The 576,716-nt window shown below is 39.4% G+C and overlaps 1 protein-coding gene and 1 non-coding gene across 3 annotated transcripts; one reads left to right on the top strand and one right to left on the bottom strand.

Annotated features, from left to right (window-relative positions):
- Nucleotides 1-213,505: 213,505 nt before the first annotated feature.
- On the top strand, nt 213,506-572,635 carry LOC146003749 (pyrokinin-1 receptor-like). Of its 2 annotated transcripts, XR_014443856.1 has the most exons (4): nt 213,506-214,743; nt 553,175-553,380; nt 564,192-567,920; nt 568,764-572,635. XR_014443856.1 is itself a non-coding variant. In XM_083142153.1 (3 exons), the coding sequence occupies exons 1-3, from the start codon at nt 213,975-213,977 to the stop codon at nt 564,852-564,854; spliced, it is 1,638 nt and encodes a 545-aa protein (XP_082998279.1). In that variant the 5' UTR covers nt 213,506-213,974; the 3' UTR covers nt 564,855-568,680. The 2 variants fall into 2 exon arrangements, 1 of the variants encoding a protein (XP_082998279.1); XM_083142153.1 differs by lacking the exon at nt 568,764-572,635 and having other exon boundaries at nt 564,192-568,680.
- On the bottom strand, nt 346,798-346,868 carry TRNAS-GGA (transfer RNA serine (anticodon GGA)). The gene has a single exon. It is a non-coding gene; the product is annotated as a tRNA-Ser (tRNA).
- Nucleotides 572,636-576,716: the final 4,081 nt, after the last annotated feature.

The raw sequence follows: 576,716 nt of genomic DNA, 5'->3' as shown, positions 1-576,716 counted from the left end.
TCAGTTGGGGATACCAAGATCGACTGTTCATAAAGTGGTACACAAGAGGCTTCGTCTCAAAGCTTACAAGGTACAACTTTTGCATGAAATTAAGCCTACAGACAAGACTAAGAGATCGCAGTTTGCTGTTTCTATGCTGAACAAGATTGAAGAAAACAGTGAGTTTCTAAACGATGTTAGTTTTACCGACGGGGCCACTTTTCGTGCCAGTGGTACTGTTAACCGACACAATTGTCGCATTTGGTGCGCACGGCCGCCTCATGAGTTCAGTGACTCGCCCAAGTTGATTGTTTGGTGCGGTCTTATGCATGACCGTGTTATTAGATCCTTCACTCAATCCCTTAGATTTTTCCTATGGTGACATGTGAACAGCATGGTTTATGCGGAGAAAATTCAAGATCTCAACCATCTAAGGCAAAGAATTGTCGCTTCTGTGGCAACCGTCACCCCAGACATGCTGGTCAGGATGTGGCAAGAAGTCGAATATCGTTTGGATGTGTGCCGTGCTACCTTCGAAGACATGTATTTACCTTTTCCTGAGTTTGAGTTTTTAATAAAGTATTTAGCTTCAAAACCACGGAGTGGTTAATAACAATTACAATGTTATAGCTATAGTATATGTGTCAAATAAATATTTTATTAATATGTTGTCTTTACAGTTTAATGAAGAGAAATGCACAGTCATTTGTTTCCCTTCTCGCTTCCCTATCCCTCGTGCCTTTTCACATTGCTGCACAATTTGGCAACGCAGTAATATAGGAACAATGGAAGCAGCTGACTGCATCGCCCATACTACCTCCACTATATTTGGATTGAAAATTCGACTACAGCGCCACAGGGGCATTCTTATCTGTCTGGTCAAGCTGTAATACGCGAGGGCGCACGGCCCATAAGCCAATTCAGGGCTTCGAACCAATGTGCAATGTGCCTCCACGGGGATCGAACCTGTGGAGAGACAGTCAGTGTTGCAACCACCTGACCGAAATTCCCCGTCGAATACACGTTGCATTTCCCCCCTATTCCATCCTCTGCATTTCCCTTTCACACTTCCCTTCCCTGCCGTAAAATTCTACTTGGTTAAGGCTGAAAGAGAGATGAAATAGTTTGTGATATAACGGGATTTCAGAGGTCAACACTCCAACTCCAAGGGCAACAGATCTGCTGAGCAGAAACAAAGCAATTCTTCAGAAAACCACGAATATAAAAGGCGACTTCCTCCGCTCTCACACAACAATGAGCTTCAGGTGTACAGCAGACATACAAAGTGAAAAAGAATGAGCCTTTGTTTGAAACCACAATAGGTCAGACGAAATGCACAATGCAGGATTCTCACCAGTGTCTCGTGGCATGTTCTATTTGACCCTAAGAGTCAGTTTTCTTCTCCTAACCTAGAAGAAAATCTGACAGGTTCAAGGATTTACTGAAAAAAACCTACAGTGGGTTTATAAAAGAATGACCCGATTCCAAATACAGGGTGGTCCAAAAGTGCGGAACGGGCCGAATAAAACCGAAATGCATGCGGTTATTGAAATTTTATGTGCACATGTAGTTTGGGGATGGGGGGAAAACCTACCAAACCGCTATTGAGATATGATCGCCATCTTGAAAGCAACCATCTTGGATCGAGAATAAGAAAATGAACAACAAGTTTCAAATTATTTATTAAGTCCTCGAGTTTCACTTACTATATTATAAATGCTATATGTGCCCTTTAGCTACATCAAGACGACAGCTGCATACGTTCCAAACGCGTGTGAGTGTTTCTTCTGCCACAGAATTTACTGCAGCCGTGATTCTGTCCTTGAGCTCATCCAAGTCAATGGGTAATGGTGGAAGAAAAACACATTAATTTACGTATTCTCACAAGAAAAAGTCACGGGTAATGTGTTGCTAAATTGGAGAACACAACTGTTGCATAGATGCCATCTTGCGAACGACTAAGGTTAGCGTCTATTTGGGCGATACTGGTGGTATCTAGCGGCTGCAATTTAAAACTCTACGCCACGGCGGTTCTAGTAATGGAAGTTTCATTAATACTAATACTAACAAATGAAAATGATATTAAAGGGGAAACAAAAAGCAGACTTAATTCAGGAAATGTGTGTTACTTTTCTCCTCATAAACTATTATCTTCTCGTATAACATCTAAGAAAGTAAAAGTTAAAATATACAAAACAGTAATTTTTCTTGTAGTATCATATGATCGTGAAACTTTCCCTTACAAGTAGATGATTTCTCTATTTCAACCTCACATATTACCGCCTCTCACCACTCTCACACATACACAAATATATTAACAATATACAGGGTCTGTGCGATTCCAATATATTAAAAGAACTCTAATTCAATTCGATATTTTAAATATACAGGGTATCTCAAAAGTAATTTCGTAAACTGACACAGGTGAAAGTACACGATAATAGCAGTAAAAAAGTCTCAGTAAACATGGGTTTGCAAACGAGCCGTTTTCGAGATAATCGCGAATGTGCGATTACAAGCCGCCACTGACTTCATTGTTTGTAAACGTCGTCGTAGTTGGTAAAATACCAATAATACAGTATGAAAAATCAGGAGATCTCATTGCTTTTATTGAACATTCTACTTACTTTAACAAGGAATACAGCACTACTTTAGTATGATCTACAGGTACACTCGTACCTGTTAAAGGAGTTGTTCAAAGTGTCGTACTTCCATCTTGATCCAATACTGTACGCGATTCCGCATTGAGTTTCGAATTCTTTCGAACACCTCCGGATCATTTCGGAATTGATCACAAGGATGTACAATTCTCTGTTCCAGTTCTTCAACCATGTCAACGGGAGTGTTGTACACTACGCTTCTGCGGTGACCCCAAACACAAAAACTCAAAAATGATTTAAATGTAAAACACTAAAATTGTTCAACATGATTGAGAGACATTTCGGCCTATAACTGGATTTCAGTTGATTGAGTTGGTATTCTTAAGTCCACTTTATGCACAGTAAGGCTAATCGGGACTGGACGTATATAGTTTAAAGTGGGATCCGAACCACTATGTGCCTCCAACTATAACTCGAAAACTACTATACCACTATTCATAGATTGATTTGATTTATTTTGCTTCGCATTTCTGCCACTTTTGGCTAATCGAGAAGGGTTTTAAGCATGGCTGTTCAAGGTCCAGGAAGCCACACATTCTCAGGATTCTATTGGGTTCCGCTGCAGTTTCGGAACGTTTTCTTTTTTGTTTTTTTTTCTTGCACAATTTAAATTCGGTCCAAGTTGAGAATCGTTTCATTGAAAAAAGTTTCCTGGATCTTATTTCAATTGATACGAAAAAGAAAAGTTCCCGGACCGAATTTAAATTCAGACGAAAAATGAGTCCTGGAACAAAGTGGCCACTTTAGTACCATGACAAAATTGAAGTGTAATTCCCGGTTTTCAAGGAGAACTTTAAAATAATTCAAGGGTAGGAGATATATTTTTGCTATTTCAACCTTACATATTACCGCCTCTCACCAGCCACACACAAATATATTACCAATATGAAGGATCTGTGTGATTCCAATGTATCCAAAAATTCTAATTCTAATTCAGTTAAACGGTATAGATATTTAATAGATTTAATTTAAAGTGCGGAGTTTAAATTTGCCATTTCACATATCCAGACTAGAAATACATCTACAAACAGAAGTCACAAATATTACAGGATATACTAATCTACTAAAAATTATATATAAGAATTTCAAGCTCAAATTTACTTAATCAACTTCAAGATATCTTATGTTGCAATAATCTTCCGCCTGTCGGATAGATTGTTCTGCAAAGGATACTACTAAAGTAAACGGATTGAGAGAATTTTATCTTTAACTCCAGGAATTTCCGGTGAGTGGACACCCTGATAACCGAATTGAAATACCTTACCGATAAAGTAAAAATAGAACTTTTTGATACAACCTCGTACTCTGCATTCAAAAAATAAGAGTTTACGCGCCGTAAACACAGCTCTAACTTGTCTGTCAAAAGAGCTAAAATCCACAAAAGACCTCCAAAAGTGACACACAGCCACACACACACACAACATGAGTTCCATTACAACGTCTCCATGACGAAGGTTAAAATGCAATTTGTAACCGTGGCAATATTTACCAGGAGTTCCCACATTCAGCCAGACAACCATTCACGCCATATTTTTCTCGATTCCTTTTCTAATCTTCCCCTCGGCGAAAAAGCAATTGTGGGGAAGCCATACGAGTTGGATTCCTGAGGAAATATTTTTTTTTATTTGTTGACAGACTTTTTCCAATTGAATGGAAAGTTGTTATTTTCCCTTCTGGGGAAAGAAAATAGAGTTGCGCGATTTTCTCGGAGATAGAATTGAAATAGAATATTCTTCTTCTGGAACGTTTGGAGATCTGCTTACAATGCTGACATTTTGAAACGGTTTTGTAACTGATCCCGCTTTTTCGCCTATAAGCAAATTCGGAGAGAAACAGAAATTTGTTTATGAACTATGGAAAACACGATGAGTTCCATTCAGAAAGGGAATTTTAAACTTTCTCCGATAGTTAGCGCTTTTCTCTTTCAATGAAATGAACTGTTTGAATACCGGTAATTCGGCCATTGCATTGCTCAGAATAAGTTTTGGTATTTGTAGGGGAGAACGGGGAATAGGCCCCTTTATATATTTTATTTCACAACCTCTGTACCTGTATAAAGTATTTTTCGCATATGTACTTCCTACAATTTGTTTTGAAGCCGTCGGTTTTTCATATCAAAGTTAACACTAAATTGATAGTTTGCAAAGAAATTTAGAAAAAGTTCTGTCACGTCCTTGTACATTTGTGTAACGTTTATGCATTCAAACAATTGTATATATTGTAAAATGTTTATTCAGAATTTTCATGTCTGATGACGTCATAATAAGAGTTGAAAGGTCCTACGGTCTTCACCTGTATGTAATTCACTAATGGAAGTCTGTTAACAGTAATATCACAGATTAACAAGATCGCTTACTTCCTATCTCTCCTTTGTAATCTGTGCGTATATCAAGAAGGGCATGTGGGGCCACCCTACGGCGCCTTCAAAACTTAAAGCGTTGTCATAGCAACCTCTCCGCCAATCACGTCTTACTGTTGGCAGTGACAGTTGAATGCGTCTCAGCGCAATGATCCACTTAATATCAGCAACTGTTTCTGGTGCCGTCACTGAATGTCTAGTATTATAGGGGGATCGGCTGTAATTTTCTCCCTTGTGTACCATATTCAATCGCAAGATGTAGCCTAGACACTTGTGATTTACCAACGCAGAAAATTCCATTCATCTGTCTATGGCCTCGTAAAACGAAAGACAAATGCATTCACTTTCTCTGCAATTGATGTCAGTTGAGTACCCTGAGAGGGGGGAGATTTGATGCTGAAAATGCCAGGGAAACAAAAGACAGGATTCGAAGGATTTGCCTCAGGAAATAAGAATAAAACATAAAACGTATTATTAAAAACTACTGATGGAACATTAGCGCTATTCATCTAAGCAAACCATTACAGCTGGGGGCTTCTAAGTATGAAATATACTGGAATAAAAGATATGTACATATAGACAATACTTGTTATCCAAACTTAAAATGTGTATTAACAGGAAATTCATCACACAGTTTTTTCTTATGGGCTTGAGTCCACGTGGGTTCAGTCTCTGGGTTTTCAACCTGTGTATAGGACTGGTGGCAACCCACCATCCTGAGAAAATTGAGGACCTACAAGTGAGTAGCGTAACCCAGTCTGGGAAATCTCCTATAACAGCTAAGGGTTCGATTTGTCACGCCACCCCGTTACTGGTTGAAGATCTCCACACCTCTAGCTAGGGTTGTGGGAGGCAGGCTGGCAGTCAGTTGATAGGCCAAGGCCCTTCCAGGGCTGTAGAGCAGTGGATCTCAACCTTTTTCAGTCGGGGATCCACCTTGAGGGATATTACACTTCATGGGACCCAATAACAAACGAATAATTTCTGGAATTAAATTGTAATTGTTTTTAATTCTATCAGTCTATTTCTCTGTAAAAACTACTATGATGATGATAATGAATAGTTATGGGAAAACAGAGTAAGAAAAGGTCACACCTTACACAAGTTAACCTAGAATGCCTATATAGCAACCACCTCATCTCGAAGTTGTATAAAATTTCACTTTTCTCCAACCATATCTCAGCCCAACGAGAAAAATAAGAGTTGAAAAATTATTTTAGAAACAAATAACTATGCATTTTATGTCACTCAAGCAAAGATGAATTCCATGATGCAAGAGTTGTTTGTAAGCTAAGGTCAAAGCGTGTCATCACAAAGAAAAGTTACTGAAAATGAATATGCATTAGATCACTATCTGTATCTGTTGCATAAAGTAGTGTCAAATGTATAAGGGTCTATTCTATGATAGCTCCTTCAACTAGTGCGGAAAATCTTATGAGCTTGTCACCATTCAATTGATTTATTTTTACTCAATTTTCACATTTTTCTCATCGTAACTAATTGTTATGGCACCATACAGTGTGTGGCAATGCAAATACAAAATTTATTATAAATATTGCACTAAACTTTCTAACATATGAAGCAAAGTTTTACCACATTATTTTTTTAGAAAGTCACTGAACCTTGCTGCCTAACCTAACAACTGGCTAACAATTCAATTTTTGTCATTGAATGAATCATGGAATCTACTCCTGGGAGTGCTATCAAGAAAAAAGTCACGACACAATGTACTTCTGAAGAAGATACCAGGAAACGAAACACTATAATCTGGTGTGAATTTACATTAACGGCTACTTCATACCTCAATCAGGGAGAAAGGTACTGATTGTGAAATTCCAATATTCCAACATTAATTGGATTCTCATGTCTATAAGTAGGGTTAAATATTGATAAAGTTTTCTGGTTACTTAGTTTTATTTGCAGAACTTTAGTTTCATCACACTTTCATCCTTATGTGTACCAATCTGTATGTTTTAAGTATGTCAGGGTTGGCCCAAGTTCCTTTTGTTTTATTGCAATTTAATTATGCTACGAATACAATTCTAACATGGTTCGATTTCGGTTTACTCCTGTTAACACATACTGCGAAGTTTTAACGATTACTTAAGATGCTTTCGTAATTAGGTTAGGCAGGCCAGGTTTGGTTCTTAGCATTAAAATAAAGTCCCTAAATTCATTCTAATAAGGTCCCGATTTACTTCTACATTAATTCCCACTAGTCTACGATACTTACAGCCACTTGTCAACAGAACATACATTATGATTGCATAAGGTAATTTTTAAGTTGTTTTTTTTTAAACATAAATATCTTATTTTTTAAAAAAATCAAAAGAGTTCTAATTACTTTAAGGAAAGTTCCAATTTCGTGTGACAATGATTGCTAAAACTCTACGATAGTTAGTCTTCCTGCTAGGATAATATTTTCAAAAAATCATAGAACGATCGGAACATTTACCTTAGGTTTCATCGTTTTACGTAATATTTACACGCTTTTTTCATCTCCTGTACATGTCGACAAAGCGTTGTATGCTAAAAGAAATAAACTTCATGCAATAGCGATTAGGAGCGCGATAACGTACAACTTTCTGAACTTCAAACAAACTTCAATAGTCATTCATAATATTCTCGTTGGCTTCCTATCCTTCTGTGTAACATAAATAGCATTAAGTTACAAAATCTAACCTTCTCCCTTTGAGATGATTTATTTAACATATGCCCTTTTACTTAAACGAAGCAAAATACAGAATACGAAGACATGCTAGGAATTATTCTCTGAGGCAACTAACTTTATGGAAATAATTTTTATATAAAGAGCGAGCAGAATTCATAAAAACTAAGGAATTAACGGAACACCAAAAACAGACAGCTCTGGGTTCCTCTGCTGACAGCTTGTACAATAAAAAAGCTGCACGATAAGCCATGCTGTTTTATTTATTTTCTTCTTGTTCTATCCTTATAGTTAGTTAGTGCTCGTCCATCACAGGTCAAATGGAACGATGTTACGTCACAGGTTTCGTCATGTAGAAGTAGTGACTTTAAAAGTACGATTTTTCTTATACATGTTTAAGAAGGAAAAGGCATTTAATAAAATACAAAATCACGTTCAATTGATTATTATTGATTAATAGAGACAAACTAAATATTTAATGAAAAAATTAGGATTTGGCATCGATGGTCGCGCCAACTGGTGGCGACTTCGTTCATGCACAGACAAGTGAATTCTGGAATTTATCTTGTTCGGTTTTTTGCCGCCGGTGCAAGGGGCCCTGGTAATATTTCTCGTCACACAGAAATTTCTTAAAGATGAAATTAACGTTAATATCAACGCAATATGTCAGGTTTTTCTGTTGTATATTAGAATATGTAATTTATTATTTTGAAAGATAATGTAATTTTGATGAAATCATAGGGGTACAAGATTGAAACCGGAATATAGAAGACGAGTGTTTCTTAACCGTCGGCCCGCGGTCCGGCCTTGGTATCAATTGTACCGGGTCACTAGAGATCTTCTACTGAAGTTTGCGACGTGCAGCCCGAGATGGCAACTACCTGGAAAGATAACCTTTTCTTCGGGTACAACAGCAAATCCTTTCGTGGCAGTGACGGTGAGCAATGAGACTCTCGGTGTTCGAATTGGAATATGCCAATGAAAAGTAGCACTTACCAAATATATTTAATGATTTATGGCGAGAGGATTCTGAAATAATTTAAACCAAACTTTATATTTTGTCAACAAGCCTAGACATAATAGAACTAATTATTTATTAATGTCCCGAACCGTGGCCTTGTGGCGTCAGGCTTTGGTCTCTGGCTAAGGGACGCGCCCAGGTTCGGAGTGTCCTGCGTAACAACTTTTCTCTCTTGATTTCGGCGTGCGTATGGGACCGATGGTCATCCACCATCGTGAGGAAACTGGGGAACTGCGAACGAGTAGCGTAAGCCGGTCATGGAAACCTCAACACCGCTGGGGTGTTCGTCGTGCTGACCACACGTCACCCCGTAACTGGTTGAATGATCTTCCATCTCTGTTGAGGCATGTGAGTAAGGCGGAAGTCAGTAGATAGACTCTGGCAATTTTACCTGACAGCGGGCCCACAAATGTTTGGGAACGACTGCACTAGACCTCCCAAATGGGGAATGGAGAATAACGTTGATGACAATAAGAACAAAATCATGCAGTGAAATGGAATTATAACACCATTAAGCCTTGTTTCCATGATATAAAAACTAAATATGCTGACCAAGGCAGAAATTTATTTTATTATAAAACATAAACAAAACGTTCTAGCAAGGTCTTCTTCAGACTCTGTACCAAGTACAAATGTAACCAGGTACACAAAAGGACGATATATATAACAAAAAATACTCCCCTCCAGACTATTAGAAAGTAGTTCTGGAACAATCTAGCAGGTGGCTTTCCCTGCTATCTACGAAGTGAAATGTAAAGAATGTCAGAGTGTGTACATAGGAGAAACGAAAAAGAGTCTGAAAGACAGGTTCAAACAACATAGGGATGATGTTCGACTTAAGAGAGAGGGAAATGCGATATTTAAACACACGAGAAAAACAGGACATGACATAGAGTGCGATGAGGCTAAGCAGATAGGAAGGGAGAAGAGAATAGGCTACTAGTGAGAAAATGGAAGGAGGCCAAGGAAATAGAGAAGAAAGGAGAAGAAGACACAATGAACGGGAATGGGGGACTGAAGTTAAACAAAAAATGGAAGAAGGTGCTAGAAAGAGTGAAAAGGAGAGAAGAAGGAAGAAGAATGAAGGAAATAGAGCGTGAGATAAAGAGTCCAGCGACATTCTCTTTCAGGTGAAAGTATAGTTGGCAAGGGAAAGCCACCTGCTAGATTGTTCCAGAACTACTTTCTAATAGTCTGGAGGGGAATATTTTTTGTTATATATATCGTCCTTTTGTGTACCTTGTTACATTTGTACTTGGTACAGAGTCTGAAGAAGACCTTGCTAGAAGGTTGAAACGTTACGTTTAGTTTATGTTTTATAATAAAATAAATTTCTGCCTTTGTCAGCATATTTAGTTTTTATGAAATGGAATTGAAAAGCTACTGCCTCCTACAGTTGTTCTGCTAAATAGGAAATACGATCAGCCTATCTAGGGTAGTAATTAATGCCATTGCAAGTGGAGGGGGAACTTCTCCCGGTACCTTCACGGCTAGTGCGTATGTCCTACGTGGCCGTGCGTCGAATCCAAAGGCCCTAAGGATGATAGATGATATGTGCGTAACCATGGCAACTGGTATCTTGATCGCGAACCTCCCCCATCCTAATTCTCCCAAGTCGCACGGAACTTTGATGACCATCTCTTGAGAGAGGAGGCTTTGGAAAGAAGACACCGCAAGACCTACGCAGATTACACAGTTTTACGGACGAACTAGATCTATTTTCCAGTTGCAGTGCGGGAAACGAGCAGCATGTACTCTAAAAGTATTTCATTTCCGGATCCTAGCACCAAATTTTGAGGATTGACTGATTACATACCACTGTAAATCAACCGCAAGACGACCTTAGAAGTGATTCTTTAAAGCTCAATATTTAAGAAACTACTGAACGGATTAATTGAAACAGGTCTCATTATAAAGATGTTTTATCTGAAAGAGAGAGGCTATTAAACATTTTGCCGTAAGTACAAATTGTTTTTCAATAATATTTAAACTATTATATTTTCCCTATTTCTTGTAATGTCCTTTCCAATTCATTTTGTAAAAATCTGAAAATTGTTTTCTTTCTGCTTCAGTTGTAATCAACTGAAACAGTGATTTCTAAACAACAGCAAAGGTTATTGTTGTTGACTCAACTCGCAGCAAACGAGTGATATTTATTTATTAAAGTCTTATATTAAATGGCGAGTTTATTTAAGGAACAACCTCCATTGGTTTCAATAATATGAACACCACACTGTAATACATGTAGGCGTAAAAACAACACAGGCAGAAGTTCCAGAAGATCCATACCACATTTTGGTCAATGTATAACCTCGGCTGTTTTAAAAGGGTGTTGATAAAAATCGCTTTTCTGCGTTAGTTTAAAACCACCTAAGTTAAAAAAATGAAAAAAAAAAAAATGAGTGGAAGTTGACATGCATCTGTTGCCTTCTGGGGCCTCTTATTGGTTGGGAATCTACCAACAATCAGACTTTTCAGAGAGGTTTCCGGAGTAATGCAGGACCAAATCCCTGCGTGGTCTTTTGTGGAGGATTTCGAAACCCTTATTATTTGGAACAAAGGATTGTTACTTCTATTATAGAGCATTTAGAAAAGCTTACAAGTTTACTAATACTTATATCAGGGTTTCCAGAATTGAGTGTGTAGGCTTACACCTATTAACTATACTCAGGCTCATAACCCCCCTCGCGGTAAAAAAGACGATCCAGCAACCGGTTAGAAGTGTCTGCCTTGAGGAACATAGCAAAGAACTAGCAAAGTGCTATGTGTAGCGAGTACTACTGTATGGATGAGAGATAAAGACCTTGAGGAACGTAGGAAAAGTCTACCAAAATGCTATGTGTGGAGAGTACTACTGTATTGATCAGAGAAGAAGAACTTGAGGACTTAATGAAAAGACTAGCAAAGTGCTATGTGTGAGGAGTACTACAGTACAGATCAGAGAAGAAGACCTCGAGGAACTTAGGAAAGGACTAACAAAATGCTATGTGTAAAGAGTACTACTGTATATATCAGAGAAGAAGACCTTGAGTAACTTAAAAAAAGACTAGCAAAATGCTATGTATGGAGAGTACTACTGTATAGATCCGAGAAGAAGGAAGACCTTGACGAACTAATGAACAGGCTAGCAAAGTGCTATGTCTGAAGAGTACCACAGTACAGATCAGAGAAGAAGACCTTGAGGAACTTAGGAAAGGACTAAAAAAGTGATATGTGTATAGGGTTCTACTGTATAGATCAGAGAAGAAGACCTTCAGGAACTAATGAAAGGACTAGCAAGGTGCTAAATGTAGAGAATACTACTCTATTGATCAGATAAAGATCTTGACGAACTAATGAAAGGACTAGCAAAATGCTATGTGCAGAGAGTAGTACTGCATAGATCAGAGAACAAGACTTTGAGGAACTTAGAAAGGACTAACAAAGTGCTATGAGTGAAGAGTTCTACTGAATAGATCAGAGAAGAAAACCTTGAGCAACTAATGAAAGGACTAGCAAGGTGCAATGTGTGAAGAATACTACTATAGATAAGAGAAGAAGACCTTGAGGAACTTAAAAAAGCACTAGCAAAATGCTATGTGTGGAGAGTATAGTGTATAAATCAGAGAAGAAGACCTTCTGGAACTTAGGGAAGGACTAACAAAGTGCTATGAGTGAAGAGTTCTACTGAATAGATCAGAGAAGAAAACCTTGAGCAACTAATGAAAGGACTAGCAAGGTGCAATGTGTGAAGAATACTACTATAGATTAGAGAACAAGACCTTGAGGAACTTAGAAAGGACTAACAAAGTGTTATTGGTGAAGAATACTACTGTATAGAGCAGAAAAGAAGACCTTGAGGATCTAATGAAAGGACTAGCAAAGTGCTATGTGTTACGAGTGCTAGTGTATAGATCAGAGAAGAAGACCTTGGTGAAGTTAGGAAAGGACTAGTAAAGTTTTATGTGTGACGAGTACTACTTTATAGATCAGAGAAGAAGACCTTGAAAAACTAATGAAAGGACTAGCAAAGTGCCATGTGTTAGGAGTTCTAGTGTTAGATCAGACAAAAAGACCTTGGTGAAGTTAGAAAAGGACTAGCTAAGTGCTATGTGTGAAGAGTACTACTGTATGGATTAGAGAAGAAGACCTTGAGGAACTTAGGAAAGGACTACAAAAGTGCTATGTGTAGAGAGTACTACTGTATAGATCAGAGAAGAAGACCTTGAGTGACTAATTAAAAGACTAGCAAAGTACTATGTGTGAAGAGTACTATTGCATAGTTAAGAGACGAAGAACTTGATGAACTTAAAGTTGGACTAGCAAAATGCTATGTGTAAAGATTACTACTGTATAGATCAGGGAAGAAAACCTTGAAGAACTAATGAACGGGCTAGCAAAGTGCTATGTGTGAAGAGTACTACTATAGATAAGAGAAGAAGACCATGAGGAACTTAAAAAAGCACTAACAAAGTGCTATGTGTGGAGAGTACTACTTAATGGTTCTTTGATAAATACTTTTAGTTTGTGAACGAATGTCCTGAGGCAGACAATATTTGATATCTTCTTTAAAGTATACATTGCTAATTGTTTAACTATTTTAGGTTAATACTTTACAGCGAAATACAAGCACAATATAATAATTCTACTGTATATCCCAATTTCACATACTGTATTTTTTTCTTTCGTTTCCGGTTTTAATAATTCCTCATAGTCAGAAATTTTTACAATTCGAGGTAGACTCAGTCCCATCCACCTCAAATTATCGAGACTCCACTGTATAAAGAGGTTAGAATACGATAGTGCAAACCCGGATATCCTCAAATATATCATACGCTTATATGTGGGTGTCGGTGCACCCTATATGGAACCGAATTTAATTAAACTAGATTATTAACTTTGTATGGCATAGAGCTGGTGGTTTTCTTGTGAGACCTAAAAATGATGTGCATAGAGTGAAATTGGCGAAGTAATCTTCTCGGCTGCACAAATTGAAAATGAAGAGTTTTCGGAATAATTTTCAGAAGAAATTCTGATACGATCTTCAATATCTCTTTCTACAGTAACATATTATTGTCGATATATATACGCAGGTATGATGTAAGATGATTAAATACCATTACCATTTTTCGATCTGTACACAAAGGGTTGAAAGGGAGAAAAAGGAAGAACTAATGGAAGAAGAATGAGAAAAATATATAGATATATGAGACAGAAACAGCATGAGAGATCCATGATAAAGATGTAGGGAGTGGAATTGAGGTGGCAAAGGGAGGGGACAGAAAAGGAAAGAGAAACGATGTGATAAATTCAATTAGAAAAGAGGTACAATGTGAAAAGTGCACAAAGAAAGGAACGAAATAAAAATGAGAAAGTAGTAGCGGCAGTTTTCTAATAGGTGAAGAAGGAAAGAATGGTAAAGAATTATGAAAATGGAGAGTAAGAGAAGAGATACACAAATGAAAGATAGCTGGAATGTTGTAGAAGTGAAAGAAAGTAAAGACCAGTAGGTGTAAAAAGATGAATCCGAAAGGAGAAATGGTGTGTGAAATAGAAGGTAATGAGAATCAAAATGAATTGAGAACGGAAAAGAAACAGAAAACAAAGAAAATGAGAAAGGAAATCAATTTGAAACAACTGGAGCGAAAAGAAAAGTAGGCAATAATTGAGAACACCAATGAACAAAAATGAAGGCAAAAGAGAATGGATATGAAAAACATGCAGGAAAAGGAAGACGGAAATAGCAGGATGTGATAGAGAATATACATTTAAAAATGGAAGAAATGAAACACAGGAAGGAAATAGATAACAGAAGATAAAGGTTATAAAAAATAAGTAGGAAATAAGAACAGAACAGAACGGAACTAGGAAGCAGAATTAAAGTGATAAAGAGAATGGTTATGAAAAGCAGGAAAAATGAGAAGATAGAGGAAATAGAAAGTTCGCAAGATGGATATGAAAAAAGGATGGAAATGAAAAATATCAAGGAAACTAGAACACAGAGGAAATAGAAAATAGAAATGAAATGTGCAAAAGGAAGGATATGAAAAACAAGAGGAAAAATGAAAACAGAAAGTGACAGAATGGAAATGAAAAGTAAGAAGCAAATGAGAAGGGAAAGGACACAGAAAGCAGAAAGGAAGTGAGAAAGAGAATGGAGGATAGAAAGAAGAAGAAAATGAAAACGGAATGGATCTGGAAAGTGGAAGTATGTGTAAACAAGGAAGGAAATGAAAAGTAATAAAGAGCAGAAAGAAAATAGAGAAAATAAAAGAAGTGAGAAGGTGAATGAATTTGCAAAAAGAAGGAAATTAAAATAGCAGGGAATGAGAAACAGAAATATAAAGGAAAACGGAAGTAAGAAAAACAAAGAGAATGAACTGAAAGAAGTTCCACATGTATCGTTGAGCGACTTTATTGGTTCATCCTGGAAGAATGACTCTGTAATCTAAGTAATGAATGTTGATGAACTACTCTTGATATCTGCTAAGTTCTTCGGTGCATAAAATCGAATTTCCCTAGCTTTGCAAGTCCTCCACATATCGGAAATTAACTCGGAATTATACGACCAACCAATAAGGGAACAATTTGCAAGCTCTCTGTCTAAAATCTTCAAAGGGAGGGGAAATATGTGTAGCGAGACTGTAGCATGTGGTAGCTTATTTAGAGAATAGGATTACTCATTTCCGAATGAAGATTTTTTTTTCTTTTTACAATTCGATGTTCGCTTCACAAAGGACTGTCATTTGTTTGTAGTTACCATTTTTCTTTTTATGTGATCTGGATATTAGCATCTAGGAGCTCGGTGAAAGTTAGGGCATGGGAAGAAGCCTACCACCTACGGGTCTCAAATTTGAAGTAAGCCTTTGATTTCCATTTTAATTAACTATTTTCTCTTCCGTTTCGGAAATATTCACACAAACTTCAATGTATACACACACACACAATTCGTGTGAGTTAAAGAGGTTGCATAAAAATCATTTTTGACGAATATTTTGATTTATATCGATTTTTAATTTTTTTGTGAAGAAACCCACTTAAAATTTATTTTGTGTTTTTTGGCACCATACATATACAGGGTGAGCCAAAAGTCCCTGACCACCCGTTATAAAATGAAAGGGAGTGTAGATTACAGGAATTGGTCATGGTAGTAATATGTTAGGCCTTGGGGGAAACGTTTTGGTTCATGTCATGACAACGTCCGCTATCTTGGTGACCGCCATCTTGGATCCAACCTCATTTCTTTAAATGAGAAGGGGGGCATGTGGGGTACGGTTTTGGGCTAGAATATCACCAGGAATTCAGTGGTGATGTCAGAAATGCTTTATCTAGTAAACAGCCCTGTAAAATATTTGAACAATTTGATTAAAGCAAATAAAAATTTCACATAAATATACATTTCCTGTATGAACATACTATCGTATCAATTCCTAAGATTATATGTTTATTTTAATAAGTCTCTCTGAATGCTTCACGTTGACCAGGGCATTCACTTGTTTTTCTCAGTTGTCTCAGCTTCTGAGGCATGTAAACAATGCACAGAGTTGTGCTATGCAAACCTCCTGAGCTATTCAGGAAACAGGTAGTTTCTTCTGCCTATGGAGTCAGCGGTTTGCATAGTGGCAATTAAAAACACGATTCGGCATGGAGGAAGAGCTCCATGGCCTAGGGAATATAGAGGTGAGACAAGCTGGGAGGTGACTGACTTTGGATTGGAGTTGAGTAGGGAGAAGAGGCTAGGAGAGCAGTAGGGCAGAAGTGAGAGAACGCTCTGGTCAACAAATTGAGAAGCCAACAGAGGACTTCGTATATTCGATTCAGCCTAATTCTTCAGATAGACAAGTAATTATCCTACACCCAGCCATGATTCAGGTTCAAAGGTTCACAAAACCCAACGAGTGACCATTGTCTTTTCTGCAGTTTAGTTCCTTAATTTATTTGTACCTTTCGCATTGCCAAGCGTTTACTCGTCATGCCAATGACGAGTGCTCTCATGAGGATGAATGATGAGTAACTTACATCACCCAGGAACTAATTGCACAATGACTGGTTCAGATTACATCATTCTTTAGAATGATACACTATGGAAATGTTTGTTAGGTGTGTTAAATAAACTATAATATTTTCAGTAACTTTTCTTCCAGTAAAAGTAAAAAAAAATAACTTGTGTATGAACTCTGTAATTGTAACTTAAAATATTTTTATAGTCTTTGTAAATGAATTTTGGCAATTTTTTAATTATAGTTTGCAAAATATCAGCTGCCATATTTATTTAGTTTTTAACGATAATGACACTATTTAAGGTTTAACATGATTAGTATTTTGTAACTTCTCTACACAAAATGTTTGCGATATTTGGCTACAAAAATTATTGAATTTTAAATCAAGAGAAATTTAAGTGTATTTACAGTTGACATTTCATTTTCCATTAGATACATCTCATCACCCCATCAATAAATACATATTTTATTTCCTTTCTCAGAGGCTAATAAAAACTTTTCAATGATCACGAGATTAATTCACTTTTACCAAAAGTTATTCTGATATCTACATAATGCTTATGTCTAGAATAACGTGGATATGCATTTCTTCCAATGTGTTTCTTCATTTGGTTATTTTACGTAGCTTTTCTGCGTCTCAAAGTTAATCGCTGCTGTGAGGATGGAAGATGAATTGACTAAACATAAAAAAAATAACTATACATCTTCCGCGATTTATGTAGAACTAGCTGATTTACTAATCCCAATCTTGAATTAGACAGGGAAATAATGAATTCTAACTATAGTGTAGAATGTAATTAATTTTAAATGTGATCGTGAATGTCACCAATTAGTTTAGCGACTCCCGAAAACTATGGATTCGACACTAATCTAGGTCATTTGTAGCAATATATTTTTCACCCCCTCTCACCCCCCAGGCCGATAGGTGATGAACTTTGAGTTGAACGGCATTGGGAGCGACTCCGGAAACTGTGAATTCCACACTAATATCGGGCGTTTTCGAAACACAAAGTCATATCAGCCTGAATGTTAAACAACCCGAGAAACACTATCGTTGTGCGGGATTGCCTAGAGTGACGGATGTCTGTGCGGAATTTAATATCGGTCGTTTTCGATTATTTTAACATGTAACCCCTTCCCACCTCACCCCTGGGGGTGCCAGGGATGTATTACCCACAAAGTATTCTTTCCAGTTTACAAGTGATACGTGTACCAAGTTTGGTTGAAATAGCTCCAGGCGTTCGAGAGTTATGCTTGAACAAACATACATACACACTCACACACATCCATCCATTTATATATATAAAGATTCGAACCAAGGTCCTGTGTCTTTGTAGCAAGGCGAAGAGTTCTTTTCCACACAACCATGCTTGACATTGAGGCAATATCTATAAGTCGTCCATCCATTCTTGCACTCTGTCCCGGTATATCTGGAGCAAACGGACGAAAACAAGTCTCTGAGCAAGTAGTGACGCAAGATGACTCTACCAATGAACACGTGTGAGGTAACGCGATTGCTTGGAAGGAGGGGAAGCGACTACAGTTACCAGCCTTCGAGAAGCGTGTACTGTTTCCCTCTGCCCACTTGATGTCTCCCCAATCTCTGACGCTATGCACATCCTTGCTCCAGAGATGCCCGTTACGGGATATGGAGCACTGTGACTCGTGCTTTGAAGAAAACCTTCTATATGCAGACGATACTGTAATATTTCTGTAACACAGTCATGCGAGCAGATTATATCCTTAAAGTTCCACAGCGCGCTTAACTAGTTGGTAAACAGGGTTGCGGACACTCAAGGCGCAAGAGTTAAATGTCACATATTTCAAAGCACCTTGTTCACTCTGCCGGAGACATTTCTGAAGCGAGCGAACGAAAACAAGTCATCTGCGCAAGTAGTGACGCGAGGGGCTCGACCAATCAACACGTGAGAGTAGAAGGCTACCAGCCGCTTGCAGCAGTGGTCACTGATTTCCTGCGCCCACTCACTTTATATCCTTCTCTACCGCTATGCGAGGCTTTGATTCACAGATTCCAGGCGATACTGCAATATCGGCGGAGTGGTTAGCACATCACGCTACAAAGGCAGGAGTCCCGGGTTCGAATCCCGGTCTGGGCATGGGTGTTTGTGAGTGTGCATTCATCAATTTTCACCATATCATCACTCATCCTCATTTTTGCCTAAAGTGGCACAAAAGTGAAGTAAAATGAACCAAATCAATCTAGGATACTGTATTACTTCGAACACAGTCATCGGAAGAGATTATTCTATCCTTAAAGTTCAACAGCCCGCTTAACTAGCCTGTACATCACGGTTGCAGACACTCAAGGGGTAGGCATTAAATGTCTCCGTGAGATAATACTTCAATGCCAATGTGCCTGAAGAAGGTAAACGAATTGCAGAAGCTTTGGATTGAAACACAACTTGACTAATTTTCCCCGGGGTGCGATTTCAGGTTATCCACCCGAGATTAAGTGGGAGCCAGTGAAAGGTCACGAAGAAGTTGGTTCGTTAGTTAACTTTACACAGTCCTGTTTATCCAAGGGTAGGATCTACAGGGGATCCAATTGAAAAGACACGAAATTGCGGTTCATTTTGTCTTCATCTTCTCAAGCGCGACGAGATGAAAGGCAGAAAGTTAGCGAAATTGTTCTTAAGTGGAGGAACAAGAATCCCATCATCTTCAACTAAGGACATTCGCTCTTGAAATAAATCCCCCAAGACTGGCTCATAATTACCGCCAGCCTAAGTACTAATGCAACAGTGTCAGATGTTAACAGCCGCTGCAATGTATTCTACACATTTACCTTGAATTGTCAAAGAAACGGGAAAGTACTCATCTTACGAGACGGTTTACTTTCTTAATGAAGCTGTAGTTTCAATGCCCCGCTTGATTTCAACGCCTGATGATGGAGGTGTGATCAAGAAGTTCCGGGAATTGATTTATTTCACAGAAACCCATGCTATCGTTTACGCAACGGTAACACACCTGTGAAATGGCTAAGAACAGTTTGTGACCTTGCTCTCTATTTCACTGATCACAAACAGCAATCCGCCCAATCTTTCAGTGGAACAGTAAAACTGAAAGAACTTCGACGAAGCAGTTACAGGCGTAGTTATCAAAATATGGAGCTAAATCCGAAGGAAATTTGTTTTTATTACACGTTTAACGTTGAATTCTAACTCTCAAACACGTAGCAGACAAACTCATTCTTCGACTCAGTGATCTGATTGGCAAGGAGCTGCGCTAAGCTCACGTTTATTGGCGCCTTAAGGGTAGGAAGAGTAGTCTGCAGTGGTTGATTGGAAGTCCATGAAAAGAATATGTAACATCGTTTGTAGACCAGTCCGATTTATGCCACTCTCCACACGTGGTGGTAATGTAGTGTCACTTTTCTCCTGATTTTAGCTAACCATAACGATGAGTATGAATACTGCCAATTCATCCCGCAATAGGGTTTGGTGGCTCGACACTCGATATCACGTTTTTCTTATCACCATTACATCAGTGATGTCCTCCAAGTAGGGGTTAAGTCTAGGTTTTTCCAACAGCTGAGAGATGCAAGTCGATTGGTCGTGTCTGTTTGTCCTCTTCACACCCGATTCTGGACAAATCCTAGCCCTGTTTCAGTATTAGGTAAATTTGTTTCCAAACTCTGCGGATAGAAGTTCAGAGTGTTTACAAAGTTGATATACCCCCCTTTATTTTGGACACTACGATGGTTATAGTTGAATGCTTGATATGAACACACACTTGATAGTTTAAAGAGTCTGGAACATCGGTATGGAGACAGTCATTTTTTTTAGCACAGCTGAATTCTACGCCATGTTCCTACACAGTTCACGTTGCAACATGTGTCATTTACCTGAATAAGAAGACTTTTCCCGATCAGTGGATTGGAAGCCGATATGAAGATTACCCAGCTCCCTTAGCCTGGCCTCCAAGAAGTCCCGACCTCACCTCTCGGGGTTCAGAATTTGAAATAACCGTTCTCGCACAACGCAAGGTTACGAGCAGCTGGGAAGAAGCATTCACTCCCAATTATCTCAGTAAAACATCCGACAGAATATTGCGCAGAATTCGGATGTGCTACGAAAATGACTGTCTCCATATAGATGTTCCGAACTCTTAAACCATCAGGTATGTCTGCATATCAAGCATTCAAGCATGACCATGGTAGAGTAGAAAATAAAGGAGGGTACGCCCACTTTGTGACCACTCTGTATAACACCTGTTTTACATAGATACTCATACACTAACACTGAATTGTCTCACGTTGATTCTTCATTAGATTGACATACAAGACCTCCTGTGGGTTGTTTCACAAATTTGTTTGTTCATCATCCAACAAACTTAGAACATTTACCCAGTAAGGTTAATTTATCACTTCCTAGAACCAGAAACCGCATCATCTCTATCTCCTTTGCCTTTCCGCGATGATATATACAGGTAGATCCATAGCAGAGCATTCCTCGTTGATTGGATATTCGTGATGATATTGGACAGCTTTGACGTAACGCGCAATAAATACAAATTAATTGTAAAGATCTTTCATAAATGAAGATAAATATTGGAAAACTTTTACACATTAACTATGAAATAATCTTCTGTAAGGACTAATGATTGTAATAAGTGACGCAGTTATTACAAGCATATCACGACTGAAGCGGGGATGTGTAATCAGATGAGAGGTTGCTTTTATTCGCAATTTCATTCGGGTAGTACCTGCATTAACGAAATGAACGCATGTCTGTTGTTAATTACGTCGTTTGAAGCTAGCCGACTGTTTCCTCTCTATTCCTTTTACGCATATTCTCTTTTCTAGCCAGTGCATTGTTCTTGTTTTGACAGTCTGGTTCATCTAACCACGCTAAATTTCGAACACAGACTACTGAAATAATATCAAAATACAAGCAGGAGTGGGTTAATGATCTGAATATGTACATCAATGTAGCCACATTTTAGTTCAGTCATGTGGAAACGCTGCGTGTTACGAATGGATGCTAATGTGTGTGAAACACTACTGGTATTCTGTAACGTTTTCTCATCAAGAACATTTGACGGTTTTTCCTCTAGCGGCGAAACTAACCTGATGTAATTGGCTTCGCAGCGGCTCTCCACTTTACAATATGGCACCACAGAGGGAAGGACAGTTGGTCCCACAGCTGCGGGTTGCACCTATAAAAGAGGCCCGAGAGTATGAATAAATTGTAATAATATTCCATTTAGAGAGTACCAGACAAGCCAAAATAATTGAAAGAAAAATGAATAACGCAGTGTACTGTGACAGCACTCGTGTCCGTATTAAATAACAATTTTTTGCTCTTTTCGCACACAATTCTGAGCTTATACACGAGTCATATCCGGCCATCTCGATGGCGTAGTGGTAACGTCGCGGTCCCGGGTTCTACAGTAAGGTTGTTCGCTTTACATCCGACCATTTTCGATTCGGTGCTGCCACCTGGCGTATCATGCTGGAACTATGGGTCTGCTGGCGGGAGCAGAGTTGTGTCTGACCTTGTAGGTGCGTGAGTGTTGGTAGTGAATATTATCAAATGGTGCCGAAAATCAACCGGTATTGGGAGGGTTACGTAATGGCCCTTTTCCATGCTAAGTTTCCATACGTACGCATTGTGAAACAGTGTCGGCTGAATGGGTTAACACTCGGGGTGACTACTGCGAAAGCTATTGTGGCCCGTTACACACAACAGGCGCTCCTTGCGAAACATTCACCCACGAAAAGCACCAGGAGAAGGGCTGCAAGCAAAGTGTCACCCGTAGTGCTAAGGGGCGCAGCAACTTTGATCGTCGGCGCAGGTAAAGTTTCCCTCGTGGCTTTATGGTTGTGACGGGATTCGGATATGAGGGTAAGTTGATGATACGCAAGGTGGACAAAAACGTGAAGGGGAATGCCAGATACTTCCAAGACTCCATTCTGACACCTATCTATCGGAGAGACATCCCACAATTGTATGGAACGGACGCGAACCAGGTGATGATCAAGGCAAGGTGATGAGGACAACACTTCGAGTCATACCGCCAGAACATCACTACGTTTTCATCAGGAAATGGCAGAGGAATTAGGAATTCGTGTCGTTCCGTTTGAAGACATTCCTATGAAAAGCCCAGATGCCAGTCCAATGGATTTTTGCGCATTTGAACTGTTGAAACGACGTCTTCAACATCGCCGCCCGCGTACCCTGGATGGTCTATAGAAAGCTTGCAGGGAGGAGTGGGACAGAATTCCCATGCCTGTCCTGCGCCGGAGCTTGCTGCAATGGAAACTGCGATGCCGGGTGATAGTCCACAATGCTGGGGGTCCAACAGAACATGATCGGTGGTGGCGGCGCGGTATCTCTTAAGGTGAGTACCCGTCAAAAATGGTCGGATATAAACCGAACAACCTCTGTATACCCAGTGGAGGCACATAGTCATTCTGATTCCACTTTAAACTGTAGATCCAGTCCCGATTAGCCTATCTGCGGATAAAGAGGAAATAAGATATCAGATGATGGATGTTATTGAATTAAGTCGATCCTACGCTGACAGGAAGAGCAAGGCGCAAGATCTGAAAGCCTGGAGACTGCAGTGAAAAACCTGCTTCTTAAGGCAGGGAACGAATAAAAAACGAACTAGATAGTTATATTTAACTCATGTGATCATGAATTTAGGTACTTATATTTACATATGGCCACATTGTCGACTCATTCCATTGACATTACTTTCCAGTACCTCGTCACTGCAAACAAGGAATTAAAATAAAACAAATCAATCAATATATGAAGCCTTATTTTTAGTCTTCATTTTCTCATTCACTATCTCAGTTCCTCCTCATTAATTCTTTCCTTCAGTACATTTTCCTCCTAATTTTTAGTTCTGACTCTCCCATTTTCATGTTGGTTCCTCTTGTCTACTTCCTCTCCTACAATCAGTGGCGGCGATTAAGTGGAGGGGCTTGGGGGGCAATCGCCCCTCCTTACATTTTGCCCCCGCACTATACTTTCTTAATGCTAATCTTGTGTATCAATCTTCTTGAATCGACCATTAACACCTGTTTATTTATTTATTAACGCCTTGTTTTAAATGACGGAGTTAAGGCCGTAAAAACCCTTTTCCTTCACTCAACCATACACATACAATTAATTATACATTATTATAATGTACACAAAGTACTTTAAGTCTTTTCACATAGGTCCACACACACACACACATTATACTCATACACACAAGTCTTAACGCCCTGAATATAACACAAAAAATACAAAATATATAATACACAAAATACGATATATGGAATGCAAAATCTAAAATTGTATATAAGTAATTACAAAGTATTTTCAGAATTAATGCACTTGCATATGCCCTTTAGTCTGCTTGACAGGGGAAGATCTAACGACTACTCTGAAGAGAGTGGCGAACACGTCTGCTAAAGGAAGCGACGGAGCTTACTGTTCTAGTGCTTTCTGGCAACTGATTCCATAATCTTACAGCCGATACGGAGAAAGAGTTGGAGAAGAAGTTTGATCTGTGGACGGGGATAGAGAGAGATGAGGAGCTGCGTTTTCTGGTGTCGTGATCGTGAAATTCGTGAAGAAATTGGAAGCGGGAGAGGAGATAGGAAGGTGACGTGAAGTTGAGAACTTTGTAAAGTAAGATCAGTGTGTGCAGCGTTCGTCTTTCTTGCATACGTAGCCATCCCAATTTGAGAAAATAAGATGTTAGGTGATCCCAATATTTTAAATTAAAAATGTATCGTACGCAGTGATCTCTTGCACTGAGCTTCAATTGTTAAAGCATATCTGTGAATTATCTAGTCATGACGTAACGCTTTTCTGCATTTCGAAACTTCTGAAATATGTTCCCCTCTGGGTGCTGGGTGAAATTTCGTGTTATAAGGTTATCTCCCTCACCCCCTGCTCCCCTCCTCCACCCCTAACCGCTTGATCCCTCCAGCAAAGCCACCGATGAAAATAATGTGAGGCTGAAACATCTAGAAACTAGATACCACATTTGGAAGTATCATCACGTCTGTTCTTGTCTAGATCAAAGGAGGCAGACGAAATTGAAATACCAGTCAACGGGTTTTACGTGGTGTTTCCCAGGGAAGGAATTCGAGTAAATATAACCCCTGCGTTACGAACAGGGTTGTTTTGTTCCTTGGTGACCTCAAAGAGGGGTTTGACCTTACCAGCTTTCACCCTCAGGTCTAGAGCAGTCCTGGGCAACCCGTCGCAATTGTGCAAGAGCGCTCACCAATACACGTGTGGAGCGCGCAGCGGCAATGTAGAATTGTAAGAGGGGAGGGAGGGAGTTAGTCAGGAGGCTTTGTTGGTCGCGTTCGTCTGTGTGAAACATCTTGTCATCTGACTCTTTAGTGAATAGTGGCCCGATGACCCGTGTTAACGTATCAGTTTCAGGTGCAGAATGTTCTGGGTTCGATTCCTGTTAGATTGCTTGCCCCAACTTCTTTTTATTAACTTGAGGAACTAGCTATTGCGTTTTATTTATTTTAGTGAAATAAACATGAATTTTATTTAAGAAGTGTTGAGCGAAAATACTCCTTTTTAATGTTGTTTTTTTTAAAATGCATGAACATGATTTTTCACGATACTCTTTACAATTTCCCATTCACTTTACAACCATTTGCATATTAAATTATGCACGTGTAATGTTCGACAAAATATTTATATGTGTATAGCAAAAAGGTGTACATTGTTTTCGAGAAAATGATAAAGAGACAAAACACAATCTATTCCCAATCAAATCCATTTACGTTTTTGCACACAATTCAGAGTGGTAATTATCGTGAAAGCATGGGAAATAAAATATTTCTCGACAATTTGCACAGCACATAAAATATGAATTTTCGCAATAAATAGTTCCTCGAGTTAATAAAAAAGAAAAAAGTAGGGCCAATGCAACCCAAAAACTTCGGCTCATGAATCTGATACGTTATCACCGGGCCACTTAGAAGTCAGACAATATCTTCACCTCATGGGGCGCGTTTGGAAAGCTTCGAAATTTTGAAGCGATTTTTCTCGAAAATGGCTGTCTAGTGGGGGTCAGTGCCCACACAGTACCTACCCTACCACTGCACGAAGTCCCATCCCAAACTCGATTTCCCAAGTCGTAGCCCCTCTGTGTAAGTGTTACTTGGAGATTTTATCGATTACATTGTATTTAGAGGAAATCAGATACTACTTAATCAGTTCAGGGCAAAAAGCAGCCCCGGCCAGTATCAAAGGTTATGCTTTACTTTTTTGTGTGCAATGACGTGATAGCGGTCAAGTGAATGTATCACTTCACTGTGAAGCCACGTAAAGTGACGGAATGACAGTGTTGCAATATGCACATATTAACCACCAGAACAAGAACATTATTTACGTAAGAATGTTTACCATAGCTTGTAGAAAAAGAACAGGTAGTTCCGTCAAACTGTTGGACGGGAACTTGAAGTTACAAAGCCATGGACCGCGGCTCAAGGAACTCAGAGTAATTGACTAAAGTTTATCACATTACATTGTAGGGTGTATTTTGATTGATTCGGTTGCTGTTTTAAGTCCACTTTATGCATGTAAGGTTAATCGGGACTGGACCTACAGTTTAAAGTAGAATCCGAACAACTGTGTACCTCCTCCGGGTATCGAACCCGGGACCCCTTGATTACAAGGTGACGAAGCTACCACTGCGCCACCGGAGATGCCAGTAGGGTGTATTATTTGTATTACATTTTGTGTTTATATTGCAAGACATTGAAACAGAGAAAAAAAATCTTATTGCTAATTTTAAACATCGGGCAATAGCTTGTATTGCACGTTATGTATAATATAATATATAATATAATACCTGTCAGTATATTAATTTTATCTCAAGCCATAAACTGTACATGGGCTTGCTTACCAAGGACAAAGCATCTTACATCAGGAAATGTAAGCGTAATCGTGTTCTCGATTTGGTGTGCTCAGCTTCTGATTTTTTTTCCTACCAGCATATTGCAGCACTAGATCATAGATTTGGAATTCGTTACAATGGCTAAATTCACCTCTTACCGTCGTTTCAACAAGCGGTTGTCGCAGCCCGTGGTGAAAAGCATTATGATGATCGGGTGGCGTCTGCCACCTGCTTTCGTATTTGCGCGCCAGATCCCCAGAGGGCTGTGGGTGAAGATCGATCTGACACCTGGCGGGGAAAACTGTAACTATACTACACGGGAGCCTTTCGATACGGGCTGCTCAGACAGGAAATGACGTAACGGAGTTCTTACATTCGAACACAGCCCTGCTGTATTAGATATTGACTTTCTTCCCCCTCCCTCTTGCAGTGTGTGTGTGTGGGAAGATGCCCTCGCTCCAAAAGACACACGATTCACGCTTGAGCGACTCCTCAGGAGATGAATCTGCTTCCTTAGCTTTTGAGGATTCCTTCGGGAGAACCGGGTTTAGAAAAATTGGAGGACGGGATCTGGGATAAATGGAGCGGCACAAAGAACCCCCATCTATCCGGCTTAGAAGCCCCTAAGTATATTTTGTTCTTTGTCTGCGCTTGGAGTTCAATGAAGAGGTCCTTGCCTTGTTAAGAACTTGCGGTAAAACCACGTGCAGCCCTATTTCGAAAGAGGAATAGCACTTCAATAGATTCCTAGCACAAAAGTTTACATTCCTAACTAGCCGAAACAAAAATAATCCATCAAATTTAGTTAATACGCTTCAAATGCATCTTACAACAATGCATGCAATGAATTTTCCTATCTGTCTTTCTTGATCGACATTCGAATCCAATGAATTTTTAATGCATTACGAGATAATGAAGTGTTAGGGAGAATTCACACCGAAGAGGCATGCGACTTGTTTCTTTGCTTTGTTCCTAAATGGCCTCTCTGCACGATATTGAAGGCAAATCAAAGCCGACAACCGCATAAAAAAACTTGATAAAGCGAAAAGAATGTTGTTAAGTAGTAGACCACACTTTGAATCGCCATAACTTCTAGCGGAAGTGCATTCTCTGACAGGTTTAACTGGTAGCATGTAGCAGAAGTGTCATATTGCAATGTTCTAAAGATGATCCTAATCGCCGCCTGCAGTTTGCTGAAGAGTGGCTCACCAAGTTGGAAGAGGACCCACAGTTGGAACAGAGTGTGGTATGGACTGATGAAGCCAAATTTCACCTGTCAGGTAGTGTAAACAGACATAATTGTGTTTACTGGCGTGATTCGAATCCAAATGTGGTAGTCGAGTACGATGATAAAAGAGCCGGCGTCATGGTCTGGGGAGGTGTTACGTACCAAGGTGTCAATGGCCCTTTCTTCTTTGAAGATGGCGTCAATAGTGAGAATTACATGAAGCTCATTAGGGACACTGTTTACCCTTTACTCCAACAGACACCACTTTGATCAGTTGTGGTGGCAGCAGGATGGAGCTCCCCCTCATTACGCCACAATTGTACGGAATTGGTTGGACCAGGCATTCCCCGGACATTGGATCGGACGTCGCGGGTCAATTGAATGCCCGCTCTCCTGGCCTCACCCCACCAGACTTTTTCCTGTGGGGGTATTTCAAGGATGAAATTTATTCCCGCAACATCAACACCCTACAGGGCCTGAAGGATGTGATTACTGAGGAATTTACTGCTGTTCCTCATGAACTGTGTGCAAAAGCGTGTGAAAATGTGTCTTTGCGATTACAGGCCGTTTTGACGCTGATGGCATGCAAGTTGATCACACAATGGAAAACCGATATTAAAGAGTGTTTGTGTTACAAAATAAGCCATCTGTTTTCTTTTCATACCGACTCTGCTAGAAGTTACGGCGCTTCAATGTATGGTCTACTACTTATGGGCCACCCTGTATATAGCGATGCTTCATTATATCAACAAATTAGAGCTTCAAACATTTTGTAAGGCCTTCGGTTGGGCTCTCGCAAAATAGCTCATTGGGCTGACGCATTCACTGCGCATGCGCGAACAACAAACTGAGGCGACACGATGCACGGTATTGAGAAAACAGCACAGTCCGAGCGACACGCAAGCGACATGAGACACGTGCGGCTTGTTGTGCCGCTTCGGTTCGAAAGATTCAATTGATTACTGAGTGTTCGCTTCCAAGCGACACGTGTCTCTTGCAGCGTGTTGCATGTCGCTTCGATGTGAATTCTGCTTTAAGATGAATCAAAGGAGACACCTGAATGCTTCAATCAAAATTTAATGCATTTTCTGCGATTCATGCAGTTTTCCAACATAATATTTTTACCCCAGCCCTTCAATTGGACATCCATTGGATCGGATATTCAATTGTCGATATTCAGGAGACATCTTTCGGAATGTATTAGTACAGTGACCATTGAAGTCGCATTGTAAACAAAGAACCAGGGCACAAGTAATTTGGAGTTTTCAATAAGAATTCACCACCCCCCACCCCGGAGACCAATAAACTCAAAAAATAAATTGTAGCAAGTTTAATTTCTGCACTTGAAATTCATTAGAGTAGCCGTGGTAGCTCAGTCGTTAGGGCGTCTGACTACCATGCGAGAGACCAGGGTTCGATCCCCGGCGGGGAATTATTCCACCTGTTCAAGCGGTTCTAGCGCCCACCCAGCGTCGTATAAAGTGGGTACCTGGAGGAAACTCTAGGGGGTAAAGGCGGCCAGGGGCGTGGGGCTCATCACATCACCCCCACCTTCGATCCTGATCAAAAAAGTGTGGGCCCTCACCCCACACCCTCTATACGCCCTTATGTTGTGGATTCATTCATTCATTCATTGAAATTCATTAATTGATACAATCATGAGCATAATTACTGGTTATTTGGTCCTTGATGTGACCTTCTGATCCGATAGAAAATAATGTATTAGATTAATCAATAAAGACACTTAAAATGCTCTTGTGCACTTTAACGAAACTTTAATGCATTTTCTTCCATTCGTGCATATGTTTGTATCATTTATTCAAATGCCTAGTTTACCAGCCATGCATTTTTTTAATCTAATTCTTGTTACTTTGCACTAAATATCTATAAAGTAAGTTCGAGTAATTTGGAAATGACTCACATTGAATATATTATGTATGACGAACTGTCATAAGGTATTCTGGAAACTTGAGTTTCGTGTGTGTTTTGCTGGGGCAAGTAGCCCAACTCAGGTTCAAAGACGATGAACTCGTCTAGTGCAGAGAATTCACGATAGGTGGAATGCCTATGCAATATGAAAACTTTGTTGCTTTAATACTTACGCGAAGAATCGCTAGATGGCTCTGACCGTCGTGCGCATTTGAATTGTAAATTCCTTTGTTTGAGATCCGATTTTCTCGCGGTTTCCTTATGCACAAGGACATTTTGATGTGTCGGTCACTGCACGCATGGTCAATTCGCACTTATGGCGCAAAATAATAAAATATACAGCGTTTTGGTCTAGATGCCTTTGGTTAATTAACAGCAAAAGTTTATCTCATAAAGCATTACACTAGGTTCTTTAACGCATATACATATCTGTTAACGTGTGGTATTTAAATCATGAAAAATTGTTGTTTGGTAAAGACAAATGTGCTCTAAAAAAATGACGAATAGTGATCGACAGGGGTGTGAGTGGTGGAGGTGGACTTCCGGAAGAAGAAACATGGAGTGAACAGAGTAATGTCACTACAGTGGAGGAAATCAGAATTGTTTCCGTGCTTTAGGGAGGAATTTTACATCTGCAGTTAGGACAAAACGGCAGATAATAGCAAGAAGTGAAAGCACATCGCAAAAATAGGTGTTGGAAAGGAATGGAGCTCTCGGGGAGAGAGAGGTAAGAGTGGACTCGTGCGTGCTGGATTCGTCGTTCCCGACACACCAGGTGAGGAAATTAATTATCTTAAGTGACTTTGAGAGGAAGAAATTTCTCGAAGATCGTGTTTACAACGTTTAAGCAAAGTTGTTTATGAGATAGCTATCTCGCGTGTGTTGAATTTTACGGGAAACGGTACTAGTACACGTCACAGACCATGCGTTATTTACAAAATGGCCATCGACGCCATGTCTGAAAAGGGCTCTGTGCACACGTAAAACGATTTATTTTCGTGCAAGAAACGCATAGCACTCGTCAAAATAAACGAGGAGCATGTTCCAAGATTGGTTCTATGTCAAAATAGGAACTAATTAGGACTTTTGTAATTCCTTATATGGCATTAAAGGTGCATGCTAAATGACTTTGATGGGTAATTTTCGTTCACGTATCGACAGTTTTTATTTTACGTCTCTTAACTTAATAAGGACAGATTGTTGATGCTTTCATACGCAGGAAATATGTGTTAAATTGAATACAATAAATAAGTTTACTGTTTCTGGTGTTCATATTTACGTGCTAAAATATTTTCTTCCATTTGTATTTGGTGTTTGTGAAAATGTTTAAATGATTAATTCTTCTCTTTCAGAAAGGGGGAATTTCGCATGTGTAAATTGGGTTATTGCTGTTGCTATGGAAAGGGGTTATTGTTAGTTGTAAATTATTTGAAATCCTATTTGAAAATCTGAAAGTATAAAATTTTAATCTCCAGCGATCTGCACTCGTCACCAGCGTTACCAGGCAAAGTTGAGTCTCAGTTATTGAGTCGTAGATGTCTGATCTAAATTAATAAATTGAACGAATGTCCTTTAGCTCGTCGCAAGATTACGAGGACTCAAGTGCAGAGGGGCTGCGTTATTGAATTTTTTGTTGGGTTTCAAGTAGGTTAATCTTTAGTTGGTTAATTGCTGTTGTTAAAGCTAATATTAATAATGGCAACTGAGCAGGAACCGGTTACATTAGATTCCTTGTTCGCCTTTATTAAACAGAGTGAGGAAAGGAACAAGGAATGCACTGAGTCACTCAAATCAGAACTCAGAGACAGCAATCAGTTGCTCAAATCAGAACTTAATGAAAGCAATCAGTTGCTCAAAACAGAACTTGCAGCTCATACTAGTAAGGTAGTGGGTAAACTGCAGTCTGATCTAGAGGACACCAGTAAATGCATATTAGAGCTGCAGCAAGATGTAATAAAGACAAGTGAAGATTTAAATGATCTCACGTTGTCGGTCTCTCAATATAGGGTAGAATGTATGAATAGGGCTGAGGGGTTGGAAGCAAAGTATGAAGCACTAGCAAAGAGGTTGGATTCAGAAGTACTGGGGATGCATGAGTCCTTGGATCAGATGAAAATTGAGAAGGCAAATGATATTAAGTCACTGGAAGGGCAAATTGTAGAGAAAGTGTTAGACAAGATAGGGAGTAGGGATAGGAATTTAGATCAAATATCATCAAGCTCACAAATTGGAAAAGTTGTCAATGAAAGTGAGTTAGCTGCGATGAAAAAGGAATGTTCTTCTTCATCTCAGACAGTAGGACAGACATTCTCTCAGAACGTAGATTCGGGAACTACTGTTCTTAACACGTTGCCTACGGAGGTCATGGTGACATTGAAATCTCTTGAAAGCTCCATGGATAGGTTCAGTAAAGTTCTGACCAACTGGGAACAAGATGGTTCTAGTATTACTCAACATCTTCGAATCAGTGGCGGCAAGCAATTGAATGAAAAGGGTCTCAAGGGTTTGGGGTCTGGGTTCGAAAGGGTGGATTGTGTAGATAAAGCTACCTCAACGGACGACTCAGACGTTGTTACTGTTAAGCAAAATAGCAGGACTAAATCATTTCCTTGTCATGATGTGGTGAGCACCGAATCTACATCTGATGCTGAAAAACCGTGGAAGGTCAATTCCACTTTCAGCAAGAAAAGCTACATTAAGATTAGGCACAAAAGAGCTAAAGTTTTGGGGTCTCTAGTAAAAGCCGAGAGTGAGGGGAAGGTGTTAGAAGGTGTCAAAGAACGGTCTGATCGTAACCAGAATCAGGACGCGGTTCGTACCAAAGTGTACAGCATAAAGCCTCAAGACTTGTTGAAATTTCCGAAATTCAATGGGTTGATCACCACGGTAACTCCATCTGAATTTTTGGAAAAGGTTGAGGAACTGTTAGAATTATATGGTATAGACTCGATGCAATACATAAAGTATGTTCCGAAATTATTAACGGATAGCGCGAAACTTTGGTTTTCGGAGCGGAAAGCTCACTTAGTCACTTACGAATTATTCAAAACTGAATTCATTAACCATTACGAGAGTTCCAGGTGGCGTAGCTCCTATCTTGCAAAGGTATTGAACTCGCCCTATCAAAGGACCTCGGAGGAGAGTGTATTACAATTCTTCTCGAGGAACTTTAAGTTGTTACGTTCCATTCAACCTAAGGCGGAGGACTCTCATATCGTGGCTCAAATTGGCACGCTCTTGCCTTATAAGTTGAGGGAACACATCGTGATGCAGGATGTTTCGTCCTTCGCGGAGGCGATACACATAATAGAAAACTATGAGTCTTTACAGGATGTAAATGTAAAACGAGATGTGGCTCCACTTCCTAAAGGCAAAGGGTTCAAGGGTGGGGTGAACAAAGTCTCAGTCACTTCTGAGGCCTCTGAAGAGAAACTTAGACCGGGGTCGCGGGAAATGATCACTTCACCGACGAGCGTAAGGAAGGGGGTGTATGTTAGTCCAAATTCGAAGCGGCGCATACGAAACAGGAAAAATTCTTCAGAAGAGTCCTCGTTGGGAAACGAGATTCTGCCCACATCGTAGGAGGTGATGTGGGTTCGACCTTGAATAATCCTCCCGTAAATAAACACACTTCCGCATTACCTTATAACCATCCAAGGGGTAAAGGCTGGTTTAATACTCTTGATCCTTTATTGGAAGGGAAACAATTAATAGGTGACAGCATGTTTGTCAGACTTGCGCAAAGGTTTGGTAATTACCAACTTTGCATTGACGAGCGAGGTAATCGGAGAATAGGGTTATCTGTAAGTGGACAAACCACAGAACAGTTGAATAATAGGCTTAGATTGAGCTCTAAATTAGCTGATTCTGTAGTCATAATGATAGGGACAAATGATATACTGAACTTTCAGTCGGAGGAAACTATTAAACGCAACCTGCTGGAAACGTTGGAACTTTTGTCGGAAAAAACAAAGGAAATTCATTGGTTAACCTTACCTCCATTACCAAGAATAATGCGAAGTGTGAGTTCTAACGTATGGTTGAAATGGCGTGGAATTAACGAATACATTGTATCGTTCCATAACGGTAGAAACGTCAAGGTGCATGATATTTCGCCCATATTTTTTAACAGTCAAGGTGGATTACGCATTGATTTATATGAAGAGTATCTGGGTAATCCTTCGCGGGGAAGAACTGATCTCATTCATTGGAATAGGGAAGGAATGGTTCAGGTGTTGAATTTCCTGAGAAAAAAAGGTATTTTTACCATGGCGGGTCGTGGTAGTCCTGAACCTAGTTCTCAGTTTGTAGTCGAGGCAGAGATACATGCTGTCGAAGATACTTCCAATGAACCAATCAGGTCGGAAAACGGGAGAGGAGCTCTTACCAACGGGCAGGGGGTGAGGGTGAGGTAAAATTTCCTGCTATACAGTTTGTAAATATAAATGATACGTGGGGAGAGGAGAGTGATTTTCTTGCTGAAATGAATTCAACTATACCTGTTAATGTGGGTTACCAACAACATACGTCTGCTATGATTAAAATTGCCATATTAGGTAAAGTTTTTAATGCTCTATGTGATAGTGGTGCCGAGGTGTCTCTCCTCGAATTTAACACTTGGAAATCGATTTCGTCTTTGATCTCGAGACCAAGATTGGAACCAGCATCCAATATTAAATTAGTAGATTATACTGGTTCGAGGTCTAAATCTGTTGAAGGAATCACGAAATTGATGATCAATTTGGGGGGGCATGATTATTATGTACAGTTTCTAGTGGTGAAAAAATTAAATGTACCCGTATTGCTAGGTTTAGATGTGATATATGGGGTTCACGGTGAACTAAACTTCGACGTAGATGCTTTCTTTTATCATACTCCCAATGGTAAAGCACTTTTGAAGTTCACACCTCTTAGAGAAGTAGATTCTTTGGGACCGGACTTGTCTTTGATGAACGTTTCAATGAATATAGATCTTTCAGCAAATGAACAGTCGTCTTTCATGCACAAAGTGAAGGGTTCGCTGAACTTAGAAGAAAATTTAAATTCTCGATTCATAGACATGTTAAGCGCCTTTGAACAGATGTTTACTGACACACCGGGATTATGTAGAGAGTACGAACATCGGATGGTATTGGACACTGTTGAACCAATCGTGGCGAGGAATTACCCCATTCCTTATGCTTACAGGGATCAAGTTAGGAATCATTTGAACCAAATGTTGGCTTGGGATGTGATTGAGCTTTCACAGTCCGAATATCGTTCGCCTCTACTGGTGGTTCCCAAACCAAATGGGGGGATACGATTATGTGTAGATTTGAAAAAGGTTAATCAACACGTTAAACTCATGCAACTTACGCCAATGAAGATTAACGATCTGTTGACTTCATTTTTAGGCTGTAAATTCTTCACCTCGCTGGACTTAGGAAACGCTTATTGGCAAGTATCTTTACATACTGACAGTCGTAAATTCACGGCATTTGCATTTGAGGGTATTCTGTACCAATTTAAAAGAGTTGTGTTTGGTTCGGTGAACGGCACGGCTGTGTTCGTGGATGTCATGAATAGGGTACTGGGATCATTTTTAGATTTTGTTGTGGTGTACGTAGACGATATCATCATCAAATCTAAAGATTTTGATTCACATCTAAGGCATGTCAGTCTGGTCTTGGAAAGATTAAAATGCGCGGGTTTTACGTTGAAGCTAGAAAAATGTAGGTTTGCAGTGCAAGAGTTTAAGTTTTTGGGACATATAATCACAACACAGGGTTTCCAGAAAGATCCTTCCTACGTCGAAAGCATTGTTAACCTACGCAAACCTGAAAACTTGAAACAGTTGCAAAGGGTTCTGGGATGTTTTAATTGGTTAGCGAAGTATATTCCTAATTATGCCATGGTGGCACAACCGTTATATGAACTAGTGAAACTTAAGACGAAGTGGCATTGGACCACACAAGCTGAACAAGCTTTTATGCACCTGAAGGCGTTGGTAGTCCATGAAGTGACCCTTAACTTTCCAGATTTTGAGAAAACGTTCTATATTCAAACGGATGCATCTCTTGTGGGGATAGGGGGCTTTTGTTACCAGATTACGGATGGGGAAATGAAACCCTTAGGATTCGTCAGCAGGTTGCTTAGAACGTACGAAAAGTCATATACGTCAACTGAGATCGAAGTTTTGGCTATACTATATACGATCGAAAAATTTTCCACATTTCTTAAGGGTAGACAATTTGTTGTTGTCACTGACCACAAATCACTCACGTGGTTAGAATCTGCACATTCATGGAATGCCAGGCTGACAAGATGGTTTATACAGATCCAACAGTATTCCTTCGTGGTGCAATATTGCAAGGGTTCGGACAACCTCTTGGCAGATACCCTTAGTAGAAACTTTCCAGATACACCTGATTCTCAATTTTTAGTAAATATTTCTGTAGTTACGCATTTAAATCAGAAGATTTTCACCAAGGAGGAGTTGATTGATTTACAGAGTGATGACGTGGGTTTGAGAGAAATTATTGATCATCTTAAGGGGGTAAGTCAAAGGATCAATTCTCGCTCAAGATCTTGGAATCGAACATACTGCTTAAATGATGATGTTCTTTATATTAAAGACTTCCATGATGTTTCGCGTCACAGGATATGTATTCCTGTCAAATTGATAAATAAAGTTTTGGTGGCTGGACATGATGACATGGGACACTTCGGAGTTGCCAAAACTTTATCTCACTTATATCGGGTTTTCTACTGGCAAGGGATGAAATCTGATATTAAGTCGTATGTAAAAAACTGTGAGTTGTGTCAGCGTACAAAACCGAATAAACATCCGGCTAAAATTGTTGCAAGGTCTCATTTCACAGACATGCCGGGGGAGATTTTGTTTATTGATCTGCAGGGTCCGTTTGCGCTGGGGCCTAAACGAGAAAGGTTTTTGTTTACGGTTCTAGATGCAGCAACAAGGTATTTGGTGGCATACCCGGTGGTTAATAGCAATGCCAATACCATTGTGAATAAATTGTCAAAAGTGTACTTTGTTCATTTGGGAATTCCTCAGAGGTTAGTTTCGGATAATGGGCCACAATTTAAGTCGAAAATTTTTCAGAATGCAATGAAAACAGGGGGGGTACAACTTGTTTACACTCCGGTGTACCATCCGAGCTCAAATTGGGTAGAGCGCTATCATTCGGAATTGAACCGTTTGATGAGAATACTCTGTAATTCCAATCACAATAAATGGCCGGAAAAAGTACCTGAAGCTCTGCGCCTTCTGAATGGTTCCATTTCGTTACAAACAGGATATTCTCCGATGGAGTTGAGATTAAACATGACAAAGAGTTTGACCGATATGCCGACGCTGGGGGTCGATGCTAACAATGTCACGTGGAATGACAAGCTAGTCATGGCGAATCTGTCTAGTCTTAGTAAAAGGCAAAATAAATTGAAGCAACATAATGCTAAGATGGATGCTAAACCTGTAGTGGAAGAGGGTAAGCTAGTCTTCGTTAAGAATCAGACCTTAAGTGGTACCGGAGATAAGGTGATAAGAAAATATTGTGACCTCTTTCTCGGCCCTTACCTTTGTGTAAAGAACAGTAAAGATTCTACGCTGTCATTAATAGACTGTGTGACAGGAGAAAAAATGTATCGCCAGTCGATAGAAAATTCTAAAGTTTGGAATTGTTCAGAGGACAAGATAAAAATGTGGGTGAAAAGATTACTAGATTTGAATTTGGAAGGTGTGGGTGAAATGTTACAGACGATGGGGTTTAGCTGTAAATCAGACGTGGTAGTTAAGGACAGTGTAGATATAGGCGGGGTAGGGGAAGTTCAAGGTTAAAATTTCTCGTATGGGTAAAGTGAGATTGAGCCTGCGGCGGGCGAGTTGACCAAGTAGGTGAAATTTATGCGGCGTACTAGCATGCGAGATGAGCCTGAAATCTTCCTGATTGCTCCAAAATAAGGTGAAACGTTTACAATAGTTATTAGGTCAGATAGAATGAATCTAGAAGCGAATTAAGAGTTGTTTAGGTAGTTCCATGGGGGTGTTGTTGAGTTTGCGGGTGGGGGCAGGTATGATGCGGTAGAGGTCAAGTTAGGTTATGCTTGCGGCGGGCTAATAGTCAAGTAAGTATAATGTTGCGGTGGGCCTAGGCATTCATTTGTTTCCTGCTCCAACCAAAAATATACAAGCCACTATGTTCTGCAAGACGCCAAAACACATGCGGGGTTCCTTCTTTCTGGAGAATGATGGAGTCACCAGAGTTGGTGATCCGGGATGTTTCATGTTGTAAACAATAAAGTAATATGTCTGTATATATCAAATATGTATATTAGTGAATATGTAGAATATGAATGTATATTTGATGAAAGTCTAACTTTAGTATTGTAACAAAAGTATTGTGTGAGGGTTCAGCCCTATGTTGGGCGCCATTTATGACGAACTGTCATAAGGTATTCTGGAAACTTGAGTTTCGTGTGTGTTTTGCTGGGGCAAGTAGCCCAACTCAGGTTCAAAGACGATGAACTCGTCTAGTGCAGAGAATTCACGATAGGTGGAATGCCTATGCAATATGAAAACTTTGTTGCTTTAATACTTACGCGAAGAATCGCTAGATGGCTCTGACCGTCGTGCGCATTTGAATTGTAAATTCCTTTGTTTGAGATCCGATTTTCTCGCGGTTTCCTTATGCACAAGGACATTTTGATGTGTCGGTCACTGCACGCATGGTCAATTCGCACTTATGGCGCAAAATAATAAAATATACAGCGTTTTGGTCTAGATGCCTTTGGTTAATTAACAGCAAAAGTTTATCTCATAAAGCATTACACTAGGTTCTTTAACGCATATACATATCTGTTAACGTGTGGTATTTAAATCATGAAAAATTGTTGTTTGGTAAAGACAAATGTGCTCTAAAAAAATGACGAATAGTGATCGACAGGGGTGTGAGTGGTGGAGGTGGACTTCCGGAAGAAGAAACATGGAGTGAACAGAGTAATGTCACTACAGTGGAGGAAATCAGAATTGTTTCCGTGCTTTAGGGAGGAATTTTACATCTGCAGTTAGGACAAAACGGCAGATAATAGCAAGAAGTGAAAGCACATCGCAAAAATAGGTGTTGGAAAGGAATGGAGCTCTCGGGGAGAGAGAGGTAAGAGTGGACTCGTGCGTGCTGGATTCGTCGTTCCCGACACACCAGGTGAGGAAATTAATTATCTTAAGTGACTTTGAGAGGAAGAAAATTCTCGAAGATCGTGTTTACAACGTTTAAGCAAAGTTGTTTATGAGATAGCTATCTCGCGTGTGTTGAATTTTACGGGAAACGGTACTAGTACACGTCACAGACCATGCGTTATTTACAAAATGGCCATCGACGCCATGTCTGAAAAGGGCTCTGTGCACACGTAAAACGATTTATTTTCGTGCAAGAAACGCATAGCACTCGTCAAAATAAACGAGGAGCATGTTCCAAGATTGGTTCTATGTCAAAATAGGAACTAATTAGGACTTTTGTAATTCCTTATATGGCATTAAAGGTGCATGCTAAATGACTTTGATGGGTAATTTTCGTTCACGTATCGACAGTTTTTATTTTACGTCTCTTAACTTAATAAGGACAGATTGTTGATGCTTTCATACGCAGGAAATATGTGTTAAATTGAATACAATAAATAAGTTTACTGTTTCTGGTGTTCATATTTACGTGCTAAAATATTTTCTTCCATTTGTATTTGGTGTTTGTGAAAATGTTTAAATGATTAATTCTTCTCTTTCAGAAAGGGGGAATTTCGCATGTGTAAATTGGGTTATTGCTGTTGCTATGGAAAGGGGTTATTGTTAGTTGTAAATTATTTGAAATCCTATTTGAAAATCTGAAAGTATAAAATTTTAATCTCCAGCGATCTGCACTCGTCACCAGCGTTACCAGGCAAAGTTGAGTCTCAGTTATTGAGTCGTAGATGTCTGATCTAAATTAATAAATTGAACGAATGTCCTTTAGCTCGTCGCATATGTAATAAAAATGCTTTGCTCAATTAAAAAATATGAAAGATTCTAAACACCAACACAAATTATACTGTATACAGGGTGAGTCAAAAGTCCCTGATCACCCCTTCCAGCAATTGGTCTTAGTAGAAATCTCTTAGGCCTATAGGAAACTTTCTTATGCATGTCATGACTACGTCCGCCATGTTGGTGACCACCATCTTGGATCCAATTTCATTTCTTTAAACGGGAAGGGGGGCATGTGGGGTATGGTTTTGGGCTAAAATTTCACCAGGAATTCAGTGGTGAAGTCAGATTTATGAAAACTATTATAATCTATGGTGAGATTTTAAAATAGCATGATTGTGTGTGGAATTAGCTTATAAAATATTTGACACACTGTAACGAATCGAGGAATATAATATATGTAATAAAGCTAGAAATAAAATGGCAGTCTGGTGTATATGCAATGTCTGATGCACTTAGCACTCTGCTTGACGTCACAGCTTTTATGCAATTTTTTTGTCCTAATTGAAGTGTTTATCTTATTGCTCTTCCACCACAAGTTCAGTCTCGTGTGCTAAACTTGAAATCAATAACGTATTGTTATACTTGTCTGTTACATGGGAACCTAATAAGGCCTCTATGTGGGTATTGTGAACGATTTTCCTTGGTAACTAGATTCCAAAGTTTGCTAAGCAACATTAGGAAAATGGTGATATGATGAGAGTTTTTTTGCAAGCAGTGCGTACAGAATTGAACAGCAGCACTTGGAGCATGATTGGTTTTTGATTGATTCGGTTTACTTTGCATCACCTTTCTGCCACTTTTAGCTAATCGCAACGATGGTGATGAAATCGATGAAAGGAAAATCACAAACACACAGGGACAACAAAACATGATCTGTCTGCGAGACACCAGAGCCTCGCTTGTCTACAAAATAAAGTCCAGGGTGTGCTACATTTAAGTGTCTTCCAGAAGTACCAACCATTCAACCCCGATCCGTGGTTGGTTATATCCAGTCCGACAATTATGTAATATAATTCGTGTCTTTCTGTTTCGCCCAGTACTGAAAAACTTGTTTTATTGGCCCAAGTGATAACACGCGCCAGAACGGAAGTACCGTTTCGCCCAGAGGGAATTTGTAAAAGATGGTTTGAACGTGAAGGGAAATGTGAAAGTAAAGAGCCAAATAACCAGGTGTGGCTTCCAAAGGGGAGTCTTGTCGCATTGTTTAATGTATTAATAACAGGTATACAGATACATATATATAATAATACACAGTACAAACACAATATCAACAATAGTATTAGCCATTGAGGTTAGGTTATAGGTGGGGTGTAGAGAGAAGACACGTGACTCTACACGACTTTGAATTTTTACTTTCACATTTCCTCTGGGCGAAACGGTACTTCCGTCCTGGCGCGGGTTAACACTTGGGCCAATAAAACAAGTTCTTTGGTACTGGGCGAGACAGGCATGAATCAATTTATTTATTTATTTACTTACCTTGAACAGAGATAAGTCTCCAATTACAGAAGGTAGTATCAGAATGTAATGAGAAAGAAACGAACAGGTATGGACATAAGCAACTCAATACACACAATACTCTTTGCATCCATAGAGCAAATGGTAGGGTTGACCAACGATTGAAACGAATCTTCTATTGTGTGGTATGATACGAGTAGTCGACAGCATCGATTATTGGTTGCTATAAAAGTTGACATGCACCTCACTGGTCCTCTAGGGCCTATAATTGGTTAAGCCGGGTTACTGTGGATCTAACTTATGCTTGTGCTTCTGAGTAACATAAGACCAGGCTCTGAGTGGTTACTGGTGTGTGATTTCTATTTTTTCTTACGATATGAAACGGTAAGGAATACTTTCTCTTTAACTTCCTTTATTTCCGGTTTGCACTGAAATTAGCTCAAAGGTAACAGCCAATCACTTCCAAATTAGTTGACCAGGGATATCAACCATTCAGCAACCGGGAAAGTAGGCCTTAGAACCGAAATGTTTGGCTCTTGTTGTAACTACTTACATCTTAGACAATCTTGATATGATCCACATTTTTATGTGACGTCACCAATAGAAAATATATCACTAAAGTATTTATTTTTGTGAAAGAAAGTGTAATTTCTTTGTTATTATATGTAATAATGCACCTTGTTTGTAATGTATATCTTTTGTTTATTGTTTATTGTATTTTATGCTACATTATGGGTAATTTAATGTATCTTTGTTTGAGAGAGTGCACTATACGAATTTGTATTTCTAAACATGCATAGATGTCAGTTTTGTTGGTAGCATTCTTTTGTAAATAGTGAGTGATTCATCTGTACTTGAATCTGTGTTCTCGAAATAGTATAAAAGCGAGGAAATCGCGTAATAAATAACACACTTTCGCCACGGATCGACGAAGCTTTTAAACTTAAAAATAACTCCTCAGTGTTGTGCATACATGCTGGTATGGTAGTTCGGGGCGCAAGCTAGGCCTATGTGATCATAGGTACGCCGATAGCCATGTATTGATGCTATGCATAATACTGCAACCATTCTACGTTAAATAATAAAGCTAGCCTAAGGATTAATTTGGAAATAAAAGGCTAAAGACCAAATATTGGCCCAGTTATCATTGCATATCTCTTGGTGTGGTAGTTCGGGGCGCAAGCTAGGTCTATGTGATCATAGGCATGCCGATAGCCACGCATTGAGTTTATGCGTTTTTAGTTGAGTCAATTCATCGACAAAGCGAAATCCTCGCCTTCGTCTGTTGTATATTCGCATTATAATTGGCATAAATAAAGAAAAAACCTTTTAGTTTACCTACTGCAGCAATGTGGTTTTATATCTCTGTGCTATGAATATTGTCTTTGCCTAACACTATCCCTGTACCTGAGAGGAGTCTGTGTATATACGTCACCGAGTCGCATCGTTCACCGCTAAGTATTATTAAGTTATTATTAATAAATATAATAATACGTTTAATAATATAATAATACAAGCTTGAACGTATCAATCTGATTTCAGTTTACAAGTTTCCCGGATTCATATTAATTACATAATTTAATATTGAAATTAACAATTTCTACAATACTTAATCTTGTAAATAACATACCTTTCTCGAATATTTTAAACATTCAATAGATGATAGAATTCTTTTAATTTTGCTTTAACAACGTAGATCAATTTCATTGCCAGAATAGTCTAACCATGCTCTTTCCATAGATTATACGTACCTATAGATGATTCAATACTCGTTCACAATACGATACATGTCAAACTGACTGAAGCGCCAAAACAGAGAGAAGAGGAGCTAATCACAGGAGAATGAATATGACAAACGGAGAGGCTGATTCAACACACACTTGTTCTCGGGTTAGCAATATCTTGAATACCACTGCCAGATGACATTGTGGAATATTGTAGAGCAGAAACCAAGTGACTGGTTTAGACAACTTTGGTCTGACACTGATAATATTATGATCATTCAGAGCACCACCATAATAAATAAGTACTAGTCACAGTAACAGTTTAAGATTCCCAGGTTTAGGGGCCGAATCTGTAGTTATAAACGCGAGACAAAAATTGAAATCTTCAACGGGAATGGAACCTAAAAAGCCAAGCTCTCTGTCCATTCAGCACAAGTCTCCAAGGGACATCCTTGTTGACAGCTACAACAGATCAATCGATATCGTGGATATCTATTGGACATCTATTAAATATCCAATTTTGGATATCCAATAAATGTTGATTAGATATCCAATTCTGGATGTCCAGGGGATATCTTTTGGATGTCTGAAAAGAATATCTAAAACTCATACCATTTTTGATATCCAATAAATGTCTACATCTTATAAATAAATCTGTAATGTAGCCGAGATCAGGAATGTGTGGCGGGGTGCAGATATGAATAGTTTCACTAGATGTAAAATTAAGCTTGGATTGTAGTAGACTGAAACTTCAAGCTTGTTGCTTAGCAACAGCAACATTCTCACTGTAATTTATACTTTCCATCTTGTAAGCAATATTATAAATGTAGTTTCTGCAACACCACATTCAAAGCATGGCTGATACGTTCGTTATATTACCCACGGTCCCTCCATCAAATCTCATCTGGAATGCACACGGAGTGGTCCAGCACAGATGATGGAATTTTCAGCATCCATTAATTATCTTTTGATGTGATTGTGGAAAATTCTACAGAGCGAAAGAGCTTCCAAATTAATTCCATTAAGTCAGAGTGTGTGGTAGGTTATGAATGCGATGGTTTCCTCATGCACAACAAACTATTTGTTTAGACCCCTACAGTTGTGGCCTTGAACAAAAATCGAGTAGAATTTGCATCGTTACTACGTGTTTAGTGGATAATTAATTAATTCTGGATAAAACTGAGATTCTTGGTTCAGTGATAGGGCGAAGAGAATAAACAAGTTTACCAGTGGCACGCGCGGACATGTCCTGGGGGGGGGGGGAGTATGACTAGGGTCGAAAGTTTTTATGTAAATACATATTTTTCCCTTGTATGTAGCTAAGTAAAATGGTAAATGTACATGAATATACATGAATTTAATGTTACACATTTTGAATTATGTTACATATTTTACGTTTAGACTCCATATTTTTACATAGTTTGGATAATTTTTATCTGATTGTTCCAGGCTCATCGCTTTACTTTGGTTTGAACCATGGCAAAACACATTTCAACTGTCGATTGCCCCCTTAAGTACGCCCCTTGAAAGCTATTTCAACAGAGCTATGTACCTCCAGCCCTAGCCAGAAACTTAATGTACTGATATCATTACATAAACTACTGATATCATATTATTACTAAGGTTTATCGTCCACGCAATAAAAAACAGGTCTGTGTACATTTCTCTTATATCCAAGCAAGAAAGGCCACATTGATTACATTATGAAATACATAAATTGTAAGATCAAATAAATATATGTTTTAAATCTCGCGGTACTTGACGCGCATAGTTCGACTTCTTAACGACAGATGTCACGCTATTCTTTAGAATAAAAAAAATAACATTTTCCTATTATCTCTGTACTGCAGCAGTGCATAACTTTTTTACGTATTGGCAGTAACCTTCAGCTATTAGAACAATGTCTGCCGTATTTTTACAAGAGCAAACATAGACAGGTCAATACAAGTTTAGCACTGAATTTCACGAACAATGCAATTTCTCTACATTCTACATTTAGACTCCTGTTCAGGGAAATTGGCAGTATTGATCGTGCTGTCAGACAAGACAAGCGTGCAAATTATTGGATGTTTCCCGCCGGTAGGATCACAAGAAAAACAATACGCTCATGAGCTCACAATGAAGCTGAAGAAGACGTGTCAATCTTCGTGAAAGTGCCAATATGGGAATCGCATTCAACCGAGGGATCAAAAGAGCCAATCTCATGGTAGATTGGTTTTGGATCTTTGTAAAATGTTCGCTGGTAACTGACAGCCTCCTCCCCCCTCCCCCTGCCCTTCACCTGGTTATTGAAGAGTGATGCACTTCTTGCACAGCTCTCGACTTCCGCTCCATTATTAATAGCTATTATGGCCTCAGTTTAACGTGCATGGCCAGAAAACCTACAACCTTCTAGCATATATATGTCAATCATTTTAACATGAGTCAAGCCTAACCTAACCTACCCAAAGGCAATGCGATTGTGTCTTTAAAGAGCAGCAATGCAAGCAGAAATGAGAACAGCAATGCAAGCAGAGATAAGAGCAACACAAGCAGAGATAAGAGCAGAAGAACAAGCAGAGATGAGAGAAGAAACACAAGCAGAGATGAGAGCAGCAACACAAGCAGAGATAAGAACAGCAAAACAAGCAGAGATATAGCCTGACAAGTAAAGTCCCGATATGTGCAGATCGCTGCGGAGCACTTCCTATTACGTCATCTTCCCCACCACTCTTCTGCGTACTGGTCTGGCCTTGAGACTACGAGTGGTGCCAACTCAGCAAAATTAAGCTAAAACAAATATGACAAACTATTTTTACTATGTAGATTGACGGTGCAGGCTCATATCAGTTTATCAGTGGTTCATTTGATTTAATCCGGTCTTTAAAAATGCGTGCGTTTTAGTATTACGCACGCGCATTAACGTTTATAACGAAGAGAAAGTACTGGACGAATGACTTCATTTTCTGAATGCGACATCGAGCAGTGGTCTGGTTTTTTTTTTTAAAGCCGAGTGGGATGGGGGTTCTTTTGATTATCGTACAACATTCGCTACGAGAAGGCAATCTGATAACACGCTTGCCTGTGTTCTTTTTTAAAGCACTGAAATGTTCTTGCTCTTTACTCTTGGCTGCATATTTTTGAAATGCAAAAATCAATCATGCCGGGTCCAACGAAATCCACATTCTGCTCTGGAAAGCCCCTTAGAGGACAGACCAGAGAAATGATTTACAATGGAGCAACATATTTGCGAAATCAGAAGGAGTTACATAAACTTAAGTATAATGTTGTCGAGTCCATAAGCGCCGCCACGGGAGTATCTATATGGATGGTTTCTCAAGTTTTAAAAGAATTGGATTGGATTGGTTTGTTGTTTTTAAGTCCACTTTATGCACAGTAAGGCTAATCGGGACTGGACATATAGTTTAAAGTAGGATGCGAATTATTATGTGCCTCCACCGGGAATCGAACCCGGGATCCCTTGATTACAAGGCGACGACGCTACCACTCCGCCATCGGGAGTTCAAGTTTTAAAAGAAGGAAAAGAGTCGTTGGCGAAAGGTGAGCTGAGGTTCTGTACTCCTACAGGTAGAAAACAGCCCAGGAAAAAGCTAATACAAATTTCGTTGAAAATCCTCAGATCATTCCGCTCCCTCCAGGTTGCAACACTGCGAACCAACGTCGCTGCGGAGAATGGAGTGGGGAAATGTGGTGTGAGCTGCGCAACAGATATTTCCAGCGTCTTGTTTTTAAACTTGTCAAGTTATAAGAGCAGCAACACAAACAGAGATAAGATCAGTAACTCAAGCAGAGATGTGAGCAGCAACACAAACAGATATAAGAGCAGCTATACAAGAAGAGATAAAATCAGCATCACAAACAGAGATAAGAGAAGCAACACGAGCAGAGATAAGAACAGCAACGCAAACGGAGATAAGATCAGCAACACAAACAGAGATAAGAACATCAACACGAGCAGAGATAAGAACAGCAACACAAGCAGAGATGGGAGCACCAACACAAACAGAGATAAGATCAGCAACACAGAGATAAGAGCAGCAACACAAACCGAAATAAGAGCAGCTACACAAACAGAGATAAGAGCAGCAACACAAGCAGAGATAAGAGCAGGAACACAAGCAGAGATGAGAACAGCAACTGTTATGTGGTTTTACGTATACGTACACTTTACGTAAGCCTGATCGGCTGTCCTCTCGAAGTCTAGGGGTTTCTAACAGCCGACCGTTTCCCAAACCACTTTTATGTACAATTTTATATACACACCTTCCCTTCTCCGTATATACGTACATCATTCCATTACAGATCCAGTAAATAATGCTCCTGGTTGCCTCTTGCTCCATTACCTAAGAATGCACTTTTCCGGACTACGCTCTACGATTGCACTACAGTATTTTCTATAGTGCTAAGGGGTGGCCTCCCAAGTAGTACACCCAATTGTCAACCTCACTTCCACGTAATACACCCTGGACTGCAGACTAACGAGGCTCTGGCAACTGGCCCTATGGTCAGTATAATTCTGTGAGTTGTCCTGTATTTTGTCGTTCTATGTGCTGAGTGCCCCTTACAGCCTCAGCTTTTAATCAAATTCAGAAAATTTTAAGATTTTAGTTATACAGCATTACAGTTATGCCACTTCAGTTATGGTAAGGGGCTGGACCCCGTACAGTGTGACGGATGCATAATAGCCTAAGTGCTGACACACCCAAAATTTTAAAGCCAAATTCTATAGTGCTAACCCGTTCTTGCAGTTTATCACGCAAGAGTCGCTCTCTCTCGACGTATGCCTCTAATCATCTGTGTGTGAAGTCGGAACCCAGTATTTATACCTACAACGAAACTGTCCCGCCCCCAACCACAGGGGCGAAGGCCCTTTTGTTACCTTTTAAACAAGAATGCCGTTTGAGGAAACTAGCCCTCGAATTCGGCGTCTACAGAGCAAGAGGCAACCTTGGCAAGAGCATTTACAAACATTCAAACTTTTACACATATATTTTTCCATTTTACAGCTGTGTGTGTTATAAACCACACAGTACCACATAAACAGAGATAAGAGCACCAACACAAGCAGAGTTAAAAGCGGTACACAAGCAGAGATGAGAGCAATATAATCTTGTGTTTCAGCTCTGATCTCTGCTTGTGTTACTGCTCTCATTCTTGCTTCTGTTGCTGTTCTTATCTCTGCTTGTGTTGCTTCTCTGATCTCTGCTTGTGTTGCTTCTCTGATCTCTGCTTGTGTTACTGCTCTCATCTTTGCTTTCACAATACAGTTACCCTTAGTATTATACATTACTTACTTTTAAAAGCAAAAAAAAATAATCAAAAACTAATTAAGTTTCTAAATACAGTCCAGTATGGCAGGCTAACTGGGACTTGCACGAAATAATAGACTAACCGATATGTGAGAATGGTGTGAGGCATCCAATTACCCCTTTTTAGATCGACGTTGATGGGTGATGTATAAATAGACGACATTGTTAAACCACACAGTAAAAACTAGGAAGATAGCGTTTACGCTACGCAATCAAGTTAAATGAGACAGACATCCCAGATAGAAACGAAGGGGCGCCATGGCAACACAACGAGAGAGAACAATGACCATAAATACAAGCTTGTTTTTTTTCTTTGATACGCCTTAACAAAGGAAAAACACTACCACAGAGACCGCGTATCGGCCAAAAAAAATATGGAACAAGTCAAAGGATGCAACACGGTCGAAAGTTGCAGAGAGACAATGAAGAGTTACTTTGGTTCACGAATAGTTAGGAAGGAAGATGAAATCACTCCAAAGTTAAGAAGGCGAAAATTCAATCAAACGACCTATTCCACTGCATATGACGTTCTCTGTGACCGAACGCCGTGGAAGTAATAACAATTGATTAAGGTTTGGGAACCCATGCTCTCAAATTTTGATCAAACTTGGCACATTTAATCTTTCCATGGTGATGAAAAACTACATATTTTCTTTTCTCTAACTTATCTGGTTTAATTTTTGTAGCCCCTCAAACTTTCAGTGATTCATCCTTTCTTCCATTCCCAGAGCCTCCAAGTGTGATCTGCACAGTCTCAGAAAAAAAAATTCTATCTCCCTTACACATTATTCAATATTTTTGATACTTCACAACAATGTTAACCATTATTGTTAATATTATTTTTCTGAGACAGTGCAGATCACACTTGGAGGCTCTGGGAATGGAAGAAAGGATGAATCACTTAAAGTTTGAAGGGCTATAAAAATGAAACCAGACAAGTTAGAGACGAAAAAATGTGTGGTTTCTCACTACCATGGAAGGATTAAATATGCCAAGTTTCATCAAAATCTGAAAGCATGGGTACAGTGGGATTCATGATTATTACCGTGCAAATTGTCCATCACAATATTCGTGCACTTTATTTAACCCAATAAGAGCTTCAAGAATTAAAATATAACTCTAAACAAACTGTTGACAACTTCTGCACCAGCATACATTAAAATCCATCGCTTAAAAACACACAGGATGTAAGAGAAAAAAATAATGAAAATTTGAACTCACGGATTCCACTGTACCACGGTCTGGTTGAACTGACATGGAATGACCCCAAAGCGATTGGAACGTTCTGAGGAATTTTAAAGTTGTTATCTCTCAGTCTTGCCAAGGTGTCACGGATTTTTAAGGGAACGTCCATTATTTATTTAAGCCGTGCTAGCATCAACTGAAAATAAAACTTTGCACATCAGACTCGTGTTGCCGTGATTTCAGAGCCACACTTCGAGCTGGTGTTGAAAATTTGAACTGTATTTCGTTCTCTTACCCATGGTCCGTTTTGGCAGAACATAATTTCTGTTCAAAGTTTCAACCAGTGATACCAACCCTAGCATAATGGTGCTAAACCTATCACAATTTGATCTGCAAACGCAAGTCCTTGGGAGAGAGAAACCGAATTCAAATAAATATATTTAGAGGGGGGAAAATAAAAATAATGTCCAAATCTTCTCTAGTTCCTCAGCGGACATATTTCAAACAAAAGGCACAGACCGAGCGACAAGCCTTTTCACAACCATGCTATTTATTTATCCTGCACGATTTAGTTCACGAATAAATTTTAGGGCAGGTAAAATGTTTGGCGTTGGGGTCACAAATAAAACAGCAGGCCGTTGTCCTAAACCGACGAATTTTCTCACTTTTTCAATTTGGACCCATTTCGCTTGCTGAGCCATTGAAGACAATTTTGTGGGCGAATTGACGATATTACATAACTGTAGTGAATAATAACTAACGCAAGTTGAAAACTACAAAAGTAAAAACATAATCGACCTTAAAACTAGAATTGGACGAATCCGGATATCGGATACTTTTCAAATGTCTGTGAATCGGATATTTTGAACCGTTATTGGTATTATCCGAATTATTCAATGTTCGAATGATCCGGATATTCGTATTATTCAAAATGGCCGGATTTCCAAATTATCCAAAATATCCGGATATCCAAATTGTCCAAAATATCCGGATATCCAAATTATCCAAAATATCCTGATATCCAAAATATCCGGATATATAAATTATAAAAAAAATATCCGGATATCCAAATTATCCAAAATATCCGGATATCCAAATTATCCGAAATTTCAGGATATCCGAAATACTCGAATGTGTGCATTATCCGTGCAGTTTTATCGTTGGTACGTTTTGCTGAATCTCCGCACATTCTTTTATATTTGTCTTCGTATTTCTACTGTACGGAATCTCAAAATATCCTTCATCCAATTGCTAGGCCTATTTATCCGTTTTACAGAGTCTACGCAAATTTTTAAAACCTTTAACATTTTTTAAATCTAAAACAGATTTCTGCATTACTACGTTCAGTACAAAGGCACAACGTCTTTCGCTGTAAGAAAATGACGTTAAAGCGACACAGTTTTGAAAATAGCATTTTCAATTTGGTGCCCCGATCCTTCATTTGGAAACAGTATTCTTGCCAGAATAAAGGTAAAGTAAAGGTAAAGTGTTCCCCTGTGCATAGCACCACGCCATGAAGGCGTATAGGGGGTGTGGGGGTACTAAACTGAAAAAAAATCAAGGGGTCCCGGTTTTAATACCCGGTGGAGGCACACGGTGGTTCGGATTCCACTTTAAACTGTATGTCCAGTCTCGATTAGCCTTACTGTGCATAAAGTGGACTTAAAACACCAACTCAATCAACAAATCTAATAAATTGCCCATCATTGGAAATCGGTAGCGGCAATTTTCCGCGGGTCCAGGGACACACTATATACGCCCCTGTTCCATACCCTTCAGTACAATGAAACAGAGATGAAATAAGGTTTCTATTTCTTCTATTGAACTTTCATGAAGGTTCTTGCTTCCCCTAATCAGAGGATCTGTGGCTACTGAAACCGTGCAAGTACTATATTCTTCCGCGGCTACGTACAAGAGACAAACCCGTAGCCAGAATTTTATTTCGGGGAGGGGAGGGGCCTCATCTCATATCAGCATGAGCATCCCCAGAAATATTGTAGAGGAGTTCAGCCCATTGAAAAGACTTGATTAGTACAAATAATAATGACAATACAAATTATTATAAGTTATTAAAAATATATCAGTTTCAATCAAATTTATTGTTATTATTAGCTACTGGAGAGATATTGCTACTCGATCCACCGTATCAGTGAATATCTCACACCATTGTGGTCCATTATTTTTCTTATATTTTGTACAGTTAGTGTACTGAAAATCATAGTTATTGTATTTTGTTATTAACGTTTACACAATAGTTGTAAAAAAGGCTTTAACAGTTATTGGTAAATTTTACTCATAAAGTTTATATTTTGTGACCTCTCACAAAGAAAACTATATATTTTGGAAGCTGTGATTCATTTATTCTTTGGATATATCTCGTTACTCTATTATAGACTAAACATTTTTCGATGTAATGCACTTTTTACTGTGGTAATAACTTTATTTCTGTTATTAACAATAAAGATAACATTTAAGTGAGATATTTTTAGGATATCTGGGGGGGCATCAGCCCCCTTAGCCCTCCCCCTGACTACGTGCCTGACAAGGGACAATTAAACATTGGTGATCCCGACTCGAATCCAAATTCGTCCCGGTGGCCTCCCCTGACACGCATGTTCTGATGATTAATGAACCTTCCTGTGTCGGCCTACGACATTATATATTCCATCAGCCGCTGCCCTTGTCGACGAAGGAAAAAACGAAACGGACCCACACGTCGAGTCCGAACGAGAAGAGGAAGCGCGTGACAAAAGAACATCTCCAGCTTCGTCCTTTGACGGCAGAGACCGTCAGTCGGAGCACCGTGGGAATAATTTACAGTTTTCTCATGTACGAGGACCGTTCAAATAGTTCCGTCAGCGCGAACCGAATCATAAAAAAGAAAAATAGTTCCCGTCTAATCCGCTTGATGGAGACACTAACTTGTTTTAGCAGAAGAAACGTTGCAGCGTTATTCCTTGGCTGGTTCACTCCAGAGATAAGATTAGTTTATTGGAGTGATTGATTGATTTTGTTTAATTTACTTCCATTATCTACAACTTCTGGATAATCGTAAAGGATGAGTAATAATATGATGAAAATCATGAATGGACACTCACAAAGAACACACATGAACAGGCCGGGATTCGAACGCTGTGCCCCTGGCGTCATAGCTCACTGTGCTACGATGGCGCAAAAACATGGGGGGCATGGGAGGCATCCCTCCCCCAAACCTTGGACTGAAATAAGTTCTAGGGGGCAAACATTGACAGGGACCCCTTGATTACAAGGCTAACGTCGTTACCACTACGCTATCGGAAAGGCCTATTCATGAAATTTTCGCTCAAACTCTTCAAAAATGCCTGGAAACAACGAAAGAATTTTTCCTGTTCTCTGAGAAAACCTATAAATGCCAGTTCTGGAAGGCAGACCGTGAAAGGCACTCAGATGGAACAAAGAAAGAAGCAATACAAACCGATCCCAAAGCTCCATTACGCGAACGACGCTTCCAGCGGCCATTGTCAGGTGAAAAACGTTTTCTGTAGAGAAGAGGAAAGGAAGATTCAATTATGGCATCTGCGAGAGATAAGAAACGGACACAGAAACTTTTTTTTTTTGGTGCTACATCCAAAAGGGGGTGGGAGGGGGGAGATGTGTGACGTTATACAAATGTTTCTTCTGTGCAGCTCGACCACAGTGGACGATTCAAGCATGAGAAACGTTTTTCTTTGACAAATATTATTTTTATTCTCCCTGGCAACAGAGGGTTTTGCTACTTACATATCATACAAATGTACAGGAAACATCTAATGGATATATAGAATTGGATATTGGTGCCGAAGTTGTGGATATGCAGTGGACATCCATTGGATATCGCTTGGATGTGTCCGTCCAGGGGACATCCATAGGATATCCAGGACGGATATGCTTTGGATGTTTAGTGGATCATTTTTGGACATCCATGGATCACTATTGGACATACCTTGGACATTCAATGAATCACTTCCAGATATGGTTTGGGCATTGTGTGACTCGTTCCATGTGAACGGAATGTTATCTGGACATTTTTTTATTTGATTGTGGACAAGAAAATTATATATTCTGGACTAGAATGTGACCAAATCTGGACATTATCCTGATAATTATGACACATTTTGAGTACGAAAAGCACATTCGTGGACTAGATTTACGCATAATTAAGATATCCTACACACACATAATATGTTTGCAACATTCACTCCTCTGCAGATTTGTGCTGTAACGGTAAAAAGACATCACACGTCAAAGGTATGCACTAAAATGAATTGCACTGCGCCTGTTGTTATTTTGTTATATTCTGATCTTTTGGCTAATCGCGACGATGAGGATGGGTGGAGAATACATGAAGCTGATGACTAACCCTATACCTCTCACGCGTAAACCACATCGCTGCTGATGCCGGCTTGTAATCAAAGGGCCGTGTGCTCAATCTCCGTAGAGACACTGCACAATAGCTCGAATCCTACCTTAAACTATAGATCCAGTACAGATTAACCTATCTGTGCATAAACTGAAATGCCACATGGTCAGCCGTGGAAACATTACAAGATATGCTGGGTAATTTAAATTGGATTTTAGAGTCATTGTCATCTAATAAACAGACTAAAGGTACTTGAAACATGGATTAAAATAACTTATGGAAGCTTTGTAATGAGCTACGTGAAAGAAACAACACTGCAACAATTTTTGCCAAAGTTGGCAACACTGCAACCATTTTTGCCAAAGTTGGCAACACTGCAAATAGACACTCAATATTTAGGTACAATCTACTAGAAAGGAAACTAATACAGCGAACGTAAGGTTAGATAAATTCACATCGTCCTTGGCCTTAGTGTTTAATCACAAACATCCAGGTCCCCCAAGGGATTCGAACCCGGGACTCCTAGTGTCGACGCGCTCTGCTGTAACCACTCCGACACGGTTATCAACAATTGAACCACAATGGTTCTCACTTCTGGTGTAAAATTAGTTCCTTCTTCAAGACAAGCATGGTTTTCAAATTGTTAGCCGTCACACTGAGATAGAAAACCCATTTTTCGATTGGGAAATGATTTTCTTGTGGCTCTGTTGTGTAGTAAAACCAATAGATTTTGGTGTCTGCAAAGCTAGAAGTTCCTCCCGGAATCTTTTTAAGGAACCATCATCTCTTGAGGAAACATGGTGGCTTTACTGTGACGTCAAATTGGCAAAACTGCATCCGTAATCGAACTCAGTGACGTAACATCCGGTTCCCAGAAGTCACGAAACGGATCGTTTCGTTCTCTCACCCAGCCAATCCGGAAAAGACGAACGGCTCACTCATAAAGGCTGCCATACATTAGCGTTTGTTTGTTTACGAGCTCGGAAGATACTCGCGTGCTCTATATTCGTTCGTAATGTGTATATAAAGTACCTTTCTTAACATGTCAGCCATGTGCTTCTCTTGCCGCGGTTAGAAGTGCTTTTTTTCAGTCTTCGGAAACGGATAAAGAAACTGGAGAATTTTTCCAACAAACAGCTGAAGAAATAGAACGCCGTTCTAACTTTAGTTTCTCTGCGGTTTGTCTCGTCATTGACTGAAATACGATTTCACCTTTGAAGATGGGCGATGTAGCAGTAACACAGAAAAGCCCGTTAACTCCAAATGACGAAATGACGGACATCAAATGCTTTATTTCCTGCATTGCTGTTCCTGAAGGACGTATGGTAGACTGTGAACCCACACTCTGTGTGGGTTTTATGGTGTTGCCACAGAGAGTTGGATTTTTGAGTTGCCTAATGACATTTACGTAGGTTACGAAAGATGAAATGGTAGAGATAAGGGAAGGCAAAGCTTCGTGACCTTCCCTGAAGGTATAGTGAAATTACTTCCATAAAGTCTTTGGATATTCTGCATTTGTAGCATGCAGTGTTCGGAAAGTTGCATGGATCGGATCCCAATTTAAACTGTAGGTCCAGTCCCGATTAGCCTTACTGTGCATAAAGTGGACTTAAAAAACACCAACTCAATCAATTAATCAACTAATTTAAAGAGTTATTCGGTTACAGTTACTGGTACTTGAAAAAGTAACTTTTAGAGTTACTTCCTGCTGGAAATGTTCTTGAAAAGTACACACAATCAATGATAATTAACTGTAATGAAATAAACACAGTGACTGAAGTGGAAATTCCTAGGATTAGGTTGGGATATTGGCCGATTTTGAGGATAAGTGGGGGATATAATGCACTAGCTGGGGGTATGCCTGTGCAAATAATTCTAGCTGAGCCATGTCTTGTGAAGATTTTCTTAGCTGAGGGTATAACACCCACCCAACCTCCGTCCTAGCCGAGAACTGAATAAATGTATGAAGTGTTACGTGCGATTTACTTTGTTTCTGGTACATAATATGTGTATATATTTATATTAATATAAGAAATAAACAGTAGAACAATTGCAAAAGTAGTGGATGTTCTAAATTTAGCGTGCACTGAACCTGAGCTTGCTTGACTTAGGTAATTCCACGAAAATACTTCGACCTTAGTATCCAGAGGAATCATACAGTTGGAAAAAAGAGTTGCCAAATTTAACTCTTCCCCAAAGTTACAAATTCTCAAGCTAACAATTTAAGTGTCTTAAAGTAACTGTTCATAACGTAACTTCTATCTCAAAATAACTCTGTTATAGTTACAGCTACTTACTTTTTAAGTAACTAGTTACAGTTAAGAGAAAGTAACTGTTACTTCCAAACATTGGTAGATTGGGACCGAGTGATAACCCATGAGACTAGAAGATTACACAGTGAAATGCCACTTGCAAGGTCCTGGCTCTCTAACACATGGATGTTGGTTAATTTTAGATGGCTTTTGAAGCCATTATCATGTAATTAACAGCCTCTTTATCAAAGTTTGAATAGGCGCCAACTTTAATGGGCCCGTGGGGCTCGAGCCCACCTAATAAATTCACTGTTATTATATTCTATTTTAGAAAAAGTTTCCTTGCTTAAGAAGAAAATAAAATGTTTATCAGTATAGAGCTGAAGAACTCTCACGGCTTAATTGCTGACTGAGATTTACCTAAATAATTCATAAAAATTGTTACATCTCCAATATTGATGCTTTTCATTGTCCTATATTATTTACACTATCCATGGTCACACGGAGAGTAAGGGAGGATAAGGGCTTACAACTAGCTTAAGGATAACAATATTACGTACCCAATAGGACCAAGTAATGTAAATAGTTTGCCAAAGAGGAATAGAGATGGCAGCACCAGGCGTGCAAGACTAAGAATTAGCATAATATATGTGAATAACCTTATAAATAAGATCAAAGGAAATTGGAAAGATGGAAAACAATAGAATCTAATATAAGAAGATAAAGAATAAATATAAAAGAAATAAATTCATGTATATACGCGATAAATCAAACCAGTGATCATATGTAAATTGATCAGAAAACTAAAGAAGTCAAAGCACTGATACAAATTTATGTCTGATGTTCGTAAGAAAACTCTAGTCAGATCATTACCAGTGCGTAGTTAGAGATCGGTTATTTCATTGAACTCTCCAGCCTAAATATTGCCTATTTTTGTGGGAGCAGAAAAAGGTTTGTTATCCATTTTCCCTTGACTCATCTCACTCAACAGGTCGCTAGGTGCCTTGGCTTACTGCGAGTTGATAGCTTCCTGGAGATGAGGTCTTGCTCGAGAAAAGGTTTATTATCCAAATTTGTGTCTTTGAACAGATATTGCATCTGTCTGATTGATTTACCATTCCCATAGTGGAAATTTTGTTTATATCAGTGGCGGCGCGTTCCAGTCGACGCCCAACAGCACTTTTGGTTGCGCGTTTCAACCGTAGCACCTATTTGGATGCGCGTGTCAGTCGTTTGGCATCAAGTATACACTGTGTTGTACCCAGTTAGTGTTGGCGCGTTCCAATCGCAGCCGTAATGGAGGAGATTAGTATATTTCCCAAAGCTTAAGGGAAAAAGCTGGAAAAAGGATATATGAATTCATAAATCGTCAAAAAGCTGAAATAGAAGGAAATCCAGAAGGAAGTCCAGATCCAGACCATCCATTAAGAAGGAAGTCTAGATCCAGATCTGTCCATTAAGAAGGAAATCCAGATAAAAGAATATACAAATTGAAGAAAAGAAATAATAAAAAAACATATTGAGATAAAACTTGACTGTAGATGAGAATTATAGAGACAAGTAGCTCATCATGTAAATATTCTACTTCCATGTATCTTTGTTTATATAATATATTCCTTTAAACGTCTCCATTGGAAGGCATCCTGTCTGGTTTCGTTGTCTACAAAGAACGCTACCCTGTAGATAAGCTAGCTGAGGTTTATGATTAAGATTTATGCACCTTTGCACAAATGGAGGTAGCAACAAGTCCCAAAATATGACGGGAAAAAACGCAAAAAGTATAAAAATAGACACTAAAATTGATATACCTTGGCAGACTCCTCGTTATTTTTCCATTTTAAGCCTTAAAACAAGTCAGTTAATTTCGAAATAGACAAATAGGCAAAAACAGCCATTGTGAAATGCATGTGTTCCTCTCATAAATGGCCTCAAATGAGTTTGTAAATGTAAGCCTCCGTTTTCAGATCAAGAAACAAGAAAGGCATTTTGAGTGTATCTTCATCATACTTGTAACATGTATTATTGGAAAAAATTATGAAACAAATCAGCCCACCCAATACTTTTTTCAAACGTTGGCAACACTGCAAACACGCTCAATATTTAGGAACTGTCTAAAAGAAAAGTGAAACAACACTGCGAACATAAGGTTAGGTAAGCTTACATTGGCCTTGACTCCGAGCATGTACGACGGCATGAAGTACACACATCCTTGACAATTCTTTACCAGTTCCTGATGTTGCTTGACGTCTCCGGAAGGACATGTTATCCAACGGTTACAGCTGTCATAAACAGAAGATGATGAGACAGCAAATGACATAAGTAAAAAAAAATGCTGACATTTTTTAGCATTCTCATCATGAAACCAATCCAATATTATTTATTCTGTGCGATGAAGAAAAACCAAGACTGCAAATTATCATAAACTAGTTGCAAAACAGCAGTTAGATAATGTGGATATTATTTGTTCTACACGCGGCTTGTTCTCCAGTGGGGGGCTATTAGGAGGGCAGTTGCCCCCACTTTTTGACACTTTTGCCCCCCCATATGCTAAACCTTATCTACCAAGGAAAAGTAAAGTATCGTTGCCTCCCAGTTTTGGCACCTCGTCCCCTTAGTTTTGGAACCCAAACAATGTAGTGTTTGGGTACTCACTCTACCCTTGGCGAAAACTCAAATCAGTCGTCTAGATCAGTGTTTCTCAAACTGTGGTACGCGTACCCCCAGGGGTACATAAACGACTTGAAGTGGGTACGCGATCAGCTCGGAAGAGAAATGTCGAGAATACCCACACGACACATTTTTTCTGCAGGTGTGTAGAGCAGACTTCATAGCTTTAACACTCAACGTGAAAATAAGGCTGATTTTGTCAATGACGCTCTTCGTTTCGTATGATTTGAAATAAAATGCTCGTTAGAATTCTTTATCCATTTCATTCTTCAACTCAAAAACCCACAAACATTTATTAAAGTATATAAACGTCACGAGTACGACTGGGAAGAGGACCGGAATAGATTTAATTTGGAGCCGAATCTCCGCTTGAAAGTTCCAAGTGCACAACCAGACATCAAGAAACTGTGTCAGGCTATGCAGGCACATCCTTATCACTAGAAACTCTGAGGATTTACAACAAAACTAAAAAGTCGTGCTTGACAGTTAGTTTACAAATTTATTTTCGTTCTTATATTTTTCAATATGTGAAAAATATATAAATATATGAAACTTAAAGTATTTTATTTATTTCGCAGCAATCATGTTTCCCATTTTAATTATTGTAACTAAACATAAATATTGTAAACATAGGGAGCACCCGATAAGAAATAAACATGGGATTGTAATGCTTATTTGTCTACAATCTTTCCACATACAGCCCGGATGCCATTTTCCTCTTTTGCAGATACAAGCCTCCAACACATCAAAACGCCCCACCAATCCGGCAGTCAAAAAATTCTCCAAAACCAACTATTCGGAGAAAACCTAAGGTGGGGTACGTTAGAAGTTTAGTTACAGCTAAAGGGGTACAATGAGAAAATGTTTGAGAACCGCCGGTCTAGATGGTTGGTACTTCAAAAGAAACACCAGCCAAAAGCGTTATATTTCAAGGAAACCCCATGTATTCCTTATCCGAATAACATCTTCACTAATATATGGAACAGAAAATATATAGGGATAACTTTTATCTCTGTGTGTAGCCTAAACTAAACATTCTAACCGTCGCTATTAATTCGCGTAGGTACATGAGTCCATCAGAATTTTTAAAACATTAAAATTGAGAAATGTATCACCCGAACAATGCGTTACATCCAAGATTGATCTAACTCTTTTGTCGGACAGTTTGACAGTTTCGTCCAGAAATCCTGTACATTCACAACCATGGCATACAATGGCCGAGTTTGGGTTCCAAAAAAGGGGGGAAGTGCCACAATTGGGGGTCAAGGACAGTTTACTTTCCCTTGGTATATAAGGTTCAGCATAGTGCTGGGGCAAACGTGGCAAAAAGTGGAAGGCAACTGCCCCCCTCGCCCCCCAATCGCCACCACTGATGATATACATAACTGGTTTATTGGACTATCAGTTATATCATTCAAATAATTATTCTATCGGTAACCATATATAGAAATAATCCGCTAATTTGATAATTTGCATTTTGAAGAATTAGGAAAAGTGTTTCATACAAACATTCCGTCCATTCACAATCAAAGGAACAATTTTATCAAACAAGTAGAATATTTCGTGTAGACATTCCGTTTCTTGACATATAGATGTTAAGAACATCTATTTGATGTTGATATGAAATTTGACGTTGATAGACATAATGTTTTATCGAACAATTAAACTGTTTCAGGCGGACATTCCGTCTATTAACAAATAAGATAACTGTTTTATTGAACAATTAAAATGTTTCACGCAGACATTCCGTCAATTAACAAATAAGATAACTATTTTATCGAACAATTAAAATGTTTCAGGCAGACATTCCGTCTATTAAGAAACAAGATAACTGTTTTATCGAACAAGGAGAATAGCCCTGTCTAGTTCTCTGCACTTTTTCACTCTCTCTTCACTCGCACGTCTAGTTGCTCACACGGTGCAACACTGAATCGTCTACTACGTTGATTTGGTGTCAAGTAGTGTATTTGGTGTCTGCACCGTTTGCACTACGTTCTTAAGTGGTGTAGTGTGTGATCACGTGGTGCGTGCTAACTGATCAGATAAACGTTTAAAGCAGCAGACAGGCATTTGTTGAATCTTTTGAACTTGAACACCGCTTATCATCAACTTGGTTAGTCGTCAATTTCTTGCACCAGCCTGACACCGGGATACACCTGCACTACACCTAGCGTCAAAAAGGTGAAGCGAACTAGACGGGGCCAATAATATTTCATGCAGACATTACTTCCGTTGACAATCAATGTAACAGTTCTATTGAACAAGTGAAATGAAATGTCTCACACAGACATTCCATCTATTCACAATCAAGGTAATTGTTTCATCTAACGAGTAGAACATTTCATACATACATTCCACGTACTCACAAGCAAGCTGACTGTTTTATCGAACAAGCAGAATGTTTCACACGGAGATCCCGTCTATATAGAAGCAAGCTGACTGTTTTATCGAACAAGCAGAATGTTTCAGACAGAGATTGCTTCTATATATAAGCAAGCTGACTGTTTTATCGAACAAGAAGAATGTTTCACACAGACATTCCGTCTATTCAAAATCCAGGCTGCAGTTTTTAACGAGTAAATTATTTATTTGCTGCCATGTAAATGTAGTAACTTTATTTAACAATTAGCGAAGTGTTCAGCTCTTTATAAACATTTTGTAACTTAAGGTGGTTTACCCACAAGTGCGATGCTGCGTTCATGCTGTCGCAAAGGGAATTAGCAAACCGATTGAGGAAATGGTGTAGATGCATTAGTGCCTCGTTAATTTTAAATTCTATCCGGTTTCTGTCTTTAGGAGAGCCACAGGTAAATGAGTGATCCTTGTTTATCGTCGGTCTGAAAGCCAGCCACTCTGCTCGTTGGAAACCTGAATGAGTCTCGTTGAAATGAAGCTTTTGTTGTGCTTCGAAGCCACAGACTCATGAATAAGCAAAGTCGCCCTCTTGGGGATTTCGGCCCCCCTGCGGTGATTATGACGACAGACACTTCAACCTTTTACGTCATCAAGTGGACGACTCCATGGTAACTGGCTCTGTTCGCAACGGTCTTCTGACCGAATCAAAGAGAGAGTCCATCGGGGGAAAGTGGATGCAAGGGATTTACTGTGGTGTTTCGAATTAGAAAAGAACATCGACATTCCGCAGGGTGTAAGGGCTGATGTTTTTGAAGGGAATTGAGTCAATCTTCCCCGAAGTAGACATTGGATGTTGTTGCACTTGTCTAGGATAGGGGAGACTGTAACATCTGCATCTACAGTCCGGTTGGTTTGCTTTGAGACTCTTGTCATTTTTGTCCTTGTGTGTGCTGAGGGCCTCTACAGTATTGGTTCTATCTTTAATTTTAGTCTTGTAATGCTGCGCGTCACTTGAGCGGAAGCGAAGCGGGGTACGACCTTGCATTTGATTGCATTTATTCATTTCAATGAAGCTTTCGCACTTGCTCTTGATTGCATGCATTTTTCTCATGCTTGCACTTTACTGCATTTGTTCCTCTTGCTTCCACTTACAATTGACTACATGTATTTTCTCAACGACTTGGTGTAAAGCTGTTCATTAAACTGACTGTAGTGAAGGACCCACTGAATCTCAGGAAAAAAAGTGTACACACACAGCCCGTACCCAGGGGAGGGCCATGGGGGCCATGGCCCCCCCTCGACCCATGAAATGTTTGAATGTGAACCTATAAAAACCTACGAAAATAACATCTACTATTTTTCAAATTTGTAAAAATGTATATTTTGTTCTTGCACAATTGAATGTGTTTGTTGTGTAGAGAGGAAGGTTAAGAGAAGTCTGCAATGTTCAATATTGGGTAGTTGTTAGTTTTATAACAATGTATGCAAGGCAACCAGACGTCCGATTCACCGATTTAGTCACAACAGTCCATTTCTTTTAATCCTTGTCCCGACTTTCTTCGAACTGCAGTCGTGATGCGAAAATGTCTCATTATTATTTTTTCGTTAAATCAAATTTAGACATGTTCTTTCTTGTAATAATAATTGCTAATATGTAACATTTAATTTATAAGCATATTATTATCTAAACATAGAATTATAATGAATAAGGAATCCGGAATTGTGAACATTTCCGGTTTTCTGGGCACTGACACTGCTACACTACAGCCACGTTACTCAAACCTGCAACAAATAAACTTGGTTAGTTTTCCGAAATTTTGGCACCATTTTCACATCTCCACCTTGCATATAGCGGATATGAATAAAGTTTGTAATCAGGGAAAGACTTCTGGGACACCCGGTATATACAGGGTGTCATTTTAATGGTGTCCACGGACCACGGAAACGTATAGAGGACATCAAAACAAACAACTTTTCTCAGTAACATTTTTCTCGTTGGTGGGTAGTTTCGGTGCTACAGTGGTTCAAAAAAGTCCGTTTTGCCTCTTGAATGCTGGCAACCACGCACAACATTTGATTGCATTTGTGACGTCATATCCCGTCGTCAAGCGGTGCGTTCCAGGTTTGTCAGGAAACACATATTCTGTGAAAAATGACATAGGTACAATCAGCCACATTATGTACCGTAAAACAAAATGAGAAAACACGTTCTGTAACCTAACAGGAAGTTAACAAACAATACGAAAAATGGTAGAAAGAAAATAGAATTCAAGTGGAAGTGGTTATATCAAATTTTGTCTCAGCTTGCAAATCAAATATTGCAAATCTAGTTACCAAGTTGGCATCTACAATTTGGTCTATCCACTTCGTCCTTCTGATACAAGTTGTGTGCGACACACTGAACAGATGAAAAAACTAGTAATAAAAAAAAGAACTCAAAATTGCAAAGGTAAGTAACACATAATATAATGTATATTCGGTTCATTATGAGGCAAGTTACAAAAATGGTTCAAAATGCAGGGATATAAGTAGTAGTAATACAAGCTCTCCGACGACTGTGTTTATCTATGCACCGGATATACTTGTAATAGAGTGCTCAAAAAAAGTTTTGCATATTCAGGGTTTGTGATCATTTTATTGTACTAGATACATGGAATCATATTCAAGAGTACAGGGGAGACATACAAACAGAAAGAAAACAGTGCAGCCATGCAGAAGAAACAAAATCACACCAGAATCACAAGATTGAAAGTGTGCGATGCGAAACACAAATGAAAGGCAGTGTAATACCGTGTACCTACGGCTCGCAGGCATGCTTGGGATCAACAGATGGTAGTTCAGTACCGTGTATAGCCACCTCGAGCCCGAAGGCATGCTTGAACACGACAGGCCATGCTAAGGATAAGAGCATTCAACTTTTCCTGAGGAAGACTGTCCCACTCTTGAATGGCAGCGTCCCACAGTTGTAGAGAAACCTGCTACCACGGGTTCGAGAATAGCGTTTCTGTACATCAGACCAGTCACGTGACTCTGGAGAGGAATTAGGGGCGCACGTCAACCAAACATAATTCCACCCCAAAACATGATGGAGCCCCCCTGCTGCTGGTGACGTTCCAGGATGAAGGGCTAGTTCAATCTCTCATCTGATCATCTCCAAACCCTTGTGCTTTTGCTTAACGGGTGCAAACTGATGGTGACCTTGTCTGTAAAGAGCGTGTGCTCCCACTGCTCCTGACTCCATTCACTGTGCATTGTTGCCCACCTTACACGGTCTCTCTTATGGTGTGGTTTCAGAGGAACCTTGGGTATGGGTCTTCTTGACGTCAATCCTTCCTCATGAAGTCGATTCCACACTGTCTGATTGAAAAAATTCGCTCCTGAGGTCCTCCGCAGATTCTGGTACAAACTTGTAGCAGTTGCAGTGGGTCTACGACGTGCCGAAATCACCAAGTACCGATCTTCCCTGTGTGTTGTTTTGCATGGTCGCCCTGTCCTTGGTCGATCAGCAACTGATTGTGTCTCCCTGAACTTTTTCCACACTCGAGAGACATCACTTTGGCTCACTCAAACACGGGCAGCGACGTCTACTTGGCGATTTCCCTCTTGCAGCAGCGTTACAATTCGAATGCGGTTCTTAGCAGAAATGGTTGCTCGAGGCATGTTGCCATTCATTTTCCACCCACTCTCTGTGCAGTTTCCAACTACAGTCAGACCAAGGAAGACGAAACTACTTGGAAAGGATGATTCCAAACTCGAGAGGGGAAGCAGGGAGAAGCACTCGCCAAACTACCCTGTGGTATTTCGCTTGCGTAGGTTCGCTTGTTGTATTACTGCTTTCTGTGTTGTGTTTGTGATGGCTCTTACAATTCGCAACAAACAGTTTCGAAGTGCAATAAGGAAAACGGGGACGTTTTGGCCCCTGTTGCACATTCTACAAAACACCCTCGTTATGCTAGAAAATGTCACAAGCCATTCAGTTACTACATTTATATTTATAATACTATATACAACAATATTATTATTATTATTGTATACTATCCTGATTAATGATGTGCACATTTGTGCTAATTATAATATTTACTAAGAAGATCAATTTAATTGAATGATCTAAAATGAAGCTACTGGTTTACAAACAAGTTTATCTACTAATGTGACGATATGAAGACTTTCCTGATAAGTTCTGTTTGCTGATATAGTATATGACTGGCTTACATAACCCTTACATAATTCGTAAACATCTCTGTATGCATTTTGGCGGCGATGTTACTACGTTGATACTTCATTGATGTTTCTACAGCAGACGATTTTCATGGAACCCGCTTCCTGTTCAAAGCTCCGTCACCCCTATTTAGCCACTGAACGCGTCCGGTTGGCGCATGTGCACTTTCGTCCATGGTCTCGGCTAAGGCAGCCAGACAGTAATAAGTGTGGATAAGACACGGACAATGCCTTCCATCGGGCTGCTTTCAAATCTGCTCGGGGACCATGTGGCATCTACTGCCCTGTATCTGCTGAATATCGAATTAACTTGGGACATTATGTCGGTTTCTGTCTCGGGCATTGCTCACATAATGAACATTGTATACCTTTTGGGGATATCACGACTCAAACTGCATGCAATCATAATATGCAAAACTTTCTTTGAGCACTGTAGTTTGCAACTGTGAACAGGGCAGTCAGTATATTCGCTACTGATTCATCATTAGATTGCTACTGTGGTTGTACGTCTTATAGCCGTAATGAAACAACGTGAACCACGGATACTTCCGTTATCAGCACAAAAGTACCACAAGGCATCTGGACACAAACCTGCAGATGTCAACCTTACAACGACCTTTGCAAATATTTGACATGTAGCTGGGCGTAAACAGCCACATGTAAGCTGCAAGTCCAATAAAATGTATTGTTGTTGATATTTGTCATGTAGGCTGAGACAAAAACCGATATTGACACTTCATTTTGAATACGTTTCTTACCATTTTTCGTATCGTTGGTTCACTTCCCCTGAGATGAGTACTGATCTTCTGGCTGGTGGGCTATGATGTTCGGTCTTCTGGACGCCTTTCTCGCTTCGTTTTACAGCTAATAATGTGGTTGGAAGTTTGTCATTTCTCACAAAATTTGTGTGTTCCTTGCAACCCTGCCGTGGGCTGTTTCGCCGCAGGAAATGACGTCACAGATACGATCAAATGTTGTGTTGGGTTGCCAACATCCAGGCGGCAAAACTGTCTTTTTGGACGGCTGTAGTAGCGTCGAATCGACGCACCAACGAGGTAAATGTTTCTGAGAAAAAAGTTGTTTGTTTTGATGTTCTCTATACGGATCTGCGGTCCGTGGGCGCAATTAAAATGACACCCTGTATATATATATATGCATACACACACACACACACACACACACACACACACACACACACACACACATATATACTAGGTCGTTCAAGTCAATCGGGGACTTTTTTTTTAAAAAAAATAGAAGAACAAATTTCAAAGTGTGGTAACTGGATTTATTTTTCCACATAACCTCCTGCTACAGTTATACACTTATCCCAGCGTTTAACTAACGCCTGGAATGCTTCTGCATAGAAGGATTTATCATTACGGCGGAACCATTGTAGGACAGCATTCTTCACTTCATCGTCAGTGTTGAAATGTTTTCCTCCAAGGAATTCCTTCAGGGGTCCAAACAGGTGAAAATCACTTGGCGCTAAGTCAGGACTATAGGGGGGTGTGGTAATATCTCCCAGCCGATTTCCTGGAATGTTTGGAATGTGTGTTGAGCGGTATGCGGTCGTGCATTGTCTTGCAAAAAGAGAACACCCTTTGTGATGAAACCCGGGCGTTTCTTCCGTAAACTCTTATGCACATCACGCAGAACACGGCAGTAATACTCACTGTTGATAGTGACACCATGGGGTAAAAAATCAACGTGAATAATCCCCTGTTTATCCCAAAAGACACTTGCCATCACTTTACCAGCAGACGCAACTGTTCGAAATTTCTTGGGAGGTGGTGATTCCGTATGCTTCCACTGCATCGATGCTCTTTTGGATTCTGGAGTGAAATGGTGAATCCATGTTTCATCACATGTCATGATGCGATTCAGAAAATCCTGGCCTTCCATGTCATAGCGGTCCTTGAGTTCTCTGCAGACTTCAACTCTTCTGTGTCGGTCAAAAGCGGACAGCTGCTTTGGGACCCACCGTGCACTCACTTTTCGGAACAACAAATGATCATGAATTATTGTGTTCACTGTTCCTAACGACAGATTACACACCCTTGCAATTTCACGACAGGTTATGCGACGATTGTCCAGGATCAGCTGCTCCACGCGCTATATATTCCCAGGAATGACTGTCGTGGGCTCTGATCCACCACGACCGGGATCGTCAGTAATAGAGATACGGCCATCTTTGAAGCGCTTACACCATTCAAATGTCTTACTGCGACAGAGTGTCTCATCACCGTACTGAGCCTGAAATCTTCTGTAAATTTCTGCAGGTTTTCTGTCCTCGTTCACTAAAAACTTCATCACAACACGCTGTTCCATGTAGACATTCACACTGTTGTCCGCCATCTTGAATAACGATCTATGCAGAAACGCGGGAAATGAGCGCCGCCTACCAGTAACAGCACACAGTTGTCAGTTCCTACTGCATACAAAACCTCCAGCCTAGGCGTCTATTTAAACCTGGAAAAAAAAAAGTCCCCGATTGACTTGAACGGCCCACGTATGTGTATATATATATATGTTCTGGCCCCTCCTTCAAAGCAATCATGGGCACGGGCCTGACACACAGTAACGCTTGCTATTCTCCATATATGACTCGATTGATTGTTTTGATTTATTTGTTTTTATTTTACATGTTCGATTTTTATGCCACTTTTGGCTAATTTGCGAGGATGGGAACGAGTGATGACATGATGAAATCGATGGAATAGACAATCACAAACATCCATGCCCAGGCCAGGATTCGAACCCGTGACCCCTGGTGTCGTAGAGTGATGTGCAAACCACTCTGCTACGGGGGCCGGCTTATATGACTCGAAGTCAGCTTATTGTGAAAGGAATACATTAGCAGTCTATACTCCATTTTACTATACTATTCTACCTCTGATGTATACTTTATGAAATTCATAGTTTTTGAACTGGATACTGTAGCAGAAGTGACTGAGCAGGCATTAGGCAATGATAGAGTCTTACTTGGATTTCGAACAGCTTTGATAACGTCACATCACTTCATTGACTAACCCCATACAACGTACTCATTTTCAGTTTCTAATAAATGTAAATTCTTCCATCAAAATAAGATCACACTTTCGACGTTCTCAGTTAATACATAATTCAAAGATCTTTGTAATAGTTAAAGTTGTGTGTACATTAAACTTCCCTCCTTTGTCAACACACTAAAAAATATGTAATAAAATCATAATTTGCTTCTCAGTTGAACCAACGTATTATTAAAAAAACATTCTATGTACACAACGTTTTAATTAATTTTTTCGTGGAACCCAGAGAAAATACTTCTCTCAAAAATTGCAACATCGGAATCTAGATTGCTTAACTGGAAGAATGTGCAGTCCTGATTATGTAAATGCAGCCCGGACTCTTCCCTTTTATTTATTGGTTTTTTATTGGTTGCTGTAATGAACGTTGATACTGAATATATGAATATATCACAAAGAGAGAGGGGGTAATATAGCTCATTTGAATGTATTTCCAAACACCAACCGAATTCTTCTTTTATCTCAGGGCGGAATTGCAAAGAGATGATAATTAATCCAAGTACAGGATGTTCGTAAAGTACTGTGCATTTTTTATGGGGCCAATTAGATTTATGCTGTGCTTCAACAGACAGCGAAATACCATAAGGCGAAGGATGAACTGATGCGGAGTTGTTTGATAACATAATCCGAGAGAAAGGTGAACTTGTCCTCGAAAAAACTGTGCGGATATAAAAAAATCGCAAACGAACTCTCGAATTTGAATACAGACGTGAGCATGTTCCGATACCCGTTGCACACTTAAATTAATGCTTGTATGTTTCGTGTTGGGCAATACATTTATACGTCGATGTAACTTATACGTTTTCCTCATGTATTGAGAAGTTTAATATCTGCTGGGAGGAAATTTGCTTTTTCTACACCTTTCATGAGGTAAAAATGTCAACCCCCTTTTCTGTGGATATATTGCATTTTCACAGATCATTTCAACATCATTCACTCGAACAGTGCCTTCCTGAAGGCGTACTGGTAACGTTGTACCCTTGTAATCAAGATGTCCCAGGTTAGATACGCGCTGGATGAACATATCTATGGACCCAGTTCCGATTAGCCTTTCTGAACATAAAGTGAACTTATTTTTGAAAGATATAAGCGGGTATTCAACAACTTCGTGAACACAGTTCAATCTATCGTTCACTGGTGTTATACTGGTCAAATGTTACTTCCAGCATCACCAGTTCGTGTTCAGAGCAGTGATATGCGTCTACACGTAAACAACGATAGTCTACATTCTACACGTAGACTATTTTATACACGTAGATTACGTAATCTATGTAAACAACATGGCGAAATGTGATAACTTAGCAAAGGGTGACATGGAATTAAAAGAATATTATACTGCGTATCAGTTGCTGATGTATGAGGAGAACTGTTCATACTCTTTCTTTCAAATTCGAACAATTTCTCACCTAGGCAGAAACCTAATATAGGAAATATTCTAGTGTTTTATGGGAAAAAGACCACTCTTGCCTCACGACTGCCATCTGTTGTTTTTTGCATATTACTTATCTTCCTCCATAGTTGATAATAGAAGAGAAGATAAATTTTGTTGTAAATAGAATTCTTTTCATTTCGTTAGGAACCAATACAGTTGAAAATGTCACTTTCCTTTGATGAAACCCTTGAAAATTAATTTTAATGCACTTTAGATTGTCTACGTAGTCTATGTAAACTACAACCCAATGTAATCTACTCGTAGATTACGTGTAGACAACGCATGTAGACGTAAACTTATAGTGTATGGCACATCACTGGTTCGGAGTCCAGTGCCCATTCGACATAGTGCCCTCGGAAAATCGACACTAGGACATCTGTCAGTCCTCTTGCTCGGGATTGTATTTTTCTTTGTAATATATTCTTATGATGGCATTCTTTTCTGCAACATTCTCAAAATGCTGACTTTCTATGAAACAAATATTTCCCACTATTGAATGCACACCCATTCTTACATTACCTATATTATTATAGTAAAACATGAGAAACAACTCCTTCACTCGGATGTTTCTGAAACATCTGTTGAATATATTAGAGATTGTATTTAGTGTAATGCCATCTACTGGGCTTATTTCAAACCTCCCTAAACTACTGATATTCCTTCATTGGTGTTTCTTATTGTAGCAGTGATGAGGCGTGACATTTTTTACGTAGTCTTGGCAAGATTTTCAACTGGGGTGCGGGGAAGGTAGCAATATTTCTCCGCGTTGAACTGAGAAAAAAGAACGTTTTTGCTTTAACCTAAACATGATATCGTGTTGCTGTTCTTTACTGCTAATAATATTAAGTTAATGTATAATGTAAGACTAATAACTATACCACAAACAACACTTAGGAGTCAGGACATATATACAAAAGAACACGCCGGTTCACTCACATTTCCGTACACAATACTGCAGCGCCAAGCAAAACCACGTCATGGCCAGTTTCTCGCGTTTCGCGAGATGAGCCGAACTCTACCGAACATATTCGATACGCGCTGAACTCAGCGATGTCTTCGCTCAGCTAACAGCATTGCACTCAATGGCGGGAGGATTGGGCACGGGAAGCAGTGCTGGGTTCTAATTTCGATACGCTAAGCTTAGCGATTACTTTGCGTATTTCTAGCTGTTTCACGCTGTCACTTCACTAATCTTGCACAAATATGTGTTTATGTTTTCGAGTTCTCTAAAAAATGTTAAAAATGAAATCTTTGGATTATTTTTCTTTGCATTGCCGCATCTCCAGATAGCCTCTGCAGTACCGAAAGTTATTTAAATTGCACAATTTTGATATCCTTTGGTAACCTTAGGCCAAAAAAAAACGTAAGGTGACTCTTCCCTTTGAAAGGATGATCAAAGTTCCTCTTTAGCACCACCACTAGCAATTCCCAGCTAAGGGTGTGGGTCCATCTAAATCGATGGAGAATTCCCTACCCACTCCAAAATATACAGATAGATTAACACTGTGATCTTCTCCATCCAACTTTAACCTAGGACAGAGACATCCATCAAAGGAGGAGGTGTGATCAGAAGGAAAGTGTTTCCATCCGAAGCTGTTGACGTCACCAACCAATCAGAATTGTCCCCAAGAGGAAACAATCGTTTCGCGCCCAGAAGGCAAGCTTAAAGTTTACGCTGCCTTCGTGGAGTGTTTGCTTTCAATTCCCGAGATGGTCTGATGACGGATGAGAGAATTATGAGCATTGCAACGATAACATCAATCAATGGAAACAACCGGTGGCTTACCCATAGGGTTATGGCTGGCGGATGTTGTAATCCATTTTGAATCAACTTTCCTAATATATGCAAACAGAGGATTCAAGGACAACCCGCAGAATGTTATGCAATTGAGGTCAACATCTAAAACTTTCATTCTGAACTATTGACGACGTGTTCATAAGAACGAAATGTTTGAGGGTGAGAAATGGATGAGTTTCGGGGATAGGGTAACTGAGATTGGGCCTACAGTCTAGAGTGGGATCCGAACGACTACGTATGTGCCTCGACCAGGTATCGATCCCTTCATTACACAGCAACGCCGTTACCTGAAAGGGCTACAGAGGATATATTCAAATCAAATTTTTATTCACCGACAGTGAGCTCACACATCTTGATCGGTGCGAAGTTTAGAATATTTTCAATTTGATCTCTCTGTAGCATTCTTCTGTAACGCTCAACACTTGGGACAATCCAGCCGCTGCCGATGTTTGACTGAAAAAACAACGTTGTGCAAATAGTTTCTTTATTTCGCTGTAGATGGCTGTAACTACTAACACTTTTCTGGTCAACTGGTAAAAAAGAAGTTTATGTCTACCTCCAACAGATGGCATCTAACAATTTTGACATTGACCATGCAGCGAACGTACACGTGTACATCAAAGCGCCATTAACACAGAATTCCGCAAACGTACACGCGTACGTCGTTCCGCCTTGAGGGATTGGGGAGGAATAAAACATTTATTCTCCATCGCAGTCAACTAGATTTCAAATCCTTTATATTGTAATTTATTCATGAAAGTAGAGAGCACTTTAGATAAGACTGAAACAGCCTGTTTGAATCCCAGACAGGGCACGTGTATTCTTTGCGACTGTCCCTTCATTAATATTAGCACTCTTTCTCATGGTTACAGTCATGGGCGTCCGGAAAGGAGGGGGCAATGGGGTCCACGGCCCTCCCTGAAAAATGAATGTGTACCTAAAAATGATATATTTCACACATAGTTTCATTTCAATCACAGTAATTTATGTTAATCATTATAAATTGAAGAAGAAAGTTGAAGAAACCTGATAATTTCAGACTGAAATGGTGTTTCTTTGAGAGGGCATCACTATTTTGGAGGAATATATGTGTCCTTTGCCCCCTGGAAAAAAATTACCTTGCTTGCCCCTCCCTGGAAAAGATCCCGCCGACGTCCATGGTTACAGTTAACCAAAAGGGTTACAAAAGCGACTATAAACAACAAAAAATACAAATAGAATAAAACTTTATTTCTACGGTATAATAAAGAAATATTTACATAATCAGAAACAATAGCTATTATCGTTATTATTAAAAAAATCAATTCAAGGACGTTGTTCTCTGTCTCATGAAAAAATGAAAATAAAATGTTCAATTAATGAAACGATAATTGATTTCAGGAAATGGATGACTGCTGTACCAGTCCTTTTTAAGAACAGTGTCAACATTCAATTTGCATATATGAATTATAATATTTCTCCATTACATTCGAAAATGTTATTTTTGTTTCGATTATTGAAGCAAACACACCTACGCTTGCTCAATGGCATATATTTTCCTTTCCTCATCATATGATTGCCTCAATTAGGCAAAAAAACAACAACTATATTTTGTATCCAATTAGGAACTTAACGTTTCCTCTTGTTTCTAATTGGTCAATTCTATCCCCCTTTTTTATCGAGAAAGCCTTTTTTTCTCTACAAACTAATTGGAGTCATTAGCATTGTAGATGCAATCTTATACCCACTTCCCTAAATAATTGACTCCATTGGAATATCTATTGGTCTAATATGGACGTGTTTTCCCCTTTTCAGTTGTCTGTTAAATAAAATTGATGAATGCTTGTTGTAGAGAAAGGATTCGTCAAATTTAGATCGAATACTATTTTCAATGGAAGACGGTAGTGAGAGATTTAATTTCGTCACAAGATGGCTCTGTGAGCAGCTATGCATGTTTATTTTATTTTTAACCAAAAAAAAAAGAAAATATCGTAGTCGGCCAGCTTTATAAACTAATTATGGTCACAAAATCCAGATAACGGATATCCGGATTTCAAATTATCAGATATCCATTTACGAGATATCCAATGCAGGAATAATCCGAATATATAGAAAATTCGAATATCCGGAAAGTACTGATATCCAGATAATCCTAATATCCGAATAGAACATATTTGGTGGAGGATATGTAGAAGATTCGTATACTGGAATATCAAAATGGCAAATTGAGGAATATGTGGATAGTTCGTAAAACGATTAAATGATAAAATTGTCCGGATAATGCACATATTCGAATATCCGTACATTTCGGATAATAGGAACATCTTGATAATCCGAATATCGGATATTCGGATAATCCGGCAAATCGAATATCCGAATGATCCGGACAATTCGGATAGCCGGACAATTCAAATATCAAAGTATCAGATATCCTGATATTTGAAATCGGATATTTTCCGATATACGAATAAAATTGTATTCGGATTCGGCCATCCCTATTGTAAACCTCAAGTGCTTGGTCAAGGACGCAGCTAAGGGTGGGCAAGAGTAGGCCGTGGCTCGTTCAAAATCAAGTTGGCCCACCCTGTCAAAATGTAATTGGCAAATTTAATGATAAAAGAAAATTATAGTGTATGTATAGTTATTGTCCAAAGTCTAACATTTAGGGGATCGTAGATAGGCTATGTGAGAGCCTGGTATTCGAAGTATATAGGCAGCGAGTGACGCATCGTAAGTAGGGGGAGGGCATGTTCGATATCATTTAAGACTGGTGGGGGAGAAAGATCTTAATCTACAAACCACCTCCCCCCACAAACATACATATAAATTATACGATATACATATTTATAATGTTATTAAAAGAAAAATAAATTACTAAATTAGAAATATATTATTATTATTTTTAATTACACAAAAAATTAGTTACTTTTATGTATATCAGATATTATAATGTAGCAAACTATTTCCCTTACTAACTGGTTACAGATGTTAATTTATGAATTAGTTGAAGTGTCTTTTTATTATGTGTAAGTTTTTATTTAGTTTTTGCTTCATGTTAATATAAATCAATTAGATTTCATAGTTATTATTGTTTTGCATTCTTGTTTTTCTTTTATTGTGCGTATTGATGTAGATTTGTTAATGATCTTTTGAGAAAGAATGCATTCAATACTCACAACTACACTAATTTGTGTATGTTCTCGATATTATTTTTAGTACAGTACAATTGCTTATCATTTGTTTGTTGTAACAAAAACTCTCCCCTTCGGAAATTTTTGGTCACGTAATCTACGCGTAGATTACATTGGGTTGTAGTTTACATAGACTACGTAGACAATCTAAAGTGTATTAAAATTAATTTTCAAGGCTTTCATGAAGGAAAAGTGACATTTTCAACTACCGGGTGTCCCACTTAAAAGTGGTACGACTCACTGACTGCTTTTCATACTAGTTGAATTGTTTTTTTCATATGTAAATACTGCAGAGTTTCAAGAGATGTGTCATCATATAATTACATTTTCACCTCTTATGTTAGGTTAGGTACACTTACTGTGTAAAACTGTAAAACTTTCTGGTTTATAACAAATGCTGAAAGTGCCATCCACCAGCATCCAGGCATCGCTGCGCTCGCAGTACAATGTTCTGAGAAATACGTCGTAATTCTTCAGGGGAGATGTTATTTATCTCGTTTCTGATGTTCTCTTTCAGTTGGTCTATCGTATGAGGGTTATTAGCGTACACGTTTCATTTCAGAGCTCCCCATAAATAAAAATCACAAGATGTTAAGTCCGGCGATCGCGGAGGCCAAAGGTTTTTGCTCACAAGCCTGTTTTCGGGAAACCCTTCACTTATACGGGTCATACTCTGGTTGGAGGTGTGGGCAGTGGCACCATCTTGTTGAAAGACGCCGTGTGTTTTTTCATTTTCTGTTAACTGTGCATAGAACGACTCAAATATCTGCAGATATCTTTCGCTGTTGATAGTCTCTTCAAAGAAAATTGGTCCGATAATGCGTGTTCCCGACACTGCACACCAAACGCCTATCTTCTCTGGGTGAAGAGGTTCCTCATGCACGACGTGTGGGTTATCCTGTGATCAAAATCTACAATTCTGTGAGTTGATGTAACCAGAAAGATGAAACCAAGCTTCATCTGTGATGAAGAAGAGCATAGGATCCAAGTAACCATCAGCAATCGAAGATAACATCCAGTTGCAATAAGTAACTCGTTTAGCTTTGTCTGGTTCTTTCAATTCATGCACTACGGTTACACAAAATATGGTCGGAAATGGAGCTCTTTTAGTACAAGATGGCATGTTGTGCGGGATACACCAACTTGTTGAGATAATCTTCGTATCGATTTCTTGGGGCTTCTCAATATGTTACTGCGAATTCTGTCCATTACCACCGGGGTCTTCACTGTGGGACGCTTCTTCTTCAAAACATTACTAACGGATCCTGTAGTCCTCCATTTGTTATACATCTTTTGAATTGCATTGGTTGTGGGAGGCTTCATACCGACGTATTTCGCCACAAATATTTCTTTAGTCTCTTTAATGGACCCTGTCTTTATGTAAAATTCAACAATATCTATCCGGTGTTCAATTGCAAACTGCACCATTTCTCCGCAAACTTTTGCACAACAATCTCCGCAAACAATCACTTTTAAACTGTCGAACGCAACTCAACAATTACGTGTGACTTCAAGTAATGCGATATTTCAGTGTAGGCAACTACATTAATCTGATTCCACCCATTTATTTGTGAACGCCAGAATGAATGTTAGGCGTACCACTTTTAAGTGGGACACCCAGTATATTGGTTCCTAACGAAATGAAAAGAATCCTATTTACATCAAAATTTCTCTTCTCTTCTATTATCAACTATGGAAGAAGATAAATAGTGTGCAAAAAACAACAGATGGCAGTCGTGAGACAAGAGTGGTCTCTTCCCCATAAAACACTGGAATATTTCCTATATTAGGTTTCTTCCTAGGTGAGAAATTGTTCGAATTTGGAAGAAAGAGTATGAAAAGTTCTCCTCACACGTCAGCAACTGATACGCAGTATAATTTTCTTTTAATTCCACAGCGCCCTTTGTTAAGTTATCACCTTTCGCCATGTTGTTTACATAGATTACGTAATCTACGTATATAAAATAGTCTACGTGTAGAATGTAGACTATCGTTGTTTACGCTTAGACGCACATCACTACCTGTAGCCCTGTTGGAGAATCTTTTTCTTGGCGGTCCTGGCTTCGAGGGTGTCCTAACCTGTAATAAAATGGAACTAGGGAGCGTAACTCGGTTTCTCCCAAAACTGCAACATCGTAATCCCCATTTCTAAACGATCACTTTCGCTTGTATTTCTCTCCATTCCTTTTCACTTATTTAGGAGCTCAGTTACTAAGACTTAATTCGATGTAAAATAGATAGCAATTGAGCGCGACTCTGGAGCTCACTAGCAATTACTGTATTCGCTGAAAATCTAAAGACAACTAACAACGAGCTTTTCTAACGCGGACTATTTATTTGGAATTTGAACATTCGATCGCTAAATCCGTTGACTTGAGCGCGTCCTTTGCCAACCGTGATTTCTGAGGTTAATGCTCAATTACCGATTTTCCTATTCTTCCGGTGTAGTGCTTATATCAGCGGAATTTTCCAACTCCGCTGAAGCCGCTGGCAAGATTTGCTTTTAAGAAGCTCTTTCCCAGCTGTTCGGTTCAGTTCATGGAACGTAATGTCTCTGGTCATTACTTTCATGCGTATTATTATTAGCAGTGTACGCAAGTTGTGCGGAATTCAAAACAGCAAACAAATGTTTTGCTTATTTAATTTTGGACATGGTAAGTATCTCTAAGGGTTCAGACCCCCTGGACAAAGCTCTAAATATGTCCCTGTGTCCTGGAAAATTAGGCAGACACATCAGACAGACACTTGAGAAAAAGTAGAAACAAAATCAAAATGTTCATCAGGTATTCATTGATTTTAAAAAAAGACATATGATCCAGTTAAAATGGATAAATAAGAAAATATATTAAGATGACAAATCTACAACTCATGATGGTCTAAAACAAGAAGATGCGTTATCTCTATTGCTCTTTAATTTTGCCATAGAATATGCTGTTAGGAAGGTAAAATAAACTAATGAAGGACTAAAATTAAATGGTGTGACTCAGTTGGTAGCATATGCAGATGATATTGACTTACTAGGGGATGGCATAAATACAATCATGAATAATGCTAAAATATTTTTCAAAGCAGCTAAAGAGATACTGTAAGTTTGGACATTAGCAAAGAGAAAACTAAATATATGCTGACAGACCGAAACCAAGTGTTAGGTTATAATCAAAATTAAATTATTGATAACTCATTTGAATCAGTTTCCAAATTCAAGTACTTAGGGGTAATACTAACAAATGAACATGACATTAAAGAGGATATAAAGAGGAGACTTAATTCATGAAAATCGTGTCACTTTTCTCTTCATAAACTTTTATGTTTTCGTATAATATATAAGAAACAAAAAAGTTAAAATATACAAAACAGTAATTTTGCCTGTAGTATTATATGTATGTGCAACTTGCTCCCTTACATTGAAAGAGGAACATAAATTAAGGGTATTTGAAAACAAAATTCTTAGAAAAATATTTGGACCTGAAAGGGATGAGGAGACATGTGAGTGGAGAAGGTTACATAATTTAGAACGGCATAATTTGAATTCCTGTCCAGATATTATTAGAATAATTAAATCAAGATGACAGATGGGCAGGACATGTGGTACGAATGGGAGAGGAAAGAAGAGTTTACAGATTTTTTGTTGGGAAACCTGATGGTAAGAGACCAAGACGAAGATGGAGGGACAACGTTGAGATGGACCTAAGGGAAATCGGTAGGGATGGAAAAGAGTATATAGATCTTGCTCAAGATAGGGAAAGATGAAAGGCCTGTGTTGCTGCAGCCATGAACCTTCGTGTTTGAGAAGGCTAGAGAGTGAGTGTCTAAGTTAAAAGCAAATCGTAAACAATGACCATCTGTAAACAACAAGCAACTGATAAAATTCTTGAAAACATTATTTACTGTTACAGTGAAATTATTTCTATTCATGAAATAATCCGCAAGCATATAAAAAAAAATACCTTCTGACAATGGTAACATAGAGAAAGGGAACAGTTTGTTAAGTTAGTTGACACCTAGAAGGTAATGAATATTCTCTGACTTAACGAAGCAATTATATTTAACTAGCTGATTACCCGGCATTGTCCGGGTATATATTTATCCCAATCTTGTATTAGACAGGAAAATAATGAATTCTAAGTATAGTGTAAAATGTAACTAATTTTAAATGTGATCGTGAATGTCACCAATTAGCTTAGCGACTCCGAAAACTATGGATTCGACAATAATCTAGGTCATTTGTGGCATTTTGTTTTCACCCCCCCCCCATGCCGACAGGTGATGAACTTGGAGTTGAACCGAATTGGGAGTGTCACGAAAACTATGGATTCCATTCGCAACACAGCCTGAATGTTAGACAACCTGAGAAACACTATCATTGTGCAGATTGCATAGAGTCACGGACATCTGTCTGTGCGGAATTTAATACCGGTGGTTCTCGATTATTTTTACATGTCACCCCTTCCCACCCCACCCCTAGGGGTGCCAGTGGTGTCTTACCCCCACAGTATTTATTTCCAGATTGCAAGTGATACGTGTACCAAGTTTGGTTGAAATTGCTCCAGGCGTTCTAGAGTTATGCCGCAACAAACAAATATACACACCCACACACACACACACACACACACCCGCCCAGACACATACATTCATTTTTATATATATGGGAGAAGATGTAATCACAACGAATTCCTAAAATACAAGCGTACGGTTTAGGAGAAAAATATACTGTTCATTCCATGTATGTGTATGGTTTACGCGTGTGTGCAAGATATCAACGTCAAAATACAGGATGTCACATAAGTAAGGTCGTAAAAATGCATTAGCCTATATGGGTACAATATACCTTATTTATATATATTCCTTCTTACTTTTGGGGGAGCAAAATTTCGCGCTACGCCACTTTGTATGAATTTGATATTTCATAGAGCTTCGGTCTCCGAATCCCGTATTTGTAGGTATTGTTTCGGAGATTCCTATAGTTTAATGGGCTTTCTGTCGTTTCAACCCCGTTCATAGATGGCAAAACCAATCGAGGTTATATATGTCGCAGACAATCGTTGGTCATTCATGTCATCCACTGACACTCGTAAAACCAACTCTGGCCCTTAACCAAAAAGCGGAACTGACTAACTGAAGGTGCATTCAATATATAACGAGAATTGTAATAGCGTCACTCACCGTTGAACAGAGTTGCTACCTTCATGTTATTTTTCGAAGTAGTCCCCTTCTCTATCGATGCTCTTCTGCCAACGGGCCACCAGCGAGTTGACCTGTCAACCAGGAATGGGTCGCCCTTTGAACTTCTTGATCAGATACAAAGTGTTTCGCCGAAAGAGCCTCCTTGAGAGGTCCAAAGAGCCAATAATCGCTGGGTGCTAAGTCCGGTGAATAAGGTGGATGTGCTATAACTTCCATACGTAAGTCCTCAATGGTTTGAACAGTCGGAGCAGCAGTATGTGGACGGGCGTTGTCATGTTTTAAGCAAATTCCTTTCGAGACAAGTTCAGGACGTTTTCGTTTTATTACTGGCTTTAAACGATTTAAAGCACTATATGATTCACTGTTCAATGTCGTACCTTTGATAAGGTAATCTTCAAGAATGAAACCATTGCTGTCCCAAGAAACAGCCAACATAACTTTTCCAGCAGACGGCTGCGATCTCGCTTTAAAGGGCCTACGATAGGATGGATGGCGGTATTCCATGCTGGCTCTCTTGCTTGAAAGAAATGGACCCAAGACTAATCCCCAGTAACTATCCGACCAATGAAGTCGTTCCCCTCAGCTCTATGGCGTTCTAGAAGGTATTGACAGGCATTCAAACGTGTTTTACAAATCTTGCGTCAGATGACGTGGGACTCATCTTGAGGATACTTTTCTGATTCCCAACCTGTCGTGGATGATCTTGTGTACTGATCCAACACTAATATCCATTGCTCTTGCTATCTCAGCTACGGTGATGCGGCGATCTTCACGAAGAACTGCTTCAACGACGTTTCGCACGCCTTCAGTCGTGACCGTGACCAATCGTGGTTTCTTTTCCACACTTGTCACACCGCTTTTGAACTTATTCACCCACTCGTACACTTGGCATTTAGCTAAACACATATCACCGTAAATTATAGTCATTCGTCGATAAATTTCAACCGGGTTTACAATCTCAAAATGCAGAAAACGTATTACTGACCTCATCTCCGCTTTCGTACACTCTCTGACGGGCACCATGACGCCAGTCTACGGGACTTCCGCAGTTAACGCAGGGATTTTGCGTCACGCGCTACGGGGCTTCGCGGTTAATACAAGGGTACTTCCTTCAACAAGCGAATGAAGTTTCGTGATTGTGGACCTATTACAGAAGATTTTATTGCAAAATTCTGGTTATATATTGAATGCCCCTTGTACATCGTTGTGCGCATGACGTAATGCTGAGAACAAACCGTGGAACCGAACTTAACCACGAAAATTGAAGGAAGAAAATAAAACTGTTGCAATATGCAGATGAGCCTTTCTAAGTCAGATTTCATGTAATGAATTCTTGAAATCTGCAACGTACAACGCTGCTGAAAATACTTTCAAGCAATATTCAACTCTGTTGTGTTTTATTTTGGTAGATGAACCCTCGAAAGCCAAGTAATTCTAGTCAGGACGGAAAATTCCACAAAAAAATCTATTTTGGATGTCTCAATCCGGTGTTGCTAACTTGCAAATGAATTCGTGGCTATCCTAAGTTTCTCAAGAACGTACGCGTCTGAAGTTTAGTTGCTAAGTACCGAAATAAACTAAGCAGGCTTGGTTTGCAGCAATTAGCGACTCTAAACTTTGCGGTGATTTCTAAGTGGATGTAATAAAGCTTTTCTCCCACCAGATAGAGATTTTTTTCAACTAAAACTATCTTCTCCTAATTCTCCCGCCTGGAAACCAACTCAGTCCGTTTGATGTTCTATTTCTGGCCTGGGCAACTAGTCGTATTTGTGTAAGAGCGCTCTCGTGTGGACGCGTGGATTGCAGAACGAGCAACGGTGCGTTGTAAAAGGGGCGGAAAGAAGGGAGTGAGCGAGAGGAAGGAGGCTTCGTCGGTAGCGTTCGTGTAGTGGGAAAACTCTCGTCATCTGGTTCTTGAGTAACAGTGCACTGTGGGCAGCTTTGGCAAGGTAATTTACTCGTTACGTTTTCTTACGTAAGTTACGCGTAAATATGCTAGTAATTTACTTCGCGTGGAAAACCAGTTTTTTTACGGAAATGTAATGTAATGTAAATTAGTAACGTAAGAACTACTTTAGTTACGTTACATTTGAAACTTTAATTTTCTTATGTATTTCAGCACAAAATCATTATTTTCTTAAGATTGTTTATACAGCCACCTCACGCCCTCACCCTAATTAACAGATTTTTAAAAATAGTACTGTTCTTTCACATATTTTTAAAAATTGAGAATCCTGTTGATATGTAAGTCCTGCAGTAGTTCTTGTAAACATAACATAACGATTAACGACAATATATTTGGATTGGATTTCAAAGTTTTAGTAACAGCTTCAAATTCTTTTTTCGTATGAATATATATATATATATATATATATATATATATATGTGTGTGTGTGTGTGTGTGTGTGTGTGTGTGTGTGTGTGTGTGTGTGTGTGTGTGTATATATATAATATAACTGTAAAAAACATGTCGATAGTTAATTGTTGTACGTTATACTGAAACAGAAACTCCCATTTAACAGAACTAACTAACTAACTCCCTAGCCTTCTTAAACCCGAAGGTTCATGGCTGCAGCAACACAGGCCTTCTATCTTTCCCTATCTTGAGCAAGTTCTATATACTCTTTTCCATCCCTACCGATTTCCCTTAGGTCCATCTCAACGTTGTCCCTCCATCTTCGTCTTGGCCTTCCTACAGGTCTCTTACCATCAGGTTTACCAACAAGAATCCTGTAAATTCCTCTTTCCTCTCCCATTCGTGCAACATGGCCTGCCCACCTAAGTCTTCTTGATTTAATTATTCTAATAATATCTGGACATGAATACAAATTATGTAGTTCGAAATTATGTAACCTTCTCCACTCACCTGTCTCCTCATCCCTTTTAGGTCCAAAGATTTTCCTAAGGATCTTATTTTCAAATACTCTCAATTTATGTTCCTCTTTCAATGTAAGGGACCAAGTTTCACATCCATATAATATTACAGGCAAAATTACTGTTTTGTAAATTTTAACTTTTAGTTTCTTAGATATTAAACGAGAAGACAAAAGTTTATGAAGAGAGAAGTAACATGCATTTCCTGAATTAAGCCTACTTTTTATTTCCTCTTTAATATAATTTTCATTTGTTAATATTACTCCTAAGTATTTGAATTTGGAAACTGGTTCAAACGAGTTGTTATCAATAATTAGATTTTGATTATTACCTAACACATGGTTTCGGCCTGTAAGCATATATTTAGTTTTCTCTTTGTTAACTTCCAAACCTATCTCTTTAGCAGTTTTGAAAAATATTTTAGCATTATTCTTAATTGTATTCACATCATCCCCCAGTAAGTCTACATCATCTGCATATGCTAACAACTGAGTCACACCATTTAATTTTAGTCCTTCATTAGTTTCTTTTACCTTCCTAACAGCATATTCTAAGGCAAAGTTAAAGAGCAATGGAGATAATGCATCTCCTTGTTTTAACCCATCATGAATTGTAAATTTCTCAGACATATTAATACCCACACAAATTTTACTTTCTGTTTCACTGGTGCATATTTTTATCATACTAACAAGCTTCTTAGGTATTCCAAACTCTACTAATATATTATATAATTTATCTCTCTTGACCGAATCATATGCTTTTTTGAAATCAATGAATAGCTGATGGACATTTTGATTATATTCCCACTTTTTTTCAAGTGTCTGTCTGATGTGAAAAATTTGATCTGTAGTTGATCTGTTACGTTTAAATCCACATTGATAATCACCTATAATTTCATTAGCATATGGGGTTAGTCTTGCTAAAAGAATGTTAGATAATATTTTATATGTTGTTGAGAGTAGAGAAATTTCACGGTAATTATTGCAGTTCATTTTATCACCTTTTTTAAACACAGGAACAATTATGGATTCTTTCCACTGTTGAGGGATTTCTTCTTTATTCCATATTAAACAAATTAATTTATGAATTTGTCATATTAATGAATTTCCACCATATTTAATTAACTCAGCTGGTATTAAATCAATGCAGGTGCTTTGTTATTCTTTAGCCTTTTAATAGCATCTTTAACTTCAGTCAAGTTAGGTTCTGGAACTAAAGGTTCTGCTGTGTGGACTTCATTTACTTCTGATTTATCTCCTACATGAACATTTAAAAGGTCATTAAAGTAGTTCTTCCACCTATTTAGAATATCGCTTGGGTCAGCTAGAAAATCACCGTCTTTATCTTTTATCAAGTTTACTTTAGGTTGCCACCCATTTTTAAACTCATTTACACCTTTATATAAATCTCTGATATTTTTATTTTTGCTGTTTGTTTCAATTTCGTTAATTTTGCTTTTCAAGTAATCTCTTTTTTTACTTCTAAACGTGCGGTTAACTTCTCGCTTTATTCTATTATAATTGTTTAGATTTGTATCATCAGAGTTATTTAACCACCTAAGTCTAGCCTGATTTCTTATTTCTATTAGATTATGACATTCATTATCAAACCATGGCTTACTTTTTCTCGGTCTATGGTATCCTATACTTTCTTTAGCTGCTGATTCTATTGCATTACGTATGTGCTCCCAATTCTTATTTACGTCTGTTTCATTTCTATTTTCATCATCATTTAAATCCTGCAAAACATCAAATCTATTTGACAGTTTAATTTGGTAATCTTTCTTAATTCTTTCATCAGTAAACTTTCCTGTATCAAATTTTATAACTTTTAGATTTTGTTGCTTATGATTTATCACTGAGAGTCTTTCTCTTAATTTAGCAATTACTAAATAATGGTCACTGGCACAGTCAGCACCTCAATGTGTACGAACGTCAATTATACTAGTATGCCTTCTCTTATCAATGAGAATATGATCTATCTGATTATGAGTTTTACCATCTGGAGAAGACCAGGTATATTTATGGATATCTTTATGTTTAAAAGTGGTACTTTTCACAATTAAATTCTTTGAGGTTGCAAAAGTAATCAATCTTATACCATTATCATTACTTAATTCATGAAGACTTTCTTTACCAATCGTGGGTTGAAATGTCTCTTCTTTGCCAATCTGTGCATTACAGTCACCTAACAGAATTTTCATATCATACTGAGAAAATTTATCAAAGACCTATTCTAACTCTGTATAAAAATCATCTTTAGTATTATCATCTTTATCTTCCGTTGGTGCATGTATGTTTATTAAAATAATTTTACACCACCTACCCTGTAAAACTGCATATGATATCCTATCATTAATAAATTCTACTGTTTTAAGAGCCGAGATAATTATATTATTTATGAAAAAGCCTGTTCCAAAATTATGATTTTCAGTACCACCATAGAAAAAAGTATAATTTTTAATTTTACAATTCCCTTCTCCTGGCCACCTAACTTCCTGGACAGCTACTACATCTAATTTATACTTAACTATCTCAGTAACTGTACACTGAAATGCCCCAGTCCGGTAAAGGCTCAGAACATTACAGGTGCCTAATTTAATATCCTAATTCCTAATGTAGATCTTATCCTTAGTCCAGGGACCTCCCAAAGTAGTCCCCACCCGGAGATCCGAACGGGGGACTATTTTGCCTCCGGAATATTTTACCTTGGGAACATCCATGGCCTTATATTGCTGTTTCTTGACATTTTTTTTACTGTGCAGAGTTGTCAGCTCTACGCCTAACCCTCAATATGAATGGAGGAACTACTACACAAGACAAACACAAACACATCACAACTATAGCACAATATAAACACAAACACACCACAACTATAACACAATATAAACACAAACACACCACAACTACTACATAATATAAACATAAACAAACTACACACCACAACTACTACGCAAGACAAAACAAACATACTAGACAGCACAACTACTACACAAACATACTAGACAGCACAACTACAACACAAGACACATACATACACATCACCAATACTACACAAGACAAACAGAAATACATTAGACAGCATAACTACTACATAAGATAAACACAAACACACTAGATACATAAAGACATACACAAATATACTAGAGAAGAACCAAGTAGAAATGAAAAATCTATAATAGATTACATCATTGTGCGGAGAGATATGAAAAAGTTCATAAGAGATGCAAGAGTTAAAAGAGGGACAGAAGTAAACACTGATCATAAACTTCTCATATTAGATATGACCATAGGGGTTAAAAGTAAGACATCAAGGATGAATAGAAGGAAGAAAACGATAAATTACAACAAGAGAGAAGATAAAGGTATACAAGTTGAAAGAGAAAAATGTTCAAGGAGAATTTAGAAAGAAAGTGAAAGAAGAACTAGCGAATGAGCAAGTAGAAGAAAGAGAAGAGGACTTAGAAAAAATCTGGAGTAAATGGAAAGGGGCAAAAATATCTGCAGCTGAACAAGTATGTGGAACATCTAGAGTAGGAAGCAAGAATATATGACAATTTTGCTACACTCAATGTAAAAAAATTCATTGGTTTAGTTGCCATCTAGTAAGTGAATAATTATGTTACTTTTGAAGCAAATATGTCTGACCACATCAAATGTTGTTTACATTCAAATATAAATTATATTAGTTCCGACTGAGGAAAAGTGAAGTTGCTTTAATTTATTGATTTTGTTATTAAATTAAATTTAAATTCATCCGGGGGAAAAGGTTCCTGGACCGTATTCAAATTCATCCGGGGAAAAAGAACATTTCATTGATTTATGGAGATTGTGTTTTAAGTCCACTTTATGTACAGAAAGGCTATTCGGGACTGGACCTACAGTTTAAAGTGGGACCCGAACCACTATGTGCCTCCACCGGGTATCGAACCCGGGACCCCTTGATTATAAGGTGACGACGTTACCACTGCGCCATCGGGGAGGCCCCAAGAACAAAACATTTAACTACTTGTTTTAAAATTAGTCGATTTTGCTTCTAACACTGAAAAAAATACTTTGCCGTTATTTTATTTTTCACTAAAAGAAATTGTTTAAATGTTTATATATGGAGCACATACAATTGGGAAGGAAAGTTTTTCAACTCTTTTTTTCTTTGTTGTTTTCTGCCACTGCCAACTGCTATACATAACAATAACCATCGCAAAAACCATATTTTCTTTTATTTTTTATGTTTGATTCTAGTTTTTACGTACTTTATGTTATATATGTATTTTACGCGATTTTTATGCATAATTTAAGTGTCATGTAGAAAATCTCTTTTTAGATGTAATTACACAACCCTGACTGTGGGGTTGTAATCGTGGTACAGGTATCAGGAGGTGCCTTACCCCCACAGCAGCTTTCACCTCTCAATCCAAGCGACTCCCCTGTCATCTGCAGCTTACAAGCTCGCACCGCACGGCTAGTAATTATAATCATTATCTTGCAATCGGTTGCTTTCTAAACGTTCACTGACTTATAAGTTGACTTGACTTGTAAATGGAAACAATAAAGGCAGCAGAACATTAATATTAGAATTTGAAAGAATCATCAAACAATTAATAAGTTCATCATACATCCTCATTGTCGCGATTAACCCAAGAGGTAGAAAAGCGATGTGATCGCGTGATAATAATGGAAGGAACGATGGAGCTGAACACACCATCTTGTTTCTCGGCAAATTTCAACCCATTTTGATATGCCACACGCCCACATTTTCATTTAAGAAAATCAGGTTACCTCCAAGATGGCGGCTTTAAAGTTGGCAACCATCTTGGTAACAGGTAACAAGGTGGTTTTTCTCATCCATATCATGTGTCGGGGCATTGGATTGGTGTGAGTGTTAGTCCGTGTTTCTTTTATATATTATTCATGAAAATTACCTTGTGTCCTTGATTTTGAGACATGATGTTCTACTTTTCGTACATAAGGGACAATTCGCAAAGAGTCCTCCATGTTCAGACCGGGGCGCAAACCAAGTCTCACTTATTGCACGCAACTCAAACACTTCTTGGTCAAGAGCCTTACTTCGTCTTCTGACTTCAGGCTGAATTCTTGCGTTATGAGGATAAATGTAATATATTTTTGCTAAAAGATTCAAACCTAACACGCCCAATCTAAACACGAAAGCATTGCGTGCTTAAGTTAGAAGACGAAATATGCGCCTGACCAACGAGGTGTTTGAGTTTGGTGGGATGAGTCATAATCTGCCAAAACCAGGAACTCCAAACGAAAATCTCGTACAGAAGCAGGAAATTATCATCACAATAATACAAAATATTTTTTTGAACCTAAATAACAAAGCAGAAGATCCAAAATCAACAATTTTGTTGTAGCCTCCACGTAATGACTTATGCAAATTCTTTCTCGCCACAAAATGAGCATGCTACAGCGGAAACAATTTCGAATAACGCATTTACCCAGGACTGGAATTTGCGGTGTGCACCTCTAAACAACGTAGGTGTGAATCAATTTACAGATTTTAATTAACACTGATTGGATACAATCATGGACGCTTGAACTCTATTTAGGACAAGCACTGCGGGTGTTGTGTATAAGGTGCACGTACCCAATGTTTCCTCGTTAAAGTAGGCCGACCTATTGTATATCTACAGCAGGTGTGGTCAGAAAGTTCGCGGACTTTATAACGTTCCGTAAAGGAACAGTCTAAAACATTTCGCTTTTATTTCTTAATAAGAGCCTTCAATGAGTCTCCTCTGTATGGGGCAACCTCTTTGCACTTGTGAAGGCCACGAGAGCTCCGTGCGGTGAGAGTTTCCCGCCTGCACGCTCAATCTTCAGACCAATGTACAAAAATATTTTTTTTAAAAAATGCAGGGAATGGTGACACCCTATTTACGGAACTGCCTACTGTTTCTGCTGCCATGATTACAATCCAACACTACCCCATTACTCACGAAACATATGACGAGAGGTTTTCCATTGCACGAACGCGACCAACTAAGCCTCCTACCTTTCTCAATCTCTCCTTTCCCCTCCTGCTACAATTCTACAGCCCCCGCTTTTTCTACAAATATGGCGGTTATGGTACATACAGAGAAACAAAGAGGAAAAAACAAAGGAACCCTTTGAACATGCGCATCTATATCCACATATTTTCAAGGGTATGTGCTTTATGCCTTTAATTATAAACAAGGGCATATCAGGAAGAACAAAATAATATATTTTTTTTTTTTACAAAACACGAACGTGTCGTCTTCGAGTACTTACGTGACACGAGGTATACGACGATGAATTGTTTCTGCAAATTTATCAGGTCAGCACTATATGGTGCAGAAACCTGGACGTTGAGAAGAAATGAAGAGAAACGACTCGAAGCTTTCTAAATGTGGACATGGCGAAAAATGGAGCGTGTAAAATGGACGGACAAGGTAAGAAACGAAGCCGTACTGAAAAGAGTTGGTGAAAAAAGATCTATACTGGAGACCATCAAGAAGAGGAAAAGAAACTGGTTAGGACACTGTCTAAGAAGGAACTGCCTGCTAAGGGATGCCTTAGGTCGAAGAAGCAAAAGTCCGTGGAAGATAGAGATATCAGCTTATGGATGATATTAAATTAACTGGGTCGTATGCTATTACGAAGCGTAAGGCAGAGAATAGGGAAAGCTGGAGATTGCAGTGAAAAACCTGCCAATTAGGCAGAAAACAATGAATGAATGAATGAATTCTGTATACGTCACACGAAAATTCCCGAACACGGAGAACTACACGAGTTCATCTGTAGGTATTCCACCTTGCTGCAAAACAACTTAATCTTGAACATGTTCAAAATAACACAGGAATGCCCGGCAATAAAGCAAATTCAATTCAATTCACACAATTATATTAAAGTTATTAAAATTTACTTACCAAACCTCTTGATTCTGCACTTTTATCATACGTTTTCATTTGAAACTGGGTCTGAAAAGAGGAACAATATGAGCTGTCAGTAAAGTTAGCTTAGAACTACAAATATCAAATGAACATTTTTTTTATGTACATAAAGTATCTTAATATTAAGAGCGTGAACACTAATTAGACAAACAACCTGACAAATGAGAAAACATTGAAACTTAATACATTACTTTGTATTGTATTTTTTTCACTTTCTTATCTACTTAGTGGAGTACACAACATATAATTCTATAGTGTTCGCATGATTGTAACAGTTTGCTTCCACTAATTTAGTGAATTCATAAACACAAATATTAATACATTTACGATTATTTATTTCATAACTTTATGACGGAAGCAAGGTATAACCGTTCTCCTTTACTTAACCATCATTAGCATACATTTCACATGTATAATTGTTTACATTATTAGCAACTATTTGAATTGGAAATTTTAAAGACAAAATAAACATTAAAATAGAAGAAAATACACATAATTGGCTGATTGATTGTTTAATTTTACTTCGCTTTTCTCCCACTTTTGGCGCAAAGATTGAGGATGAGTGATAATGCAATGAAATTGATGAAGGGGCACTCACAAAGAACATCCATGCCCAGGCCTGGCATTGTAGCGCGCACTGCTAACCTCTTAGCCACGAAGATCGGCAAAAGAGATACACTTAAGTGTGATAATATTAAAGCACGCACGCATGTGCGAACGGCACTTTTTTCAGTACTAGTAACCTATTTCTAGCATATCCAAAAAAATTGAAATTAAGTTTTATTCATTGGAATATTAATCGATATATTTACATCAAGAAATAGAGTGGTACTTTTAGACACTGGATGGGACTAAAATGTTGAAACTTGTTCTACAAGTCTCAACATGCTACTAGCAGGTGGTTGCAATTACAATTCCTCTACTTGGAGCCCTCTGAAGCCTGTTTCAAGCAATGGCCTAGAGGCTATAGACACCATAGGGAATGCTGATAGTAAAAAATAGTTCCAATTTTCATCACCAGCTTGAAATGTGACACTGAAATTTGGTGCACAGTGAACATCATCTCTGGAAACGCTTCGTGCCGCAATTGAACACGGACGTAGTGGCATAAACTCGTATTACTGGTTGTTGTTATTTCAGCGCCACATTTGTATCAGGTGGTTAAAATTTGAACTATTTTTTCCATCAGCTTTCGTTTCCCCATGGTCTACGTAGCGTCCGCACCAAGTTTCACCTCAATCCGTTGCTTCGAACGGGCTCCAGAGGACTCTGAATAGGGCAACTACGTGGAAACGTTGAAATGGCCAGCGGGAAGCCCAGACTTAACACCGTTTGAGATTTCTCTGTGCGGCACCTTCCAAAGTATCAGTGAGGCACATTCAGGGAAAAGTGGAGAAACGTGTTGCAAGTGCCAGTGTTTATATTACGTTTGTTGCATTTTAAAGAAATACTATGACTGGGCCTATTGCATCCTCTCATGCAATGCAATGTAGACGTAATGGACAGATAAAATATTGGATATCATTTTGGATCACTCTGTACATTCCAAAGATTCGTATACGAAATTGTAATTGGCGGTTTCATAAACTATTCGGAAGCAGATTTTACCTTGAGACTTCAATTGTAGGATGTACGGTTCTATTGAACTGACAGTTTTTGTAGTTCTTGACAAAAGAGCTTCTTATAATACTGCATAATACTGCCATTAACTAGTGACTATCTTAAGGCGTCTCAATGCACTTAAAGGTCTTACAAGACCTTCTCACTTGGTGCGACAATGCCTTCGCTGTTCTTGGTAACCGGAGCGTCATTCAACCTGTTTGCAGTTCAGGAATGAAACCTCATTCAACTTCGACGTTCATAGTGAAGACTCCTTCAACACCCAGCAGAGAATGGAGCGCATTTATCCCTACACGCAGTAGCAACGCCGCATGAATGGTTCGCCGCATGGATGCACCACTAAGTGGGAAGTGCACCGATAGAAACACTGACTCCAATCTTCTCTCTTGACACCACACTTGTGTGTCAGTCAGAAGAGATGCTTCTGTGAGCTTTCGAGATGTAACTGAAGGAAGGCTTCGAGTATCGTGTCACAGTTTGAAAAGTTAATTTTTAACAATAAAGAGGTTGCAGTAAAATTGTAACAGTTAGTATTCTGGAAATCTAACTCAGTCACAGAGAAAGTTACACAGAGGAAGTTAGAAAGAACAAGGAAGGGATAGAAAGATGGGAATTGGGAAACAAAGAAAATAGAGAATAGGAACATAGAGACATATAAAGGTTTAGAGAAACACAAATGGAGACAGAGCACGAAAGAGAGAAGGAAACTATAAAAAGAAACGCGGAAAGAAAATAGATATAGAGTGATGGGAAATAGATAGAGTGGTAAAATGAAAGAAGATATTGAAAATAAAGAGAAAAGGGGACAAAGGGAGAGAGAAGAGAAAATAAATAGAGAAACAAAGAAAGAGATGGGTGATATGAAAGAGGGAGTAAGAAGGAAATGCGAAAAGAAAAGAGATATAGAGACAAGAAGTTACAAAGGAAACGGAGACTAAAAGACTGGAAAGAGAGAAAGAGATGGAATTGTAGAAGAGAGAAAAAAGGGAATAAAGAGAGAGTGAGAACAAGAGAAAGAGAAACAAAGAGAAAGGGGTAGTAGAAAAGCGGTAGTAAGAAAGAAATTCGGAAAGAGAAGAGAGAGAAAGAAGGACAGAAAGAGGACAAGAGAGAGATATAAAGTAAAAGAAAGAAAATATAGGAAAACATGGAAAAACATGAAAAGAGAGAGGAGAGAAACAAAGTTAGAAAGAGGGAGTAAGAAGGAAATGCGGAAAGTAAAGAGAGAGATGAAAATTAGAAAGGCTCAGCCGAACGATATTTTGTGGTGACATCACTGATCTGCAAAAACTCATCAGCACTTGCCCTAATGAGCCTATTAACGCAGTATCTCCCTTGTACATGCTGACTCTCAGCATGTTACAAGCTACAAGCAGGCCGATCTGTCAATCAGCGACTACAAACCAACCAGCCCTTCTACTAATTCATCATCATCCACGTCTCTGGAAGAGGAGACGCATCAATGTTTAAGCTCTCAGCATCCCCCTTTCACCTCTCAAATTCCCCCGCGGCGTCCAGTGACGCGTCTCTCATCAGACGTTCCCGAAATCCAGCGAGTCTAAGGATGATGGATTAATGAACTCGCTCCGAGCATAAAATGAGCTCCCGGATGGGGTGCTGATGGAGAAAGGGGTGTCGGATGTCTGATCCGAGATTACTGGACACCTCTCTGTGATCTAGCTTCCTGCTTAGGAGGAACGATTCAGAAGCTTGTTAAAAACATGGCGAGGAGATTGTTCCACTAGGTATGTTTGGATGTTGTAGGGGGGTCATGTGTCGCATATATAGCGCACGGTGTCCTGGCAACGGTGGCGTGTCTGAGCGAGGATCGGTGGGGTTATAAGCCCTCATTTTGAAGCACATTTCCTATATATCAAATCAAAGGGTGTCAGATACATACACGGGCAGAAAGAAAGGGGTCCTCCGAAAGGACATTCTTTCAGATTTAGACCTCATACCTGTAAATAAACAAGGACGAATTTTCTTTGAATGGCAATCCCCACCCTTTCCTTGGGCTCTGGGCTTCATTTATTATTATTATGTGAGCGCCCTTCATCACTTCATCAATTTCATACAATATATAGCGTGGGAGCCGCAAGTCCAGAAGGGCTGCACAAAAATGAAATGCTGAAGGCTGCCGTAGCCAGAGGGAGGGCTAAGAGAGGGTGAAGCCCCACTCTAAATCCTACAAATATCTAATTTAAATAGTGTATAGTGGTAATTAATTTTACATCACTAGCAGGATTAAACATCCTGTACAATAAGTTGTAACATACTGAGACATTCGTCTTCAGGGCTCCCACCCCTACTTTCTTCCCCTTTAGATAGCTGCTGTTCATAAAGCAGGGGTTCTCAAACTTTCTCGTTTCACGGCGCCCTTAGTGTTTCTAGAATTCTCCGCAGCGCCCCAGTCAGAATGTAGGCCTACCTAACACTTGCAACACTCAGTTAATGGTTAGGTTACTTGCCTTAAGTTAAAAAACAAACAAATATTTCAAATTCATTTTGAACGGCATTGAGAGTGTCACTATTCATCTTAGCGACCCCGAAAACTATGGATTCGCCACTACTATCGGTCGTTTTCGATAATTTTTACATGTCACCCCTTCCCACCCCCAGGGGTGCCAGGGGTGTCTTGGAGTTGAACGGCATTGAGAGTGTCACTATTCATCTTAGCGACCCTGAAAACTATGGTTTCCACACTAATATTGGTCGTTTTACATCTCACCTTCTTCCCACCCGGTGCCAGGGGTGTCTTGGAGTTGAACGGCAGTCGCAGTGTCACTATTCATCTTAATGACACCGGCAGCTATGGATTTAACACTAATATCGGTCGTTTTCCATTATTTTTACATATCACCCCCTTGCCACCCCACCCCTAGAGGTGCCAGGGGTGTCTTACACACACAGTATTTATTTCCAAATTGCGAGTCATACGTGTACCAAGTTTGGTTGAAATCGTTCCAAGCATTCGAGAGTTATGCCGGAACAAACATACATACATCCATTTTTATAAATATAGATTTTCAGTACTGTATTTTAACCAGAGTGTAAGTTAGTAGTTGAGACTGCAAAGGAAATAGGGCGAAGTCACATAACACTGCTCGAATACAAACAATTGTTCCTGAAGGAAACGAATGTACCTAAACATTTTCAATGCCAACAATCAAGAGTCAAGTGGGGGCACATATACAGTCGAAATCAAAATCCTTGTTTCTCAGTTCGCGGCTAGTGTGGCTACCGTATTGTAGTGTCGTTTTCTATTTCCTTTGGTCCGAAGCAGTTTTAGATGAGAGTTCTTTTGTTAAATATAAGTGTATGATGTGTATTGTTTTATCGAAGTTTAATGAATATTTTTATGAAATGTGATAAAATTTTAAAGTTTTAATATAGAGCGTGCAGTTAGTGGAAGTGAATTGCCATGACAACAAAACTGCCAATAATAAAAATAATGATGTCAGCAGGGACCAAAATAAATGATAGCCTACGAATCTCCATTTTATAAATGCGCCCTCCTCCCCCCGGTCGCAATTAGTCAAAAGTGAAGAAAAAGCACCGCTAAATAACTAAAATACAAATACATTTCCAAATGCCATTCTTTTACGTGTACATTAGTGACCCTCAAGAGCAACTCGCAAAAGTTTCAGGAACAATTTAGTTTAAATATGACAAGAGAGAACATGAAATTACTAAGAAATTTCCCAATACTTTTAAGTCCACTTTATGCACTGTAAGGCTAACAGGAACTGGACCTACAGTTTAAAGTGGGATCCGATCCACTATGTGCCTCCACCGGGTATCGAACCCGGGACCAATTAATTACAAGGGAGACCCAGATACACATTTTGAATACGATAAATAATTTCCCTTAAATTTCTAGTTGGCATCTTGCGATGCACCAAGCCAGAGGTTTAAGGCCTCGAATCCTGGATGAGGCATTTATGTCACGGTATCCAGTGACGTCAAAAATCACCGTTCGATATTAATAAATTTGTTTATTTAATCATATTATGTTTAAATGTAAAGTGTGAAGTTTGGTTTATGTTATCTGAATATTTCCAATTCATATGTGGTAAAATTGATATCCGAGCAAGACATCGGGAGTTGGGAGACGAGTTTTCTGAGTGACCACGAACTTGGTTTGAGTTGGTGTTTTAAGTCCACTTTATGCACAGTAAGACCAATCGGGACTGGACCTACATTTTAAAGTGGGATCCGAGCCACTATGTGCCTCCACCGGGTATCGAACCCAGGACCCCTTGATTACAAGGCAATGACGCTACCACTGCGCCATGGGGGAGGCTGACAGCACGAACTGTCAACACGGCAAAGTACATGGCATATTTGCAACCGAAGCGGCTCGTCACGGAGAAAGGGTGGACTTATTTTCGTCAGGACCAACAGAGGATTCGCCGCGGGAGAACAAACTACTTTTCATCGGAGTTTCACGGATGACCAGGATACTCAGCTAGAGCCCAAGCTAGCAAGTACCGAAGACATGCGTTTCGAGACAATGGGCCGGGGTCATTTCCATCTCACGGAAACCGAAGCCAAGCCATCGTAACGCCTTTTCAACGGACAATTTTGAATCTGATATAAATATGCAGGAATTCGAGTTCACCACACAGTTTTATCCGGATTTTGTAGATAGAGCATCTCCGCGCTACACTCCCGCGTGACTACTGTTTTGTCTCCGTGGAACTTGTCTTTCTTGCACACCGTGAGCGAGTTACCGATAGTGAGTTTACCAGTGTGTGCTTTATTCTGTGAAGTATTTCACGGTGTTTTGTTTCTACCAAACGTGAACTACCATAAAGATGGCCTGCTAAAACGATAGAGAAAGGGGGCCGTCTCCTTTCCCCGACGCCCGCAACGATGCACCACCGCCATCCAGTGAAGCTAGCCGACGCCAAAACCGACACGACCGACGCGTAATGCCACGAAGCCAACCATTGTCCGACGACATGAAGGACGATTCCAATTCGACGTCCAACAGAAGCCCGGTACCAGAGAGAGAGAGAGAGATGATTCCAGGACGACGTTTGATTGATGCTCGACACACAAGAGAAATTCGGGACCGAATATCGTCGCAACCATGCTTAGTCGCGTTCGATCTCGAAGAATATTCTTGCCGCAAAGGAACCTTGTGCAAATCCCCACATCCAGGAAAGATGAACGATCACACGATGTATGAGAGTCCGGTAGAGTATTCTTCAGATGGTTCATGTCCATATACGCATGTATAGTTTGGATCAACGCCGTACCGCAAAAGCTGAAGACTCATTGATTTGCAAAGTGACTCAGGAACCCCGAACCTAACTTTCGTGTCTGATATTTTGAGTAATGTTACATAAAAGGTCATTTTATGTTCATATGTAATAATTTGATTGTTTGCATTCAGAGTTAGAAGCTCCTTTCCATTACGTTAATTTTTCTTGTAATTTGCCAAAGTGTGCTCCATTTTTGTGTCGTGCGAGTATTCTTTATTGCATAGTGTTTTTGTTGTAAATTTTTGCTCGCGCCGACGATTGATTTGTGTATTCCGGCAGCTGGAGTCGATTAAGTTTTGCATCACTATGTAATGGTGTATTTGTTCTCAATGGACGAAAGAGGCTTGTGTGTATTATCCCTGTCCGAGAAACTTGGTAAATGTCGTGTTACGACTTGATGCGTACGTTCATTCGAACGAAAGGTTTAACTACGCCGACCCAATTGTTTCAGATAATTGCTTTCCGAGGGCTGGCGCATATTTGATTTAAATGAGCACAGGAGCGGGCAGACTAATGACCTAAATTCACGTAAAGGTTCAAACAAAAAGGAAATGATACGTTGATTAGATCCATGATTTGTATGTATATTCCCATGTGAAATATCCCAGAAGTGAGAATGAGAGAGAGAATGAGAGAATGAGTGAGGGGCGCTGTAAAACGTTTGTTAATTCCAATTTTTTTTTGTTGATACAATATATTCATATTTTTACCGTTCGTCAGTGTTATCATTTGATGTTTTTCAGGTATCTGGTATGATGATATTAGTGTATTATTATTGTTCGAGTCGACATAACTAACGTAAATCGAAATGTGTAACATTTCAAGGTACTTATCTCCGCCTCGCACTAGTACGACAATAAACGACCGTCTCAGTACCGAACTAAGAAACCTGGACCGTAAGTAAATCACACGACCGGTTTCCCGTACTTATGGTGACGTCTGGCCCCGTGCCGGGGTATGAAAGATACGTCATTCTGGGGGCCGGGAGTGGAACCTTTACATTTATGTTATGCGATTCTCCCGTCATATATTTCATCATTAATGCACATCGTCGTGATTAACGTAAATGGTGTAGAGAAGCGACGTAAAGCAAAGAAAGAAAGAAATACACATAGCTATTGTAGTTTATGCAAGGGACATCGATTGATTGATTTAGTTTGTTTAATTTCGCTTTTCTGCGACTTTTGGCTGAACGCGACGATGAGGATGAGTGATGATATGATGAATTTTATGAAGAGACACTCACAAGGAACACCCATGTCTAGACCGGGATTCGAACCCGGGACCACTCGTGTTGTACCGGGCTGTGTGTTGTTGTGTGTGTGTTTGTGTGTAGGGGGGGGGGTTGTTGAGTAATTCAAACTTGAATGCAATTAAGTCTGATTATTTTCAATAATTAGCCGTGTGAGCAATTACTTGCAATAATTATAATACAACGAATCTCTCTAATACCTAATTACACAATTATGAACAGCAACTTCAATTATTGTAATTATTCAGAATTACAGTCTGATTGCACGGACGTGCTGCAGGAGTGGTAAATTAGATGTATATAGCTAAACGAGAAGGATTAATGATACGTTTGTGTAATTTCTGGAATGTAATCAACCATATGCTAATTTCACAGAATCTTCTTCGTCCACAGTAAGAAGGAAGTGAATGTAGGCAATAGTTCCTGTCTTGTGACAAGCAGATGCTTCTGTATTGTTAAACAGCTTGTCCACAGGAATGTAATTAAGATGATATGATTTTCAATAGGAATCGTGACAACCTGGAAGTCCAGCGGAGCAGATATGATCGAAATTAACCAGTCAGATTTCTTACAAGTCACGTCGACTTGTTTACAGTGACGTCATTCTTACAGTGAACGGAGAGTAGCAATGAAGTGAAAATATCTCGAGCACTCATCGTTGTTGTCATGGCCGCAGAAATGGCTAAATGTTAAAGAGGTCAGAGCTAGTTATTAGTTCATGCAGTGGTACCAGGCAAAGGGAAATTTCCTTAGGCTCAGGGAAATTCATGAAAAATTTATGCGAAAAGTGAAATTTTGTGAAAAATATCAACGTTGCAAGGAAATTCATGTAAAATTGAGGCGAAAACTAAAATTTTATGAAAAATGTCAAAATTACAGGAAAATTTCCTACGAACATGGAAAATCAGGAAAAATTTCAGGCGAAAAATGTCAATTTTGCAGGAGAATTCAGGACGAGAAAATAGATTTTTTTATAAAAAGTCACAGTTGCATGGAAATTTTCCTTGGCGCAAGGAAGTTCCGGTAAAATTTTAGGCAACAAAGGGAATTATATGAAAATGTCAACTATACAATCTCTTAGAACTGGAAAATATAGTTTTCTTTTTCTCATCACATAATTATTCAAGCTTCCCAAGACAAATCAGTTTAATTAAAAATTTAGATTCAGCTTGCGGTAAATCAATAAGATTTCCAGTATCTAATTTATATTTTTTTCTAATAATACAGCTAGTATTAACAATGTTAAATACTGGATACTGGTGTGAACATTTTTCGTATTTTTATTGTTTGCAAAACGTACAAATTTTAATTTTTGTTCGCGTGGAAAATGTTGCTGATTACATGAAGTACTTCGGAAATCATACCTTAAAGACCGTTCCAACTCAAGGTATTCTAAACAAATTGGTTCTCTTAAAAAAAAGCAGCGAAAATGTTAATAATTTAGGCGTTTACTACATCCAAAGCAAGAACATGAAATCCATCAGTGCGGGTTGAATCCAATTGTTATACAGGAAATCAAGGATAGTTGTGCGTTAATAATCTCGGTCACTGTTTGTATAAAGAACATAGGCAGAAATCTCAATCTACATTCACCAGGCCCTGTTGTTTCTTGGTCAGTGTGTCTTGATACCAAGAAAAATACGTGACGCATATCATTACAATTTTGAAAGCAGACGATTTAGCTTTACGTCTCGGTTTTAAATTCGTGACGAGACTTTCATTTGCGGATCAAGACGAGAACGAGAAATGGCAACTGTAAAATCGAGATATGAACACACATGTTGTGTAAGTCTCATCTCGTTTCGGACTGTCCGAAATTTACATTCACAATTATTATGAACTTATTTAGTGATGACATTTTTAACGTATTTGCAACATTGATACCTGTTGTATTTTGTTCAAAACGTTGATAATAAGAATTGAACATCTCTTAGGTGATTGTGTAAGTTTGTTAATATAATTATACTTGAAATTATTGATATTATTTGAAGTAGCGTTTTCAGTTAAGCTTACAGTTTATTTTGTCCTAATTCTCAAATTAAAAAAACAACAAGAAAACAGCTTCTTCACCCAAACACATTAGTGTGTTAAGCTATGCAATTATGCTAAGAGTTTTTGAATATACAGAATATAAAAAATTACAGATAAATACAATTGAACAACGCACAATCGTCGCACACTTATTGTTGCATCAGATAACAAACCAATGATACTGCCGCAGAATCTTCGGACACAGAAGGTTAAATTTTATAAGTCTGTACCTCGCAACACTGAAGTAAATTTTTGTCAAGTGCATAATTTCGACTATAGTGCAGAAATAAATAACAACTAATGTTCTGTTTTTATCCGGCTTCGAATTAAACGCTACAATTTGACTAAATACGTCAAATATTTAGGATGTTAAATAACCTAGCGGTAGCATTCTGATTTTAGAGTATTCAGGAAGCTATAAAACTTATGAAAAAATATAACTTGGCGTTTCTAAGACACATAAAATTTTGTTTAAATTAGTTGACAAGGATTTTCATTGGCATATTTCATTTCGGACACCAAACAATTCCAATTTATAAGAATGGTTCCACCTTCAATATATCTGTTAATGAAAATCGCTGCACAAAATTGCTGTGGTGCACGTCCGTCCACTCGAAGTTTAGAGGTGGAAAATAATGTGTGTCGAACAGAAAGGACATCTTTCCAGGTGGTTGCTAGCTTGGGCTGCAAATCGATTCACCCTTCCTCTTCTAACTTGAGAAAGACCCAAACGTTAAACTTCAAATTTGGAGCCTGCACGGGGGCCAGTCCCCTATCAGCGGTGTGGATTTCTCACCAGCACTGGCTTGATTTGGTGTTTTAAGTCCACTTTATGCACAGTAAGGCTAATCGGGACTGGACCTACAGTTTAAAGTGGAATCCGAACCACTATGAGCCTCCACCGGGTATCGAACCCGGGACCCTTTGCTTACAAGGCGACGACGCTACCACTGCGCCATCGGGGAGAGCACTACTGCCTGATATAATTAAATGATTTCCTCTTATCGCTGGTGAATCCCGAATAAAGGCCATCTTTCCAGGGAGTTGCCAGCTCGGGCTGAAGGTCGAAAACTTGTCGAGACCCGGTATAACTGACACAAGGGCCCGGCGTTTGGGGAACACTGCTCAGACTGTTGGTAGGCCCTCTACACAGATTCACGCAGTCCGCTGTAGACATTCCGAAAATTATCTTACTTCGCCAACTGCATTCCGTACGTCCTGCGGGCCTGAACAGGATCTGAATTGTGTGGGTTCGGCTTTTGACGGTCTCTTTGAGCCACGAAGCAAGATCAAACGTCCTTTGCCATGTGTGATGTCTCGCTGCAGGCGTTCGTCCTGTCATGTGTTCTATTCATCAGCCAGTGGGTCAATATGTCATCGATATGCAGATTCGGTTTTGCGTTCATTGTGAAGCGTAACTCATACAAGTCGCCTGCAGCGACTGATCAATACGCATGTGTGCGTACTTGGGCCGTATTGCTATAATGTGCGTGTAAATCATGAAATTTATTGGCTGGTGCCTTTATTCTCTGTTAATCATTAACCATACACATCAGATGGAGTTAGAGTGAAAACAATACACTGTCAAACCCAGACTTGATTCATTAACGCGACGTTTAAAATGTTGACTTTGAAAGCGATACTGTTCTCAAAGTGGGACGTCATTCCTTATGACGCAGTTCTGTAATTCTGTCGTATGGTTATTGACGAACCTGAGAGTTTCTTTCTGGGTGCTAGCAGGACCTGGGGCAAAAAATATACGTGAGGTCAATAACCAAAATTTTTCAGAGGATCTGAAAAATAACCCTATACATTCACAAAAGTAAAAAAGTAAAGTCTTCCCCTGTGCATAGCACCACGCCATGAAGGCGTATAGGGGGTGTGGGGGTAACGCCCCACACTTTCTTGATCCGGTCGTGAGTGGGGGTGATGTGATCAGCATCACGCCCCTGACCGCCTTTACCCCCCCAGGGTTCCCCCAGGTACCCATGTTATTCGACGTTGGGTGGGCGCCGGGGCCGCTTCCACCGTTAGAAAAGTTCCCGGATTTGAACCGGCCGGGGATCGAACCCGGGACCTTGAGCATGGTAGTCAGACGCGTTACCGACTGAGCCACCGCGGCCGCTATACATTCACAATATGAACATTATTCCAAATTATTAAACAATTAATTTACACATTTCGTATTGTTATATTAGAAAAGTAAGAAGAAAATTAAAATCAAGAATTATGGGAGGTTAATAAAAGTTTCGAAATGAGAGTTTCTTTCCATTTCCGATACACCACTGGTGTGATACGTTCATAATTCGTATTTAGTTCCAAAACTGGATGTGTTGAACTTCAAACTACGTATTACTTTTTTTATCGTCCAATAACATTATCATAATTATATTTTGTTTACTTTCATTGAATTTTGACGCTGCAGTGAATTAACGTTGTCTCATATAAAATAATATTTTCACATCATGATTTTATTCTGTGCACATTAACTGTTTTTTTGATTGGAATATTTGAACACAATTTACATGTAATATGTTTGCTAAGAATATGATTTCAGAAATTTTGGATACTTTCATTCATGTCAAAGCAGCACACGTTAGGACAAATCAGATTACTTGCTTGCGCCAATGTCCTATAAACTTGTAATAAACCGTATACAAACAATTATTTCTATCTGACGCGGGCCCCCCCTGAAGCACGGGAACTCTGGCGAGTGCCCCTAACCTAACCTAACCTAACCTAACCTAGCCTAAGCCATGCTAGCAAATGTATGGTTTCTGTAATGTACTGGAAGAAAAGTTTTCGAGATTAATATTGTTTTCCAATTCCATGTTTTCTGTCTAAGTGTAATTTATGTGGAACTGAAATCAATGGAAGTCAGATTGAGTGTTGACACCGGATGCTTACGATATTTCATCCAATTTCAGCCTCTGAGTAGGATACTAACGTTTTGTTGTTCTCCGCCAAAGGAGTAATGGTAAGTTTTTACTGTGATAAAAATCGGTCAACGTAACAACAGACAGACACCGGTGACCGAACGCGTAATTGAGTCGGATTCGAGTCCCGCCTTGCACATGGGCGTTCATTTGAGTGTCCCTATCCGTGTGATCAAGTATAACTCGTATGTAGCTAAAATTGCAGGAAAGCCACGTAAGAAGCAAACATACATACAGGGAGACTCAGAAGTCCGGCACGATAGGAACAAGTCCGTTATTAATGCAGACAGACAAAAAATCGAAAGAGAGGAAAGTTGTTTGAAATATAGGGTTTTCAACCTAGCGTGCTTGAATTTTCAACGAAGAATACACCGTTTAGGTTGTGCGATCCTCAAGGTGAACGAAAGTAAATGTGTAGCGCTACCCTAAATTTAATTGTTATTATTAGTATTTTGGCATTTAGTTTCCCTTATATATAAGTTCATAGTGGGTTTTTTCTTTCGAAGTTGCACCCCTTTTGCGGCATGGCGAGGAGTCCCTTGACGCAAAGATCCCTGCCTAGGATTTTTTTTTATGTGTGTGCTTGCGTGAGATGTTGCCGGACATTAACTTGTGGGCAAAACTTTCAAAAGGCAACACTGTGAAAGCGAGGGATATTTTGGGGGAGAGAAGGACAAAGACAGAACAGGATAGAGTTGACAAGGTCCCTTTTGACCCAGTGTTTCTAAAGAAAAGAAGAAGAACGTCAAAGAGGGAAAAGATGAGAAAACAAGGACTGACTACTAAAAAAAAGTGTACGTATCCGCCCATTTCGAAAATCCTGGGCACGCCACTGCCTGCAAGTGCAGTGCGTTAAGTGCGGAAGTGAGTAACTGCTCTAATAAGGAACTCCGTGTGGTTCGGTGAGCGATGAGGGTCAAAACCACAGAGCGCTACACATATCACCTAGAGAGCGCCATGATAGAAGGGGTCCTAGAGGCGAACTAGGGCAACCGTATCGAAGGCGGTACAACCGATATCTAGCCCAAGCTGACAACTCGACCCGAAGCGAATCCATCTCCTAGATCCGAGACCAGCCACAGAGGAAGCCGCCCCATTCACCCCCTTTCCCATCCGCACAACTTTATATTGGTTCTATTGGGTTCCGCTGCAGGACAGGAACCTTTTTTTCTCGCACAATTTAAATTCGGTCCAAGTTGCGTATTGTTCCATTGAAAAAAGGTTCCTGGACCGAATTTAAATTCATCCGGAAAAAAGTTCCTGGACCGTATTTAAATTGATCTGGAAAAAATGTTCCTGGACCGAATTGAAATACTTTACAGATAAAATGGTTCTTTACGGTCCGAACCAATTTTCGCTAGTTGATTTTCTCTATTGGACCGGAATTGAATTTATTTAAAATTCCTGTACCTTTAACAACCCTGGCGGTTTATACAGCGTGCTGCGACACCAGGGGTACCGGGTTCGAATCTCGGACTGGGCCTTTTCATCATATCATCAATCTTTTATCCAAAAGTGGCAGAAATTTGAAGCCAAAAAATCAATCAATCAAGATAGAATGATATATTTGGTACAGTAGGTAAGAGCATTGATTAGTGCAACATCATTATCATTTATCATCATTCCTCGTAGGTACTGAGCTATTGTTTCATATAAATTGTTATTAAATAGCTATTTTGTAGGTAAAGAATTCAGTGTTAATGTACTGGGATCACCAGTTGATTCACTGATTCACTTACCTCATACATCAGTTAACGTCAGTTGCAACAAACCGACCTTTACACATTGTTGCCACATGCATGGCACACGCTTCTTACATTGTCTCTAATTATCGTGATCAATTCTTAATTTACCTAGTGCAGTATGATATTGTGATAACGTAAATTGGCCTTTTAAGGACAAAGCGTGTGGCATTCTCATTAAGATTTTTTCAGTGATAAAACCTGGTAACGTAGCAATATAGTATAATGCTTATCCTTTGTTTCCTGTTCCTCTTACTTGTTCCGTGACTGCGGCAGACCCAGGTTCGATTCTCGGGGCGGGCGATTTAATGTCGGTGCTTTGGGGTTCACCCAGTCTCTAATAAAGGGTATCCTGGGGCAACCCTGGGGGAGGAGGCAGGGCTCGATATGGAAATTTTCATGAAATGGAAGCCTTTCATTTAGTGAACATGGTTTTGTATTTCTTTCATTTTGTATCACTGATTACTACATCAACGAGATTAAAGACTAGTCAGATGACGCGCTGTATTACAATTAATAATAGTTAATACTAAATGTTTTCATAAAACATAATAATAAGATTAATAAATAGTTCTAATTCTCGCCACCAGGGTAAAATGGCGCTGTAAGCAGTCAAAACGTGGAATTTTCCGAAACTCTGACGTCAAAGTCGGTGACATTGCCTAACCATTGCGTGAGCTCCCTGGTTGTTGTTGGTGACGCATGTTGCTTTTTTCCTTTAGTGATGTGAATGTTCTCCGAACATTAAAAGTTTGAATTTTTCCGTGTAAAAAGCAATGGCTATTGCGAAGAAAGACCGTCCACTGCTAGTGAAGTTGTTTTACCAGAATGGGAGCAATAGCAACGCTGCACTGTGGAAATATCGCCAACAGAATGGGCTGAGAAGAGGGCCCATGTCAATTAATGGGCTGAAGAAGATGATGAAGAAATTCGAGGAAACAGGTGAATTGGGTGTTGCACCAGGGAGAGGAAGGCGGCCCATCCCCGTGGAAGTTGTGGACGAAGTTGCTGAGCACATGCCTCAACTTCTGCAACCAGTGCTAGAGCTGTGGCACGTGAATTGTCACTCCCCTGGTCAACAGTTCGTAAGGTTTTGCGGTGCATTTTACACTGGTCTCCCTACAAGATTCAAACTGTGCACCCATTGAAACCCCAAGATATTCCACAACGCCGTGAGTTTACCCATCGGTTTTGGCACGCATGGATGTGGATGACATGTGGCCAGGGACTTACTAGGCGCATTTTACTCTGAACGGTGCAGTGAATACTCAGAACTGTCACATATGGGGTTCCGCTCGTCCACATGTTGTGCAGGAACAACCATTGCACTCAGTTTACGTGACTGCTTGGTGTGGGTTCACTAGCTCCTTCATTCTTGGTCCGTTTTTCTTTGAGGAGATGACACCTCGAGGGCCTGTTAGGTGTACAGTGACATCTGCACGTTATAGGGACCTCCTTGCGCAACACGTGATTCCAGCTTTGCAAGAACGGAACTGTAAACACACTACCATTTTCATGCAAGATGGAGTAACACCACATGTCGCTTCGCCACGTGAAAGATTTGCTGCGAGAAACCTTCACTAATGACCACATCATCTCTAGGCAGTTTCCAGATGCATGGCCTTCCAGATCCCCCGACCTTAATCCATGTGACTTGTGGGGATATTTAAAAGATCGTGTCTATCAGGGACATGTCCGGTCTCTGCCTGATCTGAAGGCTAGCATACAACGACAAGTCGCTCAGATTTCACCAGACATGCTGCGAGCAACCGTCGACCATGCTGTGTTACGAGTGCAGAATGTTGCTGAATTGGAAGGCCATATTGAACAGTTCTTGTAAACATAGTTCCTAATAAACATGATAGAACCATTGTTCTCATGCGTTTGATCTTTCCTGACTTTTTCCTGTAACTATACCACGTTTTGACTGCTTACAGAGCCATTTTTACCCTGGTGGCGAGCATTGGAACTATGTTTTTTTGTTTGTTTTTTTGCATAATTCACGAGCGCATTGCTTCATTAGCATATCTACGAAGTTTCAGACTGCTACTCTCATTACAGCCCGTGCTGTACCACTCTGAACACCGTCACTTTAATTATAACCACATGTTAATTTGAACATGAGTCTTCTGAAAATCGTTAATGGGACTTTTTTAAATAAAATGTACATGTCCTTAATACTTTGTCTTATTAACACTTATTTTTAAAAAAATGCAAGTGAAAGATATTTCCATATTGTTATCTTGCGTTGTTCTCCAGAATGTCAACAATATGTCTGTTCAGCTGAGTATCAGAAATATAAAACGCACGCCGGAAGAAATATTTTGTTAGCTTAGTCAAGAAAGATATAAAAGAAGAAAGTGTTGAAAAAAAAGAATGACCAGAAAAAAATTGTGTAGTGATGTGGTGAAGGGGGATATATTTGTTAAAACAATCAAACCCACAACACAAGGCAATTAAAAAAAATAACAAAAAAATAAATAAAAACGAGAGCCACAAATACAAAAAGATGATAGCAACGTAGACACCATCATACTCTCCTGAGTTCCCTCACGCCAAAACGCATTTCCATGTAGAGGGGCAGTTTATATGAATGCTACGATATGTGCTATTTAAGATTAGTAACAACTTAGTTCACACTAAAAAGGAAAATGGAGTGAAACATCTATCCGGAACTGTCTATTGCTATTTCTGATGAGACGGGACGGGAAGGTTCGAGATATTCAGTAACCGAACACCGAGCCCTTGGAGGGGGAAGGTAAAGGCGGCCGGAAAGTGGTGCTGATCACATCATCTCAGCTCCACAAATGGCCGAGATCGTGAATGCGTGCAGAGGGTATCTTTACTTTTCTACCTTCACCTGTTCCGTGACTCGTCAGTCCAAAACGACTCGACAGGAAGATAGTCACAAAATCCAGTTTTGCAATATCACATTTCCTTTAAAATGGATCTGCCAATTGTTCTGCTTCATTAACTTTTGCGTCATAAAATATAATTCTGAAAGCGCTTCTGTGTTTCCAATGTTTCATAATTCCTCAATTTCAATTGGCTAAGTACCGAACCGCAATTAATTTTCGAGGATTCCTGCACATTCTGCACATACGAATGGATATTATTGAACTTCAGCAAGCGAATGAAATTGTTCATCAGAGATACATGCACGGTAAAAGGATTCATGTGTAATATATGTGAGAGTAGCTATTTCCGCCAAGCATTTTCCAATCTCGGCTTGTCTATTTAATACGTATTGCCCAAGGTGGGTGAATAGCATATAAGTCAATAACCGCTACTACTTCAACATTGGCTGGCGACAAATGACGTCAGGTAATGCAGTATACGTGTATGGAAACGTCAAATGGAATCACTACCATTTAACCAATTTTCATGTAGCAAAAGGATTAATATAAAAACAACAGACAGTGGGCAGTTATAAACAAATAAAATAAAATATCTATTACGAGTCATCGTTTTAATATTTCAAGCCAGTCTGTGGCATCCGACTCAAACCTTGGTCTTATTGGTCACTCATTGCATCTTAAACACATGTCTCACGCTCCTCATAAGAACTCGATTTCATCAACTTATTGAGAAGAATTTAATCACTGAGAAAAGTATGTTATTGTGCCCACCGAAGACAGAGGAACAGGAAAATGATTCTGATCTTTAACTTCCGATATCTTTCAGCAGTTTTAAGATATAACATATCTACCAGTACATCTATGTTCGTCTTAACAAGACCTTCAACTATCAACACAAGGAGTGTTGCAGGAACTTCAGGCCAAGACTTGACCATTTGGGTCCACTCACCACAATAAGTTAGTTCTAGACTACTCATTTTATTCGTTGTGATGAGTCCGAGTACGTCACAATAAACATGCTATTTGGCGTACGCAAATGAAGGGAATGGAGGAAAAATGCTCCCGTTAACATTTGTTATATCATATCAAAACTAAACATTTGATTGTTGAATACCAAACTAATATTTTGCCTACGAAATTGGCAATTCAGTAACCTTCATAATTCTCTTCTGTTTATTTTTCATTGAATTTTCACGCTGTATACTCTGTCTAAGCTAACTGTGGAGCAGGGCCGCGCATAGCGGCAGAGGAGGAGGAGGGAAATCGAGTGGTGAAAGCGCAGCGTTGCCAACCGTACGGTCCTGACGGAAATGTCATGACATTTACGGACATAAGATCCAGACCTTAGTCCGTACGCTAAATGTACGCCTGTCAAAACTTGCTCTTGGAGTTTTATCCATAATATTTCCCTTACACCAAGCGCACGGACCTGGAGACAAAAATACGGCCAATTTGCCATGTGCGTTCGGTATTGTCGCTTTCAAAAAGTTTGCAACGCTGCCAGAGCGTAGCAGGGAAAGCGAATAACTCCAGTCGCCCATAACGCAATCCCGTTTCTCTCACCGTTCATTGGTGGAGCTGTCTCGCGTCACTACTTGCGCAGAGACTTGTTCTCGTTCGCCTGGTCTACAGTTAGGTGGTACAGGGCATAGTGAAGTTACATTATTTCATAAAATAATACTTTCATTTCATGATTTCATTCTATAATTAAATGGATAGTGCATATTAATTATATTTAAGATTTTTATGTAGTAATTTGTTTATGATATATGTAATTTGGAGTATTTTTAAGTATGCCAAAACACTTCATGAAGTCAGGAAAAATCACATTAATTCTTCAGTTGGAATCACCAGCGTCAGAGGGGCAGAGGGGCAGAAGGGCCGCACGAAAATGAGACGCTGAAGGGGATAAAATGACAAAGACCACCGACTGTTGATAAATACAAAATAAGGCAACATGTCAAGTCCTTTTACTTACTTATTTCATGTAAGTAGGTAGAAGGAAGGAGTTTGTCAACAATTGGAAGTCCGGTGGAAGGATATTGACGGTTGAAATGAACATCCTTCTTTCTGAGTTCGCGGCCAGTGTGGCTAGCGTATTGCAGTGTCGGTTAATTTTCCTCTCGTGTTTCATAAGTATGCTGCCATGAAAGCCAGAAGGGACAATTTTAGTGGTTTTTGGTGAGTGTTTTCTTGTTAAATCTAAATGTACAAGGTGTGGCAATAGAGTTTCCGGCTTGATTTTCTTATTCACTTCAGGTCACGTCGATAACGTAAAGCTGGGTAGGATACTGACCTGTTGAATATCCTCTGCCTGAGCGCAAACTTTTACGCACATGCATGGAACAGTCTGGCTGTAGCATTTGTTAGAAGCGGACTGTGCAGCTGAGCTCCGTCAGAATCATGTTAAGTTCGAAAGAGGAACAACGTGTTAATGTCACAAAACTTGGAAAACCTGCAACGGAAACTTACAATTAGTTGAAAGAAATTCGTGGGGATCGGTGTTTATTTCGTCCACAAGTTTTCGAGTAGTTTTAGAAGTTTAAAAAGGGTAGAGAAGGCGTCGGGGTCGAAGCACGATCAGGCCGCCCCTGCTCTTCGAAAACTCAAGTCAGTATCGAGATTGTCGCTACATTTGGTCGTTGATTGGGTGCCTGAAGGCTAGACTGTCATTCAGTCGTATTTTAAGAATGTTTTGGGGATTCTTCATGCCCAAACATGTGGAAGAAAGGCTCATGGATTCTTCATCAGGACAACGTGCCAATTCACAACGCTCTATCTGTCAAACGTTTTTGGTAAAACGCAACATTCTAATGTTGGAGTATCCACCGTACTCACCGGACCTAGTCCCGTGCGACTTTTTCTCTTCCCAAAAGTCAAATCTGCACTAAAAGGAACCCGGTTCGAGTTTTTGGACGCTGTGAAAGACAAAGCGACGCGACTCTTGAACAGCGTATCAGAAAATGACCTGCAACACTGCTTCTAGCAGTGGGAGATCCTCATGGAACGGGGTAGGGATCTGGGAGGGGACTACATTGAAGGATACAATATTTCGATTGTCTGATTTATTTCAGTAAAGAGTTACAGCATGAGTCCGGAAACTTTATTGCCACACCTCGTATTGTTTTATCGAGTTTTAATGAATATTTTTTAATCAGATGTGTCTATATTTTAAAGTTTGCAAGTGTTATTAATATTGAGCATACAATTAGTGGAAGCGAAGTACCATGATAATAAAAATGTTAATACTACAGGGACGTTATTTCAGTCGTTTACCGCGACAGCGCCGGCTGCTCAGCGGCCCCTTCATGCAACAGGTCCCGGCAAATTGCGTTACAAGAAGTCCGTAACAGAAACAGCTTGTTTTGTAATGTTTCCACTTTTCACAATTACAGTTACAATTATAATTGAAATAAGCACGTACCTTGTCGCAAGGATGCTGGAAGACATGTCCTCCCAAATACAAATATTTCTGGCACCTTATTTCTGACATCTAATCTTAGATAAGACATCGCTACTTTATCCTCAGTTGTCGCGAGAGCGTCTGCAGCTTATCGGGGAGTTGTCAGCCGCGAGAAAGCGCTTCATACTGCACCTGTCGGCAGTGATGCCAACCGTAGAGACATGTAACTAAGCATAGGGACTTTTCACTATATTTCGCCTGCGTAGGGACGTAGGGACAGATTTGCCCAATGAGGGAAAACGTAGGGACTTATTTCAATCTTGGAAAATAACATTTTATTGTGCAAAACTGCAAAGCTTACTCGCCAGTCAGTTGCACTTTCTTCGTTCTCGGTTAGGAATGAATAGATTAGTTTATCTGGATACTTTAGCGAGGAGGAGAAAAAAGAACTAACTAACAAATCTCCATCAGAATTTTGGAACATGTTATCGGTTACCAAGATCTTTCAAGGCAAGTTCTTTTTTTAAAACATTTCCACTCTCGCGAAAATAGTGCTAGCATTGCCACATTCTAACGCGGGAACGGAAAGAATATTTTCAATGTTAAGTGATACAAAAACAAAAAAGAGAAATAGAATGGGACCAGAATTGTTAAAGACTGCAGGAAGTACAGCATCACCAACCAACATCTATCTCTTCACAGCAGCAGCAGCATGTATGGCTTCAAATAACATAATCAACAGTAAATGACTCAACGTTATTCATTAGGTGTGTGTGGATCCCGAAAAGTCGGGACCGGGATCGGGAAAAAAATTTCCCGTCCCAATCCCGATTTCCGGAAATGACTTCCCGACTTTTCTGGATCCCGAGCAGTCGGGAAATACCGAATGGTCACTTTAAAAAGTCGTTAATTCTCGACGGTTTCTGCATTGTAAGTTTCTGGAACTTATCAGAAATATTAAGTTTTTATTCCACAAATGCAAAAACAAACGCTTAAAGTGAAAATGACGTAGAATTCGAGATTTCGAGGGCTTCGGAAATTTCCCGTCCCGAAAATTTTCCGACTTGGTCGGGAAATTGCAAAATTTTCCCGTTCCGAATTTCGGGATTTAAAAAATTCCCGTCCCGATCCCGTCCGGACCCAAAAAATTCTGAGTGCACACCCCTATTATTCATTACGGCAAGAATTTACATTACCGGACCATTCTGTAATTTATATGCTACGTCTTATACTCACGAAATAATTAGTCGTGATGATTTATCTCAAGTTGACATGTTGGGGTGAGGTGAAAAAAATGTTCATTAACGTGTAGAAGTTGTAAAATAAGCTTTTCAATTCTCGCAATGATTCTCCGTATACAAGTATGGTAGCCATATTTGTTGATATGAACAATTGACATTCGCAATTAGTTACGCTGTCTACAGCGTTGCCACACTGTTGATTTCATACTTGGAGAGCACGGATCGTGTAAGAATGGCGGAAGAGAACAGTTAAAAAGTTAATGTTGTACAGATTTTTAGGTGGAATGTGCAGGAGGATTGCCGTGGGCTAATTAATAAACTTATGGATTTCGGTATATTGCCCAAAGAAGGTGCTTACATGTGACAGTGACAATCACGTTGTAAAAGAATATGTGGAATGTGGACTGATTTGATTACAGGTAAGTTTGGCAACAGTGGATCGATCGTAAAATTGCAGTATACGAAAATTACGTCTTCGATGATGAACGTTTGCCGTTAAAGTGCTACGAAAGTAAGATTTTTTATCGGTTCGTAATCACAATTAGTGCAAAACCATTAACGGATAGCCCCACTGACCATTCTCGGTAAGGTTAGGTTAAGTTAGGTTAGGCAAGGCAAACATAATTAAAATTTGGAGTCGAAAAACCATGCAAGGGTAGCCCCACAAACCATTGACGGATAGCCCCACGAACCATTCACGGTAAGATTAGGTTAGGATAGGCAAACATAGTTAAAATTTGGGGCCGTAGTAATATCACGAATGTGTATTTCGTTTTTTAAGTATTGGAAACACGAAATCTTCCAGTAGATAATGAGCAATCGTGCCGATCGCGGACCACTCAATTTAACTTATTTTGCAGTTTCTACACGTGACCCCCAAATTTTAACTTCAAATTCTTGATTAGGAGGCCTCAATTAGTGAGTATGCGAAATATTACAAAAATCGGGTAGGGGTCCTGTATTGTAAATTCGCTCCTGCATTAATTGTGGAAGAACCGAGCAGATAGATTTGGTAAGTAAATGTGTATATTTTATCTTTTGTTTTGCACGCTCATGAGGTGTTGTTTTTTTAGTCACTTTACTTGGCGTAGGGACATTTGGTCAGTTGTAGGGAGATTTTGACTACGTCTGTAGGGACATTGCCGGAAAATGGTTAGCAACACTGTCGGCTACCAGACTTAGTGAGTCTAGGCTATGTTCACTTCTGTTTGCGTTTATCAGTACGCGTGTTGTTTATACTGTGTTATTGAGTTGATCTGCTATTCAGTGCTAGTGCTTTATTGTGTGTTAATTGTTATTCATTCATTAGTTATTCCGCTAAACAAATATAGTCTTGAACAAAGAGTTTTTATGTACGATAATTACGGGAAAACGAACTCTTGCATAAAAGTGGTCAGGCGATTACGATAGACAGTATCTCTTGAACATAAGAAACGTGTTGTATTGCTGTTGAAGGAGTTCATTTTCAACATCTCTTATAACACAGGATGTTAGTGATCATGATTATTATTACTTTTAAATATCATTTTACGCTTTCTGTTTGCTTTATGTGCCGGGATGCTGTCTTCCCTTTTTGTCAACTGAGGATAAAGTAGCGATGTCGAATCTAAGATTAGATGTCAGAAATAAGGTGCCAGAAATATTTGTATTTGGGAGGACACGTCTTCCAGCATCCTTGCGACAAGGTACGTGCTTATTTCAATTATAATTGTAACTGTAATTGTGAAAAGTGGATACATTACAAAACAAGCTGTTTCTGTTACGGACTTCCTGTAAAGCAATTTGCCGGGACCTGTTGCATGAAGGGGCCGCTGGGCGGCTGGCGCTGTCGCGGTAAACGACTGAAATTACGTCCCTGTACTACTACTACTAATAATAATAATAACAATGTCGGTAGGGCCCAAAACAAAGGATACGCCAAATTTTATAAATCCCCTCGTGACCAGCGTCATATATACTCGTAATAAAGCATACAGAAATAATTTTTTTATGTGTCGTTAGGGCGTCTGACTACCATGCGAGAGACCCGGGTTCGATCCCCGGCGGGGAGCACCGGGATTCTTTCCACCTGTTCAAACGGCTCCGGCGCCCGCCCAGCGTTGTACAAAGTGGGTACCTGGAGGAAACGCTGGGGGATAGAAGCGGTCAGGGGCGTGGTCCTGATCACATCACCCCCACCTTCGGCTGTGATAAACAAAGTGTGGGGCCCTAGCTACACACCCCCTATACGCCTTAATGGCGTGGTGCAAACCACAGGGAGCACTTTGCTTTACTTTATGTGGCGTGGGGTTCCTGCCGAGTTGATCTGAAATACACTCACGGAGACTTCTCGAACGAGTACGAAAGTTCATGACTTACAGGTCCAAAGTTTACCTTTCGGGTTCTCTTCCTAAACTTACCGATCCACCGCTAACATGTTCGATATCCATAATGTGTGCGCGCCATCTAGTTTACGGCTTTTCGACAGATACTTTGAAACCAACGAAGACGGTCTGTTGCGTACTGTATTGCCTCTTCAGCTCGCAATTTTGGAACGTTCACGTTCTTGCGGCCCCCTTGCGGAAGATCTTTGAACTAGTCCGGAGGATAATTTACAGCCCCATTTTGGTCTTTCCGGTGCAGTAAAAGCGTATCGTCCGCAAGCGCCCGTTACAAGGATGGTAACTAAAAAGGGAAGTCGAGCGCTGGAACAAATGAACACGCACGCCTCAGCAGAACAAGCATGCACGAAACAAAACAGTTGAAACTTCATATTTGGATACATACGAGTGTGTATCAATAAATAAGGGTTTGTTCTTATTGGGATATTGAGGAAGTTATGGGCTAAATTACAAGCAATATTTCCTCAAGCAAATAAAGAAGCTTCATACTCTTACGAAAGCTTTTCTCGCTTACATGCCATGGAAAATTAACGTGAGGCAGTGGCGAACACTTACTTCGAAAGAGGGGTACACAGAAAAAACTGGTTTGTTTGGAATTACCAAAAAAGTTTGGTTGAGCTGTTTGGTTATGCTTTTTGTTTCCGATAACCAAATCTTGCTTGTAATTACTAAAGCACTTTGTTTAAGAATACCAAAAAATTTGGTCAGACGAAATATGGTACTCGTAAACAAAATTATACATATGTAAGTAAAGTGAAACAAAACGTTTGGTTAAATTTACTATAGGTGCGTGAGCGTGCTTTCGAATTTGAAATAACGATTATCTAGTTTCTTCGAGTGTAGAATGAAAGTCCTTTGTCGAAAATTGAAACTCATATAGATAGATGATTACTCGAAGCGAGTCTTTATGTTGTTGTGTAACCTAATATATTGAAAAAAAAAAAGCTCAGAATATACATACTTTATACTGAGCTTCCTACACCGGCCGCTAGATGGTTCTACTAAAATGTGTAGGAGAAACGTAAGTTTTTGTACAGCAAATAATAGTACGTTTGATTGTAATCATAGTGAAAAATTGTGCTTTAACACTCTTCGAAAGATGTGTGAACATTAAAGCTACAAATTAAAGAAGAAAATGTACTGTAGTAAATAAAAGTGAATCTCCCATGAGCAACCTTTTTGATTCTAACTATATAATTACGAGTTAAGTCTGGTACAGTTCCTGTGAACTTTCTATTCTGAATGTGTATTTTGAGATCAGTTAATTTGTACAAAACTATCCATCCTAGTTAAAATTAGCCCCATTATAAATAATTCATCAAATCGTTGGGTTTGGGTAATTTTGACTAAATTATTTGGTTTTCCTAAACAAATGGGCTACATTTTGTTAGATTTACCAAAATACGAGATTTGGTTTTGGTAACCAAAAAATTGTTTACGACAATCAAACAGAACTTGACCAAATATTTTGTTTAAATAGGCATCAACCAAACAATTGTTCACCACTACCATTTTTTGGTTTATCCAAACAAACATTTTTCTCTGTGTACCGGGTGCAAAACCCCCACCCACCCCTTCATCTATCAAGTATATACCGGTGGGTGTTTTATGTATTATGCCAGCATATATAAATCCTATCGAGTGATTCATTAAATCGGGTTATTTTACGTCGCTTTTCTGTCACTTTTGGCCAGTGGCGGCAATTGGGTTCCAAAACTGGTGAGGGGTGGGGGGGGCAAAGACAGTATATTTCCCTTTGTATATAAGGTTTAGCATAGTGCGGGGTCAAAATGGCAAAAAGTGGGGGGCAACTGCCCACCCCTAACCGCTGCCACTGCTTTTGGCTCATCTCAAAGATGAGGATGAGAGATGATATTGTGAAATTGAGGAACGATGAACACCTACGTCCAGCCCGGGATTAGAACACGGGACCTCTGGCTCCGTAACGCGCTGTTCAAACCGCTCTGCCTCGGAGCTCGATGAAAATATTGAATATTTAAGAGATTTAGACTAATATTTGATTTGTCATTTGAATATCAGTTTGCATGTTTTGCAAAGAAAAGTACAGTAATCGTGAGCAATACACTAGGTTCATGATCATATGTGTATATCCCTTATTGTAATAGTACCATTTAATTATAATGTAATTTAATATAAACTAAAGTTTAACTGCTATTTGGAACTGAGATTGCACTAAGTGTAGCCTAATATTCAACTCTTAGAGTGTACAGAAATTGGTAGTTACGTTTATTTATTTCCAGATTACATTATTTCGTCTCGATTCTCACTGAAGATGTATTACATTGAACTTTAGGTCATTGTCAAATAGGACGGGAAATCTCGAAATCAAATTTGAATCGCTCACTGCAGAAAGGCAACTAGTCCAATATTTACACATTTCCTTTTGTGTGACGATAATGGCTCAATGGATCGTTTACCGGAGAAATGACACCTTTCCGCTCGATATCAATGGACATGGCAACGCCTTCAATTTTCCGTTTACTGCAGAAAGGGAACTTGTCCCGGACTAGTTCCCTGTCTGCAGTAAATGAGATTTCGTAGTGGCGCTAAGGTGGCCAGTTTACGAACTACGGTCCGTTCTTTGACAGTACAGCTCAAATCCTCGGTGAGGACGTTTATTGCAGTGTTTTTTCTTCGTTGATTGTGAATCATATTGTGATTTCAGAAAATGAGCACCTCTGCTGACGAAGGAAAAGGAGTTAAGAAAAGGAAAGGAGTCTTGAACTTAGAAATGTACAGAAGGAATGTAATTAAAAAGCAAAAGTTTCAGGGAAAGAGCACGTCAATTGGAAAGGGCAAATCGTACCGGCTAAAACACCAGTGTCAAATGACTACCGTTCCTGGTGGCCTGAATTTTACAAAAAAATAATCTGAGCGATGACTCTTATAACCGTAAACGACATACTTTCCTCGGCTAAGAATTACACAGTCGTGGTTATTTTTTAAAAAGGAATTAATGAAAATTGTTTTATATATTACACCATACGATATTAAAGTTCAAGTATTAAATTTTATGTTTTAAATTACTGACCCAATAACTGTATTCACTTTTGAAGTAATAAAAGAAAATTGCCATAAATCAAGTATTAACGAACAGTGTATTTAAGAAAAATGAACAACGTCGAAGCATGCATTCTTACATATAATTCAATAAACACACAATATTATGAAGCAGGTTCGCTTTTCAATAACACTTTTACATATTTTTAGTTTTTCTTCATATTAAGCACGATATCAAGTCAATTTATAACCATATGTCAATTCTTCCAATTTTCCGAAGTTTTTTGACGAGACAATTTGCATCAAATGCTCGATTCCCTCGAAGAACAAATTAAGAAGTGTTATACATAAGTTCAATAGATTCTTCAAATTCAAAATGTAACATACTTATCCAGGTTTACAACTTACATCTTGCAATTTTATGGTTACTTGCAATTCGACAATACTTATCTGAAAGTTCGTTATGAAGAGAAGATGGCTGCCATTTTACGTCTTTGCGACAGTTCACTATTTCAATGTCCTTTCAACTTTTAAGGCTCTTCACGGCCTTTCTGAAGATCGAAAAACCGATACTATTCTTATCTGTACCGAAATATCACATTTCACGGACAAATCTTGTTCTTTTAAGAAAAATAGATCCAATTTAAGTCCTTGTCAAATTTAGCGACTCCATCCTCCGAGTCAGCGATCTTTTAGATGAAGCAGTGTATCCAAACTCACACTGTTACAACTTTACGCACAGAATACAAACTTGTTATTATTTTTCAAGTGACAATTATAGAATTGTACAGATGTAATACATGAAAATGCTTGTAAAATAAATTAGATACAATAAAACAGATATTACAATACTCTATTACTTGTTTACGTATTTTCTTTTTGCCATTTACAGTTATTTTAAGTTTTACAATTTTGGTGGGAAAAAGGTTATTTACGCGCAACTTAGATTTTTCCCTTTATGTGAGTTGGCTATGTTTCACAACTTTACAACTTTAGGATTACTCTTCAAGGCGCTCCTTGTAACAAATCGTAATTTTATCGTCGAAATTCTACCAAAACTTATTTCAAATGGATTGTACGTGTTAGTAATACATATTAAATACATGTTCGTATCCATATACTTATGAATAAGCAAGTAAAATCGGTTGAAACCAAACATATGTGCGATTTTACATAAATTGGCAATCTACGGTAAGCACATTCTTGATACATCACAAACCAAATTACATCGCTGAGATATAAAAATATTTTAAATGCTTGAAGTTTACATACGTACTTCAATTAAAACAAAGCCAAAGTGATGTAAATTAATTTTGTACAAATACAAACCACCAAATACGAACTTAAATCGTAGATTTCAACTAATAGAATTATTTTATTTTTTCACGTTATGGTGGTACTCATTATGGTACCGTCATACTCTTATGGTAAAAATGTCCCTAAGACCTTCAGTATTTCAAAATACCGTGAGATGACCTTCTCATCTCAAACTCCGCATAGTGTTAAGTGTAACATGAATATTGGTGGTTTCATAGTGGACACTTTTCGGCTGAGGAAGTCTGCTGAACAATTTGAACTGCCTTCCAGACAAGCCTATAACTCTGTACTGCCCATAAACAACAACAAAATGGATGACATCACAAAAACGTTGGTCTACATACCTGAAGACAATATGCTGTTTTGGAGTTCAATAACATCATGGCCTATCAAAACGGAAACACATGCTGAAGACAAAGATGACTGAGTAATTTGTAGTTCCACAACGTCAAACATTATTGAGGAATGTTTAAGAAATAATTTTTCTTGCAATAAAGTAAGTTTATAAATTTCATTGTGTTTTTCTTTAATAAATTCAATCCAATATTCGTTTGAACACTCAATTTACTGCAGAAAGGGAACACAAATTTTGCATTCGTATTTTCATCACGTATACTTCTATTAAGAAAGGAAAAATACATGTCATGTGGTATCATAAAGATGGTTTTATGCAGTTTCTTGACTCTCCTGAAAAATTGTGAAATGTGGACATGTTGCCTTTCTGCAGTGAGCGATTCATTTGTGGATCATATTTTGACTGGCAAAATATCTTGTACCGATTAAACGATCACTTTTTAGAAAATTCGATTAACCAATCAAGTGCGTTTAATCGATTCAATTAAAATGTAATAATAAGTAAAACGTTCTTCAGTTGGACACCAGTCGTCACAAACTTCGTCCGCTGTTCCTTGTGGCGAAAACATTATGCTCTCTTTAATTCTTTAGGGTTTAGTGGGTTTAAATCACAACACGGTTTTCAAAATTAGATACAGTTTTATAATCACTAACATCTCTTATCGTATGTGGACTTACAAGCAAAGTACAGATTTATACACGTTTCTTTAGTTTTGTCATTTGATACCTGAAGAGGCGAAAAGAATTCCTATGGCATATCTAATCTGTAATTACAATCACTAAAACACAAGTTCATAAAGAATCAACGTTGGACAAAAAAAAATACACGAAAGTATTCTGTACGTAATTATTATTGTCGCGTATCTCCAGAATAATGTAATTCTGGCATTCCATTATCGTTGCCACTGGAGTACTGCATTGCACCACTTTCGTTCGCTCAAACTCGATCGAATCTCCCACGCTCGAGCGTGATTCGGTCGAATATATAGAACATCAAATATCATTTCAATGAGACAATAATCGTACAAATATGTGTACAATTAGTGCTTGTAGTTTCAGCCCATAATCATCTATTCATCTTCATATATTGCTATAAGTTGGTAAGATGGAATAAATTATATTTTAACATGAAGATGATGACTATGTTCACTTTAGTCTTAATTTCACTGCGTCTTTCATTTCACGGAGCATATTTGAAGGCCCGCTACCACAGACGAATTACGGTCGTACGTGAACTACTGGGCTTCGAGCATATACCGATCGTTTGCCTGTTCGAGCGTTATTCGCCCGAGCGAAGAAACAGTAAATTCCGTAAGCCATCTAGCGTCATCCGTGCGAACTATTAGACGATGGGAGCCGAAAAGCAGCACTACCACGTTCCCAGTGGCGGCGATTGGGTTCTAAAACTTGGGGGGGCAAGGCGCCAAAACTGGGTGTCAAAGACAGTATATTTCCATTTGCAGATATGGTTTAGCAGAGTGCAGGGGCAAAAGTGGCGAAAAGTGCGGGGCAACTGCCCCCCTCACCCCCTCTAATCGCCGCCACTGCACGTTCCTGTTGATTCTCCATCTTCTTTTGCGTTCCCGGTCGTTAGGTGAAAACATTGACGCGGGTTCATTCACTTCCTCTGGCGAGTTGGGAATATGACGTCAACATTGCCAGAATATAACGCATTTCAAGTTCAATTAATGGCTTTACCAGTCTAATTATAGTTGTCTGTGATATCCTGAACGTTATTAGAAATAAGAAACACTTAAAAATCTTAACTTGTTAAGAATATCAAACGTTAAACACTCAGGTTCGTTACAAGAGTGAACCAGTGCTTCTTGTCTTGCTTAACTCCACTCAATATTCAACATGGTTTCATTTTGTCTCCTCTCATCTCATTCGTTTGTTCACTGTTAATTAAATATTTCCTGGAATTGAAGACGTTGTGTTTATTCTACATGAACCTTTTCGTACAATTGTTGTTTAGCAAAACATGAAACTGTTAGAGCTCAGGGTAAGACTGATTCTTGGTTGTTGGAATGTGTTGGCTGTTCAACATCAAAGCAGTGCAGATCTGTGAAATGTAGAGGTGCAAATATGAGATACGAACCGTTCTCTGTAAACAAGCCTTCAACGATGCTGGAATATTGCTAGCAAGATAACAGCGATTTCTTTTAGTAAACGTATTGACGCGCCTGAAGTCCTGGTGCAAGAACATGTGTAAATAAGTGGAAATGTTAGTGCTTCAAAGTTTAAAAATACGTCATCATTGCCACTTGGTAATTAGTTGCTACATACCTCAATAAAAAAAATTGCGTGTTCTTCTTCAGAGCATATGGATTCAAGGACACCTACATGATCTTTTTCAAGGGGCGGAGCGGCAGTGCTCAAAGTAGGAGGAACGGGGAGGGTGTTGTAAGTATCCTCCAATAGGGGCAGGCATCTCCCATCCACTGCATTTCCTCCATGTTGATCCATCGCCCCCACCCCAAGCTACGAATTTCAACTTCTAGCGCAGAGGAAGGGGGGGGGGAGCAGAGTAAGATTTCACATCTTGCCGTAGTTCAGTCATACTGTCTGGCTGCCTTAGCCGAGACCATGGACGGAAGTGCGCATGCGCCAACCGGACGCGTTCAGTGGCTAAATAGGGGTGACGGAGCTTTGGACAGGAAGCGGGTTCCTTGAAAATCGTCTGCTGTAGAAGCAGCAATGAAGTTTCAACGTAGTAACATCGCCGCCAAAATACATACAGAGATGTTTACGAATTATGTAAGGGTTATGTAAGCCAGTCATATACTATATCAGCAAACAGAACATATCAGGAAAGTATTCATATCGTCACATTAGTAGATAAACTTGTTTGTAAAGCAGTAGCTTCATTTTAGATCATTCAATTAAATTAATCTTCTTAGTAAATATTATAATTAGCACAAATGTACACATCATTAATCAGGATAGTATACAATAATAATAATATTGTTGTATATAGTATTATAAATATAAATGTAGTAACTGAATGGCTTGTGACATTTTCTAGCATGACGAGGGTGTTTTGTAGAATGTGCAACAGGGGCCAAAACGTCCCAATTTTCCTCATTCCACTTCGAAACGGTTTGTTGCGAATTGTAAGAGCCATCACAAACACAACACAGAAAGCAGTAATAAACACAACAAGCGAAAGACCACAGGGTAGTTTGGCAAGTCCTTCTCCCTGCTTCCCCTCTGGCGTTTGGAATCGTCCTTTCCAGGCAGTTCCGTCTCCCTTGGCCGGTCATATTTTACCTTTCATTATTGTTTTTCTTTAAAAATCACAAAATTGAAATTGAATTCAAAATACCCTGGCGCCATTGTCAAGTTCAGATTTGAATTTGAATTTGAAATTTTGGGATGCGTCAGCACTTAGGCTATTTTGCACCCGTCACATTATACGGAGTCCAGCCCCTTACCATAACTTAAATAGCATAATTTCAGTGTCGTGTTACTAAAATATTAAAATTTTCTGACTTTCGTTAAAAGCTGAGGCTGTAAAAAGGCACTCAGCACACACAAGGACAATAAAACAGAACAACACACACAAAATTATACTATAAAACCCAGATAATCATTTCAGGGCACGCTGTATTTTTTCAGATATCTCGGGGGGGCGGGGTAAGTGCCCTTGCCACTTGGAATTATTAGAAATGAAATTACTACATTGTATTAGCTATAAAAAAAGCCAAATTGAAAATATGTTAGACGCTTTTGCTCCAACACTTTAAAATCGATAAAAATTCGATTAATCGATTCAGTGCCTCAGGGTAATCGATTAGAATTTGTAGTCGGCAACGCTGGTAAACATCCACTTCCTCAAGAACTTCCTTACCAGTAATTTTATCAGCCGACATGTAGGTCCTTCCTACAGAGCACAACGTTGAATTGAAAAGGTTTTCTCGGGCAATCAGCCAGGTGATTTCCGAAAAGGCATCCGAGCTTTCGAGAGCTAAGGTCACTCTCACGTCCATCTTGCCCCCGAAATGTATTTGCCAGAAATTATAGTGCCAGTCGCCAGAGCCTCGTTCGTCTGCAAAATGCAGTCCAGGGTGCACTACGTGGAAGTGAGGTTGACTTTTGGGCGCCTACGTGGAAGGTCACCCAATACACCCCGTTCAGACTTGAGTCCACTATTTTAATAGAAACTGGATTTGACTTATTTCCTTTCCATAAACACCTACAACATTGTTGAGGAATAGTTCTTTACATTTTTGTGCTTTTTCACGATGCACAGATATCAAACAGAGATAACTTAATTTGATGTCTTTCATGGCACCGCTCATCCATATTTTCACGCTACAATTTCACCATTCGAATAATACTTCGTGTCACAAAATGATTATAGGAGTTTCAAGTAGTTGGTATATTGCAGCAGACGAAGGTGAATGTTTATATCGTACATGTACGATAAGAACGGCTGTGGGAGTTTGCTACACTGAGCGCTTATCATTTGTTTCCCATCAGCCACAGCGGCGTAAGTGTATTACAAGATGGCGAAGTGAAGAGTTCTAGACGTCCAAGTACGTCGAACGAAAGCGTCGAGAAGCATTGGACAACCGGATTGATGTGTGCCGCGTCACGAAAGGTGCTCACATTGAACATTTATAAGGTACACTAGATAAACTTGTTGAGTTGTTGTTTACTCCCATGTAACCTTTGTCCTTGTACCCAACATATACCGTACAGATTTGTGCCCTGCAAAATCCGTGGCGAGTGGCAACACGAAAATTATACGCGAGGAACACTTACAAATGTACTGAAGGAATACCAAAGAAATTCCAAAATATTATGGGGGAGGAGCAAATACGTCAGCATTCTCGTGGCGAAGTTACCCAAGAAAATGGGGTAACATCGTCATCTCTGCTTACGTTCTAGCAGGTCAAAATTACCCCCAAGAAAAGGTAAGATCGTCACGCAAAATGTGCGGGTTTTCCCTTTCCGATCAGTCGTAAAGCCTACTGCACCTGACCGGAGGTATAGTTCTGATATTTCCGACCACCTTCTTATATGTCCTTGGCATCGTGCACGAGAAAATGCTGCAAAGAGCGCCAAAGCACAATGCACTTCCTCCCTTGATGTCCGCTCCACAACTGCACGTGTGTGGCTTCCCACTCCTTTTGTTCCACCAGCATGTAACTCCTACCGACATCTATCGGTCTCATGACGAAGTTACTCCATTTGACGTTAAGGTAAATTAAACGACTATAAAACCCAGATAATCATTTTATGGCACGCTGTATTTTTCAGATATCTCGGGGGGAAAGTGCCCCTTCGCACTTGGAATTATTAGAAATTAAATTACAACATTGTATTAGCTATATAAAAAAAGTCAAATTGAAAATATGTTAGACGCTTTTGCTCCAACACTTTAAAATCGACAAAAATTCGATTAATCGATTCAGTGCCTCATGGTAATCGATTTAAATTTGTAGTCGGCAACGCTGGTAAATATCCACTTCCTCAAAAACCAGTACATTCTATCAGCCAACATGTAGCTCCTACTTACAGAGCACAACGTTGAATTGTTCACAACGTCCATCTTGACCCCGATATGTATTTGCCAGTGCAAACAACATTATCGGCAATCTTTTGGACATCCGAAAGACATTCCCTCTAATGGACTCCACAAAGAAGACTACGTAATTGCATCACGTGTATTTTTTTTTTGCTAATCTTTCGCTGCGATCTTGAGGACACCAGAAGACAAGAGGGGCCGGTGTGGAAGGTCAAGTCCTTGCCATTACCCCCTCCTCCTCTCGTCATGTACACAACAAGAAGGGACAAAAGCAAATTGTCCACCGGAAGAGACGTCAATTATTAATGCGATTGTTGGCAGAGAAGAGCTATAAATCGGCTTCAACAATGGAAGATCTCTTCGTTGCATGTCTACGATCATTTCCGACAATGGATTTTCACAATAATGGCCGCCGTGGAGGGGAAATTTTCGTGTTTTTATACAAGGGACGACATCTTGTGTCTTCGTTGCGTTTAACTGAAGTGACGGGCGTCATTTATTCATCGTGGAGAGAGCTTCCAGTCTGGCAACTCACACGAGGTAATTGTGGCACAATGTCGTACAGAGATCATCAATAACATCATATTTGCTTACTGTCCAGGGATGTATTTTACCTTCGGCCAACTTCCGGTTTCATGTGCAGATTTTCCACTCAATATGGCCGACATCGTGGCAGCCATCCGCTGGTCTTTCAACGTCTCACATCTCAAAAACAGTTCACTTTATCAAAGATGTTACAAGGATAACTTCAACTAGTGTACGTAGGATTTTCTCCTCGCATGGGTTGGAGTTCTAAAGATGGATTTTACAGAGCCGAGTTCTAGATTAGAGGTTACACTATAAAACATTTCGTAATTGCTATTCTTAACCTGTTTTGAAAGTTGTTCAAGGACAATAATGGTAATTGAGGACTAAAAGTGGTAAACGTTGTAAGTGCCAAAAGCGAAAGTGTTGGGAAATCGCATCGTTCAGCACCCGTAAGAACGTTCACACTAGTGACCTCTTTACACGCCCTTTGAACTACCGGGTGGTCCATAAGTCAGGTGTCAAAAATGCATTTGGTGCAATAATACTAAACAAATGAGAATACAAATGGAAATACAAATGAAATTTACAACATAGGTATTACATCCTATACATGTAGTGTTCAATTAACCTACAAGAGGTGCTCAAAGTGGTTTCCATTCTGTTCTATGCAAACATTGCATCTGTTCAACACTGATGTACAAATTTTGTCGGGAATCTTCCTGGACATTAGGTTTTCAAATGCTGATTGGATTCGTTCCTTCAGATGCTCAACATCACGAATCTTGAAGGAATAAATTTCATTTTTTAGTATTGGAATCGGCTTCTTGTCGGATTGCGTACAACTTGCAAAATTCAATACGCCTATACGGATCATCTTCATTTAGGTCTTGCAGTAAAGTAGGCCTGTGGTCTCAATTTCAGTGTTTTCTTCATCAAATCCATCAAAACCACGCCTTGTTCTTCCCAGAACGCAGTTGCCATGATTTTTCGTGCAGATGGAGTTTGCTAGAACTTTTCGCCTTTGGTTATGAATGTACAACACCTACTCTTCCATTACTCCCATACACTTCACACCATTCTCTGTGAATTTCGGCCACAGACCTTACTTCTCAACGGGCGGGATTATTCAATCACGCAGCCATTTTAACACGCTCTGACTTACACGATAACCAACAGCTGACTAGCAAAAATATGATTGTTAGGGCGCCATTTGATGTTATTGCGCAGGCGCGATAAGATCACTGTTGCCAGTCACTTTTTATAAAAAATCGGCCCTTTCTTTTGAAATGCATCTCGCATATTTTCATCTTCACTCCATATGTAGTTTTTACTTATGAATATTGTCCATACTGTAAATATTCACAAATAAGCATCCCGTAAAAAGCTTTTCTGTACTTTGTACAATCAAATTAATTGAATCTCTTCTTTCAACTTAATTAACCCTGTTATTGGAAAGCAAAAAGGAGTTGCCAGAGCTTTTGAAACAAAAGGTGTGATCTAATGAGCAATTTTGTAATTAGAATCAAACAAGAAGCTTAATAGGCTGTAATCAGTTCTTGGAGAGGCGCAAAATTATGTCGGGTGTATATGGCCCGGATATAGCAGGCAAATGCAGTTCTGGACCTTCAACTGTAAACGAGCCTCCATTAGTAAAAAAAATGCGTTGAAAAAAGGGACATAATGGGAAAAATATACTTCGAATGTGGTAAATATTATATAAATAACAATCTGATATACTTAGCCTAAAGGATATAACAAAAACTGTGTCTAGTAGGAGGGGGGAGCTTTACAGATTGTCATCCTCAGGCCTACAATTTTCAAAAGACTCACTTCATTTTTTATCTAGCTTCACTACTTGCGGAAATTTGTCGATTTCCTGATATCTCTTAATCAGAAATCACTATAGGCTACAATATGTCATAGTTTTAAGAAATCCTTGATTATTGATTGATTGATTTACTTTAAGTAATACTTGAAGCTTTCCTGGCGACGACTGATGAATAGATTCTCTCGGGCTTTCGACCAGTTGTGGAAGTGACCCTGAAGATGAGAGTGACGTTAGCTCTCGAAAGCTTGGAATATTTTCCACAACTCACCTGGTCGATAGCCCGAGAGAATCTATTCATGGTTTGCTTAAGTTTACTATGCTTTTTGTGCCACTTTTGGTAAATTTGCGAAGATGGAAATGAGTGATGATGTGATGAATGACAATCACAAACTTCCATACCCAGGCCGGGATTCGAACCCGAAACCCAAATCGTTTATGTTTCCAAATGGAATTACATATTATTGCGAGCTTCTGCATTAATGTGCGAGAAAAAAATGATCTGTATTACTAAATTTAAACATAAAAGTTTGATAATCCTTAAGGAAAAAAATGTATTTACAATTCTTAAAAATAAAGGCAGGTCACTAACCGGATGTAGCGAGCTGATTGGTAAGCGAGTTTGGTCGTCGGCATGGCATTGCTTCTTCTCCTCATGTACTGTAAACATAGTGTTTGAGTTCAGGAATTACAGTGTGACGTAATTTGGACGTCTATGTTGTTACAAGTCATTTTCAACATTGACCTGCAAGCATGGAGTTTGGATTTCCAAAGGGAACAATTATTATTGTTCACCTGTGAAAGCCGTTGAATTGTTAATATGTGGGACTGAAGAAAAGTCCATATTTTCTAGTGGCGCCTTTTAGGTCTGACATTGGACTTAATGTATATTTCTGGGTCCCTGACTGACTAACACCCTCGAGAATTACGTCTAATTTATTCGACATTTCACCGTGAGGAAACCACAAATACGGGAGATGTTTGATCCCGAGAGTGCTAGGAAAATAAACACATATTACTCCACTGTAACACATCGCCCGGTAAAGAACAACAAAAAATGATCATAATATTCGCAAACCTTACCTTCTAGCGGAGGTACCAAGAATATAACGTTACCAATATTTCCAATCCTGTAACACGAATGTACGAGACACCAGCTGCAAATTTCAGCTATGCTAATTGGCACGAAAGCCAAATTTGATAAATTAATAACACAATTTATCTCGTAATAGTCTTATTCTACAAAGTATGGTTGATCGATTGACTTGGTTTATTTTGCTTCGCATTTCTGACACTTTTGGCTAATCGTGAAGATCTACAAGTATGGATATGTCAGGTTCTGATTGTTGATGTCCACTTGTCACAAACATAGGCGTCGTAACTTCCTGTTCGTTTTTAACAGAAACTATTGGGTATATGAAGATTAAATTTTAACATTATTAGACACTAATGTTCGTTTGTTCGTTATCAATATAGCACAGGTATACCCATCATTGTGACGATTTATATTATTATTCATTATTTAATAATGAAAGCAAACTCATAAAAATCAATACTGAACAGTACAGAATAACCAACTTGAACAAATGTAATGAATTAAAAGTCTATATCTGGATAGGTAATATAAGCTTAATCCCTATCATTAAATAAATTACATAAACACATCTCATAATTACTATTTTCAGTTATTGCACTAATGTTATTATCAGTTTATAAAGTGCACAGAGCTCCTGCATAAATCGGTTTGCATTTCTTTTCTCTTGAGGGTGCGGTTTCGATTGCTAGTGCTTCCATCTTCTGGATATAAATGTAAATAAACAAATAAGAGTTGAATAATGAGTTGAAGTTGGTTGCATTAGTACTTGCGGCTGTGCTCTCAAGAGGGATAAGTGCGAGCAGATTTGTAAAGCTCTGTGCTATTAATAAAGAGAAAAAACATCTTCTTTAATACGCGATTACTAATATGATTATGGTAAACAATACCACATTGTTTTGGAGAGAGAGAGAGAGTTGGTTGGATGATTTGGTGTTTCAAGTTCACTTCATGCACAGTAAGGCTAATCGGGACAGGACCTACAATTTATAAAGTGGGATCCGAACCAATATGTGCCTCCACCGGGTATCGAACCCGGGGACTTCTGATTACAAGGCGACGACGCTACCACTGCGCCATTGGGGAGGTCCGGCGAGAGAGCGAGCGAGCATTATTTTAATAGTAGTTTCTACATTTTTGCTTTTGGAGGGGCATTAACAGGTGTCCAGGCACCCCCGTGCGCTCGCCTATAGTTACAACTTGTTCAAATACAAGATCATATGCGGCATAATTTCATCGTTGACCACAGCTACAGGAACGCACAACAGTATTCCAATCCCAACGAACACGTTAGTTCCACCCGTACCATATTGACAGCAGAGTACCTTAGAAACAAAAACAGTACTTGCTTTTAGCAAACACTCGAAAATTGAGACAACACGTTCAAGGTTCGAAATCGAAAAGATATACAGGATTTTCAAATTAAAGGTACAATTTATAACATTGCCCTTCCATCATTGTTTCGATATCACAGATACAACAAACATGCAAAGACATTTCCATTGTACCTTAAGCAACATGGAAAAAGATAAATTTAAGTTGCATTACGCAAGCATCAACTTCCTCTCCCTCCCACTCCATCCTCCCTGGTTGTCTTGTTTTCTGTACATGTACATGGAGTTTCCTAACCGTCCAAGAATATAACCTCTTGTTTGCAGAGCCAAGGTCACCTTGTTGCTGATACTACCCCAGGCAGAGCAAAAACAACGTGGACACAACAGGAAATTGGCCGACAATAGAATTCTTCTCTTGACGTCCTTATGCAATCGCTCAATAGATGGCACGCGAAATGCCGACACTTTACTACATACTTTTCTGCAGAACATATAACGTTGACTTGCCCACATTTTCCAAGAAAGTATCACTTTTGTTGACGTTATTTGCAGATTGAACTCAGTCAGTGTTTCTAGTATTGTCAAAAAGTTATTGATAACTCGCAAGTTATTGCGCTTAGGACTTTTGTGGATTAATGAAACTTAGAAAATAAAAACATTCCTCTTTTGGAAGACTATATTGCTTTACACTATTTATTCGCCAAATAATTATTTCCTCTCCCACTCTCCTTCAATCTGCCATTTTTCTATCTTTGACTTTATCATTTGACTCCTTTCTCTCTCTATCTTTGTCTCGGTCAACTTCTCTTCCTCTTCATACACCATGTTCCCTTTACCTGGTTCCAAGTCACTTTTCCTACTTGGTGCACCAAACTTAATCCGTTGGATGAAGAAAATGAATAAATTAGGGGGAACAGATCAAGTAAAGTGTTCAGTAAAGCTTTACAAATTTACTTTCAGTAATAGGATAGTAGTAGACACGCTATCGTACTTAAATTCTTACTGGGAATTATGACATCATCTGTGGAACGTGCAATTCGCTTTGAGAGGGGATGGGCACCCATGTCTCTCAAATTCTCTCTTTGACTCTGTCTTCTCTTTCTCTGTGTGCCTTTACCTCATTTTCTCTCCTTTTCTCGCTCTTTATGTCTTCCCCTCTTTGTCTCTTTATCACTCTCCGTTTGTGTGTTTGTTATCTTTGTCTTTATATCTATATTTGTGTCTGTCTTTCTCTCTTTGTCTCTGTCTTTCTCTCCTTCTGTCTTTTTCTCTTTGCCTCTTTATCTCTCATTGCATTTTTCTCTCTTTGTCTCTTTCGTTGTTCGTCTATATCTCTGTATCCCTCTCTTCCTCTTTGTTTCTCAATCTCTCAATGTGGTGTCTGTCTCTTTCTCTCTTCTCTATCTCCCTATACTTCTCCTTGTGTCTGTGTCTTTCTCTCTTCTATGTCTCTCAATACCTCTCTTTGTGTTTTTTCTCTCTTCTTTGTCTCTCTGTACCTCTCTTTGTGTCTGTGTCCTTCTCGCTCCCTTGTCTCTCTATACCTCTTTGTGTGTTTTTCTCTCTTTTTTGTCTCTATATACCTCTCTATGTGACTGTGTCCTCTCTCCCTTGTATCTCTATACCTCTCTTTGTGACTGTGTTTTTCTATTTTCTTTGTCTCTCTATACCTCTCTTTGTGCCTGTGTCCTTCTCTCTCCCTTGACTCTCTATACCTCTCTTTGTGACTGTGTTTTTCTCTCTTCTTTGTCTCTCTATACCTCTCTTTGTGTCTGTGCCCTTCTCTCTCCCTTGACTCTCTATACCTCTCTTTGTGACTGAGTTTTTCTCTCTTCTTTGTCTCTCTATACCTCTCTTTGTGTCTGTGTCCTTCTCTCTCCCTTGACTCTCTATACCTCTCTTTGTGACTGTGTTTTTGTATCTTCTTTGTCTCTCTACACCTCTCTTTGTGTCTGTGTCCTTCTCTCTCCCTTGACTCTCTATACCTCTCTTTGTGACTGTGTTTTTCTATCTTCTTTGTCTCTCTATACCTCTCTTTGTGTCTGTGCCCTTCTCTCTCCCTTGACTCTGTATACTTCTCTTTGTGACTGTTTTTCTCTCTTCTTTGTCTCTCTACACCTCTCTTTGTGTCTGTGTCCTTCTCTCTCCCTTGACTCTCTATACCTCTCTTTGTGACTGTGTTTTTCTCTCTTCTTTGTCTCTCTATACCTCTCTTTGCGTCTGTGTCCTTCTCTCTCTCCCTTGACTCTCTATACCTCTGTGACTGTGTTTTTCTATCTTCTTTGTCTCTCTACACCTCTCTTTGTGTCTGTGTCCTTCTCTCTCCCTTGACTCTCTATACCTCTCTTTGTGACTGTGTTTTTCTCTCTTCTTTGTCTCTCTATACCTCTCTTTGCGTCTGTGTCCTTCTCTCTCTCCCTTGACTCTCTATACCTCTGTGACTGTGTTTTTCTATCTTCTTTGTCTCTCTACACCTCTCTTTGTGTCTGTGTCCTTCTCTCTCCCTTGACTCTCTATACCTCTCTTCGTGACTGTGTTTTTCTCTTTTGTCTCTCTATACCTCTCTTTGTCTGTGTCCTTCTCTCTCCTTTGTATCTCTATACCTGTCTTGGGGCCGGGAAATTTCTATCTCTCTCGACTTCTGTCTATGTGTTTTTCTCTGTTTGTCTCTGTCTCTTTCTATCTTTCTCTCTCTTTTCTTCTATCTTTATATGTTGATATATCAGTTTTATATTTTTTGTCCCCCTCTCAGTTCGTCTCCCGCCATCGTCTTTCGTAGAGAACAACTATTAATTTATTAATACCTTACATTTAAACAATCTCCGTGCAGGAAGACTACAACTACGAAACCCAAGGACTAACATTTCAGGTTTTTTTTATTTAAAAATCCCAGTAGCACGTCGACTTTTTTATAAATTTACGGACATCTAGCAACAGGTTTCTCCGCCCAATACTGAACAACAATGCCGAAAGCCTATAAAACAATGATGTCGATTAAAATCTACATTACGACCCTTAACAGCCTTCATTTTACGATCGAGATTCAATCTGTAGTTCGCGGGGCCAACAACGGCGGCGCTGTAGCATGCTTAAACGTCTAGACTTTATATAGCCAGTTACCATCACGATAGTGTATTAGGTAAATCCATTTGTCCTTGAATTTTCAACATCACAATTCACCTTGACGACAGAACGATCAATACGTCATTAAAATTAATGATAATATTTCGGGCTGCGTAGAATGATAAATTATTATATATATGCGAAGTTGATGGCTTACTCATTTGACAAAGTAATTCGAAATGTCAAGCGTTGAAGTTACATTTATATGTGTGCGAGAGTGTTTTGTGCAGTTTCATCTGTGTTGCGACATTGTGCTGACACAAAAGGTTAGAATAATTGTTTTGCTCGTCATGGGAAAATTTGCAGGTGGATGCCGTGGATGCCAAAGGCAATGCGGATTGTACAATGGGATCCACTAGTATTGCTCGACAAATTGTCCATGACTATTTTCATTAATTTTTCTCTTACATCCTATATGTTTTTAATGTATGCTTGTGCAGAAGTTGTCAACAGCTTGTTTCGAGTTTTCCTTTAATTCTTGAAGCTCTCATTGGGTCAAATAAAGTGCACGATAATGGGGATGGACAATTTGCACAGTACTTATCATGAATCCCACTGTACCTGAACAATTATATTCTTTCAGAGCTATTATATGTGTGCTTTTCTTTGTGGAATTGAAGTTAGATAGCCTGATCGCAGTTTTTCGAAGTAACCAGTTACTCGTAGCGAAGTTTGAAGTTACAGTTAATTCTTGTGAGCAATTCTATCTGTAATTAGCTACTTGTAAAAGTGTAACTGTAACAGTAACAGGGTAACTTTCTCCCAATAACCTTATCAGCAGTTAATTTTACATTTAGTTTACGACAATCTGGAAAATTTGTAAAATGAATGAGAATTCAGGTAAAACTGATCCCTTGTTCCATCATATTTTTATTTGTTTTCATAATATAAATACCTGAAGATATATTATGTACCAAAAACATGGATAAATTTTATGTGCTGTAAAACAAAGCAAGGAACGCGTTCAGTAACCCAACGGGAAATAAACCAGCGATACAAAAAACTGTGGGAAAACAACGTATTTAAAAGGATGTGGTTATGAGGGATTTCGTTCCTTAGCCTACGTGTCATTTATTTGCAAATCTCGTTTCCCGATTGACATCTACAGATTAGTCTATTCACTTGTCTTTCTGATACTGGTTGTCTGTGACACACTAAACAGTTTATAAAATGAAAAATAAAATGAACGAACTCAAAATGTGGCTGGTCGTAGCTACGTCATTTTCACGGAATATGTGTTCCTTGCAACGCTGACACGAACCGCTTCACGACAGAAAATAGCGTCACAGATGAGATTGTGTTGGGTTGGCAGCGTACAGGCGGCAAAACGGGCTTCTTCGGCCGAAACTAGGAACCAAGAAGAAAAATTTTACTGGGAAAAGTTGTTTGATGTTCTCTATTCCTTTTTTGTGGTCCGTGGGCGCTTTTAAAACAACACCCTGTATACGATCGTTACTGAGTATATTTGGATGGCATGTACAGTAAGTACTAGGTGGGTTTCATGTGACATCAGGATGCGCACAGCCGCCATGTTTGCGGCTAATTTCATTTGTCGTTTTCAAGGAAATATCCACTACGTAGGGTGCGTTACATCTGCACCAACTGTACGTTCGTTTCAAGTCACAAATGTCTGTGTCTGTATCTCCGATCCACCCGCTTGAATTCTGTATGCTTACAAGAAGTAGCCTCAATCATGGCTGCTCGAAGCCACAATGCAACCGTTTGGGTATATTTCTCGTTTCGGACAAACGTATTTCTTCAAATTTACAGGAGAAATTACTTACCGAATGCAGTTTATTTATACTTGTGGAAGTTCAGGGAAGTGTTTTCTCGCATCGTTCATTGAATTTTGCTGGTAAATCATCTATTTTTCGATATAAATGTGTGACCGATGCACGAAAGCTCTTTCATCCATTTACTTCCAGGTGGATGTAGCCAGGGGGTGCTCGTTGCTATGTCCAGTACGTATGCATTACGTCACCTGGGAGGATCGGGTTTTGGGTTGCTCGTTGCTATGTTCAGTACGTATGCGCAGTCGTCCGTGGATGCATGACGTCATCTGGGAAGAATTGGGTTTGGTGCGGGGCATATTTAGCCAAGGTAACTTAATATATAAGGTAGCGCCATCCCAAAATTGCCGATCATGCACGAGCGCGTGACGTCATGTGGGAGGATCGGTTATGCTCGGTGCCCCTTCGGTTATGTTCGTTCGGGGCTTGGCCGAAAAAAACGGCCGCTATCATTTCTATGCGAGTTTCAGAGAGGGAAAGTGTTTCATTACTTTGAGGGGTAAATATTAATTATCATACTTCGGGATAGTATTGAGGTATTCCTTTAATGATTAGTAACATAATTAAAACATTCTACTTTTAAAAGAGGGAAAATTGCAAATGCAAATGTATTGTAAAAATTCATGTTTCTGAAACCTGATCGATATATTGCAAAGAAGGTTGTCCGTGTTCTCATTAGAATTTCAGATTTCATCATTTCATAAATCGTATTATGATTTTAATAAGAAACGTTGCATGCTAAAGAAGAATTGCATAGTGAAAGAGTTGCAAAGTTACATAGCTGTAGCAAGCTATGAAAACTATAACTAGAAAACTAAAGGAACTGATATAAAATATAGATTTCCAGTCGATAATTGCGTAAGTAAACAGTGGATTCATGATTGTAGACGAAATGTAAAAAATGCAAGTGTGCAGTGCCAATTATTGTGAAGAAGACTATGTGCGAGATCTAAAAGCAGAACTTCTGTATTTTCCACCAAAGAACGTGCTGAAGCCAACTGCAGTGCCATCGCTAAAATTACACCCAATTATTTTAGAACCAAATAATCGAGGAAATGGTGTAGTTCTCCTAAACACTTATCTTCACAATATGATTCGCTTGCAGGACGTGTTGATAATGTTTGCAGAGATGTACGCTACGAAAGACATGCAACAGACTAAAGACTATGCTGCCAAAAATGAGAAAAATATATAGACGAAGGTGTATATATACAAACTGCAAGCAATGTTTCGTTGTTGGAAAACATATTCGATCTTTTACAAAGGAGAAACACACGTCTGCATAATGAAGCAAATAAATTAAAGATTACAAACAACCTCTTTCAACCTGCTTTAACTAAATAAAGAAGTTCAAAATCTACAACGTAACCTAACCGACAGTACTACAAGAAAAGCCATCAATATCTTGAAAATGTGTTCAACTAGTGTGAAGAAGTACGTAGTGAGCCTAACTGATTGGGCATGTACATTTTATGTAAGTCGGATTTATAATTACTAAAAAAATAATTTATTTAACACAAACTGATGTTGATTGTGATTTGAATGTTCACATTATTGTGAAAAACGTTGTCGGAAATCTGCATTTCGAAGATCGCGTATTGACTTTTACGCTATTGGAAATGAAATTCACTTACATCTTCAATTCGAGTTACATAGCGTTGTATGCACGATGGTAAATATTGCATGAGTGAATATTACACCCATCATTGAAATTTTTGCAACTTTGTTCAATTTTGGTATTTCACAAATACATTGTGGATAATTTTGTACCCTTGTACTCAATATAAACCAAGGGATGTTACATTATTTCTTTGTAGTGCATTTCTGTCAAAAAGAGCAAGATCTATGATTAATGTAATGCAACTTACTTCGTTAATGTACAAATGTGTGTCGCATATCAGCCTTGGAGTATATTTCCGGTTATACAACTCAGACACACATGGAAATAGAAATGGAAAATCTGCGGACAAAGTTCTTTAACGAATAATCATTCGTACACTTGCACGGTCAATCATTGTGAGTTCATGTAACTTTTCTCCTTTATTGTTTAATTAAACAAAGAACTAAGATATTTTCATCGATATTCTCAAAGCGTTTCAATTACCGTGTGATCATAAATCTATTTCTATAGGCTTGAATTAGTAGGTTAAGACATTTAAGTTTGATGTTACTAGCACTCATCAAGTATTTCGAGTAGGTTAAGTTAGTTAAATTAGTACTTGTACACTTTGGCTCGTCTTCTGCACGCGTGTGTATGTAAAGTTCTTAATACAAAAAAAAATACTTTTTAGAACTATGACAACGATAACTTGCAGCCAAATTTGAACCAGAGAAATTTAAAATATCTGCAAATTACAAACTGGAATTGCGTTTTCAAAGTCTGAAACTACTATCTTACAAACTATTTCATCATTCTTCCTCCACATAAAACTTTCGAAAAAATTTTGCATGTGGAACTTTGATCCGTAAATTATTGTACAGTAAATAAATATATGAAGAAGGTTGGGGATTCTTTCGAATTTAGAGTAAGTTTCAAGTGCAGAGCAAAATTTTATCTAGATTGTATATTGCTTCTTTCACTTGATGATTTGAAAAATAAAGTTACATTATGGAGAACGGTAAAGATTGAATTTTAAGTATATAAGTATTATTTTAATACTTTCTGATGTTATGTAAAATTTGAAATGTTCTTGGAAATGATTGCAAAGTTCTAAATGAATAAGATGGAAAGATTCAGTCAGAAAACTAAATATTAGGCTCTTGTAGTGCGTTGTGTTAAATGTTGTAAATAGATTATACCGGACTACTATCGGATTAAAAATTACGGATATTCAAGTTTGGACTCCAATTAAAAGTTAACCAGCAGAACCACATAAAAACGAGTTACATCAAAATTCAGCTTATTATATTCTGTGCCAATCTATAGTTACCAATTTTTTTCGATTATGCCTTCTATTTTTATCGTCGTGAGAACAAAATAGGATTTTTTTAGTTTGGCAAACTATTGCTCTTTGAAATTCTATAAATAAAGAACGGGTGTTTTTTTATTAATTGATTATATATTATATACTCCCTCTGTCCCATAATTATAGTCCGCTATGCCAAAATGGTAGTACAGGAATTACAGACGAAGAGGCAGATGGAAAGCACACGGATGATGAGAGGCACAGTAGATCAGTCTTCAAGATTGTGAAGAGGAACAACGTGACCTTATCGCAACGAGCAAGAAATACCGCCCAGACGATTACCAAAAGGAGGCGTTGGGTTGCAACACACCGGTGTGGCACTGTATGGCAACCGTTCTAGCAAGGCACGCTGCAAATCGTTAGTTGAGTACTCCTTCAGTGAGTACGTGTGAGAAGAACAGCCATGAACACACAACCCATGACAGGAAGCGACAGGGGTAGCAAGAACCTCACGGACAGTGAACGACAGGCAGTGTACGAGTTTCTCTTTGAAAACAGTACGGCTGGCGTAGTGAAGAAAGGTGCCATGACAAGTGCGGCTGAGAAATTTCATGTAAGTACGAGAACAGTACGTCACATTTGGCAACAGGGGCGGCAATCGTTGAAAAATGGGGCCATTTGTGCTGCGGTTGCATCTCGGATGAAAGGCAAAGTCGGACCAAAGAGGAGGGATCTCGCCCTACAATGACTACAGCACCTACCGCGGCAGAATATTCGTTCAATGGCAATGGCGCTAAATGTTGCTAAGAGTACCCTACACAGGCGTGTGATGGCAGGAGAGATCAGAGTTCATACGAATGCGCTGAAGTCATTATTGACCGATAGCAACAAGACGGAACGTCTAAAATGTGCCTTGTAAATGCTGGTTCCTACCATAGTCGCTTGTCCTGAAAGTGGAAATCCGAAGTTCAACATGATGCTGGAGACAGTTCATGTGGATGAAAAATCGTTCTACCTGATGAAGGACGGTCAGAAATTGTACTTGCTGCTCAACGAACCAGACCCGCAGTTAACATGTAAAAGCAAATCTTTTATTCCCAACATCATGTTTCTGGCTGCCGTCGCCCGGTCTCGTTGGGATCCTGGTCGCAAGCAATGGTTTAATGTTAAGTTAGGCATTTGGCCGTTCGTCAGCAAGGAACCTGCCAAGAGGAACAGTAGGAATCGTCCTGCTGGTACAGTCACGGACACTGCCGGGTTGTAATGAATACATTGACTTTTAATGGAATTGTTACAATCCGGCAGTGTCCGTGACTATACAATGGTCACCAAACCATTAACTGTTACCAAAGATGTTTACCGGGGCATACTCATCATCAAGTTAATCCCAGCAATAGATGCACAATGGCCTCGTGGGAGAATCCAGGTGTCCGTTCAGCAGGACAATGCGCGTCCGCATATCGTTCCCGATGACCGCGCCTGGCTGGATGCTGCAGCGGCCAGTGGAATCACTTTGGATCTCCTTTGCCAACCGCCAAACAGTCCGGACATGAATGTTTTAGATCTGGGGTACTTCCGGGCAATTCAGTCTCTGCAGCATCAGGCAGCTCCACAAACTATTGATGACTTGATAGCCGCCGTTGAAACATCTTTCTCTGATCTGAAACGCGACAAGCTCAACAACATCTTTTTCACTTTGTAGTCCTGTCTCATTGAAATTATGCGCCTCCAAAGGTGGGAACAACTCCAGGATTCCCCATATGCAAAAAAGCACACTTGAACCGCCGAAACGTCCTGCCATCTCGCTTGGAGTGTCCTCGGAACATTGACGACGAGGCTACAGCAGCACTAGATCTAGCTCGTTGATGGGATGACAACCTTCCTGGACCAACAATCTCTTTCGTCTTGATGTTTTATTTTGTCGAACTTTTTGGTCACTTTGTATTGATCCTGGATTGATTACTTTTCATTTAGATTCTTTTGGATACTTGATCGGCCAATTTGTACTGATCCTTGAGTAATAAAGTTGTATGACTCTTTCCCGTGTTTCATTTTCTTCTTCTGTATACACCAATGTCACAGTTTGAATATCGGACAATTATTATGGGACAACAAACAAAGGTGTACCGGACAATAATTATGGGACAGAGGGAGTAATTTATTTATTTATTATCCAAACTCTAATATCCATAATTTATAATCCGATAGTACTCCTGTGAATTTCTGTGAGGCCCGTAGTACCTCGGAGGTCTCTGTCGATCTCCGTGGGGGAGTTAGAACAACGCACTACGATGCCAGGGCTCCCGGGTTCGAATCCAATCGGGTAAGACATTGATTTGTCCTTAATGAGAAAATTGAGAATTTAGTAAATGTGATAGTATATGTGGAAACAAAGATTTATTGATTGATTTGCTTTATTTTACTTCGCTTCTTGTGCCACTTTTGGCTAATTTGCGAAGATAGGGATGAGTGATGAAAATGATGAATGAACACTCCCAAACATCCATGCCCAGGCCAGGATTCGAACTCGGACTCCTAGCGTTGTAGCGCGATCTGCTAACCACTACGCCACGGAGGCCGGCTTGTGGAAACAAAAAAATTGAACGACGGGAGGGGGGGGACTACCGCTTATGGGTTTTCCTTTCATATTTATAAAAAAGACAGAGAAGCAAAAATAAACCAAATCTGTTAATCAATTATTTCTTTGTAACTCTTTCACTATGCAATTCTTCTTTAGCATGCAACGTTTTTTATTAAAATCATAATACGAATTATGAAATGATGAAATCTGAAATGCTAATGAGAACACGGACAACCTTCTTTATAATATACCCATCAGGTTTCAGAAACATGAATTTTTACAATACGTTTGCATGTTCAATTTTCCCTCTTTTAAAAGTAGCATTTTTAAATTATGTTACTAATCATTAAAGGAATACCTCAATACCATCACGAAGTATGATAATTAATATTTCCCCCTCAAAGTAATGAAACACTTTTTCCTCTCTGAAACTCGCATAGAAATGATAGCGGCAGTTTGCTTCGGCCAAGCCCCGAACGAACATAACCGAAGGGATCCCGACCCTCCCATATGACGTCACGCATTCGTGCATGATCGGCAATTCTCGGATGGCGCTACCTGATATATTAAATTACCTTGGATGTAGCCTATGTGTGATGATGCAATTCCGGTCAGTGTTTCAAAACACGTGTTTTTATAACTGAAGAAGACAAATGGTTTATGGGGCTGTGTGTCAATGGTTCGTGGGGCTATGCAAGAATGGTGTGTGGGGCTACGCATATTTTTTTCGAAACCAATTTTTAACTATTGTAACCTGTACGTGACCCTACCTAACCTAATCTTACCCGAAATGGTTCGTGGGGCTATGTGTCAATGGTTTGTGGGGCTACGTAGGTATTTTTGGGTGCAGTGGGGTGGAAACACTGCATTCCGAGTACGGTATTGAAACTGTGACCGCCATTTTGCGTGTTACCGAAGGCAAAAAGAAACAAAGAAAACTTACTCGATATGTCGCAAATAGAGCTTATTTCCGTGAAATAAGCGAAATGCCGCCTTAAGTAATGTTTCTCAAATTAAATGAACTAGCAAATTTCAGCCGTTTGTCCGATACGAGAAATTTACCACAGTGGGTGACGTAGGTGAAACACACCCATACAAACCTCGAGATTAATGCACAAGACATTTCACCACGCGGCAGTACAATAGTGTAATTTCTATGAGAAAATGTCTTATTGCTCGTAGGAAAATACACTAACAGAACGGTTATTATCGAACTTATCGTTAAGATTGTTGTAACGTGCCCTTTGCAAATATCGAAATCTATATAGTTATCCTTCGCCCTACTGGTCAAATGAAATAAAACTTGATGCATCTGTACAAACATGTACGGTATACGCTACATGCTCATCTCAATTATTTGCTATTGATATTGAGAGTGTGCAAATTATGTGAAAATAGCCTGCAGCTTCAAAACACCCAATTGCACGTTTTTCCCTAATTGTCAATCAACAACGTTCGTTTTAGTGACGTTTTGTACACTTTCAATTAATGTGTACTAACACTGGGATGAATATTGATTTTGATACACTTTCTCTGATGAGACTGATCTTGAACACGAACAACACAATGCATAGAATGGCAACTGTGTTATTAAAGAAAAGACACTAAGTTATACCTGAGGCCACTTATAAACTAACTTTGACGTCGGTCTTCATTTGAAAAGTAACAATGTTAATTTTAAAACTGAAGTAACTTCAAGTGTAACCGTATTACTACTACAACTGTTATTACTTCAAAAGTAATTGATTTTACAGCTAGCATTACTTCAAAACTTGTCGCGTTAGTTGTACAACTGCTGTTTATTTATTTATTTAAAAGTGTTTTTAAACTGCCGAGAACAGCTTTTCAGCCTTAATACAGCAGTATTACATGTTACAAGGTTACAAGGTTACATATTACAAGGTATCCAAAACCACAGTATTGGACAAGAGAGCATTTCAAAATATTTAGCAAACATAACCTAAAACTACAAGAATTTTCAAAATGCATTAAATAATATACAACTGTTATATTTCAACTATAAAACTATAAACGATTTCTTAAATAATTATCCTTATATATGAAGTTGAAATTGTTTTAACAACATTATCAATATCTATCTCACGGTATTCGAATTATAACTGTTTATGAGATACAGAACATACTTGTTATTTTTGTAGTTCTTATCAAGACATAAAAATTCGCTATTTCCTCTCAAATTGTATGATTTCACCTTAAGACATATCATACAAAGGAGTTTGGTGCCATATAATTTCCCTCCAAGTTTTCTTCCATATAAGATATAATTCGCTTTTCAGCTCTGACATAAAGTCTGTCTATTTCTAGGTGACTCAGCAAATTATCATACTCATAATAGTATTTGAATAGCTTGAATTTGTAATATATACATGTGATAAATCTGTTTTGTATTTTTTTCTATTGATTGTTTCATCTTAGCACTACATGCATAATACCAAATCGTAATATTGTATTCCACTATAGATCTGACAAAAGTTGTAAACATTAAAATTAGAAATTGTAAGTTATTTGAACTGTTATAGTTCAAACATAAACTCGTTAGTCCGTTGTTTGAGTTCCGATATATTTTCCGTTGATATGTTTTCATGGTGATGAAAAACTTTTAACAGACAAAATATTAACAACAAATAGAGGCTTTAAAACTTCCTACCACCTTCAATTAGTAACTTTGTCAACTTTAAATCCTTAACCTAATAACTCTTTTATCCCATTTCATACACTTTCCACTAGTATTAACCTTCCGATCTAACACACAGTGGCGTCGCGTGCGGTTCACATACGGGTGTTCACAATGAAACTTTTATACTGAATCCAGATTTACTCCTCTCCCTTGTAACTTCATCTTCAATTGAAAATGTGAGAATAACAGTTCAACTTATTTGCAACAAGTAATACCATATGTTTTTTATGCAACTAACACCCTTTTAATTACGTTATTTATAATTAGCAATGGCTGTCCAAACTAATTAGTAGAACATGCAATCTCAGGTATGTACAACGCAAGACTACCACACTCTGCAATCTACTTTTTATTACACGGACCATTTGTTAACCAACGACATTCATTCAGCATTGGAAGCACATGCATCGTTTGCGGGAGAGAGGGGAGGACGCGTCCTCCCAAAAGTAAGATATTTGGGTATTATACAGAATGCCCCCACCCACAATAATTCGGTTGCAATGCTTATGATTGAAGTATTAGTCAATATAACATTGCTTATATTCCTTCCTCCCGCGGCGTACACTTTGGGAACCACTAATATAAAGCGTATAGTAACATATATTCATCGTCGTCATTAACATATTTACAATTCTTGATCTTATACATTACACGAAACGAATCGTTCCAGAGACAGTATTTTGGAAGCGAGTGGCTTGTAGGGTGGGGCACGAGAACCGGACGAATTTGAAAAAGTCACTACAAAGTTAATTTTTGCTGGGGAAAAAATGCATTTACAGAAATATATAGTGAAGATCATAGCATTTTATGTTATTCATGTGCGAAACATTTCATCGAACAAATGGCGTTCATTTTCACGGATGCAACTTTGAAGGCGATCATGGAAATTTCTGCAGCATGTCTCTGTCGATTTGGCCGATGGTCTCACGAATAGCCTCCTTCAACTGCTCTAGTGTGCATGGCCTACTCTCGTAGACGTGCGACTTCAGGTAACCCCATAAAAAAATCACACATGGACAAGTCCGGATATCGAGGGGGCCATGGAACATCACCAAATCTGGAAATGACTCGGTTCGAGAACAGAGCTCGAAGCGCAGTCCTTGAGGCTTTGGCTGTGTGAGCCGTGGCGCCATCTTGCTGAAACCACACTGCTCGACAAGTAATCCTCCTTCTCTGTAATTCAGGTACCAAAAAGGTGTTTAACATCTGAATGCGACGATCAGCGTTGTCCTTAAAAAGATAAGGACAGATGATGCCAACCTTACCTACACCGCACCACACGGTCACTTTTGGGCTGTGGATGGGGTTTCTGATGGAGTTGTCGGGGATTTTCCACAGCCCAGTAGCTACAGTTCTGTTTATTTATAGAACCATTTAGGTGGAAATGAGCTTCATCACTCATCAACAATACCATGTCTTCATTCTCCTCATAACGGGTAAGCATTCCAAAACAAAACAAAATTGCTGGTAACTGCTAGTAACGGAACATTTGAATGTCTATCATAAAATGCTATGATCTTCACTATATTTTGTAAATATTTTTTTTCATCAAAAATTAACTTTGTAGTGACTTTTTCAAATTCGCCCGGTTCCCGTGCCCCACCCTTATATGTGCAAATGGTAACAAACGCCCAGGATGTGTCCTTTGCATTCGGGTGAATTGATCAATTGCAAGGTACGATGAAACAGATAAAATGTAACAATTCTCTATTCGATCTATTTATATATTCTTTAAATGTATCTATAGAGAACAAGACTACTTGCTGATTTGCCCGAATAAGTGGCTAAAGAACACGCACTAGACATGCACTTTAAGTTGCTTAAAATCAGTCAGGTTTAGCGACTTCTTGCTAAAGTTTGCAACTACGTAGCCCAGATCTTTTCGAATCCCCTAGACATGTCTTGTATACAGGGTGGTGCAAAATTCCGTTTACAACGCTTGGGAGGTGAATCGCCAAGTAAAAACAAGGAAAAGATGCCATGTGAAAAAATGTCGAAATCGGCACCGTTTGCGAGTGACAGGCGTGCGAAAATCGCCTCACACCATGTGGAAAGCACAATAACTCAAGAAGGAAGAAAGATATGAATGTCGGATTAAAATAATAGAAAGAAAGTCGTGCCTGACGAATACAATGGTGCAGCAATTGAGGCCCAGCGTAAATTGCGCAAGGGGACTCTCAAAGAAAGTGGGGAATCCCCTGATGGAAAATATAGGAAATTTACTACAATTTTCTACATAATGTTGAGATCGGAATGTAGGCAGTAAGAAATGACGACGTATGTCCACATGTCCCACTACTGCTAGGACACCGTCCCACACTCGGGAAATAGGAAATTCACCCGAAATTGACGCTATGCCGTCAGATTACGCTGAGATTGATTTCAGCTAATTTATACAGAAAGCCCCACTAGAGGCGCTGGGAGTGTAGGTCACTACGTAGAGAGTGTAGTCGACCGTTGTTCTTCCTGTCTGTTCTGCGTGTCGCAGCGTGGAGTTTAGTCTGGCGTTTGTGTGTGGTTGAATTACGCTAAGGAATATTGTACGTAGAGTACGTATTCCCGTGTTCTTTCTCGGTTTGCAACAACTGCGTGGACACCTGTGTGACATTACGTGGGTGCTAATCACGGTAGTTGTGATCCGTCACTCGGAGGGAAAGTGCCCCTGTTTCTGGGCAGTTTTCGAACAGGACAATGGTGGAGTACTCTACCCACGAGCTTGCTGATATGCATCTCGTTTATGGAGAGGCAAACCGAAACAGCCGTGAAGCACGGCGTTCGTATCACGAACGTTTTCCCAATAGACGGTTACCAGCACATGCACTCTTTCAAAGACTTGATTCTCGACTGCGTAAAACTGGATCTCTACTACCCCGTAGGTGGGATTGTGGAAGACCCCGCACTGTGCGCACTGTGCAATTTGAACAGGACGTGTTGGGCGCGATACAAGACCGTCCTGGCACCAGCATACGTGTCATTGCTCGTACGCGACAAACACTACATACTACCCACGGACTTTTCCCTACGCATAGATTTCTGCCAATGTTACGTGCAAGAAACTCTTGCCATTCCAGAGTTCCCAACAATAGTTTTGTGGACCGATGAGACAATGTTCAACAGGGACGGCATGTTCAATAGCCACAACAGCCACGTCTGGGATATGGACAATTCGCATGCAATCATTGTGTGCCATCATCAACATAGGTTCGCAGTGAATGTGTGGTGTGGCGTAGTAGGTGACCACTTGATAGGCCCGTATATTTTGCCCTCTACTTTGTGTGGTGGGAATTATCGGGTGTTTCTATATGACGTATTACCTGAACTTTTGGAAGACGTGCCACTGGCAGGTAGACAACGTATCTGGTTTCAACACGACGGCGCCTCCGCACATTTCGACCGGGGAGCCAGGCCATTACTCAACGATATTTTCGGCGATCGTTGGATTGGCAGGGGTGGGCCTTTGCCGTGGCCACCTCGTTCCCCCGACCTCACACCACTGGATTTCTTTGTATGGGGAGAAATGAAAAGGCTCGTGTATGAAACCCTGTGGAAAGTGTTCAGGACCTCGTTGCTCGTGTTAGTGTCGCTGCTGGGACAATTGGTGACATGCCAGAAGTATTTGCGCGTACTAGACAATCAGTGCTTCACCGATGCCATCTTTGTCTTGAAGTCAATGGCGGACATTTTCAACAACGTCTCTGAGTATACCGGTGTTTGTGAGCCCCTATCAGCACCGCATAATGTCCTTTAGTGAAAGGTGCGAGTGAAGATGCTGGAGATCGCTGTACTTCATACCATCGATCTGCATGTGCGGAGGTTGTGCGCTTCTCAATGGAATCCGTTCAAGATGTGCTGTGCCTGGAAATGTTACATGCCATTGTGTGCGTTTTCTCGCCATTCTCCGTCTTTATTCCTTCGAGGATTACCCACTTTCTTTGGGGAGCTCTCTTGTAGTATGTACAGCCTGACGTCATGTGGCCATTGTTTAACTTTTGTTTTTCGTACTGCAAAGTAGTGTGTCAACATTAAGGGACTGAAAACGTTTTTTTATGATTTTCCGGTTTTTTTTTCCATTTGGGATGATGTCCCAGCAGTAGTGGGACATGCGACAACTTGGTTTCTTTTCTTCTTCGTACAGCAATGTGAACCGTGTACAACAGGAGATTTGCAGTTATTTTCCTATTTCCCGGGTGTCGGACGGTGTCCCAGCAGTAGTGGGACATGTGGACATACGTCGTCATTTTTTACTGCCTACATTCCGATCTCAACATTATGTAGAAAATAGTAGTAAATTTCCTATATTTTCCATCAGGGGATTCCCCACTTTCTTTGAGAGTCCCCTTGCGCAATTTACACTGTGCCTCAATTGCTGCACCATTGTATTCGTCAGGCACGACTTTCTTTCTATTCTTTTAATCCGACATTGCTATCTTTCTTCCTTCTTGAATTATTGTGCTTTACACATGGTGTGAGGCGATTTTCGCACGCCTGTCACTCGCAAACGGTGCCGATTTCGACATTTTTTCACATGGCATTTTTTCCTTGTTTTTACTTGGCGATTCACCTCCCAAGCGCTGTAAACGGAATTTTGCACCACCCTGTATGCTGCACTCTGGTGCCGAATGTTAGAAGTATTGTCGCTTGCATCAGTGTTCGCACAGCGAAGTGAACATCTTCGGGGTATAGTCGCCAACAGCCCCTTAGCTGTCACTTTTATGCAACACGCACAGCAATTGTGTTCAAGGCCCTCCTTTGAACACCGTGGGACTCAGTGTTACCAACTATCTACAAAAGTTATCAGACGTGAAAGAAGTCGTGTCAGAGTAAATTGTGTGTATATACTCGTACATCAAACAAAGTATTTTTTTTTCGAATAAATATATGTGTGTGTGTGTGTGTGTGTGTGTGTGCATTTAATATGTACGTAATTTAAAACATATACATGAGTGTTCACGTGCTCATGCGAACATTATCAGGCGATGCGCCTGCTAACACAATAACATTTTAACCACACTAACACTATTATATGTTAACCAATGATTATTTTGGTCTCCGAATAATCATTGGTCCTTTTTCTTGTATGATACCATCATGTAAAAAAATACAAATAAAGAATATAGAACAAAGATATGCGGGGGAATCCGATAAATATTTCGCTACACTGACGTTCCGATATAATTTAGGGCACCGACACAATAGCCCATACCTCCGAATGTATGCGGGTTGGGAGGGAGGCCATTTTTCGAGGATTCCTCCTTTATTTTGCCCATCTTTTGTGTTGTAAACGATCATCTTGTTTTAAAATTCTAGTTGTAGAACACTGACTTACCATAAATCATGTTCCGACATAATTTCTTAGGTTAAAATCAAATTAAACGTGCAACAGCATGTCTATTATGAAACTCCCCATGTATTTAAATGGAAGAACAGTTGCCTGTCTGAATCGCAAGGATCGTGCTGCCACCTACAATTAATTAGCTTTGCCTGAGCAGCCCCATTAGAAACAGGAACAGCTCTGGAAAGACGACGGCCAGAAGTAAAGGTGAAGGGGTCACTGGTGGGTCGTGATAAAAATAATAATAATAATAAATAGAAAAACTTTCACACAAGCTTCAGGATTTTCAAACGTTTGAAAAATGGTCTCAAGAAAATTCTGTTAGTATTGTCTCCCCATTGCATTTTTCTAAAGCTTTAAATAAGTATCTGAAAATGAACTTGCATTAAACCAATACGCCAGAATATGTTAGAAGGGAGGATAAGTTGAACCCACAAAACTCCCCCTTTGAATACGATCATGCATGTTTTCGAGTTTCCCGTTTGGAAAGATACTAGCGTCTTATCATATGCAATGACCATGCATTTAAGTAATACTGAAAAACAATGCTTACGCCTTACACCAGAGGAGGATGAATATAGCTCTCCCTCGCATTCTTGTGCAATATTTGCAATTCATATTGTGCCATTTTGCTGTGAGACATGTATGGCCCAGATGCTACACACAATATGTTAGAACCATGCTCATATTTCAGAGAACTTTCTTGAATACTTGCAAGTTCGTGTTAGTCTTTTTTTCTCGTCCGAAACACAAGCGCTTTGCAAATTAAATTCCTGCGTTAATTTCAGAGAGCAGCTGCCTGCCTTGTTCCAAAGGAGTATTTCAGAAATTACTTCGTTGCAAATTTCATATAATTACGTATTGAAGACGTAGAGTTTATATTCCAAGCTAGAACAAAGTACGTGTAATGTATCCTGCTCTTCTTGTGTCATGTAAGACAGGATGTTCTCCACATAAAGTGCGAACAACGGATTAGTACATAATAAATATAATTTCACTGTGTTTTGATATGAAAATTTTATGTACAAAGTTCTTCTGATGACAGAGTATCATTCTATGTAGAGTCTATAGAAAGGAAAGGAAAAGGGGTTTTAAATAAAAATAAGTAACTAACTAGCTCTCTAGCCTTTAATAACACCATTAAGCCTTGTTTTCACTCTCTAGCCTTCTTGAACCCGAAGGTTCATGGCTGCAGCAACACAGGCCTTCCATCTGTCTCTATCTTGAGCAAGATCTATATACTCTTTTCCATCCCTACCAATTTTATTCAGATCCATCTAAACATTATCCCTCCATCTTCGTCTTTCTACTGGTCTCTTACCATCAGTTTTCCCAACAAGAATCCTGTAAACTCCTCTTTCCTCTCCCATTCGTGCCACATGGCCTGCCCACCTAAGTCTTCTTGATTTAATCATTCTAATAATATCTGGACATGAATACAAATTATGTAGTTCTAAATTATGCAACCGTCTCCACTCACCTGTCTCCTCATCCCTTTTAGGCCCAAATATTTTCCTAAGGATCTTATTTTCAAATACTCTCAATTTATGTTCCTCTCTCAATGTAAGGGACCAAGTTTCGCATCCATATAACATTACGGGCAAAATTACTGTTTTGTATATTTTAACTTTTAGTTTCTTAGATATTAAACGAGAAGACAAAAGTTTATGAAGAGAAAAAGTAACATGCATTTCCTGAATTAAGCCTGCCTTTTATTTCTTATTTAATACCATTTTCATTTGTTAGTATTATTCCTAAATACTTGAATTTGGAAACTGGTTCGAACGAGTTGATATCAAAAATTAGATTTTGATTATTACCTAACACTTGGTTTTGGCCTTTAAGCATATATTTAGTTTTCTCTTTGCTAACTTTCCAAACCTATCTCTTTAGCTGCTTTAAAAAATATAAATAAATATAATGTTTTTTTATCTACTGGGAGGAAACCAAGAATTATTTTACAAAATTGCACCCAAATGGCCACCTCACTTCCACGTGCTACAGCCTAGACTGCATTTTACAGACTAAAAAGGCTCTGATGTCACGTGCGGCTCTTGCTGTGTCTGTGATTGTGCTTTCATCCATTTAATTTAAACGCCGTTCATCCTCATCATAGCGATTAGCCAAAAGTGGCAGAAAAACAAAATAAATTCAATCAATCAATCAACACACAATTATTACCTTAAAACTGTCTTGATTGTGTTATTGCCGTTGGGTATATAATAAGGTTACTCCACCTCATTATAAAATGTCTACCACGCTTTGAGTAGTCTCATAGTAGACTGGCGGAGATTCGTTGCTCACTGCAAAACGAGAGAAGCATGTGTTACCATCTTAAGAATAGCGAAGTATGCAAACAAGAAAAAGGAAAACAGAGAAGAGGAAGGGATTATCTACGAAGTGAAGTGTAAAGAATGTCAGAGTGTGTACATAGGAGAAACAAAAAAGAGGATGAAAGACAGGTTGAAAGAACATAGGAGTAATGTACGGCTTAAGAGGGAGAGAAATGCGATATTTAAGCACAAGAGAGAAACAGGACATGACATAGAGTGGGATGGGGCTAAGCAGATAGGAAGGGAGAAGAGAATACTAGTGAGAAAATGGAAGGAGGCCAAGGAAATAGAGAAGAAAGGTGAAGAAGACACAATGAACTGGAATGGGGGACTCAAGATAAACAAAAAATGGGAGAAGGTGGAAAGGACAAGGGCGAAGGAGGATATAAGAAGGAAGAGGAATGAAGAATGAAAGGATAAGGAAAAAGAGTGTGAGATAAGGAGTCCAACCACGTTCCAGATGAAAGGAAATGTTTATCTAAATCGCCTTTCAGGTGAAACAACAGTTGACAGGAGAAGGTCACCTGCTGGAACGCCTGGAAAGGAATGTTCCAGATAAACAACTTTCTAATAATCTTGTGTCTGGAGGGGAGTGATTTTTTGTGTGTGTGTGTGTGTGTGTGTATGTGTGTGTGTGTGTGTGTGTATATATATATATATATATATATATATATATATATATATATATATATATATATCTTCCTGTCTAGTACCTTATATCATTTGTAATTGGTACAGAGTCTGAAGAAGACCATGCTAGAATGTTGAAACGTAACGTTTAGTTTATGTTTTAAAATAAAATAAATTTCTTCCTTGGTCAACATATTGAGTTTTTTGTTATTTATTTATTTATCGAACTCAACGGGTACATACCTAATTACAGCGCCCATATGAAGGATACATAGTGAATACAATTACATATATTTCTGTAATATAGAGATAGATATTATATATACACACACACACACCTACATAAAAATACCTTTAAAATTATTTCCTATATATACACACACACACACACACTTGATCACATATCATTTCATTAGGAAATTGTGTGTTTAAGCTTAGGTCATTGTGTTAATAGTGGCTTCACTGAGGTCCCTTAGGTTCATAGAAAAGATGTTAATGGTGTTATTCTTGATTAGCAGTTTATTGTAACTGGTGCACATTCTCCACAATGGAGATATCTTTGTAATTTCCGATCTAGCCTTCCATATAAGGAAATCTTCGTTCTTGAGTTTAGTTTTCGACGACGGGATTCGAAAATTTATCTGGCAGAGTAGATGTTCAGCATCTACTTCGTTATTTAACAACTTCCACAAGAATTATATTTCCTGTAACGTTCTTCTATGACACAGCTTCGTAAACCGACTTTCATATATTAGGTTGTCGTATTGTTCAAATGTGGGGTAAACTTTCTGAAATTTGTATTTTAAAAATCTAAGAAATCGTGATTGGACTCTTTCAATTGCTTCACTGTACTTTGCTGTGTCTGTATTCCATATAACAGATGCATATTCGAGTTTTGGTCTTACATACGAATAATACAAAACTTTTAGTGTGTCTATACGCTCCATTCTAAAAATGAACCCAAGGCTCTTGAACGCTTCACCAATTATTTGTACTTCGTGTTTATTAAAAGTAAGATTTGAATAAAAAATAACCCCTAAATCCTAGACTAAAAAATGTCTTGCTAGAGTATGGTTGTATATTTGATACTGAAATGCAACTGGGTTTTTCTTTCGAGTATATGGTACAAAATGGCATTTATTGATATTTAGTGTTAAATCATTGTTTATTCTCCACGTTTCTAAATTTATAATATAATTTTCAAGTTGAACACTATCATCTTGTTTGCTTATTTTCCTATAGAATTTCAGGTCATCTGCGAACAGCAATTTGTGTGAATTTCCAAATGAATCCGGCAAATCGTTAATAAGTAATGTGAAAAGAAGTGGCCCAAGGTTACACCCCTGAGGTACTCCTGAGGTAACTCTTATCTCGTCGGATGTGTGGCCTTTATACGTCACGTACTGCTTACGGTTCTGCAAATAGGAAGCGAACAATTGACGCAGTGGTTCAGAAATATTGAAGCATGGTAATTTACTTAATAGGATATTGTGGTTAACCAAGTCGAACGCTTTGCAGAAGTCTGTATGTATGGCGTCAACTTGACCTCCTTCGTCCAAGGTTGAACTTATAAAATTGGTAATATCGGAGAGATTGGTCAACACCGATCTACGTGGTACAAAGCCATGCTGAAACGATGGTATTACAGGTTTTACGTGCGTAAATATGTAACAGTGTATGATTTTTTCGAATATTTTTGCTGGGGCTGATAATATACTTATTGGTCGGTAGTTCTGTACGTCATTAGTTTTATTGGTTTTGGGAAGTGGACAAATTGCCGTGGCTTTCCATCTTTCAGGGAATTTGTACTTTGCAAGAATTAAATTAAAAATTACATATAATGGGTATTTCAACACATCACTGCAACCTTTAACTACATAGGGCGGTATCTTGTCCAGTCCGGCTGATTTCTTAGGTTTTAAATTTCTAATTGCTTTTTCTATGTCTTCAATTCCTATCTTTGTAATATTAAGATTATCCAAATTTTCATATTGTTTATGGTTAGACAATACTATCATGTCATATCTAGGGGATCCTTTTTATACACCGACTGAAAATGCTGTGCAAAAGCTTCGACTACTGAACGTCGGTCTGACAACACTTTATCTTTGAACAGTACGGGATCTTTGTTACTTTCCCTGCGTTTATTTGTAATAAACGACAAAAGCTGAGTGCTATCTTTTGCAATATTTATTTCCGAATTGGCAACATAACTGTTGTATGCATCAATAATTTCCTTCCTAACTATTGTTCGAAATTCGCTAAATTTATTGTAGTGGTATCGAAAGTCTTCCGCTTGTTTTTTCCACTTCTTGTGGTGGTAATGTTTCCTACTTATACTTTTAATAATGCTGCTCGTAAACCAACACGGATACTGTATTTTGCGGCTTTTCTTTAAGGGGACACATTCATCTAATATTTTATATATAATTTCATAAAACACGTCTGTAGCTTGATCAACGTCATTATTTGTTTTCAATACATCCCAGTTCATGTTAATCAGCTTGTGATGGATGGACAGTCGGCCTTACTGACATTCTACTGTAGCTTACGACAAGTTTTATCGCGGGTTTCTTTGACATGATTAACATCTACTAGCAGCGAGGGATGGTGTGTGTCTTCAGGAACTAGTGGCTGTGTGCTCCGTGTCACTGTTATTCCCTGTCCATTTGTCAAAATCAAATCGAGTGTCTTTCCGTTATTATTCTTTACGTCATTTAGGCTTATTAAGTCAGAGAAGTTTATGAAATTGTGCAATTCTAAATAAGGTCCAGTCGAAGTCGTTAAGTCATAATTGGAGTCAGTTATGTCAGGGAGATTAAAGTTGCCGGCCAAGAGGAGTTTAACTTTACCAGGTTGACAGTGCATTTCTATGAACCTAAAAAATTCGCAGTTAGTATTGCAGTTGCTACCTGGTGCTATGTACACTACACAAATATACAACATTCCAATGCCTTGAAATAACACTTTAACGAGGATACAGTCTATGTTCGGATCTAGACGCGGAGATTCGACTAACACACTCTTAAATTTACATTTTATCGCTAAAGCTACCCCTCCCCCTTTTCTTTTCCTGTTATTATTGCGTTTCGATCGGACCTATAAACCACATAACGATCATCAAAGAGTTCACTGTCCATGTGCGATTCGGTTAACCAGCTTTCTATTATCAATATTGCACTATAGTTGTTCGAAAGCAAGTTCTTGTAAAATTCATTTGTTTTAGTTCTAAGTCCGCGAACGTTCTGGTAGCAGATTTGAAATACCGAGAAATCATAACCTGTTGCAGTGCATTTGGAACTGTTTGTACTTACTTTGCTGGTGTTTTGCTTGATGAATCCGTCAGTCCTTTGTCAGCGGGGTTGCTAACCCCTGAAACAAGGCTTAATGGTGTTATCAGAGGATTGCGCTCGAGCGACAAATAGTTCGCACGGACAACGCTGGGTAGCGTACGGAATTGAGAGCTTCTTCGCTCGAGCGAATAACGCTCGAAGAAGGCAAAACGAGAGGTATACGCTCGAAGGCCAGTACTACATGTATAACCACAATTTTTGTGTTGTAGAGGGTCCTCAAATATGGATCGTGAAGTGAAGGACGCAGTGAAATTTAAACCTAAGTAAACATAGACATTATCTCCATGTTGAAATGTAGTACAACCAATACAGTGATATATGAAAATGAAGGAGATGATTGTAGGCTGAGATTGACAGGACCAATATCTTACCTATATATTTCTATGATTATTGTCAAATTAAAGTGATATTCCATTGTAAACTCTCGAGAAAGTGGACGTTAGTAATCATCATGTTGGAACATATCATATACGGGACCGGCAGAAAAAGCTGACGGTTTTGAAATGTGTATATAAATAAAACAATTAATGTAATGCAAGGTTTAATAATTTGCCATTTACAGTGCTTACATTAAATTTTCTTTGTTTTGAAAATTGTGTCCGATAAATGATAAACCTCCATTCCATACACATTCATGTAGTTGGAGGCTCATAGTGGTTCGGATCCCACTTTAAACTGTAGGTCCAGTCCCGATTAGCCTTCCTGTGCAGAAAATGGACTTAAAACACAAAATCAATCAATCAAAACATTCATGTAGCCTTGCCTCTAAGTTGGAAGTCGCCCATAGCAAGCAGTCGTAGTGGTAAGAGCGAAGATTATGGTGTTCACAAACATAGAGAAAGCGGACATGATCCTGATTTATGGGGAATGCCGAAAGAATGCCTCAGAAGCCGTGTGTACGCAGAGAGATATCCGGACAGACGACAGCAATCTCGACGTCTATTTGGTAAGTTATTTATTAAATTAACAGATACCGGAAGTGTAACACCACGAGCACGTGTGCGAAACAAGCCAACTACAGGTGAGGCAGGTGCAACAAATGTTCTCGCCGCTGTTGCTGTGAATCCGCACGTTAGCTCCCGTGAAATTGCCAGGGATGCTGGGATGAGTCAGCGAAGTGTATTGCGCATTCTGCACACACACAAGTTTCACCCATATCGTATCTCCCTCCATCAGGAACTTCACGGGAATGATTTTGTGGACCGTGTTCGGCTTTGCACATGTATGTTACGACACGACACACCCGATTTGTCACGTATCCTCTTCACTGACGAGGCAACTTTTACCAATCATGGAAATGTCAACCTAAGGAACATGCACTATTGGTCGGTGACAAATCTACATTGGTTTCGCCAAGTGGAACGCCAGCGCCCATGGAGTGTGAACGTGTGGTGTGGTATAGTGGGTGAACATCTCATTGGCCCTTTTTTTATACAAGGGACACTGAATGCTGACCGATACATACAGTTTTTACAACATGAACTGCCTGTACTATTGGAGGACATACCACTTCAGACAAGGAGGAAAATGTGGTACCAACATGACGGGTGCCCAGCTCACAGTGCAAGACGCGCTACAGCATGTGCGGAAAATACATTCCAAATCGTTGGATTGGACGTGGAGGGCCTGTCAAATGGCCGGCTCGTTCCCCAGATTTAACACCGTTAGACTTTTTCCTGTGTGGAAAGCTGAAGGACATTGTCTACCGGGATGTGCCAACAACTCCAGAGGATATGCAACACCGCATTACTGCGGCCTGTAGGGACATTCCCTACGAGATGCTACATTCTGTGCAACGATCTTTGCGTGGGCGCCTCGTTGCCTGTATCGCAGCTGACGGCCACCACTCTGAACACACAATTTGACAGGTTTTCGCTTCTTACGCAGTGGTTCTTCGACATACTGTCATGGTCATTTTCATTATGCTGTAACACTGTCAAATACATGGTGCTGACGATGTCTATTGTATTTTTTCTTCCTTTAACACGTTCTGTCTTCATCTTGTCCAATGGCTTCCGACATCTCATACTTGTACATGCCGTGGTACTGACGGTCAAGTGGGCCACTTGTTAGTTTGTTTACATATTTTCACATGGCCATATCTTCGTTCCTATGTGCAGTAGATGCATGAGACCAACGGCGTTGTGTTTCTCTGCGTGTGCTCTTTTATATTATGCATGTTATTGTATATCGTTCCATTTAAAAAAATATGACTTTGCTCCAGATGCCCCATTTGTCGATATTTTTCGACCCACCCCATACCTCCGATTTACGAGCCCCATTTGATATTATTGTTTCCCGCAAACCTCACATCGCTACTGTTTCTGGTTTCATCGCTATTTCAGGTGGTACTTTTAGGTGCCTCACGCGGTATACATAATTGCTTGCGTTATTAGTAGACCACGGATTTTTAGGTTCTAAAAAATTTACTCTTAAAATTCTAAAATAGGTCTTAAAAATCCTAAAATAGGTCTTAAAAATCCTAAAATAGTTCTAAAAATTTTAAAATAGGTTCTAAAAATCTTAAAATATGTTCTAAAAATCGTAAAATGTGTTCTAAAACATTAAACTATAAACTAAAAAAATCCTAAAGTAGGTTCCAAAAAACTTAAAATCGTTCAAAAATCCTGAAAAATACTAATTAGGTATTAATTGTTAAAAACAAAATTTCCAAGGAAGCTTGAGAAATTTGAATAGATATATGTAACCATAAAAAAATATTAAGTTTGTAACCAAATTGTCATTTCTATGCATAATTTTCAAAATGATCCACTAATTATTGTAAAACTAATACTAATACTTGTACCGTTGTACTTATCGATATGATAAATGAATTATGTATAATATCCTGCACAATACATAACAATATTGTTCACATTATTCTGACAAAAAAACCGCCTTTTATCTGTGAGGATCATCTTATATGCTGAGAATGATATTTAAACAGATGCTTAGTCAGTGGTGCAAATTTGAATGCTAGAAAGCACGAAAAGTAAGCGGATCAGAAGTTTGCACTTTGGACTGTGCAGGCAAAAGTGACGCCGACATTTTGTTATGTTTAGAGCTTCAGAAAACATTATGAACTTAGAGGGTGGGAAATCGGCAGAGTGTATGTTTCAATCAAGTTAGTCATTGAAAGTTTTCATTACCAAACATAACAAATAATTACCTCTGTGTGATTTAAAATAATGTAAAACCTTAAAAAAATTAACTTTGGCTAGAAATCGCAAAAATACGATGTGAGCCAACCAAATGACATCGACGACAATCGAGCGTTGGAGACTCGAACGAGTACGTGCGAGTGAAAGTAGTCCCATACTGTACTCTACCACACACCTCCAACACCACACTAATACGCCCTAAACTATTTTCAACGGTGTTCCGACAAAACGTACCAGCGACAAAAAGTACCACTTGGGTTTTGCGAAGAAACGTACCACTCAGATAAACAGCTACCTGTGTAGAATCCACGAATAACTTCAAAATATTTACTCCGGGACAAAACATACCACTTCAAGGAAAACGCTTGAACTTGCACTTGACATGTCAGACATTCCAATACGGTTACCTTAGGTTAGGTTCCTGTTAGCTGACTATGGAGAAGAAAAAAGAATTATCATTTTCTGCGGTGAGAAGGGCAAAGAGAGTTTGGACAATATTCTTGCTGTTGACATAACTAAAATGAAAATCGAAGAAAAAGACGAAAAGATAGAACAAATGAAAAAAATTGGATGACAGCTTAACCACAGCTGTATATGCATTATATAGTAATTTTGCGAGTCCAAAGTGTAACATGTGTGTAATCTACAGTGCCTTGAGTTGGGGGGAACTGACAGCACTGTCATAGCCAACATGGCCGAGAGTGGAGGAGTGGATCGGGGAGGAGAGAGAGCGTTGCGGAGAACAGCTCTGTTGCTTGTATAATTCGTGTGATAATAAAGTATCTTGTTGGCATAAAGGAAGTCTTTTTAAGAGATAGTAAGACGACGAGACATGGAGCAGTCATGTGGAAACGTTGCGAACCGAAAATAAAACTCGGGCTTCAGACAGGCGAAAGAACGGGTAAGTTGAGTGCCTACGTGTCAATTTTGTTCGCCGTCATGGAATCGGCCAAGATTCCCAAGGAATTGCAGATTTCGGGTAATCTAAGTGAAAACTGGCGTCGCTTTCGACAGAACTTCGAAATATATTTGAAAGCAGCAGGACATAACACGAAATCTAGTGACATAAAAGTTGCCATATTACTTAATGTAATAGGTGAGGAGGCTGTTGACTTGTTGAGTACTTTTAATTTGTCGGAAGAGTCCAAGAGTAATTATGAACACGTTTTTCTAGCATATGAAAATTACGCAAATCCGAGAAAAAATACTGTGGTGGAGAGGTATGTTTTCAACTCTCGTGTGCAAAGTGAAGGAGAGTGCTTCGATAATTTTGTAACTGATCTCAAAAAACTGGTAAAGTCATGTAATTTTGATGACCAAGCAGATAGTGCGGTCCGAGATGGTATAGTTTTAGGTGTTCATGACAGAACCCTACAAGAAAGAATGTTACGAGAGGGAGACTTATCACTCGAAAAAGCCGTGGAAATGGGTCGTTCAGCAGAAAGAAGCAAGCAACAAGCAACCACGATTCAGAATAAGAATTCAGGTATGAATGCTGTTATGGTCGTGAAAGCCCATAAGGAAGAAGAAACTCGTCCAGTAAGAGGTAAGGTAAATCCTGAAAAGTCGTACCAGAATAAGACGAACAGCAATAAGAAAAATGAAGAGGAAGTATATTAGTGCAAGAGGTGTGGTTATAAGCATAAAAAAGCATCATGCCCAGCATTCGGTAAGCGTTGTAATAAGTGTAATGGGTATAATCATTTTGCAGTTGAGTGTAAAGTGAAGCAAGTTAAAAATGTGGAATTGCAAGATGACATGTCAGACAGTGGTGGTGAGGTGTTAAGTGTTACTGCTGTATTTGCAGCAAATGGAAGTGCAAAAATTCGTCCATTAGGTGTGGCAAAGTTAAGCTGTGCATCACAATTGTCTGAAATAGAGTTAGAGTTTGTAATAATTAAAGATGAGTTCAGGCAATGTAAGCCAATATTTGGTGTAAATGCATGTGTCAGCCCAAATCTAGTGAAAAGGGTGCAGGTTAGTCCAGTATCCGCAAGTGACAAAATAGAGTTCATTGAAAATAATGAAGATGTTTTTGAAGGAGTAGGTAAATGCTCAGGTAAATTAAGAGTAGAAATAGATGAAAATGTAAAACCAGTCGCTAAGCCTGCACGAGGAGTGCCTCATATATCGAAGCCTAAATTAAAACAAAGCTTAGAATTGTTGGAAAAACAAGGTATAATAGTCAAAGAGGAGAATCCTCAGGCATGGGTCAGTAATTTAGTAATTATTGAAAAACCAAATGGCTCACTAAGGTTGTGTTTAGATCCTCAGGATTTGAAAAAGGCCATTAAAAGAAACTTTGTGTTAATACCAACAGTGGAAGAGTTGACTGCAAGGTTAAGTAACAAGTCACTTTATTCAGTACTTGACTTGAAAGATGGATTTTACCATGTAGAGTTAGATGAAGATTCAAGTAAATTGTGTACCTTTAATACTCCTTTTGTGTGCTACAGGTTTACTAGATTGGCGTTTGGTTTGTCAATAACACCGGAGGTTTTTCAGAAAGTCAATGAAAAGAATTTTGGTGATATTTCAGGTGTAAGTATATACTTTGATGATTTGTTAATCGCCGCAGAAAGTGAGACTGAGCATGATAGAATATTGCAACAAGTGTTAGAAAGAGCTAGAAAGTTGAATATAAAATTTAATCCAGCAAAAGTACAGTAGAGGGTCAGTGAAGTGAAGTGTGTGGGTCATGTGTTTTGCAAAGAAGGTGTAAAAGCAGATCAAGAACAAGTCAAAGCCATTATCAGGATTGAAGAACCCCGAGTAGGAAAGAATTACAAAGAATTCTAGGTATGGTGAATTATTTAAGTAAGTTTATATCAGGTATGTCTACTGTAACAGCTCCATTAAGAGAACTTCTTAAAGATAAAGTTCATTGGCAATGGTTACCTCATCATAGTCAAGCATTACAGAGCGTAAAAGATAAAGTGTCTATAACTCCAGTGTTAGCTATGTTTGATGACAAAAAGAAAATTGTCATTCATTGCGATGCCTCTAGTGAAGGGCTAGGTTGTTGCTTAATGCAAGAAGGTAGACCAGTAGCGTATGCTTCTCGTAGTTTAACAGAAACTGAAAAGTCATATGCTCAAATAGAAAAAGAAATGTTGGCAATTGTACTTCCAGTAGAAAAGTTTCATTATTACATTTATGGTAGGCAAACTGAAATTCATGCAGATCATAAGCCATTAGTGTCTATAATTCAGAAATATGTAGCAAATGTTATGTCAAATAGGTTACAAAGGATGAAGGTGAGATTATTGAATTATAATCTGAATGTGGTGTATATTCCAGGTGTAAATATGCACATTGCAGACTTGTTGTCTAGATCGTTCATAAAGGTCAAAGTACAGAGTGATCCATTCTTAACAGAAGTTGTCCACAGTGTAACTAAACATTTGCAAATCAGTGAATCACGAAAACAAGAATTTTGTGAACACACCAAAAAAGATCCAGTTCTTTGTAAAATAGTGGAGTACCATACAAAAGGTTGGCCAGTGGAAAAGAAATATGTGCTAGATGAAGTAAAAGTGTACTACAAGTTGATATGATCCTCCCGAACCATAACAAAGATTCGGTCATATTTAATATTATTCTTAATTATTTTACTTTTTATATTCACTATAAAAACGTTATGAAAGATGAGATATTTAATAGTTGAACTAATGACCTAATTCTGTCATTCGAGAAGTTTAGAATTTGTTATTTGCAAGCTTCTTGAAAGCAAAATCTTTCATTGTTGACAATTAGTCAAAAATATGTGTTCTCAGTTTTAGAATCAAACTATTATGAAAGCCATAAGAGCTAAATTTCAATTGGAGTTATTAGTAATATAAGCCTTTTGGACATTGGAAAGAAGTTTTTAAGAATGTAACAACTTTATAGTAGAGAATATTATAGAAACTTTAAGGATCATAACTGTTGTTTTAGACATAGAAAAATGAACCTTATGGAACATACTGTTTAATCTTTAGAATATTGCCATTATACACAAATTAGTTCTGCATATCACAGCTGTAGCTATGTTTATCTCTTGTGTCACGGGAGGCGCTCTGCTTGACATGCGAGGATATAAATACAGCTTCGGAACCTAATTCCGGGGCATTTTCATCACCGACTCCGATGGATTAACATCTTAAATACTCATCTCCCTTTATGGGAGGGTTCAAGAACTCAGTCTTCGTTCCCAAATTAGCTTAGAGACATAGTTATTCTGTCGTATGGGTAGGTTTCGCCCTGTGGACATGCTAACATGTCACCATACGAAAGAATAAGTTCATTTCAACTTTATTTTGAAGTTTTCCGAAATTTTAAATAAAATCTTCACAAAATAATGTTAAATTTCGACTCAGAACTTACTGTTATTCTGACGCATGGGTAGGTTCGCCCTGTGGACATGTTAACATGTCACCATGCGTGAGAATAAGTTAATTTACGATTGCTCACAACTTTGTAATAATTCAGTTTGATTTCTTTGAAACATATACGTAATATATTTTCAATTTTTGCATACAGCAACAGGACTTAATGTTATTCTGCCGTATGAGTAGGTTCGCCCTGCGGACATGCTAACATGCCATCATACGGAAGAATAAATTCAGATTATTTCGTCTCCATGATTATTATTTATTGATCAGGTTATTCATTATTGATATCTGGCATGGTTAGGTTTCGCCCTGTGAACATGCTAACATGTTGCCATACCCGATATCAAGTCGATGTCTCTAATATTTTACGAATTATAGCAATTTGTATTTCTGCATATATCTTGAAGCCAGACCATAATGTCCAATTTATATTAAATCGGAGTCAATACTTAAAACCTTCGCCAGTCACGTCAAAGTTGTGCTTCATTATGTCAAGGAGCGTTCATAAAGTTCCAAGCAAGCGCCTGGACGTCTTTATATAACTGGTATGACAGCTTGATCCATATTATGTAAATAAACTGCAAAAGTCGCTTAGATTTAATTATAAGAAGGAAATCTGTTCTGTCCTTTATTTATGGAGATCTGTAACTAAGATGTAAATTTATAAAAGTATCTTGAAAATAAACCATCTTCAGGAAAATAATGGCCCATAAAGAAGCCTACTGAAGACGCAGACCTTTCTTCGGAAACAGATGTTATTCATTTATAAAATCTCCCTTTTCCATAGCCTATCAAATGATTTAGTACATAACACTTGAAGCTTCATATCCCACGTATTTCTACTACTATACCCGTACCTGAGAGGGGTCAGAGTATCCCATTAGCCCACTGAGTTTTAGCCGAGGTGAAGAAGCAGATGACATAGGATATTGAAAGGTGATTGAAGGAAATAGGAAGGTAAAGATGAGGATGGACGCTTTGTCTTCGTGATTCTTTTAATGTAATAGCTGCGATTGTATAGTTTTTCGAAGGCGATTTATGCTCGAGGACGCTGACGACAGAGGGTGACCTAAAGGTTCGAGAGAGGAACCGCCACAAAGCCTAGTTCAGTATGAGAGCAGCCTAAAGTGTCGCGATGGATGTTTCCGCACACTTTCTTCGTCTCCTTCGAAGTTTAGAGCTGGCGATCGAACGCAGTTCTCTCCCCAGCCACGCAGCTAAGCTATGTTGAATTTTAAAAGGTATATTTGTTTATTTTGATTTTGAGCGTTTTCCCTCATCAGTTGTTATGTTTTCCTTCCCAATTTTGCGTAACGCTATGCGTCTCTCTTCATAGTCATTCACCTGTTGATATGTGCTGATAGGAATATTGGCAGCCCTGAAAGAACTCCCCTGGAATTGGAGGAAAGGAAATGAAGGGAGAGTGGTTGATCACGAGGGCACCTTTCAAAGTTACGTAGTGATATTCATGTAGAAGGTGGATTAGTATTTTTGAGACATAACGTAATTGTACCATTAAACTTAAGAGAAAAGGTTCTAAAGTTACTGCATGAAGGTCATTTTGGCATTGCTATAACTAAACTGAAAGCAAGAAAAGTGGTATATTGGCCAGGGCTAGGAACAGATATTCAAAATTTAGTCCAAAATTGTAGAGTGTGTGAAAAGTAACAGAGGTCAAATTGTAAAGAACCATTAATCTCGCATACCATTCCAGAATTGCCATTTGAAAGGTTAGGGGTAGATATTTGTGAGTATGGAGGTAAATCTTATCTAGTAGTTATGGATTATTACTCTAAGTGGTTGGAAATTAGGTCACTAAAATCTAAAACAGCGACAGAAATAATAACTAAACTGAAGTCTATATTTGTAACTCATGGGATTCCACAAGTTGTAGTTGGTGATAATATGCCGTTTCGAACGTTAGAGTGTAAAAAATTTGCAAAACAATGGGATTTTACTTTCATAACCAGCAGTCTCAGGTATCCGCAATCAAATGGACTTGCTGAGAATGCTGTAGGAATTGCTAAGTCATTGTTTAAAAAATGTAACGAAGAAAACAGTGATGTGTTGTTAGCTCTTCTAGAGTACAGGAATTCTCCCGTATCCGGTTTGGATATAACACCAGCTCAGATGTTGATGAGTCGAAGAGTAAGAACTAGGTTGCCTATTCATAAAGAATTATTAAATCCGGAAGTACAGTTGAATGTAAAAAAGGGACTAAAGGGAATACAGGATAAATCTAGGAGTTACTATAATAAGTCAGCTCATGAAAAACCTAAGTTTAAGCCTGGTGAAAACTGCTTAATTCAGAGGGATAAGGTGTGGGTACCAGGTCAGGTAGTTGCAAGTCGTGATTCTCCAAGGTCGTACATGGTTAGAGATGAAAACAATCAATTGCTTAGAAGAAATAAGGTATATTTAAGAAAATCTAACAATGCTTCAATTTTTAAAGATGTCTTAGATGATGAACCTTGTAATGTCAAGACATCTGTAGAATGTCCAACATGTGAACCTTGTAATGTCAGATCGTCAGTAGAATCTCCAAACTCTGTAAAAAGTGGAGCTGAGACTGAAACAAACAGCAGTAAAAATATGGATGTAACCAGGTCTCGTCGAACTGTAAAACAGCCAGTCAGACTTCATGATTATATTTTGTAATTTGTGTGTAAGGAATTTATTGTAAAGGGGAAGATTTAACATATGTGTAATCTACAGTGCCTTGAGTAGGGGAACTGGCAGCACTGTCATACCCAACATGGCCGAGAGTGGAGGAGTGGATCGGGGAGGAGAGAGAGCGTTGCGGAGAACAGCTCTGTTGCTTGTATAATTCGTATGATAATAAAGTATGTTGTTGACATAAAGGAAGTCTTTTAAGAGCTAGTAAGACTACGAGACACAAAGCCTGGATAAAGTGTGATGGAAATCAGCAAAACTAGAGATTTTTGTTGCCGTCCCATCAAGTGGTACGTTTTGTCGCATCGCAAATATTTTAAGACTCATTAGAGGACCCTTCGCAGGTAGCCGCCCATGTGGTAGGTACGTTTTGTCGCGTATTAATTTTCAACAGCCCCTAAAAGTTTTCACAACGGCCTAATTTATGGTTTTTTTGGCTCTAAATGCACAATTACAGCTCCTGAAAACGAACTTACATCACCCCAGATGGAAATGTCTGGGAAAAAAACAGTTGAACTCAACTACAGAAATGTGCTTGTCAGCCATAAGTTTCCTCTATTTGTTACATGAGAATACAAAACGTATTAAAATTTTATGGCACCAATTAAGAACTCGAATACACTCCTTTTGCAAATAGTAATGCTCCACTGCACATCGTTTCGAAACCAGAAACGAGCTTCCATTAAAGTTACCATCATACATCACTCTCTGACAACAGAAGTACGACTTTCTGGATCCAAATGGATATGAATTATGAATAAAGGATGCTACCAAGATTCATGCGGCAGTAAACGCAGGTCATTCATCAGCTCTGTCGACGGAAGATAAGGAGGTGATTATTGCGAACAGGTCAAATTACAAAGTCATCAAAAAACAGACGTCTGGGAAGAATTTCCCTCGTTTTCATAACAGCTCTTCGAGCTGTTACGAGCGAAGCGAAACCCTATTCTCCCCCGCGGGGTACAGTATGGGAATTTTATGGGCAATTTAGAAAATCGATGGGAAACATAAAAGATATTCTTCTGAAGGGGAGAATGCAAGTGAAGGTCAGGGTATGTGCAATCTCTTAAGGATTTTTGCAAGCTGGAAAAAAGTAAATTTCATTGCAGTGAGAAATTGGGTTGGTAATGGTCGTTAAGTGTTGACATTGCTAGATTTTTTACTGCTGTAGAAATCATCATTGGTCGTTAACAATTGTTCATTACCCTTGCTTTCAAGGTGGCTGGTGGCTCTGAATTAAGAGCCAGTACAAATGAAAAGAGCTAATAGAGAAAATTAGATCAACAGTTACGCATACTCAAGGGGGTACTTTCCACTACTTTCCATCGACTATTAAAATAACTTAATCTATATAAAAATGAATGTATGTGTGTGTGTGTGTGTGTGTGTGTGTGTGTGTGTGTGTGTGTGTTTGTTCCGGCATAACTCTCGAACGCCTGGAGCGATTTCAACCAAACTTTGTACGCGTATCACTTGCAACCTGGAAGGAAATACTGTGGGGGTAAGACACCCCTGGCACCGGTGAGGATGGGGAAGGGAGGGGGTGACATGTAAAAATAATCGAAAACGACCGATATTAGTGTGGAATCCATAGTTTTCGGAGTCTCTAAGATGAATAGTGACACTCCCAATGCCGTTCAACTTCAAGTTCATCACCTATCGGAATGGGGGGCGAGAGGGGGTTAAAAAAATGTCAAAAATGACCACGAATAGTGTCGAATCCATAGTTTTCGGAGTCTCTAAGCTAATTGGTGATATTCACGATGACCAAACTTGGTACACATATGACTTACAATCTCGAAAGAAATACTACGGGGATAAGACACCCCTGGTACCCCTAGGGGGTGCGAGTGGGAAGGAAGTGACATGTAAAAATAATCGAAAACGACCGACATTAGTGTGGAATCCATAGTTTTAGGGGTCGCTAAAATGAATAGTGACACTCCCAATGCCGTTCAAATCCAAGACACCCCTGGCACCCATAGGGGTGGGGGTGGGAAGGGGATGACATATAAAACGACCGATATAAGCGTGAAATCCATAGTTTTCGGGGTCGCTTAGATGAATGGTGACACTCCCAATGCCGTTCAACTTCAAGACACCTCTGCCACCCTTAGGAGTGAGGGTGGGTGACATGTAAAAATAATCTAAAACGACCGATATTAGTGTGAAATCCCTAGTTTTCGGGGCGTTCAGATGAATAGTGGCACTCCCAATGCCGTTCATCGTCAAGACACCCCTGGCACGCATAGGGGTGGGAGTGGGAAGGGGGTGACATGTTAAATAAACGAAAATGACCGATATTACTGCGGAATCCAAAGTTTTCGGGGTCGCTAAGATGAATAGTGACACTCCCAATGCCGTTCAACTACAAGTTCATTTTACACTATAGTTAGAATTCATTATTTTCCTGTCTAATAGGAGATTGGGATACTTAAATACCTGGGCAACGCCGGACAATACCAAAATAACATATGCCAAATTCTTGCCTTTTAATGACTTTTTCTTGACTGTTCTTTCCTTTTGCTTGATTTCCCCCTTTTTCTTAATATTAATATATATATATATATATATATAGTTGGAAATGAAGAAAATATGCTATTTCTATTCAAGGAAAAACCCTACCCCAAGGCCGGTTAAGATAAAACTGAAGCTTTACTTCAACGAGAGATTTAGACTTGCTTTAATCATTAAGGCATGTAAAAATTAATGCTTCATACTTCATCCTAGATGGATAACGGCCACTTTATTTAATATTCTTTACAAAATTTCAAGCATACAATAATGTAATTGTTAAGAAACGACGTGAGCAAATCTTAACCACAACTCGATACAATTATAATTTCCAAATATTCAATTTCGTTAAATCCCAGTAGAGGTATATGACAATGAAAGTTCACTATACTGCAAAAATTTTTGACCAAAAGCATAATTTCTTGACTTTCTTGAGCTATCTGCTGATTCCTGAATTTTTTCTTGACATTCTTGACTGACTTGACTTGACTTGCTTATTCCATGAAAGAAGGTAGAAGATATCTACAATAGTTGTGTAAATTCTAAACAATTATTTTGAAATTACCGAAAACACCCCACGGATGAATGTCTTATTTCTGAGTATGCTGCGGACATAACACAAAATCAGTTGAGTTCTTGCTTTCCTTTTTGACATCTATACGATATCCAATGGATATCCAGAAGTAAAAATATAAAACTGAATATCTAATAGACGTTCAATGGATATCCACAAAATCCATGGATCTGAAGTGAGCATTGGATTATCTTATCCGTTGGAGATATGTCCTGCACGGGGAATAATTTAACATTAAGAACAACATCAGTTTCAAGGTCCTTCTCTTCTCAGTCACCAGTGGAAAGTTTCCGCATGTCAGAGCATTACCATACGCAACGGTCCAGTACTTATATTTCTCTTCCTTGCTTCTCGGGAAGAGGACAAAAATGACAAATGATATGGGAATCGCATTCAACAGGTGGACAATTTCACCCACGCTCGCCGGTAGGCTCTTTCCCGTTTGAAATGTAGTCTTCAGCCAGTTGTAGCCACAAGAGTTTCTATCATACGAATACTGCTTTACGAATTCTGAGTTTCATAAGTTTCTTTGCTATCGCTTTGCCTTGGCTGTAAATCAATTATAGTACATATCTGTAAATTTTAGTTGCGTCATGTTTATTTTATTTATTTATTGAAATTTCCAGAACAGCATAAGCCATTTTAAGATCCGAAAAGAGACAATAGTGAAACAGTATATGTATGTACATTTACATTAGTATGTACATTTTTTTTTGTACATAGGAACAAGTATTGTGAAGATTCAATAGATCGCACAGTTGTATCACTTGTTTCACTATACTGGATCCGCGCTTAGAAGGAACTGTACGGTAAACAAATGCACGTGTATGAAACTTTGATCGGCGTCACATAATGTTTTTGTGATGTAGGTCAGATACCTTCACAAATTTAAAAGACACACACAGTCTATACGACGCACGTTTTTAGAAGCGATATCGGGCGGAACTACTGAGAGCGTGTCCTTGGCGACCAGCCAGTGGCAGGAGTGCAACGTTGTACAGTTGGGAGACTGCGGCGAGCAAGTTAAACGGCGTGTTCTGTATTTTTTTCTTGCGCGCAAGAAGTTTGCATAAAACTCGCCACTTTAAGGTTAATCATAAGATGGGGCACGACATTTTGAATATGACCGTCCAAGTCCCATGAATTTCCGTCGCCTACAGCCGGAGTTATCGCTTCTCGAAGAAACACGGGAACAACACGTCTCTACACACACAGACACAATGACCCTTTCGTTTTCCATCCGTGTTCAGTCTGTTTTTTTTTCGTTGCCACCGTGTTGACCCCGCTGAGTTGTTGTGTCTTGGTAAAGCTATGGGTGTCAAATTCGGCTGAATATACACAATAACCCTTCATTGTTGTGGGCGTTCACAAACATTGCGAGTCAGTTAAGTCAGTTTGAGTTCAGCGTTTTCGTAACAAGGGCGGTGTAAGATAATTATACCCGTACGCCACGGACAACAGTTGTGAGAGGATTTAATACACCCCTTATTGATTGATTGATTCGATTTATTTTACTTCGCTTTTCTGCCACTTTTGGCTAATCGCGAAGATGAGGATGGGTGGTGATATGATGAAATTGATGAAGGGAAACTTACAAACACCTATACCCGGGCCGGGATTCGAACCCGAGAACCCTGGCGTCGTAGCGCGCTGTGTAATGCAGCCATTATGTTCGATAGTTGTGCAATAGTTTGTGTTCCATGAGTGTTATTAAATAATGCCGCGCCGGCTCCTATGGCGCAGTAGTTAACATATCGCGATACGACGCGAGGGGTCCCGGGTTCGAATCCCGGCCTGGACATGGATGTTTATGAATGTCCAATCATCAATTTCATTATATCATCACTCATTCCCATCTTCGCAATTAGCCAAAAGTGACAGAAAAGCAAAGTAAAACAAATCAAATCAAATTAATAACGTTGCTCACGAAACGTAATACCAGTAGTACAGGCACAGAGGGTGAAATATTAAGTTCACAAGACAGAAATCTTACTTTTAAAGTATATTCTTACTTCAATGAATTGGCGTCGGAAAAAGTGCGTGATGAAACAATGTTTTCTCAGAGTCGAGAACTTACGGCTAAAGCGTGTGGTGTATTTGTTTTTACTGTGTTGCGTAATATAAAATAGGGTAAAGTATCTACCACAGAAATCGGTGAACCCCTATTCAAATCTCCTGGGAAACATGCCAGAAAACAGAAACGAGCGATGATGATGACCTTGCAGTTCCTCTACAATAAATACCTTCAAACTTCTATCAGGTAAGAGTTTCTCTTATATGCTGCAGTGATATGATATAATCCTGTGTAGAATTCTTCACTATATATTTCATTGTACTCAAATATCACGTGCATGCATTATATATAAAAAGTTGAATATTGGACACAACGAATTCTCTGTGTTCCCCTTCCGCTAGCAGTTTGATTGACAACAGCGCAAGACCGCTGGCAGTGTATTGGCTGAACTCATGTTCCTTCTAAAAGCGTCCGTCGTATAGTCGGATATTGAAATCTAGCAAACCAAAAACAGCATTGGGCTTTCTGTTGCACTTAGAGAGCCGCCATTTTTGTCCATGTGTTTAGTCACGTGCTGCACGCTCACCACACATGACAGGCTCATTCCAACGTTACGTGCGTGACATTCATACATAAAATGTGAGGTTCTAGACATGCGATTGGATAAAATGATGTTCATAATTAACTGATTTCATTGAATTATTAAGTACTTAGTGGTGGCTGCTAACAAATGAAAACAGACGTAAGTATGATGACATAACCTGAATGCATGAAAGGATTAAGTAAAATGTGTTACGTGTGACGCTTTAAAACTCGAACAAAGCTTATAGGCTTTGTGAAGCTTATAGGCTGAAGATGCTCACAATTTTTGTTCGTAAAATATGCAAATTACATATTCACAAACATTTAAACATTAATGCAATTAAAAACAATCATAATTTCCAGATTGGTACATTTTGTTACATGGAGTACGACCAGTTTTTGTCTCAGCAATTATTATCTTTTATGGGCAGTGGTAAAACTTGTAGAGGTCTGTAAAAGAAACAACAATCATTATTAGCGTTATTGATTTAGGAAATACTTTCTATTGTTTTGATCTTTGATTTTTTTTGTTTTAGTCCACTTTATGCACAGAAAGACTAATCTGGACTGGATCTACTTTTTAATGCAGGATCTTAACCACTATTTGCCCCTACAGCGTATGGAATCCGGGACGCGCTTTTTCTTTTTCCAGTCAACTTGTGAATGCGGGTTCATTTCTTGCTCTCTGATTGGCTGTTGGAAAGTTACTATGCTCTGATTGTGAGAATATCTTATTTGCGCTGTACGTTACGTTAGGTTAGGTTAGGTTAAATTGGGTTAGGTTAGGTTAGGTTAAATTAGGTTAGGTTAGGTTAGATTAGAAAGCAGCAAATTTGCGCTGAAAATAGGAAATAAGATATTCTCACAAGCAGAGCACCGTAACTTTCCAACAGTCAATCAGAGCGCAAGAAATGAACCCTCATTCACAAGTTGACTGGAAAAAAAATTCCCATCCGGGACTCCTTGATTACAAGGCGAAGGCATTACTACTACACCACCGGGGAAGCTCAATTTTCAATTGTTATTGCTAGTAATTCTACTGGAATCGCTGTAGACATACATACATGCACACATACACTTGAAATATGAAGGGGTAGGTGGATGTTTTTTCCTCTTTCAAAGGGATGTTCACCACTGGGCGTTCCATACACGGAATAATCACAACAGGCGTTTTCAAGGGGTGTATTCATCCCTGATAAAAATCCTCCTCCCCCTCTCATCCCTACATTTCAAAAGAAACCTATTTCCGCTTATCCACAATGGCTTCCCCCCCGACCAGACCACAACACTCTACCTAATGGTCTTCACTGCGTGTGCCAGTTCCAGTGATGAATGAAAACTTACACCGATTCTGACGTCATCCAGAAGACGGCTTACGTCAGGGAAGGGTTTCACATTTCGCATTCGGGAGCGGAAAAAGCACATTCTGTTATTTACTGCGTTGCTCCAAAACGAAGAAGAATAAAAAAGATGTATCCCATAAATCGTGGCTGGTACCATTATGATCACGGGCTGAGGTAAAATGATGTCTTTGGTGACTGACCACAGACACAGAGAAACTGTTTTGCATTCTTTAATGCTGCGCCCAGTTCGGGTGAATGATGCATTTGTATGATAAGCTTCTGGGAGATATACTGTGTACGCCCACTGTTATGTAATATGCATCTCTATGCATGAATATAAATGAGCAGAAGTTCAAGAGGAGGGATACGTGGCAGAATTTCATGGAGAAACTAAAAGGTTTAGTAAAGAACATGGCCGTGTATAAAAGCAAGGGCTAAATATTTTTCATTAATTGCACTTCTGAGACATGACTTTAGAGCCTTCATCAGTCTTTCAGAAAACTCTGTGAAATATATGCGTTTACTGAAACAATTTCATTATATTTTCACAAAGCAAACTTTACTAGACAATTAGATGCTTTTAGATTCTAAAAGTATTAATACTTACTTTTTGTTTTTTGCCTGTGACGGATGTGACAAATTTCGTGACGGATGTAACATCATGCACAAGTAGGATTATGGAACAATGTAAAGGATATGAAAATTATTATAAAGAGATTTTTCAAACTCAGGTTTGTATCAGCAATTAAGTAGGATACTTCCGAGCTTAAGATATAGAAACAATAAATTAAACAAATAGGAAAAAAAAATTAGTTCTCTTATGGTAATGAAATCAATAAAGTGGAAACACAACACATAAAATCCAGTTTCTACTATAGAAAGTAATAGGTTTGAAACAATCTAATGTTTGTATTAATAATTCCAAATTCTGCAAATTTGTCCCTTTAATTTCAAGAGTGATATTTTCAATAAAAATAAATTAACCTTGTTTGTCTACTTTCACATGGAATGGCTCACAATCAAATCATCTGTTGACCATTTCGTTGTATCATTTGGAAGAATTTTGAAAACAAAAAAATTGGTTTATTTATAATGGATGGTGACATATCCTTCAATTACAATAATCTTGGTTTCTGCATAACCTAAGCATGTTTCAGACTTTGTTATGGAAAAAATATATTTGGAATAATTAATTTCATGTAATCTCAAAGAGTGAAAATGCACAATATTTTGATAGTAACACCGTGTCCATAAATGTTTACCCTGATTTCAGGATTATATAACTATTATATTTATGATTCTAACATTGGTTTTTTATTAGAGGTAAAGGTGGTATTATGAGCCCCCATTTTGTTTTGTATTTTTTAAAATTTGATTTTTAACTTTTTTGTTCAGATACTTATGATAACTTTAACTACAACATTTCATAAAACTATTGTTAAAATATAAACCAATTTGAGCAACTTTTAGGATATGAAAAAAATAAAATACAAAACAAGTCAATTTGTGGAAAAAAAGTTTTGTGCTGGTAATATGAGCCCCTAGGAAAAAATAATATAATAACTGGTTTAGAAAAGTGTATGACAAATTAAATCATACAAACAACATTTTATTCATTACAAAACCTTAAAAAAGATATTATGATGTGAAATACCATAAAAGAGTTCATAAGAAGATCATTGAAAAAATCATTACAAAACCAATTGTAAGGGTAATTAAAAATGAATTGAAAGGGTCATTAAGAAACCATTTGAAAAGTTTTATTTTGTTTCTTTGTAATGTATATTTACAAAAGTCAAAAATGTAAATATCCTTCTTGCATCCAGCGCAGTCTTTGTGTGCCCACATTTCACAGATGAGACATTGCACCTACATTTCTCCTCGGTCATCTGCCGAAAATAGACCCTCGCAGAACAGACAAACTGCTTCTTCATCACTGGGACTTTCTACTCCGATTGGTGTTTCTAGACATTTTCCCCAGAATCGATATCTGATTCACAGGATTCCTCATCTGAATCTTGATGAAGCTTCGGTCTCACTGCATGCTCTTTTTTTAGTTTGTGTTTGAAGAGTAGGTCTTGGAACAATAAACATTTTTGATGCCTTTTTCAATCCCATATTTTGTTTCTTACAGTCTTGATCGCCTTAACCATATCTTCAGTATTCCAGTTTTTTCTTTTGGTCTTGTTTTTTGGACCTAGCACTTTTCGTGACATCTGAAAAGACAAAGTTGAAACCACTCCTGTAGTGTATATAATATGAGCCCCTTAAAGTTTGGGGGCTCATATACCAAGCACGATGGGGGCTCATTTTACAACCCTTGCCATATTGGAATTGGAACATGCATAACGAATCTTTCTTACTTGCAAAATTACATAGTATCTACACAAAAAGAATCTTTTAAACATACTTTATCCAATGCAATAATGCACTAGGATGAGTTTAAATGAATAAGTACTGCAATTAAAAGCAAAACACTTACCTTTCAAAGTTTTTCAGATCGAGAAAACAAAAAGAACACGTTCACTCATAAACTATCAGCTGCAACTGAACGAAAACTCTCTGGCGGCAAAAGGCGTTACTAAATTAGCAGTTCAAATCATCGCCACCAGGCTGAGGCCACTCCATGAACAGATATTGCGGGGGCTCATAATACATGAATGGCTCATAATACCACCTTTACCTCTACAGGTTTACTTGGGAACCCATGAAGTTCCTGTACAGGTGTGTCCCATTCAACACTTTCGCCACAAGGAGCGCTGTGTGAGCTATTCGTAAAAATAGCTTCCCGCAGGAGAAAGCTCAATGTATTGTGTGGCTTGCAGAAACCAAATCACCGATTAATGTGCAGCGAAAGTTTAGGTCTCATTATGGAAAGAAAGCACCTGATGGCAAGTTAATCAGTTAATCAGAACATGGATGGAAACTTTTTTAGCAACGGGGTCAGTTCACAAACGCACAAGCAGCGGCAGCCCATCTGTTTCGGAGGAGACTGTGCAGGCAATTCAAACCGCATTCACGAGGTCGCCACAGAAATCGATTAGAAAAGCTTCGGGGTATGTGAAAGATATTGTGTACAAAACAGCAGTTCCTGATATTGTGATCTTGCAACAACATCAGACATGCCATTGACACAATCACACCAGACACGTTGCAGAATGTGTGGCAAGAGATTGAATTCCGGTTTGATATTTTGCGTGTTACCAGGGGTGCACATGTTGAAGTGGTTTAAATGTTGAAATGTATTAACCGTATTAAATGTTTATGTATGGTTCAAAACTTAATGAGTAGAAGCATATGTGGTATAACGCATGTTCAATTTACTGTACCCAATTAAGAGTTACATTGTTTTGTTATCAGGGTAAAAATTTATGGACACCCGTATTATTCTACATGTAAAATTATCCTGAACTGCTTCTGGCTAGAAGATGCATTAAAAAAACAAAACATTACGTAAACATGTTCAGTTTTCTATATGTGTCGGCATAAAATAAGAACAGAATAGAAATACTGTAAACATCTGTTAAGCTGAGGGTATAGTATGGGTAACAATGTTATTAAAGCAAGCATCACTACTACGATGCAAATTGAAAAATAATATTTGTCGTGTATGCTCTAGAGTCTAAAGCAGTGGTTCTCAAACTGTGGTACGCGTACCCCCAGGGGTACATGAAAGATTTGAAGTGGGTACGCGATCAGTTCGGAAGAGAAATGTCGAGGATACCCACACGACAACATTTTTGCTGCAGGTGTGTAGCGCAGACCTCATAGCTTTAACGCTCAACGTGAAAATAAGGTTGATTTTGTCACTGACACTCTTCGTTTCGTATGTTTTGAAATAAAATACTCGTTCGAAATCTATAATAGACTAAATTTGGAGCCGAATCCCCGCTTGAAAGTTTCAAGTGCACAACCAGACATCAAGAAACTGTGTCAGGCTATGCAGGCACATTCTTCTCATTAGAAACCCTGAGGGATTTACAATAAAAACTCCAAAATTGTGATTGACAGTTTGTTTACAAAGTTATTTTTTTTCTTTACAATTTTTTCAATAACTCTGGAAACAATATATGGAAATTAAAGGTTTTTTTATATACTTCTTAGCATATATGGTGTTTCAAATTTTTATTTTTGTAACTGATAATAAAGATTGCATACGTAGGAACACCCAATAAAATAATAAACGTAGGATTCGTGTTTATTTTTTTATTATACTTCCACATACAGCCTGGATGCCATTTTGCTGTACTCAAAAATGCCCCACCAATCAAGCAGCCAAAAAAATTCCCCAAGACTCACTATTCGGAGAAAACCTATGACTGGGTTACAGTAGACGTTTAGTTAAGACTAAAGGGTACAATGAGAAAAGAGTTTGAGAACCTCTGGTCTAGAGTATTTTGCATTTGTAATATGAATAGCCAAAGGCTGCTTTGAAGGGCGGTTTCCAAGTTATATTAAATGCACTTTGATGTTATTAGCCGAAATGTCGCTTGAAGGGCAGGAATTCCGAATGAGTTGTAGTTCGCTTCTGTGGTGTGGTGTTATCGTTGATATTTTCAATTTCATATTCAGACCTCTTTGAATCAAAATAGAGAAGTCTATATCTGTACACACAATAAATATTTAACCAACAAACTGGAACTCAGGTGTATTGATGTGTGTGTTTGTTTTACAGTCTTCTGTTGGGAGTTCAAACATAATCATGTTTACTTCTTTCTGAGATAAACCCATAAGCTATACCGAGAACTTTAAATATTTCATTTGTGAAGTTTACATATTCATCGTGCTTAGAGATAGAAGTGATTCTGAACCTCAAAAGAAGTGATATCTACAGATTTAAGAACCTTAGTGAAATCCAAAGATTCTGACGTTATTTGTTTTCGCTTTATGTGTGTATAATTTATCTAATGAGCTTGATGCATGCAAGGTTTGTCTCTTTGGTAATTGAAATTATGAATGATTGAAGGAATTCAAAATATCAATTCATTTCTGCTCATGGTACATCAAACTAAATCCTTGTTTACTGTAAAATGCTATTTCTTGTATTTATATGTAAACTCATTGGTTTAGTAAATAGTGCATAATCAAATCAATCATTCAGTTAAATTACTTGGAAGAACTTTGAACAAACTATTTGAGGTTTAGTTATAATTATTGATCGCGACCTAAGCATGTTTCAGAATTTGTTATGGAAAACAAAATATTGTAATTTGGAATAATTAATTTTATGTAATCTCAAAAAGTCAAAATGCACAATATATTGATGGAATTGTAAACAACAAATGGAAACAATGAGATTCTTTAAAAGGATGTATATTGCTGATTAATTGCGAACAGTTTAATTATAATATCAATAATTAGTAACACTTTTACAAATATAATCATTAACATCCGCAATACTTTTTATTATTATTACTATGAACGGTGTCTAAGTATTACATTGATTTATTAAATTTGTTTACTTTACTTCGGTCGGTAACGCGTCTGACTACCATGCTCAAGGTCCCGGGTTCGATCCCCGGCCGGTTCAAATCCGGGAACTTTTCTAACGGTGGAAGCGGCCCCGGCGCCCACCCAGCGTCGAATAACATGGGTACCTGGGGGAAACCCTGGGGGGTAAAGGCGGTTAGGGGCGTGATGCTGATCACATCACCCCCACTCACGACCGGATCAAGAAAGTGTGGGGCGTTACCCCCACACCCCCTATACGCCTTCATGGCGTGGTGCTATGCACAGGGGAACACTTTACCTTTACCTTTTTACTTCGGTTTTCTGCCTCTTGGCTAGTCGTGACGATGAGGATGTGATGAAATTAATGAAGGGACACTAAAATAGAACAGCTATGGCCGGGATTCGAACCCGGGACCAATGCCGTCGTACGCGGTGTTCTAACCACTCCGTGACGGAGGTCGGCTAATAGGTGAACTAAATGTAATTGTGTCGTTTTGGTGAACTTCCGACCTGGAGAGACATTCTGTTATCGCTGGTCAATGGAGTGGTGATGCTCTCCGGACCGTAAGGTGATCTCTAGGGTTCGGATAGTTATGCACTAAAAAACGCAAAATATGCATGCAAATATGCACTAAAAAAGTGTACAATATGCACTTTAAATACCCGTTTAATTTATAAATGCTGTATATTACAAACTATGAAAGATTACATGCCAGAAAATGAATATGCATTATTCTGAATGCTCATTCTCTACACAGATTTTTTTCAATTAATATGGTTCTGCGTTAAATGAAACACAATACATCACAGATCAATATTATGATTGCATTTGATAACAACATGATGTCTCAAATTTTCGAACTTGAAACTCTTTGTGTTTTCAGCTAGAATAGTCTTATATTCAGAAAACACACGTTTCACTTCGCAAGATACAAGTCGACTGTATTTTAGGGAAACAAAGTCAGACACATCAAGTTCCAGATCATCCACACGTTGTCCATTTGTATACATAATTTTGCAAACTTTCACCATTGTTAAATACCCACTGTTATTTTTATATACTGCATCCAATTTATGTACACACAGAGGATCTTCAACCTGGTCGAGGTCCTGTTGGACGTCATCTATAAGTATGATGCCACATTTCCTACAATCCAGGAAAAAGGAAAGAAGAAAGACAGAGAAATGATAAAGAAAAGAGAAGAGAAGCGAGGAGAAGAAGAATATATACAGTATATGTTCGGTGTTGGTTGTGAGTACAAAAAATATGCACAACATCAACTTATTTTCATACAAATATGCACGTGCATATGAAATATGCATTTTTAGTTAAAAATCCTTAAATATGCATTTGCATATGCAATATATCCGACCCCTAGTGATCACGTATCTCACAGGTATGTCTTCCGTGAATCGCATGTGGTGTAGCCTATCGCTGATCGGTGAAGTTTTTTTGATTTGATTTGATTTAGTTTATTTTACTTCGCGTTTTGTGCATCTTGGCTAATTTGCGAAGATGGGGATGAGTGATGAAATGATGAAATTGATGAATGGACATTCACAAGCAACCAAGCCCGACCTGGATTCGAACCCGGGACCCTTGGCGTCGCAGCGCGATGTGCTAACCACTCGGCCACAGGGTCGGGCTCATCGGTGAAGTGTGGATGTGGTCAGACGCTGATCGAATCAGAGAATTCTCACAGGGGTTGATTAAATGTGTAATAGGATAAGCTCTGTAGTTAGGTTATGTTAAATCAACTAGGATAAGCTCTGTATTAGGTTATGTAAAATTAACATGTACTATGTAACTTCGTAACCTGATAAGGAATCTAATGCCCAGAAAATCAATCTGAGGGAATGGCCGAGTTGTTAGTCATCTAAGGTCGAAAGAACCGACTTCCGGTTGGCGGCAATGAGCTATGTTGAGATGAATGCCATTATCACATGCACTATTTTATCGCAAACGCGATTACACCGAAATGTTAATTGTTGCCAAAAAAAAAGGTGATCATAAATTTACAGTGACATGAAAAACACAATGTTCGAAACACATTTTCCATGCACTAGATATCGCGAAATAAGGCAAATTTGGCGTAAAATACGAATTCTTGCCCTTTCACTAATTTCAAATTAAAAACAGAAAATTCAACATTCTTGCACTTTAGACTTTTAAAAAATCAGATGTATTTAAATGTGTTTAATTTGTAAACACGGCTCTTAATTTAGTTGTTTATCCATCATTATATTTCAAATAGTAGCACATGGAGAGAATAATGTGTTCTCGGTTTCATTAACGAATTTTCACTACTATCTACTTCGTGAGTTCTGGAAGTTCAAGAAAACGTCAACGTCTGGATTAATTTGCTTTATTTTACTTCGCTTTTTGTGCCACTTTTGTCTAATTTAGCGAAGATGGGGATGAGTGATGACGTGATGAAACTGATGAATGGACACTCACAAACATCCATGCCCAAGCCGGCATTCGAACCCGGGACCCCTGGCGTCACGTGCCATTAGACAATGATTGACTTAACTACTTTGCTACTGTAATACATCCAACAACTTAAAAATGAAAAAGGTAGCATATTTATGGGTGCATAACGCGCACGTTTTTTCAAAATGTTAACCCCCCCAAAAAAACCTATCGTGTGTGTTATATGTAGAATAATTCCGACAGCTACATGAAACCACTTGTAAGTGGATGTATGCCACGATTTTTCAAGTTTCATCAGAACATTTTGCATCACCGAGGAAAGTGGAGCAAATTTTGGCGGAGCTCGAGTACGCACCTACCGTCACACGGGAGCCGTAATATCGGTATTTTTTGTCGCACTAGAAATAATGGAACATAACTTCCTCAAAAATCGTTTAATGGGAATGAAACTGTCACGAACAAGCTAGTGTAAATACTATCACAATGAAAGTGTAATTTTAGTTGACAGAAAAGCGTGCTAAAAAAACGCAAATTTTGGGAAATAATACGCAAAATAGAGGTCTCTGTTATATTCTTACGCTCAATATTCATACACAGCCGCTATTCTAATAACCAATAATAGGATTTCTCACATGGCTCGTGTATTTGCTTGTGTTGCCTTTGTTCTTGCAGTGGACAGAGAATAAGATATGCCTTGTTTCAGTTTTGTAAACACAGTTCTTAATTCTTTTGTTGGCTTTTTATATCGTTTAAATTGATTGATTTGGTGTTTAGTCCACTTTATGCACAGTAAGACTGGACTTACAGTTTAAAGTGGGATCCAAACCACTATGTGCCTCCACCGGGTATCGAACCCAGCACCCCTTGATTACAAGGCGACGACGCTACCACTGCGCCATCGGGGAGGCCTATTTCGTTTAAATAACCTTGCACGGAGATAATAGTGTGTTCTTAGTTTACTTAAGAAAGCTTCGCGTACAGTATCGGACACAAAAATCATGTTTTCTTTTAATCCAGCAGCGTCCACAACTGGGTACTATCTGGTTTGTGAGATCTAGAAGTACCCTCTGCTAACGTCCAAGATAACGTACACCTACTCCTAGACAAACTTGCAATGATTAACAGTATAATATGTTCGGGTCATCCAACGAACAATGAAATTCCAATAAAGAACAGGAAATCTATAAATTCAACAAGAAATCCGATCTTAATAGGAATCCAATGGCCGATGCAAAGATGTTCTCTAATACGCCTTCCAGGATTACACTCTTCCATGCAGAAAATTGCTTCCCAAAAACCAATAACGACTTTCTAATTCCTTCCGTCATGTCCAATAGGTTACGGGATACAGTCTGACGTCACACAAGCATGTTCAGAAAGCTTCCCTTCATTTTTATACGTAAAAAACTTTGTCAGGTTGGAATCTACTGTGCATCATATAAACCAGAAGATTTCAACAGATCAGGTAGTTACATTAGATTATAGCTTTATTTTACCAGAGCAAGTAGAAATCAATTGTAAATGGAGAAATGGTATGCAGATGTGCAATTAAACCTAGTTAAGCTTTAGTGACTAAATAAATTTGGCAAATAATCTTCAATGCAAAGGTGCGAACGAAATATGTGAGAAAAATAAAAATATGCAAAATGATGCAATCTCAATCAAGTCAGCAATCTAATAATTTGGCATATGTTATTACTCAGAAAATATAACAAAGATAAAATTTCGCAGACTCACAGAAACATCAAGTTTTTGCATAAAGAAATATTTAATATCTTGAATAATCTTTATCCTTGTCTAACGATGAGACTCGAACAATTGACAGAAACCATCGACATTATAGTGACTTACAACTAGCAATAAAGATATTCTATTTTGAGGATTGTAATGTCGATAAAATAATAATTTCATGAAACATTAGTTTTCTTGATGTCGTTATTTAGGACACTATAACACCCTAATATACCAGGAAATTTTGCATAATGGAGTCTGATTCTAATTCTAAGGATCTGAAAAAACAAAGGCAAAACATAACTAATCAACTGTACAAAAAAAAAGAACTTCTGGAGGCCAATAATGTACAAATAGTATAATTTATATTTATTGTTTTGTGTATAGTTATTTTCCTTGTTTTATGAATGAATTATGCATATACATACAAAGATTGTTATAGATCTAACAAACCCAGTCAACACACTAACGTTGCCACAACGTTGTATACATGTTGTATTTATGAGGAATATTTTATGTAGGGGAACAACGTTGGGATAACGTTGCACCAACGTTACATAAAAAACATTCCACTGAATGCGCTTTAGTTTGGAGGGTTACCACCATGAGCGTCACAATCGTCAGATCGGAGTGTTTTGTTTAATCTGAATTTGTGTGTGCACTGTTCACCAAAACTTATATTTCCTGCAGCGTACACTAGATGGCAGTGCTACTCAAATGTAAAACAAACTTAAGTTTTAATAAGTTTTATTAACGCAAATAAGGATAACTTTGATTGCAATTAGTGAAAAAATGTGTTTTATTATCCTTCGAAAGATGTGTGAATATTGAAGTTGTAAGGAAGATCAGAAAATGAAATGTCGGTTAGTTCGTATGAACTTTCCAGCCTGATCATTACCAGTGCGTAGTTAGAGATTGGTTAGTTCATTGAACTCTCCAACCTAATTATTGCCTAATTTTGTGGGAGCAGGAAAAGGTTTATTATCCATTTTGCCTTGACTCATCTCACTCAACAGGTCGCTAGGTGCCGTGGCTTGCCGCGAGTTGATAGCTTCCTGGAGATGAGACCTTGCTCGAAAAGGTTTATTGTCCATTATCCAAAAAGAAACTGATTACCAGGGTGTAGTTAGAGATTGGTTAATGCATCGAACTCTCCAGACCAACTATTGACAATTTTGGGGGAGCGGGAAAAGTTTTTATAAGGTGCAAACATAAACTGTGTCAGCACAAACATGGGTTTTTCCTGTTATGCATGTTGTATTATATACAAAAATGCCTTGCCAAAATTACTGCAACTTCCAATTATGGTAATTAGATTGCTGAATGCAAGCTTGCATCCAGCTAATAGCTTACTATGCGAAATAACCATATTTTAAATATGTGTATACATTGTTGTTATATTCGTAAATTGCACAGGCAGCAAGGTAATGTTGCAAGAAAGTTGTGGCAACGTTAGCCCCTTACATACCTAACGTTGCTACATAATGTTCAGTATATGTTGCAGCAACGTTGAAATAAATTACCCTTAAACGTTGACACAACGTTTTCACAACGTTGTATCAACATACACTGAACATTGTAACAATGTTAGGGGCTACGTTGCCACAACGTTTTGGTAACATTACCTTGTAAAATTTTATAATAAACCAAAGAAACTTGCTAAAATATGTACAACGGACCAAAACAAATATTTCATTTTATACAGGTAGTTTATGCTTGAACGCAATAATTGGTCCACAATTAAAATTATTGTCCTATATTTATTGTATTTGTATGAAAGCAATTTGTAATTGCATATCATTATAACGTTTTTTTTTTCTTGCTTGATTTTATTGAAAAGAAAATTTTCTTCATTAGAGCGGTTTATTGTGTTGAGCACAAAATGTTGTAATGTTGACTTCTGTTACTTCCCAGTATAAATTTATGAACGTGCTTGTCAAAGAACAATTGACAAACAAAAATTGTAAACAATTGGTTTAAGAAAAAGTTATGTACCTGATATGTATGAACACGAGTGATAATATTGGAATCTACTTTTATATTTACTGAAGTTAATAAAGGTTTCAAGAATTTTCTGGAAATCTAATCTGAGTTTCTGTTCGTCACAAGAATCTGTGATAGTTCCACAGAATATGCTACATGGCTTCTCCCCATATACGAATCGTGGGAGTATATGCACTTGATTCTACTATTCAATATCATACAATGAAACTGCATTTCCAAAGGTGACATTTCGAACGCGTGACTATTAATAGGTACGGAAAGTGGGGGTCAGCAAAGCTTTCAAAACTTCTGCTGCAAGAGAAATTGGATTCATTATTCAAACTAGCTAAAAATAGCAGCGGACTCTATTCAAAATTATACATCGTGCATCATTCAGGCAATTTAATCATTAAAGCCTTCACCAAAAGTGCTGCCGCTGTGGGCGATCTTTAAGGTGCGTGAAGGTGAATTGACTGTCACGGTGTGACGAGGAGTGACGTCACCATGGCTGTTCGAAAAACACATTGGAGAGCAGAATCGCACAATCGATTTTCACAGGATTGAGGAGGACTTGCGTGCCTTGCAAAAAGTATCAATGCGTGTATTGAGAGGTATTTACTATTAACGTGTAGGCAGAATAACACTATAGTCATCTGTATACTATTACGTAGAGAGAAGAATCCAAATAGAAAGACATACAAGCATACACTACAGGGTGATTCAAAAGTCCCTTAACAGCCCCTATAAAATGTAAAGAAATTAGGCTGGGTACAATTGGTCAACAGGTTAGGTCTACGGCGACCCATATTGTTGTGTTCCAAGCTGACGTCCGCTATATTGAATTCAACTCAAAATTTTTAAACACGAAGTGGGTGATGTGATACATCAGATTAGGCTAGAATTTCACGAGAAATGCAATGGTGAAGGTTTTTTTCAACCTATCTTTAATCAGGAAAAAAAATATGATTGTATGATGACTGCATGATCGTAACAAATGTCTCCTTTTCCAGATGTGAGAAAACTGTCATAATGCTTCTAACGCGTGGAGAACGCATCGAGATCATACTGCTGTCTGTGGAGAGAAGTTGAAGTGCCATTGCAAATTATTTTAATTAACGACACCCGCCAACGAGATCCAGTGTTGCATGTGACAGTTGCACAATTACTGTAATATTTTCGGGAGACAGGATCAGTCAACGACAGGCGACGATCACGACGTACCAGAACTTCCACCTACGCGATAGAAGCATTCTGGCACTGTTTCCTCACACTTGGAAAATGACACATTTGTTACATTCATGCAGTCATAACTTTTTTCTGATTAAAAATAGATTGAAAAAATCTTTACTTTTGCATTCTCGTGAAATTCTAGCGTGATCTGATATATCACATCACCCCCTTCACATTTAAAAATTTTGAGTTGAATTCAATTGTCACGGGCTGCTAATTTAATAAATAATCTAATTAACTCAACTGACTCAACTGAACTGAACTTAGCAACGCAACATCGTAGAATCTCTCGCCTCACCTGCTGGGCGAATTAAACATTACATGAAATATAATACGGTCAGGATAAGTGCCTAACAGTCGGTGTTACCAAGAATAAACCTAGGAGGATTTGATTTTAAATACCTGAAATGACGTTACATAATACTACGGTGTTTCTGAATATACACATATATTAAAGCACAGATAAATACACATTACATCTTGCCCTCTTTCACTCGATCTCACATTCATACTCTCATTCCATGGCATATGGCGACAATATGACAATTACAAAGGTTAGATTAATTACTACTTTGACCATACTCTTGCTATGTCTTGGCTACATTGCCTTTTACAATTTACCGTTTAGGATTTTAAGTATAAAGTGAATAATGGTTCCTTGTGCGGACCCCTTCTATCTTTTCTGAAGGTATAAATATATTCAATGAACTATTGTTTGCTGTTAACATAAACTCTCATCTTTAAATTGATTATTCCGCCGGAATACCGATGCCTAGGGATGCCATAGCACTGATTTAAGTTAAGCAATGATTTGATTCACGCAGATTCGCGGTAGATAGTCGTCATCTCTCTCACACACGCACATGGTTGGATCTTACCTTCGCTGCATTCCCTCTGACCTGGGTTGGGTGAAAGTGGTCCTACAGTTCTGGAAGGCCTCCACACTCCCGTGTTGCACTTCACGGTTATCCTGGTTTCACTCGTTCACTTCGCAGGGACGTCCAGGACGGTACACGTACACTGTCGACTCCATACGACAACTTGCACAATAATAGGTCAGTTCTTCGCGGTCACTCGTAAGTACCGATACGCGACTTGGGCGATGAGACGAACATACGCGATGAGCCATTCGCGGTTTCACATGAATATCAAATGTTATTAACTTTCACTACTTTGGATGTTGTTTCGGACGATTGACACAGGTGGACGTGTCTGGCGTTATTCTCACATAACCACACGTATGTGCACGGATGCGTTGACGGCGAGGGGGAGAAGGATCCCCTGGTTCTATTCTGCTCTACTCCATGGCTCTGAAACACTCACTCGAGGAAAACAAATCCAGACCTCGAGTCTGCTTGCAACTCGCAGCTCGGTCGCGCGTAGCTCACACTCCGGTGGCGATTGTAGGCAAAACTGTGTAAAGCTGTTCCAAATCATCCCTTTTATTCCAGATTTGAACGTAGTGACGCGCTACCCTCTATGATCAGGTGCTTGTTTATTGTTTCTGGTGCTTTGACCGTTGTCCTCCTATCCTGGTCAATGCTCACTCCGGTCCTTAACCTTTGGTAGCAGCCCCTCGCGCAGAGATTAGGCTAACTCTTCCTCCATTGTAGTCAGTCACGAAAAGCAAAGGCATCTCAGTAGGGTAGCTTCTCCCTTTCAATTCAGCGATGAATCTTTAATAATTCATAACTCCCGTAGTTCTGTTCTGATTAGGCTCAAATCTTGGAATCAGTACTTTCATGATGTGGTCTTCCGCTGGTTAAAATCTCATCAAATTCGGTCCATTGGTTTAGAAGTTGCATTTTTCTTGTTATTCCCATAAGAATGCATGTAAATCCGAATTCGGGCGAAAAACGGTGGTTGAGCAAGCTAGTGTTGGCTAAGGCAGTTCGCTAGACACCTGTATTCGCGACGGATATTAATAATACCAATTGCAATTAATTCCTACTAACGGGCAATTAGATTAATTACTTGTCACTCAATATTTGACCGTTATAACATTCCCCTCCTTTTAATTATGAATTTTTTTCAGAGCGAACTTGCGAGGGACAGGAAAAAATTCATACCACATATTAATGATATTTATTAATGATCGCACACATAGGCGTCTGAATAGGGACTCGAACCCTGGACTGTATAACTTTTAACTCAACATTAGAATGAAGTTATACTTTCTGCAATTGTGGCATAATTATGAGAATATAAACAAATATGATAAAGTATACCAGAATACAATATAAAGTACATTTTGACATCGAAATCCCAATGTATTACTACATACATACTAACTTTGGATACACCCTGTAGTTTTATACATATTAATGTGAATACTGAATAATAAGCTAAATAAGATATAAGTAATTATTTGATTTGCAATTTGTTCCCTCTCACACATATGTTTGCATACTTCTTGCATTAATTATAAGAAAGGTCTACATTTTTTGCCTTTTAATATCAAAAAAATAATCTCTAATTTTCCTATTGTTTACTTTACAATCGGGGTGGCTCTAGTGCAATATTTTCTTCAGTGTCTCCTTTGACATGAGCCGGACTGGCAAAGGAGTCTTCTAGTCTTCCGTCGGACCTTGAATATCGGTTATCTGCTCCAGAGATCGCTGTTCTTGACTCAGTCTACTTCGTCCAGGTTGGTAATCTGGGGAGAGTGAGTCCAAGTTACGGCTAGTAGACGGTCTATTCCAATCAAGTAAATTAGCACCAGTCTGTGGGGATACGACTGTTCTAACCGCATTCACAGCACGATTCCTCTCAACTTGACTCGGGTTGTTTTGACCCCGGCAGTGTTGCCATCTCGCGTTTTCTCCATCTCTATCCTCTCTGAAGTGTTGTTGTTGTGGGCGGTGATTGCTGTACTGGCCTCGCTGGGGATAAGCTTCTCTATTGTTCCTCCCAGAGTTCTGTCTCCGACTATCGTTTGTTACCAAATTTACTTTCGGGCATCCCTCTTGCCTTTCTTCATCAAAATTTCTAAACTTTCTCCTGTGATTCTTGTTTTCCCAGGATGCTCTTTTCTCTTGCTCCAGCGCGTCCAAATCGCAAAGAATCATCGACATCGTGTCCAGGTTGGAAAGTGCGTCTCCGGTTAGCTGACGTTGCACATAATGCGGAAACATTGCACGTATTGCGGCTAACATTTCAACTGGCTCAATTCCGGGCTTCAGGGCGTGGAAATCACTCACTCGCTGCCAAAAGAACTGTTTATAGGTGATTTTCTGGCTCTCATCAAACCTGCGATTTCTAAGCAAAGTGATTTTGCGTTCTACTAGCTGGCGACCTTGAAATTGTTGTAGAAATGCTTGTTCAAACTCTTCAAAGCTATTAAATAGTGGATTCCGCTGCTCTAGCCAGATCCTTGCACTCCCTTTGAGTAATTTTCGCATTAGCCTCAAGTAGTCTGGGCTATCGACTCCGTACAACAAACAATCTTCCTTGAAGTCCCGTATGAACATTGACGGTAAAGCCTCGTCTTGATCGGGGTTGTACGTTTGAAAATTATCCATGCCGACTTTTGAGAAGATTCCTCGAGTATTCGACTCCGGGTTGGAAACACTGCGTGTCTCCTGCTGGGCGAAAGCGTTCAAGCTCGGCGAGCTCCCGCTCCGGCCGATGACGTCACGCGCTGCTTGGCGATCCAAGGAAGTTGGTGCTGATTGACAGGTCAGCTGGTTGGTCACGTCTGCTGCGACGAGCAAAGGAGTTGGGTTCGCATCCCTGGACGTTGCCTCCAATCGGCGAATCTCTTCGTCCTCGTTTCTTCTCCGTTGCGTGATTTGGAAATCCTTCATTTGGTCAATTTTGGATAGCAGCACTTGGAAACGGCGGTCCAATCTTTCTTCTCTTTCTCTCCTTTCGGCAGCCTCTGTCTTCCGCCTTTCTTCTTCTTCTCTCTTCCTCTTCTGTTCTCTTTCTTCATCTCTGGCTTGGATATAGCTGATTAGCTGAGAGAACATGGCCTGCACGTCCATCTTCTCTGGAACTGGCAACCCTGTTGCCGACTGATCTTTCCCTAGATCCTTATCAACGTTTCCGGCTGACGAAGCGCCTGCATCTGTAGAATTCTCAGCCCCTGGGCGGTCCATGGTATTGTTCGTTAATCTCTGGCGGAGACGAGTAGTTCTTTGCATGCCAATCTTCTTCTTCTTCTTCTCGTGGCTGGCTATCGCCGAAGGAAAAAGATATCAAAATTCTTTTCCTGGTTTCTGGTTTCAGATCCCGGGGATCGCACCCCTCACCTGCTTCCGTGTCATAACGCGTGTCCTTTTGTCCTTTATCGTCCGAAGTTAATAACGCCCATTGTTAATAAAATAATAAAATCCTCTAATAATTCTGCTATGGATAAATGCTATAGTCGCGACAAAGTATTTTCACTATTACACCATAAAAAACACACAAAATGGTTCTAGCTACACATCGATTGTATATTCAGTTAATTAAAATCACCGTACAAATTACACATTAATACTTTAAATGAAAACGTCTTTATAGATTCTTATTAGGATTTTCAGTTACAGGTTGCAATTATTTAATTTAACAAAAAAATCTCAGTTCCCCCTTAGCGTTAAATTCTGGTACCCTGTCGTAGACATTCGTAGGCTGAAAACTCTCTTTAGCAACAAGTATTAAATCCCTTGGGTAATAGACATAACTGATTGTTAACCATTACAATCAAACTTCATAAAAATTCACATTGAGTAGATAAGCAACTAATTAGAATACTCGTGACCTCCAGGTTCCTTACTAGCCTGCCTGTAACATCGTTCTACGAGCCTAATTCCTATTTGCTTCCTATTTGCCTACTCTTCTATTTGCCTATTCGTCGATTATTCGGGCCTACTTTTTACACCCCTACTTGTCTATTCACATACTCGTCGATTATTCGGCGTACTTTTTTACTTGCCTACTCGTCGCTTGTTTGGGCAACTTTTATATGCCTACATATTTATTTGCCTACTCGTCGCTTGTTCGGGCACCTTTTTATATGCCTACATATCTTATTTGCCTACTCGTCGAATGTTCGGGCGCCATATTTTGTCACGGGCTGCTAATTTAATAAATAATCTAATTAACTCAACTGACTCAACTGAACTGAACTTAGCAACGCAACATCGTAGAATCTCTCGCCTCACCTGCTGGGCGAATTAAACATTACATGAAATATAATACGGTCAGGATAAGTGCCTAACAGTCGGTGTTACCAAGAATAAACCTAGGAGGATTTGATTTTAAATACCTGAAATGACGTTACATAATACTACGGTGTTTCTGAATATACACATATATTAAAGCACAGATAAATACACATTACATCTTGCCCTCTTTCACTCGATCTCACATTCATACTCTCATTCCATGGCATATGGCGACAATATGACAATTACAAAGGTTAGATTAATTACTACTTTGACCATACTCTTGCTATGTCTTGGCTACATTGCCTTTTACAATTTACCGTTTAGGATTTTAAGTATAAAGTGAATAATGGTTCCTTGTGCGGACCCCTTCTATCTTTTCTGAAGGTATAAATATATTCAATGAACTATTGTTTGCTGTTAACATAAACTCTCATCTTTAAATTGATTATTCCGCCGGAATACCGATGCCTAGGGATGCCATAGCACTGATTTAAGTTAAGCAATGATTTGATTCACGCAGATTCGCGGTAGATAGTCGTCATCTCTCTCACACACGCACATGGTTGGATCTTACCTTCGCTGCATTCCCTCTGACCTGGGTTGGGTGAAAGTGGTCCTACAGTTCTGGAAGGCCTCCACACTCCCGTGTTGCACTTCACGGTTATCCTGGTTTCACTCGTTCACTTCGCAGGGACGTCCAGGACGGTACACGTACACTGTCGACTCCATACGACAACTTGCACAATAATAGGTCAGTTCTTCGCGGTCACTCGTAAGTACCGATACGCGACTTGGGCGATGAGACGAACATACGCGATGAGCCATTCGCGGTTTCACATGAATATCAAATGTTATTAACTTTCACTACTTTGGATGTTGTTTCGGACGATTGACACAGGTGGACGTGTCTGGCGTTATTCTCACATAACCACACGTATGTGCACGGATGCGTTGACGGCGAGGGGGAGAAGGATCCCCTGGTTCTATTCTGCTCTACTCCATGGCTCTGAAACACTCACTCGAGGAAAACAAATCCAGACCTCGAGTCTGCTTGCAACTCGCAGCTCGGTCGCGCGTAGCTCACACTCCGGTGGCGATTGTAGGCAAAACTGTGTAAAGCTGTTCCAAATCATCCCTTTTATTCCAGATTTGAACGTAGTGACGCGCTACCCTCTATGATCAGGTGCTTGTTTATTGTTTCTGGTGCTTTGACCGTTGTCCTCCTATCCTGGTCAATGCTCACTCCGGTCCTTAACCTTTGGTAGCAGCCCCTCGCGCAGAGATTAGGCTAACTCTTCCTCCATTGTAGTCAGTCACGAAAAGCAAAGGCATCTCAGTAGGGTAGCTTCTCCCTTTCAATTCAGCGATGAATCTTTAATAATTCATAACTCCCGTAGTTCTGTTCTGATTAGGCTCAAATCTTGGAATCAGTACTTTCATGATGTGGTCTTCCGCTGGTTAAAATCTCATCAAATTCGGTCCATTGGTTTAGAAGTTGCATTTTTCTTGTTATTCCCATAAGAATGCATGTAAATCCGAATTCGGGCGAAAAACGGTGGTTGAGCAAGCTAGTGTTGGCTAAGGCAGTTCGCTAGACACCTGTATTCGCGACGGATATTAATAATACCAATTGCAATTAATTCCTACTAACGGGCAATTAGATTAATTACTTGTCACTCAATATTTGACCGTTATACAATATGGCGGACGATCCGCTTGGAACTCGCCAACATGGTTTCCCCCTAGGCCTAACCTGTTTCTATCATGACCATTTGTGTGTGTGTACACACGTAGTGTTAAAACAACTAGAACTTCCTATTTCTCGAGTTATTTTTCGGCACCTTGGTAATGCAAGCCATAAAATATAATAGATGTGCATGTAATTGTCCTATTCTGTCACCCGTTTGCACTTCTAAACAACGCAACACACGTGTGATAAAATTATACAATTTGCAAAAAAAGGAGTTTAAATTAGGTGCGTCCTTTATTTACTTAAGAGTAACTTACTTAACGTAATAAAATGTGGCACTGATATTAATTAGCGGGATTTGTAACAATGAATTATCCAGATTAACATTCATTCACTAATGAATGATTCTGATTCTTTTTTAAATGTTTAGTTCATGTTGTATGTATTTGTTTGGTACGTAATTGTGATGTTTATTTTAACAATATTGACATAACTAATGTTGTGTGTCCATACATATTATATATGTTTGGTTTGTACATTCGCATTTCATTTGTACTGTATCAACGAAACCATTTTTTAATAACATGTTTAAATACTCTGTAGAAGTGCAGAGAATATTAAATAAATCATTTTAAGTTCTAGTCAGTTAAGCACAATGAGTGAAGGTGTGCATTTATCATGGAGTGTTATTCAGAAGTCGAAGTCTGGCATGTACAGTGGCATGTACAAGTATTGCTCGGCAAATTATCCATGGATATTTTCATTGCTCTTTGTCTTGCGTTGTATGTGTGTTCAAGGAACAGATTTTTAAGCATGTTAGTTCAGAGCCTATCTGAAACTCGCTTGGTGTTTTAATTCTTGAATCTCTCATTGGGTAAAACAAAGAGTATGAACATGGTGATGGACAATTTGCTTGGTAATACTTATGCATTACACTGCCACGTTACGATTCGTTTGATTTATTTTACTTCGATTTTCTGCCACGTTTGGATAATCACGAAGATCATGGTGAATGGTGAAATTGAACAATCACAAGCACACATGGGCAGTACAGAAGTCTCTCAGGAGATTATACTGGATGTGAGTACAGACGTCAAAGCCACTTTAGTCTGCAAAATGCAGTCCGGGGTGTATTACAATGACACTTGGGTGTCTATAGGAGGAGCCTCCCCTTACATCACATGCTTGAAATTATGGTACAAGTGAAATTTCATTTTTGCACAGTTCCTCTTTCACAGCAGTTATCAATGCTCGTTTCTAGAATACGTACCAAAATGTCTTCCACCCCTTGTACAGTCAGAGAAAGAATTACCTGGGCCACGGAACCTAGAATGTCGTAACATCTTTATGCAACACAAATAACAAAATATTCGCTTAAGTTTGCCTGGTTGATCTGAGTTCTCGGGAAGGATTGATAGCATGAGTCACATGACTCATGCCCCAGCCACAACAAACAGTTGGGTGGTATGTGGCCTCATGAAGAACATTTCAGCAACTGGTTTCTTAACAAGAGCTACTCGTAAGGAAATATTATTTCGAGTGATATTAGAGTCATTGTTCGTTCACTGAAATGATGGTTCTCATCACAGACCACATGCTACACGTTAATTGTTTAAGTCTAATATATACACTGGACCTACAGATAAAAGTGGGATCCGAACCAAATGTTCCTCTATCTGGTATTGAATTCGGAAACCTTTTATTACATGTCGTAGACGTTACCACTACGCCATCGGAGAGGCAATGGAACGCCTTGAGAAAGAGACGAGTGAAACCATATTTGGCGTAAATTTTAAAAATAAGACAATATTTTGTGGTCACAGTTTCGAACCGTGGGATAGGCATAGATTTTTTGTCCCATCGTCCATTTCACGAGTTTATAATTCTTCCTCGCCGCGAAGTAAAATAATTGAAACAGAAATAAAAGGAAAAAGCGAAACAAATTTTATCCATAATATTCTGCAGCCATTTCAGTCGTATTCACGGAATGCTACCTTGAAAGAGAGCCGTGGTCTCTAACTTGTCTTTTTTCCTTCCTTTGTGTTCTCGATTCTCTCTGTAAAGATCGGTTTAAAACTAATTAATGCGACGTTAATTAAACAATTCAAACAACGAAACAATGCCAATCAACTGCACAAAACAACATTCCAATTGTTTTCGAATAGGAAAACAATTGAGATGCTGTAAAATGAAGCAAGATGCAGTGATAAACTGGGAATTTGGTACGATATAGAATTAAATCGGTGAAGATGTTCGATTTGATTAGATGTTTGTTATTTAGTGTCGCTATTCTTTCATTTTTGGTAATTAGCGACGATGACGGTGAGTAATAAGTGATGATATGATGACATTGATTAAGGGACACTCACCAAGAACACCCATGGTCAAGCCGGGATTCGAACCAGGGACCCATGCTGTCGTAGCGCGCTGTGCTAACCACTCCGCCACGGAGGTCGGTCAGGAGTGGACATTGTACCATATTTTGTGTGCGCAATTGGGATCAATCAATGGAATGACTAACTAACTAACTAACAAACTAACTCTCTAGCCTTCTTAAACCCAAAGGTTCATGGCTGCAGCAACACAGGCCTTCCATCTGTCCCTATCTTGAGCAAGATCTATATACTCTTTTCCATCCCTACCGATTTCCTTTAGGTCCATCTCAACGTTGTCCCTCCATCTTCGCCTTGGCCTTCCTACAGGTCTCTTACCATCAGGTTTCCCAACAAGAATCCTGTAAACTCCTCTTTCCTCTCCCATTCGTGCCACATGGCCTGCCCACCTAAGTCTTCTTGATTTAATTATTCTAATAATATCTGGACATGAATACAAATTATGTAGTTCTAAATTATGTAACCTTCTCCACTCACCTGTCTCCTCATCCCTTTTAGGTACAAATATTTTCCTAAGGATCTTATTTTCAAATACTCTCAATTTGTGTTCCTCTTTCAATGTAAGAGAAAAAGTTTCACACCCATATAATATTACAGGCAAAATTACTGTTTTGTATATTTTAACTTTTAGTTTCTTAGATATTAAACGAGAAGACAAAACTTTATGAAGAGAGAAGTAACATGCATTTCCTGAATTAAGCCTACTTTTTATTTCCTCTTTAATATAATTTTCATTTGTTAATATTACTCCTAAGTATTTGAATTTGGAAACTGGTTCAAACGAGTTGTTATCAATAATTAGATTTTGATTATTACCTAACACTTGGTTTCGGCCTGTAACCATATATTTAGTTTTCTCTTTGTTAACTTCCAAACCTATCTCTTTAGCAGTTTTGAAAGATATTTTAGCATTATTCTTGATTGTATTTATATCATCCCCTAATAAGTCTACATCATCTGCATATGCTAACAACTGACTCATACCATTTAATTTTAGTCCTTCGTTAGTTTCTTTTACCTTCCTAACAGCATATTCTAAGGCAAAATTGAAGAGCAATGAAGATAATGCATCTCCTTGTTTTAACCCATCATGAATTGTAAATTTGTCAGACACATTAATACCCAGACGAATTTTACTCTCTGTTTCACTGATGCATACTTTTATCATACTAACAAGCTTCTTAGGTATTCCAAACTCGACTAATATATTATATAATTTATCTCTTTTGACCGAATCATATGATTTTTTTAAATCAATGAGTAGCTGATGGACATTTTGGTTATATTCCCACTTTTTTCAAGTGTCTGTCTGATGTGAAAAATTTGATCTGCAGTTGATCTGTTACGTTTAAATCCACATTGATAATCACCTATAATTTCATTAGTATATGGTGTTAGTCTTGTTAAAATAATGTTAGATAATATTTTATATGTTGTTGAGAGTAGAGAAATTCCACGGTAATTATTGCAGTTCATTTTATTACCTTTTTTAAACACAGGAACAATTATGGATTCTTTCCACTGTTGAGGGATTTCTTCTTTATTCCATATTAAACAAATTAATTTATGAATTTGACATATTAATGAATTTCCACCATATTTAATTAACTCAGCTGGTATTAAATCAATGCCAGGTGCTTTGTTATTCTTTAGCCTTTTACTAGCATCTGTGACTTCAGTCAAGTTAGGTTCTGGAACTAAAGGTTCTGCTGTGTGTACTTCACTTACTTCTGATTTATCTCCTACATGAACATTTAAAAGGTCATTAAAGTAGTTCTTCCATCTATTTAGAATATCGCTTGGGTCAGCTAGAAAATCACCTTCTTTATCTTTTATCAAGTTTACTTTGGGTTGCCACCCCTTTCTAAAGTCATGTACACCTTTATATAAATCTCTGATATTTTTGGTTTTGCTGTTTGTTTCAATTTCGTTAATTTTGCTTTTCAAGTAATCTCTTTTTTTACTTCTAAACGTGCGGTTAACTTCTCGCTTTATTCTATTATAATTGTTTAGATTTTGTATCATCAGAGTTATTTAACCACCTAAGTCTAGCCTGATTTCTTATTTCTATTAGATTATGACATTCATTATCAAACCATGGCTTAGTTTTTCTCGGTTTATGGTATCCTATACTTTCTTTAGCTGCTGATTCTATTGCATTACGTATTTGCTCCCAATTCTTATTTACGTCTGTTTCATTTATATTTTCATCATCATTTAAATCCTGCAAAACATCAAATCTATTTGACAGTTTAATTTGGTAATGTTTCTTAATTCTTTCATCTGCAAATTTTGCTGTATTAAATTTTAGAAATTTTAGATTTTGTTGCTGATGATTTATCACTGCGAGTCTTTCTCTTAATTTAGCAATTACTAAATAATGGTCACTGGCACAGTCAGCACCTCTATGTGTACGAACGTCAATTATACTAGTATGCCTTCTCTTATCAATGAGAATATGATCTATCTGATTATGAGTTTTACCATCTGGAGAAGACCAGGTATATTTATGGATATCTTTATGTTTAAAAGTGGTACTTTTCACAATTAAATTCTTTGAGGTTGCAAAAGTAATCAATCTTATACCATTATCATTACTTAATTCATGAAGACTTTCTTTACCAATCGTGGGTTTAAATGTCTCTTCTTTGCCAATCTGCGCATTACAGTCATCCAACAGAATTTTCATATCATACTGAGAAAATTTATCAAAGACCTGTTCTAACTCTGCATAAAAATCATCTTTAGTATCATCATCTTTATCTTCCGTTGGAGCATGTATGTTTATTAAAATAATTTTACACCACCTACCCTGTAAAACTGCATATGATATCCTATCATTAATAAATACTACTGTTTTAAGAGCCGAGATAATTCTATTATTTATGAAATAGCCTGTTCCAAAATTATGATGGAATGACTAGGCATATTATATTATTAATATATTCATATCATAATATCACGTCATATTATTCAACACGAAGTAACATCAGAGACATTCAGTCTTGCAATTTTGCCTCTCAGCTAATTCTTCGACTTCAGGTTAATCACATCAATAAGATAAATTATAAAACAAATGATAATGAATGTGGGATATTGACAGTTATTACGAATTACCTGACACAAACATCATTAAACAGACTCGGTGGGCGAGCTCATTAAGTGGTCGACATTCGATCTCGTCACCAAAGTTCCCGGGTTTGAGTACCGTCCTTGTCACGGGAGTTTGAGTATTTCGTCATTAATTTCGTGAAATGGACACTCGTCCACGACTGGGAAGAAAAGTGATGTTACGTAACAAAAATAATAAAAATAAACATGATCGAAGAGTACTTATTTCATCTCTCACGAAATCTCCTACAAAACCGGGATGTATGAAATAGTATATGTATCTTCACATACGTTTTCGATTTCTATATTTAAGTAGTCGAGACCAAGAACGGGAGAGCAATTTTCAATTTGAGAAACCGAGAGACGGAGACACTGTCAAGTCTCGTTTCTTTCTTGACATCTCCCTAATTGAGTTGTTGTTCTGTTTGTTATTGGCTTTGTATTGGCAATTATTGTCATTATTCTTCCCCTGTACGACGATTTATGATGACATAGAGCAGATAGAAGGGCAAGAACAAGAGAGTCATGCCTGCCCTGGACTTCAACCCAGAACCTTAAGTAACGAGATTTGAAATTCTGGAGAAGGCATCCGTGTTTCGCTTGGCTTTCTCTTTCCTCTACTTCTGTTATTTTATCATACACGTATAATTAAAATGGATCTGAGAAAATATGTTGGGATCCATAATTATGTTGGTTAGATGCAACAGATGTGAATTCCAACATGGAATAAATTATTATTTACGTTTCGTATGTGGTTCAACATGAAATTTTCTTACACTGTGACAATTTATGATTTTGGTTTTTGTTTTGTGCACAGATAAGCTAATCGAGACTGGACCTTCAGTTTTAAATGGGATACCAACCACTACGTGCCTCCACCGTGTATTGAACCCGGGATCTCTTGATTATAAGGTGACGACGTTATCACTACGCCATCGAGGAGGCCCCGTGACAAAATGTTATACACTCCATATCTACAAGAATGTATTTCAACATTTACATTTTCGTTTTCTGTTTCTCTTTGTTAACTACTCTCATACGACTCATTTTGCGTCTTCGAATTTCTTCTTGTTTCAGGGGGGAAAAATAATGCATGCAGACCACCCCCGGGTGCAAATAGATAGAAAGCTCACTCTCGAGAACTAATTTATAAATAACGTAACCATTAGGAAACTATTCGAACATTAACTGATATAACTGCAGATGAAACAATACTTACAGACGCTAACGAAATATCTATTCTTGTATAATCTCACAGGCAACAGGTATCTGGTGAGTCATTCACTCTTGCTAACTACGAGCGAAGGTCACTGAACCAAAGGGTGGCAAACAGGCGTCTGCTCCACGAAACTAGGGTTAGCAGAAGAGGCCCGTGTTCCTGTCATCAATGACGTACGAAATAAGGAGGAACACAGCTTTCATATCAAACTAGACGTATGTTTTGGTCCCGCCATTGCATGTAGAACATTTTCTCGTCGTGGCATTGAAGGCCTACGTAATGGCTTCTCTGCAAGAAGCATATCTTCCCATTGAGGGGAGGAAAAGTGTGTGTGTGTATCCAAAGTAAGTATATAATATATTTTGTGTATGGAGGTCCTTCAACTTTCGTATTCTTCTTCATTTCAGAACGTGTGCTGTATCGTCGATTTAATCCAATCTATCCCTTGTACGTTTTAGGTTCTGTTTCTGTTCGGTAACTTCACATTGTCTTCCTGCTTATGTTATTCGCGACGAAGGTTCTGGATTCGATAATCTCGATAATAACGGGATTGTGTTGGTTGGTTGATTTGGTGTCTTAAGACCACTTTATGCAGAGTAAGATTAATCGGGAATGCACCTACAGTTTAAAGTTGGATCCGAACCACTATGTGCCTACACATTACTTTGTTGCTAGATATTTGCATGCTAAGATGTAGGAAATGCTACATTTTCAGTGTGTGGAATTGAGAGTTATTTCGGATACGAAGAATCGGAGAATGGAGTAGTGGGAAAGAATCACCTCACATGTTTGAATTATACTCCCCCCCCCCCCAAACACACACACACAGGATATCGGCGGTGTTTAAATATAACATGATGAATTGTGTCAAGAAAAAATGGAGCCTATTTACATCCCTACGGAACTTGGAAGAAAGTCCACGTAGAGATTAGAAAGTTCTGTTCCGATCAATTCTGACGTATAGTAAATGAAAATGCAAAGTGCTGCTTTGTGAAGGAGTGTAGGGGGTGTGGAGTTAGAACCCCACACTTTCTTCTTACGGCCGAAGGTGGGGATAATGTGACCAGCATCACGCCCCTGGCCGCCTTTAACCCCCCCCCCTTAGTTTTTTACAGGTACCCACTTGAACAGGTGGACAAAATTCCAATTATCCCCAGTCGGGGATCGAACTCAGATTTCTCGCATGGTAATCAAACGCCCTAACGACCGAGCTACCGCGACACATATGCGTAGTATAGTAGCCTTTGTAATTAAGGCAATAATTATTTTAGCGTTTCGTTCAAATCTTTTGGGCGAATCATTTTCGGGCATGTAACGTTTTGTCGGTTCTGCGACTTGGCTTGAGAACAGGCTGTATTCTGACGAACAACATTCCACCTGACAAGTCACGTGACTTTCCTACATTTCCTGTGTCTGTTGCTATTGCATGAAAGACGAGTTGCTCTTGAGACAGACAGAATCGCCCGATCACCTAAAGGTGCAATGTGTATTGCCTACCTTTCCGGCATTATTTACTGCCATTAAAGTCTTATGGGGAAGAACTTTTTCCACCACTGTACACCTTCAGACCACAGAAAACGGCTTCTTTGGTGCAAACGGTGGGCGGAGTGGCCATGTTTAATCTGTAACAACAAGAAAAGTAAATGAGTGATGATATGAAGCAACGACAAATGCTCAATCTATTAATATGCGCGCGCAGAAAGCAGTGGAGCCAACCTAACAAAAAATTACACTGCGGAGAATTATTGACTGACCATCGTACCACTTGAAGTACCGCACAGCCTACGCAGAAATCACAAAGTCACAAAGTCACAACACAAAGACAAACACTTCGAAAGCATATACGAGGGCCATTTTTCTTGTAGTGGCAACACTGTTGGTATACTCTTGTTAGTTGTTGCTAGGACAAAAGACGATCGGGTCTTGTTTAGTCTTGTACTAAATAGTATTTGTGCTGAATAGTACTGTTGTGTGGAAGTTAGAAGACGTTAAAGTGAAGTGTGTGTCCAATACCGCCCTGAACAATGTTCACGCGTGAAGAACAGCAAATATTCATCAGATTTCAGATTGCACGTGGAAAGGATGCAAGACAAATTCACAAGGGCTTACGCGAGGCCTATGAGGACCACGCTTTACCGTATCGTACCGCGTTGGGCCAAGGTGGCGTGCATCCTCGCACGGCAACAGATCCACACCACCTTGATGCACTTCGCAGACTGCTGGAGAACGATAGGCGTATTTTTGTATGTATGTATGTACGAGGTGTTGGAGCACCCACCTCATTCTCCTGACATGAATTCCTGCGACTTTGATTTGTTTCCCAAGATGGAGTAAGCGCTGGAGGAAGGGACGCTTTCCAGACGTCCCGAGCATCATTTTGGCCACAGGACGGTCTCTCCGCGCACTGCAACGAAAGGGGGCTGTCAATGGCATTCAACGACTGACAGATGTTTGGAAACGTGTTTACGCAGCAGCAGGAGATTACATGGAAGGATATAAATCATTCCAGGTATGTATATTCTTTCATGTCTCTTTCTCATACATGTTGCCACCAGGGGCGTAGCGTTATAGTACGCCCATACGCCCGGCGTTCCCTGATTTAAAATTTAAAAAAATGCGTAAATGCTGTGAATATAAAGTAAAACTTGACTAATTTCATACATGTTTGACCTTCATGGCATTATAATAGCTATTTTTAACGATCCGCTTGCAACGCTCCACTAACAACACTCGTTCCAGCATATTTTTTCAATGCCTTTTCTACCTGGGCAGGTTCGGCGTAAAGAACTATATTCCTTGCTGCCTTTCTGAAGGGAAAGCTTAGAGCTCTACAGCACGCGCGCAAATGCTCTCTCGTACGCCAGCGTACGGAGCAGAGAGCTACGTGATTGGTTCTTGGGTTCACGTGACCCTTTCTGCCTTCTGAAGCAGACGACAGCGGTAGAATTCCTACCCGGTTCTTCGCGCTCTCGTGTCACTCGTGCTATGTGATGCTACAATACGCGATATTGACTGACGTAACTTTACCAAACTCAAATATACCATTTCTTAATGACCACTGCATTGTATAATTTATGGCACGAACAGCGATGTGCATTAAAAACTAAAAGATCAACACAGTTTTTGTCAAATAAGTTGGTGAATGAAGTCCTCGTGGTAGAAGTTCAGCCTGTGGCTGCTCTAACACTTAACCCGCAAAACTATTATTTTTATTATTATTATTATTTTTTCGTTAGTATCTAACTGCTTAATATTGGGTCAATGGAAATGTTTAGCATTCATTTGAAAATCTTAACATCGAATGGTCTGTGGACAAAATTATTTTAAATTGTTTATCATCATTCTCAAGATGCATTGTTACGTCAATAGTGTGACGATAGTTGGATCATCCGCCCACCTCCGTGTCAGACTGTTTTGCACAGCGCGCCAAGACGACAGATGTCCCCGGTTCGAATCCCGGCATGAGCACGAGTGTTCTTTATGAGTGTCCCTTCATCAACTTCATAAAAATCACCACTCATTCATAAATATCATCAGTCATATTCATATTCGCGATTAACCAAAAGTGGTAGAAAAGCGAAGTAAAATAAACCAAATCAATCAGTAGTTTGATCGCCCACAACAATGACGTCTACTGTTGTGCAGAGGCGCTTGTGATTCAGGTAGGTTTTTTAATGACTTGCGTCATCCGGAAAAGTATAAAACACCAGAGTTCAAAACATTTGTTGCATAGTGAGGCATCTCATTTTCTAGCTAAAACATGCAAGGATGATGTTTTATTGAAAACCCAGCTGACTTCAGGCAAATAAACAATACCTGTGGCGACTAATACCATAAGTAAATTATTAAGCAAAAAAGGGCCGACCCTTTCTTCGGACTTGGCGTTCCCACCCGAAATGCCCATGCTACGCCACTGGTTGCCACTACAAGAAAAATGGGCCTCGTATATTAATGTAAACGCATAAAATATATTATATGACCCCGATTCCAAAATGAAGCCTCCGTTTCCTATCAAATGTTTCTTTTGTGTAATTTTTCACATGATGCAATACATTCTAATAGAATGATACCAAAATACCACTTCGTTTATATAATTTTAAATATTCAATACTTTCCATGTGTTTGGTGAAGTATGCTTGCTGTTGGAACACAAATATTGAAACGCCATCCACAGATGTTGAAGGACAAGTCAAAAAATAGAATCCCATGGAGAATAAACTTTAAATAAATATTAATAAAAGCAAACTTGTTGAGCTATATTGGAAAATGTTTACTTAAGACGTGTACCAGGGCAGTAGGTCTGTGAATGTCTAAAATAAAATAATGTTGAAATGTTTATTGCAGGAATGTAAAGAGACGTGGACCAAACGTTTGTCCAAGTTTGTTTCAAGTCACTTTATACGCAGACAGGCTATTGGAATTTGGCGTACAGTTTAAAATAAGATCCAGTCTGATAGGTGATAGCATTTCAACCTTGCCGACGAAGTTCCCGGGTTCGAGTCCCGGCTTGGCTGTTCCTTGTGAGTGTATCTTCATCAATTTCATCTCAACACTCATCCCACCTTCAGCTTCTAACATTTCGCGAATATCTGTTTCTCAATTAACTAATACCACCAAACTTAACCCTCGCAACATGCATTATTTTTACCGTTAGAATTCTAATAATGCCTACGTTGTTATGGGACCAGGTTTAGGGTGGGGATGGTCACAAAATCAGGATAACAGATATCCAGATTCCAAATGATCCGATATCCGTTTCGGATGCAACGGACAATTCAGATATCCGGATAGGAATTTTATCCGGGCTTGGCCATCCCTTTTAGGGTTGTTGCCAACCCAGTTTCGCGACGTGTTAGCTTCTGGGCGTGCACCGCACTCGACCCATAAACTGGCTACTACGGTCACCTGACCTCAACCCCGCAGATTTGCCATATGGGGAATTTCGCAATCTGAGATATGTGCATCTTCTCCGGGAAAGAATAACCACTGCAATGGTTGCTTTCAGAGGCGGCAACTTAAAATAAATTTGGGGGGCAAGGTTGGCATAAATCAGTGGTTCCCAAAGTATGGCTGCTTTAGAGGGGCGAAAGGGGCGAAATGTTTCAATATTTTCACTGAACTTGCACTTACTTGTTACTGTACACAGAGTTTTATTATTATTAGAGCTGAGCCGATACCATGAGCGATACCCACCGATACCGATACTTGTATAATTCCAGTACAAAGTAACAAAGGCTAGTTACCGAGTCATACTAACTAGTCACATCACTAGGCACGTATTTAGAGCCAGTCCGAGCCAAGTGTCTCAGAAATATAATAATGAAAGTGTTTATATTTAATACGTTAATATAACTTTTGAAAGATTCTTAATAATATAGTTAATTAATTAGTACTTAATTTCTCCGATGCGTATGGAATATTGTTGTTGTAATTTGTTCTTTCTATCTTCATTAAAAATATTGTTATTACATAAATAGTAAAAATACGCTATAAAATCAGAGATAAAACAGCAAATATTCATCATCTAGTTTACGTGTAGTTAAAACCGCTAAAATTTGTGTAAAAACAAGTCATGGCAAGGACATGTATGTCAAAGAAGTAAAAAAATTAATATTTATTGAATAGCAAAAAGAATAATGGCACGTTCATTTGATGAAAGGTAAAGTTCCGGATAAATATTTTATGTGCATTATTGTAAGTAGTGGTGTACATAAATCTTTAGAGGGGCCTCTCCGATGGTGTCGCCTTGTAATCAATAGATCGCGGGTTCGATACTCAGTGGAGGTATAGCGATTCGGGTTCTACTTTAAAATGTAGGTCCAGTCCCGATCAGCTTATCTTTCTTAGTACTGTCATTCAAAGTCATATGTTCCTAATCGAATCTCGGCGGAAATTATTGATTGATTGGTTTTCCATATTTTACTTTGCTTTTTGTGCCAGTTTTGGCTAATTTGCGAAGATAGGGATGAGTGATGATGTGGCGTAATTGATGAATGGACACTCCCAAACATCCATGCCCAGGTCGGGATTCGAACCCTGGCGTCGTAGCGCGATGTGCTAACCACTCCGCCACGGGAGCCGGCTTTCGGCGGGAATACATATAAATAGCCATCATTGGCCGATAGCAGCAGTCACACGAAAGACAGAAGTGAAGAGGATATGTATAAATTGCTGATTCCCCTTCGCGCTTGAACGTAGATAAAACAAAGCTAATTTCACAGTGACCTTAATCCAGGTGCGTATATTCTAGGCTACCTAGGCTATCTGCAAAGCCTGAAGTCTAGAGAATAAAATACAGGAGGAATATCGATCAGAAATTGTATAAAAAAAATTATTCATATCAGCGAAATGATGGTGATGATTCTGGAGTTGGCAACCCGATTTCTTGTGAGTTGGCAACCTGATTTCTTATGAGTTGGCAACCTGATTTCTTATGAGTTGGCAACCTGATTTCTTATGAGTTGGCAACCTGGTTTCTTATGAGTTGGCAACCTGATTTATTATGAGTTGGCAACCTGATTTCTTATGAGTTGGCAACCTGATTTATTATAAGTTGGCAACATGATTCCTTATGAGTTGGAAACCTGGTTTCTTATGAGTTAGCAACCTGGTTTCTTATGAGTTGGCAACCTGATTTCTTATGAGTTGGCAACCTGGTTTCTTATGAGTTGGCAACCTGATTTATTATAAGTTGCCATCATGATTCCTTATGAGTTGGCAACATGATTCCTTATGAGCTGGCAACCTGATTTCTTATGAGTTGGCAACATGATTTCCTATGAGTTAGCAACATGGTTCCTTAGGACTTGGTATACTTATTTTTATTCATAGCCTAGGACCACGTGACATAGCCCAGATCTTGGACTCAGTATTCGCCACTGCCTTCATCCCTCTTTTCCAAGAAGTCCGCAACTACCTGACCTGGCATTAGTGGGGGGGGGAGGGGTTAAAAAACATCCACCAAATTTACCACCACGAGTTTCAAGCAAGAATTGGCAATGAATGGTTTATTTCCCACTAAGCAGTTACATACCTTCATGATCACGTTTGGGTTACCCCTGCCTTTGATCTTGCCATCTGCTTCCCAGGAAAGTGTGGTTGTATCCAGTGTTTCTAGGAAAATCTATGGAACTTCCTGTGCTGATCTCCGAATCTGTTACAAGGAAGGGTGAACGAACTTTTAAAAAGGACAAATGTTGAGACGAGCTGTTGCCTTTGCCCTCTCTTCTAGCCACTGAAAATCTTTGGTATCGGACGGTATCGGTAAAAGAAAATCAACCGATACTCACCGATGACGATACCACCGGTATCGGCCGATACCGATATTACTTTTACATGTAACATGCTTCTGAACAGTGGCGAAGCGTAGATTTCCTAGCAGGGTAGGCACAAAAGTGCGATAATTTCCATTAGTTGCTTAAATATGTAAAAAGAAAGGGAAGGGGGCTATGTCATGGAGAGTGGTTCAATGTCTCCCCAGGCGCTTTTTTACTTACCAGTGGCGTGACGTTTACAAAAGCGTTGTTACCGGCCATCAATACGATAATTATGTCTTGGACATTCTCCTCCCGCCCACCAGATGTCATCGATCTAGATTTTGTTCATTTCGGTTTTTTTTATTCGTTTGTATTTTTTCAACCCCTGATTTATGCACACACCTCCAGAAAGAACTGAGCTTTCTGTTATCATTTGTATAATTACTCACTTTGCTTGTGTCGGCAGCATAAAAAAAAATGTCTGCTTGTAATAGCTATTCGACGACAGTGTTAATGCATTAAATAACGTTTCATCAACTTTTAATATTTTTTTTTTATATTTTGCTGTCACTTGCCACTGCTAATTGCAAAGGAAAATATACTTGAAAACATTTTAGAAATGATTGTTATAAGAAGGAAACATGATACACCAAAAGTGGGTCCTACCTTACAGATGATTACATCTTCACTCAATTAAGAACTCCATTGTTCTTGCATTTCAGTCCGGCACTTCTTGCATAAATCTGATCGCTGCACAAGAGACGAATCACAAACAAAGCTCTACCGCCACGAACCTCGCGCTCCGAGCCACGCTCCCTTGTAGCGTAGGAGGCAAGTTTTCACAGAGAGGAAACGAGCGAGGGAATCCCCGTTCACGATAAAAATAAATTATTCTATTTCCACTGAAAGTAAAACTACTTTGTAAATATAAGGCGTAGCTAGCATTTTAATATACATAATCTGGTATCAAGACTTACTTTACACATATAAGTTCTTTAGACTTTCTGTTTACGCTACGGTGTTGGGTGAATCGACAAGACCATCAGCACTCTGACCAGAAAACGAAGTCAGAACTACACTACTGCGTAATTTTCAATTTCACTTACACTTGTCGATGAAAGGAAGGAAAATCTAAGTTTCGTACAGAATATGAAGAATGTACAATGAAATAGAAATATCTCTGCACGAACACAGGCTAATGTTTACAAAACATGCCAGTACACCACAAATTTCCAACCCTGGCGGAAATGCAGCCTTGCTGACATTCTGTTCGTCCTAGTGGGTAACACCGCGAGGCCGGCCTCAGGAGCACGTTATAAGCATACATACAGTACTCGTAAGATTAGGCTTCCCGCATATACGACCGTACGACGGAATGTGAAGAGAAGAGGCCCCAGCAAATGTGCCTCACTCCGTGGAAAGTTCGTATACTGGACAGGGTTAGAATTTTTTTGAAATTATCATAAATGAAAACTCCAAACTTTTCCATTCCATTACATGTGTTTTGACGAAATAAGTAAATACACCTTTAAAAGAGTAATGGCGAGGGTAGGCCCGGCCTCTTGGCCTCATAGGACGCTTCGCCACTGCTTCTGAATTCTTGTGTATTTTCGTTCTGTGTTTGGCAACACTGAACCGACATGCATTGCGATGGGCATTTGTGGAGCGTTTGAGGAATGTGGTGGGTATGTAGAGTACATTTCACATCACTTCATCACTTCCAGTCTATTGTGCTCACCCTGTACTCAATCATCTTTTTTCTGCCTTGACGTCACCATCTCAACCCCAACTCTTGAAATATCCAAATGTAACTATTCTTCTGATCCGTTTATTTTGAACTTATGACAAAGCGGGATCCGAACACACTAATAGGAAGAACGGGATACACAAACAAACATCCTGGAAACAGTCGATATAGGAGATTGTCCAAACGCAAGAAATATCTTCACAAATGAAGAGAAGGAACAAAAGGAAACTGAAGAGCGTGTCCAATGAAGCAGAAGAGATCAAGGAGTACAAACTTTGAAGTGATAGAAACGCCGACGAATTCTGGAAAACCACTGAACGGTTTCCTAGGTGACGTTATTCTAGGTAACGTAAGTGACGCGTAGGACGGAATATGTTCAGTTAACATCTGCTTCTGCATTATGCCCACGCACTAAGTGTTTGGCCCTTTACTCTTTCCCTCATCTTTCTCTTTTTTCTTTCTTATCTCCTTCACTACCTTCTCTCTTACCTTCTTGGCCTAGTTATTTCTTCCTTCTCTCTTCTCCTTTCTCCTACTATTTTCCTCGCTTCTTCTTCCTTTCATTCTTTTCCTATTTTGCTTCTCTTGTTTCATTATTTTCTCTTTTGCTTCTATGTTTCATTCTTTTCTCTCTTGCTTCTCTTTCTCTTACCCTATTTCCTTTGCTCCTTCTTCTTATCTCTCATTTTTCTTTTTCTCCTCTTCCTCTTGCTCTCTTTCCCTCTCTGTCTTCTCTTTTGCTCTTCTTCCTCTTCCTTTCTTTCTTTTCCTTTCTTTGTTCTTCGTTCCCTTACTCTATTTTCCTGGCTCCTTCATCCTTTCCTTCTTTTCTCTTTCTCTTACTCTTTCCCTCACTACTTCTTCTTTTCCTTTCTCTTTGCTCCTCTTACTCTTACTTTCATTCCATCACTCCTTCTTTCTATATTTTTTCTTTTGCTCCTCACTCTTTTTCCTTCTCTCCTTTATATCTTTTCTCTTTTGCTCCACTTTATCTTACTATCATATTATCGCTCCTTTTTATTTTTCTTTCCTCGTTTGCTCCTCTTTCTCTCACTCTCTCTGACTTATTTCCTTTGTTCTTCTCTCACTCTCTTTCCATCGCTCTTTCCTCTTGTCTTTGTTAACTCTCTCTCACCCCTCTTCTTGTTTTCTATCTTTTCTCCTTCATTCTCTTTCTCTATTTCTCTCGCCTTTCATTTTCTTCGCTCTTCCTTCTTTGACTCTCATTCCCTTTGTCTCTTACTTTTCCTTCTTATCACTCTCTTTCTCTCGCACGTTATGTTATTGTCTTTCTCCCATTCTTTCACTATTTTGATCTTTACCTTATCTCTATGTTCCCCATTTCTCTCCTCTTCTTTTCATATCTTTCCTTCTCTTTATTCCACCCCTTTCTCTCTCTCTCTCTCGTCCTCACACCTACATGTTCCTTTTTCATCTTCTCCTAATTTAGGTACAATTGCCAGACGTTTCGGTTTTTCCGGGACAGTCCTGGTGTTTAGTAAAGAATTCACTGTCCCGGACAATGATTTCTGGACGCCTATTTCTCCAGATTTTTTTGTTTCCTTTCAAATTAGAGATATTTTCCATTCAATCTCTCTTCTTTTCGAAACTGGCAGAACTGCTCCATTATTGAAACTAAAACTACAATTACGATATAGCTCGCCTGAGAGAGATGGTCAGGTTTTTCATTTAGAGAATGTGGCGTGTAGATGATCGAACGAGCTGGATGAGGGGCTAGTGCCCACCTGGTAGTCACGCCCCCGTTCATAATTCGACGCCATGTTGACATAGACCTCTTCCCTTGCCTCCTAAATAAAATATTCTTCCACGTTTTATATTTGAAGGGTCTGAGGGAGAAAATTAATTTTAATTGCAAAACGTTACTCAACATATAAATGAAACGGTAAAGTTGAAGTTCTGATTCGAACGCCACTTTACTTCAAAGGACGTTCCGAAAGATCAATTTCCCTCTGACAACCATATGTTAAGTCCACGTGGATCCCACCCACCCACCTCTCCCACCAATAGCGTCCGTTTTAGGAACTGATAGTACTTGTCAAGTTCACGTGGAGTAAATGAGATGTTGCCAATTCAGTTTCTTTAGAAATCTCTAAAGCGATGTTGCGGTTGCGTTATCTTTGCTAGGTTGTGTCATTTTTTATATATAATGTGAAGAAATTGGGAGTATAGCGTCGCAGTGAATGAATGGATGTCTAAACACTACAGGTGAAGGTGACAACAGCGCTTTACAGATAAACAGGTGGTGGCTCGAAACCAGATATGCGTCCAGTCGGCTTTCTCTCGAGCTGTGTCAAAGATATCGAACTGGCGTTCGAATCAGGATTTTCACATACCAAAAAATCATATGCTTCTTTGTGAATGGAAGTGTCAAATGCATGAAACGAAAGACATGTTGTAAAATCCAGCATAGCATCCACACGGCGGGAAATGACAACAGAAAATTGGTCCCCCCCCCTCCCCATCCCGACCCCTTCATTTGAGATACAAGGCGTTTCCTGGAAACACGGTGTCTGGTGAAATAACAACCCTGAAGACTAACTAAATTAATACTGTTGACACAGAACGGTGAAAATAATGAGCGTGTTCATCTGGGAACCACTTTGAAATTACTTGAATTAAATCCTTGTCTGAAAACAGGAAAGCTGCTTCTGGCGATGCGAAGACGAAACAAATTTTAAAAAAACATAGCAAGGGTGGATTAGAGATTATAGAGACAGGAATACCTTTGGAAAAATAGGGACTGTACGAGAATTATTGTTTCAGACTCTTGTTTTGTTCTTAGCATTTAGTATTTGCATTACTGTTTTATGCCACTGTTGGCTAATCGCGACGATGCAGATGGGAGATGATTAGATTATAAACAAAGAATATTAACAAAGACCACCGACGTCCAGTCCGGGACTCGAACTCGGGGACTTCGGTGACGAGATCGAAAGGGAAAGATGATAACTAAGGACCGGAAGTTGATGGCGTAAAAAATATAGCTATATGACCTATAGAATGTCCTAAAAAATTGGAAAAATGACGTAAAAAATGCAAAAAAAATGACCATTAAATTTCTTAGTTTCAGGTTAAAAATTGAAATGAAAATGAAATTAAACAAAATACAATCTTACTTTAAAAAAAAGCAGCAAATGATAGCACAGGCACATTCAATTAAAATATGCAATGAGCATAACCAAAGGAAACAACCGAATAATTTTAAAACAATTTAATGAAATAGCTCGTAAATTGCAATCCTGCGAGATATACATATATAGGCCAATGTTCACCTTGGTGAAAAGACTCAAGGATATTACCAAAATGAAAGAAGTGACAAAATATGACGAAACAATACACCGAATATTGCAAAAAATGGCGGAAAATGCCGAAAATTGGGGAAAATGACCTAGTACCTGAAAATTGGCAAAAAAATGCACTTTAAATTTACCTTTTTTGGGTTCTAGACGAATTGCAATATTGTGTATATTTAATGGGCATCGTGCCGAAATGTCAGAAAAGAGATAACATTTCATCAACTTCCGCTCCCTAATGATAAGAGATAGAAAGAAAAGAAGAAGGAGTGGAGAAAAGAATGTAAGAGAAATAGAAAAGAGAGAGAAATAAATTAGAGCGAGGGAAACAGAGTAAAAGAAAGGAAGTGAAGGAAGAAGACATGTACGAAAAGAAAAAGCGAGGATAAGAAAGCAAAAGAAAGAAAGAAAGAAAAGAAGTGCAAAAAGAGAGTAAGAGTGGAAAAAAGAGGGAACGCAGAAAGGACGTAGGAAAAAGATTGAGAGAAAAAGAGCACTCATAGAGAAAAATAAGAAAAGAGGGAAAAAAGAAAGTGAGAGAAAAAATAAAAGAAGAAAAATTGGAGAAGAGCGAGTAAAACAAGTAGAAAAGAGAGAAAGGAAGCGATGGAAACAGAGTAAGACAAAGAAAGACAAGCGAGAGAGAAAAATAAGAAAAGAAGAAGAAAGAGAGGGAAAAAGAAAAGAGTAAGAGGAATAGATAAAGTGAGAAAGAAGAAAGAGCGAGGAAAATAGATTAAGAGAAATGAAGAGAAGCGAAAGAGAAAAATAAGACTAGAAGAAATATATGAAAAGAAAGTATGAGAAGGAAATTTAAGAAGAAAGTGGAGAAAAGAGAGTATAAGAAATATAAAAGAGAGAGGGAAACAGAGTAAGAGAGAGAAAAAGAAGCGAAAGAGAAAAGTGAGAGAAAGAAAAACAGAAAAAGAAGGACGGAGTGACCTGAACACTCCGTACCCCAATGTTGCCAACGTCCTTTCCAAAAATGTCCCCAAAAGTTCAATTTATAGTCATTTTAGCGCTAAACATACCTTTATGCCCTTCTATAAAACAACCTTACCCCCGCTCCGTAAAAAAAATCTAGATAACACCCTTGCCCTTGTAGATACGGGACTCACTACCAGAATCCCACAGAAAATGCGCATAACCTTGCCTGTAGGAGCAAGGACGGACTCACTTACTCAATTAGCAAGAGCGTTTCAATCTCTCGCTTTTCTTTCGCTCGTTGGCTAGCAGGTCATTAACAAAGCCACTCTGCGTTGGAAAGTTCAATAACATCTGACCAGGTGTTACGTAAAAAAACTTCCCAGCAGGACTAGGTGGCTAGCCCGTGAGCTTCTGACAGTCCCACTGGATTCTGGCACCCATCTCTGCGCCTGTCTTTCGCTCGCTCACTCCGGAGCAGTGTTGCAAACTCCGATGGCGAAACTTCCTTTAGCATGGAAATGATTCGCGTTGCGTTATCCCTCACCTCGGCATAAACAATGTATGATTACTCTCGCTATGTACGTGTTTGTGTACAGCCAAGGTGTAGCCCGCCCCAAGGTCTACTAGCACTCCGCTTGCGTTAGCACCCACGGCAAACAAGAAACGCTACATAAATTATCTTTTTAGCCCCAAATTCATTTACGGAACCGCGGTAGAGCGTCTGTGTGTCACGCGGGAGACCCTGGTTCTATTCTCGGAGTGGATGATCCGGCCTTGTCCCTACATAAAGTAGGAATGGCCATAAAATACGGATAACGGATATCCGAAATTCAAATCATCCGATATCCGAAATTCAAGTCATCCGATATCCGAAATTCAAATCATCCGATAATCGAAATTCAAATCATCCGATATCCGAATTTCAAATCATCCGATATCCGAAATTCAAATCATCCCATATCCGAAATTCAAATCATCCGATATCAGAATTTCAAATCATCCCATATCCGAATTTCAAATCATCCGATATACGAAATTCAAATCATCCGATATCCGAAATTCAAATCATCAGATATCCGAAATTCAAATCATCCGATATCCGAAATTGAAATCATTCGATATCCGAAATTCAAATCATCCGATATCCGAAATTCAAATCATCCGATATCCGAAATTCAAATCATCCGATATCCGAATTTCAAATCATCCCATATCCGAATTCCAAATCATCCGATATCCATTTTGGACGCAACGGAAATCCGGGTAATCCGGTTAGTACGGATATCTGGATATTCGGATATTTTGGATATCTGTATCGGACAGATTTGTAGAAACTCCGTACAGTGAAATACGAAGATTACGAATAAAATAATATGTGGATATCCCTAAAATACATTTACAAAAACACGATAAAACTAACCGCATAATGGACACTTCGGATATCGAGACATTTAGAATAATCTGAATATTCAGATTATCCTGACAATTCAGATATCCAGGTAATCCATAGCTTATGTCCGGATATCAGAACATCCGATATCCAGCTATAGGTGTTTGAAATTCGGGTAGAAAAATATCCGATTTTCGGATAAAAATTTATCCTGATTCGGCCATCCCTAGCACAAACCGTCTCTGAAATTCTCCAATCCTGTAATAAATGGACAGAGCATGATCCTGATGACACCACCTTCTAAAATATTCTAACATGTGTGGGACCATACCTCCACATTCCCCATGCACTTTCATAGCACGGTGCCAATGTGCACGGGAAACTTTACATAACTTACTTCACAACAAAAATGCATTTCGTTATGATATTTAAGGATTTCTTCTCGATGGCATTGCAGAAACGTCGTTGCCTTGTAATCAAGGGGCCCAAGGTTCGAAACCCGGGGGAGGCACATAGTTGCTTAAATCTCACATTAAACTGAATGTCTAGTCTCGGTTAGCCTTTCTGTGCAAAAAGTAAACTTAAAAACAAAACTGGTGACTGCTTTCCCTGAAAATATTCCTCTATGCCTCCTTGCCAATTTTTTCACGCGTCAATTTTGTCACTGACCTAAACATATCCATACAAGGACTGATTGATTTAGTTTATTTTACTTCGCCTATCTGCCACTTTTGGCATGGTTCTTTGTGAGCGACCCTTCATCAGCTTCCTCATCGTCCTATGAGCTAATTGTGGCAGAAAAGCCACGATAAATAGCAACAACATTAAAGGAGAAGATGCGGCCTAATCGTACTGACGTTAGTGATACTTACGTGCGTTTGGCAACACTGACCCGGAGAGTTTCTTCGCCTCCTCTGTACTCGCGCGGGCACATCCGACCGTCCACGCATGCGCGCCGCACTCCAATATTCGCGAGGAAGCGTATTCTTCCGTCGCGGACGACGCAAAACAAGTTTCCGACTTCGGCCACGCGGGTGATTGGAAGCATTTTGAGTGCGTTCCTCACGATACGTTTTTTGCCAACCGATCTTTACGCTGTAAGGGTTACGGGAAATCCCGCTGTTGGCGCCTCAGGTAGACACGGATAAACAAAATGCCTTGTGTTTAACTGTACGCGCAAGTTACTGAACAGGTTTTGTGTTTTTTGGGGAGTAAAAAGTTCACCGCGGGGCAAGAAGGATTTGATGGTAGCAATGACGGGAAATAGTGAAGATATGAGAACACCGTTCAGGTTCTGTGTTGCCTAATAGTTGTGACTAGCTGTTTCGATGCCACCGCCTTGGGATCTTCTGCTGAGGAGGCAGTGTGGTTGACAAGTGCGGCGAACAAGTGTCAATGTGTCGCTACTCTTGTTCTTGTGGTCGATAAGGATCTATTGGTTACGAGGTGAGTGTTGTGCTGGGTGCGATGGTGCTTCCTTAGTGCGTTCAAGCAATGGAGATCGTCAGTTCGACAATTTCGGACGTGGACCCGGTGACGGAGTCCCTTCTGGACCCGAACCGCACCGCGTTCCACCTGGGCCCCAAGAGGGACCAGCTGTACATAGTGATACCGATAACGATCCTATACTCCCTCATCTTCTTCACCGGGGTCGTCGGCAATGTGGTCACTTGCATCGTCATCAGGAAGAACAAGCACATGCACACTGCGACCAACTATTATCTGTTCAGTCTCGCAGTGTCGGATCTACTGCTCTTGGTTTCAGGACTACCCCAGGAGATCTACTCTATCTGGTCAAGGTATCCTTACATCTTCGGAGAAGCGTTTTGTATACTCAGGGGCCTCGCAGCGGAGATGTCCGCGAACGCCACTGTGCTTACCATCACAGCATTCACTGTGGAGCGATACGTGGCGATCTGCCATCCATTCTTGTCCCACACCATGTCCAAACTCTCGCGAGCTATAAAGCTCATTCTGATGATCTGGGTGGTGGCTCTGTCGTTCGCCATACCGCAGGCGCTGCAGTTCGGTGTGGTCCAGAGGCCCGACCCGCAACACGCCATGTGCACCATCAAGAACGTGATCATAGAGCACAGCTTCGAAGTGTCGACGTTCCTCTTTTTCGTGGCGCCCATGACCCTCATCACGGTGCTCTACGCCCTGATCGGCCTCAAGCTCCGGCGGACCAATGTGATGAAGAAGAAGCGGTCCAATGTCAGCCAACAGCAGACGCAGTCTTCGAAGAGGGTCCTCAAGATGCTAGGTGAGTAGGCTATGTCCGTTTCTTAGCATGGTGGTGTTGCAGTCGGGAACTGTCGTGAGTGTTTTGCAAAGACGCGCTTGTCTTTGCCATACATTGGCGTAGGTCATCAATATCAACCAACCTACCTCCGCGGTGGAGTGGTTAGCACAGCGCGCTACGACGCGGGGGTCCCGGTTTCGAATCCCGGTCCGGGGACGAGTGTTCCTTCATCAACTTCATCATACCATCACTCATCCTCATCTTCGCGATTAGCCAAAATATGGCAGAAAAGCGAAGTACATTAAAACCAAAGCAATCAATCCAAAAAATGAAGAGAATATCTGAGAACACGATTGTCATGCCGATGGGTCCATCGTAATAATCAGGAAGATGATGATGAGTGATGGTATGATGAAGTTGACGAAGGGACACCCACAAAGAACACCCATGGCCAAGCCTGCGATCCTAGAGCGCTGTGCTAACCACTTCGCCACTGCTGCTGTCTTCGAACTTGACAGACTGTACCTACAATTCAGCGTGGGATAATAACTACTTTGTGCCTCCACCGGGTATCGAACCTGGGACCCCTTGATTACAAGCCGACTTCGCCACAGGGAGGGCTCGTTTATAACGGATCGGGGAACGGTATTTAACTATGGAGATCACATGAGAAGGAGCTGAATTGAAATCTAAACTCGATGAAGCAACAGTCCTTTGAGGGTTAGGTTCTCGAAGCGTGGCGGATTAAGGTCTGGAGTCGCATCGCCGCTGTTATCTCCCAACTCGACCATAGCTCTCTACTGTTGCTGTCAAGTATCTCCTCAATTGTCACGATGCTGGTTCAACACTGGAACTTGGGAGCTCACGCCAAGGATCCAAAGGCGGGAGCGGTATCATTTATCTACTCGAGATCAGGGTAACGGAAGACCTTACGAACTGAGGTATTTCAAAGTAAGTAATAGGCTACATGTGTTGTAAAAACAGTAGCATGCCTGATAAAGTAATAAGGAACATATTTTGACATATACATATTCTTGTGCCTTGAGGAAATTAGATTCCGATCCCGCCATCGAAAGTTTCAGGTTTGAATCCTGTCCCTCCACCAGTTTCATGAATTCACCATTCATTCTCGAAGTTTATTTCAAGTCGGCTCAGGGCAAGCAGGAGTGGGCCTACAGTTTAAAGTGAGATCCGATATATTGTGTAATGTGACTCCACAAGGGATGGAGTACGAAAGCTCTTGATTACAATGAAACGCCGTTACCACTACGCCCGATATAGTCTAATCGGGACTGGGCCTACAGTTTAAAGCGGGGTTCGAACCATCTTGCAATGCCCCTTCATCGAACTCGTGACCACTTTTTTGCAAGGCAACCATTCTTCCTTATCGTGACTATCAGCTAAAAGTGCCAGAAAATTGGTGTAGCCAAATGTTTAACGTAATCCCAGTACAAGTAGCGAACTCTGGTGTGCAAAGCAAGAAAATACTGGTGACTGGTTGATGGATTTGCTTTATTTTACTTCGCTTCTTGTGCCACTTTTGGCTAATTTGCGAAGATGGGGATGAGTGATGACGTGATGAATGGACACTCACAAACATCCATGCCCAGGCCGGGATTCGAACCCGGGACCTCTGTCGTCGTAGCGCGATGTGCTAATCACTCCGCCACGGTGGCCGGCACTGGTGATGGGGTTCGATGCGCCGACCACGAGTGTATCCTAGGAAAACCTGGTGGTTCAAACCTGCCTTGGAGAAGATGGGAAGGGAAATGGTACACTTCTCACTCGACCCAGATTTGAATTGGATTTGAATTTTAGAAAAGTAAGGTTAACGGGTTTTCACGTTGACTTCTTTGAGAGTCAAGACGCCTTTGAACTTGCAAAGAGGCGAAAACCCTCTCACAGACAATCTCGTACACTCTCAGCGTTCCACACTGTCATAAGTTACCGTATTTTCAATATTTTTGTCTTAAAATATAATCCTCGCTTACTATACAGTACAAAACAGAACGCAACGGTTGTTGAAAATTTAAATTAGAATATTTTCATGTGTAGAGATGTATTAAAATTACATTAATTATACCGTAAAAATCGAGCCAAGAAATGACGGTATAAAACCGTCAATTTCCAAACTACCGTAAAAAAATACCCATGGCAGTTCTTAAAGTATTACGTTAATTAATGAAATTCTGATGTTTCAGTTTTTAGAAATATAGGTATGTTGCAGTTGTACTGCATGATAATATTTAGGGAATATTAATTAATAATGAAATACGGTTTTGTAAATTGAGGGACAGCCTGTGTTTCACGGTAGGACATTGTAAATTCTAATGTACGTTAGCTTGTTACGCTGTTGCAGTGTAATTGCATGGCAGTGTAAATTAACCGCCTTATCAAAGATTTCACAGACAAGAGTGTACGAATATGAACAGCTTGGCGAGGAACGAGAACTGTATGGACACGCTCGTCAGGTTGGAACATGTACGGATTATTTTGGAGATAGTTGTCACAATTTGTGCCCAGTATTCGCCTACTGTCAAATGATTAAGGGTGTCTTATGCAACGCCAATCTAAAAAGAAAACTTGGGAAGTAGTGAGGTGTCTTCTCCATGACAATGCCCGGACCCACACGGCCAATTTACCAGCGACAACTGTGTCCGTAATGCGCTGGGAACTTTTGCCTCATGCCCCTTACAGTCCGGACCTAGCCTCCAGTAATTATAATTGGTTCGGGCCCCTTAGAGAGCATCTTGGAAGGAAGATATTCATGACAGACGAGTCACTCAAGAAATATATCCTGCAGTGGCTGCAGCAGACTAGTTATTTCTACGCCAAAGGAATCATGTAGCGTCCACAACTATGGTATCCTTGTATGGAAGCACACAGGGATTAAATACTTTGAAGAGCTGACATTGTTTGGTGCTTCTCGAACACTTTGTAGATATAAAACTCTCGGTCAACCTTGAATGACCTTGTAAGTATGGAGACTTGACACGCGCGCCACCCCATCTGCCGGCTAACCTTGAAGACTATTGATTTCTGCCAATAGTATTGTTAGTTTGTTTGGTTGTTGGATTAAGCCAACTTTATGCACACAAAGGCTAATAGGGGTGTACAGAATAAAGTGAGATCCGAACCTCTTTGCCATTTGTCTTCACCAGGTATCGAACCCGGGACCCTTGAATACAAGGCAAATACGTTACCACTAAGCCATCGAGAAGGCCCACCAATGGTCTTTATGGATGTATTTTCCGTGGGGTTGCAATCTCAGTCGCGAAGTGAACGCTGGATGAGCAATATTGGTTGTCCTGTAGCAACGTTGCCAAACGTAATTCTGCCTTCGCGTGTTTCTGTGATACCATTTCCCGCTTGTTATGAAAAGGTTTTTGTGTTATTTTAAGTTTTCGATACTAGATATGCCGAAAAATATGCTTTTGCAGTAGATTTGCCAACCTGCAGTGCATCTGACCCTCACTTGTTTCGTCCGCGAGCAGCGTTCGGCTTTTGGAGACACAAAAGTGAAACCGAAAGAATCACATATTCGTTGCTTTTCCGCCGCCAGTTGAACAAATGGTCAGTATATCTCCTTAGACTAATCGCGACGATGAGCACGACTGATGAGGAAATAAATTTGATTTGATATTTGTTACTTAGCGTCGCTTGTATGCCACTTTTGGCTAATCCCAACGATGGTGTTGATTGGCGATATGATGAAATTGATGAACAACACTCACAAAGAATATTCATGCCCAGGCTGGGATTCGAACCCGGGACACCTGGCGTCGTAGGGTGTCTCCGCAACAGAGGTCGGTAGCGTCATCGGCCTGTAATCAAGATACCCGGTGTAGGCACATAGTTGTTCGGATCTCACTTTAAACTGTAGGTCCAGTCCCAATTGGCCTTACTGTGCATAAAGTGTGGAGTTAAACATCAAATCAATCAAGCAAGCAAGCAAGGGACATCGGGTAATGATATAAATGACAGAAGAAGACGCTCAGATCTGGGCAGGGCTAGTACTCAAGACATTCTTCACTACTCGACGCGCTTGGCGGGTAGAATCGCTTGAGGAAAAGTACTCACAAGCAACAGCGCCATGACAGCTTATTCAAGTTGTGTGGGAAAGAGGCGGCACTTTTATTTCTCGACCCTTCCCAAGCAATTTGTAATTCCAAGGATTATATAGCTTGTTCCATGGCGCACAAAAGCATTGCATTATAAAGTGAGAAGATATATACATATTATCATCATCATCCGGTGCTACTTAACCTGGGGGGGGGGGGGGTGAGGGACATGAACCTATTCCTATTTCTTGTAGACATTAGTCATTCACGCCGAGTAACAAAACTACAACCTCCGTGGCAGAGTGGTAACACAGCGCGCTACGACATCAAGGGTCCCGGGTTCGAAACCCAGTCTGGGTATTGGTATCCTTTGTGAGTGTCCCTTCATCAGTTTCATCGCTCATCCTCGTCTTCGCGATTAGCCCAAAGTGGCCGAAAAGCAAAGTAAAATAAAGCAAATCAATCAATTAGTTATTATTCTCACCTTATATTTTCACGAAATTAATGTATTCCACCCTTTTAGGTGGCATTCAAATTATATTCTTCCAAATGTGAGCCCACACCCCCTATACGCCTTCATGGCGTGGTGCTATGCACAGGGGAACACTTTACCTTTACCTTTACCTTTACAAATGTGAGCCCATAAATGTCTAGACGAAGTGAATTGTCATTGGCTCTGTTTTATATAGAAGAAAATGTCTAAATATGGGCCCCCTTTTTTATGTTGTCATTTTCGGAGGACAAAAATTAATATATCAAGCACCTGCCTTTAAAATGCATATCTATGAAATATATACTTAAACGAAATAGCATGCTAAAGTATAGAAGGTCTCCATCTTTTTAATAAAAAAAGCAATTTCCAAAAAATGGTAAAACGATGTATTTCAAAATTGTGGTCTAAATATGGGCTACTAGTGGCAATATCACAAAAAGCAATTAACATTTTAAAAACAGTCATTTATCGCTAAAACATTATAAAATTCATATTTATGAAAAATCTGTTGTCTTGAAAATCACGCGGAATGGGAAAAATCAAAATTAAGAAAAACATCCAAATATTTGTTGAAAATGTGATCTCAGCATTAGACCTCATGTCGTAGCCCATATTTAGACCATCACGCTATTTTTCTTCTTCAATTTATTTTCGCTCTCTGTGGTACATATTTGACAAACAAATCATGGCATTATAAAAGCCCACATTTGTTTTATGTATCGCTAATATCATAACCTATACCGCCGAGTTAAAACATACCTGCAAAAAGGTTTTGGAGGTCGCAATTCTATAACAGCATCCAAGGCCGAAACTAACCACCACTTTCCCTTGCGAATTGGCGCTGCAATCTTTGTCCTTGACTGATAACCAGTTCCCATAGCCTCTGCCAGGCTGCAGCACCCGGGAGCGCTGATAACTCCAAAACCCATATTTAAACCTTCGCCCATATTTAGACCTTCTCCTGTAACATTTAGCGAGAAAAATAATGATTTAAAATATTTTTTTCTGCTCATCTACGTCTCGCAACCTTTACGTCGTTCCTATTGGACGGGAATTACAGTCCGTCACAAAGAAAATAGCACCACTGCATTTGTGCTCTGCTATGAATTATGTGATCTTCCGGCAACTGGACGATATAGAAAACGGTTTCTTTTTTGTTCTGAGCTTGTGAACCGGACCACAGCAAGGGTGGAGCCAAGGTCGCATACGGGGGGATAAAAATTACAGGGTGGCCACTCTAAGGCATTGAAAAAATTCATGTATAATTCCAGGTTTTCAAGGCGAACTTTCCTAAAATTGAAATGTACAAGTAGATGTGTTCTCCACTTCCCTCCCCCCAACACACAGATATATTAACAACATAAAGGGTATGTGCAATTCAAGTTTATCCAGAAATTCTAATTCAATTAAACGGAATATTGCCATTTCACATACTCAAACTCGAATTTCATCTACGAACACAAGTTCCAAATGTTATGGAATATACTAATCTACGAAAAATTTTAATTATAAAATAACTTCAAACCGAAATTTACCTAATCAACTTCGAGCTACCTTATCTTGCAATAATCTTCCGTCTGTCAGATAGATAGTGCAAAGGACATTATCCACGCCGCTTTCTTTTATTTTCCTACCTCGATTAAAAGAAAAGCTGAACTGGGGAAAAAACTTGCCTCATTGCATTAAATAATATATATAAATTGAATGGGTTTTGGATTAATGAAAGTTGCAAATTTTCACATCTACGGAGAAAAATTCACGTAGAATTCACTCATAATTCCCGGAGCCAAAAATTCACGCACAATTCCCGGAATTCAAGGAATGGGTTCGAGTCTGCCTTGGTTAAGTCTCTAGGTTTTCGTCCTGTGTATAGGACCGGTGGGAAACCACCATCGTGAGGAAATTGGGAACCTACGAGTGAGTAGCGTAACCTGGCCTCGGATATATCCTGTAACGGCTGAGGGTTCGACGTGCTGACCCCACGGCACCCCATTAACGGTTGAAAATCTCCACACCTCTAGGTAGCACTGTGGGAGGAGGGAGACTGACAGTCGGGAGATGGGGCTGTCGAGGATGGGTTATTGTTATTAATAAATCACTATAAACATGGAATGTTTAAGAGTGTTGCTATAGTTTTGTGACGGACTGTATAATGTTGAAAATGTTGTAAGAACAAACTGACATGGGACAAATGTATTCTTACTGGAAACAAAACATACGTGAACATTACTAGAGAGGGAATAGTGCATAGGCGCCGACTCCATGGGCTTTGGGGGGGCTCGAGCCCCCCAATGTTAACGATGTGGAGGCAGAGCCCCCAAATAATTTTGCTTAAGAGGATCTAATGTATTATGTTGCTTCTCTTGTAAAGTTTACTCTGAATTATGCCACATGAACTTAACTTTCTTTTTTCCAGAGAGAGAGAGAGGGAGAGAGAGATTTCTCTCATTTTTTCCTTTCTTCCTTAAATGCGTTCAATTACATTCACACGTATCTCTTGTACTATCCTTTGCATTTTGAATGTTAGCTGCAGTCATTTTTCAAACCTTCCTCGGTTTACCATAACTTCTTCCTACACTCCGAAAAAGTCAAGAGTCGCCACTGCTGCAGATACCAGCCTTCGCATCAGCGTGTACTGCTTCGCTCTGCCCACTCGATTTCCATCTCTTCTCTGCCGCTATGCGCAGCCTTGTCCCAGAGATAGAGACATAGTACAACGTGCTATCTACCCACAAGCTGTCCGCAGTGAAAATCGAACCAGGGACCATTTGGTTGCAAGGCAACTGCGCTTACCACCACTATAGAACGGTTTCAGATCGACCTGAGTCAGTCCCTTCACAGTGTGAAGTACACTATTCGTTCGGAGTCGAGCGCCTAGAAAAAATTAACCTTTTTTATATAATTTTAACAAAAAAACGAAGAAAAACCTACACGTCCTTGACCCATGAGAGCGCTGCGTGAATTATGAGCAATTTCTTCTCTTCCGTAGAAGGAATTTTGAACTCGCCACTGGATATAAATTAGCACATTGTTTCGTTCTTGCATTTTTATGCAAAAAAAGAAAAAATAATTAATTTCAGGTCATTGATCAGAGTGGCGCTAGTTCCCTGTCTCTCAGATATATATAATGTGTGTGTGTGTGTCTCTCTATTTCTCTTTCTGTACTTCGTTTCTCTGTTTTTCTCTCTGTCTCCTTATCTTTGTAACTCTCCTTGTCTTTCTCATTCTGATTTTCTCTCTCTTTACTTTCTTTTTTCTTCTTTCTCTCTCTCTGCGTGTGTTCTTTCCGCCTCAATCCTCTTTCTCTTTCTACCTCTTGCACTATTTTTGTTCGTGTCTCCCCATATTTTTCTCTTACTGTTTTTCTATCACACACACACACACACCTTCACTCTATCTCTTTCGCATTCTCTTTCTCTGTTCTCTTTTTCTCTTTGTCTCTGTCTCATATTATTTGTTTCTCTCTCCCTCTCTATCCGTCTTGTTCTCTGTCATTTGTCTTTCAGAAATTCTCTCTCTCTCTCTCTCCTTGTTTCCTGGCTTCTCCGATGGCGTTGGTACAAGCGACCTCGCCTTGTATTCAAGTGGTCCCGGGATCGATATCCGGTAGTTCGGATCCCACTTTAAACTGTAGGTCCAGTCCCGATTCGCCTTACTGTGTATAAAGTGGACTTAAAACACCAAATCAATCAATCAATCTCCTTGTTTCCTTTCTCTCTTCATCTCTGTCTTTTTGGCTTTCTCTCTCTGTCTGTCTGCGTGTGTGTCTTTCTTTCACTCCATCTCTATGTTTCTTGCCCGCTCTATTTTCTTTCCCTATCGTTTGTTTTCTTGGTCTCAGCTCTCTCCCGTGACGTCAGAACTGAAGGTTGCTCAAGTGTTGTGCGATAAGTGAGACCCCTGTTTTTTCACTCTGTTTCTCTTACAATTTCTCTCTGTCCCTTTTGTCTTTCTCTATCTTTATGCCCCTCTCTCTTTCTCTGTGCTTCTCTCCCATTCTCTTTGTGTTTTCTTCTGTGTCTCCTTATGTTTTTCACTTACCTGTCTCTGTTAGGCCAATCTCTTTCTCACTTTCCTTACTCATGTACGTTAACCATTTCCCGACACACATGAGTAACTAGTCATGCGTGACATCGCTGAAGTGATAAGTCCCTTCAAAAAGTGACTGACTGACATGCCTTGAAGCGACATGAAAATGTCCCAGTGCAACATTAAAGCGTTGGTTCAGAAGAGCGGAAACCATCTCAAAGTAGAACATGCTGTACTGACTTGATGAATAGTTGAGATTAAGGGAGGTGGCGGGAACACGAATCGTTAATGTCAACCTGCACAAAATAAGACGTGATTCCCCTCGGATCTTCTCAGCGGATATGTCACCGCCATCAGACAGAAGCCCAAGGTAGGGCGATGGATTGGCGTCGTAACGATGGGTAACGCTGCAATCCTGTTTCAATGATGCTGCACTGTGGTCGTGAGATGTGATGATGTTCTCTCTCTCTTTCGTTGTTTCTTCCTTACTCCATATCTCTTCCGTTTTTTGTTCTTTACCGCTCCTGCCACATTTTTCTCTATTTCTGTTTCCTCTTCCTCTTGGTGTCGTTCATTCCTTAGCTTTCCTTTTTCGTTCCATTTCTCTCTGTTTCTTTATCACTTCCTCTTCATTCTCTCTATCCTCGCTATATCTTCCTATATTTTAATTTTTCTCTATTTATTTATCTTTATTTATCTGTATCTCATTTCTGTCCTATCTCACTCCCTCGCTTTGTCTTCCTCTGTTTTGACTGATTGAATTGTTGTTTTAAGTCCAATTTATGCACATATAGGCTAATCGGGACTAGACCTACAGTTTAAAGTGGGATCCGAACCACCGTGCAATGTGCCTTCACCGGGTATCGAACCCGGGACCCCTTGATTACAAGGCGACGACATTACCACTATGCCATCGGGAGGCACTCTTCCTCTGTTCTGTTCCCTCTTTTCTCCCCTTATCTCTCCCATTGTCTACACTTCTCTCTTTTTCATCTTCTCTGCCTCTTTCTGTCTCCTTTCTTTTTGCCATTCTCTCTCTTTCTTTCCTTTACTGTACTTCACTCACCTTTTCTGTCTCTTTCTTTCATTTTCTGCTTTCCTCTATCTATTCACCTGCCTCTTTTTATGCTACTATTTTTTTCTGTATCACCCCTTCTGTTTCCTTTTCTGTCTTTCCCTGCCACTTCTCTCTTTTCTGTCAATGTCTTTCATTTTTCTCTTTGTATGTCTTTTTTCTGCCTCTTCCTCTATTTCCTGTCTCTCTATCTTTTTGTGCATTCTTCTCTCTCTCTGTGTTTCTCTCTTTTCCTGTCTTTCTCTATTCTTCATTCTCTTTTACTCAGCTATTCTTCCTATTTTTCTGACTGAAAATTACGCTTCATTTTTCTCTTACGCTCCTAGCTGCTATAACGTCATCTTAAAGAAATGTTTACTGGTGATCAAAAATTTCTCTTGTAGCTCTTTGTGGAAATGAAGATAAGGTAAGACTTCTTCACAGTGAGCTAGAACTCGAGACGCCTTTGCTCTGTTTTTACTTGATTGGAAGGCCGTTCGTTCTTTCTCCAGGTCCAGCTTCCATTAAGAAATTCCTGCGACACGTGGAAGCCCGAGGCCTTTTCATTGATTTCGCAATACCCTCCACATAATACCCGTCCGCTCGGCCACGCGAGATGCCATGGGCATTGTCGAGATTTAATACCACGATATTTCGTCGCCACAGCAATGGTTTTGTAACTCTACAGCCCTTATTTGCGGTTCGAGGGAGGGTCTAAAATGTTCACCCAGGAATGTATGCCCGAAGCTTATCGCTTTTAGTGCGTCGAAAAATGAGCTGGATACTGAAAAAGATGAATATTCACACACGATCGTTCTGGGATATGTGAATACCGACTTATGTAGCAAAAATGAAAAGGTTACAGAATTTCGTGATACGTTCTCTGCTTTAAATCTCTCCATATGCCATTTAAATCCAACCCACCACACAACCACTTCCGACTCATGGCTTGACGTCATCTTGGTTTTGGACGAAAATCATGGAACGCGCCATGGCCAAATAACTAGTGCCTGGAATTTCCTACCACGATTTAATTTACGTGTCCTATTATCTTCGCGTTCCTAAATATACTAATGTCCAAAATTAAAGCAACAAACGGAAATTCTTTCCCGTGTGTCCATTTGACCACATAATACGATCAGGTGATAGTACTCGTAATATTTATGATGTCATAGGCAACTGGTTTAAGATAGAAAATAAACTAACCTTAATGTGCCAGGATTTAGGGGTGCCCATCCCCCCACAAGGCTAATGGCGCATCCCCCCCCAAAATCATGTCATGCGTTTCCCCCAAATCAATCATTCGCGCCCTTAAATCATATCGTAATCCCCACAAAATATTTATATACGACAGCGTGTCTACCGAAAGTTAATTTTTCTTAGCTTTACTGAACATTATAATTGATCTGCCCCTCCTCCCTAAACAGGGGTGCCATCACTCAAGACCACCCCTAAAATCGTTCATCATAATCGAGAATATCACGTGGATCACACTTTAAACTGTGGGTTCGGTCCCGGGTAGCCTTAGAGTGCATAAAGTGGACTTAAAACACAAAATCAATCAATCAATCAATCGAGAATATCGCTTGTCTTGTAACGCAGCTTTAGTATAAAAATTTCATATTCATCTCATTAAAGCGCCAAACACGCATCGTAGCAACAAATTAATACGAGCGAAGCGAGCCAGAAAATTGTTACATCCATTTCTTTGCAGGCTATGAAGAATATTTATTTAATGGGGTGTCAATATTTTCTTAAGATCCCGAGATATTTAGTCTTTTCCTTTTCCAGCTTTTCCGTTGGCACATTCGGGGTCGAAAACGTGTGGATGCCTTATCGCTAAATACAATCTCCAAAATGTAATGTTCGAACTCTCTCTCCACTACAGAAATCCCTTGACAATCTAAGATTTAACACTTTATCAAGAGCTTTCTATCTCCCCCTTTAAATTTCATTCTCAATCCTCCCACCAAAATCTCCTTGCCAATTTTAGACTTACTGTTAGTATTGAAGAGTGGTTATTGCCTCCTCCAAAAAATTAATTCTCAGTCTCCACACCGGAATTTCAGTAACAGTCTAAGACAATAGTAATACACAAGAATTGGATACCCCTTTTGGCAAATTTGTCAACAAAAAAAAATCACACGAGGAAAGGATTTCTGTTTGTTGCTTTAATTTTGGACACTAGTACAAGTTTCATATAGAGACTTCAAAAACATTAACGAAGCCCGCCTAAATGAAGGCCTGCCCTTGTACCATGGCATTTAATCAGTACGTTACCTACGGTGGATGAGCAAGTTGTATTGTTAAATACCTTTATCCTCCAATTGTACGATAAACATGCTCCAGTCAGGAAGAAGCGTGTTTCGCGTCCCCCTGCCTCCTGGCTGACGGACGAGTTGCGCCGGCTTATGGCGATGCGTGACAAAGCGTACACCAAATATAGGAAGGCGATCAAGGTCGGTGATCATAACACATCCATCTTTGAAAATTACAGAATCCTGAGGAACCGTTGCACCCAGGAAGTACGAAAATCAAAGCGCCGATTCGGCGTCTGAACTACTAACCTACGAAAGCAAACCTGACGTCCTCTGGAAAAAATTGAAAATACTGGGAGTTGGGAAACGGAGAAACCACGAATCCATTAATAAATTTCCACCGGAAGTATTGAACGATCACTTTTGTGATCTTCTGATCGTAACATTGAAACACGCTCCACAACTGCTCCAAAATTTTGTTTCCCTTATTTTTCGCCAGAACAAGTCGGAAAATCGTTACAGAAGATAAAGTCATCCGCCGTAGGAGTAGATGAAATTTCTATCCTCATGATTAAAAAAATTCTCTACCACGTACTTGCTCCTATCACTCATATTTTCATTTTTTATTTAATTCGCCTTGGAAACTCGCCCTGGTACGCCCTATACCTAAACCAAACAACATAATGAACGTCAACGATTACCGACCAATCAGTATCCTCTCAGCTTTGTCTAAAGCCCTAGAGCATCTCGTTAGCGATCAAACCCGGGACTTTCTTTAGCGAAAGAACTTAATAGATCCTCTTCAGTCTGGCTTTCGAAGTAACCACAGCATTTGCACGGTCCTTGTCAACGTAACCGATGACATGAGGCTAACGATTCTGGTACTTCAAGACTTCACAAAAGCTTTTCAAACCATTGATCATGAAATTCTACTCGCTAAATTATCATCGTTATTCAATTTTTCCGACTCCGTGGTTAATTGGTTCTGCTCCTATCAAAATAACTTTAACAATGTGTCCTTGACCTATATGAAAACTCTTCGTGGAAAAACATTATGTGGTGTCCCTCAAGGCACTGTACTCGGCCCCCTCTTATTTGCTCTGTATATAAACGACCTCCCGACGGTGCTTAACTGCTGTAAATACCATATCTATGCCGACGATTTTCAGTTATATTTCTCTTTCCCCCCGCAAGAAATACTGCATGCAATAGAAATTGTAAACAATGACCTTGAACAAATAAGTACTTGGTCTGCACACCATGGCTTACATTTAAACCCGACTAAAACCCAGTGTATTCTTGTAGGTTCCCGTAGAATTTTGAGCAAAATAGATAAATCTAGCCTCCCTAGACTCAACGTAAATTATATTCATCTACCCTTCTCCACTACTGTTAAGAATCTGGGTGTGATACTCAACCAGCATCTCACCTGGGAAGAGCAAGTTAACTCTGTATCTAGAAGAGCTTTCGGTGCATTGCATTCACTCTATCGGCTCAAAAACTTCCTCCCTGAACGCATAAAAATTAAACTGGTCCAGTCTCTTGTATTTCCCATTGTTGACTATTGCAACATTGCTTTCTTGGATGTCAATCACGAGCAAGCTAAACGACTGCAGCGAATCCAAAATGCCTGCATTCGTTTCGTTTTCGATCTAAAATATTCAGAGCATTTGACATCGTACTTTGCGAAGGTCGAGTGGCTCAAATTAAGGGATAAACGTAATTTTCATAAGTTAATTTTACTGTACAAAATCCTCCAAATAAAAGACCCGCAATATCTCTATAACCGATTTCAACATCTTTCCGACTTCCACAGCCGCAACACCAGATCGCGCGAAAGGTCTTTGCTCTCCATTCCACTCCACAAATCCAACTTTTATGCAAATTCTTTTACTGTTACCTCAGCAGGCCTTTGGAACAAGTTACCACCTGAAATTCATGTCTCATCCTCAATTGTGACGTTCAAAAAATTGTTAAAGTTACACATATTATATAATGAAAATTAAATGTTTGACTTCCCTAATAAAGTGGCGGGTGCAGAGAATGATAGAAGGACTTAAGGCACAAAAATGATTTAACGTAATAGTTAAGATGAATTATCATCAAAGTGTTCCGTTTTGGACTGTGCTTAAGTAAGTGTAATGTTATGTATTTGCTTGTACGTGTGTAAGGGCAAAAATATGTATGTGTGAGTGTGAGTGGCCGTATCTATAGGTTAGATTACCATTCTTATATGCATTTTTTCTTTGTATTTTTTATTTCTCTGTAATTTTTATATATTTTTTTCTTTATTTATTTTTTCAATATTTCAAATTCAATTTTTTTTGTAAATATGATCAAGTGGAAGAAAAGGCTCCACAGCCTTAACTTCGCCATGTAAAAGAAGACGAAATAGATAAATAAATACAAAAAAGGTAGTGATGGTGTTGTGTCCAGCACAGCTCCGTCGGTAGAGATGTGCTCAGAGGGGCTTCGGTGATCACGGCTCCTAATTCTGAAAAACTCTCTTTTTCTTCATTACTTTCGTCCCCTGTCCTTTATGTCTGTCTTTCCATTTCTTTCGCTCTATTTTTTGGTTCTTTATCTCTCCTTGACTTTGATTCTCCGTCTGTTTCTCAAGCTCTTTCATCCCTTCACTGCCTCTCTCTCTGTCTTCCATTTATCCCCGTTTCTTTCATTCTTACTATGTTCATCTATCTCTTCCTTTCTTTCCCTGTCTCCTTCTCCCTTCACTATTTCTCCGTATTTCTTTATTTGATTCTTACTCTGTTCATTTACCCCTATGTATTTCCTATCTATATCATTCGTCTATTATTTCTCCTCATTTCTCTATTCGATTCTTCCACCATTTTTCTCCTGATTTCTTTAATTGAGTCTCTATTTCTTTCTTTCTTTACTTCTATCCTACTGCTTTTCCCATTCTTTATTTGCTTCTCCCTCTGTTTCTCTACCGCTTTCTGTTCCATCCTTCTTTATCTCCTTATGTCTCTCTCAGTCTTATCTTCCTTTTCTCTATCTGCATCCAGCTGTCTTTCTTTCATTTCTTTCTTTATCTTTTTCATTTCATTTTTCTCTCTTTTCTTCATTCTCTATTTCTTCCTACCCCTAGTTCCTCTCATGTCTCTCACATTTCCTATCTGTTTCTCTCTTTATTCTTCCTGTGTGTGCCACTCTCTTTCTAATAAAAGATTCTGACTGTCTGTGTACACTGTAGGCCAGACCCCATTCTTGTCCCCCTTGTGACGACGCCTTAGACCCAGAGAGCAGATATGGGTAAAAATCATGAAATGTGACTTGACGACCCACAATAGAAATACGATTGCAGAATGGAGTTTTCTCACAGCATAGTGTCTAGTAGCAAAGATGGATATGATAATTCCAATAATGGAATTCCACTTTTCAGGATTTCATAACAAAGTTTCAAGCGTCACACAAAGAGTAAATGAAAGTTCTAGTTGTATCAGCTTTAAACAAAATGGCTGTTGGATCCTGTGCTTCTTCATCAACGTAAAAAGAAAAGAAACAAAACTTCTAACAATGGGTGAAGGTCGCGAGAAGAAATTACGAAACAATCAAGATAGGCGACAGAGGGAATGAATCAGAGGGACCGTGGGACTTCTCTTGGGCTTGGGTAATTCCATTGAAGAACAGGAGCAAAAAGTTGGTTGCATCTCTTGGAAAAACCACACGTTGTTGACATCAACTGAAAACTTTGTAACGCCAATAACTTTTGTACATAATTGAGGAATCACGATTTATGAAGAAACGATTTCTGAGCACGAATATTTCTAGAAAAAGAAACTGTAATTTTTGCAATGGTTTCTGAAAAACGATAGTTTCAGTACCGGGTGTTCAGAAAGTATTGTTGGGCTCCAATAATACGCCAACTGCAAAATGTCCATCACAATGTTTATTCAATGTGTTTCCCGCAACGTGGTGTTCAAAGGATTGAAACAACTTATGTTTCAGTGCAATTCCATTATATATATATATAAATAGAACGTAGTATATGCTCATGACAGGACTTGGAATCCGAAATCTTCTCTATCGAGAATGTGAGTGAACCATGACGAGCCTTGTCATCTAGATTTTTTTTTAAAAAAAAGATTTTATTTGGGATCTAACCAGAAACGGTGTAAGTAAAAACTTGAAAAGTGCCACCATGTAAATACAGTAAAACCTCGTTAATCCGGTCCCCGCTAAGCCGAAACGTGGGGGGGGGGGGAGAAGCATAATGCAAGGTTTTAAATGTGGCTAGAACTCAACCTCTGATGAAATTCTGTTTCCGCAGACTTTGTACTGTACTGTATAGTGCATTTAGGCCTATGCCCTTTAAGTACACCATCATAAACGTGTTTTGTTGCTATAAACGGAGTTTTAATTCACTTTCTACTGTTCCTTTAGGTTATTTCAGTTAATCCGGACTTTCGTTAAACCGGTCAACTTATCCCCCCCATTAGTCCGGATTAACGAGGTTTTACTGAACATACTTTACATACAGGGTGACCACAAAAATATAACCGAACAAATTAAATCAGAACTTTGATTACCTGGGACACCCTGTAGACTTCGAAGTGTGCGAAGAACAGCATTGAAACACTAATACAAATTTTAATAAGCAAATTAAAAATTACCCATATGTTGGAGTCCCTAAAGATAGTTTATCCCACACCGGCACTGTACCAGATCATTACAGAGTGGGTCTATTAATACCGCGTAAAAGCAGAATTGTTCTGCCCCTTTAAAGTAGCCCACACAATGCATCTTGCAGCTCATGTCCCCTTCCCCGAAAGAAATAGCACATCATAAAAGTTTTCGATACCATGCTCATATTTACAAGAGGATAAAGTAGATAATATTATTTTTAACGTTACCTAATTACAAGTGGTAACCTTTCAAATATTATACCTCATTTAATAAAAGAGAATTTAATTGGTTTACTAACAAGAATAGAAGAAAATATATTAATTAAGGTATAGTTATTTTTGATTCTAAAAAAATACGATTTCCGTTGCATGCTAATAGGTCATTTTCTCACATTGAGGTTACTATAAGACAGAATATTAATGATAAATATTTTTAAAAATACCGTTAATAGTGGGAATACAGTGGAAACTATTGTTTTGAAAATATAGGGTGTCTCAGAAATATTTTCGTTTTTAAAACTATTAAAATAAATACTTAATTTTTTTGTATAATGCTAAATTTATTACTAAAAGAAAGTTTAAACATTACATTTTTATTTGTGGAAAAGAGTATTGGACAAATAGTGACCGTTCATGTTTTCACAATCAATTATTATTGAACTAAAAGTTTTCCATCACTCGCCGAATCATTGCACGAGGAATAACATTGATTTCGTCTGTAATTCTTTGCTTCAATTATCTCAAATTTTGTAGCATTTGGGTGTATACCTTACTCTTAAGGTAACCCCATAAGAAAAAATCTGCTGGTGTCAAATCGGGACTTCTAGGTGGCCAGTTAATGTGACCTCTGCGACTGATGAAGAAGATTCAGTGAATCATTGGTGAGAAAACGTGTTTCTGTTGTAGCCATCATGGTTCTGAATTGCAGGAGTTAAAAATGTCCTAATCATTTGGCAGTAACGCTCAGAAGTTGCAGATTGGCGAGGATCCTCACTAACAGACTGGCGCACACGGTCAACGTTTCTGTTCGATCTTGTTGACCTTGGACGTCCCGGCGGTTTACTCGTCATAGTGCTTCCAGTGTGCTTGGGACGTCTCTCATTCCTGCCATGTTATAATGATGCCGGTACAAACGACACACAACAACATAGGAATCATTATTTTTATAAAACGCATGAACACAAAAAGTACGTTGCTGCCCCGTAAAGCGCTCCATGGCAACTAAATATTATCAATGTTGCCAAGCGTTTGCGATCTATCTGATTTCTCCGTAATGTGCGAATTGCCCCAGAGGGCGGATTCAAAAACGAAAATATTTCTGAGACACCCTTTATAAAACCTGGGGAAACTCCGAACTGAACCAACTGCTCAAAGTAGAATGAAAACCACTGGTAATGTGCCTTTACCGGGGATCGAACTAGGGGTCTCTGACTAAAAACCCAAAAATATAAGGAAGATCCGAAACCTGGGGAAAAAATCTATGCTGTGGAAGAGCATTCTCTAGCTCCCCACTTCAATTTCAATGTGACTATGTAAACTGTTCAGAATACCCCTATTTTATAAAAATACCCCCTTTTCAAAGACCCACAATAATTTATAGAAAGTAGTAACAAAACGGCTGGCTCATATCAATATAATTACGCAAATGAAACGCACTGAGAAACAAAAATAAGAGATGAAATTTATGTATTCAAAAATAACAAACTGTTAGCTTGAATCACATAACGTAAATTTGATATTCGGATTCCGATTTCACTCTAATTTTCCATGTTATCTATTTATCGCTTCAACTACACTTGCAACGTAAACACATAATGATTTCCTAGTATTTATCACGAGTTTTATCAATACTTGTTTGCATTTCATCAACAAATTATTCCATTTACATGTCGTGAATATGTAAATAAATGTACACGCGCATCTGTAATTTCCTTTCAACAAAAACATTGTAAATAACGGCACTAGTGGACACTAAGTGCAAAAAATGTTTAACAACTTCAGTTGCGGCAAATGCAGATATGACTTGTTTCTTCTTCCAGTTTCGCTCCACTACACCTCAGCCTATCATGACAGTTTTCCTGAGCTGTTACTTACGCATCACCCCTCTCACAACGTCAGCTGTTAAGAATGTCATTGATTTGTCGAACACCTACAGATTCGTTTTACGAAATGTATCTCTTATCAGATCTCAAACTAAAAAGTACAAACAATGCATGAAACGAAAACTATAGAAGATATCATTTGCATAACATGTTTAAAACTAGAAGCGTTCATACAATATCTTGTCATGGCACTTTTCACGAGTCCCGTCAAAAAGCAGGTACAATTCAGTCCAACAGATTAATTCGGCACTTAACCATCGGTTTTGGCTCCTTATACAAATCAAGACAATTGGGCACTTCAGATGATTTCATTAAATGTACGGTTGATTTTACATCAACGCATTTTGTGTACAATAACAAAACAACTTTAACACAAAAACAATAGATTCGTGTACGACAGAAGCGATAAGTGGAAATATAAGGACACGATAACAATATTTACAGATAATATTACAAGCCTATTATCTTCATCAATGATAATGTGGAACTTCTATTCTCACGTACCTATTTCTTACATCCAATTCAACGGATCCATTTATGTGCAGGGGCAAAGCATCATGGCGAAATATGCACACAAATATATCATTTACAGACAACGTTGTAAGCTGTATTATCTCTACAAATTATAACTTAGTAGCATTGTGAAGAAGGTAGTTTATCTTACGTTATTGTACTTACATTTTTATGTTCTGCTTCTTCATTACAAAAAAGTTGAAACTTTGGGACAAGGTGCAAAGTTAAAATGCTTACGAGGATGACAAACAGACAACGTTCGGAATAGCTAGAACAGGAATGTTTCAAATTTCCAAACATACCATGTCACCTTCATAGCTTTGTGTGGATTAAAAACACTAAAACAGAAATTGCCCTTGCACACTTAGCAATATAGAAGACAAATTTGAAGGTTGTGGGTCATTTTATGATAGAAATGCATTAATTTTCTCGCATTCAGCAGGTTCTTCTTACTGCAAGCATCAGTGCAGTTCAAGGTCAAATAGAATAGTCTGATTTAACGAAACTAAAGGCATGTTCGGACAAGAATATGAACGGATTGCGTCATTGAAATTGACTTGTAACTTTGTAACCTCCTCGCCCCCCCCCCCACACACACACCAAAACAAATATTTAATAAACGTACGTAGAACACGTACACACACACTTAATATCGACAGTGCAGTCTACAGTTTGTAGCAAAAAATGAATATGTACTCACAGCACAGCCGTTGTGAACTTCCATGTCCAGATGAATACGACTAATATGTTTTCGTAGGTTTTTGATTTTCTATGTATTCCTAGACACTTAGAATAGAGTCCAGGAAATGGCCACAGTGTACAGTGGGATCCTTGAGTATTACCGTGCAAATTGTCCATGACTATTTTCATTAATTTTTCTCTTACATGCGATGCGTTTTCAAGCGATGGATTTGTATGTATGCTGGTGCAGAAGTTGTCAACAGCTTGTTTTGAGTTTTCTATTAATTCTTAAAGCTCTTACTGGGTCAAATAAAGTGCACGAACATGGTGATGGACAATTTGCACGGTAATACTCATGGATCCCACTGTACAATTACCACATACTATGTTTATGGTTAACAGCGTCAAATTAAAGGTTTTCAAGCCATACATGCCAGCACGAAGCACACTGTACCGAACCAAGTTAAAATCAAACAAGAGCAAAGGAATTGTGGGTAATCGAGTTGGTGGAAAACGTCACAAGTACACAGGCCGATCGGTGTTGAATATCAATAATCTGAAAAAGGCAAACGTTTTAAAACCTGTGGAAATTTCTATTAAGCTAAAAATCCCTTTTCAGGAATATTGTGTATTATGTGAGTAGTATTTTTAGGCCAAACGTATTTTCAACACCAGGGAGAAGTCATTTTTTTAGCTTACGTTAACAACGACGGTAACTTTTTAACGCAAAGAATAACGTACGAAACCGGTTTTGGAGCCACAGTAAGCAATTTGAAAGCAGAATCTAATCACGCTACTAATGCAAATGTATGTTTCATGAAGTATTGTGTAGGCTGTCTTGTTTCATCACAGCATTGACGAAACATTGCATAGCAACCCGTTGTCTACACTGCAGTGCACTGAAGACCTGGCCCTAAGAAGGGGTATTTGCCCGAGACCCCGCATAAAATTATTGTTTGTGTACGTTTTATTACGAGTTTATAGGACGCTGATGCTTCCAATTAAGCAACTAATCAGATTTTACTAACCTCATTGTTTGTGCAGCATTACTAAAATCATATTCTGAAAAAGCTAATACATAAAAATCATGTTCAAAAACCAGGGAAGGACGAGATCCGAAAATGTATTTACATATATATATATATATATATATATATATATATATATAAACACCTATATATAATATATATATAGTATATGTGTGTAACGCTTCCCACTCCCCTTGCCAGCATGTAGAGCGCCCGCCGTAAGAATGGAAAATAACTATAGTTTCCGATATATCGATAGATCAGTAAGAGCGATTTCTGTCCCTCACGGACAGACGGACTGGGCAGGTTACTTCATGGTGCGTTTAGTTACTACTTGGTAAGTCTTATCAGCCCGCGGAAATTTACCTTTATAGGTCTCATAGTTTCTGAGATACTGAAAGCTTGAATTATTACCCCAAATCGTGGATTGTAACCTCAATAACGTTGCCTCTGGGAATGCCACCGTCTCTAACCATATTTCCCATGATGCTTATCGATCTCCAAAACGAGAGAGAGAGAGAGAGAGCATCACGTGACAATGATATGGAAACAACTTTTGCGGTATCACTCCCATCCCCTTACCCGAACGTAGCTACAGGCCGTCACGTGACTCGTACAACGCCAAGCCAATTTTTGAGTAAGGAGAAGCCAAAAATAAACAACCTCTAATTGCTTCCGGAGCGTGCAATTAGAATCCATATGTTAATTTACTTAATGGAAATTCATTCAAATTAGGTAAGAGTCAATTTGCAAGCACTTGGAAGGAGGGGTGAGGATGGATGTGTTGTTAAAACGACTGAAAACCAAGGTAAGGATCGTGTGTGCCGAAAAACTTGCTGCCTTAAACTGCTGAGATCTTATTGTTGGCTTAAACACTGACTATTCTCTGTCCACTGCAAGGATGATGTCAATATAAACAAAACTTTGAGAGTTGTGAGACATAGTTCCCCTTTCTTGTGTGTAAAGTCCTGGTGTTATTTAGCACAGATCTATTGCTGATCATTGCTGATATACTTTCACCTTTGAGTTAGTGCGTGTATACCTTAAGAAGAATAAGTCTTTGGGGCTTGGTTGTTATAGGGTTAAAGGTCAAGGAACATATAAATTCTAATGGGTTCTATTTGAGTTCTCCTGCAGGACCGGAACATTGTTTCTCGCCCAATTTAAATTCGGTCCAAGTTGCGTATTGTTCCATTGAAAAAAGGTTTCTGGACCGTATTTAAATTGAGCCGGAAAAAAGGTTCCTGGACCGAATTGAAATACTTTACACATAAAAAGGTTCTTTACGGTCCAGAACCCATTTACGCTTGCTGATTTTCTCTCCTGGACCGGAATTGAGTTTATTTAAAATTGCTGGACCTTTTTTAACAACCCTTCTTTGGGGTCTACGGTCAGTCGCTTCTGAGCCACTGCGAAGGCAATTCCACCCATCCGCCGTCAAACTGAGGCCATTGTCGAACTTTCTCCTCCATTCGTAAACTTGCTGGTGTGGTAAACATGCACAGAGATATTGAATTTTCATTTGCCGATACATGTCTGTACGTTTTAGGCTGACAGACGGCAAGAAACCACTCCTCTTCACTGGTGCAAGTGTGTATAGCATGCGCCATTTTTAAAATAACAGAAATGGCGTTTTGAAGCTTGCTTGATTTAGTGTTGCGGCCTTGAGGTCGTTTTGTAAATAACAGTTGATGCGTCATGTAAATTTGAGCTGTGTACAGTCTGCCCCACAATTTTTATTAAGTTTTTAAGATTTTCATTTAATTCTTGTAATACACCGTGTTTCAAAAATAATCATCCGATTTCGAAGTCATTTATCTCAGTAACTGTTCTCTAAAACACGCCGGACAAAGTACTGTTAGGAAGAGGATATTCGTGAGTTTCACATGATTGCCGGCAGGTAGCAGCAGCGCGCTCCCCCCACGCTTGCATCAGATTCAAGCAAGATGGCGACGTCGCAACAAAAAGCTTTCTATGTACTGCGCTTTGAACAGTGCAGCGTGAATTTCGGCAACAGTATGGTGTTGAACTTCCTACCGGACAGGGTATTCAACGTTGGCACTATTTCTGGCATTTGACTACCGTGGATGAACTGCGAAATCGGATCACAGCAGCGGTGACTCCAGACAAATTTTCCTACCCTATGGACATATGCCGAGCGTCCAAAAGGGGTCACATTGAGCACTTATGGACATTTTTTATGTAAAAACTTATGTATAGCTGTGTATTTTAAAAGCAATTCCAAGTTCCTGGTTTGATAAATAAAAAATATATAGCCTTTTGAAATCGGGTGATTCTATTTTAAACACCCTGTACATTGGTTGCGGCTGTACAGCTAATAATACAATGAAACATAACTTCAATATACCTACATAGAAACCACGACAATACTGCATCACATGCATTATATCCCTACGCGCCGGAAAACACGTGACTTCATAAGGGCCCCATAACCTCAATACAGCAGATAATACATATATACTAACCAAAGTAGCAGGATTTGTCCAATATAAACAGAAATCAACGTGTGGATCTTCGTTCATGGCCATACTTGTACGAAACAGCATTACGATATCAAAACTTGCAATTCGCGAAGACAGAATTTTGCAGCCGTAATGCACAAATGTTGTCTTGCAGATAACAAAATCAGGTCAGTCTGAAGTACAGTAAATTTCAACGGAGACACGTCCTGTTGTTTACATTGCGTTTCCGTTCCTTTAAAAGGCGTAAGACCGCTCAGGGCCAAACGTGTCAATTTTCCCATTTAAACCCCCACCACTAAATTGATCGCCGTGGAACTAATGCATAAGATATCACGCTACGAAAGTAGCAGCTGTGTTGCAATCCTGGCTCATGTTTGGAGGTTTTTTTAGTTTCTCCGTCGTGCATGTCATCAGCTTAGCCATCCATCTTCATTGTCGCGATTATTCTTGAGGGGTAGAAAAGCAACGTCAATAAATAATCCGCTTATAAATCAAATAGCACGTATTGATTGATTGATTGATTTGCTCTATTTTACTTAGTTTTTGTGCCACTTTGGCTACTTTGCGAAGATGGGGATGAGTGATGATATGATGAAATTGATGAATGGACAGTCACAAACATCCATGCCCAGGCCGAGATTCGAACCCGGGACCCCTGGCATCGTAGCGCGATGTGCAGCAAGTATTCGCGCGCGCGCACACACACATATTATATGTACAGTATACATATACATATATATATAATATATTATTTTTTAAGTAAGTACCGTTTTGATATGTACAAAAAACAATAAATCTTTTTGTAACAATTTTATTGTTACATGAAAGACCACACTTGTATCTACTTTTCCACATAATTGCCACCAATATTAAGGCACTTCTCATATCGAACAACAAGCTTTTGTATTCCGTCGTCATTGAAGTTTGCCGCCTGAGTTGACAGCCACTGCATCACGGCCGTTTTGAGGCTATCGTCGGCATCTTGGCGCTGACCTCCGAGATGCTTCTTCAGTTGCAGAAACACGTGGTAGTCACTGGGCGCTAGATCGGGGCTGTATGGAGGATGATCAAATTGTCCCCAGCCAAATGATGCGATGAGATCTTGACAAGAAAGGTCAAGGCGCTACCTAAACGTTTGCTTTTGTGTTTTGTTAACATTTTTGGTACCCAGCGTGAGCACAATTTTCAATAGTTTAAGCGTTCGGTAACAATTTCTTAGATAACACTTATTGAAACTTCAGGGAACTCCTCTGATAACGAAAAAATCGTGAGGCGTCTGTTCTCTTTCACTTTTTCGTCAACTTCCTGCACCAAATCGACAGTGATCACTGAGGGTCGCCCACTCCGTTCCTCGTCATGAACATCCTTTCGGCCATTTTTGAAAGCTCTTACCCATTTGCGTACGATTCCATCACTCATAATGTCTTGTCCGTACACTTCACAAATCTGACGGTGAATTTCAACAGCTTTCACGCCTTTAGCACTAAGAAAACGAATAACAGCGCGTATTTCACAGTCGGCGGGATTCTCAATCGGCGGAGGCATTTTAAATACTCAAAAGCAAATGTATACACGATCGATTGTTGCCGCAATGGCGTCTGTGGCTTGCCAACAGATATACATACACAGTGCGCATGCACGCGACACCGACCGCAGCGCTGCAGCGGCGGAATTTCAAAACCGTACTTACTTTAAAAATACGCCTCGTATACCAGTTTGTTGATTGATTGATTTTGTTTATATCGCTTTTCTGCCACCGTTGGCTAATCGCGAAGATGAGGATGACTGATGATATGATCACATTGATGAAGAGACACTTACCAATGATATATATATATATATATATATATATATATATATATATATATATATCTTTCTGTGTGTGTATGTACAGGGTGATTGCAAAGTCGGGCACCATGCGACAACTTCCGTTGTTAGCGAAAAATAGAAAGAGAAGAAAGTAGTTGGCATTAAGTAGTTTTCAATCTACAGTGCTTGAATTTTCAACCTAGAATGCACCGTTGAGGATATACACTGGTTCGAGCCTCACTGAGAACGGAAAATTGTGTTATCACATGCTCTGTCCTTAAAGCAGGCATTTCCATTATTGGAATGCCTTTCTGCAATAGGTGGAAAATACTAATTATCGTCAGGAGTTTCTAATTTACCCAGGTGGTATTCAAAATACAAATTTTGGACTTTGATTCAGTTACCATAGCTCTGGAGCATTTTTTCAAGTTTGTGGACATTATAGTAAAACATTTCGTGTTTTCTTGTGGAAAATCTACAGTTCAAACTTTTCCTTCAGATTTAAACCTAAATAATTGCTAATGAAGATATACAATTTTGCTGTGAGAGGCTGAAATTAGAATTTAGTCGCCATTTTGAAAGACATCAGCCATCTTGGATTCAAATGCAAATTTTTGGTGACTCCATAAACATGTGCGTTACTTATTTCGGGCCCAGAGAATCTTCAAGTCCATTGAGGGTTGGCTGATGTGTTTTCAGTGTATTCCTGTACGGGCAAATATCCTCTCAAAAATTTAACCAAATCTTCTGCGTTGAAGCCATGAACCTCATCTGTTTCCCCAACACGGTTACAACTTACTACACAGTGTTGTTATCTTTAACTCTGAAAATTTTCATCGCTGGCAATTTTTAGGACGCAAAACGTACCTGCAAGGTAATCATGTGAATAGGCTTTCTGTCTGCCTGCGATTCATCAGAAGATTATTGTCAACTTCTTCTTCAACAGATGAATGCTGGGAAACAGATGATAGCCAGCTCTAACAAGAAAGCCGTCATAACACATCAACAACATGCCATAAACACCGCGCCATCATTGTCACGCAAAACGTGCTCTCAAGAAACAATACGACGGCGAACTCACGTAACAAAGTACTGTAAGAGTGATTGAAACACCCTCCCTTGCCCGGGAAAACAAATGCTACCACTACCTAGATACAGGTGGCAAAATCTCCCTCGGACAAGCGAAATAGCGTTACGGTCCAGGTTAAGTTCGTGTGTAGGAACCGGTGACCAACAGTGCATAGTAATAAGCCATATCGAATAAAAACAAAGACATATGTACTTTCAAATTACCACCTCTTTACCTGTAGCCGGGAAGCGGCTAGCTGCATACCTGAAAATCACGGGTAGCGACATGCATACGAAAATGATATAGCCCAAAATTAACATGAAAATAAAAAGTATATTCTATTCATAACCAACAAAAATGGAATCATTACAGGTCCCCACACTTGCACTCTCACATTCTCTCTCAGATTCAATCCTCATGGGGTCATCGACACAAGAAATTATACATGACATGCACAGGTTTTATGACGACAAGCCCTAATTATTGCATTCTCAATTAATTTTATCTTACTTTTTGTCTAATCAGGTCATTTGTGATTTTGCTCCAGTGCTACTTAAATCCTAGCCAGCCCTTACTTAAGTTCACCTTTTGTTTTTAAAAAAGAAACTAGTCGGCGCGGTGACCATACATTACTTGACCAGTATAAACAAAGGCGTCTCAACGGCAATTACATTCACGTGGGCGGACGTTTTCCTTTTACAAGACCTCACGTGGTTCCAAACATAACAAATAACCTCCGTTGAGTGACGCAAACATATACTCTCTAGCAGGCGGGACTTAAACACTTCGCCGCGACGAGCAATTCACATTACCAGGCAAATACTTTAACAAATAATCACATATGCGACCGGACATAGCTAGCAGCGACACAGCGCTGACACATAAAAATGAACAAACCTCAAGTAGAATATGCAATTAAGCGGGCGGCGCTTTACTCTAATAGTACGCACTTTAAAAAAAATACAAAGGAGCACAAACAACAATGAATTTAAGATCATAAAAAAATATCACAAGGAATACGAAAAATTGACCTGAGACGAATAGATTACAAATGACAAGCGCGACGGGAGTTCGATATAAAATTTCGAGTTGAGTGGGCGTTTTCAAAATGTCGACGAATTTCAAGGGCGTTCTCTAAATCAATCGGGCCGTCACGTGTTAAGGTTCACACAGATGAATACTTTACCATCTCTCAGCTTCCGGGGTGCATCCAGGCGTCTTTATGGGCGATTGAAAACACATAGTATCCACGCGAAAGGTTCCTTTGGTCGCGACGATGAAGATGCGAAAAGGATTCAAACACCTAGTTCCCCGGCTCCTCTTCCTCTCGGGATCGGTGTATCTCCGTGGTATGGCGCGGTTCGGACGTCGCATCTGAGCGGTCGTTGTAGGCGTCGTCGGCGTCGTCGGGGCGTCAACATCTCTCTCTACGTCTCTCTGTCGCGGCTGGTGGGCGTCGTCGAGGCGTCAACGTGGCGGATGGTAGGCGTCGTCGGCGTCGTCGGGGCGTCAACATCTCTCTCTACGTCTCTCTGTCGCGGCTGGTAGGCGTCGTCGGGGCGTCAACGTGGCGGATGGTAGGCATCGTCGGCGTATCAATAGGGCGGCGTTCGACGTTCTCTCTCTCTCCATGGCGGCGGATAGGCATCATGGGCGTAGTTTCTTCTGACCTCGGGCGAATCGACGTAACGCCCTCATCTCTCTTCTCCCTCTAGCCCGCCATAGTTTCCGGTGTTCCTCGTTTCTCAAAAATTATAAATGGCGTAAGGTAATCACGGAAACGGTTTCGCTTCAACTTCCCCCAGCGGTTGAGGTAGGCGCACTCGTGTAGACTTACTGCCTATCACACACACTGGTGTTCGCACAACACAACAAAGTCCACTGTACACGAAAGGTAGCACGAAGGTGCTCTCGTTCCAAGAATCGCGGCAAAACTGTATATGGAGAGGTAGCACGGAGCTGCTCTCCCTACAAGGATCGCGGTAAGACTGTGTATCGAAAAACCATGTCCTTCGTTTTATTTAGATTTTGAAAAACGACGCTAGGCGATCGTTGAAGCGACGCTTCCGAAGGGTCAGTCCACTTTGCTCTATTGTCTCCAAACTAGGACGTACCGTGTCCGAAGTTGACTTGTGCGGATTAAGCTTCCGCCTGGCTGTCGCCCATAGCTCAATTGCAATCGCTGTCCACAAACTGATCAATTAGAACCGATTTGATCTGGCGTCCGTAATTGTCGCTTGATCGTGACGAAACTCCACATATCCGTCCTTGCACACATGCCGCTGCGCTGGTATAAGTTTCGCATGAATCGGACCGTTGGAAACCGAGATATTTAAATGTTTGTCATTACGGTCGAATTTCCTAAGCTTTAGACGCATAGCGTGACCCTTCAGGTGCTCACCCTTAACACAAGCGAATGTCTCGTTCCTCCCGTCGGCTTGGCAAAAAATCAAATATGTAATCTTACAAATTAAAACACTCAACACTTTGAATCAACACGTCTTTTTACCGCCACATACATGCATAATAATGATAATAATAATAATGACGGTAAATCTGACTGTCACAGTACAATCATAAAATCCTTCAGTACCTGAAGCAGTGTGCCGACCTTCTGTTCATAACCCTCAACACCCCATATACACACATCAACAATTAACAATTTAATCACGATACGGAAGATTTAACCTAAAGCTATTCGATTAGGCCCATAGTTTGTAGTACAGCATTTCATTCATAGATGTCACCCTCCCTCTATTGTCTTTGAATTGCTGGGTGGGACACGCTAAAGTTTACCTTTATCAGATTTTTCCTAATATAAACTCGGTTCTATATGCTATTCAATACATGTGCTTCAACTTGTTATATAGACGTATTATTGACACCATATTAACAACCGAGCTCCAAGGACTTGCAATGAAAACTCTGTGTTAACTCTATACTGCAGTCGTACCTAGTGTTTGCTGGTGAGGTAGAGAGCAGGGACTCCAGACTCGGTTCTTCGAATTATCCGTGAACCGTGAATGTTTCTTGAGTTTTCTTGGTGAAGTGCGTTTCCTTGACCTCCATCTGATTTAGGGTTGTGTTATTGGTGTAGTGCGATGAATGGGCTTCTGTTACCCCTGCAACTGTCGCTCGAGGTCCGGTCTGTGTTGGCAGTTCGATTTTGAACTGAAAGTTGTGATCCTAAAAAAGGCCGACTGAAATTGTGGTCCTAAATGGGCCGTGTTTTGCTATGACAATTTATGTTGCGTCTGAGTTGTTGTTTATTGTCTGTTGTTTAGAATTCTTCTGCGACGCACTTTATGAGTGTCTGTACGACAGTCATGGCTTTGTCTTTGTCGTTTCTTGTCTTTTGGAGTTTGTCTTTCATATTTTTGATGAGCGTTCTAACTCTCTGGTCTTGCAATTTTGTCAGGATCCACTTGATGATCTCGTTTGTCTCTTCTTGTTCTTCAGTTGGAGTCTGAAGCTTCTGACTATAATTCATGGTGGTCGGTGGTTTGGTCTTCGCTGGTGGCTTCTCTTGTGGTGAGTTGACTGGTAGTTGTGTCGCATGTTCCTTCCTTCCTTGACATTCTGACATGAGATGATTGTCTGCACATTTCACGCATCTTGGCTGAGCCATGCATTGGCTCTGGAAATGCCCTATCCTCTGGCATTTATGGCATTTTAGTATTCCTGGAGACCGGTATGGCACCACTTTCATCTTGTAGTTCAGGAGATAATCTTGCTTAAAGATGTTTCGTGTTGTCTCGCCTTTACTCAGTGAAACTAGATACATTGGCATCGGTCTCTTGGTGTCCCGTTTCTTCATCTGTTGGAGCTGTTGAACCCGGTAGTGTTGCGCTGATAGCTCTGTCTGTATTTTTTCAGTCGACAATTCGATTGGCAGTTGTCTGAGTACTACTTTGATTGGCCTGTCTCTTCGAGGATTGTCGGTGGAAGAAAACGTGGTCATCCCATAAGCTAACGTGTATTTACTCACCTCTTTGCTTTCGTATACCACCAAAAGAAACCCAATTTAACCATATTTATGCATTCAGGGCTATAAACGAATGTCTTATTAAGTGTTTCTTCGCTACATTAATAGTTGACATGTATTTTTTCGAACAATTTATCCAGTCTTAAGTGGGTTCGACATGGTACAGTCGTGTACGGCGTCTGGATGTAAGAATCGTTTAGATAATTGTCTAGGGTCCACTTTTTATCGGTATCATTCTTAAAATATGTGTATACTACGCCTAAATGTATTTATTAGTAGTTGATGACGGTAATTAAATGTTATAGCGAAAGCTCTCGAATGACTTTACACCCACACGTTTCATACAATGACGCAAGTAATTACATTTTGTAATAACCAATTGGAATTTTGCATAACTTATACATACATGAAATTAATTGAGTCATGGAGAGAAGCTAACCAGAAGTACAGCGCCTTGAATAACGTAGTGTGGAAAACGGCACTCTTCTGGGCTCTCTGACTGGTTCATCTCGAATATGATACCGCTAGAGGCGCTGGTGTTGGTCTCGGTGCTTGGTATTCGTCTGCTTATAATGGAAGTAAATGGAGTTTTTCGCTGCATCGTCCGATTCTTTTACATGAAGCATTTCTATGAATGTGATAATTGATATGATATTTAGTACAGTGGTCTCGAAGATATTAACGAACATTCTATACAGTCGACCACGTCCTGTTATCGTTATACTTTCATTAATAATACGGGAGAAAAAAATTCGCGTGGAATGCTCTTAGTAACTAAATTTTTGTGTATGAATTAGGTTCATAATTATCATCATCATCATCATTTCTTTGAAGATATACACACTGAATCATTTATATCTTTTATATTTACTGTCTCTTTTCTTCCGCTTTAAACTAATCGCGGCAATGCTGATAATGATGATTGCATGAAACGACAAGGGGAAACCCACAAAACGTCCTTAATGCCATCGTCATGAGTGTAAGGATACTTTCAGACCAATGGGACAAGCGACACGGGATGTTTACACTGATGCTACTAGTGACACAGACACTTCCAGACTGTAAAATAGCATTCATTGCGCATGAGGGTCTAAACAGCAAACGACACGTTCATATGTCGTATTCGCATGCTACTTGTTACTTCGGTCGGAAAGCTCCTTAAAGGAAGAGTGCTCAGACCGAAGCGACGCGCTACAGGGGGAGTTCCCAACTAAGTGACAAGCGACAACCTTGAAGCGCCACTTCAGTCTATTAGCAAGCGTTTGCTGATAATTGTGCGAAGAACAGATTTAGTCGACACGATAAGCCACACGTGCGGCTTGTGTGTCGCTCAAACCGGACAATTTCCTCAATAGCTCGCAACGTGTTGCCGTGGTTTGTTGTTCGCGCATGCGTGATGCAATGAGTTTCTTGCTTTAGGGATATTGCGTACCAAAGCGGCACGCGACACTTATCGCTTGAGGATTTCACCAACCGAACGCTGGCCTGTGCTGCCCGTCATGCCTTTACAATGTGAAATGTTGCTCTTGATTGGATCGTTTCCAAGCGACATGTGTCGCGTCTCGCTTCGGTATGAAAGTTGCCTTGGACCGGAGGACCCCTGTCGCTTTGGTGTGAAGTCCTCGTATCGTTTGTCGCGTGTCGCTTTGTTCTAAAATCTGCTTGAGGAAACTGTGAAGTCAGAGCTTGTGTCCCTACGGTTCGAAAGGCTGCAATGATTACCAACTGCTCGCTTTCAAGCGACACTTGTGGTTTGTCGCCTCGGTATGAAATATCTCTCAGGATACTATTTATATTCTAATAACATAGAAAAATAAACTCTAATACACAGTCCAAGACCTGACGTCCGGAATCACATTGCGATGTTTCTTTTTGTTACGAACTCATGCTATTTATTTATTCATTTTATTTTACTTTTCTTTCCAAATGAATGCCATTTCCTTACTGCAAATCACTCCACAAATATAACTCTTTCCATCAATTCACTTACCGCCTTTCAAGACAAACAAATCTACATAATATATTCCAAAAACTAACAAAGCCGCATTACTTTCCTAAGAAAATTAGCACCGATACTGATCGCACTGCCATCTATGTTTCTCATCCGTCTCAGGAACCAGCTTCTTGGGTTGTTTTCCACACTACGTTATTCAAGGCGCTGTACCAGAAGTAACGAAACGAATTAAAGTAATTAATCTCCGAAGAGATTTTTCTTGTCGTAAAATATTAGTTTTATCTACATACAATACTTACGAGCAATTTGTGTATATTGTTGGCATGTCTAGCAGTAGTTCCTAACTTTTAATAGTGCACACAAAAAAGTGCCTAGGTATTATGGCCAAATTTCCATACAAAGTATGTTTTTTTCGCAAGTCTCTCGCAGGAAGAAAGAAAATGTGTGGAATCTTCGAATATTGTTTGAGATTTGTTGACCGTGATTCAGTTTTTTTTATTACCGAAAGTGTTAATTGTGCATTAATTTTGTGCACAAAAGCATGTTATCAGGGTGTCTACCAACCTGGAAATCCTAGAAAAATCAGAGAAATTTGGTGTATTTGTGGAAAAAATCAACGTTTTCGTAGTAATTCACCAAGACTAGGTTTTTGAAAATGGAAAAGGACGCGCAATAAATTTAAAATTTGTTCCGTGCAAACTCTACACACTACTTCAATTTGACATTCAGAGTATAAATGGTAATTATACAGTAGAAAATTGTATATTAAATACTCTTTTGCAATTTTTAGGTTGTGTTTGGTAGATATGAGGAAAAATTCAGATACTTTTATTGTAATTATGCATTATTTATTTCTATAATTATGATATTTTATGTAAAAAAAAAGATTTCGTTAATCACAAGTAACTACATGCCAAGTATTATGTAACCGCACACCCTGACAACCCTTTCCAACAGTCATTTTCCATTCAATTTCCCTTCTTGTTATCACTTTTACATGTTAAGCGTTCCTTATCCTTTAAAAGGTATTTTACACACGTTTCATTCACAAATAAGAAGGATATGCATAGAAAGTGGTATCTGAATGCAGGTAATGTACTCAATGCAATGTTTTCTCATAAATTATGGCATTTATTTCGGAAATAATCTGTCGTAAAAATCCATTTGCAGCCACAGGAAAAGACTTTTCTTCCCGCGTTCCCTGGCGTAACTAAGCGAAGGAACGGCTTCACTTTTGCGCCGTAAAGCAGTCCTTCCTTGTTATACAGGGTGTCTCAGAAGTCTTTCCCTGAATACAAGCTTTATTCATATCCGCCATATGCAAGGTAGAGATGTGAAAGTGGTGCCAAAATGTTGGAAAACTAACCAAGTTTATTTGTTGCAGGTTTGAGTAACGTGGCTGTAGTGTAGCAGTGTCAGTGCCCAGAAAACCGGAAATGTTCACAAATCAGGAAAAAGCTCAGCATGTCCTCTGGTATCACGAGACGCGGTCACCAATAACAATGCAGAGGAACTTTCAAATGTACAGAATTCTTTCGTCTAGAATATCTGCCATCAATAAGTTGGTATTTAAAAAATGGAATTTATCTTCATTCCCAAATCCTGTCAAGTCCAAGAAACATTGTAAGGATACATGCCACCCGATGTCAAGAGCATTAATTCCGGATTCCTTGTCACTGACACTGCTACACTAGAGCCACATTACTGAAACCTACAACAAATAAACTTGGTTAGTTTTCCAACATTTTGGCACTACTTTCACATCTCTACATTGCATATAACGGATATGATTAAAGTTTGTAATCAGGGAACGACTTCTGGGACACCCGGTATGTAGTTCAATGATCCCAGGAATTGCTCTCTCTGGGTGAGCAGGAATGAATTAAGTTATCTCCTCCCTCATCTCACCCAACGAGTGAGCTGCCTGGGCTTATCTGTAGGTTGAAGGCTTTCAGGAGAATGGTTCCTGCTCGACGGTTAAGTAGTGTGGATAGCAATTTTTGTCAGTACTCTCACCGCAAGTTCCTCCGTAAAGTCTTCAAGATATCGTACGTTTAAAGCATCGTGTAGTTGCACGATTCTCTCTTAATTCGAGCAGGTACATGAGCTGCCCGGCGGATTGGGCTATGTCCACCACTCCGAGTACAGAGAGGAGGGGGAATAATGTCGCTAAAATATTTGCAAAAAAAAAAAGTTTACACATTGGTATTGGTACCATGCAGTGATGTGCCGTAGACTATAAGTTTACGTCTACATGCGTTGTCTACACGTAATCTACGCGTAGATTACATTGGGTTGTAGTTTACATAGACTACGTAGACAATCTAAAGTGCATTAAAATTAATTTTCAAGGGTTTCATGAAAGGAAAGTGACATTTTAAACTGCATTGGCTCCTAGCGAAATGAAAAGAATCCTATTTACAACAACATTTCTCTTCTCTTCTATTATCAACTATGGATGAAGATAAATAGTATGCGAAAACAACAACAGATGGCAGTCGTGAGGCAAGAATGGTCTTTTTCCCATAAAACACTAGAATATTTTCTATATTAGGTTTCTTCCTAGGTGAGAAATTGTTCAAATTTGGACGAAAGAGTATGAAAAGTTCTCGTCACACATCAGCAACTGATACTCAGTGTAATTTTCTTTTAATTCCACGGCGCCCTTTGCTAAGTTATCACCTTTCGCCATGTTGTTTACATAGATTACGTAATCTACGTGTATAAAATAGTCTACGTGTAGAATGTAGACTATCGTTGTTTACCTTTAGACACACATCACTAGTACCATGTTGCAATATGTGCGGTGAGGCGAGGGGGTGAGGGGTAATTCTTTTTCTTTAGCTGGTTCCAAGTCACTTGTTGCTAGATGCGTCATATTTAATCAGTTAGATGAAGAAACGGTAGCATTTAGGAGGCAGGTCAAGTAAAGCGTTCAGTAAATCTGAAAAAGTGACTTTAAGGAATGGAATAATAGTAAGCACAATGTCGTAATTAAATACTTCATGAGGATTTTGACATGATCGTGGAGGGGATGGGGAATGTGCCATTGGCCTTTGTGGGGATGAGCATCCCAGTCCGAGGAGTAGACTTGACCTACATTACATAGAACTGTTTAAATGAGATTTTTAATTTGCTTGCCTGACAAAGACAGGGAGGGGGAAGGGGAGATATGCAGACTAAGGTAGACTGATGTGGGGCAGAAAGAAAGGAACGGGTAGTGAGAGAGAGAGAGAAACAGATTTAGAAAAATAATTGGAGTTAAGGAAAAGGACAAACGTAGGCTCTGCAAGGTAAAAAGACAAGAAATATTCAGAAATAGGCAGATAGAGAGTGGGAGATTGGAAAAGACTCTGACAGAGAGGAATGAAAGGTCCGATGATGGACAAATAATAGGACATGATTAAGAGAGAGATGGGTGTATGAGAATTGGAGAACAAGAGAGAGAAAGAGAAGGCAAAGGTGAGGTGTAAATGAACTAGATTAAAGAGAGAGAGAGCAAGGGGGGGGGGGCGAAAGGAGAAAATTGCAGAAGAGAATACGTGACAGCCATTGAGTTCATGTTCAATTTTTCAGGAAAATGCACACCTATTGACGAAACTTCTCACAAGAGGGCAGCGTTGTCTTTGTTCGAGTTTTTAAAAACTTGGCATTTCTCAGCAAGCGGTCCCGCAAAATGGTCTCTGCAATCTAGCAGACATATTAGATACCCCAGGTTGCCTTAGGTAGCTCTAAACGGCAACTCTTCCTTTCTGTACAAAATCACTCTTCTTTGTATCCCTTGAGTGGCTAGAATTTACAGCTGAAATCAATTTTGTGTTTTTTTTTTGTAAAACAAAAACAAGGAAATCCAACGCACTCACGCTTCGGTTGTTTTTGAGACAGCTGAAAGGGACATCACTAATTAACCAATGCGAAGTGGTTCAGCTAGAGAAAGTTCCAAACCAATTAGACAGGAATATCATCGGAGTTTTTGGTTCACAAAAGGTACGGAGAAGCAGATGCACCAATAACGTTACTTTTGGTTAGATTAAAATGTTGTTACTCCTACACTGAACTGAGAAGTTGGATATGTAAAATGCTAGGATTAAAGCAGAATATTCTTGTGTTATAGCGTCAATTGTAGGGGATGACGCAAATTTTGTAATCTCCGAAAGTGGTTATTAACTAACCTATAGTTCGTTGTTTGTTGGCGGGATGCTAATCCAGAGTTGTTTGATATTGTATGTGGAATTTTGGGAAGAATTTAGATTTGATCGTTGCATAAATGAATGGGTTGTTTGTGGGAAGGAAGAAGCTACAAAAATCTGTAGATTACAATCTGCTAATTTTAGTTTACGACCATTGATGCAAGGCTACCAGACGTCCAGATTTAGTCGAAACAGTTAATTCTTTTTAATCCCTTTACCGACATTTTTATTTTGGAATTGTAGTCGTGCTGCGAAAGGTCCACGTTTTTGTTTAATTCTCATTCTTTATTACAAGAATCATTGCCAATACGTATCATTTAATTTATAAATACACTGGTGTGCAAAATTAAGAGAATAAAAACAGGTTTTGGAATTATCCAAAACTAATAGACAGAATGTAATGCAATTTGGTATGGATACAGAATAATAGCCTACATCAATACACACCATACAACAGTGAACGTACTCACATATGAGTAATGCCCATGAAAGCAGGAATGTCCAACACTCCCGTTGCAAGATAGCGCCAAAAGTGAGGCTAATAGGGAGGGGGGGGTATGGTCACCTCTAACAGACACACAGGTGGCAGAGCGAGTCGACATACTGTTCACGTGACTGGTGAGAACTGACAGCTGCACCCACTCCTGTTCCAAAGCAGTTTCGAAGCTTATGGATGGTCCTCGGAGGCAGTCGGCGACGTGCAAATGGCCCTCCCAAGTGCATCCCAGACATGTTCAATCCGGTTCAGGTCTGGAGATCAGGCTGGCCAATCCATCCGCCGAATTTCATCACTTTCCAGAAAATCGACAACCAGGAGAGCCCTATGTGGACAGGCATTGTCGCCCCTGAAAAGTCGCATGTAGGGCTCTAAGATCTCCTCTCGATACTCCTGTGCAGTCAGCGTGCCTCTGTCAAATACATGGAGTGGTGTGCGGTCTGTCCTACATGATTGCGGCTCATACCATGACACCTCCATGACGTAGTGATCCCTTTCCCTTATGTTGGTGGCATGGTATCGGATCCAAGGTTCTCTCAGAGCATGGTCCGTCCGAATCAGAGTCTGAATCGCGACTCGTGAGTGAAGAGGACGTGGGCCCACTGACGTTGGGAAAACTGCTCATGTTCTCTGCACCATGCCAGACGCACTCTCACGTGGACAAGGATGAGCGGGATGCAAACAGCGGGTCGTCTGGCATACAGCCCTTGCTCACGGAGCCTTCGGGAAACAGTAACCCTGGAAACGTAGGTCCCAGTGGCAACACAGAGCTCATGAGCGAGCTGTGTGGCTCTTGCCGTCCTCTGGCGCCTGGCGGGCAGTGCCAAAAAAACGATCTTTATTGGCCGTCAAGATATGGATCCGGTCTCCTGAAACTGTTTCCACAAATTGCAGACGACACTAGATGTTACATTGAACTCACGTGCAACCTGATCTTGAGATTGCCCGGCCTCTAATCGTCCAACGGGTTTCCATCTCATGCCGTCCTCTAAACATTCGTGGGTACTCATTCTACCACACTGCTTCTCCACTGGTACCAAATTTGACCATGTAATGACCCCGAGTTTGCCATTACTTCGTGGTTTTATAATATTATTATTAGTATTATACAGATAATAATTCATATATATATTCATAAATATGGCAGCCTTTATAATCAATACACATATCTACAAGTATGAATAGCGGCAAATTTAAGCAATTTACATAGTTTCAACATTAATCGTTTGATTTGCTTTTAAATGTTCTAAAGATTGTTGTAAGTTTAATTTTAATCAAGTTAGTGAAGCCTAAGTTAATAATTTCTGAGGTAAATTCCTTATATCTATTTGTTGATTCATGTTTCTGGCAAACGCCGTTCGTTTCTCTCATATTTTGAAAGCCATTGTTGATTTATTTAAACTCTTGTGGTGTGAGAAGATCACGCGCTTTTCATTGCATTGTTGCCACCAGATACCTAAATTCACTGTGCCAGATTACTGTACATTTCTAATACATTACTGTTGGCTTTTATCGAACTTCCTAGTATTAAAAGGTTATTGTGTCTGGTAACACTGTGTAACTGAGGAGGTGTTTTCGCTTTCCAGAAAAACGGTTAGGAGTTGCGTGGAGAGATTTGAAGTAGCAAGAGGTGAAAGATTAGGCTTACGCATCTCGTGCTGTACCGTTCGAAAGTATTTGAATTGTAATTTTAGTCTTACGTGATATACGTGCGTGTCTATAATGAACGTAAAGTTGAACATATTGCGGTTTTTCTTTATTTCGAAAGTGTATTTCGTACTTGTGGATACCTGCATCAGGAGGACAACCTCGTGGGTTGCCATTGGACTTCACCTGTGGATTCAAGGGGAAGGAACGCAGTATCTCAACCCGAACCCTGGGATTATCCAGCATGCTATGCTGAGCTTATAAGGTAAGTGTACAGTCTTAGAAAAAAATACCTGGGCCACGGGACGTAGAATTTCGTAACGTCTTAAAGCCTGTTGTTTATGCAACCCAAATAACAAAATATTCGCTTAAGTTTGCCTGGTGATTCTGAGTTCTCGGGAAGGATTGAGCTTTGATAGCATGAGTCACATGACTCGTGCCCCAGCCACAACAAACAGCTGGGTGCTACGATGCCTCCAGAAGAAAATTTCAGGAACTGGTTTCTTGACAAGAGCTACTCGTAAGGAAATACTATTCTTTCGAGTGATTGTCAAGAAGGTTCGCTGAAATGATGGTTCTCATCACAGACCACATGCCACACGTTAATTGTTTAAGTCCAGTTCATGCACTGGACCTACAGATTAAAATGGGATCCGAACCAAATGCCTCTCTATTTGGTATTGAATTCGGAAGCCTTTCATTACATGGCGAAGACGTTACCACTACGACATCAGAGAGGCAATGGAACCCCTTGAGAAAGAGATAAGCGAAAATTGCTACGTGACAAACCATATTTGACCGTAAATTTTAAAAATAAGACAATATTTTGTACTGACAGTTTCGAACCGTGGGAGAGGCATATATTTTTTTGTACCATCGTCCATTTCACGAGTTTATAATTCTTCCTCGCCGACACGATTAACGCGAGTGGTAGAAGAAAAGCGAAGTAAAATAACTGAAACAGAAATAAAAGGAAAAAGCGAAATAAATTTTATTCATAATATTCTGCAGTCACTTGAGTTGTATTCACGGGATGCTATCTTTGAAGAAAGCCGTGGTCTCTTCCTTGTCTTTTTCGCTTCCCTTGTGCTCTTGCTTCCCCCTGTCACGATTGGTCTAAAACTAATTAATGCGACGTTAATTAAACAATCCAAACAACGAAACAATGCACAATCAACTGCACAAAACAACATTCCAAATGTTTTCGAATCGGAAAACAATTGAGATGCTGTAAAATGACTTAAGATGCAGTAATAAAGTGGGAATTCGGTACCGTATAGAATTAAATCGGTAGAGATGTTCGATTTGATTGGATGTTTGTTATTTAGATTTGCTATTCTTTCACTTTTGGCAAATAGCGACGATGAAGATGAGTGATGCTATGATGAAATTGATGAAGGGACACTTACCAAGGACACCCACGCCCAAGTCGAGATTCTAACCAGGGACCCATGGCATCGTAGCGCGCTGTGCTAACCACTCCTCCATGGAGTGGACATTATACCATATTTTGTGTGCTCAATTGGGATCAATCAATGGAATGAATAGGCATATTATATGATTAATAAATTCATATCATAATACCACGTCATATTATTCGGCACGAAGTAACATCAGAGACATTCAATCTTGCATTTTTGCCTTTCAACTAATTCCTTGAATTCAGGTTAATCACAACAATAAGATAAATTATGAAGCAAATGATAGTGAATGTGGGATATTAATACGAATTACCTGACAGAAACAACATTAAGCAGGCTCGGTGGTCAAGCTCATTAAGTGATTGATATTCGATATCGTCGCCAAAGTTCCCGGGTTTGAGTACCGTCCTTGTCGGGGGTGTTTGACTATTTCGTCATCAATTTCATGTAATGGTCACTCGTCCTTATCGTCGCGATCATCGAACAGGGAATAAAAATTATAAAAATAAATACGATGGTTGTTGAGTTGGTGTTTTTTAAGTCCACTTTATGCACAGTAAGGCTAATCGGGACTGGACCTACAGTTTCAAGTGGGATCCGAACCACTTGTGCCTCCACCAGGTATCGAACCCGGGACCCCTTGATTACAAGGCGACGACGCTACCACTGCGCCATCGGGGAGGCCCTAATAAATACGATGGAAGAGTACTTATTTCATCTCTCACGAAATCTCCTACAAAACCGGAATATATAAAATACATGTATATTCATTCACATACATTTTCGATTTCTATAGTTAACTAATCGAGACCGAGAACGGGAGAGCAATTTTCAATTCGACAAACCGAGAGACGGAGAAACTGTCAAGTCTCGTTTCTTCTTGGCACCTCCGTAATCGAGTTGTTCTGTTTGTCATTGGCTTTGTATTGGCAATTATTGTCATTATTCTTCCCCTGCAGGTAAACCATAACGATGAATTATGATGAAATGAAGCAGATAAAAGGGCAAGAACAAGAAAGTCATGCCTGTTCGGGACTCCAACCCAGAACCTTATGTAACGAGATTTGAAATTCTGGAGAAGGCGTCCGTGTTTCGCTTGGTTTTCTCTTTCCTCTACTTCTCTTATATTATCATACATGTATAATAAAAATGGATCTGATACGATATGTTGCGATTCATAATTGTGCTGGTTAGATGCTACAGATGTGAACTCCAACCTGCAATATATTATTCCCTTTTGTTTCGTATCTGGTTGAACATGAAATTTTCTTACACTGTGACAATTTCTTTCTTAGTTTTGGTTTGGTGCACAGATATGCTAATCTGGACTCGACCTTCAGTTTAAAGTGGGATACTAACCACTATGTGCATCCACCGTGTATCAAACCCGGGATCCACTGATTACAAGGCGACGACGTTATCACTACGCCATCGAGGAGGCCCCATGACAAAATGTTATTCACTCGATCTCTACCATAATTTATTTCAGCATTTACATTTTCGTTTTCTTTTTTCCTTTTGTTAACTACTCTTATACAACTCTTTTTGCGTCTTCGAATTTCTTCTTGTTTCAGGAAAAATTAATACATGCAGGCTGTATAAAAATCCCCCGTTCAAATAGATAAAACGTTCACTCTCGAGAACTAATTTACATGTTTATCACTAACGTAACCATTAGGAAGGAAACTATTGAAATGTTAACTGATATAACTGCAGATGAAACAATACTTACAGCCACTAACGAAATATCTATTCTTGTGTAGCCTCACAGACAACAAGTATATGGTGAGTCATTCACTCTTGCTGACTACGGGCGAAGGTCACTGAACTAAAGGGTGGTGGCAAGCAAGCAGGCTTCTTCTCTACCAAAGACGAGGTCACGTGTTCCAGTTATCAATGGCGTACGAAATAAGGAGGAACACAGCTATCTGACGTATGTTTTGGTCCCGTCATTGCATTATAGAACACTTTATCGTCGTGGCCTTGAAGTTCCCTCAGGGCACTCCTACGTAAAGGCTTCTATCTTCCCCATTGAGTGCAGGAAAAGTGGGTGCGTATAGAGGTCCTTCAACTTTCGTATTCTTTTTCATTTCAGAACCCGTGCTGTATCGTCGACTTAATTCAATCTATCCGATGTAGGTTTTAGGTTCTGTTTCTGTTCGGTTATTTCACGTTGTCTTCCTGCTTATGTTATTCGCGACGAAGGTTCTGGATTCGATAATCTGGACAATAACGGGATTGTGTTGGTTGGTTGATTGGTGTCTTAAGTCCACTTTATGTCCTGTTAGGCTAATCGTGAATGGACCTATAGTTTAAAGGGGGATCCGAACCACTATGTTCCTCCACCGAGTATCGAACCCGGGATCCCTTAATTACAAGGCGCCCATGATCCCACTGCGCCATCGGGGATTGTGTTCGAAACGAATGAATCAAATTTAAGTGATATGATATGCAACCATTGGAAGACTATTGAAAGAAAAGCTATGGGAACCTGCCAGTTTTTCTACTGCAGACAGGAAACCATAAACATGGAAGAGAAGCTTATATTCTATGAAACCTGACGCTACGTGCTCGAATACTGGCTAAATATAATCCATAGAGGCATAGCAACGTTAAACAACCTCTTATATGATACATATAGGTTTAAAAAGGTCGAAATACAAAGATTGTGTGCGCCTCACTGATGGCGTAGTGGTAAGGCCTTGTAATCAAGGGGTCTGGGGTACGATACCAGGTGATCGCACATAGTGGTTCGGATCCCACTTTAAACTGTATGCACTTCAGATTAGTCTATCTGTGCCGGTGACTCAGTCGGTAACGCGTCTGACTACCATGCTATAGGCCCCGGGTTCGATTCCCGGCCGGTTCAAGCCCGGGAACTTTTCTAACGTTGGAAGCGGCCCCAGCGCCCACCCAGCGTCGAATGACATGGGTACCTGGGGGAAACCCTGGGGGTAAAGGCGGTCAGGGGCGTAATGCTGATCACATCACCCCCACTCACGAACGAATCAAGAAAGTGTGAGGCGTTACCCCCACACCCCCTATACGCCTTCATGGCGTAGCGCCAAGCACAGGTGAGAACTTTACCTTTTTTTTTTTTTGCATAAAGTGGACTTACAACAAAATTTAAACTTGCGATAAAGATTATGATAAGGTATTAAAGAATTGGGTCTAACACATTTTTTTATTGTTTACCAATGACATTGTTAACTAATATTCTTAATTTCAGTTTCAAGATGAAATCGGCTACGAAATAAAAAGAGTGGGTTCATATTTCTGTTACGAAATTCCACTTTTGTAGTAGACCTGTGCCACACTAAGTTGTGACAATAAACAAATCTGAGACACTTTCAAAGTATTAAATTGCTATCTACGTATTTGGGAAAAATCTTTCAATATAATACTTTTTTTGGACGCGTCAAATCATAGTATTTAATTCCTGTTTTAGCAGCTTTAAGAAACCTGATTTTTGGGGGGGGGGTTACAAATGCCCTTTCTGCTCCCGTCAAGTTACGCCTATGACAAACAGGAATTCAAAGTAAAAGACTGTCCCGACTAAATCGGGAGACACGTCTGATAGATTTACAATTGGGAAAATCATAATTAAGCGTGTAGTTGAAAACAACCTATTTTCATATATTGCATGCAGCTCTACTTTTTCTGCAATGTGGATCAAGAACTGGGGACGTGGAGAAGCACAACACTCCACGTAACCAATAGTCACGTGACCCTCTTTGCTTTCCTGTCATGTTGACCTTCGCGTGGAACACATTTCTCGGTGTTAAGACAGGCAAAATCACCCGATCATCGAAGGGTGCAATATGTGTTGCCTACCCTCCTGCATTACTTGCTCCTATTAAAGCCTTATGGGGAAGAACTTTTTTCCATGACTGTACTTGTGAAGTGCACCGCTACGCGGGACGTAGCAACCAGTACCGTATGCACTGAACACCACCCGACCGCTTGCCTTTCCTATCGCTGTCGCAGCGCCACCTCTACGTCCGCGTACGATACCGTAGTCAAAGCTGTAGTCGACACCAGCGCTGGTGCATGCTTTGGTAACCTCAGACTTTATAGTTTTGAGAGATATTCGCAAACAGGTGGGTGTTAATTCTCTTAATCTTGTACACCAGTGCATAATATTTTGCAAACATAATATTTCTAAACGAAATACAGGGTGAGGTAGTTAAACGGGAATTAAAAAAATCACAAAAAATAGATAGAGCAAATATTATTTATTTCATGAACATGAATTTACTGTACACGAGTGAAAATTACTAGTGCACCTGAAAAATGTTCATCTTCTTAATATGGCGTCAGTAAGATGCCACCCTTGGTGTTGCACACATTGTCGGAGTCTCAGAGTAAATCCGTCCATGACGTTGCGTAGCATCTCCAACGGAATGTTGTGGATCTCTTGCGGAAATCGCTCCTTCAAATCATCCCTGGTTCTTGTAGGGTTGTCATTGAATACTTTGGATTTGAGGTAACCCCAAATAAAAAAGTCAGGAGCTGGCAATTTGGGTGAACGGGCAGGCCACGAAATATCGCCGAATGTGCTGATGAGAGGACCATGAAATGCGAGTCTAAGCACATCCATAGACACTCTGGCAGTATGGCTAGTTGCAGCATCTTGCTGGAAGAGTGTTTCTTCATCTGGGTCATAGTCATCGAGCGGAGGCAGGAAAAATGAGTGCAAAACCATGGACGCCATCTTACTGACACCATATTCAAAAAATGAACAATTTTTAGGTACACTAGTAATTTCCACTCATGTACAGTACATTCATGTTAAAAAATAACTAATATTTGTTCTCTCTATTTTTTGTGAATTTTTTTAATCTTCCCGTTTGACTGCCTCACCCTGTATATAAACAATATCATGGCTGTTCAATGGTGCTGGTGTAAGAAAATTAAAGGTAATGTGAAAACATTGTTAATTTGCGGAATACAGTACTATTCGGCCTCCCGATGGCGCAGTGGTAGCGTCATCGCCTTGTAATCAAAAGGTCCCGGGTTTGATACCCGGTGGAGGCACATAGTGGTTCGGATCCCACTTTAAACTGTAGGTCCAGTCCCGATTAGCCTTACTGTGCATAAAGTGGACTTAACACCAACTCAAACAAACAAAAATCAAACAATTCGAATACTTCTGAGAAGTGAATGTAAAAAATAAGCACCAAGCTGTATGCCGTGTGACAGCCGTTGTCTGTAAGCAACTGTGTTGCCGATTGTCGAGTCGAGCGGGTGAGTAGGCTTTCCCCCGTTACTTTGGACCATAATGATGCAACTCTATGATGCTAAGTCTAGCAGCAATACTATACTGAACGCAACTCCAACTGGCGGCTAGGAAACAGCGAATCAGCGATCAGTTGAATTTTCTTCGGCTGAGATCGGGCATTCTCGAGTCACAAGGTACCGAACGTTGTTCGCGCGAAGAAACAAATGAGCATTGGGTACACCAAATGTTGCCAAATGTACTCTGAAGCGAGAAAGAGTCTTCTCAGGCAACGATATTGTCAGCACCAGAAATCAGCGGGGGTTAATGGTACAACTGCACACTATGTCCTGAACAATCAAGCTTCCGGAAGAGCCACCCACAGGTCGGAATGCAGGCGGGCACACAGTCATATAAATACAACTGGCAAAAACAGAAGTACGCTTGGCAACGTTGCTTCGGGAGAGCGATGCGATCCCTGTACTTTTACTTTGCAACAAGCTTGTTGACACCCATCGGACCCCCCCCCCCCGAAAATGATTGGGGGACAGGACGAGCTAGAAATATCCATCACGGTCAACCGCCAGTTGGAGTTGCAATCAGTATAGAATATCATTGGTGGTCACATCTGAACCAACAGCATTTTTTGTTCCCCGTTTTCGGATCTGTATACCCCCCAGCCACTAAAAAATCCTGGGCACGGACCTACCCTATACGGCCCTCCTCAGGCACGCCCTTGACATAGTGTGTTAAGATTTGGTTCCAGAACAACAAAGCTGGCAATACTGATGGTTGCGAGGCGAAGCTGAAATCACTAGACAATAGATACCCACTCATGTATTCGCCTCAGTTGTGACTTATTAATTCAGCCTTGCAAACCCATTGTTGGAACTGGCGAATCATTGTTGCGGTAGTAGGAGGTCATTGAGTATACGCAGAGGCCCTTGAAAACATTCGAGTCTGGACTGAGAAGTTTTTCCGTAAGGACCATTTTCCCTTACTTCCTCCTGTTTCCTGTTTTCAATTTCCACTTTCTTAAACAAATTTGCTTCCAGTTCGTTCCGGGGAAATGTATTTATAGCATTTTCCCCTCACGATCATTTTTATGCAATTCAATACGTTTGATTTCTTACCAGGAAAAATATATCCGAAATTATGTTTATTCAGATGAATACTTTTTCTTATAATTACATGACGCTCGTCTCTTATAAACTTCCGCCTTCTCAATCTTCGTCTTTTCAAGAAGTTTTATGAATTTTTCCTCTTCTTTGATCTTCGTCAATCGAAGCAATTTCTATCACTTCTTCAAACTGCAATCATATGAAAGTACAAGATTTTTCTGGAGTATTGTTAACGACAAATAGCATGTGCAGATTCCCGTAAACAACACTTTCAATTTAGATTTTCAATGAACAAAATGAGTTTTCGAGAGGTGTAAGGAGTGACCTGAGAATATAACCAAGTGTCAACCTCGCTTCCACGTATGGTAGCCAGTGGCGGCTATTGGGGGGGGGTGCTATGCTTTATTTCTCTTCTGTTGAGAGTAACCAACAATGTCTCGACCTGTTACTTGTCTTCCTTACTTCCCCAGGCAAATAATTAGCATAACACTTTAAAATCTAACAAAAACGGTTCAATCGAATTGAAAACATTGAATAACTACCATATTCTTTATCATGGATATTAGGGAAAAGCTCAGTTCTTTTAACTTGAATGATAGTCCAAAGTTTAGTTTAAAAATAGCCTATATAAAAATTTCGTTGCTTTCATATTTACAAAGAATTACATAAGAAATAACCCCCCACCTAAGGAAAGACATGATCCTCATTAATTGAAGCACTGAAATATATACCGGGTGGTCCAAAAGTCCCGGAACGGTCACATATCGTGAGAAATGCACATCGAATCGCAAAACGAAAAAAATACGTGTTTAATAAGTGGAAGAAAGCTATTCAATGAAATCACACTTGATTCCCCACCCCCGCCCCATAGGGGTGGGGCGGGGGCAACTGTGAAATTTTAAAAGGAAACCCCCATTTTGTATTGTAGAATCGGAAAGAGAATTTCATGCCGAGTCCAACGAGCTATCAACCATTGTCCTAGCTCAATTAGGAACGGAGATATGGCGATTTTAAATTTTCGCGCAAAAAAAAAAAAATAAATAAATAAATAAATAAATAAATAAATAAAAAAACAAAATAAATAAAGGGGCACTCTTCCCCTAATTGAGCTAGAGTGAAAACGATCGCAGAATCTGCACGTCAAGACCATTCAATAGAGTATAGCCTATGGAAGTATAAAACAAGTGTGATTTCTTTCTTTCACTTATTAAACACGCACTTTTTTAGTTTTCCGATTCGATGAGTATTTCTCACGATATGTGACCGTTCCGGGACTTTTGGACCACCCAGTATACAAAAGAGGTTCGTACGCTGGCCTAGACCAGCAGTACTAGTTCAAAAATGTATCTACCTTGTCGCTAGCATACATGACATGTCTCTCTAATTCCCTCCCCTTCTTGTTTATAATGAAAATTGCCTCGTAAAAATAGACTAAACTTGATTGAAAATACAATAACTAATAATGCGCTGTTCTTCAAATTATATAAAAACAAAACTGTTATGATTATTTTTCCACCCTGTCACAGTCCCTTTAATCCCAGATTAAATAAAAACCAGACACCTCGACAGTGTTGAATCTACAAATTGAAACTAATATTTTCGCGCAACAAAGTACTTGGCTTGTCACCTACGGTTAGACATGTACTTGAAATTAAACATGTCTCTTAATTCCTTCGGATACGACGTTTCTCTAAGAATGTTAACAAATGTCCACCGAAAACTAAGCGTTGGCTTGTCACCAAACGAATAGAGAAAAAATGCGTGGACTTATCTATGCATTTCGATGAAAGCAAATGGTTGATCCGTGACCACTAGCAATTTGACTAGCCCAGCCACTCTACCTGCACCGAGAGAACCTTCCAAAGGTCCCCCCTCTTGCCCCAAAACTCTTAAGAAGGCCAACCCGTAGAAAGAATTGATCTCCAGAGGGGGCTTACAGGTTATCAGAGGAAGCTTTGTAAACAAAGTCCATTTTTCAAAAGTTTAACAGTGTAAAATGAAGGTAAATTATGTGTCGTGTGTGTGGGAGTGGGGTCAATAAGTTACATAAAATATAGAAGTATACAAAAACATCACTGGAAGTGTTAATTGACTGGTATTGAAATCATCCCTTACTAAGGGTGGGAAATAACCTTTTCCTAGGGGTCCACAGTAAAAAGTAACAACAATTAAGAAATTATGGTAATACCAAATGTGTACTACGACAATTGTGGTTACAAAAACAAAATTAAAAGTTAGTATGTCCGCCGTTTGCTTCTCTCACAGCACGAAGACGATCAGGGTAGGAGCTCAGAAGATTCGCAAACAGTCCGTATTCCATTCCTTGTCACGGAGGACTTGTTCCAGATAAGTGTTGGCCTGGAATAGCGGTCCGGTCCGCGTTCCACTATCATCAAGGACTCATATGCGTCCTTCAGAATAGTCCCAAAATGCTCCGCTGCATTTAGGTCCGGTGATGCACCCGGCCATTCAGAACTGCTGAAAAAGTCAATGCCACTTCGCCGAAGAAGGTCTTGGTTTTAGCATTTGCCTTGAAGCAAGGTGCTTTGTCGTGAACTAACTTTTAATTTTGTTTTTGTAACCGCAATTGTCGTAGTAAACATTTGGTATTACCATAATTTCTTAATTGTTGTTACTTTTCCCTGCAGATCCCTAGCAAAAGGTTATTTCCCACCCTGTAAATAATCCATACTACTTTTGATGATACAGAATTTATAATCACACATAAAAAAGTACAATATTCCATCATACTGCCTACTGTACGTTCCACCCCTGGCCGAAGCAATGAAACTCCACTTCCTTCCCAAAACTTGGGATCTGTTGACCTTTGACGCAGATGCGGAGGGAATTTACATGATGCCATTTTTGTCTAAAAGCGAGGTCGCAACAGTGGTAACGAAGGTACAGATAAATAATGTAATAGCTGCTGTTCATGTTTTGTGAATTTATACTTCACCGAAGTTATGAGCACAATAATATCTGCTATCTACATTTTCGCTCTTCACTGCAGACTAATTACACAAAATAGTTTTACGTAATGTCAAGGGGGCTGACGGCAGTGTCATGGGGGGAGGGGGCTGATGGCCGTTCTAGGGGGGGGCTGAGCCCCCCTGGCCTCTATCTGGCTATGGGTCTGCCCGTTACTCAATCGGTTCCTTTATATAGGCGATTCGAAAAAAAACCGTAAACGGAACTTTTTCAACCCCCCTTCTGGGTTGAAATGACAAGATTTTAAAACTAACACCCTTTTGCAAGCTGGCTTTCACCGTCACGTAGGCCATCCCTACAGCAAGTTAAATTGGAAACTGCATAAAAAAGAAGTATAGCTGCCACTAAAAAAAATAACATTGAACATACATAAAAACTAATAACAGAAAAGGATCATGTAGTGATTCTATCATTACAGGGGGGAGGGAGAAGGGTTGCAGTCGCCCCCTCCCAATTTTTGCCACTTTTGCCCTGCACTATGCTAATGGAAGGGAGTACACTCCCCTTGCCCTCCCAGTTTTGGAACCAAATCGCCGCCACTGATTGTATAACTTGACAAGTTTAAAAACAAGACGCTGAAAATAGCTGTTGCGCAGCTCACACCACATTTCCCCACTCCAATCTCCGCAGCGACGTTGGTTCCCAGTGTTGCAACCTGGAGGGAGCGGAATGGTCTGAGGATTTTCAACGAAATTTGTATTCGCTTTTTCCTGGGCTGCTTTCTACCTGTCGGAGTACAGAATTTCAGCTCCGCAGCGATCTGCGCATATCGGGACTTAACGTGTCAGGCTATAGCATTAGTCCTGCAGGATAACGAGGCTTTGACGCCTGGACCTACGGCCAGTATAATCCTCTGTGGTGTCGTGCTGTCTTGTGCTTGTTCTCAACTGTACCCCTTTACAGCATCAGCTCCTAAGTAGGATGTGGAAATTTTATCCTCGGAGACAGTGTACACTCTGTCCCAGAAAACCTCTGTAGCAAGCGAACGAAAGCAAGTGTTCTGCCCAAGTAGTGACTTCAGAGGGCTCGATTAATAGACGCGTGAGAGGGGAAGTGAGTACATCCCATACAGCACACCAAGTTTCAGACATATTTCAGAAATATTACAATCTTTCATTTATGTTTCTAACATTCTGGTTTCGCGTTGACGTTACAGAAAGCATCACATGAAGTCCCAGTTTTGTTTCTGAAACATTCCAAAGTTATAGTTTCATTGTCTAGTTTCTGCAACGTCTCATTTTTCTTACATCTCTGAGAAATGTTTCAGAGACATTTCCGCAACGTTGGATTCAGTCATCATGCATGCGTAGCGGCTATCCGGGACATTTTCTGCGGCGGCCATGTTGTTACCTTCAACGCTGACCGGGAGACGTGCACATCTTATGAAGAATAATGTTGTTTATTGAGCGGTAAGTTGAATATTATTAATGCAAAAGTGTGTTTAATTGTGTTATACTTATGCACGCTATATATTTAAGCTGTTGTGTAACGTGTGTGAAAAAGTGAGTGGAAACAAGGCAGTTCAAGCCAGTGTTTAAAGAAGTATTTTGTTTTGTTTGTTTAATTAAAATATGTGGACGTAAAGAAGCACTGATCTTCTCCACCTCATGAAACGATAATCGCGAGAAATAAGTTGCCTGCGTTGTGTGTAGTGAAAAAGTGAATGGTCGAGACGCAAAGTATTTCCCTGCATGTTTTTACTGTTAAAAATAGCTATATAGTAAAACCTAGCTTTTCCAATATTTCCAGCCATCAATCACCACATAGGTAATTTTTTGTGTTACAAAACTTAATTCCTAATTATATTTCTCTCTTAAACACTTGTTAGGTTACTCACTTATGTTAATCATCTCTCTCTTTCTCTCTCATGTAGTCTTGTGTAGCTTTGTTTCTCATGAGGCTTGTGATGCCCTCCATATACTATATTCATAATTTTTTCGTAATTAGGTAGGTAGATATTCACAAAAATAAAATAAAAGGTTAAAATGAAATCATGATGCTGCACAATTGCACAAGTTGCAGATGTTGTATTTAACGTGACATGCTAAAAGAAAGATGAAACATGAATTTTTTTTCTGCGGAATGCCGAGGAATTTTCTAAAAAAAGTAGATAGAAACACTGATTTTCACTAATATTAACGATTTGGATGTTACATGACATATTGAGCATTCAATAAAAATCTTTATGCTAGTTCTGAGCAAATAATATGAAGTAAAAGCAAATTTTTCTTGCCAAAATTGCATCTGTTTTACGGAATTCTCCGAGCTTAACTTTATAAAAAAACTGAATGGTGCTGACATGAAGAATGTAAATTCTTGATGTTGCTTTGCAATTATCTTCAAGGCTAAGATGTTTATGACTCCAACAGTTAGTTTTTATGCAGATTTAGCAGTAATTAAGTATTTTATGGCTGATTTAAGATTAGTTTCTTTCGCAAGATTGATCATTTTTGGACAAAATTTGGATTTCAAGTTACAGTAATTCAAAACTATGAAACAATACAAGTATAATATAGTAGATTTAGGTCATTTGTGGTTCAATTGTTATTATTAAGTTTCAAGAGGTAAAAAATTTGTAATATTTAGTTGTTTTTATGCTAAAAATCCATACAATCATCATTTCTTCGTAATTATGTAGGTAGTATTATGGATTATTGACAAGAATAAAATAAAAGGTTAAAATCTAATTATGATACTGCACGATTGCACAAGTTGCAGATGTTATATTTAACTTGGCATGTTAAAAGAAAGATGAAACATGTATTTTTTTTCTGCGGAATACCGAGGAATTTTCTAAAAAGTAATTGGAAACACTGATTTTCACTAATATTAACGACTTAGATGTTACATAACATATTGAGCATTCACAAAAATCTTTATGCTAGTTCTGAGCAAATAATATGAAGTAAAAGCAATTTTTCTTGCCAAAATTGCATCCGTTTTACGGAATTCTTCGAAGTTACCTTTATAAAGAAACTGAATGGTGCTGACATGAAAAATGTAAATTCTTGATGCTGCTTTGCAATTTTCTTTAAGGCTAAGATGTTTATGACTCCAACAGTTAGTTTTTATGCAGATTTAGCAGTAATTAAGTATTTAATGGCTGATTTAAGATTAGTTTCTCTCGCAAGATTGATCATTTTTGGACAAAATTTGGATTTCAAGTTGCAATAATTCAAAACTATGAAACAATACAAGTTTAATATAGTAGATTTAGGTCATTTGTGGCTCAATTGTTATTATTAAGTTTCAAGAGGTAAAAAAATGGTAATATTTAGTTGTTTCATGCTAAAAATCCATACAATCATCATTTCTTTGTAATTAGGTAGGTAGAATTATGGATTATTGACAAAAATAAAATAAAAGGTTAAAATCTAATTATGATACTGCAGATTTTATATTTAATTTGGCATGTTAAAAGAAAGATGAACTATGACATTTTTTCTGCGGAATGCCGAGGAATTTTCTAAAAAAGTAGATGGAAACACTGATTTTCACTAATATTAAAGATTTGGATGTTACATAACATATTGAGCATTCACTAAAAATATTTTTGCTAGTTCTGAGCAAATAATATGAAGTAAAAGCAATTTTTTTTGCCAAAATTGCATCTGTTTCACGGCATTCTCCAAGGTTACTTTTATAAAAAAAAATTGAATGGTCCTGACATGAAGAATGTAAATTCTTCATGTTGCTTTGCAATTTTCTTCAAGGCTAAGATGTTTATTTTACTTGTGCAAAATATTGTTTTTTTAAATGAAAACTCTGACCAGAATTTATATTATGACATTATTTCCTTTCAGGAAAAAATGAATGTTACTGCACTCCAACAAGAGGTTATAGCGGAGAACCTGCAATGAAATACTTCTTAACAGAACAGAAGCAATTGTATTTAGACAAATAAATAATATATTTTATGAAAAAATATTATTTTTATAATAATTTTTCTTTGAAGTGATGCATGTCCAATTTTTAGAGTTCAATGGTGACATGGATAGTGTGTGATCACTCGCTGTTGTAAAAAGAAGAATTATCAAAGTATGCTTATTTATATTTATTTGGTTCTTTGAATTGATGTTGTAAGTCCACTTAATGCACAAATAGGCTAATCGGGACCGGACCTACAATTCAAAAGGGAACCCGTATCACTGCAATGTGCCTCTACCAGAGTTTCGAACCAGAAATCCCTTCATTACAAGGAGCTTAATTCAATTTCTCAGTGTATTTTGAAACTGACCGACCCATCCTAATCACCACAACAACGTTGAAAGTCAAACATGGGTGAATTATAAATGATTAAGAAATAATAGAAATGAGAACATATAATTATAATATATCTTTGAAGTAATAATTCAATGAAAATTGGTCACAAGTAACATTAAGAGAATTAATTTTTCTAACTAGTAACCACAACCTCTGATACACACTGCACATTTAATATTATAGAGAATGTCAAAACTTTTCATTGATTTATAAATTTTTAGTTATTATTCAATTATATTATTCGTATTGTTACTGCCTAAAAATTGCTAAAGTTTAGCTTGTCTCCACTTTGCACTTGTGACTTGATATTTATTACCCAGTTCTGGTTACTGGTTCATTTACTGAATTTATTTTGTGGTCAAAGTGTATCTACCGTAAAGCAACTCCCGTACGATACGCTACATTTCTCCAATTATGTAAGTATATAGGATATTATTACATTCATTTTGAATTTTTATTTGAGATACGTAAAAGGTGAGAATGTCACATAGTAGATTTTTAGTATCCGAAAGTTATATTTGAAGACATGTGCTCAATTTGTGATGTTTGAAATTAATTTGGAATATTACTGTGTAATTCTGAAAGTTCGAACACCATATAGGTTGAAAACCATACATGTGGAACATGTATTCTGTCCAGGAAAAATTTTTTCATTCATACAGATATGACATTAGAGTAGAATTTTCAGATGACCGTGCCTCATAGAATCATGAATGAATTTCATACAACATTAAATGCTTCCAGCCTATCATCTATTAGTAGAGGAGACGGGAGCATTATGCTGATCACATCACTCAAATCCCACCTTCCTTGTGACAGGGTGCAACAAACCACGGAGAGCTTATTATTGCATGTAAAACTTTACACAGATTTGAAGGTAGTTTAGGATTTGGTGGCGAATACGAGTATTTTTGTTTTTTTTTAGTTGTAACTGTTGTATGGTGTGAATGAATGTGTATTTCGTAGTTTTAAGCACTTTTTCCTCCCTCGAGAATAATTGTGGCAATTGAGATACGTGGTCATTTGAGGAGAGGTAAAATAAATATAATTAAATATCATTCCTAATTAGGTATCAAACATTGCGAATTTTATTTTCAGGAAATGATTTACAAATAAATATTGAAATAAAGGGGCTTAACCCCAATAGGCCCCCTTAAATATTTCATCCGTGAATACAGTACTGATTCCTTTCAATATAACCGTAATGTAAAATTATATCACTGCAATGTAGCTGAAATATCACAAAACCTTACGGAAATGTATCTGTAATGTTACACTGACATCTTTCAGCAATGTTGCATTGACACGTTTCTGTAATGTTGCACTGACATGTTTCTGTAACATTACGAATGTTATGTTAGATTCGCGGACATTTTTACATTGCTGAAACATACCTGAAACATCACAGTAATGTTTCGCAATGTTGCTGCAATGTTACAATGTTTCACGAATTACGTATCCGTAACATATCTGAAACCATGTTGTGCTGTATGGGATGGAGGGGGAAACGAGGATTCAGCCACCAGCCGTTTGCAGCAGCGAGCATCGCTTTGCTCCGCGTACTTCTTACCCTCTTCTGTACCGTTATGGTAGGCCTTGATCCACAGTTTCCCGAGACAGAGTCCAGTTTTAGTTCTTGTTAAGGCATCTAGGATTGTATCAGTTTTAATAATTGAGTGAGGAATATTTGAACAGAAGTAGTTTATTATCTTGTTAGGAGCCTGTCACCCATTCCTATACTCCGTCCCAGCTAACTGTGGAGCAGGCAAGCGAAAATACGTCTCTGCGCAAGTAGTGACGCGAGACGGCTCCACCAATGAACACGTAAGAGGAACGGGATTGCGTGGAGGGGGGAAAGCGACTGCAGTTACCAGCCCTCTCAGCAGCGTGTACTGCTTCGCTCTGGCCACTCGATTTCCTTCGCTTCTCTGCCGCCATGCGCGTCCCTGCTCCACAGTTAGCTGGGACAGAGTATAGGTCTGGATTCGAAGCCGAAACCTCTGGCGTCCTAGTTCTGTGTGCTAACACAACCACTCTGCCACGGAGGTCGCCCCTCCAAATACTTTGATTGATTCATTGAGTTGGTGTTTCAGTAAGGCTAATCGGGACCGGACCTACAGTTTAAAGTGGGAATCGAACCACAGGGTATCGAACACAGGACGGCTTGATGACAAGGCGACGACGCTACCACTGCATCATTGCCAAATATTTTGATTGATTTATATTACTTCGCTTCTTGTGGCAGTTTCGGCTAATTAGCGAAGATGGCGATGAGTGATGACATCATGAAATTGATGAATGGACACACATAAATATCCATGCCCACGCCGGGATTCGAACCCGGGACCACTGTCGTCGTAGCACTACGTGCCAAATACTTTAAATTCGGTCCTGAGTACACGTGGAGGATATCGCGCACACACGCCGAAAACGCAGCTCCAACTACTTTTAATGCACCATGTTTATTACATCTTCACAATTTTTACATCCCTTTTACAAACACTCCTATCCTCCTCTATCATTTATAGATTTATAGTCCTTCGCCATATCTCTTCATCTATGCTTCTACCATTCCTCCTCTGTTAACTAAGCAATGCTCGTGCAACACACGAAGACAATATTTTCTAGAACTCTTGCCCTTTTCAATTTTTTTTTTGCCACTTCCTTTTGTACTGGCTCCAAACCAGTTTCCTGCGCGTAGGGTCACGTACTGTGTCGTAATGGTTGAATATGTTATTTGCCAAACGTCCGCCAGTTTCTTCCTCAAGCACGACGTGGACATCGGGGAAGGCCGTTGTCTGCAGACGACCTTACTACAACGTTAGCGCATTCATTTCCGAAATGCACGCGGAACTCTTTAAAATGTCTGGATGTTGTGACCCCAGGAACACTGTAAAATATTTGTACTGAACGGCCGAAGTAAAGATTTCTTGAGTATATTAGCATTAATTCACTGCGGAGAACATTATTTTCGAAGTTTGGCGGGGAGATAGAAAAAGCTCTATATATACAATATATTTTATTTTGAACATTTGCATATATTTCTACCTGTTTCGGATGAGGAACCGTTTAAATGAAACGGGAGAGATTTCTTCTAGAGGTCGGTCACCTTGATGACGTCATATCCACTACTTTTTTGTAAGATGAATGTTTTATAACATCTCACCTAAGTACTACCCCCTCCAAAGGAAAATAAAACGTCAATGCGCTTTTAGGCGTTACGGGTAAATAAAAAGTGACCTCCATCTTAGACTGTATCGTAGTTTCAACGTATTTTGTTTGGTTGGTTGATTTGGTGCTGTAAGTTCAATTTATGCACAGTAAGGCTAATCGGGACTGGACCTACAGTTTAAAGTGGGATCTGAACCACTATGAACTCAGAGAACTAAATGCATCATATCGATTGATGCACCAGAATGCATCGATTGATGCACTAAAGTGTGTTTTATGGCTTCTTCAAAGAATCACATTCACATATGATGCATTTGGGTGCATCAGAAACATCAAAGTGCATCATTTGATTTAAGTGAGGATTTATTTCAGTCGATATGCACTTCAATGCATCAGTTGATGAGTTTTGATGCACCCTCAATCATCTTTTTTGATGATGCATGAAGGTACATCAAGGAACGTTAACTGATGCATTGAAGTGCATCTCGAATGAAAGAAATTCTCACTTAAATCAAATGATGCACTTTGGTGTTTCTTTCACGACATACAAACAATGCACCCAAATGCATCAGATGTGAATGTGATTCTTTGAAGAAGCCATAAAACACACTTTAGTGCATAAATCGATGCATTCTGGTGCATCAATCGATATGATGCATTTAGTTCTCTGTGTGTGTGCCTCCACCGTGTATCGAACCAGGGACCCCTTGATTACAAGGCGGCGACGTTACCACTGCGCCATCGGGGAGGCCCTCTTTCAACGTAGGTGATTGGAAGGTTTAACAGAAAGAATGAGATGTTTCCAGAAACTACTATGAAGTTGGGATAGGGTATAGAAATTAGACTGAAAACTAGGGATGGCCATACAATCCGGATAACCGATAACGGGATTTTAAATTATCCTATATCCGTTTTTCACGCAATGGATAATACGGATATCAAAATATCCGGACAACTCGGAAGTAGGGGAGATCGTGGTGAGTTGAGCATGTTTTATGTTTAAATTTCTGCAGCTCTTAAAAATGACTATCTACTATTGGTGAAATGCTACGATCAATAACTGTAGTTTCCTTGACCACTGTGAATTGTTATTACACCATGATGCTAAAACTTGTAAAGTTATTGCTTGTGTTTTTGAAGCGTGTCAGTATTGTCAATTCACCCCGTATATGGGGTGAGTTGACTATATGTGCGCGGTCAGTTGACAATGTGTAATTCTACTCCATACATGGTTTGGAATATTTTATTTCAAACAATATGCTGCCTTAAAAATTACGGATTACAAACATGTCTTCAAATGAGACATAAATGTTCCGAACTTTAAAAAAAGTTTACAAAAGTGTTTAGTGAATTTTTTACCCAGTGTTTATTGTTATATCACAAATTCAAATGCAATATACTGTCCTATAATCCTAATATATCTGTATATTATTACAAAAAATGTGTCTATACAAGGCTAAGATGTTCCTGATGAAACAATTAATTCAAGAACAATTTTCTCAATAGGCCTAAAGTATTGTTAACTCACCCCGATCGCCATATTGGACTTCCTGGTCATGCCGCTGCTAAACATTGCAGTTTAACAAAGTATCCGAATGCAGTATCGGTACAATTTACCATAGTCTTCTGGATAGCCTTAGCATAAACTATGTGCTTACTTACTTTGAAAACGTATAAGAAAGAATATAAAGTTGAGAAAATTTGCTTCGCAAGTAAGAATTGATGTTATTTGTCATGCACTAGAAACTTTGTGAACAAGACACTCAACTTCTTAGTTGTGAATCGGTTCTAGAGATGACACACATTCACAGTAACCTGCAATGTTGCCAACTCTTGACTGGTGGGAATAAAATGGACTTTGTTAACTTGCCCCTATGGGCAACTCCCCCCGGTCTCCCCTACAGATTTGGTGAAGGATAATACGAACATGACGAATAAATGAATATGTGGATATCCTGTAAAATGGATAAACGATACAACCGTCCGGATAATGCACACATTCGGACATCCGGATATATCGGATAATCCGAAGAATATCCGGATACTAATCCGCAAAATTAGGATAATCCGTGTAATAGAATATCCTGTACCCGGATATTTCAAATACGAGACGAGACATGCATATCCTCTCCAAGCCGAGACAGGCACTTGCTACTCGAGACAAAACCGAGAACTAAACAGGCGTTCGCTACTCGGGACGAGGCAGAAAACAATACAGGCATAATCGAGACGATGCCGAGAACGAGAGGTATCTAGACTAGACTCGAGACAAAAGTCGAGATGGAATTTAGAAATCGAGATGAGAATGAGACAGGTATTTGCTGCCCATACCGAGACAGTGGACGAGATATATTAGCTATCGTCAATATCGCAATAATTTCTCCAAGTCCAAGCCAGTGGCTTTCACCTTCATCTTGTGATCTTGAAGAAGAGGATTATCGTTGCCTATGAACAAATGCAAATCGAAGAGTGTTAATGGGCAAGGAACCTATTCATTACGGGGTGAGGAGCCTACAAATTACGAGTGAGAAATACACTTGTCAAGAATGAAAGCAGGAATAATTCGAATTGACGAGGTTTAAGATGCAAGCGAAAGGGTGACGCAAGGTAGGTATGGTAGTATACAGTGTGTCGCCGAAAAACACCGACGAACTTTCTGAGCGCGTAGAGAATATCCAGACAAGCAACTTTTCTTGATAATGTTTGGTTCTTGCATACCTCGCGCCATAGATTAATGGTTGCCACTGTCACCTATTTTTCTGTCAGATAACCCACTTGTAGCGATAATATGGCAAGGAATATTATGCTAGCTGCAACGTCTATTCGTGTAAGGTTCCACGTTGTGAGCGCTACTTAATATGCAACCTCCCTTTGAGTGCAATCCTTTATACCACCGCTAACTAACTATCTTCATAAAGCAGGACCTTCTGTGAAAACCATACATTCACCCAAATTCTTTTTTTTTTGTTCATCCGTTTAGAGGGTTATGTCCCTCTCTTCGGTACGTGCTAGATACTTTTAAATATATAATAATAATAATAGATAGGCTAAGTGCACTTTTTCTATTTTTGGGATTATGAAATGAACACTAACCTAGTCTTGAAATGACCTTGGATTTTCATTGCTATATTATATAACACCCTGCTTTCATTCTTATGTTAGTAAATAAATACCCTTTCTTGTAGTTTGATTATTAGTTGCAATATGAAGGGTATAAATGTGGTCGTAATTGTGGTGGATGATGAATGGTGTATAGTTCATAATCAGGATGTCTGGGCCCGATGGTCAGAGTATACAGAGTTAAAAGATGTTGTAATGGAGTATACAATCTGTACGGGTAGCAGTCGTGTATTGCATCTTCACGGATTGTGTGAACCAACGGTGGGTGTTCTTTGTTCATCCTGTTATTTATATATTCTTTTCGCAATGCCTCTAGGTGAAGTGTTATATGTGGAAAACTTATTCGTGTATATAAGAGTCGAGTTGGACTTGGTAGTTTGATTCTGTATGCCAGTCGACATGCATGTCTCTCTATGATTTGTAGTCGTTCATAGAACGAGTCCTCTGCTGAGAGTCATGCTGTGTGTCCATACGTAAGTACGGGCCGAAGAAAGGCCAGATAGGTATTTAGGAGGATGTTTGCTCGAAGTCCCCAATTCGTGCCGACAAGTCTCTTCATCAGCTGTAATCTGTTTTTGGCTTTCTTTTTGATGTTCTGTAGGTGTGGTGTCCATGTTAGTTGTGTCAAATATGACACCAAGATATTTGACGCTGTTGGTAGGAATTATGTTTGTGCCACGGATCTTAAGATCTAACATACTTGGATTTCTTTGGACCCGTGAGCGACATCCGGTAGGAAGAAATATTATGGCTTGAGTTTTTGCGCTATTGATGGTGAGTCTCCAAGTGTCGCACCATCGTTGAAATACATTAATAGCTGGTTGCATAATGCGATTTATTGCTTGAATTGTAGAACCACAAGCCAGTAGAGCTGTATCATCAGCGTATTGGTATGTTGACACCTGAGAGAATGTTGGCATATCTGCGACATAAAGTAAGTAGAGCAGTGGAGATAATACCGATCCTTGCGGTACTCCGGCGTTCAAGAAGATAGGGTGAAACAGATTGTTATTTATTGTTACATATGCCATTCGGTTGGTAAGAAAGTTGAAAATTAATCGAATGTAACAAAAAGGAAGGCGAAACTTATGCAGTTTATATATGAGGCCGGGGTGCCACACTTTATCGAATGCCTTTTCAAGATCGAATAGTATTAAACAAGAGGGTTTAGATGTATTGTACTGGTTGTAGATTCGATTTGAGAGTCTTAGTAGGTTATCCAAGACGCTAAAGTGTGGCCTAAATCCGGCTTGGTGTATCGGGAGAAAATTATTTGACAATAAGTGAGAGTGTAATCGGCGGACTAAAATTTTTTCAAGGATTTTGCTGAGTGTTGACGTTAGTTGTATAGGTCTATAGCATTTTGGGTCTGTACGATCTTTATCAGGTTTCGGAAACATGAGTACCTTCGACACTTTCCATTCGACAGGGTAATATCCAGTGCGAAGGATTAAGTTGTTTATCAAGGCGAGAAATGACAACATTGCTAGTGGAGCTTTCTTTATCAAGACATATGTGATGGAATCAAACCCTGGGGCAGTGTTTATTTTGTTGCGGACTGCGTTTGTTATATCATCTGTGGTAATTAAAGTAGTAAGAGGGTGATTTGCGTTGAGAGTATGATGAGAACTGGGTTGCAGTTGTCTATTTTCAGGATGTACCTTCCTTGTTATTTGAGATTCTAATCTGCTATTAGGAGCAAGCGGAAGCGGAGGAGTAAATGTGTCTTGGAGAATCTGTGCAAATTAATTTGCCTTTTCGTAATCATTTGTAAGAGCTTGTTGTTGTGAAAGAAGTGGATACGTAGTACTTGTATGTTTTCCTGTAAGCATACGAAATCGTTTCCAGAATTTGCTAGGATGGCTTTCAGCATCAAGGTGATTGCAAGTGTCGATCCACTGACGTTGTTTGTGTGCCTTTATGTAGTTATGGACAGTTCTTATCCATTGACGGTGAACTCGCAGACATTCAGGATTCCTTGTTTGTACGTATTCCCGATAGGCACGACGTGATGCAGTTACTAGATGAAGGTATTTAGGTGGTAGTTTAGGTTTAAAACCGTTCACAGTTATCTGTGGTATATGTGTGCTTGCTGCTTGTTTGACTTCTGACGTGATGTTTTCTACAGCCTTATCTAATTCGTTAGAGTTCGTTGGAGGGGTGAGATTTTGAAAGACAGTGGCGAGATCTTCTCGATAACCTTCCAAATTTGCTCTGTTATAATCGTAGATCCGCTTTGGAGGGACCTGTTTGTGTTGAGTATAGTGGTGCACTGGTAGAGTTATTTTAATTGGTGCATGATCACTTCCTATCGGTGCAAGGACTTCTATGTTAATTTTGTCAGCTAAGGAAGGTGACACAAAAACTACATCGGGGGTTGTGTTACTCTCTGGACGAGTTGCAGATGGTAAATCTTGAAATATACCTGTGGTATTATTATCGATGGTAGTGTGGAAAGCTGTTCGTTCTGCATTTGTGCGACTATGTATATTAATATCAGCTAGTATGAAGTAGTGACGGTATGTAGAAGCGATATAAAGAAAGAAGTCCGTAGGTAGAGGGCTAGTGGGTCGTATATATACAGTAGCCAATGTCACATTTATACTTTTGAGATAAAGTGTGGCAATAGAATATTCTTGGTATGGAAATTGAGGTGGTAATATATTTGTTCTATAGGGAAATTTTGGTTTGATCCCTAGGGCTACTCCACCACATAATCGTTGCGCCGTTGTAGGACCGGGTGTATGTAGCAAGGAATACCTGGGTATGTAAAGGGGTGTGGCTTTGGGGATACGGGTTTCATTCAGTGCAAAGAAATGAATGTCTTCTTCCAGGAGAAGTTCCTGGAATATAGCTTTATGTTTCGGTAGAGAACGGATGTTCATAAATAGGAAATTATATTGTATATAGCCCGCCATAATTATATAAATAACAGTTAGGTTTCTAAACTTCAGTTTCCAGTGGTACAATTTGAAAATGTACATGTGGACCAGAATATGTAGCGAACAGGTGGACACGAAAAATAGTCTTAGCTGTCTGTACTATCTGTTGTAATATATGTTGGCGTAGAAATGGGTGGATATTTTGTAGGGTTAATGTTTGAAATCTAAGTAGATCTTCAACGGTCACTGGTTGTTTCAGAGAGTTCTGTGGTGGAGTTGTAGAGTCCATAGTTCTTAATGGTACAGTTAGGTCAGGGCGTGAGGCTTCGGGGTTTGGGCGTGCAGCACAACGGTAACTATATGAGGGATGAGCCTGTTTGCACGTGTTACATTTGGGTGGTGCATTCAGATTTGTGCACTCTTTAGTCGTGTGTTGGCCAGAACAATAGCCACAGATAGGTGTTTCGGGGCAATTTGCCGTAGTGTGGACGTTGTATTTCTGGCAGCGTTCGCATCGTAACGGAAGAGGCGCCCTTGAATGCGATGGTTCAACCCTGTGTCGTTGGCGATGTATATAAGCCCCTTAATGAAGTAAGCGATCGATTGTGCTGGAACAATCTGTTATTACTCGCATCAGGTAAGTTGGTCCGTTGTTGTTTTGGATTCGAACGCATTTTATAACTTCATGCCCTTCCAAACGTAGTTCTTCTAATACTTCTTGGTCAGCGAGTTCTGGATCTACGCCTTTAATAACGACTGACATATGAGGTGGTTTGTTTGGGGGTGGTGATTGTTTGGCAGTTTTGGGTGTCAGTTGGGATAGAGCAGCCTGTGGTCCAAAAATTTCGAACTAAACTTTGTTTCTCAAAGTGGATAGAAATTGCGGATCTCTGGATTTGATAATGATGCCATTTCTGGTGAATATAATTTGTTCTACTTGTGCTCGGTGGAGGTATTTTTGTAACTGTTGAAGGAGCAACTTAGGAGTTCTGTACTTGGGGTCGTAATTTTGTAGTAGGAAGTTGTAGACAGTGGAATTTTCTTCAGTTCGGCCATCAATTTGTGTGGTATCTCTGGGATTGAACTTTGGATTGCGTGTTTGTTCTTGATATTTTTGTTTCTTTTGTTGTTAAAGAGGAGATCGAGAGCGATCCCTGGGTGTTTTTGAATCGGCTGAAGTGCTTCTTGAGTTGCCTCGGTCTTGTTTTTGGATTATCCTGTCTCGAGAGTGTGCACCCCCAACTTGTTGGGGGAGCCCTTTATGCATGGTGAGCGAAGGGAGGCAACCTAGTAATCCTTTTCGAAGACGAAACAATTAGGAAACAGAGTTATTTCAGGTGTTGCAAAATAAGCAAAGTACAAGGTGCTGCAAACGTGGATTGTAGCACAGTTCGCTTCTAGTTAAGCAGAGTACAAAGTGCTGCAAACTTTGCACGTGATGGAGAGAGTCAGAGTCAAAGTCTCGGAACAGACACTTACCAAACAAGATTTTAGAACCAAACAGCCAATGAGAAACGAGGACAGAAACCAGAGCCGACGAAAGAAAGAAAGGATTGGTATCTCTAGCTACTGTGACCAGAGCTCCAACGGTGAATGTTTGGGGCTACAACCTAGTTGCGGCCACCTGAAAAGTGTCGTTCGAGCTAGATATCCCTTCGCAGCAAGGCGTTCAACAAAGTACCTCGGGAACACCAAACCACTGTGTAGTCTGCAATTACCTCCAGTCGTCCGTTCCAAACGTACTGGAATTACAGTCACAGCGAATGTTCCAAGGGGGTTTTCTCTCGACGCACTGACGTGCCCCCAAATTCTTATCGGTACTTTTACTTCTTTAAACTTCTTATCTATTTACATATGAGTACCTGTATCATTTCACAAGTATTTTTATTAATTTATTACCTTAATATATTTTCTTTATTATCCTTTACTGTATTCTATTATTGTTCATCTTTCTAATTTACTTTGGTGTTTATTTAACTTTTATTCATGTATATTACAGCAATCTTCTGTCTTGTATGTCTTATGCTGTCATCTCTGTTTAATATTTGTAATCACTCAAGCGTATCAAACCCATTGAGTACGTAACATAGCAGAGATACAGGTAGGGCACTGGCCTCCCTGATGGCATAGTGGTAAAGTCGTCACCTTGCAATCAAGGGGTATCGGGTTCGATGCCCGGTGAAGGAACATACTGGTTCGGGTACCACTTCGAACTGTAGGTCCAGTCCTGATTAAGCTATCTCCCCAATAGCGTTGTCGCCTTTTATTCAAGTGGTCGCGGGTTCGATCCCCAATAGAGGCACATTGAACAGTGGTTCGGATCCCACTTTAATCCATAGGACTAGTTTCCATTAGTCTATCTTCCCGATGGCGGAATGTTAACGTCGTCTTGCAATCAAGGTGTCCCGGGTTCGATACTTGGTGGAGCCACATAGTGGTTCGAATTCTACTTTCAACTGTAGGTCCGGTCCCAGTTCACCAACTTGAGCAAGAATTTTGACTTGAAATAAGTTCTGACAAACAACTTTTTCTAAGGCGCCGAGTTATAAAAGTCATTAGTATGTTTTTCGCACCGGCCTCCAAGGGGTTCCAGGTTCGAATCCTCGACAACACTTTGAATTTGTTATTTCAGCAATTCATCTTCGTAATCGCGATTAACTTTGGCTCCAGAGGAAGACAAGAAGGTTCGTCAAAGTTCAAATTTTTGCACAATGGACCTACAGCTAAAACCGTGATCCGAACCAGGCACGTATCCAGAAATACATTTCGTGGGGGGGTTCGAGCCCAGTGTCTCAATAATAATTATAATACTGTAATAATAACGTTTGTCCTCCTCCGTAGCCGAGCGGGTTAAGGCGTTCACTCGTCTTAAGATCGTTCGCTGCGGGACGGCGTAGGTTCGAATCCGGCTCTGGTCGGAATTTATTCGGCCTACGTATAGGGCCGGATTCAACCCACCATCGTGAGGAAATTGGGGAGCTCCGAATGAGTGAGCGTAATCCGGTCGCGAAGTCCTACAACGGCTGGGGGTCGGTCGGGCTGACCACCCGTCCCCCTAGTCTGGCTGCAGATCTCCACGCCCCCTTGGTGGCTCGCGTGGGATGGAGGCCAGCAGTCGGTAGGTAAGCTTTGGCCCGATATTGGGCCTTAGCGCTATTGGATTAATAATAATGTTTAAATTAAAATAATGAAATATAATATTAATTAAAATATGTAAATTTATTAATATTGCATTTTTATTATTACATGAATACCTAAGAGATGGTATGATAAGACAAATATAACATCATATATTTATTACTTACCTTGCGTGTAGCTACTTAAGATCGCCAAATTTTGTATAAAAACAAGGAAATTAATGTCAAATAAATAAAGAATTGTGTAATAAAAAGGGATGTTAGATCCAGTTGACGAAAAGTAAAGTTCCTGAGTAATATTTTATGCATATTCTCATAAGTAGTAATGTGCATAGTTTTTCTTTGGTATAGTTCTTCAATGCAGTATGTTCCCAATATAATAATCCTTGCCCTCCAAGTTCATAGGGAGTAAAAGTCTTTCGGGTGGTCCGGACCCCCCCCCCCCAAATACGTCCTTGAACCTAACCACCATGTCCCTCCAGCTTGGATCGAACCCTGGATCCCTTGAACAAAGTGAACGCGTTGCCACTACGCTATCGGTGAGGGCTTAGAGAAGAACAAGAGCTACACAAATACAAATACGCTTTCACAGTTTGTAGTTGAAACTCACGTTATCAACTAAACTTCCAATGGCCTGGCCAACATACACTATCATTGTATTACACGTAGACACTGCATAGTCCCATCGCCGCTGTTCTCTGGTTTTGAATCCGCTACTCGAGTTTGTTTCTAAGTTCACTTTATGCACAGAAAGACCAATCGGAACTGGTCCTACAGTTTAAAGTGGGTTACGGACCACTGTGTGCCTCCTCCGTGTATCGAACCCGAGACCCTTTGATTACAAGGCGACGACGTTACCACTACGCCATCAGGGAGGCCATTGAGTCCGCTATTGGTGCATCAAATTGTCCTTGGGTCATTTCATGTCAAATCCACCACAGTCTGAACCTTCACATCTCAGAAATTGATAATTTCTGGTGCAGTGGTAGTGCCAGTAAAGTTGACGAAAACTGGCAAGTTTCAGATTTTTCAGGGCTCTTAGTTTTTGAGTTATTGACCTTCAAAGAACCAAAAGTCCAAAATATGACGACATTTTGAAATCTTTAAACAGCTGTATATCAAAAACTATTTTACCTAGAGCGCTCAAATTGATGTCATTCTTTTCTGATTTTAATGAGCATTAATTTGAAATGCCACATGACTGTGTTATTCGAATTTTCTAATTCTTAAGAAACTTGAAAAAAAAAGTTTGTTTGAAAATCTCAAATTTAGGAAATTTTGTACACTTTACAATACCAAAAAAATTCTATAGGAAACCATTGCCGTCCCATTATGAAATTTTGTACACAAATAGTCAGTTGATGTCTTCAAAACATATATTTAAAAAAGAATGGCGTTTTTGAGATTTTCAAAGAAACTTCTTTCAAGTTTGTTAAAGATTTCAAAATGTCGCCAAATTTTGAATTTCTTTATTTTTTGAAAGTCAATAATAACTCAAAAACTAAGAACCGAAAAAACCTGAAATTTGTTAGTTTTTGGACTCTTAATAGGTATAATATATAAACAAAAAATAATCTCAAAAATCTGAATCCTAAAGGTTCAAAAATATTGATTTGACATGGAATCACCCCCTTGCGATGCTGGCTCAACCCCCAGTGTTGCAGTACCGAAGTTTCAACATGGTATACGCTAAGTCTCGTGAAACGTAAGGCACTGACGGCGTTTCCATTGGTCGCCTGAACAACCCCGAATGAGATTGAGTGCGAAAGTGAAATGTTCGCGGTTAATCCGTCTTGCGGTTGTTCATTTCGCGCTTATTCCTGTTTACAATTTTGGTTTCTCGTTTATTCCATTTCGCGGTAATTCCTTTCGCGGTAATTCCTTTCGCGCTTGTTCTGGTGTTCAATTTTGGATTCGCGCTTCTTCCGGTGTTCAATTTTGGATTCGCGCTTAATCCGTTTCGCGTATATTCATTTCGCGCTTATTCCGGTGTTCAACTTTGGATTCGCGCTTAATCCTTTCGCTGTTGTTCCTTTCGAGCTTATCCCGGTGTTCAACTTTGGTTTCGCGCTTAATACGTTTCGCGGTTATTCCTTTCGCGCTTATTCTACTTCGCTCTTAATTATTTCGCGTTTATTCCTTCGCGTTTATTCGGTTCGCTCTTAATCCCTTTTGCGGTTATTCCACCGCCCCGTTTCCGTTAACTTTAGATTACATTGTCATTGGCTGAAATCATTCAACTTTTAGAAACCATGTCATTGATCGCAGAATAGAGATTTAGCGAAGGTATTTTTAAAATAGAAAAATATGAAACAAGTATCTTAATGGTTACATTTAAACTTAGGAGCTACAGTGATCGAAGGTAGAAGATATAGGCATTGAAGCTACTGAGTAAGGTTAACCACCGAATACCTCTATACCCTGTCAACCGATATTTTCAAGCCCACATCGGGAATCGAACCCGCGACCTCTCGCACCAAAGGCGAGAGCGCTAACAATTTAGCCGCGCGGAAGTGCACACACACGCTGAACCTTTCATGGAGACATGTAGTGATTTCATCACCACTCAGAGTTGGCAACACTGGCTGGCCTGGTCAAGGCCGCGATCTTCATAAATCAAACTGTTTTTTTTCCTTCCCTCCTCTTGGAGATCCCATCCATAAAGTGAGTGATATGCAACTTGAGAGCCTTTGCTGCTAATGGCGCCTGGAAAACATGGTTGGCGACTCCATTAAAGAAAACCAGGCAAATTGGATCTTGCGAGTAGATGGACGACGTGGGGCTATCTGACAGGAAGCATATCCATCGCAAAGGGGTCGTAGAGTTTAATTCTCAAATACATGAGCAAAGGGGGGGGGAGGGGTATTCGCCCTCTCGGCCAGACCCTGCAATAATATTTTGGCCCCTTTGAACTCGATAGTACTGCAGTCATAACACCAAATGGACAAATTGAATTATTATGGGAAAATTTAGTACAAAGAATACTACCACTTTACTACAGAGCATTTCCTGACATTCGCTACGATACTCGGCGGCAAGCGGCCCAGCGTCAGCGCTTGTCTTTCCCGGTGAACGGTGTCCGCGACAATCGATAGACCGGATCAATAAAGTGTGGGGCGTTACCCCCACACCCCCTATACGCCTTCATGGCGTGGTGCCAAGCACAGGGGAGCACTTTACCTTTTTTTACCCCTTTTTTTACGGTTAACTGGCAGTTACATTTGTATGTAAATTAGAGACACCCTTCCTGTGCCTCACTTGCTAATCCATTACGCCAGTCCTTATTATTATTTATTATCTAAATATGGTTACAATTCAGCCATGCAATATTTTCTTTGAACAATGTTAATGCAAATAATGACTTGATGCCCTACATGTATATTTTAAAAATCCTAAGTTAAATGTGATGAATTGCAAGAAATTACATCAACACATGAATGTTATATAGTTGATGATAACCACTCTAGGACCGTGATGAAATTCAAGTATAATTCCCTGTTTTGAAGGCGAAGTTTCCAAAAGTTCAAAGGTACAGTGCGATCCATGAGTATTACTGTGCAAATTGTCCATTACTATTTTCATTAATTTTTCTCTTGCATCCTGTGTGTTTTTAAGCGATGGATTTTTATGTATGCTGGTGCAGAAGTTGCCAACAGCTTGTTTTGAGTTTTCTTTTAATTCTTGAAGCTCTGATTGGGTCAAATAAAGTGCACGAACATGGTGATGGACAATTTGCACGTTACTATTCACGGATCCACCTGTACAAGCAGATGTTTTCTCTGTTTCAACATTACCGGCACTCACCACCCACACGCATACAAACACAAGTATTTTAACAATATAAAGGATATGAGTGATTCCAACATATACAAGAATTTCAATTCAATTAAACGGTAATATTTAAAATTTTTAATTTAAGGTGCAGAGTTGTTTACATTTGGCATTTCACACACTCAGACCCGAAGTGCATCTAGAAACACAAGTTACAAATGCTACGGGATATACTAATCCACGAAAAATGGTTAATTGTGTGAGAATTTCAAAACTCAAACCTATGCACCCAAAGGATCATATGGCGAAGCGTGAAATCTTGTAAGGGAAACGGGCCTCAACCGGGCCTCAACCCTCACAGAAAAGCTGAGCTTCTGTGCTTCTCGGAAAGCAGAAGGAAACATTGCCAGCAGACCAATAACCAATGTGTGTCTTCATGAGCACATGAAGAAGATCACAAGGATACTGATAATTTATAATGATAAAATAACTGAAAGAAACCATTATCATTACTCTAAATTCCATGTAGTTAACTTATATTACAAATTGTATTTCGCGCATTTTAAAACGCATCAAAAATTTGACATTAGGGGTTGAGGCAAAGCTGGAAAGGGAGAGCATTTGTGTTTCCGGCAAGAGGAATGTCTGCACCCTGCGTCCAGCTCGAATTACATCACCAGTGTTGAGAGCTACAGTGTTGGCAACTGTCAAATTATATACACGGTAACTTCTGCACCAAAATACATAAAAATCCATCGCTTAAAAACACATAGGATTTAAGAGAAAAATTATTGAAAATAGTCATGGACAATTTGCACGGAAATATTCATGGATCCGACTGTAACAATAAATATCAAAATATGAAAACGAATACATGATTATGGGCTGAAACTACCAGGACGAATTTTACACATATATTTGTACGAATAATGTCCCATTGAAATTATATTATATCGGGTGTCCCACTTAAAAAGTGGTACGACTCACTGACTGCTTTTCATACTAGTTGAATTGTTTTTTTCATATGTAAATACTGCAGAGTTTCAAGACATGTGTCATCATATAATTACATTTTCACATCTTATGTTAGGTTAGGTACACTTACTGTGTAAAACTGTCTGGTTTATAACAAATGCTGAAAGTGCCATCCACCAGCATCCAGGCATCGCTGCGCTCGCAGTGCAATGTTCTGAGCAACACGTCGTAATTCTTCAGGGGAGATGTTATTTATCTCATTTGTGATGTTCTCTTTCAGTTGGTCTATCGTATGAGGGTTATTAGCGTACACGTTTCCTTTCAGAGCTCCCCATAAATAAAAATCACAAGATGTTAAATCCGGCGACCGCGGAGGCCAAAGATTTTTGCTGACAAGCCTGTTTTCGGGAAACACTTCACTTATACGGGTCATACTCTGGTTGGAGGTGTGGGCAGTGGCACCATCTTGTTGAAAGACGCCGTGTCTTTTTTCATTTTGTGTTAACTGTGCATAGAACGACTCAAATATCTGCAGATATCTTTCGCTGTTGATAGTCTCTTCAAAGAAAATTGGTCCGATAATGCGTGTTCCCGACACTGCACACCAAACGCCTATCTTCTCTGGGTGAAGAGGTTCCTCATGCACGACGTGTGGGTTATCCTGTGACCAAAATCTACAATTCTGTGAGTTGATGTAACCAGAAAGATTAAACCAAGCTTCATCTGTCATGAAGAAGAGCATAGGATCCAAGTAACCATCAGCAATCGAAGATAACATCCAGTTGCAATAAGTAACTCGTTTAGCTTTGTCTGGTTCTTTCAATTCATGCACTACGGTCACACGAAATGGTTGGAAATGGAGCTCTTTTAGTACACGATGGCATGTTGTGCGGGATACACCAACTTGTTGAGATAATCTTCGTATCGATTTCTTGGGGCTTCTCAATATGTTACTGCGAATTCTGTCCATTACCACCGGGGTCGTCACTGTGGGACGCTTCTTCTTCAAAACATTACTAACGGATCCTGTAGTCCTCCATTTGTTATACATCTTTTGAATTGCAGTGGTTGTGGGAGGCTTCATACCGACGTATTTCGCCACAAACATTTCTTTAGTCTCTTTAATGGACCCTGTCTTTATGTAAAATTCAACAATATCTAGGCGGTGTTCAATTGCAAACTGCACCATTTCTCCGCAAACTTTTGCACAACAATCTCCGCAAACAATCACTTTTAAACTGTCGAACGCAACTCAACAATTACGTGTGACTTCAAGTAATGCGATATTTCAGTGTAGGCAACTACATTAATCTGATTCCACCCATTTATTTGTGAACGCCAGAATGAATGTTAGGCGTACCACTTTTAAGTGGGACACCCAGTACTAGCTGATTGCCCGGCGTTGCCCGAGTATTTATTTATTAATGTTCTATTAGACAGGAATATAATGAATTCTAACTATAGTGTAAAATGAACTTGGAGTTGAACGGCATTGGGAGTGTCACTATTTATCTTAGCGACCCAGAAAACTATGGATTCCACACTAATATCGGTCGTTTTCGATTATTTTTACATGTCATCCTCTTCCCACCCCCACACCTAGGGGTGCCAGAAGTGTCTTGGAGTTGAACGGCATTGGGAGAGACTATTCATCTGAGCGACCCCGAAAACTATGGATTCCACACTAATATCGGTCGTTTTCGATTATTTTTGTATGTCACCCCCTCCCACCGCCACCCTTACGGGTGCCAGAGGTGTCTTACCCCCAAAGTATTTCTTTCGAGAAAGCAAGTGATACGTGTTCCAAGTTTGGTTGAACGTGTTCCAAGTTTGGTTGAAATCGCTCCAGGCGTTCGAAAGTTATGCTGGAACAAACACACATACATACATTTTTATATATTAGAATATTCTGTATATTCGAGCGTGGGATATTCGATCCAGTATTTTCGAGCGAAAGTGGTCCAATGCAGTACTCTAGTGCACACACACACACACACATACACACCGAGAGAGAGAGACTGAGACATCTCCTACATGTGACTGTGTATAGGTATTAAGTAAATGCTCCATGGAATGAAGACAAAAAGGCAGCAGAAACTGGTTTCGGAATGTGGTCGAATTTTGCCATATTTTTTCTGCTCCACGCTTACCTCAAACACAGAACGGAAATGTAAGGTCTTGTGCGGACGCTGCCTTGCTCCCATAATTATACCTTTGTGAAGGAAAGCTCGAACATGTCACGTTACTTTATAATGACAAGTTTTTCTTTCTTCCACCAGGTTGTTTGAAGGTCAAACACACACACGACACTCATGATGCTCCCCTCTCTGGAGAACCAACCCTTCTTTTACTTTCGTGAATTACATTACAAACATGTAAAATTACTGACATCTCAACCCTTACCTTTTACTTCAAATCATTCATCTCCTGTCTGGTCCATGGCGTGTTCCACTCAGCTCTCCAGAATCGATTCAGTCTTTCACTTCTTCCTAGCTATACTTCGATACAGGGTTCCCTCATTACGCAATTATTCATCTCCGCATCTCTTGTCTTTCCTAAACCTACAAACTGCTTATCAGCGACGTTTACAGAATCATTTCAGTTACTTATACAAAATTGCGAATGGCAAAATCCGCTGCAACACGCTCCTTGAGGAATTCCACTTTCGAGTACCTATGCGCACAACTCGCAACACAAGATTATTTTATACAAAGAAAGCTAGACTACAAATTCAAAAAAGATCCCTCTTTTACAGACTTGCCACACAATACAATGACCTCCCATCAAGAATCGATATATTTTCCTCCGAGTTTGCCTTTTGGTCCTCTATTAGAAGAAATGTTTGTAAATAATATCAAATAGTGCCATCTTTTGCTTATTTTTTTGTCAATTTGCTATTCTCTCTGTGTTCATTTGTTACTTTTAATTATTATTTTTTAATATCTTTTTGCTTATTATTATTGCGTTTTCATTGTTGACAATTTCAGTGTAAAATGGCCACCTGTATCTGGAATTTTCTCAATAAATAAATAAATGTTCCATTACAATGAAACGATGTATTTATTCATGTCTTCAACTGTAAGGGATGCACATACTTCAAGAATGGTAGCTATGCCTCAAAATGACGGTTGGACTAATATTATATCCTTTCTCATCATATTTCCCTTCCTCTCTTCTATCTCTCTTTACTTCTTGCTTCACTGAGAGAGAAAGAAGAAGGAAGGAGGGAAAAACAGAGAGAAAATGAAGTAAAAGGGGAAAAGAGAATGGAGGAAGGAAGAAGAGAGAGAGTGAGTGAAAAAGAGAAATGAGAAAGAGGAAAGGAAAGAAGGAAGAAGAGGAAAAGGAGAGATAAGATGGGGAAAGCTAGAGAGAGAGAGAGAGAAAGAGTGAAGGGAGGAGAGAAAAGAAATGGTACAGAGAGAAGGAAGAAGGGAAACAGAGGAAAAGAGAGAAGTGAAGATAGAAATGTACAGGGAGAAAGAAAGAGAAGGAAGAGGGAAGGGAGAGATGGAAGGAAAGCAAGAGAGAGAAGGAGGGAGGAAAAGAATAGAGCGAGAGAGGAAAGGAGAGAAAGATACAAAACGAAAGAAGGATGGAGGGGGAAACAAAGACCGAGAGAGGAAAAGGAAAATATATGAAAATACAGAGAAAGAAAGAAGGAAGAAGGGAAAAGGTGGAAGTAAGAGAGAATGATACGGGGGAGAAAGATAGAACGAAAAAAGGAAAATAGAAAAGAGAGAGGGGAAAGAAAGCAATAAAGAGAGAGAGAGAAGAAAGCAGGGAAAAGGAAGGAGTTAGAGTAAGACTGCGTTTGCTCTTACGCAGCAAATTTATAGAAAAAAAATTAAAGAAAATGGCTTACTGTACGGAAGAAGTATCATCTTAATAACGATGATGATACGTTTCGGGCCAGTACTGGATGTAAGGTCACATTCCGTCCTGCAGGTCATTACAACGTGAGAGAAGCAAAAACATGCTTCCATCCATGCAAGATGATGAAATCTATTTCTTGCTCGCTGGTCCTAGCTCTGAATTGTCTGCATTCCCCGAATCAGGTAAGGCAGGAAAATGTTGCGAAATTACAGTGCATTCCGGAACCAGATTCTGCCATACTTTTTTTCTATACTGAAGCATTACCCATCTTTGCATCAGTGTTTCCAACTCAAGACAGAAAAAGTCCCTATGAAAATCACCAGAGCGGGTTGCTGAAGTTGCCAGAAATAGCGTCCTCATTGACATCAGATGGCTGCCATTGTAAGCGGAATTGCTTTTCGTGAGAGGGATCTCCGGTTCGATCCACTGAGGACTCAAGATGAGGTGGTTTCGGATGCTAGTTGAGGGAAACAGTAGGAGGTCTACAAAGACAGCGGCGATGGGACTTATGTGCTGACCAGATGAGTAGCTTATCAGGCCTTGAACCTCCAGCTATGTCTACCGTTTTTCATAGTACAAATTGGGGGAGGGTTGATCTTAAGCCCTGTGTACTGCCTGCATTAATATTCCGATGTGTTGTTAATTATAATATTAATAATCCTTGTGGACGAACACACATGCAGGAATAGATGATATCCCGTTCCCCACAAAACAAAAGTTTAATTTGCATTCTATTATTATTATCTACTACACAATACTATGTAGAGAACGTGATTGATTGATTGAAGTTTAAATTGTGCGAGCAACAGCACTTAGGCTATTTCCACCCTTCACATTATGTCTGTCTGTGTGTCTGTGTGTGTGTGTGTGTGTGTGTGTGTGTGTGTGTGTGTGTGTGTGTGTGTGTGTGTGTGTGTGGACATACGAAATACGAGCGTACCGGGTGGCCAAAATTAAAGTTACCCAGCTCAAAGTCCTCTGTAGCCTTTTTGAGGCATCGTAGAACTCTGAAATTTAGTGAATCCACTATGCAGACCATGGGGAAGAGGATGGCGATAAAAAAAATAGCTCAATTTTCCGCCACCAGGTTGAAATGTGGCGCTGTAATAAATAACACGTAGTCATGAGCCCCTTTCGAAGTCCTTTCGCATGACGACATCCTCGCAGTGCAGCTGCACTATTACTACCGTTCTGATGAAACAACTTCACCAGAAATGCACGTTCTTTCTTATTTAATGGCATGGTGATCATTTCCGAACTTTTGTTCAGCACTCACGGTAAGTGATTTAGCTGAGTTATTAATTAGAAAGACATTTGTAAGTTGCTGGAAGTTGCGAGAAAATAATCTCTCGTTTATTGCAAGATTGCAAGGTAAAGGCAAATCCATAACCAATTGGAGCAGTTTACGTCATTATCACAACCCATTATTACAGCGCCACATTTCAACCTGGTGGCGAAAAATTAAAGTATTTTCTTACCGTCATCCTGTTCCCCATGGTTTGCATAGTGGATTCACCAATTCTACGATGCCTCAAACAGGCTACAGAGGGCTCTGAGTTGGGTAACTTTAAAAATGGCTTTGTACAGCCTTAACGCTAATAAATAAATAAATATACAGGATCCGTCCCCTTATCGTAGCTAAAATTAATTTCTGTCTCCAAGAACTAAAATCTCCGTACCTATACTCTATCCCAGGAGTCTCTGGAGCAAGGCCGCACATAACGGTATAGAAGGGAAGAAAGCGTGTGCGCGAATCGAAGCAGTACTGCAGCGGTAACTGCAGTCGCTTTTAGCCCTCCATGCAATCCCTTTCCCTCGCTCACTGTCATTGGTCGAGCTCTCTCGAGTTACTACTTGCGCAGAGACTATACTTTCGTTTGCTCGCTCCATAGATTCCTGGGACAGGGTGTAGTTAAAAGCTGAGGCTGTAAAGAGGCACTCAGCACACATAAGGACAAAACATAGGACAACACATAACCCTACAATGTATTATACTGGCTGTAGGTCCCAAACGCCTCATTGGCTTGCAAGACTGCAGTCACCGGGATATACTATGGGTAGGGAGACAAATTTATGGTAAATAAAAACTGAGGAGAGCGGTAAATAAAATGTTAGATCAGCGGTACTTACCAGCGGTGGAAAAAAAAATTGGCACACACTTTTTCATCATGAAAGGAAACAACATACAAAAGAGCTATAAATTGATAAACTACTTCATTTTTATATACTGTATGTACACATACACAAGTACTTAGCTGTCCAAATAAAAAGAAAACATCAACACAAAATCAATTCATTTCTAAATTGCATATCTCAAGTGATTTTTTCATTGTATGTATTTAAAGGATATCCTTGCTGTCCAACTAATAAAATAATCAGTACCGAACATACACAAACACATGTTGAAAATCACATGATGATAAACAAAATTCATTCATGACTGAACACAAATGACACCATTGTTTCCCTTGATGTGCGGGAACAGACTAATCTTATCGCTGCTACAGCTAGCAAAGGTAAAAGGCCGCGGTGGCTCAGTCGGTAACGCGTCTGACTACCATGCTCAAGGTCCCGGGTTCGATCCCCGGCCGGTTCAAATCCGGGAACTTTTCTAACGATGGAAGCGGCCCCGGCGCCCACCCAGCGTCGAATAACATGGGTACCTGGGGGAAACCCTGGGGGGTAAAGGCGGTCAGGGGCGTGATGCTGATCACATCACCCCCACTCATGACCGGATCAAGAAAGTGTGGGGCGTTACCCCCACACCCCCTATACGCCTTCATGGCGTGGTGCTATGCACAGGGGAACACTTTACTTTTTTTTTTTTTTTTTTTTTTTGCTACAGCTAGCAAGTTCAATGAAACTGGAAGTTGAGTAGACATTCGGGGGAAGAAAGGAATGCAGCTTGACAGGGAGAGAAGTTTTCGAACTGAGATTATGTGCATGGGAAATCCCAATTTGCAGCGTCCTCCTGATGTGATCGAAGATAAAACGTTCTTCAGCTGCAAGTTGTAGGAAACTTTAGGCAAACGTTTCGTTACAAATCGACAGTTTGCGCGCACAACCTCGATTGCCTGTTTTTGCGTGTTTTCTACTAAATTTGATGATATTTCACGGTTATTTCGCGAAAAATCATTCATTTCGTGGAAAAGCACACATATCGCATTACTTCGCGAATAAAACTCATGCATATTTCATCATTGGGGGTGTAGTTACGTGCAGAATGTTCAAAATTGTATCTTTTTTTCACATTTCGCGATTTCGCGCATCGCGAAAATTCAATGTCCCTAACTATGGGGAACATTTGGGTGCCTTCTCAAATGTCACCCCTTACACCCTTATATAGAGAGCCACGATGGTCCAGTCCAGTCTGTGTGGTGTCTAACTGCCACGCAGTAAACCCGGGTTCGATTCCCGAGGTGCCGTATTTCGTGTGGAATCTTCATGGAGCGGCTTTGGGGTTCCGAAGCCTCTCATAAATGGTTACCTGTGGAAAACCTTGTAGGATAAAGTCGGCCGGAGCCTGGTGCTGATCACATCACCGCCGCAAATGTCCGAGATGCAGAATATGTGGGGCCCTACCTCCAACGCCTTGACGGCATTTAGTAATAACGAACAATGCATAACTGCATCTAAAATATCACTAGATTTAGTGACTTGTGACTATAGTCGTCAACTCTGATTTTAAAAGTGCAAATTAAAAAACATATTCACAGACAAACTCACGAATTGTACGGCATACATGCAAGCATTAGATTTGTTTACGAAAAGGTTATGTGCTACACACAAATCACCTTCTAAGGACTTAATACTACCACGAAGAACAATGAGTTATTACCGCTTGAGAACTACCACCTTTGACCCATCCCGTGGGTAGCAATTTGTGAGACCCATTACATCATCTATACCTTGCATGTAAGGCCGAGAAGCTAGGGAAATATGTCCTTCAGTTTGCGCATGACATTGTCGCCAATGGAACACTGCAGTCAGTCAATGGACAACCTTGAATATAAATCTTGGGGTCTTAGCATGTAATAAATGCCTTGAGCGTTACATTTCAGAGTTTCGAAGAGTTTCGGTTTAAAAATAGTTAGGTTCCAGTTTCAATCAGGTTCGTTGCCAACAAAAGTAAGTTTCCTACTTGAACTAACTGTTCCACAAACTGTAACCCGCGATACTTCTCCAATTGTTCTGCGAAGAGATTAGAAAGAACGATATTAACGTGACTGGATCTGAAAAGTGGAAATTTGTGTAATCATAATCTATTTAAAGCAGCATTTCTCAATCTTGCGTTACACCGCGGGCCAAAAAATAAAATTTTTATTAGTCGATGCCGAGCAATTTTATTCCGGTAAATATGCGATAACGTCCGGACACCTTTCACTCATTTATTTCCTTAATTTTACCACTGGTACTTACCTATTTTGCCTTGCGGAACATTCTTTAAGGTGAAGTTATGCCTTTTTCCATAAAATACTGTCAACTTTTCATATTACGATTGATTATTTGTCTTACTTGGTCCGCTTCGGTAATAGACAATATGGCATGCACTGGTAATGGATCATCGCGCGTCATGACGCGCCAGCTTGTGTTTTGTCGATTTTCAGTGCGCAAGCAGTGTTTCAAACCTTCATGACGGAAAATTACGTACTATTTCGATTTTTTTTTCATGTTTACCTCCACAAACCATGCACGTTAGCCCCAAAAACCATCCACGGGCAGCCCCACAAACCATTCACACAAGGTTAGGTTAGGCCTGTTAGGTTAGGTTCCATTAGCACTCATTTCACCCCTAAATTCATCGAAAAAAGAAAGCGCGGCGAACATAGATTAAACTAGAAATTTTCGTAAAAAGATGGCAAGTTTGGAAACACTGCAGAGATCGCGTGACTTTCAACGCTCTCGCCATCTGCACGCACACAATGGAAACAACGGCATAATGTGGCAGGCAATGCCAATTTCGTACGTAAAAAGTGATTAATTCTTGTTCGGCAGCATTCAAATACGAAATTTTTACTTTTCGTTAAAGAAAATACCTCCAAGAACGTCCAGAATGCTAAAAAAACTCATTTCAGTAAGTACTTTCTCCTGTAAATTTGAAGAAATCCGTCCGGGCGATATCGCATATTTACCTTTATTCCTAAATATCTTCCTACATTTTAACCTTTATACATTAATTAATATGTACCCAGAAATGGAATGTTAATGAATAATGGTATGATCGTAAAGGGTAATTGTTGGATTATGTCTAATGTAACTTAAATTAGTTGTCAATCACTGGATCTACTGAAACCTTCCCGTTTCCTAAGGCCAACATCTATAAATTTGGCAGGTGGCTATTTTTATTATCAAGTTGCATTCTGAACACCGGAAAATTCTAATTATCTACATTTGTTGATGAAAATTGTGCAAACTAAAATTACAAATTCCAGAACCTCTCGTGGCCTTGTATAATTGATGCCAGAACCCGGTACCGGGCCGCCATTGGTGCTGTATTAGGTTGTATACTGTGCTCAGCACTTAAAATACACTATTATTATTATTACTACTACATGTGAGAAACGTGCCGGCCCCCGTGGCGGAGTGGTTAGCACATCGCGCTAAGACGCCAGGGGTCCTGGGTTCGAATCCCGGGCCGGATGTTTGTGAGTGTCCATTCATCAATTTCATCATGTCATCACTCATCCACATCTTCGCAAATTAGCCAAAAAGTGGCACAAAAAAGCGAAGTAAAATAAAGCAAATCAATCAATCGAAAAACGTGGTTCGGAACCCTCCCTTTATAGATACACCCCTTGGCTCCCCAGAAGAAAATTTCTGGCTAAACCCTTGTCAGGAGCGGCCACCCACCCACCTGTGCCAATTCTTATCGCAATCTCTTCAGTGAAAGCCCTCGGGAGCCATCTATCGGCCGCGGTGCGACGTTTAGTGGACATTTCAGAAATCCGTCCTCCTTCCTCTGGGTAATCTTGCGGTGTCCCTTAATTGAGCTTAGCCTATCCTGATGGCCTTTCGGTTGAAGTGGTGAGAGTCACTAAAGGATTATCGGGATTCCGTCTAAGCCCTTAAAACCCTTTCAAATGCTTTTCTCATGTCGCCGACGCCGTGTGGCGACAATGGAGGGTGTTGGTTGGTCTTTTGGATTCTGTCTTTGGCACCTCTTCAAGCTAATGGGCTGCGATACCATCTCCGTCTATATAGAAGGCTCACTCGCACTTCTCCCTGGCAATCCTGCGGTTACTCTCACCTCATCCTGGCAACCCTGCGGTTAATCTCGCTTACCAAGTGGAATGTAATGGACGCTGAAATGCATCGACACCAGTCTTTGTTGTGTAAGAGTAGTATATCCTCGACTCAATGTACATCATTTGTCGCTTCAAAACAGTCTGTGACAGGATGATGCCAGTTTCTTTCTAGTTTAATTATCGGGTATTTTTTTCCTTTCGTCTTTCTCTTCTTCTCAGATTTTCTCGTCGTTTCCTTCTCTTCGCTTCCTCTCTCTCCCTTTTCTCTCTCCGATCTTTATTTCTCTTCATCTGTGTCTTGCTCTTTCCATTCATGTCTCTTAATTTTCTCTCTCTGTCTCCGTACGTATCTATCTTCTTCCTTCACTTCCCTCTTTTCTTTTCTCTCCTACTCTCCTTTTATCTCTCTTTCTCTCTTTTCCTCCCTATTTCTCTCTCTTTCCTTTTCTATGTCTCTTTTTCCTCTTTTTATTTCCCTTCATCTCTGCCTTATTCTTCCCATTCTTCTCTTTTCCTTTTCTCTCTTTCTTCGTTCCCGTTTTCTTCGTTTTCTCTTCCTCTTCCCTTTTCTGCCTATTTCCCTCTTTTTCATTTCAGTCTTACTCGCTCTTTCCATTTTCACTATATCTCTTACTCCCTCTTTTTATTGTCTTTCCTTTTCTGTCTTTTCTTTTTTTCTTTTCTTCTCTGTCTCTGCCTCTCTCTTTTTTACCTGTCTTCCACTCTCCCCTTTCTGTCCTCTCTCTTTTCCCCTTTTCTTTTCTTCTCTCTTTCTCTTCTTCTTCTTACATACACGTGCTAATTATAGTTTTGGTAAGGGGCTTGACTCTGCATAAAGTTGCGGGTGCAAAAAAGCCAAAGTGCTGACGCATCCACAATTTTTATTTCAATCAATTAGCAACCACAGGTGGTGCAGAAAAAACAGAGGGGGAATTATTTTCATAGCCCCTTGAAATACCACCTTGTATCCCGCAAATTTATGTGTTACTCAATGTAAACAAATTTGGAAAAATATGTTCCATGAAATTCATCTAGATATCGTTGCTAACATTTTACTTCGTCGACATTCGTAATTTTGGCTTCGCCACTTGCAAAGAAAAAAAAAAGTGATTACATAAGAAATCTGGCAGCTACTGATTAGATGATCAAATTGTGAAGAGGTGCTTTCCAAGGAACACAAGTGCCCAAACCAGGACTCGAACCGAAACTGGCCCCCGAAATAACACCGCAAATACGCCACTGCACACTCAAGGAGTAAAACGTCACCTCTCACAACATGACCTGGATCTTCCTCCCAGATGCATAAGCTCCTTTCCTCGCAAATCCTTTGCAGAACGTTCTCCTCTGTTATCTTATCCATGCATGTAATTGCTAACATCCCTCTCTGTGCTGTAATCTCTAAAGCCTTCATCTTCTTCTCATGTGTCTTGCTCGAGGTCTGAGCCTGGCAGCAAGGGGAGTGGAGAGGAGGGAGTGCGGGAAAATGTGGAATGGAAGAATTAGAAATGAGATTAAAACGAGGAAAAGAGAAAGTTCTGAAATCATGAAAATTGTGATGACTCCATAGCTGACGATTCCTATTTATATACTTGTACAAACAATATCCTAGACTGCAATCAAACTTTTTATTTTTATTACTTAAATTATTGTTATTATTCATATTATTAACCATTTTACTATTATTATTATTATTATTATTGCATTTTGTATTTGAATTTTGCTTTTCGGCAAAGGTCACGGGTGCGAATCCCGCCCTGGGAATGGGTGCTCTTTATGATTGTCCCTCCATCAGTTTCTTCATATGGTCACCCATCCTCATCTTCGCGATTAGTCAGAAGTGGCAGAAAAGGTAATTAACAAATCAACTCTTTTATGATTATTTTCACAGCCAAATTTATGGTGTCTGCACCACCGTTACACACACACACACACACACACACACACACACACACACACACACACACACACACACACACACACACACACACACATGTACAATTTGCAGAAAATTTGCCGATGGTGTAGAAAAACACGAACGGAAAGAGGACAGGTTGAAGATTTTGTATATTGTAGTTATTATACTAGTAGCATAGTTATCCACAAAAAACTGTCAGATCTGTTGCTACTTGCCAGGCCCCCACACTTTACCTCCACACTCAAGGTTCGGTGCACTCCGTACTCGCCTCTGATTTGTCTAGGAGTATCTTTCTTTGTACGACAATGCACGTGGGTTGCAACAAGTCAACATAATTATTTAATTAACTACAATTACCAAGGGACAACGGATAACCTTTTCCGAAACCTTATTGTTAGGGGATAAATTACCTTGTCCAGCAACTGTGAAATTAGAAACCGAAATTTGGATATTTTCTAAGTTTTATTAACGTAAATTTAAATATATACAAGTCGTATCCGAACGTTCATTTCTCTAATTATCGGGCCAAAACTCTAATATTGATGTTGGAAATTTCTATTGTTAGTGCCTGTATGCTTTACATTTTATGAATTACATCTGGAGTACGCTTGTCACAAGGTAGACTCGCGTTACTCCAAGAAACGTCTTAACAGGCGCGAGGTCGCCCGACGTGTACATTTCTCAACCTCCACGGTGACAAGGCACTAGGCTGCCCGGCGCACCGTAATTACTTCAAAATAACAACCAGTACAAACTACCTTTAAATTGGACACCAAGGCACTAGCTTGCCCGGCAATCCAATCTCTTACAGCATCCGTTGCGGGAGATCTGTCATCCGATCCGAGCTGACCGAAGCGAAGCAGCCTCTCCCTTCCAAGTCTCAGTTCCAACAGCCGACCTCCCCCACTCTCATCTGGGAGTTTATATACGTTTTGTAGGCGTCTGTTGCCAACGGCCCTTCTTTCAAATGTTTTAATCTTTAACAGCTAAACTGCCCGCCTTTCTTTCGAACGTTCGAAACACGAAGAAAGAACAGAGATACATGGTTTTTATACATGGAATACATACGAACCTAAAAATGCGTAATAATTTGAAATACACTTATAACATATACATATTTTTATACACGTAATTACCTAATTAATTAAAATATTAATAAAAATTTCAATATGGAAAAAAAACCACCGTTGCCCTGACACGGGTTCAGGGTTACACTGTAGACGCGATGTTCCATTCGGTAAGGCAGATGACTGCAACACGGGTGACCCTGGTTCGATACCGGGTTTCACGTACATTGTGGTTCGGATCCCACTTTAAAACTGTAGGTTCAGTCACGATTAGCCTATCAGTGTGCACAAGATGGACTTAAAAAACAAAATCTTGCTGGAAACAAAAGTCTCTATATCGCATATCGTTTTAGAAAAAATATCTCGTTATTATCACTTCTCGAAAGGGGGGGGGGGGGAAGCTTTGATATCGTCTCGGTATATGCAAATTTTAAACGAAATAAATAAGTGGTCACCTCCGATTAATTTTCTCCTTTCCATTCTACATCATATTCTTCGTAGATTTCCGCTCTTTCTCTATCTTTCAATCCTTTTCTCCCTCTCTCATTTTCTTTCTTCCCTTCTATCTAATCTTCTTCTTTCTCATATCTCTCTCCATTTCTCTCTTCTCCCCTATCTTTTATTATTCATCATCATTCCCTTCCGTTCTCTCTTTTTCTCTCTTCTCCTCCATATTTCCTTCTCTCTCTCTCTCGAAGGGAAAATCCTCGATATCGTCTCGGACTCAATGTAATTTATTTGGTGCAAATTATAAACAAATAATATAACCCATACATAAGTAATTTTTTTATTTTTTTTTTATTTTGATTTAGTTTATTTTACTTCGCGTTTTGTGCCTCTTGGCTAATTTGCGAAGATGGGGATGAGTGATGAAATGATGAAATTGATGAATGGACATTCACAAACAACCAAGCCAGACCGGGATTCGAACCCGGGACCCTTGGCGTCGCAGCGCGATGTGCTCGGCCACAGGGTCGGGCTATACATAAGTAATCGAACAGTCTCTTATATTCTATTCTAGAATTTTGATTTTAGCGAAATATCATATACTTTAAAATACGATTTAATTTACTGTGGTCTCCAACGAAAATGCACTCTTGAACAGCAAACCTCGGTCCCAAATGCCCTTCTCTCGTTCGCGTCTCGGTTTACATCAGAACGTTTTCCACAATTTAAGAGAAAAACTGAAAAAAATTACATTCAATTTCATATTTCCTGCAATTTCTGGACACTCCCACCTCTCAACCCCCTCCCACGCCTCACAGTTTTTCATAAATAAACAATGAAAGCTCACGATATAAGCTACCCACGCCTAATGATGCGGGTGAAACCTCAATCGACATTCGTTCGTAGGGATTATCCATCTAAACCGTCTGACAATACCGCTGAGACTGTTTCAACAAGAGAAAGCTGATTTGCAATAATTATTTGATCAACACTTTTCGCGCCTGTGTTTTTAATTGGCTTTTCCCTACGGTTAACGTCATGTTAATTCCATTCCTAAATATCACGTGATATGTGGTGTTCTGTCGAAAGCAATGTTACGTCTACAGGGCGTTTTGTTTGGGAGCTGAAAAGTGGACGATATATTCTGATTTACTCTGATGGTTATTGAATTCTGTCATTTCTTTGAAGTATATTATAATATGAAACTCATAAAATCGAGCTTAATGCACATTTTATTTTTTAAAAAAATCTGTGTAATTTGTTATACCAGTTGGTGAGAAAATCTTGCTAAAGGGAGCCGTGTGAAAATCCAATATGGCGTCATATTTTCAACATGGTGACGATAAGGAGATTTATTTCTTTCTTTCGTTCTCTTCTTTTCACTCTCATTCATCGTTTCTAATTATTTCCTTTTCTTTGCCCTCCCCTATCTCTTCAGTTCATTCTCATCTCTCTCGTCTCTCCTATTCTTTCTTTTTCTCTCATTTTCCAGTCTTCCCTGTCTATGCTATTCAATTTCCCCTCTCTTCTCTTATCTCTCTCTATTCTATCTCGCTCTTTTCATTTTTCTTTCTCTTTACACTTTCTAATTCTCTCTCTTTTCTTTCAAAGTATTTTTCATTCTCTCTCCTATCTCTGTATCTCTGTCTCCCTCTTTTCATTTTTCTTTCTCTTTGCACTTTCTGTTTCTCTCTCTTTTCTTTCAAAGTATTTTTCATTCTCATTCTCTCTCTCCTATCTCTGTATCTCTGTCTTCCTCTTTTCGTTTCTCTTTCTCTTAGCACTTTCTATTTCTTTCTCTTTTCTTTCAAAGTATTTTTCATTCTCATTCTCTCTTCTTTTTCTGTATCTCTGTCTGTCTGTCTCTCTCTCGCTCTCTCTCTCTCTCTCTCTCTCTCTGTGCCATTCATTTCCCCTTCTTTTCACTTTTATTTCTTTCCTGTTTTACCTATTTCTCCTTCACTTTATTTCACTTTCTTTCATGGTGTTTTCATTCTTTTTCTGCCTTTCCTTTTTCTTCTCCCTTCTCTTTTTTTGTATTCAACTTCCTCGTTCGTCTCACATCTCCCTCTCTCCTTTTTCTCTTCCTGTCTCTTCCTCCCATCTACCTCTCATTCCCATCTTCTCCTTTTGTCTCCACGTTTGTCTCTCTCACTGTGTCTGCATTTCTCGTTCATCTATATATCTCTCACACGCCTCATCTTGTCCCGCGTGCTTTTCTAAGCGCCCAATCTCATACATATAAATGAGTAAGATATTCGAACGGTTCCCTTAGCAACGAGACCAGGATGAATGGGAATGTACCACGCACGTGTATCCATGCTTCGTGATCCCATCATGGGCAAGAGGTAACATGAACGGAAAGCTTTTCTTCTGCCTTTCAAATGGCAAAAAATAAAATCAGTATTGTGGCAACCACCACTTTCGTGTTGCTAGAAGAAAGAGTACAGTACAGATGTGAGCCAAGTGCGTGGGTAAGTAAGCTGTCTAGTCGACTCACTATCTCCTCGTCGATGGTTCCGAGTTCGAGTTCCAGCCTGGACAACCTCTTGTGCATGTACAGTCAAGAGCAATAAAAATGCTACGTAGATCCTGATATGCTCGATTCTGCAAGGCGTCGTGTGTGTTGCCTATGCGTGGCTTACAAATTCTTTACATAACATCTTTCTAAAACGTATTTGCCTACTGGGTGCCTGAACTCGTTAAGCGACCCATTTCGAACTCGCCACCAAAAAGCCCGGGTTCAAGTCTCGTCATGGATATTCCTTGCAAGTATCCATTCATCAATTTCGTCATGTCATCACTCATCTGCATCATCGCGATTAGCCATATACGGACAAAAATAAAACGTGCTTGACTTGAAAGCATGCTATTTGGTTCGAATTGATTGAATTGTTGTTTTTAGGTCCACTCTGAAACATAGGGCACTGTATGAGGCAAAACCTTGGCTTTGAATAAGCTAAAAGATAAGTGATACTGGTTTTGTGTGGAGTATGCTCTCGCTACTTGTGTTAGAATCTACTATTTCACGTAGCAATGTGTGATCTGCCAGTTTGTGTCTAGAGGGGAATGTGGATGTTTGACATTTTTAGAAGGATGGGCTCTTACAGGTGACGGACGAGGATTCTTTTCCAAGACTAGTGGCGTCGAAACAGAAGAAGAAGAAGAAGAAGAACAAGTGAAAGAGAGAGAGCAAAAGAAAGAAGTGAGGGCTTCTCTCTCTCTCTTTCTCTCCCTCTCTCTCTCTCTCTGTCAAATCTATGGAAAGAGAGAGAGGGAAAGGGAAAAAGAGAAAGAATTGAAGGAGAGAGAGAGAGAGAGAGAAGTTTCTCTCTTTCTCTTTTCTATTCTCTCTCTTCTCTCTCTATACCTCTCTATCTCTTTCTCGTAACTCTCTCTCTCTCTTTCTCGGCTCTCTCTATCTTTTTCGGCTCTCTCTCTTTCTCGTCTCTCTCTCTCTCTCTTTCTCGGCTCTCTTTCTCAGAGAGAGAGAGAAAGAGAGAGAGACAGAGACATCTTTCACCATTTCTTTCCCTCTCTCTCTCTTCTTTATAATCTCTCTATCTCCTCTTTCTTTCCGCCCCTCTCTCTAGAGAGAGAGAAAGATAAAGAAAGAGAGAGAGAAAGAAGAGAGAAAGAGGAAAGAGAGAGAGAGAAAGAGAAAGAAAGAGAGAGAGAAAGAAGAAAGAGAGAGAGAGAAAAAGAGATAGAGGTATCTCCTCTTTTCTTTCTTCTTTCTAAGTGTCTCTCTGTCTCTGTCTCTCTCTCTCTCTCTCTCTCTCTTCTCTCTCTCTATCTCTCTCTCTCTCGGGAGAGAGGGAGAGAGGGAAAGAAAAAGACATCTTCGCCCCCCTCCTCTTCTCTCTTTTCTTCTTTCTCCCCTAGTGGTAGGGGAGGGAAGGGGGTGATAAGTACACCCTTGCACCGTACCCCCCTTGCCCTGTACCCCCCAAAGAGAGAGAGAGAGAGAGGGAGAGAGAGGGGGTTCTAAGGGAATGGAGCAAGGTTTCAACAAGCAAAACACTGCTAAGAAAATCTGCCAGTCTTGCTGTGTTCCACGTCCTGTAAAAAAAAACGTTTCTACGCGTAACACTCGCACATGTACAAATAAACTCTATTTCGGAATACTGAATGGTGCAAGAGGATCCCCAATGTATTTTGCTTTTGAACATTACAATAAAAAGCAATCCTTCACGCAATCTCCGGCTTTTCCCCATGTTTATATACAACGACAAAACTACCCGTTCCTTCGTCTCAAGCCTAAAATGGCTCTTATAAGATATTCATGGAAATCAATATTCAATATGTGCATGTATAAAACTTCTGAAACTTCATTCGGCGTTTTCTGGACTTCCATGACGAGAAGCAACTCTCATTGAAAATTTTCTCAATCAAACCCAAGTTTTTATGTCTTTCATTGAACTTAGTGAAAGAAAGTTTCATCATCATTGAAGACTTACTCAAAGTTAGCACAGTGCAATGAACAAGAAATAATTACATGGTTTGTGTGTCTTTTATCCTCTTGATGAAAAATATATGGTGTCTCAAGAATCAATACCATTGTAAAAGCTTCTTACGATATATTACAAGTTTGGTTAGAAGTCCAGTTTATGCACAGATAAGCTAATCGGGACTGGACTTGCGCCTTAAAGTGGATTTTGAACCACTGCGTGGAGGACGTTACCACTATGCTATCGAGGAGACAGGCTACTCGAGACTGCACCTACAGTCTAAAGTGCGATACGAACTACTATGTGGTTCCTCCACCGGGTATCGAACACATTATCCCTCGATTACAAAGCCACGACCTTACCTTGGGGGAGGCACATGTACAATTTAGAAGTGGAATCCCAACAACTTAGCAATATGCCTCCACTGGTATCGAACCCGGGACCCACTCTTTATGAGGCGAAGAGGTTATCACTACTCCATCGAGAAAGCAGGTAACCGTGTCGTAATCCTCGGTTCCGGAAAGAAAAATACGCAGATGACAGAGTCATAGGCGCCGACTCCATATGCGCTCGAGCCCCCCCCCCCCCCCCCAATGTTAACGATGTACGATGTCGGGGGCGGAATTTGCTTTAGAGGATCTAATGTATTATTTTGCTTCTCTTGTAAAGTTTACTCTGAATTGTGCCACATGAATCTAACTTTAAGTACACATTTGAACCATCAACTTTTGGGGGGGGGGGCTATGACCAGAGACAACAAAACACATGATTTAACACTATATACTAAGTATGTAATTATAAGTATTGTTAAAATTATTACTAAAAAGTGTTTCAAAAGGCGATGTGCATGAACTAGGGTAGTGGATGGGACGTTCGGGCTACAAATGGCTTTCACATGACATTCAGAACGAGATCATTGATATATTAGGGAGATCTGTTTTCCGCTCCGTGGTAGCGATATTAAAAGTCGGGAATATTTTGCTATTATGGCTGACGAAACTTGTGACATATCCATCCGCGGACAATTAATATTCTGCATTAGAACTGTGAATAAAAATTTTGATATTTTTGAGGAATTCATGGGCTTTTCATGAGATTCCGAACACTGAGGCCAAAACTTAAAAAAGGGAGGTAGTGAGTCATTCATTAATTTATTTCAGTGATCAGAACCCCCCCAATAATTTTGACAAGTCGGCGCCCCTGGACAGAGTCAATGATGTACAGAAGTGTCCGTGACTGTATATGTTTTAACAGTGTGACTCCTCATCGTTGATAAATCCTACACTCAAAAGAAAAGTCGCTAGTACAGTTTATTGTTGAAGTACGAGGGTAGGTCAGTAGATAGATCAAAAGCTGTGTGGGATAACTGCAAATAGCAGTGAGTAGTTTCTGAATGTGTCGTTAGGTGGCAGCACAATTCAGCTTGATGATATTCAGTTAGCAGTCGCTAGATAGCAGACGTACCCATGGGCAAGCTCAGTTTAAAAATGGCGACTGTACTCGAGGACTGTACGTGGCGATGACTTGAGCTAACAGATGAGTGACGATAGACGCATAGCAACCGCAATAGGGTGCTCTCGCGGTTTAGCCTACAGCATAATGCAAGATCGTTTGAATTTTCGAGAAGTGTTCGCACGGGGACAGCAAATGTTCCGCGGATAATGAAGATGTTAAACGTGAGGTGCGATTGTGGTTGGAACAGCAGCTCAAAGACTTTCATGCAGCAGGTTTTGGGACACTCATACAGCGATGAGAAGGTCTTTAAAGGTCCATAAATTTTAAATAAATTCAATTCCAGTCCAGGAGAGAACATCGGCAAGGGTAAATTGGTTCTGGACCGTAAAGAACCTTTTTACCTGTAAAAAAAATTCAATTAGGTCCAATAACTTTTTTCCGGATCAATTTAAATAGGTCCAGGAACCTTATTTTCCGGATCGATTTCAATACGATAAAGGAGCTTCATTTTCCGGATCAATTTAAATGCGGTATCTTGGACCGAATTTAAATTGTGCGAGAGAGATAAACAAAAAGGTTCATGTGATCTTGCGGGACCCAATAGAAACCCATTAGAATTTATGTGTTCCTGGACGTTTAACAACCCTGTCGAAGGGGCATCAATGATGGTGGAGATTATGTCGAAAAATAAAAAAAAATGTTTCAACTCAGTATATCACTTAGTATTTTTTTTTAAAATAAACGTTTGTGACCTAGGATGCAGAGGGTAGTCCTCCGTACGAAACCCGGAAGGAACGTTAAGAGGATTTTCGCAGGGAACGCAAGTGCTTCAGCGTGGAAGGAATACAGTTCGTTTACCTGAGCCCGATAACCCTTCCACAACCTAGAGGTGTTTGGGGAGGGAGGTAGAGTTGATTGAAGAAGAGAAAGAAATGCGGAACCCTTGTTCCAAGTCCCACTTCTAAGATTCATTCCCTCCCAGATCTCTTGGTCCACCTGTCACCTTTAAACCTTGGAAATGGATTGGCCGTGGCTAAAAGCTGCGACTTAATTTGATTTAAAGGAAATGCTGGGGTCAGTTAAGGGAAAGAAATTGAATATGAGGTTTGTTGTAGAAGTAAAGACGGTCTTGGGTCAAAGTGGAAACAGAGCAGTACCCACTGTACGAATTAAGCTTTTTGCTTTGAGGGGGGATGCCCCCAATCAGTATCGTATTTGTGATTTTCTTTCCCGGGGGGGTAGTTTTTTTCTTTTTAGGTATGCAAATGTGTATGCTCCCACTTAGTAAACTACATTCTTGCCTGCCAATTCCGAGTACCTTGATATGATCCATATTTTTATGTGACGTCACCTGTAGAAAATATGCCACTAACATATTTATTTTTGTGAAAGAAAGTGTAATTCCCTTGTTATTATATGTAATATTGCACCTTGTTTGTAATGTATATCATTTGTTTAATGTTAATTGTATTTTATGCTATTATGAGTAGTTTAATGTATCTTCATGTTTGCGAGAGTGCACTATACGAATTTGTATTTCTAAACATGTATAGATGTCAGTTTTGTTGGTATCATAGTGAGTGATTCATCTGTACTTGAATCTGTGTCCCCGAAAAGCGAGGATATCGCGTAAGAAATAACACACTTTCGCAACGGATCGAGGAAGCTTTTAAACCTAAAAAGAACTCCTCGGTGTTGTGCATACATCTTGGTATGGTAGTTCGGGGCGTAAGCTAAGCCTATGTGTTCATAGGCATGCCGATAGCCATGCATTGAGTTTATGCGTTTTAGTTGAGTCAATTCATCCACAAAGCGAAATCCTCGCCTTCGTGTCAAGTATGTTTGCATTATAATTGCAATAAATAAAGAATAAAACCTTTCAGTTTATACATACTGCAGTAATGTGGTTTTATTTCTCTGTGCTGTGAATATTATTGTCTTTGCCTAACACTATCCCTGTACCTGAGAGGAGTCTGTGTACTTCATCGAGTCTCATCGTTCACCGCTGAGTATTATTAAGACATTATTAATAAATATAATAATACGTTTAATAGTATAATAATACAGGCTATGAACGTTTCAAGCTAGGACATTAAATTTTATGATAACATTTAGACGTAATTTAGAACCACCCAATATATTTACATTCTAAGGAAAGTCAAACGCTTACACAAAAGGAGCTATTGAAGTAGTAACACCGAGAAAAAATCGACCAAATATCTATTGCCCGTTCAAGACGGCGTGCGGTGAGAAATGTGATCTACGGACCAGGGTTGTTGAAGGTCCAGCAACCTATAAACTTCTAAAGGGTTCAGGACCGGAATCTTTTTTTCTCGCACAATTTAAATTCGGTCCAAGTTGCGTATTGTTTCATTGAAAAAAGGTTCCTGGACCGTATTTAAATTGATCTGGTAAAAAGTTTCCTGGACCGAATTGAAAAACTTTACAGATTAGAAGGTTCTTTACGGTCCAGAACCCATTTACTCTTGCTGATTTTCTCTCCTGGACCGGAACTGAATTTATTTAAAATTCCTGGACCTTTAAGAACCCTGCTACGAACCTCCAAGGAATAAGGCTGACGAAATCAGCTCTTCTTGCCATGGCGGTAGGCTCTTGTACTTTATACGGCAATGGACAGAAAACTTCAGACGCGAAGCAGGATACAGTTGCCTCAAAAGGTTAATTAACTGTTTTCCAGAATGATTTTCAGTCGTGTTTCTTCCATAGTTAAGAAATGGTATGCCCAATTCAATTTTCTTTGGCGGGGGAAAAACATCTCTGGCAGGAATGCATGTTTTTTTCTTCTGCCGGGGATAGAAAAAAATGTGAGGGGGGGGATTGCCCAGCATTCCCCCGTTATTTCGCACACTGGCAGTACCATTATTTTGTTTGGTGCAAGGTGGAACCATAGCAGGGCCATACTTTGCTTGGTGCGAGGTGGAACCAGAACAGTGTCATACAATAGTTTGCACCATGTGGAACCAGAGCTGGGCCATACATTGGTCTGGTGCAAGGTAGTGATGGGCACCATCGACTGATTTCCACCATCGGAAAAATTAATCGACTACTTTTTCGACTAAAATTAGTCGAATTAGTCGTTCGACTAATACTAGTCGAATTAGTCGTTTGACTAAAATTAGTCGTTTGACTAATATTAGTCGTTTGACTAATATTAGTCGAATTGGTCGTTTGACTAATATTAGTCGAATTAGTTGTTTGATTTTCATTAGTCGATGTTTTTTCGATGGTTTTAATAAGCGACTAATGCCCATCACTAGTGCAAGGTAGAAGCAGACCAGTGTCATGCATTGGTTTCATGTAAAGTAGAACCAAAACAGGAATCGAGACACGGGTGGCCTTTGAAAATATCAGCACAGAAAGCCTGGAGGATTCTATGATGGAGAAGTGGAGAAGGTTTTTGAAAAAATAAACGACATTAGATGAAGAAATAGTGAGCGTAAGTGGGAAGTACTTGAAGAAAATGGCTAGCAATTAATTGAACTGTTGGATGATTGATTGATTTGTTCTTTTAAGTCCACTTTATGCACAGTAAGGCTAAGCGGGAGTGGACCTACAGTTTAAAGTGGGATCCGAACCACTTGTGCCTCCACCGGTTATCGAACCCGGAACTGTTGGATGAGCTGAAAGGAAAAGCGGAAGTGGAAAAAAGTGTCCCAATAGGCAGCAAAACGGTGATGTGATTGGTTGCGTCCATTAGGGACAGCCGCAGAAAATATGTGTGATACGTGCTCGCAGGTCAAGCTTATGCATGGTATTAATTGTTTACATTCCGAGTTGTCGGGAAGGAAGGTCACGAAAAACTTTCAAATGGTGGCTCTCACTTCGATACGCTTGTGAATTTTTGATGACTCTAGAAAATAGTGTGACGTGTCCCACGGTGGTTGGTCTGAATAATTCTGCAGGGCAAAGGACGAGTGAAGTTTGCTAGAAGGTGCTTCGGGGTAAAACATGAATAAGCTTTCACACCGGGGGCCATAGAACTGGGCAGCTCTTGCCAGATGTCTGTTCCCAGATGAATCTGAGCGCCCATTGGGGGGCGGAAGCGATATATACGAGGGACTGACAAGTTCTCGGTCCAATTCCTTTCCCAAAATATGTAATTTTGTCAGTGTTGCTGTAAAAGTGTTATTTCGTCGCAATGTGTGCCAATTTGCAGAATCATAACACTATACATTTTTCATTTGTTTTAAGTCACTGGAGGAACCATGACATAGAAGAAGGTGGTAAGATATTCTGTTTTGGCAGGACAATGCTCCCCCACACTACACTGGGAAGACACTGGCTGTTCTGAAAGATCAAGCTTTCCGCGCATAGACAATCCACCCTACTCATCAGAATTTGCTGCGTCTGACTTCTACCTGTTTCCTACCTTTAAAAGACACTGAAAGGACAGAATTTTTGCAAGCATTTGGATGTGGTAGCAGTGTTTTGCAGACAAGATAAGAAATATTTCTTGGAAGGTTTAGGAAACTGTATTGAACAGAGGTGAATATGTGGAATAGGAAGGCTCCTTCATTCTGGATCACTTCCGTCTTGATCTGGCCGAGATCTTTTCAGTCGCTCCTCGAATGTGCGCATGTGTGTCGAAAATTTTCGGCAGTAATTATGTAATTTTATATTAAATAATGCCATAATTACTGGTCAACACGTAATCATTTACGAAAATATATTCATAAAATGCATGGGGCATCCCCCGTGGCGCAGCGGTAGCGTCGTCGCCTTGTAATCAAGGGGTCCCGGGTTCGATACCCGGTGGAGGCACAAGTGGTTCGGATCCAACTTTAAACTGTAGGTCCAGTCCCGATTAGCCTTACTGTTCATAACAGCAACTCAAACCAATCATAAAATGCATGTATATGGCCCAGAAGACAAAAATACTGCCCATTTGATATGATTGTACGGTGGTGGCGTGCTTCGAAGCTGACAATGCCGAGTGCCAACTCACCCACCGAAGCAGAAGCGCGAATAAGGGAATGTAGAGTTGCAAAGTAAATTATAAATTAATTTTGTTGCTATTGTAACTGATCATATTAGAGCATTCAGTAGAGGAGCTTCGTTCAAATACCAGTAAAAAGCTGAAGTCCAGGTTACACTCAGATGAGCTAATCAACACCGGACAACCAGATTATGCAGAGAGGGATCCGAACCTGGAACTCCTTGATTACAAAACCATGACCTTATCCACTATACACTATCCGGTACGGTAGGGTTATCATACGTTGTCACTGGACAAAATGGAAAACAAAAGCATTTGTTTGTTGACTCCGGTAATTGGTGTACGTTGGTGGCCGATAGAAAATAGAGGTGAAAAAGATACCTGAATTAACGATCATTGCTTTCGTTCGTCCACGATAATCGTAAAGAGGTGGAAAAGAGATTTCATACCCAGGGGCGCCGACTTGTCAAAATTATTGGGGGGGGCTCTGATCACTGAAATAAATGAATGAATGACTCACTCCCTCCCTTTTTAAAAATAAAAATTACGTCTTCGCATAGCAGTTTTTAAGCAGCTATTATGTTCCTCATGCAAATTAAATGTAACTTGAGAAATTTTTAGAAAATGTTTTATTAGAAAATGTTTTAAAGTCTCTTTATGTCTTTTGTGTATGCTCATTTGTTTTTTAGATAACAATTAACATTTTTATTGAATAGTATGTATTTACATTAACGGACCAACCTAACAGTTTTATCCCGGCCTTGGTAGCCAAGCGTGTTGGGTTGTCGACTCAACTCGCTTTGATCCAGAGGTCTCGGGTTCGAGTCCCGGCGAAGGCATGGGTGTGTTTTAATGTCCGCAACAGACATGTGATGGGTTGCAAATAACCTATAAAGTAACGAATATTTACAATATTTAACAGTTTTATTTAATTATTTACATAAATGCTAACACACCGCAAGAAAATAGTTTTACTCTTTTGTTCTTGCTACAATATTTTACTTTTTAAATTTAATTTTGCAATAACAAAAAAAAAATAGGATGTACACTAAGATATAAAGTGACATACACAACAAAAACATGAACATGATTTGAAAATAAAGCAAAAGTTGCTCTACGCAGTATTTTTTTTTTATGTACTCATTAACGAGCAGTCTCAGGTCCAAAATATCAAGCACAGTTTGATGTATGTGGAGTACCGCTAAGCTGCTTATTGACGTTGCCGGGGCAATTCTGGCTAATCAACGAGGCTGGGTTTGTCCTCTGCGCATTTCTGCCAGGACTGCTCAAAACACATTCGCTTTCCTTGAAAGATGTCAGTCAAGTATTTTAGTTTTGATTCCATTTCTGTAGCACCAATGCGTGGACATTGAATCTTACAGTTTACCTCTTCTATTGGACCCATCACATGGCAGTAGAGGGAGAGAAAGAAAAATGTCTTGAAGTGAAGCATTGTCTCCAGGTATCCAGCACATTTTAATGCTGGTCAGTAGAATCTTCTTCAGAAAATTTCTCAAGTAGTTCCTTAAGATCTGTTGCATACTAGAGGCTCTCAACGTCCACCGACGAGAGCAAACTGGTCGCAGTCCAGTATGGCCAGCCTTCTCATTCCCATCAATAATATTCCTAAATACTTGCATTCTTTTATGGGATTCCCAAACAGTCTTTAACAAGTCGTTGGCTAAATTCATTATGTCTCTGATTAATATATGTATAATAGTAAATAATAATTATATACTTAGTATATAGTAATAAGTCATGTGTTTTGCTGTCTCCGGTCATAGCCCCACAAAGTTGATGGTTTAGCGGTCTCAGTCCCCCAAAGTTGATGGTCTAGAACATTTCAAATGTGTATTTAAAGTTAAGTTCATGTGGTACAATTCAGACTAAACTTTACAAGAGAAGAAAAATAATACATTAGATCCTCTTAAGCAAAATTATTTGGGGGGCTCTGCCCCCACATCATTAACATTTGGGGGCTCGAGCTCCCCTAAGCCCCATGGAGTCGGCGCCTATGTATCATACCCGAAATAACCAAGGAAAATGGAAAGATTTGCCGAACAGTAACACGCAACCGCAACAGGCTGGCAACAATTGAACTTGAAGCAAGAATAACTCTGGACTCAATTGTTGCAGTTGCATTGTTAACGAAATGGAGTGGGAACTCCATTCAACACCCTGCTGATCACGGGCAAGGGGCTGTTCCTAATTGCGTCAGACGAACCGCACAAATTACTGAGCGACCTTCCCGGTCCCTTTGAATACTAGATGAGACTGCAATTCCGTGGAATTCCGGAGAAATTTCCTGTTAGCGCCCAGATGTTCCCAACAATGGCGAAAAATGTTTTTGGGAGTTAGTGAGCTCAACGGGCCTGGGTCTTGCACTTCTCTTTGTATCATTAAGAAGCATTGTTGTGGAATTCGCTAGCATTGTTCCCGTTCTAATCGGCGTGAAATCTGAGGCTGCGAAATCTTTGAGGCGCCACCCACGCTTCGAATTCTTTCTGCTTAAGCCTGTTAAATCCTTTTGTTCAGTTGCAGTTCTTATTCCGTATTGTGTGCTTATTAAACTCATAACTAGATTTATACGCTTTAAGTCGATAATCCGGTGGTTCGTCAACTCGATACTTACGACCACCAGTTCTGTATACCTTGTCCCGCATATCTCTGGAGCAGAGAAGGGGGGGGGGGGTCGAGTGGGCTGAGCGAAGCAGTACGCTCTGCTGCGAAGGCTGGTGAGTGCAGTCGCTTCTCCCCTCCACGCAATCCCGTTCCCTCTCATGTGATTATTGGTGGAGCCATCTCGCGTCACTACTTGCGTAGATACTTGTTTCGTTCGCGTTCCCAAGAGACAGCCGGGACAGAGCGTGGTCCCAAAATTTTCACAGAGTATACCCCTAGTTTCGTTAAACGTTATGAGCACTATATTTCTATTAAATTTGGATTTGATTATGCTTCAATTAACCCTTTACTGGAAGTATGTGTCTGACAGACACGCATGGTTTTTTTTTCTCGTTGTGCTGGCATCCCTGTATGTTTCTGTGAAGCGAGCTCCTCAATACCTTCATAATTTTTTTTTCTTAGTTTGGTGGTGTGATTCATTGTTGTCGGTCGCGCTTGTGTGTTAGCTGATAAGAGCTTTTTTGTAACCTACCGTGTCTGAGAGGCACATACTTCCAATAACGTAAGTTTTTTTGCGTGTCCCTTGGACACATACTTCCAGTAGTGGAGTTTTCTTGCACACAAGTATTATTGATGTTGATGATTAGAACTTAGTTATTATGGAGGAAGGACCTTCTACATCTAGGAAAAGGAAACTAAGCGATGTAGCGAAAGTGGGTGAACCCAATTTTTGCGCCAAGGTTTCAAAAATGTGGGAAGAAATGGAAGAAGAAGACGGGCTAGAAGAGGAGATGGAAGATCTATTTTCTGATGATGATTCAGTAGTAGTATTGATACTACGGACAGCGCGAGAAAGGAAGAGTTCTTCTCAAGCAGCTTTGCTACACTTAAAACTTGCTCAACATGAGCATATGAGTTTTTTGCTCAAGTGTGGAGCTCTTTCTAATCCAAGATTTTTGTAAAAATGCCCTCGGGAATTTTTCAGAAAGGAAGAGCTCTTCTCATGCAGATTTGCTATACTTAAAACTTGTTCAACATGTTTATTTGTTCAAGTGTAGTACCTGCCTAACCCAAGAATTTTATAATTCGGAAAATATCAAACCCCCCCTCAAGCAGATTTACAAAAATTGCATCAGTTTGTCTATAAACTTGTATCCATACCCACCTATACATATTTACTTCAGGTTTAAGTTCAATTGGATACTATTCAATTTGCTTATCCAATATTAAAACAATGCAATATGCAGAGCCTACTTCTAGAATTGCTTCGTGTTTGCATGTTTCTCCTCTGTGTCAGTGTGTGGAATTCCCGAGACGGTAGTATTGATTTTTGCCTTGCCCTCAGCGCCAGTATTTACAGAAATTCCCGAGTATTGCATCATTTAGTATTGTGAGACTGACTGAGGAGAACAGATGTGTTGATACAGTACTTCTCATACTTACAGGTTTAAATTCATATTGAACAATATAAAATCTGTTATTTGTTGTAATCCACTCATATTTAGAGTCAAGCTTATATTTGTCCCAGCCTGTTATACATAACAAGGTTATTGCTATTCAAGATATGCATGTTTGTGCAGGCATTTGCGCTGGGTCAGTGTGAATGATTTTCCACTTGTGGGCTATTGGCTTTACAACCTGTCATAAGATTAATATTATTAATATTAATCCATAGAGATTAGATTTGAATCCCAGGAAATTTTATATAAATACCAAATCCAAAAATATTAAGTGTATATACACATACACACATACACACACACACAAATCACAGTGCTGAACTTAACTGATTCAGTATAAAATTTTGAATTGAAACCCAGGAAATTGTATATAATAAACAACAGTAAAAATGCCGAATCAAAAATATTGTGACCAATGCAATAAAAATATATTTAGCTCTAATTGGGCCAGACACCAAAAGATTTGTAACCCAGATAAATACAGAACTCCCACAATAACTTGCCACAAATGCCATAGAAAATATAACATGGAATATTTCACATATAAACATAAAGATACTTGCTCTGCTCAATCATCAACATCTGGTCTGAAAAGAAGGCACGAAGCACCTCTTAATGCCAGAGCAGCAAAGCAGCCACGCTATGAACCTATCCGTAGCAGTTTTAAAGGCCAATTAAGGGATCACCGGTTTGTATCAGAGCCAAGATGTGGAATTAATAATTTTTTGAACAGTGTAAATCCTAATCTCCAGGCAATTCTAAATGCACAAAATGGCTCTTATAAGTTGTCCCTTAAATTGTTTGTACAATATAAGAAGCCAAATGGCACAAAATTTACACAGCCCCACATAACAGAAACTGTACCGGTTTATTCAAATGCAAATTCAGACACAATAATAAGCAGGTTGATAGATCAACTGAATATTAAACACTCTGAATTTGCGGCAAAAGAGTCAGGATGGAGCCTATGCGGTTCATCACACAAGTTATATATTAATATTTCTGAATTCAGCCCATTAAAAGGTTCTACATATCTGCCATTACCTGCTAATATCAAAAACAAAAGAGCCGTGGTCAATATAAAAAATAATGACGCGAAATGCTTTTTGTGGTGTATATTAGCTGCTCTGTATCCAGTTTCAAGGGATCCTCAGAGAATAAGTTATTACAAACAGCATGAGCACGATTTTGACGATGCAATGGAGGGTTTGGAATATCCAATGTCTATTCAGAATATTGATAAATTTGAAAAAAGGGCCAGGCACATCAATGGCAAACAATTATCTATTAATGTATTTACTTGTTCCACTGGCAATTGCCCGATAGCACCTCTCAGAATCAGTACACTTGATGATGAAGCTGCAATTCCGATTGATTTGCTCTTAATTGAAGGAGATAGCACATATCATTATACTCTGATACACAGTCTTCAAGCTTTAGTGAGAACACAACTAGACAAAACTCATACAATATTCAAGTTGTGCAGAAGATGTTTAACTGTATTTGATGGTCAAAAAATGGTAAAAGGGGTTCGTGAAAAAAATGCAGAAATTGCAAAAAACAAGTTAATTGAGCATCTGAAATTCTGTGGCAACCATAAACCTGTTCATATGGTGATGCCAATGCCAAGTGAAAATTGCAAATTCAAAAAGTCTGAAGCCTTGTTGGAACACCTAGTATATATTGTCTGGGATTCTGAATCAAACCTCAAATCTCTTGCATTCTGCAATCCAGATCCCGAAGAATCTTCAATTACACCATACCAGCAACATGAACCTTCCAGCTTTTGTTTTATGGTTATACGGGATGGTGTTGTTATTAAAGAATATTCATACAAGGGACCAAATGCCATCAAAATATTTGCACATAGAATAGAAAATGTGTGCCGTGACATAGCATCTAACATCTTATTAAAATCAAAGCCCATGTTGCCTTTAACAGAGGAAGAGATTGAAGATTTCAACAATGCAGAAAAATGCCCGGTATGTGATTCTGAATTTTCAGATACAAATATCAAGGTGAAACACCATTCTCATACAGATGGTAAATTCTTAATGGCCCTGTGTAATAGCTGCAATATTCAGATCAAGAGACCAAGATTTGTCCCCATATTTTGCCATGGAGCATCCAATTATGATTATCATCATTTAATCAGGTACGAGGGGTTTGACAAGCAGAATTTAAATATTTTAGCTGAAAATGATGAGAAATATATATCTATTAGCAAGATAATTAAAGTTGATGGTGTTCCTATTCACATAAGATTTCTTGATTCTTACAGATTTTTATCTGCTAGCCTGGCTACACTGGCAAATCAATTACCTGATGATCAATTCAAAATCACACGTGCTTTGTTTCCAAATCAGGACCTGAAATTAATTAGGCGGAAGGGTGTATATCCATATGACTATGTCACAGATTTTTCTAAATTTGATGAGTGTTCCCTGCCACCACAAGAAGAGTTTTACAGCAAAATCAGAGGATCTGGAATCAGTGATGATGATTATCACCATGCCCAGTTGATGTGGAACAATTTAAAATGCAAGACATTTGGTGATTATCACATGGCATATTTAAAACTTGATGTCACTCTCTTAGCTGATATATTGCAGGCATTCAGAAAATCTTCTATGCAAAATTATAGACTGGACCCAGTGTATTTTTACAGTGCCCCGGGTCTAGCATGGGCCGCAATGTTTTTCAACACTAAAATGCAATTGGATCTGATCCACGATCAAGATACGTATCTGTTTATGGAAAAATGTATAAGAGGGGGGATGGTGCAATGTTCCCAGAGATATGCCAGAGCAAATAACAAGCATATTATGCTGCCTGATTATGATCCAGCACGGCCATCAAATTTTATACTGTATGTAGATGCAAACAGCCTCTATGGTTATGCCATGATGAAAAAACTGCCATATGCAGGGCTTGAGTGGGTCGAAGATTTTAATATTGAAGATCTTCAGGACTTTGATGACAGTAACTACGGCCTGTTCTTAGAGGTTGATCTGACAATTCCAGATAATTTGCACAACATATTTTCTGATCTGCCCCCAATTCCTGAGGTTCAGTGCTCACCTGGCTCTAAACAGAAGAAGCTCATGATGACCCTAGAGCCAAAAGAAGGCTATGTCACATATTACAAAAACCTCCAGTTCCTGATGAATCATGGTGTTCAAGTGACCAAAGTTGGCAAAGTTTTGAGGTTCAGGCACTCAGAATGGTTGAAACCATACATTGATACAAACACGGAGCTTCGAACATCTGCAAAGAGCCAATTTGATAAGGCCTTGTTTAAATTGATGGTGAATTCTGTCTATGGCAAAACTATTGAAAATGTCAGAAAACATACCGATGTTAAAATAATTACTGACCCCAGCCGGAGCAAAAAATTGGTTGCAAAGCCTAATTTCAATTACAGAAAAATTTATGATGAGCACATGGCACTTTTCAACATGAAGAAAACAAAGATCAAGTTTGATAAACCTATTTATGTAGGGGCTGCGATATTGGAATTGTCCAAATTACATATGTTAACATTGTATTATGATGTGTTGAAACCTTTTTATGGTGATCGTGTAAAACTGATGTACATGGATACGGATAGTTTTGTTCTTGATATTCAAACAGAAGATGTTTATCAAGATATTGCACAGTCTGAATTGTTTCAATACTTTGATACCAGTGAACATACAAGAATTCAACCCCACAACAAAAAGGTGCCTGGCAAGTTAAAAGATGAGACATGTGGTGATGTTATTGTGAAATTTGCTGGGTTAAGTGCCAAGATGTACACTTTTGAGACATGTAGTGGCACTGTTGCCAAAAAGGCCAAGGGTATTGGCAAAGTAACTGTTGAAAAAGATCTTGTATTTGAAGATTATGAAAATTGCATCAAATCACAGAGTTCAATCAGAACATCAGAATCCAGAATTCAGAGTGTGGATCACTTATTGACTTCAAATATTGTAAGAAAAGTGGCTCTGGACCCACATGATGATAAGAGATGCATTTTATCATGTGGCATACATACTCTACCATGGGGGCATTGTGATTTGAAAAATGGGAAACAATGCCCAATTACAGAGCATGATTTGAAATAAATAAACATGCCCATGAACTTATTTGGGTTCAAAATTATGGAGCTGCCAACACCACAACCCTCTCCTGATATGCTGTCTAAACTGAGTGGCTTGTTAATTATTCATCTGAACAGCATACTTACAGATGTTGATGAAGAAACAGGTAAAACATTGTACATATTTAACAATAATTTAAATCATTACCAATTACTTGTAGGTGGGCAATTGCAATTTATTACAACCCCTGAGGGTGATGTCAAGATTTCAGTAGGGAGAAATATTTATAGAATTAAGCACTCAAACATGATTTCTGGCACTGTATATACTGTTTCTGCTGGTGACTGCTTATATATTGAGGTCCCTGGATCATATGACAAGCTTATACCCTTTTTTATAGAATTAAGAATCAGATACTCTATAATAAATAACCACTAAAAGAAAATGCCTAATGATATATTTGGCCATACAAGACATGAAGATCACAGTGATGAGATTCTGATGCTTGATGTCAGAGTCAAGAAATTAAGAAGTGATTTACAAGCTTTACAAACCACACTCAATGCCAGTCTTCAATTAGAAATTACAAATTTACAATCACAATGCATGGACCCTCTTCTTAAAATTGATTCTGAACTCAAATTGCTGCTTCAGAAATATACTGATCTTGCAACATTAGATAATTTTCAAAGTTTAGAAGAAGCTGTAGCAGCTCTTCAAGCCAAATTTAAGACCCAGGCCACCAACTCTGAGCAATTGAAACAACAATTGGAAGAGCAGATAAATAATGTCCAGGCACAGCTCCAAACAATTGTCAAAAGCATAAAATCACAAGAAGATTTTGATCTAGTCATTTCCACTCTAAAAGAACAGATTCAATCACTCCAGATACCTAATCTGGATCCTCTGCACAATGCCATAGCCGAGGTTAAAGAAAAAATTGAGACGCTTGAAAATTTTATGAACAACTTGCCATCTTCTGATGCTTTGAGTGCAATAACTCGGAGTGTAGCAAATATTAAGCTGCAACTTGAAACATATGAAGATTTTGGAAAAATTCAAAGTACCATAACCCATCTTGAAGGTACAATAGCAGCAGTGCAAAGTGATTTGACAAATGTACAAGAATCCCGCCTGCCTGGGATTGTAGATACACTTGTCAGTGTCCAGCAACAAATCACAAAGCTTGAAAACCTCAACACTGAATCTGAACTATCTCATTTTCATCACTTGATCGATGATATTCAAGCAAAGCTTGAAATTTTACAACAATCCACACCCACTCAGGCAGATATAGCCCTGCTCCAAAATGCTATGCAAAATGTGGCTGATGCATCTGAATTAAATAATGTGAAATTGGCACTTGAATTTTTGCAAAATACTGTATCAAATCTTCCCACATCACAGGAACTTAAAAATATTAAGAGGGCAGTGAATAGGATATTGAAATCAGAAGATATCAAGAATATCCAGACAGAGATCAAACAACTCACTCAGACAGTGGCCACTCTTCCAACCAATCAACATATTAATGAACTGCATGCCCTGTTTGAGGATATCAGAAGACAGGTCCATGATCTTACTGCTCAAAATTCAAAATTGGCAGTTGTTGAAAATTTGCAGCAAATTGTAGCCAATATCAAGCAACAGCTAGGGACCATGGAATCCAATCAAGCAAATGCTCTGTCTGTTTTTGCCACCCAGCTTCAAGAGATTGTGCAACAATACAAGAAACTTGTTGTAGACATAAAAATCAAGCCAGGCCACGATGATGTTGTTAGGACCATCAATGAGCATCTTGAATCTGTAACAAGCAGATTGCTTACAGCAGAAAAAGAAATAACAGGCATAATCGAGAATCCAAAACATACAGTAATTCTTGAATTGTACAGCATCCCCAACAAAGAATATGATTCTCCATTTACACCAGGTGGCAAAATATATATGCAGTCCCCTGAACAATTTTATTACCAGTTTTTTGTTGGGGGCACATTGAGACCAATCAAGATCAAATATTGGCATCAACCACAGGCACACCACTACCCTACCTTATCAATAACAAATGCTGAGAACAAAGCAAAGGTCACCAGTGTAGAGTTAGAGGATTTTACAGATCCCGATACATTAGAAACAGCCTATGCTGAAGATGATGGCTCTCTGGAATTTAAAATACAAATAGGGGACAAATTATATTTAGAAAATCCTGCAGTCTCAGCTGCTGAACACCCCATAGTTGCAATATTCTTGTTTACATATTATGTCTAGAGAAATTATAGTTGATGAATTACACAGACAAGCCAGGCATAATTTTAAGAGACTCCCAGTAGTCACAAAGGGCATAGATGATTTATGGCAGAGCGACTTGATTGAGTTGTCAAGTGGGCAGTTGAAAAACTTAGACAAAATCAACAAGGGCTACAAGTATCTACTCACTGTGATAGACACATTTTCAAAATTTGCCTGGGCTGTGCCACTCAAATCCAAGACTGGAAAATGTGTTACAGAAGCCCTCAGGACAATCATCAATCATTCAGGAAGATCACCGCGCTATTTGCAAACAGATAATGGCAAAGAATTTTATAATTCAGTGTTTCAACAATTTATTAAAAGCCAGGCAATAAAACATTACTCGAGTTACAGTGATCTCAAAGCCTCAATTGTAGAGAGATTCAACAGAACCCTAAAAATCTTATGTATAAACAATTTACACTTCAAGGTAATTATAAATGGATTAATATTCTTCCAGAACTTCTACATAAATATAACAACTCGGTCCATTCCACAATCAACATGAAACCCTCTGAAGTAACTTCATCTGATGAGCAAAAATTGATCAGGACTGTTTATTATCCTAGATACCAGCCAACAACAAGAAGGGCCAAATACAGGGTGGGTGATCAAGTAAGAATCAGCAAATATAAGCACTTATTCAAAAGAGGCTTTACAAGAAACTGGAGCACAGAATTATTTACAGTGGTTCAAGTTAAACCCGGGACCCTTAACACATATATAATAAAAGATCACCGAGGAGAAATTCTCAAAGGCAGGTTCTATGAACAAGAGCTCAGCAAAACTAAACAGCCTGACACATATCTCATAGAAAAAATCATCCGCAGAAAAGGCAACAAGTTACTTGTCAAATGGCTGGGTCATCCGGAAAACAGCTGGATCGATGCAAACAAAGTGATAATATGAGCACCTGGGATGTTATAAAAAGGCTGCCAGAACCTGAACAGCAGAATAAGAGAAATGGCAACTTGCTGCCTGATAATATTAGGTGTCTTATTGTTGGGCCATCAGCTTGTGGTAAAACTACACTAATGGTTGATTGGCACCCAACTGGTTAGACTGGAAAAACAGGCACTTGTATGTCTTCTCTAAGAGCTTGGAACAATTAAAATATCAGCAGCTGATGAAGCTATATGATGGATTGGATATTGCCACTTTTGAACCAGATGTTAAGCCACTTCATGAATGTCTCGATAATTCTGTTGTTGTGTTTGATGACATTATACTGGATAATCAAAACAAGGTTAGAAATTTCTTTACACAGGGGCGGCACAAAAACATTGATTGCTTCTACCTGGCACAGACTTTTTCAAAAATACCGAAGCAGCTGATCCGAGACAACAGCAATTTTATATGTGTGTTTCATCAAGATCATACCAACCTCAAACACATACATGATGAATATGTAGGTGGGGACTTGAGCTACAATGATTTTTCTAAATTTTGCAGCAAGTGCTGGAATCAAAACAGTTATGGGTTTGTCACAATTGATATGACAAGAACACCCAATAGTGGCAAGTACAGAAATAAAATCAACGATTTTCTAGACGTTGAGACGTATATAAATAACCAAGAAAAGGCCAATTATTGATGATCTTAAGTTAAGAGATTATCTTGTAAAAAGATTTAAGGGATGGAAATCACAGAACCGAGGAATTTATGAAAAACACAAGCAAACAGAACAGCCTGTAATTGATGCTATTAATAATTTAGGTAAGAATATCAAAACTGTTACAGAGCAAAATCAAGATTTGATCACGGAGCTTGTACCTGTAGCTGCAAGGAACATATTAGATTATCCATTCACCCCACTTTCCAGTATTCATACACCTACTCCTATTGCTCCTAGAAGAATTGAAGCTACTCAGGATCCTATTGAATTGGGTCTTCTTGCTCAAAAATATTTAACCACACCTAAAGACAACAAAGATGAGGTCTTTGGCTTATATGCTGACACAGAGCTTGACGGCAGCATCATACATAGAATTGGCAATTTCAGAGTAACATTTATGGGAGATGATATAATTGTATATTCAGAATCTCGTCTCGGAGAAAAAGGTGCTTTTGTTAAGTACACCGGCACACCTGGGTTGTGGGAACTGATGACTAGGAAAAGGCCTGGCAGCTATACAGATCAAGATTATGAGTATTACAAAGAAATATTAATAAAATCAGATGCTCTATACCAGAACAATGATCCCACACAAAAAAGAGTCAAGTCGAGCAGTGGAGCAAAATACAATAATTTAATCAAGCCCATATGGTCACAGATCAAGACTGGCAGTGGAATCAAACAATACAACACCCTGCCTAAAGAATTTGTGTGGGTTGATGATGTCAGGAAACTTGTGGATAGGTTATTGGTGATAGCTGGGGAAGAAAATGCTGGCAACCACAATTTTTACAATGAAAAAGTTGGAATTATGGACATGATAAGCACAAAATTATCTAATTTTATAGTGAATGACCCTAAGGGGATTGGATATCTCATAAAAATTATTAATACTCTACCACCTAAATTTTGGAATATTTCTGAGGGTCGGGGGCTGGTGAATGACATTATAAACAAGCTGCCATTTGAACTACATATTCCAGGCTATCAGTATTGTGGTCCCGGTACAAAATTGGATCATAGATTAAACAGAGGGGATCCTGGTGTTAATCCTTTAGATGCTGCTTGTAGAGACCATGACATAGCATACAACACACATTCTGATCTTGACAAGAGACATGTTGCAGACAAGAAATTAGAAGAGGCTGCATTTGGTAGATTTGTAAGCAAAGATGCTTCTTTAAGTGAGAGAATATCAGCATTGGGGACCACCATAGCTATGAGCACCAAACAAAAACTGGGGTGGGGGTTGTGAATATGTATATAATAAACCTACAATGAAGGCCAAGGGTGTTATGTATCAAATACCTTATGCAGGTCTTAAATCTCTTAAAACTATTGATAGTCTTTTAACCAAAAAGCAGCGGAAGAAAAAAAGCTCTTGTATTGCAAAGGGCCATGGTATGAAATTGTTGCTTAGTACCCCCCAATTAAAAAAATTACAGCAATCAAGAAAAAAATTGCATACAGGGGGGTTCATATTTACCATCCCGGCCATCTTAGCAGCTCTCGGGGCTGTTGGGAGCTTGGCTGGGGGATCAGCTGCCATAGCAAAAACAGTAATAGATGCCAAGAAAAATAAGGCAGAATTAGATGAGCAGAGGCGCCATAACCTGGCCATGGAGAAACAGGGCAAAGGTGTTAAGAGAGCCATGAATAAGTTTAAAAAAAACAAGAGCCGCTTACAAACCAAGATATTGAAGCTTTAATCAAGCCACTGGGCATCAAAAATTTTAGAGGTGTTTACATGTCTGATTCTTTACCAGAACAACCACTCAACAAAGAGTGTGGCATTGTTAATTTGGATAAGTACAAAAATCAGGGCACTCACTGGATCTGTTATCTTAAATATTTAAACGATGAGGCATTTGTGTTTGATTCCTTTGGAGGTGTTCCACCTGAAAATTTAATAAAATATCTAAAATCAGCTAATCTTTATTACAATAATGCCCGTGTTCAAAACTTCAAAGATGTTAATTGCGGACATTTGTGTTTATCTGTTCTCAGATATATGTCTCAAATAAATAAACCATCAATTGAAAATTTTCAAAAGACCTTGTGGTATCTGAAACATCATGGGGGTATTCCATCTCACCAGCCAAAATTCAATATTGAAACTCAAATTGCATGATGACATAGTGTATCCCAAAACAATAGCTCTCAGAGCATTTTACGGCATGTACTTGATACCTAATATTACACACCACAACAACACAATTGCAGTAGGGGATCAAAAAATTGTCATCACTCCAGGGCAATATAATCTGTCCACTCTAAATGCTCAATTACCCAGAGGTATAGTGTTAAGTCAAAATTCTGTCACTCACAGAGTAGAGATTGTATCTGCTACAGAAACAGTGGATCTGGGTACTATAGGAGAGCTGTTAGGCTTTGAGAACAACACAAAACTTGAAGCAGCCATCAAACACACTGCTATGAATATACCCAAATTCTTAGCCATAGAGACTCTGAATATTCACTGTAATGTGGCCGAGGGTATGATCACCAAATCAAATGGCATAGGCACTCACAAACAAACTGGCATCATTGCAACATTCAAACCTAATTCTGAATTTATGGAGCCCATCATCTACAATCCATCCCCAACATTATCTTTTCCTGTGTGCCATAATAGAATAGATTATATTGAATTGATGGTCACTAATGAAAAAGAAGAATTAGTTGATTTTGCTGGAGCCACAACAACTGCTATCATAGAGATTAACATTTAAATAAAAATACATACAATGGAAAATATTGAGAGTTATGAGCTACAATCATTCCCTCCAAACAGGAGGACATTTGCAAATTTAAATCAACCCAACACAGAAATTGAGGTTGATCTTGATGTAGGGGATGGATTTATACACCCCCACAGAGCAGATCTATACATCAAATTTGATGTTGTAAAGCTCGATGGAACAGATTATCCGGCAAATTCAAATATAAGATTGGTAGATAATTTTGTGCCGCATCTGTTCTCTGAAATTGAGATCAGAAAACATGGCGTTGTTATAAACAGAGTGGATTATCCCGGCATTACCTCCACAGCTTTGGCCACACTAAAATTATCCAAAACCGAGGCTTCTTACTACAAAATCGGTGGATTTGAGGCTGGTGATAAAATATTAACCAAGAGCCACACTGTGCTGTTCCCCATGCGCCTGTTGCCAGGATTCTTCTCGGATTACAAAGAAATTATGTGGAAAGGCGGGTTAAGAATTACATTTAGAAGAGCTGCCAATGATAATAATGCTTTGATGAGGTACAGCACATTAAACCCTACAGGAGAAGCTCTGCCCAATACCCTACCTGATGAAGGCAAATGCATTATTCAGACTATGGAGCTAAGAATTCCTGTTGTTGAATATGAGGCCAGTTACGCTCTTAAACACAAAGCTGATATAGTAAAAATCCACAGATTCCTCTGCAATTTTACACATATCAATGCGTACAGAAGCCCGCATCTGGCACATATTATGAGTTTGATGCTACAAACTCATTCTCCAGCATTCAATTTGACATGCCTGATTTTGTGGTGGTACTGTTTCAGACTGGAAGACACAATAATCAGGAAAAAAATTCAAGTAGATTTGATAACTGCAACATCAAGAACATATATCTTAAAAATGGCAGAAATGAGGTATTTCCTAGAGAAAATTATAATTTAGACATTTCCAAGGATGATTTTCTTAAATTATATGAAGCTTTTTCGGCTTTCAAGCGTGTCACTACAGGCAATACTGACATGTACTACACTCCAGATGAATTCAAGACACAGAGACCCATGTTTGTAATTAACACCTCAAAAAGAAAACAGGTTGTGGTGAATGATAGAACAAACATTAAAATTATCTGTGAATTCCACGAGGCTTTACCAGATGACACCATATGCAGTGTCATTCTCATAGGTGAAAAATCATATGTTTATGATGTAAGAAATGAGCGGGTCACAGAGCAGTTCTAGAAGCACGATTCAAACACAGAAGCCCTTTGGATATAAAACAATACTTTACCGTCAGTTACCTACCCATTTTATACCACCTCTGCTCGTAGCAGATACCTACCCAAAATACAATACATTTGCCAAAAGTTGAAATACAGAAATATTACAATGATTATTCTGTAAGTTAAAGACTTGCAACAAGACGAAACCTTTGCATGACAATATCCATGAAGAAATTTCCTCAATATGATGGAATGGTCCCTGAAAGGGGGGCACAGTACAGATAAGAATTTCTCTTTGAGTCCCATGACAAATGACATGTAATTTCCCTCGGAAAAGGCACAGTGTAGATAAGAATTTCTCTTTGAGTTCCATGACAAATGACATGTAATTTCCCTCGGAAAAAGGCACAGTGTAGGTAATATCAACAGATATAATCACTCAGGCATTTACTAATGTCTCTTTGATGATGAATAACTCTCTGAAAGGACACAATAAAGATTTTATCTGTTGGCATACAACTCCCAGGCTAGCATGATTAATTGTTGGCAGAAACATGGGACTGATCAAAAGATTGGAAAGAACATGGAATGTTTACTTGACCTCCATTCTATTGTATTGATCAGGCAGTTTTGCCCGTATTGTTGAGCTGATATTTTACCCAGATAACAAAACTCTGGTGATTCTTAATAGAGAATAATTTTGCTCTGTTGTATAACATTTTTTACCAAATTTAAGATCCGGGAGCTATCAACTAGCAGTATTTATTCTCAAAATCTCACATATAGAATGCCACATCTATCAGGACTCGAACCCAGAGCCCCTTGTTTACAAAACTACAATATTAACATTTTGCCATCAGATTTTATGAGGACTCAAACCCGAACCTTTTGATTACAAGACAATAAAAACCATGCACCACACTCCACTCGGTCTCAGAACCCAACAGATATCAATTCAAAATTCCTGGGATTTTGACAGAAAAACATACTATAAGCTTAATTTCTGGTGTGGCCAAAAATATATCACTTTTTGACAAGTTTATGGACAAAAATCTGGCTGATGCAACTTTTGTAAGTATGCACAAATCAATCTGAAGAGCTCTTCCTTTCTGAAAAATTCCCGAGGGCATTTTTACAAAAATCTTGGATTAGAAAGAGCTCCACACTTGAGCAAAAAACTCATATGCTCATGTTGAGCAAGTTTTAAGTGTAGCAAAGCTGCTTGAGAAGAACTCTTCCTTTCTCGCGCTGTCCGTAGTATCAATACTACTACTTGATTCCGATGTGGACTCCATGTTCATTCTTGTGACATATGGTTCTTCCACTGATGATGAAGATTGTCGTAATATCGAAGCTAGTATTTCGTCTGTAAGTTGCAGGACAAATAAAGAGAATGACGTTCCAGCTTTCTTTCAAGGTAAGGAAGGATATTCTTGGGAATCTAAAGAACCAACAAAGACTAGACGTGTTCCTCGTCAAAATATAATACGAGGAATTCCAAGCTTGACAAAGATTGTTAGAAATTTAGGTGAAAATCCTCAAATGGAAGATATTTGGTCTCTAATTTTTGATGACGACATTATTGATCATATTCTGTTGTGGACAAATGTAAAATTAGAGAAAACAAGAATTAAAGTCAAAGAGCATCAAAAGAGCAATTACAGACCAACTCATAAGTGTGAAATAAAGGGAATTTTAGCTCTTTTTATGCTTACATCAATTTGTAAGTCTGGACATTAGGATATGGTTTTCCTATTTTCTACTGATTCTATGGGTAGACCCATATTTAGATCAGCTATGTCAGTGAAGCGTTTCTAAATTTTGTTACTCTGCCTCTGATTTGACGACTCTGAAACAAGAGAAACACGGAAGGAGACAAACAAAGTTGCATTTTCATAAAAAAATAAAAGTTTTTCTCAATAATAGTTATTTTTTCTTACGTAGCACTTGCGTTGTGTATGTATTTTGAAATAAATTTTATAATATTAGATTTTAAGAATAAATCTATGTAATACTTTGCAAGGAAACAAAAGTTTCGGCGTTCCGTGTCTGTCAGACACATACTTCCAATTATGTAATAAAAAATCATACTTCCTGTTAAGGGCTAAATGTATGGATGAAATCAATTAACACCTACAAAAAATTCGTTCATGGTAGATTACCAGTAGTAGCGAGGTATAGGTGTAGTATGGATCCACATTCTCGACATACGAAAATCGGAAGGACTGATCCTTTGTATGTTTTCTTTATTTTACTTTCATGTAGGTAAGGTTAGGTTAGGTTAGGTTAGATATTTCATCATTCTTCTAAAAGTCCTGATTGAGTCAGTTTTCTGATTTGCAGTGTTCAATGAACACTCCTAAACTAACCTAACCTACGTGAAAGTAAAATAAAGAAAGCATACAAAAATGAAGAACTTCATATCTATTCAAATGTGGAGACATACTACACCCAGATAGCACAGACAGCTTGCTGCAAGCATGAAGCAAGCTTACCATGGCAAGCTATTAGCTGGATGCAAGCTTGCATTAAGCAATCTAGTTACCAGAAGTGGAAGTTCCAGCAAGCTTGCCAAGGAATGTTTGCATCAAGCTTTTCATAACTACAGAATGCAATGCTTGAAGTAAGCCATAATGTGTGTATGTAAGCTAAATCTATATATAAACATGGCTGTAATGTACAATGTATACGCATAATAGCAAAACTAGAAACAATTGGGGCAAATTAACAACAAACACCCATGTTTGTAACTTCACAGTTTCTCTTTGCAGCTTTTAAAAACGATTAACTAATCAATCTCTAACTATACACTGGTAATAAATTTTTCTTTGCAGTTTTTTTTTTTTTTTTTTTTTTTTGTCCTCGTTTTCCATTTAGAAGGGTACACCTTCTCTTTGGTAAGTGAATTGTTTCCATAAATGTTTTCCCTTGCAAGGTGATGGTCTAAGTGTTTTCAGTAATGAAGTGGTACATATTTACTTTTTCTGAGGGTAGTTCACTTAGATCTTATTTATGCAGTAGTGGGAAAATTACTTCAGTTAGGAAAGTAATAATTTGCTATGGTGCGGCATGTGTTGGATATATCACGTGCCGTAGTTCCGGAGGATGATGGATATTATACAGCTGGTAGTCAGGATGCTGTGGATCTATCAGGAAGGTGTACATGGTTAAGAGATGCTGTAATGGTGTGCAGTGGTATGTGGGAAGGCAGTCGTGTAGAGCATCTTCGTACATTGTGCTAAGAAGTTGTGGATGGTGCGAGTTCATTCGACCAGTTATATATTTGTGACGGATGGCTTCGATGTGGGTTGTGATTTCGGGAAAGGTTATTCGCTCGTACAGTAGTCGTGTAGGACTTGGTAGGACTACTCTGAAGGCCAAACGAAGAGCATTTCTTTCCAGAACTTGTAGTTTGTGATAGAATGAGTCTGGGGCTGATATCCATGCAGTGTGGCCGTAAGTAATTGCTGGTCGAAGGAAAGCCTTGTAGGTATGTAGGACAACCTGGGAGTTGAGTCCCCAGGATGTTCCAATTAGCCGTTTGAGCAAGCTCAGACGATTTGTAGCTTTTTGGACGATGTTGAGCAATTGAGGTTTCCAGGTTAGCTTGGAGTCAAATATGACTCCCAGATATTTTGCAGTGGTGGCAGGCAGAATTGGAGTTCCCCGTATTTTGATGTTTAATAATGTTGGGTTCCTTTGGATCTTCGAGCGACAGCCTGTCTGCAGAAACACCAATGCTTGTGTTTTGAGAGCATTAATTGTGAGACGCCATGTGTCACACCATCTTTGGAAGGAGTTTATAGCTGGTTGGAGAGTTTTGTTTATAGCTTGGATGGTTGAACAACAGGCGAGAAATGCGGTGTCGTCAGCGAATTGGTAGATAGAAACTTGTGGGGGTTTTGGCATATCGGCAACGTATAGTATGTAGAGTAATGGTGATAAAGCAGCACCCTGTGGAACGCCAGAGTAAGGGAAATGGGGTATGACATTGCTCCATTTCCAGTGACATAGGCGACCCTATTTGTTAGGAAGCTGTGTACTAATCTGACATAGGAAAGCGGTAGGTGGAATTTATGGAGCTTGTAGATGAGCCCAGTATGCCATACTTTGTCAAATGCTTTCTCCAGATCGAATAGTACTAGACAGGATGGTTTGGATGTGTTGAAATGATTTGTGATGCGAGTCGTTAGTTTTAATAAATTATCAAGGACACTGTGTTGAGGTCTAAAGCCTGCTTGGTGCGACGGAAGTAAACTGTGTGCTTGTAAGTGCATGTGTATGCGTCGAACAATGACGCGTTCGAATATTTTGCTAAAGGTTGATGTGAGCTGAATAGGTCGATAGTTTGTTGGGTTGGTACTATCTTTGCTTGGTTTTGGGAACATTAGAACCTTTGAAATCTTCCAGTCTGTCGGGTAGTGTCCTGTGCGGAGGATAAAATTGTAGATAATGGCCAGAAAGGACAGCAATGCAAGCGGGGCCTGTTTAATCAATACGTATGTGATATTGTCCAATCCGGGAGCAGTGTTTCTCTTCCTACGCACAGTATTGATAATATCGTCTGTTGTAATAGGAACAGTTAGAGAATTTGTAGGATCAATAGTGTGCGTATTACTGGGTTGCAGTTGCCTGTTATTGGGGTTTGTGACTCTGTCAATTTTGGTCTGGAGGCGGAGATTTGGAGCTAGTTGTGGTGTCGGAGTGAAAGTGTCTTGCAAGACATTTGCGAAGGCATAAGCTTTTTCAGTGTCTGTGTTTAGAGCTGCGTCCTTGATTGTTATCGGATAAGGAGTACTACTGGATTGTCCAGTGAGCACCTTGAAACGTTTCCAGTATTTTGTGGGATGGCTTTCGTCACTCAATTGGTTGCACGTTTCAATCCATCGACGTTGTTTATAAGCTTTTATATAGTTATGAACTGTACGCAGCCATTGACGGTGTAAGTTAAGGGATTCGGGATTTCTGGTCTGGAGGTAGTCCCTGTATGCTCGTCGTGATGCTGTGATTAGGTGAAGATATTGCGGAGGTAGCTTTGGTTTGTAACTATTGAGAGTCGTCGTAGGTATGTTAGTGGTTGCCGCACTGGTAATCTGAGCAGTAAGATGTTCCACCGCCGTATCGAGTTCCTCTGAATTGTTTGGTTCTGGATGCGGGTGAGAAAAAGCATTCTGTAGCTTTTCACTATATGCCTCCCAGTTCGCTTTGTTGTAACACCAGATTTTTCGAGGTTGTATTGTACTGCTCGTATTGCGGTTACTAAGATTTAAGGTAATTTTCACTGGGTCATGGTCACTGCCGATGGAATCCAGCACAGATATGTTCAAGCAGGCACTTAGAGATGTTGATTTTATAACAACGTCAGGGGTAGTGTTACTTATGGGACGTGTGGCTCTGGGCAGTACATGGAATTCTGCTGTAGTGTTTTGGTCCAGAAATTGTAAAAAGTTTGTTTTGTCTTGCATGGTTCGACTATGATAATTGATGTCCGCTGCTATGATATAATGTTTGCTAAGGGTTTGGATATGTTGAAAGAATTGGTATGGAATAGTTTCCCCTGGTCTTACATAGATGGTAGCAAATGTAACGACCCGGGCTGGAAAGTAGATGGTACTAGCAGTATGTTCTGGCAAGTGGAAGTGTGGTGGGAAGGTAACTGTTCGATATGGTAATTTTCTATCTACTCCAATTGCTGTGCCGCCGTTTACTCTTAAGCCCGGCGGACCATCGTGGCGTAAGATGTTGTATGGTGGAATATGACAGATCGTTTTTGGAGCAAGATAGGTTTCGTTTAGCGCAAAGCAGTGAACAGATTCTTCCAAAAGCAGGTGTTGCAATAAAGCTTTTCGTTTAGAAACAGATCGGATATTTAAAAATAGAAAATTATACATATTCCGTACTGCCATATTCAAAACCTTAAACCGCAGTTTCCAAGTGGGATATGTGGAAATGCACATGAGGACCAGAGTATGTTGCATGGAGTTGCAAGTTGAAAATTGTTTTTGCAGATGCCGTTACTTGGGTTAATATGTGCGTTCTTAAAAATGGGTGCACATTTTGGAGAGTCAGGGTGAAGAAACGTATTAGATCTTCCACTGTTACTGGATGTCGTAGTGAATTGTCAGGTTCTGTAGCAGTGTCATTGGTGCGCAGGGGAACTGTTAGATCAGGGTGTTCAGGTATTGCATCTGGCTTGGCTTTGCATTTGTAACTGTATGTAGGATGGTTTTCCGTACATGTGACACATTTTGGTGCAGCATTTTGGTTTTGACATTCTCTGGTTGAATGGGGTCCTGAACAGTATCCGCATTTATCTCGGTTTGGACATGCAGCGGTAGTGTGCTTGTTATACTGTTGGCATTTTTCGCACCGCAATGGAAGAGGTTGTTGAGAACGGGATGGTTCAACTTTGTACCTGCGTCTGTATATGTATGCTCCACTGTGTAGTAGTGTGTCTACAGCATTTTGTGAGTCTGTTAGGACCCGCACCATGTATGTGGGTCCGTTGTTATTGCGAATACGGATACATTTGCTGATTTGTACACCTTCGCATTCCAGTTCCTCAAAAATCTCTTCGTCTGTTAGACTAGGTTCTACACCCCTGATGACAACTGATAGTAGTGGGGATTTATGTGGTGGTAGTGGTTGTTTTTGAATGGAAGCATTTAGTGTTTGGATGTTTGCTTTGGCTCCATAGATTTCAAAAGAAGCTTTGTTTCTAATTAGTTTTGCAAAGACTGGATCTGGTGATTTCAATATGATGCCATTACGGGTGAACAATATTTGTGCAATTTGTGCCCTTGGTACATACTTAGATGTTTGTTGGAACACATGTTTTGCTGTATTGAATTTGGTGTCGTAATTGGTGAGCAGGAAGTTGTATAAGCTGTTATCCTGTTGTTTGGATTTTAGTTGGGTTGCATGAGCTGTATTTCCTGTATCTCGTTTAATTGGTGATCTAGATCGTTGACGTTGAGGTAGAGGTAATCCTTCATAGGAATTGCGACGTCGGTGTTTTGTGGAATAGCTGGACGTTTGCATTGGATCATTGGTACTTCGTGAATCGAGCATCGTCTCGGAGTTTGGACCGTCCGTCCGTTTAGTACCTCCGGTGAAGGTTTTCACCCCTTCTCGCTGTCGTAGCAGCGTTGCAGGAAGACCATGATGCATATCAGAAGACCACAACCGTGAGTTGTTTATATGATCCAATAGAACAAACGCAAATCCTATGGGAAAAGAGGCACAAACTCAAACCAACTGACAACTCAATCCAAAGAAGCGAATCCAAATTCCAAACTAATTGTAGAGCCCAAGACAAAAGAAGAGGAAGGATGAAGGTAGTAAGGGAAAACAGTTTCAAAAAATAGTGCAAGTCGTATGTCTGCTCCACTCAACGTGTTCAACCAAAAAGGTTCCTCGCAATCACCTAACCACCGTATAGGCACAATTGGTACCGTTTGTCCGTTCCAGACTTACGGCTTCCACCTGGAATAATTGGCCCACGATGCGTGACACAAGAGAGACCGACTTACGATTACCTATACCTGATGTCTTTGCAGATTTTTGTTTTTTTGTTTTTTTTCGTTCATCCGTTTAGAGGGTTATGTCCCTCTCTTCGGTACGTGCTGATACTTTTAAATATATAATAATAATAATAGATAGGCTAAGTGTACTTTTTCTATTTTTGGGATTATGAGATGAACACTAACCTGGTCTTGAAATGATCTTGGATTTTCATGGCTATATTATATAACACCCTACTTTCATTCTTATGTTAGTAAATAAATACCCTTTCTTGTAGTTTGATTATTAGTTGCAATATGAAGGGTATAAATGTGGTCGTAATTGTGGTGGATGATGAATGGTGTATAGTTCATAATCAGGATGTCTGGGCCCGATGGTCAGAGTATACAGAGTTAAAAGATGTTGTAATGGAGTATACAATCTGTACGGGTAGCAGTCGTGTATTGCATCTTCACGGATTGTGTGAACCAACGGTGGGTGTTCTTTGTTCATCCTGTTATTTATATATTCTTTTCGCAATGCCTCTAGGTGAAGTGTTATATGTGGAAAACTTATTCGTGTATATAAGAGTCGAGTTGGACTTGGTAGTTTGATTCTGTATGCCAGTCGACATGCATGTCTCTCTATGATTTGTAGTCGTTCATAGAACGAGTCCTCTGCTGAGAGCCATGCTGTGTGTCCATACGTAAGTACGGGCCGAAGAAAGGCCAGATAGGTATTTAGGAGGATGTTTGTTCGAAGTCCCCAATTCGTGCCGACAAGTCTCTTCATCAGCTGTAGTCTGTTTTTGGCTTTCTTTTTTATGTTCTGCAGGTGTGGTGTCCATGTTAGTTTTGTGTCAAATATGACACCAAGGTATTTGACGCTGTTGGTTGGTATTATGCGTGTGCCACGGATCTTAAGATCTAACAGACTTGGATTTCTTTGTATCCGTGAGCGACATCCTGTAGGAAGAAATATTATGGCTTGAGTTTTTGCGCTATTGATGGTGAGTCTCCAAGTGTCGCACCATCGTTGAAATACATTAATAGCTGGTTGCATAATGCGATTTATTGCTTGAATTGTAGAACCACAAGCCAGTAGAGCTGTATCATCAGCGTATTGGTATGTTGACACCTGAGAGAATGTTGGCATATCTGCGACATAAAGTAAGTAGAGCAGTGGAGATAAAACCGATCCTTGCGGTACTCCGGCGTTCAAGAAGATAGGGTGAGACATATTGTTATTTATTGTTACATATGCCATTCGGTTGGTAAGAAAGTTGAAAATTAAACGAATGTAACAGAGAGGAAGGCGAAACTTATGCAGTTTATATATGAGGCCGGTGTGCCACACTTTATCGAATGCCTTTTCAAGATCGAATAGTATTAAACAAGAGGGTTTAGATGTATTGTACTGGTTGTAGATTCGATTTGAGAGTCTTAGTAGGTTATCCAAGACGCTAAAGTGTGGCCTAAATCCGGCTTGGTGTATCGGGAGAAAATTATTTGACAATAAGTGAGAGTGTAATCGGCGGACTAAAATTTTTTCAAGGATTTTGCTGAGTGTTGATGTTAGTTGTATTGGTCTATAGCATTTTGGGTCTGTACGATCTGTATCAGGCTTCGGAAACATGAGTACCTTCGACACTTTCCATTCGACAGGGTAATATCCAGTGCGAAGGATTAAGTTGTATATCAAGGCGAGAAATGACAGCATTGCTAGTGGAGCTTTCTTTATCAAAACATATGTTATGGAATCAAACCCTGGGGCAGTGTTTCTTTTGTTTCGGACTGCGTTTGTTATATCATCTGTGGTAATTAAAGTAGTAAGAGGGTGATTTGCGTTGATAGCATGATGAGGGCTGGGTTGCAGTTGTCTATTTTCAGGATGTACCTTCCTTGTTATTTGAGATTCTAATCTGCTATTAGGAGCAAGCGGAAGCGGAGGAGTAAATGTGTCTTGGAGAATTTGTGCAAATTCATTTGCCTTTCCGTAATCATTTGTAAGAGCTTGTTGTTGTGAGAGAAGAGGATACGTAGTACTTGTATGTTTTCCTGTTAGCATATGAAATCGTTTCCAGAATTTGCTAGGATGGCTTTCAGCATCAAGGTGATTGCAAGTGTCGATCCACTGACGTTGTTTGTGTGCCTTTATGTAGTTATGGACAGTTCTTATCCATTGACGGTGAACTCGCAGACATTCAGGATTCCTTGTTTGTACGTATTCCCGATAGGCACGACGTGATGCAGTTACTAGATGAAGGTATTTAGGTGGTAGTTTAGGTTTAAAACTGTTCACAGTTATCTGTGGAATATGTGTGCTTGCTGCTTGTTTGACTTCTGACGTGATGTTTTCTACAGCCTTATCTAATTCGTCAGAGTTCGTTGGAGGGGTGAGATTTTGAAAGACAGTGGAGAGATCTTCGCGATAACCTTCCCAATTTGCTCTGTTATAATCGTAGATCCGCTTTGGAGGAGCCTGTTTGTGTTGAGTATAGTGGTGCACTGGTAGAGTTATTTTAATTGGTGCATGATCACTTCCTATCGGTGCAAGGACTTCTATGTTAATTTTGTCAGCTAAGGAAGGTGACACAAAAACTACATCGGGGGTTGTGTTACTCTCTGGACGAGTTGCAGATGGTAAATCTTGAAATATACCTGTAGTATTGTTATCGATGGTAGTGTGGAAAGCTGTTCGTTCTGCATTTGTTCGACTATGTATATTAATATCAGCTAGTATGAAGTAGTGACGGTATGTAGAAGCGATATAAAGAAAGAAGTCCGTAGGTAGAGGGCTAGTGGGTCGTATATATACAGTGACCAATGTCACATTTATACTTTTGAGATAAAGTGTGGCAATAGAATATTCTTGGTATGGAAATTGAGGTGGTAATATATTTGTTCTATAGGGAAATTTTGGCTTGATCCCTAGGGCTACTCCACCACATAATCGTTGCGCCGTTGTAGGACCGGGTGTATGTAGCAAGGAATACCTGGGTATGTAAAGGGGTGTGGCTTTGGGGATACGGGTTTCATTCAGTGCAAAGAAATGAATGTCTTCTTCCAGGAGAAGTTCCTGGAATATAGCTTTATGTTTCGGTAGAGAACGGATGTTCATAAATAGGAAATTATATTGTATATAGCCCGCCATAATTATATAAATAACAGTTAGGTTTCTAAACTTCAGTTTCCAGTGGTACAATTTGAAAATGTACATGTGGACCAGAATATGTAGCGAACAGATGGACACGGAAAAGAGTCTTAGCTGTCTGTACTATCTGTTGTAATATATGTTGGCGTAGAAATGGGTGGATATTTTGTAGGGTTAATGTTTGAAATCTAAGTAGATCTTCAACAGTCACTGGTTGTTTCAGAGAGTTCTGTGGTGGAGTTGTAGAGTCCATAGTTCTTAATGGTACAGTTAGGTCAGGGCGTGAGGCTTCGGGGTTTGGGCGTGCAGCACAGCGGTAACTATATGGGGGATGAGCCTGTTTGCACGTGTTACACTTGGGTGGTGCATTTAGATTCGTGCAATCTTTAGTCGTGTGTTGGCCAGAACAATAGCCACAGATAGGTGTTTCGGGGCAATTTGCCGTAGTGTGGACGTTGTATTTCTGGCAGCGTTCACGTCGTAACGGAAGAGGCGCCCTTGAATGCGATGGTTCAACCCTGTGTCGTTGGCGATATATATAAGCCCCTTCATGAAGTAAGCGATCGATTGTGCTGGAACAATCTGTTATTATTCGCATCAGGTAAGTTGGTCCGTTGTTGTTTTGGATTCGAACGCATTTTATAACTTCATGCCCTTCCAACCGTAGTTCTTCTAATACTTCTTGGTCAGCGAGTTCTGGATCTACGCCTTTAATAACGACTGACATATGAGGTGGTTTGTTTGGGGGTGGTGATTGTTTGGCGGTTTTGGGTGTTAGTTGGGATAGAGCAGCCTGTGGTCCAAAAATTTCGAACGAAACTTTGTTTCTCAAAGTGGATAGAAATTGCGGATCTCTGGATTTGATAATGATGCCATTTCTGGTGAATATAATTTGTTCTACTTGTGCTCGGGGGAGGTATTTTTGTAACTGTTGAAGGAGCAACTTAGGAGTTCTGTACTTGGGGTCGTAATTTTGTAGTAGGAAGTTGTAGACAGTGGAATTTTCTTCAGTTCGGCCATCAATTTGTGTGGTATCTCTGGGATTTAACTTTGGATTGCGTGTTTGTTCTTGATATTTTTGTTTCTTTTGTAGTTGAAGAGGAGATCGAGAGCGATCCCTGGGTGTTTTTGAATCGGCTGAAGTGCTTCTTGAGTTGCCTCGGTCTTGTTTTTGGATTATCCTGTCTCGAGAGTTTCATGCATGGTGAGCGAAGGGAGGCAACCTAGTAATCCTTTTCGAAGACGAAACAATTAGGAGACAGAGTTATTTCAGGTGTTGCAAAATAAGCAAAGTACAAGGTGCTGCAAACGTGGATTGTAGCACAGTTCGCTTCTAGTTAAGCAGAGTACAAAGTACTGCAAACGTAGATTGTAGCACAGTTCGCTTCTAGTTAAGCAGAGTATAAAGTGCTGCAAACGTGGATTGTAGCACAGTTCGCTTCCAGTTAAGCAGAATACAAAGTGCTGTAAACGTGGATTACAGCACAGTTCGCGATGCACAATCAGGGCTTCAGTTGTCACCGTTAGGTTTCCACCTTGATTCTCGGGGACTGGGCCTCCCCGGATGCCATGATGTCTTTGCAGTGCTTAGCTCCTGATTATATAATCAGGAATAAAAATATTTATCATGGGAGTTTCACTTTTATTCACCACATTTTATTTTCTGATCTTTGTTGCAACTTCAATATTCACACATATTTTGAAGGTTATCCTTCAACAAATAATAAAACACATTTTTCACTAATAACAATCAAAGTTATCCTTATTTATGTTACTAAAACTTATGTTTATTTTACATTTGAGTTGCACTGCCATCTAGCGTACGCCGCATGAAATAAAAGCTTTGGTGCTTTATTCACACTGGAATGCATTCCACTGTATTTCAGTTTTATTTCATTTTGTCACTATTGTTTATGTTTAATAAGTATCTCTATTGTTATATTAAATGGGTGTGTCTATTGTTTTATTTTTTTTAAAAAAAAATGGATCCTTATCACATGCATGAGGCTTACGTCGAGCTTGCCATGTCAAGCTTGCTTTGACAAGCTAAAAGGAAGTTATCGCAAGCTTGGCCCAAGCTTATGTGCTATCTGGGCACTTATTGTCTTTCTTCTTCTTCTTCCAATGTGGAGACACACTACACCTATACCTAGTGGCGATTGGGTGCCAAAACCGGGGGGGGGGAGTAAGGACAGTATACTTGCTCTTTGTAGACAAGTACATAGTTCAGGGACATCAAGTGGTGGGGATAACTGCCCCCTCCCCAAATCGCCGCCACTGCAGGATATTGTTGATGATCCTACCCATAACTGGTATAGAAGAGACACATTGCAATAGAGAAGACGTCTTGAATTATTTTTTTCAAAAACTTAAACACATATTTCAATGATTTGAACACTCACATGGCCCGCGCGGGACTCGAAACTGCAACCTTCAATGACGAGAGTCCATCACTCAACACGCTCGCCACCGAGAATGGGAATTGTTCGGTACCTACCTCTTACATTCGAGGCCCCAACAGAAACGGACCACTTCTTAAATATCAGTATGTATAGCATAAGGTACTCCACGATGTAGTTCTAAAATTGATTAGGTTTAAGTAGTTCAGAACAAATAGTGTTAGGAGAACAATATCTAAATGGAAATAAATTCTAATTTTTGGCATTCTCTTTTTACAGGTAAGTCAGACCATACTTCTTGTGACAGCTAATGCTCCATACATGAGAATTACGTAAGTACGACATTCTTTGAGTTGTTTCGAGATATTGAGTTATTTTTTCATTTATTTTGTTCTTAACGGAAAAAAAGAAGGCGATTCGTAACTCTATAACGTTTTACTTTCCAAGATTTAGTGCAGTGCATAATTTCAAATTTCGCGCTTGAAAAATGTCCTAGTTGAGCTAATGCACTGGAAATCGTCCTGCGTATCTATTGGTTAAATATTATTTTTTATAAACTTGATTGCTTTTATTTCACGTCGCTTTTCTGTCACTTGTGGCTGATCGCGAAGATATTAATTTTCTAGGAGAATAATCGAATATGAAGCGAATAATCGATTATTAGTACTGAATCGATAATGAATATTATCTATCCGGTAAGGTTTTCCCGTACAACCAGTGATGTGCGTCTACGCGTAAACAACGATAGTCTACATTCTACACGTAGACTATTTTATACACGTAGATTACGTAATCTATGTAAACAACATGGCGAAAGGAGATAACTTAGCAAAGTGCGCCGTGGAATAAAAAGAATATTATACTGCCTATCAGTTGCTGATGTGTGAGAAGAACTTTTCATACTGTTTCTTCCAAATTCGAACAATTACTCACCTAGGAAAAAACCTAACATAGGAAATATTCTAGTGTTTTATGGGGAAAAGACCACTATTGCCACACGACTGCCATCTGTTGTTGTTTTTTGCATACTATTTATCTTCTTCCATAGTTGATGAGAGAAGAGACGAGAAATTTTGTTGTAAATAGGATTCTTTTCAGTTTGTTGGGACCCAATATAGTTGAAAATGTCACTTTCCTTTCATGAAACCCTTGAAAATTAATTTTAATGCACTTTAGATTGTCTACGTAGTCTATGTAAACTACAACCCAATGTAATCTACGCGTAGATTACGTGTAGACAACGCATGTAGACGTAAACTTATAGTTTACACCGACAATAGTTTCGCATTGAATGAAGGACATTCAGACGAACACCTTTTTCAGTAGTGTCTTGCCCATTTCGACGCTAAGATCCTCCGAAAAATGCTATTTTATACCCTGTATGTATGCAGGAATGCGATAGAGATTCATGGTTGCCACTGACAGTTAAATATTATGTGGGAAACGAAAAAAAAATTAGTACCTTACTTATAAACTGTGTAACCATAAAAAACCAGGGCCACTTGTAGACTGTGAACACCTCTGCAAAACTTGAACAAAAAAGGATATGAAACATATGTACGGATGGTAATGCATATGATTTGAGGAAATGGTCAACATCTGCGATTTCACACTGTCTTTGTGTCTGCTGTTATGATACTGTTTCCATGCCGTACTATTAAATTTAATACATTTTTTCCGACAGGAAAATAAATAACAGTGGCAACCATGAAACTTCACTGCATGGCTGCATATATACAGGATAGAATATTACGTTTTTGGAAGTCTCGTAGCGTCGATCAGTCCCGTTTCTTTTTATTGATACACCCTCGTACATGCTGGCTTCATGGACTAAAGCGTTAAGTGATCGTGTAACGATCTCGCCACCTAAGTTACCGGGTTCGAGTCCCGACCTATGCATGGGTGTTCATTATGAGTGTCCCTTCGCCAATTCTATCACTCGTCCTCATCGTCGCGAGTTGACAAAAGTGTTAGAAAAGCGACGTAAAAGAACAAAAATTCGAATACTTACTCAATACATATAACGAAAGAAAATAAAATTTTCATCTTTGTTCTTGGGAACAGAATATTCCCATTTCTTACTATAATATAACCTATAATTTTTAAAGTTATAAAACAGTAAAACAAAATACCAACTATTTCCCTGCTCTTAACCCTTCAAGGCAGAACGACGTACACGTGTACGTTCGCTGCATGGTTGATGTCAAATTGCTGTTAGATGCCATCTATTGGCGGTAGACATACACTAAATTGTTTTTACCAGTTGACCGGAAAGGTGTTGGTCTCTACTGCCATCTACAGGGATATAAGAAAACTACTTGCACAACATTGTGTTTGTCACTGAAACCAGGCTGGGTTGTCCCAACTGGTTAATCAATCTTATCTAAACATAAAATATTTTACTAGCGTATCATATTAAAATCAAATTTTCATACTTTTTTTTTGTATCGATGTATGTACACAACGCACATTTCATTTTATTTTCAGTTCTAGCAATATATCTACAAACACACAGAAAAGATTGTTTCGTCTCTAGTGTACCAGAAACAACAACCAAGAAACATAAAAACGTTCATTGAAAATATTTCCTCTCCATTTCACTGTAAACTCGGTAAATCTTTTCGTCGATGTTTCCCTGTTGTGCTTTGAGAGGTTGCTATACAATGACGTTATATCAAGCATGACTTGTTATATATTTTTTGCTTCAGTGAGTTTGTTCTATTACCTACATGCTTTAATGCACTGCTGAGCTCAATTGCAGCGAAAAAAATTACGCTCCGAAAATTAGATGTACCGTGCGTCCATTTCGATCTGCAGCCGAGAGATCGGGAGAAACGTGGCGGGCGGCGCTGACGGAGATGCCGACATTTGAGGCCTGTAATGCCCGCTTATTTTTGTGGACATCTTGCAAAACGAGCACTAACCTGTGTTATAACACGCAAAAGTTCTTCTGTAATTCTTCCAAGTTCCACCCTTATATACACAAATAAATACGCTTTAGAAATTATATTAAGAGCCACAGATAATACTCTGTAAAACATTTTAATCATAGTTTTGACCAGTAACGTCCTGCTTAAATTTATATCCTTGAAAGAGTTTTGTGTCGATGGGGATCGTTTGGAGGTTTCGAATGTGCAACACTGTATCAAGATTACGCTGCAGACGAACCGTTAAAAGCTAATGGTGTTCGTGAGCTTCCTTGCAATCCGAAATATCCTAGCTCAAGTTTTTTGTTCCTTCGCGACTACAGAGCTGTGAATATAGTGGCAGGCAGATGTAAACCAAGAGCGTGTTAATTTCGTACTGTGCCTAAGAGTGTTATTCTTGGTTACTTGCCGTTACTTGTTTGTGTTATTGCAGTGTGTATTTGTGTTGTGTCAGTCAGACGATTGGAATGCCAGCCGCAAGGTTCACGTTAGAACAAAGAATTTTTATGTATGACACTTACGTGAAAACAGACTCGTGTCGAGACGTGTGTAGGTGGACATCACTTTGAACAACTCTTATAATACAGGTTAGTGCTCGTTTTGCAATATTTATATAAATGTCTGCATATGTCCATAAAAATATGCGGGCATTACAGGCCGCAAATGTCGGCACCTCCGTCAGCGCCGCCCGCCACGTTTCTCCCGATCTCTCGGCTGCAGATCGAAATGGACGCACGGTAGAATGTTCCTGGTTTCGTTTTCATACTATTACATACAGGGTTTAATAAAGATTTGTGGCCGAACGTTGATAGAATATTATACAGTTAGAAATGAGCCCGAAAAATCCATTCAAATTTTGGAGAGCGCCCCAAAAGTGTTCAAAGTAGGTGTGAAGCGATTGGACTTCGTTCGATAGGACATTTTATTTTAATTACGTAACATTGGAAGTAGGCATAGACATTACCCCCATGTATATAATGCCTGCTGGCAATCACTTCTTAGTCCAATTGCTCCCATTCTTCTTGAATAGCAAGTCTTCGCTCTTCAATTGTTTCTGGAACTATTGCGCGATTTCTGATATGTGGTTTCAGTTGATACCAGATCGGGTTTAGGTCCGGACTTTGTGGTGGCCATTCTAATCGCGTAATCTCAACTTCGTCCAGGTACTCCGTGACAATATTCGCAATGTGAGGACGCGCATTGTCATGCATAAAAACAAAATCTGGGCCTATGAATGGTGCATATGGTACTACATGATCTGCCAAACATTCTGTAATATACCTGCGAGCTGTCTTTGCCTTATTCTCTACAAGAACCAACTCTGTACGTCCTTGTAAAGAGATACCTCCTTAGACCATAACGCCTCCAAAGGGTGTTATTTCAACGAAACAACATTGTGCATAACGCTCATTAGGTCTTCTATACACATGTTCACGCCCGTCTGTTGAACGAAGGTTGAATTTTGACTCATCGGATAATAAAATATTTTCCCACTGCTCCACATTCCAATGTAAGTGTTTTGTAGCAAATTCCAGTCTTCGCTTCCGGTGACGTGCTAACAACCTGGGACCTGTAGCCGGCCTCCGAGATGATAAACCACTTTCGTTCAGTCTTCTGCGAACTGTTCGTGAAGAAACCACAGCTCTATGAACATTTCTCAAACGCCGTGCCACAATATTTGAAGTCGTACGACGGTCTCTTAAGACTATGATACGCATGAAACGATCTTCCCGTGCTGTTGTGCATCGTTTCCGACCAGAACCCGGTCTTCTACCATAGGAACCAGTTGCATCATACCGTCTGAGAGCTTCATGGATAGTACTTCGTGCTATATTTAGCACCCTAGCAATATAGCACACAATACGACCATCATCACGAAGAGCTACTGCTTTTACTACCTCTTCACGTCTCATTTTCAAGCTAGCAAACTTACAATACACTTGCATGAAAAACACCAGCAATGACAATGTCAATAATATATGTTACTATGGTTACTATGAACCAAAATTCATGCCTCTCTAGACATTAAACAAAATAACATCAACAGGAATTGAAGATCAATAAATTAAAACAAAATTGCATGAAATTGATTTTGAGCCTACTAGGTGTTCCAAATAAGTAAATACGAGTAAATAAATAAATAAATAAATAATAAACAAAAAAGTATGGAAAATTCCCAATGAATGTTCAATTGTTCAATACTTAACTGATTGATTGACTTGGTGTTTTTAGTCCACTTTATGCACATTAAGGCTAGTCGGGACTGGACCTACAGTTTAAAGTGGGATCCGAACCACTTGTGCCTCCACCGGGTATCGAACCTAGGACCCCTTGTTTACAAGGCGACAACGCTACCAGTGCGCCATCGGCGAGGTCCAATATTTAACTGAGAGCGTAATTCATAAGTAATTGCAATTCAGGTGTCAAATATTAAGGTGTCCGTCTTTTTTTTTTTTTGTCCAGCAGTATATTAGGTAGTGTTGGTCAAGGATTTCCGGATAAGGGTGGCCAGTTTTCGAAAATATCTGGATGCTTTGAGTACCGGCTACCGAGATCCGGGACAGAATTTGGGATACTGCAATGCAGAACCAAGATTCGGAACAGAAAATCGAATACCTGGATCCAGAACGGAAAATGAGGTACAATGATCCAGCATCGAAAATCGGGTACGCGAATCCAGAACTCAATTTTTGTTACTCAGATGCGGAACAAAAAAAAAAAATCTGGTACCGGAGTTTGGAGTATCCGGATTCAGCCCCGAAAATCGAGTCCGGATTCGGAAGTGACCTAAACGCACGGCCATCAAAATAGGCGTGCGGGTAGAATTGCGCTGGTGCCACATAGGGGAAAAGTGAAACGAGAGCGGGACAAAAGTTGCTGGTTCCAGCGCACTGTGTGGCAACGTCAACCGGGCTGCGTTGCCTAGTTGGAGCGGCAGACAGACCACCTCTCTCTGGAGCACTTTCGAGTCCCATTCGATACAGAGCTGGTGATCGTGTGAATTGAAAGTTCGCTACAGGCCCGAGAAATGAGTCCCAAATCTATACACGTCGACTGATCTTAAACCTCCGAATACACGAGGATGTGCTCCGACGTGGCAACAGCGCGAACTTCTGCCACCCGCCTAATTTCATGGCGGTGCCTTTAGATCAATTATTATCTGGGATCTGGTCAACTCTACTAGTAAGATACAATGTAATCAATGTCTGTGTTGAACTTGTAATCGTAACGCTGCTTTAAGACTGTGTTCTAAGTTCGAATCCTGGTTTTGTGTTGTCGCATCATCTATTTCATGTGTTCATCATTAATTCTCGGCGTTCCGAGTAATCATGGAAGCAGATGCCTATTTGGGTGTTTGTATTAGTAAAGTTGATAATCATAATTGCCCTATCTCTGAGTTGCGGCTCAGCGGTCAACAAAGGACAGACCCCAAGGGGCAGAGGGTGAAATTCGATATGCCCTGTGGTGAAGCTCCCTTTTGAAGTCGGTAGGAAACAGCCCTGGGATTAACTACCTTAATACCCAACGCCAAACTGTCCAAACGTGAACTTGACAGGAAGTGATACATACGATGCTATTTAAGCAAACATCACTCGTGCCAATCAAATGCAGATCTGAATTTGCATTCGTGATACAGGAAATCAACAGTGACGCCAAGATTAGACGTATAGGGGAGCTGAGGAAGCTCTGAATTAAATTTAGGTAGGGTTACCAGCAGTAGCGTAACTGACACGCCCTACGCCAACCCCCCCCCCCCCCCAATGTTTTCTTTTTGGGGTATAGACAACTGCTCCAACTTGAAGATTCGTAACAAAATGTTATTGTTTCCGCGTTCAATTTCAAAAGGAAACACACACACTCTCAGTTCCAAGCGGAGAGACAAGAAACTTATCTTCCAACCAGAAGCGTCTCGTGAATGTATGCGGTGCATGCTGCGCATGCGTCAATTGTGGGAAAAAGGACAGCATTTCCATTCATTTTACACGAGAGCGCTGAACTAAGCTTATATTACATTTCTTGGATCTGAAGTGAAAGAAAGTAATAATTCTTTTCCCACAATTGACGCATGCGTCACTTCAGAACCAAGAAATGTAATATAAGCTTAGTTCAGCGCTCTCGTGTAAAATAAATACTTCTCCTATATGAAGAAATTAGAATGTAGAAATGCTCATTAATGTCGTCGCAGAGCAAGCTGTCCTTTTCCCCACAATTGACGCATGCGCAGCATGCACCGCATGATTTCACGAGAAGCCTCTGCTTCCAACGAAGAATGAATATAGGTTACGCAGTTCATTATTTTGTAATATTCTATATTCCCGTATTTCGTCATCAGTTTTAGGTCCAAATATTCTCCTAAGTTCTTTATTTTCATGAACTCTCAATTTATGTTCTTCTAAACTTAGAGACCAAGTTTTACAACATTATAATTCTACCGGCATAGTAAATAAATATTACAGTATTCAGACATTTTCCTGTAATGAGGCCCATTATTAGTTACACTGAAAAGGTATAAAATTATTTTACAGGGGTGTGTGATCTGCAAGCTCACCAAAACAGTAGTGAACACAAAACTTGTGTTCGAAGTGCTGCATTTGAAAATGTACTCTTTTTTTTTTAAAGTTTATCACCTGGTACGGGAAAAGGCACTTACCGGTAAGTCAAAAACTGCAATTTTACAGCATGCAGTTATTTCTGTAAATTCTTTTAATAACAAACATTGTATGCATGTTGGATTTTCAGTTTCGAATCATTACTCATGCCCAATACAAAATTATACTTCTAATATTCTATTTAACTGATTCAGTGTGACTTAAAGGGTAACAACACAAAATTGCAGTTTGTGACTTAAGTTTGTTTTCCCGAACACAAGGGTACCCATCCCCCCCAAGGCCTATAACGCCCCCCCCCCGTCCCAAAGTAGAACATTTCCCTTGCCGCTCCTTATGCCGAATTATTTACTCAAATTATTTTGGTCAGATAAAATTGCTCACAGCCACTGTTAGTGTACTGAACCTTATTGTTAACAGGTTGTCTGCTTGACTAACCGCCTAAATTAGGGACACACAGGAGATGTACTACGTAGATTATTCAGCGAGAAATATAGGCTCGACCAGGACTCGAACCCGGGTCTCTGGCAATCCGTGCCATTGCTCTACCACTGAGCTACCGAGCCGGCCTGATTTTTCGCTGGCGCTGTTTTACCTATGTTGGATCGTCTCTGCAAGTGCTACCGCAACGGGATCTGTTGCCTTGAAAACACTGTAGACGTCGATGTTGCCTGGTTCCTCCCAGCGTAGAAATGTAAATTCATTAAATTGGACACAGACAGGAGATGTGCAGTGTGTACACAAATTATCGTTACAAATTCAAATCTAAATAACTAAATAATGGAACGAGGTATCTCAGTTCTGTTTCCTTCATTTAAAAGATAAACTCTGAAAGTTTTTTTTTTTACCACCTCAATGCATCTCTATATGTGTCCCTCTTGTTGCCCGTTGGATACCAAGGCGATACTCGATTTCCTGCCATGTTCGCTCTAGTAGCTCCTCAGTAAGTGTTGCGATGGCTGCAGTAATTCTTTGTAGTAGGACTTGAATATTGGGAACTGGCTTTCGGTACACATTATCCTTAACATATCCCCATAAAAATAAATCCAAAGGAGTTATGTCGAGTGATCTTGGTGGCCAAGTAACTGGCCCATTCCTCCCAATACATCGACCAGGAAAATGTTCATCTAAGGTCGATTTCTCGAACCTCGTGAGGCTTTTCAGACCCCCAAATTCGACAGTTATACCTATTCAATAATTTATGAGAAAAGGAAACACAGTGTGCCTTCTCCTGTGCAGTAGTCATTTTGTGGAAATGCGACGTCACATCTTCCCCACTTACTCAATGTACCTGAAAAAACAGTAAACAAAACTTTGACAGTTTCTCTTTTACATTAAGGCAACAGAACTGAGTTACCTCGTTCCATTGTTTAGTTATTTAGATTTGAAGTTGTAAAGATAATTTGCGGACACCCTGTACTACGTAGATTTTTCAGCGACAAAATGCAGACAGACTAGCACTTGTAGAGACGATTCCACATAGGTAAAACAGCGCCAGCGAAAAATCAGGCGAAGCTAGGCCGGCTCGGTAGCTCAGTGGTAGAGCAATGGCACGAATTGACAGAGACCCGGTTTCGAGTCCTCGTCCAGCCTGCATTATTTCGCTTAAAATATACGTTGACTAACGTTGTATTAATGCGAACAGCATGTCCCACCCCCTTTCCAAACCGATTCTAAAGGCATAGGAGGCGGTATTCCATTTGTTCAACCCCATCGCCGCTATCAGCCACAGGTAGGTAGAAAAACTGTACAGGTTCAACGAAGTTAGTAGTAAGTTGTGTTTTATACAGCGTATATTGATACACTTGTAAGTTGAATTGCATCTTCTGTCAATGTGCTGTATAAAGAAACAAACTGCCGTAGTACTAAGTGAGTTGAGTGTACATAATAACCATAACTAAAAATCAATAACAAAGCAGTCAAACATACTATCCTCCCATTTTTGTATCAGGATATACATAATTGGTTTAAAATCTTGTCCCCCCAAAAAAATTCTCATGACGCAGGCGCGTCATGAATCCCCTCTGTGGGAACCTCTGCTCTGTGGCTAGCCGACCGTTGCTCCTAATTTATAAAATTCTTCTCCAAGTTGGAAACACTGGCCAGACACAACAATGTGAGCCTCAGTTCATTTCAAAGAGCGTCAAATATCGAGTGTCATTGTGGCGCTTTCAGCGGTCGCCAGTACAAGGTAAATCTGTACGCTTTTACAATTGAAGTGGCATCAGATTACACATTACGCTCATGTTGATAGAGACAGAACACAAGCGGAAGAACAAGCGAAATTGACTTTCTGCCGGTTAGATTGTTGGGCTAAAACTGCTTTTGGTGAAATGAGTCGTTGTTAATCTGATTGTTTCGCACCGGAAACGTTCATTAGCTTCTGTTTAGCTTCGATTTACGAGTTTGTGGGTTCGCACAAAGCGGCGTTCATTGTCGAATCTCATTGTTGCAGTACTTCTTTGTTTTCTTGCCTTTCACAATTACTAAGGGGCAAGTTGTAGCTTAAAAATACCTCAATTTTGAGTTGTTGTTTTTTTTTTGTTTTTTTTTTAGTTTCGCTATGAATCTACTTTTGTGCACTTTGGCACTGGACCTACAATTTGAAGTGGGATCCGAACCACTGTGTGCGCGGGATCGTACCCGGGACCCCTTGATCACACTACGCCGTCAGGGAAGCGCCATTTTGTCGTTACTTTTGGAGTGAAAGGGATATTCTTTTGGGGTGAATTTTGTACACTCCCGTGCAGATAAAGTGGCACATACTTCAATGCCTAATATGCAATCAGAAACGTTCCAGCGAGGCTGGCTGAGAAGAAACACTACTTCAATCACATCGACACCTACTTTGGGTATTAATATGCTGGGTTGGCAACACTTGCCAAGCGCCACTATAAAACACGCCCGGGCTTGTACGACAAGAATTCTGTGACAAATTACACGCTTCTTCAGCACTTAATGGTAATTAATGTTGACAAAAAACAGCTGGAAACTTTGATTCTGTGCTGCGACTGGACAAGAAACCTCTGTTCCGAGTTTTTGCTTCAGGTTTTGAACTCATTACCGGCTCAGAGGAATGTGCTGGGGAAATTGGCGTTCATTTTTACCTCGATGGGAGACCGGATCGATCTCCCCCTAATGGGATGCGCACAGAAACACGATTCCTGAGTGAAGTTTCTACCACACTTTTTATCTCACTGTCAATCGATATTTCCTCTCTACGAAAATGAATGTTCGGCAGGGTGGGACGGTGGCAAAAACTAGACTAATGCTAGGCGCTTACAATGAAAATGTTATTGGATAAAACTTAGACGAAGTTGCTGACTGAACAAAACCGATTTTTTTTTATTGAATACACAATACACATACACAATAAGGTATTTCGTACATTTAGAACTCTCCACACTCAGAAGAAACAATTGGGTGTAATTTTAAGACGAATTGGCGGCGATTAGGGGGCGATGGGGGCAGTTACCCACCTTATACTTTTTGCAACTTTTGTTCCCGCACTATGCTAAACTTTATGCTAAACCTTCATCACTGCTTTTATTTGAATATGATGATTTTCTCAAAATTTCGGAGGGGCTGTAGCCCCATCAGCCCCCATTTGCGTACGCCAGTGCTTGGGGCTCACAGACCCACACATTTTTTATCACTAAACTTAGACACCATCTTGTTGTTGAATCACTGCTTAATTTGTTGTTTATACCTACAGGTGAAGGTGCGTTATAAAAATTACTATCATTTATAACAAATAAGAACTAATAATTTCATGAGTGTCATACACATATATCATCATTTAGCCTTTACTCGTATTTTGGTCGATTTTTCGACCATGCAGCTGATTACAAAATTCCTGTTTTCTTATTATCTTCATACTTTTCTGTTATGTCGGAAACACTTACATTGGCTTAAACGAAGCTTTGGCACGTCATGTGGATGCAGCTCCCCTCTATGGCGCGAATTCTAAATTCGTACACTTATTTGACAAAACATGTTATAACTCGTAGACTCTTTGACCAATCTACTTCGGTTAACATTTGTTTTGCAGCTAAAACATCAGGGCATGCAACCATGCAGAAATTAAAACGCCAAAGCCAATAAGAAGGGTTGGGTGGACCGCGGCCCCCAACTTTCAATGAAAAAAAGCATAAAAATGGGGAGTTTGCCCCCCATTTCCCCCGCTATTTTGAGAAGGTGACGCAAACTCTAGCCTTATTTTCAAATAATTGTTCATTCTCAACCGAATGAAAGTCATTTCATGTTCCTGGGTGCATTACATTATCGAATATGTGAAACGAACTCCCCATTTTTATGATTTTTTTCAATGAAAGCTGGGGGCCGCGGCCCACCCAACCCCTCTTATTTGGCGTTTTGATTTCTGCCCGGTTGCATGCCCTGATGTTCTAGCTGCAAAACAAAAGTTAGCCGAAGTATATTGGTCAAATAGTCTACGAGTTATAACATTTTTTTTGTCAAATAAGTGTAAGAATTTAAAATTCGCGCCAAAGGTCTCGGCAAAACTTTCTGACGACCCCCTCGGCAGAGTAAAGGTTAGTAAACATCAAGAAAACTCGTTTTTGTTTATGTAAGTGCAGTTATATAATAATTATAATAATTACAAAAATTACCATCATTGCGAACAATAGTACGTTAGTACAGGCATGAGAGTCATGTCTGACCCCCCCCCCCCCCGAAATCGAAAAACAAGAGGTGCTGAGCCTGGCAGCAACCCCCACCCCTCCTCGAGTAAGCCAGAGTTAAGTAATAAGCACATAGTGCACTTGACGGAACTCTGATATTGGAGAAAGTCGAGTCTAGAAAGAAAAAGACAGGAAACTAAAACTCCTTGACCTTCGTTGTATGTATTATCCCAACATTCCCATCTGAAGAATCACAGAAAGCTCAGAGATACTGTATATATAAATAATAGATGGCGCTGATAAATTGAGTTCTGGAAAAACCACAATACAGGAGTAGCTTAAAAGATTGAAGTGTGAAGGGGCGCTGAACAATTCGAATAGTGCTTTTCCTGTTCGGCAAATAAAGAAAATATATTCACTCAAGTGTGAAGGAAGTTGGAACACAGATGGTTACCGAACTCCACTGTATCATGTGTTTTGAATGTAATATAATATAAATGAACAAATGTTTGTACGGTAATTATATTACTCTGTATTCCTTCATCTGCGCAGCACATGTGTCCAAACAACAACATGGGAAAAAATAGAATAATCTCTGTACTATTCTTGCCACAGATTATACAGGACGTCCAAAACGTAACGCAACTTTTGTACAAAAGCGATAAAGTTATGAATCTTACACTGGGCGTTAACTTTGACTGTGTGGAAATTATTTTAAACATTAAACAATGAAATCATGAACGTCCAGTATGGGGGAAAAGTTACTAAGGTGTAGAAAAGTTTTTATACGAAGTAAAAACAAACATGGATAAGAGTTGATGAAAGGACAATAATTAATGTATTTTGTGCATTGCAGACGATTTATGGGCTTAATGGTGACATATTCATAAAAAAGTATGTTTTTTTTCGAAATTACAAGGTGTACTGGCAACATTGGTCGTATCAGAGGGCAGTATCAGCTGTGCCCTGTTAGACAATGAATATCCAGATGAAAGAAAAAGAGTTTAAATTTATCGTAGAAAAAGATGTAGTAACAGCAGCGATTTAATTTGCCAGAGTCGATAGTGTTGTCACCTGTAGCCAAGGGCGGCCACAGGATTTTTGTCGGGGTGGGGGCAAAGTCATAGAAACTTTTATGACTATTATTGTTATTATTATTGTTATCATTTTTATTAATTATATTATTGTTAGTTATTCTTAGTACTACTTTGCAAATCATAAAATTCCAATTGATTTGAAAATACTTTGGTGTTGTATACAAGTTCAGACTCGAACCTAATATTTAGATAGAAACTGGATTCGCCTTTCTGCCTTTCAATAAGCATCTACCCTATCACTTTATTGATGAACAGATCTATTTCTTTGTTCTTTTTCACAGTGCACAGATATCAATCAGTCAGACCACTTAATCTACTGTCCTTCGTGGTACCTCTGATCCATGGTTTTACGTACCGAAGGGTACTGTAAAATAAATTAATAATAATATAACAGATTATTTAGAGGACTGATTATTTTTTTTTCCGAGAAGAAAGAGGTTAGAGAGATTAACACCCCTCGGGGAAAATGAACTGTCCCTACTATGCAAAGACAAAGGGACAAAGATAAACGCGGTGAAGTTTTTCGAGCAGTGTTTGTAGAGCCTTTGAGTGAAAGGCCGCGTTGCTTCGCGCGTTGGCTGCAGAAGTTTACATGCAGCCGTTGGCGTCGAGATCTCTGGGTATGGAGAATTCGCGAATTTGATAGTGCTATAGGCAGTAAGTTGCAGTTAGATATTCGTGGACTGTTTTTGTAGATGTCGTTTGCCTAGTGAACAGTTAACAGTGACCTGTGTTCCGGACATTTGAACGTTTGCGTGATTGGGAAAAGAGCGCGCGGAATTTTATTTAAATACAGACTGTTTTCTCGTGGCAACTTGTATAGCGCGAGAAGTAAAAAGAACACTGCAAGTTGTGAACTGAGAATTGCTAATCGAGGTGACGTTGATACCAAGTTCGACCTTTGAACTATGAATGCGGCGGTGAATTACTTCGAGGGATAGACGTCGAAAATCTTCGAGGGAAAGAAGAAGCGGCGAAAAGAAGACATCAAGGAGCTTCTGCCAGTGGTGTTTCCCCCCTAGTGTCGAGAGCTCTCGAGATGTGTACTTTTATATCCAAAGTGTTGATTACAGTCAAAGTGAAAATGCAGCGCTGAGTAAATTTCGTAAGTAGGTCGACCATATTCTTTTAATTGAGGTTAAAGTGTTTATTTTCTGTTTATTAATCCATGTTACTAACCTAAGATTAATCTAAGGCAACTGGAGGTAATTTTTGTATTAGTTTTAACTATGTAAAACAAAGCCCTCCAGCTTTCCAGGGCAAATTAAAAATTTATTAACAGCTAGTTTATTTTAGAAGTTTGTAATAAAGAACAGTAAAGAATCCTTGGGGTTTTCTTAAGCAGTTTTAAAGTGTAAATTAGAAATGTAAAACCAAAAATATGTTCTAGCGTAAACGAAACTGCGACACAAAAAGTCAAAAAACAACTTTTATCGTTATAATAATACTATTACTAATAATAATAATAGTTGCTATAATTTCACTATTCGAATTACATTAACTCTTTCCGGAAATGTCCGGGGGGGAGTGCCCCTTAGGCCCCTCCTTGCGGCCCCCCTTGCCAGTAGCCGTGGTAAGATAGCAGAGCTGGTGTTCCACCTAGCTCAATCTGTAAGGACATGGGAAAGCGGTAAATTAACAAAACAGATAATAATGATGATGATGATAACAACCATGTAGCTTATTGCAACAGCTGAGAGCACTTCAAAATCAGGTTTAAAATGTTTGGAAGATTCTTCTTTACTTTTCGAAATTTAAAACTTGCTCGATCGTAGCACGCATTTATATCTGACCAACAGATGGCACCACCAGTGAATGTTCCACAAGGCAAGTATCGTTTTCCCCAAATAAGATGTAGATGATCACATATCTAAAGAAAAGTATATGTATTTCTATCTTTTGGTATAATGTGATGGACATTTAGTGATCTAAGGAATAATGGGTGTTCATTGTTTAGATTCTCAATGATACCTCCTAAGTATTAGTAAATGATTTTTAGTTTTGTGACGAACATATTTTTAAAATTTGTAGTAAATTCAGTTCAGCTGATTTTGATGAACAAGGGATGATCTTGGGGTCCAATAAGGAAAAAAAATGAGGGAAAGCTGGAACAAATTTTATTATCTTCCTAAAAGGATTCTTAACAACATATTAATTTTGCACCCCTGTACCACCCCGGATTTGGCCGCCATCTTTGAAAATGGCGCCCAAAATCAGTTTTTGCAAATATCTCGCTTGGAAAGCACCTTACAGCAAAATATGTTATGATCAAAAATAATCTTATAACATTCTCTACACAAAAGGTTCTGTGCATTTTTGTTCTAAGAAGCACCGTTAGGGTGCTAGAGGAGCGAGTAATTTCACTTATTTTTCTCCACTCTATTTTGCAAGAGCGAAAGAGAAGAAAACTTTCTTACTAGGTAATGTGAGGGTTTATTTTTTATTAAAATACCTATTCTAAATGTATGAGCCGCGGTAGGTCAGTCCTGTTACCTCCGTGGCGGAGTGGTCCCAGTCTGCCTGCAACTTGTGCAGGCATCAGTTCGTAGCGAGCTCCGCTCTTCGCGCGAGAAGGCTTAGTGATCGAACTGTCCGAGTTAGCTAGGGCCGTATACGGTTTGCTAGTGTTGTGTTAGTTTTTTTTTTTTGTTTTTTTTCCTTTGGAGTGCAAGCGAGGTTTTGACTACAATTACCGTGAGCTAGTGAAGATACGATGAAATAGTTCACGATGAATACACAAAGAGAAAACACCTTGAAATTTGTTTTCATTGATGTCAAAACGCGACCTACGTCATTGGATTTTCATCGATGGTTTCATGATGTCTACCAAGTGCCTACGAACCAAGTGCTCAGTTTTGAAATAGATTACTTTCGTAAGTGTTTGTAAGTGAAATTTGCGACAAAAGTGGTAGGAGAACGGTTACTAAATGATTTTGGTGCTGAGGTAATCTATAGTGACGTAGATGGTGATCATAAAGTTGAAGTAGAATGGGCCCACCAGCGACATGTAATTGTCAGAATCCATGTAGTCCCAATTGAATTAAGTGCAGAAGGGATAAGTCGTGTCATGAGGTCGTATGGGGAAGTGTTAAAAATTGAAGACGAGACATACTCTGCAGATCACATTTACCCTACTCGAACTGCACGTGTCTTGATTAAAATGATACTACGTAAACCCATACCCTCATATGTAACAATGAATGGAGACTCTTATTGAGTAACATACCCTGGGCAGGTACGTACGTGCCTCGCGTGTTCCGAAGAGGGTCACGTAGTTGCGCAGTGCCCCAAGCGTCGACCCTCTGGAAACCAGCCCCGGAGGGAGCCGGTTAATATACCCGCTGACAATGTACCGATGGTATATGAACCAACTGTGCTACCCGTACGGACTAAACCAAGAGATTCAGCTCCATCAGTTGCAGAAGTCCCTGCGTCACGAGATAACATTGGAGGGAACACGGATAGCCCCAGAATCACCGACGAGGAGACAGGTACCAGACAGGAAGTTAGTGTGAAGAATGCACCAACAGGAAGGGAAGAGATGGAACAGCCAACATTGACCACTTCGGAGGAGATGCATCACATACCCCCGCCCCCACCCCCAAGTGCTTTGTTCGCGGAGGCAGAATTCCCCGTAGTTACCTCTCCTAGCAAATCAAGGTCAAGATCTGTATCAAGGTTACGGTCAGTGGCGGAAGAGTCCATGGTGCTACGTAGAAAAAAGAAGAAAAATAATGAATGCGTAAGTTCCACAATAGTTCATAACGAATTTAGAGTAGAACCTGGTACCCCAAACCAAGATGTTTCAAAGGTTAGTTTAACAAGAAATTCAGCAAATGTAACTAAAGAGAAACCTTCGACGAGTAACAAACTTACCCCAGATTTATTTAGTGGAAAGCATAGTTAATGCATTATAGGCAGAAATTAGAGATCAGTAATGTTGAAGAATGTAAGTAAGTTTAGTTTTCTTTTGTGGACAGTTATAATCATGCAAACATTTACCTTGGCATCTATAAATTTGAATCAAATGCAAAGTAAGACCAAAATAATTGCTCTCAATGACTTTCTCATTAAATCGTCTATTGATGAGGCCCTCTTACAAGAGGTCGCCTTAGACGATTTTTCTGTACTGAGCATGTTTAAAGTATACAACAATTTTACTCCCTTTGCACAAGGAACTGCCATAGCATGTAGGCGACACTTGGATTTACGTAATGTAGTGCCCCATCCAACGGGCAGACAAATAAGTGCCAAATTAGGCTCAGTGTTTCTCTGTAATGTGTATGCTTCGTCAGGAAGCCAAAACAGACGGGAAAGAGAAGATTTTTTTTCAACAGTTGTAGGGCCCGAGTTGACATCCCACACACTAGACACTATACTAGTGGGAGATTTTAACTGCGTAATTCGTTCACAAGATCAAAATCCAGGATACAACTTCTCACGTGCGCTCTATGAATTAACGCAGGGGTTACAACTGCGTGACGCTTGGACACACGCCAATGGCGAAAGTCAAGGTTACACACATATCACCTCCAATAGTGCGTCAAGGATCGATAGGTTTTATGTCGCACCAAGATTTCAGGAATATATAATTAGTGTTCAAAATTTTCCAGTATGCTTTAGTGACCATAGTGTCCCAATTCTCAAAATAAATTTAGATTTGATCAAACCCTGACAAGGTAGCGGATACTGGCTTTTAAATAGCACATTATTACGCAATGGTAGTTATGTCCAGCTAATCAGGGAAACGTGGAACGAACTCAAGGCCTCTCGGCCAGTGCAAAAGACCCTAATCGAGTGGTGGGAAACTCGAGTTAAGCCTAAATTTCGTCAGGTCAGTAAATTCTTCAGTGCAGAGGTTAGTAGAGATCAAAGAAACAAATATAATTTTTTGTATGCAGTCTTGCATGATCTCCATCGACTAGCACTGCAAGGTAATTTTGATCGTCCCTATGCAAATGAAATAAAAGCGCAATTACTTGCTATACATAGGAAACGAAAATCTGCAGCAATAATAAAGAGCAAGATTCTTCCTATAGACCCTGACGAGCAAGCCACAATAAGTCACATTCTTCAAGAACATAAACACGCCAGGAGTCACGTTATTCATAAATTAACTTTAGATTCCGGTGAAGTTGTCACCAGCCCTCATAGTATACATGACAGGTTTTTGCAATACTATAAACATCTTCTTGGTCAAGCCTTTACACCAACAGAAACGCAATGTAATTTTTTGAACTACCTCCCTGCATGACTGACAGAAAATGAAAGAACTGAGCTCACACAACCGTTTAGTAAAAAGGAGGTTCATGATGCAGTATTCAAAGCTCCGAGGAATAAAACTACAGCCGAAGATGGATTACCATCAGAATTCTATCAATGTTTCTGGGATCTAATAGGAGACGAATTAACGGAATGGGTCAACGAAGTGTTGACAACAGGGACAATAGGGAAGACCAGTAGTACGGGAGTTATAGTGTTAGTACCCAAAAAAGCAAATCCAAAGTTCGTCACAGATTTTAGGCCAATTTCAATATTGAGTAGTGACATCAAACTTATAAGTAGGTGCATAAATCAGCGTCTAAAAAAAATATATGGTTAAACTTATTGGCAATTTACAGTTCGCTTGTAATACGTCTCAAAGTATACATCACTTGCTGCAAACGATAAGAGACGTAATTATTACCAAACAAAATAAGAATGCAACAGAGGCGATTCTATCTTTAGACTTTTCTCAAGTATATGACAGAGTGAGCCACGAATATCTGTACACAGTCTTAGAAGCATATGGCTTCGGAGACACTTTTATTAATTGGATAAAAACATTATATAATCATATGCTACTCAAACTCAAAATAAATGGTTTCTTGACAACAAGTTTTAAAATGCGACGAGGTGTACTACAAGGTAGTCCCTTGAGTAGCACATTGTACGTCCTCACAATAGCCCCCTTTTTGTTTAGTATCCAGCATCATTTACAGGGCATTTCTATGGCTTCCACCACAATACAAGTTGGCAGTTTCATGGACGACGTCACGATTTTTCTCAAGGATGAAAGAGATCTGTACAGTGTTAAAAGCCAAATACATACTTTTGAGCTCACATCAGGAGCAAAACTAAACAATCGAAAGTCATTCCTGATGCCCTTTGGCAAGGAGAATCCTTTCACAAACAATACGGAGATCCCTGTAGACAAGAAAATAAAAGTTTTAGGTATAAACTTCTATGCAAATATCGATGAAACGATCGAAGCTAATAGTAAACTTACGTGCGAGAGGGCAATCTACGTCCTCAGAGTGAACAAGATGCGCTCTCTGAGTTTAAAAGCACGAGTAAGATTTATCAACGTTTTTGCTCTCTCTAAACTTTGGTATGTAGCAAAAATCCTGCCCTTCAAACCACAGCACTTAGCCAAGGTCAACAAAGCTGTTGGCTGCTTTTTGTGGCACGATACCATTTTCCGGGTGGCAATAAATGAGGTCACGTTATCAGAGAAGACAGGTGGGTTGGCACTAATACACGTAAACACACAGGCAAGAGCATTGTTTGTACAGACTGGCCTTCAAACAGCTTTCTCACTGCACGAGTCAACGACCCAAGAATGTATACAGACGATAATACGGAACATTCCATTAGAAGCTCCCATCGATATCCAAAGTATCCCCAAAAGGTTTTGGTTTTATAAGGACATCGCTTTGCAGGTATGCTACCAGTTATTACGACATGAGACAATTACACCATCTGTTAAAAAGTTATATAGTGAAATCAATAGTTTCAAGCACACAGTACCACGAATAGTCAGGGATTTCAATACACATAATTGGCCACAAATATGGGAAAATGTCTCCGCCAAACACCTTTCAAAAGCTGCCCAATCAATATGGTACAAAGTGGTTCATCGTGTTATAGTGACAAGAGATAGGACATACCAATATGGAATCAGTGACTCTCCTAACTGTATATCATGCAACGTGCCTGACTCTTTAGCCCACAGGATAACCAAGTGTCGCAACTCCTCCACGGCGTGGAACAAATTGCGAACAATGCTCAGTCGTATATGCCGCACCTCATTAACAAAGTTTACGGATACAGATATAGTTTTTCCTGCTTTCAATTTTTATCCACCAACAAAACAACGAGCAGTACAATGGTTGATAACAGAATACTTATTATATATATTTCACAATGACGAGAGCAGTTTTAAGAAACAATTCAGTATCTTCTTGCAAGAACAATATGAAAAAATTCCTCTCCAAGCAAGGAAGAAATGGTATGCAAATTTCTTATTAGTGCTTTATACATAATGTAGGTCAAACAAAAATGTAAAGGTAAACCAGATAGAAATACAAATTGTAATAGCAGTACTACACTTATGTAAAAACAATGTAATTCCATAACTTGTATATCAGAATGAGACAATAAAAAAAAAGTGGTTAGCACAGCGTGCGCAATGCCACGGATCCCGGGTTCGAATCCCGGCTAGGACATGGATGCTTGTGTATGTCCGTAATGAGAAAAACCTAGAATATTAGTAAAAAGTTAGAATTGTGAATGTTGAGAAAATGGTGAATGACGGGTAATACTACCGCATAGGAGTATTCCTTAAGAAAAAAAAGAGTCGTTAGGGCATCTGACCACCACGCGAGAGACCTGGGTTCGATCCCCACCAGGGAAGAACGGTTATTTTTTCCACCTGTTCCAGCTACTCCAGCACCCACACAACGTCGTATAAAGTGCGTATCTGGAGGAAACTGGGGGTAAAGGCGGCCAGGGGCATGGTGCTGATCACATCACCCTTACCTTCGGCCGTGCTCAAGAAGTGTGAGGCCCTAACTCCACCCCCCCCCAACTCCAAACCTCTGCGTGAGAAGGAACAGAATTGCGTGGTGGGGAAAAAACTGCTGCAGCTACTAGCCGTTTACAGAAGCTTGTAGTGCTTCTCGCCGACCACTCGCTTTATCCCCTTCTCTACTGTAATGCGCGGCCTTGCTCCAGATATTCCCTGGCCAGTGTATAGAACAGTGTCAGGTTTTGAACAGGTAAATCTTTGCAATGTTCACAGATCACTAAAAACTTTAGCCCAATTTTCTAGAGCTACAAGGCCCCTTGTGGAACCTTGAAGACGTTCACAGAATATAATGCGAAGAAACTCTGGCGGTGCAGCTTCCTTGTCTGTTGATACCATCTGTGAAACTTTCAGAGAGTGGTTCAAAGAGGATCATAAAGAGAAGAGGCTTTTTGGTTTTCCACATCGCTACCTCATGAGCTACAACGGGTATGGGACAGTTTGTACTCTGAATAGGTCTTGTGATTTTTTAGTAAAATATTATTTTAAATAAAACTCTGGATCAACTGGATACAATACATCTCTGATTTTCACTTCAGAAGTGACTGATCCAGTGATTCTCTCTCTTATTTCATTCAAACTTGACATTTGCCAAATACTCAACATTGAAGACATTCCAACATCATGAGCAGCCGAAGGATTGGTTTTCTTGTTCCCTGTTAATCCTGTAATTATTGACTTTATACCATCAAAACCAGGGAATGGTGGGTGAGAGAGAATCACTGGCAAAAGAACTGGAAGTCTTTGCTTATCCCTTGATATAAGAGACTTTCGTACATCCACATGCAGCTCATCTATTTTATCTGTGAACTAGTAGGCATGCCAAAAATCCACTTGGTTAGCATTGGGTCAGTCACTTCTCTGCCGTCCCCCACAACTCTTCAAGGGGCACATCACGGCTCAGTCGTCATATCTGATGAGATCAGAGAGCAAAACTTTTGTGACCGTGTTATTGTGGTTTGAATTATTGTTTTAAGTCTACTTTATGCACGAATAGGCTAATCGAGACTGGGCCCACAGGTCAAAATGGACTCCAAACCACCAAATGTGCCTCCACCGGGTATTGAACCTGGGACTCCTCGATTAGATAGGCGTTTTATTGTTAAATAGCCCTTTTGGACAAAGTCGATATGTTCCTTTGGAGATACCTTGACTTTCCAACCTAACGTATTATCTCCCGCACACACTAAACTGGCATGGTGCAAAGCACAGGGGAGCACTTTACCTTTATTTATCTTTTTACACACTAAACTATTTCCTATAAAATACTGCATGAAATGATAAAAGCAATTGAACCATAAATGACATTCTTAAAGAAAGAACAAATGTAAGAAGTCCAGTTTTATAGAAGAGTTATACTGCAAAACATCATGTAACAGAGTCCTTGAGTTCTGCGCTTGCAAAACGGAGCCGAAAATTTTCCTAAACTTTCTCGCTCATCTAACACCCATCCTCGAGGAAAAATGCACAGAACCTTTTTTGTCGGGAATTGTATGCAGATTATTTTCCATCATAAACTCTTTGGCTGTAAAGTGCTTTCCAAGCGAGATATTTGCAAAAAAACTTTTTCAAAGATGGTGGCCAAATCCGGGGTGGTACAGGGGTGCAAAATTAATATGTTGTTAAGAACCCTTTTAGAAAAATAATAAAATTTGTTACAGCTTTCCCCGATTTTTTCCTTATTGACTGGCCTACAATGATGGATCAATATTTTATAAACTCAGACCTAGGAATGGACGATATTGGAAATTTGATATCGTGATATATCAAGAATATATCGTTACAGACGATACGATACGATATTTTTTCCGTATCATGGTATCGGCGATATATTGTCTCCACGATATATATCGCCGAAACGATATATCGCCAAAATAGTGACGACACATCGCCAAAATATCGTGACTATATATCGTCTAGTTGATATCGCCTGGACTATAAAATCGCGATATATCATTTGGACTATATATCACCCAACACTACTCAGAGCCAATAGGCTCTATTCCGTAGATCCTTGAACCCGCTTAATTTTAAAATTGTAGCTTCTGTAGTTTCTGATGGAACCATCGTTGACAGGATATATTTGCTGATACCGATACCCACCAATACCGATACTTAGAAATTGCAATAATTGAAATTGTTCGAAAATATTGGTAAATATTGGTGTGTATATAATGATCTCCAATTATATGTATCAATTTATCAAGAAACTTACTTTAGAATATTCAAGAATTACCTCAGAATATCAAAATAGATATTGTGATATCGGTAGAAGAATTCCAACCGATAAATCGGCATCGGTATCGTCTCAGCCTTAAGATTTACTCATCAATATGATGACTTCACAGTAACGATAGTTTAAACCCATCAGATCGAAATGGTTGAAGAAACATTCACTTACAGAAGGATTGCAAAGACAATACCTTTTGCCGCACCCAAAATTAAACTACCACAACTTAAGCCGCAGCATACCCTACCTAAAACCACACCGATCAAAGCTAATGTGTAGATAATGCAACTGCATTGATGGGTTAATCGGATTTCTACATGGCCGAAACGTTTCCACTGCTTTTACAATGTGGTGTATAATCGCAACGATTGGAGTGAGGCTCTACCAACCCTATTGGATGCAGGTGTTCTTCAGAGGCGTCTCGTGAACGCATGCGGCTGCGCATGCGTCAATTGTTTGTAAAAGGACAGCTTGCCCTGCGACGACATTCATGAGCATTTCTACATTCTAATTTCTTCATATAGGAGAAGTATTTATTTTGCACGAGAGCGCTGAACTAAGCTTATATTACATTTCTTGGATCTGAAGTGAAAGAAAGTAATATTTTCTCACAATTGACGCATGCGTCACTTCAGATCCAAGAAATGTAATATAAGCTTAGTTCAGCGCTCTCGTGCAAAATAAATACTTCTCCTATATGAAGAAATTAGAATGTAGAAATGCTCATGAATGTCGTCGCAGGGCAAGCTGTCCATTTTCCCACAATTGAGGCATGCGCAGCATGCACCGCATGCGTTCACGAGACGCCTCCGAGTCCTAACCACAAACGATCGTGAATACTACGTGAAGGTACATGTATACATCGAAAGCTACTGTAAACATCACTGTAAAACTACTTACTATGATCTCAAGCTGAATAAAATATCAACATTTATTCACGTAAATATTTCCCCCTGCGGTGGCTCAGTCGGTAATGCGTCTGACTACCATGTACAAGGTCCCGGGTTCGATCTCCGGCCGGTTCAAATCCGGCAACTTTTCTAACGTTGGAAGCGGCCCCGGCGCCCACCCAGCGTCGAATGACATGGGTACCTGGGGGAAACCCTGGGGGGTAAAGGCGGTCAGGGGCGTGATGCTGATCACATCACCCCCACTCATGACTGGATCAAGAAAGTGTGCGGCGTTACCCCCACACCCCCTATACGCCTTCATGGCGGGAGCACTTTACCTTTTTTTAAAAATATTTCCCCCCGTCTTTATCACGTGCTTGGATTTTTCTTGTGGCAGTCACTTGTCACTGTTTACGGAGATATCAAAATCCCGTTACCACCACCCTCTCTTTTTTTCTGTCATGCAGCCACACCACGAGGTGCTACGAGTGGAATCGCCCCTTGTCCAAACAGGTAACCAATCGCGTGCTTCCATCTGTATGATGTTTAAGGCACTTGCATTGAGGCTAGCTGTTATCCTAGAGTAAAGCCGGGATTTCATGACTCGCGTGGGGTGGAATGCCTTTCAGATTGGTGCAATGGAAAATGATCCTAACACCAAACTACGCTGAGGGTACAATGTTTGGAAATACAGACAAGGGAGGAAAACGTTTACAGCTGGGGTATGAAAGTGAAAAATATCTTATATAATAGCGGAATGGGTTGGTTATGGGAAGAGGGAGGAAGGAGGGGCATTCAACAGAAAATCAAATCAGAGACAGGTTACTGGACATAGACAGACAAGAAATAATAGCAGACTGCCAAACAAAGACCTCAATCAGGGAACAGTTAAGAGTAAGAGAATGGGGGAAAGCAAAATATATCCAGGTTGTGGGAAAAAATGAAAGAGGCGCGCTGGCATGGTTCAGCTTAGGGGGATGAAAACAACTAAGAAAGATAAACGACGCAGGGGAAACGATATGTCCTTTGTGCGATGGGGAGGAGACGGACGAGCATATCCTACGGAACTGCCCTTCTACACGTGGCCTAAGGGACAATGGATGAAAAACGTAACAGGGAGGGAGGTCATAGAAGTGGTACACGACAGAATAAAGATAAAGGAAGCGGGGCAGCAAGTGGGAAAATACCTGGGGGAAGTAAGAGAACGGAGGGGGAAAGCTATTAGAGAAGGCAGCGAAATGACTGATCATGCTCCAGACGAGTCATCTTTATAGTGTAAGTGTGTGTAAAGTAAAATGTATGCGTCTTTTGGTGAGAGTGCAGGAAAAGAGAAGTGGGGCGAAAAGACTGGAAGAAGAACTGTTGAGGGAGGGGAAGAATGTGTATACAAGGGACAGAGTAAGAGGCAGTTTAAAGGAAAACGAAATGTAACCAAATATTGTAGAAAAATCAAAACTATGTAGTGCGTACAGCCTATGGCTCGCACAAAAAGAAAATAAATCTAAAAAAAAAAAATGATCCTAACTCGAGTGTTACCGTGACCCGTGGATTTTCAAACTTAGGAGTTTATGGAATGTTGGTGCGAACGGGCATGAGACGCGGTGAATGCGGCAAAAAAACTCAACAGTATAGCTTCCGGTGTCTCAGTGGAAGATAACCTGCAGACTTCTACCCGGAAATTCCGTGCCTTTGTTCCTCGTGATTTCCTGTAGTGGGCGTTAATACTATTTGATTTCAATAGAAGCAGGCGACAGAAGTTCTGTTGTCGAATATTTCCGTGTTTCGAGCTGTCGCAGTAGGCGTCAAACTTTACAATACTCAGGACGCTTGTTTCGAAGCACAGGAGGTCCATGCTTCTTCATATTATCTCGATTATATCTTTGAAAGTAATCGATTTATTCATTGTTCTCCACCCAATGAGTAGGTTTCTCATCGGAACCTCCAGGCAAATGCGGTACCACGGGAGTTGCACGTCCTTTGCATTCAGGTCAAATCCTTTATATCCCCCCGCCCCTTCCGTACCCAATTTCTCATGTGAATAGTATTGATCGATTTGGTTTATTTTACTTCGCCTTTCTTCAGTGTGGGAATTAAAAAAAAATAATCCGCAAAAAATGTATCCCCGGGGGAAAAATTGTAACAGTCAGGGATATAAACGCAACTGAAGAATCATTCGTGTAATTTAATGACCTAGTTGTCAAAGATTTCCCTGCCGAAAAGTATGCAGCCTTGTGGATTAAAGGACACAATTCTGCGACAGAACAACCTCACCGAGACGAGAGAACAACAGGCTGTTTTCCAGTTAGGTTTTCATGGCGTAGTGCTGATAATTTGTTCGCAAGAAACTCGTAGATAGGTTAGTTTGAACGAATAGCAATTCGATCAAGTTCCAAGTTCCATAGCTTTCTTATGTATATTATTTTGTGCTTTCTTACAATAGAATGATGCATAGTTCGCACGGATGACGCTAGATGGCTCACACCACATTTCCCCACTCCATTCTCCGCAGCGACGTTGGTTCGCAGTGTTGCAACCTGCAGGGAGCGGAATGGTCTGAGGATAACGCTCGAACATTCAAACAATCGGTATATCGGTAAGCCCAATAATACACGTGTGAACGTAGTTTTTATGTTGTAGTGGGCTTTCAAATATGGATCGACAAGTGAAAGACGCAGTAAAATTGAAACTGAAGTGAACATAGTCATAATCTCCATGTTAAAATGTAATTTGGTCTATCTTAACTATACTACATAGCAATATATGAAAATGAATAAACGATTATGGGCTGAAACTATCATGATGAATTTTTACACATATATTTGTACGATTATTGTCACATTGAAATGATACGAAATGATACGTATTTGATATTCTATATATTCGAGCGTGGAATATCGATCGAGTATTTTCGAGCGAAAGTGGCCCAATCCAGTACTCTATTATAAATATACTGATTCTAAATGTTATCACAATATTTAATGACCTAAGTTAGAATCAAGGTACTTAGAACTGCAAAGCAATACTTTAGTTTTTTGACTTGGTAACATATACATATTATCATACCCCGAAAAACTGTTAACACTCGGGGGGAACCCATCCCCCCATATGTGAATCACCTCCATCAGGCAATCTTTCTTTGTGTTCTTTCGTCGTTATCATAACTTCAAATTCTTCCTCGCTGATATTAACTAAAGTCTGTTACCCTAGAATTGGCAGTTCAAGGTCAAACTTGTTCCGCACCCTTAATTGCTCCTTTTATCTTCGTCGCAGTGTTGCCAGAAAGCCATCTAAACTATTTTCTGCTTCAGCATAATCAACAGTTCAAGGCCAACCCGCGCTGAACTGCTTTCTCCCTTTTTCACTCTGCCGCAGTGTTGCCAGCGGTGCAGCAATAATCCCACTGCTTCAACCAATGGTTAATTACTTAATTTTACGTTTTCTCTTCACTAAACTTTTCACCCCGCTGCAGCTCTCGCTATCGCTTCTCTCGCCCCTAACCCCTCATAGCAACTTCAATTAAATTTGTACTCAACGACAGAAGTTTTGATTTGCTTATGTGAATTTGTCAGAATGCCCAATCCTTATATTAGGAAATAATTGCAGAAATTGTATACGATGTGTACATCTACCGGACATTTGCTATATTAAAAAAGACTGGTAACATTGACCAGAAGAACAGCGGGTAAGAAGAACAAGCATTTGTTCATTATCAGTGGCTATGTGGCAAACGTGGCCTTCTAAATTAATGAGTAGCACATAGATAGAGAAAGTTATTAAAAATTCCGGACTCCATTCAGTTTATTTGCTCTTCCATTAATACGATTCCGAGAACTTTTGGAACACGTCCTGCACATTAGTATTCTCTCTGCGGTGGACACACTACGAAATCTAATATATGTGGAAACAAACACCGCAAACTATGTGGAAACAATACGATCTTTTCTCCCAAACCATATGAAATTCCAAAGGTTGGAGGCTTGGGGGTTTAATATCAAAACTCTGGATGGTAGGGTAGGTGTGGGAGAAGGGGGATAGGAATTCCACGAAATACCTACGATGTTCAGCACAGAATCCCGTTTACATTTTAGGAGAAGAACGTAGCGGGAATAGCTAGCTAGCGGCCTGTGAAGCGCGAGAAACGAAAACACCTCACAGAAAAATATATACGATTGAGGCGAGAGCTGAGAATGACTAGAACACGGCGGTCATGTAGATATTCATGAGAAAATAAAACTGCCTTTCTCTCAAGACGTTCAACAGAGGAAATAGGAAATTGTATTATTTCCATTTATGTACTCGCTTCAGAATGTAATTAGTTCTTGTATCCAAGTCTGGAGGAACTGGTAGAAACTAGATAATTTTAGTCCGTATCAACCTCACCTCTACCAGACCCATCTATGGGGCAAAATATGAACTGAGTAGCAAGTGCACTAGCAACTCATAAATTGCTACACGTGAAGTAACTGAATCTTGTGGGATGAAAGATCAGCCAGCTAATTGCAGCAAAAATGATCACAGTCGCCTCTTCATTCGCGAGATTCAACAATAGAAGTCACGTGATCCACCATTATCTCAGAAAGTATTCGTTCTTCGGGGATAAAATTTGGTAGGTACGTCAAGTACTACCTAAATACGATTTAGATGTGGTAGATTGATTGATTTGTTGTTTTAAGTCCACTTTATGCACAGTAAGGCTAATCGGGACTGGACCTACAGTTTAAAGTGCCAAGCACCTCCACCGGGTATCGAACCCGGGACCCCTTGATTACAAGGCGACGACGCTACCACTGCGCCATCGGAGAGGCCCTTAGATGTGGTAGGGTAGGATGAATAAGTATTACGAGGCAATTTGCGCAACACTATGTTTATTCTCTTTGTTTTTATCAAATGAGAGTTTCAAGAATTGCATCAAATCCATTCTTTAAAAACACCAAGATGCACGGGAAAAATTAATGAAAATAGTCATGGACAATTTGCCGAGCATCACTTGTGAATCCTACTCTGCAGAAGTGGATAAGTCACTTCCCTATCTGACGTTACGCAGCTGTAGTCTAATGCTGCCATCTAGTAGAGAGAGTGGATGTCACGAGTCTGTGGTTTTGCAGATGTTTCCTTTATGTGTTGCCTGTAGTGAGAACTTTTTGTTTCAACTTTGAGACGTACATCTTCCACATGTCATTCATTCCCTGTCAATTGGATGCTGTGTTACAGATGGCGTCCTGTGTCTCGGAACCACGTCATCCGTCTATCTTAATCCACTGACAGAAATGAAGGACGTAAAACAACTATCATTCTGCCACATCTCGGATCACGAACATTTGCACACTCGACATGTCCATCTTTCCAGAGATCTCTTATTCAAGAGTTCATCAACTTTAATAGGTAAATCAGACTTCCTTTGGTGACGTAACAGCAAGGAAAAGGGTTGCCAGATCAATTTATTTGTGTTCAGAAAATTGTAACGTTCAGGTATATTTTTTTTGCTACTTAACGTCGCTTCTCTGCCACTTTTGGCTAATCGCGACGACGAAGGCGAGTGATGATGAAATTGATGATGGGACAAAGAACAAAGGCCGGGATTCGAACCAGGGATCCCTGGCGTCGTGGCGCTCTGTGCCAACCACTCCGCCACAGAGTACGGCAATCCAGAATATCGGTGATGTGAAATTGTATCTTTCTAAGATTTTTTGCCAATACGGTATAGTCTCGTTCCCCTTCTCGGTTTCGACTTCAAATTCGAGACGAGACCGATATTCTCGGTAACATCCCTAGCTTGCTCACGGTTTAGGACATTTTTTGGGTGTGCGCACATATCAGCCCTTTAGTTATGCAGATGAATTTCCCTTGCTCAAATACGACAGCGAAGAGTTTACACCGGATGAAACCCTCTTTTCCATTTGAACAAGAAAAAACTGGGTATATATACACATCGTTCCCGTCAAAATGAGGGATGGCGCAAGTTTGCAAAGGGAACTCTTCCACCCACGTCACATATATGTCACATCCGCGTCATAAATATCCTCACGCCGCTCGCCTTGTCTGCACGGGATGCGCTCTGTAAATTATGGGCGAAATCTGCCAGGCGGGGACGATAAAACAAATCGGAAGAAAGGTGCGTGACGTATATTCTCTGTGCGTATTTGAGACTATTCGTTTTACGCATCTGCATCTGCAAACGCGAAAGACGTAGCTGGTTTGCATGTTTTCTGATACTTCAATCAGATAAAGAAAGAATAACTGCAACAAAAGGAATAACGGATGTTACGAAGGGATTGGGGTTAAAGGAATAACTGCTGGAATAACAGATAAAGCATTGGCGCCAGTGAGAAAGGCATACTGGAAACATCAGAAGAGAATAACTGGAGCTAAAGGAATAACGGATGTTACGTGAAAGGAATAACAACAAATAAAAGTATGGCGCTAGCAAGAAAGGAATATCGGAAACGGCAGAGGAGATTGACTGGAACGAAAGGAATAACGGATGTTACGTGTAGGGATTAGAGTTAAAGGAATAATACATTCGCTTTGGTTCCCTTTTACAATAATTCTTATCAATACATATCGCTATTACGCTCCACACTATTTCCTCTGAGAGGTTCTGATCCCATTTAGTTTTAATTATTCTACGTTCTAATACTTCTTAATTCACTATATTTCTCGCAGTTGTTCCTTTAATGCCAATTTCTGAGATACATTTGATTTTTCCCTTTAACTGTTAATTCTTCTTCGCTCTCACATCTCTGATAATGAACGGTATTGGCAGTGACACTATTATTCCTTTCAAGCTAATTCATTGTTGAAATTCGGTTGTTATTCTCTTTTATCTGTTATTCCTCTTCGTCATAAGGTTATGTTGTTACTCCTTTCAGGCAAATTGCAATGATGGATTTCACTTATATTCTTCTTTTGTTCCATTCTTTCGACTATCCTGAACTGTTACTCCCGCATGCTTTGGTAACTTCTACCACTTCGATACCTGAGCATCATCATTCGTCGCACATCTCGCCTATGAGTGGCAGAGTGGTTAGCACAGCGCTACGACTCCAGGGGATAGGGGTCGAATCCTGGGTGTTCCTTGTGAGTGTCCCGTCACCAATTCCATCATCCTCGCTCATCCTCATCGTCGTAGCCAAAAGTGAAACAAAAGCGTCGTTAAATAACAAAAATCAAATCATATCTCGCCTATGAAGTTTTCGTATACATTTCCTCGCCCTTGTGTTAGACTAAAGAAAGACTACGGTTCCGGGAACTATCTCCGATTTTGTCGGGCATTGTAAACAAGATAATTCAGACTCGATTCTAGGTGGGGACATTTTATGGTGCCAAGAATCAAGTCTAAAGCAGAAGGTTTTGTCCCGATTAACCTTAATGTCCTTGCCTGCAGTGTACGAATTAACGGGTGACACGCCAAGGTTCCCCCCCCCCCTCGCACAAAAATGTTCATCCCCGGGAGAAGAAAAAAATCAATCTCTACCAGGGATATTTTATCTCACCCCCTTCACAAAGATAATGTAAATGAAAGCATATACCATTTCTTAATTGCGGAACAAACACCACTAAATAGTTATTTAACGTTTAATGCAATTGCATCCAACTTCTCGTCTAAAGTTCTACTTTAAATAGAGCATTGTTTACTTGTTTACATTGTCGTCTTGTGCACGGGTTTCACAAGAGCTCCAAGACTAACGCCATTACTCTGTCCATTGTTAAGTTAGCTACGAAAACATACCTCCATGACAGATTGATTTCGTTAGCTTTATTTGTTGCTACTAGATGGCACTCTTCGTCGCATCCCGTCAATGAGTTGAACCATTACCTTCTCTATCTGAAAGCCTAATGGCTTGCTCTGGTCACGTGACTAAGCGTCAGCAACTGGAGGCGACATAGCCGCCATGCTCGATTTGCTTCTTGGGAATCAATGTTGGACCTTTTTAGTGAATATGGAATTGTAATGAAAATTTAAGAACTGTATTCAAGTTTACATGACGTGTAAATATGCGTAAATGTACAAAAGGTATTGTGTAAGTGTTGTGTGCTCAATTGCAGAGGCAATTATGATGAAAAAGGTAAGAGTAACGTTGACAATTCTTCAAGATGTTGCTGAAAATGAGAAATTTTTTAGGGCAATTCCATGTGATTCGGTCCCTACGAAAAAATACAAGTTAAGTAACAAAGGTTTTATACTCATAAATAAATATCAGAAATAGTTCAAGATTATATTAGATTCGGTCGAGTTTTATCATTTGTCAACAATTGTTTAAGGAATATCAAATAATTTACCCTGAATTACAACGTTAAGATTAATGTTAAGATGCGTTGTTGCTTATGATTGTAAAATAATTTGTTTCAAGATTTAATCAACGTTTAAAATATTACGTTATGTCTGCCAAAGCAGTTTGTTAGTTTAAATGTTATGCAAGCATTCGATAACATATTCATATAATTTACACAAATTTTCAGTTTGAAAATATGCTTAATGAGAGAAAGCTATACAACTGATCCAAATTGATACATGTGTACACTGACATTCTTATTTTACCACGCTTTTATGCTTCTTTAGGCTAATCTGAGGCGAATGGAAGATATGTTATGCATTCAAATACAAGGGTACTATGTGTAACAAGAACTTCGATGAAATATTCGTGTGTAAAATTACCCAAGAATACATTACTTATGTTTCAAACACAAATGTTTTTACACAAAAAGCATTTATTACCTAGTTATGTTAATATGAACTACAAATGTAGTAAATTTTATAAAATTGTTTCAAGTGAACTGTTATTCTATTTTTGTTTTTTGTGAAGCTTCGATGTTCGTAATTTTGATTATTAAATCATTGATAATGTTTATTGTTTCATAATTCACTAACATTCTTCACGATTTTTTTAACAGAGTGTAAACACAGTGAGGAAATATTCCAAATGTTTATTTTCCAAATTAACGCTAAGATCGAAATATAAATCTGCTTTCTTTTTTAACTCTTAAGTTATGGTCACAGATCTTACTAACGACAATGAAAACATTCAATTTGTTTATTATCTTTCGTTCAATAAAGTCAAAACGGTTGAAATTACAATGTGCAAGTGATTTAGGTTTAGTTCTTATTCAAAGAAATGTAACATTGCCCTTGTACAAATTTCGTTCACATTTGTTGAAAGGTTATATAAATTAAGTTTTTGTATTGAGATTGTATAGCTATACAGAATATCTGCATTATCTGGTTGGTTAATTTTGGGTAAAGTTAAATAAAATTTAATTTGATTAAGTATCTTGGCAAGTTTACGGTCAACCTAACATGCGGGGTTTTGATGTAATCCATTGATTTTTACATACAAATGTTCATGCAAAAGTTGTAACGAGTTTTACTGTACCTGACAAATATGCCGGATAATATTTTCTGAAGAAATACAATGTTTATTTTTTCCGCGCAACTCTTTCTTAGTGCTAAGGTAGGAATTTTTGTGGTGGCCATAGTGACTTCCTGAATGAAAATGTTGGTGTAAATATTCAATATTCTACCTTTTTCTTCTAACTATAATCGTCGGGAGGGTAAATGTAAAAATTTAACTTCATAAAAGAAATAAATATACGTTAATTCTCTACAATAAAAATACGACAATAAGTTTACAACGTTAAGACGATCGCCTCCAGATGATGACGTCTTGACTGAGCGCTGCGGCCTGAACCTCAAGATGGTCTTGGTTGAACAGGCAATGGCAATTTGGTCACATTTTCTCAGGGTTACTAATTCAATAAGTATTTTTTTGTGCATGCGTTATCCTAGAGTGCAAATACATTAAGTGTCTCTAAAGTACGTGTGAATGTTATCATAAAAAATAATGTCATAGGTAAGAAACACTGTTCGAAGGTACTTAGAAATGCAAAGCAATTGTTTAGTTTACTAATTGGTAACATACCAAAATTTGCATACCAAAATAGCCTAACCCCGAAATGTAATCACAAATACGCCACTGAGTGAGTGTCCCCGCTCGAAGCAATAAGCTTAATTTTGAGTAGTGTTTATGATAAAAACAGTAACAAAATAACAATAACAAACCATGCAGTGAAAAAGGTACAAATCCAGCTTATTATTCAAACAATACAAATAACTGTCGACGTCCCTCGGGAATTTGATGAAACTCGCCTCACCTGGTAATGCGAACGTTATTAAAAATAACTTTTCCAGCAAGAATGTTTTGTTATGTGAAATTTATGTTTATCTCCATGACAATACACAATTACCACCTTCCTTTTATTTTAGATGGGATGGTTCATTTCGTGTTTACTTTGACGAACGGGAAAACCACGTAATTGGATGAACGAGTTGGAAGAGGACAAAGAACTCATGCGCTGAATGGTTGCTTACACACCTTCTATCCCGCAGAGCTTTTGATCCTATTTTGTTATCACGCTCTCCGTCGGGGATTCAGGAAATTGAGTTCTTTCCTCCCCGGACAACAGGAAAGGTTGACTGACAGAACCCTGTAGTGTTCTGTGTTTACTAAAAAGAACACGGTAATGCTTTAATTTTTCCTGGACCAAGTTACCAATCGGTAGTCGCTTTCTAAGATCTGGTAAATACTGTTAAATGTTAAATCTATTGGCGTCTCTCCTTTAGAGCAATTTCTATCTGCCAATCGCCTTGCAAGTAACATGAATGTCCTAGGAACAACATTCGCTCCTCTGAGACAACGTTGTCGGGTCCCTTGCGACAATGTTCTAGGAGCAACATCGGCTCCCTTGAGACCATGTTCTATGAGCAACATCGGCTTCCTTACGACACGTTCTAGGAGCAACATCGGCTTCCTTACGACAATGTTCTAAGAGTAACATCGCTTCCTTACGATAATGTTCTAGAAGCAACATGGGCTCCCTTGAAATCATGTTCTAGGAGCATCATTGAATTCCTTACGACAATGTCCTAGGAGCAACATCGGCTCCCTTGAGACCATGTTCTAGAAGCAACATCGCCTCCTTTGAGACCATGTTCTAGGAGCAAAATCAACTTCCTTACGACAATGCTCTAGGAGTAATATCACTTCCTTACGACAATGTCATAGAAGCAACATCGGTTTCCTTACGACAATGTTCTTGGAGCAACTTCGTCTTTCTTCAGAACATGTTCTATGAGTAACATCGGCTTCCTTACGACAAGTTCTAGGAGTAACATGGACTCCCTTGAGATCATGTTCTAGGAGCAACATCGAATTCCTTACGATAATATCCTAGGAGCAACATCGGCTCCCTTGAGACCATGTTCTATAAGCAACATCAGCTTCCTTACGACACGTTCTAGGAGCAACATCGGCTTCCTTACGACACGTTCTAGGAGCAACATCGGCTTCCTTACGACACGTTCTAGGAGCAACATCGGCTTCCTTACGACAATGTTCTAAGAGTAACATCGCTTCCTTACGATAATGTTCTAGAAACAACATGGGCTCCCTTGAGATCATGTTCTAGGAGCAACATTGAATTCCTTACGACAATGTCCTAGGAGCAACATCGGCTCCCATGAGACCATGTTCTAGGAGCAACATCGGCTCCTTTGAGACCATGTTCTAGGAGCAACATCGACTTCCTAACGACAATGCTCATTAGTAACATCACTTCCTTACGACAATGTCATAGAAGCAACAATGTTCTTGGAGCAACTTCGTCTTTCTTCAGAACATGTTCTATGAGCAACATCGGCTTCCTTACGACACGTTCTAGGAGTAACATCGGCTTCCTTACGACAATGCTCTAGGAGTAACATCGGTTTCTTACGATAATGTTCTACGAGCAACATGGACTCCCTTGAGATCATGTTCTAGCAGCACCATCGACTTCCTTACAACAATGTCGTAGGAGCAACATCGGCTCCCTTGAGAACATGTTCTATGAGCAACATCGGCTCCCTTGAGCCATGTTCTAGGAGCAACATCGGCTTCCTTACGACATGTCCTAGGAGCAATATCGGCTCCCTTGAGACCATGTTCTATGAGCAACATCGGCTCCCTTGAGACCATATTCTAGGAGCAACATCGACTTTCTTACGACAATGTCTTAGGAGCCACATCGGCTCCCTTGAGAACATGTTCTATGAGCAACATCGGGTTCCTTACGACAATGTTCTAGGAACAACATCGGCTCCCTTGAGACCATGTTCTAGGATCAACATCGACTTTCTTACAACAATGACCTAGCAGCAACATCGGCTCCCTTGAGACCATGTTCTATGAGTAACATCGGCTTCCTTAACATATGATAATTTTTTATCTGTGTTTTCCTTCCTTACGACATGTTCTAGGAGTAACATCGGCTTCCGTACGACAATGTACTAGGAACAACATCGGCTCCATGAGACAACGTTCTAGGAGCAACATTGCTCTCTTTGAGACAAAAGTAAGGAGGGAATTATGAATAAATTGTATGAAGCACAAATTTGTCTTGGCCAGTGGTGAGGATCGAACCTATAACACAACTGTGTATTTACTATAAATTCGTAGTAAATCATGGTAAATCACAGGTCTATCGTAGGTTCGATCCCCATCATTTGATCAAATGAATTTGTTCACTTGAAGACGAGGAAAAAGATGTGCTCTTACAAGACAGTGTTAAAATAAAGCAATAAATTATGTCCAATTAACATTGCACGCTAATGTAGGGCCATTGTTACTAACATTCAGAGAATAATCAGTGTTAGGGTAAGCACAGGAATGAGGACGGAAGCGAATGATACGTGGACGAAAGAATAACCTCAATGGATGCCGTCAGCTGCGGTCGAGAATCCAACCCAGAACTTCCTTTTCCGAAGTCACGATCCAGCTGATCATATGATTGCTCATAAAATGGGAAGACATCTTACAGGTATTCAGCAACAAGGAAAAGTGCTGTTTGGAACACGTGTGCTTTAGGAAAAGCCCATCCGAGCATCTGGAACCTGCTTGGCAGGATTTCACAGCGGCGTTGTCTATTAGGTCACCACGAAGGTTGCCTTGTACCCTCAGGCAGTGTACGTCCTCAGGAGGGGACATGGGTTTTCCTTTCAGTATTTTTATCTTTAAGAAAATCAACATTTAACTTACACGTACGAGATAATGAGTGTGTGCATGTGCAATAAAGTTTCAAGTACTCTTCAAGTTGGTTTGTTACATGGGCCTCAGGAAAGGTCATGCCCCCCTGGGAAATGATGTTATCTTAAACTTACATATTACACACGTATATTTATTTTCAGTCATAGTAATTTATGGTAATTTTTGGAAGGGTGTCGCTGGAACATAGCTACAATCTAAAGAATTGTTTTTTGAGGGGACATCAATATTATGGGGAAAATATGCCTCGCTTGCCCCCCTGGAAAAAAAATACCTTGCTTGCCCCTCCCTGTGTAAAATCCTTTGGACATCAATGACTTGCTAGGTAACATTTCTTATTGTCATGTTGGTTTGCTGTACTCAAAATATCGTGGTATTTGCATCCATGCAGACACACACACACACAATATATTTCGCAAAAAAATCTTATTACTTTAATTCTTACGTATAAAAAGGTGTCGTTAAGACGAACAATTCCGTACCAGCAGAAAGAAGCACTCCATGTGTGTGGCAAGTGTACGCCTCCCCGATGTCGTAGTGGTAATATCGTCGCCATGTAATCAAAAGGTCCCTAGTTCGATACCGGTGGAAGCGAATATTGGTTCGGATCCCACTCCAAACTGTAGGTTCAGTCCCGATTAGCCTGTGTGTGCATAAAATGGATTTATAACTCCTAACACTCTTTGCCTTCGCTGCGATTTGAAACTATACGCTTTCGTTTCGTAACGAGCTCTCTCTCTCTCTCTCTCTTTCTCCCTCCCTCTCTCTCTTAGTTCAGTTCAATTGTTGTTTTAAGACCCCTTGATTACAAGGCAACGACGTCACCACTACGCCACCGGGGAGGTCCTCTCTCTCTCTTAGTGTCTGTGTGTGTGTGTGTGTGTGTGTGTGTGTGTGTGTGTGTGCGTTGGTATACCCGTCATTACGAGGAACAAGATCAGAAAAATTACCAGAATTAAGAGGGACTTTTTCATTGCGAGGTAATGTTGGTGGTTCCTCGGAACGAGAAAGCACATTATTTAATATTATAGCCGAACCGGCAAAGGAAAATTTAATGTCGTGGAATTAATCGACGAAGGGGACCAAGATCTATATTTTGATAAAAGGTAGAACAATGTCCAACAATTGTACTCGGAGTTATGCTACAAAACAGTGCATTTTTCTGGTTCCTCTTTTCGGGGCATTGTGCCTGTACGTGTGTATCAGGTGTTTATCGGTTCCTCTCAACGGGGCTCTGTGCTTATCACCTACACACAACGTGTGTGTCGTTTGTGCGACGCCAGAGACATCTGCAGTGTGTGAAAAATTGCGGAACTACATCAGCGGTGACGTCAAGGCGGAGCGAGGAAGATCGTAAGGGGTGGAGCCTGCGGTTGCAGAGAACAGCGTTGTCCGATCTCCCCCTCAACTTACATGACTCAGCATTTTTCACTGACGGCTCTGAAAGTTGCATTGTTCGCAGTGCTGCATAAGTTGCAACGCTGGAGAATGCAGCGTTGCTACATCATTGCCTACATGGGAAATGTTAACGGCGCTTCACGATTGCGTTCTGAGAGGGTTCGTTGTGTGATAGTAGCCGTATTTAATATAGCGGTTTGAGCTTGGGCAATTATGTCTCGTATTTCTCGGAAAATATATATATCAAGGAAGAATTGTAGCAATCTGCCGGAGGGCGCGTGTGAGCGAGCAAAGAATATTGTAGGAAATGCTTGTGTATTTCCTCATCAAGAAAGCAAACTAGTAGGATTTCTTCTTGTATTAATTAACAAAATATTCAACCAGAGTTCCTATGCTAGAATACTGGAAATGATTGCGCTTACTCTAACTAAAGCACAAAAGCCAGATACAGGACAATATAGTACAAAAACAACATACATATTTACGTTCTTAATTGTGGTCTAACTATTCGTTTTCTCCGTCTACTCCACTCGTTAAAAATTTGCTCCTCCTCTGTGGTGACAGTGGCGTATTTAAGAGTACGACTTCAATCTCCTTCCCGAAATACCTTCCACCCTTAAAATGTTTCTTTCGTCACTAGAATGCAGATGCATATGTTCAAAAATGGCAAAATACGTAGTTAAACATTAATAAGAATAGGTTCTTCACTAACATTTCAATATTTTTCGTAATACATGTCTCTAAAGTAAAGTAGAATTCACACCGAACTTACAGGCGACACGTGTTGCTTGAGGATTTCACCAATCCAACGCAAGTTTCTGAGACCTATTATGCCTGCCGCTACGTTATGAAACGTTGCTGCGGATTGACGCGTTTCCAATCGACATATGTCATTTGCACTTGCTGTTTGGAGTGAAATCCACGTGTTGCTTGACGTTTCGGTCTGAAAGTTACAGGCGACAAGCAACACGGAGATGCCAAGCAGCTTTCAGACCAAAGCGACACACAATACCTGTCGCTTCGGAAATAGTCAATCAATATCAACGTTTCACACCTTACCAGTAGCCCCAGAAGACTGAGTTCGACTGGTGAGATTCTCAAGCACCACATGTCTCTTCAATGTGAAATCTCTCAATGAGAGAAGAGCCCAGTTCGAGCGACATGCAAAAGCTCACTAAAGCAACACATACACCGCGCACAATTGAACAGACCAAGTCAATTTGATACATGGCCCGAGCGACATGGTGATTTCACACCCAAGCGACAAGCGACAAGCGACACGAGACCCTTCAATCTAATGCAAAAGATTCATTGCGTATGCGGGAACAACAGAAACAGGTGACACGATGCACCGTATTGAGAACATATTCCAGTCCAAGCTACAAATGCAGCTTGTGTCGCTTCAGTTCAAAATTTTTGTTTTCAAGAAGCACGTTACATGGGGATTTCACACTGAAACGACACGACACGCATGATTTTGTGCGAGCAATAAAGGTTTCGATTTCCTATGGGGCATAGCACCTTGCACTGGCGTACGCAGGGGGCGCTGATGGGGCTACTACTGCCCTCCAGAAATTTTAAGAAAATCCAAATTTTAAAAGAAAATTTGTAAGAACTCACAGAAAGGAAAGATGTAAACGCAAACCTCCCTTAAAGTTAAAATGACACCCGATAACCATATATGTCTTCGAGTGCAGTTTTAATAGTGAAAAGCTGAAAATATACAATAGCCTATATATTTTATTCGGTATTCCACAATTCTAGAACAAAGCTATATACTATACACCTTTACAATTTCAGGCCCTCCAGAACAAAAATCCTGCTTACACCAGTGGCACCGTGAGAACAATTGGAGCAGACTATGATATCGAAAACCAGAAAACTACGGCGACTCAATTGTATTTAACTTAGTATATGGCACGTGTTTTCCCTCTTCTCGAGTGGCAGCAACGAATCGTCCCCTACGTATGGTCAGTGCATCGCCCACTGGCATATACATGAGGGAGGGATGAGAGATAGGCCTGCGGCAAGGAGTAGCAAGTCTCCATTTCCACTTCACAGCCTAACAAAGACAACTAAAGGTGGCCAGGTAGGAAAATTTCCTTTGGGCTCAGGATGGTGGTGTGTGTTGCAAGGCGTGCTGTCGACAGTGGCGGCGATTGGGTTCCAAAACTGGATTGGGCAAAGGAACTTTACTTTTCCTTTATAGATAAGCTTTAGCATAGTGTCGGAGCAAAAGTGGCTAAAAGTGATGGTCACTGCCGCCCTACGCTCCCTCAGTCAGTAATGATTATTCGACTGTAAAATCAGTTGAAATATTGGAATCAGATTCTTTCCTCATTCATCCATAAACATTCTATTTCATTTCGCTTTGTAATAAAAATAAGCACTTTATAAATTTAAAAAAAATATATTTTTAAAATTATTCTTATAATCAACGTAATTAAACAGAATTATGGCTGACACATTTTAAGAAAGAAGTTACAGTCCGTGAATTACTTTTTCACAGTGTTCAATAATTTTATTAGGAGGCGCTTTTCTGCCATTTTATTTAACCACGACGGTGCGGATGTGTGGTGATTAGAAGAAATTTAGGAAGGGACACTCATGCCCAGGCTGGGATTCAAACCCGGAAACCCTGGCGTCGTATTACACTGAACTAACTTCTCCCCCAGATTTTGGAGGACAGAAAGTAAGTTATTCATATAATATATAAGATGTAATATATAATATATTACATATTATATAATATAATATTCGAACCAGTGTATAGTGCACCTCCACTGCATATCGCCAGTTTACAAGGCGATTTTCATATTCTGTATACTCTGTACTATTCACAGTTACAATACTAGTGTTTACCCATTGAGAAACCTAAGTTTGCCATTTTAGAATCTCTCTCTCCAGGACGTAGTGTAATCAAGAGGTCCAGACTTCGTTACCCGGTTGAGGCACTTTGTGGTTCCGATCCCACTTTAAACTGTAGGTTCAATCCCGATTACCCTTTCTAGGAATAAAGTGTACTTAAAAAGAATCTTACGTTGAACTTGATTGAAATTACGTTTTTGCTTGCAAGTTTGAATATGTATATTAATATTAATAATAATAATAATAACTACTTTAATTAATAGAGTATGAGATTTGATCAAATTGTCCTTTGCTTGTAGAGATGTTACTGACGCAAGTATTGATGGAATGAACTGCAATGAGTATTGGCAATTCTGAACTACCCTTTCTTTGTCAGTGCCAAGGGGTAGGTGCGAAGAAGTGTTTGCGCACCCTTTAATTTTCTTCCTCGCCCATTTTTCAACGAATAACACCAACTCTTATAGAGTGCCATACCCGGTGGAGGCACATAGTGCTTCGGATCCCACTTTAAACTGTAGGTCCAGTCCCGATTAGCGTTACTGTGCATAAAGTGGACTTGAAACACCAACTCAACAACAACAACTCTTAGAGTGCCATGCTGTCTCATGTCATATTCAGCGCCGAATGTTACGTTCTAAAGTGACACCGCTGTTATTGTTTATATCAGGCAAACACTGATCCCCGATTTCTTTCCTGTACTGTCTGCAGTTTAAAAAGGCAAGCCGCCATTGTCTTTCTTTCGTCAGCATTGTTGTTAAGAATTGTTTCTTCTTATGTTTCAAGTAGTCTGTGTTTGTCGATAAATGCCTATAGCTCAGTGTCAGGTGCTTTGTGTTATCCTTTGCATTGTTGATACACCGTTTTTGTTGTCTGCCTACTATCGGATCAAAAGCTATGTATACTCGAGTTTTGGACTCCAATTAAAAATTAATCAGTAGACCTAAATAAAAACGAGTTACATCAAAATTTGACTGTTTCAATTCTGTGTTAAGCTATAGTAACCAATTATTTTCGATTTTTAGTCGTCTTGAGAATAAAAAACTGCCGTTTTTTTTTGCTTTTTCCAAACAAGAAATCAAAAAAAATTTAAAAAATCGTCCGATCGTGATCAAATTTAAATATGCAGGTAGAAAGGTTGTAAATATAATTCTTAATTTTCAATTTTTTTATGGGCTTAAAAGTCAAATGTGTCTTATCAATTTTCTGAAACATATTCCCTCCCATCCTGTGGGAAAATACCTTGCTTGCCTTTCCTTGGAAAAAATCTTCCAATTTTTCATGTGTCATTGGCCTCCCTTCAACAAGCTGTTCTTTTCAAATTTTTGGCCTCTCCGATGGCGCAGTGGTAGCATCGTCGCCTTGTAATCAAGGGGTTCCGGGTTCGATTCCCGGTGGAGGCATATAGTGGTTCGGATCCCACTTTAAACTGTAGGTGCAGTCACGATTAGCCTTCCTGTGCACAAAGTGTACTTAAACACCAACTCAATCAATCAAATTTCTAAACATGTCTTGTACTAAAACCGAGCAAGAGTGAAGCAGTTGGAGTTTTAAAGTCCGCTTTATGCACAGTAAGTCTGGACCTATAGTTTAAAGTGGGATCCAAACCACTGTGTGCCTCCATCGGGTATCGAACCCGGGACACCTTTCGCTAGTTTTATCCACTTTCATTGGCATATTATTGGAATTTCAATTAGTGGCTAAAACATTCATGCATGATTCGTGTTTTATTTATTTTCAACACCGCGCCCCTTAATTTCATTCCACACCCTCTCAGCACTTCTACAGAGCATTCATTCCCCGACATTCGCTACGAGACTCGGCGGCAAGCGGTCCGGCGTCAGCGCTTGTCTTTCCCAGTGAACGGGTCCGCGACAGTCGCACGCTACAGTCTGTTTTTTTCGCTCTCCCTGCCTTCGCTCTCCTTCCCTTTCTGTTGACGTTGCAGACTGACGCCAGTATAATCTTCCCTCGGAAGTTGTGTTGTGTCGTGTCCGTGTGTTGAAGATTGTGGCTTAATATGGCACAACAAAATTTACGTTGTCGAGTGTTACTTCGGAAAGAGGAATTGTGGAGAAGTGCGACGACGTTTTGCAACGAAATTTCCTGGTGTTCCCCTTCCACATAGGACCACTATATTAAACCTCGTAAAAAAGTTTAGAGTAACAGTGTCAGTTCTGAATAAAAGTGGAAAGAAAAATTGGGAAATCTAAAAAATAAAGTATACAAAGACAATCCGCACACCATCCGTGCGTTAAAAGAGAGTATTGTACGAGAAATCGGGAGAATTACAGTAGTAAACGAACTTGCACGTGTAAATGCCAATTTCTTTCGGAGATGCCAGGAATATGTTGTAGCAGAGGGACATCATTTTCAACACCTTCTGTAGTCAAGGTTAGTACACAATATGAAAACTGTAATTTTAATAGCCGACTCGAGCGACTGTCGCGGACCCCGTTCACAGGGAAAGACAAGCGCTGCTACCGGGCCGCTTGCCGCCGAGTCTCGTAGCGAATGTAAGGGAATGCTCTGTATATAATTAATTCTGGCAACGCACCAAGATTTACGATTGTGGTTTTCTCTCCGTTGGAGACAACGAGGACGTTTAAGTAAGCAAATAAATAAAATAATAATAATAATCATAAACAGTTGTGTTTATATACGTATGTATACGTATATAATTTATATCCCCTCCTCCACATTCACCTGAAAGTGGCAATTGTTGTGATTCGTGGGACCGTCTGCTCAGTTGATATCTATGTTTTGGCATTTTGAGTGTGTGCAGTATTCCTCAAGGCCCTCTTCTCTTGTTGTTGCTGTGCAGAAACACAATAATCCTGAAATCCCTTGTATGGCTAGGAATTAAGTACAATGTAAGTGACAGCGTTGAAGAGATTAGAGAGAAGAAATGATATGGCAATGAGTGAAGTTGCCAAACGAAGAATGTACGTATGAGAAATTACTATTGTTTTTGCATGCATAGTTCGTCATTAACTTCTTTCCTTTTGTTGCAACATATGATTTTTACTTCAAGACTTATAATAGGTCTGTGTGGGCCTCCCTGATGGTGCAGTGGCAGCGTAGTCACCTTGTAATCGCTGGTCCAGGGTTCGATACCCTGTGGAAAAACATAGTTGTTCGGATTCCACTTTAAAATGTAGTTCCAGTCCCGATTAGTCTTTCTGTGCATAAAGTCGACTTAAAACAACAATTCAATTCAATTATAACGAACGCTTTCATTATACTTTAATAATCCTAATTATTATGCATTGAAATATATATTGATACAATCAACTCCATAAAATTCTGAAAATTGATATTGGAAATATTAATGGATTGAAGAAACAGGTGTATATAACTTTACTCTTCTTGTTTAAAGTAATCGAATTTTGAAGGAAAATGTAACTCACTTCCCCTTTTGTTATTTAGTGTCTAGTGGAGTGACCTACTAATTCTGACAGCAAATTCAATGAGTCATGATATTCATCTTGGTCAGGGTGTGGCTGCCTTTAGATTGTGTTTCTTTTATCACATATATAATAGTTCATCCTCATCGCCGCAATTAACCAGTATACATATAAGTTTGACCATAAATAGCAAAATGCAAGTTAAAACTTCTTGATGTTTACGATTTTCTTCATTAGCTGAATATTTCAACCTCCGATTATTATACCCTAGTACTTAAACCGGACAGAAACGTCGTCGCCTTGTAATCAAGGGGTTCCGGGTTCGATACCCGGTGAAGGCACACAGTGGTTCGGATCCCACTTTAAACTGTAGGTTCAGTCCCGATTAGCCTTACTGTGCATAAAGTGGACTTAAAACACCAAATCAATCAATTAAACCGGACAGAAAAGAGAGATATTTTGGTTATGCTACTCCTCTATTTTAGACGCTGTTTATTGTGTTGGTTGGTTTCTTGTGTTTATTAGCTATTTACCAATAGGTTCGATAAACACTTTAATGGTGCTTGGTGTAAAGGTAAAATTAATGAATGGATAGGTTTAAGTAAAAAAGAAATCAAACACCAAACCGATATCACATGGTATATTTGGTGTTGCGATATTTTCGAAACTAATACTCGTAGTTACAAGTACGAAATTTGGTGATTTGAATTAACTATTAATTATCAATTTGATACAATATGATATCCTATTCTACATCAGCCTGTTTGTTTGGGTGTTTTACTCTGCCCAACAATCGAACCCAATCTGAACGTAGCGTCACGATCCACATTCCTTCATACGTAACTCAGTTCTGCGTAATTCGGTTTTATACGTCAATTACTGTAGGTCTCGGGAAAATATAATTTTAAAACGAGTTAATTAACCTTTACTTGTACGTAATGCATTTATAGGTAATTCTGTGTTATACCTATAACATAAAATACAGTTGATTTGTACGTAACCAAGCTACAACAATGTCACACAAAAACACAAATACGCAACAGGATAGGTGGATACGGCGGCGGTCGGTCTGGAATTGCGAGAAAGGGGAGTGCGGCCGGCGGTGTCACAGAGAAGACAACAAACAGAGGCGGCACGCGGCATGAAATCAGAGGAGATTTGACGCAGTTGTTCAGAACAAGATACCAGTCATGCTGCTTAAATGTTTCCTGAAATATTACATAATTCTCTTTAATCTATTTTCCTTTTGATTTTATTTGATTTTTGTTATTTAACACCGTCTTATTGTCACTTTTGGCTAATTGCAACAATGAATATGAATGATGATATGATTAAATTCATGAGAGAGGAAAACTTACATGCTTGACCAGAAAGTAAGTTGTATACGGGAAGTGGACGCTAATCGACATAAAACTATTAAAGTGGCAAATGTAATGTACTTAAGAATCAAACTGTTAACTTTTAAATTCGTTAATTTAGCACTTTATGACAGAAATGACCTGTATTATACTGTATGTTGTAACTCAAAATATATGCACTTATTTTAATAATGGCGTGTTATGTAAATCTGATTTGAAAGTAATTCTCAGTTATACGCAGGGGCTCTGATCACTGAAAAAAATTAATGAATGACTCACTTTCTCCCTTTTTTAACTTTTGGCCTCAGCGTTCGGAATCTCGTAAAAGCTAGGGGTGTGCGGGATTCTGAAAAGTCGGGACCGGGATCGGGGAAAAAATTTCTCGTCCCGATCCCGAGCAGTCGGGAAATACCGAATGCTCATTTTAAAATGTCGTTATTTCTCGACGTTTTCTGCATTGTCAATTTCTGGAACTTATCGTAAATTGTTAGTATTTAATCCACAAATCATTTAAAGTGAAAATGACGTGTAGAATTCGAGATTTTCAGAACTTCCGGAAATTTCGAACATTTCCTGTCCCGATCCCGTCCCGCACACCCCTAATAAAAGCCCATGAATTCCTCAAAAATATCATTTTTTTGCAGAATATTAATATACCACGGATGGACATGTCACAAGTTTCGTCAACCATAATAGCAAAATATTCCCGACTTTTAATATCTGCTACCACGGAGCGCAAAACAGACCTCCCTAATATATCAATGACCTCGTTCAGAATGTCATGTGAGCCATTTGTAGCCCGAACGTCCCATCCACTACCTTAGTTCATGCACCTCGTCTTTTGAAACTCTTTTTAGTAAACATTTTAACAATACTCAGACTGTCTCTGGTCATAGCCTCCCCAGAGTTGATGGTTTAGCGGTCTCAGCCCCCCCAAATTTGATGGTCTAGAAAATTTTAAATGTTTATTTAAAGTTAAGTTCATGTGGCACAATTCAGAGTAAACTTTACAAGAGAAGCAAAATAATACATTAGATCATCTTAAGCAAAATTATTTGTGGGCTCTGCCCTACATAGTTAATATTCGGGGGCTTAAAGCCCCCCCAAGCCCTATGGAGTCGGCGCCTATGGTTATACGTATTATTTTCTCTTTACCTTGACATACATATAACTCAGGTTTAACTGCATAACCATTTTGTTTTTCAACTCCCGTCATTAGTGACATCATGTATCTGTTGGGATCAGAATCAATGGTAAACCATATTGCTCGAGGAGTGATGCCCAAAATAATCAATACTACCCTCTGTGAGGCAAAGGGTCATAAGATTGGGGGGGCGCTAGTTGTCGTGGTGGGTTCATTCTTGTGTAATGTTCGCTTATTTACAATTTTTAAAAAGTAACCTCAAAAAAGGTACCAAACTGGAATGTGTGATTTCACGTGGGGATAGATGGCATTTCTTGCTTACATTTAACTTTAATTTTATTATATTTTTTACACTATAAGAGAGGAAAGAGGAGTTTATTGGATTCTTGTTGGGAAACCTGATGGTAAGAGACCTGTAGGAAGGCCAAGACGAAGATGGAGGGAGAGCGTTGAGATAGACCTAAAGGAAATCGGTAGGGATGGAAAAGAGTATATAGATCTTGCTCAAGATGAGGACAGATGGAAGGCCTGTGTTGCTGCAGCCTTGAACCTTCGGGTTTAAGAAGGCTAGAGAGTTAGTTAGTTAGTTTACACTATAAGGCAGAAGTGTTTGAAATTTGCTACGGGAAGGTGAAGATTAGATTGATTGATTGATTGATTTAGTTTATTTTACTTCGCGTTTTGTGCCTCTTGGCTAATTTGCGAAGATGGGGATGAGTAATGAAATGATGAAATTGATGAATGGACATTCACAAACAACCAAGCCCGACCGGGATTCGAACCCGGGACCCTTGTGAAGATTAGACTATGTACGTAAGTAAATAGTGGAGATGGGTCAGTGCTTCAAAGTAATTCGTTACTTCTAATGCCGCCGTTTGCAACTAATACTTACATTCATCGAGTACCTAACTGTAACGAAGTTACCTTCCAAAGGGAATAACTGCTACTCTGTTACTTTTAGGTACGTAAATGTAACAGGTTTATTATTTACTTCTAAAGTTGCTTTTCCCGGTAATTATATGCTAACTTTGCGAACAATAGGACGAAAGAGAAAACCATGACAACTCTCTTTTCTCTTCTCTCATTTCTATGCTCAATTTAGAAGCATAACGTACGAGTATCGTAAGTAGTATAAATAAAATACAACAAAAAATGGGAGATGCATAATTATCTACATCTGAATTTAGAACTGTAGATTCGGATCTGGTATGAAAATAAAAATCGGGTATCCGGAACCGAAAATCAGAACCGGATATCAGGATCCAGTTGAAACTAAAAGACACAAGAAAGAAAAGGCACGGCTCACTTTCATGTTTGCTAACATAAAACGTACAAAACTGCTGAGTCTCACTGCCATTGTTAGTTTGTTTGTTTCACTAACCTTGTATTAATTAGAACAGCATTTCCCCCACCCTTCCAAACCGATTCTAAAGGCATAAGAGGGGGTGTTTCATTTCTATCCCATCGCCGTGATCACCCACAGGTAGGTAGAAAAACTGTACATAATAACAACCATAACTAAAAATCAATAACGAAACTATCCCCACATTTTTGTGTGAAGATATGTATAATTGGTAGCTAAACTATAGAATCTTGTCCCCCTAAATATCCCCATGACTCAGAAACGCCATGAATCTTCCTTGTGAGCACTCCTGGGCCTCGATCAGAAAAGAATTCGGCGCCACACATCAATTTTAGGAAGAAAAATCTTCTAGTTCTGTCGGAATTAGTTTTAAGAGAAGAAACATTTGATTGATTTATTGAGTTGGTGTTTTAAGTCCACTTTGTACCAGTATGGCTAATCGGGACTGGACCTACAGCTTGAAGTGGGATTCGAGCCATTTTATGCCTCCACCGCGTATCAAACCCGAGACCCCAAGCAGAAACATTTGATGATGTCTAAAAGAACGATTTTTTCTTTTGGCAAATATGTTTATTTGCAAACCAAAAACAAAATTAGTTTTATAATGCGCCAATATTTTCAAAGTAATAGGCCTAAGTATAAACTTGGTATGATCCTTCTGGAAACATTTGTATTGCGAGTGTAGTGAGCAAAAAAAAAAAATATGATCTCTCAAACATTTCCCACATTTTTATTTTTTCGTTCATGGATTTAGGGATGCTGCAATACCATCAGCCCCTTGCGTCTGTCTCTGTCTCCTACAAATATGACATGCGAAATTAGGAAGTATTCCGTCATATCGCGAAATATATCAGAAAGGATGGTTTTAGTGCAGAGGCAACACAACATTCAAATTAATCTGAACTGACGCGCCACCACAGCTATACCTCCTCGGTGCGGTGGCACCGTTTGCACCGCCCTAAAGCCGACCCTGCCTAGCGATCTAGCTCGAATGGTATAGCATAAGGAGAAAAAGCGTTCCAAATGCAGCAGTCTGCCAGTGACGTAACCGATAATATGGCCCATTGAGTTACTTCGTTAGTTAGCAGGATCTTAGAAACTGCCTGGATAAATTTAACCCAACGCATGCTCACACGTTTCAGTTTGGTGTTTCAACATGTTATTTTTTTCTCGTTTTTATCAATTGTGTGATTCCATTCAAATGTTCAAAATTAATAAAATTAAATTAATCAATAAAGGTATTACTAAGTACAAGCTTTAAAACAATTAAAATTACACAGCGTGCGTCCTGCCAGGTTAAAAATTGCAAGCAGAACAAATACGTCTCGATTCTCCATAGAGGCACACAGTGGTTGGGATAGCACTTTAAACTGTAACCCCGTCTCGAATAACCTATTTGAGCATATAGCGGACGCATTGACGTGGAGATCGCCCACCTTGGAAATCAAATCCGTGTGCCCCGCGTGACAGCGTAACAGCCTCCCGATTGGTCCACCACGAGTACATAAGATTAAGCTATGATTTAAATAAGCAATCATTATTTGTCCATAATTCACTCGTTTCATAACATACAAATCGTGTATAAATGGTACTGTGAATTTATTTTTATGAAGATACGTCAACCTTTCCAATAGTAGATTTACCGCTTCTGGTGGAGAAGTATTTTCAGTAATCAACTCACGACCTATTACACAGGAGTCTAGTACTAATTCCGGCATGCCTCATCATAAATTCCATCCAATCATCGCTATTAAGCTAAAAAAGGTAAAACAGCAACTCAGAAGAATACAAATTACAACAATCAAGCATAAACCACCCAGCAATATACGTGTTTCTGTCTGAATATAAATAACTTCACTTTGGAATCAAATGTCCATGTATCTCGACCCCCACCCCCTTGCATTTTCTTTAAAGCAATTCACGGGTTTGCTTGTGAAACTTTTTCTGTACCCCATACAGTGGTATGTCAAGGATTTTCATAAGGGAGGCTGATGCCTTCATTTTAAAGGAATGCTGTGGCAAAGGGATGAGAGGTATGGATGGCCCAACCAACACCTGCTCTGGCACTCTACTGACACTAGAAGATTAAAAGCATTCTTTCTTGTAGATGGAATTAGGAAATAATGTAAAAATGAAAAGAAGAAGAGCATTGATCCGTTCAGTGCTTTTGTAAGGGGTCTGTGAGAGAAGCTACCTCTGGATAGGTGACCCCAGTGTCTTTGAAGTAACTACCCGATAAATATGATATGAAAGGATAGATGAAAAAAAAGTTTCTATATTTCCAGGACTTTTTACTACATTACCATGAATTTTGAGTAGCTGATTTTATTTCCTTTGAACGTACATGTACGAAGAAAATTTGTTTTGTACTGGAGTGTTGCTCGTACGTAAGAACATGAAGTAGGTGAAAAATCTTCAACGGAATTGCCCAGGTACGATTTATCTCAGTGCCGCCAACTGTGGAGCTCAAGACCACTCAGCAATTTGTCTCGTATTGATATTATATTTTAGAAATAAAGTCCCAGCATTTAACAAAACAAAGATTTTCATAATTACAGCATACCCTTAAAGAATTCTCACAACTTAATTACTGCTCATAATAATCTATTAGATTTTCAATTTGATACTTGTTAGTGTTCTATATTATTAACACTGCTCGTGGTCATATCGTCATTATGAAAATAAGGGAGAACAAGAGCTTAGGGCATGTGTTATGTGTAGGGTCCAGGACTTTACGTCCTATAATACTGTAAAATATGTATGTAATTATGTCATAAAAAATGTAAAATGTTAGAAAATGCAGAAATATTCCCTGTAAAACTAAATATATGCACAACAGTACTTTCAAATTTCTCATTATTCGGGGAAGATGGATTAAGGTGGGGTATTAAATAAAGACAGAATTCCTTTAACCGAAGAATGTGGTGGGAAAATATAGGAAATATCGTGAGGATCACTGCAATTATTCTAAGCAAGGACAGAGTATACACCAGTGACGTGTACTGAGGTGTAGCTAGTCTAGCAGAGATAGATCAATCAATCTCACGTCTCTAATTATTTTCAAATCACAATATTTATTATCTTGAAGCCTCAGTTCATATGCAACGCTTCTTTACACGCGCTTCTAGTCCCTCGATGTGATCAGCTGGCAAGGCTGGATACCCTAGCTGGCTCTTCTTCCGCCTTACCAGATCCAGGTATAGACAACCGGCCGAAGGGAAAGAGAAGATTTCTGCCTGTACCTCCCTTGCCGCCTCGCCGCCCTCTCCAATGGTTGAAAGTCCGTGGTTTCAGGTCCTCTAGTCTATCTCCTATAGGACAGATAGGGGATTGGTTTCCCTTCGATTCCTTTGTAAATCCTCTAAAGAACTCAGGGGAAAATTTTCTGCAGTACTTATGTTCTCTGTATTTACACAACCTTTTAAACGTTGTTCAATATGTATTATTAGAGGCACATATTTTTGGTAAATAAAAAAGCAAAATTTCGGTACAAAAACTGAGTCAATTTCAGGTTCAAAAGCGGTAAATGAAATAAAATATCGGTGTTATAGCGGTGAAAAATTGGATGAAAAGTGGTATGTAAAAAGACATTTAGGTTTTAAAATTGCGAATATAATCCTAAATTTGATTTAAAAACTACACTTATTCCACAGAATTAACATTTCACTTCTAATAGCACATTTATGTAGTTATCAGAGTATTAAGTTTATTTCTGTGTAAAGGAGTCCATTTTTGCTTCTCCAATATTAACAGCAGAATTAATCAATTTTCCGGGAATTGCATAACTCTCAGGATAATTCAGACTTCAGAAGGTGTCGCGTCGGTGAATAAACCCTAAATTTCGTGTTTAAGAGTTAATTTCGCTTCTTGCAGTTCATTTCGCATTATTTTGTGACAAAACATGGTCACAAAATGCATCTTACACCTTTCAAAAACATGAAAAATTAACACTACAATGTGTTTTTTCAAATTTTGTTTTTTCGTCAAAAACGAAATATGCATGCCCCTGTGTATTATGTATAATATGGGATGTACGTAGTTTTATTTGTATATGAATGGGAACGTACTTGTATTATGTGAAGACAAAAGTGTTATGGTTTCTTTTCTTTTTTTCAAATATGGAATATAGAATGATTAAATAACAAATATTTGCTCACGCTCTCTCTCGCTCTCGTTTTAGTAGAGTTTTATTTAAATATACAAATAATTTGGCCTACAATAAAAAATGGGTAAGCTAAACAATCATAAATACGAATGTATTAATTTGGGCAAGTAAACTCGCGTTCTAATTGTTGTTGTTGGTTTGGTTTATTTTACTTCACCTTTCTGCCACATTTCGTTATCGCGAAAATGAGGATGAGTGATGATATAATGAAATTGATGAAGGGACCTAACAAAGAACAATTCAGGCCGGGATTCGAACCCGTGACGAGCGCGCATTCTTGTTCGTAGGTGTTGTACTCTGCAGTGAATACTGAAATAATTTGGAATGAAAAATGTATCCCAGAACTAAAAAAGACAAATGAATATTTTTGAAGAAACTACAAAAAAGTATGTTTTGTTAACTGTTCATCCCCTCTAATATATTTATTTTTTGCCACCTTCCATCATTTTTTCTAGCTGTATAGATTTAATGGCGATTAGTAGCTAACGAGCTTATGGAAGTGATTGCACGAGGGACAATCATAAACAGAGAACTCTGGACTCCTGATTTCACAGTGCCCTGCAGATGCACTGGGAGGAAATTATTTGTATTTTCTTTTCCTTTCTTTATTTTTGCTTTTCCATCACTTTACCTAACTTATACCATGAAGATGAACGTTGATTAAATTAAACGGATGAGAAGTGGTTACAAATGAACACTCATGCACAGGCCAGGGCTCGAGCCCGGATCCTTCAGTGACGAGATCGTGAGATGGAGAAATTAGGGAAATCAAACAATGCAATTTTTTTTGGAAAAACGTTAATCATATACAAATACGGTGTTTCAAAAATCCAATTGAAATTTACGTACCACTGAGTAAATATACAGTTTGCTTTACCGATACCCAAGTATCCGAATAGTTAGAGCTTTCCACTCATCCTTGTTGTAGGCGGACCTCCGTGGAGGAGTGCAAGTGCCCCGGATCGGTACCAGGTGGAGGAACATAGTAGTTCGGATCCCACTTTAAACTGTGGGTCCAGTCCCGATTAGCTTTTATGTACATAAAGTGGACTTAAACACCAAATCAACCAACCGCGGGGGAGTGATTATCACTGCACGCTATGACACCAGGAGTGGCGGGTTCGAACCCCTACATCGGCATGTGTGTTTTCTGTGTTTGTCTCTTCATTAATTGTATTGTACCATCTTCGCGATTAACCAAATGTGACAGCCACGCTAAGTAGCATAAATCAAATCATTGATTGATTGTTTAATTTGGTTTGTTTTACTTCGCTTTTCCTACACTTTTGGCGAATCGTCAAGATGGTACGATAAAATTGATGAAGGAACAAACACAAATAACACCCATGGCAAAGTAAGGGTTCGAACCCGGGATCTCTGGCTTAATAGTCAAATCAACATGTTGTGGATTTTCGAAAGTGGGTGGGATTAACACGCGCTTCTTTTCAATAGTCCTTCCTCATTTTGCAATCCTTTCCTTTCTTTGACGTTCTAGTTTTAGGAATACTGGACCCTAAAGGGGGGAGGGGGATTATAACCCACAACAACCTCCCTGGGCACGCCACTGATTGCTACCCCAAGTGTCGATATCACCGAAGGACACTGGTATACACACTGGCTCCAACGAAAAATATCTTGAAACTTCTGTATTCGATTGCCGATAGAGAAGGGGCTGTAATGTACAAAATGCTATTTTCGCTATTGACTGATTGTTGTGAGAAGTGAGAAAAAGGTAAACAAACGAGAACAATTGACACTTGTTTACTGTGAGTCTTGTGCATGCACAACAATGACAGAGTACATTCTTTCCTCAATAATGTTCGCACGGCTATCAACTGCCGCGGGATAAAAAAAAAAATCGGTGGTGGGGGTATTATTGTTCTGTATTAGTTGGAAAAAAAACGCATCTTCTTTTAATTTCTTTGTCCTTAATTTAATTATACTACCATCGATAATATAAACTATCCGTTGCGTTAAAGGTACGAAGAATAAATTATAAAATAACCGATTATGTGCAAGACAATTACGAAATTATACAGAAATATGTCTTCTTATGAGAAAATTGAAGAAATACGTTGTAAAGACGCGAAATTGGTAAAATATGTTAAAATATGCCTTGTCAAGTTTGTCTATTTCGGTTGATTTTCATCAGATAAGCGTAGATGAGTATTCCATTCGATGCCAAATAAAAAAATATGTTATAACTAGAGGGCGGATTTTGCATATTTGCATATTTTATTCCGGTCCTCTAATTAATATGCAACCCGGTTCTAAAGTTCTTTCAGAGCATTCCGAACCGAAGTAGGGGGTTTTTAAAGTGCATATAAATGCATATTTAAGGTGTTCGTGCATATTTACTGCGTAAGCGCATATAAATGCATATTACGTGAAAAAATCATTAAATTGATAGTTTTTTTTAAAAAATATATTTGTTTACTTGGTTAATGTTTCGTCTGTGGAGTGTTTCTGAGAGTAAAATTTTCAAGCACAGGTGTTCGAAAACCCCTGTTTATGGGCTGCAGGGCAGACGGTCCCCCCTCCCTCGCGCATACCTGGCAAATGACACAGAGAACAAACACATGCATTTCCTCCCCCGGCCTTCTTCAATGGCCTATATAAGGCAACGGAGATTTTTGCTTGTAAACAGTCTGTACTACCTTGAATTAGTGTAGTTTGCATTGTGTGAAGATGCGGAAGGAAAAATCATTCAAGATCGTTTTACTAAAACAGTGGATTATAGGAGAGTGAAAGTTCTGCTACAAGGTGAATTAACAGAACTATTACAAGATCTCACGCCAGAGGACATAGCTGCATTGAAATATTGTCCAGTGACAAGTTGTAGTGTGGAGCGCACCTTTTCTTCATACAAGGATATACTAACTGATAAACGGGAGAAAAAAATCACTAAAATTTAGAGATATGTTGTAGTGCACTGCAATTTACATAAATTCAAAACTACTTAACGATTTTCGTTATATTGTGTTTAACAACTGGAAATAGTAAATTCAATTCAATACAAGATTTTGCAACCGTACTTGACATGGAAGCTGTTGTTAATTCGTCTATACCTTCAATGGTCACTACGTGTGTGGTACTTTAAAAAATAAATGTATTTCGAGGAATTTTTTTGTGCCTATATTTTTCCTTTAGTGCATAATTTGCATACTTGAGTGCATATTTTACTTGTTTTTAGTGCATAGATGCATGCATATTTTCCACTTTTTTAGTGCATATTGATCCGCACACTAGTTATAACAATAAAGTCACGGGCCCTAGTTATGTGTTGTATAAATTTTGTAAAACAAATATCAAGAATACAGCCCACCATAGGAGTGTGCAAAAGGGGGGGGGCAGTTGTCCCTTAATACTGCCGATTATAAATTTAGTGTAGAGGAATCTTATCGACAATATTATACTACTAAAGAAAAATGAAATATCTTCATGTCAATGAGAGTTCCAAGCAATTACGTTATTTACTATGTAATTGGACTTTCCCACTTTATCCTCTAACAAATTTATTGTCATTAACATTCCGGAAAATTTCTTGTTTTTAGCACTCCTTCATACTTAGGTGGTTGAATGATTCTGATACTACGTCAAATGCGACATGTACATTTATTTTTCTAAAATTCTGCAGATCAGTGGCAACGATTAGTGGACAAGGGGGCAGTTGCCCCTCTACTTTTTGCACCCGGAACATTGCCTCTTGGAGCTAAGCCTTGTCTATTAAGAAAAAGTAAACTTTCCTTGCACCCCCAAGTTTTGGCATCCAATCACCGGCACCATTGACGTCCGGAAGGAGGAGCAAGGCAGGCCAACGCCCCACTGTAAAATGAATGTCCACCTTAAATTATATGTATTTCACACATAATTTCATTCAGACACACTAATTTTTGTTAATTATTATAAGGGCATTGAAGAATCATTGCTAATGCGCATAATTAAATTTATAAATATATTATTATCAAAACCTAGAATTATCATGGTTGTTCAATGGTGCTGATGTAAGAAAATTAATGGAAAATTGAAAACACAGTTTGCGGAGGAACGTACTATATGAATACTTCTGAGAATTGAGTGCAAAAATAATCACTCAGTTGTACGCTGTGTGTCAGACTTTGAATGTGAGCGACTGTGCTGTTTATTCTCAGGTTGGGAGAGGGGGTGTCTATCGATGACTTAATTTTTTCCCGTTACTTTGGATCATAATTGCAACTCTACAATTATATATCTCCTTGCAATACCACCATAGCATTGCTGGTCACATCTAATACTCCAACAGCTTTTCGCCTACCACCGTGGCAGAGTGGCTAGCGTATCACGCTCTGACGCCAGGTTCGAATCCCGGTCTGGACATGAGTGTTCTTTGTAAGTGTTTTTCATCAATCATCCGCATCGTCACGATTACATGATTAGCCAACAGTGGCTGAAAAGTGACGTAAAATAATCCAACTGCATTTTCGGCCCTTCTCTTTGTTCCACATTTTAGGATCTCCCCCAGCCCTAAAAAAAAACCTGGGTATGGGTCCTTGATATAGAATGAGGTTTTAATTTCCCCGACTGGATTTTTATCAAGGCTCTTGCCCCCCCTCCCCCTTAAACGGAGTGTCTGCGCACTCCTATGCAGCCCACAGACGAAGTACACGTAACGAAAAACAAACACCGCTTCAAATGCCCTGGCTGTAGCTTGATCAGATAAATCAAGGGAGGGGGACTTTCAGGCGGCAAGGCTTTGATCAAAGGTGAGAAGCCGCGATGGAAACAACCAGCCAAACTCTTCAATAACAGTATAGGTGGGGGTTATGTTACGATTGTTGTGTGGCAGCTAATGTCTCCGAGAAATCTAGTTACAAAGGAAGCCTGCAAATTTAATTTGTCAGTAATCCATGAATCATTGTCACTGTAGTGCGGTGCAAATGTTTGCGTCTTTCTATTTCATGCAATATCTCAAAACCCAGAGTATTTGAGTAGTGCAAAAGGTGTGACGAAGTTTAGCATTAATATGGCAGTTAATTAATTAAGGAGAGGACGTTTCACGAAAAAACACCTTGCGACGCCAAGGAGTTCACATTTAAGCTGATTTTATGCATCTGTTGGGAAGGCGGGGGGGGGGGGGGCTGGCTAGTGCTGCATTCATAACTCTTACGAGTTTAACTCCATGAGTACATATAATTTGTCCACTTAATTTTTCCTGGAAATTGTTTCTGTGTTTAAGTGTGATTTTAAGCCCACTTTAAGTAAAAACTATTGAAATTAAGAAATTAATGTATTTTCACCAAAAGTGATTCTGATATCTACAAATTACTTATGTGCATTATTGTATATTTCTTTTATTTTAAAACTGACATGAAACACTGATTTTTGTCAATCACACAATTCAAATAAATCAAACTGATTTATACAACCTTGAAATTTTGTAAGCATATCATGCAATTAGTCATGTAAAGGCTTGCTCAAAATTGTAAATGACTATTTACGTTAATGTTTTTTATATTTTTCTTCACGAGTAGCTTGGAGAGAGAAAAGGAAACATTGGGAACTTCTCTGTACTTGCATTTAAATTGCGCACATAGGCATGGACATGAAAACTTGAAAGAGAGAATGCTTCCTTTACCAAGGAATCTTTCGAATTTTAAGCCAAGACCTCTCCCCGATGGCGCAGTGGTAATCGTCACCTTGTAATCAGGGGGTTCTGAGTTCGATACATGCTGTTTCGGATACCACTTTAAACTGTAAGACTAGACCTGATTAGAATTTCTGTGCATAAAGTGGACTGAAAACAAAAACTCAAACTCATTTTAAGCTGATAACCGCGATGATGGGAACACGAGCAATCGGATTTCATTACATTATTAATCACGGAACTCCGTAAATTGTTACTTAGAAAACAAACAAATGTTTGAAAAAGTGGAAAGTATAATTTCCCTTTGCATTATGAAAAATTTCCATTTATCCAAGGAAAAACTAAAACAGGATCACAAAACTTTATGAAGAAAATACGGTTATCCCAAGTAAGAACTTTGAAATATGTAATTATGAAAAACTTATAATTCATGCCTCCATTCAGCTTGATTTTAATATGCAACGACTGTATCTTCAAATATCTCTGCAGTTTCGATCCCTTTTCACCAACGGCGGAGCCAGAATGATTCATCTAGGGGTGCTGAAGGGTTGCAGAAATAAAGTTAGGGGGTGCGATTCTGAAAATAAGGAAAACATGAAACACGCATGCAACCTGTCAAAACTTAGGGAGCCCGGTGCCAATACTGTGGGGAGAGGGTAGGGATAAGGACAGTTTACTTTCCCTTGGTAGATAAAGGTTTAGCACAGTTCAGGGGCAAAAATAGCAAAAAGCGGAGGGCAACTGCATCCCTAATCGCCGCTACTGATTAACATAAATTACTGAGTGAAATTAAAATATATGTGTGAAGTATATAACTTAAGACTGACATTCATTTTCCAGGGATGCTACCCCCCCACCCTGTGCCCTCCCCCTGGACGTCCATGATGATATATATTAAGTCTTCTACTCCAAGAAAGTGGTCATACCATGCAGTGTAAACATTCAGATACACGTTGAACAAAGTAGTGAAATACAAAATAAATCCATCCTGCCCTTAAAAAGACAATTTTTGAACCTTCTCAGTGTAACCAATAAAGGCACCGTCTGCCACAAGACAAAACGCGAAGGGCACAGGAACTGTGTCATCTTTAAAATCCCTTCTGCAGCACTATCCCCAACAACGAACTGTAAAATTTCTTCGTGAACATTGGGCATCTTCCTAACAGTCTTTGAAAAAGCTTGAAATGGTACGTTTACTGGACATTTTTCGTGGAACAAATACATAGAACGTATTAAGAAGAAAACTACCCTTCATGTTACAACTCGCATTAAATAATTTCCAGAGCACGACCTGGTGAGGTGATATTTTAAAAGCACCTGAATTTTTTGCTCCAGTGGAAGGAAGAACAAGTAGGCGGAAAACAAACCGTTTATGAACAATGCAAAAAAGAAAAAACATAACTCACATTAAGCTATAGGCAATTATCAAAAACCACGAACAGACCACTTAAGAAACAAAAGAAGAAAAAATTTATAACAACAATGCTGACGAAAGAAGAAAAACGACCGCTGATCTTTACAAATTCTGCCGCAAGTACAGAAAAGTATTGGTACCTCTTTCAGTGCTTGCCTGTTGCATACAATAATAACCTATCATTCGGCGCTCAATATGACACAGTGGCGTACGCAAGGGGGGGTTACCGGGTTTAACCCCCCCCCCTTGAGCTTTTGAAATATTATGGAACATGCTGTAGAAAAAATTAAAAATGGCTAATTTATCACAGTCAAAGATCTGCGACAGTAGTAGTAGTAATAATAATAATAATAATAATAATAATAATAATAATAATAATAATAATTTGAATTATTATTCCCATGCAGCATGAGGAAAAAAACAACATTCCAAACACAATCTAAGCGGTCGCAAAGTTCAATTTTGCAATTTCTTTTGCAAAAAGTCGCGCAGTGACTCTCGCGAGAATTGTGAAAATTCCTTGCTTCGTCGCAGTGTGCCGACCTTATTGCAAACGTCTTCTCTGAACTGATTTCGCATCCCCTTGTGAACTCTCAAGTGATGCTGAGTCTACATCCACATCATTAAATAATGTTGAAGAAGTGCTTTGTGAATCACCTAGAAGTGATAAATGTGTTGGAATGTCTATTAACTTACTTTTCAACGAAAACATAGACTCAGTGGAATTTAGCAACATGTATTCTCGCGCTTCATCATCATCCTGGGCGAGTTCCATAGGTAAAGGTAATGTAAATTCTCCCGTGCATATAGCACCGTGCCATGAAGGCACACGTAGTGGTGTGGTGGGCCCCAAAGATTCTCGATCTCAAACTATTTTGCAGGTGATGTGATCAGCACCATGCTCCGGCAGCCTTCATCCTCCAGGGTCCCAGGGTTGCTCTCAGGTACCCATTGCTATGAGGCTGGGTGCGGAGACAAGGCTGGATAAATTCCAACCGATTCCGGGAATCGAACCCGGATATCCCACGAAGTTGTCAGACTAGACCAGCGCGGCTCCTTGAATGAGTTTCATATTTCGATTATTTCAATAAATTTAATATATTTGCTTGTTCTTATGGATTTTCTTCACACTTTAAATGTCTGACTTATCATATACAAATAACCGTTGACTAGACAATTATTTTGTAACAAAGAAACAAAAGAAATGTAATTTTGTTCTATTTCTTTCATAAATAGCATCTGCATTAATAATAACTATTATTAGTAATTTAATTAATTAATTAATTATAATAATAATTAATTAATTTATTATTATTATTAATTAATTAAATAAAGTATAATAAAACAATGGTAATGTGAATTTGTAGAAAGTTTTCGAAATAACACCCCCCTTGATGAAATCCTGCGTACGCTACTGATATGACATGACATAATATTACATATTAATGTTAGTGTTATCAGTTGAACGTAGGGTGTGCTGAAGGGGGTGCGGAAGAAAATTAAGGGGTGCGCAAGCACTCACTCGCGCACCCCTGGCGCCGCCCCCTTTTCACCTAAAATCTTGTCTGAATTCTTCTGCCCTGAGGGAAGTTTGCCTTCGCATAGCAACACTAAACTGCAACAATGATATATACCAGTAGGATGGGTGAAAGAAAACATTGCTTAAATGCTCATCTCTTTCCTGGCGACAGGAACCTACCTTTAAACGTGAAAGTTTAAACCCCCTCGCCACACTGTAATGGACGTATCCTGAAAGGCTGGCCTTCGTGGCGGATGATGGTTAGCACAGCACGCTACGTCGCCAGGGGTCTCGGCGTTCGAATCCCGCGGCCTCGTCATGGGTGTGTGAGGAGTGTCCCTTCATCAATTTAATTGTATCGCCACTCATCCTGGCACAAGAGCGAAGGGAAATAAACAAAATCACGAATCCTGAAAGTTCGAATTGCTTTGTAATTTTGTGTGCATACTTCTTTCCAACGGTAAGGGACTAAGGGTATAAAATATATAGGATCACAGTTAGTCCAGTGGCTAGTGAGAAAACTCTAGGAAGGAATCTCTTCACTTACGCCAACAGCATTTACAGCATGCCATCACAGGTCGGACAACCCTAAGCCTGCGTTCGATTGGTTTTATTTTTAGAAAACAAGTGTTTAACAATTAACAATATTGATCTTTTTAGGTTGCACCGTGTCCTCAACGATTGTAAAGGTCGAAACTTCTCGACACTCACTCTCTTTTTCTTCAGTTATTTTCGTTGTTTTTTATCTCTTGGGGTGACGATGAGAATGCATTTACGAGTGTACAATGGGACAAACACAACTACGTATACACTCTCATGCCTCGCACAAAATAAAAAATAAAATTAAAGGGATTCTTCTTTCGCGCCAATAAGTGCTCCTTGATAGCTTTGTAACGACTGGGACATCCAAGGAGACTAACTTTCCATTTTAGACCGTCAATTTAGGTTTTAATCTTGCAAAAATTGTGTGAATCTGAAAATTTATACATCTGTTCTATTTGATGTCAAAACAACATATCAACAGTCCTGAAGCCCATCCTGAAATTCCAGGCGGTGGTCAACTTGGGATGCTGAATGCTGGAGAAGTGCAAGTTATCACTGGAATGGACGTTATGTGCAAGCAGCTAAACCCGCGGCTTTGAAATAGGGCTCCACCGAAAGAGAAATAAGCGGGTTTTAACTATGACTACACATATTGTCTTCCAGGACCGCACAAAAGGAACAAAAACTACCAAAGTCGATTTTTTTTTCTATTTATCATTCTTGACGCTTTGATATCGCAGATGTCGAGAAGACACTCCTATAAAAGGTTTTCATCAAGCTTTAAACTTTCCGTTGATATCTTTGTAGACCATGTGCAGAACTGTTACGCCACGGGATGTATTAAGCTCGTGTATTATTCTGGAAAAAAAATCAAGAGGCTACTTCTCTGATATATGCAGCAATTATGCTAGTGAAATAAAAATCAGGTGCAGAGAAACAAGAGGGAATATTTTTTTCTGGGTATTACGTCGCATTAAAACAGTGAAATTCATTTAATTAACATTTTTGTTGTGCCTATTTGTGGCGCGGTGGCTCAGTCGGTAACGCGTCTGACAACCATGCTAAAGGTCCCGGGTTCGATCCCCGGCCGGTTCAAATCAGGGAACTTTTCTAACGATGGAAGCGGCCCCGGCGCCCACCCAGCGTCGAATAACATGGGTACCTGGGGGGTAAAGGCGGTCAGGGGCGTAATGCTGATCACATCACCCCCACTCACGACCGGATCAAGAAAGTTTGGGGCGTTACCCCCACACCCCCTATACGCCTTCATGGCATGGTGCTAAGCACAGGGGAGCACTTTACCTTTTTACTTTTTTTGCCTTTTTGTGGCGAAGAGTTTTTGACAGCAGGGAATCTAAATTGTGAACACTTTTCATGCAAAATATAAATGAATTGTCAATAATTCAGGCATTTATATACATCGATAATACAGCCTGTAATTCTTGTTTACAAAGAAAGTTACTTCATCATTGTTTGAACAACTAATTTTTTAGGTATTCATGAATTCTAAATGAGTGATATTACACTTTACTAAAGCTGACGCCAATTATAGTCTAGTCAAGGACACTCGCTTTCGGAGTTTCCCCTTGCCTCCTCCACACCCCTGGCCCTGTAGGGTTACCTCGCTTGTTGTAAGATGTTCAGTTGACCCTTTGCACCTTGTACAGTCAGGGACACTTCTGAATTATAACAATACCATTGACTTTCAAATAAATCATTACAACCTACAAGTGTCCGTGACCGTACTTTTGCGGTTGGTTTCATTTTCGATGTTGTTTGTGAAAGGGCTATTTGGTTATCTATTTAGTATTAGTACAGTAGCTGCGATTAGGAGGGGGCGAGGGGGGGGCTGTTGCCCCTCACTTCTCGCCACTCTTGCCCTCACACTATGCTAAATCTTATCTACAAAGGAAAATATACTGTTTTTGCCCCCCCACCAGTTTTGGTATCTTGCCCCCCTGGTTTTGGAACCCAATCGTCGCCACTGAGTATTGAGGATTGAGGAGCAGCATCTTACGTGTGGAACATTAGCCGGTGGAAGTGAAGCGTCCCGAAAGGACACTAGGAAGCAAAATAAAATAATCATTGCAAAGGTTAATAAGATTTTGAAGGATCTTGCAGACAACGAAAAATTTAGAAAGCTACATTTGCTTCAATGCGGTCCCTACAAAGATCAGCGGCTGCTGTATCTTTTCCGTCAGCATTGTTGTTAAGAATTGTTTCTTCTTTTTTGTCGCTTTCGATAATTACCTGTAGCTTCATGCATTCTATATTTTTAACATCGTACTCCATACATTTCATTCCGTATCCCTTCCGCACTCCTAGATGACTAATCGTCTGCCGCCGTTGTTACAGAGATAGAGAGAGAGTGAGTGTGTTGATTCTTACTGTGGAAGAGACGAATATAATGTTTTGTAGAATTACGGGAAATATTTGCATCCGCAGTAAGTAAATGAAGCCTGGCAAAAGCCACAAGTAGCGAGCGCGCAAGATCAATGCGCAGCAAAATTCGTTCAAATGAACCATAAAATATAGCTGACATCTTACGCTAATAACGTTGTAGCCTATTTGTTTTCAAAATTAATTTGAATATTTTATTACAAACTTTTGTCAATGAAAGTGTATAGGTGATCAATTAGAATGCAAGTTATAGTTCTTGTCTAATGTTACGGCGGGCGCTCTACATTCTGCCAAGAGAAGTGGGGATCGGGGAAGCGACCAACCCAGCGCGATAAGAAACGCAGCAGCAGTGTTGTCAACTCTAGCGAGAAGTCACTAAACTGGCGGATTTGTAATGCTAGTTGGCGACAAAAGACGTGAAAAAGTGACGAGCGACTTTTCTGGCTACTTCGTGTGCTCTTTAGCAACTAATCTGGAGAATTCACAAAATATATGCGTAGGTACGTCTAAATACCGTTTCATAGTTATTAAATAAGTAAACACCCTCGCAATTCGCTTCTGATGCGCAAAGAGAAACCGAAGCAAAGCGTATCCCCTTTTCCAGTAAGGTTTGTGATGTTTGTAAACATCACTGCTCACAGCTCATTGTTATCCGATACTCCTCCTGGCTCCGTTGCGGCTGAGTTATTATAAAACAGAACGTTTGACTTCGCGGTCGCGTCGTGCGTGGGTTCAGATTGTAGTTTTTTGTGTAGTGTGTGGTGACAAAGGAAGTGCTAGTGTAAATTATAAAGTTTGTGTGTGGATTTGTGCGCAGACCAGGACAGGGTAGTGTCCAGTATGGGAAAACCGCAATACAAGCAACATTGCTGGAAAGAGTGGGGAAAACTCTACAAATGGTTGGCCCCTGTCGATAGTGACACGGCGAAAGCGTACTGTAAGTACTGCAAAGTAGAACTATCTGTATGCCAAAGCTACTGATCTGGAAAAAAAACTTTCGGAAACACAGAAACATAAAGTCAGATTTGGTTACTTCTGTTCTGCAAAACAGCAGAAAAACAGTTCAAACCGGAAAATTTAAATACTTCTAGTGTTGAAGCTGGTGTAGCTTTATTCATTGCCGAACACTGTTCTTTGCTAACCGTGAATCACTTGTCCGAATTATGTATGAAAAGGTTTGGTGACAGCTGCAGTGCAGCATGCATTCGTCTGCATAAAACCAAGTGCACAGAAATAATAAACAACGTTCTTGCAATGCATTTCCTCGTTGATGTAGTATCTGACATCGGTAATCAGTGTGAAGTGCAGCGTTCAGAGGAAGAGGAAAGTAACGAGGAAATATTTTTATAGGCAAGTACTAGATTTTTTCACCTTTTTGCTATTTTTTAAAAGTACATTTGATTTAGCGACTTTTTCTAGAGCATTTACATTTCATTTAGCTACTTTCTAGTGGATTTTCTAAGGACTTTTAACGACTTTTACGTTCAAGTTGTTGGCAACACTGCGCAGCAGCCTTGTGTTAGTAAGCTGCTGTAGTATGAGGTGCGTGAAGCACCTCCTCCCGCGACGTCGTAAGTCTAGGCGCATACGCTGTGGTCGGGTTGGTCTGCTGAATTTTCCTCGCTTCCCACCTTTCTTGCCAGCATATAGATCGTTTGCCGTAAGAGTAGACAACAGCTATAATTTACGTTCTATTTGATCGCGTATAAATCTTTCAGTTGAAATTGTTGCTTATTAAAAAACTGTAGGTAGATGGTGTGACCTTGACTGGATTATTTTGGTGGCGTCGGCTTTAGGAGAATGTTTTACTTTTATTAATTTCATCATATCATCACTCATCCCTATCTTCTCAAATGAGCCAAAAGTGGCACAAAAAACGAAGTAAAATAAAGCAAATCAATCAATCAGTGTGTCGAGACCACTTCTCCATCGTTCGACAAGAGTTTGTGTAATACCCAGACACAGGGCGATACTGTCTCGAACCCTTGAAAATATTGCTCACATGCACAGGTTCGGATTTGAAAACTATCTTGAATCAAATCGCTCTAAGTGACAGCTTACAAATGGTTAGTGGTTATGCAGAAAAAGAGAAATTCGAAATTAGGTTTCTGTCCGAAATCAGGATTCTCCTGGGCCGAGACCGAGTGGAACACCCTGTATTTCATATATACATTTCATTCATTCTCTCATCTGATCATCTTCTAGGTCAACGTGACGGTACACATATTTTATGTTAAATAAATCAATATAAGTAAATATCAACATGACTTAACGGTGTTCCAATGGAAGTGAAGAAAATTCAAACATGGCTTAAATGTCCAGAATTAAGATATATTTTAAAACAGTTTTATCTAGACATCCCAACTGACAATACTAACAGCGATCAGCCTCCAACGCATCACAATATCCATCGAAATAATAGTATCTGATGCCATGTAATGGTGGTGGTAGATGCACATTCCAAGGTGGTTCGATTTCCACTTTAAACTGTAGGTCCAGTCCCGATTAGCCTTTCTGTGCATAAAGCGGTGTTAAGAACTAACCCAAACAAGTAACAAGTCCATGTGATGAAAATTCAAATATATTCTTTTTATAAAAATAATTTTTCATTCTACCACAATTTAGTCTATCTCCCTAAGATACAACTCCCCATTTATTTCCTTTTATTTCCCACACACCTCATTAAATCACAAAATCAATAAGTGTCTTTGTTATGTCTCTAGAGTAATACAGGATATAATTGTAAAGATTAGTGAGAATACCAGGTAGGAATGTGTTCTGTACATTTCGCAGGGGGAGCAGTTGCCCCCCTGCCCCCCCTCTAGCTACGGGCCTGCATTTATTTCCTTTCACCTTACGTCGACTAATTGCGCGAGGTATAAAATGGCCACCGTACGTTCCTCGCCTGTCGTACCGCTTGCACCGTTACTAAGCCATCCGAAACCAGCTTGTTCCACCCCTTTTGGCGCGGAGACGCTCTTGTACATTGTTGCAACATTTATTCCCACATGATTTGGTATGGAGGGCGGTGCTTGGGTTGCGGCGTGATGGACGGCAGATTACTGACAGCTGGCGCAGCCAATGGGGGCCGAGTTATGACCGTCAAACACAGCGCGCGCTTCGAATGAACTGCCAATCATCATGTAGTTCCTCTCTATTCACGTTTTACGAACACTATTGTGTTTAGTTGGTTCCTTGCTTCGGGGTTTGGTGCTTGTGGCTTCCTCTTACATAACGTTTCGTCAACGCAGTGTGTGACCTAAGAAATAACAAATGAATAACGATTCCTCGCAATACTCTTAAGTTTGCACCTTCCTCTCTTGGGGGTGCTGTGCTTGTCCGCACATTCTTTGTCAATATCTCAACTTCCATGGAGTGTATAGCAGCCACACCCAGATTCCCGCTATCCTCGGGAGTAGCTCTATTACGTGTAAAAATCTCAGTCCAATCAGAGCACTTTTAAAACTTCCTCGCTTTGGCGTGAAAAGTCCAGCTTCCTCTTAATGGAGGGTGGGAAAACAGGTGTGTGTGTGTGTGGGTGTGTGTGTGTGTGTGTGTGTGTCAGTAGTTGAAACTAACGAATTACTTGCATTTGTATTTTTGCTAATTAACGTCTGTTGCTTTTTGCTAATTGCGAATTTGAGGATGAGTGATGGCCAGAAGAAACTGGTGAAAGGTCACCCATGCCCGGACTCGAAACCGGGAATATGGGTGGCGAGATCGAAAGTCTGCGACTTAACGCGCTAGGCCAGTAGTTCGCAATGTGTGCGCCGCGGCGCCCTGTGGCAGAGACTCAACGAAAAGTTCCAATATTTTCACTGAAATTAGAACATTTTACACATAAAATGTTTCTGAATTTGAAATATGTGTTTAAGCCAAGCAACCTAACCATACAGGAACCTGTTTCCGTAAGTAGGTGCTGCCGCGTTGTCGCAATGGGCGACACACGTCAAGAATAACGAAAAGATTGCGTAGGGAAGGTATCAGCCGTAACGTACAAGTATCAGGTGCTGTAGTCCGCCGTGACTTGTCTTTGTGTGAATGAAAGTTTGTACATCGGTGCACAACAGTGGGAATTTTGCTAATTAAGAGAGAGGTAAGTAGCAATCTTGTTACAATTTAGACACTAGTAAGTATTGTACTTTGAAATTATGGTAATGGTTTGTTTGAAGGTGCGTGTGGTTTTATTGTATAAACAATAAGACTCCACGAGTAAAATGCCCTAAGTAGGACCCCTCAAAGAATGCCTAACATTACAACTGTAATTGAAGCAAAGGGTCGTTACTCGTTAGTAAAGTCCTTTTACATATTGTTTCAGATGTTCAAGGGAAAAGGCAATGCAGGTGGGAGAAGGTGGGATGTCCAACAAATGGAAAGGGCGATTGACGCAGTTAGGATATTGGTAGTCTATATTATATCACTTTTGTACATCTATATTTTTTATGCAAGCTCAATAAATGTAATTCATTTACTACATATCATATATTTACATTTCTTTGCGTATTTTCCAATTTTTGGAACTTGTTAAAGGAAGGGTCCGGCTTTGGCCACATTTTCTCCGTTGTTACGTTTCGTCACTTTTTACAGAAATGCTTACTGGCAAAGCATCATGCGCTTTAAGGTGTATTAAGTTACTCAAAACGTTAGCAAACATATCAAGGAACCCATTTTATTAAATTTCTAATAGAAATAATATGCCCTAATGACACCAGGGATGAAAAACAAAACGGGGCTCCTCCTTCGTTCACTTTTGTCTACTAACTGAGAGTTGGAAGTGTTAGATAGATCCACGTTCTGACTGGGGCGCCGCGGAAAGATCTTGAAACACTCAGGGCGCCGTGAAACGAGATTGTTTGGAAACCCCTGTGCTAGGCTACCGAACTCAGTTCTTCTTTCTGAACGAATGGTTACAGAGAACAAAACCTATTTTTTTCAGTGTGTAGAAGCACGATTTGATAGTAACTCCGTGTGTGGCTGTGTTCACTATTCTTTAACACTGAAAGAGAAAACAATTAGATTCTACCAGTTTACAAGAACTCCGCGTGACAAAGTGGCTTGTATCAGTTCATTAACCTTACCCCTTCACGTTTCTCAATACACGTTGGCCCACATCTGTGTGTTCTCTGCAAATTCTTTAAACCTGTTTCAAATCCGCAGTTGAAAAGTGTGAGAGGAATGTGATCAACAGCTACTTTGCATACACTACTTAAAGCTCTGGCTCAGAAATATATGATTTCCATTGTGGGTGAAATGTCTGTCGTTTTGAAGTAATATTTCTGCTGAGTTTGATTGAGTAAATTGAGTCCACAGATACGCTTGAAATCCATTGGACAGAGAGCACGGATACCGATGATTACACGCTCAATTGAAACCTGAACTTATGATTTTCTAGAATAACGGAACAAACCTAGACCTACATACATTACTTATAAGTAGACCTCGGATTTAAGGTTTTTAACCTATTTTTTCCTTTACAGGCATGTACGAAATAATAAGTTATGTCAGCGTTTCGTTAAAAAACGCAACGACTGATGAAGTTTTATAGTGCTTAAAAGAAACTATTTTGCTTGTTAGAACGTATTTTAGGTTTATGCGGCTAAATCAAGCCTTTCTAAAGGTTTTAAAGGATTTTTATGTCACACAGAGGCATTTGATTTGTTTGGTCACGAAAAAATCCAATGATGAACGTGTTTGAAACGTACTCTCTGTCAATTTCTTTGCCTCCAAGTCCACGGTGATTTTTCAAAGCAAAATGTCTGGTGCCACTGTTACCTGTACAATCCAAAGTGGTCTGATCTGTGTGGTCTTGCTCACTTTCACATCACTTCAGTGCTCTGCGGCATTCACGCCTTGCAAACTAACATTTCAGCATTGAAGTTTGCACCACTGGTTATGTTTTTGTTGAAAGATTATTTTCAGCATATACCTAAGTAATATGATCCTCATAAACAAAATTGCGGAGTTTGATTGTGGATAACATGATAAAAGATTGTTGCCTAACTATACGGCGAAGAGTGGATTTTAATAGCAAATTTCCAATAGCCGTAGGATTAGGCAACACACATAACGTCATAAATTCAAGATACAGCATATTTCATGATGTAGGTGTCCCATTTTCATTGCCGGTGACTATAGCTAATCATCATTTTTTCAGGAATTTTGAACTATTTTAAGTCCTTTTGAACCTACTTCAAGATATTTCGAGCCTAACTTAAGATTTTTAGAACCTATTTTAGGATTTTTAGAGCCTATTTTAGGATCCTAAAGCACACTTTTTTAGAACCTAAAAATCCGAGGTCTACTTATAAGTACTACCACATGGAGCGCTAACGTCGCGAGCAACGCGAGCCACTTGTTAACCAAGATGGCGGACTAGTATGCGAGTTCAAACGTGGAACAGCATGTTATGATGAAATTTCTTGCGAATGAAGGCGCAAAATCCGAGTGAAATTCACAGAAGACTTGAAGCCCAGAACGGTGATGGGACTCCTAGCCGTATAAAAACATTTGATTGGTGCAAACGGTTTCAACACGGCCATACATCAGTGCAAGACGATCCCTATAAACATTCATCGAGCAGTGGCAGGCAGTGACATTTATCGTTGGGAAAGCAGCCCCAGAAAAGTTAAGAAACTCAAAACGATATTTAATAAGTGGCTATTTGAAGATGAAAAGTAGTATTTTTGCAAACTCTTTCATTCCTTGGTAAAAATTTACTTTGTTTATCAATGTTTGCAAAAGATTTTTCAAACGATCACGCTCATGTGTAATATGCTATTATCTGTCAAAAATCATAGATTTTGCGTCTCTACTGTGCTCCAAAGCTTTCAATTTTATATATTCTTTAATAATGTATCGCTGAGCTGCCTCAACGCTGACAATGACATTGGTAGGGAAAAAGTACCTGTACATAGATATTTAACCGTACAGTTTGCAGCACTACGGTAGCTACAGCAGCAGACCTTACTGATGGTACTAGGATTGCATTTCAGCGCCAGCTGATTGGGGGTAAAGGCATCGTGCATTGTTGGTTGTTCGTTGTTATTGGATGGTTCAAGGTCGCAATGCCCCGTTTAATTTCTTCTTTCCCCTGGGTCCGGAGTGTTGGGTGAAATACATAGATGTTTTCTCAAAGCGCCACAAGATGGTACTAAGGGTTGACATCTCGAAAACGAACAGACTGCGAGGACTACAAGTTTATACCTTTTAAATTTTAGAAAATAATTATGGAAAAAATAAGTGAAAATAAAGTAGTTTGCAATCCTGGTCTTGCTGTACTGGAATACAAGCCCATGTCATCGAGTGGAACGTCTGATCCTTGAAATTGACGGACAACATATCGCCAACTTGAAGAACAGATGTATTTCGGTACTCTAATCACCTATGAACCACAACGGTTCCAGAAAGTTGCACCAACAGAGTCTTCGTGCACTCTAAACATTTGCTACTGAGTTTCGCAGTACTATGTCAGCACCTGTTAATGTAACATGGGCATCCAGAAATAGAACATAGCACCTATTAAAACTCAGCTGCATGTCCTCCCAGGTAATATAAGACTCCAAAACATATTTAATGAAACCAGAAAACTTCAATTTCCTGTTCAGAAAAGAAATTTCACAAACAAAAAACAAAAGAATAACATCATCACCTACCTTGTCCCTCTGGCGGTTGGCATGAGAAGCAATCTCTATTAAACCATCTTGCAACTTCGGTTAGAGCCATTTTTCACAACGATGTCCCTGTGGAGAGGAAAAAAAGCTTTAATTAATTTCAGAAACATGAAAAAATACAATACATAATTAAGCAGCGAACACTGAACAGTACATTCTATTACACGACACCAGTTTTACCTTTCCGCTTTGACCTCCGACAGAGGAAAAAAATAGCGTCTGTGTTTACAGTTAAACGCACAGTGTACATCATGTAATTGGATGTGCTTGGAGCCTGTGAAACAAAGCAGGTCACAAAACAGAGAGAACTTCTAACACTTGCCTTGATATTTTCCAAATATCGTTTAGCATTTCTGTGTTTAATAACCAGCCTGGCAGATGGTAGTGAAATTTCAAAGAAGGTCAATGATTCTAAAGTCTCCAATTTGCTTGCCTTTTGCAGTATTTTTCTGTGTCCTTGCTATTAATAAATGATTTCAAGATAATCACGCAAAATTAAATGGTTCCTGTGCAAAAACATGTAATATTAAAGTTCTCTTTGTATCGAAGCATTATATTACTGCGTGCGTTCATCAATGTGGCTTGCTGCCAAAAACAGTGTGAAATATTAGCAATTAATTGCGAATATTAGAGACTCAGCGTGCACAAAGCATAATATTGAGACTTCATGAAAAGGTAATACGTGAAAGATGAAATTACTGAGCAAATTCAGCGGAACGGATTGGTTGGGTCTTCCCAGTAAAGTGAGTGGCTCCGCGCGGCATATTGTTTGATCGCGAACCAATCAAAGTAAAGATCGTAGTGATTTAAGGGCTTATTAAGAACACAATGGACATTTGATGACTGAAGTCTCATTACCTTGCTGAATGTTTCAGGGAGTTTTCACACAGAAGCGACAAGCGGACCTCCAGTATGCTAAAAAGCATCGACTGCCGCATGCGCTGCCAATAGCCCGAGCGACAAGCAACACGTCCAGCTTGTTGTGTCGCTTTGTACGAGAGATTGCATTTCTAAAGGTTTGATTCCAAGCAGCAGGTGTCGCTTTCGCTTCGGTGTGAAAGCTCCCTGCGTTAGAATTCCTCAATTAAATGGTTGTACTGTACCAAAGTAACAAGGAAACTGTGAATATTCTCTTCGCCTCCGAGCTTGTGTATGTTTGCGTGTTAGTGTACCAGTGTCTTTAAGGGTACCTATTGGCACTTAATCCCCTTCGAAATGTCCTCTAGCAAATACATTCTTAACCCACCTAAGACCGCGGCACGGCTACTTTTTTAAAGTCAATGCCCGAATCCCAACAATATTACTCCTAAATTCCTTTCACATTTTTTAACTTTACACATTCGTTAATATGTTCCCTTGAAATTAGGTTTAAATTAGTGGTCAACCATTTGACCCAATGAACCTCTCGTGCCTCGGTACAACTTGTGTCATGACCCTGTGGTTGGGAAACAATGCTCTAACTCCCCAAAACGTATAATCATCTGCTGGCTTACAAATTCTTATTTTGTGTCCCCCATGTCTCTTTGGTGGCCAAAAGTGACACAAAACCACCACAAAACAAGAAATAAATTTTGCCAAATTTGGTTTCTATGTCCACTTTATGCTCACATAGGTAAATAGAGAGCGAGTGCAGTTTAGAGCGGGATCCGAACCACTGTGCAATGTGGCTCTACCGGAGATTGAACCCGAGACCATTTGATTACAAGACAACAGCCAGCTGCGCGTCCAGGATCTTCGATTGTTTGATTGGTTGAGTTAGTGTTTTAAGTCTACTTTATGCACAGTAAGGCTAATCGGGACTGGGCCTACAGTTTAAAGTGGGATCAGAACCACTATGTGCTTCCACCTGGTATCGAACCCGGGACCCCTTGATTACAAGGCGACGACGCTACCACTGCACCATCGTGGAGACCAAGTACACTTATTATATACGAGGCGCATCCAGAAAGTAAGTTTCCCTATTTTTTCCCCCGTGAAAGTAAACATAATGAGCCGTGTAAATTGCGCATGCGCAGCAGAGCTAAGACGTATCAATTATTATATGCCAGTCGGACAGATCCCGCCCGGCGCCAGTAGCGAGGCAGCAGTGGTCCGAAGTGGAAGCTCGTATTCCTTCTCCCGCCGCATGCGAGGTTCGGTCGGTGATGAAGTTCCTGAATGCACAAAGCATTGCGCCAATTGACATTCATCGTCAGCTCTGTGAGGTCTATGGGCCGAACATTATGAGTAAGCAGATGGTGCGTCGCTGGTGTCGGCAGTTTTCGGAAGGTCGTCAAAGTGTCCATGATGAAGAGCGCAGTGGGCGTCCGTCCCTCATCACTGATGATCTGGTTGAGCTGGTGCGGCAGCGCATCGTAGAGAACCGTCGCTTCACGATTACGGAGTTGAGTAGCCTTTTTCCGCAGATATCGCGATCCGTGTTGCATTAGATTGTCACGCAGCGCCTGCTGTTCAAAAAATTTTGTGCCAGGTGAGTGCCGAAAAACCTGACACCCGAACACAAAATGAAACGTTCAGGAGCAGCACTGACATTCCTGCAACGGTACCATGATGATGGCGATGATTTCCTCGACAGGATCGTCACGGGTGATGAGACGTGGATTTCGCACTTCACCCCGGAAACCAAGCAGCAGTCAATGCATTGGCGGCATAGTGGATCTCCGGTCAAGAAGAAATTCAAACAGACGCTGTCGGTACAGAAAGTGATGTGCACCGTGTTTTGGGACAGGAAGGGCATTTTGCTTCCTCCCCAGATGTGAAACGGTGAACGCTGACCATTACTGTGAAACACTAAGGAAATTGCCACGTGCCATTCAAAACAAGAGGCGTGGCATGCTTACTGCAGGTGTTGTGCTCCTCCATGACAATGCTCGTCCACATACGGCTCGGCTCTCAGCAGCTGTTTTGACGGAATTTGGCTGGGAGTTGTTTGATCATCCAACTTACAGTCCTGATCTGGCTCCCAACGATTTTCACGTTTTCTTGCACCTCAAGAAATTCCTGTCCTCTGGGGAGCGTTTTGGCAACGACGAAGAGCTGAAGACGTCTGTCACACGCTGGTTCCATTCACGGGCGGCAGAGTTCTACGACAGTGGGATCCAAAAGTTGATACTACGATACGACAAGTGTCTCAATTCTGGTGGTTGCTATGTTGAAAAATAGCTGAACCTTTGCTGTACCTGTTGCCAATAAATGGTTTCCTGAAACTGTGTTTTTTTAAAAAAAAAAAATAGGGAAACTTACTTTCTGGATGCGTCTCGTATATACACACACACAGAATTTTCGAAAAGGGGGAAGGTACACATACTTTCTTTAGTAGTCAGCCCTAATTTGCCATCTTTTCTTGATGCTCTTTTTTAGGAATACTTGGCAAAAAAGGAGGTTTTGACCCCCTAAAATCCATACTTTCGACACGCCATTGACAGCAGCATTTCCACTATACCATCTGGACTGGATCTAAAGTTTAACGGGGAATCTGAGCCACAACTGCAGTCTTTTCATATTAAGCAGTCGTGCCATGGAGTGAAAGCGTAAATGAGCGCGTCATTCAGCAAGCAAACTTCCCGTGACTCCCGCTAGAGAGTGCTGCATGCCATGGCCAACAAAAATCACTTAGTTTGAGTTTTGTTCTTTTCGTGGAAGCATTCAGAATGCTGGAAGTTTCAGGATCTAATAGAATATATAAGCATTTGTAACATTCAGCTTGTAAGTTTGTCCTAAAATGAGACAGATGTTCAGAAGTACCAAAAAGCACTATTATTTTGAACGTTTTGCTTCGGATATGTTCTATCACTTGAGATCAGTGTTCGGTTAGTTCGTATGAACTTTCCAGCCTGATCATTACCAGTGCGTAGTTAGAGATTGGTTAGTTCATTGAACTCTCCAGCCTAATTATTGCCTATTTTTGTGGGATCAGGAAAAGGTTTATTATCCATTTTGCCTTGACTCATCTCACTCAACAGGTCGCTAGGTGCCGTGGCTTGCCGCGAGTTGATAGCTTCCTGGAGATGAGGCCTTGGTCGAAAAAGGTTTATTATCCACTTGAGGAAAATACGTTCTTGTATCAATCAATTCTGTAAGCAGGAACTTGCCGAAATTTAACGTGAGTAGAGAATTTATCGTAAATATATTATTGAAAATAAATTTACAGTGCATTCCTCTACTCACATCAAATTTGCCGTAAATATATTTTTCAATTTATATTTACTGTTATTTCCTATACTCGCAGCAAACCAATTTGACCCTGAACAAATTTCAACAAAAGCTCTGTTTGCATTTTTTGGTAGATGAAATAGTCCTGATCCACATAGCAAAAGTTTACCTACATCTGAAGTGACCTTGACCGCCATTTTGAGCCGCCATCTTGAATTTTCCTAATATACGTTATTTATTCACAAAAACGGGCCTATCTTTTTTATAATGGATCGATTTACATGTTCTATACACCGTTAGAATGGTAATTTCATTCTCTTCAAATTGTGCATCTTTAAATGGCGTATGTGGTGTGTTTATTTTGTATTAATAAACATTTCAAATAGAACAATTTATTAACTGCTCTTTCAGTTACCCTGTATATGTTAATATTTCTGCACAACATGATTTGATCTTCTTCCAGTGTTATACTTTCTAATTTTGCACTGTACTGCCTGTATAATGTAATTGTCAATCCCTGAATTATTAACGATTAATAGCATTGTTTTGTTTGTCAATCCTGTTTGGGGATTGTGTCTGCTGGGTCGTGTGGTCCTTTACACTACAAACTGTATCTACAACAAAGAAAACAATAACACAGGAAGAAGATCAAAACATGTTGTGCAAAAATATTAACATGGTAAACATACAGGGTAACTGAAAGAGCAATTAATAAATTGTTTTATTTGAAATTTTTATTAATACAAAATAAACACACCACATACGCCACTTAAAACATGCACAATCTGAAGAGAATGAAATTACCATTCTAACAGCGTATAGAACGTGATAATCTATCCATTATATAAAAAAGATAGGCCCGTTTTTGTGAATAAATAACGTATATTAGGAAAATTCAAGATGGCGGTCAAGGTTACTTCAGATTTAGGTAAACTTTTGCTATGTGGATCAGGACTATTTCATCTACCAAAAGATGCAAACAGAGCATTTGTTGCAGTTTGTTCCGGGTGTGGCATCTCACTTCATTACTTTGACTTGCCTAATTGTCCAGTTCCACACGGAATTTTCTGTAGACAACTCCACTACTGAGAGCAGAAGAATTTGGTGTAAATATATTTACAGTAAATTCCTGCACTTACTGTAATTCAATGGTTTTCAGCAAATTCAATCTAGAACTGGAAACAATTGAATTTCTGCGAGTCTCTTGCGTACGCAGGATATATTTCTTTTCGGAGGGGGCTGAATTGTATTGTAATGGTATACATTATGTAGCTGCTTTCCAAGGGGAGGGTGGAGCATATTATATTTCGTAATTATCATTTTTAACCTTCCTTTTAAAAGTTGTTCAAAGACAAAAATGGTGATAGGTGTGATTTTAAGGAGTTTGCATTCACAGCTTTGTTTTTTCTTCAAATTATTTACTGCTTTCACTGAAAATTTTGATTTTCTCAAAATTTCGAGTGGACCTGTAGCCCCCATCAGCTCCCCTGCATGCGTCAAGTGCAGCGAGTGAAGCAAGTCTTAACATGCATGTTTCTGTTGCTCATTCAACTCTAACGAACCGATTCTTCTCAGTTTGTGCCCAACGTTTTCTATCACCCGGTATTTACTTCTCTTACATTTTAAAATAAAAAAAATCGTTAACTGAGATTAATTTTTTAAAGGGGGCAAAAAGACACCCGTCGCCTTTTTTCTTGGGAGGACAGAAAGTGTCTTGTCCCTCAACATCCTTTTCCACGAAGAGCTTGGGACAAGAACAAACACTAAGAATCAAGAATAGGACGTTTGAAATCTCAAGAAAACAGAAGACAATAGAAGAACAATTTGACAGAGGGAGCTAGCTGATGGAGGTCACAGCTGCATTGGATGTGCAATTTCCTGATTGCGGAGGAACGACAATAATGTCTCTTAAGCTCTTTCTTGGATTCATTCATTTCGAACTCAAACTACAAACACAACCGGCGTCGAAATACAAAAATGAACCAAAGCCTTACTTCTTCTCTAGAACGTAACGATAGGCAGGCACTTCTCATCGCATTTAGTAGGGAAAATGTTATTTTTTTAAGAAATATATGCAGTGTTGCCATTTCCCAATGACAAAATTTCCCTAAATCACCTAAAAGCTATTGCTAATGGGAAGACCTTTGAAGAAGGGGGCGTTTTTTTTGGGGGGGGGCAAAATTTTAGTTTAGCTACCAATTCTCTATATGTTCACACAAAAATGGAGGGGGATCGTTTCGTTTGATTGACTTGTCATTGATGTTTTGTTATGGTCATTATGTACAGATTATCTACCTACCTGTGGCTGATCGCGGCGATAGGGATGAAATGAGACACCACCTCTTTAGAACAGATTTGGAAGGAGGTGAACCATCTGCGGAAACATTATTCATCTTGAATCCGATAATTTTTAAGAGTGATGCAAAATGACGAAATTAACAATAAGTTTGCGGAAACAACTTTGCAATGTCAGAATTTATTATCATTTACGTAAAGTATTATTCCAATTAATGTCAAATATATATGTGAATGTCCATATTGTAAACAATATCTAAAGTAACCATATATAGTTTAAATATGTCTGTCTTTTATCGTTCCGCAAATTTTGTCTGACCAAAATAATTAAAGTATATAATTCGGCATAATGGGGGCGGCGGGGAATGTTCTACCTTTGGAGGGGAGTGCGTCCTAGACCTTGGGGTGGGGGAAGGGGTGGGCTAGCTCTGGCACCTGTATTTTGACCATATGTGTGCTGGGTACCCTCTTTCAACCTTTTCTTTTGGCTGGATAGGGAAATTTTGGTCTGATTAAAGGTGGTGATCCTGTATAATGTGACTGGTGCAAATAACCCAAGTATAGACGCACAAAAAAAAAAATTATTTCAATCAATTCACTCCTTCCCTTTGAGAGACATTCGAAGTATATAGTCACTTAATGCATAGAGCTAAAGCGTGTTCGAACGAGTTAAGAATCAAGTCTAGAGATGCAGGACATAGTTGAAAGTATGGATATAAATATTACAGATAATAAAATATAACGTGAACGGTTGAGTTATGACTAAGTTATTGTTTTTAAGTTCACTTTATGCATAGATAGGCTAATCGGGGCTGGACCTACAGTTTAAAGCGGCATCCGAACCACTGTACAATGTGTCCCAATCCTAAATCGAACCCGAGACCCCTTGTTTACAAGGCGACGACGTTACCGCTACGACATCGGGGAGGCCAGTTACCTGAACAGTGTAGGCAGTATTCCGTATTGGCAAACTGGCGGAACAAGATCACGTGACAATGACTCCGTCTCTTGAAGCAGAAGGGCAGTAGATCAACCGACACTGTAAAACTTTTATATTTGATTGATGATTAATTTGGTGTTTTTAAGTCCACTTTATGCACAGTACGGCTAATTGGGACTGGACCTACATTTTAAAGTGGGATCCGAACCCCATTGTGCTTCCACCGGGTGTAAAATGTTTGGACGATGATGAACAATGATCATGGCATTATCCTGCAGCACGACAATGAACGTTCGCATTTGACTCAGGCGAACCAGGAACAGCCGAACGTACTGTATGGAAATAGTTGAAGCATTCTTCCAGAACGAGATTCCTCTAATTAGCGACGCTGGAGAAGTGAAAAATATTTTTCCTTGGTTGGCAACACTGCGCGAAATCGACTGCGCGTAGTGAGGTGTCATTTATTGAATGCAGAGGTGCGTTTATCCCAAACAAAAGCAGGGCACATCAAAGTGTCTCGCCGGGCTATTCAACGCTACGAGGTTAAAAGTCGTCTGCGTTTGACAAGAGCACCGTTTATCTCATGCGGGTGCATGTGCACAAAGTGGAATGTGGAAATTGAAAATGGAGTCACTACTGGCGTCATTAAAACTGGAGAAAATGTATCTTCCTCGAGGCAAAATGTCTCCCAGTAGCAAAGCAGGAAACTGCGCAATAGTTCATGAACGAATCGACTCATTCGAACGAATCAATCGAATCGTGTGATTCCTTTCAGCGAGCAGCATAGAATTTGGTGTCCATGTGACCTCAATGAACTTCATAACTATTTTTATACATATATTTTTATATACAGGGCGATTTATAATTCTGTTAAACATTTTTCTTTACATCGTTCAGTCAGTCAACTATGTACAAATTACAATATACAACATTATACCAGACGCTCTGGCTGGTGACAAGCGATCGGTTCAATTGTCTTCGGCTGTTATCGTTTACTTTCGTGTATCAAAGTGCCGAACGCCGCTTGCGGTACGAGACTAACTCGTTTCGTATAGTTTCCTCCCTCTTGCGATTGTAGAATGAGTAGGCCCTCCTGAGTGCTGGGGTAAATAGTAGTTGAATGACTCTTCCTCATTTTACGTCCTCTAAACGCGCATAACAAGAAACAACCCTTGGCAATGTTTTACAGGGGAAGCCATTGTTGTTTCTAGAACGTTATCTCAACGATACGCGGTCCCACAATTAAGTTCACGAACTCGCTACCGTTTAGAGTTTAGCACCTCTGTAAAATTTTGTAACCTTGGTGTTTCAGTGTTTCACAGCAGTGTTCACGTTGACGCGTGGCGGATTTGTACTGAATAACGTGCATTGTTGTTTGTGCTTGTACGTGTGCGCTGTTGTGAAAATGGCTGAGTTGGAATTAGTGAGAGGCAAACGAAACTTTTCGCCAACAACTCATAACTTGCAACAATGCATCTACGCTCACGCACTGTCTGTACAGGAGTTTTGACCAGGAAACAAATAACTTTGGCAGACCACTCATCACACTCACCTGACCTTGCCCCCAAGGCATTTTATTAACTAAACCACCTATACAACGAATATCTTGGACATGAATTACTGCCCCTGCACATGAACATAAGGTAACAGTTCGTTATATCGGAGACACATTTCTTCATTTTTACAGAAGAAACAACTTACGGAAATGAGTTTCTCCAAGCTTTCCAACGTTCCTGGAATCTATTTGACCGCAAATCATATATTTTTCAAGAGAAATATCCCACCGACGCACAAATGCCATGCTTCCCGTACGTGGACTGCATGCTCCGCACGTTCGATGACGTAACCCACTGTCAGTGTTTCAAACTCCTTTTTTTTCTTTACTATGCTTGCCTAACCCAACCAAACCTATCGTGGGGCTATCCGTGAATGGTCCGTGGGGCTATCCGTGAATGGTTCGTGGGGCTATCCGTCAGCTACCGTGCATAATGGTTCGTGGAGCTATCCGTGAATGGTTCGTGCGGCTATCCATCAGCTACCCGGGCTATCGTCAGCTACCCGTGCATAATGTATAATTTCCACGATAGTAGGTATTTTTCGGTGAAGAAGGTTGAAACACTGCATACCCACAACGTGAGTCAAGATGTGCCCGGCATATTGTGTGTTCCGGAAGCGAAGAAAGCAATAAAAAATCACTCTGTATGTGAAAAATTGGGTTTGTTTTCGTGTAAAAAGCATAATGGCACCTTGAACTATGTTCCGCAATACACAATTGGTAAGTACCAACCACGCGAAACACAAAATATCCGATTTAAATGTATCTCCGATATAATGAACTGTTACCGAAAAATAATAAGGACTTAAATATAGCATGTGTTAATAAATAAAAAAATACTAATGCACATTTCTGGCTCATTACTGCGTACCAATAAATAATATTGTATTTCATATGCTAATTAATACATTATTAACCTGGACAATTTTCAATAATTAACCAAATATTAAGCATTTATAATTTTCATTTATAAGGTGAGTTAATTTACCGTTTATAATCGTTCGTTTTGGGAATTGTAAACTCCTTATTTACAATTATGTAATTTAAGAGTCTACCTTGTATGCAGCAAATATAAATTTCTCGTCCCATCGCAATTGTGTGTAATTGCTCATTAGTTTATGCTAAAATATATCACCTCATTAATCCAATCATGTCCAGAGAGAGAGAGAGTGAGAGAGAGAGAGAGAGAGAGAGATAGATAGAGAGAGAGAGAGAGAGGGAGAGAGAGAGAGAGAAACGGGATAAAATTCACTCAATTACGAGACGTAATTAAACCAGATATCCCAATGTCATTTCTTTGTTACTTTTTGTGAAATCCATTTGGTCGTCCTACGTTCCACGCTAAGCCAATCATCGTAAATAATCGTCGTAATTGTTGGATTGATGGAAGACCTCAGGGCCATCTGTTGTCCACCGTGTAAATCACAACCTGACGGGTCGTTTATTTGCATTTGACCACATGCACGTGCTAATTATGACCTCATGAACGCTCTATTTGCATCGTGGAGTTGATTTTCCAAGAACTGTGCGAATAATTGTTTTTTTTTTTCCTGCTGTGTTAGCTCCTGGAATAGAGCGGTGAAGGCGTTCTTGTTTCGTCAATAATGAATCGGTTAAATATCTCCTGCGATAGAGCAACAATAGGGTTCGATTAGGTTAGCTATTTGAAATGAGGTACACGGTAAGTTTTGTCAGAAGAAGTGAGCGCAATTTGTATGTGTGTGTACCCTATTACAACTATTTCGTTACTGACCATTCCTAACATACACGTATGCATTATATTTTGAACACGTTCAAAAAATACAATGAACAGTTCTTGGATATTAGGCACATTCGAATTACAATGGACAGTTCTAGAATCTGGAACAAGCTCAAAATACAATGGACAGTTCTGGAACCTGGAACAAGCTCAAAATACAATGGACCGTTCTGGAACCTGGAACAAGCTCAAAATACAATGGACAGTTCTGAAATCTGGAACAAGCTCAAAATACAATGGACAGTTCTGGAACGTGGAACAAGCTCAAAATACAATGGACAGTTCCAGAATCTTGAACGAACTCAAAAAAAGAATGGACAGTTCTAGAATATTGGACAAGCTCAAAATACAATAGACAGTTCTGGAATCTGGAACAACTTCAAAATTCAATGGACAGTTCTGGAACCTGGAACAAGCTTAAAATACAATCGGTAGTTCTGGAATCCGAAACAAGGTCAAAGTAAACCTACAATGGATAGTTCTGGAATCTTGGGTACGCTCAATATAGAAAGGACAGTTCTGGAATGTGGAACAAGCTCAAAATTCAATACAAAGGTCTGTAATCTAGATCGCGTTGGAAAGCCCTGACCAACAATGCAAAGTACGATAGTAATGTGAAAAAATAAGTAAATAAATAAAATGAAAATCCCGTACCGCAAGTAGTAGAATAGTGAATAATTGAATAAGATAATTACTATTTTCGTAAGTAAATGTAATTTTTGTATTATTTGAATGCTTTCTTCTAGGTGTTGCTGCTGTTGTTATTTATAATAAGGATGATTATAATGGTTTTAGTATTACACTTATTATTATGATTATTTCTTACGGACAGCTAGATGCGGCAATGAATGACTTCTCCCCCCCCACACCCTTCCCTCCAAAGGGAAATGTTTAAATCGCTCACCCTTTTAAGGCATCCCATATTCCGACTTGTTCCTCTAATTTATTAGACCAGCCGCATACCGGATCCGACACGATATAACGCATCGAGTGATTTTTGTCGCAAATCGTCCCAGGGAAGTTTTTACCTTAGTCTCTTATAGAAGGTCGCGCACACCGGACGAAACGTTTGACTCGAGTCACCTTGCGACAGGTTCCTACGGTTTGCGACGAAACAACGAAGGCCGGTGGAATTTGATCTCGCGTGGAGCAGCTTGCGACAAATCAATCTGCGCATGCGCCAACCCACTCGCTTCAAGCACAGACATCTAATCACAGACCGAAAGCGGGGGCAACTTGAATCCAGCAATTAAGTAGTAGTACTCATTGAATCTTACATTATATTGTTAATATCGTTCTTTCTAACCAAGTTCTTGCTAGAAATATATTCAGTTCACAAAACTGATACGTCAATTCTACATGCACATTGATACATTGATTCTGCAGTAAACTGTTATATTTTGTAGTGATTGCTGCCACAACATTTTTAAGCAATCCGATTGGCTGGCGTGACGTGACGTCATTAGTGTGAGGTTGGGTTAGGTTACGTTTGATATAAGAAGAAGAAGAAAAAGTGTAGGGTTGCTAACAGTGATGTGCCGTAGACTATAAGTTTACGGATACATGCGTTGTCCACACGTAATCTACGCGTAGATTACATTGGTTTGTAGTTTACATAGACTAGGTAGACAATATAAAGTGCATTAAAATTAATTTTCAAGGCTTTCATGAAATGAAAGTGACATTTTCAACTGTATTGCTTCCTAACGAAATGAAAAGAATTCCTATTTACAACAAAATGTTTCTTCTCTTCTATTATATCAACCATGGAGGAAGATAAATAGTATGCAAAAACAACAACAGATGGCAGTCGTGAGGCAAGAGTGATCTTTTCCCCATAAAACACTAGAATATTTCCTATATTAGGTTTCTTCCTAGGTGAGAAATTGTTCGAATTTGGAAGAAAGAGTATGAAAAGTTTTCTTCACACATCAGCAACTGATACGCAGTATAATTTTATTTTAATTCCACGGCGCCCTTTGCTAAGGTATCACCTTTCGCCATGTTGTTTACATAGATTACGTAATCTACGTGTATAAAATAGTCTAAGTGTAGAATGTAGACTATCGTTGTTTACGCGTAGACGCACATCACTGGTTCCTAATTCCAACTGTTATATTTCTAATGCATTATTACCAACTTCTCAAATTATAAAAGACAGACCTAGACTTACTGTGTACATCGACGAAATCTGCTATAAGATTTTATCCAACAAATTGACTCGACTTGCCGCGTCGTGTCGTGTCGCGTCGTGTAGTAGCCTGTGTGCGGCTGGCCTTAGGGACAGTAATCATATACCTTTGCAGCAGTCACGGGGAACTTATATTTATCTCTCGAAGATGTCGGGAGCGCAATTTAAAAGTTGAAGAATGTCCCCTCGCTTCAACGATCTTTCAGGGACTCGAAGAAAATATGCTTCCCTGGCGAAATTGAATCCCGCTTCAGATCAAAGACGCTTAACTTTGACGTTCCGCCCTTTTACACTGCCGGGAATCGAAGAGACGTGCGACTTTGCAGCTGGGGTTGATCGAGAATCGCTCACGTCGTCCTTTGAATCGGCTTCAAGCTTTGTGAAAGTTTCAGAACGGTTCATCGTGAAATCCAACCTCTAAAGCAGTTCCCATCTCTCCTTTCCCCCTTGTCATAAAAGCCTCAGGAGTTGTGGCTTACATGAAGGCTAGGATTGTTTACCGCTTATTATCTCTCACGATGTGCACTTCCTCTTCAGAAAATCTCCCTTGGACGTAGTTTTGAAAGAGGTACGAAAATATGGACGCTAGATGGCTCCCTTAAGAAGAACCTTCACAAAGTGCAGCTGTCGCACCAAAGTTAAGGCAAGCTGCGAACGCCAGTAAGTTCTAATTGGAGAAAGACATAGTTCACTATAATGTGAGCTCAAATTAGCTGTTTTCTCAACAACTTTTCTTTCCCTTGCTTGATAGTTCACTTTCACGAGATGCAATAAGAAATATTCAAATTTATAATTCTATAAGAGAAGACCAAGGAAAATAAAGATTGTTTGATACTCTTGACTGGTTGAAACATATGAACACACGGGTCCTAATAGTGATATGTGGACTACATATCCGATACACAGTTATAACTTGACAAGTTTAAAAACAAGACGCTGCGAAAAGCTGTTGCGCATCTCACACCACATTTCCCCACTCCATTCTCCGCAGTGACGTTGGTTCGCAGTGTTGCAACATGGAGGGAGCGGAATGGTCTGAGGATTTTCAACGACATTTGTATTCGGTTTTTCCTGGGCTGTTTTCTACCTGTCGGAGTACAGAAATTCAGCTCACCTTTCGCCAACGACTCTTTTCCTTCTTTTAAAAATTGGCCTCCCCTATGGCGCAGGGTTCGAATCCCACTTTAAACTGTAGGTCCAGTCCCTATTAGCCTTACTGTGCATAAAGTGGACTTAAAACAACAAATCAATCCAATCCAATTCTTTAAAACTTGAGAAACCATCCATTTAGATACTCCCGTGGCGGCGCTTGTGGACTCGACAACATTATACTTAATTTTATGTAACTCCTTCTGATTTCACAAATATGTTGCAACCTTGTAAACAATTTATCTGGCCTGTCCTCTAAGGGGCTTTCCAGAGCAGATTGTGGATTTCGTTGGACCCAGCATGATTTGATTTTTGTATTTCAAAAATATGCAGCCAAGAGTAAAGAGCAAGAACATTTCAATGCTTTGAAAAAGAACACAGGCAAGCATGTTATCAGATTGCCTTCTCGTAACGATTGTTGTACGATAAACAAAAGAGCCCCCACCCCACTCGGCTTAAAAAAAAACCAGGCCACTGCTCGATGTCGCATTCATAAAATGAAGTCATTCGCTTTATAGTTTCTCTTCGTTATAAACCTTAACGCGCGTGCGTAATACTACAGTTTATTATCCGGGCACCGCACGCATTTCCATTAAACCAAATGAACCACTGATAAACTGATATGAGCCGGCATCATCAATCAACACAGTAAAAATCGTTTATCATATTTGTTTTAGCTTAATTTTACTGAGTAGGCACCACTCGTACTCTCAAGGCCAGACTAGTGGTGGGGAGGATGACGAATAGGAAGTGCTCAGCAGCGATCTGCGCATATCAGGACTTAACTTGTCAGCCTATACCTTGTCAGTTCAAGCAAATGTCTCAGCACGTCGCTATGGGATACCCTGAGAACATCCGTGGAACCAATCTTGAACGCTGTCCCAGTTCTCATCATGGATAGCGGTGCGTCCTGAAGAGCATTTTAGTGACCTGAAGATGTGGTAGTCACAGAACGACAGGTCGGGGATATAGGGGAAGTGATCGAGGACCTCCCAGCAGCAAATCCTGGTACACTCCATGTGGACATGCGTTGTCGTGCAACAGCATAACCTCATTCTCATACGCATGCTTCATACAACGATGAATTTTGGCTCTACCAACGCCTTCTGTGGTCACGCTTGGACGAATCCATTACATAGTAAATTTGCTTCAACACTTGCACACAACACGCTAACACTTTCTGACGATAACAGCTTGCGTCCTGACATACGTCATATGGCGGAGTAAAAGTAAAGCTTTGTGTATTTAAACAACAACGCCAGTACAAGAGCCTCACTTTCTCACTCCCTTATATTTGGTCACAGTAGAGAAGGAGGCTAATTCGTAATAATAATTCTGGACAATTAGAATAAACTTATGCTTACAAATTAGATTTTAGACTTTCCTTCAAGGTGTACACTTCGACACTCGACGTTATCTTCTAGTTACTACGAAATGAACAACTTTTGTTTACTCTTCTTGTGCGTCTCTTTGAGGAACCTATTATCCGAGAAGAGTAATTTTCAAAGTTGCGCTTAATTCTATTCCGTGACATTAGGAACTTCAGAAGCGATTTGCAAAGGGGAGAAGGGTGAAAGAGTTTGCGAGGAGATCGTTTCAACCCTTATAGTCACAATTAAGCCCCTCCCCTCGCTTCATTATGCGCTAATTTAGCATCACCTTCTCAATTACTTCTGGCTTGCGAGAAACGGAAAAGCCAGACGAGAACCAAACACGATACTGCCGTCTTCTTTTGACTCCCAAGACTTCGGTTATTGCGCACAGGTTACTATTAGTTGAACCTACAATTAAGCTTCTCCATATTACCACACAATATTGTAATGCAGCAATTTGAGGAAATATTTGATGCGAAAATTCATTTGTATTTTCGATATTTTCCCACATATCAGTCAGTTTTGTTCACCTGAAGTCAATCGCTTTCATTAATACAGGGTGGCGCAAAAGAAAGCATGTTTCTAGAATAAGTGTAACGTTTTATTAACACTAAAACCATCGTTATGAAATGCAGTTTGGATTGGTATACAGTGATGATTTAAGTATGGAAAGATTACGCTAATAAGGAAGACAAGGAAAAAGAATCCCTTTACAGTAATGGAAATGAACACCCAGGAGATGAAGGCAATGCCAACCTTACGGTCACAACTGACAATACAAAAAAAGAAACAGAAGATGGACAAATCTTCAACATGAGACAAGCAACGTGCAAGCGTTTCACGAAAGGCAGCCACATCATACAATTTCGATACACGTACTCCGAATGTGAGTTCCCAACGAGGAAGAGAGAGGCTGCCATCCTTAGGGCAAGTTGTGTTGAAATGCAAGTATCCGGAAGGAAGGGCTATCCAGAAGGCTTAATATGACAATATCATGACAATGTTGCAGTACATTACACCCATTTACCACCAGTTTTACACAACTCTGAAGTGGAACACAGGGGAAGCAAGTCAATTTATTGGTTTAGTTTATTTTACTTCGCTTTTGTGCCTCTTGGCTAATTTGCGAAGATGGGAATGAGTGATGAAATTGATGAATGCACATTCACAAACAACCAAGCCCGAGCGGGATTCGAACCCGGGACCCTTAAGGAAGCAAGTCAAGTATGTGGTGTCACGAAGATATTGATGGCAGTGACATCGAGTGATACCACTTCCTCACAAAGGAATTGACGAAAGTGTATGTTGATTTGCAGTGCAATATCACAGACATTTCTTTCCATTGTAGTGTTGGAATTGTGTAACTCTCTTGCATATTAAAGTGTTGGTGCCTTGAAACGCAAAACCTTCTTTTTCTTGAAAACATGCTAATGTGGGATACGCCGTTTTTCCACTAAGCCCCTCAATTATTAATTGGGTGACATTTTTCGTCATGGTGATCTGGCAGATATAGGAACGCAGCTTGCCTGTCTGATATGAGCGTCTGTGTTGAAGAGGTTTTGACGAGAAGCGAATCGAACTTACGACTCACAACTACATATTTCAATTAGTACTGTCCGTGGCGGAATGAGGGGCAGGAAGTAAAAGCTTGTTTCGTGTGGAAAACTGTCTCCACCAACCCATGTCTTGCAAAGCTAATTTCAATGAAGCTACTTGCTAGAAAGTGCAGCTTTGCAGATTTAATGCAACCCTGAGATGCATTCGCTTCAGGTTGCAATTTGCAACGGTCTGGTAGATCGCAAAGACACCCGAGAAAGAATCTGCACTTGAAGTCTCGGTTGCAAAAAAAAAACAAAAAAAAAAACAAAAAACCGTGAGTTTCCGCATGACGTCAGATGAAATGTTTAAGAACGGTACTGAGATGAGACGACTTTGCATAAGTTAAGACGAGCCTTTGAGATTTGTCGAGGGGATGATGGACATAAGACTGACCAATTAGGGGTCTCAGATGCGTGGTTCCATGTATTGAGTTGGTGTTTTTAAGTCCACTTATGCACAGTAAGGCTAATTGGGACTGGACCTACAGTTTAAAGTGGATTCCGAACCACTTTGTGCCTCCATCGGGTATCGAACCAGGGACCCCTTGATTACAAGGCGACGACGCAGCCACTGCGCCATCGGGGAGGCCCGGTTCCATGTATTCAGAACCAGCTTACGCATCTTGATGGTTTGTATCGTAGGACATATTTGATTAAGGAAAGTTGTTTGCCTAAATCCGGGAAGGAAAGACAGGCAACTAGAAGTCAAGACGAGACCGAGGGACTGTCAAGTTTCGTCTCTTCTAGATGCAGTCACTTCATGTTTCTCGGTATCCCTCTTCTTCTGTATCTCTCCCTCCCCCTCTCTCTCTGTATGTGTGTGTGCGTGTGTTTGAATGTGACGGATTTACAGTATTTCTATTTCCCTCTCTTGGTCTCTCTCACTTCTATCTTTCTTTTCGTACTGTCCCCATCTCTCTTTGCATCTTACTTATTTCACTCCCTGTCTTCTTCTTTTTCTCTGTATCACTTCATTCTTTTCTTCTCTTTCTTTTCCTTCTGTCTTTTTCTGACTTATTTCTCTGCCATCCTTATTCTCTTCTTCTCTTGTCTTGCTTCATTCTCTCTTTTTTCCTCTCCATTTCTTATTCTCTTTCTCTCTTACTGTCTCACTTCAATCTTTCTCTTCTCTTCCTCCCTTTTCTCTCTCTGCCTTATTTCTCTCCTTTATTCTTCTGATCTCTTCACGTCTCGCTTCATTCCTTTTCCGTTCTCCCTCTCTCTCTCTCTGTAACCTATTTTTTATCTCTTTCTCTGCTCTTCTGTCTCGCTTCTTTTTCTTTTCTCTCTCTGTCCTTCACTTCTCCATCTCTAACTTCTTCATAAATCTTCTCGTTCTCTCCTCCTCTCTTTTTGTAACTGACTTACTTCTCTCTCTACTTTATTTATCTACATCCTCTCTCACGCTCTTTCCTTTTGTTCTTTTCATCTCTCTTTTCCTCTGTCTGGCATCACTACTTCTCTCCCTTCACCCATTCCGCACTGCTCCATTCATATTTCTCCTGTTCTCCCCTAAAACATTTATTTCTAAAAATTACACGTAAAAAACAATATCGATACCTAAGATCGAAACTTACCGACCTTCACCTCTATGGAAAATATTCTGTGGACGACCTTGGAGATATTACATCGCTTGCATTCTAGATAGACTAATGGAAAGGTGATTTTGTCTGTTCAAAAAATCTTCATTTTTAACCCTGCTCGTGTTACAAGAAGAGATTAATCTTTACAGCACAAAGGCGTATGGGCTTTCAGATCGGCACGCCCCGAAACATGATTAATTAATTCTTTCGCCAACTCCTCATGGAAGATTTTGTTGATGTCATCTCCCCGTGTTCGATTTAGTCCCAGATGATTTCACGCAATATCCCTATTTTCACTCTGAACCAGGAAATTAATTCTCTCCCTGCTGAGGCCTCCCTATACAATTTTTGGGAGTAGAATTGCTAATTGTAATCCGGGAAGAGGAAATGGGAACGAGAAGAAGGCGTAAATGATGTTCCTCTGGCACGATATGCAAAAACGTAATGTAGTTCTAAATTTCCTAGTGGCCCCTCTACTTAATAAGCAATAATGGAACAATCAATGAGATTGTACATCCATGGCGAAACGATGGAAATTTCATTAAGCTCACAATCTAAGGTCAATTCAGTTGCTTAGATACGGTTCGCTGGGCAGACCAACAGCTTTAGAGTGATGTGGAGATGACAATGAAACGAGATGATATTTGGAAGAGTTTTTATCCCTTTTCGTTTGTTTATAAAATCTACTTTATGCACAGGTAAGCTAATCTGGATTGTACCTACAGTTTTAAGTGAGAGCGGAACCACTATGTTGCTCCATTGGGTATCGAACCTGAGACTACCGAAGAGTAGTGATTCCCGAAATATCGGGATTCACCAATACCTGATATTTCCCGATTATTCAGGAGCTCCGAAAGTGAACAACTTCGGAATATCTCATAGACTCAGTGTAAGTCGAAATTTTCCAGAAATTTCGGGAAGTACTGGCATTTTGAGGTCCCGAAAATCGAAGTTCTCGCACGAGATCGGGATAACGTCAGGAAATTTTTTCCCGATCCTGTTTCTTACGTGTCGGGATCTTGCACACGGCTATTTATTATTATTATTATTTATAACTTTAATAAGTTTACAATTAAGCCATACAGTATTTCCAAATATACAATGTTAATGCCAATAATGACTTCATTCTCTATGCTTTGCCTACCTATGATGACGTCACGTACCACTGCGCAGGCTCTAATATAAGAAGGCATGGACTCAGTCTCTGCGCATGCGCTTGTTATTTCGGTCATGACATGCACACATGTTTGATCCTCCATGCTTGGCATGACAGACATCACTTTTGGAAGTCGAATTGACAAGCCATGCATGACGGTGCGTGTAAACCTGTCTACACATATTATGCATTTATTTAATTCCTTCGGCTTTTTGTGATTAATGTATATTTGCAAGGGTACACTGTAGCAAAAAATTTAACGAGAAAAGTATTAACATTCCCAATCCTAGCCAGAAACTTACTGATCGATTGAAACTAAAGTTTTGGGTGCATCAGTACTTACGCTATTTGCACCCGTCATTATTACAAAAACTAAAATCAAAACTCTGAGAACTAAAATAGTCTTACCTAGATTAAAAGCTGGGACTGCAAAGAGACACTCAGCACTTGTAATGACCAGGAAGCGGATTTAGGGTGTAAATACATATTTATGTATGGAGCTGAAATCAGTTATATTTTGTATTATGTTTACGAATCATGACATGTAGACTCGAAACATTCAGTTTTTGGCTCATATTTTATATATTTTAGTTATTTTTACATATTATTTCTATATTTCAGAACATTTCTCAACATACATTCCATATTCGATCATATGTCTCCGTGTGACCAAAAGAGTTTGGTGAATTTCTTGCGAATAACTGACAAATTTGAAATACACTCCCATCACTTCTTGCGATATTGAACGCAGTTTTACTCAATATAGATCCATCTCAAAATACAACAGAAGGAAATTTACGTTTAAACATTTACAACAAAATTTTATTATTCATTGTTTTGGAAACAGAAAATTAAAACACATTTTGTATTGTTTTACAATTAATGTCTATATAAGTGTACTGTATTTAATGTAGTTCGTATAGTATCTTGTATTATTGAAAAAGTAGTTTTTTTTTATAATTTTAAGTTCACATTTAACTCCATATTTTTGTGACCGTAACTAAATATGTATTTTCATATTTAGCATATTTATACTACATATTAATACGTTCCCTGGTAATAAACAAACATAGGACAATACACAGCCCTACAGAGGGTTACAAATTGATTGTAGGTCCAGACGCCAAAGCCTCGATGGCCTAGAACAGAGCAGCCGAGATGTATTACGTGGAAGTGAAGTTCACTTCGGGTTTCAGCTGGGGATGTCACCATTCACATCATTCTGGCCAGAAGTTATACCTTACAACCATCTTCCCACTAATGGTTTACTCACGTGACGGATAACAACAAGACAACAAAACATTCCGACTGCGTCTCTTCTGAAGGTGAACTTCTCGTCTACAAAGTAAATGTCTCATCTGCAGAGAACTTGGCTCCATTAAAGGTGAGGTGGTTGCCACTCAGAGAGCATTTAACTTTCCATTACGATGCACCACTTAGCAGAGGTCACTTGGGTCGAGATGGGGCGAGGGGAGGGGTGATTGGGTTTTCCATAAAGGACTAATCGTGCAAGACAGCAGTCGGATACCCCTTTCCCCTTCTGTTAGCGAACTTGCACCGAGCAGCATTACCTAGCATTTGAGAATTATGGCGTTCTGCAATGTGTTAAACTCCAGGTCTCCCTAGATAGATACTCTGACGTCAGCGGCGGCGATTGGCTTCCCAAACTAACGGGAGAAGGTGACAAAACTGGGGGGGGGGGGGCAGTTTACTCTCCCTTGTTAGATGGGACCTTGGGAAAAGTAGGCAAAGGGTAGAAAAGTGCTGTGTGTGAAGTTAAATACTATCTAGATCAGAGACATGGGCCTTGGGAAAAGTAGGAAAAGGGTAGAAATGTGCTTTGTGTGAAGCGAAATACTATCCAGATCAGAGATTTGGACCTTAGGAAAAGAGTAGAGAAGTGCTTTGGGTGATGCGAAATACTATCTAGATCAGAGACTTGGACCTTGTTAAAAGTAGGAAAAGGGTAGAGAAGTGCCTTTGGTGAAGCAAAATACTATCTAGATCAGAGACTTGGACCTTTGGAAAAGTAGGAAAAGGTTAGAGAAGTGCTTTGGCTGAAGCGAAATACTATCTAGATCTGAGACTTGGACCTTGGGAAAAGTAGGAAAAGGGTAGAGAAGTGCCTTTGGTGAAGCAAAATACTATCTAGATCAGAGACATGGGCCTTGGGAAAAGTAGGAAAAGGGTAGAAATGTGCTTTGTCTGAAGCGAAATACTATCCAGATCAGAGATTTGGACCTTAGGAAAAGAGTAGAGAAGTGCTTTGGGTGATGCGAAATACTATCTAGATCAGAGACTTGGACCTTGTTAAAAGTAGGAAAAGGGTAGAGAAGTGCCTTTGGTGAAGCAAAATACTATCTAGATCAGAGACTTGGACCTTTGGAAAAGTAGGAAAAGGTTAGAGAAGTGCTTTGGCTGAAGCGAAATACTATCTAGATCTGAGACTTGGACCTTGGGAAAAGTAGGAAAAGGATAGAAATGTGCTTTGTCTGAAGCGAAATACTATCCAGATCAGAGACTTGAACCTTGGGAAAAGTAGGAAAACGTTAGAGAAGTGCCTTGGATGAATCAAAATACTATCTAGATCAGAGACTTGGACCTTGTTAAAAGTAGGAAAAGGGTAGAGAAGTGCCTTTGGTGAAGCAAAATACTATCTAGATCAGAGACATGGGCCTTGGGAAAAGTAGGAAAAGGGTAGAAATGTGCTTTGTCTGAAGCGAAATACTATCCAGATCAGAGATTTGGACCTTAGGAAAAGAGTAGAGAAGTGCTTTGGGTGATGCGAAATACTATCTAGATCAGAGACTTGGACCTTGTTAAAAGTAGGAAAAGGGTAGAGAAGTGCCTTTGGTGAAGCAAAATACTATCTAGATCAGAGACTTGGACCTTTGGAAAAGTAGGAAAAGGTTAGAGAAGTGCTTTGGCTGAAGCGAAATACTATCTAGATCTGAGACTTGGACCTTGGGAAAAGTAGGAAAAGGATAGAAATGTGCTTTGTCTGAAGCGAAATACTATCCAGATCAGAGACTTGAACCTTGGGAAAAGTAGGAAAACGTTAGAGAAGTGCCTTGGATGAATCAAAATACTATCTAGATCAGAGAATTGGACGTTGGGAAAAGTAGGAAAAGGTTAGAGAAGTGCTTTGTCTGAAGCGAAATACTATCCAGATCAGAGACTTGAACCTTGGGAAAAGTAGGAAAACGTTAGAGAAGTGCCTTGGATGAATCAAAATACTATCTAGATCAGAGAATTGGACGTTGGGAAAAGTAGGAAAAGGTTAGAGAAGTGCTTTGGCTGAAGCGAAATACTATCTAGATCTGAGACTTGGACCTTGGGAAAAGTAGGAAAACGTTAGAGAAGTGCCTTGGATGAATCAAAATACTATCTAGATCAGAGACTTGGACATTGGGAAAAGTAAGAAAAGGGTAGAGAAGTGCTTTGGCTGAAGCGAAATACTATCTAGATCTGAGACTTGGAGCTTGGGAAAAGTATGAAAAGGTTAGAGAAGTGCTTTGGGTGAAGCAAAATACTATCTAGATCAGAGACTTGGACCTTGGGAAAAGTAGGAAAAGGATAGAAATGTGCTTTGTCTGAAGCGAAATACTATCCAGATCAGAGACTTGAACCTTAGGACAAGTAGGAGTATGCTCTGTGTGAAGCGTATTGCTTTATAAAGCAGAGACATGGACCTTGAAGTCGTTAGAAAAAGACCCAAAGTATGCTTTGAGGTGAGTGTAATACTGTATAGGATATGAGATGTAGTAGACCTAGTGGAACTTAGGGAGAAGTGAGTTTGGAAATGGGGCAGAACACAGCTGATCAATCCGCTGCAATTCTGGAAAAGCACTCTTTTATGCAAGCTTGGATTGCATAGTCTTGTAAAAGGGGTGGAAAAGAAGAGGAAGCAAGGCAGGAGGCTTCGTCGGTCGCGTTTATGCCGTATGTGCAGGCGGGAAACTCGTACCGCATGGGAGCGATCGCTGGTCTCCGCAAATGCAAGCGAGATACTCAAACCTGGTTTGGAATGTTCAATTAACAGCTAAGGAAAAGTGAAGTCGAAGAATTGCTGACGAAAGCAGTCAGGCACTCATCCAAAGCATATGATAACCAGGGATGTCAAATCCGGATATCGGATTATTTTCTATCTGGATTTCAAAGATACGGATATCAGAATTCTCCGGATTATCCGTATATTATGATAATCCGGATATTCAGATTATCCTAAATGTTCGGATATCCCAAGGAGTGCATTATCCGGACACTGTTTTACTATCGGCACATTCGGTTATTCGTTATTTTCGTATTTCACTGCACGTACTTTCCACAAATCCTTATCAAATCTGGTCTATCCGGATATCCTAATTCTTCGGATATCGGATCATCTGAAATCCAGATATCCGTTATCCGAATTTTGCGGCCATCTTTAGTCGGAACTTGACGTCATTTATTAAAGAGAATATTTGATGAAACCGTATTTGGTGATAGAAGAAGTATACGAGTAGAACAAGTGGTTGGCGATTTGTAGTGAGGAAAGTCTAAACTTAAGGAGACTGCCACACAGCGACATTTTTGCCATGCTGTTAATTGCGTTTACTTCGAAGAATCTCAAATAACCAATTCAGAACTACTGTTGCTGGGAAGGCAGTAAAGAGACTGCATTGTATTATGTTGCTAGATGTCTGTGAGAAGGTAATGAACCTGCATGCTCCTGTTTTGTGTACACATGTACAGAACATACCGTAAGGCCCAGGGTAAGACTTAGCCCCGGTCCAGACGGGCGGAACGAATGCTTAAAGAGTGCTTAGCGTTTCAGTACTCTTTAAGCATTGCTTGTTATGGCTGATGGAAGTAATAGGATCGGCCACACGGACTGACCAGCCTGCGGATGCTGAACGTCTGCCGCACTCCGTGAGCATCGCCCATAGCGGACAAAGTGCGGAACGATGACTGGGCTGACTGCTATTTATATTGCGTCTTATGGCATCGTGCACACGAGCGGAACGTCTGCTGGGCTGAATGATCACGTCACGCGCTTTGTGCATTGTTTCACACCACGCGGTGCTGAGTTCTAGCGTTGTGTTTCTGATAAACATTGTTTTTGCAAGTAAAGATGGGTGATCTAGATATAGATAAATTAGACACAGAAGTATTTATTATGGAAGTGGAAAAGAAGCCATGTATTTGGGATATTCGGTGTGAGGAATATATAATACAGAAACAGAAAAGATTCGGCGTGGACTGAAATTTGCTGTACTTTGTTACCAAACTTCGCAGAGCTTTCAGTAGTTGTAGTGCAACGAACCACTCATCTTTGGTCAATTCACACATACATGCTTCCCGTCTATTGACCCTATGCAGTGTGGAATATTAGTATGATTTTCGAAGTCGTTTGCAATATTCTTCCTCCTCTCTTCCGTTGGTTGAGGTGAAGAAAGCACTGGCTCTGTAGAGTGTCCCATATTGAACGACAAACTGTTCTGACAACCTCACGGGCCGTAGATTTGCCAATTCTATAGGTATAGTGCAGCTCAATAAAGTAGCAACCAGTTTCGGTCCAGGGACCTTCTTCCTCCGCATCAATTTTAATACGGTCCAGGAACCTTTTTTCAGCTTTCAGATGCAGAGATGAAATCTGTTTGTTGGTAAGTCATGCCTCATGTACGAGAGCTTATTCATAACACACGGCATGCAAAACACATTAATCCGGATGAGTAATTAAAAAAAAAGGTTACTAGTAAATATCTCAAAATACACCGACATAAAAAGGGAAGGGGCTCAACTTTTTTGTTTTGGTGAAAATATAATTTCTTAAATGTTTACATTCCTCACCAAAATATAATTGGCTGTGACTTGAATAAAAGTTACGTATTTTCAGTTTCCGCTGGCTGAGTGTCACCATTTTCTCTGCATTACCTTACGGACACAATGCGGAAAGAATGCTTAGACGGTAAGCACTTTTTAAGCATTCTTTCCGCCCGTGTGGACCGAGTGTTAACTAACGTTTCTAAACCCTCTGCTAATGAGTCTTCTCATTATAAACATCCCTTCAGTCCTTACTGATGATATGTAAAAGACTGCGGTGTATTCAACCAACCCTTTGAAGATGTATTGACTAAAACTTAATTAGGGGTTGATAGTACCGCCTTCCTTGGCCTTCATGAATACAAAGGAAAAGTGATGCTTAATTACTAATTGAGTTCTGTACTGGAGAGGCTTATAGAGTTTTAGGCCACTGGTATGGAATCTGCTTGGATTTTCCTCAATTTACAATTTCGTCCTTTGTGTGCACTTGTCCCGGGATCTCTGGAGCAAGGGATCCAAATCAAGTCTTCTGCGCACGCGTGACTCGGCCAATGAACGCAGGAGAGAGGAAGTGAGTGCATGGATGGGAAAACTCTGTTGCAGATACCTGCCGTGTACTGCTTTACTTCGCCCACTCGCTTTCTCCCCCTTTACGCGCTTGCGCGGCCTTACTGCACAGATTATGTTATATTGAATTCTGAGCAATTCATTCCACCTGCATGTTCTACTATTTTCGACTTACTTCTTCCTTGCGTGTGTACGTACTATAGCTCGACCACAAGGGAAAAAAACCTTCCGTCAAAAGCGTTCGCGCATCTTCCCTGCCGTTTTCTGTGCTCGGATCAGTGTTGCCAGGCCAGACTTGAAAAAATCGGGAGATTGTTGCTTGGGAAACCAGATCTGCTACAATATCCGATGATCTAATAGTAGCGGATGAACGACGTTCTCGGGGGCGGAGGGGCGGCATAGGCGTGCGCACTGGGGGGCAAGGGGACGTCCGCAGATTTCTTCCAGCGAGGGGGAAACAATGTATTTTTATCAGGCGGATAAACGAGGCATATTACCCCGTAATAATGTTGCCTTCTCTGATATCTCCACTTGAGTTTGAAGTTATCACGTTCCTACATCCCTATTATAAAAATGGATGTAAGTTACTGAAATCAACAAATACGTCTGAAATAATAGGTCCTTTTATGTCAACATTCATTTTTCAGAAGGGGAGGGGGTGGCTACCATCCTTGGACGTCTATGCCACTATATAATTTTGTAGAAAATTAAATATTTAAGTATAGAATAGTATATTAAGGATAGAAAACTAAGTATTTTGAACCCCATGAAAGTTTCAAGCAACTACGGGGGAGGGGTGCATTATTTCCTTTGTAATTGAACTATGCCGCTTCGTTCTCTAGCAAATTTCTTGTTATTAACACTCACATGCTTTATTCGTCAGTTATGCTGCCTCTATGTTGCTGCATTTAATATATATACATTATGTACACACACACACACACCACTTACCCACCCACACACACACACACACACACATATATATATATATATATATATATATATATACACGCCTAAAATTACACTAAGGGAATTTTCGATGGTTCCTGACTATTTACGCCCCTGTTTTGTACCCACCAATACAATGAAACAGTGAGATGGAATGAGGTTGAGGTTTTTCTTTACCGACTGAACATTTATCAAAGCTTTTGTCCCCGTAATCCACTCTACCTCTCCCCTCCATGTTCAAGTAAGATGAGCAGGAAACGTGTTTTTGAGTAGACCGTTGGAGGTTCCATAGCAATGGTTTATTAAGGAAATTCTCCCGAGAAATCAATAAGTCTGGCAACACTGACGTGCGCCGCGCTGAAGGCTCCATCCCCCTGTCCTTTCGTCCACCCGCAAACGCAATGAGGTCCTGCACAGGTTTCTTTCCTTGTGGTTCCTCTATACTTGTCATCTATCCCATACATATTAGTAGCATTCACTAGAAGTATGAACTCCACTTTTATGCTTTTATGCACTGATAGGCTAATCTGAACTGTAAAAGTACACGCCATGAAGGCCAAAGGTGGGGGTGATGTGATCAACACCACGCCCCTTGCCACCTTTACCCCCCAGAGCTTCCTCCAGGTACCCACTTTATACGACGCTGGGTGGGCGCTTGATCAGGTGGAAAAAGTCAAGGTTCTCCCCTGCCGGGGATCGAACCCAGGTCTCTGGCAGCGAGTCAGACACCCTAACGACTGAGCTACCGCGGCTCTAAAATGTGGACTACCTACTCTTTTAAAGTTGGATCGGTACTACTATCTGCCTCCACATTGTATCGAACCCGGTTGGTTTTATGGGGAGGACGTTGCCATAGCACCATCGGAGAGGAAGGCTAGTCGGGATTGGCCCTACAGCTTGAGTTGAGGTTCGAAGCACTGTGCAGTGCCTCTACCGGTTATAGAACCCGGGGTCCCCAGATTACAAGGTGAGGCTGTTACCACTACGCCATCGGAGAAGCCTTAAGAAATACTGGACAATAGATAATGTCCAATTAACACGCTAATACAGAATCATTGTCACTAGCATTGAGAGAATTAGAGGAATTCGATGCCTCTGTGGCGACCTCAGTGGTGTAGTGGTTAGCACAGCGCGCTGCGACGCCAGGCGACCCGCGTCCGAATCCCGGCCTATGCATGAGTGTTCTTTTTGAATGTCCCTTCATCTCTTTAACCATATCATCACTCTTCTTCAACTTCGCGATTAGCCAAAAGTGGCAGAAAAGCGAAGTAAAATTAACCAAATCAATGGCTTTGTGAGAATGTGAGGGGGGATTCACGATCTTGCCAGTCTAAGGATGCTACAAGGAAACTCCAACATTTTTGCAGCAGTGCAGTCACTAACCGACAAGCTCTTCGATACGCTTTTAGTGTTTGAAAATGACCATCAGAGGCTTACCGGAACGTGGCATACGCAGAAGCACTCTTGCAGAAAGCGACACATTTTCCGAACAACAAGGCGTGTCGTTCCCGAAGGAAACCATCAAGAGTACTAACTGACCAGGAACTCCCAGATCATCCATTTCCTGTACTTTTGTCCCAATTACATGTCTTGTCAAGTCGCACCGATCTTTTTTCAGAAATTGGAGACACATGTTGGAAAAATATATATTTACGAAGAAGTCTTCCGTGTCTGTACAATGACCACGAAACAAACTGAAGAATTGAAGGCTTGTATTGTCCGACGTAAAGAGACAGCCGGAAATAATGATCACGGACCTGCTAAGTCCACCGACAAACAACCTGATACATTACAGAACTAGTGGTTTGCAACTTCTTATAGACAGCTGACTCCCCATTGCATCAATTTCTTGTAATAAGATACGTGCTAAAATTGTCAACAAAAGCTATGATAATTACAGGATTTACATTTGGCTGCACACTCACATCGAGGATGTTTCTTTAGCACTTTATCCTTTTAGCGGCATTCCTTTTGTCATTAAACCTTTAAGCGGTCGCTCCGTACAAGCTTAATTGCTCCTTTAATTTCTGATCCTTGTCGCCATTGTTCTTTCAACATAAATCCTTGTAGAGGTTGTTCCTTTTACTTTCGATCCTTGTCGTGGTTGTTCCTCTCAATTTCGATCCTTGTGATTTTTCCTTTAACTGTGCTTTTTTTCGGTGTTTGTTCCTTTCACTTTAAATATTTGTGACGTTGTTCCTTTCACTTTTGATACTTATCGCTGTTGTTCTTTCCAATTTCAATCCTCGGCGCGGTTGTTCCTTTCACTGTTGAACCTTGTCGCGGTTGTTCCTTTCACTTTGGATCCTCGATCTGGTTGTTCCTTTCACTGTCGATGCTTTTCGAGATATTTCCTATCACTTTTAATCATTGTCGCGGTTGTTCCTTTTATTTTTGATGCTTTTCGAGGTATTTCCTATCACTTTAAATCATTGTCGCGGTTGTTCCTTTCACTTTTGATGCTTTTCGAGGTATTTCCTATCACTTTTAATCATTGTCGCGGTTGTTCCTAATACTTTCGATTCTCGATGCTGTTGTTCCTTTCACTGTTTATGTTTTTCGAGATATTTCCTATCACTTTGCAACGTGCCACCACTCGTAACACCAGGGTATGGAGATCCGAATTGGCAACACACCGCTCCTTGTCCGGCTGGTTAGTTGGGAGCATCGGTTTTCACCCAGGGATCGGGATTAAGACGAGTCACATTCCTCCAGGAAGGAAACCACCGAATTACGACACGTGAGAGTAAATAAAATTCAAATACTTTATAATTAATATGTCCAAAATCTTTAATCACGAATCGCGCGCGTACATACTGATTCGCACAAGTTAAAATTATATTTTGTTGGGTCACGCATGCTCGCAGGCAGTGATAAGCCACTTATTTAACACGAGAGACCGCGCACCGCCTTCACAGTTAATAGCAAGGCCTCAACTGCCTACCTCAAGCGCGAGGCGCAGCAAAACAGATTGTACTATCTTACAATAATACAAACTCATAACATAAAATAACACAAGAAAAACTGATAATTTATATAACACATCAATGTTAATTAGCGATAGTAAGCTAAAGTTCAAGTTGGCAACAATTAAAAATGCCAACGTGGAAGTTTTTACAGCGCCAAAAACACGAAGCGTGGTTCCCCCACTCCTAACATAAACAGCCCATAGGAAAACGATATTTTATTGAAAACGAGGGAGAAATACTTTGCTATAATATTACAATATTAAACTATATAGAAATAACTAAACTGATTTTATCAAATAATTCATATTTGCCCTTGCACATAAAAATGATTAAATAAAGATTTAGTTTATAACGAAGACAAATTACTTCAATCTTGTACATTGTTGAACAAAAATCGATATTAAGAAGAAATTTAACTTGTGCTTAAACGACAAAATTTGCGTGAAAGATAGCAATAATCCTAGCCATTTTGGATTTGAAAAACAATGAAAACGTTGCACATATTATTTGGGATAATCATTAGCCTATAAATTCTGAATAAATGTTGCAAAAATACGCGAATAATATTGTAACATAAGATAAAACGTAAAAATATACACGAATTCTGAAAACAATTAAGTATAAATAATTTAATCCAAGTTCTTAACTTGAAAGTATACAATTAAGATAAATGCCAATATACGACTGAAATCTGCCTAACATGGCGGTCGTTACAACTTTTAATCATTGTCGTGGTTGTTCCTTCCACTTTTGATCCTCGATGCGGTTGTTCCTTTTGCTTTTGATGCTTGTCGAGGTATTTCGTATCACTTTGATCCTTGTAATTACATTAAGAGAAGGGATACGATCTGTAACAGTCATCGCAGCACACACACACACACACACACACACACACACACACACACACACAGAGAGAGAGAGAGAACAAACAGACTCCTGAAACAAAACAACCAAATGCACACGCATGAAATATTGATCTTGAAGAACGTTGTTTCGCTGGTGGGATGCAGGAGAAGTAGGCATAAAAATGCGCTGTAGGATTGAGATCAGTATTTCCTCTGTATGCGTTCGTTTGTTGTGTTCATTATCACTCTCATTGTTGTTTTGTGGTGGCATTTACCACTCTTAACGTATTTCACCGGCGATGTTGCTATGTGTGAGACGTGAGTGTTGTTTCTGCAGCAGATATACCCTGTCACAGCTATCTGTGGAGCAGACGAACGAGAACAAGTCTCTGCGCAAGTAGTAACGCGAGACGGCTGCACCAATGAACAGTGAAAGGAGCGGGATTGCGTAATAGAGGGGAGCTGGCGACTGGAGTTTCCCGATTTCCCTGCTTCACATTGGCTTTGCTCACTCAATTCACCTCCTCTTTCTCTACCGTTATGCGCGGCCCTGCTCCACAGTTAGCTAGGACGGAGTATAATTTTCTTCCCTCCACCCCTATTATGCGACTTGAGTCATCCATTCAGCAGTTGCGTCGATGCTTGCGAGTAAAGCAGACCGATTATACAGTATGTAACATTCTTATTCATACACACGGATTTCCAAAGAAAATGCTTTAATATCGGAAAGAAAATACACTCTTTTGAAATTGTTTCTTTACAATTCAATAACTAATGTCATTAGGAACATAAAATCTTACCCAAATTCTGTATAACCAATGACAATAATCAATTTAATGAAACTGAAAGAGAAACATGCCATTTTTTGTACAACTTTTCTACACTTAATAATATAAGAGAAAAAAGTATATTCAGAGCAAATTGACTGACAGTTCTAATACTTTGATGCGTATCCTGTGGCTTTAATTACTGCTTGACACCTGTTCTTCATAGAATTAACCAGTTTCCGACATGTTTCAGAGCTTATTTTATTCCACTCGGCTTGCACAACAGTTTTCAACTCTTGTTTGGACATGACGCCTGCTTTATGGACTCGCCTCTTCAAAATTCCCCATAAATGCTCAATGGGATTTAAGTCTGGACTTTGAGCTGGTGTTTGTAGTAGTTTGGACACATTCCACATTAGCCAATTCATGTTAACTCGCGCCTTATGCTTACTGTCATTGTCTTGTTGGAATCTGTAGATAGGCGGCATGTCCATTTTTTGGGCACTCTGCTTTACATTGTTGTTCAATATGTCCAAATAGACATATGCATCCATGATGCCATGAATAAACTGGATGGTACCAACATCTTTGGACGACATACAGCCCCAAATCATTAATGACCCACCATGTGTTTAACTGTTGGAACTGTGTTAATGTGATCGTTGTCTTTATTTGATTTTTCCAAACCCTTTATCCCATCTGATTCGTTTGACCATATGACACTATCCCAAAATTTAGGGTGACCAGATATTTTTTGACCAAAAAAAGTATAGTCTATAGGTTGAAGGTGCTCATGCATTTTGTTCTTTCACGGGGTTTGCAAAAATCCCGCGCGACTTCTTGACAGTCTAATTATCCTGGACATTATGCAAAATTAAAACTTCCTTTATATTTTACACTAATTTTGCACGAAAAACTATATTTTGTGACTACATAATATCTATTTTAATATTCTGATGCAATTCTTGAATATTCTAAAGCAAATTTCTTGGTATGTTGATGCATATAATTGGAGGAGAATATTTACACACCAATATTGATCAATATTTTGAACAAATTTTAATTATTGCAATTTTCCAAGTATCGGTATCGGTGGGAATCGGTAAGAGTATCGGTTCAAAGTGGTATCATCTCAGCCCTAATCATTATCATTAAATTCCAATGAATTTGAAATATGTTCTGCTTGTTGATGGAATATGAAAATGACACTTGAAATTGTTCATAGGAAATTCTTGAGTCAAGGAGTAAATACTTCAGTTTGTTGACATCTTGACGTTTTCCGTTATGTGGATTTTAAGGCATTTTTACGCGTAAAAAAATGAATGAAATTAAATAGCAAGGAAAAGAGTATATTTGGGGATTTTTGCAAATTGAAAAGAGTATAGAGTATATGAACCTCTAAAAGAGTATAATACTCCCTAAAAGAGTATGTCTTGTCACCCTACAAAATTCCTGGTCCTTGTGGATGTGCTCTTTCGGGAATGAAAGTCTATTCCTGCGATTCATCTTATTTACATACGGCCTCTTTCGTGGTATTCTGTCATGATATCCATGCTTCCACAAGGCACGTCGGACAGTTTGATCGGACATCATCTTGCCAGCAACATTTTCTACTAACGGTCGTAACTGAGGAACACTTAATCGGGGGTTTTCTCGCACTCTTTTTAAAATAAAGCGTTCGTCACGTTTATTCAACCGTCTCTCTTTTGGTTTTCTCGGCACATTCTGTGTTGAACCTTCCTCTCTAAATTTGTTTACTATGTATTGAACTGTGGAGTGTGATTTATTGACTGTTTGTCCAATTTTTCTTAACGAATAACTTCTAAGGGCCAAGTTTATAATAACATCCTTCAGATTAGAACTAATTTCCTTCACCTTGCCCATTTCGAACACGCTGATAGATAGACGATAGGCCTACAACAATACCTACGCCAGCATTCCACTTGACGGGGAGCGCGCCTGCATGTTCAAACTTGTTACGAAGTTGCAAACTGCACGAAATCGCCCGAATAACGGTGGCTCTGTATGCGAGGAAGATTGAAACTCTTGCCTGTACGAATAACAATGTTGCATGAGATAGCGTGTTTTTCTCTTTTCACACAAATTATATGCTCTGTTTATATACTTTGAACATATATTTTTATTGACATTTGTTGGTGAAACCTTGATTAACATTAATTTCCAGGTACATATGAAAATGATTATATTTACTAGCAGATATGACATTTTTCCTTGGGAAATTCTATGTGTACGAATAACAATGTTACATACTGTATCTCTACTATCACGTGTATACTCTGTCTCAGGAATCTATGGAGCCAGTCAGCGCGTAATGGTACAGAAGGAGTGGCCGGGGTAAAGCAGTACGCGCTGCTGCAACGACTGGTACAGAGCGACCACAACTGAGAGAACCTTCGACCAGAAGTCTTCACGCATCTTCCCCTCCAACCGTTCAGCTCGGCTTACGGCGAAACCTGCTCTATCACTCCCCTACATGCGCATACGGTTCTGCGCAAGTTGTATTCCTTGTGTGTCCTACTATAGCAGCAGTCGCGTTGAGCCATCGCGTGTTCATTGGTCGAGCTCTCCCGAGTCACTACTTGCGCAGAGACTCTTTTTTTGGTTCCCTTGCTCCACAGACTCTTGAGACAGCGTGTAGATTCTTCTTCTTCAGCTAATCTATTCCGCTCGTCAATAGTAGTCCACCTAACATATTGACATATAGATGGAAAACAACCTTATGAAACTTATTGCAGCTGTGAAAATAAATCTATCTATATTAAGCTCCTTTTGCATTGAAAGTTCAGCCCTCTGAGAAATACAATCAGCATATATTGACTCCTGAGCAGTTTGTAAAAAAACTCAAACTTGAAACGAACAAAGTCGGATAAGTAAGCTATAAATGTACTTGATGTGATGAAAAAACTGCCATCCAATTTAGAAGATCGAAGCCAATTTCTGTGTTGTTGCTAATCCTCCCATAATGCATTTCGACTCAATTGGTTTCTGGATAAAGGGATGTAATTCATTAGCTTCCAAAGAACGGTAAACCGCGATATTATTGAACGGTTTCCCAACAATGGCACCGCTTAATCTTCCAATCAGGTAAATGCTTCTTTAAGATCATTATTATGAAGTAGCTACGTTGTTGGTTATTGACAACATTGCCAGCTTGACTTTGTACCCTTACCTCAACTGACAGTCCATTATGTGCCATTATATAGCGTGTGTATTGTACATGATGTTTCCGTAGAATGCTACTAATGTGACCAATGTTTCAACATGTTTAGAAAGGCAATTTATTTGTTTTCAGGTAAACATGGATAATAACCTATACTATTGCACATTTAGTTGTTAATGGTCCAGGAACGCATAAATTCCAATGGGTTCTATTGGGTTCCGCAACAGGATCGGAAAATGTTTTCTCGCACAATTTAAACTTGGACCCTATTTCTGATCCGTAAAAAAGTTCCTGGACCGAATTGAAATACTTTACTGATAAAATGGTTCTTTACACTCCTGAACCGATTTACGCTTTCTGATTTTCACTCCTGGACCGGAATTCAATTTATTTCAAATCACTGGACATTTAACAACCCTGATTTAATGCAGGATCTTGCGAAATTAATTATTTCTAAACTGGTTACGGTAGTTAAGAAATCACGCCACTCTACTGCCCTGCAACATTTTAAAAAAATATGAAAGTACAGTAACACCTCGTTAATCCGCACCCCGATAAGCCGAACTTCGCTTAATCCGGACAGCATAATGCAAGGTTTTCAAATGTGGCTGTACGCGTATGTACGTTCTGCATTGTCCTATTGCTTTACATTTTGCTATACTGTATAGTGTATATAGGCCTATGCCCTTTAAATATACCATTTTAGGTTAATTCAGTTAATGAGGACTTTCGTTAAACCGCTCAACTTATCCCTCTATTAGTCCTAATTAACGAGGTTTTACTGTATTTGCGAGGCTAAGCAGGGGCGGACAAGCAACTGGGAAGAGTCAACAATATTGTGAGTACGATAATTGCTGTAAATGTAAAGCCTTTCCGCTGAAATTAATATAGCAGCTACACACAACCAGAAAAGTCTGATAAAACATTTGAGCGAAACAAACCAGTAAGTTCCAATGGCGACGAATTTTTTTTTCCCTGTGTTTCGCAGCCTTGACGTACATTTTATCAAAACTAAATTCATTTTTGCATTAAATATTTATTAACATAATATAAAGTTTAGGAGGGCGAACTTTCGTGGGGAAATTCTAACAGCGTTAGAGGAATGACCCTCAGGTGCATTTGAGCGAAATCCACCATCGCGTTTCAAGATGGCATAATTGAACCTTTCCTCATAGCGTATTCCTCACAGTGCGAATATGGTTGAAATTATGGGGAAAATCCTTAATTTCATCACGTAAAACAATTATTCTTGCAACTTTTCCCCATAGCGGTTGATGGTATACAAACTTACAAACAACGTTAGCCTCCATTTTTCAATATGGCGACGAGAACTCATCGTCGAGCTTTAGGAGTTTTGTCACACTAGACATTATGACATAATAATCAGATTTATTTTATTTTGCCCACTATAACCACAGGAAGGGGAAATAGTATGACTAATTTGATTGTGTGTATGTATAGATTTTTCCAGATAGCTATGTAATTTCAAATCGAATATTTTTCAACGCGTAAGAAGTGATATAGTGAGATGATATAACGTAGTAGAGGAGTAAATTGTCGGGGCTACATTGCCAAATGAAAACGGATGGGGCAGACGACAACAATGGATGCCATTGTTAGACGAAACAAAAACGTTGATGAACTCTAAGTCGATACAAACCACAAAATTAAGCCTTTTCAAGCTACTTCGAAAGTTCTGGAGGTTTAAAAGATTACTTTCCGCAGGCTAGACAATCTTCTTTGTGGTAAAACAGAGAAATATATATCTTCCGTTCGTATCAAAAAAGGGCCATTAAATACATGTATATTACTATTTCAAACTTGGAATCTTTGTGGCTTGTGTGTTGTGGTGGGAGTTAATAATACTACCTTCTAATGGACGAAGTAAACAAAGTATATTTCGGTTTAGGCTCTTGTAATAACAGGGACTTATAGCATTTGGGCATTCCGTAGATTATAGAATATATATATATATATATATATATATATATATATATATATAATCTGTAGGGGATTTTAAGGTGCAGCATCTTTCCAAAAATATAACTAACTGTTTTCATACCGAGTGTTTGAGATATGTAGTTTATGACATGAAATCAAGTTAAATGAACACACTTTGTTGCACCTTTTCGTGAGATTAGCACATTTATTCCCTTTTTACCCACTCTTTGATGTTTCAGCACCTTTTCCCTTCCTTTTCTTTCATGTTTTCTTAAAACATTGGACAGAAAAATAAATAATTTTCACTCTTCTTGAGCAGCTACATAAAATCCTATAGTCTCATTTTGTAGAGCAGAACGAGAGCTATAAAATGGCATAATATAATCATTGCAGCCCCAATAGTTCCCAAGATAATGTAGCAAAACCCGCGAGGGAAAACACAAACTTCAACAAAACATATCCGGCAGAACGACAGTTCTCTCTGCGGTCCGCGCGCATTATATACAGAAGGCGCAGCAAAAGAGAGCATTGAGTAAAGCCATTTTATCAGCACCTTTTTGGAAATATTTTTAGAAGATTTTTTTTCCCTTTCCCGACCATAATTTTTCACCTTAAAATCCTTTCCCTAATAATATGTATGTGAATTACAATAGTCAGAGTTTCATTTTGGCTTTCGGTCAAGACGATTTTTTTTTTTGAAGTGCTCAAATTGATGTGTGTGTGTGTGGAATTGGAGAGGGAAAGAAGAATTTTAACTTTCCTCACTCCGAGTTTTTCTTTTTGAAATGCTGTAGCTTGTATTAATGCTACGATGTGTCAGCAAAGCCGGAAAATTCTAAGACGTTTCTGTAAAATTTTCTCTCTTTAGAATTCCTTCTGGAGCACTCACGTGAACCTTCGTGTTGTTTGCTAACTAGCAAGACGGCCCTCCATAACGTTTTTTTTAAAATCACTAACAATAGCAACAAAAGCACATGCTTACTTGTAACTATGAAATATTTGAATTAGAATAATTAAAATTAATAATCTATTCCTTGAGTTAAGGGGTTGCGCGCGTTCGTTTTCGCCGGCAGGTGTTACGTTACCAGCCGCTACAAGGGCACGCGTTCAAGTGGCACGATACCCAAATGAAAGCACTGTAGTAGAAAAGTGAGCACTATGCACGTTAAACTGGTATGTTTAATGCATACGAACCTGTAGGTACGCACAGTGGAAGATGTAAATGTTAAAGGTCTACTTAAATTGCTATGAGGCAGTTATGCTTTATGAATTTATAGATACAACACTGTATCAGATTATGCGAGTTTATTTATATAATGTGAAAGCACTATAAGACTACATAAATATAGTTTGTGAGATAAACTCGCTGAAAGAGAAACATTGTATTTTCTTAATTTGCAAGTTTGATTGCTATTCATTTAACCGAGCAAACAATGAACTAAATGAGCCTCCCGCCTTTTTAAGATGACCATATTTTTATTTCTGAGAAAACGCACATCTCAAATGTGGTGTCACATGACCCCCTTCCCATTTTAAAATCGGGCCTCCCCGATGGCGCAGTGGTAGCGTCGTCGCCTTGTAATCAAAGGGTCCCGGGTTCGATACCCGGTGGAGGCACATAGTGGTTCGGATCCCACTTTAAACTGTAGGTCCAGTCCCGATTAGCCTCTCTGTGCATAAAGTGGACTTAAAAAATCAATTCAATCAATCAATCAAACCATTTTAAAATCTGGAGGTAATTCCAAGATGGCGGCTTTCAGGATGGCCGCCATGATGCATACTAGCCCCATCCGTTGTGCCCCCATTTGGTGTTTAGTTTGAAGAAAATAACAGTTTCCGAAAACACATCGACCGCATTGTAGCAGAAGGGTACCGAAACCTAGGGTTTATAATGAGAATGGGAAATGACTTTAAGAAGTTAGAAACATTCCAAACGCTATACAATACCTACGTAAGGTCGAAATTGGAATACGCGTCTATCGCCTGGTCCCCACAAAACCTAAATGAAACCAGCAGAATAGAGAATGTACAAAGCAAGTTCCTTCGATTCCTAGGACTAAAAAGAGACGGCGTTTACCCCAAATATACTCCTTATCATACCCTAAAAAAATACTTCAATGTACAATCCCTAGGCGATAGAAGAAACATACATCAGTTACTATTCCTACATAAACTTTTAAACAACTCATTAGACTCCTCTCAGCTGCTTTCAGAAATCCCTTTTTATGTACCATATAATAAGGTAAGACCACGGAAAGAGCTGTTTCAAGTACCGAGAGCTCAAACAAAGTCAGCCAATGCGGCACCCACTCGGAGAATGTGTAGGTTATATAACGAAATTGCAAAGACATATGATAAGACATCTTCCAAAATTTTCGAAAATTCAAAAGGAAAACAGAAACTTATTTCCAAAGCCAGACTTAACTTTGTTTATTAGTTCAGTCTCTTTATGTACAGGTGAAAGAGTCCATCCTATTTTTCTTTTTTCTTTTGTGTTATTTACTAATTACTATCATTACATCTATATATCATCGTTTATATGTAGGGTGAAGCACATATGTTTTCCTTGGTTATTTTCTTGGTTATCATGTGTAAGTTCTAACCCAAACTGTCAGGTTAATACTTTATACTTCTCTTTCATATCTAATCTTATATTAATTTTTATATTACTGCAACACATATTCTCATATTATTGTACTTTTTGAAATCTTCTGATTGCATATTTTGTGTACCAAACAGACACTGTAAATGGGCATTTGCCTTAGTGTCATGTCTTTAAATAAATAAATAAATAAATAAATAAATTACCAATATCCAAAGTTTCATCGTCCTCCGTCAAGCAGTTTTCAAATTACAAGTGTGGTGCTGGACTTTTGCCTCACCCTGTATAATCCGACTTTAAAGATTGGAAGACTGAGTTGAAATATAGGTTTAAAGAGGTACTTCGAGCATTAACGCTCTCACCTTAAACCATTACGCGGTACACAACTGATTCATTAAACCAGTTGAGTGGTTTTCGCGCACAAAGGTTCCAAAGGAATTCAACATCGTTGCGAGACTACCAAAGCAATGATTCAAGCAAGCATAAATGCTTAATTGCATATTTCCTGGCGATCTCGTGTGTGTAATTATCTCGGCGAAGCCTCTAGCGACGATCACTAATTGAGAAGTACCATCCGAATTAGATAATGACGGTATCATCCGTGGAATGTTCCTGGGGAACACCGTATACACGAAGGATGCGACTGGAAGCTTGTGTACAATTAGCAGGTTACGTCGACTCTGTGAGGCAGAAGTGATAGATTTAACGCAGCTCTGATTGTACAAAGGGTTTGGAGGTTGTTTAGGGCTTGCTTAGTCTCGTTTGAGTGAACGGAAATAGTAGCCTAGTTATGAAGGCAGTACTCGTAGATGCACCTGAGTTACTCCCATGCTCAGGCCTGGATTTACATAAGTGGAGACCCTAGGTCAATGACATCTTTTACTTTGATAAGGTGAGGATGCCGGAATCGGTTCAAAAAGTTGTCGGCGAGGATTTTGGAATCGGTTCAAAAAGTTATAGGCGAAGACTTTGGAATCGGTAAAAAAAAAAAGGTTTTCGGTGAGGATTCTGAAATCGGTTCAAAATGGTTAACGGCGAGGACTTTGGAATGGGTTGAAAAAAGTTATGAGCAAGGATTTTGGGATCGGTTCGAAAAAGGTTTTCGGTGAGGATTCTGAAATCGGTTCAAAATAGTTAACGACGAGGATTCTGGAATCGGTTGAAAAAGTTATCGGCGAAGATTTTGGAATCGGTTCAAAACATTATCGGTGAAGATTTCGGAATGGGTTCAAAAAAGTTATCTGTGAGAATTCTGGAATCGGTTCAAATAAGTTATCGGCGAGGATTCTGGAATCGGTTCAATTAAGTTATCGGCGAAGATTTTGGAATCGGTTAAAAACATTATCGGTGAAGATTTTGGAATGGGTTCAAAAAATTTATCGGTGAGGATTCTGGAATCGGTTCAAATAAGTTATCGGCGAGGGTTCTGGAATCGGTTCAAAAAGTTATCGGCGAATATTTTCGAATCGGTTCAAAAACGTTATCGGTGAGGATTTTGGAATGTGTTCAAAAAAGTTATCGGCGAGGATTCTGGAATCGGTTCAATTAAGTTATCGTCGAGGATTTTGGAATCGTTTGAAAAAAGTTATCGGCGAGGATTCTGGAATCGGTTCAAAAAGTTATCGGCGAGTATTTTGGAATGTGTTCAAAAACATTATCGGTGAGGATTTTGGAATGGGTTCATAATAGTTATCGGTAAAGATTTTGGAATGTGTTCAAAAACATTATCGGTGAGGATTTTGGAATGGGTTCAAAAAGTTATCGGCGAGGATTCTGGAATCGGTTCAAAAAAGTTATCGGCGAGGATTCTGGAATCGGTTCAAAACGTTATCGGCGAGGATTCTGGAATCGTTTCAAAAAAGTTATCGGTGAGGATTTTGGAATGGGTTCAAGAAAGTTATGGGCGACGACTCTGGAATCAGTTCAAGGAAGTTATCGGCGAGGATTTTGGAATCGGTTCAAAAAGTTATCGGCGAATATTTTGGAATGGGTTCAAAAAAGTTATCGGTGAAGATTTTGGAATGGGCTCAAAAAAGTTATCGGTGAAGATTTTGGAATGGGTTCAAAAAAGTTATCGTCGAGGATTATGGAATCGGTTCAAAGAAGTTGTTGGCGATAATTCTAGAATCAGTTGAAAAAAATTATCGACAAGGATATTGGAATCGGTTGAAAAACATTATCTGGAAGACGCCGGAATCGTATTTCCTGCTTCAGTACATTGATATCATTAGAAATTCAAGAAATTCACAGGAACAAGAGAGAATTGTCTGGCATTCAGAGACCTTCAGACTTTGCGGAACCTTTTTCATTTGCAGTAGAGTCAAGAAATGCAAGAAAGTAACAAAATATACATGAAACAAGAAACGGACAGTGACGAATGTGTCAGCTTTGGTGCAAGCATTAATGAAGGGCTTTAAATTACGCTTTGTGACTCTCGTAAATCGCGCTTTGAAACTTGGATCAACAAAAAGGGTGCCTTACTTTTGCTTCCATTGTTACAAAGGCTTTGCGCTCCTTTCAACAATGCTAATTAAGACAATCACAAAAAGCAAGCTTCCATTTTTTTCATGGGAATTCTACAGATTTCCTGGAAACAATTCTCTCTGTACTCATGTTTAAAGGGGGGATATTTAAGGGCTGAAAATATATTGATAACTAGGCTGTCTTTTTTTCAATGAGAGGTGCGTGGGCTGTTCACTGTTACAGATTATTGGCAACTTGCAAAAATTATGTTTCATGGCAAAGGAGTTCAGGTAACTAAGCTAGTCCTGGTGTATAATTTCGCAACAAAGAGACAATATGTTAGTGTTTGCATTTAACCAATGTACAAATTTCTATGTAGTACATGATTTGTGTTACAGGTAAATTAATTTCTCATATTGCTTTAGTGAAATGGGGACACTTAACATATTTTGTCCTACCCCAAACAAATTTATCAATGAAAATAATGTTTCGAGTTTTATCGTTTCTGCATTTGTTCTATACTATCAGAAAACAAGGTTGTTTTTTAAAAAAAAAATGAAGGGAGGGATGAAAAACATTTTTCTGGAAACCAGTTGCGCAAAATGAGCTACTCATATCAAACAATGTAAATTCTACGTCTAATGCAAAATCTTTTTTCAAAGAACAAAAGTCAAGTTAAGTATGCAAAATACAATAACTTAATTATAAGGCAGGAAGTATTTTTTGTTATTTGAGGTTTTTTTTTCAATATATACACTAACAAATAATCTCTTATATACATCACTTAATAAACAACATAATATCAGAGTTGTTCTGAGAATGAAAACATAGTCCTAGTAGGTAAAACATATTCAATATTGGTCCCCGTTTCAGCAGACAGTGACAGACGTAAAAAACATGGCTGGCGTCTTTTCACACACATATGTACGATAACCTATGAAGCAGTATTTCGAAATCTAACTTAAAACCGGATGTATCAGTGCTGAAACTTAACAAAATTGAATGTTCAAAGGTGGTTTGATAAGACCCAACACAGTATAGAGGTAAACTCCATTTTTCCCCCCACGAAAATTTGAAAACTTTGTAGAAAACAGGAAGGTCGGACTGCCTCGTACACGAATTTATTCAAACTGGCATGTAGACGGCCTGTTGATTCCCAGGTGGCAGCATTAATCACTGAGAAACCGAGTGTCCCCATTTGACCCGCCGTCCCCGTTTTGGACTACTCTCCCTTAATTATAATAGTCTTTTATAAGCAGGCGTGTCTCGGCCTCTATGTGGAATGCAAACCACTATGTGCGTCCACAAGGTATCGAACCAGAGTCCCCTCGATTACAAGGCGACGCCATATGGTATCACTATGATACGTATATACAGAGTGAGTCACCTAAAATTACCACCGGAAATGTTCCGTAAACAACAATAAATATTGAGAAACTGCTTTCGCAGATATATAAGTATGAGAGGGGCTCATGAAATTAATGGACACAATACGTTCAACTACGTAAGGAAGTACAATTTTCAACACAAAGTTAGTTTTTCTTTTATGAAAACCCCATTTTATTTTCAGCTCGTTTGAAAGTACGGAAAAAAATCATTAAGAATGGGGCTTGTTATATTGTAATACGTCAAGTGGTTCTCAAGTAATTGTATATGCAAAGTATAAAAGTTGAAAACTTAAAGATTTGTCATGAACAAACGCAAAGAGTTGATTGTTCCGATGTACTAAAAATTATGACGTAAATGAATGAACGCCAATAAAAAATTAGGAAGATGTTAACGTACTAACCTTTATGAATGTAACTCATGGCGGAATGTTTAAAATTTATACTTTTTAATGTACAAATATTTGTTACCTCAGAAAGATTTATCATAATTTGTCAAAGCTTACTTATGTACAAACCAGACATTTTACTGTAACCCGCAATTGTTGGAACGTAACAACTTTCCTAGGCACAACGCGTAGTATGCAGAAGAGTAACATGTTTGTTATGATACACGAATGACGTCAAAAGGTGCATATGTATGTTGCGACATGCGAATCAACTTGTGAGAATGTTTGTTTCAAGCGTCAACACAACGTTACAATTACTTGAGAACCACTTGACGTATTACAATGTAACAAACGCCATTCTTAGTGTTTTTTTTGGTACTTTGAAATGAGCTGAAAATAAAATGGGGTTTCCATTAAAAAAAAAAACTAAGTTTGTGTTGAAAGCCGTATTTCATTGCGTAGTTGATCGTATTGTGTCCATTAAATTCATGAGGCCTTCTCATACTTATATAACTGCGAAAGCAGTTTTTCAATATTTATTATTGTTTACGAAATATTTCCGGTGGGAATTTTAGGTGACTAACCCTGTCTATTAAAGAACAATCACAAACAGAGATGTACAGAGCAAAACGATAGCCTCTCGGCTGGTGCCAGAGCCTCGTTGGCGTGCAATATACAGTCCAGATTGTACTACGTGGAAGAGAGGTTGTCATTTGGGTGAGTCCCCAAAAGGATATCTCCATGCACCTCCGTATTATTCTAATCAATGACGTAATCGATAATGTCACCATGGGAGCAAATGAACTATGCGCGTTAGCAGCAAGCATGCAATGTAAAAGCCACAACAGTGGCGGACATTAACGCTATCTCATATCGAACGAGAAAAACCCTGATGACGGTGGGTGTTCAAATGACGTCACAATGCAGGACGATAAACAGACAAATGCATGTTATCTTCTGTCCAGGAGCTGCTCAAAGCTTGCTGGGAGCGTTTGGCAACAGAGGTTCGAGCGATGATACCCGCTACTAGTCTACTAATTTTCTCCGAAGGGCTAATACAGGGCTATGACACTGATCGATCACTAACCAAGCAACCATGCATACAGGTTCAGTATGACGTCTTCTTTCAGATGTCATTTGCTTGCGTTTGCTCTGAAGCGGCTTCACCCAGCGTAATTATATATATTCGCGATATAAGGGATCCCGATAAACAACTTACGTAGCACAAATCTCCAGGAGATATCCGTAGGATATCCACAACGTCCAGATTAGGTCCAGTTCTAGTCCACAATCAAATCACGTTGACGTGAACCAACTCGCTGATGTCCGAAACACATCCAAAAGCCATCCACAGCATGTCCAAAATGTGTCAAAATATGATCTATAGAATGTTCAAATCATGTTCAAAACTGATCTACAAAATATCCAAAGTATATCCATCCTGGACATCCAATAGATATTTCATGGACGGACGCATGTATATGCAGGGGACACAATTATGCGACAAATATGTGTGGCTGGTTCCATTGCATGTGCATACGGATGAGACGAGACTATCACGTTCTAGTCAAGAATTGATTTAGGTCTCTTCTGATCTTGAGGACCCTTTCAGTCAACCAATTGTCTTCGAGGAACGGGTGGCAATCTCAGTCGCGACGTGGACGTTCTAGGGACAACGTGCTACTCAAAAGAGGCATTGGCAAAATGAGTGTAAGAATCAACATTTTGACGAAAGGTTGTTGCGTCAAGTTACTTCTTTGAACGTGAGAGTATCTTACTTACTTACTTAAACCTTTGCGCTACAGCCTATGGTAGGACCTTGGCCAACCAGCCTCCAGTCGTCTGAATCACTTGCCTTCGTCCTCCTTCTCCGGACTCAAAGCCTTCTCAGGTCTTTCTGCACGTTGTCAAGGCATCGTTTCCTAGGTATTCCTTTCCTTCTTAATACCATCTTGGGCACTTTACAATCTTCCATTCGCCACCCATGTCCTAACCATCAATCTCTGTTACAATATCCGGATTATTATACAGTTCTTGTATTTCTATACTTGCCTTCATCCTCCAGGTTTCGTGAGAGTGTATTAGCAGCCAGCGGGAAATCTCGAAGGGCTGGCCTGGTCGGAGCGAAATCGTCGACGCATTTTCAGTCAACAGGCTTGAGCCTGGAGCACCAAGGCTTTGCAAGATACATGGTGCATTTGGTGCGCCGAAAGAGACAATTACTTCTCTAGTATCTTTACGTAACGCGCATACCGTATAGTGTCCCCCAGGGTATTGCTAAATATGTTAAACCCTAGTGGTGTACACAAGACAATCCCAACTGTTCATTTCCATTTATCTATTTACCCGATGCAGACGCATCCAAACGAGAGATTTTGACTTTGCATCGTAAGGGAAACGCAATTAATTAACAGACATCTGAATGTAAAGTGCTCTCTCCCTTATCTAGGCTCTCTAATGCAGATCAAACAACGGCAATTGCGAGATCTTATCATCATATTTCGCAATCCAATTATCATTCGCAAGAAGTAACCTTTGCTTCATCGCTGAACAAACCAAATCGAATTGGCGACTTCAGTATCTACCTTCCGGAAAATGCAAGGAACGAAACCATCTACAAGTCTTGCAATTATGTCGGTAATCAGAAAGACAAATTCTTAAAACAAAGAATATGGAAAACGTCACTGAAAAATGCCTCCCCCGTGGCGTAGAGGAAACGTCTTCCCCTTGTAATCAAGAGGTCCGGGGGGTCGATACTCGGTGGTGCACAATCGTTCGGAACTAATTTTAAACTACAGGCCCAGCCCCGATCTTTGCTAGGCTATGTTATTGTATTGTGATATTTTTTACACAATGTGACGACCTTGGGAGTATAATGAATGAATGAACGTCTACAGAATGCAGGTAAAAGTGACAACAGACCTTTTCAGAAAAACAGGTGCTGGCTCGAAACTAGATACGCGTCCGGTCAGATTCCTCTCGAGCTATGTAACTGGCGTTCGAATCAGGACTTTAACCATGCGCGTGCACTCCGGTACAGCAAGGCCAGCAGTGGTGGCACACAGCATAACTGTTACAAATTATTTTTTTGAGGTTTTTACTTTTTCTTCCCTGTTGCCTCAACAGCATCAACCTGCAAGCCTCCAAGGTTCGTCCTTTTACGATATGGGGCCATCAACACCCTCTCGCGGCGTGTTGACAAAACATCTGCGTAACATCACCCTGGCCTGCCTGTAGTCTTCGATGCCACCAAGAGCCCGAAAAATCAACGAGCGACCTCGAAGGATCCAATGAGAGGGTACGTTGTGAAGAGGCAAATTCTTTTACCCAATCAGCAAGGTCGGAAAGAAAGCCAGAGTGCCATCGATTCAGTCTGTTGATGTCCTCAGTGTTGCGAACTGGACGATTGATTGACTATGAAGTTTTAAAACACAGGAGAAACACAAAAATATGATTACTGACATAGGGATGACATATTTTATGTGAAGATTAACGTTTCAAGGAGTTCGGTCTATTAAGACAGCTAACATGTCCATGGACAGATCCGCCAAATACGTAGTTCGTAAAACTCGTTGGCCGCGGCCACACATTTTTCAAGCGGTTTGCGAGGTGAAAAGTTACTGTTTTTCGGGCGGGTGAATTTCTATTTGTTTCCTTCGAAAACTTTAGTGTTGACATTATTTACTATTTACTACGGAAAGTACTACCTGGTGCCAATGTTGATTTGTGAATATTGCAATGTGTGAAAGTCTTGAAAATGATTTCAATCATCCGCGGTCGTTCGTTGCATTAAATACGTTTGACAACAGACCAACTGAACTTCGAATAAATGAACAACTGAATCAGAACATTCATCTTTGCTCTTAGAGACGTTAAGGAAACTGTATCAGGTAGAGTGCTAATTTTTTTCAGTATAACGTAACATGTAGAAGTAATGAATTCTTGGTTTTCTTAATTTTTCGGGATCTGCTTTCCCAACGGAACATGTCACCGCACGCCACTGACTTTAACTATACCTCCGTCAAATTAGTTCTCGTAATTTGAGCAGGGGCAAACCTCGATGGGATGGTCTAGTTTGAGCGACATCTGTGAGAGGCAGGCACGTATCTAGAAATATGTTTCTGGGGGGGTCCTAATCAAGTGTCTCAGGAATAATAATGTTTAAATTAAAATAATTATATTAAATGAAATTAATACTAACTACAATACATAAATTAATATTATATTATTATTACAAGACTAGCAAAAATGACTGTAGCTATAAAAATAAAGATATGACAGCGCATATTCATTACGTAGCTTACTTGTAGTTAAGATCGGAATAATTTACATAAAAACAAGTGCTCTGGCAATGAAATCAATGTCAAATAGATGAATAATTGAATATTTATTGAATAACAAGAAATGATGCCACATGTAGTTGGAGAAAAGTAAGTTTGTGATTAAAGAAAGTTCGGGGGAAATTAATAACCATCGATTATGCAACAAATTCCAATATTTTCATTACTTAATTTTAGTACTTGGTAAGTCTTTCGGTGGGTCCGGACCCCTGGACCCCTCCTAAATACGTCATTCCTGTCCTTCAAAGCCGTATGATCCCAATATAATCCTTGTCTTCCAATAAGTTCAGAGGAAATTATACAACAACGGCTAAACGAATACATTTTTCATTATTTAATTTTAGTACTTGATAAGTCTTTCGGGGAAGGGGGGAGGACCCCCTGGACCCCCAAAATACTTCCTTGGTGAGAGGGAATACAAGGGGCACCCTTGGGAGGTACTTGATGTGAGGGGCTAGGCTTTGCCTCCTTCATATCTGTATAAATGGTTTGATGTTTGAACGCGACATGCCCATCCATCACAAAGCACCTCTTCAAATCTTCTATCTTCAAAAACTTGTTACTAAACTTTCCATATTGCGTCTCACTCTAGTTTCGGAAGACTGCTAACTCGATCCTGTAATCTCTTCATCCCTAGGGAGACGCGAAGATCCCAAGAAACACTTTCCGAACTCGGCTGATCCCATGGAACTCCAGCCATGAATAATGGAGAAGGATGGAACTCTATGTTCTTGCCGCTTCAATGAGGGCCCATCTGTTTCTTCAAAATTAGAGCTCCCGTGATTTCGTGAAGGTGGTACGCCTTATTGTTACACGCTCTGCAAGTTGTAGTTAAGCTACACACGAACACGGTTCGCCCTTTATTGGACAATGCTTCACTTTACACTTAAGCTGTTCCATTCCAGACGAGAGAACTCGATGCAGGGTTGTGAAATGGTCCAGGAATTTTAAATAAATTCAATTCCGGTCCAGGAGAGAAAATCAGCAAGCGTAAATGGGCTCTGGACCGTAAAGAACATTTCTATCTGTGAAGTATTTCAATTCTGTCCACGAACTTTTTTTCCGGATCAATTTGAATACGGTCCAGGAATCTTTTTCAATGAAGCAATTGTGACGAACCCTGAAAGGTGAGAACTCCCAATCAGAATGTCAATGCCTGGTGGGTAGGTATACTAAGTTAATGTGAACAATTTAGATGACATCTCAATTACAAAACACTGAAATCACACCAAATTCTCACACGTGACCCCACCCATCTCATCGGTAACGCTGGTAGCCGTGTTAAAGAATTACAACTATTAAGCTTAAACAAACTAAAGAATCTTGACCAAAATTACCCTAAAAGTTTATGTTCACCATTATTGACCTCAAGAAGTATAAAACCGCAGCAGAAATGAACTTATGCTTTATACTAAGTTCCGCTGTCACATGTCCACCCTGTATATTAAAATGAACCCATCTCCGTTGACTTATTGACGCACCCGAAAGATGAACTTAATTTAAATTCTTTCCCGATAACGAATACGCTAAGGTAAAAGTAAGTAACAATTTCTTGAGTTATTATTCATGCACGAGTGACCAGTAAGAAGTGAACCCCCCACCTGTAAGAGATCACTGACATTAGTATGCACATGGTTATCTTACATGAATTGAAATCTGTAAATTAATAATATTCACACTAGAGAGTTGATTTATGAGCATTTATTAACTAAAACAATTGCAGAAATAAGATCTGCTGGATTTTATTTTGAATTACGACGAACACATAACACAACATTTTGTGTAAGCTACATTCTGCACCTTACCAACCTGCCAGACAATGGCGTATTAATACGTGAATATCAACTGATGTGACCGCTGTCTTTTTCCTTAAAATCGATCACACCATGCTCATTGATACCGTCAATTATTACGTGTGAAAATAATTTGAAAGATTATCATTTAGATCATTTTGACGTTGCTGACGAATACAATTTTATACCATTTCAACGTATGAAAACCAACAATGAAATTTGTCTATGTAAGTCTTAGCAGCCACAATTATTGACAGCTAACGGACGTAAACATACGTTACAAAATCTCTCATTCGATATGAGGTAAATTTTGACAAATATCACAGAAAATAATGAATGAATTGAGCACAATAAATTAAAATTATATACAATAATTAATATTTACACAGTCTTAGGCAGCGAGAGATTTCCTCGACAAGATGGCTACCTCAAGCATATGCTTCGCGCTCAAATTAACGACGTATTGAGTTCCGTATTATGGCCATAATATACGCACACGAAAGCTAGCTTAAATCACGTATAAAGCCGATGAGTTTCATGTATTCTCAGTTGAATTTGAGTTTATCCGTAATCACTTAGATAGAAAAGGATTCCTACTTACAATGCATCCGGGTCCTTCAATTTGTGAATATTGAGCGAAAATAAAATTCACATATCCGCTCACACCTTCACTTGCGCTCACAAATTTCTCGTGAAACAGGTAATCTTATCCTTTGTGGGTCATAGGCATCCTTCAATTTGGATGGATCGCCTATAAATGGACCGATGTCCCTTGATATCTGCAGCATCAAAACAGCTCACTTCTGCGTCTACCATATTTTCTCCCCGAACTCCTGAATCGCTCTTCCGCGACCCGTTCCTCACGTTCAGATTCCAACCTGCGATTTCCGGCAACAAGTCCAATTCCCAGTGCAGAACTGCTTTCACATCCAACGTATATCCGAGAATGATTAAAACCCATGGTTTAATCTTTGTTTTTCACAAACTCGCCAAATCACATTAAAGAAAGAAGCATTTTCTTGCTGGATCCCGTTCGGAAATCAAGATCAGTTATTACCAATGAACCGTTCAAAAGATCTGTTACTCGTATAGCGCTACACAATGTTGCCAACAGATATAAAGATTTTGCTCTGTGAGTCCTCAAGAATATAAGCATGCGCGCAGCAACAGCCGTGGTTAATTTTCAATAATCATTATCAATAATATAGAGAAAAACATGAATACAGTTGAATATAATATGACTCGTATAACGATACCCGTTATACAATACGCAACTTGTACCGAATTTAAATTGTGCGAGAATAAAATTTTCCGGTCCTTCAGCGAAACCCTTTAGAATGTATTGGTATCTGGACCCTTAACAACTGTAGACTGGAAGTGGCATTTCTGTTGCATTATTTCAGAATAGACGAGTAGCCTACCATTGACGTCATCGAAATACATATTATGGGATGGGGCCGCCATGATTGCGAACCTGCTAGGAAAACAAACGTGACCTAAGACACGAGCCAGGAATAACTGAACGCAACGGTTTATTACGCAATCATCGGTTCCCCAAATAGAAACTCCTGCTTCTCATTTAATTCTCTTAAAAAGGACACACGCAGTTTTCTGCGTACAAACAAATCTGAAAACAGATTTTACGAAGAATCAATAATTGTTGATAGGATGCGCTCACTATGGTTTGATGAAACAAACAAAATTAGTTCGTGGGCATTGAATATTTATTTTATCTCCAGTAACTACATTATCACGTACGATTTCTCTAGAAGTGTGTCAAGTTATGTTTTCAAAAATTGTTAATTGAATTTCATATCTCATAATGAAGAGATAATAATCCTTATTTAATGAGACAAGGAATTGGAAATGGGTTCTTTTTAACATTAATTTAACAAAAATTACAGTGTTTCAAGAATAATACAGTAGTGGCATTATTTCTGGACACTTTTGAGAATTATGATGAAAATCACATTCAAGTTTTGATTTTAATTTAAATTTACGTTTTTATTGAAGTCAAATTTTCAGGAAATAGACAAACATGTATTTATGTTCAATGTTTGAAAAAGTGAGCACACTAAATATAATAATAATTATACAGAAAATGTAACTAAGTGTTCTTAGCATAACAACACCTGTAAAATGTTCATTCAGTTTAAAGTAAATTTTGGCACACACTCATTACGGTTTTTGTAACTGCGTTGTGTTAATATTTTGTGGGATATCCTTTCGATTTGATAACTGCCTCGATTCTTCGTGGCATCGAGTCCACCAAAACATTTGAGATCTTCCGGTATTATCACTCTAAACCATGATTGGACGATGGCCTCTAACAGCTCCCTCTTGTTGCTGGGATTCCGACGCGCCACCAAAACTTTCAGCTTTGACCACAAGTTCTCAATCGAGTTGAGGTCGGGACTGTTCCCGGGCCAAGGCAGAACAGTAATACCATGGTCCCTGAACCATCGCTGATTGATTCCAGCGGTGTGACACCTCGCGCAATCCTGCTGAAAGATGCACCGCTGAACGTTACACCCAAACAAATCACGAATAGTGGGCAGCAATTTTACCTGTAACACCTGTTCTTGGTATTTTTTGGCATTAATGTTGCCTTCTAACACTGCTAGGCGCCCGACACCATGCCTTGCCATGCTTCACCACACCATGACACTGATAGGATGCTTCATAGTGGCGGTGGTGCACTCAGGTATCATGTCTTCACTTTTTCGGCGACGCACATACCTGATACCATCACTTCCAAAGATACTGATCTTGCTTTCATCGCTCCAAATGACTTTACCCCAATCTTCTTGTGTCCACTCCCTGTGTGCTATCGCCCATTGCACACGCTTTTTCCTCTGCTTTTGGTTGAGATAAGGCTTCTTTCTTGCGACCCTCGCTCGTAAACCATTTTCACAAAGTTTTTGTCTGACTGTTCGGTCAGAAACTACTACTCCAGAAGTTCTCAAAATGGCATTAACATCTTTTGCCGTACGCCGGCGATCTTGTAGAGAAAGGCGACAGATTCTACGACAGTCTTGAGAAGTTAATTTTGGTTTCCTGCCACTTCTTGGAACAGTTTTTGTGTTCCCAGTTGCTTCATACCGCTTGCAAACCTTTCTAACGCCTGACTTTGTAGCACCACCACCCAACCTTTTTGCTATTTCTTCATAAGAATAACCTTCATTACGAAGTGTCACTGCCTTACGCCTTTTACTTGGGGACCAATCAGCTCGTTTTATTGTGTTAGGAGCCATTATTTGCAATTTCAGTATCACTTTTCAACTCGCTGCACTACATAGAGTACCTAACGATGTTCACTTCACAGAAGTCAGCTGCCAAGTGCTCTAAAGAATGAAAACAAAGAGTTCAGTTGGTTGAAAATACCAATAACAATACTAATAAATATACCAATAATCAAACAACAATGCTGCAGTAAGGTGCGAGCGATTCTTGAGGTCAGCGAACGATGTACAACAATGATGCTCAAAGTTGATGTAATACACAAGAATCGCATACAAGCGTTCTGTTGGATGAAAATAACAATAACAATAATAATCAGGCTACAATAATGCACTCAGATGCATTATTGAAGTTACTGAATGATGTAATTTAAATTGTTCAATTTTTCTATACAGGACATAGTTTTACATTCGAGTTATTCTAAAAAAATAACATGTTACAAAAAGTGTCCAGAATTAATGCCACTACTGTACAATATAGCAACACCAACAAAATAAATAACAATAAAAATTTAGCAAGTTGAATATATCTGCTATTTCAACCTTTGCCCAAACATTTATGTCCGTTTCTATTTCAAAATACATATGTATTCCACATGGTTCCTTAGAGCTTGAGCCCGCTAGGTGAACTGTCTAGCACGGTTTTAATAGTACTATTTTGCTTTGAACAATCCATGCAATGTTCCATCCATTATAACTGTGTAATGGTATTCTAATACATTACAGAAAACACATTGCCAAATTCTATCATACTAATAAAATATCATTCTTAACAAACTTCTGTAACAGATTGCTACATAAAGGTAGAGCATTACACCTGCGTGAATGACGTCATTCTAGCAATTCATACGAAAATTCCGCAACACAAAATGAACTCGTTAGATTATTATGCTCATGTTTCTCAAGATGTTTTTAAATGGCACATACATTAAATAGACGTAAGATATTTCTGACACATAAGCTGAACACAAAGTTATTCAAAATTCTGAAAATAATGTAAGTAGTGAAAGTTATACCGGCTATCCCAAAGGTCTCTGTGCAGTTGGACCGTCATACATATTGGTGATGTGTCTAGTACTGAATAATAATAATAGTAATAGGTGTAGAGTAGCAGTGATAGAAAACATGACTACAACGGTTACGTCTGTATCTGTACGTTAACAATCTCTGGACAGTGAAACGGGTGTGAACAGTGACTTTTGTGACACTGTATAAGCTGACAATAAACTCGGTATAAAATCTACAAGTTTCTGAGATGCTCTTATCTTGATTAATCAAAGAATTGTATGGAAAAATATTTTCTTCGTTGCATTTTTATCGTTTGCAGAATGAGGAAATGCTCATTTAAATTCATTATTTGTATTCTGTGATTAATAGCGAGCCTCTTCGTCGAAATTGCAAATTGAGTTTAGGACAATCAGGCAGAGAGAGAGCTTTATAAACATGTATATGGATGCTTGTTATACTATCTGCATCGCTGAATTCTGCTTTTTCGATACCCTTCAGTATGAGTCTTCTCTTCATGCAAAATTCAAATCTCTCCCTCCGATTGGCAAAACAGCTTCATTTGGATGTACTTGAACATCGAGCAGTGAAGTGCGAATGTTGTTAGCGGGGAAACGTAAACAAATTTTGACAACGATAACTTCTCGCGCTTTTTTACCTCGATGAGCTTCAGGTTGTTTTCCGGTTCTGTTAAAATATCTTCCGCCGGGATACGTAACTGGTGCAGCAGGTGGAAATTGAAAGGCAAACTGTTGTCGAGAAAAGTTTTTTTTTTTCCCTTTGTAAGCTTCAATAGAGCTGTTCAGGCATAGCCCATTGCAGATGTCAGCACTTGTCCTAGTTCTCATAAGGCTATTAGCAACACAGCAGTTTGGAATGGTTGCTGATCGATGTGCATGCAGTCACCTGGACGCTATACATGAAACGTTAACAATATTGTGACTTCCCAGACGGTGGTCAACAGGACTCAGCGCGGCACCTTTCGCCCTGACGACAACATCCCTGTTTTTCTACAACGTTTTATTTTCTCTTATTTGTCTTACTTCCCCTGTGTGACTATATTTTTCACTCTTCCCCCTCTTTCTCTACAACTTTCCGTTTTTTCTCAGTTTCTTTACAAATGTTGCTTTCCTTCGTTCCTCTATGTACTTTACTTTCCTCCTCTGCTTCTCAATAAATGTTTCTTTCTTTATCTTCTCTCTCTATATCTTTGTTTTCTTCCTCTTTTCTCTATATCTTTGTCTTTCTTCCTATTTTCTCAATATTCTTGTTTTTCTTTCTCTTTTCTCTATATCTTTGTTTTCTTCCTCTTTTCTCTATCTCTCTGTCTTTGTTTCTCTTTTTTCTATATCTTTGCCGTTCTATCTCTGTTTCTATGTCTTTGTCTTTCATCCCCTTCTCAGTATCTTTGTTATTCTTCCTTGTTGTTCTGTAACTTCTCTCTTCCTCTGTTCCTGTACAAATTTTCCTTCTTTCTCTGTAATTCAATATCTTTCTTACTTCCTCTGTATCTCTGTATCTTTTCATTCCTTCCTCAGTTTCCATAAGTATATTCCTTTGTTCACTTACTCCTTATATCAATTTCTGCCTTATTTATATGTTTTCTCGTTCTGTTAGAAATGATTCTGGAAACTTAGTGCGCAAGCAAGGCTTTAGAATGCGCAAGAGGGTGAACAAAGACTATGACTAAGTAGCCTATACACACCCCTCCCACCACCGCCCACACCAACCCGTCCGCTGACGATACACACCTGTTCCTTGATTCAGCACAACACAAAACTCACCAGAGCAAAAAACTCGGTCGTTGGAATCTCTGGACCGAGCGATTGGAAGCAAATCTCTTCGCGAGTAGTGAGTCGAGAGTGCTTGACCAATGAAGACGTGCGAGGGAAAGGAATCGCCCACTCGTTTTCTCCCCTTCTCCACGACTACGCGCGGCCTTGCTCCAGAGATTCCCCGTATAGAGTATAATCGGCTTGCAACACTGTAGTTTTCTGAGTGTACTACGTGGAAGTGAGATTGGCGCTTGAGTGTTTGCTCAAAAGATCAGTCCTTACACCCTAGAGTTTCTGAACCGCATATGGCGCAAGACGTTCAGTATTAACTCGGCAGATAAGGAAATGGGAAATCTAACGAAATTAGCGTGAAAAGAGGTTCTGTGTGATGCATTTTTCCATTGAGCTCCTTCAAACACAAAGGAGCGTCACAAGATGTGGAAGGGAGAAAGTTTCCAGCCGAAACTCCTGCAGAGTCTCGCTTGGGACCGCAGAACCGCAGCAGACCCTTCACCCCAAGATCTTATCTTTAATCTAACCGCTACTGGAAATTTAGCGAAGTTTAGGGGCGCGTTTGGTATTAAGCTTAACTCGGGAGACTTATGCATGAATGATGCAAACATCTTGGAGTTGGGAATTGCAGTATCTACGTCTCTTTTTTTCTCCACGAAAACCGACATGCATTCAAGATGATTTCTCCGGAGTTTGGAGATCTTGAAACTCTGCTGCAGTAATGACTGTCTCTCTCTCTCTCTCTCTCTCTCTCCGATCTCTCTCTTTCTCTCCATATCCGACTCTCACTTCTCTTCTCTGTCTTTCTCTTCATCTCACTGTCTATTCAATTCTCCACCTTTCTCTCTCTCCCCACTCTCCTCTCACATTTTTCTCTCATCTCTTTTACTCCCTCTCCTCTTTCTCTCTCTCTCTTCCTCTCACTGTCCCTTTCCCATTTCTCCTCTCTCTATATATCCTCTCCTCTTCACCTCATTTCCTTCATTTTCCTCTCGCTGTATCTCCTCTTCTCTCTCTCATCTCCTCTTCTCTGTCGCATCTCATCTTCTCTCTCTCTCTTTCTCTGGGAAGACACAAAGAGAGAGAGAGAGAGAGAGAGAGAAATAAAGATAGGAAGTTGGAGACAGAGAAAGCGAGCGAGAGAGAAATTTGTCCTATATCTTTCTTTCGCTCTTCCTCCCTACTTCCCATTTTTGCTATTTCTCCCTCCTTTCTCTTCCTCTCTCTTTCTCCATCCCCCATCTCTCTCTAGAGAGAATGAAGCTTGGGGAAGGCAAATAGAAACATATTTTGCATTTTAATATTGAAAGTTAATGTGCTGGATAATAGACTCTCGATTGAAACTAATTTATTCGGATATATTCTAGTTGGACAAAGTTGAATACAAATGTCTGGCCTTGAGATTGCGATTAAAATCATGAATCTGTTCTGGTTAAAATCGTGGCTTCGAGATTTGTACGATATTAAATTCGTGAATTTAACATTGGGATACATGTTCTGAATTCACATATAAATAATGTATTATTATTAGTGTAACATTATTGGGTTGTAGATTTAGACAAAATAACACTGTATTTGAAATTCCTGGAATCGGGAAAATGTTTTGTATACTCGTTATGAAGGCACATGGAGGGCGTGGAGGCGATCTTGACTATATTGGAGGTAATAACGTGATATCCATCTTCTGGATCGGTCTGTCGATTTATCTGTTCAACAGTCGAAACTAATCGATACCTATCGATTTCTCAGATAGCGCTAAAGATAGAATATAAATTCAGTAAACAGAAATATCTACACAGTACTAACCAAAAGTGATGTAAAGGAACTCCATCAGACTGGTTCTTTCTATTGCTGTAAAAAATCGAAAATCGACAATCGATATATGTCAAAGCTTAGATATCTCAGGACAAGATAAAGCTAGAAACAAGTAATTTGGTGTATCGAAAGATACATACAGCATCAACTTAATTCGAGAAAATCTTTACGATTGATCCGGCCATTTAGTTGTTCATATCAGCATTCGATATTTGTTGACTGCTCGTAAATCACTACAGATACGAATATTTAACTTCGTTTACTGAAAGAATGTCAGTTGCTGACATACTGGGATACTTTTTCATCTTGATCGAACTACCCGTCTGTTTGTCAGTCGGAGTCAAAAAATGACAACGATCAGACCTTTCCGAAATCAACAAAGCAGACATATATTTTGTGGGTAGAATACTCAGAATATATTGAATCCATTTGGCTACTTAGGAAACCACAAATACTACAATAATGACATTTTTTCATTCATTCGGAATGAAATATAAATCATAATCTTTAGCAATTAGTCAGAAATATACGAGGGATAATCGAAAAATAATAATACAAAGCCTGTAAATTTCAGTAGGTATTTATTAGACGAATAGTGAAAGGCAACTTCATACACTACTTCCCAACACGGTCTCCTCCCGGGTTCAGTCACTTATCCCAGCGCTTCACGAGGTTCATGGTGCCTGTCTTCTACAACTCGGGAGTCCTGTCATCGGAGCCTAACCCGTATTCCTGGTCTGGTGGGTTTAGGGTGGGATCATCCAGCATACTTCCCGGAGCTTGCTCCGAGCTATTACCATCTCTTCGCTCCTTTGCAGAAGCAACTCAGGACACCAGCTTCACTCGGATAATGTTGTCAAGCACGAAGCAAGGGTTGTGCTCCGACAACAGGACCCAGAGTTCTATGAGACAGACATCACGAACCTCGTGAAGCGCTGGGATAAGTGCCAGAAGCGAGGAGAAGACTATGTTGAGAATGAGTATATGAAGTATCCTTTCACGTGAGTCTGTTTGTATTCCTCTAATAAATACCTACTGGGATTTTTAGGTTTTGTTTTCTATATTTCGATCATGCCTCGTATAACTGGACAGGGGTGGACGTGCCAATGTAGTGAGTAGTATTCATGAAATATATCGCTGTTACGGAGCTCCAACTTGCTTAGTGTCTAGTGATCCTGGCTCTATTCACGATTCAGCAACTGTACTACAATTACAGGAGTCCAAATGTTCTGTGAAACGATGCCTGTAGTTCCACTATTTGCGGTAATTTCATTTGAGACGACTTAACATCCAAGAAATTTCTTCGCTAAATCAAATTACTTCATTCAGCCGTGGGACTGGAGACTAGAGACAGATCTTCATCAAGACTAATTCACCCGCAACCAATCAGAAAAGGGCGAGTCAGATCTTACAAAATGCAGGATCCTATCTCGTCAACCAGATGAAAAACAGACCAGTGACGTCACGCGTTTTCATCTATTACAGCAAGGGCAAAGGTGCCTCTTAGAGGAAGGTCAGTTCGAACGCGCTGTATAAACAAGGCTTACAATATTAACTACCCTGCTTTAAGATAGGACCTGAAGAAAGGCTGAAAGCTCAAGGATTAGCTAAGAGCATGCTCTTCTCTTCTTCAACCAGTCATGCTGAGTAATCGAGTATTATATGTTACTTTCAGAGTTCTATATTTCTTCTTAACTCCTGCTAAAGTTTCAGCCATGCGTTCTCTCCGCGAAATGGAGGGTTACCGTTCGTTACATAAATCCGGGGCAACTACCCTTAAGATGTTCAAGTTGGAATAAAAATGAAACTTTGTTTAAGGCATATTGCTCCCACCCACGTTCGTTTCCATGACGTTGTTCGTGTAATTTCCAACTTCAAAGTTTCTTCCTAACTCGCTTAATCTACTTCGCTTTGGTAACTTTGGCTGTCGACCCCGACGATGGGGATGCGAGATAAGTTCACGAGGTAGTGAACACAACAAAAGTCTCACGTTTGGATTCGAATCCGAAACCGCCGATTTCGCAGCACGATACTCTCGCCAATATACCGCCAACGCCAACGATTTAGCCCAACACCGTAAAGTAAGTCGGGTTGAGAAATTACGGTCAGAGATTTCCACTGCGATACAAATACCGTAAAACTAACGAAGGCCGTTTTTTAAGTATCGTTATTTGAATTTTCTGATATTTCCGTTGCTCTTTTGCCCCCTTTCGGCTAATCGCGACGATGACGATGGGTGAAGATTAGTTGAAATTGACGAAGGCTCACTCACAAATAATATTCATGCCCAGCCCAAGACTCGAAATTAGAAACTTCAATGGCAAGATCGAAAGTCGCCTACGTAATGAACTCGGCCACCGAACCGGCGTTTTAAAAGCATTAAACAATTACTAAGTCAACATAATTAATGAACTGTTAATGATTTTTGCTTTAATGATATATTTATGGTACACTCTCTTATTGAAATTTAAAATTGAAACATTTTACTTGACGTATTAATGCTACACTACAGGTCTATATGCATAATATGAACGAGTGTGTGCCTGTAATTACTATTCCAAGCGTACCGACGGTATGTTGACTTGTCATTCTACAGTCTAACCGAGTAGTCTGTGGAGCAACCCCGCGCATAACGGTAGAGCAAGGGAAGAAACGAGTGAGCGGAGTAAAGCAGTGCGCGCTGCTGCAAACGGCTCGTAGCTGCAGTCGCGTTTCACACTTTTCTCACGCGTTCATTGGTCGAGTAATCTTGAGTCACTACTTGTTTTCGTTCGCTTGCTCCACAGAATACCCACAGCAGAGACAGAAAGAGAGGTTATGACATTAAAGCTGCGTTCACGAAAACAAAACAGTTACGTCTCGTTTTCGTAAATTAACAGACAAGAAATTAAATTTAGGTAACAGTATGGTATAGTGAAAACACATTTCACTCGTTTATTTCCTAATTATTTACATTTGTACTTACCTCTTATGCATAGCGGAACATTTTTGAACGTGGGATTATGCTTTTTTCACTGAAAAAAGCGTAATTTTTCACATTACAAGTATTTATTGTTCGTTGCTAATTCTCTTTCGTTACACACAATATGGCGGGCAAATCTTGACTCACGTTGTCTATCGTCAGCTGATATGCAGTGTTTCCAAACTTATGAACCGAAACATGCCGCACAAACTATTCACAGAAGGTTTCTAAGCGAAACCACAAACCATTCACGGAAAGTTAGGTTAGGTTCAGTTAGGTTACGCAAACAGAAAATTAAATTTGAAAAAAAAAAGCTCACACGTCATCTTGTAAAACTACCGCGTGGTTGCTACACTAACAGGGGGTTACATAATCGAACGCACGGAACATTTGATTCACGTAGTCGACGGTAATTGTAGCAAGAGCTATCGTGCATCGGAGATACATTAATGTCGAAAAATACATGATTTACCGGCCGAATAATTTTAACGAAGGGAGAAAACACTTCCACGAGCTTCCAAAAGTCTACAGAAACTCAGTTCCGTTAGTACTTTCTCCTGTAAATTTGAAGAAATGTGTTTTCACTATACCATACTGTTACCTAAATTTAAACGGTAGAATGTTTTAAAATTTACGGTAACAATGTGGTTCGTGTAAAGCTCAGGGCAAGCGAAACAATCCTGTGAAATTAGTACTGGAATGTGTAAGAAGTTGCGAGATCTTTGTTGCAAAACCAAAGATGTCAATGAAAGTTGTCACTATGGAATTCTCAAAGATTTCGCTAGTTAGTTGGAGAAAAGCAGAGCCACTATACGGCCAACAAAATGAAAGATTTGTAGAAGTTATAACAGACAAACAAAAGTAGCTAGGATTCCAAAGGAGCAGAAGTTAATCAGCAGAATTTGCAATAACCTTCAGCTTCAGAGATAGTTGAGCACCACATCACCTCTTTGTGCCCTAGATATAGATAACATTGAACGATGAATAAATTCGGTAGTTAGAGATGGGTTAGTACATCGAACTCTCCAGCTATTGCGTATTTTTGTGGGAGCATGAAAAAGGAAAAGGTTTTATAAGTCTTTGCCTTGACTCATCTCACCCAACAGGTCGGTAGGTGTCTGGGCTTGCCCCGAGTTGATACCTTCCTGGAGATGATGCCTGCTCAAGAATGGTGTTATAAGGTATAGATAATGACCATCAAATGTCGCGATAGGAAGTACGTAATACATTTAAGCAGAACAACAGCGCCACCTCAAGTAGTCGGTTAGTAAGTGTAATCATCACACAAAATTAAAATCCGCGAAATATATACATAAATATGTAGAATATGGGTACCTTTGAATCCTTTATTCCCCTACAAGGTGACAAATTTTGTGTGGCGTATGAAGACTATGATGATTAGCGACGTTTTCTATTGTTTTTAGCACACGAAGATGTGTTATGGTGAAGCAATGTATGTCTGTCACCTTAGCCTGAATCAGCCCAGCCAAACAGCTTCAGGCAAGTGAATATAGCACTCGAATCGACAAGCCAAAGCAACACCATACGGGACGTTGCCTACCACTTACTTCATACGTTGTTAGGTTAGGAGTGTTAAGTTCGACATTGATGGCAATTTTCGGCGTTTTTGTTAGGTTCTTGAATGAATTGCTTTATATTACTTCGCTTTTTGTGCCACTTTTGGCTAATTTGCGAAGATGGGGATGAGTGATGATATGATGAAATTGATGAATGGACACTCACAAATATCCCGGGACCCGGTTTTGTTAGGCAAGAGTAATAAGTTTGCTGGTATTAACATATGCACGTGTTTCCTACGAATAAAAACATTGACAATACTTCTAGATGGGAGGTATCTTGTACATACTTTGTGTTCATGAGGGAATCAAATATCTCGGTTATTTGTGGTTTCTGCTCCCTCTAACACATTTTCTGTTACATAAAATATCCAAACTTAACACTTAAAAAACATTCGAAGTAATATGTAAAAAAAAAATACACATGAAGGCATGTGAAAATATGTAAAACTATATTTTGTCCATTTTCTTCATTCCTATGCTGTTATTTCTAGTTTCATTGTATCTAACGGAAATTCTTTCAGGTACACTACCTCAAGTGCTGACATCTGTGGAGGTATTCAGTAGGGATAGGTACAGACAGGAATATGTCACTACAGTTCGTATGCTAGCGCGGGGTTTGTGCAAGCGAGTGGTGAGGTGGGAGTAGAGAGCAACGATGTCGAATTTATCAAATTTTCTCTCTTGTGGCACAGCTGTGACCATGCTTAGCGACAGCTCTGGCCTCTATCGTCTGCTTTTCCCGTTCTAGTAAAGCTCAAGTGTTGGCTCTCGACGTTCCTGTGGTAACCCAAACAACCACCACCGTTGGGCCAATATCAGTTTATATGTGGGAAAGGTTGGCTTCAAGTTGGTTGACAAATTGACGTTGGTCTTAATGTGGGCTAACGGTGGTTGCCAACATTTGCCCAACCATGGAAAAGTGAGTCAAAATCAGTAAGAAAAACAACTTTTTCATGTTAAGACACACCTAAAGTAAACTTGATAAAAGATAAACACGGTGATTTTTTGTGGCCGATCCAAGCGATATTTTAAATACATGGAAGAACTACTTTAATGACTTCTTACATGTTCATGTAGAAGATAAATCAGAAGTAAATGAAGTACACAGCAGAAGCTTTAGTTCCAGAACCTAACTTGACTCAAGTTAAAGATGCTATTTAAAGGTTAAAGAATAACAAAGCACCTGACATTGATTTAACACCAGCTGAATTAGTTAAATAAGGTGAAAATTCGTTAATATGTCAAATTCATAAATTAATTTGTTTAATATGGATTAAAGAAGAAATCCCTCAACAGTGGAAAGAAGCCATAATTGTTCCTGTCTTTAAAAAAAGGTGATAAACTGAACTGCAATAATTATCGTGTAAATTCTCTACTCTCAACAACATATAAAATATTATCTAACATTCTTTTAACAAGACTAACCCCATATGCTTATGAAATTATAGGTGATTATCAACGTGGATTTAAACGTAACAGATCAATTTTTTCTCATCAGACAGACACTTGAGAAAAAGTGGGAATATAATCGAAGTGTCCATCAGCTATTCATTGATTTCAAAAAAGCATATGATTCAGTCAAAAGAGATAAATTATATTATATATTAGTCGAGTTTGAAATACCTAAGAAGCTTGTTAATATGATAAGAGTATGCACCAGTGAAACAGAAAATAAAATTCGTGTGAGTATTAATGTGTCTACAAATTTACAATTCATGATGGGTTAAAACAAGGAGATGCATTTTCTCCATTGCTCTTTAACTTTGCCTTAGAATATGCTATTAGGAAGGTAAAAGAAACTAAAGAAGGACAAAAATGAAACGGTGTGACTCAGTTGTTAGCATATGCAGATGATGTAGACTTATTAGGAGATGATATAAATACAATTAAGAATAATGCTAAAAAAAATTTCAAAGCAGCTAAAGAGATAGGTTTGGAAGTTAGCAAAGAGAAAACTAAATATATGCTTACAGGCCGAAACCAAGTGTTAGGTAATAATCAAAATCTAATTATTGATATCAACTCGTTTGAACCAGTTTCGAAATTCAAGTATCATATTTAGGAGTAATACTAACAAATGAAAATGATATTAAAGAGAAAATAAAAATCAGGCTTAATTCGGGAAATGCATGTTACTTCTCTCTTCATAAACTTTTGTCTTCTCGTTGAATATCTAAGAAACTAAAAGTTAAAATATACAAAACAGTAATTTTGCCTGTATTATTATATGGATGTGAAACTTGGTCCCTTACATTGAAAGAGGAACATAAATTGAGAGTATTTGAAAATAAGATCCTTAGGAAAATATTTGGACCTAAAAGGGATGAGGAGACAGGTGAGTGGAGAAGGTTACATAATTTAGAACTACATAATTTGTATTCATGTCCAGATATTATTAGAATAATTAAATCAAGAAGACTTAGGTGGGCAGGCCATGTGGCACGAATGGGAGAGGAAAGAGGAGTGTAAAGGATTCTTGTTGGGAAGCCTGATGGTAAGAGACCTGTAGGAAGGTCAAGACGAAGACGCAGATGGAGTGATAACGTTGAGATCATAAAGGAAATCGTAAAGGATGGAAAAGAGTATATAGATCTTGCTCAGGATAGGGACAAATGGAAGGCCTGTGCTACTGCAGCCATGAACCTTCGGGTTTAAGAAGGCTAGAGAGTTAGTTCGTTCATGCTAAGACAACTTTCAGGAGAGGAGTATGCTGTAAATGCTATAGTGTAAATAAGTGACGCGTAACAGTGTTTCTTTTCGAATATTTCAGTCACAGCACTTACTGGAAATATATAATACATTTTTTAATGAAGGTAGAAGCTATTTTTAACTTGCAGTCACGCACCAGATCCTTTGTCAGCCGCCATGGATGAAGGATGTGTTGGGAATTGTTTATTGTTTGTCTGTTTTGTTGTAGTAGAACAATAACATTTTTACAGGTATTATTGTGAACGGTCAAGCAATGTTATTTGCAGACTAAATTCCTTGAAAGGTGGAAATCTGAACTCTAGAAGGTTTTTGTGCTACCACTTAAAGGTATGGTGCCTTGAAAACAATGATACCACGTGACAGAAAATACTGTATTTTTTTTTATTTTCATAAATAACTTGAACTATTGTTTACATTTGGCCTCACAATAAATTATGTATATATCAGAAAACAAACCTATCCATTCTTTAGTTTTCAGTACGTTGGGCCAACGTAAAATCACAACCATTTTCAGTATGGGTGGCCCGACGTTGGGCCAACCACTTAAGAAAATTCTTCGGCTTGTGTTTACTATCGCGGTGTTGTTCTGTGTTTTAGCTTGTTTCATCGTTGTTTGTGAGCACGTTGTGCACCAAGCGAGCGCCGAGAACAATGGCATGTCTTTTGACATAAAAGAGGCAAATGTTTGCCCTCGAATGAACAGCCAATTATGTTAAATGTGTTAGTTTATTACCGGGCAAAGGAAGAAAGAACGGACATAGAAACAGCGAGGTTGCTATTACGAGTAAAGTGCATGGCATGTATACAACACAGTCCTTTTTTTCTATCATTATTAGTTTCGCTTGTTGTTTCCAATGCAGCTTCAAACCTTTGATCAACATTTTGCAGCTTAAAAATGAACTCGCTCCCTTCTCTGTTTTATTTGTCCAAGCTACTTCCATTTCTCTTCAAGCAGCGTTTGTGTTTCGTAGTTACAAAGACTTTATAACTGTGTAATGTTTTTCAGGTATTTGATGTTCCACATTTTCACGATTTGCTTTATTTTACTTTGTTTTCCTGCCACTTCTGGCGAACATCGCGAAGAGGTATTGGAACTAATGTGCGGAAATTAAAGTACCTACTCAAAATGCATGAGATTTTGTAAAAATCGTTACAAAATGGTAGAAAAAATTTGATAATAATTTTATCCTTTCCCTTTTTCCTGACATGAGGCTGACGCAGGGTCATTAGTTGATGATTTTTCCTTAAACACACGGCAATGAAATTATGCGGGTGGAAGAAGTTCGCGCTGTTGCCACGTCGGAGTACAACCCCGCGTGTTCGGAGGTTTAGGAGAATGAAAGATCTCGTTGTGGAGTTGGTATTTGTGATCCGTGATACAAACTGACTGTATTTGCTCGAAAGGTCAGGGAGGACACAAGAGTGCCCCGAAGAGAGGTCGGCCTGACGCTCGAACTAGGCAACGCAGTCCGGTTGACGTTGGCACACAGTGCGCGGGAACCAGCGACATCTGTCCCGCTGTCGCTTTGCTTTTCCCACATGTGGCACCAACGCAATTCTGCACAGCCGCCTATTTCATTGGCCGTGCATTTAGTTTCTATCTTCTTCAAGATTGCTTCTTACTTCCTGTCTTCTTGGATGGATTCCTCTTACTTGCTATTTTCTTGACGATTCCTTTTATTTTGTATCGTCTTGATGATTTCTCATTTGTTCCTGACTTCTTGACGAACTACATGGTGTACTACGACGCCAGAGGACCTTGTGTGCAAATCCCCATGGATGTTTGTGTTATTCATGCATGAAAGTAAGAAGGAAAAAAATAATTGATATACAATAGCGAGAAAAGTAAAATTACATAAAGTTGATTTGGATTATTTTACTTCTAATTTCTGCCACTTTAGGCTAATCGCGAAAATGATATGATGAAATTAATGGAACACTCACACAGAACATCCACACTCAGGCAGTCGCGTTTTAATCAAGTGTTCTCGAGTTCGATACCCGCTGGAGGCACATTGCAGATCGATTCGGATCCCACTTTAAACTGTTCAGTCCCGATTAACTTATCTGTGCTTAAACCGGACTTAAAACCGAAACTCAAACTCGAACCCAAGACCCCTGACGTCGTACCGCGCTGTGCTAACCATTCCGCCACGGAGCTCGGCTGCTTAACATGAAGGTGGGCAAAGTTCGTTTCATCCCGTGTAGATTACAAAACGGTAGACAACCACATGGCCACGCTTGAGTGAAGCATCAACAATGTGGGTGTCAGAAAGAAGTTGTTCGCTACAAGATAACAACACTTCCAGAAGACGTCTGGAGCGCGTTATTGACTAGGCCCCCAGGAGCACCTTCCGCTATCGATTGACACAGGGGGCCGTGAGATCGAGGAGTGTAAATTGAATCTATTTGCAGAGATCACAGCTGTCTGGATGCGTAGTCCCTTCATCCACCGAACTATCTGTCTGAGTCAACCGCCTCGACACCTCCCAAGGATTTCCTTGCGCCTGGGGAGAAAGCACAACACAGCCCCGCATCTCATTTGTGACAATATTAGTCAGAGAAGTCCATCTTTAGGGAGCAGTGTAGGCAGATCTGAAGCAAATTCTAGCTGCAATATCATTTGCTTGTTTGCACTGAGGTAATTTAAGGTTCCTCGTATATCTCGGTGGGTTAACCAAGACGTGTGGGGTGTAAGACGGTGTAAGTAATGTTGCTTTTTCACATGTGAGTAAAGCAACCAAGTAGCAAGTACATCACAGAAACACGTCGCTTAAGCAATATGGTAAGTCGTTCTCACGTGTACAGTCAAGCCGGCCCCCGTGGCGGAGTGGTTAGCACATCGCGCTACGACGTCCGAATTGCGGCCTGGACATGGGTGTTTGTGAGTGTCCATTCATCAGTTTCATCATATCATCGCTCATCCCCCATCTTCGCAATTAGCCAAAAGTGACAGAAAAGCGAAGTAAATGAAAACAAAAAAAAAGACATGTACAGTCACAGACACTTATGGGTTCCATTGCTCCCATTGAAAGTCCATTGCATCCAACTGATTCTCAATGGGATCACTGCAACCCATTAGCGTCCGTGACTGTACAACGTCATTCCAATGGAACACGCAGAGAATGTCGGGGAAGGGGCACCTTACCCCTACCTTGGAATAACATTTTTTTTAATTTGGCATAGCTTTTTTGCCACTTTTGCCTAATCGCGACGATGATGATGACTGATGATGATATGATGGAATATTGTAGAAGGGACATTCACAAAGAACACGCATGTCACGGCCCTGGTTCGAACCCGGGACCCATTGCGTCGTAGCGCGCTGTGATGATAAATCTACCACGAAGGTCGCCTCCTTGGAATACGAAAAAGTTCCAACTTGTTATACCATTTCGTTTACATCTCTTATTCTGTTTTTCCCTTCACGTCTCTTCTTACCTTTATTTCCTCTGTGCTCTTTTTCACTGCTTGATTCCTATGTTTTTGATTCTTCCTTCTTCTACATTTCCTTCCCGTATTTTGTCCCGGTTTCATCTTCATTGCCTCTCAGTTTAGCTCCTATACTCCACTTTCTATTGCTCTATCTCTTTTCTGTCAACCTCTTTCTTTCTTTCTTTCGTCTATCTATTTTACCTATTTCTCTTTCTCTCTATCTCTCTCTTTCTGTCGATCGCTTCTTTCTCTTTCTCCCTTCAGTCTCTACCGTTTCCTCATGTCTTCTTTTCTCTCATTCTCTCTTTTATTTCTTTTATTCCTTCATTCTCTACAGTTTCTACATGCCTTCTTTTCTCTCTTTTAACATTTCCTTCCCCTCTGACAGTCCCTCTACCCCTATTATAAACAAACAAAAGTAACGACTACTTTGTTGTAGTATTTATATAAATTGAAAGGAATTTAAAACACTCTTTTGTGCTATAAATCATGAATTACTCAAAGGCTCAGAGTGTGCACTGCTTTTTCATGACAAAATATAGTTATATATGGCGTTATAAAAAAAAATATTGGCGTGGAAGAAATTACTTTTCAATGTTTAGGCTTCGACGTACAGTGCGATCCATCAGTATTGTCGATCATCATGTCCGTGCACTTTATTTGACCCAATAAGAGCTTCAAGAATTAAAAAATAAAACTTAAAACAGCTGTTCACAACTTCTGCACCAGCGTACATAAAAATCCATCACTTAAAAGCACATAGGATGCAAGAGAATAATTAATGAAAAATAGCGATGGACAATTTGCACGATAATACTCATGGATCGCACTGTACATTCCTTCTAACTATAGACACTGATTTGTACGGTTCTACAACTTCTGTATTCCTCTGTAGATGTCGCCGTTTGTAACATGCTTAATGTACTCATCGCGGCTTTCCGAATGTTCACATTCCCTCCATGAAGCCAATTGGTGTTGTGGTAACCAATCCCGTAACCAATCTGATCAAATATGGCGCTTCCTCTTTTCACGAGAGAACAGGGAAGCAGGGATGGGGTTGGGGATTTTTTTCCTTCAAATAATGTAAAATTCAGCATTTATATATTTTTCCAAAATATATGTAAAAAATTTACACCTTTAATGCACCATATTTAATCCATTAGATGAAGAAAAGATAATGTTTAAGGGCATTTTCGAAGGGGGTGGGGGGTGGAGAGATATTCAACTCTTACATATTAGGCCTTAATTGACACGTGGATTCTGGGGGAGATTTTGAATTAAACGTTGTGGGGGGGAGGGGACAATATCCAACTCTAGGTCTTAGATTATGGAGGGTATTTTACTTAGTTAGTGGCTGCGGTGGCTCAGTCGGTAACGCGTCTGACTACCATGCTCAAGGTCCCGGGTTCGATCCCCGGCCGGTTCAAATCCGGGAACTTTTCTAACGGTTGGAAGCGGCCCCGGCGCCCACCCAGCGTCGAATAACATGGGTACCTGGGGGAAACTCTGAGGGGTAAAGGCGGTCAGGGGCGTGGTGCTGATCACATCACCCCTACTCACGACCGGATCAAGAAAGTGTGGGGCGTTACCCCCACACCCCCTATACGCCTTCATGGCGTGGTGCTAAGCACAGGGGAACACTTTACCTTTACCTTTATTTTACTTACAGGGGGCATTAAATTGAGGGAGGTATCCAATTCTTGTGTATTACTATTGTCTTAGACTGTTGCGGAAATTCTGGTGTGGAGACTGAGAATTAATTTTTTGGAGGAGGAAATATCCACAGTATGTCTAAAATTGGCATGGAAATTTTGGTAGTAGATTGAGTACTAAATTTAATGGGGGATGAAGGGTTAAATCTTAGATTGTCAAGGGATTTCTGTAGTGAAAAGAGAGTTCGAACATTACATTTTGGAGACTATATTTAGCGATATGGTATCCACACGTGTTCGACTCCAAACGTGCCAATAGAGAAGCTGGAAAAGACAAAATATCTCGGGATCCTAGGAAAGTATTGGCACACCATTAAATGAATATTCTTAAAAGCCTGCAAAGAAATGGATGTAAAAATTTTCTTCCTCGCTTCGCTCGCATTAATGTGTTACGAGAATGCGTGTTTGGCGCTTTACTGAGGTGAATGTGAAGTTCTATACTATAGCTGCATTACAAGACATGAGCGATATTCTCGATATTCATTAATGACATCACTTCTTGGAATATAATGCTTAATGTTGGTATACTTCTTAATTTAAAGCAGGTGCATTATTTGTAACAAAAAGCTAAGAAAAAGTTACTTTCGATAGACACGTTGTCGTAATTAAATATAATTTGTAGGGAATACGATATGATTTGAGGGCTTGAATGATATGATTTGGGGGGATGCTCCATTGGCCTTGGGGGGAATGGACACCCCTGCAGGGAAGTGAAAACGTCCGCAAGCTGTTGCACAGTGTTTAAACTCTCGTGTGGTGTTAAATTGGCCAGTTTTGACACGTCCCAAAGAAGTACTTTTCGAGTGAGATAAAAGTTTCTTTTTGTCAATATGCCTTCCAATGTACACTTCGCAACATCTTATTTGACCGCCCTGGAAAATTTCAAAGTCCGGAATTCGTAAATTTGGCAGCATATCGATTCAGAGCCAACTAAGAGTAGCCAACTTTGCAACATTTCTTCTTCCTGAATGAAAACGCTCTTGTGATTTTTTTTCATTCTTTCACATTCCATAAAGTAAAGATACCCTAAAGCAGTAATAAAATATACTCGTATGAGTAGACAAAAATTGTTAAGTGGAAATACGAATGTTGAAAATATTTCAAGATTCTTCGTTCTGAATTTGAAAATAGGGAAATTTATGTGCATTGTGAAACACTGAACAGGTTCTCATCCACCTGGAAAGAATTGCGGTCACATTTGAATGCAAGAAGGCAAATTTATGATGATTTTATGCGAAATGTTTAGTAAAGATACCTTGCACAACACCACACGATTCTGCAAAGTGTGTCTTTTCCTTGGTTTTTAGCGAAAAATGGTTCGCAACTCGGGCACAATGTTGCTTCAACTGAGATTAACGTGTTTAACTAACATTTCTGTTAGCAATCTCCTGGAGTAGTTGGTTAGATGACAGCACTTTCGTTTTTTTTTACTGTTTTCGTCAAGATCGAAACATCGTAGGTTCAAATCCCACACTTTCCTTATTATTTTTTCCTTTATATTTACCGAGTACGAAGGGTTCTAATAACGTAATATAATATAATATTATATGATATTACTTTAAATATTTATGCGATGCATGCTTAGTGGCGGCGATTGGGTTTCAAAACTGATGGGGCTAGGTGGGGGGAGGGCAAGGACCGTTCCTTTCCCTTGGTAGATAATGTCAAGCATAGTGCTGGGTCATCTGCCCCTCCACACTCCATAATCGTCGCCACTGTGCATTCCTCAAGTAATGCTTCTACTAATGTTTTTAATCTTTCAGTGATTGGCAGGATTTTAGTAAATACTATTCCTTTCATTCAGCTGTTATAAGTTAACACATATTAAGAACTTACATGCCAACTTTCTGCATCCGGAAATCTGGACATAAGTCGCATACAAATCAACTGAAATATCCAAGAAACGTAGATAAGCATTCTCGTCCAAAGCCGTTTACTTCCCGAAAAAGATTTTGCAAAGAAGTGGGTTTGAACCCAGACCTTCCATTCCATAAGCAAACGATCCCCCTACACCACACGGTTCACGTTATTTTATGCACTCGGTTCGGATCCCACTTTAAACTGTAGGTCCAATCCCGATTAGCCTTACTATGCATAAAGTTGACTTAAAACACCAAATCAACCAATTCATCTCCTTTCAGAGTGGGCCTTCTATGATACTGTAGTCGGCCAGCATCCGAAAATACAGTTCTGCTTCGCGTATTCTAGAGTGTAATTGCATTTAAGATTGTGACTAATTTTACTTTAAAACTGCAAATTAAAGCGATAATAGTGTCCAGAAAAAGAACCTCAAAGTAGATCTTCACACAAAGTATTTTAATCCATTGCCAAACATTTCAGTTAAGAATAATATTATGTTTTTCCATTGACCGTATTTTCGATTCATGGTGAATTTGCTAAAAGAACCAAGTCAAGAAATCTAAATATGTAAGTTTTACTAGTAAATGCATTTAAAATGCACGAAACAACAGGGGAGGAGAAAAACAAACCTCAAAAATAAGTAAAAATGCAACAAAAACTGGTAAAAATACTGACAAATAAACTAAAAGCCAAAAAAGGCCGAAAAATGCAAAAACAAAATGTAAAATAGAGAGTGTTTTTTCCTGCTCTAACTGAAGGGAAATGGACATGATATCAGGTTTAGCATTGTTTTTAAGGGTCAGAAAAAAAGTTGATTTTTCATCAACTTCCGGACACTAATTAGTAATTATGACCATTGAAAAAGTTGGAGGTAGCTTACTTAAAATTTTCTTGCTGAGGGATCGTATCGTCCCATATCTCCACTTTATAATACAGAAAAAAATCAAGTTCATATTTCGAAAATGACTTGGAGTTTTCCACCACGAAAATATGTTTTTCATAGTTTGAAGTTCGTTAGTATTATCTTTCAAGGTTTCCATTGTTTTAATTTCAAACATATTTTATATTTCATACGTTGAATATCCATTTCCTCTCTCTTTTCATACAGTCTTTGGAAAAAAGCTGAAGTTTCTTGTCAAACGGGGTCTGGTTCAAATTACTCCTTTTTCTTCTCCTGTTCCTACTTTAAACAAACAACATACTTCGTAACTAAACGATTGCTTGTTGAAAACACGGAATTTTTACACAATTTACAAAATATGACAAAACGCCAATAGATATGTTCATCATTTTTCCCTTTCAGCGATTCTCGATTTTATCTGAATTCGTTTCCTCATGATAATTGCCATGAGGAAATTATAGATATGACATTATGTGTGAATTGGTTTCTTCAAACTGGTAGCAAATTTTAACATGAGCTATCTGGAGAAGAGGTAGCGTGCTTGATATTCACGAGGGAGGTCGTAGGTTCGATTCTCCACCTAGGCAGGATTTTTTCAGGAGTTTATCGTTGGATGTAAAGTTTATCCACCATGCTAAGAAGTTAACATTGGTCTCTGTGTATTTCACGAGAGGAAAGGAAATAGTAAGAGAAAGTTATTTCGATGATAGGAGGAAGTCACATGCCACGTGGAATGCGCAGAATCAAGTTACATAGAGCTAAGTATGTAATGGTGGTATCTAATATTGCAAAGTTAGTGCGGAAAGTTTGTTATATCTGATACTCGTACTTTCTGTTCAAAGAAGACAAACATTTTAGATACAAAGCAGTGAGGAATTAACGATCATTATGAGGTTTTGAATTTTTGTTTGTCACTCACTATATAAATACTTATTAGTAGTTTCTTATCGAATCGGCCTTCGTCGCAATAACAATTTACTTACATTAATTAGCGATTTACTATTAGTTTCAGACGCATGGTAAGATGGTGGTGAGGGAATTGAAAACAGTCATTACGAAGGAACGGACATAAAATTACCAATCTTAGCAATTTGAACTCATTAAACGCTCTCCTTCTTTACAGTACTGCACTACATCACTACTTAACATAACTGTATCTTTTTTTAGTATATCGAAATCAAATAATCAATATTTTAGGTGTCAGTAAAGAACAAACAATACATAACTTAAATAACATTACATTTTGCATCCTGAATACATATCGCTGCGGTACGGCGTAGGTTCGAATCCGGCTCTGGTCGGAATTTATTCGGCCTACGTATAGGGCCGGTGGCAACTCACCATCGTGAGGAAATTGAGAATCTCCGAGTGAGTGAGCGTAACCCGATCGAGAAGACCTACATCGGCTGGGGGTTCGTCGGGTTGATCCCCCGACACTCCAATACTGGTCTAAGATCTCCACGCTATAACAGGTGACGGAGGAACAGTGTGGGAGGGAGACCAGCAGTCGGTAGGTAAGCCAAGGCCCTCCAAGGGCTGTAGCGGTATGGGTTATAATTATTATTATCCTGAATACATATATGTGATTTGTGAATTAATCATGATGTGTGTGTTAACACAACATATGAACAATAACTAAAAAGAAAAGTTTTAACTTTAAATCCTGGAAATCTCCAACTTCTAAGGGGAAATATGCGCAGAAGGGACGTCCCTCAAGTGTGCATCGGATTCATTTTTTAAATATTCTAATATCAACGGTATCTGTTCAGCAAACAAAAAAAAGGAAAAAAGGAAAGAGGAGAGGGTGGGATTTGAACCGGCGACCTTTCACGCTTGACGAAAAATAAGAATAGCAGCGCCTAACCAACTGCTTTACGTTAACTTAATGACGTTATAACCTTAAAAAACATGTTGACGTTTATGAAGACTCCCACCTTCCTGTGTTTCAAGCACATTTTCTCGACAAGTCGTGTAAAATATATGTTTTTGACAACTGTTCGATATAATGCAAGCTATTGTAAATAAAATGTCGCATAAACTCCTCACAAATTTGCTTCTTTCTGCACAAACTTGATGGCAATTTCCTCCAGGTGGAGAAATACTCTATTCAGTGTTTCAAACCCCCAAAATTTCAAGTCGAGCAAGCAGAATCGTAAATATCCCTCAAGGTTCTTTTTCCAATTTATTATTTCTGTTTCATTGTGTATTATAATAGCGGTTTATAGTTTCTAAGTTCATGGAAAGTGTTAAATTGAAAACCTCTTACCGCAGCGTTTTTCGTCTAGTGGAAGGACCTACTCAAAGTTGGCTACTCTCACCTGGAGCCGAAGTGCAATGTTGCTAAGTTTACGATTTTGGGACTTAGAATTCTTTCGGGGCGGTCAAATAAGATGTTGCGAAGTGTACCTAAAATGATAACGAATACTCAAAGACTATGCTGTCAAAATTTCATCGACTTATAGCTAATAGTTTATGTGGAAAAAAAACATGAATTTACAGCAATTAAACCAACCATTCTCAATGAGATTTAAACTAACCTAATTACATCCCCGAATAAACTGGTCTTACTTTTAGATTAAAACTGTTACATGCACAATCTCTCCATTCATTAATTATTAATCATTGACGTTTTAGATATCTCATATCCGTTTTCCACATTTATCATATCGTAATATGATGCAGTAATTACTTTCATTGTTAATGGTTTATAATGAAAATTTAACTTAGTAATTTAACCTCAAATTAGTAAGAGTTATGGTGCTGCCATCTATTTTTATTCTGGTAAGCTCATTCTACTTATAACTTTTAACTAGAGTACTGCGTGGGACAGCTTTCGCTCGGTAGTACAGTGGGATCTATGAGTATTACCGTGCAAATTGTCCATGACTATTTTCATCAATTTTTCTCTTACATCCTGTGTTTTTAGCGATGGATTTTTATGTATGATGGTGCAGAAGTTGTCAAGAGCTTGTTATGAGACTTCTTTTATTTTTTGAAGCTCTTATTGGGTAAAAAAAAGTGCACGAATATGGTGATGGACAATTTGCACGGTAATAATCATGGATCCTACTGTACTAGTTCGACCAGTGGAACATCATTTTTATGTGGCAATAATCGTTATGTGTTAAATATCCGTCCTGGCAGTTTCAGTCCACGACCATCTATTTTATTTTCATATATTACTGTATTGGTAAAGTTTAACTACATTTTAAGATGGAAATAATGACAAAGTTCAGTTAATTTTCAATTTCACTGCGTATTTTTACTTCTCGGTCCATATTTGAAGGCCCAGTACCACAGACAAATTACGGTTACGCGTGTACTACTGGGCTTCGAACGTACACCGCTCGTTTTGCCTGTTCGAGCGTTATTCGCTCGAGCGAAGAAGCTCTAAGTTCCGCACGCTATCTAGCGTCGTCCGTGCGAACTATTTGGCGCTAGAGCGAAACCCTCTCGATGTAACAGTCATACTGCTGAATAACTTGATTGAAGTGATGAAGGCCTTGGACGTTGCAGTGACTTAGCATGCATCCGCTGTGTACATATAGATCCGTTGCACCACTTTTTCTTTTTTGTTACAATTGGCGTCTCTCACGAACACATCTGACGTAATGAGAAACGTCATCCGCATTCTCCCAATTTAACATCAGCTTTTTTTTTCAAAACAAAACTTTAACTTTCGAATACTCAGGCTTCGAAATGAATTCCACACATGCTGCTCTTGTCAGTTCCTGCATTCATGAATACAAATCTGACAATCGTGACTCGGCAAAAGAGTGAAATTTCACTCGCAAAATATTCGCAAAAACTGCCCGTGTGCAAAAAAGGGCCGCACGGGTAAAAAAAGGAAAGTTTTAGAACTCTTCAAACATGAAAGGCCTCCTCTTTAACCGGTCAGCTTTGATAATGTTAGCTATGTTAGACATGTTTACCAGAGCGAATATGACATCACAGACTCACTCTGTTACCAATTTTTTTCAACCTGAATTAAACAAAGTTAAGCGAAATTAGATATACATGTAACTTTCAAATTTGGCTTTTTGATGGAAGCAACTAACTACAATAATTTTGGAGAAATTTTATGCTCGCGTTGATTTAGAAATTTATATTCTGTTCACAGTTGTGAGATCAAAAACCCCATACAAGCTATTTCGTAGTTGTATTTGAAGTAGAGATAAACTTGATTGATTCTGTAGGCTACTCGGTACTGGACCTACAGTTTAAAGTAACTATCCGATCCGCTAGGTGCCTCCACGATTATATGGCGACGACGTTACCACTACGCCATCTTCGAGACGCTAGATATGAACTTGATCGATTCATTTAGTATATCAACGTCGCATTTCTGTCACTTTTGGCTAAACGCGGCGATGAGAATGACGGCTACAGCGGGATTGCGCACACTTTTCCGGTTTTATCAGTGGCATCTGATAAGCCGTTGACAAGGTGTCACAATGTACAGGATTGCGCACAAAAAATAAGACGATGTTGTCAGATGTAAAATGTTCTCAAGCCGTTGTCACTTCTCTTGTGTTTGATTGTGTGTGTGTGGACTTGCACGTGTTTTTGCTGGAAGGGTAGCATTAGATAGGCACAGAGGATGAACCTGATTGGTGGACTAGAATGTAATGGTCGATGTATCTAACCTAACCTAACCTAACCTAACTTTTGAGTTTGAGTAAATTGGTATGAGAATTGTATCTTAAAAACCTCAATAGTGACTTACTGCATTATGTAAATTGGTATAAAAATTGTATCTTGACTTGCTACATTTACTGGTCAAATTATATTTTTTATTTAATCCTTAAGAGATTTACTATTTTATTTCTAATCTCTCTCTCACTCTCTTCTTCTCTAAAAAGAAAAAAACAGTTTTGTGCACAGACTTTAAAGCTATCAAAGTGGCAATGTTCGATCAAAATCTGTGCGCAAAACAGGTCAGTGAGATTTGTGCGCAATCCTGGATCTAAACTGTTGCTCAAATTCGGTTGCGGCGAGAATGACATGTGGCGCGCCCTGGGCCTCGTTTACAGCAGGCTGCGAGAGGATCTCCTGAAGTTGACGACTTGCAGCCCGAGCTGGCAACCTCCAGTGAAGATGACCTTCCGATACACCGCGATAACAGGAAATTCTTTCGCCCCAGTGGCGGTGAACGACCTAACGATCTAGCCCGGGGGCCTCGGTGTTCCTTCCTGTCTCCAGCGATTAGGCGGGGGGCGAGGTGAAGCAGTTGCCCCCTACCTTTCGCCACTTTTGCCCCCGCATTATGCTAAATCTTTATTTATTTATTTATTTATTGAAATTTCCAGTACAGCAGAAGCCATTTTAAACCAGAAAGAAAGAACAGTAAAACAATAGACTAAGATTAAAAACAAAAGAACGGATAACATAAAATAAACAAAAATAAAACAAGCCAAAAAAAGTACCAAGGTAAAAAGATCAGTTTCACAAAGCATTACTTATGTACAATTTTTTCTATGTTGCTGATAAAAAATGAATATGAAGTGAATATATCTATTTGGTTTGAGATGATATTGAACTGATTAGGTAGCCTATGGAATAGTGAACGCTGCATGAGTGAGAGCCTGGGAGTTGCAGTGTGGAAAGTTTCCTTGCTCCGTGTTTTATGTCTGGGCACTCTGAGTGAGAGTTCGTGGAGTGGGATGCTGCATCTTAAGTTTCCATTTATGATCTTGTATAGCAATTTCATATCTGCAACGTATCTACGAGTTTCTGGAGTATTAATATGCAGTTTTACAAGCAGATCTCTCTTAGGCAGGTGTCTCAGGGCAGGCACTCTATATCGAACGATGGAGAGGAAAAAGATGAGAACACTGTCGATCTTGGAGGTATGAGAATGGACAGCCATGTTCCAGATTGGTGAACAATATTCTAGAATGGGGGACACAAATATCTTGAAGTAAATGGAAAGTGCTTTCGGGTTATCTTATCTACAAAGGGAAATATACTGTCTTGGCCCCCAAGTTCGTGCACCTTGCACCCTCCGGTTTTGTAACCCAATCGCCACCACTGTCAACAAATATACTGAAGTAGAAATATTCTGATTAATTGGAATTTCCCGGTGTCCGAAATGGAACCTACCAATTTCAATTCAATTTCAATTTTCCTTTATTAAGGGGCGAGGATCAGCCTGCGTCTGTTCTACCACTTTATCAGCACAAATGAATTTAGTGATATGGACCAGAGGAAACTAAAAGATTCCATTGGATCAAATTATTGTCAACTAATTTAAACCAAATTTTATATTTGTCATCAGACCTTCACGTAATCGAACTAATGCTGTCTATGGTTATGCCATATTTTATATGTAATTACAGTAAACCCTCGTTAACACGAATCCCAAGGGACCTAAAATTCAAGATTTCGTGTTAAAAAAAATCGTGCTATCCGGACTCAAATTTTATTGTTGCAATACAGTTCTTTCTACACATTAACCATTTAAAATACGTATCATGTATGTCATCATAAGAAACACTAGTACAGTACTACAGTAATTAACTTTTTAAAAAAAGTACTCACAGGTCATTTTCTGGTGAAAATTTCCTTTATATTGCGCTTTCGCAAGATACGATAAGACCTCTTCGTAAAAGCAATAATGCCTTGGTCCAAAGGCACTTGATGTTACTTGTACTGGCTACGTCTTAAAGAATAGAAAAACACATCTGAACACACAACTGAATTTGTTGGTTAAATACGTATAAGCTCATTGTTGACGCGAAGGTCGCGATTGTCGAGCAATTGCACCCAAGTTTTAATCTTGATGTTACTCGTACTGGCTATGTTTTAAAGAATAGAAAAACATATTTGAGCACATTGTTGATCTGAATCTGTTGGTTACAATAATGTGTAAGTTGATTGTTGACAAGGTGATAGAGATTGTTGAGCGATTTCTTACATACCTCGTTGACCCTCCTGTCAACTATTGTTTTACCTGACAGGCAATTTAGATAAACATTTCCTTTCATCTGGAACACGGTTGAACTCCTTATCTCATGCTCTTTTTCCTTATCCTTTCTTTCTTCATTCCTCTTCCTTCTTTTCTCCTCCTTCGCTCTTGTTCTTTCCACTCTTTCTAACACCTTCTTCCATTCTCTGTTTATCTTCAGTCCCCCATTCCAGTTCATTGTGTCTTCTTCACCTTTCTTCTCTATTTCCTTGGCCTCCTTCCATTTTCTCACTAGTATTCTCTTCTCCCTTCCTATCTGCTTAGCCTCATCCCACTCTATGTCATGTCCTGTTTCTCTCGCGTGTTTAAATATCGTATTTCTCTCTCTCTTAAATCGTACATCATCCCTATGTTGTTACAACCTGTGTCTTTCAGCCTCTTTTTCGTTTCTCCTATCTACACACTCTGACATTCGAGAAAAACAACTTTCTAATATTCTTGTGTCTGGAGAGGAGTGTTTCTTGGAGGTGTATATATATCTTCCTGTTTTGTACCTTATTTCACTTGTATTTGGTACAGAGTCTGAAGAAGACCTTGCTAGAAGGTTGAAACGTAACGTTTAGTTTATGTTTCAAAATAAAATAAATTCTGTCTTGGTCAGCATATTGAGTTTTTGGATACACGATACAAAATAACATAGTAGTATGTGTGGCCCTGAGGCAGTAATATTAGAACTTTTCGGTAATTGAAGAAAGATAATAATCAAGAAATGCTTTCATCAATGGTAGCAGAAATGGCAGTGCCTTACTTTTATATGAATTTTAAAAATATATATAACTTGACTGGGACGTTGTAAAGAAGTGACAACTATTAAAAATAATCGCAAGTTTTAGTAGTGAGAAAAAATACTAAATTTTGTGACCATTTTTTAAAAAATTGACGAAGTACAGACCATGTTGGACGTTACAATAAAGTCCTGCAGAGGATTGTATTGGCTGAGTCCAGATGACAGGTCCTCTTTCGAATGTAACATTGCAGTTACCGAGTGTAATATGTGGACGTGAGGTTAACTTTTGCGTGAGTGTTTGTTGTAAGCCCACTTCATGCACAGAAAGGCTAATCGGGACTTGACCTACAATTTAAAGTAGGATCCGACACCACTATGTGGCTCCATCCTTGTGGTGTGACCATCCTTGCTCCCCCTTCCAGATGTCCATGTCCCTACATTATTTTTAGTGCTCGGAAGTTGAGGAAAAATCCTTTTTTTTTCTAATGTCCGAAGACGAGGCCCAACATAATATATGTTCATTTTGGGTCATTGTAGGTCAAAAAAAGATAGATAGGGCTTATTAGTCTTTTTTTAGCCTTTTTTGGGTCTTAACGACTTTTTTTTTCCAAATTCACCTTCTTCCGTAATCCTATTTCTGTAACCCTAGTGTGGTTAGGCCAAATATGATTCTTCAAATATGATTTTTCAAATTATGTTAATCTAAAAAATATATAATGTCTGAAAGAAGATGCATTTCATTCATATAGTTTTTCGCACTGTGTGTTCCATACCTCCAGAATTTTTTATTTTCTTTATTCATTAAATATGTAATTAAAACTGAAGTTATTAATTAATTTGGATCACATTTATACGTTTTCTGTTTTTAGGTCCTTTTTTGACATTTTTAGGTATTTTTATAGGTCCTTTTTTTGGCAATTTATAGGTCTTCAACTTCCGAGCCGTAATTTTTATACTTTCACCTAAACAATTAGTGTAGAGGAGTCTTATCGCCGTTGTTGAACGATATTATACTCTTGAAGAAAATAAAGTACTTTCAAGCAGATAAAAGTTCAAAGCAACTGCGGGGGAAGGGGGTGCAGTGGCGCAACCACAGGGGGGCAATGAGCATTACCCGTCCCCAACCTTGGGCGGAAATCAATTCTAGGGGGACAAACATTGAGATAAAAGAAAGCAAGACTAGTAGAATCTAAGAGTAGCAGGACAAAAGGATACTCAAGATGGAATTGGTTTTCACATCTTTCTTGCATTATTTCTCTCAGACGACCAAGAGCACCTGCAGAGGATCACAAAGGGAAATTGCCCCCTCGATATCACATTTTATACAAATAAAAATACATTTCGTAAAATTTCCTTCCTCACATCGCCCGCAATATCTACTTTTCTTGTAGATTTGTCAAGTTCAGACCTGTAGCTAGAGGGCGGCAAGAGTTAGCCCTGGACGCCGAACAATCTAAATGAACAAAATTGTAAAGGAGAATGCCATGGCGCCGCACGAAATTTCCGTGACGTATGAAATCAATATTGTTTTCAAATTGCAAAAATGTGGATCTAAAATTTTCTTGCTCGCGCCCATCATAATGCAATGAAACTGAAAACAGTGAGATAAAATGTGTTGTTTTTTTTTCCCCGACTGAACTTTCACCAAGGCTTTTGCACCCCCCCCCTCCTAATCAGAGGGTCTGCGCACGAACGTTACAACTGCGCCATCTGGGAGGCACCTTACATCCTTAGAGATGAACTTGAATACATACAGGTGAAAATGTTTTATGTTAGTACGTACACTGTGTAGGGATGTGTAATCATCATCGTCCTTCGCAGTTTCCTGCTTCTGGCTGGGTCGGGATACAAGTCAAACTTCTCGAATTTTCTCCTGGTCTTCCACCACTCCCCTCTTCCCACGGCGATCCAATCATGTCCTCTTCTCGTAACACTCTCCTCTATCTGCTCTTTCCACCGACATCTTGGTCTCCCTTTGGCCTCATTTTAACTCCTTGTACAGTGTCTCTCAAAAGTTCTAGGACAACGACATTTTAAACTAGGCAACCCAAATTACGTAAGGCGCTGGTGGGTTGCCTGTAGAGTTAGGCTCAATTTCAGGGTTGCCATATGCACAATATATATTTATGAAATACGGGAAAGGAATAAAACCGATTATTATTGTATAAAACTCTAAAAAAATATCAATATTACATTTGTCGAAAATAAGATATAGTTTCTGAAAGAAAGAAAATCGATTTTCTAGTATATGATCGCTGACGAGTGTACACAAATGAAAATAGGAAAAGTAAAGCAGGGAAGAAAAGATAGGACAGGGAGGAGAAATGTTAAATAACAAAAACCTGCATTTCAACGAACTGAGAAGTGGAGGAAAATTGGATAATTCTTATAAATATGAAAATTACATTCCTGTTTTTAGTAGTATAATCGCAGGTAGAATCAAAGATCTTACGTGGCAGATTTTATCTCGCTCTGAACTCAGCGAAAAGGTATCTCGCACCAATCTAATACATTCTCCAATTCATTTTAAAATATTATTGAATGTTTCATGTCGATATTTTGATCAATGCATCAATTCTTGACGCTGAGACGATATTTTCTACAAATACCTCATCTCTCCACTCGTCCCCTTTCTCTTCTCTCCTTTTTTCTCCTTCTTCTCCCTTGCTTATATGTCATATCGCCTTCCCTCCTGTTCTCGCCTTTTGTCTCCATCCCATTCTTCTCCACTCCTCTTATCTCCTCTCCTGTCTTAGATTTCCGACACCACTGCACTCTTCTCCTCTTCTTTTCGATCTTCTCATGTTCTCTCTTTTACTCTACTCTCAACTCCCCTCTTCTCGTCTCCTCCTCTCCTCTTAAACCTCCTCTTCTCCTCTCCTCTCATCTCTTTCCCTCCTCTCTTCTCCTATTTGCTCCATTTTCCTCATCTCTCCTCGAATCTTTTCCCTTTCTCCTCATTACTTCTCCTATCCACATCTGTCCTATCTTTTCTTCCCTGCTTTACTTTTCCTCTTTTCATTTGTGTAGACTCGTCAGCGATGATATACTAGAAAATCGATTTTCTTTCTTTCAGAAAGTATTTCTTATTTTCGACAAATGTAATATTGATATTTTTTTAGAGTTTTATACAATAATAATCGGTTTTATTCCTTTCCCGCATTTCATAAATATCTATTGTGCATATGGCAACCCTGAAATTGAGCCTAACTCTACAGGCAACCCAACAGCGCCTTACGTAATTTGGGTTGCCTAGTTTAAAATGTCGTTGTCCTAGAACTTTTGAGAGACACTGTACATTGTCAGGTCTTCCTGGTAGTCTTTCTGCATCCATCCTCTTCATGTGCCTGTTGTGCTCTTCTGGGAGGAGTAAACTACCTTGGCTCGACCTGTTACTTGTCTTCGTTACTTCCCCAGGCAAAATAAGATGCATAACACTTCAATAACTAACAATAACGGTTCAATCGAATATAAAGACATAGAATAACTACCATATTGATTACCATGGATATTAGGGAAAAACTCAGTTCTATTGTGTCAATGATACCCAGACGTACAGTTTAAAAAATATATAAAAAAAGATTGTTTATTTCGTTGCTTAAATATGTACAAAGAATTACATATGCAATAAGCCCCACATAGGAAATGACATGATCCTCTTTAAATGAAACGCTGTGTATAGATAGCAGAGGTTCGTGCGCTGGCTTAGACCAGCAGTACTAGTTCAAAAATGTATCTAGCTTGTCACTAGCATACATGACATGTCTCTCTAATCTCCTCCCTCTCTTGAAGCTAATGAAAATTGCCACGCAAAAATAGAATAAACTTGAATGAAATTACAACAATTAATTATGCGCTATTCTTGAAAATATATAAAAACAAAACTGATGCGATTCTTTCTCCACTCTGTCACAGTCCCTTTAATCCCAGATTAAATAAAAACCGGACACCTTGACAGTGTTGAATCTACAAATTGAAACTAATATTTTCGCGCAAGAAAGTACTTGGCTTGTCACCAACGGATAAACATATACTTGTAATTAAACGCGTCCCTTAATTCACTCGGATTCGACATTTCTGTAATAATAATAACAAATATCCACAGAAAACTAAGCGTTGGCTTGTCACCTCTCTTCTTGCCCAAAAAAACGTACGAATGCCAACCCCTGTTACTCAACGGTTCCCTTATATAGGCGATTCGAAAAAAAAAAACAGTAAACGGAACTTTTTCCCAACCCCCTCAGGTTGAAAAGACAAGATTTTAAAACTAACACCCTTCTGCAAGCTGGCTTTGACAGTCACGTAGGCCGTCCCTACAGCAAGCCACATTTGAAACTGCATAAAAAAGAAGTATAGCTGTCACTAAAAAGAAAATAACATTGAACATACATAAAAAGTAATAATAAAAAGGATCTTGTAGTGATTCTATCATTACATGCCCGAACCATGTCATCTGTGCCTGATCTGTCCTGTCCTGAAGCTTCACCACCCCCACTGTCTGTCGGATCTCCTCATGTGTAATATTTAAACAAATTCCTCAGAAAGTAACATTCAACATGGATTTTACAAAATATATTTAAAAAAATTTTCACCTCACATTAATATCTCGTCTCTATTGCATCATAAGTACGTTTTCTTTTTACTCAATTAGGTATAGGAAAACGAAGCATTTTCTCTGAGACGGCCTTGGTCAAAACAGTATGGAAACTGGAAGCATTTTTCACAACCTTCAAGCAGGGAACTCACAAATCAACTTTTCCACCATCCCATGAACTGCAAACACTAAAACGATTTCAAGATGGAATTTTCAATACACAGTCTTCTTTAAGGATCCATTAGTTACGCAGAGTGCCCTTTGAGAGTGGCTAAAGAGCCATGCCCTCTTTCCAGTTGCCATGACGACATAAGCGTTTGCTCCATCATAAATGGAAACCTTATCATCACCAAGAGGGGAATCCTGAAGAGGTCGTGAGACAGAAGCCTTTCGGTGATTTATTACAACCAACATAAGATTTTTTCAGATAAGAAAATTTTGAAAATCACTTGATTGAAACTTGATGCTGTAATATACTCCTAACATGAGATCTTGTGCAGTCTTGAAATTTTGATATTCAAACTGATGTCTCTTTGATTAAAATAATACTAAACGCACGGTCATGAAATTATGCGGGTGGAAGAAGTTCGCGCTGTTGCCACATCGGAGTACAACTCCGTATGTTAGAAGGTTTCAGAGAATGAAAGATCTCGTTGTAAAGTCGGGTCTTTCTAATCCGTGATACAAACTGACAGTATTTGCTCCAAAGGTCAGGGTTGACACAAAAGTGCCCCGGAGAGAGGTCGGTCTGACGCTCCAACTAGGCAACACAGCCCGGCTGACGTTGCCACACAGTGCGCGGGAACCAGTGACTTTTGTCCCGCTGTCGCGTTGCTTTTACCATATGTGGCACCAGCGCGGTTCTGCCTCCGCCGCCTATTCTCATGGCAGTACGTTTAGTGTGTCAGTAATTATACGCAATTTTGCTGTAATTTTCTGTAGTTTGGCCATACTGCTTTGTGAGCGTACTAGTCAATAGGGTCATTAAAAGTTTATGTTTGACTGAACTCTGTAATCTTTTTCATAAACGTTGACTCTCTAAGGATATATTGACACATTTTCGTCTCGTATGGAAGATCAAGTCTAGAATCAGTGTCCGAATTGAGGAGGGGAAAGCCATGGAATTTTCTCGCATTTTTTCATCCCAGGCTCTACATTTATATTATCATTCCCAACCAGGGAAAGAAATTTCCACTTCTCTGAATGTGTGTTCTATTATTATACGAGATGGCATTCACTGCTTTAGTCATAAATTCGAGCTTGATGTTCAGGATGTTCTGAACAAAGATACTCAGTCATTGCACTTTAAATATTCTATGCGTGCACTTTTTGAATGATCACCATCAGCAAAAATGAAAGGGATCTGTTCGGGAGTGTTCAAGCAGAAACCATGGATCATTGTAATACCTACACAGAAATCACCAAAAAAGTTTGGTTGAGCTGTTTGGTTATGCTTTCTGTTTCCGATAACCAAATGTTGCTTGTAGTTACTATAGCATTTTGTTTAAGAATACCAAAAAATTTGGTCAGACGAAATATGGTACTCGTAAACAAAATCATACTTATGGAAGTAAAGAGAAACAAAACGTTTGGTTAAATTTACTATATGTGCGTGAGCGTGCTTTCGAATTTGAAATTACGATTGCACAGTTTCGTCGAGTGTAGTATGAAAGTCCCTTGTCGAAAATTTAAACTCATGTAGATAGATAATTACTCGAAGCGAGACTTCATGTTGGTGTGTAGCCTAATATGCTGAAAAAAAGCTCAGGATATACATACTTTATGCTGATGTTTTCTTGAATGGCCGCTAGATGGAACTGACAAAAATAAGTAGAAGAAACATACGTTTTTGTACAACAAATAGCGATACTTTTGTTTGTAGTTATAGTGAAAAATTGTGATTTAACACCATTCGAAAGATGTGTGAACAGTAAAGCTACAAGCTAGAAGAAAATACAGTGCAGTGAATAAAAGTGAATCTCCCATGACCAATCTTTTTGATTCTAGATTATATAACTAGGAGCTAATCATTGAGCATTTTTGTAAGAGCAGGAAAAGGTTTATTATCCATTTTGCCTTGACTCATCTCACTCAACAGGTCGCTAGGTGCCGTGGCTTGCCGCGAGTTGATAGCTTCCTGGAGAAGCCTTGCTCGAAAAGGTTTATTATCCCGAAGAAAGAAAAAATTAAGGCGAAGAAAAAAATAGAGCTTGCACCCAAAACTGTTACTTCATGTGAACTTTCTATTCTGAGCATTCGCAATGCGTATTTTGAGATCGGTTAGTTTGTCCAAATTAACCATATTAAGTAATTTCGAATAAATTATTTTTAACAAATTCTTTGGTAACCTTAAATAAAAACATATAGTAAGAACAAGATGGAAAGTTCGGTAATATTGACTAAATTATTTGGATTTCCTAAACAAAGGGGCTACGTTTTGTTAGATTTTCCAAAATAATATTTGGTATTAGTAACCAAAAAAAGGTTTACGACAAAGACATAGAACTTGACCAAATTTTTTGGTACTGGTGAACAATTGTTTGGTTGATGCCTATTTAAACAAACGAATTGTTCACCATTACCATTTTTTTGGTTAATCCAAACAAACATTTTTCTGTGTGTAAGGTGAATAATAAATAAATAAATCAGTGGCAACAACAATGAGGAGGAGTAACAAAATATTTGGCTTACCCCCCCCCCCTCCCCAACTGCAACTAACCTACTTCACTTGCAGTTTCAGTTGTGTTTAGAGGTTCGCAATGCCAAATTGTGCCACAGATAAAAGTTGAAAAAAGGCCAACTAAAGAAAAAAGTTTTCTAAAAAAAATCCCTTTTTTCCCAACCACTTCCAACTCTACCTGCAGTGGAAGATTTTCATTTAGCAAAATTATCTGAAATGTGCCTTGCTGCAATGCATCATTTATTCTCTCGCACTAGGACACAAAATTAAAAAAAATTCCCCCTCCAAAAATATCAGGTTCCTCCCCCCCTGCATTTTCTTCAATTCGAACACTGGCTTGAATGAATAACTCACAAGGTAGATTATAATGATCAAATGCTTTGTAAAGTCTAAACACACATCATTGTTCGTCGAGGATTGTTCCACGTTTTGCGCTGGGAATCCTTAGGAATGAATAATACACAGCTACTGTTGCTTGCTTACTTATTTACTTACTGTAAATCTGAACTCTAAATATTGTTCCCTGAAGCAACTTCAGGAAGATAATTAACATTGTCATAATTTATGTCGGTTTCAAAACCGTCAGAAAGTTCTGTTTTCATCTTTTGTAGTAGCCTGAAGCAATTGTAGAAGAAACTGTGTTTCAGTAAGATTTGCTACGGCAACTTGGAGAACAGTTTGCGTACTCGTAAACGTATCAAAACTTTAGTACAATCCTCAGCACTATTGTGGAAATCATAAATCATGGATTGTTTTTCTGCAAGTTCTCTGTTTATCATCTAGAACAGTGGTTTCCAACTTCAAAAGTTCCGAGGGCCAAAATTATATCCAGGAGTTCATTAGAAGGCCGCATTTTTTTTTGGGGGGGGGGGGTAAAAATTACAAAAATTGTAAGTACTGAACTGAAAATGTAGTAGCTTAGCATGACCTAAATTTCTAAAATGAGGCAATATAAGGAATGGAATCACAAATTACAATTTATTTCACAAAAACCTATTAGTTATGGATGAATTGAAAGCAATGAAAAACACACCATACAAATAAGAATTCTTCAATGTTAAAATTGAGCCCGATCTGCTTCTTTTATTAAAGTTGTATTTGAATTTCTGTATTTGAAAGTCTCAGAAGGTGAAGCAGTGAAGAATCTGTCAGTCGGCTTCTGTAGCGGTTCTTGATGAACTTCATCGAAGAAAAAACACTTTCACACGTGTATTTGCTACCGAATATCGATGTCATTCTTTGATCGAATCAATTCTACCGGTGATATTGTCTTTCTTCACAGAGCTTCCGTTCCTTCAGTAAAAATAAAACTTATTTTATTAAAAATGCATAAAATTAATGTATTTTGCAAACTGGCTTCGAGGGCCGCAAAAAAAAAATGGCATCGCGAGCCGCCAGTTGGAAACCCTTCATCTAGAACAAAGGGTGACCTTCTCTGAAGGCACTCATATGTCATCCTCTTTTCCACGTTATACACCCTGTCTCTCCGATGGCGTGATGGCAATGTCATCACCTTGTAATTAAGTTCGATACCCTATGCAGGTACATATACTCTGTCCTGGGAATCTCTAGAGCGAGCGAACGAAAGCAAGTCTCTGCGCAAGAAGTGAAGCGAGACGGGTACGCCAATGAACACATGAGAGGAAACGGGATTGCGTGGAGGGGGAAAAGCGACTGCCGTTACCAGCCTTCGCATGTACTGCTTCGCTCTACCCGCTCGATCCCCCACCCCCTTCTATGCGTGGCATTGCTCCAGAGATTGCGGGGATAGAGCATACATTGGAGTTCTTGTTTTCAACTTCACTCTGTGCACAGATGGGCTAATCCGGACTGAACCTACATATCAATGTGGGATTCGAGCCACTATACTCTATCCCGGCTATCTCTGGAGGAATGCCACGCATAGAAGGGGGGGTGGGACGAGTGGACAGAGCGAAACAGGACACGCTGCTGCGAAGGCTGGTAATGACAGTCGCTTTTCCCCCTCCACGCAATCCCATTCCCACTCACGTGTTCATTGATGCAGCCGTCTCGCGTCACTACTTGCGCAAAGACTTGTTTCCGTTCCCTTGGTCCAAAGATACCTTGGACAGAGTATAGTACATCCTGGGTTCTATTTTATAGGCTGATGATACAAGTTTAATCCTCTGTGGGTCTTATGTTACGTATATCATGTTCAAATATGATTGTGACTGTCCCTTCATCATCATCACCATCAGTGACGGCTATTAGGGGACACGTAGGTTGGGGGGGGGGCAGCTGCCCCCACTTTTTGCCACTTTTGCCTTCGCACCAAGCGAAATTAAACTGTTCTTGCCCTCCTAGTTTTGGCACCTTGCCCCCCCCCCCCCCCAGTTTTGGAACCCATTCGCCGCCACTGATCACCATTAATTCATTGTCGCGAATAGCCAAATGGGGAAGACAAGCGACGTACACTAAATCAAATTCTCAGTCCTGGATTGGTGTCCGTTCTAAGCTGTAGCAAGGAATTATTGTTGATGTTTTTCCACTCAAGAGACTTGCTTGCGAGAGATATACGAGCTTTTCCCCCCGTTGTATCATATTTTCTACAATGAGTGAATTACATTTTCCATATAACAGGAGATAATCATCATTAAGAGTACCATTTATTGTTAATGAAGAATTTTGAAAACTGTTGCTTAGCTAATTAGATTTTCTGTCACGCCTTGCTGAGTTACTGATTGGTTAAGAAAGGTCATGTGATAAAGACCCATTGGAGTTGAAGAAAAAGTCATAGGTTGTCCCTTCATCTACGATTGCAAAGAAATGTTATCCGATCTTCCTGGTCATAAGGGCAGGACACCCTTCGATTCTGCCCCCTGACTTCCGGGACTAACTAGTCGCAAAGGGAGGCTACATTCATGAACTTGTAACCCGCGATATCGCCCATTATGTAAGGTTTGTTAGACGTTGGCCCTATTGACAAAAGGTGTCGAGTTTCGTAGAAATGGCAATAGCCTGTCGTCACATCTCAGAGGTATTCTTGTAGCTTGCTAATCCTCAGCGTGCATGCTCTTTCTCAGCAGCATAATCTAATTACTAGGGAACAGAACTTTATGTGCTAAAAAACTCAGAAATATTTTTTTTTTTATGTGTCATAAATGTTGAAAATACGTGATAAAAACAGGAAAATATGTGACAAAAATAAAAACCATTTGGTAACAAAAACAAAGTATTACATCCATTTTTAACACCTGAAATCAGTCTCTAAATGCTTACCTCTTAGTGAGCTATTTTTTAGAAAAGTTGCAGTGGATCACCATAGTTTTTTTTCCCCCAAATTCTCCATTGTAAATCTGTGACGATTATCTCTAAAAAGCATCTTATATTGTGAGAAAGATCGCTCCACGTCACAAGAAACAATTCTTGCATATTTGAAGCACGAAATGCCACTAACGCTGAAGTTTTCCAAAGCTTCCTCTTCCTCTACTTCACCTTCCAAAACACGTGCAATTTGGTACAAAGTTCGAAAACCTTGGTTTTCCACAAAAATTTCTGTACATTTAGACATTAGCACTTGTGAGTTAGATCCAGTGGGGGTAATTTCTTCCCCGAATAGGATCGTAGGCGAGGCGCCAGAAGTCTGCCAGCGAGTGTGTTCAAAGACAAAACAAACCTAGCACTCTCGATATGAAAGAGGTGCGGAGAATAAACATTTTTCCTTCGAGAATTTCGAGGTAGCTGAAGTCAATGAGCGATTTTATATAATTTTACATAATTCGTGCACCTGGACAAGAGATGGCGTAACGAGCGTATCGTCCCACAGTTCCGTGTATCCACACATTCGTTGAAAACTCCTGTCAGCGCGCATCGTTCGTAGTATAGGGCAGTTGATTGACGCGTCAACAATAGCATTTTGTAGTCAACTGAAAATGCCGCAGTTCGTGCCAGATAAAGTATTTTTGCGGGGTGTTCTGCTTCATTACTTTAACATGCAGAAAAGTGCTACCGAAAGTCATCGTATTTTGGTGGAAGTGTATGGTGACCATGCGCTAGCTGAGCGAACGTGTCAGAAGTTGTTTGCACGGTTTAGAAGTGGTGATTTCGGCCTGGAAGACCAAGAGCGACCTGGACAGCCAAAAAAATTTGAAGACGAAGAATTGAGAGCATTGCTCGATCAGGATCCGTGTCAAACGCAGGAAGAACTTGCAGAAGCATTAGGCGTTGATCAAACAACAGTTTCCAAACGCCTCAAAGCCATAGGAATGATTCAAAAGATGTCACATTGGGTTCCACATGAATTGAAAGACAGAGACGTTGAAAGACGAAAAACCATTTGCGAATTGCTGCTTCAAAGACAGAAAAGAAAGGGTTTTTTGCATCGCATTGTTACTGGCGATGAGAAGTGGATCCATTACGAGAACCCGAAACGAAAAAAAGGCCTGGGTGAAGCCAGGTGAACCAGGTCCATCACAACCGAAACGAGATATTCACTGTGCAAAGGTTATGCTGTGCATATGGTAGGATATGAAAGGTGTGGTGTACTATGAGCTGCTGCAACCGGGTGAAACTATTAATGGAGAACGTTATCGACGACAATTAATGCGTTTGAAGCAAGCTCTGGCCAGGAAACGACCAGAATGGGAGAACAGACATGATAAACTTATTTTTCAACATGATAACGCTCGCCCAAATGTCGCAAAACCGGTCAAAACCTATTTAGAAAATGTCGGATGGGAAGTTTTACCCCACCCGCCGTATTCACCAGACGTTGATCCTTCGGACTACTACTTGTTCGATTGCATGAATAACGATTTGATTGGACAGCGGTTCACTTCTTCAGAAGATATCGAAAAATGGGTCTCTGACTGGATCGCTTCAAAAGATGAGGACTTCTTTCGCCACGGAATCCGTAACTTGCCTGACAGATGGGCGAAAGTGGTGGCTCGCGATGGAAAATATTTTTCTTAAGGTATTTGTGTATTTTGTGCTTGAACTACAGCTTCAATGTGTGCGTAACAACCGCACGAATTAATTCCTAGACCTAAATATTTAAAATGAAAATTCGCAAAATATTTATTTACATACGGAAAACTGGAAAATATGTGTTTTTATGTAAAATAAAATTTGCTGTGTTCATATATGATAAGAATTTTGGCAAAAACGAGGGTCTCTATCTTACCGCAGAAAAAAACATTTATTTACCTAAAGTTCATTTCCCTAGTAATTACAGTACTAAAACAAATAAAAATAATATTTCTATTGAAGTACAAACCAAACCGAGACTCGACGGAGACTTTTTCTTTAGAATGAATTTTTTTGCTTAAATGGAAATTAATTGGCGATTTATATGGATACACCAGGGGGAGGTATAAGTTTTATTAACTTTTTAAGTTCTTTGTATGTTGTTGTTGCGAGATGAAACAATATCGACACTTCTTTTTTCTGAGACGGATACAAGAACGAGAGAAGAAATGGGGGGAGGGGGTAGCGTGAAGTTCCCGAAACTGTAAGCAATCCTAGTAATAGCCTGGACCAAAATTACGGCGGGAATGCCTACATTCTGGGCATAGCACCCAACTGAAAAGCGACTCGATTTAATCTATAAAAAAAGGGGATTGAAAATTTTGGACCAAGCTTTCCTTTCTAGTAATAAGACTGCAAGGCTGCAGCAGGCACTTCTTTTGCAATCAGCCGACTTCGAGTCACATAAGGAGAACGAGTTACACCGTGTGCAATTTCTCAGTTTGTTGATTCGCCGGATCTTTCACTACATTCATTTTCGTAAATAACTGTACACACTCCTATCACGAAACTTAAAACTGCATCTAAATCAGTCGTGCATTTCTTGCACTAAAGGATTTCACCATCAACAAGTCTTCAACCACACAGTTACATTAAGTATTCTCTTATTATACTTAGTATTCAATTATAGCATTTTCTTAATACTTAAGCCTGAATCACACGGAACTGTAATTGCAGTAGGAATGCCCTAATTGGCGCTGGACTGGCTACTGATACTTGTTACCGGTTTGAGTTGGTGTTTTAAGTCCACTTTATGCACAGTAAGGTTAATTGGGACTGCACCTACGGTTTAAAGTGGGATTCGAACCACTGTGCCGTTTGCCTCCTCCGGCTATCGAACCCGGGACCCCTTGATTACAACGCAACGACGCTACCACTGCGCAATCGGGAAGGCCCTCGATAGACTTTTGTTCCCATAAGACATTTGCGTACAGCAGACAATTGGACGAGCAATTTGAAGAATGTTGTCGGAGAATTACTGCTTTGTGCTTTTGTTAAAAAATTAAAAAGAAATATATGGACTAGAGATTGGCTCGAAAAATATAGTAATCAATAGTGTACCGAAAAAGCGTTTTAATTAACTCGGGTATGCATACTCATACATGAGATTCGCAGGATTCATTCACAAATTTACATAAATCAGTAGACCCAGTGTCCGGGTACTGGGCCTTCATTTGGAGCTCGAACCATCATTTGGAGCTCGATCGCCTTAATGGATTTCTCTCGTAAGGCATGTGTTGCCAACTTCTTACCCGAAAAAATCACCAAGATTATGACGCTTGTTGTAGCCTTTTATGATATACATTTTGAGGGCAGAGTTGACAACACTGTGGGTTTACTGTAGCTTTTTATGAGGGGGGTTTATTGCCCTCTGTTTACATCTGGCAACACTACCGTAGATTTTTTGATAGTGTTGTTAATTTATTGGGTTTTTTCACTGTAAATTTTCATCAAAGGACCTGAGGGGTCCATGTATTTTTTTATGTCTGGCAATACTGTTGGGGGGCCTAGTGTTGGCGACACTGTGGGTTTTTACTGTAGCCTTTTATGAGGGGTACCTATTGCCTTCTGTTTACATCTGGCAATTTTATTGGATGTTCCTTTTTTTTGAGGCTCGAAATTATTATTTGAGGCTTGAAATCATCATTTGATGCTCGTCGGTGTTGCCTACCCACTCTACAAAAATTCTACTATATCGTAACAATATGATTTTTCACTGGCTAAGCTAACCTACAAATAGGAATTGGCGGCACTGACTTATAAACCAACTGGGTCCTCTTGGCATGTTTTTTCATGATGTGTTGCTAGGCTATTGAGCATCTTGGCGTATACAATGTATATATTTTTGAGGGGGAGGGGTTATAGCTTTTTACGCTGTACGAATACTGGAAGCTTGACAGTGACAACCAACAGAGTAGGTAACACTAGTTTCTGACAGTGAATTTAAAATAAAATATTAAACAAAATACATGAGTAAGCACTGTGATTACAAATAATACCAGTGTTATGCCCCCCAACTCCAACTGGACAACTGGGGAAAATAATTGTACAACAATTTGTACCTAATTGTACAATACTTGTACCTAATTGAGAGAGCCTTCCCGTAACTTACCTCATGTACAATTTATATGATTTTACAACTGTGAAAAGAAAGCATATGTGTTCTGTATGCACACATTCATTCTTATTTTTCGAAGTTGAATGGAAGCACATGTTTTTTTACGCTCTCGTAATACTGACCTTGCCCCAGTGATTTTAAATTGCTTCCATCCGGTTTTTTTTTCTGTGTTATTTCCGCATGCACGCAACATTCGCTTTCAATAGTTTAATGAAATACAGAAGGAGTGTTAGTTTAGCAGGTTTTGAGTTTACAATTTATTAAATTAAACAATAATTTATGTAAGATTATACTTGTACTTACCGAACACAAAATAATAAAAAGCACATGTGAATCTTTGCGTGTGTTCAATGTTATATGACGACTGAGTAAAAAAATAATGTTGACTCCCCGAAAGATAAAAGTTCCTGGTTCGACATCAGATGCATGCAAATTTTATGTTTTGCTCTCCAAAATCTTGATTTTTATGTTTGTGCTATTTGTCATACAGCAGAGGAGAAGAGGGGAGAGGGAGGGGAGGGGGTACTATTAGCGCCATCTATTAGCAAACAATAGAAATAAAAAGTAGCGTCAAACTTTTTCAACACCCAAAAATTTTAAACGTCCTCGCGTAGTAATACGATCTAGCTGAAGATGTTTGAAGGAGTACTCTTAGTCGACGAAGCTAATTGCTAGGGCCCATATATTGCTAAAATGTTCTTTGATTTGCATATTTCTCATATCGCCATATGTTGTTCTAGTTGACTTCTTCCAAAAAAATGCTAATTAGCGAGAGTTAATTAAGCAAGGCAAGTAAAAGAAGCAAATAGGACAATATGTGGTGGCGTGAGAATATGTAAAAATTCGATAAAATTCGAATTAAAATTGGGGGATATTTTGCAGTTTTTTCCTATAATATACAAAATATTTACCGTACATAATTTTTTTTATTTACAACAGTATAAAATAAGAGGAATGTGTGACAATATCCATATTAATTAGGAAGGTATGTTGTATGCTAGGTTAGCTAATTGTGTCTTCTACAACTTTACTGTATAGAGGAAAGATGGAAAAAGAGAGCTCTACAAAAACTAATGCTCTTAACAATATTGTACGCCCCGTGAAAATTATATATAAATAAGGCATAAACGTATTATCTGCTTTCATGTCAGATTTTGCCGACCTGTGAGCTGTAGTGTTTAGGTGACAAGCGACGCGCTCAAATATAATACCGTTGACAATATTGAACGCCCCGTGAAAATTATATATAAATAAGGCATAAGCGTATTATCTGCTTTCATGTCAGATTTTCCCGACCTGTGAGTTGTAGTGTTTAGGTGACAAGCGACGCGCTCAAATATAATACCGTTGACAATATTGAACGCCCCGTGAAAATTATATATAAATAAGGCATAAACGTATTATCTGCTTTCATGTCAGATTTTCCCGACCTGTGAGCTGTAGTGTTTAGGTGACAAGCGACGCGCTCAAATATAATACCGTTGACAATATTGAACGCCCCGTGAAAATTATATATAAATAAGGCATAAACGTATTATCTGCTTTTATGTCAGATTTTCCCGACCTGTGAGCTGTAGTGTTTAGGTGACAAGCGACGCGCTCAAATATAATACCGTTGACAATATTGAACGCCCCGTGAAAATTACATATAAATAAGGCATAAGCGTATTATCTGCTTTCATGTCAGATTTTCCCGACCTGTGAGCTGTAGTGTTTAGGTGACAAGCGACCTGCTCAAATATGATATTGTTGACAATATTGTACGTATATTGTATTGTATAGGAGACTAGAAGCATATAATTTGGCGAAAAAAAAAAGAAAATAGTTAAAAAAAAGTGAACAATTATATTTTGCATTGCACAGCATTAGGTATTAAATAACATACCCCCAAAAAATCTCTGCATTATGTGTTCTGTAAAAAATTGCCCCTACGTGCCAAACTGCTGTGTTAAGTAAACATTTTCAAAAGCACTGTCGTACTTGTGTGCCGGGAAAGCAAATATGTGCGACTAAACTGTGCTCTAAGTGTGGAAAAAAATATTTCTATTGCCAACTTCAAGTTGTTTTTTTTGACACGTATATATATTATTATTTTTTTAACAGAGGAAGAAAGTCCGTGCTTCGGAAAACGCGGCGATGTGCGTAATGATATTTTTCTTCTTCTGCTCAGACTTGTACCAATCTACTGTGTACCGTCTTCTTCCCTGCATCGCCTCGTACAGTTCGTCCGACCTTTCGTCCAATTTTTCCCCAGCAGCCGAAAGCAGAATGTTGAGATCACCGCACCTCAGGCCACTGATCTCCCGAAGATGGTTCTTGAGAACCATTTCACAAGGGATGCGAAATTCCGGCGTTGTTTTTGCTATGATTACAAGTTTCCCTACATCCTCACAATCTCTGTTTACTGCGTGTTTAAATATTTTACATAGTAGCTCGGGCGGCAAATCAGTTATACGAGACATGTTGTTATTATTATTATTTTTTACTTTATGTTATTTATATACCCTACCCCAATTTTTGTTTTGTGTTCATGGCGATGGTGGTAGAGTGCCACACACGTAAATTTGCCGTTGCGTAGAAACGAATTTTCGTTTCGTCTCCCTCTCTCTTAGCATCACGTGTTCTACCCTGCTCGATAACCTTCGCTATTGTTGCCACATTGTTATTCCATTCCTGGACACACTCGTGCAAACATCATTGAAAACAATTGAATAGCGCTCCAGCTCGCGGTTCCCACCGTTCGGTAGGGACGCTAATGTGGCAATATAGCACGGCGTAGTGCTTGCTTTTTTATGCAGTGCATGTTTATTGGCTAGCTAGTAACTAGTGTTGCCAACTGTAATAATGAAGCACTATTTCTGTCATGGAAGGGGAAAAGGCAGGTAAAGTGGCGGTGAGTTTTGTTGGATTGGAAGTACCATATTTTTATTTTATACTAAGTATTTGACCGGTTTGACGTTGTGTGCGTGTATTGCGTGTGTGTATGTAAAAGTGTGTGTTTGCTAATGAATGTTAAATTCCATAATGCCTCCAGTTCTGTCGAAGTTGAAATCAAAAATCTTGCATAGCCAAGCTCGGGAAATTCTAAGCAACGTGCACGAGTTCATGAAGGAGGAAGCCAGTCATGGTGTTAGCATCCCAATAAAGCATTTTGGCAAGAGAGCAGCGAACAGCAGCAACAAATTGTTCATATTTCATAATTTTGGAATTATTCAAAATAAATAAATTATGTAGCTCCAACATCATTTCAACTCTGGCTCCGGCACGTGTTCTTGTAGAAATTGCATAGAGGAGGCTGTTATTTTTGCTGCTTATTGCGATACATATTGTTTTCTGTGTTAAAATTGCCATGTTTTGATGGGTGATAAGCCTATTGAAAACTGTGATCGAGCGAGATATTCTTTTGCGCTGAATAGTATTGAAATAACATAAGAAGTCTCATTATTTATTTTATATTTTGATGTTTTAGTTAGGAATATATTGATTTTCAATTTTCCGTTGCTGCGTAATGACCGGGGGGGGGTCGAAATAGAGCGGCATCTGCCGCCACCTCCCAGGGAGGCAAAATGACTGCTTCAGGAGGAGTGTTATGGTGCAATTGTAGCGGTTTAACACGTTGGCATGTTATTATCTACCGTTGCAGTTCCATACCAGTGTATACGGGTTTTGGAAGTGAAAAGTTAAAACGCCACCAGTGCATTAATGCAATGAAAAATAATATATATATTTTTTTATTTTGTTTGAAATTACTCAAATAAGGAATTGTATGAAGAAGTCTTCTTTGCAGTAATTTTGGTAATTTTACTTATGTGTTAGTTCATATTTTGCGAATTTTTAGTCCATATGTATGTAGCTACATACAAAGTCACTTGTTAGTACATATTAATCCTAGTCCTGGTATAATGCATGACGTTTACAAACTCAATGTTAGATAGACCTGAATTCTCTAATTTTATTGTTGTATGTAACAGCTGTGCATCGGCGCACTGCATCGATTTTTCTATCTGCTCTATTAGCAACACTGCTTTTTTAGTTGTTTCGCGCATCGCATGGCAGAATTATCTGCGCTGGACTCTACCCAGTGCGGCGACCTGTTCACCCAGCGATGTGTCTCTGCTCACGAACCTTTCGAAAGCTGCATGTTCCAATTTTTTGTCTGTTTTGTGACGTGCGTCCAGATCCGTCTGCGTGGTGTTGTAAGCGATGTCGTGATCTTTGCATGCCGCGTCCAACGGATTCACACCCTTGTCTCCTCTCTCCAATTTTTTCTCGAGTTTGGTACCCGGTTCGCAGTACTGGTAGCCAGGTAAATGCATCTCAAAAAGTAACTTGTTACCTTTTGACAACAGGCACCTGTACGTGTTCTCGAAAAGTTTGGAGCAATCCAAATACCAGTAACTGATGAAACTGTACGATGGTCTGGACATTGCAACGTTTGCCTCGGAAATAAAACCACTCGACGATTGTCGTGAAAATTTAGTCGTTGTGTTCGACGACGCCATCTTGGAAAATCAAAATGAAATTCGCAACTTTTTCACGCAAGGTCGTCACAAAAAAAATGGATTGCTTCTACCTAGCTCAAACATTTTCCAAAATTCCAAAACAGTTAGTACGCGACAACGCTAATTTCATATGTTTGTTTCGTCAAGATTATACCAACCTCAAGCACGCGTACGATGACTACGTAGGCGGAGACATGAACTACAATTAATTTTCGGAACGTTGCTGCTCTACTTGCTGGAACGGTGACGATTTCGGATTCGCGACGATCGACATGACGAGGAAACCCAACGACGGAAAATACAGAAACAAAATCAACGACTTTCTAAACGTTGTAACGTTGTGAGAAACGACGTTTATTTATATACGTATACGTATACGTAATGAACCCGTCGCCTACGTCCACGTCGTATTCGATCTCCCTGTTCGCTTCGTTCAGATTGGCGAACGTGCGACGGTTGGGAGGGAAAGACTGCAATTCGTAACTTTCGATTTGCTCCATTTTGCATGTATGGTTATTTATTATACGTTGATCTCCACGATGGCCGTCGTAGTGGCACCTGCGAAATCCACCACGTCTCCTTTCTCGTTCGTCACCACCAACTCTATGTCGTCTATACGGTTACGACATACTGGAAAATAGATCGGCGAAGAGGGCGTGTAGATGATCGGTTCCATGAACTCGGAACTTGGTTTGAAAGTGGCTATGATTCCCGTCTGCTTGTGACTTCCTAACAATCCGTCCGAAGATTTCGTGATCATACCTTCGGCCACGTTACAGTGTACGTTCAGAGTCTCTATGGCCAAGAATTTAGGAATGTTGGTTGCTACGTGCTTGATGCCAGCTTCGAGTTTGGTGTCGTTCTCGAAACCTAAAAGTTCTCCCATGGTGCCCAGGTCCACGGTCTCCGTCGCGGATAGGATTTCCACTCTGTGCGTGACCGAATTTTGAGAAAGGTATGTGCCTTTGGGTAATTGAGCTTGCAAAGTGGAAAGATTGTATTGTCCTGGCGTGACGACGATGTGTTCGCTTCCGACGCTAATTTTGTTGTTGTGCTGCGTAACATTAGGTATGAGGTACATGCTGTAGAATGCACGCAGAGCCACGGATTTAGGATAGACGATGTCGTCGTGCAGCGTGAGTTTCAAGATCGAAGATTCGCTCGTGAGATGGAACACCCCCATCCTAGTGATGCTGTTTGAGGTTCCACAGTACTTTCTGGAAATCCTCGATCGTAGGGTTATTTATTTTAGAGAGAAACGCGAGCACGGAGAGGCAGAGATGACCGCAGTTCACGTCTCCGAAATCTTGAATGCGTTCGTCGTTGTAGTATATAGAGGTTTTGTTCGTTTTCAGATAATGAATTAAATTTGTAGGTGGAACACCTCCGAAAGAATCGAAAACGAATGCTTTATCATTGTCGTTTTTGTGGTAACATATCCAATGCGTGCCTGGATTTTCTTGACCGTCCAAGTTGACTACTCCGCATTCTCTTTTTTTAACGCTTGAAGGTAACGAGTCGGACATGAAAACTCCTCTGAAGTGTTTGATTTGTAACGGTCCGATCAGAGATTCAATGTCTCGGTTGGTGAGTGCTTCTGTTTCTTTTTTTTAAACTTCTTCATCACGCCCTTCCCCCCTTTCTTCTCCATGGCCAGGTTGTGACGTTTCTGTTCTTCCAATTCCGCCTTGTTCTTCTTCGAGTCGATGACGGTTTTCGCGATGGCGGCGCTACCGCCGGCCAAACTTCCAACGGCCCCCAATGCTGCCAGGATGGCCGGGATGCTGAATATGAAACCTCCGACCTTTTGCTGTTTCCGCGAACGCTGCAATCTTTTCAATTGAGGTGTGCTGAGCAGCAATTTCATTCCATGTCCTTTCGACAAGCAAGAACGTTTCTTCTCGCGTTGTTTCTTGGTGAGTAACCCATCGAGGGCACCTAGATTTTTAAGATTGGAGTATGGTATCTGGTACACGACACCCTTGGGCTTCATGTTGATGCTCTATGTGTTATTTTCACGGTATGTTATTTATATATATATTCTGAGATTTTTTCTTGTGTAGTTTTTTTACGGTATGTTATTTATATATTTTCAAGGCCTCGCAGTCGTTACACAAATTCTATTACGTGCTTCGTTTTCTTGCCAAGAAGTTCCTTTGTCCCCTTGTACACGATTCGAGTTTTCTTCTCGATTAAAATAGATAGCTTCTCGTCGGATAACATGTTAGCGTATCGATCTGGTAAAAATAGACTGTATTGTGCGTTGAGCAACAGGCGTACTTTGGGACCATACTGGGTAGAAACGATTGAACCGGAAGTTATCGTGTAAGGTTTGTCGACTTCCAATTCCTGAATTTTTACATACTCGACTGACAAATTTAGCATTTGTTTTAATGCTTGGAGATCGCTCATTTTTTCAGTTGTCAGAGTGTTCGAGAGAAATGTAATTGCTTTTTTTTCACGATGTGTGTTATTTATATATACCGAAGATTATTTTTTTACGATGTGTGTTATTTATATATCAAGTTTTTTTTTACGGTATGTTATTTATATACCCCACCCCAATTTTTGTTTCGTGTTCATGGCGATGGTGGTACCCAGTGCGGCGACCCGTTCACCCAGCGATGCGTCTCTGCTCACGAACCTTTCGAAAGCTCCGTGCTCTAATTTTCTGTCTGCTTCGTGACGTGCGTCCAGATCCGTCTGCGTGGTGTTGTAGGCGATGTCGTGATCTTTGCATGCCGCGTCCAACGGATTCACACCCTTGTCTCCTCTCTCCAATCTTTTCTCGAGTTTGGTACCCGGTCCGCAGTACTGGTAGCCAGGTAGATGCATCTCGAAAGGTAACTTGTTGATGATGTCGTTCACGAGTCCCTTTCCTTCGGCCACGTTCCAGAATTTCGGAGGCAGCGTGTTGATGATTTTGATCAGGTAACCTATGCCCTTGTCGTCGTTCACGATGAAGTTGGAAAGTTTCGTGCTGATCATGTCCACGATGCCAACCTTCTCGTTGTAGAAATTACGGTTGCCTGCATTCTCTTCGCCGGCTATCACCAACAATCGGTCCACGAGTTTCCTAACGTCGTCCACCCAAACGAATTCTTTGGGTAACGTGTTGTAGCGTTTGACGCCGCTGCCCGTTTTGACCTGGTTCCAAATCGGTTTGATGAGATTCCTGTACTTCTCGCCGCTGCTCGATTTCACCCTATTCTGCGAGGCGTCGTTGTTCTGGTACAAGGCATCCGTCATGATCAGAATTTCCTTGTAACTTTGGTAATCTTCGTCGGTGTAATCTTTCGGCTGCTTTTTGGCGACGAGTTCCCACAGTCCCACCGTACCCGGATACCTGTTCCAACTATCCTTGTCGCCTAAATTGACTTTAATGTCGTTGCCTTCGAAGGTCACCTTCGATTTCCCAATCTTCCACACCACACCGCCGCCTTCGCTGGTTTCCATGCTGGGATACAATCCGAACACTTCATCCTTGTCGAACTTCCCCGTGCTCAGGTAGTCTCGTGCCAAAGGCCCCAACTCGATTTTATCCGAAGACGACGACGTGCTGCCTATGGCACGACGTCGTGCCGGTGCATCCTTCAGTTCGAACGGCGTCGAAGGAATGCTCGAAATGGGTGTGGGTACGGCGTAACTTTTAGCTGCGAGCGGTACGAGTTCATTGATCAAATTTTTATTTTGTTCCGTGACACTTTTAATTTCTTTACCTAGACTGCTGATGGCATCGATCACAGGTTGATCCTGACGTTTCTTCTCTTCGTAGAATCCGCGATTCTCGGATTTCCAACCTTTGAAGCGTTTCGCGAGGTAATCGCGAAGCTTGAGATTTTCGTCTTCGATTTTTCGTTTCGTCATGACGTTATTTATATACGTCGTTTCTCACAACGTTGCAACGTTTAGAAAATCGTTGATTTTGTTTCTGTATTTTCCATCGTTGGGTTTTCTCGTCATGTCGATCGTCGCGAATCCGAAATCGTCACCGTTCCAGCAAGTAGAGCAGCCTTCCGAAAATTGATTGTAGTTCATGTCTCCGCCTACGTAGTCATCGTACGCGTGCTTGAGGTTGGTGTGATCTTGACGAAACAAACATATGAAATTGGCGTTGTCGCGCACTAACTGTTTTGGAATTTTGGAAAACGTTTGAGCTAGGTAAAAACAATCCATTCCTTTGTGACGACCTTGCGTGAAAAAGTTGCGAATTTCATTTTGATTTTCCAGGATGGCGTCGTCGAACACAACGACTGAATTTTCACGACAATCGTCGAGTGGTTTTATTTCCGAGGCGAACGTTGCAATGTCCAGACCATCGTACAGTTTCATCAGTTGCTGGTATTTGGATTGCTCCAAACTTTTCGAGAACACGTACAGGTGCCTGTTCTTCCAATTTAACCAATTCGGTGCGAGGAGAAAATTGTCCACGAGCAGTGTCGTTTTCCCACACCCCGAAGGACCTACGATCAGACAGCGGATGCTGTCGGGAAGCAACTCGCCGTTTTTTTTCTTCGTTTGACTTTCCGGATCCGGTAGACGCTTCACCACGTTCCACGTACTCACAAGATCACTTCGTCCGCGTCGATCCAACTCTTTTCCGGAAGTCCCAACCATTTGACAAACAGTTTGTCACCTTTCCTACGCAATACTTTCTCGATGAGGTACGTGTCGGGGTGTTTTGTTTTAGAGAGTTCCTTTTCGTAAAATCTTCCTTTCAAAATCTCGCCGCTACTATCTTTTATTATATACGTGTGTCGGTTTCCAGGTAGAACTCGAACCACCGTAAAAAGTTCCGTGCTCCAATTTTTTGTGAACCCCTTCTCGAAGGTGCGTTTGAATTTGCTGATCCTCACCTGGTCTCCAATTTTGTATTTAGCTTTTTTTGTCGTGGGTGTGTACTTTGGACAGTAAACTGTAGAAATTAAACGCTGCTCGTCAGATTTCGTAACGTCGGCTGGCTTCATGCCTATCGTTCTGTGTACCGTATCATTATAGGTGTCGACGAGTTCCGGCAGGATGTCGACCCATTTGTAATTTCCCCGAAGCGTGAATCGTTTCCACATGTGTGTTTTCAAGATTCGATTGAATCTTTCCACGATGCTGGCTTTGATGTGACTGAAGCTCGAATAATGTCGAATCTTGTGTTTTTGAATAAATTTTTGGAATACGGCGTTGTAAAATTCTTTACCGTTGTCCGTTTGCAGAAACCGTGGTTGTCTGCCACCGCTTTCGCGAAAAATTAATTTGAATGCTTCCGTGACGCACGTTCCCGTTTTCGCCTTCAAAGGTAGAGCCCATGCGAATTTCGAAAATGTGTCTATGACGGTGAGGAGGTACTTGTTGCCCTTGTTCAATTTATGTACGTTTTTCAAATTGCCGCTACTCATCTCCACGAGGTCGCTTTGCCAGAGGTCGTCGATGCCCTTGGTTACCACAGCCAAACGTTCGTAGTTGCGGCGTGCAGGTTTATGCAATTCTTCGACGATGGCTTGCCTAGACATTTTTTCTTAGAGATTACGTTTCAAGAGAAGCACAAGCGTGATGGGATTCAAAGAGGGTGGCACTTCGCTCGTGTTTTGAATGATCAGCTTATCGCCGGCACTCACGTCGAAAACGGTGAGATCTTCGTCTTCGTGTATTTCATATATGTTGCGCGTTTCGTTCCAACGTGCCAGAGGAATGTTTCCTGCTTTCTGGACACCACGATTCGATATCAAAGTCATGGTGGGAACGCTAGCTTTTCTGCCGTGAGACCAGTACGAAAATTCGTTTATCTGAATCGTGCCATCGAGGAGAAACTTGTAGTACGGATGATAAGGATGCAACATGTACAGTTTGTTACCTTCGACGAACGTGGAGATTCTTTGTTGATTGGGTACGCTGTTGATTTCGATGGCTTGCAGAGAATGCAGTTTAGCGAATTTAGTGTCGACGCCGAGCAGATTACTGTGAACTTGTCCGAGTTTATTTTCGATGGGCAGCAAATGCTCGATTATGGCATCCGTTACGGCAGAAAACGACGGTTTGATTTTCACTTCCACGTTCAACTGCTTGTAGTTTTCGTTGAGTTCTTGCAACTTGGCACCGAAAGAGGCCAGCGTCGATTCCTGCGTGGATTCCAGCACTCCAACTTGATCTCTGATGTTGACGACAATGTTCTGAAGGTTCTCGACTTGATTCAATTTCGAGCTCTTCTCGGTAAGATCGTTCACGATGCTTCGCATCTCTGTAAACTGCGTGTGAAGGTCGGCGACGCTCTGCGAAGTGGGCAGCGTCGACACCAGCGAACTAATTTCGTCTCGAATCTGTTCCACGTTCGCCGTTTCCGTTTCTAGTCGTTTCAGCATTCGAGATATGTTTCTTTTCAAAGCGTGCAATTCTTTGGAGGTGGGGAGATTGGCCACTTTACTCTCGAGATCGCTCAATGAACTTTTGATGTCGTTCGAATCGGATAGTGCCGTCACCGCCGTTTTCAATTTTTCCAAATCTTCGCTCGAAGGCACGCTCGTCCGTAACGATTCCAAGTCACCCTGTATGTTGTCGAGTACGTGATGAAAATGAGCGAGATTCGTTTCGACGTTCAAATTTTCTAAATATTCGATCTTCTGCTGAACCGTGCTCAACGTGTCTTGAATGCTCGTCAACGCTCTCGCTTCAGCGTGAATATTTTTAATTTCTTCGTTGATCAATTCCAAGGACGCCTGAAGCGTAGCGATGGTGGTTTGAATGTGTTCGAAATCTTGATAGGCCTCCAATTGAATTTTTATGTTCGCGACGCTTTTACCGATGACCTGCAGTTCGTCCGACGATGGTAGGTTCGTCATTGTATCTTCCAAAGTCTGCAACTTGGATTTAATTTCTTCCAACGTGCTGGTGAATTCTTCTTGTAATTTGGAAACGACGACATGTAAGCGTTCTGCATCTATATCGTTCACGACGGTTTGAAGTTCAGAGAAATTCTTTTCTATTGCGGAAGTTCGTTCTTGGATTTCGAGTTTCAATTTTTCCAAATCTTCATTTTTCGATTGAAATTGCTGTAATTTGGCCAAATCATTTTGAAGCGAATCCACGCTCAACTGTATATTTTGAACGCTGTCGTAAGAAGGTACGTCGACATAATTTTTTATCAGCGTCTTCAGTTCGGAATCGATTTTCAGAATGGGGTCGAGACATTGCGTTTGGAGCGTAGCGATTTCCGACTCTAAACTTTTGTTTAAGGTCTCCTGCAAAGCAATCAAATCGGTCCTCAACTTCTTAACTCGAATGTCCAACATGAGAATCTCTTCTGCGTGGTCTACACGCTTGGTGTTGCCGAAAATGTCGTTAGGCATTTTTGGTTAACGGTTATTTATAATAGGATAGACGATTCGTAATTCTACAAAAAAAAGAATAAGTTTGTCGTAATCTCCGAGGAGTTCCATGTAAAGATAATCTCCTGCAGAAACATCGTACGTAATGTTAGAAAGCATCTTGTCGTGCTTGATTCGAAAAATATTCTTGCCGGTAGAAATTTTGATTTCGCCTGCGTTTTCCGGATTCACGGTGATTTGAAGTTTCCCGTCGATCGGAATTTCGTAGAAATGTAAATTGTTATTAAAAACATAAAACATCTTGCCCACATCGTCATTCAGTTTCGTCCAAATGCTGTTGAGATGAACAATCAGTAAACCATTGAGTTTAGATAATACGGAAGGTAAGAGGTTATTAGAATTTGGTGGTGCAGTCTCCATGTTGATCTGTTTGCGGAAGCCAAAAAGATTCATTGTCCTTGTTAGTTATTTAAGAATACGGTCAAAGTTTTTTTTTGTAATGACACGCAAAGTTTTTTTTTTGTTTGTTTGCGTCACAATACAGGCACGCGCGCGCACGTGTGTGTGTGCGACACATTGTTCCCGAAAGAGGTTTACAAAAATCACGATATATAAACATTTGGTCCCACAGTTGGAAAATTACGATAAGATGCATTCAAAAATTTCAAAATATCATATAGTAGAATTTTTGTAGAGTGGGTAGGCAACACCGACGAGTCTTGAATTATTATTTGAGGCTCGTCGGTGTTGCCAATTCCTATTTGTAGGTTAGCTTAGCCAGTGAAAAATCATATAGTGGAATTTTCTTCGGATGGGTAGGTAACACCAACGAGCCTAAAAAAAAAAACATCCAATAAAATTGCCAGATGTAAACAGAAGGCAATAGGTACCCCTCATAAAAGGCTACAGTAAAAACCCACAGTGTCGCCAACACTAGGCCCCCCAACAGTATTGCCAGACATAAAAAAATACATGGACCCCTCAGGTCCTTTGATGAAAATTTACAGTGAAAAAACCCAATAAATTAACAACACTATCAAAAAATCTACGGTAGTGTTGCCAGATGTAAACAGAGGGCAATAAACCCCCCTCATAAAAAGCTACAGTAAACCCACAGTGTTGTCAACTCTGCCCTCAAAATGTATATCATAAAAGGCTACAACAAGCGTCATAATCTTGGTGATTTTTTCGGGTAAGAAGTTGGCAACACATGCCTTACGAGAGAAATCCATTAAGGCGATCGAGCTCCAAATGATGGTTCGAGCTCCAAATGATGGCCCAGTACCCGGACACTGGGTCTACTTAAATCAAACACTGAATTTAATACATTTGTAATAATAAGACATTCATTTTCGGTTAATTTTATTAGTCATGTACACATCTCATCGTTTTGCATAAATACCAAAATATTAATGAACTGAACACGAATGCACTGCACGTCATCTCGTTTTTTTTTTTTATCGAGAAACTAACAAAAACAGCCAAAACTCGGAAACCACAGACAATAAACTCCCCTTTGCAAACTGACAGATTATCTTCACGTGCCCAAACTTTGCTCTGATTGGCTGTTCCACAGAATCCAGTCGAGGAGAGTAAGTAGCAATTAGGACATGTCTTATTCCTCCAAACCAGTCAAGCAGTCAGCCAGGCAGCCATCGCATTCGGGCAGCGAATTTTTTTTCCAGTCAACTTGTGAAAGCGGGTTCATTTCTTGCTCTCTGATTGGCTGTTGGAAAGTTACGGTGCTCTGATTGTCAGAATATCTTATTTCCTATTTTCAGCGCAAATAAGATATTCTCACAATCAGAGCACCGTAACTTTCCAACAGCCAATCAGAGAGCAAGAAATGTATCCGCATTCACAATTTGACTGGAAAAAGAAAAAGCGCATCCGGGCACGTAGCCAGTTTAGCGCCAACTAACTGGAATTCCAGTTCCGTGTGATTCCGCCTTAAGCCCACAAAAGAGTAAATTTCGCCCTATACGATTACGCGTGGGATATACTGGGTGTCGCAAGACTCTTTCAACAACGCTTGGGTGCTGGTAGATATCATTAAAACAAGTAACTTTTCCCTATAAAGTTTACCTCGAAAGCGCTTAGTTTCTGCGCTATAAACGCTTAAAATCTATCCTGTACGTATGCAACCCAACACAGCAAACGCTTGCTCTGACATAACTACCAGGGGCGCGTGGCAGGGTTGCCACTAGCGTTCCTCGTTAAGAGAGACGACTTGAAAACAACAACTTGAGAGTCTTGCCTGAGCAAAATCCAAAACATTAATGATACTTGCGATGTTGTAAGAAGCATTGACAGTATTTATAAACTGACCAAGACAAATAATGGGCAGACTGAAATTCAAGATTACGTACTCATTCTAAAATATCTCCATAATTGATCGATTGATTTGGTTTATTTTAATTTGCTTTTCTGCCACCTTTGGCTAATCGCGAAGATGAGGATGATAGCTATGATGAAATAACAAATGACACCATTGTCTAGGCCAGGATTTAAACCCGAGACACCTAGTGCCTTAGCGATCTTTGCTAACAACATCACCACGGAGTGTTTCGTGTATCATACAATATCAACAATTGCAAGGGACACGTAAGATGGGGGAAATCCACAAACGAACAAATGTAAACATGATGTGTTTGCTGCCTCGTTTCGAACACGCAGACTGTAATGTTATTACAATTTATTTGAAAATTATTCCTATCTGTGCTACCGTTATTGCTAATCGTGTTGCTCTCATTAGGCATCCCCGATGGCGCAGTGGTAGCGTCGTCGACTTGTAATCAAGGAGTCCCGGGTTCGATACCCTGTGGAGACACATAGTGGTTCGGATCCCACTTTAAACTGTAGCTCCAGTCCTAATTAGCCTTACTGTGCATAAAATGGACGACTTAAAACACCCAATCAATCAATCATAAGGAAATAATTGCAGGCTCTTTTCATTTATAGATTCATTGATTGATTGATTTGCTTTATTTTACTTCATTTTTTGTGCCACTTTCGGCTAGTTTGCGAAGATGGGGATGAGTGATGATATGATGAAATTGATGAATGGACACTCACAAACATTCATACCCAAGCCTGGATTCGAATCCAAGACTCCTGGCATCGTAGCGCGATGTTCTAACCACTCCACCACAGACGCCGACTTTCAATTTAATGAAAAACGTGGTTTAGACATGAACAAAAATCACACATTAAAACTAGTGCTTATTAAGAACCAAAGCCAAGAAATGCATACTTATGTCAAGCGCTGAACTGTAAAGGGCACTAGTATTGCACATTTGTGCATTATTTACATTTGTTCGTTAGTGGATTTCCTGTATCTTACGTGTCCCTTTCAATTGTTGATATTGTATGATACACGAAACACTCCGTGGTGATGTTGTTAGCAAAGATCGCTAAGGCGCCAGGTGTCTCGGGTTTAAATCCTGGCCTAGACAATGGTGTCATTTGTTATTTCATCATATCATCCTCATCTTCGCGATTAGCCAAAGGTTGCAGAAAAGCAAATTAATATAAACCAAATCAATCGATCAATTATGGAGATATTTTAGAATGAGTACGTAATCTTGAATTTCAGTCTGCCCATTATTTGTCTTGGTCAGTTTATAAATACTGTCAATGCTTCTTACAACATCGCAAGTATCATTAATGTTTTGGATTTTGCACAGGCAAGACTCCCAAGTTGTTGTTTTCAAGTCGTCTCTCTTAACGAGGAACGCTAGTGGCAACCCTGCCACGCGCCCCTGCTATAGTGGTTTTCACATCATGAAGGCACAATGGGCTCTTATGGACAATGCTTTTCTTATGGGAAGATAAAGCGCGCTATTGCCAAATATGTCGATTTTGAAATTTACGTGAAGTACAAAAAAAATTACAGTAACGTAGAAAATTTTATGTAGAACACAATGGCGAGAACTAAAATTGTGAACTTTATTTCATATTATTTTAAAATAATTAAAATGCAAGTTTTCATTGAAATCAAATTTTGAACATCTTTTCTATTCAAAGCGTTAAATCATGCCGTAAAATCGGAGGAATTGTTACAAAAAAAAATCGACATTACTATGAAGTTGTCACTGGTGATGGTGGTGCTGAAAATTTGACAATATTTTTAAAAATATGTTCTTAAAAAAATAAATTATCGAATAAAATGTGCGGATTTTTTATTGGCGCAGTGGAAAATGTCGTCTCTGGCCAAATTTTGTTGTAGAAGTCTACGTAAAAACTCACAGCGACAAAGTTGTAAAGATAATAATGAAATTATTTTTTGTCTTCACTCAAAGGTCCCCAGAGTCATTACTTCCTATAAATGCAGTTTGTTTTCAAGCCGATCAGCGTGCGAAGTAAGGCGACGCGCTGGCGTGAGTCTTAGTCATACTCAGGTGTTACGAGTTCGTAGGTGCCCAACAGTTCAGTGACATTTTAACACTCTTGGTGGTCTGGTGAAGTTTTGTGTGTCGACATTTCGGTGATTTTTACAAGTGGTTCATGAAGTGATTAATAGCGTCCTAATCTGTAAGTCTTCAGTCATCATAATGGATCGCAGGAAAAAGGGTGAGAGAATTACGTAGAAGTGGGGAAAGAAAAACTATTTTAAGAATGTTCGAATATTTAAAGGAAAAGAACCCTGGACGTAGTCAATCCTTCATTGTTTAGTGAACTTTGTAAAGTGGCTGGTGTCAGTGGGCGTACATTCTTTAGATTAAGAAATCAAATTAAGAAAGGCTCAATCGTTACACTCCGGAAAAAAAGAGTAACTGGACTAAAATACAAATCGAGCAGGGAAGTGAAATATAATGATTTTATTCGCAGTGCCATAAGACGCAAATTTCATGCATTTCTGTAGAAATGTTCCCGCAACAATTCAGTCTGTGATGAAGGAAGTTAACGACGATAAAGATTTGCCAAATTTTACATATTTGACTTTCTATCGTTTGCTGCAAGAAATGGGGTTTGAATTCGAAAAGCGAGGAAATAAGGCTTTATTGATTGAAAGAAACGATATTATACTTTGGCGCCATTCATATTTACGAGAAATGAGACAATTTTGGAATGAGAGACGGAACATTGTTTACTTAGACGAAAGTTGGGTAAATGTAGGGCATACTGTGTCTAAAGTTTGGAAGGACAAAACAATAGCAACACCCAAGGATGCTTTTCTAGCCGGGTTGTCTACAGGGCTGAAAGGCCCTACCGCTCGGTGGTAAGATGGGGCTTGTACAGGGAGCCAAACAAGTATTTTTAGAAAGAAGAAAAAAAAATCTACGGACTACCATGACGAAATATTAGGTTTAAACAGTGGTTCAAAGATCAACTATTATGTATGCATAACAGTAATTGTTACGGACAATGCATCTCATCACTTTAGGAAAAAAGAAAGCATATTCTACCTTAAAAAACCGTAAGGAAGATAGTAAGGCGTACATTTGAATCAGTCACCCAGGAGCAATGGTGTAATTACTGTAGGCACGTCGAAAGGGTTGAAAATAATATGTGGAAAGCAGATCAACTGCAGGATGACATTGAACCACTAATCATTAGGTTAGAGAGCAGTTCTTCCAGCAATGACGAGACAAGTTCTGATGACGGCAACAGTGAACAGTCCAAAGACTCACCTATGGAGGATGTTGAACAACTGTCCGATTAAAGTAACACTTATTATATAACATTTGCTTGATTGATTGATTGATTGATTTAGTTTATTTTACTTCGCGTTTTGTGCCTCGTGGCTAATTTGCGAAGATGAGGATGAGTGATGAAAGGATGAAATTGATGAATGGACATTCACAAACAACCAAGCCCGACCAGGATACGAACCCGGGACCCTTGGTATATAACATTTGCGTTAAAAACTGTTTTACTGTATTAACACATTAGATAAATGAATGTTACTTTATGAAATAGATTAATTATGCTTGCATTTCATAAGTCTCTCTCTCCCCATACTTTATTAATTCTGGTTAATAACAACAACAATAATAATAATGGAAAACTAACAACTATAACAAATGCAACAACAACTGTAACAATATACAATACATACAACATGTTTATTGTGAAAGGAAGCAAGCGCGACAATCCCGACCGCCGATAAGAGCTAGCGCACTTTAAATGGCAACACCGCGCGGTTTCTCCATAAGAGCCATTGTGCCTTCACGATGTGAAAACAACAATAGTTATGTCAGAGCAAGCGTTTGCTGTGTTGGGTTGCATACGTACAGGATAGATTTTAAGCGCTTATAGCGCAGAAACTAAGCGCTTTCGAGGTAAACTTTATAGGGAAAAGTTACTTGTTTTAATGATATCTACCAGCACCCAAGCGCTGTTGAAAGAGTTTTGCGACACGCTGTATACATTTGATGCATTTAAAAGCATTGACTACAATGCGTAAATGCTTACCACGGCCATGTAACAGGCATGAGTAATATCAAGCGAGACTTAAAAAGGCATATACATATATACACAAGTCAGAATCTTCTTCAATATGCCAAGTCTCGTCTCGTCTGGACACTGCGCCTGCCAGTAGCGATCGAGTGCTAGAACTGGGAGAGGCAAGGAGAATTTACTTGCTCTTCGAGGACAAGGCTTAGCATGGTGCGGGGGCAAGGTGACTGAAAGCGGGGGAACCCCACCCCCCGCCCCCCCTGCTCATTCTCTTAAAATTCATCGCAGTACCAAATAGCTTTAGGCTTCTAATGTAAAAAAAATGTATTCGTTTCCAGAAAACGTTTGAGAGTTTCCTGTCAGTGTGGACCCAAATAAGTCGAAATGAGTATACACTAAACGCAAAAAACGAGTTCATTACACGACTTCTACTTTTGAAATAGATGTTACTCACGCAACGGCGATTAACCCTTCTTTTCCTTGTTACACGGTCCGCGGTGGTTTCAAAGGCTCAGGAAAAGGTATGTAAACACGGTGGATGAATGCAAATCATTATGGATTATGCTACGTTGTGTTCCCTTCTAGCTGACCTAATCCGCTCTGACGTCAAGCAGAAGAACGGAGTATCCTCGCTTGGGTTGTTTACATTGTTCCCTCCGTGCTGAATTTACCATTCTTTCAGCATCCCGTTCGGATCGAATAAGGGCCCTTCATCATTTATCAATGAAGCGACAATGAAATGCAAATATTTCCATTCTTGCCAGAAAGTTTCTTCTTAGCGTGGCGGAGCCAAAAATAAACCACCCTTTTATTGCCGTACAGCTGAGGGTCGTGGATATATAGATTCAGTTATTCAAGAAAATGCTTGTTTACATGCAGTGGTGCAAACTTATGTGGCGCCGTGGTGCCCGATCCTACCTAATAGAGCCCAACACATATATTTCTGCCGCGCGATGTGCGACACAACTCAAGAAGCAGTGTTGCTAATGGACCATGTAGAAAAAAATCGCTGCAGAAAATTAGAGAATTCAGGCCTATCTAACGTTGAGTTTTAAACGTCATGCATTATACCAGGACTAGGATTAATATGTGCTAACAAGTGGCTTTGTATGTAGCTACATAAGTATGGACTAAAAATTCGCAAAATATGGACTAACACATACGTAGGAATGGAATGACAATATGGCAACAATAGCGAAGGTTGGCGAGCAGCGTAGAACACGTAATGCTAAGAGAGAGGGAGACGAAACGAAAATTGGTATCTGCGCAACGGCAAAGATATGTGTGTTGCACTCTAATCCCTACCCTCTCTTCATGGCACGGTGCTATGTTTATGTTTTATAATAAAATACATTACTGCCTTGGTCAGCATATTGAGTGTTTCATATTATGGAAACAAGGCTTAATGGTGTTAGTAAAGAAGAAATGTCGATATTCTTGGGTGAGGGGAGGGGGGAGTTTGGTTTACCAAACGTAACTCAGAATCAGTTGAAGAAAATTTGATTTTCAGTGATCGTTGATGTAATATTTTTACGGTTTTATTAGTGTTATCTATCGTGGGTAAATTTGTGTTCCACTACTGTATATTTAAGTTCGCTTCGTAAATCTGCTATTCGCGATTAAAATTACCACCCAAGCGCTAGTGTCGCTTCAAATATGGCCGCTGCATATAGGATTCATCTTGTTTACATTCAGTTAGTACATAGTGCTTCGGATCCCACTTTAAACTGTAGGTCCAGTCCCGATTAGCCTTACTGTGCATAAAGTGGACTTAAAACACCAAACCAACCAACCAACATTCAGTTAGTTGTAGGTAGAACAACATGGCTGTTATGGAAGAAACGTTGAAGTTATGCGATATTTCTAAATATTTCGAAAACGATGAGAATACCTGACCAGGTTATCTTAACTGAAAAAGGACATCGTACTGAATGAAACAGTAATATTAGCATATCCATTTTCTTTTTCTCGTTACATTTAAGACATTAATTCATTCTCAGACTATTTCCATCTTCGTACTTAATCGATTTGTACTTGTTCCAAATTTCATACACAAATACATTGTTCATCTATCTGGATGCATTGGGCAAGACGCTTCATAACTTTTTGAAAACAAAATGTTTTATTTATAAAGTAGAAGTTCATACTTCACTTTCATGGTAATATATAATCATCTTTCAAAAAATAAAGTGAGCAGACTCTTGCATTCTTTGTCTGTCATTGCCAATCAATCAATTCTATTTTCCCTGATTTATTTACAGATATCATTTAGTTGATTCCACGGGGTGGAAACACATGAAAACGTTCCACTTGTTCTGATACATATCAAGATTTAGAGCCAAAAACTGAACAGTAGACGTTACTTTTTAGCACATTCCCCATGCTTTGAACGGCTTCAACACATCGTATCCTACACAGAGTAGTTCCTGAAAATCTCACCAGATGGCATATCGGAGAATTTCAATCGCGAATTACTGATTTACCAAGTTCGTTGTCGGGAAACAAAGAATGCTGGTGGTAGACCTTCAAAAACTTAATTGCAGGGCAAAAATCTGTGGATACGAAACACAAATAAGACCTTATATATATCTACTTAGCCTCACGGGGAAAAGAGGATATTCAATCTGAAATAAGAAATTACAAGAAATTAAAGATGCGAATAGTATAATAACAGTACATACAAAGTCTACTGGTTACTATACATGACCAAAACTAATGTTGAAAATTATAAACAAGATACTGTAGTTGAATTTCTGAAGGTATGGACTTTCTGTGGAACTTGATACAATCTTTCTAATAGCCGGTTCAGTGGCCGATCTCGACTTTCGATCTCGTAGCCGAAGTTCTCAGGTTCGACTCCCGGTCTTGGTGTTATCTGGGAGAGTCCCATCATATATTCATCACTCATCCTCATTGTTGCGATTAGCCAAAGAGAGGAATAAAATCGATGTAAAATAACAGAAATACGAAAGTTCATTGTTTTGTTTCACAATATTGCAAATAAGCCCCGCAGTCATACTTCTTATGAGGGGGAAGTGAATAGATAACCGATTTAAAAATAATAATTCTTATTACAGATACATACGTTTAGATCGAATGTTTAATAAATAGATGTCCTGCACCTTGAATGTTACTGTATTTACATATAAATTTCCAAGTACTTTAACTCTATTCCTCAAAATTATATCATTTGTGAAACAATTCATCATCTACACAATGGACTAACGTTTAACAGCAATAAATATTTTATTTTTATTGGACAAAGCGAATTTCTCTAAGCAAATACTTTAAATATGCTAATAATAAATGAACATCGTCATTGATTTCATTTCTGCGCACCATCTATGGCCTATCCTCGAAATTAATGTAGAAAAGTTCTGTTAGCTCAGAAACTGGGTGTTTTTTTTTTTTTTATCAGAAAGCATTGAACATTTCTCATCAGTGTACAGAAATTCATATCCCACGTGCAGGACAGACCTCGCATGTAAGGTGGTTTTCATGAAACAGCAATCAAACCTTGAGTTTGCACAAATACTGTGTACAAGATGTTATGTAATAAGAGTTTTAAGGTAACAAGCATTCCACAACAGCATCGTTGTCGTCAATTATTGCACATTAGTACATTTTCAAAAGCCAGTTTTGTTTTCTACAAAATTTCATTGATCAGGCAGAAAATAATAATTTGAAAGGAACGAATAACTTCCTTATCGGTGCACTTGTAGCCACTTTATAGGCCAGATGACGTTACTTTCTGTACAACCCTCGTATATCCGGACAAGCCGTGCTTTTTCGTTGACGTTACATACAGAGCAAATTAGCATTCCATTCGCGCCAAAACTGAAAGTTAGGTCATTTCATTAATCAGGTCCTAGAAATTTACTGCTTCACTCAGGTAGTGTGACATTTTGGTCTCTGTCCTGTTCCAAACTTCCTTTCACTCAGCTGAAAGCTTTGCTGTGCTGAATCCGCAGAATGATTTGCTGGTGACAAATGACCATAGTTTATGCACAATTCAGAAGCATGCCGCCCAGTTCTCACCGTCATGCGAAATGTCAGAAATGTGTTTCACGTGAAAGCCGCTAGATGTCAGGGCGAAACTCAGGAACGAGCAACAAGCAATGTTTTGTCTGAAGCATTGCGAGGCAATTAGTGTTGCTTACGTAAATTATGTAAATCGATTTTTCAAATGTGCGAGGAGTTTTCTGTAGAATTCGAGACATACTTCGGCTAAATTAGCTCGCTTGTCTTAATTGTAAGAAGGTCAGTGTACAAGCAGACCTGATATAGTAAATGTGTTTTCACGCATGTTTAAATACACTGTTATTAGACCTAAATGTTCGCATTTTAACTTTTACATTTTTCTTAAGTGCAATGATATTTTTTTTTTTTAAAGTATAAGAAATGCAGGGAAATTTGATGTCAGTGTTGCCACAGGAAAGGACATTTCCCTAGGTGCAAGGAAGTTCATAGTAAAATTTCAGATAAAAAAATAAATGTTTTCGCAAAATGACGGAAAAATTTGAAGTCAGTGTTGCCACATAAAGGAAATTTTCTCTCGGTGCAGGGAAATTAAGGTAAAAGTTTAGGTGAAGAGAAATGTTATGAGAAAAGTCAAAATGACAGAGCAATTTGGGGTCAGTGTTGCCACGTCCCAAACCCGCCTCTTTTGACGTAAGAGAAAACATATTTCGAAATTCAACCCCTGGGGGGGGGGGGGGGGGGGGCGAGCGGATGTTAAGCTTTTTGATTTAGATACGTTTACAGCCAGAACTCCTGGACCTACAAACAAAAATACTTATACAAGGCCTGTTAAAAAAGAAACCGAACTCCAAAAGTTTGCATATAAAATCGTTGGAGAGAACCGACAGTAGAGGTGCCTAGCGGTGTCCTTAGTTACTAACTTGGCCCAGATTCAAAGCTGTTGCTGAATGCAGTAACGCAGTAGATCGCTTTGAAGGTAGATGTGATAGATGTGATGAGTGCCCGCGGCGATTTTCAGTTACCCTACCATGAAGAAACTGAGTGTGTGTGCGAAATTCTGTGTGAAATTGCAGAAAACTCCAAGGAGACGTACGCCCTGCTACATGAAACCTATGGCGAGGGATGTTCCAGTCGAGCACAGTGTTTCGAATGGTACAGATATTTCAGATCGGGTCGAACCTTCATCCAGAACGACGCAACATATGGACGCCCATCCACCTCTACCGACACCGATCACGTGCAACGGCTGCGGGAAGTCACACGTGCAAACCGCCGTCTGACCGTATGTGAAGTTGCAGCATGCTGCGTTAACGATTACAAGAAAAGGTGCGGCGCAATAGCCCACAGATGTGGCAAAACAAGTCCTGGATGGCCCATCACGATAATGCACATGCTCATTCTTCACTCGTTGTCCGGGAGATTTTTTTGGCAAAGCGCCAGACACCTGTTGTCCCACAACCGGCCTAATCCCCTGATTGGCAATAGCAGACTGTTCCTCTTCCCCAAGTTGAAAAACCCTCAAAGGTCACAGGTTCCAGACAATAGAAGACATCAAGGAGAATTGAAGATTAAAATTGGTAAACGCTGTAAGTAAGTGCCAAAATAATTCAAACACCGTTTTCCACGTTAAACTGTGCAATGTGCCATGCTTTATAATGTGGTAAACGTGGCTGGTAGCCCTCTAAGTAGTTCAAAGGGCGTGTAAAGAGGTCACTAGTTTGAACGTTCTTACGGGCTGATGTGCGGAACGATGCGATATCCCAACACTTTCGCTTTTGGCACTTACAACGTTTAACACTTTTAGTCCTCAATTCGTTACGGGACCTACAGGCCATTCCAAAACTGGAGTTCCAGGAGTCATTTCAGGACTGTAAGGATGCCTGGAAGTGGCATATGCACAGTTCAGGGGAGTAGTTTGAAAGAAACAGGTCCAAATTGCTGGTGGAATTTACAATCTTCTCAATTTTGTAAACAAAAGTCGTCAACAGATGGCGCTCGTGTTGCATTATATATATGAATACGATTTTGTTTTGCAAAGATCTATACAAATGGACCATTTAACATGCCAGAAGCATAAATATAATACATTGTGCATGGAACTGTAAGGAAGTTACTAGTTACATAAATGATGGGACTCAAGATGTTATTAGTTTACTTTCTCCACATCAACATATCTGGACATCGTTAATCCCTTCAGCTCACAGATTGTTTCAACGAAAAAAGAATCAATCCTCTTCGTCTTCGATTCTTCTCAGATGGCTAGTTGTTCGCAGTTACTACACATTTAAGTGTACAAATATTAAAAGCGAAGTAAAAGTGCTCCCTGTGCTTTAAATGACACCATGAAAACGTATAAGGGGTGTGTGGAATTAGGGCCCCACACGACGTGATCACGGCCGAAGTTGGGGGTGATGTGATCAGCACCACACCCCTGGCCGCTTTTACCCCACAGAGTTTTCTCCAGGTACCCACCTTATGGAACGCTGGGTGGACGCCGGAGTCGCTTGGACAGGTAGAAAAACGCGAATGCATCACATCAACATTGATGTACTTTTGGTGAATGAATTACTTAGTTAAATGTGTAATTTTGGTTTCTTGGAAGTGCTCATGTCTGATCATCTCAAGTGATGCAGTTTTATTGCATCACACGGAACAGCAGCTGATAAAAGTCCCTTATTATGCATTTTTCTGTGCATTTTGTTGCACAAAAGGTCCCGTCCTTAACAGTTGATGCCTTGGCGTAGTGGTTATCACATCGTGCTACGACGCCGGTGGTCGCGGGTTCGAATCCCGGCCTGGGAAGGAAGTGAGCGTCCAATCATCAATATCAGCATGTCATCACTCATCCCCATCTTCGCAATTAGCGAAAGGTGGCACAAAAAGCGACGTAAAATAAAGCCAATTAATTCATACTTACTCAAGTAACAGTTGATGGACTTTAGAAGTCAACATACTTGTGTGAATTCACACAATTTGGGTTCTATGTGTGTGTGTGCCTCTGAAGACACTCAAATGTCAACTTCTCTGCCAAGTAGTACACTATGGACTGCATTGTTGAAGGCTAACTAGGCTCTGGCGTCTCCACTCAGACAGAATAATCATCTGTGGCACTTGTATTGTGGGCTGTCTATGAATGTTTCTGACTGTCCATTCATCTTATCACCATTAGGTGGTAGAGCAGCCCAAGGCTGAATCTTGCTCTGTAGTAAATAAAATGACTTTTCTATTCTATTCTATGAGGGCTGCTGGAAAAGTTTATTCAATCAATATGAAAAAAGGCATATGAAATTTTGGAAATGGCTTTATTGTTTTTCAAGGTGTTCACCCTTAAGATCGATACACATTTGAAACGCTCAAACCAATTTTGAAAGCATTCTTTCCACTCTGAAGCTGATACCTCACAAACCGCTGTTCGGAATGCGTCAACAGCTGCTTCAGGCGACATAAATCGCTCACCACGCATCTTATGTTTCATGTGTGGGAACAAATAGAAGTCATTAGGTGATAAATCAGGTGAGTACGGACAATGAGTCATTAATTCGACATCTTTACTGGACAAAAAATCAACAGTTTGGTGTGCTGAGTTGGAAGTGGCGTTGTCGTGGTGAAGAATAATGCGACGATTTGGGTTTATTTTACGCAATTCAATGATGACCTCGGGCAAAACAAATTGTTGTATACCACTCAGCATTTACAGTCTTCTAAAGCTATTGTTGCCACATGTCCGGTATAACGCAAGAAACAAGCAATCATTTGCTTGGCAGCACTCCTCGAACAAACAACTTTTGTTGGTTTCGGCTCACTTTGAAACACCCAAACAGTGGATTGCTGTTTAGTTTCGAGTTCGTATGAATAGATCCAAGTTTCGTCCCCTGTAACGATGTAGTACACTTTCCTCGGTTGAATTCTTTTTAGCATTTCTTTACACCAATTTACAGGAGACTGTTTTTCAGCTTCGGTCAAGTTGTGTGGGATCCAACGGCTTGAAAGTTTCCGTACGTTCAGATAACCATGCAAAATCGTATGTATTGCTTTCATGACAATGTTCAAGGTTGCCTGAATCTCACGGTATGTCACATGCTGATTCCTCTCAATCATTTCACGCACAGCATCAACATTACTGGCAACAACAGACGTGGATTGGCGACCTTCACGAAATTGGGTGTTAAACTACATTTGAAATCATAAAAAATCATCTCCCGAAAGTGTTCACGAGAAATTTCCATTTCTCACACGAAACTACATCTTCAAATTGCTGTGAAAAAATAAACGAATAGGCTTAAACAAACAGTCAAAGATAATTTAAACATAATAAAGGTCTATTCTTCCAATTTTTATAATAGCGGAACACTAGCGCCACTGTTGGTTTGCAGAAACTTTTCAAGCAACCCTCGCATTTATACTCACATCGGAGAATTTAGTGTGAGCGCTACGGGAACACGTTGGTCAGTTGCAGAATGGTGTCCTTTTTGAACCCACAAGGCATATTTGATTATTTGGCCATTAATGGACACGAATGACTTTTCAATTATGTTTGTCACATACTTGTTATACAGGGTGAGTCAAAAGTCCCTGACCACCCATTATAGAATGAAAGGGAGTGTAGATTGCAGAAATTGGTCATGGTAGTAATATGTTAGGCCTAAGGGGAAACTTTTTGGTGCATGTCATGACAACGTCCGCCATCTTGGTGACCGCCATCTTGGATCCAACTTCATTTCTTTAAATGGGAAGGGGGGATGTGGGGAATGGTTTTGGGCTAGAATTTCACCAGGAATTCAGTGGTGAAGTCAGATGTATGAGAAACTTTAATGATAAGGAAGTTATGGGAATATGAAAGTGATAATTACGTATCATTTGCATGTGCTAAACCATGCCATTGACCAAAGAGCCTATTCATTCAATTCCATTTTCTTCGAGGGGGTTAATAACATCTCTGGTAGGGATAACAATAATTTTCATTTGCCGGGGATACATTTTTTGTAGGGGGACGGGTGCCCGGCACGCCCCTCCTTTTAATTCGCACACTGCACTTGTCATGCATTCAGTTTTCTTTATCTTTCCAACTGTGCACTTTAGTTATATTTTTCATGTATTTTCTAACGGGTAGTCTATGATGCTTGACACGTCCTTTCCTCTTGTACAAATGTTTATTGTTTATAATTACCTTTCTCGTTGAACAAATGTTTATTGTTTTATAATTACCTTTCTCGTTGAACAAATGTTTATTGTTCTAGTCAATAGTTATTTCATATTTAAACCTACCACTGATAATGTCAGAATAGTGACTGACCTGTATGTACATATCTTGTATGAGCTGTTGCCATGGGAATTACGATTGTCTTTTGTCTTTAGTTCTGGCTTTGAGTTTGAAAGAGTGGGCAAGTTGAATTGTAAGAAGCTGTTATTTCTTTGAGTGAAATGGAACTTATGCACATAAGTATTTCTTTTGCTAAGAAGTAAAATATACTTCTTTTCTCTTAGTGAAAACTTCACTTTGATTTTTATTTGACCAACTAAAGAGAGATTATTACCCAATACCCTGAGAGGCATCACGTTAATGCTACGAGTTTTCATGTGATCATTTTTACTGTGCTTTAGTTAAATAATCATGTTATTTTGACTGAAATAACGTGTAATGCTGCTAATTTCAATTTTCGTAAACTCTACTTCATGCCAACTCACTACAAGCAATCAATAGCAAGTTTAAAACCTTAAATTTGCTTGGTCTAAAGTAGGGCTACCATACGTCCTGGTTTTCCCGGACATGTCCTCTTTTCGGACCCTGAAATTTGCGTCCGGGCGGGTTTTTGCTTTCTGTTAAAATGTCCAGGTTTTTTCTTTTATCCAATCATCATAGGTCAGAGATCACAAAGTTACAACTTTTCGAATCATTAAACGTCTGATGTTGGCAGTACTGGACGATGCGCTAAGCGTTAGTCGTTTGTTGTTACAGTTTCAAGTGATGTTGGCAGTACTGGACGATGCGCTAAGCGTTAGTCGTTTGTTGTTACAGTTTCAAGTTCCGGTCGATGTGATTTCCGCGTCATTCGTTTGTTCGTGTTTCGAAGTGGAAGTTAGAGTTTGCGAACACGGTGTAAGCTACTAATATGCCTAAAAGAAAGTGCAAGTTTACTAATGAGTTACAAGAAAAGTGTGATTTATGTAATGTTTTCGTGTTTGTGCATAAATTGATGGTGTGTGTGTGTGTGTGACTTTCGAAGAAAATGTCCTCTTTTTAGCATTTCAAAATATGGTAGCCCTAGTCTAAAGGCGACCCACGTACTTTCGTAATTAAACTCGACCTAAGTGACATCTCTTGATGTAATTTTAAGCTTCCAAATTTCCGTCACCTCAACTCATGCTGAATGCAACAGACTAACGCCCTCTATAAGCTTTTACAGCATAACGCTATGTTGGTATGCGTAATTCTTAGCTTTACAATCAACGTGCATGTTAGTAATTTAAACTTGGTCTCATATTCTAGGTATTTCAATCCGAAATTTCAATTTTACAGCGAAAACAACGAAATCAACTTAACAATGATTTAGTAAAAGAACGCTCAAGCAAACATCAAGCAGCTAGAAAGGGGAGAGCAACAGGATTAATCTGTGAGCAGGAAATTAAAGAAAGAAAAAGAAAATTACAACCAAATTTAATCTTATGTAAGCGAATGGCTGTACGTGGTGAACAATTCAGGAATAGTTGCTTTGTTGCCTTTGAATTTGCTTACAAGGTGCGCACATGAAAGGCAAGTTGTAATATGTTACAAAATGCAATTCTCTTTCATCTTGTATTTTATTACAATTGAGAATATTACATTTCCGGCCCTTTCTGCGAAAAATAATCTGTCTCCTTAATTTCGCCCGCGGTATTGTACTGCAGTGAAACAAAGATTGTAAGAGTGGCTTTTCGTAAGGCACTCAACTGCGAATCTCACTTAAACGCTTTGTAATCACCTTGGAAACTGCATTCTTGCTCTTTGCGCTTGCACATAGAGCCAACAGTGGCGTTGGACTGGGTCAGAAGGGGAGACAGACCTCCAAGAGTCAGTTAGCCAGCTTCCCTTTCCTTTCCCTGTTGTAAAAGACAAAAGTTAACTTGTGACCCACTTTCTTATGTATGTTTCTCATTCTACGTCACTTTTCTGACACTTTTGGTCAGTGGCGGCGATTGGGTTCCAAAACCGGGGGGGAGGGAGGTGCCAAAACTGGGGGGGCAAAGACTGTATATTACCCTTTGTAGAGAAGGTTTATCATAGCGCGGGGTCAAAAGTGGCGAAAAATATGGGGGCAACTGCCCCCCTCGCCCTCCTAATCGCCGCCACTGCTTTTGGTCAATTCCGACTACGAGGATGAATGGCAATGGGATGAGATCAGTAAGGGGACACTCGTAAAGAAAACATCCATACCCCCTCCCCCCTCACAGGTATCCTTTAAGTCTACTTTATGCACAGATAAGCTAATCGCAACTGGCTGCTCTTATAGGTTAGAGTGAGATCCGAACCGCTATGCGCGTCAACGGGTTATCGAACCCGGTACCACTTGATTACAAGGTGATGATTTTACCACTTGTCATCGGGGAGACAGGGGGATCTGGAATCTACCTACAGTTTAAACGGGATCCTTACCACTCCACCGAGTCTTGAACCAAGGACCCCTTGATTACAAGGCAACGAAGTTACCACTGCACCATTGGGGAGAACTTCATGTAACACATACATAAACGCACACACGTGCTGGTCCAGCAGATCCCCATTGCGAGCGAGCTAGTACTGCGGTTTCGGTTTCGAATCCTGGGAAAGACATACACGTCTGTGTTTGTCCTATTCAAAACTGAAAAATAATTTTGGTAAATTTCTTATATCCGGAAAACCGCTGAAATTTGCTAGTTCATTTAATTTGGATATTCGTACTTATGTATTCTGCATTGAGAAACATTGCTGAAGGTGGCATTTCGCTTAATTCACGGAAATAAGATCTATTTGCGACATATCGAGTAAGTTTGCTTCGTTTCTTTTGCCTTCGGTAACACATAAAATGGCGGTCACAGTTTCACTACCGTACTCGGCATGCAGTGTTTCCACCCCACTGCACCCAAAAATACCTACGTAGCCCCACAAACCATTGACGCATAGCCCCACGAACCATTCATACATAGCCCCACGAACCATTTGCGGTAAGGTTAGGTTAGGTTAGGTAGGGTCCCGTTTAGGTTACAATAGTTAAAAATAAGTTTAGAAAAAAAATGCGTATCCCCACACACCATTCTCGCATAGCCCCACTAACCATTGACACATAGCCCCACGAACCATTGACACAGAGCCCTATAAACCATTTGCGGAAACGTACCCTCTTCAGTTACAAAAACACGTATTTGGAAACACTGACCGGCATTGACCGGGATTACGTCATCACACACAGGCTACATCCACCTGGAAGTAAATGGATGCAAGAGCATTCGTGCATCGGTCACATATTCATATCGAAAAATAGATGATTTACCGGCAAAATTCAATGAACGATGCGAGAAAACACTTCTCCGAACTTCCACAACTATAAAGAAACTACATTCGGTAAGTAATTTCTCCTGTAAATTTGAAGAAATCCGTTTTCCGGAGATAAGAAATTTACCATAAAATTAATATACAAAAAAAATGAAATTCGAGAAAAAAAGGACAAGGCGATTTTTAAAGTAAAGAATCTATGAGGTCTGACTACCACGCTTGGGACACGCTTTTTCCCGACAAAGTCCCTGAATAAAGTGGCTCTAGGATTCTCCACTTTCTAAACCAAAATGGACCTGGAGGAGGATAAAGTCGTCCCGAGCGCGGTGCTTATCACATCACCTCTACTATGGCCCAGATCAACAATGTAAGGAAAGGGGGTTGTACGTGGCTTCATGGGACAGTGTAATGCACAGGATCGTACTACGGCCACATATACACAGTCATACACTATTATCAACATTTGTTGTTCTTGCACTTAAATTTATCCTAAAGTTTTGAAGTTACAATACACAAACATATCAGCAAGTGTTCAAGGCAGGTTATTTAAAGGTCCAGAAATATTTTTTCTCGCACAATTTTAATTCGGTCCAAGTTGCGTATTGTTTAATTGAAAAAAGGTTCCTGGACCGAATTTAAATTGATCTGGTAAAAAAGTTCCAGGACCGAATTGAATTGCTTTACAGATAAAAAAGGATTTTTACGGCCAGAACCCATTAACGCTTGCTGATTTTCTCTCCAGGACCGGAATTCAATGTATTTGAAATTCCTGGACCTTCACAACCCTGGTTCAGGAATACCATGAGTCATGCACGTAAAATGTATAGTTTAACTTTTCCACAACTATAACCCAGCAAGATACTGGACTTACATATTCATTTATTCAATCCTTTATTTTGGACCAAACAGCTTTTATGCCGTTTTTCTTTGTCTGTGCATGTTTTTTTTAAAAAATACACATAATTGCTTCGTTCCTCACCGTGAGGGTGCGGTCTAAGGCGTCAGGTTTTGCGCTCCGGCTACGGAAAGCGCGCTGGTTCGAGTCTTCTCGGGAAAGGCGTAGAAACGTTTCTCCTGAGATTTCGGCCTTTGTGTGGCCACCCACCATCGTGACGAAATTGGGGATCTACGAACGGGTATCGTAAACCGGTCATGGAAAACCTACAACGACGACTTGGGATTCGTCGTGCTGACCACACGTCGCCCTGTAACTGGTTTGATGATGTCCCATCTCTGCTTAGGTATGTAGGAGTGAGGCCAGCATGCTGTAGGCAGGCCTTGGCCCTCCGCCTATTGCCATTATTATTAAGCATAATTGGATCACACCTTTTCTCCCTTATTTCACAGAAGTTATATTAGGACTATTTAGACAAAGATAAAATAGTACCCCTTCACAATGTAAGTTACATTTGCTAAGGTATAAATGTCAACGAAGTATATCCCATAGTTATCAATGTTAGTGACAATGGTTCTATATTAGCATGCAATGTTAATTTAACATTATCAAATTTCTAGTGCTCTAAACTATACTTATTCTAACTATAGTTTAAAGCACTAGATAATTGAAAATATAATCCTCAGGAAAATTTTTGGACCTAATAGGGGTGAGGAGACAGGTGAGTGGAGAAGGTTTCATACTGTAGCATAGAACTATACAATTTGTATTCCTGTCCAGATATTATTAGAATAATTAAATCAAGTGGACTTAGGTGGGCAGGCCATGTGGCACGAATGGGAGAGGAGAGAAGAGTTTATTGGATTCTTGGTGGGAAACTTGATGGTAAGAGACCTGTAGGAAGGCCGAGACGAAGATGGAGGGATAACGTTGAGATGGAGCTAAAGGAAATCGTTAAGGATGGAAAAGATTGGATTGATCTTGCCCAGGATAGGGGAAGATTGAAGACTTGTGTTGCTTCAGCCATAAACCTTCGGGTTTAAGAAGGCTACAGAGTTAGTTAGTTATGCGACAGGGACGGCGACAGGGGTGGGCACGGGTGGGCAAGCGCCCACCCAAAAATTCCTGTGCCCACCCGATTGCCCACCCAATCAAATTCAATAAGTACATATACTTGGGGATATATGAATGATTCAATAAATAAGTGTATTCTGGTGTTCATAACATGTATATTTTACTTGTGAATATTATATATGCTAGAAATGTTCACATATCAACAACCCATAAAAAGCCAATTTTGTCATTAGAAAGTGAAAGTAATTACCAGAGCTATTGAAACAAAAACTGTGATCAAATTAATACTTCTATGATTAAAGGTAGCTACTTGGCTTAGGAGGCTCAAAATTATGCACGGTATGATCGAGATTATATCAGAATTAAGTTTGAACTTGAGGACTGCAGCTCCGGCCCTCTACATACTTATATAAATCCCGGCCTGGGTATAGTTAAAATAATCTCCAAATAAACAAATAAAAACACCATCTTAGCGTTACTTCCTTCAGCAACACAATACATTATTTCTACTTTTTAATTATTACTAGAATAATTTAATCAAGAAGACTTAGATGGGCAGGCCATGTGACACGAATGACAGAGGAATGAATACTTTACAGGATTCTTGTTGGGAAACCTGATGGTAAGAGACCAGTAGGAAGGCAAAGATGAGGATGGAGGGATGACGTTGAGATGGACCGAAAAGAAATCGGCAAGGATGGGAAAGATTCGATTGATCTTGCCCCGAATAGGGACAGATGGAAGGCTTGTGTTGCTGCAGCCATAAACCTTCGGGTTTAAGTATGCTACAGAGTATAATATATTTGTAGTTTTAATTAGCTCTGCATTGAAATTCCAGAAGTGTCCCTTTTTATTTCATTAAAATTTTTATATACCTGTTATCTTCAAATATCAATATGGTATACGAAATATCAACTTTATATTCGTTCTACTAATAAGAAAGAATCACAATAATCACTACAATACTGAAGTGAATAAATTTTGATAAACCAGTGAAGTATGGAAAAAGCTACAGAATTATTCAATCGCTAATGAGTGGCTTATCCTATTTAGAAATCCTCGTCCCACACATAAATTTTGCCACACTAATCAACCGAAAATGTCAACAGAATCTGTAGATGCAGCTGAAGTAAAGAAAAAAGTTATGTCACGAAGTATCCAGAAGACGATTTTGTTAGTTCGTTTTTAAGCCCACTTTTATGCTCAGATAGGCTACCCGGACTAAACCTACAGTTTAACGTGTAGTCCGAACCAGTGTGCATTGTGCTTCCACCAGAGGGGGGGAGTCGAACACAGGACCTCTTCATTATAATGCGACAGCGTTATGCAATTGAAACTACCACCTCAATTTTCTAAGAGCTATGGACTAATGAAACTCCTTTTTGGAAGAGATTGTGGTTGATTTGTCCTTTCTCGGTTAATTTTGATAATGACGACGATAAAGTTCAATGGAGATTAGATGAAAGTAACGAAGGGGCGAAAACAAACACATACTGACACTCAAAATACAAACCCTCATAAGTTATTACTTTTACAGTGGTTCCAAGCGCCAGGGACTCGTTGCCCTGAAAGAATAGTTTCCAGGATGCTGCATAGGATAGAGTTTGACATTCTAGTGTGTTCGAAATGGTCACGCCATAGAACCCAAGTCATCTATGACAAATAGATGAAGTATTACTGGCATGGTGATCAACGTCGATGAATTCCTTGTGTCCTAAATAATTTGGTTACCTCAAAAAATATGTTCATGTAACCATACGTATATTGCTTCTCCCGCATTAGTAATATGACAGTTCAGAAAACGAATAGCAACTTAGCTAATAATCTCTTCAATTCTGAACAGATTTTTCAATCTTACTTGTTTATTACTTGTGAGTGATATTTTGTCAAAATAGCCTTTCATTAGCCTAGGAATACTTCATGGACAATGAACAAAGAATTTGTTTTCCGTGTGTGTTTTTAAATCATTCCTAATAAGACGTTCATTTTAATCCAAACATTCAGTGGCAGCGATTAGGAGGACCGCGAAGTAGGGGATGCAGTTCTCTCGCCATATTTTGCCACTTTTTGCCCTCGCACTATGGCCTCTTTATGCTAAGCTTTTTCTACCAAGAAAAAGTATATTGCCCTTGCCCCTCAAATGTTGGCACCCAATCGCTGCTACTACAAACATTCAGATAGATTTCTCAGTTGTACAAACCTTGTAAGCTAAGAAAAGTGACCCCCAAGGAGTAAGAAAACTCTTTCAGTCAAAAACTCATACGATAAAAATACTATGCTCAGGAACATGCATTTAAATTACGAGAAACTTCACGATTGTCTACCATCGCAATTTTTATCACTGTCGCTGAATACAAAAAATCAAGTATGTGCCTTGTATTTGCAACACAAGCTTAAACCTAATTCATATTTATTTCACTGTATTAACGTGCATGAAAGGATGTGATCAGAATGTATGGCTGCGCATGGGCAAACTTTTCCTTGAAATAATTGTGTCCATCAGAGACAAAGAGAAAGGAAATGGAACAAGATGTGAGAATAGATTAGAAAAGAATAAAGAGGAAAACAAGAAAAGGAAAGGGAAAAGAAGTAAGAGGAATAAGAGGAAAATCGGGAGTGTAAGAGAGAGGGGATGCATACGTTTTACATACACATATATACCATATATGGTGTTACATTTATATTGCCCACCCTAATATATCAATAAGGAGCTTCTGCCCACCCGGTCGAAAATTTCTGGCGCCGCCCCTGTATGCGAACTACATCCCAGGCGAACATCTGAAGTAGAGTGCTGCAATGAGCGTTTTTTGCTCGAGCGGCGAATAGTTCGCAAGGGCAAACGCTAGATGGCATGCAGAATTGATAGGTCTTACGCTCGAGCAAAAACGCTCGAACGAGCGAAATACACTCGAATTCTCGAACCCTATTAGTACACATATTTCAGTCATTTTGTCTATGGTAGTGTGCCCTCAAATATGCATCGTGAAATAAAATATGTTAGGCAGGTCTTTCAGCATGTGTATCCATTTTACGTTTCGGTCTGTAGATATTGCATACTTTCATATGTGTTGTATTTGAGCCTTACATAATAATATACGGAATTATGATTTAGAATTTTAATTGCATAGAGAGGTTTCCTTCCATGTATAGGTTTTAGGTTGACAGTGCTGCTTATTAGGCTCTGAAATACGGGACGATGCCAATCAATCCACTAGAGTGCGGTACGATCGAACGTATCACGCTCGAGCGTGGGAGATTCGATCGAGTATTTTCGAGCGAAAGTGGTCCAATGCAGTGCTCTAATCTAGAGTGACCTCCACACTTGTCAAATTTATTGGATACTGAACGTTTAGATTATGTAAAGTATTATGTAAGGTGTTTGTTTCCCTAATTTGGGCATTCCAGCATTATACGTTGCACGTCTGAACTTACCAGCCACATTCAAATATCTTATTATTCGTTATCCCAATTCTGAATAAATGTTTAGTACATAACTGCCCCGTTCTGGTTTCTAGAAACACAAAGCATTTTAAATGATGATAACGAAAACAATTACAACAATGAACCAATCGTGCGCAGTTTCCTAGAAATGAAATTTTTAGACCAGAACCTTTTGAATACACTGCAACAATCGGTTCTATAATCAAAGAAATAGGAAGGCGTTAATAATCTAGGAAGAGCACTTGTTGATATTATTCTAAGAGTTTGCACAATCTACATGTTTCACTATCGTTTGGTCGATCGTTTCTCGAAAAAAAAGCACTGGAAAGGCCCCATTTAATGACTATGCTTCGATTGTTATTTTCCGGGATGAATGACCCTATATTTCTGTTGTCATGGCTACGGAGGCCTCCACCCCTTCCGTAACTACCACTTAAGAATGTAGTGATAAGTACCTTGTTGGGTCGTTTTCATTGTGTCGTAATGGGTTGCATGCAATTGTTCATAAAGTTTCATTATCGTGAACACCACTTCCCACTGAAATCACCCAAGCGTCACACTATGATTCAAGATAGCATGTTATCTTCTGGTCATCACCTCTTCTGAGGCTGCCACTTCCCAGTATGTGAAGTATATCCTAGTTACAAGCTGGGTGCTGTCGATGTTAGCATAGAGACCGGGTACACTCACGAAAGAAAATGCCCAAAATATAATTTATGCGTGGAACAGTAGGGACTAACAATCTTCACCAAAAGCCCCTAATTTTCTTACCTTATCAAGTTCCAATTCCCTAAGGTTGTTGAAATATTGTTACCGCACGTATTTTTTCCTGGTTACTGCACTGAACTTTATTACAGCACGTCTGTTTTCTGGTTACTATACCAAATTTCCTTACCGCACGTCTTTTTTTCTGGTTACTACAGCAATTTCGTTAGCATGTGTTTTGTCTTTTTTGGTTACTACACCATATTTGTCTCACGGTATCTCTTCGTTTCTGGATACTACGGTAGATTTATTACTGTACGTCTTTGTTTCATGCTACTGCGTCAAATGTTCGATAAAGTACATCTTTGTTCGTGGATACTACACCAAATTTGGTTAACACATGCCCTTTTTCTGGTTACTGTACCCAGTTTCGTTATGGCACGTTTCTATTTCTGGCTATTATATCAAATTTCGTTAACGGATTTCTTCCTATCGGGGTACTCGTATATCAAATTCCATGAACACACGTATTTTCTCCCTGGTACTATATCAAATTCCGTTAGCTCACATCTTCGTTTCTGGGTACTGTATCCAATTCCGTTAGCGCACGTCTTTGTTTCTGGGCAGTGTATCAAATTCCGTTATTGAACATGTTCGTTTCTGGGTACTGTATCCAATTCCGTTAGCGAACGTCTTTGTTTATGGGTACTACATCAAATTCCGTTAGCACACGTCTTCGTTTCTAGGTATTATGAATTATCAAGTAAGTTATTTTGGTCTACCCAAAATGTTTTTTTCTTATCTGCGTGTATGAGTCTTTGTTTTAAATCTACTTTAAGCACAGATAGGCTAATCGGGACTGGACTTACCGTTTTAAAGTGAGATCCGAACAACTATATGAGCCTCTACCGGGTATCGTACCAGGGACCTCTTGATTACAAGGGACCGACGTTACCACTACGCGAGGCAGGTTGTTCTTTGCGTAAATATATACGTGAAATATGTTGATACTTCTTTTTGATTAAGCGAGAGAGCTTACTGAATAGTTTCCGGAAAACACACCAGGTGGCATTGACCTAGCTCGAACCATGATCATTAATTGAAGACCTTTGAAGGAGGACTTGATAGGGCTTCATTCTCATTTAGCGTCCATTTGGATCAAAGATTGCGCCAGCATCTTAGCCAGCGGTAGTGCAGGCATGTGGGTGATATAGATCGGTGTGTCCTTGACGGTTGAATCTCAGCGTCTGTAGACAGATTATGTCATTCTCCAAGGCTCCAGAGCGTCAGACATATGAGAGATCCTTCTGCCTCTAGCGGGTCCTTTCTCTGCAAGATTTCTCTGGGGAAAAGAGCTTCACAAAGGGACAGGGAAGAGATGAAAGTGTCACTTTGAACGAGAACGAATTAAAGGACAAAAGATCGTATTTGCCTCCTTCCTCCGTCACACCTGACATACTTAATTTTAATTTGTTGCTAAAGGGATTCTCTGCAGGAATTCTTCTCAGGTCTCCCTGGAAGAAGCTCGTGGACAGGATTACGTCACTTCCAGGATTTGAGGGGCGTGGATGCAAGCTCCTCTCAAAGGGTTGCAAATCAATTAGCATGGACTAGTTTCGTAAGAGCCTTTTAGATTCACTTACAATCTTCCACCCCCGTGTCTATAAAAGGTGCAAGTTTGGTACAAGAAATCCATATATGTGTCTCCAAGCACATCTTTGCTTGAATCAAATACTAGATTTCATGTTTTAATATATACAGGGTGATCCAAAATTGTATACACCGGCATACGCAGATGACATTGAAATTCAAAATGTTACTCTAAAGTTGGCAACACTTCCACAACATGGAGAAGCACTGATTTACCTTAGAAGGGAAAGTGCATTGTGTGCTGTTTAATAACACGTTATTCAACTCTATTGCACAATGTGAAATTGTAATTGTTTATTACGTATACAATTTGTGTGGTATCTGACTGTATTTCACCATGAAATATATTCACTAACTGTATAGAAAAACTTAGTCACTGTGTATACATAATATTGGACCTCTTTCTGAGTGACCCTTCATCAATTTCATCTCATCATCTTTCACCCTCATCCTCGCGAATATCCAAGTGAGTGGTTTGATCTAATTTCAGGTGGTAATTTTTTTCCGAAATCTCCCTATGGGCTATTCTGGGGCTGACCCATCCTGTAATCAATGAGTACGTAGGGCCATTTCAGAGAAGGGGATTGATGGCGAACGCAGCGTGATGATGATCACTTCACTTTTACTACGGCCAGGATTGAGACTGGGCGTGGACCTCTTCCTATGCGTTTCTGTGGTACTGTGCAATGGAATGTACCTTTTCCACATAGAACGTGGTGGGCTTGAACGGGTGGCAATAACTTAGCTACAGTATGCAAGATGATTGATTCATTGATTTATTTTACTTCGCCCTTCTGCCACTTTTGGCTAATCGTGAAGATGAAGAAGAGTGATGACGAAATTAATGAAGGTACGCCCATAAAGAACACAAATAAAGAACACCCATGCTCAGGTGAGGATTCGAACCCTGTACCTCTGACGTCGTAGCGCGCTGTGCTAACCACTCCGCCACAGAGGTTGGTTGTATGTAAAACAAGCTCCTGTCGCCAAGTATTACGGTATGCCTAGATTGTGCATAATCATGTACATTTCGAAAATACCGGACTGTCAACTTATTTATGTATCAGCCTGTACATGTTTTATTGCATGGGTAGAAAAACAGCCTGGCTATGTTAACTTCTCTCGTTCTATTCTCAAGCCACATTGTGCTGTAGAAGTCCACTTCATGCACATAAATGCTAATTGGTACCGGACGTGCAGTTTGAAAGTGAGATCCGAACCACCATGTGCCCCACCGGGTATTGAACCCATTATCCCCCTTGATTACAAGCCTACGACGTTATATGTACGCCGTCGGGGAGGTCTATGTGCTGCAGAATATAAGCCTACACCGAATCTACACATCATGATTGAGGACTTGTGGAGGCGAGCTAGCTATCCGTACGGTGCGAGGTTCCCGCCTGCACACAGAAACTCAAGGCAAGAACCGCCCTCCTTTGCAAGGATCCACTTCCAGTTTCTTCTGCCTTGATTACAATACCACACTACACTATTACTCATGAATCAGACGAGAGGCTTCCCACAGCACGAACGCGACCGACGAAGCCTCTCTCCTTTCCGCCCCTGTAACAACGCAACAGCACCGCTGATAGCTCTGCAGTCCACACGTGCACACGAGAGCGCTCTTACACAAATGCGAATAGTTGCCCAGGCCTCAAGTGGACAATGGAAGCGTCACAATAACGCTATGTGTAATATTGTTTACAAGGAAGTCCAAAACAGTGGCGCCATATTATATTGGTCTGTGAGAATCGAATCCATCCTAAAAAAATACTTTATTTTTAGAAGTAAAGTCCCCAAGATTAAGGAAACAAAATATTTCATCATTCTCACAACTGTCATCAGAATATTTTGTAATATATTATTCTGTATACATTCGATTGGTACTAGTACCGCAGACTTTTGAGAAACATTATGTGGGGTTATAATGGTCGTTTTTTTGCCTATATTAGTGATATTTGTATCTCGAAGATAACTGCCTTTTGAGTGTTTGAGTGCATAATCCGAGAAAATGTTTAAAAAAAATATGTCTTCAATACTTTACGGCCTATTTTTCTTATTTTTCGGTGCTTTGCTTCCTATTTTGATTTTTTAGTGACTGTCAATCCTCATTCATTTATAAGCCCTTATCCTCCTTTACCTTCCTAATATCAATATGACCACGGATAGTGTAAATAATATAGGACACTGAAAAGTATCAACGTCACAAATTATTACGAAATCATTAGATGACAGTTGTGAGAATGATGGAGCATTTTGTTTCCTTAATCTTGGGGACTTTATTTCTAAAATAAAGTATTGTTTTAGGATGGGTTCAATTCTCACAGGCCAACATAATTTAGCGTCACTGATTAGGACTTTCCTTGTAAACAAAATTATACATTGCGTTATTGTAACGCTTCCATTGTCCACTTCAGGCCTGGGCAACTAGTTGCATTTGTGCAAGAGCGCGCCTTCGTGTGCACTGCAGAGCGAGCAGCTTTGATGCAGCGTTGTTACAGGGATAGAAAAAAGGGAGGCAGAAGGCTTCATCGGTCGAGTTCGTGCTGTGGGAAACCTCTGGTCTGATACGTGAATAAAAGTGCAGTGTTATATTGTAATAAAAGCACACGGTACAATAAACAGAAGGGGTACCAGTTTTTTAGAAAACAAATCTCCAATTTCTTAAGGAGAAATATAATTGTTATGAAGAGAACGTGCTACAGAAGTGATCTATTTTCTTACTTCTTGTCCCACTTAGATCTAATTGCAAGCCGGATTAACGGAAATGTATAAGCAAAAAACGTAGTCTCAGTTCCTCACGCACAAACCTTCTGTGTGCGTGAGAGTTCATATTTTATACCCCGCCGCGAGCAGAGTCATCTAGCGCTAGACGTTTAAGCAGAGCTTCGATGTTTACTTGTCCACTTTTGTGACGTTGGTCGGATAATCCCTTTGAGGATCATATTTACACAGCGAGGTAAATCTTCTTGAATTTGTCCTTCGTGACTTGGTCGTGTTTTTGTCCTGGATGTCCTGGGATTAAACTAGAAGCAAGTTTCATCCAGGTTCAACGGTAAAAGCATGTTTGGAGATAACCCATTTTCGTGACCCAGATAATGATGGACTTCAAGCACTCACGAATGCGTTAGTTATAAATACAGAACAGAAAATTCCGAACTTTTAGAAAGCACTGTTCTTAGCCCAAAAGCCGAAGGATTACTTTAACGTGTTTCATCTCCAAATTAAGGGTGCCTACAGAGGGGAGGATTATGGCGCAGGTTGCGTCAGAGATTTGGGGGGGGGGATTTTGTTCCTTTAAATAATATAAAATTCAACAATTTTACACCTTAAATGCACTATATTTAATCCATTAGATGAAGAAAAGAAAGTGTTTAAGAGGATTGTAGAATGGGGGGGATATCAAACTCTTACATATTAGGTCTTAATTGATACGTGGGTCCCTAGTGGGATTCTGAATTAAACCTTGGAGGGCGACAGTAGCCAACTCTAGGTCCTAGATTATGGTGTCTTTCGAAAGACTGAAGAAAAGATTGGGAGAAAACACGAATAATGTAGCCGAGTGTTTTGTGTCAGTTTTATCTTATATTACATCATTTCCCAGAATTAGGCACTCAAAAGCAGTTATCTTCGAAATATCTTCTAAAAATGACAAAAATAGCCACTACAACAATTCATGTCTTCCTCTCAGATTATCCTGAGAGTATTTTAAAGCATGAAAGCCTACATTTTCTGCCCAATGAACAAGAAAGGACAAACACCCAGACAATTTAAACCTTTGTTCAATAAATACGGTGAATGAATTGCTGGCGTGCGGTGTAGTTGGTACTACTGGTTAACGGTCAACTCAGTGAACCCCTAGGTCTGTCAGTCATCGTTCGCGAAGCCGTGTGGTTGTCCAGACGTGCAGTTCGTGTGTACGCGTTGTGGAAGTAAGGTTCAGTGCAGCCACGCTTTTATGGGTGAAATGGAGCAACGTACGAACGTGAAATTCTGCTTCAAACTTGGGAAAACGTCACCGATATCCAAAAAGGTTAGGTGCGAAAAGTCGCGCATCAAGACAATGCTCATTACCTCTTTTGATGCTGGAGTGATCATTCATAAAGAATACCTGCCAGAAGGCACGACATTGAATGCGGTCACATACGTGAACATTTTGGATCGCCCCTGCAGATAATCAGACGTGTAAGACTCCAGTACACCGAAAATGGATCCTGGTATCTGCAGGACGATAACACACGCCTCCATGCCGCCATAACCGTGCGCCAACTATGGTTCCTGGCACGTAAGGAGGTTGCTGTACTCCATCACCCCCCTTATTCACCAGATCTGGCCCCTGCCGATTATTTCCTTTTCCTCGCTTGAAGAAACACTTAAAAGAAGAACAGTTTTCGGACATTGCCGACATCCAACGCAATGTGAACGCTGAACTCAACCGCATCCTACAAGCTGCCTTCGCCCAAAGTATACGAGACCTCTACACGCGTTCTCAGAAGTGCATTACCATTGGAGGCGATTATTTTGAAGGACAATAAGCTGTATTCCTACATACATGTACCGCCTTTCCTGCAAATAAATCATGAAATCATTCATTCAATCTTTCACAGTTTTTATTGAACACAGGTTGCATTATACATATTACTGTGTAAAATTATAAAGAGAATCACAAGAGTTCAGCCCACGCAATGTTATTCCATAGTAGGCGCTACTGCAAATGTAGATTGTTGTTCTACGTCTTTTCTACTGTTCCTGCGATCGATCCTAGCGCTGGCAAGGGAAGTGGGGAGCGGAGAAGCGACCAATCCAGCACGATAAGAAACGCAGCAGCCAGTAGAACGAGGTTCGCGTAGTACTCTTTCCCGCCGCGTTGTGTCTCTCGGCGTCACTGATGTTGTCTGGTTGGTCTGCGGTGTAATCCCCACTCCCCTTGCCAGAACTAGGACCGGCCGCCGTAAGAGTGGAAAAGACCTATAGTAGCTTTTTACATATCCACCTCTAAGTTTGTTCCAATTCCTCCATGGTGCCATCTATTAGGAAAAATCTCGTTCATCGTATGTGCATTGAGGTTGCTTAGCTACTAATGAATTCAACATGATCTCTATTTCCATTTATACTCTTAAGTTACTGCATAAGGCAATGGGGTAAAGAAAGAAAATAGTTTGGGAAAAACAGTTTGAGATATCCTGACGTTGAACCACCCAATTTAGAATTATGTTTGAAGAACAAGGACTAAATGTTTATTTTACGAAACTTGCACTCCAGCCGCCCCCGCTGAAAACACGGTACGAAACGTTAGTTTTTATAGCACGTGGTAACCCTACTGCCAGACATATTGATTCTTCCCTAATTGAACACCAGAGGCACATCTTCGGTCAGTGCGGATCATTCTGCGTAATGTTCAACAATAAAAGAGACCGACCAATAAAGTGGTTTGTTTCTAATTGGACTCGGAGGTGTTATCCGGCTGTGCAGTTTTATCTTCAACGATAAAAACTGACATGAAACAAGACCGAATCATGATAGAACTCCTACGATCAGGATTCAGATGTAATGAGGCAGTCTGTCCAATTCTTTTGACGAACTTCCTAGCCAGTGGCGTCATCAGCGCGTGAGTCGTGGTGTGCACCAGTCTGTCTCCCACCGTGAGGGGAAGATAGATAATGCAGAGTAAGAGAGACAAAGAAGAAAGAAAGAAAGAAACTTTAGACAAGATAGACATAAGGAAATGGTAAGGTGGAAAGCAAGAGATGCACAGAGATAGAGAGATAATAAGACAGATGCAAGAGAAGGATAAAGATACATAAAAAGACACAGTGAGAGAAAGTAAGCAGGAAAAGATAAATAAAGTCAGTAACAGAGGAAGCAAAAGATATGGAAATAGAAAAATAAAGATAGACAGTAGGTTAGAAAGAAAAGGGAAGAGCGAACAGTGAAAGTCTAGGAAGAGAGAACATAGCGAGAAAGGTAGAGATAACAAGAAAGATACAGAGAGGAAAACGGAGAAAGGGGGAGAAGATAATGAAGAAAGAGACAGAGAAAGAAAAAGAAGAAGAGAAGAACATTGGAAGGTGGAAAGGAAGAGAGGGATAAAGATACAGAGAAAGAAAGGGAGCCAGAGAAGTGATACAAAAATATAATGGAGAGAAAAAATAATGTCGCGAACAAGGGAAGAAAGGAAATGGAAAGAGAACATGAAGATCGGAAGAAAAACTGAGAATGAAAGGTGGAATCATTGAAGCAGAGAACAGAACAAGAAAGGAATACGAAAAACATATTAAGAAAGAGAGAGAGAAAGAGAACTACATGGAAACAGAGGGGAAAAAATGAGGAGTGGAGGCACAGAATGAAAGAAAAAAAATGATCCAAAATTTCGAACTCTTCATGTTATAAAACCTTACTTTTAGTTGTAGATAACTTTCTTTTGTACTCAGACCAACAGTTTCACTAAAGTTGAACGTTTGAAGGAAGTTTCCGCGGTTATATTACTGCCGTTAGATGGCAGCAGTACAAGAACAATACGAGTATGCACCGTTCCGCATTCTGAGGCCGAAATGAAGTGATCCTTTGTAAGATCATTAAATGCATCGTATTCAATTACGTTTGAGGGACAAGCCTCATATGAACTTTATGAACATTTGCTGTTATATGTTTTCGTTTTTGCTGGTGTTTCAGACGTATACCTCACATAAAATGAATTACAAGAGCCGTGGGGTTACTTGGGATTGATGGTTCCGGTAGAATGAGCCCTTGTGAAAGGATTAAAGTTAGGTTTAAGGTAAGTTACTTGCTCGAGAGCTTCCAGGATTAATGTTAGTGTTAAGGTAAGTTAGTTGCTGGAGAGCTTCCTCAAGTTCTAACTGAAGGCTCTTCATCCATTATCTTTCTTGTTTTATGGTATAGGTTTTTTTCTCTACTTTAGCTGTATTGAGCAGGCTGAGAAGAGGGTTCAATAAATGATTGTCACAAGTATTTGTGTGTTTCGTACTTATTTCGGTTCTTCTAGTTGCTCTTCTACCTCTTGTAGTATCGCGACGATAATGATAAATTAGAGTTATGAAATGGGCGATGGACCTTACCCAGGGTGTATTAATTTATTTTATTTATTTATGTAATGCACAGCACAAACCACTTCTTAACCGGAAAGAAACAATAATAAAACATTGAACTAAATAGTGTTAAACAAAACGAAACAGTACCAAGATTAAACAGAGCTCAGTTTACAATCAACCCACCAGATTCTCTTTATGGGTGGAGGCAGTCACGTGATGGCTGCCAAGTTCTTTCCAGCAGACGACCACTCGTGCCCGTTTGCACCAAACGTCGATTTACTCGCGAGTAAGAGTAAACTCAATTATCTGTTGCACCAACAGAAACGCCACGTAAGCTGGGAGTAAAAGAAGGGTCAACTTTACCCTCCGACATCGGCGAGTAAAAGAGGAGTTAACCCACACCCAGCGGAGCATTGGCTGCCGTCCGCAACCGGTAATGTATCACTTCAGAATTTCAAATCTAAATAAATGTAATATGGGAAGTAATAGACTCAAGCTGCGTATGTAAAATGCGAGAAATGTATAGTATGTTATTAAATATGTACTTTGGCAGACGTTTACTGTGCACATTCTGCAGTATAGAGTTTGTAAATTTAAACGTGCAATATAAACATAAACATACACCCATTAGCCGGTGGAAATGGAATAGTCCTATAGAGGCGTCTCGTGAGGCGTGAAGCATGCTGCGCATGCGTCAATTGTGGAAAAAAGGACAGCTTGCTCTGCGACGACATTCATGAGCATTTCTACATTCTAATTTCTTCATATAGGAGAAGTATTTATTTTACACGAGAGCGCTGAACTAAGCTTATATATTCCATTTCTTGGATCTGAAGTGAAAGAAAGTAATAATTCTTTTCTCACAATTGATACATGCGTCACTTCAGATCCAAGAAATGTAATATAAGCTTAGTTCAGAGCTCTCGTGTAAAATAAATACTTCTCCTATATGAAGAAATTACAATGTAGAATTGCTCATGAATGTCGTCGCAGAGCAAGCTGTCCTTTTTCCTACAATTGACGCATGCGCAGCATGCACCGCCTCTGAGTCCTAACCATAAACGATCGTGAATACTACGTGAAGTTACATGTATGCATCGAAAGCTACTGTAAACATCACTGTAAAACTATACTTACTATGACCTGAAGCTGCAATAAAATATCAACATTTATTCACCACGAGGTGCTACGAGTTGAAACACGCCTTGTCGAAACAGGTTACCAATCACGTGCTTCCATCTGTATGATGTTTAAGGCACTTGATTTGAGGCTAGCTGCTATCCTAGAGTAAAGCCGGGGTTTCATGACTCGCGTGAGGTGGAACGCCTTTCGGATTGGTGCAATGGAAAATGATCACGGGTTACCGTGACCCGTGGATTGTCAAACTCGGGAGTTTATGGAATGTTGGTGCGAACGGACATCAGTGGTGGAAACTGTACCAACATACTTACTCAGAATTGCTTATAATTCTTGTTATAGCAAACCAGTCCCTGGCGGGGGAGGAAAACTAGCGATGGTATAATTTAGGATCAGATCGTTGGTTTTTGCCTCCTGTCTTTCCCTACCAAATCGTAATTATATTTTTCTTCTTTCATTCCAGTTGCCGTTGTAGTGGCGTTCTTCATATGCTGGGCCCCTTTCCACGCGCAGAGGCTCCTGGCAATCTACGGATCGGCGCCGCACCACAACATGCTGAAGATCTACGAAATCATCACCTACATCTCTGGGATCCTGTATTACGTGTCGACCACGATCAACCCCATCCTCTACCACATAATGTCGCACAAATTCAGAGAAGCTTTCAAGGTATGCATCAATAATTGTTATTTTTTTATTTTCTTTATTTTATTGTACTTGTTTCATGGTGGCGCTACGACAAGAGTGGCTCTCTCCTTGGATTTTCACTTTCTACTGAAGAAAGATATGCATTTTCATCTCTCTCAATAACGAAGGAACACAGTGATCAATAATAATATGATCATCGTAATGTACACAGGTCTTTTCTCCACATTTATTCTTCTGGTGGACTCCCTTTCGGTGGTCAGGGAATTCTCTCTCTCTCTCGCTCGTTCTATTTCTCTTTCTCTATTCTAAATTTTCTTTCTCCATTTTCGCTTTCTTTATCTTCTTTTCCTTTCTTTATCATTCTCCTTTACCCTTTTCCTTTGATTTATTTCATTTCTCCTTTTCTCTCGTTCTGATTTTTCTTTTATCTTCTCTCCTTTTCTTGCGATTTCTTTAATTTCTCATTTTCCCTTTTCTTCGATATATTTGTTTTCTCCTTTTGTTTTTTGCATTTCTTTCTCTTCCTTTTTTCATTCCCTTCTCTTTCTCAGATTCTCTTTCGATGTCTCTTGTTTTTCACATTTTCCTTTTCATTGCATTCCATTCTCTTCTATCTTTTCCTTTCCCATACACGTTCTTTCTTTTTCTATTTTCTTTCAAATTTCTCTCCCCTCATTGCCATAAATTCTCCTTCCCTTTTTCTATATTTCTTCTCTTCTTTCCATGAATTCCCCTTTTCTTTCTATTTCATCTTACTTTTTCTTTAATATCCTCTCTCCTCTTCCATTTTCTCCCCCCTTCATCTTTAGTTTTCACCCTTTTGCATGAATGCAAGTGTGCAAGGTACATCGAGATTAGGTAAAGCCATCCGAAGATTGCCGATCTTGCACGACGCGTGACGTCACCAGAGAAGCAATGAGCTCGGCTGAAGCAGACGGCCCCTAGCATTTATATGGGAGATTCAGAAAGCGAAAGTATATTATTACTTTTAGGAGGGGAAAATAATTGTCATCCTCCAAGATGGTATTGAGGCATCCTTTTAATGATTAGTAACATAATTGAAAACGCGCTACTATTAATACTATTAAAAGAGGGCAAAGTACATGTGAAAAAATGTATTTTGAAAATCCATATTCCTGAACCTTTCTGACCGATGCGCTACAAAGAAAGTTGCCTGTTCTCCTTTAGAATTTCGTCATTTTACAAATTGTAATATAATTTTAACAAAAACGTTGCATGCTAAAGAAGAATTAAAGAGTTTAAAAAAATAATTGATTAATAGACTTAGTTTAATTTACTTTGCTTATCTGTCACCTAATCGCAAAGATAAGGATGCGTGATGATATGATGAAATTGAAGAAAGGCAAGTAGAACCATGCACGGGCGGGGATTCGAACATGGGGGCCCTTGGCATCGTAAAGCGTTGTGCTAACCACTTCGCCACGGAGGTCAGCATTACAAGGAAATGAACAGAAAATGGCATATATGTTTTAATATGCGAGAAACATTTGCGAGGAGGTTATTGAAGTAACAAATAATTATACAAGACGTTGTGATGAAAATTATTAATATATCTGAAATGTCGAGGGTTGACCTTGCAGTCTCTAAATGTATCTTTAGGGTTACGCAAAACCTTTACTCAAAATTGCTAGTGTAAATTTATAAGCTATTAAAATTTAAAACTTATTCCTGTTCGAAGAAAGAAACTGCCAAGTCAAATTAATATTTCGTATCAATACATATATTTTTCTTTCATGAGGCCAAGAGAGTATTTGGAGGGGACGGTGTCTTGGGAAGGCTATAGCCCCGGATCTCGATCTGCAAAGGGGCTTCCAGTGGGAAAACATTGCTATGAAATAGTCCAGAAGAAGGGGCGAGATGATTATTTTTAAATGTATCAAGAATACAAAGATATAAGTGGACATTTGGCAAGCTTAGTCTAAAACTTACAACTGATAACGTACGTGTGTGTGTGTGTGTGTGTGGGAGGGGGGGCTACGTGAGGTAACACAGTGGAATATGATTCACAATACTAAAATTAAAATAAATATGTGGGAAGAATAGAAATCAAAATATGTTGTAGCTAGTGACGGCGCAATAGTAAAGATGGAGGGGTAAGTCATATTTTCTCGGGGCAATCATGTTTATTATTCCGTTACATACGACACAAAAATGCATATTTTGGCTAAAAGAGCATTCATTCATTTATTTATTTTTGTCGTTTTACTGAGGGCAGATAAGAGAGAGAGGAAAGAGGAATTGTCGAACGAGAATAGGGGGCGTTCCTGCCTCCCCTCCCTGTAGTGTGGTCACTGCCTATAGCTATGCTGGAGAAGAATGCACCAATTAATACACTATTAAATAAAACAGATACTTTTAAAACTTTTAATCAAATTATTTTTGAACTATGATTTAAATTTAGAGAGAGCACATTTAATTTGGATGAGTTAACTTCTGAAGCCTGACATTTCCAAGCCTTCTTCCGGTGTAACTGCACTGCCCTTTGAGCCCTAGCTGCTACGTTCAGGTGGCGGAACGAGCAGAATACTAATTAAAACAAATATGTGACAAATATATATATATAAACAACGTGTTGAAGCTATTGACGGCGCCAAAGAAAAGACAGAAGAGAAACGTAGAGAGTGCAGTGATATTTTACGGGAAGCAGCAGGCACGTATCCAGGAAATCCTTTCGGAAGGAGGCTGAACACCATTTTTTAAAGGGATATCACAATTGTATGTTTAAGGCGAGTGGTGGCAATCGGGTTCCAAAATGTGGGGGGGGGGGGAACCACAGGGGACAAGCATTAAGAGGCCATAGTGTGATAGTGTGGAGGCAAAAGAATGGGGAGCAACTATCTCCTAAATCGTCGCCACTGTTTAAGGCTGTCATTTTAATCAGAATGTGAAATCGGGACATTTTCTACCACTCAACTCCTCTGTTTCCATGCATTAACATTGTGTGCCGGAACCATCTCAGTATGTGTGTTTGTCCATTTCTTCTCATCAGGCATCAAAACATCTATGTACCAGAAGTATTTTTACGAAGGTGTTACAGATGCACGGAATGCACAATCCACTCGACAACGAGAGATTCAAACTGTGTGCTGGAAACTGGACGCAGACAGTTCACGAATATTTCTCTCTCATTCGAGCCTGAACACCACTAATGTGTCTTGTCCTACTAGAACTTATAAAGCAACCAATGGACACTGACTGATGAATTGTCATACTTACCTCTGAAGTCTACACCTATTCTGTTGTACAGATCAACCGGGAAATTGAAGCCGCGTATTAATATCCTCATTATATTCTAGAACGTTCCGCAGATAAAACGATTCGTAAATATTGCCAGTAGTTCGACTACTTCTCTTTTTCAAGAACGTTCCCTCTCGCACTTTCCAGAGATTAAAAAAATACAATGAATCCGAATCGCCCTACGTGTGGCGCTACCTTTGTTGTGCAGCTTGCAAATGCTGACAAGTCTCTACATAGAGTTCAAGTTTGCTACGACAACACCGAAAGCGTAAGAAAAGTTTACGTGCAATATTATCAACAGCAGGGTTATAGAACATTCTCCGTCTAGCCTTGATAAGTATTTCTCTCCTAAAATTATCGTCACATTATTCAAGAAGACATCAACCTAATTTTATCTAGTGTAAACTGAAAAAAATTCTGGGGGGGAGGGGGCACGAGTTACGATCCCCACCTTGGATACGCGCTATATACAATAACAGGGTTTTAGAACATTCTCCGTCTTGCCTCGATAATTATTTATCTCCTTAAATTATCGTCACGTTATTGAAGAAGACAAAAACCTAATTTTATCTCGTGTAAACTGAAACATTTCCTGGAGGAGGGGGCTCGAGACACCTGATGCCCACCTTATATACGCACTATTAACAATAACAGGGTTATAGAACATTTTCCGTCTTGTCTCGATAATTATTCCTCTCCTTAAATTATCGTCACATTATTGAAGAAGTCAAAAACCTAATTTTATCAGTGTAAACTGAAAAATTTCCTTGGGGAGCGGAGGGGCCTCGAGCCACCTGATCTTTACCTTGGATACGCGCTGTACAATAACAGGCTTATAGAATTTTCTCCGTCTTGCCTAGATAATTATTTCTCAAATTATCACCATACGTATTATTCAAGAAGCCAAAAACCTAATATAATCTAGCGTAAACTGAAAATTTTCTAAAGGGGGGTTTGAGCCCCCTGATTCCCACCTTGAATACGAGCTGTTACCAATAACATGGTTATGGAATATTCTCCGTCTTGCCTCGATAATTAATTATCTCCTTAAATTAACGTCACATTATTTTATTTGACACCACAAGAAACAAAAAATCTCATTTTATCTAGTGTAAACCGAAAACTTTTTGGGGGGCTCGAGCCCCCTAAGCCCCCCTTGGACACGTGCCTGGGAAGCAGTCGCGTTTATTACACCCTTACGTTTATATACAATATTAAAAAGTTCTGGTTTTAGATCTCACACAATGCCTTTTTCACAAAAATGGGCAATACCGCATTTTTTATATCAGTCAAGCTGTGATATTTTAGATTTATTCCGTTAGTTTTCTGATAATAGTTTTCACAGCTTTCCATAGCATTTAGGCATGATTTCAGTTTACAAGAACAAAATAATCTTATTTCAAAACACAGAGCAAAAAGAAATCCAACGCGCTTAAGTTAAAACTCCCTTACATTGGAAGCCTGGAGAGAACAAAACAGGGGTTCCTTCGTAACACGATTTCTTGAAAACCATTTTACACATTTGAATCAACTTTGTGATAAATTGATTAGAAAGGATGAATCTTAACAGTAAAAGTTGTAACTTTTCTCCTGCTACTATATTTTAGAAGATATTCGTTGTCAAATATCTCAATATTTGCATAAGGAACCAGCCTTTTTCCTGCCGAGTGTTTCGATGATGACGTCATGCATCCACGGACAACTGCGCATACGATCTGCGCCGCCGAACGAGCACCCCCTGGCAAGTGTGAATCAAAGACCGTTACAAATTATTCTGAAGCTAATTACGGCTCTTGTAATTCCTTTCATGTGCGATATTCACAGAAACAAGAGTAATATGGAAACAAATTACAAAGTTCACATAAGGCATGCACTTCTACGTTAATTGAATACCGTGCACTTAAAGGTTTTCCCAAGTTCATCTTGTTTCGGGCTTCAAATGTACAGTGGTGCATGCTCGTTTTACTCCTCGCTGGTGCCATCTAACGGCATTAATTAGAAACCACCTAAACTTCCTTTAAATGTCTCCTTTGAAGTTCATTGAGACGTACCGGTACTTGTGGGAGTGATAGAATTGCTTTACAAGCCCAGAGATGACTCAGCCTCAACATTCGAAACAAGCTGCTTCCTGTGTATGGGGATCAGATTTTGGACCGCAGCAGAATCCAATGATGGTTGAAAGGTACAAGAGTGATGATTTCAGTTTACTGGACCAACTCAATACCCAGGAAGCATCTTTCTTCGAATGCTGCGGCTGAGTCTTCTCTGGCCTTGTAAAGCAATTCTACGACCGTTGGCGGATGCGGCTGTCTACTTAATTGTCCATTGTGCCTCACCTTCAGAAAAGAAATTTGTATAATTAACTTTCACATAAAAGACCAAAGTATGTTCACATGAAACATCATTGCCCTAGTGTAAATAATATAAACGTTCCAGTGGATTGTGCAAAACTTTTTGACCGCCCTTTGTATTATCAAGTCTTGTCCTTTGAAGAATGCTAAACAAGTTTGGAACGCTTTGAATTTTAAAACCTAACTTTAACTAGAGATAGCCTTCCTGTGGACTCAGATTAACAGTTTCACTAAAGTTATCGTGGCTAGAAAATAACAGAAAGCGTGTTTACATTTCAAAGACAATGTAGAGAGCAAGACATTTCGACTGACACAAGGAAATATCGAAAACTAGGTTCTAGTTTAGCAGCACCCCAACAGATGTCTCTGGCTTACATATCTTTTTCTAAAAGCTAGGATCTTGTGATTGTGAGGAAATAAAATAAAACTTTGCGATTCCAAAAGTACGGTAGAAAATTATGTTATTTATGGCTAAAACATTCATAAAAAATAAAGAAATATTGTTTCTCCATGCGAGTGCATTCCAGTACAGCAAGACCAGCTGCGTTGGCTCACAGCTTTCCAACTGCAAAATACTTCTTTTTATTTGCAATTTTCTGTAATTATTTTCTATCATCTCAAAACAATGAACCTGTAATCCTTCCAGTCACAGTCCGTTCGTTTTTGAGATGAAAAAACCCTTAGCACCATCTCTTGCCGATTTGACAAATCATCCGTATATTTTGAGATCACGCCGGGCCATGAGGAAGCTGGACATGAAAATGAGCAAATTCTCTTCTATCTATAAGCTCACACCCTGTGGGCACCTCAGCCCCCTTAATTCGTATATTTCCCAAGCGTCCACGCCTCTATTTCAAGATTACCCTTCAAGCCATTTTCACCCTTAAGTCCCTCATTGGCCATAAGCTGAAGTATATTTGCTCAACCCACCAATCCCCGAGGCGCCTCGTAACAGAACCAAACTTCCCTATTGTAATCTTGTAACTTCGATCTCGACATTGATAAATATCCCCAAGGGTTTTCAGTTACATAGACGACTGCCAATTCGCTGGAGCAAAATTCAGTATTCATCTTCCACGGAACATCTCTGCTGTTCTATGATGTTCTGCATTTTTCTGTATCCGCAGAAACACGTCAGTTGCAGTACCTTTGTTGCTTGCGTCTGACGTCAACAAACAATGCTGCAAACTCGTTCTTTATTGATTACATTAGGCTAATTTAATATGCTTCTGCAACCAAACAGCAAGTTTTTGTTACTGAAATAGCTTCTAAGTTAGTGTGTTGCAATGATGTCATGTACACGAAAAGAGATGGACGACATTAAACATTTAAACAATACATTATTCATTTATCGCATATTTTTTTACCACTCTATAAGCATGAAAATTGAACAAGAATGTTTAAAAAACACTAGCAACTATAAGAAAAATCATTGTATTGCCTCAAAGTTTGTATTTAAGATAATATGAATGAACATTTTATGTTTTCTTAAGTGTGCATTAAGCTAGCATTAGCTTTTACAATATATTAAAATGTCTTAATTTGTACATTTTATTCTACTTTTACGACAAGCATGTTCAGATATTCTAAACGCTGAGTGCTGACAAAGAATCACACTACATTAATCTTTGCTTCACTATTATGTGCTAATAAATTGGTGTTCAAAAAAGTGCATGACCCAATAACATTGTAAGTAGTTCTAGAATTACCCGGACTCGATCTCGCCTCTATTTTAAATAGATTTGTCTCGGTCTCGTCTAGGTTTTACGAACCCGTCTTTATACAAGCAGAAAATTAATTTTCGTCAGTTACTCTACTGAAGTAACAACGTACTCATCAATGTTGTGACCAGCACCTTACTTTTCTCTCGGTAATTTTATCTCACTGGACCTGTGATTTGAAGTCAGATGCAAACCTCTGTGCAATGTGCCTCCACCCGGATCAAACCCGAGACCCCTTGATTAAAATACTACAGCTTTATTACATCGTGTTGTGACGCCAGGGTTCCCGGGTTCGAATCATGGCTGGACATGGGTGTTCTTCGTGAGTGCCCTTTCATCAATTTCATATCATAACTCCTCCCCCATTTTCTTGATTAGCCAAAAGTTGCAGAAAAGTGAAGTAAAATAAATCATCACTAATGATGAGACAAGCAAAATTATGCATCTAAGCTTTACCTTGATTCGAAACTGTTTCGAAAAATATGATTCAGTAATTTATCTGCTTTCTCGCGTATCTCTCGTTCTTTTTCTTAAGAACTCTAGACTAAATTGGGTTCATGTCATCCCCAGATACGCCTACAGTCGGTCCCCAAGAACGACGTGTTTGATCCCACCTATTTTTGGACGACCCCTAGCGTAAAATTGGACTTTTTACATCTAACTTTGTATTGCAAGAAACAAGGCGTGATATGAAATATCACCTCGGTGCTTGACTTATTCCGTGCGTCCAGAAAAAAGGGGAAAGATTCCAGCGTTGTTGCATTCAGAGGGAGCCTGAAAATGACAAGTTCCTCTGAAAATTCATCTGCCGGGCAGAGAAATGTATCGATTCTACATAGATATGTCGAACTTTATATGAAAAATTCCTACCCATCAGCTCCTCTATCAATATTCCTGACAGAAACTGAGATACCTCTTCCACACAAAGAATGTATGACAAATTGAGTGCTTATTTTCGTAACCCCCACCCTCAACTCCCTTCCGCCCAATGGATCAATATCAATTTTGGAAAATTTGCCCATTATTCAACGATTGCAGCACTCAGGAGTGTTAGGCTGTTGTGGGTGCTCCAATAGCCTAGGGAAAACCAAAAGTGTATTTCAAGGATGAGAAGTGCGATACGTCAGCATCATTCAACTCTCACTTAGCCTTGAAGTGGCCCTAACAATATACAGAAACTAATAAATGCAGACCAAAATAAGCTTAATGTCCCGTAATAGTAGTAAGGATATTTCAATCGGTTTTCTGTACAAGTGCACAACATTGTAGTCTTATATTTCAGAAATTACATTATATTTCCATAAATTACAAAGCATATGGCCATAATATTTCTGAGAATGGAGCTTCTATAACATATGGTCTCAAAGATGTGTCTGAATTAAAAAGTTTTCTTTGACAACGATTGTTTAAATTCACTTCATGCACAGTTAGGTTATTTGAAACTGTATCTACAGTTAAAGATTTTGGAAATGTATGTTTTGAAATCCACTTCATGCAATTAGGCTATTTGAAATTGGATCAACAATTAAATGTTTGGAAAGCAATTGTTTTAAATCCACTTCATGCAGTTAGGCTATTTTGATTTTGAAGTGGATTTCAAAGATATATTTCCAAAAACTTTAACTGTAGATCCAGTCTTAAATCGCCTAATTGTGCATGAAGTGGTTTTAAAACACTCGTCTCCAAAGCCTTTAACTGTAGATTAAATTCCAAATAGACTAACTGCATGAAATGGATTTGAAACATACATTTCCAAAAACTTTAATTGTAGATCCAGTTTCAAATATCCGAACTGTGCATGAATTGGATTTAAACAATTATTTCCAAAGACTTTAACTGTAGATCAAAATCCTAATAGCCAAACTGCATGATCTACAGTTAAAGTCTTTGGAAATAATTGTTTAAATCCAATTCATGCACAGTTCGGATATTTGAAACTCGATCTACAATTAAAGTTTTTGGAAATGTATGTTTCAAATCCATTTCATGCAGTTAGGCTATTTGAAATTTAATCTACAGTTAAAGGTTTTGGCAACGATTGCTTTAAATACACTTTATGAACAGTTTGGAATATTTATGGCAAAGGGAGTATACCGTAAAAATTCTGTCTTATAGAGAACCACATAAAAATAAAAAGTTATGAGGAATATTTGTGTTTTCTACCGAGAGAATCGCCTTGTACAGAGGAAAGTGTATTGAGAGGGATGAAATGTTATTTGTCAAAGGATTCACCAAAGATCAAACACAAAATAACAGTTTCGTAAATGTCGTGAGTGAACTATTATCCAGTAGCAAATACTTATAACGTCCACGTATACGAAGTTTATCCATTAATGTTTTAATTCAGTAACATCGCTCTGTTTTTTAGTTTCTTGGTTCGACATCTTCAACCATATATTACAAACGGAAAGTGATTGAAGGAGATTCAACTCTCTCAATACGGAGTACTGAACTCCAAGTCTATAGTAAGACGATCTCTCGGAATAAACAACTAAACTTTACACGTTAAACTTTCGGGTGCTAACTTCACTTTGATCTTCATTTTCTCCAGTTTCTTAAGATTTTGCAAGAGTGATAAAGAAGGAGGAAGTAAATGTTAGAATATACCTTCACAGGACAAACTATTGTAGAACATATCAGGATGTACGTTAATGTAACATACATAGTGATATTAAATTTGTTTGACATGGTCAAAGAAGTTACGAGGCAACTTCTTTAGTTACTACAAAGATATGAGTGAAGTTAGCATTAAATTGGTATGTAACCCTGAGAACATTTTTTTCACTAACCACAGAATAGCCTTACAATATAAGTGTAAGTTAAGGCAATGGCCAATTTGTCTAACTGTACATTAGGGTGGAACGAAAAAAAGTTTTTTTTAAAAATAAAATTCTAATAGTGCGGAAAAGTTGCCTTTTGATGTAAAAACGACAGAAATAAAATTTGATTGTAATCCGAGCATGTCCTGACGTGCCGCAAGTATGACAAAGTTTCATAAATTTGATTTTTGTTTGCTCTATTTCAACCTTTTTCTCTAGTTTCTTCTTTGCCCAAATCAAAAAGTTCGTACTTTTTATGCCTTTATATTAATGGAACGAACGTTTTTTGGGGTTTTAAATTTATGGTGAGGATAAAAAAATAATTATTAAAATATTAAATTTAAACCCTCCATAAAAAAGAACGAACTTTTTGATTTGGGCTTTTATAGCGCAAATTAGAAACTAGAGAAAAAGGTTGAAATAGAGAAAAAAAACATATTTATGAAACTTTTTCGTACTTGCGGCACCTCAAGACATGCTCCGATTACCATCAAATTTTTTTCTGTCGTTTTTACATCAGAAGGCAACTTTTCTGCACTATTAGAATTTTTAAAAATATATATTTGTTTTTCGTTCCACCCTACTGTACATCTTACTATACTCTGTACTCTTGTGCATTTCGAACAATGTTTCAAAAGTTGCAACTGCTTTCGTCCTCATTAAAATCAGACGTTCTTTTGCAGGATACCCTCACCCGGTGCTGCGGAATTTCAAAGGGTCGCGTCAAGCGAACCTACTCAGTGCTATCAAGGAGTAGAAATGCCCAGGACAGCACGGACTACTCGATCTCTAAGGATGAGTACCTGCCGAGCAACAGCCACAGCACAGTGAAGACCTCCCTGGAGTCCAGGAATTTCAGCAACAGCAGCTTTAGAGAGACGAACCGAAACGGTTTCTCCAACGGCGACGGCTCCCGGAGACCACTGTCCGTTGTCGTCAACTCTAGATACGGAGAGGTCAGGACGGTGGTGCGGGAGGAGCGTAAGAATATTTTTCGGTCGCCTCGGCAACGTAGCAGCAAGCTGGAGATCCCGACGGCCAATCACGGACACCGGAAGAGGACCAAGAGGAGAAGGCAGAACGAGAGGCTCCTGAGACTGTGGAACTTCCTTGTCTGCCACGCAGAGAACAACCTTGCACCTCAGGCCGGAAGTCCGTTTGCTGCGTCTCCAGAGGCCTTCAATATGAGTCCCGTGGATTGCAGAAGCCTGAGCAATGCTAGCGACCGTAGCAACAACCACAGCAACATCAGCAACAGTAGTCTGAAGGATGTGGATCGCAGAGCTCTGGAGGACGAACTCTCCACCTACATGGAAGAACTCAAGAAGAAGTCTGGACCGGAGTGAGTCACGGTCAACGTACGCTAATTCCACATCGAAGATGACTCATACCATTACCAGTACAACTCTTCTTCATGTTGCAGTTACTCAGAAAACAAACCAGGATTCCTTCTTCAAGGCAGGACCTTGAAAACAGTCTCCACTCATGACAGGCAAGAGATGAGATTTTGATAGTAAGTAAATGTTAGTCTTAACTTTGCATGGTGTGATAAGGTTCATCAACACTTGTTATTTGGAAACACTGTAATTACAAGCATGTCACATCTTGTTGCCCGGAAATTGTAACTATACATGCCACATCAAGTAATGTATCCTTAAGATCTTCAAACGAAAAATGAAAGTCCCATTTAAAATTATTAAACACTCAATTGCTAAAAATCTATGTTACGGTTCAAAAATGTTTATTCCAACAATCAATTGTTGAGTATCGCAACAGTTTCAGCCAACTTTATCCAAGGAAGAAATTGCTTTGGCAACTCCAACCAATTGTGTTAGTAATATCAAAAAGGAACCAAATCTTAATGATATATATGTTAAAAAGGCAAGCTATGGTTTCAAAGCTATTTTTTTTTTAGAAAACAATCAGCTTATGATGGGAACTTATTCTGGTAACAAACTTAACAAAGAATGAAAACTAACTATGAGATAATTGTTTCTGAACAATTTAGGCTGATCCAGAATATTAATAATTATAGAACGATTTGTTCAATCAAGCAAATTTAGATTATAAAAGCATTTGCTTCTTTCTATTTTTTGGAAACACAACACAGAACTCTATCCAAATGTTTTGCCAAACTACATGTAATATCATTTTTTTCATCATGTCAACTATTGTTGATCTTGCTATCTTACTTCAAAAATCAAGCTATATGCTTCTTAATTAAATTTAAAAAACAGAAAAATCAACTATTTTGGAACTTTGTCGATCGACTTGAGGTTCACACTGGTTTTGCACTGTTAGCATGTTGTACTAGGTAGAGTTTTCAGTGCACAACATTTGAATTTACAATTCTATGATTGTTGTTCTATTTGTCTCGTTCTCAAGAATCAAGTTGGAAAGTTCTTAAAAGATGGTTCAGCTATATACATATCGGTTTGAAGTGTGAAGAAAAATTATCCAATGTCAAATAACGTATTCCTTGTTCGTTGTTAATGAGCATGTATACAATTCTACATGTTCCATTTTATGGTAACGAAACAATGGATGAATTCACAAATGAAATTTAAAGTATGCCATTCTTGAAATTATTGTTATACAAAAAATTGTATTCTGAATTTTCACCTTTAAAGTTATTTGACATAAATTCTGTCGTGTAATGCAGGGCTCGGGAAATACAAAGGCCAAAATAATGCCAAGATACAATTTTGAAAACGTTGTTATGTTGAAATGAATCTCCAAGCTTCCGAATATAAATTTAATATCACATTCTCATTTCATCATAAATATTCATTCTTAAGATTTCCTCTCTCTTTCTTTCTTCTGAATTACCAAATATCTTGATTTGTTTTTCAAATATACATTTTTTTTATCCTAGATGTAAGAATAAATAAGTGGATGAACATATACATGCAAACTTGTAAAATTTTACATTTTTCTTTCTCGTCATTCATTTCGTCATGATGTACATGTAATTGCCTGTTTCCTTTTCTATTGTATATTACGATTGTTCTAATTATTTTACTATATCTTCTTCAGTTTCTTAAATAAACATTAAATGTACAAATACGATAATTTTCGAAGATTTTTAGACAAGAAAAGTTATAATTCAAACATACAGCTAATAAAACATCTTGAAGTTTAGAGAATATAGCAAGAAACAAGTTTTATATAATCCTATCTTTTAAATGTTCTTGTCTTTAGGTGTCACACATGTAAAGAAATGTTAAAGAATAAGAGAGTTACAGTTTAATTCTCGCACACACACACACACACACATATTTATTGCATACACTCTATTGTTGTCTGATATTTATGTTTCACCATGTTTCTAGTAGTGTTTCCACAATATAACTTAAATTGTTTGAGTATATTAAATAATTTGTGAAATGATCCTTGTGTAAATGTGAAAGTGTAGTTTAGTTTAAATGTATTTCTCCTCATCTTTATCATCTGGTGTTATGCATACAAATATATTCCTCTAGTATCTTCTACTCATAACTTTCAGTAACAAAAAGAATAGCTCTCTCTTGCCATTTTCCGTTTTGTTTTCCTTCCATATAGCCCCTGTAGCCGTTCTCTACCTTCATCTCTTTGTTTTCCATCCATATAGCCATCTGTTACCTTTTCTTCCTTCCTCTCCTTGATTTCTCCTTCCACATAGCTCTCTGTTGCCACTTTCTACATATCTCTCTTTGTTTTTCCTTCCACATGGCCCTCTGTTGCTGTTCTCAGCGTTCCTTTCTTCTCCAATGAAATATATCCTATCAAGTTGTTTTCCATCAGTCTATTACTGTTAAAACTTACCTCCTTTCTTTAATTCTTTCAACCACTTCTTCATTCATCAGCTTGTTGATCCACTAATTCTGTCCATTCACCGTCAGCGTTTCTAGTTTGTGCTCATCCCTCCTTTGTAATGTCCATGTTCCATCCATAAAACAACAAACATCATAACATCATCTTTACATCCAAGTGAACTTCACAACATAAAAAGCTTTCTTTTCCTATGTAATTTGTATCATTTCGTCCTGACAAGGAAGTGGTGCTTCAGTGTACAAAAATTGTTGTAAAAATGTAAATACTTTGTAAATACATAATCAGAGAAGGTATGTTTCTCTGAACGTTATAATCGTACGTTGGCGTCACGAGCCAATATTTGGTTGCTTCATGTGAAGCGCTTTAATATTGTTGAGTTTAGCACAAGGCTCAATGTAAAATACTGTAATAAGCTGAGAATGTTATTCTTGTTGACGTATTAAGCACATGATATATATATTTAAAAACGGGCAGAAATGTGTTTTTATGAAAGTATTTATGTTTCTTTAATTTCTTGTACATTTCTTAAAATGTGCTAATATGAAATATTTGTTTCAACGATATATATATTTTTGACTGGGAATTATTACTTGAAAAATGTGGTAACAGTTTCATGCATCGGAGACACATTTAAATCGGATATTTTGTCTTTCTTGTGGTTTGTACTTACCAATTATGTATTGCGGAACATAGTGGAAGGTGCCAATATGCTTTTTGCACGAAAACAAACACTTTTTCTGCTAAAATAAACCATTTTCCTTAATGCTACGGAAAGCACGTCACGGTGCGATATCGCTTGCTTTGCGAATTGTAACGCTTCTTTTGTTTTCGAATATCAATGTTTCCAACTCTATTGTGCATGAAAGTTGTAAAAAACCGGGGATCAAAAACCATGCACGGGTAGCCCCACAAACCATTGACGTTAGCCCCAAAAACCATCCACGGGTAGCCCCACAAACCATTGACGTTAGCCCCAAAAAACATCCACGGGTAGCCCCACGAACCATTCACACGAGGTTAGGTTAGGCCTGTTAGGTTAGGTTCCATTAGCACCCATTTCACCCCTAAATTCATCGAAAAACCATTTTTCTTTCTCGAAAAAGACCGCGCGTTTCTCGAAGAAAAAAAACTCACGTTTCTCGAAAAAAATCGCGCGTTTGGAAACCCTGATTCCACTAGCGAGATCGCGTGACTTCCGACGCTAGAGCCATCTGCAGGTACATCTTGGAAACAACGGCATGATGTTGTCGATTTTCACAAAATGCGCAATATTATTACATCAAAAGTGATTATTTATTGTTCTGCTGCATTGTAGGATGAAGTTTTAGGAAGAATATATATCGACGGAGGTTGTAAACCTTGGACAAACTCATTTCCGTAAGTAGTTTCTTGTGTAAAATTGAAGAAATGTGTCTCCGATGCATGAAACTGTTACCAAAAAGGTTTTATGATGTAGAAGAATTATTACTTTACTTGAAGTATTATTGCCAGGAGCTTATCTAGTATCTAATATACTTGAATTGAAATTCGTCGACATAAAGCTTGTTCAAGAATTTCTCTGTGTGATTTTTGTAAAACTACATTTCTCGAAATTTTTGTTTTGATTTGATTTTTTTTTTAAAGTGCAGGTTAGTGTTTAGAGATGAAGTGTAACATTGTAACATGACACAAATTAGAAATTAGTTAAGACTAGAAAAGTATTAATACAAGATTGGTAAACAGACAGTAACTGCCAAAAAACATTAGTTTGTGATGATGAAATACACATTGTTAAATAAAAGGAAAGTTTTACAAAGTAATGGGGACCAAAGAAGTACAAAGAATTCAGAGTTGTATTTTCCTTGCAAATTGTAGTTGATTTTAAAAAATATATACATAAATATATTTTTCATGTTACATATGAGGAAAATATATGACAGTAAAAATTATGCTTTGACGGTAGACTATTCAAAAATTGTTGCAGAAGTTTAATACATCAATATATGAGAAAGGTTCTCTTGTTTTATACAAACTGCTTAAATTATATCGTAAAAAAGTAAAATAACAAATACCTTTATTTAATATTCTCATCGTTGCTTCTTTGTGGGGAAATTAAAAAAAAGAAAAACATTGACAAACATTTTCCACCCTCTCTGAAGAGCATTTATCCACCTACGCTTGAAGTGTGGGGAAAGAAAATTCGCACGTCAATCAACAAGGAAAGAGATTTGAGTTTGGCAGATTTCGTCCAATGCAATCACAGTGGCGCTGGGGATTAAATTAATATCAGCAAACAGCAATCAACTGCACGTCAAGTTGGGTTAACACTTTCGTAGGTCACTTGAGTTCAGTGCTAGGGCTTTCATATTATGAGGAGATTTAAAGCGAGATCTCCAACGATGCTTTTCATCCTTACATGTTAACATCTTAGAATTAAAGTAATATAATTTCAACAATATTGAACAATCCACACACATATAGTGATGTGTGCTCACATTACATGTACAGTACTGTCTTCTCTTCTCTTCGTTCCTTAAATGTGGAGAGCAGAATTAAGTATACGTTTCTGTTGTATTTTCAATCACCGAACTTTGGTTTGTACCCAAACCAGCCACCGAATTAATTGTTTCTCAACAGCCTGTACCGGGGCCTAAGATTAATTATACCGAGCCGTGGGAGGTTCTCGTGAAGTTTGCGACTTGAGCCTGAGCAGGCTACATATTAATGAACGTGTAAATTTAAAAAATGAAACTATTTACGAGTAAAGTTGTAGTGACCCGGACATCGACTTTTAGAACATGAATTTAACGGGACGCGGGCTCACTAAATTTAAGAACAACTGGCCTAACTCATTTCCATAGAGCTTGAATAATACAATCATGGACATTCTTTGCTAGTCTTAGTAAAAAATCAGTTATTGTGAGACAATTGGAAGCCATACCAATAGCTGAAACATTAACCTGGCCGCCAGTACGTTATTGACCTCAACAAACTTGAAGTGCCACCTTGGAGAAAAACCAGGCATACCAATCTAATCAGGGAGGTCTGCACTAATTGATTCTGTACCAAAGAAGAACATATCATGCTGAAACACTGAACTTTTGAATAAAGTTTGTTTCCTTACAGAAAAGTTAAAATTAATTAAAACTCCACGCTAGGCAGGCAGAGGGAACGACCACTGTGTGGATAAGCCACTGAGAAGTTCAGTTTTAAGGCCTGACCTAATGTATAGACGTCTCAAAAAGTGACAACACTCAAAACATTTCACGCAGGCACTAGAAATCATCGCACTTTTAAAAACATCACTTCGATGCTGTGAGTACCATTAAGCAGGTTTTTCTTATTTGATAATTCAATTTAACTTTCTGTTTTTAAAAATAAATTCTCCCTACCATTGGGGAATGAATTTCGAGATCTCTGTAAATGTAATGCACCGTAATGTTGTTGCTTGTATTCCGTATTAGAACGATAATACACATTACGTGTTATCTTCCAACTCAAAATCGCTCTGATGAAGAACAACGAAGAAACTAAATGCAATCGTGATTAGCATTAGAAATGTGTGGCTTTTTCTCTTCAAATGTCGAACTCGGGCTTCGTTGATACAATAATAAAAATTCTATGTTTGAATCTCAGTACAATTCAAATTTAAAATATGCGCAGAATACATTGAACAAGGGAAATGTTTGAATGCATTCACAAGCTAACAATAACAGACACTGTAATAAATCTGCTCCTTAATAATGAATTAATACACACCTAATTATTCATAAGGATTTCATAATACATTTAAAGTCAAAATTAGTTTATTTAGGTTTACATTATTCTTTAGGCAGATCTATTTTATGTTACGACAGTATCAGAAAATTTGAGGTATTTCATTTCAGAAACATAACTTTCAGGTTATTTTTGACACAAGTTGTTAAATTACATCTGATATAAAGTTTACTTCCTGTACGTTGAGTGTGTATACTTTCAACTTGTATATTTCAATTGAATTTTCCATGTAAAATCATTGATATGTGCAGAGTTATCTTAATGAATATTCTTCCTTAGTCTCCAAACTTCTATTATATTGTTTCATACATAATCGATTGGTTTCAATCTTAACACCATTAGCCAGTGGCGTGCAAGTGAATTTCATAAGGAGGATATGGGGGTTCTTCTGTTGGTACGTAGTGCTATATTTTACAATATTTTAATACAACTGGTGTTCCAAAATTCACCATGGGAACACCACTTTCTTGAATTGCAGAGATTTATCGAAAATTTGTGTCTTGGGAAATTTAAAATACTTCATGGGATGTTAATGTAAATATAGCAAAATAAAAAATAAGTATATATTAAATATTTTTCGAGGTGTGCTTTAGGTACCGTGTTGGGGATATTGTGAAGATGCAGGTAAATCAGAGCCTATCGGTACAACATTAAAGTCTGTGTGCCATAAATGGAATCAACATGTGGCCTAAATGTACAATATATTAACTAAATGATTTCCGAATAATTAACGAAACATATTTGTTTCATAGGCCTATTTATACGTCCAGTTCAGGTCCATGGTGGGCTATTTTGAGTTTCATTTCAAAATCTATTCTGGAATGTCTTGCATTAGTGTTAGTACAGTGGGATCCATGAGTATTACCGTGCAAATTGTCCGCCACCATGTTCGTGCACTTTATTTGACTCAATAAGAGCTTCACGAATTAAGAGAAAACTCAATACAAGCTGTTGACAACTTCTGCGCCAAAAAAACGCTTAAAATCACACAGGATGCGACATAAAATATTAATGAAAATAGTCATGGACAATTTGCACGGTAATACTCATGGATCACACTGTACACAACCCATTTTCAAAAATACATTTTTGCTTGTCAAATTAAGAAACGAAACTTGAATACACAACAAACTGTTAGGAACTTTTCTTTGACCAACTTTTACAGTTGCATTGCATTTTTTTAAAATTTTTGTCGATGTTACTGGGTTTAAAGGAATTTATGAATATTTTTGTTTACAAACATACACGTATTCTCAAAGAAGTACATGTACATAATTGTTAAAGTTATTTTAATTCATTTCTAGTCATATATGACGACTTATTATAAAATGTGTAAAGGATTTCTCAGTGTATACACTGAATGAAAACAGTGTAATCTGTTGTCAGGATATTTCTGTACACAAGTGTTTTGCATTGTTAGGCATGAATGAGGGTATATAATACAGAACACATGGGAATATATGGTTGGTTATATATTGTATAACTTAATGTAAATAAATTATAAACGTATTAAAATATTCGTCTGTGATGTTTGATGTTTGATTCATGTAAGATTATAAAGATACTATTTTAATGAACAAATAAAAGCTTTTATAATATGTTACATTAGTGATTATATTCTTTTGTCAGTTCCTTTTGTCATTTACTTCCACATGAAATGAGAAATATGTTGAAGTTTAGTATGCACTAGTACTCACTCACATGCACGCACACGCACGCACACACAAGCGTAAGAGAAATATAGGTCACCTGGTAACTTTAAGAAGAATACTGTGCAAAATTGGCCAAAGATTAATGTTGACGATGTACGATGGCAATTATATAATAATGAGAAAAATAATAATGTATTAAACTTGCAAAGTTCAATATGGGACTCGTGAACGTAGACATACATTATTAGTGTGACAAAGTTTCAACAAGATAACGATAAATGCTATTCTAGGAGTATAAATTTGCTATTGTAATACAAGGGAAAGTCAAGTGAAAACCTTAAATTGTTTTTGTTTCTTATCTACTACATTTCTCAATGTAGGTTTGCACAAGTTTGCTTCATTCTAGCACAGACCTATTGCTGATGTACATATATTTTCAACTTTGAGTTACTGCCTGTATACCTTATGAAGAATAAGTATTTGTGGTCCACGTGCAGTCACTTATGAGCCACTGCGAAGGCCTTTCCACCCATCTGCCTGCGAACTGAGGCCATTGTCGAACTTTCTCCTCCATTAGTAAACTTGCTGGTATGGTAAGCATGCACAGAGATATTGAATTTTCATTTGCCGAGAAATATATCTAAGTTTTAGGCTGAGAGAGGGCAAGTGTGTACAGGAGGGGCCATTTTTAAAATAACAAAAATGGCTATTTGAAGCTTACTTGATTAGTGTTGCAGACTTGAGGTAGTTTTTATAAGTAACAGTTGATACCTCATGTAAATTTCAGCTGCATACAGTCTGCTCTTCAATTTTTATTAGGCTTTTACGGTTTTCATTTGACTCTTGTAATAAAATATCTTAACCACTACTCACCACTTCAGGCCCACTGACGTCACAATAGGAAGATAAGAAGACCGCAACAATGGCAACAGATGACGAAGTCCTGCTCCTTTATTCTGAAAGAAAAAATGAAATTGATATTAGAATACCTATATGAACCTTAAAAGCTTTTTTGTTACTCTTCTTCTTCACGTATGTTGCTTGTAATTATAATACCAAGTGATTACATTTACATATGCAGTGTTGCCATCTTTAATTTCATTTGACTTATTTTATTTCGCTTTTCTGCCACTTTTGGCTCCACGCGAAGGCCAGGATGAATGATGATGAAATGAAACTCATGAAAGGACAATCGCAAAAGATATACGGACAGGAAGTCCGTAGGATATGACGACCCCATTGCCCAGTGGCTTGTCCACTGCAGGTAGTCAACCAACAGAGTGAAGTGGTCAACATTTTGCTCTGTTGGGATTTACAGAACTGTCCTATCATGGCGCCATGAGCGTCCCACAATTGGCAGAAGTAGGGTAGGATTGGTGGACTACTATGCGGTCCTTCCAGCTAGATCCGAGGGATACGCTGCCCAACAATAGGTGCGGTTCTCCGTTCATATTGAACGTCAAGCGTAGAGCTGACAACTCTGCAGTGTAAAGATGTTATGTCAAGAAACAGCAGCATGAGGCCATGTATGTTCCCAAGGTAAAATATTCCGGAGGTAAAATAGACCTCCATTGGGATCTACGGGCGGGGACTGCTTTGTTATCAAGACGAAGATGGAGGGCAGAAATGCAGTCCTGGATATAGCTCGTGGTAGAGAGTGCCCCCGAAAGCGTCACCTCAGTGCAGTCAAGAATATCACAACTCTTAATTTACACTCCAGGTTATAGATCTAGGTGCTTTTCTATGGCCGAAGTTAAAGTACCTTTATTGCTGTTAGTTAGATTCAATAATATTTTGTGCACATAGATATAACGTTTTGCTCATTGACAATTATTTGCATGTACCATCTGCATATTTATGGTACAGTTGCTAATTATGGTATTCTTTTGCAATTCATCAGCTTTTTTTAAAATTGCAATTTTAATATTATATCTGTGTGTACTCAACCAAAAGATATTTGGATGTGTGTGTACATACGTGTATATACATGTGTTTGTGTGTGGCAAAGAGTTTCAACTTGGAAAAATTCTTTCCTTTCTCGCCTTTGGTGCGAACTGTCCTGAGTTCGACCCCGATGGGATCTCCAAAATGTCGACGTCGACCCAGCATCGTGAAGGCTTGAATGCAATAGTGGTGAACGCCAGTCTTGAAACCAAGATGTCCCATGTTCGAATCCTTGTCTGTGCATGGGTGCCTAATGAGTGCCCCTTCATCAATTTCATCATAATCAACACTCATCCTCATCGTCGCGATAAGCCAAAAGTAGCATAAAAGCGACATTAAAAAATAAAAAATGAAACCCAAAATATTTATTTCATAATGGACGAGCTCCAGTCCTGCCCTTCCTAAAACGACTTTGCTAAAGTTCAGAAAAGAAAGTATTCACTTTCTGAATTCAGTATTGAGGAAAAGATGGGTCATTTCATACTAAAACCATGCAAGTAAGTGTCATTGGATTTGATTGAGTTGGTGTTTTAAGTCCACTTTATGCACAGTAAGGCTAATCGGGACTGGGCCTACAGTTTAAATTGGGATCCGAACCACTATGTGCCTCCACCAGGTATCGAAACCAGGACCCTTTGATAAGAAGGCGAGGACGCTACCACTGCGCCATCGGGGAGGTCCACAGGTAAGCTTGAATCAGCACTCAATTCTAACAGGCAGGCAACCTTCAATACACAATAAACTGGCAGATTGCATAACGGCCAAGGATATATGACAAAAGTATAGTTATTTATGATATTATTTACTTTTAGTACTGCACACAGTTAACTGGGAGATGCGCTTAATATGCTTAATGGATAGTAATGGGAAACCAGCACATGGATATGTCATTGGTTACAGATTCCCAAAACAACTAACCAATAGGATTCTTTTATTTCCAATAAACTAGATTTGTCGGTTGCTGCATCAGCAACAAGTTCTAAGTAATTAATATAAATCTGTTCAATCATCTATTAATTCAGACACACATATGGACGGACAGAATCAACAATTCAAGGCACAAATTTCATAATTTAGAACTCTTCCGGATATCCTAATTGCATGTTTTTAGCTTTAGTTTTTATGACATGTCGAAAGCTAAATACACATCAATTGCTGTAATTTTATCGTTTGGTTTGAATTGAAATTATATATTGCAATAACATAGTGTCAAGAATTATATCACACCATTACTCTCTCTCTCATTCTTCTCTCTGTCCCCTTCTCTTCATCTCTCCCTTTCATTCATATTCTCTTTCCTTATATACGAGGCTAGGTCAATAAGTAGTCACGGCATTTATTAAGAAACAACTAAGTGAGATACTGACTTGGCTAATTTTCGAAGATGGGGAGGAGTGATGATACGATGAAATTGACGAATGGACACTCACCATGTGCTAACAACTCCGCCACTTGTTCCATCGCTTTTTCAGTCCCCTCAAAAGTTTGCAAAAGCCCTCTGGGCTGCTGACGCACCTCACTTTTAACGCCATCATCAGCAAAACATTTTCCGCCAGGTTGATTTTCTAGAGCAGCGGTTCCCAACCTGTGTTTCCCAGGGGCTCTGCGGCCGCTCCAGGAAAATAAATAATAATTGAATTAAATTAAAGATTAAGAAACGAAAAGTTGAATCAAAATAAGAAAACTAGAAATTACGATCTGAACGGAAACTTGCCAAGTTGAATTTCTCATATTGCTGTATGATTTTCTTTAACGCATGGATCGCTGGCTCCAAACAGGTACTTTGAAGAAAAGGAGGAAGATATCGATTGCTTACCTTTTACAAAAAGCTTCTTGAATGAAAATAACATCAAGGTTCAAAAATACAGAAAAATGTATTTTGTATTTATACATACGTAAGACTTTAAATGGGTACTGAATGTGTTCGGCGTGAACAAAAAAACACCCAGCTTAAACTCAGCGGAATACGAGGTCCTCATAGATTTGGCACTTCACAACGAACTAAAAATCGCGTTTTAAAACCAAAATTTACCGGAGTTTTGG

The sequence above is a fragment of the Lepisma saccharinum genome, chromosome 20, assembly GCF_977018435.1.
Source record: "Lepisma saccharinum chromosome 20, izLepSacc3.1, whole genome shotgun sequence".
Taxonomy (NCBI): domain Eukaryota; kingdom Metazoa; phylum Arthropoda; class Insecta; order Zygentoma; family Lepismatidae; genus Lepisma; species Lepisma saccharinum.
This window is presented reverse-complemented; position numbering and strand designations above follow the sequence as displayed.

Excerpts from the sequence above, each read along its gene's own strand:
- LOC146003749 (XM_083142153.1), top strand. The coding sequence starts at position 213,975 with ATGGAGATCGTCAGTTCGACAATTTCGGACGTGGACCCGGTGACGGAG. Across the intron at positions 214,744-553,174 it reads GAGGGTCCTCAAGATGCTAG|TTGCCGTTGTAGTGGCGTTC; the intron begins GTGAGTAGGCTA and ends CTTTCATTCCAG. Across the intron at positions 553,381-564,191 it reads AATTCAGAGAAGCTTTCAAG|GATACCCTCACCCGGTGCTG; the intron begins GTATGCATCAAT and ends GTTCTTTTGCAG.